This window comes from Stenella coeruleoalba (genome assembly GCF_951394435.1).
Source record: "Stenella coeruleoalba genome assembly, chromosome: 8".
NCBI lineage: Eukaryota > Metazoa > Chordata > Mammalia > Artiodactyla > Delphinidae > Stenella > Stenella coeruleoalba.
The window spans coordinates 110,441,825-111,018,540 of NC_137154.1; the positions used below are offsets into that span (position 1 = coordinate 110,441,825).

A 576,716-nucleotide genomic window follows, 5' to 3' on the forward strand; every position below is an offset into this window, starting at 1 on the left:
GTTCACATGGTTGATCATACTTGGGTTCCACATGCGTGTTTTAGCTGAAGGAAGAATACCTTAAACCTGGAGAGTTGAGACCCGTGTAATGGGTACCATGCAATATGACTTCAAAGGTTCTTCATTTGCTCACCAAACCTCTGCAATCCTATCACTGCTCCGTTTATGCCTCTGTACACATGCTTGATTCTCTTTCGGAGACATAGCAATCCATAGGTTTTAAGATACTTACTAATCAGGTACATTCTAAGGCGTTTAATATGCGGTGTTGAGTCCATTTCGTTGAGCAAGGAGTAGCTCTTGTCTATTCCATATTTGGCTTAAGGAACTTTATCTGTGCTCATTTCAATCTCTGGTTTTATGCAGCACCCCAATTCACCTTTCCCCTTAAGCAAGCATAAGTTGGTTTTCTAAATTTGAGACCCTGTTCTGTTCTGTAATTCAGTTCCTGTGTAGCCAGGTTTACATTCCGTGTATTACTGATATCTTATGATGTTTCTTTTTCTGTGTGACTTATTTCAGTTAGAATCATCATACCTGAATCCACTCATTGTGCTGCTAAGTGCCTGATGACATAGATTTCACTGCTGAGTGATATTGCTTTGTAAGTAAATACCACAACTTCTTTATCCATTTTTCACTTTCTGCGATGTTGAACTTGTACTGTAAACGAGGTTCTTGTAAACAGAGGCGTCTCAAACTTTGGGGTGGCTGTGTCTTTTTGATTTTAATTTCCCTAAGCTATAGGACCATAAGTGGAAGTGCCCTAGGCTCTGTTGCTTTGTTTTTTAGATGTTTCAGGAAACACCATACACTTCTCCCGAGTGTCTGTTGGCAATTTACATCCCGCCCATCAGCATAACAAGGCTCCCAGTTCTCCATGGCCTGTCCTGCCTTTCTGGATTTTACACTTTTTTCAGATGGCCCTTTTGACCGGGGGGAAGTGAGACTTCATTGTAGTGCAGATTTCCTTTGCAAGCTTGCTTGGTTGGCCAAAAAGGGCGTATGCGTTTTTTCCTGAATATATTCAGGAAAAAACGCATACGCCCTTTTTGGCCAAGTGCATCATTGTGGACGTTCTGCCTGTTTTCCTATGCTTTCAATGCAATTCCAGTCTACCTCCTGAAATCGGTTTCCTGCAATTCTGCCCCGCTTTCAAGTCCTCTTGGCAGCCTTACTTCAGTATATTTTTGGACGATAGCTGTCATTTATAAGTCTGCAGGTTTGTGAATTACAGTGCCCCTGAGCTCCTTTCTTCAACTCGCTTTCTTGTAAGCTGGCCGCAACACCGCAGGATGGCTTCAGGCCCTAATCTGGTTCCGGCACGGCATGCTGAGCCTTTGGTTAATTCCTCTTCATGGTGGGAAATGAGAGTTAAATTTGCCCGTCCAGACACCTCCAGCTAGTCTCTCATTGGTTCTCGCTATTCCTGTTCATCTTCCGCAGAAATTGCAAACTGGGCCAAACAGGAGGTTAAAGGCACTGACTCTCCAAGTGGGGAGAGTGTTAGTAAAGCGTCTGGAATATTGCACCCGATTACCAGGGGAGGAAAACTGAGACATATTTGAACACGTCTCCCGTTCACACTGTTGATCATACTCCAGGTTCCACATGCATGTTTTAGCTGAAGGAAGAATACCTTAAACCTGGAGAGTTGAGACCCGTGGAATGGGTACCATGCAATATGTCTTCAAAGGGTATTCATTTGCTCACCGAACCTCTCCAAATCTATCACTGCTGCGTTTATGCCCCTGTACACATGCTTGATTCTCTTTCGGAGACATAGCAATCCGTAGGTTTTAAGATACTTACTAGTCAGGTACATTCTTAGGCGTTTAATATGGGGTGTTGAGTCCATTTCGTTGAGCAAGGAGTAGCTCTTGTCTATTCCATATTTGGCTTAAGGAACTTTATCTGTGCTCATTTCAATCTCTGGTTTTATGCAGCACCCCAACTCACCTTTCCCCTTAAGCAAGCATAAGTTGGTTTTCTAAATTTGAGACCTTGTTCTGTTCTGTAATTCAGTTCCTGTGTAGCCAAGTTTACATTCCGTGTATTACTGATATCTTATGATGTTTCTTTTTCTGTGTGACTTATTTCAGTTAGAATCATCATACCTGAATCCACTCATTGTGCTGCTAAGGGCCTGATGACATAGATTTCATTGCTGAGTGATATTGCTTTGTAAGTAAATACCACAACTTCTTTATCCATTTTTCACTTTCTGCGATGTTGAACTTGTACTGTAAACGAGGTTCTTGTAAACAGAGGCGTCCCAAACTTTGGGGTGGCTGTGTCTTTTTGATTTTAATTTCCCTAAGCTATAGGACCATAAGTGGAAGTGCCCTAGGCTCTGTTGCTTTGTTTCTTAGGCGTTTCAGGAAACACCATACACTTCTCCCGAGTGTCTGTTGGCAATTTACATCCCGCCCATCAGCATAACAAGGCTCCCAGTTCTCCATGGCCTGTCCTGCCTTTCTGGATTTTACACTTTTTTCAGATGGCCCTTTTGACCGGGGGGAAGTGAGACTTCATTGTAGTGCAGATTTCCTTTGCAAGCTTGCTTGGTTGGCCAAAAAGGGCGTATGCGTTTTTTCCTGAATATATTCAGGAAAAAACGCATACGCCCTTTTTGGCCAAGTGCATCATTGTGGACGTTCTGCCTCTTTTCCTATGCTTTCAATGCAATTCCAGTCTACCTCCTGAAATCGGTTTCCTGCAATTCTGCCCCGCTTTCAAGTCCTCTTGGCAGCCTTACTTCAGTATATTTTTGGACGATAGCTGTCATTTATAACTCTGCAGGTTTGTGAATTACAGTGCCCCTGAGCCCCTGTCTTCAACTCGCTTTCTTTTGAGCTGGCCGCAACACTGCAGGATGGCTTCAGGCCCTAATCTGGTTCCGGCACGGCACGCTGAGCCTTTGGTTAATTCCTCTTCCTGGTGGGAAATGAGAGTTAAATTTGCCCGTCCAGACACCTCCAGCTAGTCTCTCATTGGTTCTCGCTATTCCTGTTCATCTTCCGCAGAAATTGCAAACTGGGCCAAACAGGAGGTTAAAGGGATTGACTCTCCAAGTCGGGAGAGTGTTAATAAAGCGTCTGGAATGTTGCACCCGAGTACCAGGGTACGAAAACTGAGACATATTTGAACACGTCTCCCGATCACATGGTCGATCATACTCTAGGTTCCACATGCATGTTTTAGCTGAAGGAAGACTACCTTAAACCTGGGTAGTTGAAACTCGTGAAATGGGTACCATGCAATATGACTTCAAAGGGTCTTCATTTGCTCACCGAACCTCTCCAATCCTATCACTGCTGCGTTTATGCCCCTGTACACACGCTTGATTCTCTTTCGGAGACATAGCAATCCATAGGTTTTAAGATACTTACTAGTCAGGTACATTCTTAGGCGTTTAATATGCGGTGTTGAGTCCATTTCGTTGAGCAAGGAGTAGCTCTTGTCTATTCCATATTTGGCTTAAGGAACTTTATCTGTGCTCATTTCAATCTCTGGTTTTATGCACCACCCGAACTCACCTTTCCCCTTAAGCAAGCATAAGTTGGTTTTCTAAATTTGAGACCCTGTTCTGTTTTGGAATTCAGTTCCTGTGTAGCCAAGTTTACATTCCGTGTATTAGTGATATCTTATGATGTTTCTTTTTCTGTGTGACTTATTTCAGTTAGAATCATCGTACCTGAATCCACTCATTATGCTGCTACGGGCCTGATGACATAGATTTCATTGCTGAGTGATACTGCATTGTACGTAAGTACCACAAGTTCTTTATCTATTTTTCACTTTCTGTGATATTGAACTTGTACGGTAAATGAGGTTCTTGTAAACAGAGGCGTCCCAAACTTTGGGGTGGCTGTGTCTTTTTGATTTTAATTTCCCTGAGCTCTAGGACCATAAGTGGAAGTGCCCTAGGCTCTGTTGCTTTGTTTTTTAGTTGTTTCAGGAAACACCATACACTTCTCCCGAGTGTCTGTTGGCAATTTACATCCCGCCCATCAGCATAACAAGGCTCCCAGTTCTCCATGGCCTGTCCTGCCTTTCTGGATTTTACACTTTTTTCAGATGGCCCTTTTGACCGGGGGGAAGTGAGACTTCATTGTAGTGCAGATTTCCTTTGCAAGCTTGCTTGGTTGGCCAAAAAGGGCGTATGCGTTTTTTCCTGAATATATTCAGGAAAAAACGCATACGCCCTTTTTGGCCAAGTGCATCATTGTGGACGTTCTGCCTGTTTTCCTATGCTTTCAATGCAATTCCAGTCTACCTCCTGAAATTGGTTTCCTGCAAATCTGCCCCGCTTTCAAGTCCTCTTGGCAGCCTTACTTCAGTATATTTTTGGACGATAGCTGTCATTTATAACTCTGCAGGTTTGTGAATTACAGTGCCCCTGAGCTCCTTTCTTCAACTCGCTTTCTTGTGAGCTGGCCGCAACACCGCAGGATGGCTTCAGGCCCTAATCTGGTTCTGGCACGGCATGCTGAGCCTTTGGTTAATTCCTCTTCATGGTGGGAAATGAGAGTTAAATTTGCCCGTCCAGACACCTCCAGCGAGTCTCTCATTGGTTCTCCCTATTCCTGTTCATCTTCCGCAGAAATTGCAAACTGGGCCAAACAGGAGGTTAAAGGCGCTGACTCTCCAAGTGGGGAGAGTGTTAGTAAAGCGTCTGGAATATTGCACCCGAGTACCAGGGGAGGAAAACTGAGACATATTTGAACACGTCTCCCGTTCACACTGTTGATCATACTCCAGATTCCACATGCATGTTTTAGCTGAAGGAAGAATACCTTAAACCTGGAGAGTTGAGACCCGTGGAATGGGTACCATGCAATATGTCTTCAAAGGGTATTCATTTGCTCACCGAACCTCTCCAAATCTATCACTGCTGCGTTTATGTCCCTGTACACATGCTTGATTCTCTTTCGGAGACATAGCAATCCGTAGGTTTTAAGATACTTACTAGTCAGGTACATTCTTAGGCGTTTAATATGGGGTGTTGAGTCCATTTCGTTGAGCAAGGAGTAGCTCTTGTCTATTCCATATTTGGCTTAAGGAACTTTATCTGTGCTCATTTCAATCTCTGGTTTTATGCAGCACCCCAACTCACCTTTCCCCTTAAGCAAGCATAAGTTGGTTTTCTAAATTTGAGACCTTGTTCTGTTCTGTAATTCAGTTCCTGTGTAGCCAAGTTTACATTCCGTGTATTACTGATATCTTATGATGTTTCTTTTTCTGTGTGACTTATTTCAGTTAGAATCATCATACCTGAATCCACTCATTGTGCTGCTAAGGGCCTGATGACATAGATTTCATTGCTGAGTGATATTGCTTTGTAAGTAAATACCACAACTTCTTTATCCATTTTTCACTTTCTGCGATGTTGAACTTGTACTGTAAACGAGGTTCTTGTAAACAGAGCCGTCCCAAACTTTGGGGTGGCTGTGTCTTTTTGATTTTAATTTCCCTAAGCTATAGGACCATAAGTGGAAGTGCCCTAGGCTCTGTTGCTTTGTTTCTTAGGCGTTTCAGGAAACACCATACACTTCTCCCGAGTGTCTGTTGGCAATTTACATCCCGCCCATCAGCATAACAAGGCTCCCAGTTCTCCATGGCCTGTCCTGCCTTTCTGGATTTTACACTTTTTTCAGATGGCCCTTTTGACCGGGGGGAAGTGAGACTTCATTGTAGTGCAGATTTCCTTTGCAAGCTTGCTTGGTTGGCCAAAAAGGGCGTATGCGTTTTTTCCTGAATATATTCAGGAAAAAACGCATACGCCCTTTTTGGCCAAGTGCATCATTGTGGACGTTCTGCCTCTTTTCCTATGCTTTCAATGCAATTCCAGTCTACCTCCTGAAATCGGTTTCCTGCAATTCTGCCCCGCTTTCAAGTCCTCTTGGCAGCCTTACTTCAGTATATTTTTGGACGATAGCTGTCATTTATAACTCTGCAGGTTTGTGAATTACAGTGCCCCTGAGCCCCTGTCTTCAACTCGCTTTCTTTTGAGCTGGCCGCAACACTGCAGGATGGCTTCAGGCCCTAATCTGGTTCCGGCACGGCACGCTGAGCCTTTGGTTAATTCCTCTTCCTGGTGGGAAATGAGAGTTAAATTTGCCCGTCCAGACACCTCCAGCTAGTCTCTCATTGGTTCTCGCTATTCCTGTTCATCTTCCGCAGAAATTGCAAACTGGGCCAAACAGGAGGTTAAAGGGATTGACTCTCCAAGTCGGGAGAGTGTTAATAAAGCGTCTGGAATGTTGCACCCGAGTACCAGGGTACGAAAACTGAGACATATTTGAACACGTCTCCCGATCACATGGTCGATCATACTCTAGGTTCCACATGCATGTTTTAGCTGAAGGAAGACTACCTTAAACCTGGGTAGTTGAAACTCGTGAAATGGGTACCATGCAATATGACTTCAAAGGGTCTTCATTTGCTCACCGAACCTCTCCAATCCTATCACTGCTGCGTTTATGCCCCTGTACACACGCTTGATTCTCTTTCGGAGACATAGCAATCCATAGGTTTTAAGATACTTACTAGTCAGGTACATTCTTAGGCGTTTAATATGCGGTGTTGAGTCCATTTCGTTGAGCAAGGAGTAGCTCTTGTCTATTCCATATTTGGCTTAAGGAACTTTATCTGTGCTCATTTCAATCTCTGGTTTTATGCACCACCCGAACTCACCTTTCCCCTTAAGCAAGCATAAGTTGGTTTTCTAAATTTGAGACCCTGTTCTGTTTTGGAATTCAGTTCCTGTGTAGCCAAGTTTACATTCCGTGTATTAGTGATATCTTATGATGTTTCTTTTTCTGTGTGACTTATTTCAGTTAGAATCATCGTACCTGAATCCACTCATTATGCTGCTACGGGCCTGATGACATAGATTTCATTGCTGAGTGATACTGCATTGTACGTAAGTACCACAAGTTCTTTATCTATTTTTCACTTTCTGTGATATTGAACTTGTACGGTAAATGAGGTTCTTGTAAACAGAGGCGTCCCAAACTTTGGGGTGGCTGTGTCTTTTTGATTTTAATTTCCCTGAGCTCTAGGACCATAAGTGGAAGTGCCCTAGGCTCTGTTGCTTTGTTTTTTAGTTGTTTCAGGAAACACCATACACTTCTCCCGAGTGTCTGTTGGCAATTTACATCCCGCCCATCAGCATAACAAGGCTCCCAGTTCTCCATGGCCTGTCCTGCCTTTCTGGATTTTACACTTTTTTCAGATGGCCCTTTTGACCGGGGGGAAGTGAGACTTCATTGTAGTGCAGATTTCCTTTGCAAGCTTGCTTGGTTGGCCAAAAAGGGCGTATGCGTTTTTTCCTGAATATATTCAGGAAAAAACGCATACGCCCTTTTTGGCCAAGTGCATCATTGTGGACGTTCTGCCTGTTTTCCTATGCTTTCAATGCAATTCCAGTCTACCTCCTGAAATTGGTTTCCTGCAAATCTGCCCCGCTTTCAAGTCCTCTTGGCAGCCTTACTTCAGTATATTTTTGGACGATAGCTGTCATTTATAACTCTGCAGGTTTGTGAATTACAGTGCCCCTGAGCTCCTTTCTTCAACTCGCTTTCTTGTGAGCTGGCCGCAACACCGCAGGATGGCTTCAGGCCCTAATCTGGTTCTGGCACGGCATGCTGAGCCTTTGGTTAATTCCTCTTCATGGTGGGAAATGAGAGTTAAATTTGCCCGTCCAGACACCTCCAGCGAGTCTCTCATTGGTTCTCCCTATTCCTGTTCATCTTCCGCAGAAATTGCAAACTGGGCCAAACAGGAGGTTAAAGGCGCTGACTCTCCAAGTGGGGAGAGTGTTAGTAAAGCGTCTGGAATATTGCACCCGAGTACCAGGGGAGGAAAACTGAGACATATTTGAACACGTCTCCCGTTCACACTGTTGATCATACTCCAGATTCCACATGCATGTTTTAGCTGAAGGAAGAATACCTTAAACCTGGAGAGTTGAGACCCGTGGAATGGGTACCATGCAATATGTCTTCAAAGGGTATTCATTTGCTCACCGAACCTCTCCAAATCTATCACTGCTGCGTTTATGTCCCTGTACACATGCTTGATTCTCTTTCGGAGACATAGCAATCCGTAGGTTTTAAGATACTTACTAGTCAGGTACATTCTTAGGCGTTTAATATGGGGTGTTGAGTCCATTTCGTTGAGCAAGGAGTAGCTCTTGTCTATTCCATATTTGGCTTAAGGAACTTTATCTGTGCTCATTTCAATCTCTGGTTTTATGCAGCACCCCAACTCACCTTTCCCCTTAAGCAAGCATAAGTTGGTTTTCTAAATTTGAGACCTTGTTCTGTTCTGTAATTCAGTTCCTGTGTAGCCAAGTTTACATTCCGTGTATTACTGATATCTTATGATGTTTCTTTTTCTGTGTGACTTATTTCAGTTAGAATCATCATACCTGAATCCACTCATTGTGCTGCTAAGGGCCTGATGACATAGATTTCATTGCTGAGTGATATTGCTTTGTAAGTAAATACCACAACTTCTTTATCCATTTTTCACTTTCTGCGATGTTGAACTTGTACTGTAAACGAGGTTCTTGTAAACAGAGCCGTCCCAAACTTTGGGGTGGCTGTGTCTTTTTGATTTTAATTTCCCTAAGCTATACGACCATAAGTGGAAGTGCCCTAGGCTCTGTTGCTTTGTTTCTTAGGCGTTTCAGGAAACACCATACACTTCTCCCGAGTGTCTGTTGGCAATTTACATCCCACCCATCAGCATAACAAGGCTCCCAGTTCTCCATGGCCTGTCCTGCCTTTCTGGATTTTACACTTTTTTCAGATGGCCCTTTTGACCGGGGGGAAGTGAGACTTCATTGTAGTGCAGATTTCCTTTGCAAGCTTGCTTGGTTGGCCAAAAAGTGCGTATGCGTTTTTTCCTGAATATATTCAGGAAAAAACGCATACGCCCTTTTTGGCCAAGTGCATCATTGTGGACGTTCTGCCTCTTTTCCTATGCTTTCAATGCAATTCCAGTCTACCTCCTGAAATCGGTTTCCTGCAATTCTGCCCCGCTTTCAAGTCCTCTTGGCAGCCTTACTTCAGTATATTTTTGGACGATAGCTGTCATTTATAACTCTGCAGGTTTGTGAATTACAGTGCCCCTGAGCCCCTGTCTTCAACTCTCTTTCTTTTGAGCTGGCCGCAACACTGCAGGATGGCTTCAGGCCCTAATCTGGTTCTGGCACGGCACGCTGAGCCTTTGGTTAATTCCTCTTCCTGGTGGGAAATGAGAGTTAAATTTGCCCGTCCAGACACCTCCAGCTAGTCTCTCATTGGTTCTCGCTATTCCTGTTCATCTTCCGCAGAAATTGCAAACTGGGCCAAACAGGAGGTTAAAGGGATTGACTCTCCAAGTCGGGAGAGTGTTAGTAAAGCGTCTGGAATGTTGCACCCGAGTACCAGGGTACGAAAACTGAGACATATTTGAACACGTCTCCCGATCACATGGTTGATCATACTCTAGGTTCCACATGCATGTTTTAGCTGAAGGAAGAATACCTTAAACCTGGGTAGTTGAAACCCGTGGAATGGGTACCATGCAATATGACTTCAAAGGGTCTTCATTTGCTCACCGAACCTCTCCAATCCTATCACTGCTGCGTTTATGCCCCTGTACACACGCTTGATTCTCTTTCGGAGACATAGCAATCCATAGGTTTTAAGATACTTACTAGTCAGGTACATTCTTAGGCGTTTAATATGGGGTGTTGGGTCCATTTCGTTGAGCAAGGAGTAGCTCTTGTCTATTCCATATTTGGCTTAAGGAACTTTATCTGTGCTCATTTCAATCTCTGGTTTTATGCAGCACCCCAACTCACCTTTCCCCTTAAGCAAGCATAAGTTGGTTTTCTAAATTTGAGACCCTGTTCTGTTATGGAATTCAGTTCCTGTGTAGCCAAGTTTTCATTCCGTGTATTAGTGATATCTTATGATGTTTCTTTTTCTGTGTGACTTATTTCAGTTAGAATCATCGTACCTGAATCCACTCATTATGCTGCTACGGGCCTGATGTCATAGATTTCATTGCTGAGTGATATTCCTTTGTAAGTAAATACCACAACTTCTTTATCCATTTTTCACTTTCTGCGATGTTGAACTTCTACTGTAAACGAGGTTCTTGTAAACAGAGGCGTCCCAAACTTTGGGGTGGCTGTGTCTTTTTGATTTTAATTTCCCTAAGCTATAGGACTATAAGTGGAAGTGCCCTAGGCTCTGTTGCTTTGTTTTTTAGATGTTTCAGGAAACGCCATACACTTCTCCCCAGTGTCTCTTGGCAATTTACATCCCGCCCATCAGCATAACAAGGCTCCCAGTTCTCCATGGCCTGTCCTGCCTTTCTGGATTTTACACTTTTTTCAGATGGCCCTTTTGACCGGGGGGAAGTGAGACTTCATTGTAGTGCAGATTTCCTTTGCAAGCTTGCTTGGTTGGCCAACAAGTGCGTATGCGTTTTTCCTTAATATATTCAGGAAAAAACGCATACGCCCTTTTTGGCCAAGTGCATCATTGTGGACGTTCTGCCTCTTTTCCTATGCTTTCAATGCAATTCCAGTCTACCTCCTGAAATCGGTTTCCTGCAATTCTGCCCCGCTTTCAAGTCCTCTTGGCAGCCTTACTTCAGTCTATTTTTGGACGATAGCTGTCATTTATAACTCTGCAGGTTTGTGAATTACAGTGCCCCTGAGCTCCTTTCTTCAACTCGCTTTCTTGTGAGCTGGCCGCAGCACCGCAGGATGGCTTCAGGCCGTAATCTGGTTCCGGCACGGCACGCTGAGCCTTTGGTTAATTCCTCTTCCTGCTGGGAAATGAGAGTTAAATTTGCCCGTCCAGACACCTCCAGCTAGTCTCTCATTGGTTCTCCCTATTCCTGTTCATCTTCCGCAGAAATTGCAAACTGGGCCAAACAGGAGGTTAAAGGCACTGACTCTCCAAGTCGGGAGAGTGTTAGTAAAGCGTCTGGAATGTTGCACCCGAGTACCAGCGTAGGAAAAGTGAGACATATTGGAACACGTCTCCCGATCACACGGTTGATCATACCCTGGGTTTCACATGCATGTTTTAGCTGAAGGAAGAATACCTTAAACCTGGAGAGTTGAAACCCGGGAATGGGTACCATGCAATATGACTTCAAAGGGTCTTCATTTGCTCACTGAACCTTTCCAATCCTATCACTGCTGCGTTTATGCCCCTGTACACATGCTTGATTCTCTTTCGGAGACATAGCAATCCATAGGTTTTAAGATACTTACTAGTCAGGTACATTCTTAGGCGTTTAATATGGGGTGTTGAGTCCATTTCGTTGAGCAAGGAATAGCTCTTGTCTATTCCATATTTGGCTTAAGGAACTTTATCTGTGCTCATTTCAATCTCTGGTTTTATGCAGCACCCCAACTCACCTTTACCCTTAAGCAAGCATAAGTTGGTTTTCTAAATTTGAGACCCTGTTCTGTTTTGGAATTCAGTTCCTGTGTAGCCAAGTTTACATTCCGTGTATTACTGATATCTTATGATGTTTCTTTTTCTGTGTGACTTATTTCAGTTAGAATCATCATACCTGAATCCACTCAATGTGCTGCTAAGGGCCTGATGACATAGATTTCATTGCTGAGTGATATTGCTTTGTAATTAAATACCACAACTTCTTTATCCATTTTTCACTTTCTGTGATATTGAACTTGTACGGTAAATGAGGTTTTTGTAAACAGAGGCGTCCCAAAATTTGGGGTGGCTGTGTCTTTTTTATTTTAATTTCCCTAAGCTATAGGACCATAAGTGGAAGTGCCCTAGGCTCTGTTGCTTTGTTTCTTAGATGTTTCAGGAAACACCATACACTTCTCCCGAGTGTCTCTTGGCAATTTACATCCCGCCCGTCAGCATAACAAGGCTCCCAGTTCTCCATGGCCTGTCCTGCCTTTCTGGATTTTACACTTTTTTCAGAAGGCCCTTTTGACCGGGGGAATTGAGACTTCATTGTAGTGCAGATTTCCTTTGCAAGCTTGCTTGGTTGGCCAAAAAGGGCGTATGCGTTTTTTCCTGAATATATTCAGGAAAAAGCGCATACGCCCTTTTTGGCCAAGTGCATCATTGTGGACGTTCTGCCTCTTTTCCTATCCTTTCAATGCAATTCCAGTCTACCTCCTGAAATCGGTTTCCTGCAATTCTGCCCCGCTTTCAAGTCCTCTTGGCAGCCTTACTTCAGTATATTTTTGGACGATAGCTGTCATTTATAACTCTGCAGGTTTGTGAATTACAGTGCCCCTGAGCTCCTTTCTTCAACTCGCTTTCTTGTGACCTGGCCGCAACACCGCAGGATGGCTTCAGGCCCTAATCTGGTCCCGGCACCGCACGCTGAGCCTTTGGTTAATTCCTCTTCCTGGTGGGAAATGAGAGTTAAATTTACACGTCCAGACACCTCCAGATACTCTCTCATTGTTTCTCGCTATTCCTGTTCATCTTCCGCATAAATTGCAAACTGGGCCAAACAGAAGGTTAAAGGGACTGACTCTCCAAGTCGGGAGAGTGTTAGTAAAGCGTCTGGAATGTTGCACCCGAGTACCAGGGTACGAAAACTGAGACATATTTGAACACGTCTCCCGATCACATGGTTGATCATACTCTAGGTTCCACATGCATGATTTAGCTGAAGGAAGAATACCTTAAACCTGGAGAGTTGAGACCTGTGGAATGGGTACCATGCAATATGACTTCAAAGGGTCTTCATTTGCTCACCGAACCTCTCCAATCCTATCACTGCTGCGTTTATGCCCCTGTACACATGCTTGATTCTCTTTTGGAGACATAGCAATCCTTAGGTTTTAAGATACTTACTAGTCAGGTACATTCTTAGGCGTTTAATATGGGTTGTTGAGTTCATTTCATTGAGCAAGGAGTAGCTCTTGTCTATTCCATATTTGGCTTAAGGAACTTTATCTGTGCTCATTTCAATCTCTGGTTTTATGCAGCTCCACAACTCACCTTTCCCCTTAAGCAAGCATAAGTTGGTTTTCTAAATTAGAGACCCTGTTCTGTTTTGGAATTCAGTTCCTGTGTAGCCAAGTTTACATTCCGTGTATTAGTGATATCTTATGATGTTTCTTTTTCTGTGTGACTTATTTCAGTTAGAATCATTGTACCTGAATCCACTCATTATGCTGCTACGGGCCTGATGACATAGATTTCATTGCTGAGTGATATTGCTTTGTAAGTAAGTACCACAACTTCTTTATCCATTTTTCACTTTCTGCGATGTTGAACTTGTTCTGTAAACGAGGTTCTTGTAAACAGAGCCGTTCCAAACATTGGGGTGGCTGTGTCTTTTTGATTTTACTTTCCTAAGCTATAGGACCATAAGTGGAAGTGCCAAAGGCTCTGTTGCTTTGTTTTATAGATGTTTCAGGAAACACCATACACTTCTCCCGAGTGTCTGTTGGCAATTTACATCCCGCCCATCAGCATAACAAGGCTCCCAGTTCTCCATGGCCTGTCCTGCCTTTCTGGATTTTACACTATTTTCAGATGACCGTTTTGACTGGGGGGAAGTGAGACTTCATTGTAGTGTAGATTTCCTTTGCAAGCTTGCTTGGTTGGCCAAAAAGGGCGTATGCGTTTTTTCCTGAATATATTCAGGAAAAAACGCATACGCCCTTTTTGGCCAAGTGCATCATTGTGGACGTTCTGCCTCTTTTCCTATGCTTTCTATGCAATTCCAGTCTACCTCCTGAAATCGGTTTCCTGCAATTCTGCCCCGCTTTCAAGTCCTCTTGGCAGCCTTACTTCAGTCTATTTTTGGACGATAGCTGTCATTTATAACTCTGCAGGTTTGTGCATTACAGTGCCCCTGAGCTCCTTTCTTCAACTCGCTTTCTTGTGAGCTGGCCGCAACACCGCAGGATGGCTTCAGGCCCTAATCTGGTTCCGGCACGGCACGCTGAGCCTTTGGTTAATTCCTCTGCCTGGTGGGAAAAGAGAGTTAAATTTGCCCGTCCAGACACCTCCAACTAGTCTCTCATTGGTTCTCCCTATTCCTGTTCATCTTCCGCAGAAATTGCAAACTGGGCCAAACAGGAGGTTAAAGGCACTGACTCTCCAAGTCGGGAGAGTGTTAGTAAAGCGTCTGGAATGTTGCACCCGAGTACCAGGGTATGAAAACTGAGACATATTTGAACACGTCTCCCGATCACACGGTTGATCATACTCTGGGTTCCACATGCATGTTTTAGCTGAAGGAAGAATCCCTTAAACCTGGAGAGTTGAGACCCGTGGAATGGGTACCATGCAATATGACTTCAAAGGGTCTTCATTTGCTCACCGAACCTCTCCAATCCTATCACTGCTGCGTTTATGCCCCTGTACACACGCTTGATTCTCTTTCGGAGACATAGCAATCCATAGGTTTTAAGATACTTACTAGTCAGGTACATTCTTAGGCGTTTAATATGGGGTGTTGAGTCCATTTCATTGAGCAAGGAGTAGCTCTTGTCTATTCCATATTTGGCTTAAGGAATTTTATCTGTGCTCATTTCAATCTCTGGTTTTATGCAGCACCCCAACTCACCTTTCCCCTTAAGCAAGCATAGGTTAGTTTTCTAAATTTGAGACCCTGTTCTGTTTTGTAATTCAGTTCCTGTGTAGCCAAGTTTACGTTCCGTGTATTAGTGATATCTTATGATGTTTCTTTTTCTGTGTGACTTATTTCAGTTAGAATCATCATACCTGAATCCACTCATTATGCTGCTATGGGCCTGATGACATAGATTTCATTGCTGAGTGATATTGCATTGTACGTAAGTACCACAACTTCTTCATCCAGTTTTCACTTTCTGCGATATTGAACTTGTCCCGTAAACGAGGTTCTTGTAAACAGAGGCGTCCCAAACTTTGGGGTGGCTGTGTCTTTTTGATTTTAATTTCCCTAAGCTATAGGACCATAAGTGGAAGTGCCCTAGGCTCTGTTGCTTTGTTTTTTAGATATTTCAGGAAACACCATACATTTCTCCCAAGTGCTGTTGGCAACTTACATCCCGCCCATCAGCATAACAAGGCTCCCAGTTCTCCATGGCCTGTCCTGCCTTTCTGGATTTTACACTTTTTTCAGATGGCCCTTTTGACCGGGGGGAAGTGAGACTTCATTGTAGTGCAGATTTCCTTTGCAAGCTTGCTTGGTTGGCCAAAAAGTGCGTATGCGTTTTTTCCTGAATATATTCAGGAAAAAACGCATACGCCTTTTTTGGCCATGTTCATCATTGTCGAGGTTCTGACTTTCTTCATATGTTTTCAATGCAATTCCAGTCTACCTCCTGAAATCGGTTTCCTGCAATTCTGCCTTGCTTTCATTGACTCTTCATAGTGTTACCTCAGTATATTTTTTGAAAGTAGTTGGCCTTTATAACTCTGCAGGTTTTTGAATTGCAGTGGTCCTTAGCTCCATTTTTCAGCTCTTATTTTTGTGATCTTGCCTCATAACCACAGGATTCCTTCAGGCCCTATTCTTCTGGGGCACCTTGCTCTGCCTTTGGTTAATTCTTCTTACTGATGTGAAATTAGAGTGACATGTGCCCATTGAAACCGCTACAGCTAGTTTCTCGCTGGTTCCCTCTATTCCCATTCATCCTCCGCACTAACTGCAGACTGTGCGATACCAGAACTTAAAGGCATTGACTCTCCTTGTGGGGATGTTGTTAGTAAAGCGGCTGGAATGTCGATCCGGAGCCCCAGGAGAGGAAAAATGAGGTGCGTTTTAGAAACCTTTCCCGATCATATGGTATGCCAGTCGCTGGGTTTCCCAAGCATGGTTTAGCTGTAGGAAGATTCCCTTCAACCTGGAGTGTTGGGACCCTTGGAATGAGCAGCATGAAGTATTGCATTAAACTTTCGGCAGTTGCTCACCAAAGCTCACCAATCCTCTCAGCCCCAAGTGTCCAGCCTTATGTCTTATCCAGCTGTGGGTTTATATGTGGTCAATCCAGGTTGCATCACAGCCCCTGAGCGAATTTTGTAAGAATTTTTCTCTCTTTCATTGTTTCTGCGTTTTGTTTTTAAAATTTATTTCTATAATGGGGTTTAGCTCATTTTCACTGCTGTGTTTGTGCTGCTCTGCACACACTTGATTCCCTTATGGAGATATATCAATACATGGGTTTTAAGACTCTTATTACTCAGATATATTTCTCTGTGGTGTATAGGGTGTGTTGAGGCCAGTTCATTGAGCAAGGTGTAGATCTTGTCTAATACCTATTTGGTTTATTGAACGGTATCTGTGCTAATTTCAAACTCTGGTTTTATGCATCACCCCACCTCTCCTTTCTCCTTAAGCTGACATAAGTGTGTTTTCTAAATGTGAGACACTGTTCTGTTCTGTAATTCATTTCTTGTGCAGCCATATTTACCCTCCCTCTATAGGTGATATCTTATGATATGTTTCTTTTTCTGTTTGACTTATTTCAAGTAGTATTATCGGACCTAAATCCACTCTTTATCCTTCTACTAGCCTTATTATATTGATTTCATGGTGAAGAGATATTCCGTTGTACATAAGTACCACATCTTCTTTATCCATTGTTCTCTTTCCTGGGATATTTAAGGTGTACTGAAGTTGAGGTTCTTGTAAACAGAGTAGCCCTAAACTGTGGTGTGCTTGTTTCTTGTTGATTTTTAGACTTCCCTAGATATACTCCCATGATTGGAAGTGTCCTATGCTCTGTAGCTCTGTTTTTTAGATGATTTAGGAACCACCATACACTTCTCCAGAGTGGCTCTCGGCAGTTCACACACTGCCCATCAGCGTATAAAGGCTCCCTGTTCTCCATGGCCTGTCCTGCATTTCTGGTTTTTACAATTTTTTAGGATGGCTCTTTTGACCGGTGGGAAATGAGACTTCTTTGTTGTGCACATTTGCATTGCTTGCTTGCTTCGTTGCCCATAAAGTGTGTATGCGTTTTTTCCTGGATATAATCAGGAAAAACGCATATGCCCTTTTGGGCCAACTGCATCATTGTCGAAATTCTGCCGCTTTTCATGTGCTTTAAAGATGAGTCCAATCTATCTCTTGAAATCTGTTTCTTGCAATTCTGTCTTGCATTCAGATCCTCTTCTTTGCCTTACCTCAACATATTTTTGGACGTTAGTTTTCATTTATAACTCTGCAGGTTTGTGAATTGCAGTGACCCTGAGCTCCATTTTTTAAGTTGCTCTTTTGTGAGCTGGCCTCAAACCCGCAGGATTGCTTCAGGCCCTATTTTGGCTCCGGCGAGGCGATCTGAGCCCTTTTTCAATTCTTATTCTTAATGGGAAATTAGATTGATATGTGCCCGTCCAACCCCCTACAACTATTCTCTCATTGGTTCCCCCTCTTCCCATTCATCCTCCTCACAATTTGCAAAATGTGTGAAACAGAAGTTGAAATGTGCTGATTCTCCAAGTGGGGAGATTCTAAGTAACGTGGCTGGAATGGTGAACAGGAGCACCAGGAGAGGATAAATGAGCTGCATTTTAGACACATCTCCCGATCACATGGTGTACAGTCCTCTGGGTTTTCCATGCATGTTTTAGCTGTAGGAAGATCCCTTGAACCTGCAGATTTGGGACCCATTGAATGGGCACCAGGTAGTATTACTTTAAAGGGTGTGCATTTCCTCACCCAACCTCACATTTCTCTTAGCGCAGTTTCCAGCCTTATGTCTCATCCTGCTGTGGGTCTAGATGTGTTCAATCCATGTTGCATCACCGTCCCTGAGGAAAAGTTGTAAGAGGTTTTCTCTGTCTCTCTGTCATTTATTTTTTTCAATTTATTACTATATTGGTTACAGCTGATTTTCAGAGCTCTGTTTCTTGCTGCTGTACATCCACTTGATTCACGTACAGAGAGACATCAATAAATTCTTTTTCAGATTCTTACCAGTCGTATATATTCTTTTCCACTGACTTGAGTGTGCTGAGTGCAGTTCTTTTAGCTACCGTGTAGGCCTTGTTGATTATCAGTTTGGTATTTGGAATGGTATCTTTGCTAATTTCAACCTCCTGGATGATGCCTCACCCCTCCCCACCTTTCCCGTTTAGCAGCCTTATGCGTGTTTTCTACATATTTGACTATGTTTTTGTTTTGTAATTTATTTCATGTGTAGCCATTTTGGATTCCACCTTTAAGTGATATCTTATGATATGTGTCTTTTTCTTTTTGAATTATGTCACTTAGAATGATCATACATAACTCCTCCGGAGTTGTTACAACTGGCCATATTTCATTGATTTCCAGGCTGAATAATATTCCACTCTACCTAAGTACCACATCTCTATCCATTTTTTCCCTCCAGAGACATTTAAGTTATATCCTAGTTGAGGATCTTTTAAACAGAGAGGGGGTAAACATTGGGGTGCCTGTGTCCTCTCGATTTTTGTTTTTCCCAAGATATACACCCATGAGTGCAAGTGCCCTATGCTCTGTAGCTCATTTTTTAGATGCTTTAGTAAACACAATACACTTCTCCAGAATGGCCGTTGGCAATATACATTTCCACTATAAGTCTCACAGGGCTCCCTCTTCTCGTTGCCCTGTCCTGCATTTCTGTTGTTTACGCTTTATGAGGATGGCTCTTCTGACTGATGCGAAGTGATATCTTTTGTAGTATTGACTTCCAGTGCCCACCTGTTTGGTTGGCTAAAAAAGTGTATGCCCTTTTCTTGAATATATACAGAAAAAAACGCATACACCCTTTTTGGCCAACTGCAATGTTGGCAATGTTCAGCTCCTTTTCTTGTGCTTAATGGCGAGTCCTTTCTACCTCCTCAAATCCCTTTCCTGCCATTCTCCCTTGCTTACAAGTCCTTTTCTCTGACTTTCCTCAAGACATTTTTCAGTGATGGATATTTTCAACTCTGCAGTTTCATGAATTTTACTGCCCCTGAGTTCCATTGTTCAACTTGTGTTTATGGGAACTGGCCACAAAGCAGCAGGATTTCCTCAAGCCCTATACTGTTTCCATGGGCAACCCTAGCCTTTGGTCAATTCGTCTTCCTGATTGGAAATTAGAGTGACATGTGCCTGTCTGAACACCTAGGACTTGTCTCTCATTGTTCCTCATCCTTCCGCTTCATCCTCTGGACAAATTCCAAACTGTACGCAACAGGATGTTGACAGTGCTGACATCTCCAAGTGGGGAGACTGTTAGTAAAGACGCTGGAGGGGTGAACCCGAGCACCAGGAGATGAGGAGATGAGATGCCTTTTCCAAACTCTTCCCGATCAGACGGTATACCATCCTCTGGGTGTGACAGACATGTTTTAGCAGTAGGAAGAGTCCCATTCATGTAAGGAGAACACCAGGGCTTTTTCAAAATCAGTGTCTCTCCAAAACCCAAACTGGGGAATTTTTTAAGCTACGGCTACACATATGTTCATTAAGGGCCTTGGGAAGTAGGCAGAGTCCAAACTTTAGATGATTGAAGTCTTCAGGGTCAGAAGCACTCACCACCAGCTTCCCTTAGGTTACACTTTAACTGTCATTGATAGATGATGTCAATAAAAATATCTATTCTTTTTCAGATTATTTCCCCTTATAGGTTATTGCAAAATGTTGAGTGTAGTTCCCTGTGCTATACAGTAGTTCCTTGTTGATGATCTATTTTATACATAGCAGTGTGTATGTGTTAATCCCAAACTGTTAATTTATCCCTCCTCCCACCTTTCCCCTTTGGTAATAATAAATTATAAGATTTTATACTTCTCAGAAATGGGGGAGCTGAAAGAGAGGTATCATTTTCAATGGAAAAGCATTTAAAACAAGATTGAAGGTTTAACCAAGATTATTAGATGTACATCCTTGGAAAGAAATCACTTCGTTTCTCTAATATTGACCTGACAAATAAGACAAACCTTTTCACTGAACTTGCTTATAATAAAGTGATGGAAATATCAAATGGAAGTGTTAGAAACATCTTATTTTACCGGAGCCTTATACACTGTTCTATGTTAACTACAGTTTGGCTCACACATCTGTTCATTGAGGTTACAATAGTCTCAATTTCTGTTACTGATCCTCCAGAGTGGACCCCAACAAGTGTCCCCCTGCCCAGTGTCATTGGGGCCAACAGATCGAGACTGAGTTTGGTTCACAAGCAAAGGAAACTTTATATTTTGATCAGAGAATGGAGAGGTGAGAGCATGCACTACCCCGTGGGCTGTGGGCTGGGCTGCTGTGTAGAGATCCTGTCAGAGTCAGTGGGAGGGAGGGGGCGGAGCTCTCGAGGGCGGGGTTGGCTGCAGCTCAGGCTCTATATCGCGGAGTCTGCACTGGGCCCCAGGAGCTGAGGTGTCGACCCAGCCATTCTGCACTAGGAAATCTGGTCTGAAGTGCCGGGTGTGGAACCTCTGCATGCGGGACCCTAGGAGCACATGAAATTAGACAAAGCACAAAGGATAAAAAAGGTTAGACTTGACTTTATTGCCCAGATTCTATTTTTATCTCCCAGGGATTTTTAATGGGCTTTGCTGGGGACAAACCCCTCCTCTGCCTTTTGTCCCGTTCCTCATTCTTGGAGTGCTGAGGGTGCAGACCCTTCTTCTGTAACTGCTGAGTGCTGAGTTGGGAGCCCTCATACCCTGGGGCGAGGGTCAGAGCTTCTCCCCAGCAGCCTCCCGGTGACGTTGATTGTCCCCAGGACCCCTGCCTCCCTGCTCGTCCACCTGAGCACCAGCATTGGAAGTGTTATAGATTCTAATGACCTTTAAGGGTCCAGGAAAGAGATGTGCAGAGACGCTGTGGGGGCCGGTTTCACCCCGCCCCACATTTGTTTGGCCACCTTAGGCTGACCGTTTCTGCCAGCCTAGATGCTCTGACCAGTAGTCTGCGCTTTCTTCAATTAGGCCCCTGAATTAATGTACAAACAGCACCAGGTGTCAGAGCCCTGCCCGCTCCACTCCCAGACAGTCCAGGGTCAGTGGTGATCAAGGACCATGATGGCCACTGAGTCAACAGCCTTTTGAAGTAAACAGGAGTCCAGCCGGTCTTATTGGCCACCATCAGCACAGTGTCTGTAGGCTTTTCTATGGTGACAGTGTGATATACGGTTCCCCCGCCAAGATTATTAGCTCCCCTCTGGGTGCAGTAAGTCCTGCAAGCAGTAGTCTACTCTTTTGGGACACACTCTTGTTGTTTTATGAGAGAAACTCCAGGTCAAGTGATGTTCACACGAGTCGTCATGGTGCCCTGTTGCCCCTGGTTATCTCTCTGGATGATGGAGTTGGAGGGCCTCCTCACTCGAGGTTGGTGTGCCCACGGAGCGAACCCTGCAACTTCAGGGCATGGTTGGTGGTTAGGATCACCACGTGGGGTCCTTTTCCCTTAGGAGGGAGGTGGCCTTTTGGGCTGCTGATTTCCAGGTTTTTAGATACCGCCAGTATCTTGGCCAGATGTGGCAGTGGGCCAAGCCCCTTGGTGACCGTAGTTTATCCTACCTGGATGGCATTCTTGCATTGTTCCATTTCAAGTGGTCCCAGTTTTTGCACTAATTCTCCAATGGCGATTCACCTTTCACCGGGAATGTAAAGGTCAAAGGGTTTAGCTAAATTAGGGAGTTCCATGGCAAGGGTCTGAATTGACTGCTCTTTCCATTCTTGAAAGGTCACTTCTGGATTCTATTCAAAAGGATCATCATCTTTTCCTTTCAGTGTTTCATATAGAGACCCAGCTAGTAGACTGTAGTTAGGGATCCAGAAGCAGCAAACCCTGGCCTCCCCAGGAACCCCTAAGCTGTCTTCTAGTTTTAGAAAGGGGTAAGGCTGAAAATGGTTTCTTCCCTTTCCTGGGATGGGCTTCTCCGACCTTCTGTGAGAATGAAGCCCAGGCAGGTCACCACAGTCTGTGATATTTGAGCTTTTTCTTGGACAACTTCTATCCTTTATTGGCTTGGTAGTTCAGAGGCCTCCTTAGTAGGGCTGGCGATCAGAATGTCGTCTGCGTACTGAAGGAGGATTTCCTTTTCCAGAGGTAGAACTTTTAGGTCTTTAGCTAAGCTTTCCCCAAAGATGGTGTGGGAATTTTTGCACCCTTGGGGCAAGACGGCCCGGAAGTATTGTTTTAGTTGTATGTTGAGTCCTGCCACTCACAAGCCAAAATTTCTTGTGACTCTGGGACTAATGGAATGCAAAAGAAGGCATCATTGAAGACTAATACAGAATACCATGTCCTGGTGGTTGGTAGAATGACCAGCAGGGTGTAGGAATTAGGAGCAACTGGAGGTATATCCTCGGTGGCTTCACTGACTGTCCTGACATCCTTTACCAGGTCCCCAGCAGCCCATGGGGCTCTCGTGGTCAGACCAATCCCAGAATATGGAGCTCACCTGGGCAGGTACCCCACCCCCACCCCAGCCCACGGGGCTCTCGTGGTCAGGCCCCTCCCAGGATACAGAGCTACCCTTGCAGGTACCGTGGCAGGGCTGGGCACACAGGAACTGTGCACATAGCCCTCATTGCAGAGCACCCCCAGCTCACCTGTCGCTCAGAGCTGACACAGAGCACCTCAGAGCAGGACTTGAACTAACAAACAGCAGCTGCGACAGGTCTGTGACCCTGGGCATCACTCTGTGTGGCCTCCTTCCACCTGGTCTTCCAGAGACTTCCACTGCACCCGGGGCACCAGGCCTCTGTCTCCAACCACCACCCACCCCTCCTCTCCCTGACTCCTGGTTTCCTCTCATTAGGAGAGGGTTTTCTTGAAGTTGTCTCCCACTCATGGGCCAGATAAAATGATTAGAAAACAAGCCAAAGCTGCAGCCCCTTGTCTATCCTGACTCTCAGGAGCCCACACCTGTTCCTTGGACCTGGCCAGTTTAGCAAGTTCCATTTTCTGCAACTGTGAGCCCCTGAGGGGTGATGATTGGCTGAGCTGGGCAGCCTTACCGTGCCGGCCAGCCCTCCCCAGGTGTGCCTGGGTTGAGATCAATATAAATACCACTCCAGGCAGCAAGAGCCCCTGCAGTGCCTGACGCCATTTTCTCTGCCCTGTCAGCAGTCTCGGGGCTGGGCTGATGGGAGGGAGTGAGAGGCCACAGCTTTGTGGGTGGCCCAGTGTGAGTGGGGCTCTGCTGGACTTTCTGCAGCAGTTGCCATGCTGCCACCTGCTAAAGAAGAGGATGTGTCACCCATACCTGCTGCTGGAATTTCTCCCTGGGCAGAGGTGAGGAAGGAAAAAAGCAGTGGGGGCAGGGACAGGACGGGTATCTCAGGCAGGGAAATGGAAATCTTCCAGAAGAGCACCCAGGGCCAGGACCATCCTGGCTGGCCTGCAGGCACCAAGTCGGCCGGCATGCTGTCACTCGTGTGGCTCTATGGCCCTTCCTCTAGGCTTTCAAGTCCTTGTATATATTCAGGTGTTTTACCTGGGACGGGTGGGAATAGTTCAGCAGCAACTGGCCTGGGGCTCAGCTCACGTTTACTCACAGATGCCTCGGCACGGTGCCCCAGCTTTGCAATGAGGACGCTTGTTGCGTGGGGGCTGCTGGCTGAATGGGAGACGATTCCCCACCACTGACCAACTTCAGAATTGTTTACAACTGGAGCAAGTGCCCTGATACGGTTTTCCTCTGTGGAACTGGTGGGTTCTGTGTTTTTTTTCTCTTTTTCGTTTTTGATTCAAGGTAGGTTTTATTCCTCTTTTTTGTATTTACAGATATAAGCATGGAAATAATTTATTCATATAAATACATGTATGTGAAGAGAATAATTGTTTTTTCTGTTTTATTTTTTAAATTTTATTTCTTTTTAATTTTGAATTTTATTTTATATTTTTATACAGCAGGTTCTTATTGGTTATCTATTTTATACATATAAATGTATACATGCCAATCCCAGTCTCTCAACTCCTCCCACCACCACCCCCCCAACAGCTTTCCCCCCTTGTTGTCCATACGTTTGTTGTCTACATCTGTTGCTCTATTTATGCCTTGCAAAATGGTTAATCTGTACAGTTTTTCTAGGTTCCACATATATGCATGAATATACAAGATTTGTTTTTCTCTTTCTGACTTACTTCACTCTGTATGACAGTCTCTAGATCCATCGACGTCTCTACAAATGACCCAATTTCATTCCTTTTCGTGGCTTAGTAATATTCCATTTTATATATGTACCACAGCTTTATGCATTCGTCTGTCTGTGGGCATTTAGATTGCTTCAATTACCTCGATATTGTAAATAGTGATGCAATGAACATTGTGGTGAATGTCTCTTTTTGATTTATGGTTTTGTCTGGGTATATGTCCAGAACTGGGATTGCTGTATCATATGGTAATTCTATTGTTAGTTTCTTAAGAAACTCCATATTGTTCTCCATAGTGACTGTATCAATTTATATTCCCAACAATAGTGGAAGAGTGTTCCTTTTCTCCACACCCTTTCCAGCATTTTTGTTTGTAGATTTTCTGATGATGCCCATTCTATCAGGTGTGAGGTGATACCTCATTGTTGAGTCCATTTTGTTGAGCAAGGGGTAGGTCTTGTCTATTACATATTTGGCTTATGGAACGGTATCTGTGCTAATTTCAAACTCTGGTTTTATGCAGCACCCCAACTCACCTTCCCCCTTAAGCAAACATAAGTTGGTTTTCTAAACTTGAGACCCTGTTCTGTTTTGTAACTCAGTTAATGTGTAGCCAAGTTCACATTCCGTGTATTAGTGATATCTTATGATGTTTTTATTCTGTGTGATTTATTTCAGTTAGAATCATCATACCTGAATCCACTCATTATGCTGCTACGGGCCTGATGATATAGATGTCATTGCTGAGTGATATTGCATTGTACGTAAGTACCACAAGTTCTTTATCCATTTTTCACTTTCTGCGATATTGAACTTGTACTGTAAACGAGGTTCTTGTAAACAGAGCCGTCCCAAACTTTGGGGTGGCTGTGTCTTTTTGATTTTCATTTCCCTAAGCTATAGGACCATAAGTGGAAGTGCCCTAGGCTCTGTTGCTTTGTTTGTTAGATGTTTCAGGAAACACCATACACTTCTCCCGAGTGGCTGTTGGCAATTTACATCCCGCCCATCAGCATAACAAGGCTCCCAGTTCTCCATGGCCTGTCCTGCCTTTCTGGATTTTACACTTTTTTCAGGTGGCCCTTTTGACCTTGTGGAAGTGAGACTTCATTGTAGTGCAGATTTCCTTTGCAAGCTTGCTTGGTTGGCCAAAAAGGGCGTATGCGTTTTTTCCTGAATATATTCAGGAAAAAACGCATACGCCCTTTTTGGCCAAGTGCATCATTGTGGACGTTCTGCCTCTTTTCCTATGCTTTAAATGCAATTCCAGTCTACCTGCTGAAATCGGTTTCCTGCAATTCTGCCCCGCTTTCAAGTCCTCTTGGCAGCCTTACTTCAGTATATTTTTGGACGATAGCTGTCATTTATAACTCTGCAGGTTTGTGAATTACAGTGCCCCTGAGCTCCTTTCTTCAACTCGCTTTCTTTTCAGCTGGCCACAACACCGCAGGATGGCTTCAGGCCCTAATCTGGTTCCGGCACGGCATGCTGAGCCTTTGGTTAATTCCTCTTCCTGGTGGGAAATGAGAGTTAAATTTGCCCGTCCAGACACCTCCAGCTAGTCTCTCATTGGTTCTCGCTATTCCTGTTCATCTTCCGCAGAAATTGCAAACTGGGCCAAACAGGAGGTTAAAGGCGCTGACTCTCCAAGTGGGGAGAGTGTTAGTAAAGCGTCTGGAATGTTGCACCCGAGTACCAGGGTATGAAAACTGAGACATATTTGAACACGTCTCCCATTCACACGGTTGATCATACTCTGGGTTCCACATGCATGTTTTAGCTGAAGGAAGAATACCTTAAACCTGGAGAGTTGAGACCCGTGTAATGGGTACCATGCAATATGACTTCAAAGGGTCTTCATTTGCTCACCGAACCTCTCCAATCCTAAAACTGCTGCGTTTATGCCCCTGTACACACGCTTGATTCTCTTTTGGAGACATAGCAATCCATAGGTTTTAAGATACTTACTAGTCAGGTACATTCTTAGGCGTTTAATATGGGGTGTTGAGTCCATTTCGTTGAGCAAGGAGTAGCTCTTGTCTATTCCATATTTGGCTTAAGGAACTTTATCTGTGCTCATTTCAATCTCTGGTTTCATGCAGCACCCCAACTCACCTTTCCCCTTAAGCAAGCATAAGTTGGGTTTCTAAATTTGAGACCCTGTTCTGTTCTGTAATTCAGTTCCTGTGTAGCCAAGTTTACATTCTGTGTATTACTGATATCTTATGATGTTTCTTTTTCTGTGTGACTTATTTCAGTTAGAATCATCATACCTGAATCCACTCATTGTGCTGCTAAGGACCTGATGACATAGATTTCATTGCTGAGTGATATTGCTTTGTAAGTAAATACCACAACTTCTTTATCCATTTTTCACTTTCTGCGATGTTGTACTTGTACTGTAAAGGAGGTTTTTGTAAACAGAGGTGTCCCAAACTTTGGGGTGGCTGTGTCTTTTTGATTTTAATTTCCCTAAGCTATAGGACCATAAGTGGAAGTGCCCTAGGCTCTGTTGCTTTGTTTTTTAGATGTTTCAGGAAACACCATACATTTCTCCCGCGTGTCTGTTGGCAATTTACATCCCGCCCATCAGCATAACAAGGCTCCCAGTTCTCCATGGCCTGTCCTGCCTTTCTGGATTTTACACTTTTTTCAGATGGGCCTTTTGACAGGGAGTAAGTGAGACTTCATTGTAGTGCAGATTTCCTTTGCAAGCTTGCTTGGTTGGCCAAAAAGTGCTTATGCGTTTTTTCCTGAATATATTCAGGAAAAAACGCATATGCCCTTTTTGGCCAAGTGCATCATTGTGGACGCTCTGCCTCTTTTCCTATGCTTTCAATGCAATTCCAGTCTACCTCCTGAAATCGGTTTCCTGCAATTCTGCCCCGCTTTCAAGTCCTCTTGGCAGCCTTACTTCAGTCTATTTTTGGACGATAGCTGTCATTTATAACTCTGCAGGTTTGTGAATTACAGTGCCCCTGAGCTCCTTTCTTCAACTCGCTTTCTTTTGAGCTGGCCGCAACACCGAAGGATGGCTTCAGGCCCTAATCTGGTTCCGGCACGGCACGCTGAGCCTTTGGTTATTTCCTCTTCCTGGTGGGAAATGAGAGTTAAATTTGCCCGTCCAGACACCTCCAGCTAGTCTCTCATTGGTTCTCGCTATTCCTGTTCATCTTCCGCAGAAATTGCAAACTGGGCCAAACAGGAGGTTAAACTTGCGGACTCTCCAAGTGGGGAGAGTGTTAGTAAAGCATCTGGAATGTTGCACCCGAGTACCAGGGGAGGAAAACTGAGACATATTTGAACACGTCTCCCATTCACACGGTTGATCATACTCTGGGTTCCACATGCATGTTTTAGCTGAAGGAAGAATACCTTAAAGCTGGAGAGTTGAGACCCGTGTAATGGGTAAGATGCAATATGACTTCAAAGGGTCTTCATTTGCTCACCGAACCTCTCCAATCCTATCACTGTTGCATTTATGCCCCTGTACACATGCTTGATTCTCTTTTGGAGACATAGCAATCCATAGGTTTTAAGATACTTACTAGTCAGGTACATTCTTAGGCGTTTAATATGGGGTGTTGAGTCCATTTCGTTGAGCAAGGAGTAGCTCTTGTCTATTCCATATTTGGCTTAAGGAACTTTATCTGTGCTCATTTCAATCTCTGGTTTTATGCAGCACCCCAACTCACCTTTCCCCTTAAGCAAGCATAAGTTGGTTTTCTAAATTTGAGACCCTGTTCTGTTTTGGAATTCAGTTCCTGTGTAGCCAAGTTTACATTCCGTGTATTAGTGATATCTTATGATGTTTCTTTTTCTGTGTGACTTATTTCAGTTAGAATCATCGTACCTGAATCCACTCATTATGCTGCTATGGGCCTGATGACATAGATTTCATTGCTGAGTGATACTGCATTGTATGTAAGTACCACAAGTTCTTTATCCATTTTTCACTTTCTGTGATATTGAACTTGTACTGTAAACGAGGTTCTTGTAAACAGAGGCGTCCCAAACTTTGGGGTGGCTGTGTCTTTTTTATTTTAATTTCCCTAAGCTATAGGACCATAAGTGGAAGTGCCCTAGGCTCTGTTGCTTTGTTTTTTAGATGTTTCAGGAAACACCATACACTTCTCCCGAGTGTCTGTTGGCAATTTACATCCCGCCCATCAGCATAACAAGGCTCCCAGTTCTCCATGGCCTGTCCTGCCTTTCTGGATTTTACACTTTTTTCAGATGGCCCTTTTGACCGGGGGGAAGTGAGACTTCATTGTAGTGCAGATTTCCTTTGCAAGCTTGCTTGGTTGGCCAAAAAGGGCGTATGCGTTTTTTCCTGAATATATTCAGGAAAAAACGCATACGCCCTTTTTGGCCAAGTGCATCATCGTGGACGTTCTGCCTCTTTTCCTATGCTTTCAATGCAATTCCAGTCTACCTCCTGAAATCAGTTTCCTGCAACTCTGCCCCGCTTTCAAGTCCTCTTGGCAGCCTTACTTCAGTGTATTTTTGGACGATAGCTGTCATTTACAACTCTGCAGGTTTGTGAATTACAGTGCCCCTGAGCTCCTTTCTTCAACTCGCTTTCTTGTGAGCTGGCCGCAACACCGCAGGATGTCTTCAAGCCCTAATGTGCTTCCGGCATGGCACGCTGAGCCTTTGGTTAATTCCTCTTCCTGGTGGGAAATGAGAGTTAAATTTGCCCGTCCAGACACCTCCAGCTAGTCTCTCATTGGTTCTCCCTATTCCTGTACATCTTCCGCAGAAAATGCAAACTGGGCCAAACAGGTGGTTAAAGGCGCTGACTCTCCTAGTGGGGAGAGTGTTAGTAAAGCGTCTGGAATGTTGCACCCTAGTACCAGGGGAGGAAAACTGAGACATATTTGAACACGTCTCCCGTTCACACGGTTGATCATACTCTGGGTTCCACATGCATGTTTTAGCTGAAGGAAGAATACCTTAAACCTGGGGAGTTGAGACCCGTGGAATGGGTACCATGCAATATGACTTCAAAGGGTCTTCATTTGCACACCGAAGCTCTCCAATCCTATCACTGCTGCGTTTATGCCCCTCTACACACGCTTGATTCACTTTTGGAGACATAGCATTCCATAGGTTTTAAGATACTTACTAGTCAGGTACATTCTTAGGCGTTTAATATGCGGTGTTGAGTCCATTTCGTTGAGCAAGGAGTAGCTCTTGTCTATTCCATATTTGGCTTAAGGAACTTTATCTGTGCTCATTTCAATCTCTGGTTTTATGCAGCACCCCAACTCTCCTTTACCCTTAAGCAAGCATAAGTTGGTTTTCTAAATTTGAGACCCTGTTCTGTTCTGTAATTCAGTTCCTGTGTAGCCAAGTTTACATTCCGTGTATTAGTGATATCTTATGATGTTTCTTTTTCTGTGTGACTTATTTCAGTTTGAATCATCATACCTGAATCCACTCATTGTGCTGCTAAGGGCCTGATGACATAGATTTCATTGCTGAGTGATATTGCTTTGTAAGTAAATACCACAACTTCTTTATTCATTTTTCACTTTCTGCGATGTTGAACTTGTACTGTAAACGAGGTTCTTGTAAACAGAGGCGTCCCAAACTTTGGGGTGGCTGCGTCTTTTTGATTTTACTTCCCTAAGCTATAGGTCCATAAGTGGAAGTGCCCTAGGCTCTGTTGCTTTGTTTTATAGATGTTTCAGGAAACACCATACACTTCTCCAGAGTGTCTGTTGGCAATTTACATCCCGCCCATCAGCATAACAAGGCTCCCAGTTCTCCATGGCCTGTCCTGCCTTTCTGGATTTTATACTTTTTTTCAGATGGCCCTTTTGAGCGCGTGGAAGTGAGACTTCATTGTAGTGCAGATTTCCTTTGCAAGCTTGCTTGGTTGGCCAAAAAGGGCGTATGCGTTTTTTCCTGAATATATTCAGGAAAAAACGCATACGCCCTTTTTGGCCAAGTGCATCATTGTGGATGTTCTGCCTCTTTTCCTATGCTTTCAATGCAATTCCAGTCTACCTCCTGAAATCGGTTTTCTGCAATTCTGCCCCGCTTTCAAGTCCTCTTGGCAGCCTTACTTCAGTATATTTTTGGATAAAAGCTGTCATTTATAACTCTGCAGGTTTGTGAATTACAGTGCCCCTGAGCTCCTTTCTTCAACTCGCTTTCTTTTGGGCTGGCCGCAACACCGCAGGATGGCTTCAGGCCCTAATCTGCTTTCGGCACGGCACACTGAGCCTTTGGTTATTTCCTCTTCCTGGTGGGAATTGAGAGTTAAATTTGCCCGTCCAGACACCTCCAGCTAGTCTCTCATTGGTTCTCGCTATTCCTGTTCATCTTCCGCAGAAATTGCAAACTGGGCCAAACAGGAGGTTAAAGGGACTGACTCTCCAAGTCGGGAGAGTGTTAGTAAAGCGTCTGGAATGTTGCACCCGAGTACCTGGGTACGAAAACTGAGACATATTTGAACACGTCTCCTGATCACATGGTTGATCATACTCTAGGTTCCACATGCATGTTTTAGCTGAAGGAAGAGTACGTTAAACCTGGAGAGTTGAGACCCGTGGAATGCGTACCATGCAGTATGACTTCAAAGGGTCTTCATTTGCTCACAAAGCTCTCCAGTCCTATCACTGTTGCATTTATGCCGCTGTACACACGCTTGATTCTCTTTTGGAGACATAGCAATCCATAGGTTTTAAGATACTTAATAGTCAGGTACATTCTTAGGCGTTTAATATCGGGTGTTGAGTCCATTTCGTTGAACAAGTAGTAGCTATTGTCTGTTCCATATTTAGCGTAAGGAACTTTATCTGTGCTCATTTCAATCTCTGGTTTTATGCAGCACCCCAACTCACCTTTCCCCTTAAGCAAGCATAAGTTGCTTTTCTAAATTTGAGACCCTGTTCTGTTTTGGAATTCACTTCCTGTGTAGCCAAGTTTACATTCCATGTATTAGTGATAGCTTATGATGTTTCTTTTTCTGTGTGACTTATTTCAGTTAGAATCATGGTACCTGAATCCACTCATTATGCTGCTAAGGGACTGATGACATAGATTTCATTGCTGAGTGATACTGCATTGTACGTAAGTACCATAAGTACTTTATCCATTTTTCAATTTCTGTGATATTGAACTTGTATGGTAAACGAGGTTCTTGTAAACAGAGGCGTCCCTAACTTTGGGGTAGCTCTGTCTTTTTGATTTTAATTTCCCTAAGCTATAGGACCATAAGTGGAAGTGCCCTAGGCTCTGTTGCTTTGGTTTTTAGATGTTTCAGGAAACACCATACACTTCTCCCGAGTGTCTGTTGGCAATTTACATCCCGCCCATCAGCATAACAAGGCTCCCAGTTCTCCATGGCCTGTCCTTCCTTTCTGGATTTTACACTTTTTTCAGATGGCCCTTTTGACCGGGGGGAAGTGAGACTTCATTGTAGTGCAGATTTCCTTTGCAAGCTTGCTTGGTTGGCCAAAAAGTGCGTATGCGTTTTTTCCTGAATATATTCAGGGAAAAACGCATACGCCCTTTTTGGCCAAGTGCATCATTGTGGACGTTCTGCCTCTTTTCCTATGCTTTCAATGCAATTCCAGTCTACCTTCTGAAATCGGTTTCCTGCAATTCTGCCCCGCTTTCAAGTCCTCTTGGCAGCCTTACTTCAGTATATTTTTGGACGATAGCTGTCATTTATAACTCTGCAGGTTTGTGAATTACAGTGCCCCTGAGCTCCTTTCCTCAACTCTCTTTCTTGTGAGCTGGCCGCAGCACCGCAGGATGGCTTCAGGCCCTAATCTGGTTCCGGCACAGCATGCTGAGCCTTTGGTTATTTCCTCTTCCTGGTGGGAAATGAGAGTTAAATTTGCCCGTCCAGACACCTCCAGCTAGTCTCTCATTGGTTCTCCCTATTCCTGTTCATCTTCCGCAGAAATTGCAAACTGGGCCAAACAGGTGGTTAAAGGCACTTACTCTCCAAGTGTGGAGAGTGTTAGTAAAGTGTCTGGAATGTTGCACCCGAGTACCAGGGGAGGAAAACTGAGACATATTTGAACACGTCTCCCGTTCACACGGTTGATCATACTCTGGGTTCCACATGCATGTTTTAGCTTCAGGAAGAATACCTTAAACCTGGAGAGTTGAGACCCGTGGAATGGGTACCATGCAATATGACTTCAAAGGGTCTTCATTTGCTCACCGAACCTCTCCAGTCCTATCACTGCTCGTTTATGCACCTGTACACACGCTTGATTCTCTTTTGGAGACATAGCAATCCATAGGTTTTAAGATACTTACTAGTCAGGTACATTCTTAGGCATTTAATATGCGGTGTTGAGTCAATTTCGTTGAGCAAGGAGTAGCTCTTGTCTATTCCATATTTGGCTTAAGGAACTTTATCTGTGCTCATTTCAATCTCTGGTTTTATGCAGCACCCCAACTCACCTTTTCCCATAACAGGCATAAGTTGGTTTTCTAAATTTGAGACACTGTTCTGTTCTGTAATTCAGTTCCTGTGTAGCCAAGTTTACATTCCGTGTATTACTGATATCTTATGATGTTTCTTTTTCTGTGTGACTTATTTCAGTTAGAATCATCATACCTGAATCCACTCATTGTGCTGTTAAGGGCCTGATGACATAGATTTCATTGCTGAGTGATATTGCTTTGTAAGTAAATACCACAACTTCTTTATCCATTTTTCACTTTCTGCGATGTTGAACTTGTACTGTAAACGACGTTCTTGTAAACAGAGGCGTCCCAAACTTTGGGGTGGCTGTGTCTTTTTGATTTTAATTTCCCTAAGCTCTAGGACCATAAGTGGAAGTGCCCTAGGCTCTGTTGCTTTGTTTTTTAGATGTTTCAGGAAACACCATACACTTCTCCCGAGTGTCTGTTGGCAATTTACATCCCGCCCATCAGCATAACAAGGCTCCCAGTTCTCCATGGCCTGTCCTGCCTGTCTGGATTTTACACTTTTTTCAGATGGCCCTTTTGACCGGGGGGAAGTGAGACTTCATTGTAGTGCAGATTTCCTTTGCAAGCTTGCTTGGTTGGCCAAAAAGGGCGTATGCGTTTTTTCCTGAATATATTCAGGAAAAAACGCATACGCCCTTTTTGGCCAAGTGCATCATTGTGGACGTTCTGCCTCTTTTCCTATGCTTTCAAAGCAATTCCAGTCTACCTCCTGAAATCGGTTTCCTGCAATTCTGCCCCGCTTCCAAGTCCTCTTGGCAGCCTTACTTCAGTATATTTTTGGACGATAGCTGTCATTTATAACTCTGCAGGTTTGTGAATTACAGTGCCCCTGAGCTCCTTTCTTCAACTCGCTTTCTTTTGAGCTGGCCGCAACACCGCAGGATGGCTTCAGGCCCTAATCTGGTTCCGGCACGGCACATTGAGCCTTTGGTTATTTCCTCTTCCTGGTGGGAAATGAGAGTTAAATTTGCCCGTCCGGACACCTCCAGCTAGTCTCTGATTGGTTCTCGCTATTCCTGTTCATCTTCCGCAGAAATTGCAAACTGGGCCAAACAGGAGGTTAAAGGTGCTGACTCTCCAAGTGGGGAGAGTGTTAGTAAAGCATCTGGAATGTTGCACCCGAGTACCAGGCGAGGAAAACTGAGACATATTTGAACATGTCTCCCGGTCACACGGTTGATCATACTCTGGGTTCCACATGCATGTTTTAGCTGAAGGAAGAATACTTTAAACCTGGAGATTTGAGACCTGTGTAATGGGTACCATGCAATATGACTTCAAAGGGACTTCATTTGATCAACGAACCACTCCAATCCTAAAACTGCTGCTTTTTTGCCCCTGTACACACGCTTGATACTCTTTTGGAGACATAGCAATCCATAGGTTTTAAGATACTTACTAGTCAGGTACATTCTTAGGTGTTTAATATGGGATGTTGAGTCCATTTCGTTGAGCAAGGAGTAGCTCTTGTCTATTCCATATTTGGCTTAAGGAACTTTATCTGTGCTCATTTCAATCTCTGGTTTCATGCAGCACCCCAACTCACCTTTCCCCTTAAGCAAGCATAAGTTGGTTTTCTAAATTTGAGATCCTGTTCTGTTTTGGAATCCAGTTCCTGTGTAGCCAAGTTTACATTCCGTGTATTAGTGATATCTTATGATGTTTCTTTTTCTGTGTGACTTATTTCAGTTAGAATCATCGTACCTGAATCCACTCATTATGCTGCTACGGGCCTGATGACATAGATTTCATTGCTGAGTGATACTGCATTGTACGTAAGTACCACAAGTTCTTTATCCATTTTTCACTTTCTGTGATATTGAACATGTACGGTAAATAAGGTTCTTGTAAACAGAGGCGTCCCAAACTTTGGGGTGGCTGTGTCTTTTTGATTTTAATTTCCCTAAGCTATAGGAACATAAGTGGAAGTGCCCTAGGCTCTGTTGCTTTGTTTTTTAGATGTTTCAGGAAACACCATACACTTCTCCCGAGTGTCTGTTGGCAATTTCCATCCCGCCCATCAGCATAACAAGGCTCCCAGTTCTCCATGGCCTGTCCTGCCTTTCTGGATTTTACACTTTTTTCAGAAGGCCCTTTTGACCGGGGGAATTGAGACTTCATTGTAGTGCAGATTTCCTTTGCAAGCTTGCTTGGTTGGCCAAAAAGGGCGTATGCGTTTTTTCCTGAATATATTCAGGAAAAAGCGCATACGCCCTTTTTGGCCAAGTGCATCATTGTGGACGTTCTGCCTCTTTTCCTATCCTTTCAATGCAATTCCAGTCTACCTCCTGAAATCGGTTTCCTGCAATTCTGCCCCGCTTTCAAGTCCTCTTGGCAGCCTTACTTCAGTATATTTTTGGACGATAGCTGTCATTTATAACTCTGCAGGTTTGTGAATTACAGTGCCCCTGAGCTCCTTTCTTCAACTCGCTTTCTTGTGACCTGGCCGCAACACCGCAGGATGGCTTCAGGCCCTAATCTGGTCCCGGCACCGCACGCTGAGCCTTTGGTTAATTCCTCTTCCTGGTGGGAAATGAGAGTTAAATTTACACGTCCAGACACCTCCAGATACTCTCTCATTGTTTCTCGCTATTCCTGTTCATCTTCCGCATAAATTGCAAACTGGGCCAAACAGAAGGTTAAAGGGACTGACTCTCCAAGTCGGGAGAGTGTTAGTAAAGCGTCTGGAATGTTGCACCCGAGTACCAGGGTACGAAAACTGAGACATATTTGAACACGTCTCCCGATCACATGGTTGATCATACTCTAGGTTCCACATGCATGATTTAGCTGAAGGAAGAATACCTTAAACCTGGAGAGTTGAGACCTGTGGAATGGGTACCATGCAATATGACTTCAAAGGGTCTTCATTTGCTCACCGAACCTCTCCAATCCTATCACTGCTGCGTTTATGCCCCTGTACACATGCTTGATTCTCTTTTGGAGACATAGCAATCCTTAGGTTTTAAGATACTTACTAGTCAGGTACATTCTTAGGCGTTTAATATGGGTTGTTGAGTTCATTTCATTGAGCAAGGAGTAGCTCTTGTCTATTCCATATTTGGCTTAAGGAACTTTATCTGTGCTCATTTCAATCTCTGGTTTTATGCAGCTCCACAACTCACCTTTCCCCTTAAGCAAGCATAAGTTGGTTTTCTAAATTAGAGACCCTGTTCTGTTTTGGAATTCAGTTCCTGTGTAGCCAAGTTTACATTCCGTGTATTAGTGATATCTTATGATGTTTCTTTTTCTGTGTGACTTATTTCAGTTAGAATCATTGTACCTGAATCCACTCATTATGCTGCTACGGGCCTGATGACATAGATTTCATTGCTGAGTGATATTGCTTTGTAAGTAAGTACCACAACTTCTTTATCCATTTTTCACTTTCTGCGATGTTGAACTTGTTCTGTAAACGAGGTTCTTGTAAACAGAGCCGTTCCAAACATTGGGGTGGCTGTGTCTTTTTGATTTTACTTTCCTAAGCTATAGGACCATAAGTGGAAGTGCCAAAGGCTCTGTTGCTTTGTTTTATAGATGTTTCAGGAAACACCATACACTTCTCCCGAGTGTCTGTTGGCAATTTACATCCCGCCCATCAGCATAACAAGGCTCCCAGTTCTCCATGGCCTGTCCTGCCTTTCTGGATTTTACACTATTTTCAGATGACCGTTTTGACTGGGGGGAAGTGAGACTTCATTGTAGTGTAGATTTCCTTTGCAAGCTTGCTTGGTTGGCCAAAAAGGGCGTATGCGTTTTTTCCTGAATATATTCAGGAAAAAACGCATACGCCCTTTTTGGCCAAGTGCATCATTGTGGACGTTCTGCCTCTTTTCCTATGCTTTCTATGCAATTCCAGTCTACCTCCTGAAATCGGTTTCCTGCAATTCTGCCCCGCTTTCAAGTCCTCTTGGCAGCCTTACTTCAGTCTATTTTTGGACGATAGCTGTCATTTATAACTCTGCAGGTTTGTGCATTACAGTGCCCCTGAGCTCCTTTCTTCAACTCGCTTTCTTGTGAGCTGGCCGCAACACCGCAGGATGGCTTCAGGCCCTAATCTGGTTCCGGCACGGCACGCTGAGCCTTTGGTTAATTCCTCTGCCTGGTGGGAAAAGAGAGTTAAATTTGCCCGTCCAGACACCTCCAACTAGTCTCTCATTGGTTCTCCCTATTCCTGTTCATCTTCCGCAGAAATTGCAAACTGGGCCAAACAGGAGGTTAAAGGCACTGACTCTCCAAGTCGGGAGAGTGTTAGTAAAGCGTCTGGAATGTTGCACCCGAGTACCAGGGTATGAAAACTGAGACATATTTGAACACGTCTCCCGATCACACGGTTGATCATACTCTGGGTTCCACATGCATGTTTTAGCTGAAGGAAGAATCCCTTAAACCTGGAGAGTTGAGACCCGTGGAATGGGTACCATGCAATATGACTTCAAAGGGTCTTCATTTGCTCACCGAACCTCTCCAATCCTATCACTGCTGCGTTTATGCCCCTGTACACACGCTTGATTCTCTTTCGGAGACATAGCAATCCATAGGTTTTAAGATACTTACTAGTCAGGTACATTCTTAGGCGTTTAATATGGGGTGTTGAGTCCATTTCATTGAGCAAGGAGTAGCTCTTGTCTATTCCATATTTGGCTTAAGGAATTTTATCTGTGCTCATTTCAATCTCTGGTTTTATGCAGCACCCCAACTCACCTTTCCCCTTAAGCAAGCATAGGTTAGTTTTCTAAATTTGAGACCCTGTTCTGTTTTGTAATTCAGTTCCTGTGTAGCCAAGTTTACGTTCCGTGTATTAGTGATATCTTATGATGTTTCTTTTTCTGTGTGACTTATTTCAGTTAGAATCATCATACCTGAATCCACTCATTATGCTGCTATGGGCCTGATGACATAGATTTCATTGCTGAGTGATATTGCATTGTACGTAAGTACCACAACTTCTTCATCCAGTTTTCACTTTCTGCGATATTGAACTTGTCCCGTAAACGAGGTTCTTGTAAACAGAGGCGTCCCAAACTTTGGGGTGGCTGTGTCTTTTTGATTTTAATTTCCCTAAGCTATAGGACCATAAGTGGAAGTGCCCTAGGCTCTGTTGCTTTGTTTTTTAGATATTTCAGGAAACACCATACATTTCTCCCAAGTGCTGTTGGCAACTTACATCCCGCCCATCAGCATAACAAGGCTCCCAGTTCTCCATGGCCTGTCCTGCCTTTCTGGATTTTACACTTTTTTCAGATGGCCCTTTTGACCGGGGGGAAGTGAGACTTCATTGTAGTGCAGATTTCCTTTGCAAGCTTGCTTGGTTGGCCAAAAAGTGCGTATGCGTTTTTTCCTGAATATATTCAGGAAAAAACGCATACGCCTTTTTTGGCCATGTGCATCATTGTCGAGGTTCTGACTTTCTTCATATGTTTTCAATGCAATTCCAGTCTACCTCCTGAAATCGGTTTCCTGCAATTCTGCCTTGCTTTCATTGACTCTTCATAGTGTTACCTCAGTATATTTTTTGAAAGTAGTTGGCCTTTATAACTCTGCAGGTTTTTGAATTGCAGTGGTCCTTAGCTCCATTTTTCAGCTCTTATTTTTGTGATCTTGCCTCATAACCACAGGATTCCTTCAGGCCCTATTCTTCTGGGGCACCTTGCTCTGCCTTTGGTTAATTCTTCTTACTGATGTGAAATTAGAGTGACATGTGCCCATTGAAACCGCTACAGCTAGTTTCTCGCTGGTTCCCTCTATTCCCATTCATCCTCCGCACTAACTGCAGACTGTGCGATACCAGAACTTAAAGGCATTGACTCTCCTTGTGGGGATGTTGTTAGTAAAGCGGCTGGAATGTCGATCCGGAGCCCCAGGAGAGGAAAAATGAGGTGCGTTTTAGAAACCTTTCCCGATCATATGGTATGCCAGTCGCTGGGTTTCCCAAGCATGGTTTAGCTGTAGGAAGATTCCCTTCAACCTGGAGTGTTGGGACCCTTGGAATGAGCAGCATGAAGTATTGCATTAAACTTTCGGCAGTTGCTCACCAAAGCTCACCAATCCTCTCAGCCCCAAGTGTCCAGCCTTATGTCTTATCCAGCTGTGGGTTTATATGTGGTCAATCCAGGTTGCATCACAGCCCCTGAGCGAATTTTGTAAGAATTTTTCTCTCTTTCATTGTTTCTGCGTTTTGTTTTTAAAATTTATTTCTATAATGGGGTTTAGCTCATTTTCACTGCTGTGTTTGTGCTGCTCTGCACACACTTGATTCCCTTATGGAGATATATCAATACATGGGTTTTAAGACTCTTATTACTCAGATATATTTCTCTGTGGTGTATAGGGTGTGTTGAGGCCAGTTCATTGAGCAAGGTGTAGATCTTGTCTAATACCTATTTGGTTTATTGAACGGTATCTGTGCTAATTTCAAACTCTGGTTTTATGCATCACCCCACCTCTCCTTTCTCCTTAAGCTGACATAAGTGTGTTTTCTAAATGTGAGACACTGTTCTGTTCTGTAATTCATTTCTTGTGCAGCCATATTTACCCTCCCTCTATAGGTGATATCTTATGATATGTTTCTTTTTCTGTTTGACTTATTTCAAGTAGTATTATCGGACCTAAATCCACTCTTTATCCTTCTACTAGCCTTATTATATTGATTTCATGGTGAAGAGATATTCCGTTGTACATAAGTACCACATCTTCTTTATCCATTGTTCTCTTTCCTGGGATATTTAAGGTGTACTGAAGTTGAGGTTCTTGTAAACAGAGTAGCCCTAAACTGTGGTGTGCTTGTTTCTTGTTGATTTTTAGACTTCCCTAGATATACTCCCATGATTGGAAGTGTCCTATGCTCTGTAGCTCTGTTTTTTAGATGATTTAGGAACCACCATACACTTCTCCAGAGTGGCTCTCGGCAGTTCACACACTGCCCATCAGCGTATAAAGGCTCCCTGTTCTCCATGGCCTGTCCTGCATTTCTGGTTTTTACAATTTTTTAGGATGGCTCTTTTGACCGGTGGGAAATGAGACTTCTTTGTTGTGCACATTTGCATTGCTTGCTTGCTTCGTTGCCCATAAAGTGTGTATGCGTTTTTTCCTGGATATAATCAGGAAAAACGCATATGCCCTTTTGGGCCAACTGCATCATTGTCGAAATTCTGCCGCTTTTCATGTGCTTTAAAGATGAGTCCAATCTATCTCTTGAAATCTGTTTCTTGCAATTCTGTCTTGCATTCAGATCCTCTTCTTTGCCTTACCTCAACATATTTTTGGACGTTAGTTTTCATTTATAACTCTGCAGGTTTGTGAATTGCAGTGACCCTGAGCTCCATTTTTTAAGTTGCTCTTTTGTGAGCTGGCCTCAAACCCGCAGGATTGCTTCAGGCCCTATTTTGGCTCCGGCGAGGCGATCTGAGCCCTTTTTCAATTCTTATTCTTAATGGGAAATTAGATTGATATGTGCCCGTCCAACCCCCTACAACTATTCTCTCATTGGTTCCCCCTCTTCCCATTCATCCTCCTCACAATTTGCAAAATGTGTGAAACAGAAGTTGAAATGTGCTGATTCTCCAAGTGGGGAGATTCTAAGTAACGTGGCTGGAATGGTGAACAGGAGCACCAGGAGAGGATAAATGAGCTGCATTTTAGACACATCTCCCGATCACATGGTGTACAGTCCTCTGGGTTTTCCATGCATGTTTTAGCTGTAGGAAGATCCCTTGAACCTGCAGATTTGGGACCCATTGAATGGGCACCAGGTAGTATTACTTTAAAGGGTGTGCATTTCCTCACCCAACCTCACATTTCTCTTAGCGCAGTTTCCAGCCTTATGTCTCATCCTGCTGTGGGTCTAGATGTGTTCAATCCATGTTGCATCACCGTCCCTGAGGAAAAGTTGTAAGAGGTTTTCTCTGTCTCTCTGTCATTTATTTTTTTCAATTTATTACTATATTGGTTACAGCTGATTTTCAGAGCTCTGTTTCTTGCTGCTGTACATCCACTTGATTCACGTACAGAGAGACATCAATAAATTCTTTTTCAGATTCTTACCAGTCGTATATATTCTTTTCCACTGACTTGAGTGTGCTGAGTGCAGTTCTTTTAGCTACCGTGTAGGCCTTGTTGATTATCAGTTTGGTATTTGGAATGGTATCTTTGCTAATTTCAACCTCCTGGATGATGCCTCACCCCTCCCCACCTTTCCCGTTTAGCAGCCTTATGCGTGTTTTCTACATATTTGACTATGTTTTTGTTTTGTAATTTATTTCATGTGTAGCCATTTTGGATTCCACCTTTAAGTGATATCTTATGATATGTGTCTTTTTCTTTTTGAATTATGTCACTTAGAATGATCATACATAACTCCTCCGGAGTTGTTACAACTGGCCATATTTCATTGATTTCCAGGCTGAATAATATTCCACTCTACCTAAGTACCACATCTCTATCCATTTTTTCCCTCCAGAGACATTTAAGTTATATCCTAGTTGAGGATCTTTTAAACAGAGAGGGGGTAAACATTGGGGTGCCTGTGTCCTCTCGATTTTTGTTTTTCCCAAGATATACACCCATGAGTGCAAGTGCCCTATGCTCTGTAGCTCATTTTTTAGATGCTTTAGTAAACACAATACACTTCTCCAGAATGGCCGTTGGCAATATACATTTCCACTATAAGTCTCACAGGGCTCCCTCTTCTCGTTGCCCTGTCCTGCATTTCTGTTGTTTACGCTTTATGAGGATGGCTCTTCTGACTGATGCGAAGTGATATCTTTTGTAGTATTGACTTCCAGTGCCCACCTGTTTGGTTGGCTAAAAAAGTGTATGCCCTTTTCTTGAATATATACAGAAAAAAACGCATACACCCTTTTTGGCCAACTGCAATGTTGGCAATGTTCAGCTCCTTTTCTTGTGCTTAATGGCGAGTCCTTTCTACCTCCTCAAATCCCTTTCCTGCCATTCTCCCTTGCTTACAAGTCCTTTTCTCTGACTTTCCTCAAGACATTTTTCAGTGATGGATATTTTCAACTCTGCAGTTTCATGAATTTTACTGCCCCTGAGTTCCATTGTTCAACTTGTGTTTATGGGAACTGGCCACAAAGCAGCAGGATTTCCTCAAGCCCTATACTGTTTCCATGGGCAACCCTAGCCTTTGGTCAATTCGTCTTCCTGATTGGAAATTAGAGTGACATGTGCCTGTCTGAACACCTAGGACTTGTCTCTCATTGTTCCTCATCCTTCCGCTTCATCCTCTGGACAAATTCCAAACTGTACGCAACAGGATGTTGACAGTGCTGACATCTCCAAGTGGGGAGACTGTTAGTAAAGACGCTGGAGGGGTGAACCCGAGCACCAGGAGATGAGGAGATGAGATGCCTTTTCCAAACTCTTCCCGATCAGACGGTATACCATCCTCTGGGTGTGACAGACATGTTTTAGCAGTAGGAAGAGTCCCATTCATGTAAGGAGAACACCAGGGCTTTTTCAAAATCAGTGTCTCTCCAAAACCCAAACTGGGGAATTTTTTAAGCTACGGCTACACATATGTTCATTAAGGGCCTTGGGAAGTAGGCAGAGTCCAAACTTTAGATGATTGAAGTCTTCAGGGTCAGAAGCACTCACCACCAGCTTCCCTTAGGTTACACTTTAACTGTCATTGATAGATGATGTCAATAAAAATATCTATTCTTTTTCAGATTATTTCCCCTTATAGGTTATTGCAAAATGTTGAGTGTAGTTCCCTGTGCTATACAGTAGTTCCTTGTTGATGATCTATTTTATACATAGCAGTGTGTATGTGTTAATCCCAAACTGTTAATTTATCCCTCCTCCCACCTTTCCCCTTTGGTAATAATAAATTATAAGATTTTATACTTCTCAGAAATGGGGGAGCTGAAAGAGAGGTATCATTTTCAATGGAAAAGCATTTAAAACAAGATTGAAGGTTTAACCAAGATTATTAGATGTACATCCTTGGAAAGAAATCACTTCGTTTCTCTAATATTGACCTGACAAATAAGACAAACCTTTTCACTGAACTTGCTTATAATAAAGTGATGGAAATATCAAATGGAAGTGTTAGAAACATCTTATTTTACCGGAGCCTTATACACTGTTCTATGTTAACTACAGTTTGGCTCACACATCTGTTCATTGAGGTTACAATAGTCTCAATTTCTGTTACTGATCCTCCAGAGTGGACCCCAACAAGTGTCCCCCTGCCCAGTGTCATTGGGGCCAACAGATCGAGACTGAGTTTGGTTCACAAGCAAAGGAAACTTTATATTTTGATCAGAGAATGGAGAGGTGAGAGCATGCACTACCCCGTGGGCTGTGGGCTGGGCTGCTGTGTAGAGATCCTGTCAGAGTCAGTGGGAGGGAGGGGGCGGAGCTCTCGAGGGCGGGGTTGGCTGCAGCTCAGGCTCTATATCGCGGAGTCTGCACTGGGCCCCAGGAGCTGAGGTGTCGACCCAGCCATTCTGCACTAGGAAATCTGGTCTGAAGTGCCGGGTGTGGAACCTCTGCATGCGGGACCCTAGGAGCACATGAAATTAGACAAAGCACAAAGGATAAAAAAGGTTAGACTTGACTTTATTGCCCAGATTCTATTTTTATCTCCCAGGGATTTTTAATGGGCTTTGCTGGGGACAAACCCCTCCTCTGCCTTTTGTCCCGTTCCTCATTCTTGGAGTGCTGAGGGTGCAGACCCTTCTTCTGTAACTGCTGAGTGCTGAGTTGGGAGCCCTCATACCCTGGGGCGAGGGTCAGAGCTTCTCCCCAGCAGCCTCCCGGTGACGTTGATTGTCCCCAGGACCCCTGCCTCCCTGCTCGTCCACCTGAGCACCAGCATTGGAAGTGTTATAGATTCTAATGACCTTTAAGGGTCCAGGAAAGAGATGTGCAGAGACGCTGTGGGGGCCGGTTTCACCCCGCCCCACATTTGTTTGGCCACCTTAGGCTGACCGTTTCTGCCAGCCTAGATGCTCTGACCAGTAGTCTGCGCTTTCTTCAATTAGGCCCCTGAATTAATGTACAAACAGCACCAGGTGTCAGAGCCCTGCCCGCTCCACTCCCAGACAGTCCAGGGTCAGTGGTGATCAAGGACCATGATGGCCACTGAGTCAACAGCCTTTTGAAGTAAACAGGAGTCCAGCCGGTCTTATTGGCCACCATCAGCACAGTGTCTGTAGGCTTTTCTATGGTGACAGTGTGATATACGGTTCCCCCGCCAAGATTATTAGCTCCCCTCTGGGTGCAGTAAGTCCTGCAAGCAGTAGTCTACTCTTTTGGGACACACTCTTGTTGTTTTATGAGAGAAACTCCAGGTCAAGTGATGTTCACACGAGTCGTCATGGTGCCCTGTTGCCCCTGGTTATCTCTCTGGATGATGGAGTTGGAGGGCCTCCTCACTCGAGGTTGGTGTGCCCACGGAGCGAACCCTGCAACTTCAGGGCATGGTTGGTGGTTAGGATCACCACGTGGGGTCCTTTTCCCTTAGGAGGGAGGTGGCCTTTTGGGCTGCTGATTTCCAGGTTTTTAGATACCGCCAGTATCTTGGCCAGATGTGGCAGTGGGCCAAGCCCCTTGGTGACCGTAGTTTATCCTACCTGGATGGCATTCTTGCATTGTTCCATTTCAAGTGGTCCCAGTTTTTGCACTAATTCTCCAATGGCGATTCACCTTTCACCGGGAATGTAAAGGTCAAAGGGTTTAGCTAAATTAGGGAGTTCCATGGCAAGGGTCTGAATTGACTGCTCTTTCCATTCTTGAAAGGTCACTTCTGGATTCTATTCAAAAGGATCATCATCTTTTCCTTTCAGTGTTTCATATAGAGACCCAGCTAGTAGACTGTAGTTAGGGATCCAGAAGCAGCAAACCCTGGCCTCCCCAGGAACCCCTAAGCTGTCTTCTAGTTTTAGAAAGGGGTAAGGCTGAAAATGGTTTCTTCCCTTTCCTGGGATGGGCTTCTCCGACCTTCTGTGAGAATGAAGCCCAGGCAGGTCACCACAGTCTGTGATATTTGAGCTTTTTCTTGGACAACTTCTATCCTTTATTGGCTTGGTAGTTCAGAGGCCTCCTTAGTAGGGCTGGCGATCAGAATGTCGTCTGCGTACTGAAGGAGGATTTCCTTTTCCAGAGGTAGAACTTTTAGGTCTTTAGCTAAGCTTTCCCCAAAGATGGTGTGGGAATTTTTGCACCCTTGGGGCAAGACGGCCCGGAAGTATTGTTTTAGTTGTATGTTGAGTCCTGCCACTCACAAGCCAAAATTTCTTGTGACTCTGGGACTAATGGAATGCAAAAGAAGGCATCATTGAAGACTAATACAGAATACCATGTCCTGGTGGTTGGTAGAATGACCAGCAGGGTGTAGGAATTAGGAGCAACTGGAGGTATATCCTCGGTGGCTTCACTGACTGTCCTGACATCCTTTACCAGGTCCCCAGCAGCCCATGGGGCTCTCGTGGTCAGACCAATCCCAGAATATGGAGCTCACCTGGGCAGGTACCCCACCCCCACCCCAGCCCACGGGGCTCTCGTGGTCAGGCCCCTCCCAGGATACAGAGCTACCCTTGCAGGTACCGTGGCAGGGCTGGGCACACAGGAACTGTGCACATAGCCCTCATTGCAGAGCACCCCCAGCTCACCTGTCGCTCAGAGCTGACACAGAGCACCTCAGAGCAGGACTTGAACTAACAAACAGCAGCTGCGACAGGTCTGTGACCCTGGGCATCACTCTGTGTGGCCTCCTTCCACCTGGTCTTCCAGAGACTTCCACTGCACCCGGGGCACCAGGCCTCTGTCTCCAACCACCACCCACCCCTCCTCTCCCTGACTCCTGGTTTCCTCTCATTAGGAGAGGGTTTTCTTGAAGTTGTCTCCCACTCATGGGCCAGATAAAATGATTAGAAAACAAGCCAAAGCTGCAGCCCCTTGTCTATCCTGACTCTCAGGAGCCCACACCTGTTCCTTGGACCTGGCCAGTTTAGCAAGTTCCATTTTCTGCAACTGTGAGCCCCTGAGGGGTGATGATTGGCTGAGCTGGGCAGCCTTACCGTGCCGGCCAGCCCTCCCCAGGTGTGCCTGGGTTGAGATCAATATAAATACCACTCCAGGCAGCAAGAGCCCCTGCAGTGCCTGACGCCATTTTCTCTGCCCTGTCAGCAGTCTCGGGGCTGGGCTGATGGGAGGGAGTGAGAGGCCACAGCTTTGTGGGTGGCCCAGTGTGAGTGGGGCTCTGCTGGACTTTCTGCAGCAGTTGCCATGCTGCCACCTGCTAAAGAAGAGGATGTGTCACCCATACCTGCTGCTGGAATTTCTCCCTGGGCAGAGGTGAGGAAGGAAAAAAGCAGTGGGGGCAGGGACAGGACGGGTATCTCAGGCAGGGAAATGGAAATCTTCCAGAAGAGCACCCAGGGCCAGGACCATCCTGGCTGGCCTGCAGGCACCAAGTCGGCCGGCATGCTGTCACTCGTGTGGCTCTATGGCCCTTCCTCTAGGCTTTCAAGTCCTTGTATATATTCAGGTGTTTTACCTGGGACGGGTGGGAATAGTTCAGCAGCAACTGGCCTGGGGCTCAGCTCACGTTTACTCACAGATGCCTCGGCACGGTGCCCCAGCTTTGCAATGAGGACGCTTGTTGCGTGGGGGCTGCTGGCTGAATGGGAGACGATTCCCCACCACTGACCAACTTCAGAATTGTTTACAACTGGAGCAAGTGCCCTGATACGGTTTTCCTCTGTGGAACTGGTGGGTTCTGTGTTTTTTTTCTCTTTTTCGTTTTTGATTCAAGGTAGGTTTTATTCCTCTTTTTTGTATTTACAGATATAAGCATGGAAATAATTTATTCATATAAATACATGTATGTGAAGAGAATAATTGTTTTTTCTGTTTTATTTTTTAAATTTTATTTCTTTTTAATTTTGAATTTTATTTTATATTTTTATACAGCAGGTTCTTATTGGTTATCTATTTTATACATATAAATGTATACATGCCAATCCCAGTCTCTCAACTCCTCCCACCACCACCCCCCCAACAGCTTTCCCCCCTTGTTGTCCATACGTTTGTTGTCTACATCTGTTGCTCTATTTATGCCTTGCAAAATGGTTAATCTGTACAGTTTTTCTAGGTTCCACATATATGCATGAATATACAAGATTTGTTTTTCTCTTTCTGACTTACTTCACTCTGTATGACAGTCTCTAGATCCATCGACGTCTCTACAAATGACCCAATTTCATTCCTTTTCGTGGCTTAGTAATATTCCATTTTATATATGTACCACAGCTTTATGCATTCGTCTGTCTGTGGGCATTTAGATTGCTTCAATTACCTCGATATTGTAAATAGTGATGCAATGAACATTGTGGTGAATGTCTCTTTTTGATTTATGGTTTTGTCTGGGTATATGTCCAGAACTGGGATTGCTGTATCATATGGTAATTCTATTGTTAGTTTCTTAAGAAACTCCATATTGTTCTCCATAGTGACTGTATCAATTTATATTCCCAACAATAGTGGAAGAGTGTTCCTTTTCTCCACACCCTTTCCAGCATTTTTGTTTGTAGATTTTCTGATGATGCCCATTCTATCAGGTGTGAGGTGATACCTCATTGTTGAGTCCATTTTGTTGAGCAAGGGGTAGGTCTTGTCTATTACATATTTGGCTTATGGAACGGTATCTGTGCTAATTTCAAACTCTGGTTTTATGCAGCACCCCAACTCACCTTCCCCCTTAAGCAAACATAAGTTGGTTTTCTAAACTTGAGACCCTGTTCTGTTTTGTAACTCAGTTAATGTGTAGCCAAGTTCACATTCCGTGTATTAGTGATATCTTATGATGTTTTTATTCTGTGTGATTTATTTCAGTTAGAATCATCATACCTGAATCCACTCATTATGCTGCTACGGGCCTGATGATATAGATGTCATTGCTGAGTGATATTGCATTGTACGTAAGTACCACAAGTTCTTTATCCATTTTTCACTTTCTGCGATATTGAACTTGTACTGTAAACGAGGTTCTTGTAAACAGAGCCGTCCCAAACTTTGGGGTGGCTGTGTCTTTTTGATTTTCATTTCCCTAAGCTATAGGACCATAAGTGGAAGTGCCCTAGGCTCTGTTGCTTTGTTTGTTAGATGTTTCAGGAAACACCATACACTTCTCCCGAGTGGCTGTTGGCAATTTACATCCCGCCCATCAGCATAACAAGGCTCCCAGTTCTCCATGGCCTGTCCTGCCTTTCTGGATTTTACACTTTTTTCAGGTGGCCCTTTTGACCTTGTGGAAGTGAGACTTCATTGTAGTGCAGATTTCCTTTGCAAGCTTGCTTGGTTGGCCAAAAAGGGCGTATGCGTTTTTTCCTGAATATATTCAGGAAAAAACGCATACGCCCTTTTTGGCCAAGTGCATCATTGTGGACGTTCTGCCTCTTTTCCTATGCTTTAAATGCAATTCCAGTCTACCTGCTGAAATCGGTTTCCTGCAATTCTGCCCCGCTTTCAAGTCCTCTTGGCAGCCTTACTTCAGTATATTTTTGGACGATAGCTGTCATTTATAACTCTGCAGGTTTGTGAATTACAGTGCCCCTGAGCTCCTTTCTTCAACTCGCTTTCTTTTCAGCTGGCCACAACACCGCAGGATGGCTTCAGGCCCTAATCTGGTTCCGGCACGGCATGCTGAGCCTTTGGTTAATTCCTCTTCCTGGTGGGAAATGAGAGTTAAATTTGCCCGTCCAGACACCTCCAGCTAGTCTCTCATTGGTTCTCGCTATTCCTGTTCATCTTCCGCAGAAATTGCAAACTGGGCCAAACAGGAGGTTAAAGGCGCTGACTCTCCAAGTGGGGAGAGTGTTAGTAAAGCGTCTGGAATGTTGCACCCGAGTACCAGGGTATGAAAACTGAGACATATTTGAACACGTCTCCCATTCACACGGTTGATCATACTCTGGGTTCCACATGCATGTTTTAGCTGAAGGAAGAATACCTTAAACCTGGAGAGTTGAGACCCGTGGAATGGGTACCATGCAATATGACTTCAAAGGGTCTTCATTTGCTCACCGAACCTCTCCAATCCTAAAACTGCTGCGTTTATGCCCCTGTACACACGCTTGATTCTCTTTTGGAGACATAGCAATCCATAGGTTTTAAGATACTTACTAGTCAGGTACATTCTTAGGCGTTTAATATGGGGTGTTGAGTCCATTTCGTTGAGCAAGGAGTAGCTCTTGTCTATTCCATATTTGGCTTAAGGAACTTTATCTGTGCTCATTTCAATCTCTGGTTTCATGCAGCACCCCAACTCACCTTTCCCCTTAAGCAAGCATAAGTTGGGTTTCTAAATTTGAGACCCTGTTCTGTTCTGTAATTCAGTTCCTGTGTAGCCAAGTTTACATTCTGTGTATTACTGATATCTTATGATGTTTCTTTTTCTGTGTGACTTATTTCAGTTAGAATCATCATACCTGAATCCACTCATTGTGCTGCTAAGGACCTGATGACATAGATTTCATTGCTGAGTGATATTGCTTTGTAAGTAAATACCACAACTTCTTTATCCATTTTTCACTTTCTGCGATGTTGTACTTGTACTGTAAAGGAGGTTTTTGTAAACAGAGGTGTCCCAAACTTTGGGGTGGCTGTGTCTTTTTGATTTTAATTTCCCTAAGCTATAGGACCATAAGTGGAAGTGCCCTAGGCTCTGTTGCTTTGTTTTTTAGATGTTTCAGGAAACACCATACATTTCTCCCGCGTGTCTGTTGGCAATTTACATCCCGCCCATCAGCATAACAAGGCTCCCAGTTCTCCATGGCCTGTCCTGCCTTTCTGGATTTTACACTTTTTTCAGATGGGCCTTTTGACAGGGAGTAAGTGAGACTTCATTGTAGTGCAGATTTCCTTTGCAAGCTTGCTTGGTTGGCCAAAAAGTGCTTATGCGTTTTTTCCTGAATATATTCAGGAAAAAACGCATATGCCCTTTTTGGCCAAGTGCATCATTGTGGACGCTCTGCCTCTTTTCCTATGCTTTCAATGCAATTCCAGTCTACCTCCTGAAATCGGTTTCCTGCAATTCTGCCCCGCTTTCAAGTCCTCTTGGCAGCCTTACTTCAGTCTATTTTTGGACGATAGCTGTCATTTATAACTCTGCAGGTTTGTGAATTACAGTGCCCCTGAGCTCCTTTCTTCAACTCGCTTTCTTTTGAGCTGGCCGCAACACCGAAGGATGGCTTCAGGCCCTAATCTGGTTCCGGCACGGCACGCTGAGCCTTTGGTTATTTCCTCTTCCTGGTGGGAAATGAGAGTTAAATTTGCCCGTCCAGACACCTCCAGCTAGTCTCTCATTGGTTCTCGCTATTCCTGTTCATCTTCCGCAGAAATTGCAAACTGGGCCAAACAGGAGGTTAAACTTGCGGACTCTCCAAGTGGGGAGAGTGTTAGTAAAGCATCTGGAATGTTGCACCCGAGTACCAGGGGAGGAAAACTGAGACATATTTGAACACGTCTCCCATTCACACGGTTGATCATACTCTGGGTTCCACATGCATGTTTTAGCTGAAGGAAGAATACCTTAAAGCTGGAGAGTTGAGACCCGTGTAATGGGTAAGATGCAATATGACTTCAAAGGGTCTTCATTTGCTCACCGAACCTCTCCAATCCTATCACTGTTGCATTTATGCCCCTGTACACATGCTTGATTCTCTTTTGGAGACATAGCAATCCATAGGTTTTAAGATACTTACTAGTCAGGTACATTCTTAGGCGTTTAATATGGGGTGTTGAGTCCATTTCGTTGAGCAAGGAGTAGCTCTTGTCTATTCCATATTTGGCTTAAGGAACTTTATCTGTGCTCATTTCAATCTCTGGTTTTATGCAGCACCCCAACTCACCTTTCCCCTTAAGCAAGCATAAGTTGGTTTTCTAAATTTGAGACCCTGTTCTGTTTTGGAATTCAGTTCCTGTGTAGCCAAGTTTACATTCCGTGTATTAGTGATATCTTATGATGTTTCTTTTTCTGTGTGACTTATTTCAGTTAGAATCATCGTACCTGAATCCACTCATTATGCTGCTATGGGCCTGATGACATAGATTTCATTGCTGAGTGATACTGCATTGTATGTAAGTACCACAAGTTCTTTATCCATTTTTCACTTTCTGTGATATTGAACTTGTACTGTAAACGAGGTTCTTGTAAACAGAGGCGTCCCAAACTTTGGGGTGGCTGTGTCTTTTTGATTTTAATTTCCCTAAGCTATAGGACCATAAGTGGAAGTGCCCTAGGCTCTGTTGCTTTGTTTTTTAGATGTTTCAGGAAACACCATACACTTCTCCCGAGTGTCTGTTGGCAATTTACATCCCGCCCATCAGCATAACAAGGCTCCCAGTTCTCCATGGCCTGTCCTGCCTTTCTGGATTTTACACTTTTTTCAGATGGCCCTTTTGACCGGGGGGAAGTGAGACTTCATTGTAGTGCAGATTTCCTTTGCAAGCTTGCTTGGTTGGCCAAAAAGTGCGTATGCGTTTTTTCCTGAATATATTCAGGAAAAAACGCATACGCCCTTTTTGGCCAAGTGCATCATCGTGGACGTTCTGCCTCTTTTCCTATGCTTTCAATGCAATTCCAGTCTACCTCCTGAAATCAGTTTCCTGCAACTCTGCCCCGCTTTCAAGTCCTCTTGGCAGCCTTACTTCAGTGTATTTTTGGACGATAGCTGTCATTTACAACTCTGCAGGTTTGTGAATTACAGTGCCCCTGAGCTCCTTTCTTCAACTCGCTTTCTTGTGAGCTGGCCGCAACACCGCAGGATGTCTTCAAGCCCTAATGTGCTTCCGGCATGGCACGCTGAGCCTTTGGTTAATTCCTCTTCCTGGTGGGAAATGAGAGTTAAATTTGCCCGTCCAGACACCTCCAGCTAGTCTCTCATTGGTTCTCCCTATTCCTGTTCATCTTCCGCAGAAATTGCAAACTGGGCCAAACAGGTGGTTAAAGGCACTTACTCTCCAAGTGTGGAGAGTGTTAGTAAAGTGTCTGGAATGTTGCACCCGAGTACCAGGGGAGGAAAACTGAGACATATTTGAACACGTCTCCCGTTCACACGGTTGATCATACTCTGGGTTCCACATGCATGTTTTAGCTTCAGGAAGAATACCTTAAACCTGGAGAGTTGAGACCCGTGGAATGGGTACCATGCAATATGACTTCAAAGGGTCTTCATTTGCTCACCGAACCTCTCCAGTCCTATCACTGCTCGTTTATGCACCTGTACACACGCTTGATTCTCTTTTGGAGACATAGCAATCCATAGGTTTTAAGATACTTACTAGTCAGGTACATTCTTAGGCATTTAATATGCGGTGTTGAGTCAATTTCGTTGAGCAAGGAGTAGCTCTTGTCTATTCCATATTTGGCTTAAGGAACTTTATCTGTGCTCATTTCAATCTCTGGTTTTATGCAGCACCCCAACTCACCTTTTCCCATAACAGGCATAAGTTGGTTTTCTAAATTTGAGACACTGTTCTGTTCTGTAATTCAGTTCCTGTGTAGCCAAGTTTACATTCCGTGTATTACTGATATCTTATGATGTTTCTTTTTCTGTGTGACTTATTTCAGTTAGAATCATCATACCTGAATCCACTCATTATGCTGTTAAGGGCCTGATGACATAGATTTCATTGCTGAGTGATATTGCTTTGTAAGTAAATACCACAACTTCTTTATCCATTTTTCACTTTCTGCGATGTTGAACTTGTACTGTAAACGACGTTCTTGTAAACAGAGGCGTCCCAAACTTTGGGGTGGCTGTGTCTTTTTGATTTTAATTTCCCTAAGCTCTAGGACCATAAGTGGAAGTGCCCTAGGCTCTGTTGCTTTGTTTTTTAGATGTTTCAGGAAACACCATACACTTCTCCCGAGTGTCTGTTGGCAATTTACATCCCGCCCATCAGCATAACAAGGCTCCCAGTTCTCCATGGCCTGTCCTGCCTGTCTGGATTTTACACTTTTTTCAGATGGCCCTTTTGACCGGGGGGAAGTGAGACTTCATTGTAGTGCAGATTTCCTTTGCAAGCTTGCTTGGTTGGCCAAAAAGGGCGTATGCGTTTTTTCCTGAATATATTCAGGAAAAAACGCATACGCCCTTTTTGGCCAAGTGCATCATTGTGGACGTTCTGCCTCTTTTCCTATGCTTTCAATGCAATTCCAGTCTACCTCCTGAAATCGGTTTCCTGCAATTCTGCCCCGCTTCCAAGTCCTCTTGGCAGCCTTACTTCAGTATATTTTTGGACGATAGCTGTCATTTATAACTCTGCAGGTTTGTGAATTACAGTGCCCCTGAGCTCCTTTCTTCAACTCGCTTTCTTGTGAGCTGGCCGCAACACCGCAGGATGGCTTCAGGCCCTAATCTGGTTCCGGCACGGCACGCTGAGCCTTTGGTTAATTCCTCTGCCTGGTGGGAAAAGAGAGTTAAATTTGCCCGTCCAGACACCTCCAACTAGTCTCTCATTGGTTCTCCCTATTCCTGTTCATCTTCCGCAGAAATTGCAAACTGGGCCAAACAGGAGGTTAAAGGCACTGACTCTCCAAGTCGGGAGAGTGTTAGTAAAGCGTCTGGAATGTTGCACCCGAGTACCAGGGTATGAAAACTGAGACATATTTGAACACGTCTCCCGATCACACGGTTGATCATACTCTGGGTTCCACATGCATGTTTTAGCTGAAGGAAGAATCCCTTAAACCTGGAGAGTTGAGACCCGTGGAATGGGTACCATGCAATATGACTTCAAAGGGTCTTCATTTGCTCACCGAACCTCTCCAATCCTATCACTGCTGCGTTTATGGCCCTGTACACACGCTTGATTCTCTTTCGGAGACATAGCAATCCATAGGTTTTAAGATACTTACTAGTCAGGTACATTCTTAGGCGTTTAATATGGGGTGTTGAGTCCATTTCATTGAGCAAGGAGTAGCTCTTGTCTATTCCATATTTGGCTTAAGGAATTTTATCTGTGCTCATTTCAATCTCTGGTTTTATGCAGCACCCCAACTCACCTTTCCCCTTAAGCAAGCATAGGTTAGTTTTCTAAATTTGAGACCCTGTTCTGTTTTGTAATTCAGTTCCTGTGTAGCCAAGTTTACGTTCCGTGTATTAGTGATATCTTATGATGTTTCTTTTTCTGTGTGACTTATTTTAGTTAGAATCATCATACCTGAATCCACTCATTATGCTGCTATGGGCCTGATGACATAGATTTCATTGCTGAGTGATATTGCATTGTACGTAAGTACCACAACTTCTTCATCCAGTTTTCACTTTCTGCGATATTGAATTTGTCCCGTAAACGAGGTTCTTGTAAACAGAGGCGTCCCAAACTTTGGGGTGGCTGTGTCTTTTTGATTTTAATTTCCCTAAGCTATAGGACCATAAGTGGAAGTGCCCTAGGCTCTGTTGCTTTGTTTTTTAGATATTTCAGGAAACACCATACATTTCTCCCAAGTGCTGTTGGCAACTTACATCCCGCCCATCAGCATAACAAGGCTCCCAGTTCTCCATGGCCTGTCCTGCCTTTCTGGATTTTACACTTTTTTCAGATGGCCCTTTTGACCGGGGGGAAGTGAGACTTCATTGTAGTGCAGATTTCCTTTGCAAGCTTGCTTGGTTGGCCAAAAAGTGCGTATGCGTTTTTTCCTGAATATATTCAGGAAAAAACGCATACGCCTTTTTTGGCCATGTGCATCATTGTCGAGGTTCTGACTTTCTTCATATGTTTTCAATGCAATTCCAGTCTACCTCCTGAAATCGGTTTCCTGCAATTCTGCCTTGCTTTCATTGACTCTTCATAGTGTTACCTCAGTATATTTTTTGAAAGTAGTTGGCCTTTATAACTCTGCAGGTTTTTGAATTGCAGTGGTCCTTAGCTCCATTTTTCAGCTCTTATTTTTGTGATCTTGCCTCATAACCACAGGATTCCTTCAGGCCCTATTCTTCTGGGGCACCTTGCTCTGCCTTTGGTTAATTCTTCTTACTGATGTGAAATTAGAGTGACATGTGCCCATTGAAACCGCTACAGCTAGTTTCTCGCTGGTTCCCTCTATTCCCATTCATCCTCCGCACTAACTGCAGACTGTGCGATACCAGAACTTAAAGGCATTGACTCTCCTTGTGGGGATGTTGTTAGTAAAGCGGCTGGAATGTCGATCCGGAGCCCCAGGAGAGGAAAAATGAGGTGCGTTTTAGAAACCTTTCCCGATCATATGGTATGCCAGTCGCTGGGTTTCCCAAGCATGGTTTAGCTGTAGGAAGATTCCCTTCAACCTGGAGTGTTGGGACCCTTGGAATGAGCAGCATGAAGTATTGCATTAAACTTTCGGCAGTTGCTCACCAAAGCTCACCAATCCTCTCAGCCCCAAGTGTCCAGCCTTATGTCTTATCCAGCTGTGGGTTTATATGTGGTCAATCCAGGTTGCATCACAGCCCCTGAGCGAATTTTGTAAGAATTTTTCTCTCTTTCATTGTTTCTGCGTTTTGTTTTTAAAATTTATTTCTATAATGGGGTTTAGCTCATTTTCACTGCTGTGTTTGTGCTGCTCTGCACACACTTGATTCCCTTATGGAGATATATCAATACATGGGTTTTAAGACTCTTATTACTCAGATATATTTCTCTGTGGTGTATAGGGTGTGTTGAGGCCAGTTCATTGAGCAAGGTGTAGATCTTGTCTAATACCTATTTGGTTTATTGAACGGTATCTGTGCTAATTTCAAACTCTGGTTTTATGCATCACCCCACCTCTCCTTTCTCCTTAAGCTGACATAAGTGTGTTTTCTAAATGTGAGACACTGTTCTGTTCTGTAATTCATTTCTTGTGCAGCCATATTTACCCTCCCTCTATAGGTGATATCTTATGATATGTTTCTTTTTCTGTTTGACTTATTTCAAGTAGTATTATCGGACCTAAATCCACTCTTTATCCTTCTACTAGCCTTATTATATTGATTTCATGGTGAAGAGATATTCCGTTGTACATAAGTACCACATCTTCTTTATCCATTGTTCTCTTTCCTGGGATATTTAAGGTGTACTGAAGTTGAGGTTCTTGTAAACAGAGTAGCCCTAAACTGTGGTGTGCTTGTTTCTTGTTGATTTTTAGACTTCCCTAGATATACTCCCATGATTGGAAGTGTCCTATGCTCTGTAGCTCTGTTTTTTAGATGATTTAGGAACCACCATACACTTCTCCAGAGTGGCTCTCGGCAGTTCACACACTGCCCATCAGCGTATAAAGGCTCCCTGTTCTCCATGGCCTGTCCTGCATTTCTGGTTTTTACAATTTTTTAGGATGGCTCTTTTGACCGGTGGGAAATGAGACTTCTTTGTTGTGCACATTTGCATTGCTTGCTTGCTTCGTTGCCCATAAAGTGTGTATGCGTTTTTTCCTGGATATAATCAGGAAAAACGCATATGCCCTTTTGGGCCAACTGCATCATTGTCGAAATTCTGCCGCTTTTCATGTGCTTTAAAGATGAGTCCAATCTATCTCTTGAAATCTGTTTCTTGCAATTCTGTCTTGCATTCAGATCCTCTTCTTTGCCTTACCTCAACATATTTTTGGACGTTAGTTTTCATTTATAACTCTGCAGGTTTGTGAATTGCAGTGACCCTGAGCTCCATTTTTTAAGTTGCTCTTTTGTGAGCTGGCCTCAAACCCGCAGGATTGCTTCAGGCCCTATTTTGGCTCCGGCGAGGCGATCTGAGCCCTTTTTCAATTCTTATTCTTAATGGGAAATTAGATTGATATGTGCCCGTCCAACCCCCTACAACTATTCTCTCATTGGTTCCCCCTCTTCCCATTCATCCTCCTCACAATTTGCAAAATGTGTGAAACAGAAGTTGAAATGTGCTGATTCTCCAAGTGGGGAGATTCTAAGTAACGTGGCTGGAATGGTGAACAGGAGCACCAGGAGAGGATAAATGAGCTGCATTTTAGACACATCTCCCGATCACATGGTGTACAGTCCTCTGGGTTTTCCATGCATGTTTTAGCTGTAGGAAGATCCCTTGAACCTGCAGATTTGGGACCCATTGAATGGGCACCAGGTAGTATTACTTTAAAGGGTGTGCATTTCCTCACCCAACCTCACATTTCTCTTAGCGCAGTTTCCAGCCTTATGTCTCATCCTGCTGTGGGTCTAGATGTGTTCAATCCATGTTGCATCACCGTCCCTGAGGAAAAGTTGTAAGAGGTTTTCTCTGTCTCTCTGTCATTTATTTTTTTCAATTTATTACTATATTGGTTACAGCTGATTTTCAGAGCTCTGTTTCTTGCTGCTGTACATCCACTTGATTCACGTACAGAGAGACATCAATAAATTCTTTTTCAGATTCTTACCAGTCGTATATATTCTTTTCCACTGACTTGAGTGTGCTGAGTGCAGTTCTTTTAGCTACCGTGTAGGCCTTGTTGATTATCAGTTTGGTATTTGGAATGGTATCTTTGCTAATTTCAACCTCCTGGATGATGCCTCACCCCTCCCCACCTTTCCCGTTTAGCAGCCTTATGCGTGTTTTCTACATATTTGACTATGTTTTTGTTTTGTAATTTATTTCATGTGTAGCCATTTTGGATTCCACCTTTAAGTGATATCTTATGATATGTGTCTTTTTCTTTTTGAATTATGTCACTTAGAATGATCATACATAACTCCTCCGGAGTTGTTACAACTGGCCATATTTCATTGATTTCCAGGCTGAATAATATTCCACTCTACCTAAGTACCACATCTCTATCCATTTTTTCCCTCCAGAGACATTTAAGTTATATCCTAGTTGAGGATCTTTTAAACAGAGAGGGGGTAAACATTGGGGTGCCTGTGTCCTCTCGATTTTTGTTTTTCCCAAGATATACACCCATGAGTGCAAGTGCCCTATGCTCTGTAGCTCATTTTTTAGATGCTTTAGTAAACACAATACACTTCTCCAGAATGGCCGTTGGCAATATACATTTCCACTATAAGTCTCACAGGGCTCCCTCTTCTCGTTGCCCTGTCCTGCATTTCTGTTGTTTACGCTTTATGAGGATGGCTCTTCTGACTGATGCGAAGTGATATCTTTTGTAGTATTGACTTCCAGTGCCCACCTGTTTGGTTGGCTAAAAAAGTGTATGCCCTTTTCTTGAATATATACAGAAAAAAACGCATACACCCTTTTTGGCCAACTGCAATGTTGGCAATGTTCAGCTCCTTTTCTTGTGCTTAATGGCGAGTCCTTTCTACCTCCTCAAATCCCTTTCCTGCCATTCTCCCTTGCTTACAAGTCCTTTTCTCTGACTTTCCTCAAGACATTTTTCAGTGATGGATATTTTCAACTCTGCAGTTTCATGAATTTTACTGCCCCTGAGTTCCATTGTTCAACTTGTGTTTATGGGAACTGGCCACAAAGCAGCAGGATTTCCTCAAGCCCTATACTGTTTCCATGGGCAACCCTAGCCTTTGGTCAATTCGTCTTCCTGATTGGAAATTAGAGTGACATGTGCCTGTCTGAACACCTAGGACTTGTCTCTCATTGTTCCTCATCCTTCCGCTTCATCCTCTGGACAAATTCCAAACTGTACGCAACAGGATGTTGACAGTGCTGACATCTCCAAGTGGGGAGACTGTTAGTAAAGACGCTGGAGGGGTGAACCCGAGCACCAGGAGATGAGGAGATGAGATGCCTTTTCCAAACTCTTCCCGATCAGACGGTATACCATCCTCTGGGTGTGACAGACATGTTTTAGCAGTAGGAAGAGTCCCATTCATGTAAGGAGAACACCAGGGCTTTTTCAAAATCAGTGTCTCTCCAAAACCCAAACTGGGGAATTTTTTAAGCTACGGCTACACATATGTTCATTAAGGGCCTTGGGAAGTAGGCAGAGTCCAAACTTTAGATGATTGAAGTCTTCAGGGTCAGAAGCACTCACCACCAGCTTCCCTTAGGTTACACTTTAACTGTCATTGATAGATGATGTCAATAAAAATATCTATTCTTTTTCAGATTATTTCCCCTTATAGGTTATTGCAAAATGTTGAGTGTAGTTCCCTGTGCTATACAGTAGTTCCTTGTTGATGATCTATTTTATACATAGCAGTGTGTATGTGTTAATCCCAAACTGTTAATTTATCCCTCCTCCCACCTTTCCCCTTTGGTAATAATAAATTATAAGATTTTATACTTCTCAGAAATGGGGGAGCTGAAAGAGAGGTATCATTTTCAATGGAAAAGCATTTAAAACAAGATTGAAGGTTTAACCAAGATTATTAGATGTACATCCTTGGAAAGAAATCACTTCGTTTCTCTAATATTGACCTGACAAATAAGACAAACCTTTTCACTGAACTTGCTTATAATAAAGTGATGGAAATATCAAATGGAAGTGTTAGAAACATCTTATTTTACCGGAGCCTTATACACTGTTCTATGTTAACTACAGTTTGGCTCACACATCTGTTCATTGAGGTTACAATAGTCTCAATTTCTGTTACTGATCCTCCAGAGTGGACCCCAACAAGTGTCCCCCTGCCCAGTGTCATTGGGGCCAACAGATCGAGACTGAGTTTGGTTCACAAGCAAAGGAAACTTTATATTTTGATCAGAGAATGGAGAGGTGAGAGCATGCACTACCCCGTGGGCTGTGGGCTGGGCTGCTGTGTAGAGATCCTGTCAGAGTCAGTGGGAGGGAGGGGGCGGAGCTCTCGAGGGCGGGGTTGGCTGCAGCTCAGGCTCTATATCGCGGAGTCTGCACTGGGCCCCAGGAGCTGAGGTGTCGACCCAGCCATTCTGCACTAGGAAATCTGGTCTGAAGTGCCGGGTGTGGAACCTCTGCATGCGGGACCCTAGGAGCACATGAAATTAGACAAAGCACAAAGGATAAAAAAGGTTAGACTTGACTTTATTGCCCAGATTCTATTTTTATCTCCCAGGGATTTTTAATGGGCTTTGCTGGGGACAAACCCCTCCTCTGCCTTTTGTCCCGTTCCTCATTCTTGGAGTGCTGAGGGTGCAGACCCTTCTTCTGTAACTGCTGAGTGCTGAGTTGGGAGCCCTCATACCCTGGGGCGAGGGTCAGAGCTTCTCCCCAGCAGCCTCCCGGTGACGTTGATTGTCCCCAGGACCCCTGCCTCCCTGCTCGTCCACCTGAGCACCAGCATTGGAAGTGTTATAGATTCTAATGACCTTTAAGGGTCCAGGAAAGAGATGTGCAGAGACGCTGTGGGGGCCGGTTTCACCCCGCCCCACATTTGTTTGGCCACCTTAGGCTGACCGTTTCTGCCAGCCTAGATGCTCTGACCAGTAGTCTGCGCTTTCTTCAATTAGGCCCCTGAATTAATGTACAAACAGCACCAGGTGTCAGAGCCCTGCCCGCTCCACTCCCAGACAGTCCAGGGTCAGTGGTGATCAAGGACCATGATGGCCACTGAGTCAACAGCCTTTTGAAGTAAACAGGAGTCCAGCCGGTCTTATTGGCCACCATCAGCACAGTGTCTGTAGGCTTTTCTATGGTGACAGTGTGATATACGGTTCCCCCGCCAAGATTATTAGCTCCCCTCTGGGTGCAGTAAGTCCTGCAAGCAGTAGTCTACTCTTTTGGGACACACTCTTGTTGTTTTATGAGAGAAACTCCAGGTCAAGTGATGTTCACACGAGTCGTCATGGTGCCCTGTTGCCCCTGGTTATCTCTCTGGATGATGGAGTTGGAGGGCCTCCTCACTCGAGGTTGGTGTGCCCACGGAGCGAACCCTGCAACTTCAGGGCATGGTTGGTGGTTAGGATCACCACGTGGGGTCCTTTTCCCTTAGGAGGGAGGTGGCCTTTTGGGCTGCTGATTTCCAGGTTTTTAGATACCGCCAGTATCTTGGCCAGATGTGGCAGTGGGCCAAGCCCCTTGGTGACCGTAGTTTATCCTACCTGGATGGCATTCTTGCATTGTTCCATTTCAAGTGGTCCCAGTTTTTGCACTAATTCTCCAATGGCGATTCACCTTTCACCGGGAATGTAAAGGTCAAAGGGTTTAGCTAAATTAGGGAGTTCCATGGCAAGGGTCTGAATTGACTGCTCTTTCCATTCTTGAAAGGTCACTTCTGGATTCTATTCAAAAGGATCATCATCTTTTCCTTTCAGTGTTTCATATAGAGACCCAGCTAGTAGACTGTAGTTAGGGATCCAGAAGCAGCAAACCCTGGCCTCCCCAGGAACCCCTAAGCTGTCTTCTAGTTTTAGAAAGGGGTAAGGCTGAAAATGGTTTCTTCCCTTTCCTGGGATGGGCTTCTCCGACCTTCTGTGAGAATGAAGCCCAGGCAGGTCACCACAGTCTGTGATATTTGAGCTTTTTCTTGGACAACTTCTATCCTTTATTGGCTTGGTAGTTCAGAGGCCTCCTTAGTAGGGCTGGCGATCAGAATGTCGTCTGCGTACTGAAGGAGGATTTCCTTTTCCAGAGGTAGAACTTTTAGGTCTTTAGCTAAGCTTTCCCCAAAGATGGTGTGGGAATTTTTGCACCCTTGGGGCAAGACGGCCCGGAAGTATTGTTTTAGTTGTATGTTGAGTCCTGCCACTCACAAGCCAAAATTTCTTGTGACTCTGGGACTAATGGAATGCAAAAGAAGGCATCATTGAAGACTAATACAGAATACCATGTCCTGGTGGTTGGTAGAATGACCAGCAGGGTGTAGGAATTAGGAGCAACTGGAGGTATATCCTCGGTGGCTTCACTGACTGTCCTGACATCCTTTACCAGGTCCCCAGCAGCCCATGGGGCTCTCGTGGTCAGACCAATCCCAGAATATGGAGCTCACCTGGGCAGGTACCCCACCCCCACCCCAGCCCACGGGGCTCTCGTGGTCAGGCCCCTCCCAGGATACAGAGCTACCCTTGCAGGTACCGTGGCAGGGCTGGGCACACAGGAACTGTGCACATAGCCCTCATTGCAGAGCACCCCCAGCTCACCTGTCGCTCAGAGCTGACACAGAGCACCTCAGAGCAGGACTTGAACTAACAAACAGCAGCTGCGACAGGTCTGTGACCCTGGGCATCACTCTGTGTGGCCTCCTTCCACCTGGTCTTCCAGAGACTTCCACTGCACCCGGGGCACCAGGCCTCTGTCTCCAACCACCACCCACCCCTCCTCTCCCTGACTCCTGGTTTCCTCTCATTAGGAGAGGGTTTTCTTGAAGTTGTCTCCCACTCATGGGCCAGATAAAATGATTAGAAAACAAGCCAAAGCTGCAGCCCCTTGTCTATCCTGACTCTCAGGAGCCCACACCTGTTCCTTGGACCTGGCCAGTTTAGCAAGTTCCATTTTCTGCAACTGTGAGCCCCTGAGGGGTGATGATTGGCTGAGCTGGGCAGCCTTACCGTGCCGGCCAGCCCTCCCCAGGTGTGCCTGGGTTGAGATCAATATAAATACCACTCCAGGCAGCAAGAGCCCCTGCAGTGCCTGACGCCATTTTCTCTGCCCTGTCAGCAGTCTCGGGGCTGGGCTGATGGGAGGGAGTGAGAGGCCACAGCTTTGTGGGTGGCCCAGTGTGAGTGGGGCTCTGCTGGACTTTCTGCAGCAGTTGCCATGCTGCCACCTGCTAAAGAAGAGGATGTGTCACCCATACCTGCTGCTGGAATTTCTCCCTGGGCAGAGGTGAGGAAGGAAAAAAGCAGTGGGGGCAGGGACAGGACGGGTATCTCAGGCAGGGAAATGGAAATCTTCCAGAAGAGCACCCAGGGCCAGGACCATCCTGGCTGGCCTGCAGGCACCAAGTCGGCCGGCATGCTGTCACTCGTGTGGCTCTATGGCCCTTCCTCTAGGCTTTCAAGTCCTTGTATATATTCAGGTGTTTTACCTGGGACGGGTGGGAATAGTTCAGCAGCAACTGGCCTGGGGCTCAGCTCACGTTTACTCACAGATGCCTCGGCACGGTGCCCCAGCTTTGCAATGAGGACGCTTGTTGCGTGGGGGCTGCTGGCTGAATGGGAGACGATTCCCCACCACTGACCAACTTCAGAATTGTTTACAACTGGAGCAAGTGCCCTGATACGGTTTTCCTCTGTGGAACTGGTGGGTTCTGTGTTTTTTTTCTCTTTTTCGTTTTTGATTCAAGGTAGGTTTTATTCCTCTTTTTTGTATTTACAGATATAAGCATGGAAATAATTTATTCATATAAATACATGTATGTGAAGAGAATAATTGTTTTTTCTGTTTTATTTTTTAAATTTTATTTCTTTTTAATTTTGAATTTTATTTTATATTTTTATACAGCAGGTTCTTATTGGTTATCTATTTTATACATATAAATGTATACATGCCAATCCCAGTCTCTCAACTCCTCCCACCACCACCCCCCCAACAGCTTTCCCCCCTTGTTGTCCATACGTTTGTTGTCTACATCTGTTGCTCTATTTATGCCTTGCAAAATGGTTAATCTGTACAGTTTTTCTAGGTTCCACATATATGCATGAATATACAAGATTTGTTTTTCTCTTTCTGACTTACTTCACTCTGTATGACAGTCTCTAGATCCATCGACGTCTCTACAAATGACCCAATTTCATTCCTTTTCGTGGCTTAGTAATATTCCATTTTATATATGTACCACAGCTTTATGCATTCGTCTGTCTGTGGGCATTTAGATTGCTTCCATTACCTCGATATTGTAAATAGTGATGCAATGAACATTGTGGTGAATGTCTCTTTTTGATTTATGGTTTTGTCTGGGTATATGTCCAGAACTGGGATTGCTGTATCATATGGTAATTCTATTGTTAGTTTCTTAAGAAACTCCATATTGTTCTCCATAGTGACTGTATCAATTTATATTCCCAACAATAGTGGAAGAGTGTTCCTTTTCTCCACACCCTTTCCAGCATTTTTGTTTGTAGATTTTCTGATGATGCCCATTCTATCAGGTGTGAGGTGATACCTCATTGTTGAGTCCATTTTGTTGAGCAAGGGGTAGGTCTTGTCTATTACATATTTGGCTTATGGAACGGTATCTGTGCTAATTTCAAACTCTGGTTTTATGCAGCACCCCAACTCACCTTCCCCCTTAAGCAAACATAAGTTGGTTTTCTAAACTTGAGACCCTGTTCTGTTTTGTAACTCAGTTAATGTGTAGCCAAGTTCACATTCCGTGTATTAGTGATATCTTATGATGTTTTTATTCTGTGTGATTTATTTCAGTTAGAATCATCATACCTGAATCCACTCATTATGCTGCTACGGGCCTGATGATATAGATGTCATTGCTGAGTGATATTGCATTGTACGTAAGTACCACAAGTTCTTTATCCATTTTTCACTTTCTGCGATATTGAACTTGTACTGTAAACGAGGTTCTTGTAAACAGAGCCGTCCCAAACTTTGGGGTGGCTGTGTCTTTTTGATTTTCATTTCCCTAAGCTATAGGACCATAAGTGGAAGTGCCCTAGGCTCTGTTGCTTTGTTTGTTAGATGTTTCAGGAAACACCATACACTTCTCCCGAGTGGCTGTTGGCAATTTACATCCCGCCCATCAGCATAACAAGGCTCCCAGTTCTCCATGGCCTGTCCTGCCTTTCTGGATTTTACACTTTTTTCAGGTGGCCCTTTTGACCTTGTGGAAGTGAGACTTCATTGTAGTGCAGATTTCCTTTGCAAGCTTGCTTGGTTGGCCAAAAAGGGCGTATGCGTTTTTTCCTGAATATATTCAGGAAAAAACGCATACGCCCTTTTTGGCCAAGTGCATCATTGTGGACGTTCTGCCTCTTTTCCTATGCTTTAAATGCAATTCCAGTCTACCTGCTGAAATCGGTTTCCTGCAATTCTGCCCCGCTTTCAAGTCCTCTTGGCAGCCTTACTTCAGTATATTTTTGGACGATAGCTGTCATTTATAACTCTGCAGGTTTGTGAATTACAGTGCCCCTGAGCTCCTTTCTTCAACTCGCTTTCTTTTCAGCTGGCCACAACACCGCAGGATGGCTTCAGGCCCTAATCTGGTTCCGGCACGGCATGCTGAGCCTTTGGTTAATTCCTCTTCCTGGTGGGAAATGAGAGTTAAATTTGCCCGTCCAGACACCTCCAGCTAGTCTCTCATTGGTTCTCGCTATTCCTGTTCATCTTCCGCAGAAATTGCAAACTGGGCCAAACAGGAGGTTAAAGGCGCTGACTCTCCAAGTGGGGAGAGTGTTAGTAAAGCGTCTGGAATGTTGCACCCGAGTACCAGGGTATGAAAACTGAGACATATTTGAACACGTCTCCCATTCACACGGTTGATCATACTCTGGGTTCCACATGCATGTTTTAGCTGAAGGAAGAATACCTTAAACCTGGAGAGTTGAGACCCGTGTAATGGGTACCATGCAATATGACTTCAAAGGGTCTTCATTTGCTCACCGAACCTCTCCAATCCTAAAACTGCTGCGTTTATGCCCCTGTACACACGCTTGATTCTCTTTTGGAGACATAGCAATCCATAGGTTTTAAGATACTTACTAGTCAGGTACATTCTTAGGCGTTTAATATGGGGTGTTGAGTCCATTTCGTTGAGCAAGGAGTAGCTCTTGTCTATTCCATATTTGGCTTAAGGAACTTTATCTGTGCTCATTTCAATCTCTGGTTTCATGCAGCACCCCAACTCACCTTTCCCCTTAAGCAAGCATAAGTTGGGTTTCTAAATTTGAGACCCTGTTCTGTTCTGTAATTCAGTTCCTGTGTAGCCAAGTTTACATTCTGTGTATTACTGATATCTTATGATGTTTCTTTTTCTGTGTGACTTATTTCAGTTAGAATCATCATACCTGAATCCACTCATTGTGCTGCTAAGGACCTGATGACATAGATTTCATTGCTGAGTGATATTGCTTTGTAAGTAAATACCACAACTTCTTTATCCATTTTTCACTTTCTGCGATGTTGTACTTGTACTGTAAAGGAGGTTTTTGTAAACAGAGGTGTCCCAAACTTTGGGGTGGCTGTGTCTTTTTGATTTTAATTTCCCTAAGCTATAGGACCATAAGTGGAAGTGCCCTAGGCTCTGTTGCTTTGTTTTTTAGATGTTTCAGGAAACACCATACATTTCTCCCGCGTGTCTGTTGGCAATTTACATCCCGCCCATCAGCATAACAAGGCTCCCAGTTCTCCATGGCCTGTCCTGCCTTTCTGGATTTTACACTTTTTTCAGATGGGCCTTTTGACAGGGAGTAAGTGAGACTTCATTGTAGTGCAGATTTCCTTTGCAAGCTTGCTTGGTTGGCCAAAAAGTGCTTATGCGTTTTTTCCTGAATATATTCAGGAAAAAACGCATATGCCCTTTTTGGCCAAGTGCATCATTGTGGACGCTCTGCCTCTTTTCCTATGCTTTCAATGCAATTCCAGTCTACCTCCTGAAATCGGTTTCCTGCAATTCTGCCCCGCTTTCAAGTCCTCTTGGCAGCCTTACTTCAGTCTATTTTTGGACGATAGCTGTCATTTATAACTCTGCAGGTTTGTGAATTACAGTGCCCCTGAGCTCCTTTCTTCAACTCGCTTTCTTTTGAGCTGGCCGCAACACCGAAGGATGGCTTCAGGCCCTAATCTGGTTCCGGCACGGCACGCTGAGCCTTTGGTTATTTCCTCTTCCTGGTGGGAAATGAGAGTTAAATTTGCCCGTCCAGACACCTCCAGCTAGTCTCTCATTGGTTCTCGCTATTCCTGTTCATCTTCCGCAGAAATTGCAAACTGGGCCAAACAGGAGGTTAAACTTGCGGACTCTCCAAGTGGGGAGAGTGTTAGTAAAGCATCTGGAATGTTGCACCCGAGTACCAGGGGAGGAATACTGAGACATATTTGAACACGTCTCCCATTCACACGGTTGATCATACTCTGGGTTCCACATGCATGTTTTAGCTGAAGGAAGAATACCTTAAAGCTGGAGAGTTGAGACCCGTGTAATGGGTAAGATGCAATATGACTTCAAAGGGTCTTCATTTGCTCACCGAACCTCTCCAATCCTATCACTGTTGCATTTATGCCCCTGTACACATGCTTGATTCTCTTTTGGAGACATAGCAATCCATAGGTTTTAAGATACTTACTAGTCAGGTACATTCTTAGGCGTTTAATATGGGGTGTTGAGTCCATTTCGTTGAGCAAGGAGTAGCTCTTGTCTATTCCATATTTGGCTTAAGGAACTTTATCTGTGCTCATTTCAATCTCTGGTTTTATGCAGCACCCCAACTCACCTTTCCCCTTAAGCAAGCATAAGTTGGTTTTCTAAATTTGAGACCCTGTTCTGTTTTGGAATTCAGTTCCTGTGTAGCCAAGTTTACATTCCGTGTATTAGTGATATCTTATGATGTTTCTTTTTCTGTGTGACTTATTTCAGTTAGAATCATCGTACCTGAATCCACTCATTATGCTGCTATGGGCCTGATGACATAGATTTCATTGCTGAGTGATACTGCATTGTATGTAAGTACCACAAGTTCTTTATCCATTTTTCACTTTCTGTGATATTGAACTTGTACTGTAAACGAGGTTCTTGTAAACAGAGGCGTCCCAAACTTTGGGGTGGCTGTGTCTTTTTGATTTTAATTTCCCTAAGCTATAGGACCATAAGTGGAAGTGCCCTAGGCTCTGTTGCTTTGTTTTTTAGATGTTTCAGGAAACACCATACACTTCTCCCGAGTGTCTGTTGGCAATTTACATCCCGCCCATCAGCATAACAAGGCTCCCAGTTCTCCATGGCCTGTCCTGCCTTTCTGGATTTTACACTTTTTTCAGATGGCCCTTTTGACCGGGGGGAAGTGAGACTTCATTGTAGTGCAGATTTCCTTTGCAAGCTTGCTTGGTTGGCCAAAAAGGGCGTATGCGTTTTTTCCTGAATATATTCAGGAAAAAACGCATACGCCCTTTTTGGCCAAGTGCATCATCGTGGACGTTCTGCCTCTTTTCCTATGCTTTCAATGCAATTCCAGTCTACCTCCTGAAATCAGTTTCCTGCAACTCTGCCCCGCTTTCAAGTCCTCTTGGCAGCCTTACTTCAGTATATTTTTGGACGATAGCTGTCATTTACAACTCTGCAGGTTTGTGAATTACAGTGCCCCTGAGCTCCTTTCTTCAACTCGCTTTCTTGTGAGCTGGCCGCAACACCGCAGGATGTCTTCAAGCCCTAATGTGCTTCCGGCATGGCACGCTGAGCCTTTGGTTAATTCCTCTTCCTGGTGGGAAATGAGAGTTAAATTTGCCCGTCCAGACACCTCCAGCTAGTCTCTCATTGGTTCTCCCTATTCCTGTACATCTTCCGCAGAAAATGCAAACTGGGCCAAACAGGTGGTTAAAGGCGCTGACTCTCCTAGTGGGGAGAGTGTTAGTAAAGCGTCTGGAATGTTGCACCCTAGTACCAGGGGAGGAAAACTGAGACATATTTGAACACGTCTCCCGTTCACACGGTTGATCATACTCTGGGTTCCACATGCATGTTTTAGCTGAAGGAAGAATACCTTAAACCTGGGGAGTTGAGACCCGTGGAATGGGTACCATGCAATATGACTTCAAAGGGTCTTCATTTGCACACCGAAGCTCTCCAATCCTATCACTGCTGCGTTTATGCCCCTCTACACACGCTTGATTCACTTTTGGAGACATAGCATTCCATAGGTTTTAAGATACTTACTAGTCAGGTACATTCTTAGGCGTTTAATATGGGGTGTTGAGGCCATTTCGTTGAGCAAGGAGTAGCTCTTGTCTATTCCATATTTGGCTTAAGGAACTTTATCTGTGCTCATTTCAATCTCTGGTTTTATGCAGCACCCCAACTCTCCTTTACCCTTAAGCAAGCATAAGTTGGTTTTCTAAATTTGAGACCCTGTTCTGTTCTGTAATTCAGTTCCTGTGTAGCCAAGTTTACATTCCGTGTATTAGTGATATCTTATGATGTTTCTTTTTCTGTGTGACTTATTTCAGTTTGAATCATCATACCTGAATCCACTCATTGTGCTGCTAAGGGCCTGATGACATAGATTTCATTGCTGAGTGATATTGCTTTGTAAGTAAATACCACAACTTCTTTATTCATTTTTCACTTTCTGCGATGTTGAACTTGTACTGTAAACGAGGTTCTTGTAAACAGAGGCGTCCCAAACTTTGGGGTGGCTGCGTCTTTTTGATTTTACTTCCCTAAGCTATAGGTCCATAAGTGGAAGTGCCCTAGGCTCTGTTGCTTTCTTTTATAGATGTTTCAGGAAACACCATACACTTCTCCAGAGTGTCTGTTGGCAATTTACATCCCGCCCATCAGCATAACAAGGCTCCCAGTTCTCCATGGCCTGTCCTGCCTTTCTGGATTTTATACTTTTTTTCAGATGGCCCTTTTGAGCGCGTGGAAGTGAGACTTCATTGTAGTGCAGATTTCCTTTGCAAGCTTGCTTGGTTGGCCAAAAAGGGCGTATGCGTTTTTTCCTGAATATATTCAGGAAAAAACGCATACGCCCTTTTTGGCCAAGTGCATCATTGTGGATGTTCTGCCTCTTTTCCTATGCTTTCAATGCAATTCCAGTCTACCTCCTGAAATCGGTTTTCTGCAATTCTGCCCCGCTTTCAAGTCCTCTTGGCAGCCTTACTTCAGTATATTTTTGGATAAAAGCTGTCATTTATAACTCTGCAGGTTTGTGAATTACAGTGCCCCTGAGCTCCTTTCTTCAACTCGCTTTCTTTTGGGCTGGCCGCAACACCGCAGGATGGCTTCAGGCCCTAATCTGCTTTCGGCACGGCACACTGAGCCTTTGGTTATTTCCTCTTCCTGGTGGGAATTGAGAGTTAAATTTGCCCGTCCAGACACCTCCAGCTAGTCTCTCATTGGTTCTCGCTATTCCTGTTCATCTTCCGCAGAAATTGCAAACTGGGCCAAACAGGAGGTTAAAGGGACTGACTCTCCAAGTCGGGAGAGTGTTAGTAAAGCGTCTGGAATGTTGCACCCGAGTACCTGGGTACGAAAACTGAGACATATTTGAACACGTCTCCTGATCACATGGTTGATCATACTCTAGGTTCCACATGCATGTTTTAGCTGAAGGAAGAGTACGTTAAACCTGGAGAGTTGAGACCCGTGGAATGCGTACCATGCAGTATGACTTCAAAGGGTCTTCATTTGCTCACAAAGCTCTCCAGTCCTATCACTGTTGCATTTATGCCGCTGTACACACGCTTGATTCTCTTTTGGAGACATAGCAATCCATAGGTTTTAAGATACTTAATAGTCAGGTACATTCTTAGGCGTTTAATATCGGGTGTTGAGTCCATTTCGTTGAACAAGTAGTAGCTATTGTCTGTTCCATATTTAGCGTAAGGAACTTTATCTGTGCTCATTTCAATCTCTGGTTTTATGCAGCACCCCAACTCACCTTTCCCCTTAAGCAAGCATAAGTTGCTTTTCTAAATTTGAGACCCTGTTCTGTTTTGGAATTCACTTCCTGTGTAGCCAAGTTTACATTCCATGTATTAGTGATAGCTTATGATGTTTCTTTTTCTGTGTGACTTATTTCAGTTAGAATCATGGTACCTGAATCCACTCATTATGCTGCTAAGGGACTGATGACATAGATTTCATTGCTGAGTGATACTGCATTGTACGTAAGTACCATAAGTACTTTATCCATTTTTCAATTTCTGTGATATTGAACTTGTATGGTAAACGAGGTTCTTGTAAACAGAGGCGTCCCTAACTTTGGGGTAGCTCTGTCTTTTTGATTTTAATTTCCCTAAGCTATAGGACCATAAGTGGAAGTGCCCTAGGCTCTGTTGCTTTGGTTTTTAGATGTTTCAGGAAACACCATACACTTCTCCCGAGTGTCTGTTGGCAATTTACATCCCGCCCATCAGCATAACAAGGCTCCCAGTTCTCCATGGCCTGTCCTTCCTTTCTGGATTTTACACTTTTTTCAGATGGCCCTTTTGACCGGGGGGAAGTGAGACTTCATTGTAGTGCAGATTTCCTTTGCAAGCTTGCTTGGTTGGCCAAAAAGTGCGTATGCGTTTTTTCCTGAATATATTCAGGGAAAAACGCATACGCCCTTTTTGGCCAAGTGCATCATTGTGGACGTTCTGCCTCTTTTCCTATGCTTTCAATGCAATTCCAGTCTACCTTCTGAAATCGGTTTCCTGCAATTCTGCCCCGCTTTCAAGTCCTCTTGGCAGCCTTACTTCAGTATATTTTTGGACGATAGCTGTCATTTATAACTCTGCAGGTTTGTGAATTACAGTGCCCCTGAGCTCCTTTCCTCAACTCTCTTTCTTGTGAGCTGGCCGCAGCACCGCAGGATGGCTTCAGGCCCTAATCTGGTTCCGGCACAGCATGCTGAGCCTTTGGTTATTTCCTCTTCCTGGTGGGAAATGAGAGTTAAATTTGCCCGTCCAGACACCTCCAGCTAGTCTCTCATTGGTTCTCCCTATTCCTGTTCATCTTCCGCAGAAATTGCAAACTGGGCCAAACAGGTGGTTAAAGGCACTTACTCTCCAAGTGTGGAGAGTGTTAGTAAAGTGTCTGGAATGTTGCACCCGAGTACCAGGGGAGGAAAACTGAGACATATTTGAACACGTCTCCCGTTCACACGGTTGATCATACTCTGGGTTCCACATGCATGTTTTAGCTTCAGGAAGAATACCTTAAACCTGGAGAGTTGAGACCCGTGGAATGGGTACCATGCAATATGACTTCAAAGGGTCTTCATTTGCTCACCGAACCTCTCCAGTCCTATCACTGCTCGTTTATGCACCTGTACACACGCTTGATTCTCTTTTGGAGACATAGCAATCCATAGGTTTTAAGATACTTACTAGTCAGGTACATTCTTAGGCATTTAATATGCGGTGTTGAGTCAATTTCGTTGAGCAAGGAGTAGCTCTTGTCTATTCCATATTTGGCTTAAGGAACTTTATCTGTGCTCATTTCAATCTCTGGTTTTATGCAGCACCCCAACTCACCTTTTCCCATAACAGGCATAAGTTGGTTTTCTAAATTTGAGACACTGTTCTGTTCTGTAATTCAGTTCCTGTGTAGCCAAGTTTACATTCCGTGTATTACTGATATCTTATGATGTTTCTTTTTCTGTGTGACTTATTTCAGTTAGAATCATCATACCTGAATCCACTCATTGTGCTGTTAAGGGCCTGATGACATAGATTTCATTGCTGAGTGATATTGCTTTGTAAGTAAATACCACAACTTCTTTATCCATTTTTCACTTTCTGCGATGTTGAACTTGTACTGTAAACGACGTTCTTGTAAACAGAGGCGTCCCAAACTTTGGGGTGGCTGTGTCTTTTTGATTTTAATTTCCCTAAGCTCTAGGACCATAAGTGGAAGTGCCCTAGGCTCTGTTGCTTTGTTTTTTAGATGTTTCAGGAAACACCATACACTTCTCCCGAGTGTCTGTTGGCAATTTACATCCCGCCCATCAGCATAACAAGGCTCCCAGTTCTCCATGGCCTGTCCTGCCTGTCTGGATTTTACACTTTTTTCAGATGGCCCTTTTGACCGGGGGGAAGTGAGACTTCATTGTAGTGCAGATTTCCTTTGCAAGCTTGCTTGGTTGGCCAAAAAGGGCGTATGCGTTTTTTCCTGAATATATTCAGGAAAAAACGCATACGCCCTTTTTGGCCAAGTGCATCATTGTGGACGTTCTGCCTCTTTTCCTATGATTTCAAAGCAATTCCAGTCTACCTCCTGAAATCGGTTTCCTGCAATTCTGCCCCGCTTCCAAGTCCTCTTGGCAGCCTTACTTCAGTATATTTTTGGACGATAGCTGTCATTTATAACTCTGCAGGTTTGTGAATTACAGTGCCCTTGAGCTCCTTTCTTCAACTCGCTTTCTTTTGAGCTGGCCGCAACACCGCAGGATGGCTTCAGGCCCTAATCTGGTTCCGGCACGGCACATTGAGCCTTTGGTTATTTCCTCTTCCTGGTGGGAAATGAGAGTTAAATTTGCCCGTCCGGACACCTCCAGCTAGTCTCTGATTGGTTCTCGCTATTCCTGTTCATCTTCCGCAGAAATTGCAAACTGGGCCAAACAGGAGGTTAAAGGTGCTGACTCTCCAAGTGGGGAGAGTGTTAGTAAAGCATCTGGAATGTTGCACCCGAGTACCAGGCGAGGAAAACTGAGACATATTTGAACATGTCTCCCGGTCACACGGTTGATCATACTCTGGGTTCCACATGCATGTTTTAGCTGAAGGAAGAATACTTTAAACCTGGAGATTTGAGACCCGTGTAATGGGTACCATGCAATATGACTTCAAAGGGACTTCATTTGATCAACGAACCACTCCAATCCTAAAACTGCTGCTTTTTTGCCCCTGTACACACGCTTGATACTCTTTTGGAGACATAGCAATCCATAGGTTTTAAGATACTTACTAGTCAGGTACATTCTTAGGTGTTTAATATGGGATGTTGAGTCCATTTCGTTGAGCAAGGAGTAGCTCTTGTCTATTCCATATTTGGCTTAAGGAACTTTATCTGTGCTCATTTCAATCTCTGGTTTCATGCAGCACCCCAACTCACCTTTCCCCTTAAGCAAGCATAAGTTGGTTTTCTAAATTTGAGATCCTGTTCTGTTTTGGAATCCAGTTCCTGTGTAGCCAAGTTTACATTCCGTGTATTAGTGATATCTTATGATGTTTCTTTTTCTGTGTGACTTATTTCAGTTAGAATCATCGTACCTGAATCCACTCATTATGCTGCTACGGGCCTGATGACATAGATTTCATTGCTGAGTGATACTGCATTGTACGTAAGTACCACAAGTTCTTTATCCATTTTTCACTTTCTGTGATATTGAACATGTACGGTAAATAAGGTTCTTGTAAACAGAGGCGTCCCAAACTTTGGGGTGGCTGTGTCTTTTTGATTTTAATTTCCCTAAGCTATAGGAACATAAGTGGAAGTGCCCTAGGCTCTGTTGCTTTGTTTTTTAGATGTTTCAGGAAACACCATACACTTCTCCCGAGTGTCTGTTGGCAATTTACATCCCGCCCATCAGCATAACAAGGCTCCCAGTTCTCCATGGCCTGTCCTGCCTTTCTGGATTTTACACTTTTTTCAGATGGCCCTTTTGACCGGGGGGAAGTGAGACTTCATTGTAGTGCAGATTTCCTTTGCAAGCTTGCTTCGTTGGCCAAAAAGGGCGTATGCGTTTTTTCCTGAATATATTCAGGAAAAAACGCATACACCCTTTTTGGCCAAGTGCATCATTGTGGACGTTCTGCCTCTTTTCCTATGCTTTCAATGCAATTCCAGTCTACCTCCTGAAATCGCTTTCCTGCAATTCTGCCGGGCTTTCAAGTCCTCTTGGCAGCCTTACTTCAGTCTATTTTTGGACGATAGCTGTCATTTATAACTCTGCAGGTTTGTGAATTACAGTGCCCCTGAGCTCCTTTCTTCAACTCCCTTTATTTTGAGCTGACCGCAACACCGCAGAATGGCTTCAGGCCCTAATCTGGTTCCGTCACGGCTCACTGAGCCTTTGGTTATTTCCTCTTCCTGGTGGGAAATGAGAGTTAAATTTGCCCGTCCAGACACCTCCAGCTAGTCTCTCATTGGTTCTCGCTATTCCTGTTCATCTTCCGCAGAAATTGCAAACAGGGCCAAAGAGGAGGTTAAAGGCGCTGACTCTCCAAGTGGGGAGAGTGTTAGTAAAGCATCTGGAATGTTGCACCCGAGTACCAGGGGAGGAAAACTGAGACATATTTGAACACGTCTCCCGTTCACACGGTTGATCATACTCTGGGTTCCACATGCATGTTTTAGCTGAAGGAAGAATACCTTAAACCTGGGTAGTTGAAACCCTTGTAATGGGTACCATGCAATATGACTTCAAAGGGTCTTCATTTGCTCACCGAACCTCTCCAATCCTATCACTGCTGCGTTTATGCCCCTGTACACACGCTTGATTCTCTTTTGGAGACATAGCAATCCATAGGTTTTAAGATACTTACTAGTCAGGTACATTCTTAGGCGTTTAATATGGGGTGTTGAGTCCTTTTCGTTGAGCAAGGAGTAGCTCTTGTCTATTCCATATTTGGCTTAAGGAACTTTATCTGTGCTCATTTCAATCTCTGGTTTTATGCAGCACCCCAACTCACCTTTCCCCTTAAGCAAGCATAAGTTGGTGTTCTAAATTTGAGACCCTGTTCTGTTTTGGAATCCAGTTCCTGTGTAGCCAAGTTTACATTCCGTGTATTAGTGCTATCTTATGATGTTTCTTTTTCTGTGTGACTTATTTCAGTTAGAATCATCGTACCTGAATCCACTCATTATGCTGCTACGGGCCTGATGACATAGATTTCATTGCTGAGTGATACTGCATTGTACGTAAGTACCACAAGTTCTTTATCCATTTTTCACTTTCTGTGATATTGAACTTGTACGGTAAACGAGGTTCTTGTAAACAGAGGCGTCCCAAACTTTGGGGTGGCTGTGTCTTTTTGATTTTAATTTCCCTATGCATTAGGACAATAAGTAGAAGTGCCCTAGGCTCTGTTGCTTTGTTTTTTAGATGTTTCAGGAAACACCATACACTTCTCCCGAGTGTCTGTTGGCAATTTACATCCCGCCCATCAGCATAACAAGGCTCCCAGTTCTCCATGGCCTGTCCTGCCTTTCTGGATTTTACACTTTTTTCAGATGGCCCTTTTGACCGGGGGGAAGTGAGACTTCATTGTAGTGCAGATTTCCTTTGCAAGCTTGCTTGTTTGCCCAAAAAGGGCGTATGCGTTTTTTCCTGAATATATTCAGGAAAAAACGCATACGCCCTTTTTGGCCAAGTGCATCATTGTGGACGTTCTGCCTCTTTTCCTATGCTTTCAATGCAATTCCAGTCTACCTCCTGAAATCGGTTTCCTGCAATTCTGCCCCGCTTTCAAGTCCTCTTGGCAGCCTTACTTCAGTATATTTTTGGACGATAGCTGTCATTTATAACTCTGCAGGTTTGTGAATTACAGTGCCCCTGAGCTCCTTTCTTCAACTCTCTTTCTTGTGACCTGGCCGCAACACTGCAGGATGGCTTCAGGCCCTACTCTGGTTCTGGCACGGCACGCTGAGCCTTTGGTTAATTCCTCTTCCTGGTGGGAAATTAGAGTTAAATTTGCCCGTCCAGACACCTCCAGCTAGCCTCTCATTGGTTCTCGCTGTTCCTGTTCATCTTCCGCAGAAATTGCAAACTGGGCCAAACAGGAGGTTAAAGGGACTGACTCTCCAAGTCGGGAGAGTGTTAGTAAAGCGTCTGGAATGTTGCACCCGAGTACCAGGGTATGAAAACTGAGACATATTTGAACACGTCTCCCGATCACATGGTTGATCATACTCTAGGTTCCACATGCATGTTTTAGCTGAAGGAAGAATACCTTAAACCTGGGTAGTTGAAACCCGTGGAATGGGTACCATGCAATATGACTTCAAAGGGTCTTCATTTGCTCACCGAACCGCTCCAATCCTATCACTGCTGCGTTTATGCCCCTGTACACATGCTTGATTCTCTTTCGGAGACATAGCAATGCATAGGTTTTAAGATACTTACTAGTCAGGTACATTCTTAGGCGTTTAATATGGGGTGTTGAGGCCATTTCGTTGAGCAAGGAGTAGCTCTTGTCTATTCCATATTTGGCTTAAGGAACTTTATCTGTGCTCATTTCAATCTCTGGTTTTATGCAGCACCCCAACTCACCTTTACCCGTAGCAAGCATAAGTTGGTTTTCTAAATTTGAGACACTGTTCTGTTCTGTCATTCAGTTCCTGTGTAGCCAAGTTTACATTCCGTGTATTACTAATATCTTATGATGTTTCTTTTTCTGTGTGACTTATTTCAGTTAGAATCATCATACCTGAATCCACTCATTGTGCTGTTAAGGGCCTGATGACATAGATTTCATTGCTGAGTGATATTGCTTTGTAAGTAAATACCACAACTTCTTTATCCATTTTTCACTTTCTGCGATGTTGAACTTGTACTGTAAACGACGTTCTTGTCAACAGAGGTGTCCCAAACTTTGGGGTGGCTGTGTCTTTTTGATTTTAATTTCCCTAAGCTCTAGGACCATAAGTGGAAGTGCCCTAGGCTCTGTTGCTTTGTTTTTTAGATGTTTCAGGAAACACCATACACTTCTCCCGAGTGTCTGTTGGCAATTTACATCCCGCCCATCAGCATAACAAGGCTCCCAGTTCTCCATGGCCTGTCCTGCCTGTCTGGATTTTACACTTTTTTCAGATGGCCCTTTTGACCGGGGGGAAGTGAGACTTCATTGTAGTGCAGATTTCCTTTGCAAGCTTGCTTGGTTGGCCAAAAAGTGCGTATGCGCTTTTTTCCTGAATATATTCAGGAAAAAACGCATACGGCCTTTTTGGCCAGCTGCATCATTGTGGACGTTCTGCCTCTTTTCCTATGCTTTCAATGCAATTCCAGTCTACCTCCTGAAATCGGTTTCCTGCAATTCTGCCCCGCTTTCAAGTCCTCTTGGCAGCCTTACTTCAGTATATTTTTGGACGATAGCTGTCATTTATAACTCTGCAGGTTTGTGAATTACAGTGCCCCTGAGCTCCTTTCTTCAACTCACTTTAGTTTGAGCTGGCCGCAACACCGCAGAATGGCTTCAGGCCCTAATCTGGTTCCGTCACGGCACGCTGAGCCTTTGGTTATTTCCTCTTCCTGGTGGGAAATGAGAGTGAAATTTGCCCGTCCAGATACCTCCAGCTAGTCTCTCATTGGTTCTCCCTATTCCTGTTCATCTTCCGCAGAAATTGCAAACTGGGCCAAACAGGAGGTTAAAGGCGCTGACTCTCCAAGTGGGGAGAGTGTTACTAAAGCATCTGGAATGTTGCACCCGAGTACCAGGGGAGGAAAAGTGAGACATATTTGAACACGTATCCCATTCACACGGTCGATCATACTCTGGGTTCCACATGCATGTTTTAGCTGAAGGAAGAATACCTTAAACCTGGAGATTTGAGACCCGTGGAATGGGTACCATGCAATACGACTTCAAAGGGTCTTCATTTGCTCATCGAACCACTCCAATCCTATCACTGCTGCTTTTTTGCCCCTGCACACACGCTTGATTCTCTTTTGGAGACATAGCAATCCATAGGTTTTAAGATACTTACTAGTCAGGTACATTCTTAGGTGTTTAATATGCGGTGTTGAGTCCATTTCGTTGAGCAAGGAGTAGCTCTTGTCTATTCCATATTTGGCTTAAGGAACTTTATCTGTGCTCATTTCAATCTCTGGTTTTATGCAGCACCCCAACTCACCTTTCCCCTTAAGCAAGCATAAGTTGGTTTTCTAAATTTGAGATCCTGTTCTGTTTTGGAATCCAGTTCCTGTGTAGCCAAGTTTACATTCCGTGTATTAGTGATATCTTATGATGTTTCTTTTTCTGTGTGACTTATTTCAGTTAGAATCATCGTACCTGAATCCACTCATTATGCTGCTACGGGCCTGATGACATAGATTTCATTGCTGAGTGATACTGCATTGTACGTAAGTACCACAAGTTCTTTATCCATTTTTCACTTTCTGTGATATTGAACATGTACGGTAAATAAGGTTCTTGTAAACAGAGGCGTCCCAAACTTTGGGGTGGCTGTGTCTTTTTGATTTTAATTTCCCTAAGCTATAGGACCATAAGTGGAAGTGCCCTAGGCTCTGTTGCTTTGTTTTTTAGATGTTTCAGGAAACACCATACACTTCTCCCGAGTGTCTGTTGGCAATTTACATCCCGCTCATCAGCATAACAAGGCTCCCAGTTCTCCATGGCCTGTCCTGCCTTTCTGGATTTTACACTTTTTTCAGATGGCCCTTTTGACCGGGGGGAAGTGAGACTTCATTGTAGTGCAGATTTCCTTTACAAGCTTGCTTGGTTGGCCAAAAAGGGCGTATGCGTTTTTTCCTGAATATATTCAGGAAAAAACGCATACGCCCTATTTGGCCAACTGCATCATTGTAGACGTTCTGCCTCTTTTCCTATGCTGTCAATGCAATTCCAGTCTACCTCCTGAAATCGGTTTCCTGCAATTCTGCCCGGCTTTCAAGTCCTCTTGGCAGCCTTACTTCAGTCTATTTTTGGACGATAGCTGTCATTTATAACTCTGCAGGTTTGTGAATTACAGTGCCCCTGAGCTCCTTTCTTTAACTCCCTTTATTTTGAGCTGGCCGCAACACCGCAGAATGGCTTCAGGCCGTAATCTGGTTCCGTCACGGCACGCTGAGCCTTTGGTTATTTCCTCTTCCTGGTGGGAAATGAGAGTTAAATTTGCCCGTCCAGACACCTCCAGCTAGTCTCTCATTGGTTCTCGCTATTCCTGTTCATCTTCCGCAGAAATTGCAAACTGGGCCAAACAGGAGGTTAAAGACGCTGACTCTCCAAGTGGGGAGAGTGTTAGTAAAGCGTCTGGAATGTTGCACCCGAGTACCAGGGGAGGAAAACTGAGACATATTTGAACACGTCTCCCGTTCACATGGTTGATCATACTCTGGGTTCCACATGCATGTTTTAGCTGAAGGAAGAATACCTTAAAGCTGGGTAGTTGAAACCCGTGGAATGGGTACCATGCAATATGACTTCAAAGGGTCTTCATTTGCTCACCGAACCTCTCCAATCCTATCACTGCTGCGTTTATGCCCCTGTACACACGCTTGATTCTCTTTTGGAGACATAGCAATCCATAGGTTTTAAGATACTTACTAGTCAGATACATTCTTAGGCGTTTAATATGGGGTGTTGAGTCCATTTCGTTGAGCAAGGAATAGCTCTTGTCTATTCCATATTTGGCTTAAGGAACTTTATCTGTGCTCATTTCAATCTCTGGTTTTATGCAGCACCCCAACTCACCTTTCCCCTTAAGCAAGCATAAGTTGGTGTTCTAAATTTGAGACCCTGTTCTGTTTTGGAATCCAGTTCCTGTGTAGCCAAGTTTACATTCCGTGTATTAGTGATATCTTATGATGTTTCTTTTTCTGTGTGACTTATTTCAGTTAGAATCATCGTACCTGAATCCACTCATTATGCTGCTACGGGCTTGATGACATAGATTTCATTGCTGAGTGATACTGCATTGTACGTAAGTACCACAAGTTCTTTATCCATTTTTCACTTTCTGTGATATTGAACTTATACGGTAAACGAGGTTCTTGTAAACAGAGGCGTCCCAAACTTTGGGGTGGCTGTGTCTTTTTGATTTTAATTTCCCTAAGCTATAGGACCATAAGTGGAAGTGCCCTAGGCTCTGTTGCTTTGTTTTTTAGATGTTTCAGGAAACACCATACACTTCTCCCGAGTGTCTGTTGGCAATTTACATCCCGCCCATCAGCATAACAAGGCTCCCAGTTCTCCATGGCCTGTCCTGCCTTTCTGGATTTTACACTTTTTTCAGATGGCCCTTTTGACCGGGGGGAAGTGAGACTTCATTGTAGTGCAGATTTCCTTTGCAAGCTTGCTTGTTTGCCCAAAAAGGGCGTATGCGTTTTTTCCTGAATATATTCAGGAAAAAACGCATACGCCCTTTTTGGCCAAGTGCATCATTGTGGACGTTCTGCCTCTTTTCCTATGCTTTCAATGCAATTCCAGTCTACCTCCTGAAATCGGTTTCCTGCAATTCTGCCCCGCTTTCAAGTCCTCTTGGCAGCCTTACTTCAGTATATTTTTGGACGATAACTGTCATTTATAACTCTGCAGGTTTGTGAATTACAGTGCCCCTGAGCTCCTTTCTTCAACTCGCTTTCTTGTGACCTGGCCGCAACACTGCAGGATGGCTTCAGGCCCTACTCTGGTTATGGCACGGCACGCTGAGCCTTTGGTTAATTCCTCTTCCTGGTGGGAAATTAGAGTTAAATTTGCCCGTCCAGACACCTCCAGCTAGCCTCTCATTGGTTCTCGCTGTTCCTGTTCATCTTCCGCAGAAATTGCAAACTGGGCCAAACAGGAGGTTACAGGGACTGACTCTCCAAGTCGGGAGAGTGTTAGTAAAGCGTCTGGAATGTTGCACCCGAGTACCAGGGTACGAAAACTGAGACATATTTGAACACGTCTCCCGATCACATGGTTGATCATACTCTAGGTTCCACATGCATGTTTTAGCTGAAGGAAGAATACCTTAAACCTGGGTAGTTGAAACCCGTGGAATGGGTACCATGCAATATGACTTCAAAGGGTCTTCATTTGCTCACCGAACCTCTCCAATCCTATCACTGCTGCGTTTATGCCCCTGTACACATGCTTGATTCTCTTTCGGAGACATAGCAATCCATAGGTTTTAAGATACTTACTAGTCAGGTACATTCTTAGGCGTTTAATATGCGGTGTTGAGTCCATTTCGTTGAGCAAGGAGTAGCTCTTGTCTATTCCATATTTGGCTTAAGGAACTTTATCTGTGCTCATTTCAATCTCTGGTTTTATGCAGCACCCCAACTCACCTTTCCCCTTAAACAAGCATAAGTTGCTTTTCTAACTTTGAGACACTGTTCTGTTCTGTAATTCAGTTCCTGTGTAGCCAGGTTTGCATTCCATGTATTACTGATATCTTATGATGTTTCTTTTTCTGTGTGACTTATTTCAGTTAGAATCATCATACCTGAATCCACTCATTGTGCTGCTAAGGGCCTGATGACATAGATTTCATTGCTGAGTGATATTGCTTTGTAAGTAAATACCACAACTTCTTTATCCATTTTTCACTTTCTGCGATGTTGAACTTGTACTGTAAACGAGGTTCTTGTAAACAGAGGCGTCCCAAACTTTCGGGTGACTGTGTCTTTTTGATTTTAATTTCCCTAAGCTATAGGACCATAAGTGGAAGTGCCCTAGGCTCTGTTGCTTTGGTTTTTAGATGTTTCAGGAAACACCATACACTTCTCCCGAGTGTCTGTTGGCAATTTACATCCCGCCCATCAGCATAACAAGGCTCCCAGTTCTCCATGGCCTGTCCTTCCTTTCTGGATTTTACACTTTTTTCAGATGGCCCTTTTGACCGGGGGGAAGTGAGACTTCATTGTAGTGCAGATTTCCTTTGCAAGCTTGCTTGGTTGGCCAAAAAGTGCGTATGCGTTTTTTCCTGAATATATTCAGGGAAAAACGCATACGCCCTTTTTGGCCAAGTGCATCATTGTGGACGTTCTGCCTCTTTTCCTATGCTTTCAATGCAATTCCAGTCTACCTTCTGAAATCGGTTTCCTGCAATTCTGCCCCGCTTTCAAGTCCTCTTGGCAGCCTTACTTCAGTATATTTTTGGACGATAGCTGTCATTTATAACTCTGCAGGTTTGTGAATTACAGTGCCCCTGAGCTCCTTTCTTCAACTCTCTTTCTTGTGAGCTGGCCGCAGCACAGCAGGATGGCTTCAGGCCCTAATCTGGTTCCGGCACAGCACGCTGAGCCTTTGTTTATTTCCTCTTCCTGGTGGGAAATGAGAGTTAAATTTGCCCGTCCAGACACCTCCAGCTAGTCTCTCATTGGTTCTCCCTATTGCTGTTCATCTTCCGCAGAAATTGCAAACTGGGCCAAACAGGTGGTTAAAGACACTGACTCTCCAAGTGTGGAGAGTGTTAGTAAAGCGTCTGGAATGTTGCACCCGAGTGCCAGGGGAGGAAAACTGAGACATATTTGAACACGTCTCCCGTTCACACGGTTGATCATACTCTGGGTTCCCCATGCATGTTTTAGCTGAAGGAAGAATACCTTATACCTGGAGAGTTGAGACCCGTGGAATGGGTACCATGCAATATGACTTCAAAGGGTCTTCATTTGCTCACCGAACCTGTCCAATCCTATCACTGCTGCGTTTATGCCCCTGTACACATGCTTGATTCTCTTTCGGAGACATAGCAATCCATAGGTTTTAAGATACTTACTAGTCAGGTACATTCTTAGGCGTTTAATATGCGGTGTTGAGTCCATTTCTTTGAGCAAGGAGTAGCTCTTGTCTATTCCATAGTTGGCTTAAGGAACTTTATCTGTGCTCATTTCAATCTCTGGTTTTATGCAGCACCCCAACTCACCTTTCCCCTTAAGCAAGCATAAGTTGGTTTTCTAAATTTGAGACCCTGTTCTGTTCTGTAATTCAGTTCCTGTGTAGCCAAGTTTACATTCCATGTATTACTGATATCTTATGATGTTTCTTTTTCTGTGTGACTTATTTCAGTTAGAATCATCATACCTGAATCCACTCATTGTGCTGCTAAGGGCCTGATGACATAGATTTCATTGCTGAGTGATATTGCTTTGTAAGTAAATACCACAACTTCTTTATCCATTTTTCACTTTCTGCGATGTTGAACTTGTACTGAAAACGAGGTTCTTGTAAACAGAGGCGTCCCAAACTTTGGGGTGGCTGTGTCTTTTTGATTTTAATTTCCATAAGCTATAGGGCCATAAGTGGAAGTGCCCTACGCTCTGTTGCTTTGTTTTTTAGATGTTTCAGGAAACACCATACACTTCTCCCGAGTGTCTGTTGGCAATTTACATCCCGCCCATCAGCATAACAAGGCTCCCAGTTCTCCATGGCCTGTCCTGCCTTTCTGGATTTTACACTTTTTTCAGATGGCCCTTTTGACCAGGGATAAGTGAGACTTCATTGTAGTGCACATTTCCTTTGCAAGCTTGCTTGGTTGGCCAAAAAGGGCGTATGCGTTTTTTCCTGAATATATTCAGGAAAAAACGCATACGCCCTTTTTGGCCAATTACATCATTGTGGACGTTCTGCCTGTTTTCCTATGCTTTCAATGCAATTACAGTCTACCTCCTGAAATCGGTTTCCTGCAATTCTGCCCCGCATTCAAGTCCTCTTGGCAGCCTTACTTCAGTATATTTTTGGATGATAGCGGTCATTTATAACTCTGCAGGTTTGTGAATTACAGTGCCCCTGAGCTCCTTTCTTCAACTCGCTTTCTTGTGACCTGGCCGCAACACCGCAGGATGGCTTCAGGCCCTAATCTGGTTCCGGCACGGCACGCTGAGCCTTTGGTTATTTCCTCTTCCTGGTGGGAAATGAGAGTTAAATTTGCCCGTCCAGACACCTCCAGCTAGTCTCTCATTGGTTCTCCCTATTCCTGTTCATCTTCCGCAGAAATTGCAAACTGGGCCAAACAAGAGGTTAAAGGGACTGACTCTCCAAGTCGGGAGAGTGTTAGAAAAGCGTCTGGAATGTTGCACCCGAGTACCAGGGTACGAAAACTGAGACATATTTGAACACGTCTCCCAATCACATGGTTGATCATACTCTAGGTTCCACATGCATGTTTTAGCTGAAGGAAGAATACCTTAAACCTGGAGAGTTGAGACCCGTGGAATGGTACCATGCAATATGTCTTCAAAGGGTATTCATTTGCTCACCGAACCTCTCCAAATCTATCACTGCTACGTTTATGCCCCTGTACACATGCTTGATTCTCTTTCGGTGACATAGCAATCCATAGGTTTTAAGATACTTACTAGTCAGGTACATTCTTAGGCGTTTAATATGGGGTGTTGAGTCCATTTCGTTGAGCAAGGAGTAGCTCTTGTCTATTCCATATTTGGCTTAAGGAACTTTATCTGTGCTCATTTCAATCTCTGGTTTTATGCAGCACCCCAACTCACCTTTCCCCTTAAGCAAGCATAAGTTGGTTTTTTAAATTTGAGACCCTGTTCTGTTCTGTAATTCAGTTCCTGTGTAGCCAAGTTTACATTCCGTGTATTACAGATATCTTATGATGTTTCTTTTTCTGTGTGACTTATTTCAGTTAGAATCATCATACCTGAATCCACTCATTGTGCTGCTAAGTGCCTGATGACATAGATTTCATTGCTGAGTGATATTGCTTTGTAAGTAAATACCACAACTTCTTTATCCATTTTTCACTTTCTGCGATGTTGAACTTGTACTGTAAACGAGGTTCTTGTAAACAGAGGCGTCCCAAACTTTGGGGTGGCTGTGTCTTTTTGATTTTAATTTCCCTAAGCTATAGGACCATAAGTGGAAGTGCCCTAGGCTCTGTTGCTTTGTTTTTTAGATGTTTCAGGAAACACCATACACTTCTCCCGAGTGTCTGTTGGCAATTTACATCCCGCCCATCAGCATAACAAGGCTCCCAGTTCTCCATGGCCTGTCCTGCCTTTCTGGATTTTACACTTTTTTCAGATTGCCCTTTTGACCGGGGGGAAGTGAGACTTCATTGTAGTGCAGATTTCCTTTGCAAGATTGCTTGGTTGGCCAAAAAGGGCGTATGCGTTTTTTCCTGAATATATTCAGGAAAAAACGCATACGCCCTTTTTGGCCAAGTGCATCATTGTGGACGTTCTGCCTGTTTTCCTATGCTTTCAATGCAATTCCAGTCTACCTCGTGAAATCAGTTTCCTGCAATTCTGCCCCGCTTTCAAGTCCTCTTGGCAGCCTTACTTCAGTATATTTTTGGACGATAGCTGTCATTTATAACTCTGCAGGTTTGTGAATTACAGTGCCCCTGAGCTCCTTTCTTCAACTCGCTTTCTTGTGACCTGGCCGCAACACCGCAGGATGGCTTCAGGCCCTAATCTGGTTCCGGCATGGCATGCTGAGCCTTTGGTTAATTCCTCTTCCTGGTGGGAAATGAGAGTTAAATTTGCCCGTCCAGACACCTCCAGCTAGTCTCTCATTGGTTCTCGCTATTCCTGTTCATCTTCTGCATTAATTGCAAACTGGGCCAAACAGGAGGTTAAAGGCGCTGACTCTCCAAGTGGGGAGAGTGTTAGTAAAGCGTCTGGAATGTTGCACCCGAGTACCAGGGGAGGAAAACTGAGACATATTTGAACACGTCTCCCGTTCACATGATTGATCATACTCCGGGTTCCACATGCATGTTTTAGCTGAAGGAAGAATACCTTAAACCTGGAGAGTTGAGACCCGTGGAATGGGTACCATGCAATATGTCTTCAAAGGGTATTCATTTGCTCACCGAACCTCTCCAAATCTATCACTGCTACGTTTATGCCCCTGTACACATGCTTGATTCTCTTTCGGTGACATAGCAATCCATAGGTTTTAAGATACTTACTAGTCAGGTACATTCTTAGGCGTTTAATATGGGGTGTTGAGTCCATTTCGTTGAGCAAGGAGTAGCTCTTGTCTATTCCATATTTGGCTTAAGGAACTTTATCTGTGCTCATTTCAATCTCTGGTTTTATGCAGCACCCCAACTCACCTTTCCCCTTAAGCAAGCATAAGTTGGTTTTTTAAATTTGAGACCCTGTTCTGTTCTGTAATTCAGTTCCTGTGTAGCCAAGTTTACATTCCGTGTATTACAGATATCTTATGATGTTTCTTTTTCTGTGTGACTTATTTCAGTTAGAATCATCATACCTGAATCCACTCATTGTGCTGCTAAGTGCCTGATGACATAGATTTCATTGCTGAGTGATATTGCTTTGTAAGTAAATACCACAACTTCTTTATCCATTTTTCACTTTCTGCGATGTTGAACTTGTACTGTAAACGAGGTTCTTGTAAACAGAGGCGTCCCAAACTTTGGGGTGGCTGTGTCTTTTTGATTTTAATTTCCCTAAGCTATAGGACCATAAGTGGAAGTGCCCTAGGCTCTGTTGTTTTGTTTTTTAGATGTTTCAGGAAACACCATACACTTCTCCCGAGTGTCTGTTGGCAATTTACATCCCGCCCATCAGCATAACAAGGCTCCCTGTTCTCCATGGCCTGTCCTGGCATTCTGGATTTTACACTTTTTTCAGATGGCCCTTTTGACCGAGGGGAATTGAGACTTCATTGTAGTGCAGATTTCCTTTGCAAGCTTGCTTGGTTGGCCAAAAAGGGCGTATGCGTTTTTTCCTGAATATATTCAGGAAAAACCGCATACGCCCTTTTTGGCCAAGCGCATCATTGTGGACGTTCTGCCTCTTTTCCTATGCTTTCAATGCAATTCCAGTCTACCTCCTGAAATCAGTTTCCTGCAATTCTGCCCCACTTTCAAGTCCTATTGGCAGCCTTACTTCAGTATATTTTTGGACGATAGCTGTCATTTATAACTCTGCAGGTTAGTGAATTACAGTGCCCCAGAGCTCCTTTCTTCAACTCACTTTCTTTTGAGCTGGCCGCAACACTGCAGGATGGCTTCAGGCCCTAATCTGGTTCTGGCACGGCACGCTGAGCCTTTGGTTAATTCCTCTTCCTGGTGGGAAATGTGAGTTAAATTTGCCCGTCCACACACCTCCAGCTAGTCTCTCATTGGTTCTCGCTATTCCTGTTCATCTTCCGCAGAAATTGCAAACTGGGCCAAACAGGAGGTTAAATACGCTGACTCTCCAAGTGGGGAGAGTGTTAGTAAAGCGTCTGGAATGTTGCACCCAAGTACCAGGGGAGGAAAACTGAGACATATTTGAACACATCTCCCGTTCACACGGTTGATCATACTCTGGGTTCCACATGCATGTTTTAGCTGAAGGGAGAATACCTTAAACCTGGAGAGTTGAGACCCGTGTAATGGGTACCATGCAATATGATTTCAAAGGGTCTTCATTTGCTCACCGAACCTCTCCAATCCTATCACTGCTGCGTTTATGCCCCTGTACACATGCTTGATTCTCTTTCGGAGACATAGCAATCCATAGGTTTTAAGATACTTATTAGTCAGGTACATTCTTAGGCGTTTAATATGGGGTGTTGAGTCCATTTCGTTGAGCAAGGACTAGCTCTTGTCTATTCCATATTTGGCTTAAGGAACTTTATCTGTGCTCATTTCAATCTCTGGTTTTATGCAGCACCCCAACTCACCTTTCCCCTTAAGCAAGCATAAGTTGGTTTTCTAAATTTGAGACCCTGTTCTGTTTTGGAATTCAGTTCCTGTGTAGCCAAGTTTACATTCCGTGTATTACTGATATCTTATGATGTTTCTTTTTCTGTTTGACTTATTTCAGTTAGAATTATCATACCTGAATGCTCTCATTATGCTGCTATGGGCCTGATGACATAGATTTCATTGCTGAGTGATACTGCATTGTACGTAAGTACCACAAGTTCTTATCCATTTTTCACTTTCTGCGATATTGAACTTGTACGGTAAACGAGGTTCTTGTAAACAGAGGCGTCCCAAACTTTGGGGTGGCTGTGTCTTTTTGATTTTAATTTCCCTAAGCTATAGGACCATAAGTGGAAGTGCCCTAGGCTCTGTTGCTTTGTTTTTTAGATGTTTCAGGAAACACCATACACTTCTCCCGAGTGTCTGTTGGCAATTTACATCCCGCCCATCAGCATAACAAGGCTCCCAGTTCTCCATGGCCTGTCCTGCCTTTCTGGATTTTACACTTTTTTCAGATGGCCCTTTTGACCGGGGGGAAGTGAGACTTCATTGTAGTGAAGATTTCCTTTGCAGGTTTGCTTGGTTGGGCAAAAAGCGCGTATGCGTTTTTTCCTGAATATATTCAGGATAAAACGCATACGCCCTTTTTGGCCAAGTGCATCATTGTGGATGTTCTGCCTCTTTTCATATGCTTTCAATGCAATTCCAGTCTACCTCCTGAAATCGGTTTCCTGCAATTCTGCCCCGCTTTCAAGTCCTCTTGGCAGCCTTACTTCAGTATATTTTTGGACGATAGCTGTCATTTATAACTCTGCAGGTTTGTGAATTACAGTGCCCCTGAGCTCCTTTCTTCCACTCGCTTTCTTGTGACCTGGCCGCAACACCGCAGGATGGCTTCAGGCCCTAATCTGGTTCCGGCACGGCACGCTGAGCCTTTGGTTAATTCCTCTTCCTGTTGGGAAATGAGAGTTAAATTTGCCCATCCAGACACCTCCAGCTAGTCTCTCATTGGTTCTCCCTATTCCTGTTCATCTTCCGCAGAAATTGCAAACTGGGCCAAACAGGAGGTTAAAGGGACTGACTCTCCAAGTCGGGAGAGTGTTAGTAAAGCGTCTGGAATGTTGCACCCGAGTACCAGGGTACGAAAACTGAGACATATTTGAACATGTCTCCCGATCACATGGTTGATCATACTCTGGGTTCCACATGCATGTTTTAGCTGAAGGAAGAATAACTTAAACCTGGGTAGTTGAAACCCGTGGAATGGGTACCATGCAATATGACTTCAAAGGGTCTTCATTTGCTCACCGAACCTCTCCAATCCTATCACTGCTGCGATTATGCCCCTGTACACATGCTTGATTCTCTTTCGGAGACATAGCAATCCATAGGTTTTAAGATACTTACTAGTCAGTTACATTATTAGACGTTTAATATGCGGTGTTGAGTCCATTTCGTTGAGCAAGGAGTAGCTCTTGTCTATTCCATAGTTGGCTTAAGGAACTTTATGTGTGCTCATTTCAATCTCTGGTTTTATGCAGCACCCCAACTCACCTTTACCCTTAAGCAAGCATAAGTTGGTTTTCTAAATTTGAGACCCTGTTCTGTTCTGTAATTCAGTTCCTGTGTAGCCAAGTTTACATTCCATGTATTACTGATATCTTATGATGTTTCTTTTTCTGTGTGACTTATTTCAGTTAGAATCATCATACCTGAATCCACTCATTGTGCTGTTAAGGGCCTGATGACATAGATTTCATTGCTGAGTGATATTGCTTTGTAAGTAAATACCACAACTTCTTTATCCATTTTTCACTTTCTGCGATGTTGAACTTGTACGGTAAACGAGGTTCTTGTAAACAGAGCCATTCCAAACTTTGGGGTGGCTGTGTCTTTTTGATTTTAATTTCCCTAATCTATAGGATCATAAGTGGAAGTGCCCTAGGCTATGTTGCTTAGTTTTTTAGATGTTTCAGGAAACACCATACACTTCTCCCGAGTGTCTGTTGGCAATTTACATCCCGCCCATCAGCATAACAAGGCTCCCAGTTCTCCATGGCCTGTCCTGCCTTTCTGCATTTTACACTTTTTTCAGATGGCCCTTTTGACCGGGGGAAGTGAGACTTCATTGTAGTGCAGATTTCCTTTGGAAGCTTGCTTGGTTGGCCAAAAAGGGCGTATGCGTTTTTTCCTGAATATATTCAGGAAAAAACGCATACGCCCTTTTTGGCCAAGTGCATCATTGTGGACGTTCTGCCTCTTTTCCTATGCTTTCAATACAATTCCAGTCTACCTCCTGAAATCTGTTTCCTGCAATTCTTCCCCGCTTTCAAGTCCTCTTGGCAGCCTTACTTCAGTATATTTTTGGACGATAGCTGTCATTTATAACTCTGCAGGTTTGTGAATTACAGTGCCCCTGAGCTCCTTTCTTCAACTCGCTTTCTTGTGAGCTGGCCGCAACACCGCAGGATGGCTTCAGGCCCTAATCTGGTTCCGGCACGGCATGCTGAGCCTTTGGTTAATTCCTCTTCCTGGTGGGAAATGAGAGTTAAATTTGCCCGTCCAGACACCTCCAGCTAGTCTCTCATTGGTTCTCCCTATTCCTGTTCAACTTCCGCAGAAATTGCAAACTGGGCCAAACAGGAGGTTAAAGACGCTGACTCTCCAAGTGGGGAGAGTGTTAGTAAAGCGTCTGGAATGTTGCACCGGAGTTCCAGGGTAGGAAAACTGAGACATGTTTGAACACGTCTCCCGTTCACACGGTTCATAGTACTCTGGGTTCCACATGCATGTTTTAGCTGAAGGAAGAATACCTTAAACCTGGAGAGTTGAGACCCGTGTAATGGGTATCATGCAATATGACTTCAAAGGTCTTCATTTGCTCACCGAACCTCTCCAATCCTATCACTGCTGCCTTTATGTTCCTGTACACACGCTTGATTCTCTTTTGGAGACATAGCAATCCATAGGTTTTAAGATACTTACTAGTCAGGTACATTCTTAGGCGTTTAATATGGGGTGTTGAGTCCATTTCGTTGAGCAAGGAATAGCTCTTGTCTATTCCATATTTGGCTTAAGGAACTTTATCTGTGCTCATTTCAATCTCTGGTTTTATGCAGCACCCCATCTCACCTTTCCCCTTAAGCAAGCAGAAGTTGGTTTTCTAAATTTGAGACCCTGTTCTGTTTTGGAATTCAGTTCCTGTGTAGCCAAGTTTACATTCCGTGTATTAGTGATATCTTATGATGTTTCTTTTTATGTGTGACTTATTTCAGTTAGAATCATCATACCTGAATCCACTCATTGTGCTGCTAAGGGCCTGATGACATAGATTTCATTGCTGAGTGATATTGCTTTGTAAGTAAATACCACAACTTCTTTATCCATTTTTCACTTTCTGCGATGTTGAACTTGTACTGTAAACGACGTTCTTGTAAACAGAGGTGTCCCAAACTTTGGGGTGGCTGTGTCTTTTTGATTTTAATTTCCCTAAGCTCTAGGACCATAAGTGGAAGTGCCCTAGGCTCTGTTGCTTTGTTTTTTAGATGTTTCAGGAAACACCATACACTTCTCCCGAGTGTCTGTTGGCAATTTACATCCCGCCCATCAGCATAACAAGGCTCCCAGTTCTCCATGGCCTGTCCTGCCTTTCTGGATTTTACACTTTTTTCAGACGGCCCTTTTGACTGGGGAGAAGTGAGACTTCATTGTAGTGCAGATTTCCTTTGCAAGCTTGCTTGGTTGGCCAAAAAGTGCGTATGCGTTTTTTCCTGAATATATTCAGGAAAAAACGCATACGCCCTTTTTGGCCAAGTGCATCATTGTGGACGTTCTGCCTCTTTTCCTATGCTTTCAATGCAATTCCAGTCTACCTCCTGAAATCGGTTTCCTGCAATTCTGCCCCGCTTTCAAGTCCTCTTGGCAGCCTTACTTCAGTATATTTTTGGACGATAGCTGTCATTTATAACACTGCAGGTTTGTGAATTACAGTGTCCCTGAGCTCCTTTCTTCAACTCGCTTTCTTGTGAGCTGGCCGCAACACCGCAGGATGGCTTCAGGCCCTAATCTGGTTCCGGCCCGGCACGCTGAGCCTTTGGTTAATTCCTCTTCCTGGTGGGAAATGAGAGTTAAATTTGCCCGTCCAGACACCTCCAGCTAGTCTCTCATTGATTCTCGCTATTCCTGTTAATCTTCCGCAGAAATTGCAAACTGGGCCAAACAGGAGGTTAAAGGCGCTGACTCTCCAAGTGGGGAGAGTGTTAGTAAAGCGTCTGGAATGTTGCACCCGAGTACCAGGGGAGAAAAACTGAGACATATTTGAAAACCTCTCCCATTCCCACGGTTCATCGTACTCTGGGTTCCACATGCATGTTTTAGCTGAAGGAAGAATACCTTAAACCTGGAGAGTTGAGACCCGTGTAATGGGTACCATGCAATATGACTTCAAAGGTCTTCATTTGCTCACCGAACCTCTCCAATCCTATCACTACTGCCTTTATGTCCCTGTACACACGCTTGATTCTCTTTTGGAGACATAGCAATCCATAGGTTTTAAGATACTTACTAGTCAGGTACATTCTTAGGCGTTTAATATGGGGTGTTGAGTCCATTTCGTTGAGCAAGGAATAGCTCTTGTCTATTCCATATTTGGCTTAAGGAACTTTATCTGTGCTCATTTCAATCTCTGGTTTTATGCAGCACCCCAACTCACCTTTCCCCTTAAGCAAGCATAAGTTGGTTTTCTAAATTTGAGACCCTGTTCTGTTTTGGAATTCAGTTCCTGTGTAGCCAAGTTTACATTCCGTGTATTAGTGATATCTTATGATGTTTCTTTTTCTGTGTGACTTATTTCAGTTAGAATCATCATACCTGAATCCACTCATTGTGCTGCTAAGGGCCTGATGACATAGATTTCATTGCTGAGTGATATTGCTTTGTAAGTAAATACCACAACTTCTTTATCCATTTTTCACTTTCTGCGATGTTGAACTTGTACTGTAAATGAGGTTCTTGTAAACAGAGGCGTCCCAAACTTTGGGGTGGCTGTGTCTTTTTGATTTTAATTTCCCTAAGCTATAGGACCATAAGTGGAAGTGCCCTCGGCTCTGTTGCTTTGTTTTTTAGATATTTCAGGAAACACCATACACTTCTCCCCAGTGTCTGTTGGCAATTTACATCCCGCCCATCAGCATAACAAGGCTCCCAGTTCTCCATGGCCTGTCCTGCCTTTCTGGACTTTACACTTTTTTCAGATGGCCCTTTTGACCGGGGGGAAGTGAGACTTCATTGTAGTGCAGATTTCCTTTGCAAGCTTGCTTGGTTGGCCAAAATGTGCGTATGCGTTTTTCCTGAATATATTCAGGAAAAAACGGATACGCCCTTTTTGGCCAAGTGCATCATTGTGGACGTTCTGCCTCTTTTCCTATGCTTTCAATGCAATTCCATTCTACCTCCTGAAATCGGTTTCCTGCAATTCTGCCCCGCTTTCAAGTCCTCTTGGCAGCCTTACTTCAGTATATTTTTGGACGATAGCTGTCATTTATAACTCTGCAGGTTTGTGAATTACAGTGCCCCTGAGCTCCTTTCTTCAACTCGCTTTCTTGTGAGCTGGCCGCAACACCGCATGATGGCTTCAGGCCGTAATCTGGTTCCGGCACGGCACGCTGAGCCTTTGGTTAATTCCTCTTCCTGCTGGGAAATGAGAGTTAAATGTGCCCGTCCACACACCTCCAGCTAGTCTCTCATTGGTTCTCCCTATTCCTGTTCATCTTCCGCAGAAATTGCAAACTGGGCCAAACAGGAGGTTAAAGGCACTGACTCTCCAAGTCGGGAGAGTGTTAGTAAAGCGTCTGGAATGTTGCACCCGAGTACCAGCGTAGGAAAACTGAGACATATTTGAACACGTCTCCCGATCACACGGTTGATCATACCCTGGGTTTCACATGCATGTTTTAGCTGAAGGAAGAATACCTTAAACCTGGAGAGTTGAGACCCGTGGAATGGGTACCATGCAATATGACTTCAAAGGGTCTTCATTTGCTCACCGAACCTCTCCAATCCTATCATTGCTGCGTTTATGCCCCTGTACACACGCTTGATTCTCTTTCGGAGACATAGCAATCCATAGGTTTTAAGATACTTAATAGTCAGGTACATTCTTAGGCGTTTAATATGGGGTGTTGAGTCCATTTCGTTGAGCAAGGAATAGCTCTTGTCTATTCCATATTTGGCTTAAGGAACTTTATCTGTGCTCATTTCAATCTCTGGTTTTATGCAGCACCCCAACTCACCTTTCCCCTTAAGCAAGCATAAGTTGGTTTTCTAAATTTGAGACCCTGTTCTGTTTTGGAATTCAGTTCCTGTGTAGCCAAGTTTACATTCCGTGTATTAGTGATATCTTATGATGTTTCTTTTTCTCTGTGACTTATTTCAGTTAGAATCATTGTACCTGAATCCACTCATTATGCTGCTACGCGCCTGATGACATAGATTTCATTGCTGAGTGATACTGCATTGTACGTAAGTACCACAAGTTCTTTATCCATTTTTCACTTTCTGTGATATTGAACTTGTACGGTAAATGAGGTTTTTGTAAACAGAGGCGTCCCAAAATTTGGGGTGGCTGTGTCTTTTTTATTTTAATTTCCCTAAGCTATAGGACCATAAGTGGAAGTGCCCTAGGCTCTGTTGCTTTGTTTCTTAGATGTTTCAGGAAACACCATACAATTCTCCGGAGTGTCTCTTGGCAATTTACATCCCGCCCGTCAGCATAGCAAGGCTCCCAGTTCTCCATGGCCTGTCCTGCCTTTCTGGATTTTACACTTTTTTCAGAAGGCCCTTTTGACCGGGGGGAAGTGAGACTTCATTGTAGTGCAGATTTCCTTTGCAAGCTTGCTTGGTTGGCCAAAAAGGGCGTATCCGTTTTTTCCTGAATATATTCAGGAAAAAGCGCATACGCCCTTTTTGGCCAAGTGCATCATTGTGGACGTTCTGCCTCTTTTCCTATGCTTTCAATGCAATTCCAGTCTACCTCCTGAAATCGGTTTCCTGCAATTCTGCCCCGCTTTCAAGTCCTCTTGGCAGCCTTACTTCAGTATATTTTTGGACGATAGCTGTCATTTATAACTCTGCAGGTTTGTGAATTACAGTGCCCCTGAGCTCCTTTCTTCAACTCGCTTTCTTGTGACCTGGCCGCAACACCGCAGGATGGCTTCAGGCCCTAATCTGGTCCCGGAACGGCACGCTGAGCCTTTGGTTAATTCCTCTTCCTGGTGGGAAATGAGAGTTAAATTTACACGTCCAGACACCTGCAGATAGTCTCTCATTGTTTCTCGCTATTCCTGTTCATCTTCCGCATAAATTGCAAACTGGGCCAAACAGGAGGTTAAAGGCGCTGACTCTCCAAGTGGGGAGAGTGTTAGTAAAGCGTCTGGAATGTTGCACCCGAGTACCAGGGGAGGAAAACTGAGACATATTTGAACACGTCTCCCGTTCACATGGTTGATCATACTCTGGGTTCCACATGCATGTTTTAGCTGAAGGAAGAATACCTTAAACCTGGAGAGTTGAGACCCGTGGAATGGGTACCATGCAATATGACTTCAAAGGGTCTTCATTTGCTCACCGAACCTCTCCAATCCTATCACTGCTGCATTTGTGACCCTGTACACATGCTTGATTCTCTTTTGGAGACATAGCAATCCATAGGTTTTAAGATACTTACTAGTCAGGTACATTCTTAGGTGTTTAATATGGGTTGTTGAGTCCATTTCCTTGAGCAAGGAATAGCTCTTGTCTATTCCATATTTGGCTTAAGGAACTTTATCTGTGCTCATTTCAATCTCTGGTTTTATGCAGCACCCCAACTCACCTTTCCCCTTAAGCAAGCATAAGTTGGTTTTCTAAATTAGAGACCCTGTTCTGTTTTGGAATTCAGTTCCTGTGTAGCCAAGTTTACATTCTGTGTATTAGTGATATCTTATGATGTTTCTTTTTCTGTGTGACTTATTTCAGTTAGAATCATCGTACCTGAATCCACTCATTATGCTGCTACAGGCCTGATGACATAGATTTCTCTGCTGAGTGATACTGCATTGTACGTAAGTACCACAAGTTCTTTATCCATTTTTCACTTTCTGTGATATTGAACTTGTACAGTAAATGAGGTTCTTGTAAACAGAGGCGCCCCAAACTTTGGGGTGGCTGTGTCTTTTTGATTTTAATTTCCCTAAGCTATAGGACCATAAGTGGAAGTGCCCTAGGCTCTGTTGCTTTGTTTTTTAGATGTTTCAGGAAACACCATACACTTCTCCCGAGTGTCTGTTGGCAATTTACATCCCGCCCATCAGCATAACAAGGCTCCCAGTTCTCCATGGCCTGTCCTGCCTTTCTGGATTTTACACTTTTTTCAGATGGCCCTTTTGACCGGGGGGAAGTGAGACTTCATTGTAGTGCAGATTTCCTTTGCAAGCTTGCTTGGTTGGCCAAAAAGGGCGTATGCGTTTTTTCCTGAATATATTCAGGAAAAAACGCATACGCCCTTTTTGGCCAAGTGCATCATTGTGGACGTTCTGCCTCTTTTCCTATGCTTTCAATGCAATTCCAGTCTACCTCCTGAAATCGGTTTCCTGCAATTCTGCCCCGCTTTCAAGTCCTCTTGGCAGCCTTACTTCAGTATATTTTTGGACGATAGCTGTCATTTATAACTCTGCAGGTTTGTGAATTACAGTGTCCCTGAGCTCCTTTCTTCAACTCGCTTTCTTGTGACCTGGCCGCAACACCGCAGGATGGCTTCAGGCCCTAATCTGGTTCCGGAACGGCATGCTGAGCCTTTGGTTATTTCCTCTTCCTGGTGGGAAATGAGAGTTAAATTTGCCCGTCCAGACACCTCCAGCTAGTCTCTCATTGGTTCTCCCTATTCCTGTTCATCTTCCGCAGAAATTGCAAACTGGGCCAAACAGGAGGTTAAAGGCGCTGACTCTCCAAGTGGGGAGAGTGTTAGTAAAGCGTCTGGAATGTTGCACCCGAGTACCAGGGGAGGAAAACTGAGACATATTTGAACACGTTTCCCGTTCACACGGTTGATCATACTCTGGGTTCCACATGCATGTTTTAGCTGAAGGAAGAATACCTTAAACCTGGAGAGTTGAGACCCGTGGAATGGGTACCATGCAATATGACTTCAAAGGGTCTTCATTTGCTCACCGAACCTCTCCAATCCTATCACTGCTGCATTTGTGCCCCTGTACACAACTTGATTCTCTTTTGGAGACATAGCAATCCATAGGTTTTAAGATAATTACTAGTCAGGTACATTCTTAGGCGTTTAATATGGGGTGTTGAGTCCATTTCGTTGAGCAAGGAGTAGCTCTTGTCTATTCCATATTTGGCTTAAGGAACTTTATCTGTGCTCATTTAAATCTCTGGTTTTATGCAGCACCCCAACTCACCTTTCCCCTTAAGTAAGCATAAGTTGGTTTTCTAAATTTGAGACCCTGTTCTGTTCTGTAATTCAGTTCCTGTGTAGCCAAGTTTACATTCTGTGTATTACTGATATCTTATGATGTTTCTTTTTCTGTGTGACTTATTTCAGTTAGAATCATCGTACCTGAATCCACTCATTATGCTGCTACAGGCCTGATGACATAGATTTCATTGCTGAGTGTTACTGCATTGTACGTAAGTACCACAAGTTCTTTATCCATTTTTCACTTTCTGTGATATTGAACTTGTACGGTAAACGAGGTTCTTGTAAACAGAGGCGTCCCAAACTTTGGGGTGGCTGTGTCTTTTTGATTTTAATTTCCCTAAGCTATAGGACCATAAGTGGAAGTGCCCTAGGCTCTGTTGCTTTGTTTTTTAGATGTTTCAGGAAACACCATACACTTCTCCCGAGTGTCTGTTGGCAATTTACATCCCGCCCATCAGCATAACAAGGCTCCCAGTTCTCCATGGCCTGTCCTGCCTTTCTGGATTTTACACTTTTTTCAGATGGCCCTTTTGACCGGGGAGCAGTGAGACTTCACTGTACTGCAGATTTCCTTTGCAAGCTTGCTTGGTTGGCCAAAAAGGGCGTATGCGTTTTTTCCTGAATATATTCAGGAAAAAACGCATACGCCCTTTTTGGCCAAGTGCATCATTGTGGACGTTCTGCCTCTTTTCCTATGCTTTCAATGCAATTCCAGTCTACCTCCTGAAATCGGTTTCCTGCAATTCTGCCCCGCTTTCAAGTCCTCTTGGCAGCCTTACTTCAGTATATTTTTGGACGATAGCTGTCATTTATAACTCTGCAGGTTTGTGAATTACAGTGCCCCTGAGCTCCTTTCTTCAACTCGCTTTCTTGTGACCTGGCCGCAACAACGCAGGATGGCTTCAGGCCCTAATCTGGTTCCGGCACGGCACACTGAGCCTTTGGTTATTTCCTTTTCCTGGTGGGAAATGAGAGTTAAATTTGCCCGTCCAGACACCTCCAGCTAGTCTCTCATTGGTTCTCCCTATTCCTGTTCATCTTCCGCAGAAATTGCAAACTGGGCCAAACAGGAGGTTAAAGGCGCTGACTCTCCAAGTGGGGAGAGTGTTAGTAAAGCGTCTGGAATGTTGCACCCGAGTACCAGGGGAGGAAAACTGAGACATATTTGAACACGTCTCCCGATCACATGGTTGATCATACTCTGGGTTCCACATGCATGTTTTAGCTGAAGGAAGAATACCTTAAACCTGGAGAGTGGAGACCCGTGGAATGGGTACCATGCAATATGACTTCAAAGGGTCTGCATTTGCTCACCGAACAGCTCCAATCCTATCACTGCTGCGTTTATGCCCCTGTACACATGCTTGATTCTCTTTTGGAGACATAGCAATCCATAGGTTTTAAGATACTTACTAGTCAGGTACACTCTTAGGCGTTTAATATGGGGTGTTGAGTCCATTTCGTTGAGCAAGGAGTAGCTCTTGTCTATTCCATATTTGGCTTAAGGAACTTTATCTGTGCTCATTTCAATCTCTGGTTTTATGCAGCACCCCATCTCACCTTTCCCCTTAAGCAAGCAGAAGTTGGTTTTCTAAATTTGAGACCCTGTTCTGTTTTGGAATTCAGTTCCTGTGTAGCCAAGTTTACATTCCGTGTATTAGTGATATCTTATGATGTTTCTTTTTCTGTGTGACTTATTTCAGTTAGAATCATCGTACCTGAATCCACTCATTATGCTGCTACGGGCCTGAAGACATACATTCCATTGCTGAGTGATACTGAATTGTACGTAAGTATCACATGTTCTTTAACCATTTTTCACTTTCTGTGATATTGAACTTGTACGGTAAAAGAGGTTCTTGTAAACAGAGGCGTCCCAAACTTTTGGGTGGCGGTGTCTTTTTGATTTTCATTTCCCTAAGCTATAGGACCATAAGTGGAAGTGCCCTAGGCTCTGTTGCTTTGTTTTTTAGATGTTTCAGGAAACACCATACACTTCTCCCGAGTGTCTGTTGGCAATTTACATCCCGCCCATCAGCATAACAAGGCTCCCAGTTCTCCATGGCCTGTCCTGCCTTTCTGGATTTTACACTTTTTTCAAATGGCCCTTTTGACCGGGGAGCAGTGAGACTTCACTGTACTGCAGATTTCCTTTGCAAGCTTGCTTGGTTGGCCAAAAAGGGCGTATGCGTTTTTTCCTGAATATATTCAGGAAAAAACGCATACGCCCTTTTTGGCCAAGTGCATCATTGTGGACGTTCTGCCTCTTTTCCTATGCTTTCAATGCAATTCCAGTCTACCTCCTGAAATCGGTTTCCTGCAATTCTGCCCCGCTTTCAAGTCCTCTTGGCAGCCTTACTTCAGTCTATTTTTGGACGATAGCTGTCATTTATAACTCTGCAGGTTTGTGAATTATAGTGCCCCTGAGCTCCTTTCTTCAACTCACTTTCTTTTGAGCTGGACGCAACACCGCAGGATGGCTTCAGGCCCTAATCTGGTTCCGGCACAGCACGCTGAGCCTTTGGTTAATTCCTATTCCTGGTGGGTAATAAGAGTTAAATTTGCCGGTCCAGACACCTCCAGCTGGTCTCTCATTGGTTCTCCCTATTCCTGTTCATCTTCCACAGAAATTGCAAACTTGGCCAAACAAGAGGTTAAAGGCGCTGACTCTCCAAGTGGGGAGAGTGTTAGTAAAGCGTCTGGAATGTTGCACCGGAGTTCCAGGGGAGGAAAACTGAGACATATTTGAACACGTCTCCCGTTCACACGGTTCATAGTACTCTGGGTTCCACATGCATGTTTTAGCTGAAGGAAGAATACCTTAAACCTGGAGAGTTGAGACCCGTGTAATGGGTACCATGCAATATGACTTCAAAGGGTCTTCATTTGCTCACCGAACCTCTCCAATCCTATCACTGCTGCCTTTATGTTCCTGTACAGACGCTTGATTCTCTTTTGGAGACATAGCAATCCATAGGTTTTAAGATACTTACTAGTCAGGTACATTCTTAGGCGTTTAATATGTGGTGTTGAGTCCATTTCGTTGAGCAAGGAATAGCTCTTGTCTATTCCATATTTGGCTTAAGGCACTTTATCTGTGCTCATTTCAATCTCTGGTTTTATGCAGCACCCCATCTCACCTTTCCCCTTAAGCAAGCAGAAGTTGGTTTTCTAAATTTGAGACCCTGTTCTGTTTTGGAATTCAGTTCCTGTGTAGCCAAGTTTACATTCCGTGTATTAGTGATATCTTATGATGTTTCTTTTTATGTGTGACTTATTTCAGTTAGAATCATCATACCTGAATCCACTCATTGTGCTGCTAAGGGCCTGATGACATAGATTTCATTGCTGAGTGATATTGCTTTGTAAGTAAATACCACAAGTTCTTTATCCATTTTTCACTTTCTGGGATGTTGAACTTCTACTGTAAACGAGGTTCTTGTAAACAGAGCCATTCCAAACATTGGGGTGGCTGTGTCTTTTTGATTTTCATTTCCCTAAGCTATAGGACCATAAGTGGAAGTGCCCTAGGCTCTGTTGCTTTGTTTTTTAGATGTTTCAGGAAACACCATACACTTCTCCCGAGTGGCTGTTGGCAAATTACATCCCGCCCCTCATCATAACAAGGCTCCCAGTTCTCCATGGCCTGTCCTGCCTTTCTGGATTTTACACTTTTTTCAGATGGCCCTTTTGACCGGGGGGAAGTGAGACTTCATTGTAGTGCAGATTTCCTTTGCAAGCTTGCTTGGTTGGCCAAAAAGTGCGTATGCGTTTTTTCCTGAATATATTCAGGAAAAAACGCATACGCCCTTTTTGGCCAAGTGCATCATTGTGGACGTTCTGCCTCTTTTCCTATGCTTTCAATGCAATTCCAGTCTACCTCCTGAAATCGGTTTCCTGCAATTCTGCCCCGCTTTCAAGTCCTCTTGGCAGCCTTACTTCAGTATATTTTTGGACGATAGCTGTCATTTATAACTCTGCAGGTTTGTGCATTACAGTGTCCCTGAGCTCCTTTCTTCAACTCGCTTTCTTGTGAGCTGGCCGCAACACCGCAGGATGGCTTCAGGCCCTAATCTGGTTACAGCACGGCATGCTGAGCCTTTGGTTAATTCCTCTTCCTGGTGGGAAATGAGAGTTAAATTTGCCCGTCCAGACACCTCCAGCTAGTCTCTCATTGATTCTCGCTATTCCTGTTAATCTTCCGCAGAAATTGCAAACTGGGCCAAACAGGAGGTTAAAGGCGCTGACTCTCCAAGTGGGGAGAGTGTTAGTAAAGCGTCTGGAATGTTGCACCCGAGTACCAGGGGAGAAAAACTGAGACATATTTGAAAACCTCTCCCATTCCCACGGTTCATCGTACTCTGGGTTCCACATGCATGTTTTAGCTGAAGGAAGAATACCTTAAACCTGGAGAGTTGAGACCCGTGTAATGGGTACCATGCAATATGATTTCAAAGGTCTTCATTTGCTCACCGAACCTCTCCAATCCTATCACTGCTGCATTTATGTCCCTGTACACACGCTTGATTCTCTTTTGGAGACATAGCAATCCATAGGTTTTAAGATACTTACTAGTCAGGTACATTCTTAGGCGTTTAATATGGGGTGTTGAGTCCATTTCGTTGAGCAAGGAATAGCTCTTGTCTATTCCATATTTGGCTTAAGGAACTTTATCTGTGCTCATTTCAATCTCTGGTTTTATGCAGCACCCCAACTCACCTTTCCCCTTAAGCAAGCATAAGTTGGTTTTCTAAATTTGAGACCCTGTTCTGTTTTGGAATTCAGTTCCTGTGTAGCCAAGTTTACATTCCGTGTATTAGTGATATCTTATGATGTTTCTTTTTCTGTGTGACTTATTTCAGTTAGAATCATCATACCTGAATCCACTCATTGTGCTGCTAAGGGCCTGATGACATAGATTTCATTGCTGAGTGATATTGCTTTGTAAGTAAATACCACAACTTCTTTATCCATTTTTCACTTTCTGCGATGTTGAACTTGTACTGTAAATGAGGTTCTTGTAAACAGAGGCGTCCCAAACTTTGGGGTGGCTGTGTCTTTTTGATTTTAATTTCCCTAAGCTATAGGACCATAAGTGGAAGTGCCCTCGGCTCTGTTGCTTTGTTTTTTAGATGTTTCAGGAAACACCATACACAGGATGTCTTCAGGCCCTAATCTGGTCCCGGCAGATTAGGTTCCGGCAGGCCCTAATCTGGTCCCGGCCCTAATCTAATCCCGGCACGGCACGCTGAGCCTTTGGTTAATTCCTCTTCCTGATGGGAAATGAGAGTTAAATTTACACGTCCAGACACCTGCAGATAGTCTCTCATTGTTTCTCGCTATTCCTGTTCATCTTCCGCATAAATTGCAAACTGCGCCAAACAGGAGGTTAAAGGCGCTGACTCTCCAAGTGGGGAGAGTGTTAGTAAAGCGTCTGGAATGTTGCACCCGAGTACCAGGGGAGGAAAACTGAGACATATTTGAACACGTCTCCCGTTCACATGGTTGATCATACTCTGGGTTCCACATGCATGTTTTAGCTGAAGGAAGAATACCTTAAACCTGGAGAGTTGAGACCCGTGGAATGGGTACCATGCAATATGACTTCAAAGGGTCTTCATTTGCTCACCGAACCTCTCCAATCCTATCACTGCTGCATTTGTGCCCCTGTACACATGCTTGATTCTCTTTTGGAGACATAGCAATCCATAGGTTTTAAGATACTTACTAGTCAGGTACATTCTTAGGTGTTTAATATGGGTTGTTGAGTCCATTTCCTTGAGCAAGGAATAGCTCTTGTCTATTCCATATTTGGCTTAAGGAACTTTATCTGTGCTCATTTCAATCTCTGGTTTTATGCAGCACCCCAACTCACCTTTCCCCTTAAGCAAGCATAAGTTGGTTTTCTAAATTAGAGACCCTGTTCTGTTTTGGAATTCAGTTCCTGTGTAGCCAAGTTTACATTCCGTGTATTAGTGATATCTTATGATGTTTCTTTTTCTGTGTGACTTATTTCAGTTAGAATCATCGTTCCTGAATCCACTCATTATGCTGCTACAGGCCTGATGACATAGATTTCTCTGCTGAGTGATACTGCATTGTACGTAAGTACCACAAGTTCTTTATCCATTTTTCACTTTCTGTGATATTGAACTTGTACAGTAAATGAGGTTCTTGTAAACAGAGGCGCCCCAAACTTTGGGGTGGCTGTGTCTTTTTGATTTTAATTTCCCTAAGCTATAGGACCATAAGTGGAAGTGCCATAGGCTCTGTTGCTTTGTTTTTTAGATGTTTCAGGAAACACCATACACTTCTCCCAAGTGTCTGTTGGCAATTTACATCCCGCCCATCAGCATAACAAAGCTCCCAGTTCTCCATGGCCTGTCCTGCCTTTCTGGACTTTACACTTTTTTCAGATGGCCCTTTTGACCGGGGGGAAGTGAGACTTCATTGTAGTGCAGATTTCCTTTGCAAGCTTGCTTGGTTGGCCAAAAAGGGCGTATGCGTTTTTTCCTGAATATATTCAGGAAAAAACGCATACGCCCTTTTTGGCCAAGTGCATCATTGTGGACGTTCTGCCTCTTTTCCTATGCTTTCAATGCAATTCCAGTCTACCTCCTGAAATCGGTTTCCTGCAATTCTGCCCCGCTTTCAAGTCCTCTTGGCAGCCTTACTTCAGTATATTTTTGGACGATAGCTGTCATTTATAACTCTGCAGGTTTGTGAATTACAGTGTCCCTGAGCTCCTTTCTTCAACTCGCTTTCTTGTGACCTGGCCGCAACACCGCAGGATGGCTTCAGGCCCTAATCTGGTTCCGGAACGGCATGCTGAGCCTTTGGTTATTTCCTCTTCCTGGTGGGAAATGAGAGTTAAATTTGCCCGTCCAGACACCTCCAGCTAGTCTCTCATTGGTTCTCCCTATTCCTGTTCATCTTCCGCAGAAATTGCAAACTGGGCCAAACAGGAGGTTAAAGGCGCTGACTCTCCAAGTGGGGAGAGTGTTAGTAAAGCGTCTGGAATGTTGCACCCGAGTACCAGGGGAGGAAAACTGAGACATATTTGAACACGTTTCCCGTTCACACGGTTGATCATACTCTGGGTTCCACATGCATGTTTTAGCTGAAGGAAGAATACCTTAAACCTGGAGAGTTGAGACCCGTGGAATGGGTACCATGCAATATGACTTCAAAGGGTCTTCATTTGCTCACCAAACCTCTCCAATCCTATCACTGCTGCATTTGTGCCCCTGTACACAACTTGATTCTCTTTTGGAGACATAGCAATCCATAGGTTTTAAGATAATTACTAGTCAGGTACATTCTTAGGCGTTTAATATGGGGTGTTGAGTCCATTTCGTTGAGCAAGGAGTAGCTCTTGTCTATTCCATATTTGGCTTAAGGAACTTTATCTGTGCTCATTTCAATCTCTGGTTTTATGCAGCACCCCAACTCACCTTTACCCTTAAGCAAACATAAGTTGGTTTTCTAAATTTGAGACCCTGTTTTGTTCTGTATTTCAGTTCCTGTGTAGCCAAGTTTATATTGCGTGTATTACTGATATCTTATGATGTTTCTTTTTCTCTGTGACTTATTTCAGTTAGAATCATTGTACCTGAATCCACTCATTATGCTGCTACGCGCCTGATGACATAGATTTCATTGCTGAGTGATACTGCATTGTACGTAAGTACCACAAGTTCTTTATCCATTTTTCACTTTCTGTGATATTGAACTTGTACGGTAAATGAGGTTTTTGTAAACAGAGGCGTCCCAAAATTTGGGGTGGCTGTGTCTTTTTTATTTTAATTTCCCTAAGCTATAGGACCATAAGTGGAAGTGCCCTAGGCTCTGTTGCTTTGTTTCTTAGATGTTTCAGGAAACACCATACAATTCTCCGGAGTGTCTCTTGGCAATTTACATCCCGCCCGTCAGCATAGCAAGGCTCCCAGTTCTCCATGGCCTGTCCTGCCTTTCTGGATTTTACACTTTTTTCAGAAGGCCCTTTTGACCGGGGGGAAGTGAGACTTCATTGTAGTGCAGATTTCCTTTGCAAGCTTGCTTGGTTGGCCAAAAAGGCCGTATCCGTTTTTTCCTGAATATATTCAGGAAAAAGCGCATACGCCCTTTTTGGCCAAGTGCATCATTGTGGACGTTCTGCCTCTTTTCCTATGCTTTCAATGCAATTCCAGTCTACCTCCTGAAATCGGTTTCCTGCAATTCTGCCCCGCTTTCAAGTCCTCTTGGCAGCCTTACTTCAGTATATTTTTGGACGATAGCTGTCATTTATAACTCTGCAGGTTTGTGAATTACAGTGCCCCTGAGCTCCTTTCTTCAACTCGCTTTCTTGTGACCTGGCCGCAACACCGCAGGATGGCTTCAGGCCCTAATCTGGTCCCGGCATGGCACGCTGAGCCTTTGGTTAATTCCTCTTCCTGGTGGGAAATGAGAGTTAAATTTACACGTCCAGACACCTGCAGATAGTCTCTCATTGTTTCTCGCTATTCCTGTTCATCTTCCGCATAAATTGCAAACTGCGCCAAACAGGAGGTTAAAGGCGCTGACTCTCCAAGTGGGGAGAGTGTTAGTAAAGCGTCTGGAATGTTGCACCCGAGTACCAGGGGAGGAAAACTGAGACATATTTGAACACGTCTCCCGTTCACATGGTTGATCATACTCTGGGTTCCACATGCATGTTTTAGCTGAAGGAAGAATACCTTAAACCTGGAGAGTTGAGACCCGTGGAAGGGGTACCATGCAATATGACTTCAAAGGGTCTTCATTTGCTCACCGAACCTCTCCAATCCTATCACGGCTGCATTTGTGCCCCTGTACACATGCTTGATTCTCTTTTGGAGACATAGCAATCCATAGGTTTTAAGATACTTACTAGTCAGGTACATTCTTAGGTGTTTAATATGGGTTGTTGAGTCCATTACCTTGAGCAAGGAATAGCTCTTGTCTATTCCATATTTGGCTTAAGGAACTTTATCTGTGCTCATTTCAATCTCTGGTTTTATGCAGCACCCCAACTCACCTTTCCCCTTAAGCAAGGATAAGTTGGTTTTCTAAATTAGAGACCCTGTTCTGTTTTGGAATTCAGTTCCTGTGTAGCCAAGTTTACATTCCGTGTATTAGTGATATCTTATGATGTTTCTTTTTCTGTGTGACTTATTTCAGTTAGAATCATCATACCTGAATCCACTCATTGTGCTGCTAAGGGCCTGATGACATAGATTTCATTGCTGAGTGATATTGCTTTGTAAGTAAATACCACAACTTCTTTATCCATTTTTCACTTTCTGCGATGTTGAACTTGTACTGTAAATGAGGTTCTTGTAAACAGAGGCGTCCCAAACTTTGGGGTGGCTGTGTCTTTTTGATTTTAATTTCCCTAAGATATAGGACCATAAGTGGAAGTGCCCTCGGCTCTGTTGCTTTGTTTTTTAGATATTTCAGGAAACACCATACACTTCTCCCCAGTGTCTGTTGGCAATTTACATCCCGCCCATCAGCATAACAAGGCTCCCAGTTCTCCATGGCCTGTCCTGCCTTTCTGGACTTTACACTTTTTTCAGATGGCCCTTTTGACCGGGGGGAAGAGAGACTTCATTGTAGTGCAGATTTCCTTTGCAAGCTTGCTTGGTTGGCCAAAATGTGCGTATGCGTTTTTCCTGAATATATTCAGGAAAAAACGCATACGCCCTTTTTGGCCAAGTGCATCATTGTGGACGTTCTGCCTCTTTTCCTATGCTTTCAATGCAATTCCAGTCTACCTCCTGAAATCGGTTTCCTGCAATTCTGCCCCGCTTTCAAGTCCTCTTGGCAGCCTTACTTCAGTATATTTTTGGACGATAGCTGTCATTTATAACTCTGCAGGTTTGTGAATTACAGTGCCCCTGAGCTCCTTTCTTCAACTCGCTTTCTTGTGAGCTGGCCGCAACACCGCATGATGGCTTCAGGCCGTAATCTGGTTCCGGCACGGCACGCTGAGCCTTTGGTTAATTCCTCTTCCTGCTGGGAAATGAGAGTTAAAAGTGCCCGTCCACACACCTCCAGCTAGTCTCTCATTGGTTCTCCCTATTCCTGTTCATCTTCCGCAGAAATTGCAAACTGGGCCAAACAGGAGGTTAAAGGCACTGACTCTACAAGTCGGGAGAGTGTTAGTAAAGCGTCTGGAATGTTGCACCCGAGTACCAGCGTAGGAAAACTGAGACATATTTGAACACGTCTCCCGATCACACGGTTGATCATACCCTGGGTTTCACATGCATGTTTTAGCTGAAGGAAGAATACCTTAAACCTGGAGAGTTGAGACCCGTGGAATGGGTACCATGCAATATGACTTCAAAGGGTCTTCATTTGCTCACCGAACCTCTCCAATCCTATCACTGCTGCGTTTATGCCCCTGTACACACGCTTGATTCTCTTTCGGAGACATAGCAATCCATAGGTTTTAAGATACTTAATAGTCAGGTACATTCTTAGGCGTTTAATATGGGGTGTTGAGTCCATTTCGTTGAGCAAGGAATAGCTCTTGTCTGTTCCATATTTGGCTTAAGGAACTTTATCTGCGCTCATTTCAATCTCTGGTTTTATGCAGCACCCCAACTCACCTTTCCCCTTAAGCAAGCATAAGTTGGTTTTCTAAATTTGAGACCCTGTTCTGTTTTGGAATTCAGTTCCTGTGTAGCCAAGTTTACATTCCGTGTATTAGTGATATCTTATGATGTTTCTTTTTCTCTGTGACTTATTTCAGTTAGAATCATTGTACCTGAATCCACTCATTATGCTGCTACGCGCCTGATGACATAGATTTCATTGCTGAGTGATACTGCATTGTACGTAAGTACCACAATTTCTTTATCCATTTTTCACTTTCTGTGATATTGAACTTGTACGGTAAATGAGGTTTTTGTAAACAGAGGCGTCCCAAAATTTGGGGTGGCTGTGTCTTTTTTATTTTAATTTCCCTAAGCTATAGGACCATAAGTGGAAGTGCCCTAGGCTCTGTTGCTTTGTTTCTTAGATGTTTCAGGAAACACCATACAATTCTCCGGAGTGTCTCTTGGCAATTTACATCCCGCCCGTCAGCATAGCAAGGCTCCCAGTTCTCCATGGCCTGTCCTGCCTTTCTGGATTTTACACTTTTTTCAGAAGGCCCTTTTGACCGGGGGGAAGTGAGACTTCATTGTAGTGCAGATTTCCTTTGCAAGCTTGCTTGGTTGGCCAAAAAGGGCGTATCCGTTTTTTCCTGAATATATTCAGGAAAAAGCGCATACGCCATTTTTGGCCAAGTGCATCATTGTGGACGTTCTGCCTCTTTTCCTATGCTTTCAATGCAATTCCAGTCTACCTCCTGAAATCAGTTTCCTGCAATTCTGCCCCGCTTTCAAGTCCTCTTGGCAGCCTTACTTCAGTATATTTTTGGACGATAGCTGTCATTTATAACTCTGCAGGTTTGTGAATTACAGTGTCCCTGAGCTCCTTTCTTCAACTCGCTTTCCTGTGACCTGGCCGCAACACCGCAGGATGGCTTCAGGCCCTAATCTGGTTCCGGAACGGCATGCTGAGCCTTTGGTTATTTCCTCTTCCTGGTGGGAAATGAGAGTTAAATTTGCCCGTCCAGACACCTCCAGCTAGTCTCTCATTGGTTCTCCCTATTCCTGTTCATCTTCCGCAGAAATTGCAAACTGGGCCAAACAGGAGGTTAAAGGCGCTGACTCTCCAAGTGGGGAGAGTGTTAGTAAAGCGTCTGGAATGTTGCACCCGAGTACCAGGGGAGGAAAACTGAGACATATTTGAACACGTTTCCCGTTCACACGGTTGATCATACTCTGGGTTCCACATGCATGTTTTAGCTGAAGGAAGAATACCTTAAACCTGGAGAGTTGAGACCCGTGGAATGGGTACAATGCAATACGACTTCAAAGGGTCTTCATTTGCTCACCGAACCTCTCCAATCCTATCACTGCTGCATTTGTGCCCCTGTACACAACTTGATTCTCTTTTGGAGACATAGCAATCCATAGGTTTTAAGATAATTACTAGTCAGGTACATTCTTAGGCGTTTAATATGGGGTGTTGAGTCCATTTCGTTGAGCAAGGAGTAGCTCTTGTCTATTCCATATTTGGCTTAAGGAACTTTATCTGTGCTCATTTCAATCTCTGGTTTTATGCAGCACCCCAACTCACCTTTACCCTTAAGCAAACATAAGTTGGTTTTCTAAATTTGAGACCCTGTTTTGTTCTGTATTTCAGTTCCTGTGAAGCCAAGTTTATATTCCGTGTATTACTGATATCTTATGATGTTTCTTTTTCTGTGTGACTTATTTCAGTTAGAATCATCATACCTGAATCCACTCATTGTGCTGTTAAGGGCCTGATGACATAGATTTCATTGCTGAGTGATATTGCTTTGTAAGTAAATACCACAACTTCTTTATCCATTTTTCACTTTCTGCGATGTTGAACTTGTACTGTAAACGACGTTCTTGTAAACAGAGGTGTCCCAAACTTTGGGGTGGCTGTGTCTTTTTGATTTTAATTTCCCTAAGCTCTAGGACCATAAGTGGAAGTGCCCTAGGCTCTGTTGCTTATTTTTTTAGATGTTTCAGGAAACACCATACACTTCTCCCGAGTGTCTGTTGGCAATTTACATCCCGCCCATCAGCATAACAAGGCTCCCAGATCTCCATGGCCTGTCCTGCCTTTCTGGATTTTACACTTTTTTCAGATGGCCCTTTTGACCGGGGGGAAGTGAGACTTCATTGTAGTGCAGATTTCCTTTGCAAGCTTGCTTGGTTGGCCAAAAAGGGCGTATGCGTTTTTTCCTGAATATATTCAGGAAAAAACGCATACGCCCTTTTTGGCCAAGTGCATCATTGTGGACGTTCTGCCTCTTTTCCTATGCTTTCAATTCAATTCCAGTCTACCTCCTGAAATCAGTTTCCTGCAACTCTGCCCCGCTTTCAAGTCCTCTTGGCAGCCTTACTTCAGTCTATTTTTGACGATAGCTGTCATTTATAACTCTGCAGGTTTGTGAATTACAGTGCCCCTGAGCTCCTTTCTTCAACTCGCTTTCTTGTGAGTTGGCCGCAACACCGCAGGATGGCTTCAGGCCCTAATCTGTTTCCGGCACGGCACACTGAGCCTTTGGTTAATTCCTCTTCCTGGTGGGAAATGAGAGTTAAATTTGCCCGTCCAGACACCTCCAGCTAGTCTCTCATTGGTTCTCGCTATTGCTGTTCATCTTCCGCAGAAATTGCAAACTGGGCCAAACAGGAGGTTAAGGGGACTGACTCTCCAAGTCGGGAGAGTGTTAGTAAAGCGTCTGGAATGTTGCACCCGAGTACCAGCGTACGAAAACTGAGACATATTTGAACACGTCTCCCGATCACATGGTTGATCATACTCTAGGTTCCACATGCATGTTTTAGCTGAAGGAAGAATACCTTAAACCTGGATAGTTGAAACCCTTGGAATGGGTAGCATGCAATATGACTTCAAAGGGTCTTCATTTGCTCACCGAACCTCTCCAATCCTATCACTGCTGCGTTTATGCCCCTGTACACATGCTTGATTCTCTTTCGGAGACATAGCAATCCATAGATTTTAAGATACTTATTAGTCAGGTACATTCTTAGGCGTTTAATATGCGGTGTTGCGTCCATTTCGTTGAGCAAGGAGTAGCTGTTGTCTATTCCATATTTGGCTTAAGGAACTTTATCTGTGCTCATTTCAATCTCTGGTTTTATGCAGCACCCCAACTCACCTTTCCCCTTAAGCAAGCATAAGTTGTTTTTCTAAATTTGAGACCCTGTTCTGTTCTGTAATTCAGTTCCTGTGTAGCCAAGTTTACATTCTGTGTATTACTGATATCTTATGATGTTTCTTTTTCTGTGTGACTTATTTCAGTTAGAATCATCATACTTGAATCCACTCATTGTGCTGCTAAGGGCCTGATGACATAGATTTCATTGCTGAGTGATATTGCTTTGTAAGTAAATACCACAACTTCTTTATCCATTTTTCACTTTCTGCGATGTTGAACTTGTACTGTAAACGACGTTCTTGTAAACAGAAGCGTCCCAAACTTTGGGGTGGCTGTGTCCTTTTGATTTTAATTTCCCTAAGCTATAGGACCATAAGTGGAAGTGCCCTAGGCTCTGTTGCTTTGTTTTTTAGATGTTTCAGGAAACACCATACACTTCTCCCGAGTGTCTGTTGGCAATTTACATCCCGCCCATCAGCATAACAAGGCTCCCAGTTCTCCATTGCCTGTCCTGCCTTTCTGGATTTTACACTTTTCTCAGATGGCCCTTTTAACAGGGGGGAAGTGAGACTTCATTGTAGTGCAGATTTCCTTTGTAAGCTTGCTTGGTTGGCCAAAAAGGGCGTATGCGTTTTTTCCTGAATATTCAGGAAAAAACACATACGCCCTTTTTGGCCAAGTGCATCATTGTGGACGCTCTGACTCTTTTCCTATGCTTTCAGTGCAATTCCAGTCTACCTCCTGAAATCGGTTTCCTGCAATTCTGCCCCGCTTTGAAGTCCTCTAGGCAGCCTTACTTCAGTATATTTTTGGACGATAGCTGTCATTTATAACTCTGCAGGTTTGTGAATTACAGTGCCCCTGAGCTCCTTTCTTCAACACACTTTCTTGTCAGCTGGCCTAAACACCGCAGGATGGCTTCTGGCCCTAATCTGGTTCCGGCACGGCACGCTGATCCTTTGGTTATTTCCTCTTCCTGGTGGGAAATGAGAGTTAAATTTGCCCGTCCAGACACCTCCAGCTAGTCTCTCATTGGTTCTCCCTATTCCTGTGCATCTTCCGCAGAAATTGCAAACTGGGCCAAACAGGAGGTTAAAGGCGCTGACTCTCCAAGTGGGGAGAGTGTTAGTAAAGCGTCTGGAATGTTGCACCCGAGTACCAGGGGAGGAAAACTGAGACATATTTGAACACATCTCCCGATCACATGGTTGATCATACTCTGGGTTCCACATGCATGTTTTAGCTGAAGGAAGAATACCTTAAACCTGGAGAGTTGAGACCCGTGGAATGGGTACCATGCAATATGACTTCAAAGGGTCTTCATTTGCTCACCAAACCTCTCCAATCCTATCACTGCTGCATTTGTGCCCCTGTACACAACTTGATTCTCTTTTGGAGACATAGCAATCCATAGGTTTTAAGATACTTACTAGTCAGGTACATTCTTAGGCATTTAATATGGGGTGTTGAGTCCATTTCGTTGAGCAAGGAGTAGCTCTTGTCTATTCAATATTTGGCTTAAGGAACTTTATCTGTGCTCATTTCAATCTCTGGTTTCATGCAGCACCCCAACTCACCTTTCCCCTTAAGGAAGCATAAGTTGGTTTTCTAAATTTGAGACCCTGTTCTGTTCTGTAATTCAGTTCCTCTGTAGCCAAGTTTACATTCCGTATATTACTGATATCTTATGATGTTTCTTTTTCTGTGTGACGTATTTCAGTTAGAATCATCATACCTGAATCCACTCATTGTGCTGCTAAGGTCCTGATGACATAGATTTCATTGCTGAGTGATACTGCATTGTACGTAAGTACCACATATTCTTTATCCATTTTTCACTTTCTGTGATACTGAACTTGTACGGTAAACGAGGTTCTTGTAAACAGAGGCGTCCCAAACTTTGAGGTGGCTGTGTCTTTTTGATTTTAATTTCCCTAAGCTATAGGACCATAAGTGGAAGTGCCCTCTGCTCTGTTGCTTTGTTTTTTAGATGTTTCAGGAAACACCATACACTTCTCCCGAGTGTCTGTTGGCAATTTACATCCCGCCCGTCAGCAAAACAAGGCTCCCAGTTCTCCATGGCCTGTCCTGCCTTTCTGGATTTTACACTTTTTTCAGATGGCCCTTTTGACCGGGGGGAAGTGAGACTTCATTGTAGTGCAGATTTCCTTTGCAAGCTTGCTTGGTTGGCCAGAAAGGGCGTATGCATTTTTTCCTGAATATATTCAGGAAAAAACGCATACGCCCTTTTTGGCCAAGTGCATCATTGTGGACGTTCTGCCTCTTTTCCTATGCTTTCAATGCAATTCCAGTCTACCTCCTGAAATCGGTTTCCTGCAATTCTGCCCCGCTTTCAAGTCCTCTTGGCAGCCTTACTTCAGTATATTTTTGGACGATAGCTGTCATTTATAACTCTGCAGGTTTGTGAATTACAGTGCCCCTGAGCTCCTTTCTTCAACTCGCTTTCTTGTGAGCTGGCCGCAACACCGCAGGATGGCTTCAGGCCCTAATCTGGTTCGGGCACGGCACGCTGAGCCTTTGGTTATTTCCTCTTCCTGGTGGGAAATGAGAGTGAAATTTGCCCGTCCAGACACCTCCAGCTAGTCTCTCATTGGTTCTCGCTATTCCTGTTCATCTTCCGCAGAAATTGCAAACTGGGCCAAACAGGAGGTTAAAGGGACTGACTCTCCAAGTCGGGAGAGTGTTAGTAAAGCGTCTGGAATGTTGCACCCGAGTACCAGGGAACGAAAACTGAGACATATTTGAACACGTCTCCCGATCACATGGTTGATCATGCTCTAGGTTCCACACGCATGTTTTAGCTGAAGGAAGAATAGCTTAAACCTGGGTAGTTGAAACCCTTGGAATGGGTACCATGCAATATGACTTCAAAGGGTCTTCATTTGCTCACCGAACCTCTCCAATCCTATCACTGCTGCGTTTATGCCCCTGTACACACGCTTGATTCTCTTTCGGAGACATAGCAATCCATAGGTTTTAAGGTACTTACTAGTCAGGTACATTCTTAGGCGTTTAATATGCGGTGTTGAGTCCATTTCGTTGAGCAAGGAGTAGCTCTTGTCTATTCCATATTTGGCTTAAGGAACTTTATCTGTGCTCATTTCAATCTCTGGTTTTATGCAGCACCCCAACTCACCTTTCCCCTTAAGCAAGCATAAGTTGGTTTTCTAAATTTGAGACCCTGTTCTGTTCTGTAATTCAGTTCTTGTGTAGCCAGGTTTACATTCCGTGTACTACTGATATCTTATGATGTTTCTATTTCTGTGTGACTTATTTCAGTTAGAATCATCATACCTGAATCCACTCATTGTGCTGCTAAGGGCCTGATGACATAGATTTCATTGCTGAGTGATATTGCTTTGTAAGTAAATACCACAATTTCTTTATCCATTTTGCACTTTCTGCGATGTTGAACTTGTACTGTAAACGAGGTTCTTGTAAACAGAGGCGTCCCAAACTTTGGGGTGGCTGTGTCTTTTTAATTTTAATTTCCCTAAGCTATAGGACCATAAGTGGAAGTGCCCTAGGCTCTGTTGCTTTGTTTTTTAGATGTTTCAGGAAACACCATACACTTCTCCGGAGTGTCTGTTGGCAATTTACATACCGCCCATCAGCATAACAAGGCTCCCAGTTCTCCATGGCCTGTCCTGCCTTTCTGGATTTTACACTTTTTTCAGATGTCCCTTTTGACCGGGGAGAAGTGAGACTTCATTGTAGTGCAGATTTCCTTTGCAAGCTCGCTTGGTTGGCTAAAAAGGGCGTATGCGTTTTTTCCTGAATATAGTCAGGAGAAAACGCATACGCCCTTTTTAGCCAAGTGCATCATTGTGGACGTTCTGCCTCTTTTCCTATGCTTTCAATGCAATTCCAGTCTACCTCCTGAAATCGGTTTCCTGCAATTCTGCCCTGCTTTCAAGTCCTCTTGGCAGCCTTACTTCAGTATATTTTTGGACGATAGCTGTCATTTATAACTCTGCAGGTTTGTGAATTACAGTGCCCCTGAGCTCCTTTCTTCAACTCGCTTTCTTTTGAGCTGGCCGCAACACCGCAGGATGGCTTCAGGCCCTAATCTGGTTCCGGCAGGGCACGCTGAACCTTTGGTTATTTCCTCTTCCTGGTGGGAAATGAGAGTTAAATTTGCCCGTCCAGACACCTCCAGCTAGTCTCTCATTGGTTCTCCCTATTCCTGTTCATCTTCCGCAGAAATTGCAAACTGGGCCAAACAGGAGGTTAAAGGCGCTGACTCTCCAAGTGGGGAGAGTGTTAGTAAAGCGTCTGGAATGTTGCACCCGAGTACCAGGGGAGGAAAACTGAGACATATTTGAACACATCTCCCGTTCACACGGTTGATCATACTCTGGGTTCCACATGCATGTTTTAGCTGAAGGAAGAATACCTTAAATCTGGAGAGTTAAGCCCTTTGGAATGGGTACCATGCAATATGACTTCAAAGGGTCTTCATTTGCTCACCGAACCTCTCCAATCCTATCACTGCTGCGTTTATGCCCCTGTACACATGCTTGATTCTCTTTCGGAGACATAGCAATCCATAGGTTTTAAGATACTTACTAGTCAGGTACATTCTTAGGCGTTTAATATGGGGTGTTGAGTCCATTTCGTTGAGCAAGGAGTAGCTCTTGTCTATTCCATATTTGGCTTAAGGAACTTTATCTGTGCTCATTTCAATCTCTGGTTTTATGCAGCACCCCAACTCACCTTTACCCTTAAGCAAGCATAAGTTGGTTTTCTAAATTTGAGACCCTGTTCTGTTTTGGAATTCAGTTCCTGTGTAGCCAAGTTTACATTCCGTGTATTAGTGATATCTTATGATGTTTCTTTTTCTGTGTGACTTATTTCAGTTAGAATCATCGTACCTAAATCCACTCATTATGCTGCTACGGACCTGATGACATAGATTTCATTGCTGAGTGATACTGCATTGTACGTAAGTACAACATGTTCTTTATCCATTTTTCACTTTCTGTGATACTGAACTTGTACGGTAAACGCGGTTCTTGTAAACAGAGGCGTCCCAAACTTTGGGGCGGCTGTGTCTTTTTGATTTTAATTTCCCTAAGCTATAGGACCATAAGTGGAAGTGCCCTAGTCTCTGTTGCTTTGTTTTTTACATGTTTCAGGAAACACCATACACTTCTCCCGAGTGTCTGTTGGCAATTTACATCCCGCCCATCAGCATAACAAGGCTCCCAGTTCTCCATGGCCTGTCCTGCCTTTCTGGATTTTACACTTTTTTCAGATGGCCCTTTTGACCGGGGGGAAGTGAGACTTCATTGTAGTGCAGATTTCCTTTGCAAGCTTGCTTGGTTTCCCAAAAAGGGCGTATGCGTTTTTTCCTGAATATATTCAGGAAAAAACGCATACGCCCTTTTTGGCCAAGTGCATCATTGTGGACGTTCTGCCTCTTTTCCTATGCTTTCAATGCAATTCCAGTCTACCTCCTGAAATCGGTTTCCTGCAATTCTGCCCCGCTTTCAAGTCCTCTTGGCAGCCTTACTTCAGTATATTTTTGGACGATAGCTGTCATTTATAACTCTGAAGGTTTGTGAATTACAGTGCCCCTGAGCTCCTTTCTTCAACTCGCATTCTTGTGAGCTGGCCGCAACACCGCAGGAAGGCTTCAGGCCCTAATCTGGTTCCGGCAGGGCACGCTGAGCCTTTGGTTATTTCCTCTTCCTGGTGGGAAATGAGAGTTAAATTTGCCCGTCCAGACACCTCCAGCTAGTCTCTCATTGGTTCTCCCTATTCCTGTTCATCTTCCGCAGAAATTGCAAACTGGGCCAAACAGGAGGTTAAAGGCGCTGACTCTCCAAGTGGGGAGAGTGTTAGTAAAGCGTCTGGAATGTTGCACCCGTGTACCAGGGGAGGAAAACTGAGACATATTTGAACACGTCTCCCGTTCACACGGTTGATCATACTCTGGGTTCCACATGCATGTTTTAGCTGAAGGAAGAATACCTTAAATCTGGAGAGTGGAGACCCGTGTAATGTGTACCATGCAATATGACTTCAAAGGGTCTTCATTTGCTCACCGAACCTCTCCATTCCTATCACTGCTGCGTTTATGCCCCTGTACACATGCTTGATTCTCTTTTGGAGACATAGCAATCCATAGGTTTTAAGATACTTACTAGTCAGGTACATTCTTAGGCGTTTAATATGGGGTGTAAAGTCCATTTCGTTGAGCAAGGAGTAGCTCTTGTCTATTCCATATTTGGCTTAAGGAACTTTATCTGTGCTCATTTCAATCTCTGGTTTTATGCAGCACCCCAACTCACCTTTCCCCTTAAGCAAGCATAAGTTGCTTTTCTAAATTTGAGACCCTGTTCTGTTTTGGAATTCAGTTCCTGTGTAGCCAAGTTTACATTCCGTGTATTACTGATATCTTATGATGTTTCTATTTCTGTGTGACTTATTTCAGTTAGAATCATCGTACCTGAATCCACTCATTATGCTGCTACAGGCCTGATGACATAGATTTCTTTGCTGAGTGATACTGCATTGTACGTATGTACCACAAGTTCTTTATCCATTTTTCACTTTCTGTGATATTGAACTTGTACGGTAAACGAGGTTCTTGTAAACAGAGCAGTTCCATACTTTGGGGTGGCTGTGTCTTTTTGATTTTAATTTCCCTAAGCTATAGGACCATAAGTGGAAGTGCCCTAGGCTCTGTTGCTTTGTTTTTTAGATGTTTCAGGAAACACCATACACTTCTCCCAAGTGTCTGTTGGCAATTTACATCCCGCCCATCAGCATAACAAGGCTCCCAGATCTCCATGGCCTGTCCTGCCTTTCTGGATTTTACACTTTTTTCAGATGGTCCCTTTGACAGGGGGGAAGTGAGACTTCATTGTAGTGCAGATTTCCTTTGCAAGCTTGCTTGGTTGGCCAAAAAGGGCGTATGCGTTTTTTCCTGAATATATTCAGGAAAAAACGCATACGCCCTTTTTGGCCAAGTGCATCATTGTGGACGTTCTGCCTCTTTTCCTATGCTTTCAATGCAATTCCAGTCTACCTCCTGAAATCGGTTTCCTGCAATTCTGCCCCGCTTTCAAGTCCTCTTGGTAGCCTTACTTCAGTATATTTTTGGACGATAGCTGTCATTTATAACTCTGCAGGTTTGTGAATTACAGTGCCCCTGAGCTCCTCTCTTCAGCTCGCTTTCTTGTGAGCTGGCCGCAACACCGCAGGATGGCTTCAAGCCCTAATGTGCTTCTGGCATGGCACGCTGAGCCTTTAGTTAATTCCTCTTCCTTGTGGGAAATGAGAGTTAAATTTGCCCGTCCAGACACCTCCAGCTAGTCTCTCATTGGTTCTCCCTATTCCTGTTCATCTTCCGCAGAAGTTGCAAACTGGGCCAAACAGGAGGTTAAAGGTGCTGACTCTCCTAGTGGGGAGAGTGTTAGTAAAGCGTCTGGAATGTTGCACCCTAGTACCAGGGGAGGAAAACTGAGACATATTTGAACACGTCTCCCGTTCACACGGTTGATCATACTCTGGGTTCCACATGCATGTTTTAGCTGAAGGAAGAATACCTTAAACCTGGGGAGTTGAGACCCGTGGAATGGGTACCATGCAATATGACTTCAAAGGGTCTTCATTTGCTCACCGAACCTCTCCAATCCTATCACTGCTGCGTTTATGCCCCTCTACACACGCTTGATTCACTTTTGGAGACATAGCAATCCATAGGTTTTAAGATACTTACTAGTCAGGTACATTCTTAGGCGTTTAATATGCGGTGTTGAGTCCATTTCGTTGAGCAAGGAGTAGCTCTTGTCTATTCCATATTTGGCTTAAGGAACTTTATCTGTGCTCATTTCAATCTCTGGTTTTATGCAGCACCCCAACTCTCCTTTACCCTTAAGCAAGCATAAGTTGGTTTTCTAAATTTGAGACCCTGTTCTGTTCTGTAATTCAGTTCCTGTGTAGCCAAATTTACATTCCGTGTATTAGTGATATCTTATGATGTTTCTTTTTCTGTGTGACTTATTTCAGTTAGAATCATCATGCCTGAATCCACTCATTGTGCTGCTAAGGGCCTGATGACATAGATTTCATTGCTGAGTGATATTGCTTTGTAAGTAAATACCACAACTTCTTTATCCATTTTTCACTTTCTGTGATGTTGAACTTGTACTGTAAACGAGGTTCTTGTAAATAGAGCCGTTCCATACTTTGGGGTGGCTGTGTCTTTTTGATTTTAATTTCCCTAAGCCTTAGGACCATAAGTGGAAGTGCCCTAGGCTCTGTTGCTTTGTTTTTTAGATGTTTCAGGAAACACCATACACTTCTCCCGAGTGTCTGTTGGCAATTTACATCCCGCCCATCAGCATAACAAGGCTCCCAGATCTCCATGGCCTGTCCTGCCTTTCTGGATTTTACACTTCTTTCAGATGGCCCTTTTGACCGGGGGGAAGTGAGACTTCATTGTAGTGCAGATTTCCTTTGCAAGCTTGCTTGGTTGGCAAAAAAGTGCGTATGCGTTTTTTCCTGAATATATTCAGGAAAAAACGCATACTCCCTTTTTGGCCAAGTGCATCATTGTGGACGTTCTGCCTCTTTTCCTATGCTTTCAATGCAATTCCAGTCTACCTCCTGAAATCAGTTTCCTGCAACTCTGCCCAGCTTTCAAGTCCTCTTGGCAGCCTTACTTCAGTATATTTTTGGACGATAGCTGTCATTTATAACTCTGAAGGTTTGTGAATTACAGTGCCCCTGAGCTCCTTTCTTCAACTCGCTTTCTTGTGACCTGGCCGCAACACCGCAGGATGGCTTCAGGCCCTAATCTGGTTCAGGCATGGCACGCTGAGCCTTTGGTTATTTCCTCTTCCTGGTGGGAAATGAGAGTTAAATTTGCCCGTCCAGACACCTCCAGCTAGTCTCTCATTGGTTCTCCCTATTCCTGTGCATCTTCCGCAGAAGTTACAAACTGGGCCAAACAGGAGGTTAAAGGCTCTGACTCTCCTAGTGGGGAGAGTGTTAGTAAAGCGTCTGGAATGTTGCACCCGAGTACCAGGGGAGGAAAACTGAGACATATTTGAACACGTCTCCCGTTCACACGGTTGATCATACTCTGGGTTCCACATGCATGTTTTAGCTGAAGGAAGAATACCTTAAACCTGGAGAGTTGAGACCCGTGGAATGGGTACCATGCAATATGACTTCAAAGGGTCTTCATTTGCTCACCGAACCTCTCCAATCCTATCACTGCTGCTGCGTTTATGCCCCTCTACACACGCTTGATTCACTTTTGGAGACATAGCAATCCATAGGTTTTAAGATACTTACTAGTCAGGTACATTCTTAGGCGTTTAATATGCGGTGTTGAGTCCATTTCGTTGAGCAAGGAGTAGCTCTTCTCTATTCCATATTTGGCTTAAGGAACTTTATCTGTGCTCATTTCAATCTCTGGTTTTATGCAGCACCCCAACTCTCCTTAACCCTTAAGCAAGCATAAGTTGGTTTTCTAAATTTGAGACCCTGTTCTGTTTTGGAATTCAGTTCCTGTGTAGCCAAGTTTACATTCCGTGTATTAGTGATATCTTATGATGTTTCTTTTTCTGTGTGACTTATTTCAGTTAAAATCATCATACCTGAATACACTCATTATGCTGCTACGGGCCTGATGACATAGATTTCATTGCTGAGTGATACTGCATTGTACGTAAGTACCACAAGTTCTTTATACATTTTTCACTTTCTGTGATATTGAACTTGTACGGTAAATGAGGTTCTTGTAAACAGAGGCGTCCCAAACTTTGGGGTGGCTGTGTCCTTTTTATTTTAATTTCCCTAAGCTATAGGACCATAAGTGGAAGTGCCCTAGGCTCTGTTGCTTTGTTTTTTAGATGTTTCAGGAAACACCATACACTTCTCCCGAGTGTCTGTTGGCAATTTACATCCCGCCCATCAGCATAACAAGGCTCCCAGTTCTCCATGGCCTGTCCTGCCTTTCTGGATTTTACACTTTTTTCAGATGGCCCTTTTGACCGGGGGGAAGTGAGACTTCATTGTAGTGCAGATTTCCTTTGCAAGCTTGCTTGGTTGGCCAAAAAGGGCATATGCGTTTTTCCCTGAATATATTCAGGAATAAACGCATACGCCCTTTTTGGCCAAGTGCATCATTGTGGACGTTCTGCCTCTTTTCCTATGCTTTCAATGCAATTCCAGTCTATCTCCTGAAATCAGTTTCCTACAATTCTGCCCCGCTTTCAAGTCCTCTTGGCAGCCTTACTTCAGTATATTTTTGGACGATAGCTGTCATTTATAACTCTGCAGGTTTGTATATTACAGTGCCCCTGAGCTCCTTTATTCAACTCGCTTTCTTGTGAGCTGGCCGCAACACCGCAGGATGGCTTCAGGCCCTAATCTGGTTCCGGCACGGCACGCTGAGCCTTTGGTTAAGTCCTCTTCCTGGTGGGAAATGAGAGTTAAATTTGCCCGTCCAGACACCTCCAGCTAGTCTCTCATTGGTTCTCGCTATTCCTGTTCATCTTCCGCAGAAATTGCAAACTGGGCCAAACAGGAGGTTAAAGGGACTGACTCTCCAAGTCGGGAGAGTGTTAGTAAAGCGTCTGGAGTGTTGCACCCGAGTACCAGGGTATGAAAACTGAGACATATTTGAACACATCTCCCGATCACATGGTTGATCATACTCTAGGTTCCACATGCATGTATTAGCTGAAGGAAGAATACCTTAAACCTGGGTAGTTGAAACCCGTGGAATGGGTTCCATGCAATATGACTTAAAAGGGTCTTCATTTGTTCACCGAACCTCTCCAATCCTATCACTGCTGCGTTTATGCCCCTGTACACACGCTTGATTCTCTTTTGGAGACATAGCAATCCATAGGTTTTAAGATACTTACTAGTCAGATACATTCTTAGGCGTTTAATATGGGGTGTTGAGTCCATTTCATTGAGCAAGGAGTAGCTCTTGTCTATTTCATATTTGGCTTAAGGAACTTTATCTGTGCTCATTTCAATCTCTGGTTTTATGCTGCACCCCAACTCACCTTTACCCTTAAGCAAGCATAAGTTGGTTTTCTAAATTTGAGACCCTGTTCTGTTCTGTAATTCAGTTCCTGTGTAGCCAAGTTTACATTCCGTGTATTAGTGATATCTTATGATGTTTCTTTTTCTGTGTGACTTATTTCAGTTAGAATCATCGTACCTGAATCCACTCATTATGCTGCTACGGGCCTGATGACATAGATTTCATTGCTGAGTGATACTGCATTGTACGTAAGTACCACAAGTTTTTTATCCATTTTTCACTTTCTGCGATGTTGAACTTGTACTGTAAACGAGGTTCTTGTAAACAGAGCCGTTCCAAACTTTGGGGTGGCTGTGTCTTTTTGATTTTACTTCCCTAAGCTATAGGTCCATAAGTGGAAGTGCCCTAGGCTCTGTTGCTTTGTTTTATAGATGTTTCAGGAAACACCATACACTTCTCCAGAGTGTCTGTTGGCAATTTACATCCCGCCCATCAGCATAACAAGGCTCCCAGTTCTCCATGGCCTGTCCTGCCTGTCTGGATTTTACACTTTTTTCAGATGGCCCTTTTGACCGCGTGGAAGTGAGACTTCATTGTAGTGCAGATTTCCTTTGCAAGCTTGCTTGGTTGGCCAAAAAGGGCGTATGCGTTTTTTCCTGAATATATTCAGGAAAAAACGCATACGCCCTTTTTGGCCAAGTGCATCATTGTGGATGTTCTGCCTCTTTTCCTATGCTTTCAAAGCTATTCCAGTCTACCTCCTGAAATCGGTTTCCTGCAATTCTGCCCCATTTTCAAGTCCTCTTGGCAGCCTTACTTCAGTATATTTTTGGACGATAGCTGTCATTTATAACTCTGCAGGTTTGTGAATTACAGTGCCCCTGAGCTCCTTTCTTCAACTCGCTTTCTTTTGGGCTGGCCGCAACACCGCAGGATGGCTTCAGGCCCTAATCTGCTTTCGACACGGCACACTGAGCCTTTGGTTATTTCCTCTTCCTGGTGGGAATTGAGAGTTAAATTTGCCCGTCCAGACACCTCCAGCTAGTCTCTCATTGGTTCTCGCTATTCCTGTTCATCTATCGCAGAAATTGCAAACTGGGCCAAACAGGAGGTTAAAGGGACTGACTCTCCACGTCGGGAGAGTGTTAGTAAAGCGTCTGGAATGTTGCACCCGAGTACCAGGGTAGGAAAACTGAGACATATTTGAACACGTCTCCCGATCACATGGTTGATCATACTCTAGGTTCCACATGCATGTTTTAGCTGAAGGAAGAATACCTTAAACCTGGAGAGTTGAAACCCGTGGAATGGGTACCATGCAATATGACTTCAAAGGGTCTTCATTTGCTCACCGAACCGCTCCAATCCTATCACTGCTGCGTTTATGCCCCTGTACACATGCTTGATTCTCTTTCGGAGACATAGCAATGCATAGGTTTTAAGATACTTACTAGTCAGGTACATTCTTAGGCGTTTAATATGGGGTGTTGAGGCCATTTCGTTGAGCAAGGAGTAGCTCTTGTCTATTCCATATTTGGCTTAAGGAACTTTATCTGTGCTCATTTCAATCTCTGGTTTTATGCAGCACCCCAACTCACCTTTCCCCTTAAGCAAGCATAAGTTGGTTTTCTAAATTTGAGACACTGTTCTGTTCTGTCATTCAGTTCCTGTGTAGCCAAGTTTACATTCCGTGTATTACTGATATCTTATGATGTTTCTTTTTCTGTGTGACTTATTTCAGTTAGAATCATCATACCTGAATCCACTCATTGTGCTGCTAAGGGCCTGATGACATAGATTTCATTGCTGAGTGATATTGCTTTGTAAGTAAATACCACAACTTCTTTATCCATTTTTCACTTTCTGCGATGTTGAACTTGTACTGTAAACGAGGTTCTTGTAAACAGAGGCGTCCCAAACTTTGGGGTGGCTGTGTCTTTTTGATTTTAATTTCCCTAAGCTCTAGGACCATAAGTGGAAGTGCCCTAGGCTCTGTTGCTTTGTTTTTTAGATGTTTCAGGAAACACCATACACTTCTCCTGAGTGTCTGTTGGCAATTTACATCCCGCCCATCAGCATAACAAGGCTCCCAGTTCTCCATGGCCTGTCCTGCCTTTCTGGATTTTACACTTTTCTCAGATGGCCCTTTTGACCGGGGGGAAGTGAGACTTCATTGTAGTGCAGATTTCCTTTGCAAGCTTGCTTGGTTGGCCAAAAAGGGCGTATGCGTTTTTTGCTGAATATATTCAGGAAAAAACGCATACGCCCTTTTTGGCCAAGTGCATCATTGTGGACGTTCTGCCTCTTTTCCTATGTTTTCAATGCTATTCCAGTCTACCTCCTGAAATCATTTGCCTGCAATTCTGCCCCGCTTTCAAGTCCTCTTGGCAGCCTTACTTCAGTATATTTTTGGACGATAGCTGTCATTTATAACTCTGCAGGTTTGTGAATTACAGTGCCCCTGAACTCCTTTCTTCAACTCGCTTTCTTGTGAGCTGGCCGCAACACCGCAGGATGGCTTCAGGCCCTAATCTGGTTCCGGCACGGCACGCTGAGCCTTTGGTTATTTCCTCTTCCTGGTGGGAAATGAGAGTTAAATTTGCCCGTCCAGACACCTCCAGCTAGTCTCTCATTGGTTCTCCCTATTCCTGTTCATCTTCCGCAGAAATTGCAAACTGGGCCAAACAGGAGGTTAAAGGCGCTGACTCTCCAAGTGGGGAGAGTGTTAGTAAAGCGTCTGGAATGTTGCACGCGAGTACCAGGGGAGGAAAACTGAGACATATTTGAACACGTCTCCCGTTCACATGGTTGATCATACTCTGGGTTCCACATGCATGTTTTAGCTGAAGGAAGAGTACCTTAAACCTAGAGAGTTAAGACCCGTGTAATGGGTACCATGCAATATGACTTCAAAGGGTCTTCATTTGCTCACGGAACGTCTCCAATCCTATCACTGCTGCGTTTATGCCCCTGTACACACGCTTGATTCTCTTTTGGAGACATAGCAATCCATAGGTTTTAAGATACTTACTAGTCAGATACATTCTTAGGCGTTTAATATGGGGTGTTGAGTCCATTTCGTTGAGCAAGGAGTAGCTCTTGTCTATTCCATATTTGGCTTAAGGAAGTTTATCTGTGCTCATTTCAATCTCTGGTTTTATGCAGCACCCCAACTCACCTTTCCCCTTAAGCAAGCATAAGTTGGTTTTCTAAATTTGAGACCCTGTTCTGTTTTGGAATTCACTTCCTGTGTAGCCAAGTTTACATTCCGTGTATTAGTGATATCTTATGATGTTTCCTTTTCTGTGTGATTTATTTCAGTTAGAATCATCGTACCTGAATCCACTCATTGTGCTGCCAAGGGCCTGATGACATAGATTTCATTGCTGAGTGATACTGCATTGTACGTAAGTACCACAAGTTCTTTATCCATTTTTCACTTTCTGTGATATTGAACTTGTACGGTAAACGAGGTTCTTGTAAACAGAGGCGTCCCAAACTTTGGGGTGGCTGTGTCTTTTTGATTTTAATTTCCCTAAGCTCTAGGACCATAAGTGGAAGTGCCCTAGGCTCTGTTGCTTTGTTTTTTAGATGTTTCAGGAAACACCATACACTTCACCCGAGTGTCTGTTGGCAATTTACATCCCGCCCATCAGCATAACAAGGCTCCCAGTTCTCCATGGCCTGTCCTGCCTGTCTGGATTTTACACTTTTTTCAGATGGCTCTTTTGACCGGGGGGAAGTGAGACTTCATTGTAGTGCAGATTTCTTTTGCAAGCTTGCTTGGTTGGCCAAAAAGGGCGTATGCGTTTTTACCTGAATATATTCAGGAAAAAACGCATACGCCCTTTTTGGCCAAGTGCATCATTGTGGACGTTCTGCCTCTTTTCCTATGCTTTCAATGCAATTCCAGTCTACCTCCTGAAATCGGTTTCCTGCAATTCTGCCCCGCTTTCAAGTCCTCTTGGCAGCCTTACTTCAGTATATTTTTGGACGATAGCTGTCATTTATAACTCTGCAGGTTTGTGAATTACAGTGCCCCTGAGCTCCTTTCTTCTACTTGCTTTCTTTTGAGCTGGCCGCAACACCGCAGGATGGCTTCAGGCCCTAATCTGGTTCCGGCACGGCACGCTGAGCGTTTGGTTATTTCCTCTTCCTGGTGGGAAATGAGAGTTAAATTTGACCGTCCAGACACCTCCAGCCAGTCTCTCATTGGTTCTCGCTATTCTTGTTCATCTTCCGCAGAAATTGCAAACTGGACCAAACAGGAGGTTAAAGGGACTGACTCTCCAAGTCGGGAGAGTGTTAGTAAAGCTTCTGGAATGTTGCACCCGAGTACCAGGGTACGAAAACTGAGACATATTTGAACACGTCTCCCGATCACATGGTTGATCATACTCTAGGTTCCACATGCATGTTTTAGCTGAAGGAAGAATACCTTAAACCTGGGTAGTTGAAACCCGTGGAATGGGTACCATGCAATATGACTTCAAAGGGTCTTCATTTGCTCACCGAACCTCTCCAATCCTATCACTGCTGCGTTTATGCCCCTGTACACATGCTTGATTCTCTTTCGGAGACATAGCAATCCATAGATTTTAAGATACTTACTAGTCAGATACATTCTTAGGCGTTTAATATGCGGTGTTGAGTCCATTTCGTTGAGCAAGGAGTAGCTCTTGTCTATTCCATATTTGGCTTAAGGAACTTTATCTGTGCTCATTTCAATCTCTGGTTTTATGCAGCACCCCAACTCACCTTTCCCCTTAAACAAGCATAAGTTGCTTTTCTTACTTTGAGACACTGTTCTGTTCTGTAATTCAGTTCCTGTGTAGCCAGGTTTGCATTCCATGTATTACTGATATCTTATGATGTTTCTTTTTCTGTGTGACTTATTTCAGTTAGAATCATCATACCTGAATCCACTCATTGTGCTGCTAAGTGCCTGATGACATAGATTTCATTGCTGAGTGATATTACTTTGTAAGTAAATACCACAACTTCTTTATCCATTTTTCACTTTCTGCGATGTTGAACTTGTACTGTAAATGAGGTTCTTGTAAACAGAGGCGTCCCAAACTTTGGGGTGACAGTGTCTTTTTGATTTTAATTTCCCTAAGCTCTAGGACCATAAGTGGAAGTGCCCTAGGCTCTGTTGCTTTGTTTTTTAGATGTTTCAGGAAACACCATACACTTCTCCCGAGTGTCTGTTGGCAATTTACATCCCGCCCATCAGCATAACAAGGCTCCCAGTTCTCCATGGCCTGTCCTGCCTTTCTGGATTTTACACTTTTTTCAGATGGCCCTTTTGACCGGGGGGAAGTGAGACTTCATTGTACTGCAGATTCCTTTTGCAAGCTTGCTTGGTTGGCCAAAAAGGGCGTATGCGTTTTTTCCTGTATATATTCAGGAAAAAACGCATACGCCCTTTTTGGCCAAGTGCATCATTGTGGACGTTCTGCCTCTTTTCCTATGCTTTCAGTGCAATTCCAGTCTACCTCCTGAAATCAGTTTCCTGCATTTCTGCCCCACTTTCAAGTCCTCTTGGCAGCCTTACTTCAGTATATTTTTGGACGATAGCTGTCATTTATAACTCTGCAGGATTGTGAATTACAGTGCCCCTGAGCTCCTTTCTTCAACTCGCTTTCTTGTGAGCTGGCCGCAACACCGCAGGATGGCTTCAGGCCCTAATCTGGTTCCGGCACGGCACGCTGAGCCTTTGGTTAATTCCTATTCCTGGTGGGAAATGAGAGTTAAATTTGCCCGTCCAGACACCTCCAGCTAGTCTCTCATTGGTTCTCGCTATTCCTGTTCATCTTCCGCAGAAATTGCAAACTGGGCCAAACAGGAGGTTAAAGGGACTGACTCTCCAAGTCGGGAGAGTCTTAGTAAAGCGTCTGGAATGTTGCACCCGAGTACCAGGGGAGGAAAACTGAGACATATTTGAACACGTCTCCCGATCACATCGTTGATCATACTCTAGGTTCCACATGCATGTTTTAGCTGAAGGAAGAATACTTTAAACCTGGGTAGTTGAAACCCGTGGAATGGGTACCATGCAATATGACTTCAAAGGGTCTTTATTTGCTCACCGAACCTCTCCAATCCTATCACTGCTGCGTTTATGCCCCTGTACACACGCTTGATTCTCTTTCGGAGACATAGCAATCCATAGGTTTTAAGATACTTACTAGTCAGGTACATTCTTAGGCGTTTAATATGCGGTGTTGAGTCCATTTCGCTGAGCATGGAGTAGCTCTTGTCTATTCCATATTTGGCTTAAGGAACTTTATCTGTGCTCATTTCAATCTCTGGTTTTATGCAGCACCCCAACTCACCTTTCCCCTTAAGCAAGCATAAGTTGGTTTTCTAAATTTGAGACCCTGTTCTGTTCTGTAATTCAGTTCCTGTGTAGCCAAGTTTACATTCCGTGTATTACTGATATCTTATGATGTTTCTTTTTCTGTGTGACTTATTTCAGTTAGAATCATCATACCTGAATCCACTCATTGTGCTGCTAAGGGCCTGATGACATAGAATTCATTGCTGAGTGATATTGCTTTGTAAGTAAATACCACAACTTCTTTATCCATTTTTCACTTTCTGCGATGTTGAACTTGTACTGTAAACGAGGTTCTTGTAAATAGAGGCGTCCCAAACTTTGGGGACGCTGTGTCTTTTTGATTTTAATATCCCTAAGCTATAGGACCATAAGTGGAAGTGCCCTAGGCTCTGTTGCTTTGTTTTTTAGATGTTTCAGGAAACACCATACACTTCTCCCAAGTGTCTGTTGGCAATTTACATCCCGCCCATCAGCATAACAAGGCTCCCAGTTCTCCATGGCCTGTCCAGCCTTTCTGGATTTTACACTTTTTTCAGATGGCCCTTTTGACCGGGGGGAAGTGAGACTTCATTGTAGTGCAGATTTCCTTTGCAAACTTGCTTGGTTGGCCAAAAAGTGTATATGCGTTTTTTCCTGAATATATTCAGGAAAAAACGCATACGCCCTTTTTGGCCAAGTGCGTCATTGTGGACGTTCTGCCTCTTTTCCTATGCTTTCAATGCAATTCCAGTCTACCTCCTGAAATCGGTTTCCTGCAATTCTGCCCCGCTTTCAAGTCCTCTTGGCAGCCTTACTTCAGTATATTTTTGGACGATAGCTGTCATTTATAACTCTGCAGGATTGTGAATTACAGTGCTCCTGATCTCCTTTCTTCAACTCGCTTACTTTTGAGCTGGACGCAACACCGCAGGATGGTTTCAGGCCCTAATCTGGTTCCGGCACGGCACGCTGAGCCTTTGGTTAATTCCTCTTCCTGGTGGGAAATGAGAGTTAAATTTGCCCGTCCAGACACCTCCAGCTAGTCTCTCATTGGTTCTCGCTATTCCTGTTCATCTTCCACAGAAATTGCAAACTGGGCCAAACAGGAGGTTAAAGGGACTGACTCTCCAAGTGGGGAGAGTGTTAGTAAAGCGTCTGGAATGTTGCACCCGAGTACCAGGGTACGAAATCTGAGACATATTTGAACACGTCTCACGTTCACACGGTTGATCATACTCTGGATTCCACATGCATGTTTTAGCTGAAGGAAGAATACCTTAAACCTGGAGAGTTGAGACCCGTGGAATGGGTACCATGCAATATGACTTCAAAGGGTCTTCATTTGCTCACCGAACCTCTCCAATCCTATCACTGCTGCGTTTATGCCCCTGTACACACGCTTGATTCTCTTTTGGAGACATAGCAATCCATAGGTTTTAAGATACTTACTAGACAGGTACATTCTTAGGCGTTTAATATGGGGTGTTGAGTCCATTTCGCTGAGCAAGGAGTAGCTCTTGTCTATTCCATATTTGGCTTAAGGAAGTTTATCTGTGCTCATTTCAATCTCTGGTTTTATGCAGCACCCCAACTCACCTTTCCCCTTAAGCAAGCATAAGTTGGTTTTCTAAATTTGAGACCCTGTTCTGTTCTGTAATTCAGTTCCTGTGTAGCCAAGTTTACATTCCGTGTATTACTGATATCTTATGATGTTTCTTTTTCTGTGTGACTTATTTCAGTTAGACTCATCTTACCTGAATCCACTCATTGTGCAGCTAAGGGCCTGATGACATAGATTTCATTGCTGAGTGATATTGCTTTGTAAGTAAATACCACAACTTCTTTATCCATTTTTCACTTTCTGCGATGTTGAACTTGTACTGTAAACGAGGTTCTTGTAAATAGAGGCGTCCCAAACTTTGGGGTGGCTGTGTCTTTTTGATTTTAATTTCCCTAAGCTATAGGACCATAAGTGGAAGTGCCCTAGGCTCTGTTGCTTTGTTTTTTAGATGTTTCAGGAAACACCATACACTTCTCCCAAGTGTCTGTTGGCAATTTACATCCCGCCCATCAGCATAAAAAGGCTCCCGTTCTCCATGGCCTGTCCTGCCTTTCTGGATTATACACTTTTTTCAGATGGCCCTTTTGACCGGGGGGAAGTGAGACTTCATTGTAGTGCAGATTTCCTTTGCAAGCTTGCTTGGTTGGCCAAAAAGGGCGTATGCGTTTTTTCCTGAATATATTCAGGAAAAAACGCATACGCCCTTTTTCGCCAAGTGCATCATTTGTGGACGTTCTGCCTCTTTTCCTATGCTTTCAATGCAATTCCAGTCTACCTCCTGAAATCGGGTTCCTGCAATTCTGCCCCACTTTCAAGTCCTCTTGGCAGCCTTACTTCAGTTTATTTTTGGACGATAGCTGTCATTTATAACTCTGCAGGTTTGTGAATTACAGTGCCCCTGAGCTCCTTTCTTCAACTCGCTTTCTTGTGAGCTGGCTGCAACACCGCAGGATGGCTTCAGGCCGTAATCTGGTTCCTGCACGGCACGCTGAGCCTTTGGTTATTTCCTCTTCCTGGTGGGAAATGAGAGTTAAATTTGCCCGTCCAGACACCTCCAGCTAGTCTCTCATTGGTTCTCCCTATTCCTGTTCATCTTCCGCTGAAATTTCAAACTGGGCCAAACATGAGGTTAAAGGCGCTGACTCTCCAAGTGGGGAGAGTGTTAGTAAAGCGTCTGGAATGTTGCACCCGAGTACCAGGGGAGGAAAACTGAGACATATTTGAACACGTCTCCCGATCACATGGTTGATCATACTCTAGGTTCCACATGCATGTTTTAGCTGAAGGAAGAATACCTTAAACCTGGAGAGTTGAAACCCGTGGAATGGGTACCATGCAATATGACTTCAAAGGGTCTTCATTTGCGCACCGAACCTCTCCAATCCTATCAGTGCTGCGTTTATGCCCCTGTACACATGCTTGATTCTCTTTCAGAGACATAGCAATCCATAGGTTTTAAGATACTTACTAGTCAGGTACATTCTTAGGCGTTTAATATGCGGTGTTGAGTCCATTTCGTTGAGCAAGGAGTAGCTCTTGTCTATTCCATATTTGGCTTAAGGAACTTTATCTGTGCTCATTTCAATCTCTGGTTTTATGCAGCACCCCAACTCACCTTTCCCCTTAAGCAAGCATAAGTTGGTTTTCTAAATTTGAGACCCTGTTCTGTTCTGTAATTCAGTTCCTGTGTAGCCAAGTTTACATTCCGTGTATTACTGATATCTTATGATGTTTCTTTTTCTGTGTGACTTATTTCAGTTAGAATCATCATACCTGAATCCACTCATTGTGCTGCTAAGGGCCTGATGTCATAGAATTCATTGCTGAGTGATATTGCTTTGTAAGTAAATACCACAACTTCTTTATCCATTTTTCACTTTCTGCGATGTTGAACTTGTACTGTAAACGACGTTCTTGTAAACAGAGGCGTCCCAAACTTTGGGGTGGCTGTGTCTTTTTGATTTTAATATCCCTAAGCTATAGAACCATAAGTGGAAGTGCCCTAGGCTCTGTTGCTTTGTCTCTTAGATGTTTCAGGAAACACCATACACTTCTCCCGAGTGTCTGTTGGCAATTTACATCCCGCCCATCATCATAACAAGGCTCCCAGTTTTCCATGGCCTGTCCAGCCTTTCTGGATTTTACACTTTTTTCAGATGGCCCTTTTGACCGGGGGGAAGTGAGACTTCATTGTAGTGCAGATTTCCTTTGCAAGTTTGGTTGGTTGGCCAAAAAGGGCGTATGCGTTTTTTCCTGAATATATTCAGGAAAAAACGCATACGCCCTTTTTGGCCAAGTGCATCATTGTGGACGTTCTGCCTCTTTTCCTATGCTTTCAATGCAATTCCAGTCTACCTCCTGAAATCGGTTTCCTGCAATTCTGCCCCGCTTTCAAGTCCTCTTGGCAGCCTTCCTTCAGTATATTTTTGGATGATAGCTGTCATTTATAACTCTGCAGGATTGTGAATTACAGTGCTCCTGAGCTCCTTTCTTCAACTCGCTTACTCTTGAGCTGGACGCAACACCGCAGGATGGTTTCAGGCCCTAATCTGGTTCCGGCACGGCACGCTGAGCCTTTGGTTAATTGCTCTTCCTGGTGGGAAATGAGAGTTAACTTTGCCCGTCCAGACACCTCCAGCTAGTCTCTCATTGGTTCTCGCTATTCCTGTTCATCTTCCGCAGAAATTGCAAACTGGGCCAAACAGGAGGTTAAAGGGACTGACTCTCCAAGTGGGGAGAGTGTTAGTAAAGCGTCTGGAATGTTGCACCCGAGTACCAGGGTACGAAATCTGAGACATATTTGAACACGTCTCCCGTTCACACGGTTGATCATACTCTAGGTTCCACATGCATGTTTTAGCTGAAGGAAGAATACCTTAAACCTGGAGAGTTGAGACCCGTGGAATGGGTACCATGCAATATGACTTCAAAGGGTCTTCATTTGCTCACCGAACCTCTCCAATCCTATCACTGCTGCGTTTATGCCCCTGTACACACGCTTGATTCTCTTTTGGAGACATAGCAATCCATAGGTTTTAAGATACTTACTAGTCAGGTACATTCTTAGGCGTTTAATATGGGGTGTTGAGTCCATTTCGTTGAGCAAGGAGTAGCTCTTGTCTATTCCATATTTGGCTTAAGGAACTTTATCTGTGCTCATTTCAATCTCTGGTTTTATGCAGCACCCCAACTCACCTTTCCCCTTAAGCAAGCATAAGTTGGTTTTCTAAATTTGAGACCCTGTTCTGTTCTGTAATTCAGTTCCTGTGTAGCCAAGTTTACATTCCGTGTATTACTGATATCTTATGATATTTCTTTTTCTCTGTGACTTATTTCAATTAGAATCATCATACCTGAATCCACTCATTGTGCTGCTAAGGGCCTGATGACATAGATTTCATTGCTGAGTGATATTGCTTTGTAAGTAAATACCACAACTTCTTTATCCATTTTTCACTTTCTGCGATGTTGAACTTGTTCTGTAAACGAGGTTCTTGTAAACAGAGCCATTCCAAACTTTGGGGTGGCTGTGTCTTTTTGATTTTAATTTCCCTAAGCTATAGGACCATAAGTGGAAGTGCCCTAGGCTCTGTTGCTTTGTTTTTTAGATGTTTCAGGAAACACCATACACTTCTCCTGTGTGTGTGTTGGCAATTTACATCCCGCCCATCAGCATAACAAGGCTCCCAGTTCTCCATGGCCTGTCCTGCCTTTCTGGATTTTACACTTTTTTCAGATGGCTCTTTTGACCGGGGGGAAGTGAGACTTCATTGTAGTGCAGATTTCCTTTGCAAACTTGCTTGGTTGGCCAAAAAGGGCGTATGCGTTTTTTTCTGGAATATAGTCAGGAAAAAACGCATACGCCCTTTTTGGCCAAGTGCATCATTGTGGACTTTCTGCCTCTTTTCCTATGCTTTCAATGCAATTCCAGTCTACCTCCTGAAATCGGTTTCCTGCAATTCTGCCCCGCTTTCAAGTCCTCTTGGCAGCCTTACTTCAGTATATTTTTGGACGATAGCTGTCATTTATAACTCTGCAGGTTTGTGAATTACAGTGCCCCTGAGCTCCTTTCTTCAACTCGCTTTCTTTTGAGCTGACCTCAACACCGCAGGATGGCTTCAGGCCCTAATCTGGTTCCGGCACGGCACGCTGAGCCTTTGGTTATTTGCTCTTCCTGGTGGGAAATGTGAGTTAAATTTGCCCGTCCAGACACCTCCAGCTAGTCTCTCATTGGTTCTCCCTATTCCTGTTCATCTTCCGCAGAAATTGCAAACTGGGCCAAACAGGAGGTTAAAGGCGCTGACTCTCCAAGTGGGGAGAGTGTTAGTAAAGCGTCTGGAATGTTGCACCGAAGTACCAGGGGAGGAAAACTGAGACATATTTGAACACGTCTCCCGATCACATGGTTGATCATACTCTAGGTTCCACATGCATGTTTTAGCTGAAGGAAGAATACCTTAAACCTGGGTAGTTGAAACCCGTGGAATGGGTACCATGCAATATGACTTCAAAGGGTCTTCATTTGCTCACCGAACCTCTCCAATCCTATCACTGCTGCGTTTATGCTCCTGTACACATGCTTGGTTCTCTTTCGGAGACATAGCAATCCATAGGTTTTAAGATACTTACTAGTCAGGTACATTCTTAGGCGTTTAATATGCGGTGTTGAGTCTATTTCGTTGAGCAAGGAGTAGCTCTTGTCTATTCCATATTTGGCTTAAGGAACTTTATCTGTGCTCATTTCAATCTCTGGTTTTATGCAGCACCTCAACTCACCTTTCCCCTTAAGCAAGCATAAGTTGGTTTTCTAAAGTTGAGACCCTGTTCTGTTCTGTAATTCAGTTCCTGTGTAGCCAAGTTTACATTCCGTGTATTACTGATATCTTAGGATGTTTCTTTTTCTGTGTGACTTCTTTCAGTTAGAATCATCATACCTGAATCCATTCATTGTGCTGCAAAGGGCCTGATGACATAGATTTCATTGCTGAGTGATACTGCATTGTAGGTAAGTACCACAAGTTCTTTATCCATTTTTCACTTTCTGTGATATTGAACTTGTACGGTAAACGAGGTTCTTGTAAACAGAGGCGTCCCAAACTTTGGGGTGGCTGTGTCTTTTTGATTTTAATTTCCCTGAGCTATAGGACCATAAGAGGAAGTGCCCTAGGCTCTGTTGCTTTGTTTTTTAGATATTTCAGGAAACACCATACACTTCTCCCGAGTGTCTGTTGGCAATTTACATCCCGCCCATCAGCATAACAAGGCTCCCAGTTCTCCATGGCCTGTCCTGCCTTTCTGGATTTTACACTTTTTTCAGATGCCCTTTTGACCGGGGGGAAGTGAGACTTCATTGTAGTGCAGATTTCCTTTGCAAGCTTGCTTGGTTGGCCAAAAAGGGCGTATGCGTTTTTTCCTGAATATATTCAGGAAAAAACGCATACGCCCTTTTTGGCCAAGTGCATCATTGTGGACGTTCTGCCGCTTTTCCTATGCTTTCAATGCAATTCCAGTCTACCTCCTGAAATCGGTTTCCTGCAATTCTGCCCCGCTTTCAAGTCCTCTTGGCAGCCTTACTTCAGTATATTTTTGGACGATAGCTGTCATTTATAACTCTGCAGGTTTGTGAATTACAGTGCCCCTGAGCTCCTTTCTTCAACTCGCTTTCTTGTGAGCTGGCCGCAACACCGCAGGATGGCTTCAGGCCCTAATCTGGTTCCGGAACGGCACGCTGAGCCTTTGGTTAATTCCTCTTTTTGGTGGGAAATGAGAGTTAAATTTGCCCGTCCAGACACCTCCAGCTAGTCTGTCATTGGTTCTCGCTATTCCTGTTCATCTTCCGCAGAAATAGCAAACTGGGCCAAACAGGAGGTTAAAGGGACTGACTCTCCAAGTGGGGAGAGTGTTAGTAAAGCGTCTGGAATGTTGCACCCGAGTACCAGGGGAGGAAAACTGAGACATATTTGAACACGTCTTCCGATCACATGGTTGATCATACTCTAGGTTCCACATGCATGTTTTAGCTGAAGGAACAATACCTTAAACCTGGGTAGTTGAAACCCGTGGAATGGGTACCATGCAATATGACTTCAAAGGGTCTTCATTTGATCACCGAACCTCTCCAATCCTATCACTGCTGCGTTTATGTCCCTGTACACATGCTTGATTCTCTTTCGGAGACATAGCAATCCATAGGTTTTACGATACTTACTAGTCAGGTACATTCTTAGGCGTTTAATATGCGGTGTTGAGTCCATTTCGTTGAGCAAGGAGTAGCTCTTGTCTATTCCATATTTGGCTTAAGGAACTTTATCTGTGCTCATTTCAATCTCTGGTTTTATGCAGCACCCCAACTCACCTTTCCCCTTAAGCAAGCATAAGTTGGTTTTCTAAATTTGAGACCCTGTTCTGTTTTGGAATTCAGTTCCTGTTTAGCCAAGTTTACATTCCGTGTATTAGTGATATCTTATGATGTTTCTTTTTCTGTGTGACTTATTTCAGTTAGAATCATCGTACCTGAATCCACTCATTATGCTGCTACGGGCCTGATGACATAGATTTCATTGCTGAGTGATACTGCATTGTACGTAAGTACCACAAGTTCTTTATCCATTTTTCACTTTCTGCGATGTTGAATTTGTACGGTAAACGAGGTTCTTGTAAACAGAGGCGTCCCAAACTTTGGGGTGGCTGTGTCTTTTTCATTTTAATTTCCCTAAGCTATAGGACCATAAGTGGAAGTACCCTATGCTCTGTTGCTTTGTTTTTTAGATGTTTCAGGAAACACCATACACTTCTCCTGAGTGTGTGTTGGCAATTTACATCCCGCCCATCAGCATAACAAGGCTCCCTGTTCTCCATGGCCTGTCCTGCCTTTCTGGATTTTACACTTTTTTCAAATGGCCCTTTTGACCGGGGGGAAGTGAGACTTCATTGTAGTGCAGATTTCCTTTGCAAGCTTGCTTGGTTGGCCAAAAAGGGCGTATGCGTTTTTTCCTGAATATATTCAGGAAAAAACGCATACGCCCTTTTTGGCCAAGTGCATCATTGTGGACGCTCTGCCTCTTTTCCTATGCTTTCAATGCAATTCCAGTCTACCTCCTGAAATCGGTTTCCTGCAATTCTGCCCCGCTTTCAAGTCCTCTTGGCAGCCTTACTTCAGTATATTTTTGGACGATAGCTGTCATTTATAACTCTGCAGGTTTGTGAATTACAGTGCCCCTGAGCTCCTTTCTTCAACTCGCTTTCTTGTGAGCTGGCCGCAACACCGCAGGATGGCTTCAGGCCCTAATCTGGTTCCGGCACGGCACGCTGAGCCTTTGGTTATTTCCTCTTCCTGGTGGGAAATGACAGTTAAATTTGCCCGTCCAGACACCTCCAGCTTGTCTCTCATTGGTTCTCCCTATTCCTGTTCATCTTCCGCAGAAATTGCAAACTGGGCCAAACAGGAGGTTAAAGACGCTGACTTTCCAAGAGGGAAGAGTGTTAGTAAAGCGTCTGGAATGTTGCACCCGAGTACAAGGGGAGGAAAAGTGAGACATATTTGAACACGTCTCCCATTCACACGGTTGATCATACTCTGGGTTCCACATGCATGTTTTAGCTGAAGGAAGAATACCTTAAACCTGGAGAGTTGAGACCCGTGGAATGGGTACCATGCAATATGACTTCAAAGGGTCTTCATTTGCTCACCGAACCTCTCCAATCCTATCACTGCTGCGTTGATGCCCGTGTACACACGCTTGATTCTCTTTTGGAGACATAGCAATCCATAGGTTTTAAGATACTTACTAGTCAGGTACATTCTTAGGCGTTTAATATGGGGTGTTGAGTCCATTTCGTTGAGCAAGGAGTAGCTCTTGTCTATTCCATATTTGGCTTAAGGAACTTTATCTGTGCTCATTTCAATCTCTGGTTTTATGCAGCACCCCAACTCACCTTTCCCCTTAAGCAAGCATAAGTTGGTTTTCTAAATTTGAGACCCTGTTCTGTTCTCTAATTCAGTTCCTGTGTAGCCAAGTTTACATTCCGTGTATTAGTTATGTCTTATGATGTTTCTTTTTCTGTGTGACTTATTTCAGTTAGAATCATCATACCTGAATCCACTCATTATGCTGCTACGGGCCTGATGACATAGATTTCATTGCTGAGTGATACTGCATTGTACTTATGTACCACAAGTTCTTTATCCATTTTTCACTTTCTGTGATATTGAACTTGTACAGTAAACGAGGTTCTTGTAAACAGAGGCGTCCCAAGCTTTGGGGACGCTGTGTCTTTTTGATTTTAATTTCCCTAAGCTATAGGACCATAAGTGGAAGTGCCCTAGGCTCTGTTGCTTTGTTTTTTAGATGTTTCAAAAACACCATACACTTCTCCCGAGTGTCTGTTGGCAATTTACATCCCGCCCATCAGCATAACAAGGCTCCCAGTTCTCCATGGCCTGTCCTGCCTTTCTGGATTTTACACTTTTTTTAGATGGCCCTTTTGACCGGGGGGAAGTGAGACTTCATTTTAGTGCCGATTTCCTTTGCAAGCTTGCTTGGTTGGCCAAAAAGGGCGTATGCGTTTTTTCCTGAGGAAAAAAGGCATACGCCCTTTTTGGCCAAGTGCATCATTGTGGACGTTCTGCCTCTTTTCCTATGCTTTCAATGCAATTCCAGTCTACCTCCTGAAATCGGTTTCCTGCAATTCTGCCCCGCTTTCAAGTCCTCTTGGCAGCCTTACTTCAGTATATTTTTGGACGATAGCTGTCATTTATAACTCTGCAGGTTTGTGAATTACAGTGCCCCTGAGCTCCTTTCTTCAACTCGCTTTCTTGTGACCTGGCCGCAACACCGCAGGATGGCTTCAGGCCCTAATCTGGTTCCAGCACGGCACGCTGAGCCTTTGGTTAATTGCTCTTCCTGGTGGGAAATGAGAGTTAAATTTGCCCGTCCAGACACCTCCAGCTAGTCTCTCATTGGTTCTCGCTATTCCTGTTCATCTTCCGCAGAAATTGCAAACTGGGCCAAACAGGAGGTTAAAGGGACTGACTCTCCAAGTGGGGAGAGTGTTAGTAAAGCGTCTGGAATGTTGCACCCGAGTACCAGGGTACGAAAACTGAGACATATTTGAACACGTCTCCCGATCACATTGTTGATCATACTCTAGGTTCCACATGCATGTTTTAGCTGAGGGAAGAATACCTTAAACCTGGAGTGTTGAGACCCGTGGAATGGGTACCATGCAATATGACTTCAAAGGGTCTTCATTTGCTCACCGAACCTCTCCAATCCTATCACTGCTGCGTTTATGCCCCTGTACACACGCTTGATTCTCTTTTGGAGACATAGCAATCCATAGGTTTTAAGATACTTACTAGTCAGGTACATTCTTAGGCGTTTAATATGGCGTGTTGAGTCCATTTCGTTGAGCAAGGAGTAGCTCTTGTCTATTCCATATTTGGCTGAAGGAACTTTATCTGTGCTCATTTCAATCTCTGGTTTTATGCAGCACCCCAACTCACCTTTCCCCTTAAGCAAGCATAAGTTGGTTTTCTAAATTTGAGACCCTGTTCTGTTTTGCAATTCAGTTCCTGTGTAGCCAAGTTTACATTCCGTGTATTACTGATATCTTATGATGTTTCTTTTTCTGTGTGACTTATTTCAGTTAGAATCATCGTACCTGAATCCACTCATTATGCTGCTACGGGCCTGATGACATAGATTTCATTGCTGAGTGATATTGTTTTGTAAGCAAATACCACAAGTTCTTTATCCATTTTTCACTTTCTGCGATGTTGAACTTGTACTGTAAACGACGTTCTTGTAAACAGAGGCGTCCCAAGCTTTGGGGACGCTGTGTCTTTTTGATTTTAATTTCCCTAAGCTATAGGACCATAAGTGGAAGTGCCCTAGGCTCTGTTGCTTTGTTTTTTAGATGTTTCAGGAAACACCATACACTTCTCCCGAGTGTCTGTTGGCAATTTCCATCCCGCCCATCAGCATAACAAGGCTCCCAGTTCTCCATGGCCTCTCCTGCTTTTCTGGATTTTACACTTTTTTCAGATGGCCCTTTTGACCGGGGGGAAGTGAGACTTCATTGTAGTGCAGATTTCCTTTGCAAGCTTGCTTGGTTGGCCAAAAAGTGCGTATGCGTTTTTTCCTGAATATATTCAGGAAAAAACGCATACGCTCTTTTTGGCCAAGTGCATCATTGTGGACGCTCTGCCTCTTTTCCTATGCTTTCAATGCAATTCCAGTCTACCTCCTGAAATCGGTTTCCTGCAATTCTGCCCCGCTTTCAAGTCCTCTTGGCAGCCTTACTTCAGTATATTTTTGGACGATAGCTGTCATTTATAACTCTGCAGGTTTGTGAATTACAGTGCCCCTGAGCTCCTTTCTTCAACTCGCTTTCTTGTGAGCTGGCCGCAACACCGCAGGATGGCTTCAGGCCCTAATCTGGTTCCGGCACGGCACGCTGAGCCTTTGGTTATTTCCTCTTCCTGGTGGGAAATGAGAGTTAAATTTGCCCGTCCAGACACCTCCAGCTAGTCTCTCATTGGTTCTCCCTATTCCTGTTCATCTTCCGCAGAAATTGCAAACTGGGCCAAACAGGAGGTTAAAGGCGCTGACTCTCCAAGTGGGGAGAGTGTTAGTAAAGCGTCTGGAATGTTGCACCCGAGTACAAGGGGAGGAAAACTGAGACATATTTGAACACGTCTCCCGTTCACACGGTTGATCATACTCTGGGTTCCACATGCATGTTTTAGCTGAAGGAAGAATACCTTAAACCTGGAGAGTTGAGACCCGTGGAATGGGTACCATGCAATATGACTTCAAAGGGTCTTCATTTGCTCACCGAACCTCTCCAATCCTATCACTGCTGCGTTTATGCCCCTGTACACACGCTTGATTCTCTTTTGGAGACATAGCAATCCATAGGTTTTAAGATACTTACTAGTCAGGTACATTCTTAGGCGTTTAATATGGCGTGTTGAGTCCATTTCGTTGAGCAAGGAGTAGCTCTTGTCTATTCCATATTTGGCTTAAGGAACTTTATCTGTGCTCATTTCAATCTCTGGTTTTATGCAGCACCCCAACTCACCTTTCCCCTTAAGCAAGCATAAGTTGGTTTTCTAAATTTGAGACCCTGTTCTGTTTTGGAATTCAGTTCCTGTGTAGCCAAGTTTACATTCCGTGTATTACTGATATCTTATGATGTTTCTTTTTCTGTGTGACTTATTTCAGTTAGAATCATCGTACCTGAATCCACTCATTATGCTGCTACGGGCCTGATGACATAGATTTCATTGCTGAGTGATATTGTTTTGTAAGCAAATACCACAAGTTCTTTATCCATTTTTCACTTTCTGCGATGTTGAACTTGTACTGTAAACGAGGTTCTTGTAAACAGAGGCGTCCCAAGCTTTGGGGACGCTGTGTCTTTTCGATTTTAATTTCCCTAAGCTATAGGACCATAAGTGGAAGTGCCCTAGGCTCTGTTGCTTTGTTTTTTAGATGTTTCAGGAAACACCATACACTTCTCCCGAGTGTCTGTTGGCAATTTCCATCCCGCCCATCAGCATAACAAGGCTCCCAGTTCTCCATGGCCTCTCCTGCTTTTCTGGATTTTACACTTTTTTCAGATGGCCCTTTTGACCGGGGGGAAGTGAGACTTCATTGTAGTGCAGATTTCCTTTGCAAGCTTGCTTGGTTGGCCAAAAAGTGCGTATGCGTTTTTTCCTGAATATATTCAGGAAAAAACGCATACGCCCTTTTTGGCCAAGTGCATCATTGTGGACGCTCTGCCTCTTTTCCTATGCTTTCAATGCAATTCCAGTCTACCTCCTGAAATCGGTTTCCTGCAATTCTGCCCCGCTTTCAAGTCCTCTTGGCAGCCTTACTTCAGTATATTTTTGGACGATAGCTGTCACTTATAACTCTGCAGGTTTGTGAATTACAGTGCCCCTGAGCTCCTTTCTTCAACTCGCTTTCTTGTGACCTGGCCGCAACACCGCAGGATGGCTTCAGGCCCTAATCTGGTTCCGGCACGGCACGCTGAGCCTTTGGTTAATTGTTCTTCCTGGTGGGAAATGAGAGTTAAATTTGCCCGTCCAGACACCTCCAGCTAGTCTCTCATTGGTTCTCGCTATTCCTGTTCATCTTCCGCAGAAATTGCAAACTGGGCCAAACAGGAGGTTAAAGGCGCTGACTCTCCAAGTGGGGAGAGTGTTAGTAAAGCGTCTGGAATGTTGCACCCGAGTACCAGGGTACGAAAACTGAGACATATTTGAACACGTCTCCCGATCACATGGTTGATCATACTCTAGGTTCCACATGCATGTTTTAGCTGAAGGAAGAATACCTTAAACCTGGAGTGTTGAGACCCGTGGAATGGGTACCATGCAATATGACTTCAAAGGGTCTTCATTTGCTCACCGAAACTCTCCAATCCTATCACTGCTGCGTTTACGCCCCTGTACACACGCTTGATTCTCTTTTGGAGACATAGCAATCCATAGGTTTTAAGATACTTACTAGTCAGGTACATTCCTAGGCGTTTAATATGGGGTGTTGAGTCCATTTCGTTGAGCAAGGAGTAGCTCTTGTCTATTCCATATTTGGCTTAAGGAACTTTATCTGTGCTCATTTCAATCTCTGGTTTTATGCAGCACCCCAACTCACCTTTACCCTTAAGCAAGCATAAGTTGGTTTTCTAAATTTAAGACCCTGTTCTGTTTTGGAATTCAGTTCCTGTGTAGCCAAGTTTACATTCCATGTATTACTGATATCTTATGATGTTTCTTTTTCTGTGTGACTTATTTCAGTTAGAAACATCGTACCTGAATCCACTCATTATGCTGCTACGGGCCTGATGACATAGATTTCATTGCTGAGTGATATTGCTTTGTAAGCAAATACCACAAGTTCTTTATCCATTTTTCACTTTCTGCGATGTTGAACTTGTACTGTAAACGAGGTTCTTGTAAACAGCGGCGTCCCAAGCTTTGGGGATGCTGTGTCTTTTTGATTTTAATTTCCCTAAGCTATAGGACCATAAGTGGAAGTGCCCTAGGCTCTGTTGCTTTGTTTTTTAGATGTTTCAGGAAACACCATACACTTCTCCCGAGTGTCTGTTGGCAATTTACATCCCGCCCATCAGCATAACAAGGCTCCCAGTTCTCCATGGCCTCTCCTGCTTTTCTGGATTTTACACTTTTTTCAGATGGCCCTTTTGACCGGGGGGAAGTGAGACTTCATTGTAGTGCAGATTTCCTTTGCAAGCTTGCTTGGTTGGCCAAAAAGGGCGTATGCGTTTTTCCCTGAATATATTCAGGAAAAAACGCATACGCCCTTTTTGGCCAAGTGCATCATTGTGGACGCTCTGCCTCTTTTCCTATGCTTTCAATGCAATTCCAGTCTACCTCCTGAAATCGGTTTCCTGCAATTCTGCCCCGCTTTCAAGTCCTCTTGGCAGCCTTACTTCAGTATATTTTTGGACGATAGCTGTCATTTATAACTCTGCAGGTTTGTGAATTACAGTGCCCCTGAGCTCCTTTCTTCAACTCGCTTTCTTGTGACCTGGCCGCAACACCGCAGGATGGCTTCAGGCCCTAATCTGGTTCCGGCACGGCACGCTGAGCCTTTGGTTAATTGTTCTTCCTGGTGGGAAATGAGAGTTAAATTTGCCCGTCCAGACACCTCCAGCTAGTCTCTCATTGGTTCTCGCTATTCCTGTTCATCTTCCGCAGAAATTGCAAACTGGGCCAAACAGGAGGTTAAAGGCGCTGACTCTCCAAGTGGGGAGAGTGTTAGTAAAGCGTCTGGAATGTTGCACCCGAGTACCAGGGTACGAAAACTGAGACATATTTGAACACGTCTCCCGATCACATGGTTGATCATACTCTGTGTTCCACATGCATGTTTTAGCTGAAGGAAGAATACCTTAAACCTGGAGAGTTGAGACCCGTGTAATGGGTACCATGCAATATGACTTCAAAGGGTCTTCATTTGCTCACCGAACCTCTCCAAACCTATCACTGCTGCGTTTATGCCCCTGTACACACGCTTGATTCTCTTTTGGAGACATAGCAATCCATAGGTTTTAAGATACTTACTAGTCAGGTACATTCTTAGCCGTTTAATATGGGGTGTTGAGTCCATTTCGTTGAGCAAGGAGTAGCTCTTGTCTATTCCATATTTGGCTTAAGGAACTTTATCTGTGCTCATTTCAATCTCTGGTTTTATGCAGCACCCCAACTCACCTTTCCCCTTAAGCAAGCATAAGTTGGCTTTCTAAATTTGAGACCCTGTTCTGTTCTCTAATTCAGTTCCTCTGTAGCCAAGTTTACATTCCGTGTATTAGTGATGTCTTATGATGTTTCTTTTTCTGTGTGACTTATTGCAGTTAGAATCATCGTACCTGAATCCACTCATTATGCTGCTATGGGCCTGATGACATAGATTTCATTGCTGAGTGATACTGCATTGTACGTAAGTACCACAAGTTCTTTATCCATTTTTCACTTTCTGTGATATTGAACTTGTACGGTAAACGAGGTTCTTGTAAACAGAGGTGTCCCAAACTTTGGGGTGGCTGTGTCTTTTTGATTTTAATTTCCCTAAGCTATAGGACCATAAGTGGAAGTGCCCTAGGCTCTGTTGCTTTGTTTTTTAGATGTTTCAGGAAACACCATACACTTCTCCCGAGTGTCTGTTGGCAATTTCCATCCCGCCCATCAGCATAACAAGGCTCCCAGTTCTCCATGGCCTGTCCTGCCTTTCTGGATTTTACACCTTTTTCAGATGGCCCTTTTGACCGGGGGGAAGTGAGACTTCATTGTAGTGCAGATTTCCTTTGCAAGCTTGGTTGGTTGGCCAAAAAGGGCGTATGCGTTTTTTCCTGAATATATTCAGGAAAAAACGCATACGTCCTTTTTGGCCAAGTGCATCATTGTGGACGTTCTGCCTCTTTTCCTATGCTTTCAATGCAATTCCAGTCTACCTCCTGAAATCGGTTTCCTGCAATTCTGCCCTGCTTTCAAGTCCTCTTGGCAGCCTTCGTTCAGTATATTTTTGGACGATAGCTGTCATTTATAACTCTGCAGGTTTGTGAATTACAGTGCTCCTGAGCTCCTTTCTTCAACTCGCTTTCTTTTGAGCTGGCCGCAACACCGCAGGATGGCTTCAGGCCCTAATCTGGTTCCGGCATGGCACGCTGAGCCTTTGGTTATTTCCTCTTCCTGGTGGGAAATGAGAGTTAAATTTGCCCGTCCAGACACCTCCAGCTAGTCTCTCATTGGTTCTCCCTATTCCTGTTCATCTTCCGCAGAAATTGCAAACTGGGCCAAACAGGAGGTTAAAGGCGCTGACTCTCCAAGTGGGGAGAATGTTAGTAAAGCGTCTTGAATGTTGCACTCAAGTACCAGGGGAGGAAAACTGAGACATATTTGAACACGTCTCCCGTTCACACGGTTGATCATACTCTGGGTTCCACATGCATGTTTTAGCAGAAGGAAGAATACCTTAAACCTGGAGAGTTGAGACCCGTGGAATGGGTACCATGCAATATGACTTCAAAGGGTCTTCATTTGCTCACGGAACGTCTCCAATCCTATCACTGCTGCGATTATGCCCCTGTACACACACTTGATTCTCTTTTGGAGACATAGCAATCCATAGGTTTTAAGATACTTACTAGTCAGGTACATTCTTAGGCGTTTAATATGGGGTGTTGAGTCCATTTCGTTGAGCAAGGAGTAGCTCTTTTCTATTCCATATTTGGCTTAAGGAAATTTATCTGTGCTCATTTCAATCTCTGGTTTTATGCAGCACCCCAACTCACCTTTCCCCTTAAGCAAGCATAAGTTGGTTTTCTAAATTTGAGACCCTGTTCTGTTTTGGAATTCAGTTCCTGTGTAGCCAAGTTTACATTCCGTGTATTAGTGATATCTTATGATGTTTCTTTTTCTGTGTGACTTATTTCAGTTAGAATCATCGTACCTGAATCCACTCATTATGCTGCTACGGGCCTGATGACATAGATTTCATTGCTGAGTGATACTGCATTGTACGTAAGTACCACAAGTTCTTTATCCATTTTTCACTTTCTGTGATATTGAACTTGTACGGTAAACGAGGTTCTTGTAAACAGAGGCGTCCCAAACTTTGGGGTGGCTGTGTCTTTTTGATTTTAATTTCCCTAAGCTATAGGACCATAAGTGGAAGTGCCCTAGGCTCTGTTGCTTTGTTTCTTAGATGTTTCAGGAAACACCATACACTTCTCCCGAGTGTCTGTTGGCAATTTACATCCCGCCCATCAGCATAACAAGGCTCTCAGTTCTCCATGGCCTGTCGTGCCTTTCTGGATTTTACGCTTTTTTCAGATGGCCCGTTTAACCGGGGGGAAGTGAGACTTCATTGTAGTGCAGATTTCCTTTGCAAGCTTGCTTGGTTGGCCAAAAAGGGCGTATGCGTTTTTTCCTGAATATATTCAGGAACAAACGCATACGTCCTTTTTGGCCAAGTGCATCATTGTGGACGCTCTGCCTCTTTTCCTATGCTTTCAATGCAATTCCAGTCTACCTCCTGAAATCGGTTTCCTGCAATTCTGCCCCGCTTTCAAGTCCTCTTGGCAGCCTTACTTCAGTATATTTTTGGACGATAGCTGTCATTTATAACTCTGCAGGTTTGTGAATTACAGTGTCCCTGAGCTCCTTTCTTCAACTCGCTTTCTTGTGAGCTGGCCGCAACACCGCAGGATGGCTTCAGGCCCTAATCTTGTTCCGGCACGGCACGCTGAGCCTTTGGTTATTTCCTCTTCCTGGTGGGAAATGAGAGTTAAATTTGCGTGTCCAGACACCTCCAGCTAGTCTCTCATTGGTTCTCCCTATTCCTGTTCATCTTCCGCAGAAATTGCAAACTGGGCCAAACAGGTGGTTAAAGGCGCTGACTCTCCAAGTGGGAGAGTGTTAGTAAAGCATCTGGAATGTTGCACAAGAGTACCAGGAGAGGAAAACTGAGACATATTTGAACACGTCTCCGATTCACACGGTTGATCATACTCTGGGTTCCACATGCATATTTTAGCTGAAGGAAGAATACCTTAAACCTGGAGAGTTGAGACCCGTGTAATGGGTACCATGCAATATGACTTCAAAGGGTCTTCATTTGCTCACCGAAACTCTCCAATCCTATCACTGCTGCGTTTACTCCCCTGTACACACGCTTGATTCTCTTTTGGAGACATAGCAATCCATAGGTTTTAAGATACTTACTAGTCAGGTACATTCTTAGGCGTTTAATATGGGGTGTTGAGTCCATTTCGTTGAGCAAGGAGTAGCTCTTGTCTATTCCATATTTGGCTTAAGGAACTTTATCTGTGCTCATTTCAATCTCTGGTTTTATGCAGCACCCCAACTCACCTTTACCCTTAAGCAAGCATAAGTTGGTTTTCTAAATTTAAGACCCTGTTCTGTTTTGGAATTCAGTTCCTGTGTAGCCAAGTTTACATTCCGTGTATTACTGATATCTTATGATGTTTCTTTTTCTGTGTGACTTATTTCAGTTAGAAACATCGTACCTGAATCCACTCATTATGCTGCTACGGGCCTGATGACATAGATTTCATTGCTGAGTGATATTGCTTTGTAAGCAAATACCACAAGTTCTTTATCCATTTTTCACTTTCTGCGATGTTGAACTTGTACTGTAAACGAGGTTCTTGTAAACAGTGGCGTCCCAAGCTTTGGGGATGCTGTGTCTTTTTGATTTTAATTTCCCTAAGCTATAGGACCATAAGTGGAAGTGCCCTAGGCTCTGTTGCTTTGTTTTTTAGATGTTTCAGGAAACACCATACACTTCTCCCGAGTGTCTGTTGGCAATTTCCATCCCGCCCATCAGCATAACAAGGCTCCCAGTTCTCCATGGCCTCTCCTGCTTTTCTGGATTTTACACTTTTTTCAGATGGCCCTTTTGACCGGGGGGAAGTGAGACTTCATTGTAGTGCAGATTTCCTTTGCAAGCTTGCTTGGTTGGCCAAAAAGGGCGTATGCGTTTTTCCCTGAATATATTCAGGAAAAAACGCATACGCCCTTTTTGGCCAAGTGCATCATTGTGGACGCTCTGCCTCTTTTCCTATGCTTTCAATGCAATTCCAGTCTACCTCCTGAAATCGGTTTCCTGCAATTCTGCCCCGCTTTCAAGTCCTCTTGGCAGCCTTACTTCAGTATATTTTTGGACGATAGCTGTCATTTATAACTCTGCAGGTTTGTGAATTACAGTGCCCCTGAGCTCCTTTCTTCAACTCGCTTTCTTGTGAGCTGGCCGCAACACCGCAGGATGGCTTCAGGCCCTAATCTGGTTCTGGCACGGCACGCTGAGCCTTTGGTTAATTGTTCTTCCTGGTGGGAAATGAGAGTTAAATTTGCCCGTCCAGACACCTCCAGCTAGTCTCTCATTGGTTCTCGCTATTCCTGTTCATCTTCCGCAGAAATTGCAAACTGGGCCAAACAGGAGGTTAAAGGCGCTGACTCTCCAAGTGGGGAGAGTGTTAGTAAAGCGTCTGGAATGTTGCACCCGAGTACCAGGGTACGAAAACTGAGACATATTTGAACACGTCTCCCGATCACATGGTTGATCATACTCTGGGTTCCACATGCATGTTTTAGCTGAAGGAAGAATACCTTAAACCTGGAGAGTTGAGACCCGTGTAATGGGTACCATGCAATATGACTTCAAAGGGTCTTCATTTGCTCACCGAACCTCTCCAATCCTATCACTGCTGCGTTTATGCCCCTGTACACACGCTTGATTCTCTTTTGGAGACATAGCAATCCATAGGTTTTAAGATACTTACTAGTCAGGTACATTCTTAGGCGTTTAATATGGGGTGTTGAGTCCATTTCGTTGAGCAAGGAGTAGCTCTTGTCTATTCCATATTTGGCTTAAGGAACTTTATCTGTGCTCATTTCAATCTCTGGTTTTATGCAGCACCCCAACTCACCTTTCCCCTTAAGCAAGCATAAGTTGGCTTTCTAAATTTGAGACCCTGTTCTGTTCTCTAATTCAGTTCCTGTGTAGCCAAGTTTACATTCCGTGTATTAGTGATGTCTTATGATGTTTCTTTTTCTGTGTGACTTATTGCAGTTAGAATCATCGTACCTGAATCCACTCATTATGCTGCTATGGGCCTGATGACATAGATTTCATTGCTGAGTGATACTGCATTGTACGTAAGTACCACAAGTTCTTTATCCATTTTTCACTTTCTGTGATATTGAACTTGTACGGTAAACGAGGTTCTTGTAAACAGAGGCGTCCCAAACTTTGGGGTGGCTGTGTCTTTTTGATTTTAATTTCCCTAAGCTATAGGACCATAAGTGGAAGTGCCCTAGGCTCTGTTGCTTTGTTTTTTAGATGTTTCAGGAAACACCATACACTTCTCCCGAGTGTCTGTTGGCAATTTCCATCCCGCCCATCAGCATAACAAGGCTCCCAGTTCTCCATGGCCTGTCCTGCCTTTCTGGATTTTACACCTTTTTCAGATGGCCCTTTTGACCGGGGGGAAGTGAGACTTCATTGTAGTGCAGATTTCCTTTGCAAGCTTGGTTGGTTGGCCAAAAAGGGCGTATGCGTTTTTTCCTGAATATATTCAGGAAAAAACGCATACGTCCTTTTTGGCCAAGTGCATCATTGTGGACGTTCTGCCTCTTTTCCTATGCTTTCAATGCAATTCCAGTCTACCTCCTGAAATCGGTTTCCTGCAATTCTGCCCTGCTTTGAAGTCCTCTTGGCAGCCTTCTTTCAGTATATTTTTGGACGATAGCTGTCATTTATAACTCTGCAGGTTTGTGAATTACAGTGCTCTTGAGCTCCTTTCTTCAACTCGCTTTCTTTTGAGCTGGCCGCAACACCGCAGGATGGCTTCAGGCCCTAATCTGGTTCCGGCATGGCACGCTGAGCCTTTGGTTATTTCCTCTTCCTGGTGGGAAATGAGAGTTAAATTTGCCCGTCCAGACACCTCCAGCTAGTCTCTCATTGGTTCTCCCTATTCCTGTTCATCTTCCGCAGAAATTGCAAACTGGGCCAAACAGGAGGTTAAAGGCGCTGACTCTCCAAGTGGGGAGAATGTTAGTAAAGCGTCTTGAATGTTGCACTCAAGTACCAGGGGAGGAAAACTGAGACATATTTGAACACGTCTCCCGTTCACACGGTTGATCATACTCTGGGTTCCACATGCATGTTTTAGCAGAAGGAAGAATACCTTAAACCTGGAGAGTTGAGACCCGTGGAATGGGTACCATGCAATATGACTTCAAAGGGTCTTCATTTGCTCACGGAACGTCTCCAATCCTATCACTGCTGCGATTATGCCCCTGTACACACACTTGATTCTCTTTTGGAGACATAGCAATCCATAGGTTTTAAGATACTTACTAGTCAGGTACATTCTTAGGCGTTTAATATGGGGTGTTGAGTCCATTTCGTTGAGCAAGGAGTAGCTCTTTTCTATTCCATATTTGGCTTAAGGAAATTTATCTGTGCTCATTTCAATCTCTGGTTTTATGCAGCACCCCAACTCACCTTTCCCCTTAAGCAAGCATAAGTTGGTTTTCTAAATTTGAGACCCTGTTCTGTTTTGGAATTCAGTTCCTGTGTAGCCAAGTTTACATTCCGTGTATTAGTGATATCTTATGATGTTTCTTTTTCTGTGTGACTTATTTCAGTTAGAATCATCGTACCTGAATCCACTCATTATGCTGCTACGGGCCTGATGACATAGATTTCATTGCTGAGTGATACTGCATTGTACGTAAGTACCACAAGTTCTTTATCCATTTTTCACTTTCTGTGATATTGAACTTGTACGGTAAACGAGGTTCTTGTAAACAGAGGCGTCCCAAACATTGGGGTGGCTGTGTCTTTTTGATTTTAATTTCCCTAAGCTATAGGACCATAAGTGGAAGTGCCCTAGGCTCTGTTGCTTTGTTTCTTAGATGATTCAGGAAACACCATACACTTCTCCCGAGTGTCTGTTGGCAATTTACATCCCGCCCATCAGCATAACAAGGCTCTCAGTTCTCCATGGCCTGTCGTGCCTTTCTGGATTTTACGCTTTTTTCAGATGGCCCGTTTAACCGGGGGGAAGTGAGACTTCATTGTAGTGCAGATTTCCTTTGCAAGCTTGCTTGGTTGGCCAAAAAGGGCGTATGCGTTTTTTCCTGAATATATTCAGGAACAAACGCATACGTCCTTTTTGGCCAAGTGCATCATTGTGGACGCTCTGCCTCTTTTCCTATGCTTTCAATGCAATTCCAGTCTACCTCCTGAAATCGGTTTCCTGCAATTCTGCCCCGCTTTCAAGTCCTCTTGGCAGCCTTACTTCAGTATATTTTTGGACGATAGCTGTCATTTATAACTCTGCAGGTTTGTGAATTACAGTGTCCCTGAGCTCCTTTCTTCAACTCGCTTTCTTGTGAGCTGGCCGCAACACCGCAGGATGGCTTCAGGCCCTAATCTTGTTCCGGCACGGCACGCTGAGCCTTTGGTTATTTCCTCTTCCTGGTGGGAAATGAGAGTTAAATTTGCGTGTCCAGACACCTCCAGCTAGTCTCTCATTGGTTCTCCCTATTCCTGTTCATCTTCCGCAGAAATTGCAAACTGGGCCAAACAGGTGGTTAAAGGCGCTGACTCTCCAAGTGGGAGAGTGTTAGTAAAGCATCTGGAATGTTGCACAAGAGTACCAGGAGAGGAAAACTGAGACATATTTGAACACGTCTCCGATTCACACGGTTGATCATACTCTGGGTTCCACATGCATATTTTAGCTGAAGGAAGAATACCTTAAACCTGGAGAGTTGAGACCCGTGTAATGGGTACCATGCAATATGACTTCAAAGGGTCTTCATTTGCTCACCGAACCTCTCCAATCCTATCACTGCTGCGTTTATGCCCCTGTACACATGCTTGATTCTCTTTCGGAGACATAGCATTCCATAGGTTTTAAGATACTTACTAGTCAGGTACATTCTTAGGCGTTTAATATGCGGTGTTGAGTCCATTTCGTTGAGCAAGGAGTAGCTCTTGTCTATTCCATATTTGGCTTAAGGAACTTTATCTGTGCTCATTTCGATCTCTGGTTTTATGCAGCACCCCAACTCACCTTTCCCCTTAAGCAAGCATAAGTTGGTTTTCTAAATTTGAGACCCTGTTCTGTTCTGTAATTCAGTTCCTGTGTAGCCAAGTTTACATTCCGTGTATTAGTGATATCTTATGATGTTTCTTTTTCTGTGTGACTTATTTCAGTTAGAATCATCGTACCTGAATCCACTCATTATGCTGCTATGGGCCTGATGACATAGATTTCATTGCTGAGTGATACTGCATTGTACGTAAGTACCACAAGTTCTTTATCCATTTTTCACTTTCAGTGATATTGAACTTGTACGGTAACCGAAGTTCTTGTAAACAGAGGTGTCCCAAACTTTGGGGTGGCTGTGTCTTTTTGATTTTAATTTCCCTAAGCTATAGGACCATAAGTGGAAGTGCCCTAGGCTCTGTTGCTTTGTTTTTTAGATGTTTCAGGAAACACCATACACTTCTCCCGAGTGTCTGTTGGCAATTTCCATCCCGCCCATCAGCATAACAAGGCTCCCAGTTCTCCATGGCCTGTCCTGCCTTTCTGGATTTTACACCTTTTTCAGATGGCCCTTTTGACCGGGGGGAAGTGAGACTTCATTGTAGTGCAGATTTCCTTTGCAAGCTTGGTTGGTTGGCCAAAAATTGCGTATGCGTTTTTTCCTGAATATATTTAGGAAAAAACGCATATGCCCTTTTTGGCCAAGTGCATCATTGTGGACGTTCTGCCTCTTTTCCTATGCTTTCAATGCAATTCCAGTCTACCTCCTGAAATCGGTTTCCTGCAATTCTGCCCTGCTTTCAAGTCCTCTTGGCAGCCTTCCTTCAGTATATTTTTGGACGATAGCTGTCATTTATAACTCTGCAGGTTTGTGAATTACAGTGCCCCTGAGCTCCTTTCTTCAACTCGCTTTCTTTTGAGCTGGCCGCAACACCGCAGGATGGCTTCAGGCCCTAATCTGGTTCCGGCATGGCACGCTGAGCCTTTGGTTATTTCCTCTTCCTGGTGGGAAATGAGAGTTAAATTTGCGTGTCCAGACACCTCCAGCTAGTCTCTCATTTGTTCTCCCTATTCCTGTTCATCTTCCGCAGCAATTGCAAACTGGGCCAAACAGGAAGTTAAAGGCGCTGACTCTCCAAGTGGGGAGAGTGTTAGTAAAGCGTCTGGAATGTTGCACCCGAGTACCAGGGGAGGAAAACTGAGACATATTTGAACACATCTCCCGTTCACATGGTTGATCATACTCTGGGTTCCACATGCATGTTTTAGCAGAAGGAAGAATACCTTAAACCTGGAGAGTTGAGACCCGTGTAATGGGTACCATGCAATATGATTTCAAAGGGTTTCATTTGCTCACCGAACCTCTCCAATCCTATCACTGCTGCGATTATGCCCCTGTACACACACTTGATTCTCTTTTGGAGACATAGCAATCCATAGGTTTTAAGATACTTACTAGTCAGGTACATTCTTAGGCGTTTAATATGGGGTGTTGAGTCCATTTCGTTGAGCAAGGAGTAGCTCTTGTCTATTCCATATTTGGCTTAAGGAACTTTATCTGTGCTCATTTCAATCTCTGGTTTTATGCAGCACCCCAACTCACCTTTCCCCTTAAGGAAGCATAAGTTGGTTTTCTAAATTTGAGACCCTGTTCTGTTTTGGAATTCAGTTCCTGTGTAGCCAAGTTTACATTCCGTGTATTACTGATATCTTATGATGTTTCTCTTTCTGTGTGACTTATTTCAGTTAGAATCATCGTACCTGAATCCACTCATTATGCTGCTACGGGCCTGATGACATAGATTTCATTGCTGAGTCATACTGCATTGTACGTAAGTACCACAAGTTCTTTATCCATTTTTCACTTTCTGTGATATTGAACTTGTACGGTAAATGAGGTTCTTGTAAACAGAGGCGTTCCAAACTTTGGGGTGGCTGTGTCTTTTTGATTTTAATTTCCCTAAGCTATAGGACCATAAGTGGAAGTGCCCTAGGCTCTGTAGCTTTGTTTTTTAGATATTTCAGGAAACACCATACACTTCTCCCGAGTGTCTGTTGGCAATTTCCATCTCGCCCATCAGCATAACAAGGCTCCCAGTTCTCCATGGCCTGTCCTGCCTTTCTGGATTTTACGCTTTTTTCAGGTGGACCGTTTGACCGGGGGGAAGTGAGACTTCATTGTAGTGCAGATTTCTTTGCAAGCTTGCTTGGTTGGCCAAAAGGGGTGTATGCGTTTTTAACTGAATATATTCAGGAAAAAACGCATACGCCCTTTTTGGCCAAGTGCATCATTGTGGCCGCTCTGCCTCTTTTCCTATGCTTTCAATGCAATTCCAGTCTACCTCCAGAAATCGGTTTCCTGCAATTCTGCCCCGCTTTCAAGTCCTCTTGGCAGCCTTACTTCAGTATATTTTTGGACGATAGCTGTCATTTATAACTCTGCAGGTTTGTGAATTACAGTGACCTTGAGCTCCTTTCTTCAACTCGCTTTCTTGTGAGCTGGCCGCAACACCACAGGATGGCTTCAGGCCCTAATCTGGTTCCGGTGTGGCACGGTGAGCCTTTAGTTACTTCCGCTTCCTGGTGGGAAATGAGAGTTAAATTTGCCCGTCTAGACACCTCCAGCTAGTCTCTCATTGGTTCTCGCTATTCCTGTTCATCTTCCGCAGAAATTGCAAACTGGGCCAAACAGGAGGTTAAAGGGACTGACTCTCCAAGTCGGGAGAGTGTTAGTAAAGCGTCTGGGATGTTGCACCCGAGTACCAGGGTACGAAAACTGAGACATATTTGAACATGTCTCCCGATCACATGGTTGATCATACTCTAGGTTCCACATGCATGTTTTAGCTGAAGGAAGAATACCTTAAACCTGGGTACTTGAAACCCGTGGAATGGGTACCATGCAATATGACTTCAAAGGGTCTTCATTTGCTCACCGAACCTCTCCAATCCTATCACTGCTGCGTTTATGTCCCTGTACACATGCTTGATTCCCTTTCGGAGACATAGCAATCCATAGGTTTTAAGATACTTACTAGTCAGGTACATTCTTAGGCGTTTAATATGCGGTGTTGAGTCCATTTCGTTGAACAAGGAGTAGCTCTTGTCTATTCCATATTTGGCTTAAGGAACTTTATCTGTGCTCATTTCAATCTCTGGTTTTATGCAGCACCCCAACTCACCTTTTCCCTTAAGCAAGCATAAGTTGGTTTTCTAAATTTGAGACCCTGTTATGTTTTGTAATTCAGTTCCTGTGTAGCCAAGTTTACATTCCGTGTATTAGTGATATCTTATGATGTTTCTTTTTCTGTGTTACTTATTTCAGTTAGAATCATCGTACCTGAATCCACTCATTGTGCTCCTAAGGGCCTGATGACATAGATTTCATTGCTGAGTGATATTGCTTTGTAAGTAAATACCACAACTTCTTTATCCATTTTTCACTTTCTGCGATGTTGAACTTGTACTGTAAACGAGGTTCTTGTAAACAGAGCCGTCCCAAACTTTGGGATGGCTGTGTCTTTTTGAATTTAATTTCCCTAAGCTATAGGACCCTAAGTGGAAGTGCCCTAGGCTCTGTTGCTTTGTTTTTTAGATGTTTCAGGAAACACCATACACTTCTCCCGAGTGTCTGTTGGCAATTTACATCCCGCCCATCAGCATAACAAGGCTCCCAGTTCTCCATGGCCTGTCCTGCCTTTCTGGATTTTACACTTTTTTCAGATGGCCCTTTTGACTGGGGGGATGTGAGACTTCATTGTAGTGCAGATTTCCTTTGCAAGCTTGCTTGGTTGGCCAAAAAGGGCGTATGCGTTTTTTCCTGAATATATTCAGGAAAAAACCCATACGCCCTTTTTGGCCAAGTGCATCATTGTGGACGTTCTGCCTCTTTTCCTATGCTTTCAATGCAATTCCAGTCTACCTCCTGATATCGGTTTCCTGCAATTCTGCGCCGCTTTCAAGTCCTCTTGGCAGCCTTACTTCAGTATATTTTTGGACGATAGCTGTCATTTATAACTCTGCAGGTTTGTGAATTACAGTGCCCCTGAGCTCCTTTCTTCAACTCGCTTTCTTGTGAGCTGGCCGCAACACCGCAGGATGGCTTCAGGCCCTAATCTGGTTCCGGCACGGCACGCTGAGCCTTTGGTTATTTCCTCTTCCTGGTGGGAAATGAGAGTTAAATTTGCCCGTCCAGACACCTCCAGCTAGCCTCTCATTGGTTCTCGCTATTCCTGTTCATCTTCCGCAGAAATTGCAAACTGGGCCAAACAGGAGGTTAAAGGGACTGACTCTCAAAGTGGGGAGAGTGTTAGTAAAGCGTCTGGAATGTTGCACCCGAGTACCAGGGGAGGAAAACTGAGACATATTTGAACACGTCTCCCGATCACATGGTTGATCATACTCTAGGTTCCACATGCATGTTTTAGCTGAAGGAAGAATACCTTAAACCTGGGTAGTTGAAACCCGTGGAATGGGTACCATGCAATATGACTTCAAAGGGTCTTCATTTGCTCACCGAACCTCTCCAATCCTATCACTGCTGCGTTTATGCCCCTGTACACATGCTTGATTCTCTTTCGGAGACATAGCAATCCATAGGTTTTAAGATACTTACTAGTCAGGTACATTCTTAGGCGTTTAATATGCGGTGTTGAGTCCATTTCGTTGAGCAAGGAGTAGCTCTTGTCTATTCCATATTTGGCTTAAGGAACTTTATCTGTGCTCATTTCAATCTCTGGTTTTATGCAGCACCCCAACTCACCTTTACCCTTAAGCAAGCATAAGTTGTTTTTCTAAATTTGAGACCCTGTTCTGTTCTGTAATTCAGTTCCTGTGTAGCCAAGTTTACATTCCGTGTATTAGTGATATCTTATGATGTTTCTTTTTCTGTGTGACTTATTTCAGTTAGAATCATCATACCTGAATCCACTCATTGTGTTGCTAAGGGCCTGATGACATAGATTTCATTGCTGAGTGATATTGCTTTGTAAGTGAATACCACAACTTCTTTATCCATTTTTCACTTTCTGCGATGTTGAACTTGTACTGTAAACGAGGTTCTTGTAAACAGAGCCGTTCCAAACTTTGGGGTGGCTGTGTCTTTTTGAATTTAATTTCCCTAAGCTATAGGACCATAAGTGGCAGTGCCCTAGGCTCTGTTGCTTTGTTTTTTAGATGTTTCAGGAAACACCATACACTTCTCCCAAGTGTCTGTTGGCAATTTACATCCCGCCCATCAGCATAACAAGGCTCCCAGTTCTCCATGGCCTGTTGCCTTTCTGGATTTTACACTTTTTTCAGATGGCCCTTTTGACCGGGGGGAAGTGAGACTTCATTGTAGTGCAGATTTCCTTTGCAAGCTTGCTTGGTTGGCCAAAAAGGGCGTATGCGTTTTTTCCTGAATATATTCAGGATAAAACGCATACGCCCTTTTTGGCCAAGTGCATCATTGTGGACGTTCTGCCTCTTTTCCTATGCTTTCAATGCAATTCCAGTCTACCTCCTGAAATCGGTTTCCTGCAATTCTGCCCCGCTTTCAAGTCCTCTTGGCAGCCTTACTTCAGTCTATTTTTGGACGATAGCTGTCATTTATAACTCTGCAGGTTTGTGAATTACAGTGCCCCTGAGCTCCTTTCTTCAACTCGCTTTCTTGTGACCTGGCCGCAACACCACAGGATGGCTTCAGGCCCTAATCTGGTTCCGGCACGGCACGCTGAGCCTTTGGTTATTTCCTCTTCCTGGTGGGAAATGAGAGTTAAATTTGCCCGTCCATACACCTCCAGCTAGCCTCTCATTGGTTCTCGCTATTCCTGTTCATCTTCCGCAGAAATTGCAAACTGGGCCAAACAGGAGGTTAAAGGGACTGACTCTCCAAGTGGGGAGAGTGTTAGTAAAGCGTCTGGAATGTTGCACCCGAGTACCAGGGGAGGAAAACTGAGACATATTTGAACACGTCTCCCGTTCACATGGTTGATCATACTTGGGTTCCACATGCATGTTTTAGCTGAAGGAAGAATACCTTAAACCTGGAGAGTTAAGACCCTTGTAATGGGTACCATGCAATATGACTTCAAAGGGTCTTCATTTGCTCACCGAACCTCTCCAATCCTATCACTGCTGCGTTTATGCCCCTGTACACATGCTTGATTCTCTTTTGGAGACATAGCAATCCATAGGTTTTAAGATACTTACTAGTCAGGTACATTCTTAGGCGTTTAATATGCGGTGTTGAGTCCATTTCGTTGAGCAAGGAGTAACTCTTGTCTATTCCATATTTGGCTTAAGGAACTTTATCTGTGCTCATTTCAATCTCTGGTTTTATGCAGCACCCCAACTCACCTTTACCCTTAAGCAAGAATAAGTTGTTTTTCTAAATTTGAGACCCTGTTCTGTTCTGTAATTCAGTTCCTGTGTAGCCAAGTTTACATTCCGTGTATTACTGATATCTTATGATGTTTCTTTTTCTGTGTGACTTATTTCAGTTAGAATCATCATACCTGAATCCACTCATTGTGCTGCTAAGGGCCTGATGACACAGATTTCATTGCTGAGTGATATTGCTTTGTAAGTAAATACCACAACTTCTTTATCCATTTTTCACTTTCTGCGATGTTGAACTTGTACTGTAAACGAGGTTCTTGTAAACAGAGCCGTTCCAAACTTTGGGGTGGCTGTGTCTTTTTGATTTTAATTTCCCTAAGTTATAGGACCATAAGTGGAAGTGCCCTAGGTTCTGTTGCTTTGTTTTTTAGATGTTTCAGGAAACACCATACACTTCTCCCGAGTGGTTGTTGGCAATTTACATCCCGCCCATCAGCATAACAAGGCTCCCAGTTCTCAATGGCCTGTTGCCTTTCTGGATTTTACACTTTTTTCAGATGGCCCTTTTGACCGGGGGGAAGTGAGACTTCATTGTAGTGCAGATTTCCTTTGCAAGCTTGCTTGGTTGGCCAAAAAGGGCGTATGCGTTTTTTCCTGAATATATTCAGGAAAAAACGCATACGCCTTTTTTGGCCAAGTGCATCATTGTGGACGTTCTGCCTCTTTTCCTATGCTTTCAATGCAATTCCAGTCTACCTCCTGAAATCGGTTTCCTGCAATTCTGCCCCGCTTTCAAGTCCTCTTGGCAGCCTTACTTCAGTCTATTTTTGGACGATAGCTGTCATTTATAACTCTGCAGGTTTGTGAATTACAGTGCCCCTGAGCTCCTTTCTTCAACTCGCTTTCTTTTGAGCTGGCCGCAACACCGCAGGATGGCTTCAGGCCCTAATCTGGTTCCGGTACGGCACGCTGAGCCTTTGGTTATTTCCTCTTCCTGGTGGGAAATGAGAGTTAAATTTGCCCGTCCAGACACCTCCAGCTAGCTTCTCATTGGTTCTCGCTATTCCTGTTCATCTTCCGCAGAAATTGCAAACTGGGCCAAACAGGAGGTTAAAGGCGCTGACTCTCCAAGTGGGGAGAGTGTTAGTAAAGCGTCTGGAATGTTGCACCCGAGTACCAGGGGAGGAAAACTGAGACATATTTGAACACGTCTCCCGTTCACATGGTTGATCATACTTGGGTTCCACATGCATGTTTTAGCTGAAGGAAGAATACCTTAAACCTGGAGAGTTGAGACCCGTGTAATGGGTACCATGCAATATGACTTCAAAGGGTCTTCATTTGCTCACCGAACCTCTCCAATCCTATCACTGCTGCGTTTATGCCCCTGTACACATGCTTGATTCTCTTTCGGAGACATAGCAATCCATAGGTTTTAAGATACTTACTAGTCAGGTACATTCTTAGGCGTTTAATATGCGGTGTTGAGTCCATTTCGTTGAGCAAGGAGTAGCTCTTGGCTATTCCATATTTGACTTAAGGAACTTTATCTGTGCTCATTTCAATCTCTGGTTTTATGCAGCACCCCAACTCACCTTTCCCCTTAAGCAAGCATAAGTTGGTTTTCTAAATTTGAGACCCTGTTCTGTTCTGTAATTCAGTTCCTGTGTAGCCAAGTTTACATTCCGTGTATTACTGATATCTTATGATGTTTCTTTTTCTGTGTGACTTACTTCACTTAGAATCATCATACCTGAATCCACTCATTGTGCTGCTAAGGGCCTAATGACACAGATTTCATTGCTGAGTGATATTGCTTTGTAAGTAAATACCACAACTTCTTTATCCATTTTTCACTTTCTGCGATGTTGAACTTGTACTGTAAACGAGGTTCTTGTAAACAGAGCCGTTCCAAACTTTGGGGTGGCTGTGTCATTTTGATTTTAATTTCCCTAAGCTATAGGACCATAAGTGGAAGTGCCCTAGGTTCTGTTGCTTTGTTTTTTAGATGTTTCAGGAAACACCATACACTTCTCCCGAGTGGTTGTTGGCAATTTACATCCCGCCCATCAGCATAACAAGGCTCCCAGTTCTCCATGGCCTGTCCTGCCTTTCTGGATTTTACACTTTTTTCAGATGGCCCTTTTGACCGGGGGGAAGTGAGACTTCATTGTAGTGCAGATTTCCTTTGCAAGCTTGCTTGGTTGGCCAAAAAGGGCGTATGCGTTTTTTCCTGAATATATTCAGGAAAAAACGCATACGCCCTTTTTGGCCAAGTGCATCATTGTGGACGTTCTGCCTCTTTTCCTATGCTTTCAATGCAATTCCAGTCTACCTCCTGAAATCGGTTTCCTGCAATTCTGCCCCGCTTTCAAGTCCTCTTGGCAGCCTTACTTCAGTCTATTTTTGGACGATAGCTCTCATTTATAACTCTGCAGGTTTGTGAATTACAGTGCCCCTGAGCTCCTTTCTTCAACTCGCTTTCCTGTGACCTGGCCGCAACACCGCAGGATGGCTTCAGGCCCTAATCTGGTTCCGGCCCGGCACGCTGAGCCTTTGGTTATTTCCTCTTCCTGGTGGGAAATGAGAGTTAAATTTGCCCGTCCAGACACCTCCAGCTAGCCTCTCATTGGTTCTCGCTATTCCTGTTCATCTTCCGCAGAAATTGCAAACTGTGCCAAACAGGAGGTTAAAGGCGCTGACTCTCCAAGTGGGGAGAGTGTTAGTAAAGCGTCTGGAATGTTGCACCCGAGTACCAGGGGAGGAAAACTGAGACATATTTGAACACGTCTCCCGATCACATGGTTGATCATACTCTGGGTTCCACATGCATGTTTTAGCTGAAGGAAGAATACCTAAAACCTGGGTAGTTGAAACCCGTGGAATGGGTACCATGCAATATGACTTCAAAGGGTCTTCATTTGCTCACCGAACCTCTCCAATCCTATCACTGCTGCGTTTATGCCCCTGTACACATGCTTGATTCTCTTTCGGAGACATAGTAATCCATAGGTTTTAAGATACTTACTAGTCAGGTACATTCTTAGGCGTTTAATATGCGCTGTTGAGTCCATTTCGTTGAGCAAGGAGTAGCTCTTGTCTATACCATATTTGGCTTAAGGAACTTTATCTGTGCTCATTTCCATCTCTGGTTTCTTGCAGCACCCCAACTCACCTTTACCCTTAAGCAAGAATAAGTTGGTTTTCTAAATTTGAGACCCTGTTCTGTTTTGGAATTCAGTTCCTGTGTAGCCAAGTTTACATTCCGTGTATAACTGATATCTTATGATGTTTCTTTTTCTGTGTGACATATTTCAGTTAGAATCATCGTACCTGAATCTACTCATTATGCTGCTACGGGCCTGATGACATAGATTTCATTGCTGAGTGATACTGCATTGTACGTAAGTACCACAAGTTCTTTATCCATTTTTCACTTTCTGCGATGTTGAACTTGTACTGTAAACGAGGTTCTTGTAAACAGAGCCGTTCCGAACTTTGGGGTGGCTGTGTCTTTTTGATTTTAATTTCCCTAAGCTATAGGACCATAAGTGGAAGTGCCCTAGGCTCTGTTGCTTTGTTTTTTAGATGTTTCAGGAAACACCATACACTTCTCCCAAGTGTCTGTTGGCAATTTACATCCCGCCCATCAGCATAACAAGGCTCCCAGTTCTCCATGGCCTGTTGCCTTTCTGGATTTTACACTTTTTTCAGATGGCCCTTTTGACCGGGGGGAAGTGAGACTTCATTGTAGTGCAGATTTCCTTTGCAAGCTTGCTTGGTTGGCCAAAAAGGGCGTATGCGTTTTTTCCTGAATATATTCAGGAAAAAACGCATACGCCCTTTTTGGCCAAGTGCATCATTGTGGACGTTCTGCCTCTTTTCCTATGCTTTCAATGCAATTCCAGTCTACCTCCTGAAATCGGTTTCCTGTAATTCTGCCCCGCTTTCAAGTCCTCTTGGCAGCCTTACTTCAGTCTATTTTTGGACGATAGCTGTCATTTATAACTCTGCAGGTTTGTGAATTACAGTGCCCCTGAGCTCCTTTCTTCAACTCGCTTTCTTTTGAGCTGGCCGCAACACCGCATGATGGCTTCAGGCCCTAATCTGGTTCCGGTACGGCACTCTGAGCCTTTGGTTATTTCCTCTTCCTGGTGGGAAATGAGAGTTAAATTTGCCCGTCCAGACACCTCCAGCTAGCCTCTCATTGGTTCTCGCTATTCCTGTTCATCTTCCGCAGAAATTGCAAACTGTGCCAAACAGGAGGTTAAAGGCGCTGACTCTCCAAGTCGGGAGAGTGTTAGTAAAGCGTCTGGAATGTTGCACCCGAGTACCAGGGGAGGAAAACTGAGACATATTTGAACACGTCTCCCGTTCACATGGTTGATCATACTTGGGTTCCACATGCATGTTTTAGCTGAAGGAAGAATACCTTAAACCTGGAGAGTTGAGACCCGTGTAATGGGTACCATGCAATATGACTTCAAAGGGTCTTCATTTGCTCACCGAACCTCTCCAATCCTATCACTGCTGCGTTTATGCCCCTGTACACATGCTTGATTCTCTTTCGGAGACATAGCAATCCATAGGTTTTAAGATACTTACTAGTCAGGTACATTCTTAGGCGTTTAATATGCGGTGTTGAGTCCATTTCGTTGAGCAAGGAGTAGCTCTTGTCTATTCCATATTTGACTTAAGGAACTTTATCTGTGCTCATTTCAATCTCTGGTTTTATGCAGCACCCCAACTCACCTTTCCCCTTAAGCAAGCATAAGTTGTTTTTCTAAATTTGAGACCCTCTTCTGTTCTGTAATTCAGTTCCTGTGTAGCCAAGTTTACATTCCGTGTATTACTGATATCTTATGATGTTTCTTTTTCTGTGTGACTTACTTCAGTTAGAATCATCATACCTGAGTCCACTCATTGTGCTGCTAAGGGCCTGATGACACAGATTTCATTGCTGAGTGATATTGCTTTGTAAGTAAATACCACAACTTCTTTATCCATTTTTCACTTTCTGCGATGTTGAACTTGTACTGTAAACGAGGTTCTTGTAAACAGAGCCGTTCCAAACTTTGGGGTGGCTGTGTCTTTGTGATTTTAATTTCCCTAAGCTATAGGACCATAAGTGGAAGTGCCCTAGGTTCTGTTGCTTTGTTTTTTAGATGTTTCAGGAAACACGATACACTTCTCCCGAGTGGTTGTTGGCAATTTACATCCCACCCATCAGCATAACAAGGCTCCCAGTTCTCCATGGCCTGTCCTGCCTTTCTGGATTTTACACTTTTTTCAGATGCCCCTTTTGACCGGGGGGAAGTGAGACTTCATTGTAGTGCAGATTTCCTTTGCAAGCTTGCTTGGTTGGCCAAAAAGGGCGTATGCGTTTTTTCCTGAATATATTCAGGAAAAAACGCATACGCCCTTTTTGGCCAAGTGCATCATTGTGGACGTTCTGCCTCTTTTCCTATGCTTTCAATGCAATTCCAGTCTACCTCCTGAAATCGGTTTCCTGCAATTCTGCCCCGCTTTCAAGTCCTCTTGGCAGCCTTACTTCAGTCTATTTTGGATGATAGCTGTCATTTATAACTCTGCAGGTTTGTGAATTACAGTGCCCCTGAGCTCCTTTCTTCAACTTGCTTTCTTGTGACCTGGCCGCAACACCGCAGGATGGCTTCAGGCCCTAATCTGGTTCCGGCACGGCACGCTGAGCCTTTGGTTATTTCCTTTTCCTGGTGGGAAATGAGAGTTAAATTTGCCCGTCCAGACACCTCCAGGTGGTCTCTCATTGGTTCTCGCTATTCCTGTTCATCTTCCGCAGAAATTGCAAACTGGGCCAAACAGGAGGTTAAAGGCGCTGACTCTCCAAGTGGGGAGAGTGTTAGTAAAGCGTCTGGAATGTTGCACCCGAGTACCAGGGGAGGAAAACTGAGACATATTTGAACACGTCTCCCGTTCACATGGTTGATCATACTTGGGTTCCACATGCATGTTTTAGCTGAAGGAAGAATACCTTAAACCTGGAGAGTTGAGACCCGTGTAATGGGTACCATGGAATATGACTTCAAAGGGTCTTCATTTGCTCACCGAACCTCTCCAATCCTATCACTGCTGCGTTTATGCCCCTGTACACATGCTTGATTCTCTTTCGGAGACATAGCAATCCATAGGTTTTAAGATACTTACTAGTCAGGTACATTCTTAGGCGTTTAATATGCGGTGTTGAGTCCATTTCGTTGAGCAAGGAGTAGCTCTTGTCTATTCCATATTTGACTTAAGGAACTTTATCTGTGCTCATTTCAATCTCTGGTTTTATGCAGCACCCCAACTCACCTTTCCCCTTAAGCAAGCATAAGTTGTTTTTCTAAATTTGAGAGCCTCTTCTGTTCTGTAATTCAGTTCCTGTGTAGCCAAGTTTACATTCCGTGTATTACTGATATCTTATGATGTTTCTTTTTCTGTGTGACTTACTTCAGTTAGAATCATCATACCTGAGTCCACTCATTGTGCTGCTAAGGGCCTGATGACACAGATTTCATTGCTGAGTGATATTGCTTTGTAAGTAAATACCACAACTTCTTTATCCATTTTTCACTTTCTGCGATGTTGAACTTGTACTGTAAACGAGGTTCTTGTAAACAGAGCCGTTCCAAACTTTGGGGTGGCTGTGTCTTTTTGATTTTAATTTCCCTAAGCTATAGGACCATAAGTGGAAGTGCCCTAGGTTCTGTTGCTTTGTTTTTTAGATGTTTCAGGAAACACCATACACTTCTCCCGAGTGGTTGTTGGCAATTTACATCCCGCCCATCAGCATAACAAGGCTCCCAGTTCTCCATGGCCTGTCCTGCCTTTCTGGATTTTACACTTTTTTCAGATGCCCCTTTTGACCGGGGGGAAGTGAGACTTCATTGTAGTGCAGATTTCCTTTGCAAGCTTGCTTGGTTGGCCAAAAAGGGCGTATGCGTTTTTTCCTGAATATATTCAGGAAAAAACGCATACGCCCTTTTTGGCCAAGTGCATCATTGTGGACGTTCTGCCTCTTTTCCTATGCTTTCAATGCAATTCCAGTCTACCTCCTGAAATCGGTTTCCTGCAATTCTGCCCCGCTTTCAAGTCCTCTTGGCAGCCTTACTTCAGTCTATTTTGGATGATAGCTGTCATTTATAACTCTGCAGGTTTGTGAATTACAGTGCCCCTGAGCTCCTTTCTTCAACTTGCTTTCTTGTGACCTGGCCGCAACACCGCAGGATGGCTTCAGGCCCTAATCTGGTTCCGGCACGGCACGCTGAGCCTTTGGTTATTTCCTTTTCCTGGTGGGAAATGAGAGTTAAATTTGCCCGTCCAGACACCTCCAGCTAGTCTCTCATTGGTTCTCGCTATTCCTGTTCATCTTCCGCAGAAATTGCAAACTGGGCCAAACAGGAGGTTAAAGACGCTGACTCTCCAAGTGGGGAGAGTGTTAGTAAAGCGTCTGGAATGTTGCACCCGAGTACCAGGGGAGGAAAACTGAGACATATTTGAACACGTCTCCCGTTCACATGGTTGATCATACTTGGGTTCCACATGCATGTTTTAGCTGAAGGAAGAATACCTTAAACCTGGAGAGTTGAGACCCGTGGAATGGGTACCATGCAATATGACTTCAAAGGGTCTTCATTTGCTCACCGAACCTCTCCAATCCTATCACTGCTGCGTTTATGCCCCTGTACACATGCTTGATTCTCTTTCGGAGACATAGCAATCCATAGATTTTAAGATACTTACTAGTCAGGTACATTCTTAGGCGTTTAATATGCGGTGTTGAGTCCATTTCGTTGAGCAAGGAGTAGCTCTTGTCTATTCCATATTTGACTTAAGGAACTTTATCTGTGCTCATTTCAATCTCTGGTTTTATGCAGCACCCCAACTCACCTTTACCCTTAAGCAAGCATAAGTTGTTTTTCTAAATTTGAGACCCTGTTCTGTTCTGTAATTCAGTTCCTGTGTAGCCAAGTTTCCATTCCGTGTATTACTGATATCTTATGATGTTTCTTTTTCTGTGTGACTTACTTCAGTTAGAATCATCATACCTGAATCCACTCATTGTGCTGCTAAGGGCCTGATGACATAGATTTCATTGCTGAGTGATATTGCTTTGTAAGTAAATACCACAACTTCTTTATCCATTTTTCACTTTCTGCGATGTTGAACTTGTACTGTAAACGAGGTTCTTGTAAACAGAGGCGTCCCAAACTTTGGGGTGGCTGTGTCTTTTTGATTTTAATTTCCCTAAGCTATAGGACCATAAGTGGCAGTGCCCTAGGCTCTGTTGCTTTGTTTTTTAGATGTTTCAGGAAACACCATACAGTTCTCCCGAGTGTCTGTTGGCAATTTACATCCCGCCCATCAGCATAACAAGGCTCCCAGTTCTCCATGGCCTGTCCTGCCTTTCTGGATTTTACACTTTTTTCAGATGGCCCTTTTGACCGGGGGGAAGTGAGACTTCATTGTAGTGCAGATTTCCTTTGCAAGCTTGCTTGGTTGGCCAAAAAGGGCCTATGCGTTTTTTCCTGAATATATTCAGGAAAAAACGCATAGGCCCTTTTTGGCCAAGTGCATCATTGTGGACGTTCTGCCTCTTTTCCTATGCTTTCAATGCAATTCCAGTCTACCTCCTGAAATCGGTTTCCTGCAATTCTGCCCCGCTTTGAAGTCCTCTTGGCAGCCTTACTTCAGTATATTTTTGGACGATAGCTGTCATTTATAACTCTGCAGGTTTGTGAATTACAGTGCCCCTGAGCTCCTTTCTTCAACTCGCTTTCTTGTGACCTGGCCGCAACACCACAGGATGGCTTCAGGCCCTAATCTGGTTCCGGTACGGCACGCTGAGCCTTTGGTTATTTCCTCTTCCTGGTGGGAAATGAGAGTTAAATTTGCCCGTCCAGACACCTCCAGCTAGCCTCTCATTGGTTCTCGCTATTCCTGTTCATCTTCCGCAGAAATTGCAAACTGGGCCAAACAGGAGGTTAAAGGCGCTGACTCTCCAAGTGGGGAGAGTGTTAGTAAAGCGTCTGGAATGTTGCACCCGAGTACCAGGGTACGAAAACTGAGACATATTTGAACACGTCTCCCGTTCACATGGTTGATCATACTTGGGTTCCACATGCATGTTTTAGCTGAAGGAAGAATACCTAAAACCTGGGTAGTTGAAACCCGTGGAATGGGTACCATGCAATATGACTTCAAAGGGTCTTCATTTGCTCACCGAACCTCTCCAATCCTATCACTGCTGCGATTATGCCCCTGTACACATGCTTGATTCTCTTTCGGAGACATAGCAATCCATAGGTTTTAAGATACTTACTAGTCAGGTACATTCTTAGGCGTTTAATATGCGGTGTTGAGTCCATTTCATTGAGCAAGGAGTAGCTCTTGTCTATTCCATATTTGGCTTAAGGAACTTTATCTGTGCTCATTTCAATCTCTGGTTTTATGCAGCAACCCAACTCACCTTTCCCCTTAAGCAAGCATAAGTTGGTTTTCTAAATTTGAGACCCTGTTCTGTTTTGGAATTCAGTTCCTGTGTAGCCAAGTTTACATTCCGTGTATTAGTGATATCTTATGATGTTTCTTTTTCTGTGTGACTTATTTCAGTTAGAATCATCGTACCTGAATCTACTCATTATGCTGCTACGGGCCTGATGACATAGATTTCATTGCTGAGTGACACTGCATTGTACGTAAGTACCACAAGTTCTTTATCCATTTTTCACTTTCTGCGATGTTGAACTTGTACTGTAAACGAGGTTCTTGTAAACAGAGCCGTTCCAAACTTTGGGGTGGCTGTGTCTTTTTGATTTTAATTTTCCTAAGCTATAGGACCATAAGTGGAAGTGCCCTAGGCTCTGTTGCTTTGTTTTTTAGATGTTTCAGGAAACACCATACACTTCTCCCAAGTGTCTGTTGGCAATTTACATCCCGTCCATCAGCATAACAAGGCTCCGAGTTCTCAATGGCCTGTTGCCTTTCTGGATTTTATACTTTTTTCAGATGGCCCTTTTGACCGGGGGGAAGTGAGACTTCATTGTAGTGCAGATTTCCTTTGCAAGCTTGCTTGGTTGGCCAAAAAGGGCGTATGCGTTTTTTCCTTAATATATTCAGGAAAAAACGCATACGCCCTTTTTGGCCAAGTGCATCATTGTGGACGTTCTGCCTCTTTTCCTATGCTTTCAATGCAATTCCAGTCTACCTCCTGAAATCGGTTTCCTGCAATTCTGCCCCGCTTTCAAGTCCTCTTGGCAGCCTTACTTCAGTCTATTTTTGGACGATAGCTGTCATTTATAACTCTGCAGGTTTGTGAATTACAGTGCCCCTGAGCTCCTTTCTTCAACTCGCTTTCTTTTGAGCTGGCCGCAACACCGCAGGATGGCTTCAGGCCCTAATCCGGTTCCGGCCCGGCACGCTGAGCCTTTGCTTAATTCCTCTTCCTGGTGGGAAATGAGAGTTAAATTTGCCCGTCCAGACACCTCCAGCTAGCCTCTCATTGGTTCTCGCTATTCCTGTTCATCTTCCGCAGAAATTGCAAACTGGGCCAAACAGGAGGTTAAAGGGACTGACTCTCCAAGTCGGGAGAGTGTTAGTAAAGCGTCTGGAATGTTGCACCCGAGTACCAGGGTACGAAAACTGAGACATATTTGAACACGTCTCCCGATCACATGGTTGATCATACTCTAGGTTCCACATGCATGTTTTAGCTGAAGGAAGAATACCTAAAACCTGGGTAGTTGAAACCCGTGGAATGGGTACCATGCAATATGACTTCAAAGGGTCTTCATTTGCTCACCGAACCTCTCCAATCCTATCACTGCTGCGTTTATGCCCCTGTACACATGCTTGATTCTCTTTCGGAGACATAGCAATCCATAGGTTTTAAGATACTTACTAGTCAGGAACATTCTTAGGCGTTTAATATGGGGTGTTGAGTCCATTTCGTTGAGCAAGGAGTAGCTCTTGTCTATTCCATATTTGGCTTAAGGAACTTTATCTGTGCTCATTGCAATCTCTGGTTTTATGCAGCACCCCAACTCACCTTTACCCTTAAGCAAGCATAAGTTGTTTTTCTAAATTTGAGACCCTGTTCTGTTCTGTAATTCAGTTCCTGTGTAGCCAAGTTTCCATTCCCTGTATTACTGATATCTTATGATGTTTCTTTTTCTGTGTGACTTATTTCAGTTAGAATCATCATACCTGAATCCACTCATTGTGCTGCTAAGGGCCTGATGACACAGATTTCATTGCTGAGTGATATTGCTTTGTAAGTAAATACCACAACTTCTTTATCCATTTTTCACTTTCTGCGATGTTGAACTTGTACTGTAAACGAGGTTCTTGTAAACAGAGCCGTTCCAAACTTTGGGGTGGCTGTGTCTTTTTGATTTTAATTTCCCTAAGCTATAGGACCATAAGTGGAAGTGCCCTAGGTTCTGTTGCTTTGTTTTTTAGATGTTTCAGGAAACACCATACACTTCTCCCGAGTGGTTGTTGGCAATTTACATCCCGCCCATCAGCATAACAAGGCTCCCAGTTCTCCATGGCCTGTCCTGCCTTTCTGGATTTTACACTTTTTTCAGATGGCCCTTTTGACCGGGGGGAAGTGAGACTTCATTGTAGTGCAGATTTCCTTTGCAAGCTTGCTTGGTTGGCCAAAAAGGGCGTATGCGTTTTTTCCTGAATATATTCAGGAAAAAACGCATACGCCCTTTTTGGCCAAGTGCATCATTGTGGACGTTCTGCCTCTTTTCCTATGCTTTCAATGCAATTCCAGTCTACCTCCTGAAATCGGTTTCCTGCAATTCTGCCCCGCTTTCAAGTCCTCTTGGCAGCCTTACTTCAGTCTATTTTTGGACGATAGCTGTCATTTATAACTGCAGGTTTGTGAATTACAGTGCCCCTGAGCTCCTTTCTTCAACTCGGTTTCTTTTGAGCTGGCCGCAACACCGCAGGATGGCTTCAGGCCCTAATCTGGTTCCGGTACGGAACGCTGAGCCTTTGGTTATTTCCTCTTCCTGTTGCGAAATGAGAGTTAAATTTGCCCGTCCAGACACCTCCAGCTAGCCTCTCATTGGTTCTCGCTTTTCCTGTTCATCTTCCGCAGAAATTGCAAACTGTGCCAAACAGGAGGTTAAAGGCGCTGACTCTCCAAGTGGGGAGAGTGTTAGTAAAGCGTCTGGAATGTTGCACCCGAGTACCAAGGGAGGAACACTGAGACATATTTGAACACGTCTCCCGATCACATGGTTGATCATACTCTGGGTTCCACATGCATGTTTAAGCTGAAGGAAGAATACCTAAAACCTGGGTAGTTGAAACCCGTGGAATGTGTACCATGCAATATGACTTCAAAGGGTCTTCATTTGCTCACCGAACCTCTCCAATCCTATCACTGCTGCGTTTATGCCCCTGTACACATGCTTGATTCTCTTTCGGAGACATAGCAATCCATAGGTTTTAAGATACTTACTAGTCAGGTACATTCTTAGGCGTTTAATATGCGGTGTTGTGTCCATTTCGTTGAGCAAGGAGTAGCTCTTGTCTATTCCATATTTGACTTAAGGAACTTTATCTGTGCTCATTTCAATCTCTGGTTTTATGAAGCACCCCAACTCACCTTTACCCTTAAGCAAGCATAAGTTGGTTTTCTAAATTTGAGACCCTGTTCTGTTCTGTAATTCATTTCCTGTGTAGTCAAGTTTACATTCCATGTATTACTGATATCTTATGATGTTTCTTTTTCTGTGTGACTTATTTCAGTTAGAATCATCATACCTGAATCCACTCATTGTGCTGCTAAGGGCGTGATGACACAGATTTCATTGCTGAGTGATATTGCTTTGTAAGTAAATACCACAACTTCTTTATCCATTTTTCACTTTCTGCGATGTTGAACTTGTACTGTAAACGAGGTTCTTGTAAACAGAGCCGTTCCAAACTTTGGGGTGGCTGTGTCTTTTTGATTTTAATTTCCCTAAGCTATAGGACCATAAGCGGCAGTGCCCTAGGCTCTGTTGCTTTGTTTTTTAGATGTTTCAGGAAACACCATACACTTCTCCCGAGTGTCTGTTGGCAATTTACATCCCGCCCATCAGCATAACAAGGCTCCCAGTTCTCCATGGCCTGTCCTGCCTTTCCGGATTTTACACTTTTTTCAGATGGCCCTTTTGACCGGGGGGAAGTGAGACTTCATTGTAGTGCAGATTTCCTTTGCAAGCTTGCTTGGTTGGCCAAAAAGGGCGTATGCGTTTTTTCATGAATATATTCAGGAATAATTTGCCCGTCCAGACACCTCCAGCTAGCCTCTCATTGGTTCTCGCTATTCCTGTTCATCTTCCACAGAAATTGCAAACTGGGCCAAACAGGAGGTTAAAGGCGCTGACTCTCCAAGTGGGGAGAGTGTTAGTAAAGCGTCTGGAATGTTGCACCCGAGTACCAGGGGAGGAAAACTGAGACATATTTGAACACGTCTCCCGTTCACATGGTTGATCATACTTGGGTTTCACATGCATGTTTTAGCTGAAGGAAGAATACCTTAAACCTGGAGAGTTGAGACCCGTGTAATGGGTACCATGCAATATGACTTCAAAGGGTCTTCATTTGCTCACCGAACCTCTCCAATCCTATCACTGCTGCGTTTATGCCCCTGTACACATGCTTGATTCTCTTTTGGAGACATAGCAATCCATAGGTTTTACGATACTTACTAGTCAGGTACATTCTTAGGCGTTTATTATGCGGTGTTGAGTCCATTTCGTTGAGCAAGGAGTAGCTCTTGTCTATTCCATATTTGACTTAAGGAACTTTATCTGTGCTCATTTCAATCTCTGGTTTTATGCAGCACCCCAACTCACCTTTACCCTTAAGCAAGCATAAGTTGGTTTTCTAAATTTGAGACCCTGTTCTGTTCTGTAATTCAGTTCCTGTGTAGCCAAGTTTACATTCCGTGTATTACTGATATCTTATGATGTTTCTTTTTCTGTGTGACTTATTTCAGTTAGAATCATCATACCTGAATCCACTCATTGTGATGCTAAGGGCCTGATGACATAGATTTCATTGCTGAGTGATATTGCTTTGTAAGTAAATACCACAACTTCTTTATCCATTTTTCACTTTCTGCGATGTTGAACTTGTACTGTAAACGAGGTTCTTGTAAACAGAGGCGTCCCAAACTTTGGGGTGGCTGTGTCTTTTTGATTTTAATTTCCCTAAGCTATAGGACCATAAGTGGCAGTGCCCTAGGCTCTGTTGCTTTGTTTTTTAGATGTTTCAGGAAACACCATACACTTCTCCCGAGTGTCTGTTGGCAATTTACATCCCGCCCATCAGCATAACAAGGCTCCCAGTTCTCCATGGCCTGTCCTGCCTTTCTGGATTTTACACTTTTTTCAGATGGCCCTTTTGACCGGGGGGAAGTGAGACTTCATTGTAGTGCAGATTTCCTTTGCAAGCTTCCTTGGTTGGCCAAAAAGGGCGTATGCGTTTTTCCCTGAATATATTCAGGAAAAAACGCATACGCCCTTTTTGGCCAAGTGCATCATTGTGGACGTTCTGCCTCTTTTCCTATGCTTTCAATGCAATTCCAGTCTACCTCCTGAAATCGGTTTCCTGCAATTCTGCCCCGCTTTCAAGTCCTCTTGGCAGCCTTACTTCAGTCTATTTTTGGACGATAGCTGTCATTTATAACTCTGCAGGTTTGTGAATTACAGTGCCCCTGAGCTCCTTTCTTCAACTCGCTTTCCTGTGACCTGGCCGCAACACCGCAGGATGGCTTCAGGCCCTAATCTGGTTCCGGCCCGGCATGCTAAGCCTTTGGTTAATTCCTCTTCCTGGTGGGAAATGAGAGTTAAATTTGCCCGTCCAGACACCTCCAGCTAGCCTCTCATTGGTTCTCGCTATTCCTGTTCATCTTCCGCAGAAATTGCAAACTGGGCCAAACAGGAGGTTAAAGGCGCTGACTCTCCAAGTGGGGAGAGTGTTAGTAAAGCGTCTGGAATGTTGCACCCGAGTACCAGGGGAGGAAAACTGAGACATATTTGAACACGTCTCCCGTTCACATGGTTGATCATACTTGGGTTCCACATGCATGTTTTAGCTGAAGGAAGAATACCTTAAACCTGGAGAGTTGAGACCCGTGTAATGGGTACCATGCAATATGACTTCAAAGGGTCTTCATTTGCTCACCGAACCTCTCCAATCCTATCACTGCTGCGTTTATGCCCCTGTACACATGCTTGATTCTCTTTCGGAGACATAGCAATCCATAGGTTTTACGATACTTACTAGTCAGGTACATTCTTAGGCGTTTAATATGCGGTGTTGAGTCCATTTCGTTGAGCAAGGAGTAGCTCTTGTCTATTTCATATTTGACTTAAGGAACTTTATCTGTGCTCATTTCAATCTCTGGTTTTATGCAGCACCCCAACTCACCTTTACCCTTAAGCAAGCATAAGTTGGTTTTCTAAATTTGAGACCCTGTTCTGTTCTGTAATTCAGTTCCTGTGTAGCCAAGTTTACATTCCGTGTATTACTGATATCTTATGATGTTTCTTTTTCTGTGTGACTTATTTCAGTTAGAATCATCATACCTGAATCCACTCATTGTGCTGCTAAGGGCCTGATGACATAGATTTCATTGCTGAGTGATATTGCTTTGTAAGTAAATACCACAACTTCTTTATCCATTTTTCACTTTCTGGGATGTTGAACATCTTCTGTAAACGAGGTTCTTGTAAACAGAGCCGTTCCAAACTTTGGGGTGGCTGTGTCTTTTTGATTTTAATTTCCCTAAGCTATAGGACCATAAGTGGAAGTGCCCTAGGCTCTGTTGCTTTGTTTTTTAGATGTTTCAGGAAACACCATACACTTCTCCCGAGTGTCTGTTGGCAATTTACATCCCGCCCATCAGCATAACAAGGCTCCCATTTCTCCATGGACTGTCCTGCCTTTCTGGATTTTACACTTTTTTCAGATGGCCCTTTTGACCGGGGGGAAGTGAGACTTCATTGTAGTGCAGATTTCCTTTGCAAGCTTGCTTGGTTGGCCAAAAAGGGCGTATGCGTTTTTTCCTGAATATATTCAGGAAAAAACGCATACGCCCTTTTTGGCCAAGTGCATCATTGTGGACGCTCTGCCTCTTTTCCTATGCTTTCAATGCAATTCCAGTCTACCTCCTGAAATCGGTTTCCTGCAATTTTGCCCCGCTTTCAAGTCCTCTTGGCAGCCTTACTTCAGTATATTTTTGGACGATAGCTGTCATTTATAACTCTGCAGGTTTGTGCATTACAGTGTCCCTGAGCTGCTTTCTTCAACTCGCTTTCTTGTGAGCTGGCCGCAACACCGCAGGATGGCTTCAGGCCCTAATCTGGTTCCGGCACGGCATCCTGAGCCTTTGGTTAATTCCTCTTCCCGGTCGGAAATGAGAGTTAAATTTGCCCGTCCAGACACCTCCAGCTAGTCTCTCATTGGTTCTCGCTATTCGTGTTCAACTTCCGCAGAAATTGCAAACTTGGCCAAACAGGAGGTTAAAGGCACTGACTCTCCAAGTGGGGAGAGTGTTAGTAAAGCGTCTGGAATGTTGCACCCGAGTACCAGGCGAGAAAAACTGAGACATATTTGAACACGTCTCCCGTTCACACGGTTGATCATACTCTGGGTTCCACATGCATGTTTTAGCTGAAGGAAGAATACCTTAAACCTGGAGAGTTGAAACCCGTGGAATGGGTACCATGAAATATTACTTCAAAGGGTCTTCATTTGCCTACCGATCCTCTCCAATCCTATCACTGCTGCATTTATGCCCCTGTACACACGCTTGATTCTCTTTTGGAGACATAGCAATCCATAGGTTTTAAGATACTTACTAGTCAGGTACATTGTTAGGCGTTTAATATGGGGTGTTGAGTCCATTTCGTTGAGCAAGGAGTAGCTCTTGTCTATTCCATATTTGGCTTAAGGAATTTTATCTGTGCTCATTTCAATTTCTGGCTTTATGCAGCACCCCAACTCACCTTTCCCCTTAAGCAAGCATAAGTTGGTTTTCTAAATTTGAGACCATGTTCTGTTTTGGAATTCAGTTCCTGTGTAGCCAAGTTTACATTCCGTGTATTACTGATATCTTATGATGTTTCTTTTTCTGTGTGACTTATTTCAGTTAGAATCATCGTACCTGAATCCACTCATTGTGCTGCTACGGGCCTGATGACATAGATTTCATTGCTGTGTGATACTGCATTGTACGTAAGTACCACAAGTTCTTTATCCATTTTTCACTTTCTGTGATATTGAACTTGTACGGTAAACGAGGTTCTTGTAAACAGAGGCGTCCCAAACTTTGGGGTGGCTGTGTCTTTTTGATTTTAATTTCCCTAAACTATAGGACCATACGTGGAAGTGCCCTAGGCTCTGTTGCTTTGTTTTTTAGATGTTTCAGGAAACACGATACACTTCTCCTGAGTGGTTGTTGACAATTTACATCCCGCCCATCAGCATAACAAGGCTCCCAGTTCTCCATGGCCTGTCCTGCCTTTCTGGATTTTACCCTTTTTTCAGATGGCCCTTTTGACCGGGGGGAAGTGAGACTTCATTGTAGTGCAGATTTCCTTTGCAAGCTTCCTTGGTTGGCCAAAAAGGGCGTATGCGTTTTTTCCTGAATATATTCAGGAAAAAACGCATACGCCCTTTTTGGCCAAGTGCATCATTGTGGACGTTCTGCCTCTTTTCCTATGCTTTCAATGCAATTCCAGTCTACCTCCTGAAATCGGTTACCTGCAATTTTGCCCGGCTTTCAAGTCCTCTTGGCAGCCTTACTTCAGTATATTTTTGGACGATAGCTGTCATTTATAACTCTGCAGGTTTGTGAATTACAGTGCCCCTGAGCTCCTTTCTTCAACTCGCTTTTTTGTGACCTGGCCGCAACACAGCAGGATGGCTTCAAGCCCTAATATGGTTCCCGCACGGCACGCTGAGCCTTTGGTTAATTCCTCTTCCTGGTGGGAAATGAGAGTTAAATTTGCCCGTCCAGACACCTCCAGCTAGTCTCTCATTGGTTCTCGCTATCCCTGTTCATCTTCCGCAGCAATTGCAAACTGGGCCAAACAGGAGGTTAAAGGGACTGACTCTCCAAGTAGGGAGAGTGTTAGTAAAGCGCCTGGAATGTTGCACCCGAGTACCAGGGTACGAAAACTGAGACATATTTGAACAAGTCTCCCGATCACATGGTTGATCATACTCTAGGTTCCACATGCATGTTTTAGCTGAAGGAAGAATACCTTAAACCTGGAGAGTTGAAACCCGTGGAATGGGTACCATGCAATATGACTTCAAAGGGTCTTCATTTGCTCACCGAACATCTCCAATCCTATCACTGCTGCGTTTATGCCCCTGTACACATGCTTGATTCTCTTTCGGAGACATAGCAATCCATAGGTTTTAAGATACTTACTAGTCAGGTACATTCTTAGGCGTTTAATATGCGGTGTTGAGTCCATTTCGTTGAGCAAGGAGTAGGTCTTGTCTATTCCATATTTGGCTTAAGGAACTTTATCTGTGCTCATTTCAATCTCTGGTTTTATGCAGCACCCCAACTCACCTTTCCCCTTAAGCAAGCATAAGTTGGTTTTCTAAATTTGAGACCCTGTTCTGTTTTGGAATTCAGTTCCTGTGTAGCCAAGTTTACATTCCGTGTATTACTGATATCTTATGATGTTTCTTTTTCTGTATGACTTATTTCAGTTAGAATCATCGTACCTGAATCCACTCATTATGCTGCTACGGGCCTGATGACATAGATTTCATTGCTGAGTGATACTGCATTGTACGTAAGTACCACAAGTTCTTTATCCATTTTTCACTTTCTGTGATATTGAACTTGTACGGTAAACGAGGTTCTTGTAAACAGAGGCGTCCCAAACGTTGGGGTGGCTGTGTCTTTTTTATTTTAATTTCCCTAAGCTATAGGACCATAAGTGGAAGTGCCCTAGGCTCTGTTGCTTTGTTTTTTAGATGTTTCAGGAAACACCATACACTCCTCCGGAGTGTCTGTTGGCAATTTACATCCCGCCCATCAGCATAACAAGGCTCCCAGTTCTCCATGGCCTGTCCTGCCTTTCTGGATTATACACTTTTTTCAGATGGCCCTTTTGACCGGGGGGAAGTGAGACTTCATTGTAGTGCAGATTTCCTTTGCAAGCTTGCTTGGTTGGCCAAAAAGGGCGTATGCATTTTTTCCTGAATATATTCAGGAAAAAACGCATACGCCCTTTTTGGCCAAGTGCATCATTTGTGGACGTTCTGCCTCTTTTCCTATGCTTTCAATGCAATTCCAGTCTACCTCCTGAAATCGGGTTCCTGCAATTTTGCCCCACTTTCATGTCCTCTTGGCAGCCTTACTTCAGTCTATTTTTGGACGATAGCTGTCATTTATAACTCTGCAGGTTTGTGAATTACAGTGCCCCTGAGCTCCTTTCTTCAACTCGCTTTCTTGTGAGCTGGCCGCAACACCGCAGGATGGCTTCAGACGGTAATCTGGTTCCTGCACGGCACGCTGAGCCTTTGGTTATTACCTCTTCCTGGTGGGAAATGAGAGTTAAATTTGCCCGTCCAGACACCTCCAGCTAGTCTCTCATTGGTTCTCCCTATTCCTGTTCATCTTCCGCTGAAATTTCAAACTGGGCCAAACCGGAGGTTAAAGGCGCTGACTCTCCAAGTGGGGAGAGTGTTAGTAAAGCGTCTGGAATGTTGCACCCGAGTACCAGGGGAGGAAAACTGAGACATATTTGAACACGTCTCCCGATCACATGGTTGATCATACTCTAGGTTCCACATGCATGTTTTCGCTGAAGGAAGAATACCTTAAACCTGGGTAGTTGAAACCCGTGGAATGGGTACCATGCAATATGACTTCAAAGGGTCTTCATTTGCTCACCGAACCTCTCCAATCCTATCAGTGCTGCGTTTATGCCCCTGTACACATGCTTGATTCTCTTTCGGAGACATAGCAATCCATAGGTTTTAAGATACTTACTAGTCAGGTACATTCTTAGGCGTTTAATATGCGGTGTTGAGTCCATTTCGTTGAGCAAGGAGTAGCTCTTGTCTATTCCATATTTGGCTTAAGGAACTTTATCTGTGCTCATTTCAATCTCTGGTTTTATGCAGCATCCCAACTCACCTTTCCCCTTAAGCAAGCATAAGTTGGTTTTCTAAATTTGAGACCCTGTTCTGTTCTGTAATTCAGTTCCTGTGTAGCCAAGTTTACATTCTGTGTATTACTGATATCTCATGATGTTTCTTTTTCTGTGTGACTTATTTCAGTTAGAATCATCATACCTGAATCCACTCATTGTGCTGCTAAGGGCCTGATGTCATAGAATTCATTGCTGAGTGATATTGCTTTGTAAGTAAATACCACAACTTCTTTATCCATTTTTCACTTTCTGCGATGTTGAACTTGTACTGTAAACGACGTTCTTGTAAACAGAGGCGTCCCAAACTTTGGGGTGGCTGTGTCTTTTTGATTTTAATATCCCTAAGCTATAGGACCATAAGTGGAAGTGCCCTAGGCTCTGTTGCTTTGTTTTTTAGATGTTTCAGGAAGCACCATACACTTCTCCCAAGTGTCTGTTGGCAATTTACATCCTGCCCATCAGCATAACAAGGCTCCCAGTTTTCCATGGCCTGTCCAGCCTTTCTGGATTTTACACTTTTTTCAGATGGCCCTTTTGACCGGGGGGAAGTGAGACTTCATTGTAGTGCAGATTTCCTTTGCAAGCTTGCTTGGTTGGCCAAAAAGGGCGTATGCGTTTTTTCCTGAATATATTCAGGAAAAAACGCATACGCCCTTTTTGGCCAAGTGCATCATTGTGGACGTTCTGCTTTTTTTCCTATGCTTTCAATGCAATTCCAGTCTACCTCCTGAAATCGGTTTCCTGCAATTCTGCCCCGCTTTCAAGTACTCTTGGCAGCCTTACTTCAGTATATTTTTGGGCGATAGCTGTCATTTATAACTCTGCAGGATTGTGAATTACAGTGCTCCTGAGCTCCTTTCTTCAACTCGCTTACTTTTGAGCTGGACGCAACACCGCAGGAAAGTTTCAGGCCCTAATCTGGTTCTGGCACGGCAGGCTGAGCCTTTGGTTAATTCCTCTTCCTGGTGGGAAATGAGAGTTAAATTTGCCCGTCCAGACACCTCCAGCTAGTCTCTCATTGGTTCTCGCTATTCCTGTTCATCTACCACAGAAATTGCAAACTGCGCCAAACAGGAGGTTAAAGGGACTGACTCTCCAAGTGGGGAGAGTGTTAGTAAAGCGTCTGGAATGTTGCACCCGAGTACCAGGGTACGAAATCTGAGACATATTTGAACACGTCTCCCGTTTACATGGTTGATCATACTCTGGGTTCCACATGCATGTTTTAGCTGAAGGAAGAATACCTTAAACCTGGAGAGTTGAGACCCGTGGAATGGGTACCATGCAATATGACTTCAAAGGGTCTTCATTTGCTCACCGAACCTCTCCAATCCTATCACTGCTGCGTTTATGCCCCTGTACACACGCTTGATTCTCTTTTGGAGATATAGCAATCCATAGGTTTTAAGATACTTACTAGTCAGGTACATTCTTAGGCGTTTAATATGGGGTGTTGAGTCCATTTCGTTGACCAAGGAGTAGCTCTTGTCTATTCCATATTTGGCTTAAGGAACTTTATCTGTGCTCATTTCAATCTCTGGTTTTATGCAGCACCCCAACTCACCTTTCCCCTTAAGCAAGAATAAGTTGGTTTTCTAAATTTGAGACCCTGTTCTGTTCTGTAATTCAGTTCCTGTGTAGCCAAGTTTACATTCCGTGTATTACTGATATCTTATGATGTTTCTTTTTCTGTGTGACTTATTTCAGTTAGAATCATCATACCTGAATCCACTCATTGTGCTGCTAAGGGCCTGATGACACAGATTTCATTGCTGAGTGATATTGCTTTGTAAGTAAATACCACAACTTCTTTATCCATTTTTCACTTTCTGCGATGTTGAACTTGTACTGTAAACGAGGTTCTTGTAAACAGAGCCATTCCAAACTTTGGGGTGGCTGTGTCTTTTTGATTTTAATTTCCCTAAGCTATAGGACCATAAGTGGAAGTGCCCTAGGCTCTGTTGCTTTGTTTTTTAGATGTTTCAGGAAACACCATACACTTCTCCCAAGTGTCTGTTGGCAATTTACATCCCGCCCATCAGCATAACAAGGCTCCCAGTTCTCAATGGCCTGTTGCCTTTCTGGATTTTACACTTTTTTCAGATGGCCCTTTTGGCCGGGGGGAAGTGAGACTTCATTGTAGTGCAGATTTCCTTTGCAAGCTTGCTTGGTTGGCCAAAAAGGGCGTATGCGTTTTTTCCTGAATATATTCAGGAAAAAATGCATACGCCCTTTTTGGCCAAGTGCATCATTGTGGACGTTCTGCCTCTTTTCCTATGCTTTCAATGCAATTCCAGTCTACCTCCTGAAATCGGTTTCCTGCAATTCTGCCCCGCTTTCAAGTCCTCTTGGCAGCCTTACTTCAGTCTATTTTTGGACGATAGCTGTCATTTATAACTCTGCAGGTTTGTGCATTACAGTGCCCCTGAGCTCCTTTCTTCAACTCGCTTTCTTGTGAGCTGGCCGCAACACCGCAGGATGGCTTCAGGCCCTAATCTGGTTCCGGCCCGGCATGCTGAGCCTTTGGTTAATTCCTCTTCCTGGTGGGAAATGAGAGTTAAATTTGCCCGTCCAGACACCTCCAGCTAGCCTCTCATTGGTTCTCGCTATTCCTGTTCATCTTCCACAGAAATTGCAAACTGGGCCAAACAGGAGGTTAAAGGGACTGACTCTCCAAGTGGGGAGAGTGTTAGTAAAGCGTCTGGAATGTTGCACCCGAGTACCAGGGGAGGAAAACTGAGACATATTTGAACACGTCTCCCGATCACATGGTTGATCATACTCTAGGTTCCACATGCATGTTTTAGCTGAAGGAAGAATACCTTAAACCTGGGTAGTTGAAACCCGTGGAATGGGTACCATGCAATATGACTTCAAAGGGTCTTCATTTGCTCACCGCACCTCTCCAATCCTATCAGTGCTGCGTTTATTCCCCTGTACACATGCTTGATTCTCTTTCGGAGACATAGCAATCCATAGGTTTTAAGATACTTACTAGTCAGGTACATTCTTAGGCGTTTAATATGGGGTGTTGAGTCCATTTCGTTGAGCAAGGAGTAGCTCTTGTCTATTCCATATTTGGCTTAAGGAACTTTATCTGTGCTCATTTCAATCTCTGGTTTTATGCAGCACCCCAACTCACCTTTACCCTTAAGCAAGAATAAGTTGGTTTTCTAAATTTGAGACCCTGTTCTGTTCTGTAATTCAGTTCCTGTGTAGCCAAGTTTACATTCCGTGTATTACTGATATCTTATGATGTTTCTTTTTCTGTGTGACTTATTTCAGTTAGAATCATCATACCTGAATCCACTCATTGTGCTGCTAAGGGCCTGATGACACAGATTTCATTGCTGAGTGATATTGCTTTGTAAGTAAATACCACAACTTCTTTATCCATTTTTCACTTTCTGCGATGTTGAACTTGTACTGTAAACGAGGTTCTTGTAAACAGAGCCATTCCAAACTTTGGGGTGGCTGTGTCTTTTTGATTTTAATTTCCCTAAGCTATAGGACCATAAGTGGAAGTGCCCTAGGCTCTGTTGCTTTGTTTTTTAGATGTTTCAGGAAACACCATACACTTCTCCCAAGTGTCTGTTGGCAATTTACATCCCGCCCATCAGCATAACAAGGCTCCCAGTTCTCAATGGCCTGTTGCCTTTCTGGATTTTACACTTTTTTCAGATGGCCCTTTTGGCCGGGGGGAAGTGAGACTTCATTGTAGTGCAGATTTCCTTTGCAAGCTTGCTTGGTTGGCCAAAAAGGGCGTATGCGTTTTTTCCTGAATATATTCAGGAAAAAATGCATACGCCCTTTTTGGCCAAGTGCATCATTGTGGACGTTCTGCCTCTTTTCCTATGCTTTCAATGCAATTCCAGTCTACCTCCTGAAATCGGTTTCCTGCAATTCTGCCCCGCTTTCAAGTCCTCTTGGCAGCCTTACTTCAGTCTATTTTTGGACGATAGCTGTCATTTATAACTCTGCAGGTTTGTGCATTACAGTGCCCCTGAGCTCCTTTCTTCAACTCGCTTTCTTGTGAGCTGGCCGCAACACCGCAGGATGGCTTCAGGCCCTAATCTGGTTCCGGCCCGGCATGCTGAGCCTTTGGTTAATTCCTCTTCCTGGTGGGAAATGAGAGTTAAATTTGCCCGTCCAGACACCTCCAGCTAGCCTCTCATTGGTTCTCGCTATTCCTGTTCATCTTCCACAGAAATTGCAAACTGGGCCAAACAGGAGGTTAAAGGGACTGACTCTCCAAGTGGGGAGAGTGTTAGTAAAGCGTCTGGAATGTTGCACCCGAGTACCAGGGGAGGAAAACTGAGACATATTTGAACACGTCTCCCGATCACATGGTTGATCATACTGTAGGTTCCACATGCATGTTTTAGCTGAAGGAAGAATACCTTAAACCTGGGTAGTTGAAACCCGTGGAATGGGTACCATGCAATATGACTTCAAAGGGTCTTCATTTGCTCACCGAACCTCTCCAATCCTATCACTGCTGCGTTTATGCCCCTGTACACATGCTTGATTCTCTTTCGGAGACATAGCAATCCATAGGTTTTAAGATACTTACTAGTCAGGTACATTCTTAGGCGTTTAATATGGGGTGTTGAGTCCATTTCGTTGAGCAAGGAGTAGCTCTTGTCTATTCCATATTTGGCTTAAGGAACTTTATCTGTGCTCATTTCAATCTCTGGTTTTATGCAGCACCCCAACTCACCTTTACCCTTAAGCAAGCATAAGTTGGTTTTCTAAATTTGAGACCCTGTTCTGTTCTGTAATTCAGTTCCTGTGTAGCCAAGTTTCCATTCCGTGTATTACTGATATCTTATGATGTTTCTTTTTCTGTGTGACTTATTTCAGTTAGAATCATCATACCTGAATCCACTCATTGTGCTGCTACGGGCCTGATGACACAGATTTCATTGCTGAGTGATATTGCTTTGTAAGTAAATACCACAACTTCTTTATCCATTTTTCACTTTCTGCGATGTTGAACTTGTACTGTAAACGAGGTTCTTGTAAACAGAGCTGTTCCAAACTTTGGGGTGGCTGTGTCTTTTTTATTTTAATTTCCCTAAGCTATAGGACCATAAGTGGAAGTGCCCTAGGCTCTGTTGCTTTGTTTTTTAGATGTTTCAGGAAACACCATACACTTCTCCCAAGTGTCTGTTGGCAATTTACATCCCGCCCATCAGCATAACAAGGCTCCCAGTTCTCAATGGCCTGTTGCCTTTCTGGATTTTACACTTTTTTCAGATGGCCCTTTTGGCCGGGGGGAAGTGAGACTTCATTGTAGTGCAGATTTCCTTTGCAAGCTTGCTTGGTTGGCCAAAAAGGGCGTATGCGTTTTTTCCTGAATATATTCAGGAGAAAACGCATACACCCTTTTTGGCCAAGTGCATCATTGTGGACGTTCTGCCTCTTTTCCTATGCTTTCAATGCAATTCCAGTCTACCTCCTGAAATCGGTTTCCTGCAATTCTGCCCCTCTTTCAAGTCCTCTTGGCAGCCTTACTTCAGTCTATTTTTGGACGATAGCTGTCATTTATAACTCTGCAGGTTTGTGAATTACAGTGCCCCTGAGCTCCTTTCTTCAACTCGCTTTCTTGTGACCTGGCCGCAACACCGCAGGATGGCTTCAGGCCCTAATCTGGTTCCGGCCCGGCATGCTGAGCCTTTGGTTAATTCCTCTTCCTGGTGGGAAATGAGAGTTAAATTTGCCCGTCCAGACACCTCCAGCTAGCCTCTCATTGGTTCTCGCTATTCCTGTTCATCTTCCGCAGAAATTGCAAACTGGGCCAAACAGGAGGTTAAAGGGACTGACTCTCCAAGTAGGGAGAGTGTTAGTAAAGCGTCTGGAATGTTGCACCCGAGTACCAGGGGAGGAAAACTGAGACATATTTAAACACGTCTCCCGATCACATGGTTGATCATACTGTAGGTTCCACATGCATGTTTTAGCTGAAGGAAGAATACCTTAAACCTGGGTAGTTGAAACCCGTGGAATGGGTACCATGCAATATGACTTCAAAGGGTCTTCATTTGCTCACCGCACCTCTCCAATCCTATCACTGCTGCGTTTATGCCCCTGTACACATGCTTGATTCTCTTTCGGAGACATAGCAATCCATAGGTTTTAAGATACTTACTAGTCAGGTACATTCTTAGGCGTTTAATATGCGGTGTTGAGTCCATTTCGTTGAGCAAGGAGTAGCTCTTGTCTATTCCATATTTGGCTTAAGGAACTTTATCTGTGCTCATTTCAATCTCTGGTTTTATGCAGCACCCCAACTCACCTTTCCCCTTAAGCAAGCATAAGTTGGTTTTCTAAATTTGAGACCCTGTTCTGTTCTGTAATTCAGTTCCTGTGTAGCCAAGTTTCCATTCCGTGTATTACTGATATCTTATGATGTTTCTTTTTCTGTGTGACTTATTTCAGTTAGAATCATCATACTTGAATCCACTCATTGTGCTGCTAAGGGCCTGATGACACAGATTTCATTGCTGAGTGATATTGCTTTGTAAGTAAATACCACAACTTCTTTATCCATTTTTCACTTTCTGCGATGTTGAACTTGTACTGTAAACGAGGTTCTTGTAAACAGAGCCGTTCCAAACTTTGGGGTGGCTGTGTCTTTTTGATTTTAATTTCCCTAAGCTATAGGACCATAAGTGGCAGTGCCCTAGGCTCTGTTGCTTTGTTTTTTAGATGTTTCAGGAAACACCATACACTTCTCCCGAGTGTCTGTTGGCAATTTACATCCCGCCCATCAGCATAACAAGGCTCCCAGTTCTCCATGGCCTGTCCTGCCTTTCTGGATTTTACACTTTTTTCAGATGGCCCTTTTGACCGGGGGGAAGTGAGACTTCATTGTAGTGCAGATTTCCTTTGCAAGCTTGCTTGGTTGGCCAAAAAGGGCGTATGCGTTTTTTCCTGAATATATTCAGGAAAAACCGCATACGCCCTTTTTGGCCAAGTGCATCATTGTGGACGTTCTGCCTCTTTTCCTATGCTTTCAATGCAATTCCAGTCTACCTCCTGAAATCGGTTTCCTGCAATTCTGCCCCGCTTTCAAGTCCTCTTGGCAGCCTTACTTCAGTCTATTTTTGGACGATAGCTGTCATTTATAACTCTGCAGGTTTGTGAATTACAGAGCCCCTGAGCTCCTATCTTCAACTCGCTTTCTTGTGACCTGGCCGCAACACCACAGGATGGCTTCGGGCCCTAATCTGGTTCCGGCCCGGCATGCTGAGCCTTTGGTTAATTCCTCTTCCTGGTGGGAAATGAGAGTTAAATTTGCCCGTCCAGACACCTCCAGCTAGTCTCTCATTGGTTCTCGCTATTCCTGTTCATCTTCCGCAGAAATTGCAAACTGGGCCAAACAGGAGGTTAAAGGCACTGACTCTCCAAGTGGGGAGAGTGTTAGTAAAGCGTCTGGAATGTTGCACCCGAGTTCCAGGGGAGGAAAACTGAGACATATTTGAACACGTCTCCCGATCACATGGTTGATCATACTCTAGGTTCCACATGCATGTTTTAGCTGAAGGAAGAATACCTTAAACCTGGGTATTTGAAACCCGTGGAATGGGTACCATGCAATATGACTTCAAAGGGTCTTCATTTGCTCACCAAACCTCTCCAATCCTATCACTGCTGCATTTATGCCCCTGTACACATGCTTGATTCTCTTTCGGAGACATAGCAATCCATAGGTTTTAAGATACTTACTAGTCAGGTACATTCTTAGGCGTTTAATATGCGGTGTTGAGTCCATTTCGTTGAGCAAGGAGTAGCTCTTGTCTATTCCATATTTGGCTTAAGGAACTTTATCTGTGCTCATTTCAATCTCTGGTTTTATGCAGCACCCCAACTCACCTTTACCCTTAAGCAAGCATAAGTTGTTTTTCTAAATTTGAGACCCTGTTCTGTTCTGTAATTCAGTTCCTGTGTAGCCAAGTTTACATTCCGTGTATTACTGATATCTTATGATGTTTCTTTTTCTGTGTGACTTATTTCAGTTAGAATCATCATACCTGAATCCACTCATTGTGCTGCTAAGGGCCTGATGACATAGATTTCATTGCTGAGTGATATTGCTTTGTAAGTGAATACCACAACTTCTTTATCCATTTTTCACTTTCTGCGATGTTGAACTTGTACTGTAAACGAGGTTCTTGTAAACAGAGCCGTTCCAAACTTTGGGGTGGCTGTGTCTTTTTGATTTTAATTTCCCTAAGCTATAGGACCATAAGTGGAAGTGCCCTAGGTTCTGTTGCTTTGTTTTTTAGATGTTTCAGGAAACACCATACACTTCTCCCGAGTGGTTGTTGGCAATTTACATCCCGCCCATCAGCATAACAAGGCTCCCAGTTCTCAATGGCCTGTTGCCTTTCTGGATTTTACACTTTTTTCAGATGGCCCTTTTGACCGGGGGGAAGTGAGACTTCATTGTAGTGCAGATTTCCTTTGCAAGCTTGCTTGGTTGGCCAAAAAGGGCGTATGCGTTTTTTCCTGAATATATTCAGGAAAAAACGCATACGCCCTTTTTGGCCAAGTGCATCATTGTGGACGTTCTGCCTCTTTTCCTATGCTTTCAATGCAATTCCAGTCTACCTCCTGAAATCGGTTTCCTGCAATTCTGCCCCGCTTTCAAGTCCTCTTGGCAGCCTTACTTCAGTCTATTTTTGGACGATAGCTGTCATTTATAACTCTGCAGATTTGTGAATTACAGTGCCCCTGAGCTCCTTTCTTCAACTTGCTTTCTTCTGACCTGGCCGCAACACCGCAGGATGGCTTCAGGCCCTAATCTGGTTCTGGCACGGCACGCTGAGCCTTTGGTTATTTCCTTTTCCTGGTGGGAAATGAGAGTTAAATTTGCCCGTCCAGACACCTCCAGCTAGTCTCTCATTGGTTCTCGCTATTCCTGTTCATCTTCCGCAGAAATTGCAAACTGGGCCAAACAGGAGGTTAAAGGCGCTGACTCTCCAAGTGGGGAGAGTGTTAGTAAAGCGTCTGGAATGTTGCACCCGAGTACCAGGGGAGGAAAACTGAGACATATTTGAACACGTCTCCCGTTCACATGGTTGATCATACTTGGGTTCCACATGCATGTTTTAGCTGAAGGAAGAATACCTTAAACCTGGAGAGTTGAGACCCGTGTAATGGGTACCATGCAATATGACTTCAAAGGGTCTTCATTTGCTCACCGAACCTCTCCAATCCTATCACTGCTGCGTTTATGCCCCTGTACACATGCTTGATTCTCTTTCGGAGACATAGCAATCCATAGGTTTTAAGATACTTACTAGTCAGGTACATTCTTAGGCGTTTAATATGCGGTGTTGAGTCCATTTCGTTGAGCAAGGAGTAGCTCTTGTCTATTCCATTTTTGACTTAAGGAACTTTATCTGTGCTCATTTCAATCTCTGGTTTTATGCAGCACCCCAACTCACCTTTCCCCTTAAGCAAGCATAAGTTGTTTTTCTAAATTTCAGACCCTGTTCTGTTCTGTAATTCAGTTCCTGTGTAGCCAAGTTTACATTCCGTGTATTACTGATATCTTATGATGTTTCTTTTTCTGTGTGACTTACTTCAGTTAGAATCATCATACCTGAATCCACTCATTGTGCTGCTAAGGGCCTGATGACACAGATTTCATTGCTGAGTGATATTGCTTTGTAAGTAAATACCACAACTTCTTTATCCATTTTTCACTTTCTGCGATGTTGAACTTGTACTGTAAACGAGGTTCTTGTAAACAGAGCCGTTCCAAACTTTGGGGTGGCTGTGTCTTTTTGATTTTAATTTCCCTAAGCTATAGGACCATAAGTGGAAGTGCCCTAGGTTCTGTTGCTTTGTTTTTTAGATGTTTCAGGAAACACCATACACTTCTCCCGAGTGGTTGTTGGCAATTTACATCCCGCCCATCAGCATAACAAGGCTCCCAGTTCTCCATGGCCTGTCCTGCCTTTCTGGATTTTACACTTTTTTCAGATGGCCCTTTTGACCGGGGGGAAGTGAGACTTCATTGTAGTGCAGATTTCCTTTGCAAGCTTGCTTGGTTGGCCAAAAAGGGCGTATGCGTTTTTTCCTGAATATATTCAGGAAAAAACGCATACGCCCTTTTTGGCCAAGTGCATCATTGTGGACGTTCTGCCTCTTTTCCTATGCTTTCAATGCAATTCCAGTCTACCTCCTGAAATCGGTTTCCTGCAATTCTGCCCCGCTTTCAAGTCCTCTTGGCAGCCTTACTTCCGTCTATTTTGGATGATAGCTGTCATTTATAACTCTGCAGGTTTGTGAATTACAGTGCCCCTGAGCTCCTTTCTTCAACTTGCTTTCTTGTGACCTGGCCGCAACACCGCAGGATGGCTTCAGGCCCTAATATGGTTCCGGCACGGCACGCTGAGCCTTTGGTTATTTCCTTTTCCTGGTGGGAAATGAGAGTTAAATTTGCCCGTCCAGACACCTCCAGCTAGTCTCTCATTGGTTCTCGCTATTCCTGTTCATCTTCCGCAAAAATTGCAAACTGGGCCAAACAGGAGGTTAAAGGCGCTGACTCTCCAAGTGGGGAGAGTGTTAGTAAAGCGTCTGGAATGTTGCACCCGAGTACCAGGGGAGGAAAACTGAGACATATTTGAACACGTCTCCCGTTCACATGGTTGATCATACTTGGGTTCCACATGCATGTTTTAGCTGAAGGAAGAATACCTTAAACCTGGAGAGTTGAGACCCGTGTAATGGGTACCATGCAATATGACTTCAAAGGGTCTTCATTTGCTCACCGAACCTCTCCAATCCTATCACTGCTGCGTTTATGCCCCTGTACACATGCTTGATTCTCTTTCGGAGACATAGCAATCCATAGATTTTAAGATACTTACTAGTCAGGTACATTCTTAGGCGTTTAATATGTGGTGTTGAGTCCATTTCGTTGAGCAAGGAGTAGCTCTTGTCTATTCCATATTTGGCTTAAGGAACTTTATCTGTGCTCATTTCAATCTCTGGTTTTATGCAGCAACCCAACTCACCTTTCCCCTTAAGCAAGCATAAGTTGGTTTTCTAAATTTGAGAACCTGTTCTGTTTTGGAATTCAGTTCCTGTGTAGCCAAGTTTACATTCCGTGTATTAGTGATATCTTATGATGTTTCTTTTTCTGTGTGACTTATTTCAGTTAGAATCATCGTACCTGAATCTACTCATTATGCTGCTACGGGCCTGATGACATAGATTTCATTGCTGAGTGACACTGCATTGTACGTAAGTACCACAAGTTCTTTATCCATTTTTCACTTTCTGGGATGTTGAACTTGTACTGTAAACGAGGTTCTTGTAAACAGAGCCGTTCCAAACTTTGGGGTGGCTGTGTCTTTTTGATTTTAATTTCCCTAAGCTATAGGACCATAAGTGGAAGTGCCCTAGGCTCTGTTGCTTTGTTTTTTAGATGTTTCAGGAAACACCATACACTTCTCCCAAGTGTCTGTTGGCAATTTACATCCCGTCCATCAGCATAACAAGGCTCCCAGTTCTCAATGGCCTGTTGCCTTTCTGGATTTTACACTTTTTTCAGATGGCCCTTTTGACCGGGGGGAAGTGAGACTTCATTGTAGTGCAGATTTCCTTTGCAAGCTTGCTTGGTTGGCCAAAAAGGGCGTATGCGTTTTTTCCTGAATATATTCAGGAAAAAACGCATACGCCCTTTTTGGCCAAGTGCATCATTGTGGACGTTCTGCCTCTTTTCCTATGCTTTCAATGCAATTTCAGTCTACCTCCTGAAATCGGTTTCCTGCAATTCTGCCCCACTTTCAAGTCCTCTTGGCAGCCTTACTTCAGTATATTTTTGGACGATAGCTGTCATTTATAACTCTGCAGGTTTGTGAATTACAGTGCCCCTGAGCTCCTTTCTTCAACTCGCTTTCTTGTGACCTGGCCGCAACACCGCAGGATGGCTTCAGGCCCTAATCTGGTTCCGGCCCGGCACGCTGAGCCTTTGGTTAATTCCTCTTCCTGGTGGGAAATGAGAGTTAAATTTGCCCGTCCAGACACCTACAGCTAGTCTCTCATTGGTTGTCGCTATTCCTGTTCATCTTCCGCAGAAATTGCAAACTGGGCCAAACAGGAGGTTAAAGGGACTGACTCTCCAAGTCGGGAGAGTGTTAGTAAAGCGTCTGGAATGTTGCACCCGAGTACCAGGGTACGAAAACTGAGACATATTTGAACACATCTCCCGATCACATGGTTGATCATACTCTAGGTTCCACATGCATGTTTTAGCTGAAGGAAGAATACCTTAAACCTGGGTAGTTGAAACCCGTGGAATGGGTACCATGCAATATGACTTCAAAGGGTCTTCATTTGCTCACCGAACCTCTCCAATCCTATCACTGCTGCGTTTATGCCCCTGTACACATGCTTGATTCTCTTTCGGAGACATAGCAATCCATAGGTTTTAAGATACTTACTAGTCAGGAACATTCTTAGGCGTTTAATATGGGGTGTTGAGTCCATTTCGTTGAGCAAGGAGTAGCTCTTGTCTATTCCATATTTGGCTTAAGGAACTTTATCTGTGCTCATTGCAATCTCTGGTTTTATGCAGCACCCCAACTCACCTTTACCCTTAAGCAAGCATAAGTTGTTTTTCTAAATTTGAGACCCTGTTCTGTTCTGTAATTCAGTTCCTGTGTAGCCAAGTTTCCATTCCCTGTATTACTGATATCTTATGATGTTTCTTTTTCTGTGTGACTTATTTCAGTTAGAATCATCATACCTGAATCCACTCATTGTGCTGCTAAGGGCCTGATGACACAGATTTCATTGCTGAGTGATATTGCTTTGTAAGTAAATACCACAACTTCTTTATCCATTTTTCACTTTCTGCGATGTTGAACTTGTACTGTAAACGAGGTTCTTGTAAACAGAGCCGTTCCAAACTTTGGGGTGGCTGTGTCTTTTTGATTTTAATTTCCCTAAGCTATAGGACCATAAGTGGAAGTGCCCTAGGTTCTGTTGCTTTGTTTTTTAGATGTTTCAGGAAACACCATACACTTCTCCCGAGTGGTTGTTGGCAATTTACATCCCGCCCATCAGCATAACAAGGCTCCCAGTTCTCCATGGCCTGTCCTGCCTTTCTGGATTTTACACTTTTTCAGATGGCCCTTTTGACCGGGGGGAAGTGAGACTTCATTGTAGTGCAGATTTCCTTTGCAAGCTTGCTTGGTTGGCCAAAAAGGGCGTATGCGTTTTTTCCTGAATATATTCAGGAAAAAACGCATACGCCCTTTTTGGCCAAGTGCATCATTGTGGACGTTCTGCCTCTTTTCCTATGCTTTCAATGCAATTCCAGTCTACCTCCTGAAATCGGTTTCCTGCAATTCTGCCCTGCTTTCAAGTCCTCTTGGCAGACTTACTTCCGTCTATTTTTGGACGATAGCTGTCATTTATAACTCTGCAGGTTTGTGAATTACAGTGCCCCTGAGCTCCTTTCTTCAACTCGCTTTCTTGTGACCTGGCCGCAACACCGCAGGATGGCTTCAGGCCCTAATCTGGTTCCGGCACGGCACGCTGAGCCTTTGGTTATTTCCTCTTCCTGGTGGGAAATGAGAGTTAAATTTGCCCGTCCAGACACCTCCAGCTAGTCTCTCATTGGTTCTCGCTATTCCTTTTCATCTCCCGCAGAAATTGCAAACTGGGCCAAACAGGAGGTTAAAGGCGCTGACTCTCCAAGTGGGGAGAGTGTTAGTAAAGCGTCTGGAATGTTGCACCCGAGTACCAGGGGAGGAAAACTGAGACATATTTGAACACGTCTCCCGTTCACATGGTTGATCATACTTGGGTTCCACATGCATGTTTTAGCTGAAGGAAGAATACCTTAAACCTGGAGAGTTAAGACCCGTGTAATGGGTACCATGCAATATGACTTCAAAGGGTCTTCATTTGCTCACCGAACCTCTCCAATCCTATCACTGCTGCGTTTATGTCCCTGTACACATGCTTGATTCTCTTTCAGAGACATAGCAATCCATAGGTTTTAAGATACTTACTAGTCAGGTACATTCTTAGGCGTTTAATATGCGGTGTTGAGTCCATTTCTTTGAGCAAGGAGTAGCTCTTGTCTATTCCATATTTGACTTAAGGAACTTTATCTGTGCTCATTTCAATCTCTGGTTTTATGCAGCACCCCAACTCACCTTTCCCCTTAAGCAAGCATAAGTTGGTTTTCTAAATTTGAGACCCTGTTCTGTTCTGTAATTCAGTTCCTGTGTAGCCAAGTTTACATTCCGTGTATTACTGATATCTTATGATGTTTCTTTTTCTGTGTGACTTACTTCAGTTAGAATCATCATACCTGAATCCACTCATTGTGCTGCTAAGGGCCTGATGACACAGATTTCATTGCTGAGTGATATTGCTTTGTAAGTAAATACCACAACTTCTTTATCCATTTTTCACTTTCTGCGATGTTGAACTTGTACTGTAAACGAGGTTCTTGTAAACAGAGCCGTTCCAAACTTTGGGGTGGCTGTGTCTTTTTGATTTTAATTTACCTAAGCTATAGGACCATAAGTGGAAGTGCCCTAGGCTCTGTTGCTTTGTTTTTTAGATGTTTCAGGAAACACCATACACTTCTCCCAAGTGTCTGTTGGCAATTTACATCCCGCCCATCAGCATAACAAGGTTCCCAGTTCTCAATGGCCTGTCCTGCCTTTCTGGATTTTACACTTTTTTCAGATGGCCCTTTTGAATGGGGGAAAGTGAGACTTCATTGTAGTGCAGATTTCCTTTGCAAGCTTGCTTGGTTGGCCAAAAAGGGCGTATGCGTTTTTTCCTGAATATATTCAGGAAAAAACGCATACGCCCTTTTTGGCCAAGTGCATCATTGTGGACGTTCTGCCTCTTTTCCTATGCTTTCAATGCAATTCCAGTCTACCTCCTGAAATCGGTTTCCTGCAATTCTGCCCTGCTTTCAAGTCCTCTTGGCAGCCTTACTTCAGTATATTTTTGGACGATAGCTGTCATTTATAACTCTGCAGGTTTGTGAATTACAGTGCCCCTGAGCTCCTTTCTTCAACTCGCTTTCTTTTGAGCTGGCCGCAACACCGCAGGATGGCTTCAGGCCCTAATCTGGTTCCGGCCCGGCACGCTGAGCCTTTGGTTAATTCCTCTTCCTGGTGGGAAATGAGAGTTAAATTTGCCCGTCCAGACACCTCCAGCTAGCCTCTCATTGGTTCTCGCTATTCCTGTTCATCTTCCGCAGAAATTGCAAACTGAGCCGAACAGGAGGTTAAAGGGACTGACTCTCCAAGTGGGGAGAGTGTTAGTAAAGCGTCTGGAATGTTGCACCCGAGTACCAGGGGAGGAAAACTGAGACATATTTGAACACGTCTCCCGATCACATGGTTGATCATACTCTAGGTTCCACATGCATGTTTTAGCTGAAGGAAGAATACCTTAAACCTGGGTAGTTGAAACCCGTGGAATGGGTACCATGCAATATGACTTCAAAGGGTCTTCATTTGCTCACCGAACCTCTCCAATCCTATCACTGCTGCGTTTATGCCCCTGTACACATGCTTGATTCTCTTTCGGAGACATAGCAATCCATAGGTTTTAAGATACTTACTAGTCAGGTACATTCTTAGGCGTTTAATATGGGGTGTTGAGTCCATTTCGTTGAGCAAGGAGTAGCTCTTGTCTATTCCATATTTGGCTTAAGGAACTTTATCTGTGCTCATTTCAATCTCTGGTTTTATGCAGCACCCCAACTCACCTTTACCCTTAAGCAAGAATAAGTTGGTTTTCTAAATTTGAGACCCTGTTCTGTTCTGTAATTCAGTTCCTGTGTAGCCAAGTTTCCATTCCGTGTATTACTGATATCTTATGATGTTTCTTTTTCTGTGTGACTTATTTCAGTTAGAATCATCATACCTGAATCCACTCATTGTGCTGCTAAGGGCCTGATGACACAGATTTCATTGCTGAGTGATATTGCTTTGTAAGTAAATACCACAAGTTCTTTATCCATTTTTCACTTTCTGCGATGTTGAACTTGTACTGTAAACGAGGTTCTTGTAAACAGAGCCGTTCCAAACTTTGGGGTGGCTGTGTCTTTTTGATTTTAATTTCCCTAAGCTATAGGACCATAAGTGGAAGTGCCCTAGGTTCTGTTGCTTTGTTTTTTAGATGTTTCAGGAAACACCATACACTTCTCCCGAGTGGTTGTTGGCAATTTACATCCCGCCCATCAGCATAACAAGGCTCCCAGTTGTCCATGGCCTGTCCTGCCTTTCTGGATTTTACACTTTTTTCAGATGGCCCTTTTGACCGGGGGGAAGTGAGACTTCATTGTAGTGCAGATTTCCTTTGCAAGCTTGCTTGGTTGGCCAAAAAGGGCGTATGCGTTTTTTCCTGAATATATTCAGGAAAAAACGCATACGCCCTTTTTGGCCAAGTGCATCATTGTGGACGTTCTGCCTCTTTTCCTATGCTTTCAATGCAATTCCAGTCTACCTCCTGAAATCGGTTTCCTGCAATTCTGCCCCGCTTTCAAGTCCTCTTGGCAGCCTTACTTCAGTCTATTTTTGGACGATAGCTGTCATTTATAACTCTGCAGGTTTGTGAATTACAGTGCCCCTGAGCTCCTTTCTTCAACTTGCTTTCTTGTGACCTGCCCGCAACACCGCAGGATGGCTTCAGGCCCTAATCTGGTTCCGGCACGGCACGCTGAGCCTTTGGTTATTTCCTCTTCCTGGTGGGAAATGAGAGTTAAATTTGCCCGTCCAGACACCTTCAGGTAGCCTCTCATTGGTTCTCGCTATTCCTGTTCATCTTCCGCAGAAATTGCAAACTGGGCCAAACAGGAGGTTAAAGGCGCTGACTCTCCAAGTGGGGAGAGTGTTAGTAAAGCGTCTGGAATGTTGCACCCGAGTACCAGGGGAGGAAAACTGAGACATATTTGAACACGTCTCCCGTTCACATGGTTGATCATACTTGGGTTCCACATGCATGTTTTAGCTGAAGGAAGAATACCTTAAACCTGGAGAGTTAAGACCCGTGTAATGGGTACCATGCAATATGACTTCAAAGGGTCTTCATTTGCTCACCGAACCTCTCCAATCCTATCACTGCTGCGTTTATGCCCCTGTACACATGCTTGATTCTCTTTTGGAGACATAGCAATCCATAGGTTTTCCGATACTTACTAGTCAGGTACATTCTTAGGCGTTTAATATGCGGTGTTGAGTCCATTTCATTGAGCAAGGAGTAGCTCTTGTCTATTCCATATTTGACTTAAGGAACTTTATCTGTGCTCATTTCAATCTCTGGTTTTATGCAGCACCCCAACTCACCTTTACCCTTAAGCAAGCATAAGTTGGTTTTCTAAATTTGAGACCCTGTTCTGTTCTGTAGTTCAGTTCCTGTATAGCCAAGTTTACATTCCGTGTATTACTGATATCTTATGATGTTTCTTTTCTGTGTTTCTTATTTCAGTTAGAATCATCGTACCTGAATCCACTCATTGTGCTGCTACGGGCCTGATGACACAGATTTCATTGCTGAGTGATATTGCTTTGTAAGTAAATACCACAACTTCTTTATCCATTTTTCACTTTCTGCGATGTTGAACTTGTACTGTAAACGAGGTTCTTGTAAACAGAGCCGTTCGAAAGTTTGGGGTGGCTGTGTCTTTTTGATTTTTATTTCCCTAAGCTATAGGACCATAAGTGGCAGTGCCCTAGGCTCTGTTGCTTTGTTTTTTAGATGTTTCAGGAAACACCATACACTTCTCCCGAGTGTCTGTTGGCAATTTACATCCCGCCCATCAGCATAACAAGGCTCCCAGTTGTCCATGGCCTGTCCTGCCTTTCTGGATTTTACACTTTTTTCAGATGGCCCTTTTGACCGGGGGGAAGTGAGACTTCATTGTAGTGCAGATTTCCTTTGCAAGCTTGCTTGGTTGGCCAAAAAGGGCGTATGCGTTTTTTCCTGAATATATTCAGGAAAAAACGCATACGCCCTTTTTGGCCAAGTGCATCATTGTGGACGTTCTGCCTCTTTTCCTATGCTTTCAATGCAATTCCAGTCTACCTCCTGAAATCGGTTTCCTGCAATTCTGCCCCGCTTTCAAGTCCTCTTGGCAGCCTTACTTCAGTCTATTTTTGGACGATAGCTGTCATTTATAACTCTGCAGGTTTGTGAATTACAGTGCCCCTGAGCTCCTTTCTTCAACTCGCTTTCTTTTGAGCTGGCCGCAACACCGCAGGATGGCTTCAGGCCCTAATCTGGTTCCGGTGCGGCACGCTGAGCCTTTGGTTATTTCCTCTTCCTGGTGGGAAATGAGAGTTAAATTTGCCCGTCCAGACACCTCCAGCTAGCCTCTCATTGGTTCTCGCTATTTCTGTTCATCTTCCGCAGAAATTGCAAACTGGGCCAAACAGGAGGTTAAAGGGACTGACTCTCCAAGTCGGGAGAGTGTTAGTAAAGCGTCTGGAATGTTGCACCCGAGTACCAGGGGAGGAAAACTGAGACATATTTGAACACGTCTCCCGATCACATGGTTGATCATACTCTAGGTTCCACATGCATGTTTTAGCTGAAGGAAGAATACCTTAAACCTGGAGAGTTGAGACCCGTGTAATGCGTACCATGCAATATGACTTCAAAGGTTTTTCATTTGCTCACCGAACCTCTCCAATCCTATCACTGCTGCGTTTATGCCCCTGTACACATGCTTGATTCTCTTTTGGAGACATAGCAATCCATAGGTTTTCCGATACTTACTAGTCAGGTACATTCTTAGGCGTTTAATATGCGGTGTTGAGTCCATTTCATTGAGCAAGGAGTAGCTCTTGTCTATTCCATATTTGACTTAAGGAACTTTATCTGTGCTCATTTCAATCTCTGGTTTTATGCAGCACCCCAACTCACCTTTACCCTTAAGCAAGCATAAGTTGTTTTTCTAAATTTGAGACCCTGTTCTGTTCTGTAATTCAGTTCCTGTATAGCCAAGTTTACATTCCGTGTATTACTGATATCTTATGATGTTTCTTTTCTGTGTTTCTTATTTCAGTTAGAATCATCGTACCTGAATCCACTCATTGTGCTGCTACGGGCCTGATGACACAGATTTCATTGCTGAGTGATATTGCTTTGTAAGTAAATACCACAACTTCTTTATCCATTTTTCACTTTCTGCGATGTTGAACTTGTACTGTAAACGAGGTTCTTGTAAACAGAGCCGTTCGAAAGTTTGGGGTGGCTGTGTCTTTTTGATTTTTATTTCCCTAAGCTATAGGACCATAAGTGGCAGTGCCCTAGGCTCTGTTGCTTTGTTTTTTAGATGTTTCAGGAAACACCATACACTTCTCCCGAGTGTCTGTTGGCAATTTACATCCCGCCCATCAGCATAACAAGGCTCCCAGTTGTCCATGGCCTGTCCTGCCTTTCTGGATTTTACACTTTTTTCAGATGGCCCTTTTGACCGGGGGGAAGTGAGACTTCATTGTAGTGCAGATTTCCTTTGCAAGCTTGCTTGGTTGGCCAAAAAGGGCGTATGCGTTTTTTCCTGAATATATTCAGGAAAAAACGCATACGCCCTTTTTGGCCAAGTGCATCATTGTGGACGTTCTGCCTCTTTTCCTATGCTTTCAATGCAATTCCAGTCTACCTCCTGAAATCGGTTTCCTGCAATTCTGCCCCGCTTTCAAGTCCTCTTGGCAGCCTTACTTCAGTCTATTTTTGGACAATAGCTGTCATTTATAACTCTGCAGGTTTGTGAATTACAGTGCCCCTGAGCTCCTTTCTTCAACTCGCTTTCTTGTGACCTGGCCGCAACACCGCAGGATGGCTTCAGGCCCTAATCTGGTTCCGGCACGGCACGCTGAGCCTTTGGTTATTTCCTCTTCCTGGTGGGAAATGAGAGTTAAATTTGCCCGTCCAGACACCTCCAGCTAGTCTCTCATTGGTTCTCGCTATTCCTGTTCATCTTCCGCAGAAATTGCAAACTGGGCCAAACAGGAGGTTAAAGGCGCTGACTCTCCAAGTGGGGAGAGTGTTAGTAAAGCGTCTGGAATGTTGCACCCGAGTACCAGGGGAGGAAAACTGAGACATATTTGAACACGTCTCCCGTTCACATGGTTGATCATACTTGGGTTCCACATGCATGTTTTAGCTGTAGGAAGAATACCTTAAACCTGGAGAGTTGAGACCCGTGTAATGGGTACCATGCAATATGACTTCAAAGGGTCTTCATTTGCTCACCGAACCTCTCCAATCCTATCACTGCTGCGTTTATGCCCCTGTACACATGCTTGATTCTCTTTTGGAGACATAGCAATCCATAGGTTTTAAGATACTTACTAGTCAGGTACATTCTTAGGCGTTTAATATGCGGTGTTGAGTCCATTTCGTTGAGCAAGGGGTAGCTCTTGTCTATTCCATATTTGACTTAAGGAACTTTATCTCTGCTCATTTCAATCTCTGGTTTTATGCAGCACCCCAACTCACCTTTACCCTTAAGCAAGCATAAGTTGGTTTTCTAAATTTGAGACCCTGTTCTGTTTTGGAATTCAGTTCCTGTGTAGCCAAGTTTACATTCCGTGTATTAGTGATATCTTATGATGTTTCTTTTTCTGTGTGACTTATTTCAGTTAGAATCATCGTACCTGAATCCACTCATTGTGCTCCTAAGGGCCTGATGACACAGATTTCATTGCTGAGTGATATTGCTTTGTAAGTAAATACCACAACTTCTTTATCCATTTTTCACTTTCTGCGATGTTGAACTTGTACTGTAAACGAGGTTCTTGTAAACAGATCCGTTCCAAACTTTGGGGTGGCTGTGTCTTTTTGATTTTAATTTCCCTAAGCTATAGGACCATAAGTGGAAGTGCCCTAGGTTCTGTTGCTTTGTTTTTTACATGTTTCAGGAAACACCATACACTTCTCCCGAGTGGTTGTTGGCAATTTACATCCCGCCCATCAGCATAACAAGGCTCCCAGTTCTCCATGGCCTGTCTTGTCTTTCTGGATTTTACACTTTTTTCAGATGGCCCTTTTGACCGGGGGGAAGTGAGACTTCATTGTAGTGCAGATTTCCTTTGCAAGCTTGCTTGGTTGGCCAAAAAGGGCGTATGCATTTTTTCCTGAATATATTCAGGAAAAAACGCATACGCCCTTTTTGGCCAAGTGCATCATTGTGGACGTTCTGCCTCTTTTCCTATGCTTTCAATGCAATTCCAGTCTACCTCCTGAAATCGGTTTCCTGCAATTCTGCCCCGCTTTCAAGTCCTCTTGGCAGCCTTACTTCAGTCAATTTTTGGACGATAGCTCTCATTTATAACTCTGCAGGTTTGTGAATTACAGTGCCCCTGAGCTCCTTTCTTCAACTCGCTTTCTTGTGACCTGGCCGCAACACCGCAGGATGTCTTCAGGCCCTAATCTGGTTCCAGTACGGCACGCTGAGCCTTTGGTTATTTTCTCTTCCTGGTGGGAAATGAGAGTTAAATTTGCCCGTCCAGACACCTCCAGCTAGCCTCTCATTGGTTCTCGCTATTCCTGTTCATCTTCCGCAGAAATTGCAAACTGGGCCAAACAGGAGGTTAAAGGCACTGACTCTCCAAGTGGGGAGAGTGTTAGTAAAGCGTCTGGAATGTTGCACCCGAGTACCAGGGGAGGAAAACTGAGACATATGTGAACACGTCTCCCGATCACATGGTTGATCATACTTGGGTTCCACATGCATGTTTTAGCTGAAGGAAGAATACCTTAAACCTGGAGAGTTGAGACCCGTGTAATGGGTACCATGCAATATGACTTCAAAGGTTCTTCATTTGCTCACCAAACCTCTGCAATCCTATCACTGCTCCGTTTATGCCTCTGTACACATGCTTGATTCTCTTTCGGAGACATAGCAATCCATAGGTTTTAAGATACTTACTAGTCAGGTACATTCTAAGGCGTTTAATATGCGGTGTTGAGTCCATTTCGTTGAGCAAGGAGTAGCTCTTGTCTATTCCATATTTGGCTTAAGGAACTTTATCTGTGCTCATTTCAATCTCTGGTTTTATGCAGCACCCCAATTCACCTTTCCCCTTAAGCAAGCATAAGTTGGTTTTCTAAATTTGAGACCCTGTTCTGTTCTGTAATTCAGTTCCTGTGTAGCCAGGTTTACATTCCGTGTATTACTGATATCTTATGATGTTTCTTTTTCTGTGTGACTTATTTCAGTTAGAATCATCATACCTGAATCCACTCATTGTGCTGCTAAGGGCCTGATGACATAGATTTCACTACTGAGTGATATTGCTTTGTAAGTAAATACCACAACTTCTTTATCCATTTTTCACTTTCTGCGATGTTGAACTTGTACTGTAAACGAGGTTCTTGTAAACAGAGGCGTCCCAAACTTTGGGGTGGCTGTGTCTTTTTGATTTTAATTTCCCTAAGCTATAGGACCATAAGTGGCAGTGCCCTAGGCTCTGTTGCTTTGTTTTTTAGATGTTTCAGGAAACACCATACACTTCTCCCGAGTGTCTGTTGGCAATTTACATCCCGCCCATCAGCATAACAAGGCTCCCAGTTGTCCATGGCCTGTCCTGCCTTTCTGGATTTTACACTTTTTTCAGATGGCCCTTTTGACTGGGGGGAAGTGAGACTTCATTGTAGTGCAGATTTCCTTTGCAAGCTTGCTTGGTTGGCCAAAAAGGGCGTATGCGTTTTTTCCTGAATATATTCAGGAAAAAATGCATACGCCCTTTTTGGCCAAGTGCATCATTGTGGACGTTCTGCCTCTTTTCCTATGCTTTCAATGCAATTCCAGTCTACCTCCTGAAATCGGTTTCCTGCAATTCTGCCCCGCTTTCAAGTCTTCTTGGCAGCCTTACTTCAGTCTATTTTTGGACGATAGCTGTCATTTATAACTCTGCAGGTTTGTGAATTACAGTGCCCCTGAGCTCCTTTCTTCAACTCGCTTTCTTGTGACCTGGCCGCAACACCGCAGGATGGCTTCAGGCCCTAATCTGGTTCTGGCACGGCATGCTGAGCCTTTGGTTAATTCCTCTTCCTGGTGGGAAATGAGAGTTAAATTTGCCCGTCCAGACACCTCCAGCTAGTCTCTCATTGGTTCTCGCTATTCCTGTTCATCTTCCGCAGAATTTGCAAACTGGGCCAAACAGGAGGTTAAAGGGACTGACTCTCCAAGTCGGGAGAGTGTTAGTAAAGCGTCTGGAATGTTGCACCCGAGTACCAGTGGAGGAAAACTGAGACATATTTGAACACGTCTCCCGATCACATGGTTGATCATACTCTAGGTTCCACATGCATGTTTTAGCTGAAGGAAGAATACCTTAAACCTGGAGAGTTGAGACCCGTGTAATGCGTACCATGCAATATGACTTCAAAGGGTCTTCATTTGCTCACCGAACCTCTCCAATCCTATCACTGCTGCGTTTATGCCCCTGTACACATGCTTGATTCTCCTTTGGAGACATAGCAATCCATAGGTTTTCCGATACTTACTAGTCAGGTACATTCTTAGGCGATTTATATGCGGTGTTGAGTCCATTTCGTTGAGCAAGGAGTAGCTCTTGTCTATTCCATATTTGGCTTAAGGAACTTTATCTCTGCTCATTTCAATCTCTGGTTTTATGCAGCACCCCAACTCACCTTTACCCTTAAGCAAGCATAAGTTGGTTTTCTAAATTTGAGACCCTGTTCTGTTTTGGAATTCAGTTCCTGTGTAGCCAAGTTTACATTCCGTGTATTAGTGATATCTTATGATGTTTCTTTTTCTGTGTGACTTATTTCAGTTAGAATCATCGTACCTGAATCCACTCATTGTGCTGCTAAGGGCCTGATGACACAGATTTCATTGCTGAGTGATATTGCTTTGTAAGTAAATACCACAACTTCTTTATCCATTTTTCACTTTCTGCGATGTTGAACTTGTACTGTAAACGAGGTTCTTGTAAACAGATCCGTTCCAAACTTTGGGGTGGCTGTGTCTTTTTGATTTTAATTTCCCTAAGCTATAGGACCATAAGTGGAAGTGCCCTAGGTTCTGTTGCTTTGTTTTTTACATGTTTCAGGAAACACCATACACTTCTCCCGAGTGGTTGTTGGCAATTTACATCCCGCCCATCAGCATAACAAGGCTCCCAGTTCTCCATGGCCTGTCTTGTCTTTCTGGATTTTACACTTTTTTCAGATGGCCCTTTTGACCGGGGGGAAGTGAGACTTCATTGTAGTGCAGATTTCCTTTGCAAGCTTGCTTGGTTGGCCAAAAAGGGCGTATGCGTTTTTTCCTGAATATATTCAGGAAAAAACGCATACGCCCTTTTTGGCCAAGTGCATCATTGTGGACGTTCTGCCTCTTTTCCTATGCTTTCAATGCAATTCCAGTCTACCTCCTGAAATCGGTTTCCTGCAATTCTGCCCCGCTTTCAAGTCCTCTTGGCAGCCTTACTTCAGTCTATTTTTGGACGATAGCTCTCATTTATAACTCTGCAGGTTTGTGAATTACAGTGCCCCTGAGCTCCTTTCTTCAACTCGCTTTCTTGTGACCTGGCCGCAACACCGCAGGATGTCTTCAGGCCCTAATCTGGTTCCAGTACGGCACGCTGAGCCTTTGGTTATTTTCTCTTCCTGGTGGGAAATGAGAGTTAAATTTGCCCGTCCAGACACCTCCAGCTAGCCTCTCATTGGTTCTCGCTATTCCTGTTCATCTTCCGCAGAAATTGCAAACTGGGCCAAACAGGAGGTTAAAGGCGCTGACTCTCCAAGTGGGGAGAGTGTTAGTAAAGCGTCTGGAATGTTGCACCCGAGTACCAGGGGAGGAAAACTGAGACATATTTGAACACGTCTCTCGTTCACATGGTTGATCATACTTGGGTTCCACATGCGTGTTTTAGCTGAAGGAAGAATACCTTAAACCTGGAGAGTTGAGACCCGTGTAATGGGTACCATGCAATATGACTTCAAAGGTTCTTCATTTGCTCACCAAACCTCTGCAATCCTATCACTGCTCCGTTTATGCCTCTGTACACATGCTTGATTCTCTTTCGGAGACATAGCAATCCATAGGTTTTAAGATACTTACTAATCAGGTACATTCTAAGGCGTTTAATATGCGGTGTTGAGTCCATTTCGTTGAGCAAGGAGTAGCTCTTGTCTATTCCATATTTGGCTTAAGGAACTTTATCTGTGCTCATTTCAATCTCTGGTTTTATGCAGCACCCCAACTCACCTTTACCCTTAAGCAAGCATAAGTTGGTTTTCTAAATTTGAGACCCTGTTCTGTTTTGGAATTCAGTTCCTGTGTAGCCAAGTTTACATTCCGTGTATTAGTGATATCTTATGATGTTTCTTTTTCTGTGTGACTTATTTCAGTTAGAATCATCGTACCTGAATCCACTCATTGTGCTGCTAAGGGCCTGATGACACAGATTTCATTGCTGAGTGATATTGCTTTGTAAGTAAATACCACAACTTCTTTATCCATTTTTCACTTTCTGCGATGTTGAACTTGTACTGTAAACGAGGTTCTTGTAAACAGATCCGTTCCAAACTTTGGGGTGGCTGTGTCTTTTTGATTTTAATTTCCCTAAGCTATAGGACCATAAGTGGAAGTGCCCTAGGTTCTGTTGCTTTGTTTTTTACATGTTTCAGGAAACACCATACACTTCTCCCGAGTGGTTGTTGGCAATTTACATCCCGCCCATCAGCATAACAAGGCTCCCAGTTCTCCATGGCCTGTCTTGTCTTTCTGGATTTTACACTTTTTTCAGATGGCCCTTTTGACCGGGGGGAAGTGAGACTTCATTGTAGTGCAGATTTCCTTTGCAAGCTTGCTTGGTTGGCCAAAAAGGGCGTATGCGTTTTTTCCTGAATATATTCAGGAAAAAACGCATACGCCCTTTTTGGCCAAGTGCATCATTGTGGACGTTCTGCCTCTTTTCCTATGCTTTCAATGCAATTCCAGTCTACCTCCTGAAATCGGTTTCCTGCAATTCTGCCCCGCTTTCAAGTCCTCTTGGCAGCCTTACTTCAGTCTATTTTTGGACGATAGCTCTCATTTATAACTCTGCAGGTTTGTGAATTACAGTGCCCCTGAGCTCCTTTCTTCAACTCGCTTTCTTGTGACCTGGCCGCAACACCGCAGGATGTCTTCAGGCCCTAATCTGGTTCCAGTACGGCACGCTGAGCCGTTGGTTATTTTCTCTTCCTGGTGGGAAATGAGAGTTAAATTTGCCCGTCCAGACACCTCCAGCTAGCCTCTCATTGGTTCTCGCTATTCCTGTTCATCTTCCGCAGAAATTGCAAACTGGGCCAAACAGGAGGTTAAAGGCGCTGACTCTCCAAGTGGGGAGAGTGTTAGTAAAGCGTCTGGAATGTTGCACCCGAGTACCAGGGGAGGAAAACTGAGACATATTTGAACACGTCTCTCGTTCACATGGTTGATCATACTTGGGTTCCACATGCGTGTTTTAGCTGAAGGAAGAATACCTTAAACCTGGAGAGTTGAGACCCGTGTAATGGGTACCATGCAATATGACTTCAAAGGTTCTTCATTTGCTCACCAAACCTCTGCAATCCTATCACTGCTCCGTTTATGCCTCTGTACACATGCTTGATTCTCTTTCGGAGACATAGCAATCCATAGGTTTTAAGATACTTACTAATCAGGTACATTCTAAGGCGTTTAATATGCGGTGTTGAGTCCATTTCGTTGAGCAAGGAGTAGCTCTTGTCTATTCCATATTTGGCTTAAGGAACTTTATCTGTGCTCATTTCAATCTCTGGTTTTATGAAGCACCCCAATTCACCTTTCCCCTTAAGCAAGCATAAGTTGGTTTTCTAAATTTGAGACCCTGTTCTGTTCTGTAATTCAGTTCCTGTGTAGCCAGGTTTACATTCCGTGTATTACTGATATCTTATGATGTTTCTTTTTCTGTGTGACTTATTTCAGTTAGAATCATCATACCTGAATCCACTCATTGTGCTGCTAAGTGCCTGATGACATAGATTTCACTGCTGAGTGATATTGCTTTGTAAGTAAATACCACAACTTCTTTATCCATTTTTCACTTTCTGCGATGTTGAACTTGTACTGTAAACGAGGTTCTTGTAAACAGAGGCGTCTCAAACTTTGGGGTGGCTGTGTCTTTTTGATTTTAATTTCCCTAAGCTATAGGACCATAAGTGGAAGTGCCCTAGGCTCTGTTGCTTTGTTTTTTAGATGTTTCAGGAAACACCATACACTTCTCCCGAGTGTCTGTTGGCAATTTACATCCCGCCCATCAGCATAACAAGGCTCCCAGTTCTCCATGGCCTGTCCTGCCTTTCTGGATTTTACACTTTTTTCAGATGGCCCTTTTGACCGGGGGGAAGTGAGACTTCATTGTAGTGCAGATTTCCTTTGCAAGCTTGCTTGGTTGGCCAAAAAGGGCGTATGCGTTTTTTCCTGAATATATTCAGGAAAAAACGCATACGCCCTTTTTGGCCAAGTGCATCATTGTGGACGTTCTGCCTGTTTTCCTATGCTTTCAATGCAATTCCAGTCTACCTCCTGAAATCGGTTTCCTGCAATTCTGCCCCGCTTTCAAGTCCTCTTGGCAGCCTTACTTCAGTATATTTTTGGACGATAGCTGTCATTTATAAGTCTGCAGGTTTGTGAATTACAGTGCCCCTGAGCTCCTTTCTTCAACTCGCTTTCTTGTAAGCTGGCCGCAACACCGCAGGATGGCTTCAGGCCCTAATCTGGTTCCGGCACGGCATGCTGAGCCTTTGGTTAATTCCTCTTCATGGTGGGAAATGAGAGTTAAATTTGCCCGTCCAGACACCTCCAGCTAGTCTCTCATTGGTTCTCCCTATTCCTGTTCATCTTCCGCAGAAATTGCAAACTGGGCCAAACAGGAGGTTAAAGGGACTGACTCTCCAAGTGGGGAGAGTGTTAGTAAAGCGTCTGGAATATTGCACCCGATTACCAGGGGAGGAAAACTGAGACATATTTGAACACGTCTCCCGTTCACACTGTTGATCATACTCCAGGTTCCACATGCATGTTTTAGCTGAAGGAAGAATACCTTAAACCTGGAGAGTTGAGACCCGTGGAATGGGTACCATGCAATATGTCTTCAAAGGGTATTCATTTGCTCACCGAACCTCTCCAAATCTATCACTGCTGCGTTTATGCCCCTGTACACATGCTTGATTCTCTTTCGGAGACATAGCAATCCGTAGGTTTTAAGATACTTACTAGTCAGGTACATTCTTAGGCGTTTAATATGGGGTGTTGAGTCCATTTCGTTGAGCAAGGAGTAGCTCTTGTCTATTCCATATTTGGCTTAAGGAACTTTATCTGTGCTCATTTCAATCTCTGGTTTTATGCAGCACCCCAACTCACCTTTCCCCTTAAGCAAGCATAAGTTGGTTTTCTAAATTTGAGACCTTGTTCTGTTCTGTAATTCAGTTCCTGTGTAGCCAAGTTTACATTCCGTGTATTACTGATATCTTATGATGTTTCTTTTTCTGTGTGACTTATTTCAGTTAGAATCATCATACCTGAATCCACTCATTGTGCTGCTAAGGGCCTGATGACATAGATTTCATTGCTGAGTGATATTGCTTTGTAAGTAAATACCACAACTTCTTTATCCATTTTTCACTTTCTGCGATGTTGAACTTGTACTGTAAACGAGGTTCTTGTAAACAGAGGCGTCCCAAACTTTGGGGTGGCTGTGTCTTTTTGATTTTAATTTCCCTAAGCTATAGGACCATAAGTGGAAGTGCCCTAGGCTCTGTTGCTTTGTTTCTTAGGCGTTTCAGGAAACACCATACACTTCTCCCGAGTGTCTGTTGGCAATTTACATCCCGCCCATCAGCATAACAAGGCTCCCAGTTCTCCATGGCCTGTCCTGCCTTTCTGGATTTTACACTTTTTTCAGATGGCCCTTTTGACCGGGGGGAAGTGAGACTTCATTGTAGTGCAGATTTCCTTTGCAAGCTTGCTTGGTTGGCCAAAAAGGGCGTATGCGTTTTTTCCTGAATATATTCAGGAAAAAACGCATACGCCCTTTTTGGCCAAGTGCATCATTGTGGACGTTCTGCCTCTTTTCCTATGCTTTCAATGCAATTCCAGTCTACCTCCTGAAATCGGTTTCCTGCAATTCTGCCCCGCTTTCAAGTCCTCTTGGCAGCCTTACTTCAGTATATTTTTGGACGATAGCTGTCATTTATAACTCTGCAGGTTTGTGAATTACAGTGCCCCTGAGCCCCTGTCTTCAACTCGCTTTCTTTTGAGCTGGCCGCAACACTGCAGGATGGCTTCAGGCCCTAATCTGGTTCCGGCACGGCACGCTGAGCCTTTGGTTAATTCCTCTTCCTGGTGGGAAATGAGAGTTAAATTTGCCCGTCCAGACACCTCCAGCTAGTCTCTCATTGGTTCTCGCTATTCCTGTTCATCTTCCGCAGAAATTGCAAACTGGGCCAAACAGGAGGTTAAAGGGATTGACTCTCCAAGTCGGGAGAGTGTTAGTAAAGCGTCTGGAATGTTGCACCCGAGTACCAGGGTACGAAAACTGAGACATATTTGAACACGTCTCCCGATCACATGGTCGATCATACTCTAGGTTCCACATGCATGTTTTAGCTGAAGGAAGACTACCTTAAACCTGGGTAGTTGAAACTCGTGAAATGGGTACCATGCAATATGACTTCAAAGGGTCTTCATTTGCTCACCGAACCTCTCCAATCCTATCACTGCTGCGTTTATGCCCCTGTACACACGCTTGATTCTCTTTCGGAGACATAGCAATCCATAGGTTTTAAGATACTTACTAGTCAGGTACATTCTTAGGCGTTTAATATGCGGTGTTGAGTCCATTTCGTTGAGCAAGGAGTAGCTCTTGTCTATTCCATATTTGGCTTAAGGAACTTTATCTGTGCTCATTTCAATCTCTGGTTTTATGCACCACCCGAACTCACCTTTCCCCTTAAGCAAGAATAAGTTGGTTTTCTAAATTTGAGACCCTGTTCTGTTTTGGAATTCAGTTCCTGTGTAGCCAAGTTTACATTCCGTGTATTAGTGATATCTTATGATGTTTCTTTTTCTGTGTGACTTATTTCAGTTAGAATCATCGTACCTGAATCCACTCATTATGCTGCTACGGGCCTGATGACATAGATTTCATTGCTGAGTGATACTGCATTGTACGTAAGTACCACAAGTTCTTTATCTATTTTTCACTTTCTGTGATATTGAACTTGTACGGTAAATGAGGTTCTTGTAAACAGAGGCGTCCCAAACTTTGGGGTGGCTGTGTCTTTTTGATTTTAATTTCCCTGAGCTCTAGGACCATAAGTGGAAGTGCCCTAGGCTCTGTTGCTTTGTTTTTTAGTTGTTTCAGGAAACACCATACACTTCTCCCGAGTGTCTGTTGGCAATTTACATCCCGCCCATCAGCATAACAAGGCTCCCAGTTCTCCATGGCCTGTCCTGCCTTTCTGGATTTTACACTTTTTTCAGATGGCCCTTTTGACCGGGGGGAAGTGAGACTTCATTGTAGTGCAGATTTCCTTTGCAAGCTTGCTTGGTTGGCCAAAAAGGGCGTATGCGTTTTTTCCTGAATATATTCAGGAAAAAACGCATACGCCCTTTTTGGCCAAGTGCATCATTGTGGACGTTCTGCCTGTTTTCCTATGCTTTCAATGCAATTCCAGTCTACCTCCTGAAATTGGTTTCCTGCAATTCTGCCCCGCTTTCAAGTCCTCTTGGCAGCCTTACTTCAGTATATTTTTGGACGATAGCTGTCATTTATAACTCTGCAGGTTTGTGAATTACAGTGCCCCTGAGCTCCTTTCTTCAACTCGCTTTCTTGTGAGCTGGCCGCAACACCGCAGGATGGCTTCAGGCCCTAATCTGGTTCTGGCACGGCATGCTGAGCCTTTGGTTAATTCCTCTTCATGGTGGGAAATGAGAGTTAAATTTGCCCGTCCAGACACCTCCAGCGAGTCTCTCATTGGTTCTCCCTATTCCTGTTCATCTTCCGCAGAAATTGCAAACTGGGCCAAACAGGAGGTTAAAGGCGCTGACTCTCCAAGTGGGGAGAGTGTTAGTAAAGCGTCTGGAATATTGCACCCGAGTACCAGGGGAGGAAAACTGAGACATATTTGAACACGTCTCCCGTTCACACTGTTGATCATACTCCAGATTCCACATGCATGTTTTAGCTGAAGGAAGAATACCTTAAACCTGGAGAGTTGAGACCCGTGGAATGGGTACCATGCAATATGTCTTCAAAGGGTATTCATTTGCTCACCGAACCTCTCCAAATCTATCACTGCTGCGTTTATGTCCCTGTACACATGCTTGATTCTCTTTCGGAGACATAGCAATCCGTAGGTTTTAAGATACTTACTAGTCAGGTACATTATTAGGCGTTTAATATGGGGTGTTGAGTCCATTTCGTTGAGCAAGGAGTAGCTCTTGTCTATTCCATATTTGGCTTAAGGAACTTTATCTGTGCTCATTTCAATCTCTGGTTTTATGCAGCACCCCAACTCACCTTTCCCCTTAAGCAAGCATAAGTTGGTTTTCTAAATTTGAGACCTTGTTCTGTTCTGTAATTCAGTTCCTGTGTAGCCAAGTTTACATTCCGTGTATTACTGATATCTTATGATGTTTCTTTTTCTGTGTGACTTATTTCAGTTAGAATCATCATACCTGAATCCACTCATTGTGCTGCTAAGGGCCTGATGACATAGATTTCATTGCTGAGTGATATTGCTTTGTAAGTAAATACCACAACTTCTTTATCCATTTTTCACTTTCTGCGATGTTGAACTTGTACTGTAAACGAGGTTCTTGTAAACAGAGCCGTCCCAAACTTTGGGGTGGCTGTGTCTTTTTGATTTTAATTTCCCTAAGCTATACGACCATAAGTGGAAGTGCCCTAGGCTCTGTTGCTTTGTTTCTTAGGCGTTTCAGGAAACACCATACACTTCTCCCGAGTGTCTGTTGGCAATTTACATCCCACCCATCAGCATAACAAGGCTCCCAGTTCTCCATGGCCTGTCCTGCCTTTCTGGATTTTACACTTTTTTCAGATGGCCCTTTTGACCGGGGGGAAGTGAGACTTCATTGTAGTGCAGATTTCCTTTGCAAGCTTGCTTGGTTGGCCAAAAAGTGCGTATGCGTTTTTTCCTGAATATATTCAGGAAAAAACGCATACGCCCTTTTTGGCCAAGTGCATCATTGTGGACGTTCTGCCTCTTTTCCTATGCTTTCAATGCAATTCCAGTCTACCTCCTGAAATCGGTTTCCTGCAATTCTGCCCCGCTTTCAAGTCCTCTTGGCAGCCTTACTTCAGTATATTTTTGGACGATAGCTGTCATTTATAACTCTGCAGGTTTGTGAATTACAGTGCCCCTGAGCCCCTGTCTTCAACTCTCTTTCTTTTGAGCTGGCCGCAACACTGCAGGATGGCTTCAGGCCCTAATCTGGTTCTGGCACGGCACGCTGAGCCTTTGGTTAATTCCTCTTCCTGGTGGGAAATGAGAGTTAAATTTGCCCGTCCAGACACCTCCAGCTAGTCTCTCATTGGTTCTCGCTATTCCTGTTCATCTTCCGCAGAAATTGCCAACTGGGCCAAACAGGAGGTTAAAGGGATTGACTCTCCAAGTCGGGAGAGTGTTAGTAAAGCGTCTGGAATGTTGCACCCGAGTACCAGGGTACGAAAACTGAGACATATTTGAACACGTCTCCCGATCACATGGTTGATCATACTCTAGGTTCCACATGCATGTTTTAGCTGAAGGAAGAATACCTTAAACCTGGGTAGTTGAAACCCGTGGAATGGGTACCATGCAATATGACTTCAAAGGGTCTTCATTTGCTCACCGAACCTCTCCAATCCTATCACTGCTGCGTTTATGCCCCTGTACACACGCTTGATTCTCTTTCGGAGACATAGCAATCCATAGGTTTTAAGATACTTACTAGTCAGGTACATTCTTAGGCGTTTAATATGGGGTGTTGGGTCCATTTCGTTGAGCAAGGAGTAGCTCTTGTCTATTCCATATTTGGCTTAAGGAACTTTATCTGTGCTCATTTCAATCTCTGGTTTTATGCAGCACCCCAACTCCCCTTTCCCCTTAAGCAAGCATAAGTTGGTTTTCTAAATTTGAGACCCTGTTCTGTTATGGAATTCAGTTCCTGTGTAGCCAAGTTTTCATTCCGTGTATTAGTGATATCTTATGGTGTTTCTTTTTCTGTGTGACTTATTTCAGTTAGAATCATCGTACCTGAATCCACTCATTATGCTGCTACGGGCCTGATGTCATAGATTTCATTGCTGAGTGATATTGCTTTGTAAGTAAATACCACAACTTCTTTATCCATTTTTCACTTTCTGCGATGTTGAACTTCTACTGTAAACGAGGTTCTTGTAAACAGAGGCGTCCCAAACTTTGGGGTGGCTGTGTCTTTTTGATTTTAATTTCCCTAAGCTATAGGACTGTAAGTGGAAGTGCCCTAGGCTCTGTTGCTTTGTTTTTTAGATGTTTCAGGAAACGCCATACACTTCTCCCCAGTGTCTCTTGGCAATTTACATCCCGCCCATCAGCATAACAAGGCTCCCAGTTCTCCATGGCCTGTCCTGCCTTTCTGGATTTTACACTTTTTTCAGATGGCCCTTTTGACCGGGGGGAAGTGAGACTTCATTGTAGTGCAGATTTCCTTTGCAAGCTTGCTTGGTTGGCCAACAAGTGCGTATGCGTTTTTCCTGAATATATTCAGGAAAAAACGCATACGCCCTTTTTGGCCAAGTGCATCATTGTGGACGTTCTGCCTCTTTTCCTATGCTTTCAATGCAATTCCAGTCTACCTCCTGAAATCGGTTTCCTGCAATTCTGCCCCGCTTTCAAGTCCTCTTGGCAGCCTTACTTCAGTCTATTTTTGGACGATAGCTGTCATTTATAACTCTGCAGGTTTGTGAATTACAGTGCCCCTGAGCTCCTTTCTTCAACTCGCTTTCTTGTGAGCTGGCCGCAGCACCGCAGGATGGCTTCAGGCCCTAATCTGGTTCCGGCACGGCACGCTGAGCCTTTGGTTAATTCCTCTTCCTGCTGGGAAATGAGAGTTAAATTTGCCCGTCCAGACACCTCCAGCTAGTCTCTCATTGGTTCTCCCTATTCCTGTTCATCTTCCGCAGAAATTGCAAACTGGGCCAAACAGGAGGTTAAAGGCACTGACTCTCCAAGTCGGGAGAGTGTTAGTAAAGCGTCTGGAATGTTGCACCCGAGTACCAGCGTAGGAAAAGTGAGACATATTGGAACACGTCTCCCGATCACACGGTTGATCATACCCTGGGTTTCACATGCATGTTTTAGCTGAAGGAAGAATACCTTAAACCTGGAGAGTTGAAACCCGGGAATGGGTACCATGCAATATGACTTCAAAGGGTCTTCATTTGCTCACTGAACCTTTCCAATCCTATCACTGCTGCGTTTATGCCCCTGTACACATGCTTGATTCTCTTTCGGAGACATAGCAATCCATAGGTTTTAAGATACTTACTAGTCAGGTACATTCTTAGGCGTTTAATATGGGGTGTTGAGTCCATTTCGTTGAGCAAGGAATAGCTCTTGTCTATTCCATATTTGGCTTAAGGAACTTTATCTGTGCTCATTTCAATCTCTGGTTTTATGCAGCACCCCAAATCACCTTTACCCTTAAGCAAGCATAAGTTGGTTTTCTAAATTTGAGACCCTGTTCTGTTTTGGAATTCAGTTCCTGTGTAGCCAAGTTTACATTCCGTGTATTACTGATATCTTATGATGTTTCTTTTTCTGTGTGACTTATTTCAGTTAGAATCATCATACCTGAATCCACTCAATGTGCTGCTAAGGGCCTGATGACATAGATTTCATTGCTGAGTGATATTGCTTTGTAATTAAATACCACAACTTCTTTATCCATTTTTCACTTTCTGTGATATTGAACTTGTACGGTAAATGAGGTTTTTGTAAACAGAGGCGTCCCAAAATTTGGGATGGCTGTGTCTTTTTTATTTTAATTTCCCTAAGCTATAGGACCATAAGTGGAAGTGCCCTAGGCTCTGTTGCTTTGTTTCTTAGATGTTTCAGGAAACACCATACACTTCTCCCGAGTGTCTCTTGGCAATTTACATCCCGCCCGTCAGCATAACAAGGCTCCCAGTTCTCCATGGCCTGTCCTGCCTTTCTGGATTTTACACTTTTTTCAGAAGGCCCTTTTGACCGGGGGAATTGAGACTTCATTGTAGTGCAGATTTCCTTTGCAAGCTTGCTTGGTTGGCCAAAAAGGGCGTATGCGTTTTTTCCTGAATATATTCAGGAAAAAGCGCATACGCCCTTTTTGTCCAAGTGCATCATTGTGGACGTTCTGCCTCTTTTCCTATCCTTTCAATGCAATTCCAGTCTACCTCCTGAAATCGGTTTCCTGCAATTCTGCCCCGCTTTCAAGTCCTCTTGGCAGCCTTACTTCAGTATATTTTTGGACGATAGCTGTCATTTATAACTCTGCAGGTTTGTGAATTACAGTGCCCCTGAGCTCCTTTCTTCAACTCGCTTTCTTGTGACCTGGCCGCAACACCGCAGGATGGCTTCAGGCCCTAATCTGGTCCCGGCACCGCACGCTGAGCCTTTGGTTAATTCCTCTTCCTGGTGGGAAATGAGAGTTAAATTTACACGTCCAGACACCTCCAGATAGTCTCTCATTGTTTCTCGCTATTCCTGTTCATCTTCCGCATAAATTGCAAACTGGGCCAAACAGAAGGTTAAAGGGACTGACTCTCCAAGTCGGGAGAGTGTTAGTAAAGCGTCTGGAATGTTGCACCCGAGTACCAGGGTACGAAAACTGAGACATATTTGAACACGTCTCCCGATCACATGGTTGATCATACTCTAGGTTCCACATGCATGATTTAGCTGAAGGAAGAATACCTTAAACCTGGAGAGTTGAGACCTGTGGAATGGGTACCATGCAATATGACTTCAAAGGGTCTTCATTTGCTCACCGAACCTCTCCAATCCTATCACTGCTGCGTTTATGCCCCTGTACACATGCTTGATTCTCTTTTGGAGACATAGCAATCCTTAGGTTTTAAGATACTTACTAGTCAGGTACATTCTTAGGCGTTTAATATGGGTTGTTGAGTTCATTTCATTGAGCAAGGAGTAGCTCTTGTCTATTCCATATTTGGCTTAAGGAAGTTTATCTGTGCTCATTTCAATCTCTGGTTTTATGCAGCTCCACAACTCACCTTTCCCCTTAAGCAAGCATAAGTTGGTTTTCTAAATTAGAGACCCTGTTCTGTTTTGGAATTCAGTTCCTGTGTAGCCAAGTTTACATTCCGTGTATTAGTGATATCTTATGATGTTTCTTTTTCTGTGTGACTTATTTCAGTTAGAATCATTGTACCTGAATCCACTCATTATGCTGCTACGGGCCTGATGACATAGATTTCATTGCTGAGTGATATTGCTTTGTAAGTAAGTACCACAACTTCTTTATCCATTTTTCACTTTCTGCGACGTTGAACTTATTCTGTAAACGAGGTTCTTGTAAACAGAGCCGTTCCAAACATTGGGGTGGCTGTGTCTTTTTGATTTTACTTTCCTAAGCTATAGGACCATAAGTGGAAGTGCCAAAGGCTCTGTTGCTTTGTTTTATAGATGTTTCAGGAAACACCATACACTTCTCCCGAGTGTCTGTTGGCAATTTACATCCCGCCCATCAGCATAACAAGGCTCCCAGTTCTCCATGGCCTGTCCTGCCTTTCTGGATTTTACACTATTTTCAGATGACCGTTTTGACTGGGGGGAAGTGAGACTTCATTGTAGTGTAGATTTCCTTTGCAAGCTTGCTTGGTTGGCCAAAAAGGGCGTATGGGTTTTTTCCTGAATATATTCAGGAAAAAACGCATACGCCCTTTTTGGCCAAGTGCATCATTGTGGACGTTCTGCCTCTTTTCCTATGTTTTCTATGCAATTCCAGTCTACCTCCTGAAATCGGTTTCCTGCAATTCTGCCCCGCTTTCAAGTCCTCTTGGCAGCCTTACTTCAGTCTATTTTTGGACGATAGCTGTCATTTATAACTCTGCAGGTTTGTGCATTACAGTGCCCCTGAGCTCCTTTCTTCAACTCGCTTTCTTGTGACCTGGCCGCAACACCGCAGGATGGCTTCAGGCCCTAATCTGGTTCTGGCACGGCATGCTGAGCCTTTGGTTAATTCCTCTTCCTGGTGGGAAATGAGAGTTAAATTTGCCCGTCCAGACACCTCCAGCTAGTCTCTCATTGGTTCTCGCTATTCCTGTTCATCTTCCGCAGAATTTGCAAACTGGGCCAAACAGGAGGTTAAAGGGACTGACTCTCCAAGTCGGGAGAGTGTTAGTAAAGCGTCTGGAATGTTGCACCCGAGTACCAGTGGAGGAAAACTGAGACATATTTGAACACGTCTCCCGATCACATGGTTGATCATACTCTAGGTTCCACATGCATGTTTTAGCTGAAGGAAGAATACCTTAAACCTGGAGAGTTGAGACCCGTGTAATGCGTACCATGCAATATGACTTCAAAGGGTCTTCATTTGCTCACCGAACCTCTCCAATCCTATCACTGCTGCGTTTATGCCTCTGTACACATGCTTGATTCTCCTTTGGAGACATAGCAATCCATAGGTTTTCCGATACTTACTAGTCAGGTACATTCTTAGGCGTTTTATATGCGGTGTTGAGTCCATTTCGTTGAGCAAGGAGTAGCTCTTGTCTTTTCCATATTTCACTTAAGGAACTTTATCTCTGCTCATTTCAATCTCTGGTTTTATGCAGCACCCCAACTCACCTTTACCCTTAAGCAAGCATAAGTTGGTTTTCTAAATTTGAGACCCTGTTCTGTTTTGGAATTCAGTTCCTGTGTAGCCAAGTTTACATTCCGTGTATTAGTGATATCTTATGATGTTTCTTTTTCTGTGTGACTTATTTCAGTTAGAATCATCGTACCTGAATCCACTCATTGTGCTGCTAAGGGCCTGATGACACAGATTTCATTGCTGAGTGATATTGCTTTGTAAGTAAATACCACAACTTCTTTATCCATTTTTCACTTTCTGCGATGTTGAACTTGTACTGTAAACGAGGTTCTTGTAAACAGATCCGTTCCAAACTTTGGGGTGGCTGTGTCTTTTTGATTTTAATTTCCCTAAGCTATAGGACCATAAGTGGAAGTGCCCTAGGTTCTGTTGCTTTGTTTTTTACATGTTTCAGGAAACACCATACACTTCTCCCGAGTGGTTGTTGGCAATTTACATCCCGCCCATCAGCATAACAAGGCTCCCAGTTCTCCATGGCCTGTCTTGTCTTTCTGGATTTTACACTTTTTTCAGATGGCCCTTTTGACCGGGGGGAAGTGAGACTTCATTGTAGTGCAGATTTCCTTTGCAAGCTTGCTTGGTTGGCCAAAAAGGGCGTATGCGTTTTTTCCTGAATATATTCAGGAAAAAACGCATACGCCCTTTTTGGCCAAGTGCATCATTGTGGACGTTCTGCCTCTTTTCCTATGCTTTCAATGCAATTCCAGTCTACCTCCTGAAATCGGTTTCCTGCAATTCTGCCCCGCTTTCAAGTCCTCTTGGCAGCCTTACTTCAGTCTATTTTTGGACGATAGCTCTCATTTATAACTCTGCAGGTTTGTGAATTACAGTGCCCCTGAGGTCCTTTCTTCAACTCGCTTTCTTGTGACCTGGCCGCAACACCGCAGGATGTCTTCAGGCCCTAATCTGGTTCCAGTACGGCACGCTGAGCCTTTGGTTATTTTCTCTTCCTGGTGGGAAATGAGAGTTAAATTTGCCCGTCCAGACACCTCCAGCTAGCCTCTCATTGGTTCTCGCTATTCCTGTTCATCTTCCGCAGAAATTGCAAACTGGGCCAAACAGGAGGTTAAAGGCGCTGACTCTCCAAGTGGGGAGAGTGTTAGTAAAGCGTCTGGAATGTTGCACCCGAGTACCAGGGGAGGAAAACTGAGACATATTTGAACACGTCTCTCGTTCACATGGTTGATCATACTTGGGTTCCACATGCGTGTTTTAGCTGAAGGAAGAATACCTTAAACCTGGAGAGTTGAGACCCGTGTAATGGGTACCATGCAATATGACTTCAAAGGTTCTTCATTTGCTCACCAAACCTCTGCAATCCTATCACTGCTCCGTTTATGCCTCTGTACACATGTTGATTCTCTTTCGGAGACATAGCAATCCATAGGTTTTAAGATACTTACTAATCAGGTACATTCTAAGGCGTTTAATATGCGGTGTTGAGTCCATTTCGTTGAGCAAGGAGTAGCTCTTGTCTATTCCATATTTGGCTTAAGGAACTTTATCTGTGCTCATTTCAATCTCTGGTTTTATGCAGCACCCCAATTCACCTTTCCCCTTAAGCAAGCATAAGTTGGTTTTCTAAATTTGAGACCCTGTTCTGTTCTGTAATTCAGTTCCTGTGTAGCCAGGTTTACATTCCGTGTATTACTGATATCTTATGATGTTTCTTTTTCTGTGTGACTTATTTCAGTTAGAATCATCATACCTGAATCCACTCATTGTGCTGCTAAGTGCCTGATGACATAGATTTCACTGCTGAGTGATATTGCTTTGTAAGTAAATACCACAACTTCTTTATCCATTTTTCACTTTCTGCGATGTTGAACTTGTACTGTAAACGAGGTTCTTGTAAACAGAGGCGTCTCCAACTTTGGGGTGGCTGTGTCTTTTTGATTTTAATTTCCCTAAGCTATAGGACCATAAGTGGAAGTGCCCTAGGCTCTGTTGCTTTGTTTTTTAGATGTTTCAGGAAACACCATACACTTCTCCCGAGTGTCTGTTGGCAATTTACATCCCGCCCATCAGCATAACAAGGCTCCCAGTTCTCCATGGCCTGTCCTGCCTTTCTGGATTTTACACTTTTTTCAGATGGCCCTTTTGACCGGGGGGAAGTGAGACTTCATTGTAGTGCAGATTTCCTTTGCAAGCTTGCTTGGTTGGCCAAAAAGGGCGTATGCGTTTTTTCCTGAATATATTCAGGAAAAAACGCATACGCCCTTTTTGGCCAAGTGCATCATTGTGGACGTTCTGCCTGTTTTCCTATGCTTTCAATGCAATTCCAGTCTACCTCCTGAAATCGGTTTCCTGCAATTCTGCCCCGCTTTCAAGTCCTCTTGGCAGCCTTACTTCAGTATATTTTTGGACGATAGCTGTCATTTATAAGTCTGCAGGTTTGTGAATTACAGTGCCCCTGAGCTCCTTTCTTCAACTCGCTTTCTTGTAAGCTGGCCGCAACACCGCATGATGGCTTCAGGCCCTAATCTGGTTCCGGCACGGCATGCTGAGCCTTTGGTTAATTCCTCTTCATGGTGGGAAATGAGAGTTAAATTTGCCCGTCCAGACACCTCCAGCTAGTCTCTCATTGGTTCTCCCTATTCCTGTTCATCTTCCGCAGAAATTGCAAACTGGGCCAAACAGGAGGTTAAAGGCACTGACTCTCCAAGTGGGGAGAGTGTTAGTAAAGCGTCTGGAATATTGCACCCGATTACCAGGGGAGGAAAACTGAGACATATTTGAACACGTCTCCCGTTCACACTGTTGATCATACTCCAGGTTCCACATGCATGTTTTAGCTGAAGGAAGAATACCTTAAACCTGGAGAGTTGAGACCCGTGGAATGGGTACCATGCAATATGTCTTCAAAGGGTATTCATTTGCTCACCGAACCTCTCCAAATCTATCACTGCTGCGTTTATGCCCCTGTACACATGCTTGATTCTCTTTCGGAGACATAGCAATCCGTAGGTTTTAAGATACTTACTAGTCAGGTACATTCTTAGGCGTTTAATATGGGGTGTTGAGTCCATTTCGTTGAGCAAGGAGTAGCTCTTGTCTATTCCATATTTGGCTTAAGGAACTTTATCTGTGCTCATTTCAATCTCTGGTTTTATGCAGCACCCCAACTCACCTTTCCCCTTAAGCAAGCATAAGTTGGTTTTCTAAATTTGAGACCTTGTTCTGTTCTGTAATTCAGTTCCTGTGTAGCCAAGTTTACATTCCGTGTATTACTGATATCTTATGATGTTTCTTTTTCTGTGTGACTTATTTCAGTTAGAATCATCATACCTGAATCCACTCATTGTGCTGCTAAGGGCCTGATGACATAGATTTCATTGCTGAGTGATATTGCTTTGTAAGTAAATACCACAACTTCTTTATCCATTTTTCACTTTCTGCGATGTTGAACTTGTACTGTAAACGAGGTTCTTGTAAACAGAGGCGTCCCAAACTTTGGGGTGGCTGTGTCTTTTTGATTTTAATTTCCCTAAGCTATAGGACCATAAGTGGAAATGCCCTAGGCTCTGTTGCTTTGTTTCTTAGGCGTTTCAGGAAACACCATACACTTCTCCCGAGTGTCTGTTGGCAATTTACATCCCGCCCATCAGCATAACAAGGCTCCCAGTTCTCCATGGCCTGTCCTGCCTTTCTGGATTTTACACTTTTTTCAGATGGCCCTTTTGACCGGGGGGAAGTGAGACTTCATTGTAGTGCAGATTTCCTTTGCAAGCTTGCTTGGTTGGCCAAAAAGGGCGTATGCGTTTTTTCCTGAATATATTCAGGAAAAAACGCATACGCCCTTTTTGGCCAAGTGCATCATTGTGGACGTTCTGCCTCTTTTCCTATGCTTTCAATGCAATTCCAGTCTACCTCCTGAAATCGGTTTCCTGCAATTCTGCCCCGCTTTCAAGTCCTCTTGGCAGCCTTACTTCAGTATATTTTTGGACGATAGCTGTCATTTATAACTCTGCAGGTTTGTGAATTACAGTGCCCCTGAGCCCCTGTCTTCAACTCGCTTTCTTTTGAGCTGGCCGCAACACTGCAGGATGGCTTCAGGCCCTAATCTGGTTCTGGCACGGCACGCTGAGCCTTTGGTTAATTCCTCTTCCTGGTGGGAAATGAGAGTTAAATTTGCCCGTCCAGACACCTCCAGCTAGTCTCTCATTGGTTCTCGCTATTCCTGTTCATCTTCCGCAGAAATTGCAAACTGGGCCAAACAGGAGGTTAAAGGGATTGACTCTCCAAGTCGGGAGAGTGTTAGTAAAGCGTCTGGAATGTTGCACCCGAGTACCAGGGTACGAAAACTGAGACATATTTGAACACGTCTCCCGATCACATGGTTGATCATACTCTAGGTTCCACATGCATGTTTTAGCTGAAGGAAGAATACCTTAAACCTGGGTAGTTGAAACCCGTGGAATGGGTACCATGCAATATGACTTCAAAGGGTCTTCATTTGCTCACCGAACCTCTCCAATCCTATCACTGCTGCGTTTATGCCCCTGTACACACACTTGATTCTCTTTCGGAGACATAGCAATCCATAGGTTTTAAGATACTTACTAGTCAGGTACATTCTTAGGCGTTTAATATGGGGTGTTGGGTCCATTTCGTTGAGCAAGGAGTAGCTCTTGTCTATTCCATATTTGGCTTAAGGAACTTTATCTGTGCTCATTTCAATCTCTGGTTTTATGCAGCACCCCAACTCACCTTTCCCCTTAAGCAAGCATAAGTTGGTTTTCTAAATTTGAGACCCTGTTCTGTTATGGAATTCAGTTCCTGTGTAGCCAAGTTTTCATTCCGTGTATTAGTGATATCTTATGATGTTTCTTTTTCTGTGTGACTTATTTCAGTTAGAATCATCGTACCTGAATCCACTCATTATGCTGCTACGGGCCTGATGTCATAGATTTCATTGCTGAGTGATATTGCTTTGTAAGTAAATACCACAACTTCTTTATCCATTTTTCACTTTCTGCGATGTTGAACTTCTACTGTAAACGAGGTTCTTGTAAACAGAGGCGTCCCAAACTTTGGGGTGGCTGTGTCTTTTTGATTTTAATTTCCCTAAGCTATAGGACTATAAGTGGAAGTGCCCTAGGCTCTGTTGCTTTGTTTTTTAGATGTTTCAGGAAACGCCATACACTTCTCCCCAGTGTCTCTTGGCAATTTACATCCCGCCCATCAGCATAACAAGGCTCCCAGTTCTCCATGGCCTGTCCTGCCTTTCTGGATTTTACACTTTTTTCAGATGGCCCTTTTGACCGGGGGGAAGTGAGACTTCATTGTAGTGCAGATTTCCTTTGCAAGCTTGCTTGGTTGGCCAAAATGTGCGTATGCGTTTTTCCTGAATATATTCAGGAAAAAACGCATACGCCCTTTTTGGCCAAGTGCATCATTGTGGACGTTCTGCCTCTTTTCCTATGCTTTCAATGCAATTCCAGTCTACCTCCTGAAATCGGTTTCCTGCAATTCTGCCCCGCTTTCAAGTCCTCTTGGCAGCCTTACTTCAGTCTATTTTTGGACGATAGCTGTCATTTATAACTCTGCAGGTTTGTGAATTACAGTGCCCCTGAGCTCCTTTCTTCAACTCGCTTTCTTGTGAGCTGGCCGCAGCACCGCAGGATGGCTTCAGGCCCTAATCTGGTTCCGGCACGGCACGCTGAGCCTTTGGTTAATTCCTCTTCCTGCTGGGAAATGAGAGTTAAATTTGCCCGTCCAGACACCTCCAGCTAGTCTCTCATTGGTTCTCCCTATTCCTGTTCATCTTCCGCAGAAATTGCAAACTGGGCCAAACAGGAGGTTAAAGGCACTGACTCTCCAAGTCGGGAGAGTGTTAGTAAAGCGTCTGGAATGTTGCACCCGAGTACCAGCGTAGGAAAAGTGAGACATATTGGAACACGTCTCCCGATCACACGGTTGATCATACCCTGGGTTTCACATGCATGTTTTAGCTGAAGGAAGAATACCTTAAACCTGGAGAGTTGAAACCCGGGAATGGGTACCATGCAATATGACTTCAAAGGGTCTTCATTTGCTCACTGAACCTTTCCAATCCTATCACTGCTGCGTTTATGCCCCTGTACACATGCTTGATTCTCTTTCGGAGACATAGCAATCCATAGGTTTTAAGATACTTACTAGTCAGGTACATTCTTAGGCGTTTAATATGGGGTGTTGAGTCCATTTCGTTGAGCAAGGAATAGCTCTTGTCTATTCCATATTTGGCTTAAGGAACTTTATCTGTGCTCATTTCAATCTCTGGTTTTATGCAGCACCCCAACTCACCTTTCCCCTTAAGCAAGCATAAGTTGGTTTTCTAAATTTGAGACCCTGTTCTGTTTTGGAATTCAGTTCCTGTGTAGCCAAGTTTACATTCCGTGTATTACTGATATCTTATGATGTTTCTTTTTCTGTGTGACTTATTTCAGTTAGAATCATCATACCTGAATCCACTCAATGTGCTGCTAAGGGCCTGATGACATAGATTTCATTGCTGAGTGATATTGCTTTGTAATTAAATACCACAACTTCTTTATCCATTTTTCACTTTCTGTGATATTGAACTTGTACGGTAAATGAGGTTTTTGTAAACAGAGGCGTCCCAAAATTTGGGGTGGCTGTGTCTTTTTTATTTTAATTTCCCTAAGCTATAGGACCATAAGTGGAAGTGCCCTAGGCTCTGTTGCTTTGTTTCTTAGATGTTTCAGGAAACACCATACACTTCTCCCGAGTGTCTCTTGGCAATTTACATCCCGCCCGTCAGCATAACAAGGCTCCCAGTTCTCCATGGCCTGTCCTGCCTTTCTGGATTTTACACTTTTTTCAGAAGGCCCTTTTGACCGGGGGAATTGAGACTTCATTGTAGTGCAGATTTCCTTTGCAAGCTTGCTTGGTTGGCCAAAAAGGGCGTATGCGTTTTTTCCTGAATATATTCAGGAAAAAGCGCATACGCCCTTTTTGGCCAAGTGCATCATTGTGGACGTTCTGCCTCTTTTCCTATCCTTTCAATGCAATTCCAGTCTACCTCCTGAAATCGGTTTCCTGCAATTCTGCCCCGCTTTCAAGTCCTCTTGGCAGCCTTACTTCAGTATATTTTTGGACGATAGCTGTCATTTATAACTCTGCAGGTTTGTGAATTACAGTGCCCCTGAGCTCCTTTCTTCAACTCGCTTTCTTGTGACCTGGCCGCAACACCGCAGGATGGCTTCAGGCCCTAATCTGGTCCCGGCACCGCACGCTGAGCCTTTGGTTAATTCCTCTTCCTGGTGGGAAATGAGAGTTAAATTTACACGTCCAGACACCTCCAGATAGTCTCTCATTGTTTCTCGCTATTCCTGTTCATCTTCCGCATAAATTGCAAACTGGGCCAAACAGAAGGTTAAAGGGACTGACTCTCCAAGTCGGGAGAGTGTTAGTAAAGCGTCTGGAATGTTGCACCCGAGTACCAGGGTACGAAAACTGAGACATATTTGAACACGTCTCCCGATCACATGGTTGATCATACTCTAGGTTCCACATGCATGATTTAGCTGAAGGAAGAATACCTTAAACCTGGAGAGTTGAGACCTGTGGAATGGGTACCATGCAATATGACTTCAAAGGGTCTTCATTTGCTCACCGAACCTCTCCAATCCTATCACTGCTGCGTTTATGCCCCTGTACACATGCTTGATTCTCTTTTGGAGACATAGCAATCCTTAGGTTTTAAGATACTTACTAGTCAGGTACATTCTTAGGCGTTTAATATGGGTTGTTGAGTTCATTTCATTGAGCAAGGAGTAGCTCTTGTCTATTCCATATTTGGCTTAAGGAACTTTATCTGTGCTCATTTCAATCTCTGGTTTTATGCAGCTCCACAACTCACCTTTCCCCTTAAGCAAGCATAAGTTGGTTTTCTAAATTAGAGACCCTGTTCTGTTTTGGAATTCAGTTCCTGTGTAGCCAAGTTTACATTCCGTGTATTAGTGATATCTTATGATGTTTCTTTTTCTGTGTGACTTATTTCAGTTAGAATCATTGTACCTGAATCCACTCATTATGCTGCTACGGGCCTGATGACATAGATTTCATTGCTGAGTGATATTGCTTTGTAAGTAAGTACCACAACTTCTTTATCCATTTTTCACTTTCTGCGATGTTGAACTTGTTCTGTAAACGAGGTTCTTGTAAACAGAGCCGTTCCAAACATTGGGGTGGCTGTGTCTTTTTGATTTTACTTTCCTAAGCTATAGGACCATAAGTGGAAGTGCCAAAGGCTCTGTTGCTTTGTTTTATAGATGTTTCAGGAAACACCATACACTTCTCCCGAGTGTCTGTTGGCAATTTACATCCCGCCCATCAGCATAACAAGGCTCCCAGTTCTCCATGGCCTGTCCTGCCTTTCTGGATTTTACACTATTTTCAGATGACCGTTTTGACTGGGGGGAAGTGAGACTTCATTGTAGTGTAGATTTCCTTTGCAAGCTTGCTTGGTTGGCCAAAAAGGGCGTATGCGTTTTTTCCTGAATATATTCAGGAAAAAACGCATACGCCCTTTTTGGCCAAGTGCATCATTGTGGACGTTCTGCCTCTTTTCCTATGCTTTCTATGCAATTCCAGTCTACCTCCTGAAATCGGTTTCCTGCAATTCTGCCCCGCTTTCAAGTCCTCTTGGCAGCCTTACTTCAGTCTATTTTTGGACGATAGCTGTCATTTATAACTCTGCAGGTTTGTGCATTACAGTGCCCCTGAGCTCCTTTCTTCAACTCGCTTTCTTGTGAGCTGGCCGCAACACCGCAGGATGGCTTCAGGCCCTAATCTGGTTCCGGCACGGCACGCTGAGCCTTTGGTTAATTCCTCTGCCTGGTGGGAAAAGAGAGTTAAATTTGCCCGTCCAGACACCTCCAACTAGTCCCTCATTGGTTCTCCCTATTCCTGTTCATCTTCCGCAGAAATTGCAAACTGGGCCAAACAGGAGGTTAAAGGCACTGACTCTCCAAGTCGGGAGAGTGTTAGTAAAGCGTCTGGAATGTTGCACCCGAGTACCAGGGTATGAAAACTGAGACATATTTGAACACGTCTCCCGATCACACGGTTGATCATACTCTGGGTTCCACATGCATGTTTTAGCTGAAGGAAGAATCCCTTAAACCTGGAGAGTTGAGACCCGTGGAATGGGTACCATGCAATATGACTTCAAAGGGTCTTCATTTGCTCACCGAACCTCTCCAATCCTATCACTGCTGCGTTTATGGCCCTGTACACACGCTTGATTCTCTTTCGGAGACATAGCAATCCATAGGTTTTAAGATACTTACTAGTCAGGTACATTCTTAGGCGTTTAATATGGGGTGTTGAGTCCATTTCATTGAGCAAGGAGTAGCTCTTGTCTATTCCATATTTGGCTTAAGGAATTTTATCTGTGCTCATTTCAATCTCTGGTTTTATGCAGCACCCCAACTCACCTTTCCCCTTAAGCAAGCATAGGTTAGTTTTCTAAATTTGAGACCCTGTTCTGTTTTGTAATTCAGTTCCTGTGTAGCCAAGTTTACGTTCCGTGTATTAGTGATATCTTATGATGTTTCTTTTTCTGTGTGACTTATTTTAGTTAGAATCATCATACCTGAATCCACTCATTATGCTGCTATGGGCCTGATGACATAGATTTCATTGCTGAGTGATATTGCATTGTACGTAAGTACCACAACTTCTTCATCCAGTTTTCACTTTCTGCGATATTGAATTTGTCCCGTAAACGAGGTTCTTGTAAACAGAGGCGTCCCAAACTTTGGGGTGGCTGTGTCTTTTTGATTTTAATTTCCCTAAGCTATAGGACCATAAGTGGAAGTGCCCTAGGCTCTGTTGCTTTGTTTTTTAGATGTTTCAGGAAACACCATACACTTCTCCCAAGTGCTGTTGGCAACTTACATCCCGCCCATCAGCATAACAAGGCTCCCAGTTCTCCATGGCCTGTCCTGCCTTTCTGGATTTTACACTTTTTTCAGATGGCCCTTTTGACCGGGGGGAAGTGAGACTTCATTGTAGTGCAGATTTCCTTTGCAAGCTTGCTTGGTTGGCCAAAAAGTGCGTATGCGTTTTTTCCTGAATATATTCAGGAAAAAACGCATACGCCTTTTTTGGCCATGTGCATCATTGTCGAGGTTCTGACTTTCTTCATATGTTTTCAATGCAATTCCAGTCTACCTCCTGAAATCGGTTTCCTGCAATTCTGCCTTGCTTTCATTGACTCTTCATAGTGTTACCTCAGTATATTTTTTGAAAGTAGTTGGCCTTTATAACTCTGCAGGTTTTTGAATTGCAGTGGTCCTTAGCTCCATTTTTCAGCTCTTATTTTTGTGATCTTGCCTCATAACCACAGGATTCCTTCAGGCCCTATTCTTCTGGGGCACCTTGCTCTGCCTTTGGTTAATTCTTCTTACTGATGTGAAATTAGAGTGACATGTGCCCATTGAAACCGCTACAGCTAGTTTCTCGCTGGTTCCCTCTATTCCCATTCATCCTCCGCACTAACTGCAGACTGTGCGATACCAGAACTTAAAGGCATTGACTCTCCTTGTGGGGATGTTGTTAGTAAAGCGGCTGGAATGTCGATCCGGAGCCCCAGGAGAGGAAAAATGAGGTGCGTTTTAGAAACCTTTCCCGATCATATGGTATGCCAGTCGCTGGGTTTCCCAAGCATGGTTTAGCTGTAGGAAGATTCCCTTCAACCTGGAGTGTTGGGACCCTTGGAATGAGCAGCATGAAGTATTGCATTAAACTTTCGGCAGTTGCTCACCAAAGCTCACCAATCCTCTCAGCCCCAAGTGTCCAGCCTTATGTCTTATCCAGCTGTGGGTTTATATGTGGTCAATCCAGGTTGCATCACAGCCCCTGAGCGAATTTTGTAAGAATTTTTCTCTCTTTCATTGTTTCTGCGTTTTGTTTTTAAAATTTATTTCTATAATGGGGTTTAGCTCATTTTCACTGCTGTGTTTGTGCTGCTCTGCACACACTTGATTCCCTTATGGAGATATATCAATACATGGGTTTTAAGACTCTTATTACTCAGATATATTTCTCTGTGGTGTATAGGGTGTGTTGAGGCCAGTTCATTGAGCAAGGTGTAGATCTTGTCTAATACCTATTTGGTTTATTGAACGGTATCTGTGCTAATTTCAAACTCTGGTTTTATGCATCACCCCACCTCTCCTTTCTCCTTAAGCTGACATAAGTGTGTTTTCTAAATGTGAGACACTGTTCTGTTCTGTAATTCATTTCTTGTGCAGCCATATTTACCCTCCCTCTATAGGTGATATCTTATGATATGTTTCTTTTTCTGTTTGACTTATTTCAAGTAGTATTATCGGACCTAAATCCACTCTTTATCCTTCTACTAGCCTTATTATATTGATTTCATGGTGAAGAGATATTCCGTTGTACATAAGTACCACATCTTCTTTATCCATTGTTCTCTTTCCTGGGATATTTAAGGTGTACTGAAGTTGAGGTTCTTGTAAACAGAGTAGCCCTAAACTGTGGTGTGCTTGTTTCTTGTTGATTTTTAGACTTCCCTAGATATACTCCCATGATTGGAAGTGTCCTATGCTCTGTAGCTCTGTTTTTTAGATGATTTAGGAACCACCATACACTTCTCCAGAGTGGCTCTCGGCAGTTCACACACTGCCCATCAGCGTATAAAGGCTCCCTGTTCTCCATGGCCTGTCCTGCATTTCTGGTTTTTACAATTTTTTAGGATGGCTCTTTTGACCGGTGGGAAATGAGACTTCTTTGTTGTGCACATTTGCATTGCTTGCTTGCTTCGTTGCCCATAAAGTGTGTATGCGTTTTTTCCTGGATATAATCAGGAAAAACGCATATGCCCTTTTGGGCCAACTGCATCATTGTCGAAATTCTGCCGCTTTTCATGTGCTTTAAAGATGAGTCCAATCTATCTCTTGAAATCTGTTTCTTGCAATTCTGTCTTGCATTCAGATCCTCTTCTTTGCCTTACCTCAACATATTTTTGGACGTTAGTTTTCATTTATAACTCTGCAGGTTTGTGAATTGCAGTGACCCTGAGCTCCATTTTTTAAGTTGCTCTTTTGTGAGCTGGCCTCAAACCCGCAGGATTGCTTCAGGCCCTATTTTGGCTCCGGCGAGGCGATCTGAGCCCTTTTTCAATTCTTATTCTTAATGGGAAATTAGATTGATATGTGCCCGTCCAACCCCCTACAACTATTCTCTCATTGGTTCCCCCTCTTCCCATTCATCCTCCTCACAATTTGCAAAATGTGTGAAACAGAAGTTGAAATGTGCTGATTCTCCAAGTGGGGAGATTCTAAGTAACGTGGCTGGAATGGTGAACAGGAGCACCAGGAGAGGATAAATGAGCTGCATTTTAGACACATCTCCCGATCACATGGTGTACAGTCCTCTGGGTTTTCCATGCATGTTTTAGCTGTAGGAAGATCCCTTGAACCTGCAGATTTGGGACCCATTGAATGGGCACCAGGTAGTATTACTTTAAAGGGTGTGCATTTCCTCACCCAACCTCACATTTCTCTTAGCGCAGTTTCCAGCCTTATGTCTCATCCTGCTGTGGGTCTAGATGTGTTCAATCCATGTTGCATCACCGTCCCTGAGGAAAAGTTGTAAGAGGTTTTCTCTGTCTCTCTGTCATTTATTTTTTTCAATTTATTACTATATTGGTTACAGCTGATTTTCAGAGCTCTGTTTCTTGCTGCTGTACATCCACTTGATTCACGTACAGAGAGACATCAATAAATTCTTTTTCAGATTCTTACCAGTCGTATATATTCTTTTCCACTGACTTGAGTGTGCTGAGTGCAGTTCTTTTAGCTACCGTGTAGGCCTTGTTGATTATCAGTTTGGTATTTGGAATGGTATCTTTGCTAATTTCAACCTCCTGGATGATGCCTCACCCCTCCCCACCTTTCCCGTTTAGCAGCCTTATGCGTGTTTTCTACATATTTGACTATGTTTTTGTTTTGTAATTTATTTCATGTGTAGCCATTTTGGATTCCACCTTTAAGTGATATCTTATGATATGTGTCTTTTTCTTTTTGAATTATGTCACTTAGAATGATCATACATAACTCCTCCGGAGTTGTTACAACTGGCCATATTTCATTGATTTCCAGGCTGAATAATATTCCACTCTACCTAAGTACCACATCTCTATCCATTTTTTCCCTCCAGAGACATTTAAGTTATATCCTAGTTGAGGATCTTTTAAACAGAGAGGGGGTAAACATTGGGGTGCCTGTGTCCTCTCGATTTTTGTTTTTCCCAAGATATACACCCATGAGTGCAAGTGCCCTATGCTCTGTAGCTCATTTTTTAGATGCTTTAGTAAACACAATACACTTCTCCAGAATGGCCGTTGGCAATATACATTTCCACTATAAGTCTCACAGGGCTCCCTCTTCTCGTTGTCCTGTCCTGCATTTCTGTTGTTTACGCTTTATGAGGATGGCTCTTCTGACTGATGCGAAGTGATATCTTTTGTAGTATTGACTTCCAGTGCCCACCTGTTTGGTTGGCTAAAAAAGTGTATGCCCTTTTCTTGAATATATACAGAAAAAAACGCATACACCCTTTTTGGCCAACTGCAATGTTGGCAATGTTCAGCTCCTTTTCTTGTGCTTAATGGCGAGTCCTTTCTACCTCCTCAAATCCCTTTCCTGCCATTCTCCCTTGCTTACAAGTCCTTTTCTCTGACTTTCCTCAAGACATTTTTCAGTGATGGATATTTTCAACTCTGCAGTTTCGTGAATTTTACTGCCCCTGAGTTCCATTGTTCAACTTGTGTTTATGGGAACTGGCCACAAAGCAGCAGGATTTCCTCAAGCCCTATACTGTTTCCATGGGCAACCCTAGCCTTTGGTCAATTCGTCTTCCTGATTGGAAATTAGAGTGACATGTGCCTGTCTGAACACCTAGGACTTGTCTCTCATTGTTCCTCATCCTTCCGCTTCATCCTCTGGACAAATTCCAAACTGTACGCAACAGGATGTTGACAGTGCTGACATCTCCAAGTGGGGAGACTGTTAGTAAAGACGCTGGAGGGGTGAACCCGAGCACCAGGAGATGAGGAGATGAGATGCCTTTTCCAAACTCTTCCCGATCAGACGGTATACCATCCTCTGGGTGTGACAGACATGTTTTAGCAGTAGGAAGAGTCCCATTCATGTAAGGAGAACACCAGGGCTTTTTCAAAATCAGTGTCTCTCCAAAACCCAAACTGGGGAATTTTTTAAGCTACGGCTACACATATGTTCATTAAGGGCCTTGGGAAGTAGGCAGAGTCCAAACTTTAGATGATTGAAGTCTTCAGGGTCAGAAGCACTCACCACCAGCTTCCCTTAGGTTACACTTTAACTGTCATTGATAGATGATGTCAATAAAAATATCTATTCTTTTTCAGATTATTTCCCCTTATAGGTTATTGCAAAATGTTGAGTGTAGTTCCCTGTGCTATACAGTAGTTCCTTGTTGATGATCTATTTTATACATAGCAGTGTGTATGTGTTAATCCCAAACTGTTAATTTATCCCTCCTCCCACCTTTCCCCTTTGGTAATAATAAATTATAAGATTTTATACTTCTCAGAAATGGGGGAGCTGAAAGAGAGGTATCATTTTCAATGGAAAAGCATTTAAAACAAGATTGAAGGTTTAACCAAGATTATTAGATGTACATCCTTGGAAAGAAATCACTTCGTTTCTCTAATATTGACCTGACAAATAAGACAAACCTTTTCACTGAACTTGCTTATAATAAAGTGATGGAAATATCAAATGGAAGTGTTAGAAACATCTTATTTTACCGGAGCCTTATACACTGTTCTATGTTAACTACAGTTTGGCTCACACATCTGTTCATTGAGGTTACAATAGTCTCAATTTCTGTTACTGATCCTCCAGAGTGGACCCCAACAAGTGTCCCCCTGCCCAGTGTCATTGGGGCCAACAGATCGAGACTGAGTTTGGTTCACAAGCAAAGGAAACTTTATATTTTGATCAGAGAATGGAGAGGTGAGAGCATGCACTACCCCGTGGGCTGTGGGCTGGGCTGCTGTGTAGAGATCCTGTCAGAGTCAGTGGGAGGGAGGGGGCGGAGCTCTCGAGGGCGGGGTTGGCTGCAGCTCAGGCTCTATATCACGGAGTCTGCACTGGGCCCCAGGAGCTGAGGTGTCGACCCAGCCATTCTGCACTAGGAAATCTGGTCTGAAGTGCCGGGTGTGGAACCTCTGCATGCGGGACCCTAGGAGCACATGAAATTAGACAAAGCACAAAGGATAAAAAAGGTTAGACTTGACTTTATTGCCCAGATTCTATTTTTATCTCCCAGGGATTTTTAATGGGCTTTGCTGGGGACAAACCCCTCCTCTGCCTTTTGTCCCGTTCCTCATTCTTGGAGTGCTGAGGGTGCAGACCCTTCTTCTGTAACTGCTGAGTGCTGAGTTGGGAGCCCTCATACCCTGGGGCGAGGGTCAGAGCTTCTCCCCAGCAGCCTCCCGGTGACGTTGATTGTCCCCAGGACCCCTGCCTCCCTGCTCGTCCACCTGAGCACCAGCATTGGAAGTGTTATAGATTCTAATGACCTTTAAGGGTCCAGGAAAGAGATGTGCAGAGACGCTGTGGGGGCCGGTTTCACCCCGCCCCACATTTGTTTGGCCACCTTAGGCTGACCGTTTCTGCCAGCCTAGATGCTCTGACCAGTAGTCTGCGCTTTCTTCAATTAGGCCCCTGAATTAATGTACAAACAGCACCAGGTGTCAGAGCCCTGCCCGCTCCACTCCCAGACAGTCCAGGGTCAGTGGTGATCAAGGACCATGATGGCCACTGAGTCAACAGCCTTTTGAAGTAAACAGGAGTCCAGCCGGTCTTATTGGCCACCATCAGCACAGTGTCTGTAGGCTTTTCTATGGTGACAGTGTGATATACGGTTCCCCCGCCAAGATTATTAGCTCCCCTCTGGGTGCAGTAAGTCCTGCAAGCAGTAGTCTACTCTTTTGGGACACACTCTTGTTGTTTTATGAGAGAAACTCCAGGTCAAGTGATGTTCACACGAGTCGTCATGGTGCCCTGTTGCCCCTGGTTATCTCTCTGGATGATGGAGTTGGAGGGCCTCCTCACTCGAGGTTGGTGTGCCCACGGAGCGAACCCTGCAACTTCAGGGCATGGTTGGTGGTTAGGATCACCACGTGGGGTCCTTTTCCCTTAGGAGGGAGGTGGCCTTTTGGGCTGCTGATTTCCAGGTTTTTAGATACCGCCAGTATCTTGGCCAGATGTGGCAGTGGGCCAAGCCCCTTGGTGACCGTAGTTTATCCTACCTGGATGGCATTCTTGCATTGTTCCATTTCAAGTGGTCCCAGTTTTTGCACTAATTCTCCAATGGCGATTCACCTTTCACCGGGAATGTAAAGGTCAAAGGGTTTAGCTAAATTAGGGAGTTCCATGGCAAGGGTCTGAATTGACTGCTCTTTCCATTCTTGAAAGGTCACTTCTGGATTCTATTCAAAAGGATCATCATCTTTTCCTTTCAGTGTTTCATATAGAGACCCAGCTAGTAGACTGTAGTTAGGGATCCAGAAGCAGCAAACCCTGGCCTCCCCAGGAACCCCTAAGCTGTCTTCTAGTTTTAGAAAGGGGTAAGGCTGAAAATGGTTTCTTCCCTTTCCTGGGATGGGCTTCTCCGACCTTCTGTGAGAATGAAGCCCAGGCAGGTCACCACAGTCTGTGATATTTGAGCTTTTTCTTGGACAACTTCTATCCTTTATTGGCTTGGTAGTTCAGAGGCCTCCTTAGTAGGGCTGGCGATCAGAATGTCGTCTGCGTACTGAAGGAGGATTTCCTTTTCCAGAGGTAGAACTTTTAGGTCTTTAGCTAAGCTTTCCCCAAAGATGGTGTGGGAATTTTTGCACCCTTGGGGCAAGACGGCCCGGAAGTATTGTTTTAGTTGTATGTTGAGTCCTGCCACTCACAAGCCAAAATTTCTTGTGACTCTGGGACTAATGGAATGCAAAAGAAGGCATCATTGAAGACTAATACAGAATACCATGTCCTGGTGGTTGGTAGAATGACCAGCAGGGTGTAGGAATTAGGAGCAACTGGAGGTATATCCTCGGTGGCTTCACTGACTGTCCTGACATCCTTTACCAGGTCCCCAGCAGCCCATGGGGCTCTCGTGGTCAGACCAATCCCAGAATATGGAGCTCACCTGGGCAGGTACCCCACCCCCACCCCAGCCCACGGGGCTCTCGTGGTCAGGCCCCTCCCAGGATACAGAGCTACCCTTGCAGGTACCGTGGCAGGGCTGGGCACACAGGAACTGTGCACATAGCCCTCATTGCAGAGCACCCCCAGCTCACCTGTCGCTCAGAGCTGACACAGAGCACCTCAGAGCAGGACTTGAACTAACAAACAGCAGCTGCGACAGGTCTGTGACCCTGGGCATCACTCTGTGTGGCCTCCTTCCACCTGGTCTTCCAGAGACTTCCACTGCACCCGGGGCACCAGGCCTCTGTCTCCAACCACCACCCACCCCTCCTCTCCCTGACTCCTGGTTTCCTCTCATTAGGAGAGGGTTTTCTTGAAGTTGTCTCCCACTCATGGGCCAGATAAAATGATTAGAAAACAAGCCAAAGCTGCAGCCCCTTGTCTATCCTGACTCTCAGGAGCCCACACCTGTTCCTTGGACCTGGCCAGTTTAGCAAGTTCCATTTTCTGCAACTGTGAGCCCCTGAGGGGTGATGATTGGCTGAGCTGGGCAGCCTTACCGTGCCGGCCAGCCCTCCCCAGGTGTGCCTGGGTTGAGATCAATATAAATACCACTCCAGGCAGCAAGAGCCCCTGCAGTGCCTGACGCCATTTTCTCTGCCCTGTCAGCAGTCTCGGGGCTGGGCTGATGGGAGGGAGTGAGAGGCCACAGCTTTGTGGGTGGCCCAGTGTGAGTGGGGCTCTGCTGGACTTTCTGCAGCAGTTGCCATGCTGCCACCTGCTAAAGAAGAGGATGTGTCACCCATACCTGCTGCTGGAATTTCTCCCTGGGCAGAGGTGAGGAAGGAAAAAAGCAGTGGGGGCAGGGACAGGACGGGTATCTCAGGCAGGGAAATGGAAATCTTCCAGAAGAGCACCCAGGGCCAGGACCATCCTGGCTGGCCTGCAGGCACCAAGTCGGCCGGCATGCTGTCACTCGTGTGGCTCTATGGCCCTTCCTCTAGGCTTTCAAGTCCTTGTATATATTCAGGTGTTTTACCTGGGACGGGTGGGAATAGTTCAGCAGCAACTGGCCTGGGGCTCAGCTCACGTTTACTCACAGATGCCTCGGCACGGTGCCCCAGCTTTGCAATGAGGACGCTTGTTGCGTGGGGGCTGCTGGCTGAATGGGAGACGATTCCCCACCACTGACCAACTTCAGAATTGTTTACAACTGGAGCAAGTGCCCTGATACGGTTTTCCTCTGTGGAACTGGTGGGTTCTGTGTTTTTTTTCTCTTTTTCGTTTTTGATTCAAGGTAGGTTTTATTCCTCTTTTTTGTATTTACAGATATAAGCATGGAAATAATTTATTCATATAAATACATGTATGTGAAGAGAATAATTGTTTTTTCTGTTTTATTTTTTAAATTTTATTTCTTTTTAATTTTGAATTTTATTTTATATTTTTATACAGCAGGTTCTTATTGGTTATCTATTTTATACATATAAATGTATACATGCCAATCCCAGTCTCTCAACTCCTCCCACCACCACCCCCCCAACAGCTTTCCCCCCTTGTTGTCCATACGTTTGTTGTCTACATCTGTTGCTCTATTTATGCCTTGCAAAATGGTTAATCTGTACAGTTTTTCTAGGTTCCACATATATGCATGAATATACAAGATTTGTTTTTCTCTTTCTGACTTACTTCACTCTGTATGACAGTCTCTAGATCCATCGACGTCTCTACAAATGACCCAATTTCATTCCTTTTCGTGGCTTAGTAATATTCCATTTTATATATGTACCACAGCTTTATGCATTCGTCTGTCTGTGGGCATTTAGATTGCTTCCATTACCTCGATATTGTAAATAGTGATGCAATGAACATTGTGGTGAATGTCTCTTTTTGATTTATGGTTTTGTCTGGGTATATGTCCAGAACTGGGATTGCTGTATCATATGGTAATTCTATTGTTAGTTTCTTAAGAAACTCCATATTGTTCTCCATAGTGACTGTATCAATTTATATTCCCAACAATAGTGGAAGAGTGTTCCTTTTCTCCACACCCTTTCCAGCATTTTTGTTTGTAGATTTTCTGATGATGCCCATTCTATCAGGTGTGAGGTGATACCTCATTGTTGAGTCCATTTTGTTGAGCAAGGGGTAGGTCTTGTCTATTACATATTTGGCTTATGGAACGGTATCTGTGCTAATTTCAAACTCTGGTTTTATGCAGCACCCCAACTCACCTTCCCCCTTAAGCAAACATAAGTTGGTTTTCTAAACTTGAGACCCTGTTCTGTTTTGTAACTCAGTTAATGTGTAGCCAAGTTCACATTCCGTGTATTAGTGATATCTTATGATGTTTTTATTCTGTGTGATTTATTTCAGTTAGAATCATCATACCTGAATCCACTCATTATGCTGCTACGGGCCTGATGATATAGATGTCATTGCTGAGTGATATTGCATTGTACGTAAGTACCACAAGTTCTTTATCCATTTTTCACTTTCTGCGATATTGAACTTGTACTGTAAACGAGGTTCTTGTAAACAGAGCCGTCCCAAACTTTGGGGTGGCTGTGTCTTTTTGATTTTCATTTCCCTAAGCTATAGGACCATAAGTGGAAGTGCCCTAGGCTCTGTTGCTTTGTTTGTTAGATGTTTCAGGAAACACCATACACTTCTCCCGAGTGGCTGCTGGCAATTTACATCCCGCCCATCAGCATAACAAGGCTCCCAGTTCTCCATGGCCTGTCCTGCCTTTCTGGATTTTACACTTTTTTCAGGTGGCCCTTTTGACCTTGTGGAAGTGAGACTTCATTGTAGTGCAGATTTCCTTTGCAAGCTTGCTTGGTTGGCCAAAAAGGGCGTATGCGTTTTTTCCTGAATATATTCAGGAAAAAACGCATACGCCCTTTTTGGCCAAGTGCATCATTGTGGACGTTCTGCCTCTTTTCCTATGCTTTAAATGCAATTCCAGTCTACCTGCTGAAATCGGTTTCCTGCAATTCTGCCCCGCTTTCAAGTCCTCTTGGCAGCCTTACTTCAGTATATTTTTGGACGATAGCTGTCATTTATAACTCTGCAGGTTTGTGAATTACAGTGCCCCTGAGCTCCTTTCTTCAACTCGCTTTCTTTTCAGCTGGCCACAACACCGCAGGATGGCTTCAGGCCCTAATCTGTTTCCGGCCCGGCATGCTGAGCCTTTGGTTAATTCCTCTTCCTGGTGGGAAATGAGAGTTAAATTTGCCCGTCCAGACACCTCCAGCTAGTCTCTCATTGGTTCTCGCTATTCCTGTTCATCTTCCGCAGAAATTGCAAACTGGGCCAAACAGGAGGTTAAAGGCGCTGACTCTCCAAGTGGGGAGAGTGTTAGTAAAGCGTCTGGAATGTTGCACCCGAGTACCAGGGTATGAAAACTGAGACATATTTGAACACGTCTCCCATTCACACGGTTGATCATACTCTGGGTTCCACATGCATGTTTTAGCTGAAGGAAGAATACCTTAAACCTGGAGAGTTGAGACCCGTGTAATGGGTACCATGCAATATGACTTCAAAGGGTCTTCATTTGCTCACCGAACCTCTCCAATCCTAAAACTGCTGCGTTTATGCCCCTGTACACACGCTTGATTCTCTTTTGGAGACATAGCAATCCATAGGTTTTAAGATACTTACTAGTCAGGTACATTCTTAGGCGTTTAATATGGGGTGTTGAGTCCATTTCGTTGAGCAAGGAGTAGCTCTTGTCTATTCCATATTTGGCTTAAGGAACTTTATCTGTGCTCATTTCAATCTCTGGTTTCATGCAGCACCCCAACTCACCTTTCCCCTTAAGCAAGCATAAGTTGGGTTTCTAAATTTGAGACCCTGTTCTGTTCTGTAATTCAGTTCCTGTGTAGCCAAGTTTACATTCTGTGTATTACTGATATCTTATGATGTTTCTTTTTCTGTGTGACTTATTTCAGTTAGAATCATCATACCTGAATCCACTCATTGTGCTGCTAAGGACCTGATGACATAGATTTCATTGCTGAGTGATATTGCTTTGTAAGTAAATACCACAACTTCTTTATCCATTTTTCACTTTCTGCGATGTTGAACTTGTACTGTAAAGGAGGTTTTTGTAAACAGAGGTGTCCCAAACTTTGGGGTGGCTGTGTCTTTTTGATTTTAATTTCCCTAAGCTATAGGACCATAAGTGGAAGTGCCCTAGGCTCTGTTGCTTTGTTTTTTAGATGTTTCAGGAAACACCATACATTTCTCCCGCGTGTCTGTTGGCAATTTACATCCCGCCCATCAGCATAACAAGGCTCCCAGTTCTCCATGGCCTGTCCTGCCTTTCTGGATTTTACACTTTTTTCAGATGGGCCTTTTGACAGGGAGTAAGTGAGACTTCATTGTAGTGCAGATTTCCTTTGCAAGCTTGCTTGGTTGGCCAAAAAGTGCTTATGCGTTTTTTCCTGAATATATTCAGGAAAAAACGCATATGCCCTTTTTGGCCAAGTGCATCATTGTGGACGCTCTGCCTCTTTTCCTATGCTTTCAATGCAATTCCAGTCTACCTCCTGAAATCGGTTTCCTGCAATTCTGCCCCGCTTTCAAGTCCTCTTGGCAGCCTTACTTCAGTCTATTTTTGGACGATAGCTGTCATTTATAACTCTGCAGGTTTGTGAATTACAGTGCCCCTGAGCTCCTTTCTTCAACTCGCTTTCTTTTGAGCTGGCCGCAACACCGAAGGATGGCTTCAGGCCCTAATCTGGTTCCGGCACGGCACGCTGAGCCTTTGGTTATTTCCTCTTCCTGGTGGGAAATGAGAGTTAAATTTGCCCGTCCAGACACCTCCAGCTAGTCTCTCATTGGTTCTCGCTATTCCTGTTCATCTTCCGCAGAAATTGCAAACTGGGCCAAACAGGAGGTTAAACTTGCGGACTCTCCAAGTGGGGAGAGTGTTAGTAAAGCATCTGGAATGTTGCACCCGAGTACCAGGGGAGGAAAACTGAGACATATTTGAACACGTCTCCCATTCACACGGTTGATCATACTCTGGGTTCCACATGCATGTTTTAGCTGAAGGAAGAATACCTTAAAGCTGGAGAGTTGAGACCCGTGTAATGGGTAAGATGCAATATGACTTCAAAGGGTCTTCATTTGCTCACCGAACCTCTCTAATCCTATCACTGTTGCATTTATGCCCCTGTACACATGCTTGATTCTCTTTTGGAGACATAGCAATCCATAGGTTTTAAGATACTTACTAGTCAGGTACATTCTTAGGCGTTTAATATGGGGTGTTGAGTCCATTTCGTTGAGCAAGGAGTAGCTCTTGTCTATTCCATATTTGGCTTAAGGAACTTTATCTGTGCTCATTTCAATCTCTGGTTTTATGCAGCACCCCAACTCACCTTTCCCCTTAAGCAAGCATAAGTTGGTTTTCTAAATTTGAGACCCTGTTCTGTTTTGGAATTCAGTTCCTGTGTAGCCAAGTTTACATTCCGTGTATTAGTGATATCTTATGATGTTTCTTTTTCTGTGTGACTTATTTCAGTTAGAATCATCGTACCTGAATCCACTCATTATGCTGCTATGGGCCTGATGACATAGATTTCATTGCTGAGTGATACTGCATTGTATGTAAGTACCACAAGTTCTTTATCCATTTTTCACTTTCTGTGATATTGAACTTGTACTGTAAACGAGGTTCTTGTAAACAGAGGCGTCCCAAACTTTGGGGTGGCTGTGTCTTTTTGATTTTAATTTCCCTAAGCTATAGGACCATAAGTGGAAGTGCCCTAGGCTCTGTTGCTTTGTTTTTTAGATGTTTCAGGAAACACCATACACTTCTCCCGAGTGTCTGTTGGCAATTTACATCCCGCCCATCAGCATAACAAGGCTCCCAGTTCTCCATGGCCTGTCCTGCCTTTCTGGATTTTACACTTTTTTCAGATGGCCCTTTTGACCGGGGGGAAGTGAGACTTCATTGTAGTGCAGATTTCCTTTGCAAGCTTGCTTGGTTGGCCAAAAAGGGCGTATGCGTTTTTTCCTGAATATATTCAGGAAAAAACGCATACGCCCTTTTTGGCCAAGTGCATCATTGTGGACGTTCTGCCTCTTTTCCTATGCTTTCAATGCAATTCCAGTCTACCTCCTGAAATCAGTTTCCTGCAACTCTGCCCCGCTTTCAAGTCCTCTTGGCAGCCTTACTTCAGTATATTTTTGGACGATAGCTGTCATTTACAACTCTGCAGGTTTGTGAATTACAGTGCCCCTGAGCTCCTTTCTTCAACTCGCTTTCTTGTGAGCTGGCCGCAACACCGCAGGATGTCTTCAAGCCCTAATGTGCTTCCGGCATGGCACGCTGAGCCTTTGGTTAATTCCTCTTCCTGGTGGGAAATGAGAGTTAAATTTGCCCGTCCAGACACCTCCAGCTAGTCTCTCATTGGTTCTCGCTATTCCTGTTCATCTTCCGCAGAAATTGCAAACTGGGCCAAACAGGAGGTTAAAGGTGCTGACTCTCCAAGTGGGGAGAGTGTTAGTAAAGCATCTGGAATGTTGCACCCGAGTACCAGGCGAGGAAAACTGAGACATATTTGAACATGTCTCCCGGTCACACGGTTGATCATACTCTGGGTTCCACATGCATGTTTTAGCTGAAGGAAGAATACTTTAAACCTGGAGATTTGAGACCCGTGGAATGGGTACCATGCAATATGACTTCAAAGGGACTTCATTTGATCAACGAACCACTCCAATCCTAAAACTGCTGCTTTTTTGCCCCTGTACACACGCTTGATACTCTTTTGGAGACATAGCAATCCATAGGTTTTAAGATACTTACTAGTCAGGTACATTCTTAGGTGTTTAATATGGGATGTTGAGTCCATTTCGTTGAGCAAGGAGTAGCTCTTGTCTATTCCATATTTGGCTTAAGGAACTTTATCTGTGCTCATTTCAATCTCTGGTTTCATGCAGCACCCCAACTCACCTTTCCCCTTAAGCAAGCATAAGTTGGTTTTCTAAATTTGAGATCCTGTTCTGTTTTGGAATCCAGTTCCTGTGTAGCCAAGTTTACATTCCGTGTATTAGTGATATCTTATGATGTTTCTTTTTCTGTGTGACTTATTTCAGTTAGAATCATCGTACCTGAATCCACTCATTATGCTGCTACGGGCCTGATGACATAGATTTCATTGCTGAGTGATACTGCATTGTACGTAAGTACCACAAGTTCTTTATCCATTTTTCACTTTCTGTGATATTGAACATGTACGGTAAATAAGGTTCTTGTAAACAGAGGCGTCCCAAACTTTGGGGTGGCTGTGTCTTTTTGATTTTAATTTCCCTAAGCTATAGGAACATAAGTGGAAGTGCCCTAGGCTCTGTTGCTTTGTTTTTTAGATGTTTCAGGAAACACCATACACTTCTCCCGAGTGTCTGTTGGCAATTTACATCCCGCCCATCAGCATAACAAGGCTCCCAGTTCTCCATGGCCTGTCCTGCCTTTCTGGATTTTACACTTTTTTCAGATGGCCCTTTTGACCGGGGGGAAGTGAGACTTCATTGTAGTGCAGATTTCCTTTGCAAGCTTGCTTCGTTGGCCAAAAAGGGCGTATGCGTTTTTTCCTGAATATATTCAGGAAAAAACGCATACACCCTTTTTGGCCAAGTGCATCATTGTGGACGTTCTGCCTCTTTTCCTATGCTTTCAATGCAATTCCAGTCTACCTCCTGAAATCGCTTTCCTGCAATTCTGCCGGGCTTTCAAGTCCTCTTGGCAGCCTTACTTCAGTCTATTTTTGGATGATAGCTGTCATTTATAACTCTGCAGGTTTGTGAATTACAGTGCCCCTGAGCTCCTTTCTTCAACTCCCTTTATTTTGAGCTGACCGCAACACCGCAGAATGGCTTCAGGCCCTAATCTGGTTCCGTCACGGCTCACTGAGCCTTTGGTTATTTCCTCTTCCTGGTGGGAAATGAGAGTTAAATTTGCCCGTCCAGACACCTCCAGCTAGTCTCTCATTGGTTCTCGCTATTCCTGTTCATCTTCCGCAGAAATTGCAAACAGGGCCAAAGAGGAGGTTAAAGGCGCTGACTCTCCAAGTGGGGAGAGTGTTAGTAAAGCATCTGGAATGTTGCACCCGAGTACCAGGGGAGGAAAACTGAGACATATTTGAACACGTCTCCCGTTCACACGGTTGATCATACTCTGGGTTCCACATGCATGTTTTAGCTGAAGGAAGAATACCTTAAACCTGGGTAGTTGAAACCCTTGTAATGGGTACCATGCAATATGACTTCAAAGGGTCTTCATTTGCTCACCGAACCTCTCCAATCCTATCACTGCTGCGTTTATGCCCCTGTACACACGCTTGATTCTCTTTTGGAGACATAGCAATCCATAGGTTTTAAGATACTTACTAGTCAGGTACATTCTTAGGCGTTTAATATGGGGTGTTGAGTCCATTTCGTTGAGCAAGGAGTAGCTCTTGTCTATTCCATATTTGGCTTAAGGAACTTTATCTGTGCTCATTTCAATCTCTGGTTTTATGCAGCACCCCAACTCACCTTTCCCCTTAAGCAAGCATAAGTTGGTGTTCTAAATTTGAGACCCTGTTCTGTTTTGGAATCCAGTTCCTGTGTAGCCAAGTTTACATTCCGTGTATTAGTGATATCTTATGATGTTTCTTTTTCTGTGTGACTTATTTCAGTTAGAATCATCGTACCTGAATCCACTCATTATGCTGCTATGGGCCTGATGACATAGATTTCATTGCTGAGTGATACTGCATTGTACGTAAGTACCACAAGTTCTTTATCCATTTTTCACTTTCTGTGATATTGAACTTGTACGGTAAACGAGGTTCTTGTAAACAGAGGCGTCCCAAACTTTGGGGTGGCTGTGTCTTTTTGATTTTAATTTCCCTATGCATTAGGACAATAAGTAGAAGTGCCCTAGGCTCTGTTGCTTTGTTTTTTAGATGTTTCAGGAAACACCATACATTTCTCCCGAGTGTCTGTTGGCAATTTACATCCCGCCCATCAGCATAACAAGGCTCCCAGTTCTCCATGGCCTGTCCTGCCTTTCTGGATTTTACACTTTTTTCAGATGGCCCTTTTGACCGGGGGGAAGTGAGACTTCATTGTAGTGCAGATTTCCTTTGCAAGCTTGCTTGTTTGCCCAAAAAGGGCGTATGCGTTTTTTCCTGAATATATTCAGGAAAAAACGCATACGCCCTTTTTGGCCAAGTGCATCATTGTGGACGTTCTGCCTCTTTTCCTATGCTTTCAATGCAATTCCAGTCTACCTCCTGAAATCGGTTTCCTGCAATTCTGCCCCGCTTTCAAGTCCTCTTGGCAGCCTTACTTCAGTATATTTTTGGACGATAGCTGTCATTTATAACTCTGCAGGTTTGTGAATTACAGTGCCCCTGAGCTCCTTTCTTCAACTCGCTTTCTTGTGACCTGGCCGCAACACTGCAGGATGGCTTCAGGCCCTACTCTGGTTCTGGCACGGCACGCTGAGCCTTTGGTTAATTCCTCTTCCTGGTGGGAAATTAGAGTTAAATTTGCCCGTCCAGACACCTCCAGCTAGCCTCTCATTGGTTCTCGCTGTTCCTGTTCATCTTCCGCAGAAATTGCAAACTGGGCCAAACAGGAGGTTAAAGGGACTGACTCTCCAAGTCGGGAGAGTGTTAGTAAAGCGTCTGGAATGTTGCACCCGAGTACCAGGGTACGAAAACTGAGACATATTTGAACACGTCTCCCGATCACATGGTTGATCATACTCTAGGTTCCACATGCATGTTTTAGCTGAAGGAAGAATACCTTAAACCTGGGTAGTTGAAACCCGTGGAATGGGTACCATGCAATATGACTTCAAAGGGTCTTCATTTGCTCACCGAACCGCTCCAATCCTATCACTGCTGCGTTTATGCCCCTGTACACATGCTTGATTCTCTTTCGGAGACATAGCAATGCATAGCTTTTAAGATACTTACTAGTCAGGTACATTCTTAGGCGTTTAATATGGGGTGTTGAGGCCATTTCGTTGAGCAAGGAGTAGCTCTTGTCTATTCCATATTTGGCTTAAGGAACTTTATCTGTGCTCATTTCAATCTCTGGTTTTATGCAGCACCCCAACTCACCTTTACCCGTAGCAAGCATAAGTTGGTTTTCTAAATTTGAGACACTGTTCTGTTCTGTCATTCAGTTCCTGTGTAGCCAAGTTTACATTCCGTGTATTACTAATATCTTATGATGTTTCTTTTTCTGTGTGACTTATTTCAGTTAGAATCATCATACCTGAATCCACTCATTGTGCTGTTAAGGGCCTGATGACATAGATTTCATTGCTGAGTGATATTGCTTTGTAAGTAAATACCACAACTTCTTTATCCATTTTTCACTTTCTGCGATGTTGAACTTGTACTGTAAACGACGTTCTTGTCAACAGAGGTGTCCCAAACTTTGGGGTGGCTGTGTCTTTTTGATTTTAATTTCCCTAAGCTCTAGGACCATAAGTGGAAGTGCCCTAGGCTCTGTTGCTTTGTTTTTTAGATGTTTCAGGAAACACCATACACTTCTCCCGAGTGTCTGTTGGCAATTTACATCCCGCCCATCAGCATAACAAGGCTCCCAGTTCTCCATGGCCTGTCCTGCCTGTCTGGATTTTACACTTTTTTCAGATGGCCCTTTTGACCGGGGGGAAGTGAGACTTCATTGTAGTGCAGATTTCCTTTGCAAGCTTGCTTGGTTGGCCAAAAAGTGCGTATGCGTTTTTTCCTGAATATATTCAGGAAAAAACGCATACGCCCTTTTTGGCCAGCTGCATCATTGTGGACGTTCTGCCTCTTTTCCTATGCTTTCAATGCAATTCCAGTCTACCTCCTGAAATCGGTTTCCTGCAATTCTGCCCCGCTTTCAAGTCCTCTTGGCAGCCTTACTTCAGTATATTTTTGGACGATAGCTGTCATTTATAACTCTGCAGGTTTGTGAATTACAGTGCCCCTGAGCTCCTTTCTTCAACTCACTTTAGTTTGAGCTGGCCGCAACACCGCAGAATGGCTTCAGGCCCTAATCTGGTTCCGTCACGGCACGCTGAGCCTTTGGTTATTTCCTCTTCCTGGTGGGAAATGAGAGTGAAATTTGCCCGTCCAGATACCTCCAGCTAGTCTCTCATTGGTTCTCCCTATTCCTGTTCATCTTCCGCAGAAATTGCAAACTGGGCCAAACAGGAGGTTAAAGGCGCTGACTCTCCAAGTGGGGAGAGTGTTACTAAAGCGTCTGGAATGTTGCACCCGAGTACCAGGGGAGGAAAAGTGAGACATATTTGAACACGTATCCCATTCACACGGTCGATCATACTCTGGGTTCCACATGCATGTTTTAGCTGAAGGAAGAATACCTTAAACCTGGAGATTTGAGACCCGTGGAATGTGTACCATGCAATACGACTTCAAAGGGTCTTCATTTGCTCATCGAACCACTCCAATCCTATCACTGCTACTTTTTTGCCCCTGCACACACGCTTGATTCTCTTTTGGAGACATAGCAATCCATAGGTTTTAAGATACTTACTAGTCAGGTACATTCTTAGGTGTTTAATATGCGGTGTTGAGTCCATTTCGTTGAGCAAGGAGTAGCTCTTGTCTATTCCATATTTGGCTTAAGGAACTTTATCTGTGCTCATTTCAATCTCTGGTTTTATGCAGCACCCCAACTCACCTTTCCCCTTAAGCAAGCATAAGTTGGTTTTCTAAATTTGAGATCCTGTTCTGTTTTGGAATCCAGTTCCTGTGTAGCCAAGTTTACATTCCGTGTATTAGTGATATCTTATGATGTTTCTTTTTCTGTGTGACTTATTTCAGTTAGAATCATCGTACCTGAATCCACTCATTATGCTGCTACGGGCCTGATGACATAGATTTCATTGCTGAGTGATACTGCATTGTACGTAAGTACCACAAGTTCTTTATCCATTTTTCACTTTCTGTGATATTGAACATGTACGGTAAATAAGGTTCTTGTAAACAGAGGCGTCCCAAACTTTGGGGTGGCTGTGTCTTTTTGATTTTAATTTCCCTAAGCTATAGGACCATAAGTGGAAGTGCCCTAGGCTCTGTTGCTTTGTTTTTTAGATGTTTCAGGAAACACCATACACTTCTCCCGAGTGTCTGTTGGCAATTTACATCCCGCTCATCAGCATAACAAGGCTCCCAGTTCTCCATGGCCTGTCCTGCCTTTCTGGATTTTACACTTTTTTCAGATGGCCCTTTTGACCGGGGGGAAGTGAGACTTCATTGTAGTGCAGATTTCCTTTACAAGCTTGCTTGGTTGGCCAAAAAGGGCGTATGCGTTTTTTCCTGAATATATTCAGGAAAAAACGCATACGCCCTATTTGGCCAACTGCATCATTGTAGACGTTCTGCCTCTTTTCCTATGCTGTCAATGCAATTCCAGTCTACCTCCTGAAATCGGTTTCCTGCAATTCTGCCCGGCTTTCAAGTCCTCTTGGCAGCCTTACTTCAGTCTATTTTTGGACGATAGCTGTCATTTATAACTCTGCAGGTTTGTGAATTACAGTGCCCCTGAGCTCCTTTCTTTAACTCCCTTTATTTTGAGCTGGCCGCAACACCGCAGAATGGCTTCAGGCCGTAATCTGGTTCCGTCACGGCACGCTGAGCCTTTGGTTATTTCCTCTTCCTGGTGGGAAATGAGAGTTAAATTTGCCCGTCCAGACACCTCCAGCTAGTCTCTCATTGGTTCTCGCTATTCCTGTTCATCTTCCGCAGAAATTGCAAACTGGGCCAAACAGGAGGTTAAAGACGCTGACTCTCCAAGTGGGGAGAGTGTTAGTAAAGCGTCTGGAATGTTGCACCCGAGTACCAGGGGAGGAAAACTGAGACATATTTGAACACGTCTCCCGTTCATATGGTTGATCATACTCTGGGTTCCACATGCATGTTTTAGCTGAAGGAAGAATACCTTAAAGCTGGGTAGTTGAAACCCGTGGAATGGGTACCATGCAATATGACTTCAAAGGGTCTTCATTTGCTCACCGAACCTCTCCAATCCTATCACTGCTGCGTTTATGCCCCTGTACACACGCTTGATTCTCTTTTGGAGACATAGCAATCCATAGGTTTTAAGATACTTACTAGTCAGATACATTCTTAGGCGTTTAATATGGGGTGTTGAGTCCATTTCGTTGAGCAAGGAGTAGCTCTTGTCTATTCCATATTTGGCTTAAGGAACTTTATCTGTGCTCATTTCAATCTCTGGTTTTATGCAGCACCCCAACTCACCTTTCCCCTTAAGCAAGCATAAGTTGGTGTTCTAAATTTGAGACCCTGTTCTGTTTTGGAATCCAGTTCCTGTGTAGCCAAGTTTACATTCCGTGTATTAGTGATATCTTATGATGTTTCTTTTTCTGTGTGACTTATTTCAGTTAGAATCATCGTACCTGAATCCACTCATTATGCTGCTACGGGCTTGATGACATAGATTTCATTGCTGAGTGATACTGCATTGTACGTAAGTACCACAAGTTCTTTATCCATTTTTCACTTTCTGTGATATTGAACTTATACGGTAAACGAGGTTCTTGTAAGCAGAGGCGTCCCAAACTTTGGGGTGGCTGTGTCTTTTTGATTTTAATTTCCCTAAGCTATAGGACCATAAGTGGAAGTGCCCTAGGCTCTGTTGCTTTGTTTTTTAGATGTTTCAGGAAACACCATACACTTCTCCTGAGTGTCTGTTGGCAATTTACATCCCGCCCATCAGCATAACAAGGCTCCCAGTTCTCCATGGCCTGTCCTGCCTTTCTGGATTTTACACTTTTTTCAGATGGCCCTTTTGACCGGGGGGAAGTGAGACTTCATTGTAGTGCAGATTTCCTTTGCAAGCTTGCTTGTTTGCCCAAAAAGGGCGTATGCGTTTTTTCCTGAATATATTCAGGAAAAAACGCATACGCCCTTTTTGGCCAAGTGCATCATTGTGGACGTTCTGCCTCTTTTCCTATGCTTTCAATGCAATTCCAGTCTACCTCCTGAAATCGGTTTCCTGCAATTCTGCCCCGCTTTCAAGTCCTCTTGGCAGCCTTACTTCAGTATATTTTTGGACGATAGCTGTCATTTATAACTCTGCAGGTTTGTGAATTACAGTGCCCCTGAGCTCCTTTCTTCAACTCGCTTTCTTGTGACCTGGCCGCAACACTGCAGGATGGCTTCAGGCCCTAATCTGGTTCCGGCACGGCACGCTGAGCCTTTGGTTATTTCCTCTTCCTGGTGGGAAATGAGAGTTAAATTTGCCCGTCCAGACACCTCCAGCTAGTCTCTCATTGGTTCTCCCTATTCCTGTTCATCTTCCGCAGAAATTGCAAACTGGGCCAAACAAGAGGTTAAAGGGACTGACTCTCCAAGTCGGGAGAGTGTTAGAAAAGCGTCTGGAATGTTGCACCCGAGTACCAGGGTATGAAAACTGAGACATATTTGAACACGTCTCCCAATCACATGGTTGATCATACTCTAGGTTCCACATGCATGTTTTAGCTGAAGGAAGAATACCTTAAACCTGGAGAGTTGAGACCCGTGGAATGGTACCATGCAATATGACTTCAAAGGGTCTTCATTTGCTCACCGAACCTCTCCAATCCTATCACTGCTGCGTTTATGCCCCTGTACACAGGCTTGATTCTCTTTCGGAGACATAGCAATCCATAGGTTTTAAGATACTTACTAGTCAGGTACATTCTTAGGCGTTTAATATGCGGTGTTGAGTCCATTTCGTTCAGCAAGGAGTAGCTCTTGTCTATTCCATATTTGGCTTAAGGAACTTTATCTGTGCTCATTTCAATCTCTGGTTTTATGCAGCACCCCAATTCACCTTTACCCTTAAGCAAGCATAAGTTGGTTTTCTAAATTTGAGACCCTGTTCTGTTCTGTAATTCAGTTCCTGTGTAGCCAAGTTTACATTCCGTGTATTACTGATATCTTATGATGTTTCTTTTTCTGTGTGACTTATTTCAGTTAGAATCATCATACCTGAATCCACTCATTGTGCTGCTAAGGGCCTGATGATATAGATTTCACTGCTGAGTGATATTGCTTTGTAAGTAAATACCACAACTTCTTTATCCATTTTTCACTTTCTGCGATGTTGTACTTGTACTGTAAACGAGGTTCTTGTAAACAGAGACGTTCCAAACTTTGGGGTGGCTGTGTCTTTTTGATTTTAATTTCCCTAAGCTATAGGACCATAAGTGGAAGTGCCCTAGGCTCTGTTGCTTATTTTTTTAGATGTTTTAGGAAACACCATACACTTCTCCCGAGTGTCTGTTGGCAATTTACATCCCGCCCATCAGCATAACAAGGCTCCCAGTTCTCCATGGCCTGTCCTGCCTTTCTGGATTTTACACTTTTTTCAGATTGCCCTTTTGACCGGGGGGAAGTGAGACTTCATTGTAGTGCAGATTTCCTTTGCAAGATTGCTTGGTTGGCCAAAAAGGGCGTATGCGTTTTTTCCTGAATATATTCAGGAAAAAACGCATACGCCCTTTTTGGCCAAGTGCATCATTGTGGACGTTCTGCCTGTTTTCCTATGCTTTCAATGCAATTCCAGTCTACCTCGTGAAATCGGTTTCCTGCAATTCTGCCCCGCTTTCAAGTCCTCTTGGCAGCCTTACTTCAGTATATTTTTGGACGATAGCTGTCATTTATAACTCTGCAGGTTTGTGAATTACAGTGCCCCTGAGCTCCTTTCTTCAACTCGCTTTCTTGTGACCTGGCCGCAACACCGCAGGATGGCTTCAGGCCCTAATCTGGTTCCGGCATGGCATGCTGAGCCTTTGGTTAATTCCTCTTCCTGGTGGGAAATGAGAGTTAAATTTGCCCGTCCAGACACCTCCAGCTAGTCTCTCATTGGTTCTCCCTATTCCTGTTCATCTTCCGCAGAAATTGCAAACTGGGCCAAACAGGAGGTTAAAGGCGCTGACTCTCCAAGTGGGGAGAGTGTTAGTAAAGCGTCTGGAATGTTGCACCCGAGTACCAGGGGAGGAAAACTGAGACATATTTGAACACGTCTCCCGTTCACATGATTGATCATACTCCGGGTTCCACATGCATGTTTTAGCTGAAGGAAGAATACCTTAAACCTGGAGAGTTGAGACCCGTGGAATGGGTACCATGCAATATGTCTTCAAAGGGTATTCATTTGCTCACCGAACCTCTCCAAATCTATCACTGCTACGTTTATGCCCCTGTACACATGCTTGATTCTCTTTCGGTGACATAGCAATCCATAGGTTTTAAGATACTTACTAGTCAGGTACATTCTTAGGCGTTTAATATGGGGTGTTGAGTCCATTTCGTTGAGCAAGGAGTAGCTCTTGTCTATTCCATATTTGGTTTAAGGAACTTTATCTGTGCTCATTTCAATCTCTGGTTTTATGCAGCACCCCAACTCACCTTTCCCCTTAAGCAAGCATAAGTTGGTTTTTTAAATTTGAGACCCTGTTCTGTTCTGTAATTCAGTTCCTGTGTAGCCAAGTTTACATTCCGTGTATTACAGATATCTTATGATGTTTCTTTTTCTGTGTGACTTATTTCAGTTAGAATCATCATACCTGAATCCACTCATTGTGCTGCTAAGTGCCTGATGACATAGATTTCATTGCTGAGTGATATTGCTTTGTAAGTAAATACCACAACTTCTTTATCCATTTTTCACTTTCTGCGATGTTGAACTTGTACTGTAAACGAGGTTCTTGTAAACAGAGGCGTCCCAAACTTTGGGGTGGCTGTGTCTTTTTGATTTTAATTTCCCTAAGCTATAGGACCATAAGTGGAAGTGCCCTAGGCTCTGTTGTTTTGTTTTTTAGATGTTTCAGGAAACACCATACACTTCTCCCGAGTGTCTGTTGGCAATTTACATCCCGCCCATCAGCATAACAAGGCTCCCTGTTCTCCATGGCCTGTCCTGGCATTCTGGATTTTACACTTTTTTCAGATGGCCCTTTTGACCGAGGGGAATTGAGACTTCATTGTAGTGCAGATTTCCTTTGCAAGCTTGCTTGGTTGGCCAAAAAGGGCGTATGCGTTTTTTCCTGAATATATTCAGGAAAAACCGCATACGCCCTTTTTGGCCAAGCGCATCATTGTGGACGTTCTGCCTCTTTTCCTATGCTTTCAATGCAATTCCAGTCTACCTCCTGAAATCAGTTTCCTGCAATTCTGCCCCACTTTCAAGTCCTATTGGCAGCCTTACTTCAGTATATTTTTGGACGATAGCTGTCATTTATAACTCTGCAGGTTAGTGAATTACAGTGCCCCTGAGCTCCTTTCTTCAACTCACTTTCTTTTGAGCTGGCCGCAACACTGCAGGATGGCTTCAGGCCCTAATCTGGTTCTGGCACGGCACGCTGAGCCTTTGGTTAATTCCTCTTCCTGGTGGGAAATGTGAGTTAAATTTGCCCGTCCACACACCTCCAGCTAGTCTCTCATTGGTTCTCGCTATTCCTGTTCATCTTCCGCAGAAATTGCAAACTGGGCCAAACAGGAGGTTAAAGGGACTGACTCTCCAAGTGGGTAGAGTGTTAGTAAAGCATCTGGAATGTTGCACCCGAGTACCAGGGTATGAAAACTGAGACATATTTGAACACGTCTCCCGATCACATGGTTGATCGTACTCTAGGTTCCACATGCATGTTGTAGCTGAAGGAAGAATACCTTAAACCTGGAGAGTTGAGACCCGTGTAATGGGTACCATGCAATATGACTTCAAAGGGTCTTCATTTGCTCACCGAACCTCTCCAATCCTATCACTGCTGCGTTTATGCCCTTGTACACACGCTTGATTCTCTTTTGGAGACATAGCAATCCATAGGTTTTAAGATACTTACTAGTCAGGTACATTCTTAGGCGTTTAATATGTGGTGTTGAGTCCATTTCGTTGAGCAAGGAGTAGCTCTTGTCTATTCCATATTTGGCTTAAGGAACTTTATCTGTGCTCATTTCAATCTCTGGTTTTATGCAGCACCCCAACTCACCTTTCCCCTTAAGCAAGCATAAGTTGGTTTTCTAAATTTGAGACCCTGTTCTGTTTTGGAATTCAGTTCCTGTGTAGCCAAGTTTACATTCCGTGTATTAGTGATATCTTATGATGTTTCTTTTTCTGTGTGACTTATTTCAGTTAGAATCATCGTACCTGAATCCACTCATTATGCTGCTACGGGCCTGATGACATAGATTTCATTGCTGAGTGATACTGCATTGTACGTAAGTACCACAAGTTCTTTATCCATTTTTCACTTTCTGTGATATTGAACTTGTACGGTAAACGAGGTTCTTGTAAACAGAGGTGTCCCAAACTTTGGGGTGGCTGTGTCTTTTTGATTTTAATTTCCCTAAGCTATAGGACCATAAGTGGAAGTGCCCTAGGCTCTGTTGCTTTGTTTTTTAGATGTTTCAGGAAACACCATACACTTCTCCCGAGTGTCTGTTGGCAATTTACATCCCGCCCATCAGCATAACAAGGCTCCCAGTTCTCCATGGCCTGTCCTGCCTTTCTGGATTTTACACATTTTTCAGATGGCCCTTTTGACCGGGGGGAAGTGAGACTTCATTGTAGTGCAGATTTCCTTTGCAAGCTTGCTTGGTTGGCCAAAAAGGGCGTATGCGTTTTTTCCTGAATATATTCAGGAAAAAACGCATACGCCCTTTTTGGCCAAGTGCATCATTGTGGACGTTCTGCCTCTTTTCCTATGCTTTCAATGCAATTCCAGTCTACCTCCTGAAATCGGTTTCCTGCAATTCTGCCCCGCTTTCAAGTCCTCTTGGCAGCCTTACTTCAGTATATTTTTGGACGATAGCTGTCATTTATAACACTGCAGGTTTGTGAATTACAGTGCCCCTGAGCTCCTTTCTTCAACTCGCTTTCTTTTGAGCTGGCCACAACACCGCAGGATGGCTTCAGGCCCTAATCTGGTTCCGGCACGGCATGCTGAGCCTTTGGTTAATTCCTCTTCCTGGTGGGAAATGGGAGTTAAATTTGCCCATCCAGAAACCTCCAGCTAGTCTCTCATTGGTTCTCGCTATTCCTGTTCATCTTCCGCAGAAATTGCAAACTGGGCCAAACAGGAGGTTAAAGGGACTGACTCTCCAAGTTGGGAGAGTGTTAGTAAAGCGTCTGGAATGTTGCACCCGAGTACCAGGGTACGAAAACTGAGACATATTTGAACACGTCTCCCGATCACATGGTTGATCATACTCTAGGTTCCACATGCATGTTTTAGCTGAAGGAAGACTACCTTAAACCTGGGTAGTTGAAACCCGTGGAATGGGTACCATGCAATATGACTTCAAAGGGTCTTCATTTGCTCACCGAACCTCTCCAATCCTATCACTGCTGCGTTTATGCCCCTGTACACACGCTTGATTCTCTTTCGGAGACATAGCAATCCATAGGTTTTAAGATACTTACTAGTCAGGTACATTCTTAGGCGTTTAATATGCGGTGTTGAGTCCATTTCGTTGAGCAAGGAGTAGCTCTTGTCTATTCCATATTTGGCTTAAGGAACTTTATCTGTGCTCATTTCAATCTCTGGTTTTATGCAGCACCCCAACTCACCTTTCCCCTTAAGCAAGCATAAGTTGGTTTTCTAAATTTGAGACCCTGTTCTGTTTTGGAATTCAGTTCCTGTGTAGCCAAGTTTACATTCCGTGTATTAGTGATATCTTATGATGTTTCTTTTTCTGTGTGACTTATTTCAGTTAGAATCATCGTACCTGAATCCACTCATTATGCTGCTACGGGCCTGATGACATAGATTTCATTGCTGAGTGATACTGCATTGTACGTAAGTACCACAAGTTCTTTATCCATTTTTCACTTTCTGTGATATTGAACTTGTACGGTAAACGAGGTTCTTGTAAACAGAGGTGTCCCAAACTTTGGGGTGGCTGTGTCTTTTTGATTTTAATTTCCCTAAGCTATAGGACCATAAGTGGAAGTGCCCTAGGCTCTGTTGCTTTGTTTTTTAGATGTTTCAGGAAACACCATACACTTCTCCCGAGTGTCTGTTGGCAATTTACATCCCGCCCATCAGCATAACAAGGCTCCCAGTTCTCCATGGCCTGTCCTGCCTTTCTGGATTTTACACATTTTTCAGATGGCCCTTTTGACCGGGGGGAAGTGAGACTTCATTGTAGTGCAGATTTCCTTTGCAAGCTTGCTTGGTTGGCCAAAAAGGGCGTATGCGTTTTTTCCTGAATATATTCAGGAAAAAACGCATACGCCCTTTTTGGCCAAGTGCATCATTGTGGACGTTCTGCCTCTTTTCCTATGCTTTCAATGCAATTCCAGTCTACCTCCTGAAATCGGTTTCCTGCAATTCTGCCCCGCTTTCAAGTCCTCTTGGCAGCCTTACTTCAGTATATTTTTGGACGATAGCTGTCATTTATAACACTGCAGGTTTGTGAATTACAGTGCCCCTGAGCTCCTTTCTTCAACTCGCTTTCTTTTGAGCTGGCCACAACACCGCAGGATGGCTTCAGGCCCTAATCTGGTTCCGGCACGGCAGGCTGAGCCTTTGGTTAATTCCTCTTCCTGGTGGGAAATGGGAGTTAAATTTGCCCGTCCAGACACCTCCAGCTAGTCTCTCATTGGTTCTCCCTATTCCTGTTCATCTTCCGCAGAAATTGCAAACTGGGCCACCAGGAGGTTAAAGACGCTGACTCTCCAAGTGGGGAGAGTGTTAGTAAAGCGTCTGGAATGTTGCACCCGAGTACCAGGGTACGAAAACTGAGACATATTTGAACACGTCTCCCGATAACATGGTTGATCATACTCTAGGTTCCACATGCATGTTTTAGCTGAAGGAAGAATAACTTAAACCTGGGTTGTTGAAACCCGTGGAATGAGTATCATGCAATATGACTTCAAAGGGTCTTCATTTGCTCACCGAACCTCTCCAATCCTATCACTGCTGCGTTTATGCCCCTGTACACATGCTTGATTCTCTTTCAGAGACATAGCAATCCATAGGTTTTAAGATACTTACTAGTCAGGTACATTCTTAGGCGTTTAATATGGGGTGTTGAGTCCATTTCGTTGAGAAAGGAGTAGCTCTTGTGTATTCCATATTTGGCTTAAGGAACTTTATCTGTGCTCATTTCAATCTCTGGTTTTATACAGCACCCCAACTCACCTTTACCCTTAAGCAAGCATAAGTTGGTTTTCTAAATTTGAGACCCTGTTCTGTTCTGTAATTCAGTTCCTGTGTAGCCAAGTTTACATTCCGTGTATTACTGATATCTTATGATGTTTCTTTTTCTGTGTGACTTATTTCAGTTAGAATCATCATACCTGAATCCACTCATTATGCTGCTAAGGGCCTGATGACATAGATTTCATTGCTGAGTGATATTGCTTTGTAAGTAAATACCACAACTTCTTTATCCATTTTTCACTTTCTGCGATGTTGAACTTGTACTGTAAACGAGGTTCTTGTAAACTGAGGCGTCCCAAACTTTGGGGCAGCTGTGTCTTTTTGATTTTAAATTCCCTGAGCTATAGGACCATAAGTGGAAGTGCCCTAGGCTCTGTTGCTTTGTTTTTTAGATGTTTCAGGAAACACCATACACTTCTCCCCAGTGTCTGTTGGCAATTTACATCCTGCTCATCAGCATAACAAGGCTCCCAGTTCTCCATGGCCTGTCCTGCCTTTCTGGATTTTACACTTTTTTCAGATGGCCCTTTTGACCGGGGGGAAGTGAGACTTCATTGTAGTGCAGATTTCCTTTGCAAGTTTGCTTGGTTGGCCAAAAAGTGCGTATGCGTTTTTTCGTGAACATGTTCAGGAAAAAACGCATACGCCCTTTTTGGCCAAGTGCATCATTGTGTACGTTCTGCCTCTTTTCCTATGCTTTAAATGCAATTCCAGTCTACCTCCTGAAATCTGTTTCCTGCAATTCTTCCCCGCTTTCAAGTCCCCTTGGCAGCCTTACTTCAGTCTATTTTTGGACGATAGCTGTCATTTATAACTCTGCAGGTTTGTGAATTACAGTGCCCCTGAGCTCCTTTCTTCAACTCGCTTTCTTGTGAGCTGGCCGCAACACCGCAGGATGGCTTCAGGCCCTAATCTGGTTCCGGCACGGCATGCTGAGCCTTTGGTTAATTCCTCTTCCTGGTGGGAAATGAGAGTTAAATTTGCCCGTCCAGACACCTCCAGCTAGTCTCTCATTGGTTCTCCCTATTCCTGTTCAACTTCCGCAGAAATTGCAAACTGGGCCAAACAGGAGGTTAAAGACGCTGACTCTCCAAGTGGGGAGAGTGTTAGTAAAGCGTCTGGAATGTTGCACCCGAGTACCAGGGTACGAAAACTGAGACATATTTGAACACGTCTCCCGATCACATGGTTGATCATACTCTAGGTTCCACATGCATGTTTTAGCTGAAGGAAGAATACCTTAAACCTGGGTTGTTGAAACCCGTGGAATGAGTATCATGCAATATGACTTCAAAGGGTCTTCATTTGCTCACTGAACCTCTCCAATCCTATCACTGCTGCGTTTATGCCCCTGTACACATGCTTGATTCTCTTTCAGAGACATAGCAATCCATAGGTTTTAAGATACTTAATAGTCAGGTACATTCTTAGGCGTTTAATATGCGGTGTTGAGTCCATTTCGTTGAGCAAGGAGTAGCTCTTGTCTATTCCATATTTGGCTTAAGGAACTTTATCTGTGCTCATTTCAATCTCTGGTTTTATGCAGCACCCCAACTCACCTTTCCCCTTAAGCAAGCATAAGTTGGTTTTCTAAATTTGAGACCCTGTTCTGTTCTGTAATTCAGTTCCTGTGTAGACAAGTTTACATTCCGTGTATTACTGATATCTTATGATGTTTCCTTTTCTGTGTGACTTATTTCAGTTAGAATCATCATACCTGAATCCAGTCATTGTGCTGCTAAGGGCCTGATGACATAGATTTCATTGCTGAGTGATATTGCTTTGTAAGTAAGTACCACAACTTCTTTATCCATTTTTCACTTTCTGCGATGTTGAACTTGTACTGTAAACGAGGTTCTTGTAAACAGAGCCGTTCCAAACTTTGGGGTGGCTGTGTCTTTTTGATTTTACTTTCCTAAGCTATAGGACCATAAGTGGAAGTGCCCTAGGCTCTGTTGCTTTGTTTTATAGATGTTTCAGGAAACACCATACACTTCTCCCGAGTGTCTGTTGGCAATTTACATCCCGCCCATCAGCATAACAAGGCTCCCAGTTCTCCATGGCCTGTCCTGCCTTTCTGGATTTTACACTTTTTTCAGATGGCCCTTTTGACCGGGGGGAAGTGAGACTTCATTGTAGTGCAGATTTCCTTTGCAAGTTTGCTTGGTTGGCCAAAAAGCGCGTATGCGTTTTTTCCTGAATATATTCAGGAAAAAACGCATACGCCCTTTTTGGCCAAGTGCATCATTGTGGACGTTCTGCCTCTTTTCCTATGCTTTCAATGCAATTCCAGTCTACCTCCTGAAATCGGTTTCCTGCAATTCTGCCCCGCTTTCAAGTCCTCTTGGCAGCCTTACTTCAGTATATTTTTGGACGATAGCTGTCATTTATAACTCTGCAGGTTTGTGAATTACAGTGCCCCTGAGCTCCTTTCTTCAACTCGCTTTCTTGTGACCTGGCCGCAACACCGCAGGATGGCTTCAGGCCCTAATCTGGTTCCGGCACGGCACACTGAGCCTTTGGTTATTTCCTCTTCCTGGTGGGAAATGAAAGTTAAATTTGCCCGTCCAGACACCTCCAGCTAGTTTCTCATTGGTTCTCCCTATTCCTGTTCATCTTCCGCAGAAATTGCAAACTGGGCCAAACAGGAGGTTAAATACGCTGACTCTCCAAGTGGGGAGAGTGTTAGTAAAGCGTCTGGAATGTTGCACCCAAGTACCAGGGGAGGAAAACTGAGACATATTTGAACACATCTCCCGTTCACACGGTTGATCATACTCTGGGTTCCACATGCATGTTTTAGCTGAAGGGAGAATACCTTAAACCTGGAGAGTTGAGACCCGTGTAATGGGTACCATGCAATATGATTTCAAAGGGTCTTCATTTGCTCACCGAACCTCTCCAATCCTATCACTGCTGCGTTTATGCCCCTGTACACATGCTTGATTCTCTTTCGGAGACATAGCAATCCATAGGTTTTAAGATACTTATTAGTCAGGTACATTCTTAGGCGTTTAATATGGGGTGTTGAGTCCATTTCGTTGAGCAAGGACTAGCTCTTGTCTATTCCATATTTGGCTTAAGGAACTTTATCTGTGCTCATTTCAATCTCTGGTTTTATGCAGCACCCCAACTCACCTTTCCCCTTAAGCAAGCATAAGTTGGTTTTCTAAATTTGAGACCCTGTTCTGTTTTGGAATTCAGTTCCTGTGTAGCCAAGTTTACATTCCGTGTATTACTGATATCTTATGATGTTTCTTTTTCTGTTTGACTTATTTCAGTTAGAATTATCATACCTGAATGCTCTCATTATGCTGCTATGGGCCTGATGACATAGATTTCATTGCTGAGTGATACTGCATTGTACGTAAGTACCACAAGTTCTTATCCATTTTTCACTTTCTGCGATATTGAACTTGTACGGTAAACGAGGTTCTTGTAAACAGAGGCGTCCCAAACTTTGGGGTGGCTGTGTCTTTTTGATTTTAATTTCCCTAAGCTATAGGACCATAAGTGGAAGTGCCCTAGGCTCTGTTGCTTTGTTTTTTAGATGTTTCAGGAAACACCATACACTTCTCCCGAGTGTCTGTTGGCAATTTACATCCCGCCTATCAGCATAACAAGGCTCCCAGTTCTCCATGGCCTGTCCTGCCTTTCTGGATTTTACACTTTTTTCAGATGGCCCTTTTGACCGGGGGGAAGTGAGACTTCATTGTAGTGCAGATTTCCTTTGCAAGCTTGCTTGGTTGGCCAAAAAGGGCGTATGCGTTTTTTCCTGAATATATTCAGGAAAAAACGCATACGCCCTTTTTGGCCAAGTGCATCATTGTGGACGTTCTGCCTCTTTTCCTATGCTTTCAATGCAATTCCAGTCTACCTCCTGAAATCGGTTTCCTGCAATTCTGCCCCGTTTTCAAGTCCTCTTGGCAGCCTTACTTCAGTCTATTTTTGGACGATAGCTGTCATTTATAACTCTGCAGGTTTGTGAATTACAGTGCCCCTGAGCTCCTTTCTTCAACTCACTTTCTTTTGAGCTGGCCGCAACACCGCAGGTTGGCTTCAGGCCCTAATATGGTTCCGGCACGGCACGCTGAGCCTTTGGTTATTTCCTTTTCCTGGTGGGAAATGAGAGTTAAATTTGCCCGTCCAGACACCTCCAGCTAGTCTCTCATTGGTTCTCCCTATTCCTGTTCATCTTCCGCAGAAATTGCAAACTGGGCCAAACAGAACGTTAAAGGCGCTGACTTTCCAAGTGGGGAGAGTGTTAGTAAAGCGTCTGGAATGTTGCACCCGAGTACCAGGGGAGGAAAACTGAGACATATTTGAACACGTCTCCCGATCACATGGTTGATCATACTCTGGGTTCCACATGCATGTTTTAGCTGAAGGAAGAATACCTTAAACCTGGAGAGTGGAGACCCGTGGAATGGGTACCATGCAATATGACTTCAAAGGGTCTGCATTTGCTCACCGAACAGCTCCAATCCTATCACTGCTGCGTTTATGCCCCTGTACACATGCTTGATTCTCTTTTGGAGACATAGCAATCCATAGGTTTTAAGATACTTACTAGTCAGGTACACTCTTAGGCGTTTAATATGGGGTGTTGAGTCCATTTCGTTGAGCAAGGAGTAGCTCTTGTCTATTCCATATTTGGCTTAAGGAACTTTATCTGTGCTCATTTCAATCTCTGGTTTTATGCAGCACCCCATCTCACCTTTCCCCTTAAGCAAGCAGAAGTTGGTTTTCTAAATTTGAGACCCTGTTCTGTTTTGGAATTCAGTTCCTGTGTAGCCAAGTTTACATTCCGTGTATTAGTGATATCTTATGATGTTTCTTTTTCTGTGTGACTTATTTCAGTTAGAATCATCGTACCTGAATCCACTCATTATTCTGCTACGGGCCTGAAGACATACATTCCATTGCTGAGTGATACTGAATTGTACGTAAGTATCACATGTTCTTTAACCATTTTTCACTTTCTGTGATATTGAACTTGTACGGTAAAAGAGGTTCTTGTAAACAGAGGCGTCCCAAACTTTTGGGTGGCGGTGTCTTTTTGATTTTCATTTCCCTAAGCTATAGGACCATAAGTGGAAGTGCCCTAGGCTCTGTTGCTTTGTTTTTTAGATGTTTCAGGAAACACCATACACTTCTCCCGAGTGTCTGTTGGCAATTTACATCCCGCCCATCAGCATAACAAGGCTCCCAGTTCTCCATGGCCTGTCCTGCCTTTCTGGATTTTACACTTTTTTCAAATGGCCCTTTTGACCGGGGAGCAGTGAGACTTCACTGTACTGCAGATTTCCTTTGCAAGCTTGCTTGGTTGGCCAAAAAGTGCGTATGCGTTTTTTCCTGAATATATTCAGGAAAAAACGCATACGCCCTTTTTGGCCAAGTGCATCATTGTGGACGTTCTGCCTCTTTTCCTATGCTTTCAATGCAATTCCAGTCTACCTCCTGAAATCGGTTTCCTGCAATTCTGCCCCGCTTTCAAGTCCTCTTGGCAGCCTTACTTCAGTCTATTTTTGGACGATAGCTGTCATTTATAACTCTGCAGGTTTGTGAATTATAGTGCCCCTGAGCTCCTTTCTTCAACTCACTTTCTTTTGAGCTGGACGCAACACCGCAGGATGGCTTCAGGCCCTAATCTGGTTCCGGCACAGCACGCTGAGCCTTTGGTTAATTCCTATTCCTGGTGGGTAATAAGAGTTAAATTTGCCGGTCCAGACACCTCCAGCTGGTCTCTCATTGGTTCTCCCTATTCCTGTTCATCTTCCACAGAAATTGCAAACTTGGCCAAACAAGAGGTTAAAAGCGCTGACTCTCCAAGTGGGGAGAGTGTTAGTAAAGCGTCTGGAATGTTGCACCGGAGTTCCAGGGGAGGAAAACTGAGACATATTTGAACACGTCTCCCGTTCACACGGTTCATAGTACTCTGGGTTCCACATGCGTGTTTTAGCTGAAGGAAGAATACCTTAAACCTGGAGAGTTGAGACCCGTGTAATGGGTACCATGCAATATGACTTCAAAGGGTCTTCATTTGCTCACCGAACCTCTCCAATCCTATCACTGCTGCCTTTATGTTCCTGTAGAGACGCTTGATTCTCTTTTGGAGACATAGCAATCCATAGGTTTTAAGATACTTACTAGTCAGGTACATTCTTAGGCGTTTAATATGGGGTGTTGAGTCCATTTCGTTGAGCAAGGAATAGCTCTTGTCTATTCCATATTTGGCTTAAGGCACTTTATCTGTGCTCATTTCAATCTCTGGTTTTATGCAGCACCCCATCTCACCTTTCCCCTTAAGCAAGCAGAAGTTGGTTTTCTAAATTTGAGACCCTGTTCTGTTTTGGAATTCAGTTCCTGTGTAGCCAAGTTTACATTCCGTGTATTAGTGATATCTTATGATGTTTCTTTTTATGTGTGACTTATTTCAGTTAGAATCATCATACCTGAATCCACTCATTGTGCTGCTAAGGGCCTGATGACATAGATTTCATTGCTGAGTGATATTGCTTTGTAAGTAAATACCACAAGTTCTTTATCCATTTTTCACTTTCTGGGATGTTGAACTTCTACTGTAAACGAGGTTCTTGTAAACAGAGCCATTCCAAACATTGGGGTGGCTGTGTCTTTTTGATTTTCATTTCCCTAAGCTATAGGACCATAAGTGGAAGTGCCCTAGGCTCTGTTGCTTTGTTTTTTAGATGTTTCAGGAAACACCATACACTTCTCCCGAGTGGCTGTTGGCAAATTACATCCCGCCCCTCATCATAACAAGGCTCCCAGTTCTCCATGGCCTGTCCTGCATTTCTGGATTTTACACTTTTTTCAGATGGCCCTTTTGACCGGGGGGAAGTGAGACTTCATTGTAGTGCAGATTTCCTTTGCAAGCTTGCTTGGTTGGCCAAAAAGTGCGTATGCGTTTTTTCCTGAATATATTCAGGAAAAAACGCATACGCCCTTTTTGGCCAAGTGCATCATTGTGGACGTTCTGCCTCTTTTCCTATGCTTTCAATGCAATTCCAGTCTACCTCCTGAAATCGGTTTCCTGCAATTCTGCCCTGCTTTCAAGTCCTCTTGGCAGCCTTACTTCAGTATATTTTTGGACGATAGCTGTCATTTATAACTCTGCAGGTTTGTGCATTACAGTGTCCCTGAGCTCCTTTCTTCAACTCGCTTTCTTGTGAGCTGGCCGCAACACCGCAGGATGGCTTCAGGCCCTAATCTGGTTACAGCACGGCATGCTGAGCCTTTGGTTAATTCCTCTTCCTGGTGGGAAATGAGAGTTAAATTTGCCCGTCCAGACACCTCCAGCTAGTCTCTCATTGATTCTCGCTATTCCTGTTAATCTTCCGCAGAAATTGCAAACTGGGCCAAACAGGAGGTTAAAGGCGCTGACTCTCCAAGTGAGGAGAGTGTTAGTAAAGCGTCTGGAATGTTGCACCCGAGTACCAGGGGAGAAAAACTGAGACATATTTGAAAACCTCTCCCATTCCCACGGTTCATCGTACTCTGGGTTCCACATGCATGTTTTAGCTGAAGGAAGAATACCTTAAACCTGGAGAGTTGAGACCCGTGTAATGGGTACCATGCAATATGATTTCAAAGGTCTTCATTTGCTCACCGAACCTCTCCAATCCTATCACTGCTGCATTTATGTCCCTGTACACACGCTTGATTCTCTTTTGGAGACATAGCAATCCATAGGTTTTAAGATACTTACTAGTCAGGTACATTCTTAGGCGTTTAATATGGGGTGTTGAGTCCATTTCGTTGAGCAAGGAATAGCTCTTGTCTATTCCATATTTGGCTTAAGGAACTTTATCTGTGCTCATTTCAATCTCTGGTTTTATGCAGCACCCCAACTCACCTTTACCCTTAAGCAAGCATAAGTTGGTTTTCTAAATTTGAGACCCTGTTCTGTTTTGGAATTCAGTTCCTGTGTAGCCAAGTTTACATTCCGTGTATTAGTGATATCTTATGATGTTTCTTTTTCTGTGTGACTTATTTCAGTTAGAATCATCATACCTGAATCCACTCATTGTGCTGCTAAGGGCCTGATGACATAGATTTCATTGCTGAGTGATATTGCTTTGTAAGTAAATACCACAACTTCTTTATCCATTTTTCACTTTCTGCGATGTTGAACTTGTACTGTAAATGAGGTTCTTGTAAACAGAGGCGTCCCAAACTTTGGGGTGGCTGTGTCTTTTTGATTTTAATTTCCCTAAGCTATAGGACCATAAGTGGAAGTGCCCTCGGCTCTGTTGCTTTGTTTTTTAGATATTTCAGGAAACACCATACACTTCTCCCCAGTGTCTGTTGGCAATTTACATCCCGCCCATCAGCATAACAAGGCTCCCAGTTCTCCATGGCCTGTCCTGCCTTTCTGGACTTTACACTTTTTTCAGATGGCCCTTTTGACCGGGGGGAAGTGAGACTTCATTGTAGTGCAGATTTCCTTTGCAAGCTTGCTTGGTTGGCCAAAATGTGCGTATGCGTTTTTCCTGAATATATTCAGGAAAAAACGCATACGCCCTTTTTGGCCAAGTGCATCATTGTGGACGTTCTGCCTCTTTTCCTATGCTTTCAATGCAATTCCAGTCTACCTCCTGAAATCGGTTTCCTGCAATTCTGCCCCGCTTTCAAGTCCTCTTGGCAGCCTTACTTCAGTATATTTTTGGACGATAGCTGTCATTTATAACTCTGCAGGTTTGTGAATTACAGTGCCCCTGAGCTCCTTTCTTCAACTCGCTTTCTTGTGACCTGGCCGCAACACCGCAGGATGGCTTCAGGCCCTAATCTGGTTCCGGCACGGCACGCTGAGCCTTTGGTTAATTCCTCTTCCTGATGGGAAATGAGAGTTAAATTTACACGTCCAGACACCTGCAGATAGTCTCTCATTGTTTCTCGCTATTCCTGTTCATCTTCCGCATAAATTGCAAACTGCGCCAAACAGGAGGTTAAAGGCGCTGACTCTCCAAGTGGGGAGAGTGTTAGTAAAGCGTCTGGAATGTTGCACCCGAGTACCAGGGGAGGAAAACTGAGACATATTTGAACACGTCTCCCGTTCACATGGTTGATCATACTCTGGGTTCCACATGCATGTTTTAGCTGAAGGAAGAATACCTTAAACCTGGAGAGTTGAGACCCGTGGAATGGGTACCATGCAATATGACTTCAAAGGGTCTTCATTTGCTCACCGAACCTCTCCAATCCTATCACTGCTGCATTTGTGCCCCTGTACACATGCTTGATTCTCTTTTGGAGACATAGCAATCCATAGGTTTTAAGATACTTACTAGTCAGGTACATTCTTAGGTGTTTAATATGGGTTGTTGAGTCCATTTCCTTGAGCAAGGAATAGCTCTTGTCTATTCCATATTTGGCTTAAGGAACTTTATCTGTGCTCATTTCAATCTCTGGTTTTATGCAGCACCCCAACTCACCTTTCCCCTTAAGCAAGCATAAGTTGGTTTTCTAAATTAGAGACCCTGTTCTGTTTTGGAATTCAGTTCCTGTGTAGCCAAGTTTACATTCCGTGTATTAGTGATATCTTATGATGTTTCTTTTTCTGTGTGACTTATTTCAGTTAGAATCATCGTTCCTGAATCCACTCATTATGCTGCTACAGGCCTGATGACATAGATTTCTCTGCTGAGTGATACTGCATTGTACGTAAGTACCACAAGTTCTTTATCCATTTTTCACTTTCTGTGATATTGAACTTGTACAGTAAATGAGGTTCTTGTAAACAGAGGCGCCCCAAACTTTGGGGTGGCTGTGTCTTTTTGATTTTAATTTCCCTAAGCTATAGGACCATAAGTGGAAGTGCCATAGGCTCTGTTGCTTTGTTTTTTAGATGTTTCAGGAAACACCATACACTTCTCCCGAGTGTCTGTTGGCAATTTACATCCCGCCCATCAGCATAACAAAGCTCCCAGTTCTCCATGGCCTGTCCTGCCTTTCTGGACTTTACACTTTTTTCAGATGGCCCTTTTGACCGGGGGGAAGTGAGACTTCATTGTAGTGCAGATTTCCTTTGCAAGCTTGCTTGGTTGGCCAAAAAGGGCGTATGCGTTTTTTCCTGAATATATTCAGGAAAAAACGCATACGCCCTTTTTGGCCAAGTGCATCATTGTGGACGTTCTGCCTCTTTTCCTATGCTTTCAATGCAATTCCAGTCTACCTCCTGAAATCGGTTTCCTGCAATTCTGCCCCGCTTTCAAGTCCTCTTGGCAGCCTTACTTCAGTATATTTTTGGACGATAGCTGTCATTTATAACTCTGCAGGTTTGTGAATTACAGTGTCCCTGAGCTCCTTTCTTCAACTCGCTTTCTTGTGACCTGGCCGCAACACCGCAGGATGGCTTCAGGCCCTAATCTGGTTCCGGAACGGCATGCTGAGCCTTTGGTTATTTCCTCTTCCTGGTGGGAAATGAGAGTTAAATTTGCCCGTCCAGACACCTCCAGCTAGTCTCTCATTGGTTCTCCCTATTCCTGTTCATCTTCCGCAGAAATTGCAAACTGGGCCAAACAGGAGGTTAAAGGCGCTGACTCTCCAAGTGGGGAGAGTGTTAGTAAAGCGTCTGGAATGTTGCACCCGAGTACCAGGGGAGGAAAACTGAGACATATTTGAACACGTTTCCCGTTCACACGGTTGATCATACTCTGGGTTCCACATGCATGTTTTAGCTGAAGGAAGAATACCTTAAACCTGGAGAGTTGAGACCCGTGGAATGGGTACCATGCAATATGACTTCAAAGGGTCTTCATTTGCTCACCAAACCTCTCCAATCCTATCACTGCTGCATTTGTGCCCCTGTACACAACTTGATTCTCTTTTGGAGACATAGCAATCCATAGGTTTTAAGATAATTACTAGTCAGGTACATTCTTAGGCGTTTAATATGGGGTGTTGAGTCCATTTCGTTGAGCAAGGAGTAGCTCTTGTCTATTCCATATTTGGCTTAAGGAACTTTATCTGTGCTCATTTCAATCTCTGGTTTTATGCAGCACCCCAACTCACCTTTACCCTTAAGCAAACATAAGTTGGTTTTCTAAATTTGAGACCCTGTTTTGTTCTGTATTTCAGTTCCTGTGTAGCCAAGTTTATATTGCGTGTATTACTGATATCTTATGATGTTTCTTTTTCTGTGTGACTTATTTCAGTTAGAATCATCGTACCTGAATCCACTCATTGTGCTGTTAAGGGCCTGATGACATAGATTTCATTGCTGAGTGATATTGCTTTGTAAGTAAATACCACAACTTCTTTATCCATTTTTCACTTTCTGCGATGTTGAACTTGTACTGTAAACGACGTTCTTGTAAACAGAGGTGTCCCAAACTTTGGGGTGGCTGTGTCTTTTTGATTTTAATTTCCCTAAGCTCTAGGACCATAAGTGGAAGTGCCCTAGGCTCTGTTGCTTTGTTTTTTAGATGTTTCAGGAAACACCATACACTTCTCCCGAGTGTCTGTTGGCAATTTACATCCCGCCCATCAGCATAACAAGGCTCCCAGTTCTCCATGGCCTGTCCTGCCTTTCTGGATTTTACACTTTTTTCAGATGGCCCTTTTGACTGGGGAGAAGTGAGACTTCATTGTAGTGCAGATTTCCTTTGCAAGCTTGCTTGGTTGGCCAAAAAGGGCGTATGCGTTTTTTCCTGAATATATTCAGGAAAAAACGCATACGCCCTTTTTGGCCAAGTGCATCATTGTGGACGTTCTGCCTCTTTTCCTATGCTTTCAATGCAATTCCAGTCTACCTCCTGAAATCGGTTTCCTGCAATTCTGCCCCGCTTTCAAGTCCTCTTGGCAGCCTTACTTCAGTCTATTTTTGGACGATAGCTGTCATTTATATCACTGCAGGTTTGTGCATTACAGTGTCCCTGAGCTCCTTTCTTCAACTCGCTTTCTTGTGAGCTGGCCGCAACACCGCAGGATGGCTTCAGGCCCTAATCTGGTTCCGGCACGGCATGCTGAGCCTTTGGTTAATTCCTCTTCCTGGTGGGAAATGAGAGTTAAATTTGCCCGTCCAGAAACCTCCAGCTAGTCTCTCATTGATTCTCGCTATTCCTGTTTATCTTCCGCAGAAATTGCAAACTGGGCCAAACAGGAGGTTAAAGGCGCTGACTCTCCAAGTAAGGAGAGTGTTAATAAAGCGTCTGGAATGTTGCACCCGAGTACCAGGGGAGAAAAACTGAGACATATTTGAAAACCTCTCCCATTCCCACGGTTCATCGTACTCTGGGTTCCACATGCATGTTTTAGCTGAAGGAAGAATACCTTAAACCTGGAGAGTTGAGACCCGTGTAATGGGTACCATGCAATATGACTTCAAAGGTCTTCATTTGCTTACCGAACCTCTCCAATCCTATCACTGCTGCCTTTATGTCCCTGTACACACGCTTGATTCTCTTTTGGAGACATAGCAATCCATAGGTTTTAAGATACTTACTAGTCAGGTACATTCTTAGGCGTTTAATATGGGGTGTTGAGTCCATTTCGTTGAGCAAGGAATAGCTCTTGTCTATTCCATATTTGGCTTAAGGAACTTTATCTGTGCTCATTTCAATCTCTGGTTTTATGCAGCACCCCAACTCACCTTTCCCCTTAAGCAAGCATAAGTTGGTTTTCTAAATTTGAGACCCTGTTCTGTTTTGGAATTCAGTTCCTGTGTAGCCAAGTTTACATTCCGTGTATTAGTGATATCTTATGATGTTTCTTTTTCTGTGTGACTTATTTCAGTTAGAATCATCATACCTGAATCCACTCATTGTGCTGCTAAGGGCCTGATGACATAGATTTCATTGCTGAGTGATATTGCTTTGTAAGTAAATACCACAACTTCTTTATCCATTTTTCACTTTCTGCGATGTTGAACTTGTACTGTAAATGAGGTTCTTGTAAACAGAGGCGTCCCAAACTTTGGGGTGGCTGTGTCTTTTAGATTTTAATTTCCCTAAGCTATAGGACCATAAGTGGAAGTGCCCTCGGCTCTGTTGCTTTGTTTTTTAGATATTTCAGGAAACACCATACACTTCTCCCCAGTGTCTGTTGGCAATTTACATCCCGCCCATCAGCATAACAAGGCTCCCAGTTCTCCATGGCCTGTCCTGCCTTTCTGGACTTTACACTTTTTTCAGATGGCCCTTTTGACCGGGGGGAAGTGAGACTTCATTGTAGTGCAGATTTCCTTTGCAAGCTTGCTTGGTTGGCCAAAATGTGCGTATGCGTTTTTCCTGAATATATTCAGGAAAAAACGCATACGCCCTTTTTGGCCAAGTGCATCATTGTGGACGTTCTGCCTCTTTTCCTATGCTTTCAATGCAATTCCAGTCTACCTCCTGAAATCGGTTTCCTGCAATTCTGCCCCGCTTTCAAGTCCTCTTGGCAGCCTTACTTCAGTATATTTTTGGACGATAGCTGTCATTTATAACTCTGCAGGTTTGTGAATTACAGTGCCCCTGAGCTCCTTTCTTCAACTCGCTTTCTTGTGAGCTGGCCGCAACACCGCATGATGGCTTCAGGCCGTAATCTGGTTCCGGCACGGCAGGCTGAGCCTTTGGTTAATTCCTCTTCCTGCTGGGAAATGAGAGTTAAATGTGCCCGTCCACACACCTCCAGCTAGTCTCTCATTGGTTCTCCCTATTCCTGTTCATCTTCCGCAGAAATTGCAAACTGGGCCAAACAGGAGGTTAAAGGCACTGACTCTCCAAGTCGGGAGAGTGTTAGTAAAGTGTCTGGAATGTTGCACCCGAGTACCAGCGTAGGAAAACTGAGACATATTTGAACACGTCTCCCGATCACACGGTTGATCATACCCTGGGTTTCACATGCATGTTTTAGCTGAAGGAAGAATACCTTAAACCTGGAGAGTTGAGACCCGTGGAATGGGTACCATGCAATATGACTTCAAAGGGTCTTCATTTGCTCACCGAACCTCTCCAATCCTATCACTGCTGCGTTTATGCCCCTGTACACACGCTTGATTCTCTTTCGGAGACATAGCAATCCATAGGTTTTAAGATACTTAATAGTCAGGTACATTCTTAGGCGTTTAATATGGGGTGTTGAGTCCATTTCGTTGAGCAAGGAATAGCTCTTGTCTATTCCATATTTGGCTTAAGGAACTTTATCTGTGCTCATTTCAATCTCTGGTTTTATGCAGCACCCCAACTCACCTTTCCCCTTAAGCAAGCATAAGTTGGTTTTCTAAATTTGAGACCCTGTTCTGTTTTGGAATTCAGTTCCTGTGTAGCCAAGTTTACATTCCGTGTATTAGTGATATCTTATGATGTTTCTTTTTCTCTGTGACTTATTTCAGTTAGAATCATTGTACCTGAATCCACTCATTATGCTGCTACGCGCCTGATGACATAGATTTCATTGCTGAGTGATACTGCATTGTACGTAAGTACCACAAGTTCTTTATCCATTTTTCACTTTCTGTGATATTGAACTTGTACGGTAAATGAGGTTTTTGTAAACAGAGGCGTCCCAAAATTTGGGGTGGCTGTGTCTTTTTTATTTTAATTTCCCTAAGCTATAGGACCATAAGTGGAAGTGCCCTAGGCTCTGTTGCTTTGTTTCTTAGATGTTTCAGGAAACACCATACAATTCTCCGGAGTGTCTCTTGGCAATTTACATCCCGCCCGTCAGCATAGCAAGGCTCCCAGTTCTCCATGGCCTGTCCTGCCTTTCTGGATTTTACACTTTTTTCAGAAGGCCCTTTTGACCGGGGGGAAGTGAGACTTCATTGTAGTGCAGATTTCCTTTGCAAGCTTGCTTGGTTGGCCAAAAAGGCCGTATCCGTTTTTTCCTGAATATATTCAGGAAAAAGCGCATACGCCCTTTTTGGCCAAGTGCATCATTGTGGACGTTCTGCCTCTTTTCCTATGCTTTCAATGCAATTCCAGTCTACCTCCTGAAATCGGTTTCCTGCAATTCTGCCCCGCTTTCAAGTCCTCTTGGCAGCCTTACTTCAGTATATTTTTGGACGATAGCTGTCATTTATAACTCTGCAGGTTTGTGAATTACAGTGCCCCTGAGCTCCTTTCTTCAACTCGCTTTCTTGTGACCTGGCCGCAACACCGCAGGATGGCTTCAGGCCCTAATCTGGTCCCGGCATGGCACGCTGAGCCTTTGGTTAATTCCTCTTCCTGGTGGGAAATGAGAGTTAAATTTACACGTCCAGACACCTGCAGATAGTCTCTCATTGTTTCTCGCTATTCCTGTTCATCTTCCGCATAAATTGCAAACTGCGCCAAACAGGAGGTTAAAGGCGCTGACTCTCCAAGTGGGGAGAGTGTTAGTAAAGCGTCTGGAATGTTGCACCCGAGTACCAGGGGAGGAAAACTGAGACATATTTGAACACGTCTCCCGTTCACATGGTTGATCATACTCTGGGTTCCACATGCATGTTTTAGCTGAAGGAAGAATACCTTAAACCTGGAGAGTTGAGACCCGTGGAATGGGTACCATGCAATATGACTTCAAAGGGTCTTCATTTGCTCACCGAACCTCTCCAATCCTATCACTGCTGCATTTGTGCCCCTGTACACATGCTTGATTCTCTTTTGGAGACATAGCAATCCATAGGTTTTAAGATACTTACTAGTCAGGTACATTCTTAGGTGTTTAATATGGGTTGTTGAGTCCATTACCTTGAGCAAGGAATAGCTCTTGTCTATTCCATATTTGGCTTAAGGAACTTTATCTGTGCTCATTTCAATCTCTGGTTTTATGCAGCACCCCAACTCACCTTTCCCCTTAAGCAAGGATAAGTTGGTTTTCTAAATTAGAGACCCTGTTCTGTTTTGGAATTCAGTTCCTGTGTAGCCAAGTTTACATTCCGTGTATTAGTGATATCTTATGATGTTTCTTTTTCTGTGTGACTTATTTCAGTTAGAATCATCATACCTGAATCCACTCATTGTGCTGCTAAGGGCCTGATGACATAGATTTCATTGCTGAGTGATATTGCTTTGTAAGTAAATACCACAACTTCTTTATCCATTTTTCACTTTCTGCGATGTTGAACTTGTACTGTAAATGAGGTTCTTGTAAACAGAGGCGTCCCAAACTTTGGGGTGGCTGTGTCTTTTTGATTTTAATTTCCCTAAGATATAGGACCATAAGTGGAAGTGCCCTCAGCTCTGTTGCTTTGTTTTTTAGATATTTCAGGAAACACCATACACTTCTCCCCAGTGTCTGTTGGCAATTTACATCCCGCCCATCAGCATAACAAGGCTCCCAGTTCTCCATGGCCTGTCCTGCCTTTCTGGACTTTACACTTTTTTCAGATGGCCCTTTTGACCGGGGGGAAGTGAGACTTCATTGTAGTGCAGATTTCCTTTGCAAGCTTGCTTGGTTGGCCAAAATGTGCGTATGCGTTTTTCCTGAATATATTCAGGAAAAAACGCATACGCCCTTTTTGGCCAAGTGCATCATTGTGGACGTTCTGCCTCTTTTCCTATGCTTTCAATGCAATTCCAGTCTACCTCCTGAAATCGGTTTCCTGCAATTCTGCCCCGCTTTCAAGTCCTCTTGGCAGCCTTACTTCAGTATATTTTTGGACGATAGCTGTCATTTATAACTCTGCAGGTTTGTGAATTACAGTGCCCCTGAGCTCCTTTCTGCAACTCGCTTTCTTGTGAGCTGGCCGCAACACCGCATGATGGCTTCAGGCCGTAATCTGGTTCCGGCACGGCACGCTGAGCCTTTGGTTAATTCCTCTTCCTGCTGGGAAATGAGAGTTAAAAGTGCCCGTCCACACACCTCCAGCTAGTCTCTCATTGGTTCTCCCTATTCCTGTTCATCTTCCGCAGAAATTGCAAACTGGGCCAAACAGGAGGTTAAAGGCACTGACTCTACAAGTCGGGAGAGTGTTAGTAAAGCGTCTGGAATGTTGCACCCGAGTACCAGCGTAGGAAAACTGAGACATATTTGAACACGTCTCCCGATCACACGGTTGATCATACCCTGGGTTTCACATGCATGTTTTAGCTGAAGGAAGAATACCTTAAACCTGGAGAGTTGAGACCCGTGGAATGGGTACCATGCAATATGACTTCAAAGGGTCTTCATTTGCTCACCGAACCTCTCCAATCCTATCACTGCTGCGTTTATGCCCCTGTACACACGCTTGATTCTCTTTCGGAGACATAGCAATCCATAGGTTTTAAGATACTTAATAGTCAGGTACATTCTTAGGCGTTTAATATGGGGTGTTGAGTCCATTTCGTTGAGCAAGGAATAGCTCTTGTCTGTTCCATATTTGGCTTAAGGAACTTTATCTGTGCTCATTTCAATCTCTGGTTTTATGCAGCACCCCAACTCACCTTTCCCCTTAAGCAAGCATAAGTTGGTTTTCTAAATTTGAGACCCTGTTCTGTTTTGGAATTCAGTTCCTGTGTAGCCAAGTTTACATTCCGTGTATTAGTGATATCTTATGATGTTTCTTTTTCTCTGTGACTTATTTCAGTTAGAATCATTGTACCTGAATCCACTCATTATGCTGCTACGCGCCTGATGACATAGATTTCATTGCTGAGTGATACTGCATTGTACGTAAGTACCACAATTTCTTTATCCATTTTTCACTTTCTGTGATATTGAACTTGTACGGTAAATGAGGTTTTTGTAAACAGAGGCGTCCCAAAATTTGGGGTGGCTGTGTCTTTTTTATTTTAATTTCCCTAAGCTATAGGACCATAAGTGGAAGTGCCCTAGGCTCTGTTGCTTTGTTTCTTAGATGTTTCAGGAAACACCATACAATTCTCCGGAGTGTCTCTTGGCAATTTACATCCCGCCCGTCAGCATAGCAAGGCTCCCAGTTCTCCATGGCCTGTCCTGCCTTTCTGGATTTTACACTTTTTTCAGAAGGCCCTTTTGACCGGGGGGAAGTGAGACTTCATTGTAGTGCAGATTTCCTTTGCAAGCTTGCTTGGTTGGCCAAAAAGGGCGTATCCGTTTTTTCCTGAATATATTCAGGAAAAAGCGCATACGCCATTTTTGGCCAAGTGCATCATTGTGGACGTTCTGCCTCTTTTCCTATGCTTTCAATGCAATTCCAGTCTACCTCCTGAAATCAGTTTCCTGCAATTCTGCCCCGCTTTCAAGTCCTCTTGGCAGCCTTACTTCAGTATATTTTTGGACGATAGCTGTCATTTATAACTCTGCAGGTTTGTGAATTACAGTGTCCCTGAGCTCCTTTCTTCAACTCACTTTCCTGTGACCTGGCCGCAACACCGCAGGATGGCTTCAGGCCCTAATCTGGTTCCGGAACGGCATGCTGAGCGTTTGGTTATTTCCGCTTCCTGGTGGGAAATGAGAGTTAAATTTGCCCGTCCAGACACCTCCAGCTAGTCTCTCATTGGTTCTCCCTATTCCTGTTCATCTTCCGCAGAAATTGCAAACTGGGCCAAACAGGAGGTTAAAGGCGCTGACTCTCCAAGTGGGGAGAGTGTTAGTAAAGCGTCTGGAATGTTGCACCCGAGTACCAGGGGAGGAAAACTGAGACATATTTGAACACGTTTCCCGTTCACACGGTTGATCATACTCTGGGTTCCACATGCATGTTTTAGCTGAAGGAAGAATACCTTAAACCTGGAGAGTTGAGACCCGTGGAATGGGTACCATGCAATATGACTTCAAAGGGTCTTCATTTGCTCACCGAACCTCTCCAATCCTATCACTGCTGCATTTGTGCCCCTGTACACAACTTGATTCTCTTTTGGAGACATAGCAATCCATAGGTTTTAAGATAATTACTAGTCAGGTACATTCTTAGGCGTTTAATATGGGGTGTTGAGTCCATTTCGTTGAGCAAGGAGTAGCTCTTGTCTATTCCATATTTGGCTTAAGGAACTTTATCTGTGCTCATTTCAATCTCTGGTTTTATGCAGCACCCCAACTCACCTTTACCCTTAAGCAAACATAAGTTGGTTTTCTAAATTTGAGACCCTGTTTTGTTCTGTATTTCAGTTCCTGTGAAGCCAAGTTTATATTCCGTGTATTACTGATATCTTATGATGTTTCTTTTTCTGTGTGACTTATTTCAGTTAGAATCATCGTACCTGAATCCACTCATTGTGCTGTTAAGGGCCTGATGACATAGATTTCATTGCTGAGTGATATTGCTTTGTAAGTAAATACCACAACTTCTTTATCCATTTTTCACTTTCTGCGATGTTGAACTTGTACTGTAAACGACGTTCTTGTAAACAGAGGTGTCCCAAACTTTGGGGTGGCTGTGTCTTTTTGATTTTAATTTCCCTAAGCTCTAGGACCATAAGTGGAAGTGCCCTAGGCTCTGTTGCTTATTTTTTTAGATGTTTCAGGAAACACCATACACTTCTCCCGAGTGTCTGTTGGCAATTTACATCCCGCCCATCAGCATAACAAGGCTCCCAGATCTCCATGGCCTGTCCTGCCTTTCTGGATTTTACACTTTTTTCAGATGGCCCTTTTGACCGGGGGGAAGTGAGACTTCATTGTAGTGCAGATTTCCTTTGCAAGCTTGCTTGGTTGGCCAAAAAGGGCGTATGCGTTTTTTCCTGAATATATTCAGGAAAAAACGCATACGCCCTTTTTGGCCAAGTGCATCATTGTGGACGTTCTGCCTCTTTTCCTATGCTTTCAATGCAATTCCAGTCTACCTCCTGAAATCAGTTTCCTGCAACTCTGCCCCGCTTTCAAGTCCTCTTGGCAGCCTTACTTCAGTCTATTTTTGACGATAGCTGTCATTTATAACTCTGCAGGTTTGTGAATTACAGTGCCCCTGAGCTCCTTTCTTCAACTCGCTTTCTTGTGAGTTGGCCGCAACACCGCAGGATGGCTTCAGGCCCTAATCTGTTTCCGGCACGGCACACTGAGCCTTTGGTTAATTCCTCTTCCTGGTGGGAAATGAGAGTTAAATTTGCCCGTCCAGACACCTCCAGCTAGTCTCTCATTGGTTCTCGCTATTGCTGTTCATCTTCCGCAGAAATTGCAAACTGGGCCAAACAGGAGGTTAAGGGGACTGACTCTCCAAGTCGGGAGAGTGTTAGTAAAGCGTCTGGAATGTTGCACCCGAGTACCAGCGTACGAAAACTGAGACATATTTGAACACGTCTCCCGATCACATGGTTGATCATACTCTAGGTTCCACATGCATGTTTTAGCTGAAGGAAGAATACCTTAAACCTGGATAGTTGAAACCCTTGGAATGGGTAGCATGCAATATGACTTCAAAGGGTCTTCATTTGCTCACCGAACCTCTCCAATCCTATCACTGCTGCGTTTATGCCCCTGTACACATGCTTGATTCTCTTTCGGAGACATAGCAATCCATAGATTTTAAGATACTTATTAGTCAGGTACATTCTTAGGCGTTTAATATGCGGTGTTGCGTCCATTTCGTTGAGCAAGGAGTAGCTGTTGTCTATTCCATATTTGGCTTAAGGAACTTTATCTGTGCTCATTTCAATCTCTGGTTTTATGCAGCACCCCAACTCACCTTTCCCCTTAAGCAAGCATCAGTTGTTTTTCTAAATTTGAGACCCTGTTCTGTTCTGTAATTCAGTTCCTGTGTAGCCAAGTTTACATTCTGTGTATTACTGATATCTTATGATGTTTCTTTTTCTGTGTGACTTATTTCAGTTAGAATCATCATACTTGAATCCACTCATTGTGCTGCTAAGGGCCTGATGACATAGATTTCATTGCTGAGTGATATTGCTTTGTAAGTAAATACCACAACTTCTTTATCCATTTTTCACTTTCTGCGATGTTGAACTTGTACTGTAAACGACGTTCTTGTAAACACAGGCGTCCCAAACTTTGGGGTGGCTGTGTCCTTTTGATTTTAATTTCCCTAAGCTGTAGGACCATAAGTGGAAGTGCCCTAGGCTCTGTTGCTTTGTTTTTTAGATGTTTCAGGAAACACCATACACTTCTCCCGAGTGTCTGTTGGCAATTTACATCCCGCCCATCAGCATAACAAGGCTCCCAGTTCTCCATGGCCTGTCCTGCCTTTCTGGATTTTACACTTTTCTCAGATGGCCCTTTTAACAGGGGGGAAGTGAGACTTCATTGTAGTGCAGATTTCCTTTGTAAGCTTGCTTGGTTGGCCAAAAAGGGCGTATGCGTTTTTTCCTGAATATTCAGGAAAAAACACATACGCCCTTTTTGGCCAAGTGCATCATTGTGGACGCTCTGACTCTTTTCCTATGCTTTCAGTGCAATTCCAGTCTACCTCCTGAAATCGGTTTCCTGCAATTCTGCCCCGCTTTGAAGTCCTCTAGGCAGCCTTACTTCAGTATATTTTTGGACGATAGCTGTCATTTATAACTCTGCAGGTTTGTGAATTACAGTGCCCCTGAGCTCCTTTCTTCAACACACGTTCTTGTCAGCTGGCCTAAACACCGCAGGATGGCTTCTGGCCCTAATCTGGTTCCGGCACGGCACGCTGATCCTTTGGTTATTTCCTCTTCCTGGTGGGAAATGAGAGTTAAATTTGCCCGTCCAGACACCTCCAGCTAGTCTCTCATTGGTTCTCCCTATTCCTGTGCATCTTCCGCAGAAATTGCAAACTGGGCCAAACAGGAGGTTAAAGGCGCTGACTCTCCAAGTGGGGAGAGTGTTAGTAAAGCGTCTGGAATGTTGCACCCGAGTACCAGGGGAGGAAAACTGAGACATATTTGAACACATCTCCCGATCACATGGTTGATCATACTCTGGGTTCCACATGCATGTTTTAGCTGAAGGAAGAATACCTTAAACCTGGAGAGTTGAGACCCGTGGAATGGGTACCATGCAATATGACTTCAAAGGGTCTTCATTTGCTCACCAAACCTCTCCAATCCTATCACTGCTGCATTTGTGCCCCTGTACACAACTTGATTCTCTTTTGGAGACATAGCAATCCATAGGTTTTAAGATACTTACTAGTCAGGTACATTCTTAGGCATTTAATATGGGGTGTTGAGTCCATTTCGTTGAGCAAGGAGTAGCTCTTGTCTATTCCATATTTGGCTTAAGGAACTTTATCTGTGCTCATTTCAATCTCTGGTTTCATGCAGCACCCCAACTCACCTTTCCCCTTAAGGAAGCATAAGTTGGTTTTCTAAATTTGAGACCCTGTTCTGTTCTGTAATTCAGTTCCTCTGTAGCCAAGTTTACATTCCGTATATTACTGATATCTTATGATGTTTCTTTTTCTGTGTGACTTATTTCAGTTAGAATCATCATACCTGAATCCACTCATTGTGCTGCTAAGGTCCTGATGACATAGATTTCATTGCTGAGTGATACTGCATTGTACGTAAGTACCACATATTCTTTATCCATTTTTCACTTTCTGTGATACTGAACTTGTACGGTAAACGAGGTTCTTGTAAACAGAGGCGTCCCAAACTTTGAGGTGGCTGTGTCTTTTTGATTTTAATTTCCCTAAGCTATAGGACCATAAGTGGAAGTGCCCTCTGCTCTGTTGCTTTGTTTTTTAGATGTTTCAGGAAACACCATACACTTCTCCCGAGTGTCTGTTGGCAATTTACATCCCGCCCGTCAGCAAAACAAGGCTCCCAGTTCTCCATGGCCTGTCCTGCCTTTCTGGATTTTACACTTTTTTCAGATGGCCCTTTTGACCGGGGGGAAGTGAGACTTCATTGTAGTGCAGATTTCCTTTGCAAGCTTGCTTGGTTGGCCAGAAAGGGCGTATGCATTTTTTCCTGAATATATTCAGGAAAAAACGCATACGCCCTTTTTGGCCAAGTGCATCATTGTGGACGTTCTGCCTCTTTTCCTATGCTTTCAATGCAATTCCAGTCTACCTCCTGAAATCGGTTTCCTGCAATTCTGCCCCGCTTTCAAGTCCTCTTGGCAGCCTTACTTCAGTATATTTTTGGACGATAGCTGTCATTTATAACTCTGCAGGTTTGTGAATTACAGTGCCCCTGAGCTCCTTTCTTCAACTCGCTTTCTTGTGAGCTGGCTGCAACACCGCAGGATGGCTTCAGGCCCTAATCTGGTTCGGGCACGGCACGCTGAGCCTTTGGTTATTTCCTCTTCCTAGTGGGAAATGAGAGTGAAATTTGCCCGTCCAGACACCTCCAGCTAGTCTCTCATTGGTTCTCGCTATTCCTGTTCATTTTCCGCAGAAATTGCAAACTGGGCCAAACAGGAGGTTAAAGGGACTGACTCTCCAAGTCGGGAGAGTGTTAGTAAAGCGTCTGGAATGTTGCACCCGAGTACCAGGGAACGAAAACTGAGACATATTTGAACACGTCTCCCGATCACATGGTTGATCATGCTCTAGGTTCCACACGCATGTTTTAGCTGAAGGAAGAATAGCTTAAACCTGGGTAGTTGAAACCCTTGGAATGGGTACCATGCAATATGACTTCAAAGGGTCTTCATTTGCTCACCGAACCTCTCCAATCCTATCACTGCTGCGTTTATGCCCCTGTACACACGCTTGATTCTCTTTCGGAGACATAGCAATCCATAGGTTTTAAGGTACTTACTAGTCAGGTACATTCTTAGGCGTTTAATATGCGGTGTTGAGTCCATTTCGTTGAGCAAGGAGTAGCTCTTGTCTATTCCATATTTGGCTTAAGGAACTTTATCTGTGCTCATTTCAATCTCTGGTTTTATGCAGCACCCCAACTCACCTTTCCCCTTAAGCAAGCATAAGTTGGTTTTCTAAATTTGAGACCCTGTTCTGTTCTGTAATTCAGTTCCTGTGTAGCCAAGTTTACATTCCGTGTATTACTGATATCTTATGATGTTTCTATTTCTGTGTGACTTATTTCAGTTAGAATCATCATACCTGAATCCACTCATTGTGCTGCTAAGGGCCTGATGACATAGATTTCATTGCTGAGTGATATTGCTTTGTAAGTAAATACCACAATTTCTTTATCCATTTTGCACTTTCTGCGATGTTGAACTTGTACTGTAAACGAGGTTCTTGTAAACAGAGGCGTCCCAAACTTTGGGGTGGCTGTGTCTTTTTAATTTTAATTTCCCTAAGCTATAGGACCATAAGTGGAAGTGCCCTAGGCTCTGTTGCTTTGTTTTTTAGATGTTTCAGGAAACACCATACACTTCTCCGGAGTGTCTGTTGGCAATTTACATACCGCCCATCAGCATAACAAGGCTCCCAGTTCTCCATGGCCTGTCCTGCCTTTCTGGATTTTACACTTTTTTCAGATGTCCCTTTTGACCGGGGAGAAGTGAGACTTCATTGTAGTGCAGATTTCCTTTGCAAGCTCGCTTGGTTGGCTAAAAAGTGCGTATGCGTTTTTTCCTGAATATAGTCAGGAAAAAACGCATACGCCCTTTTTGGCCAAGTGCATCATTGTGGACGTTCTGCCTCTTTTCCTATGCTTTCAATGCAATTCCAGTCTACCTCCTGAAATCGGTTTCCTGCAATTCTGCCCTGCTTTCAAGTCCTCTTGGCAGCCTTACTTCAGTATATTTTTGGACGATAGCTGTCATTTATAACTCTGCAGGTTTGTGAATTACAGTGCCCCTGAGCTCCTTTCTTCAACTCGCTTTCTTTTGAGCTGGCCGCAACACCGCAGGATGGCTTCAGGCCCTAATCTGGTTCCGGCAGGGCACGCTGAACCTTTGGTTATTTCCTCTTCCTGGTGGGAAATGAGAGTTAAATTTGCCCGTCCAGACACCTCCAGCTAGTCTCTCATTGGTTCTCCCTATTCCTGTTCATCTTCCGCAGAAATTGCAAACTGGGCCAAACAGGAGGTTAAAGGCGCTGACTCTCCAAGTGGGGAGAGTGTTAGTAAAGCGTCTGGAATGTTGCACCCGAGTACCAGGGGAGGAAAACTGAGACATATTTGAACACATCTCCCGTTCACACGGTTGATCATACTCTGGGTTCCACATGCATGTTTTAGCTGAAGGAAGAATACCTTAAATCTGGAGAGTTAAGACCTTTGGAATGGGTACCATGCAATATGACTTCAAAGGGTCTTCATTTGCTCACCGAACCTCTGCAATCCTATCACTGCTGCGTTTATGCCCCTGTACACATGCTTGATTCTCTTTCGGAGACATAGCAATCCATAGGTTTTAAGATACTTACTAGTCAGGTACATTCTTAGGCGTTTAATATGGGGTGTTGAGTCCATTTCGTTGAGCAAGGAGTAGCTCTTGTCTATTCCATATTTGGCTTAAGGAACTTTATCTGTGCTCATTTCAATCTCTGGTTTTATGCAGCACCCCAACTCACCTTTACCCTTAAGCAAGCATAAGTTGGTTTTCTAAATTTGAGACCCTGTTCTGTTTTGGAATTCAGTTCCTGTGTAGCCAAGTTTACATTCCGTGTATTAGTGATATCTTATGATGTTTCTTTTTCTGTGTGACTTATTTCAGTTAGAATCATCGTACCTAAATCCACTCATTATGCTGCTACGGACCTGATGACATAGATTTCATTGCTGAGTGATACTGCATTGTACGTAAGTACAACATGTTCTTTATCCATTTTTCACTTTCTGTGATACTGAACTTGTACGGTAAACGCGGTTCTTGTAAACAGAGGCGTCCCAAACTTTGGGGCGGCTGTGTCTTTTTGATTTTAATTTCCCTAAGCTATAGGACCATAAGTGGAAGTGCCCTAGTCTCTGTTGCTTTGTTTTTTACATGTTTCAGGAAACACCATACACTTCTCCCGAGTGTCTGTTGGCAATTTACATCCCGCCCATCAGCATAACAAGGCTCCCAGTTCTCCATGGCCTGTCCTGCCTTTCTGGATTTTACACTTTTTTCAGATGGCCCTTTTGACCGGGGGGAAGTGAGACTTCATTGTAGTGCAGATTTCCTTTGCAAGCTTGCTTGGTTTCCCAAAAAGGGCGTATGCGTTTTTTCCTGAATATATTCAGGAAAAAACGCATACGCCCTTTTTGGCCAAGTGCATCATTGTGGACGTTCTGCCTCTTTTCCTATGCTTTCAATGCAATTCCAGTCTACCTCCTGAAATCGGTTTCCTGCAATTCTGCCCCGCTTTCAAGTCCTCTTGGCAGCCTTACTTCAGTATATTTTTGGACGATAGCTTTCATTTATAACTCTGAAGGTTTGTGAATTACAGTGCCCCTGAGCTCCTTTCTTCAACTCGCTTTCTTGTGAGCTGGCCGCAACACCGCAGGAAGGCTTCAGGCCCTAATCTGGTTCCGGCAGGGCACGCTGAGCCTTTGGTTATTTCCTCTTCCTGGTGGGAAATGAGAGTTAAATTTGCCCGTCCAGACACCTCCAGCTAGTCTCTCATTGGTTCTCCCTATTCCTGTTCATCTTCCGCAGAAATTGCAAACTGGGCCAAACAGGAGGTTAAAGGCGCTGACTCTCCAAGTGGGGAGAGTGTTAGTAAAGCGTCTGGAATGTTGCACCCGTGTACCAGGGGAGGAAAACTGAGACATATTTGAACACGTCTCCCGTTCACACGGTTGATCATACTCTGGGTTCCACATGCATGTTTTAGCTGAAGGAAGAATACCTTAAATCTGGAGAGTTGAGACCCGTGTAATGTGTACCATGCAATATGACTTCAAAGGGTCTTCATTTGCTCACCGAACCTCTCCATTCCTATCACTGCTGCGTTTATGCCCCTGTACACATGCTTGATTCTCTTTTGGAGACATAGCAATCCATAGGTTTTAAGATACTTACTAGTCAGGTACATTCTTAGGCGTTTAATATGGGGTGTAAAGTCCATTTCGTTGAGCAAGGAGTAGCTCTTGTCTATTCCATATTTGGCTTAAGGAACTTTATCTGTGCTCATTTCAATCTCTGGTTTTATGCAGCACCCCAACTCACCTTTCCCCTTAAGCAAGCATAAGTTGCTTTTCTAAATTTGAGACCCTGTTCTGTTTTGGAATTCAGTTCCTGTGTAGCCAAGTTTACATTCCGTGTATTACTGATATCTTATGATGTTTCTTTTTCTGTGTGACTTATTTCAGTTAGAATCATCGTACCTGAATCCACTCATTATGCTGCTACAGGCCTGATGACATAGATTTCTTTGCTGAGTGATACTGCATTGTACGTATGTACCACAAGTTCTTTATCCATTTTTCACTTTCTGTGATATTGAACTTGTACGGTAAACGAGGTTCTTGTAAACAGAGCAGTTCCATACTTTGGGGTGGCTGTGTCTTTTTGATTTTAATTTCCCTAAGCTATAGGACCATAAGTGGAAGTGCCCTAGGCTCTGTTGCTTATTTTTTTAGATGTTTCAGGAAACACCATACACTTCTCCCAAGTGTCTGTTGGCAATTTACATCCCGCCCATCAGCATAACAAGGCTCCCAGATCTCCATGGCCTGTCCTGCCTTTCTGGATTTTACACTTTTTTCAGATGGTCCCTTTGACAGGGGGGAAGTGAGACTTCATTGTAGTGCAGATTTCCTTTGCAAGCTTGCTTGGTTGGCCAAAAAGGGCGTATGCGTTTTTTCCTGAATATATTCAGGAAAAAACGCATACGCCCTTTTTGGCCAAGTGCATCATTGTGGACGTTCTGCCTCTTTTCCTATGCTTTCAATGCAATTCCAGTCTACCTCCTGAAATCGGTTTCCTGCAATTCTGCCCCGCTTTCAAGTCCTCTTGGTAGCCTTACTTCAGTATATTTTTGGACGATAGCTGTCATTTATAACTCTGCAGGTTTGTGAATTACAGTGCCCCTGAGCTCCTCTCTTCAACTCGCTTTCTTGTGAGCTGGCCGCAACACCGCAGGATGGCTTCAAGCCCTAATGTGCTTCTGGCATGGCACGCTGAGCCTTTAGTTAATTCCTCTTCCTTGTGGGAAATGAGAGTTAAATTTGCCCGTCCAGACACCTCCAGCTAGTCTCTCATTGGTTCTCCCTATTCCTGTTCATCTTCCGCAGAAGTTGCAAACTGGGCCAAACAGGAGGTTAAAGGTGCTGACTCTCCTAGTGGGGAGAGTGTTAGTAAAGCGTCTGGAATGTTGCACCCTAGTACCAGGGGAGGAAAACTGAGACATATTTGAACACGTCTCCCGTTCACACGGTTGATCATACTCTGGGTTCCACATGCATGTTTTAGCTGAAGGAAGAATACCTTAAACCTGGGGAGTTGAGACCCGTGGAATGGGTACCATGCAATATGACTTCAAAGGGTCTTCATTTGCTCACCGAACCTCTCCAATCCTATCACTGCTGCGTTTATGCCCCTCTACACACGCTTGATTCACTTTTGGAGACATAGCAATCCATAGGTTTTAAGATACTTACTAGTCAGGTACATTCTTAGGCGTTTAATATGCGGTGTTGAGTCCATTTCGTTGAGCAAGGAGTAGCTCTTGTCTATTCCATATTTGGCTTAAGGAACTTTATCTGTGCTCATTTCAATCTCTGGTTTTATGCAGCACCCCAACTCTCCTTTACCCTTAAGCAAGCATAAGTTGGTTTTCTAAATTTGAGACCCTGTTCTGTTCTGTAATTCAGTTCCTGTGTAGCCAAATTTACATTCCGTGTATTAGTGATATCTTATGATGTTTCTTTTTCTGTGTGACTTATTTCAGTTAGAATCATCATGCCTGAATCCACTCATTGTGCTGCTAAGGGCCTGATGACATAGATTTCATTGCTGAGTGATATTGCTTTGTAAGTAAATACCACAACTTCTTTATCCATTTTTCACTTTCTGCGATGTTGAACTTGTACTGTAAACGAGGTTCTTGTAAATAGAGCCGTTCCATACTTTGGGGTGGCTGTGTCTTTTTGATTTTAATTTCCCTAAGCTATAGGACCATAAGTGGAAGTGCCCTAGGCTCTGTTGCTTTGTTTTTTAGATGTTTCAGGAAACACCATACACTTCTCCCGAGTGTCTGTTGGCAATTTACATCCCGCCCATCAGCATAACAAGGCTCCCAGATCTCCATGGCCTGTCCTGCCTTTCTGGATTTTACACTTTTTTCAGATGGCCCTTTTGACCGGGGGGAAGTGAGACTTCATTGTAGTGCAGATTTCCTTTGCAAGCTTGCTTGGTTGGCAAAAAAGTGCGTATGCGTTTTTTCCTGAATATATTCAGGAAAAAACGCATACTCCCTTTTTGGCCAAGTGCATCATTGTGGACGTTCTGCCTCTTTTCCTATGCTTTCAATGCAATTCCAGTCTACCTCCTGAAATCAGTTTCCTGCAACTCTGCCCCGCTTTCAAGTCCTCTTGGCAGCCTTACTTCAGTATATTTTTGGACGATAGCTGTCATTTATAACTCTGAAGGTTTGTGAATTACAGTGCCCCTGAGCTCCTTTCTTCAACTCGCTTTCTTGTGACCTGGCCGCAACACCGCAGGATGGCTTCAGGCCCTAATCTGGTTCAGGCATGGCACGCTGAGCCTTTGGTTATTTCCTCTTCCTGGTGGGAAATGAGAGTTAAATTTGCCCGTCCAGACACCTCCAGCTAGTCTCTCATTGGTTCTCCCTATTCCTGTGCATCTTCCGCAGAAGTTACAAACTGGGCCAAACAGGAGGTTAAAGGCTCTGACTCTCCTAGTGGGGAGAGTGTTAGTAAAGCGTCTGGAATGTTGCACCCGAGTACCAGGGGAGGAAAACTGAGACATATTTGAACACGTCTCCCGTTCACACGGTTGATCATACTCTGGGTTCCACATGCATGTTTTAGCTGAAGGAAGAATACCTTAAACCTGGAGAGTTGAGACCCGTGGAATGGGTACCATGCAATATGACTTCAAAGGGTCTTCATTTGCTCACCGAACCTCTCCAATCCTATCACTGCTGCTGCGTTTATGCCCCTCTACACACGCTTGATTCACTTTTGGAGACATAGCAATCCATAGGTTTTAAGATACTTACTAGTCAGGTACATTCTTAGGCGTTTAATATGCGGTGTTGAGTCCATTTCGTTGAGCAAGGAGTAGCTCTTCTCTATTCCATATTTGGCTTAAGGAACTTTATCTGTGCTCATTTCAATCTCTGGTTTTATGCAGCACCCCAACTCTCCTTAACCCTTAAGCAAGCATAAGTTGGTTTTCTAAATTTGAGACCCTGTTCTGTTTTGGAATTCAGTTCCTGTGTAGCCAAGTTTACATTCCGTGTATTAGTGATATCTTATGATGTTTCTTTTTCTGTGTGACTTATTTCAGTTAAAATCATCATACCTGAATACACTCATTATGCTGCTACGGGCCTGATGACATAGATTTCATTGCTGAGTGATACTGCATTGTACGTAAGTACCACAAGTTCTTTATACATTTTTCACTTTCTGTGATATTGAACTTGTACGGTAAATGAGGTTCTTGTAAACAGAGGCGTCCCAAACTTTGGGGTGGCTGTGTCCTTTTTATTTTAATTTCCCTAAGCTATAGGACCATAAGTGGAAGTGCCCTAGGCTCTGTTGCTTTGTTTTTTAGATGTTTCAGGAAACACCATACACTTCTCCCGAGTGTCTGTTGGCAATTTACATCCCGCCCATCAGCATAACAAGGCTCCCAGTTCTCCATGGCCTGTCCTGCCTTTCTGGATTTTACACTTTTTTCAGATGGCCCTTTTGACCGGGGGGAAGTGAGACTTCATTGTAGTGCAGATTTCCTTTGCAAGCTTGCTTGGTTGGCCAAAAAGGGCATATGCGTTTTTCCCTGAATATATTCAGGAATAAACGCATACGCCCTTTTTGGCCAAGTGCATCATTGTGGACGTTCTGCCTCTTTTCCTATGCTTTCAATGCAATTCCAGTCTATCTCCTGAAATCAGTTTCCTACAATTCTGCCCCGCTTTCAAGTCCTCTTGGCAGCCTTACTTCAGTATATTTTTGGACGATAGCTGTCATTTATAACTCTGCAGGTTTGTATATTACAGTGCCCCTGAGCTCCTTTCTTCAACTCGCTTTCTTGTGAGCTGGCCGCAACACCGCAGGATGGCTTCAGGCCCTAATCTGGTTCCGGCACGGCACGCTGAGCCTTTGGTTAAGTCCTCTTCCTGGTGGGAAATGAGAGTTAAATTTGCCCGTCCAGACACCTCCAGCTAGTCTCTCATTGGTTCTCGCTATTCCTGTTCATCTTCCGCAGAAATTGCAAACTGGGCCAAACAGGAGGTTAAAGGGACTGACTCTCCAAGTCGGGAGAGTGTTAGTAAAGCGTCTGGAGTGTTGCACCCGAGTACCAGGGTATGAAAACTGAGACATATTTGAACACATCTCCCGATCACATGGTTGATCATACTCTAGGTTCCACATGCATGTATTAGCTGAAGGAAGAATACCTTAAACCTGGGTAGTTGAAACCCGTGGAATGGGTACCATGCAATATGACTTAAAAGGGTCTTCATTTGTTCACCGAACCTCTCCAATCCTATCACTGCTGCGTTTATGCCCCTGTACACACGCTTGATTCTCTTTTGGAGACATAGCAATCCATAGGTTTTAAGATACTTACTAGTCAGATACATTCTTAGGCGTTTAATATGGGGTGTTGAGTCCATTTCATTGAGCAAGGAGTAGCTCTTGTCTATTTCATATTTGGCTTAAGGAACTTTATCTGTGCTCATTTCAATCTCTGGTTTTATGCTGCACCCCAACTCACCTTTACCCTTAAGCAAGCATAAGTTGGTTTTCTAAATTTGAGACCCTGTTCTGTTCTGTAATTCAGTTCCTGTGTAGCCAAGTTTACATTCCGTGTATTAGTGATATCTTATGATGTTTCTTTTTCTGTGTGACTTATTTCAGTTAGAATCATCGTACCTGAATCCACTCATTATGCTGCTACGGGCCTGATGACATAGATTTCATTGCTGAGTGATACTGCATTGTACGTAAGTACCACAAGTTTTTTATCCATTTTTCACTTTCTGCGATGTTGAACTTGTACTGTAAACGAGGTTCTTGTAAACAGAGCCGTTCCAAACTTTGGGGTGGCTGTGTCTTTTTGATTTTACTTCCCTAAGCTATAGGTCCATAAGTGGAAGTGCCCTAGGCTCTGTTGCTTTGTTTTATAGATGTTTCAGGAAACACCATACACTTCTCCAGAGTGTCTGTTGGCAATTTACATCCCGCCCATCAGCATAACAAGGCTCCCAGTTCTCCATGGCCTGTCCTGCCTGTCTGGATTTTACACTTTTTTCAGATGGCCCTTTTGACCGCGTGGAAGTGAGACTTCATTGTAGTGCAGATTTCCTTTGCAAGCTTGCTTGGTTGGCCAAAAAGGGCGTATGCGTTTTTTCCTGAATATATTCAGGAAAAAACGCATACGCCCTTTTTGGCCAAGTGCATCATTGTGGATGTTCTGCCTCTTTTCCTATGCTTTCAAAGCTATTCCAGTCTACCTCCTGAAATCGGTTTCCTGCAATTCTGCCCCATTTTCAAGTCCTCTTGGCAGCCTTACTTCAGTATATTTTTGGACGATAGCTGTCATTTATAACTCTGCAGGTTTGTGAATTACAGCGCCCCTGAGCTCCTTTCTTCAACTCGCTTTCTTTTGGGCTGGCCGCAACACCGCAGGATGGCTTCAGGCCCTAATCTGCTTTCGACACGGCACACTGAGCCTTTGGTTATTTCCTCTTCCTGGTGGGAATTGAGAGTTAAATTTGCCCGTCCAGACACCTCCAGCTAGTCTCTCATTGGTTCTCGCTATTCCTGTTCATCTATCGCAGAAATTGCAAACTGGGCCAAACAGGAGGTTAAAGGGACTGACTCTCCACGTCGGGAGAGTGTTAGTAAAGCGTCTGGAATGTTGCACCCGAGTACCAGGGTAGGAAAACTGAGACATATTTGAACACGTCTCCCGATCACATGGTTGATCATACTCTAGGTTCCACATGCATGTTTTAGCTGAAGGAAGAATACCTTAAACCTGGAGAGTTGAAACCCGTGGAATGGGTACCATGCAATATGACTTCAAAGGGTCTTCATTTGCTCACCGAACCGCTCCAATCCTATCACTGCTGCGTTTATGCCCCTGTACACATGCTTGATTCTCTTTCGGAGACATAGCAATGCATAGGTTTTAAGATACTTACTAGTCAGGTACATTCTTAGGCGTTTAATATGGGGTGTTGAGGCCATTTCGTTGAGCAAGGAGTAGCTCTTGTCTATTCCATATTTGGCTTAAGGAACTTTATCTGTGCTCATTTCAATCTCTGGTTTTATGCAGCACCCCAACTCACCTTTCCCCTTAAGCAAGCATAAGTTGGTTTTCTAAATTTGAGACACTGTTCTGTTCTGTCATTCAGTTCCTGTGTAGCCAAGTTTACATTCCGTGTATTACTGATATCTTATGATGTTTCTTTTTCTGTGTGACTTATTTCAGTTAGAATCATCATACCTGAATCCACTCATTGTGCTGCTAAGGGCCTGATGACATAGATTTCATTGCTGAGTGATATTGCTTTGTAAGTAAATACCACAACTTCTTTATCCATTTTTCACTTTCTGCGATGTTGAACTTGTACTGTAAACGAGGTTCTTGTAAACAGAGGCGTCCCAAACTTTGGGGTGGCTGTGTCTTTTTGATTTTAATTTCCCTAAGCTCTAGGACCATAAGTGGAAGTGCCCTAGGCTCTGTTGCTTTGTTTTTTAGATGTTTCAGGAAACACCATACACTTCTCCTGAGTGTCTGTTGGCAATTTACATCCCGCCCATCAGCATAACAAGGCTCCCAGTTCTCCATGGCCTGTCCTGCCTTTCTGGATTTTACACTTTTTTCAGATGGCTCTTTTGACCGGGGGGAAGTGAGACTTCATTGTAGTGCAGATTTCCTTTGCAAGCTTGCTTGGTTGGCCAAAAAGGGCGTATGCGTTTTTTTCTGGAATATATTCAGGAAAAAACGCATACGCCCTTTTTGGCCAAGTGCATCATTGTGGACGTTCTGCCTCTTTTCCTATGCTTTCAATGCTATTCCAGTCTACCTCCTGAAATCGGTTTCCTGCAATTCTGCCCCGCTTTCAAGTCCTCTTGGCAGCCTTACTTCAGTATATTTTTGGACGATAGCTGTCATTTATAACTCTGCAGGTTTGTGAATTACAGTGCCCCTGAGCTCCTTTCTTCAACTCGCTTTCTTTTGAGCTGACCTCAACACCGCAGGATGGCTTCAGGCCCTAATCTGGTTCCGGCACGGCACGCTGAGCCTTTGGTTATTTGCTCTTCCTGGTGGGAAATGTGAGTTAAATTTGCCCGTCCAGACACCTCCAGCTAGTCTCTCATTGGTTCTCCCTATTCCTGTTCATCTTCCGCAGAAATTGCAAACTGGGCCAAACAGGAGGTTAAAGGCGCTGACTCTCCAAGTGGGGAGAGTGTTAGTAAAGCGTCTGGAATGTTGCACCGAAGTACCAGGGGAGGAAAACTGAGACATATTTGAACACGTCTCCCGATCACATGGTTGATCATACTCTGGGTTCCACATGCATGTTTTAGCTGAAGGAAGAATACCTTAAACCTGGGTAGTTGAAACCCGTGGAATGGGTACCATGCAATATGACTTCAATGGGTCTTCATTTGCTCAGCGAACCTCTCCAATCCTATCACTGCTGCGTTTATGCCCCTGTACACATGCTTGATTCTCTTTCGGAGACATAGCAATCCATAGGTTTTAAGATACTTACTAGTCAGGTACATTCTTAGGCGTTTAATATGCGGTGTTGAGTCTATTTCGTTGAGCAAGGAGTAGCTCTTGTCTATTCCATATTTGGCTTAAGGAACTTTATCTGTGCTCATTTCAATCTCTGGTTTTATGCAGCACCCCAACTCACCTTTCCCCTTAAGCAAGCATAAGTTGGTTTTCTAAATTTGAGACCCTGTTCTGTTTTGGAATTCAGTTCCTGTGTAGCCAAGTTTACATTCCGTGTATTAGTGATATCTTATGATGTTTCTTTTTCTCTGTGACTTATTTCAGTTAGAATCATCGTACCTGAATCCACTCATTATGCTGCTACGGGCCTGATGACATAGATTTCATTGCTGAGTGATACTGCATTGTACGTAAGTACCACAAGTTCTTTATCCATTTTTCACTTTCTGCGATGTTGAACTTGTACGGTAAACGAGGTTCTTGTAAACAGAGGCGTCCCAAACTTTGGGGTGGCTGTGTCTTTTCGATTTTAATTTCCCTAAGCTATAGGACCATAAGTGGAAGTACCCTATGCTCTGTTTCTTTGTTTTTTAGATGTTTCAGGAAACACCATACACTTCTCCTGAGTGTGTGTTGGCAATTTACATCCCGCCCATCAGCATAACAAGGCTCCCAGTTCTCCATGGCCTGTCCTGCCTTTCTGGATTTTACACTTTTTTCAGATGGCCCTTTTGACTGGGGGGAAGTGAGACTTCATTGTAGTGCAGATTTCCTTTGCAAGCTTGCTTGGTTGGCCAAAAAGGGCGTATGCGTTTTTTCCTGAATATATTCAGGAAAAAACGCATACGCCCTTTTTGGCCAAGGACAGCATTGTGGACGTTCTGCCTCTTTTCCTATGCTTTCAATGCAATTCCAGTCTACCTCCTGAAATCGTTTTCCTGCAATTCTGCCCCACTTTCAAGTCCTCTTGGCAGCCTTACTTCAGTATATTTTTGGACGATAGCTGTCATTTATAACTCTGAAGGTTTGTGAATTACAGTGCCCCTGAGCTCCTTTCTTCAACTCGCTTTCTTGTGAGCTAGCCGTAACACCGCAGGATGGCTTCAGGCCCTAATCTGGTTCCGGCACGGCACGCTGAGCCTTTGGTTAATTCCTCTTCCTGTTGGGAAATGAGAGTTAAATTTGCCCGTCCAGACACCTCCAGCCAATCTCTCATTGGTTCTCCCTATTCCTGTTCATCTTCCGCAGAAATTGCAAACTGGGCCAAACAGGAGGTTAAAGGCGCTGACTCTCCAAGTGGGGAGAGTATTAGTAAAGCGTCTGGAATGTTGCACCCGAGTACCAGGGGAGGAAAACTGAGACATATTTGAACACGTCTCCCGATCACATGGTTGATCATACTCTGGGTTCCACATGCATGTTTTAGCTGAAGGAAGAATACCTTAAACCTGGAGAGTTGAGACCCGTGGAATGGGTACCATGCAGTATGACTTCAAAGGGTCTTCATTTGCTCACCGAACCTCTCCAATCCTATCACTGCTGCGTTTATGCCCGTGTACACACGCTCGATTCTCTTTTGGAGACATAGCAATCCATAGGTTTTAAGATACTTACTAGTCAGGTACATTCTTAGGCGTTTAATATGGGGTGTTGAGTCCATTTCGTTGAGCAAGGAGTAGCTCTTGTCTATTCCATATTTGGCTTAAGGAACTTTATCTGTGCTCATTTCAATCTCTGGTTTTATGCAGCACCCCAACTCACCTTTCCCCTTAAGCAAGCATAAGTTGGTTTTCTAAATTTGAGACCCTGTTCTGTTTTGGAATTCAGTTCCTGTGTAGCCAAGTTTACATTCCGTGTATTACTGATATCTTATGATGTTTCTTTTTCTGTGTGACTTATTTCAGTTAGAATCATCGTACCTGAATCCACTCATTATGCTGCTACGGGCCTGATGACATAGATTTCATTGCTGAGTGATATTGTTTTGTAAGCAAATACCACAAGTTCTTTATCCATTTTTCACTTTCTGCGATGTTAAACTTGTACTGTAAACGACGTTCTTGTAAACAGAGGCGTCCCAAGCTTTGGGGACGCTGTGTCTTTTTGATTTTAATTTCCCTAAGCTATAGGACCATAAGTGGAAGTGCCCTAGGCTCTGTTGCTTTGTTTTTTAGATGTTTCAGGAAACACCATACACTTCTCCCGAGTGTCTGTTGGCAATTTACATCCCGCCCATCAGCATAACAAGGCTCCCAGTTCTCCATGGCCTCTCCTGCTTTTCTGGATTTTACACTTTTTTCAGATGGCCCTTTTGACCGGGGGGAAGTGAGACTTCATTGTAGTGCAGATTTCCTTTGCAAGCTTGCTTGGTTGGCCAAAAAGGGCGTATGCGTTTTTTCCTGAATATATTCAGGAAAAAACGCATACGCCCTTTTTGGCCAAGTGCATCATTGTGGACGCTCTGCCTCTTTTCCTATGCTTTCAATGCAATTCCAGTCTACCTCCTGAAATCGGTTTCCTGCAATTCTGCCCCGCTTTCAAGTCCTCTTGGCAGCCTTACTTCAGTATATTTTTGGACGATAGCTGTCATTTATAACTCTGCAGGTTTGTGAATTACAGTGCCCCTGAGCTCCTTTCTTCAACTCGCTTTCTTGTGAGCTGGCCGCAACACCGCAGGATGGCTTCAGGCCCTAATCTGGTTCCGGCACGGCACGCTGAGCCTTTGGTTATTTCCTCTTCCTGGTGGGAAATGACAGTTAAATTTGCCCGTCCAGACACCTCCAGCTTGTCTCTCATTGGTTCTCCCTATTCCTGTTCATCTTCCGCAGAAATTGCAAACTGGGCCAAACAGGAGGTTAAAGACGCTGACTTTCCAAGAGGGAAGAGTGTTAGTAAAGCGTCTGGAATGTTGCACCCGAGTACAAGGGGAGGAAAAGTGAGACATATTTGAACACGTCTCCCATTCACACGGTTGATCATACTCTGGGTTCCACATGCATGTTTTAGCTGAAGGAAGAATACCTAAAACCTGGGTAGGTGAAACCCGTGGAATGGGTACCATGCAATATGACTTCAAAGGGTCTTCATTTGCTCACCGAACCTCTCCAATCCTATCACTGCTGCGTTGATGCCCGTGTACACACGCTTGATTCTCTTTTGGAGACATAGCAATCCATAGGTTTTAAGATACTTACTAGTCAGGTACATTCTTAGGCGTTTAATATGGGGTGTTGAGTCCATTTCGTTGAGCAAGGAGTAGCTCTTGTCTATTCCATATTTGGCTTAAGGAACTTTATCTGTGCTCATTTCAATCTCTGGTTTTATGCAGCACCCCAACTCACCTTTCCCCTTAAGCAAGCATAAGTTGGTTTTCTAAATTTGAGACCCTGTTCTGTTCTCTAATTCAGTTCCTGTGTAGCCAAGTTTACATTCCGTGTATTAGTTATGTCTTATGATGTTTCTTTTTCTGTGTGACTTATTTCAGTTAGAATCATCATACCTGAATCCACTCATTATGCTGCTACGGGCCTGATGACATAGATTTCATTGCTGAGTGATACTGCATTGTACGTATGTACCACAAGTTCTTTATCCATTTTTCACTTTCTGTGATATTGAACTTGTACAGTAAACGAGGTTCTTGTAAACAGAGGCGTCCCAAACTTTGGGGTGGCTGTGTCTTTTTGATTTTAATTTCCCTAAGCTATAGGACCATAAGTGGAAGTGCCCTAGGCTCTGTTGCTTTGTTTTTTAGATGTTTCAAAAACACCATACACTTCTCCCGAGTGTCTGTTGGCAATTTACATCCCGCCCATCAGCATAACAAGGCTCCCAGTTCTCCATGGCCTGTCCTGCCTTTCTGGATTTTACACTTTTTTTAGATGGCCCTTTTGACCGGGGGGAAGTGAGACTTCATTTTAGTGCCGATTTCCTTTGCAAGCTTGCTTGGTTGGCCAAAAAGGGCGTATGCGTTTTTTCCTGAGGAAAAAAGGCGTACGCCCTTTTTGGCCAAGTGCATCATTGTGGACGTTCTGCCTCTTTTCCTATGCTTTCAATGCAATTCCAGTCTACCTCCTGAAATCGGTTTCCTGCAATTCTGCCCCGCTTTCAAGTCCTCTTGGCAGCCTTACTTCAGTATATTTTTGGACGATAGCTGTCATTTATAACTCTGCAGGTTTGTGAATTACAGTGCCCCTGAGCTCCTTTCTTCAACTCGCTTTCTTGTGACCTGGCCGCAACACCGCAGGATGGCTTCAAGCCCTAATCTGGTTCCGGCACGGCACGCTGAGCCTTTGGTTAATTGCTCTTCCTGGTGGGAAATGAGAGTTAAATTTGCCCGTCCAGACACCTCCAGCTAGTCTCTCATTGGTTCTCGCTGTTCCTGTTCATCTTCCGCAGAAATTGCAAACTGGGCCAAACAGGAGGTTAAAGGGACTGACTCTCCAAGTGGGGAGAGTGTTAGTTAAGCGTCTGGAATGTTGCACCCGAGTACCAGGGTACGAAAACTGAGACATATTTGAACACGTCTCCCGATCACATGGTTGATCATACTCTAGGTTCCACATGCATGTTTTAGCTGAAGGAAGAATACCTTAAACCTGGAGTGTTGAGACCCGTGGAATGGGTACCATGCAATATGACTTCAAAGGGTCTTCATTTGCTCAGCGAACCTCTCCAATCCTATCACTGCTGCGTTTATGCCCCTGTACACACGCTTGATTCTCTTTTGGAGACGTAGCAATCCATAGGTTTTAAGATACTTACTAGTCAGGTACATTCTTAGGCGTTTAATATGGGGTGTTGAGTCCATTTCGTTGAGCAAGGAGTAGCTCTTGTCTATTCCATATTTGGCTTAAGGAACTTTATCTGTGCTCATTTCAATCTCTGGTTTTATGCAGCACCCCAACTCACCTTTACCCTTAAGCAAGCATAAGTTGGTTTTCTAAATTTGAGACCCTGTTCTGTTTTGGAATTCAGTTCCTGTGTAGCCAAGTTTACATTCCGTGTATTACTGATATCTTATGATGTTTCTTTTTCTGTGTGACTTATTTCAGTTAGAATCATCGTACCTGAATCCACTCATTATGCTGCTACGGGCCTGATGACATAGATTTCATTGCTGAGTGATATTGTTTTTTAAGCAAATACCACAAGTTCTTTATCCATTTTTCACTTTCTGCGATGTTGAACTTGTACTGTAAACGACGTTCTTGTAAACAGAGGCGTCCCAAGCTTTGGGGACGCTGTGTCTTTTCGATTTTAATTTCCCTAAGCTATAGGACCATAAGTGGAAGTGCCCTAGGCTCTGTTGCTTTGTTTTTTAGATGTTTCAGGAAACACCATACACTTCTCCCGAGTGTCTGTTGGCAATTTCCATCCCGCCCATCAGCATAACAAGGCTCCCAGTTCTCCATGGCCTCTCCTGCTTTTCTGGATTTTACACTTTTTTCAGATGGCCCTTTTGACCGGGGGGAAGTGAGACTTCATTGTAGTGCAGATTTCCTTTGCAAGCTTGCTTGGTTGGCCAAAAAGTGCGTATGCGTTTTTTCCTGAATATATTCAGGAAAAAACGCATACGCTCTTTTTGGCCAAGTGCATCATTGTGGACGCTCTGCCTCTTTTCCTATGCTTTCAATGCAATTCCAGTCTACCTCCTGAAATCGGTTTCCTGCAATTCTGCCCCGCTTTCAAGTCCTCTTGGCAGCCTTACTTCAGTATATTTTTGGACGATAGCTGTCATTTATAACTCTGCAGGTTTGTGAATTACAGTGCCCCTGAGCTCCTTTCTTCAACTCGCTTTCTTGTGAGCTGGCCGCAACACCGCAGGATGGCTTCAGGCCCTAATCTGGTTCCGGCACGGCACGCTGAGCCTTTGGTTATTTCCTCTTCCTGGTGGGAAATGAGAGTTAAATTTGCCCGTCCAGACACCTCCAGCTAATCTCTCATTGGTTCTCGCTATTCCTGTTCATCTTCCGCAGAAATTGCAAACTGGGCCAAACAGGAGGCTAAAGACGCTGACTTTCCAAGTGGGGAGAGTGTTAGTAAAGCGTCTGGAATGTTGCACCCGAGTACAAGGGGAGGAAAACTGAGACATATTTGAACACGTCTCCCGTTCACACGGTTGATCATACTCTGGGTTCCACATGCATGTTTTAGCTGAAGGAAGAATACCTTAAACCTGGAGAGTTGAGACCCGTGGAATGGGTACCATGCAATATGACTTCAAAGGGTCTTCATTTGCTCACCGAACCTCTCCAATCCTATCACTGCTGCGTTTATGCCCCTGTACACACGCTTGATTCTCTTTTGGAGACATAGCAATCCATAGGTTTTAAGATACTTACTAGTCAGGTACATTCTTAGGCGTTTAATATGGCGTGTTGAGTCCATTTCGTTGAGCAAGGAGTAGCTCTTGTCTATTCCATATTTGGCTTAAGGAACTTTATCTGTGCTCATTTCAATCTCTGGTTTTATGCAGCACCCCAACTCACCTTTCCCCTTAAGCAAGCATAAGTTGGTTTTCTAAATTTGAGACCCTGTTCTGTTTTGGAATTCAGTTCCTGTGTAGCCAAGTTTACATTCCGTGTATTACTGATATCTTATGATGTTTCTTTTTCTGTGTGACTTATTTCAGTTAGAATCATCGTACCTGAATCCACTCATTATGCTGCTACGGGCCTGATGACATAGATTTCATTGCTGAGTGATATTGTTTTGTAAGCAAATACCACAAGTTCTTTATCCATTTTTCACTTTCTGCGATGTTGAACTTGTACTGTAAACGACGTTCTTGTAAACAGAGGCGTCCCAAGCTTTGGGGACGCTGTGTCTTTTTGATTTTAATTTCCCTAAGCTATAGGACCATAAGTGGAAGTGCCCTAGGCTCTGTTGCTTTGTTTTTTAGATGTTTCAGGAAACACCATACACTTCTCCCGAGTGTCTGTTGGCAATTTCCATCCCGCCCATCAGCATAACAAGGCTCCCAGTTCTCCATGGCCTCTCCTGCTTTTCTGGATTTTACACTTTTTTCAGATGGCCCTTTTGACCGGGGGGAAGTGAGACTTCATTGTAGTGCAGATTTCCTTTGCAAGCTTGCTTGGTTGGCCAAAAAGTGCGTATGCGTTTTTTCCTGAATATATTCAGGAAAAAACGCATACGCCCTTTTTGGCCAAGTGCATCATTGTGGACGCTCTGCCTCTTTTCCTATGCTTTCAATGCAATTCCAGTCTACCTCCTGAAATCGGTTTCCTGCAATTCTGCCCCGCTTTCAAGTCCTCTTGGCAGCCTTACTTCAGTCTATTTTTGGACGATAGCTGTCATTTATAACTCTGCAGGTTTGTGAATTACAGTGCCCCTGAGCTCCTTTCTTCAACTCGCTTTCTTGTGAGCTGGCCGCAACACCGCAGGATGGCTTCAGGCCCTAATCTGGTTCCGGCACGGCACGCTGAGCCTTTGGTTATTTCCTCTTCCTGGTGGGAAATGAGAGTTAAATTTGCCCGTCCAGACACCTCCAGCTAGTCTCTCATTGGTTCTCGCTATTCCTGTTCATCTTCCGCAGAAATTGCAAACTGGGCCAAACAGGAGGTTAAAGGCGCTGACTCTCCAAGTGGGGAGAGTGTTAGTAAAGCGTCTGGAATGTTGCACCCGAGTACAAGGGGAGGAAAACTGAGACATATTTGAACACGTCTCCCGTTCACACGGTTGATCATACTCTGGGTTCCACATGCATGTTTTAGCTGAAGGAAGAATACCTTAAACCTGGAGAGTTGAGACCCGTGGAATGGGTACCATGCAATATGACTTCAAAGGGTCTTCATTTGCTCACCGAACCTCTCCAATCCTATCACTGCTGCGTTTATGCCCCTGTACACACGCTTGATTCTCTTTTGGAGACATAGCAATCCATAGGTTTTAAGATACTTACTAGTCAGGTACATTCTTAGGCGTTTAATATGGCGTGTTGAGTCCATTTCGTTGAGCAAGGAGTAGCTCTTGTCTATTCCATATTTGGCTTAAGGAACTTTATCTGTGCTCATTTCAATCTCTGGTTTTATGCAGCACCCCAACTCACCTTTCCCCTTAAGCAAGCATAAGTTGGTTTTCTAAATTTGAGACCCTGTTCTGTTTTGGAATTCAGTTCCTGTGTAGCCAAGTTTACATTCCGTGTATTACTGATATCTTATGATGTTTCTTTTTCTGTGTGACTTATTTCAGTTAGAATCATCGTACCTGAATCCACTCATTATGCTGCTACGGGCCTGATGACATAGATTTCATTGCTGAGTGATATTGTTTTGTAAGCAAATACCACAAGTTCTTTATCCATTTTTCACTTTCTGCGATGTTGAACTTGTACTGTAAACGAGGTTCTTGTAAACAGAGGCGTCCCAAGCTTTGGGGACGCTGTGTCTTTTCGATTTTAATTTCCCTAAGCTATAGGACCATAAGTGGAAGTGCCCTAGGCTCTGTTGCTTTGTTTTTTAGATGTTTCAGGAAACACCATACACTTCTCCCGAGTGTCTCTTGGCAATTTCCATCCCGCCCATCAGCATAACAAGGCTCCCAGTTCTCCATGGCCTCTCCTGCTTTTCTGGATTTTACACTTTTTTCAGATGGCCCTTTTGACCGGGGGGAAGTGAGACTTCATTGTAGTGCAGATTTCCTTTGCAAGCTTGCTTGGTTGGCCAAAAAGGGCGTATGCGTTTTTTCCTGAATATATTCAGGAAAAAACGCATACGCCCTTTTTGGCCAAGTGCATCATTGTGGACGCTCTGCCTCTTTTCCTATGCTTTCAATGCAATTCCAGTCTACCTCCTGAAATCGGTTTCCTGCAATTCTGCCCCGCTTTCAAGTCCTCTTGGCAGCCTTACTTCAGTATATTTTTGGACGATAGCTGTCATTTATAACTCTGCAGGTTTGTGAATTACAGTGCCCCTGAGCTCCTTTCTTCAACTCGCTTTCTTGTGACCTGGCCGCAACACCGCAGGATGGCTTCAGGCCCTAATCTGGTTCCGGCACGGCACGCTGAGCCTTTGGTTAATTGTTCTTCCTGGTGGGAAATGAGAGTTAAATTTGCCCGTCCAGACACCTCCAGCTAGTCTCTCATTGGTTCTCGCTATTCCTGTTCATCTTCCGCAGAAATTGCAAACTGGGCCAAACAGGAGGTTAAAGGCGCTGACTCTCCAAGTGGGGAGAGTGTTAGTAAAGCGTCTGGAATGTTGCACCCGAGTACCAGGGTACGAAAACTGAGACATATTTGAACATGTCTCCCGATCACATGGTTGATCATACTCTAGGTTCCACATGCATGTTTTAGCTGAAGGAAGAATACCTTAAACCTGGAGTGTTGAGACCCGTGGAATGGGTACCATGCAATATGACTTCAAAGGGTCTTCATTTGCTCACCGAAACTCTCCAATCCTATCACTGCTGCGTTTACGCCCCTGTACACACGCTTGATTCTCTTTTGGAGACATAGCAATCCATAGGTTTTAAGATACTTACTAGACAGGTACATTCCTAGGCGTTTAATATGGGGTGTTGAGTCCATTTCGTTGAGCAAGGAGTAGCTCTTGTCTATTCCATATTTGGCTTAAGGAACTTTATCTGTGCTCATTTCAATCTCTGGTTTTATGCAGCACCCCAACTCACCTTTACCCTTAAGCAAGCATAAGTTGGTTTTCTAAATTTAAGACCCTGTTCTGTTTTGGAATTCAGTTCCTGTGTAGCCAAGTTTACATTCCATGTATTACTGATTTCTTATGATGTTTCTTTTTCTGTGTGACTTATTTCAGTTAGAAACATCGTACCTGAATCCACTCATTATGCTGCTACGGGCCTGATGACATAGATTTCATTGCTGAGTGATATTGCTTTGTAAGCAAATACCACAAGTTCTTTATCCATTTTTCACTTTCTGCGATGTTGAACTTGTACTGTAAACGAGGTTCTTGTAAACAGCGGCATCCCAAGCTTTGGGGATGCTGTGTCTTTTTGATTTTAATTTCCCTAAGCTATAGGACCATAAGTGGAAGTGCCCTAGGCTCTGTTGCTTTGTTTTTTAGATGTTTCAGGAAACACCATACACTTCTCCCGAGTGTCTGTTGGCAATTTACATCCCGCCCATCAGCATAACAAGGCTCCCAGTTCTCCATGGCCTCTCCTGCTTTTCTGGATTTTACACTTTTTTCAGATGGCCCTTTTGACCGGGGGGAAGTGAGACTTCATTGTAGTGCAGATTTCCTTTGCAAGCTTGCTTGGTTGGCCAAAAAGGGCGTATGCGTTTTTCCCTGAATATATTCAGGAAAAAACGCATACGCCCTTTTTGGCCAAGTGCATCATTGTGGACGCTCTGCCTCTTTTCCTATGCTTTCAATGCAATTCCAGTCTACCTCCTGAAATCGGTTTCCTGCAATTCTGCCCCGCTTTCAAGTCCTCTTGGCAGCCTTACTTCAGTATATTTTTGGACGATAGCTGTCATTTATAACTCTGCAGGTTTGTGAATTACAGTGCCCCTGAGCTCCTTTCTTCAACTCGCTTTCTTGTGACCTGGCCGCAACACCGCAGGATGGCTTCAGGCCCTAATCTGGTTCTGGCACGGCACGCTGAGCCTTTGGTTAATTGTTCTTCCTGGTGGGAAATGAGAGTTAAATTTGCCCGTCCAGACACCTCCAGCTAGTCTCTCATTGGTTCTCGCTATTCCTGTTCATCTTCCGCAGAAATTGCAAACTGGGCCAAACAGGAGGTTAAAGGCGCTGACTCTCCAAGTGGGGAGAGTGTTAGTAAAGCGTCTGGAATGTTGCACCCGAGTACCAGGGTACGAAAACTGAGACATATTTGAACACGTCTCCCGATCACATGGTTGATCATACTCTGTGTTCCACATGCATGTTTTAGCTGAAGGAAGAATACCTTAAACCTGGAGAGTTGAGACCCGTGTAATGGGTACCATGCAATATGACTTCAAAGGGTCTTCATTTGCTCACCGAACCTCTCCAAACCTATCACTGCTGCGTTTATGCCCCTGTACACACGCTTGATTCTCTTTTGGAGACATAGCAATCCATAGGTTTTAAGATACTTACTAGTCAGGTACATTCTTAGCCGTTTAATATGGGGTGTTGAGTCCATTTCGTTGAGCAAGGAGTAGCTCTTGTCTATTCCATATTTGGCTTAAGGAACTTTATCTGTGCTCATTTCAATCTCTGGTTTTATGCAGCACCCCAACTCACCTTTCCCCTTAAGCAAGCATAAGTTGGCTTTCTAAATTTGAGACCCTGTTCTGTTCTCTAATTCAGTTCCTGTGTAGCCAAGTTTACATTCCGTGTATTAGTGATGTCTTATGATGTTTCTTTTTCTGTGTGACTTATTGCAGTTAGAATCATCGTACCTGAATCCACTCATTATGCTGCTATGGGCCTGATGACATAGATTTCATTGCTGAGTGATACTGCATTGTACGTAAGTACCACAAGTTCTTTATCCATTTTTCACTTTCTGTGATATTGAACTTGTACGGTAAACGAGGTTCTTGTAAACAGAGGCGTCCCAAACTTTGGGGTGGCTGTGTCTTTTTGATTTTAATTTCCCTAAGCTATAGGACCATAAGTGGAAGTGCCCTAGGCTCTGTTGCTTTGTTTTTTAGATGTTTCAGGAAACACCATACACTTCTCCCGAGTGTCTGTTGGCAATTTCCATCCCGCCCATCAGCATAACAAGGCTCCCAGTTCTCCATGGCCTGTCCTGCCTTTCTGGATTTTACACCTTTTTCAGTTGTCCCTTTTGACCGGGGGGGAAGTGAGACTTCATTGTAGTGCAGATTTCCTTTGCAAGCTTGGTTGGTTGGCCAAAAAGGGCGTATGCGTTTTTTCCTGAATATATTCAGGAAAAAACGCATACGTCCTTTTTGGCCAAGTGCATCATTGTGGACGTTCTGCCTCTTTTCCTATGCTTTCAATGCAATTCCAGTCTACCTCCTGAAATCGGTTTCCTGCAATTCTGCCCTGCTTTGAAGTCCTCTTGGCAGCCTTCGTTCAGTATATTTTTGGACGATAGCTGTCATTTATAACTCTGCAGGTTTGTGAATTACAGTGCTCTTGAGCTCCTTTCTTCAACTCGCTTTCTTTTGAGCTGGCCGCAACACCGCAGGATGGCTTCAGGCCCTAATCTGGTTCCGGCATGGCACGCTGAGCCTTTGGTTATTTCCTCTTCCTGGTGGGAAATGAGAGTTAAATTTGCCCGTCCAGACACCTCCAGCTAGTCTCTCATTGGTTCTCCCTATTCCTGTTCATCTTCCGCAGAAATTGCAAACTGGGCCAAACAGGAGGTTAAAGGCGCTGACTCTCCAAGTGGGGAGAATGTTAGTAAAGCGTCTTGAATGTTGCACTCAAGTACCAGGGGAGGAAAACTGAGACATATTTGAACACGTCTCCCGTTCACACGGTTGATCATACTCTGGGTTCCACATGCATGTTTTAGCAGAAGGAAGAATACCTTAAACCTGGAGAGTTGAGACCCGTGGAATGGGTACCATGCAATATGACTTCAAAGGGTCTTCATTTGCTCACGGAACGTCTCCAATCCTATCACTGCTGCGATTATGCCCCTGTACACACACTTGATTCTCTTTTGGAGACATAGCAATCCATAGGTTTTAAGATACTTACTAGTCAGGTACATTCTTAGGCGTTTAATATGGGGTGTTGAGTCCATTTCGTTGAGCAAGGAGTAGCTCTTTTCTATTCCATATTTGGCTTAAGGAAATTTATCTGTGCTCATTTCAATCTCTGGTTTTATGCAGCACCCCAACTCACCTTTCCCCTTAAGCAAGCATAAGTTGGTTTTCTAAATTTGAGACCCTGTTCTGTTTTGGAATTCAGTTCCTGTGTAGCCAAGTTTACATTCCGTGTATTAGTGATATCTTATGATGTTTCTTTTTCTGTGTGACTTATTTCAGTTAGAATCATCGTACCTGAATCCACTCATTATGCTGCTACGGGCCTGATGACATAGATTTCATTGCTGAGTGATACTGCATTGTACGTAAGTACCACAAGTTCTTTATTCATTTTTCACTTTCTGTGATATTGAACTTGTACGGTAAACGAGGTTCTTGTAAACAGAGGCGTCCCAAACTTTGGGGTGGCTGTGTCTTTTTGATTTTAATTTCCCTAAGCTATAGGACCATAAGTGGAAGTGCCCTAGGCTCTGTTGCTTTGTTTCTTAGATGATTCAGGAAACACCATACACTTCTCCCGAGTGTCTGTTGGCAATTTACATCCCGCCCATCAGCATAACAAGGCTCTCAGTTCTCCATGGCCTGTCGTGCCTTTCTGGATTTTACGCTTTTTTCAGATGGCCCGTTTAACCGGGGGGAAGTGAGACTTCATTGTAGTGCAGATTTCCTTTGCAAGCTTGCTTGGTTGGCCAAAAAGGGCGTATGCGTTTTTTCCTGAATATATTCAGGAACAAACGCATACGTCCTTTTTGGCCAAGTGCATCATTGTGGACGCTCTGCCTCTTTTCCTATGCTTTCAATGCAATTCCAGTCTACCTCCTGAAATCGGTTTCCTGCAATTCTGCCCCGCTTTCAAGTCCTCTTGGCAGCCTTACTTCAGTATATTTTTGGACGATAGCTGTCATTTATAACTCTGCAGGTTTGTGAATTACAGTGTCCCTGAGCTCCTTTCTTCAACTCGCTTTCTTGTGAGCTGGCCGCAACACCGCAGGATGGCTTCAGGCCCTAATCTTGTTCCGGCACGGCACGCTGAGCCTTTGGTTATTTCCTCTTCCTGGTGGGAAATGAGAGTTAAATTTGCGTGTCCAGACACCTCCAGCTAGTCTCTCATTGGTTCTCCCTATTCCTGTTCATCTTCCGCAGAAATTGCAAACTGGGCCAAACAGGTGGTTAAAGGCGCTGACTCTCCAAGTGGGAGAGTGTTAGTAAAGCATCTGGAATGTTGCACAAGAGTACCAGGAGAGGAAAACTGAGACATATTTGAACACGTCTCCGATTCACACGGTTGATCATACTCTGGGTTCCACATGCATATTTTAGCTGAAGGAAGAATACCTTAAACCTGGAGAGTTGAGACCCGTGTAATGGGTACCATGCAATATGACTTCAAAGGGTCTTCATTTGCTCACCGAAACTCTCCAATCCTATCACTGCTGCGTTTACTCCCCTGTACACACGCTTGATTCTCTTTTGGAGACATAGCAATCCATAGGTTTTAAGATACTTACTAGTCAGGTACATTCTTAGGCGTTTAATATGGGGTGTTGAGTCCATTTCGTTGAGCAAGGAGTAGCTCTTGTCTATTCCATATTTGGCTTAAGGAACTTTATCTGTGCTCATTTCAATCTCTGGTTTTATGCAGCACCCCAACTCACCTTTACCCTTAAGCAAGCATAAGTTGGTTTTCTAAATTTAAGACCCTGTTCTGTTTTGGAATTCAGTTCCTGTGTAGCCAAGTTTACATTCCGTGTATTACTGATATCTTATGATGTTTCTTTTTCTGTGTGACTTATTTCAGTTAGAAACATCGTACCTGAATCCACTCATTATGCTGCTATGGGCCTGATGACATAGATTTCATTGCTGAGTGATATTGCTTTGTAAGCAAATACCACAAGTTCTTTATCCATTTTTCACTTTCTGCGATGTTGAACTTGTACTGTAAACGAGGTTCTTGTAAACAGTGGCGTCCCAAGCTTTGGGGATGCTGTGTCTTTTTGATTTTAATTTCCCTAAGCTATAGGACCATAAGTGGAAGTGCCCTAGGCTCTGTTGCTTTGTTTTTTAGATGTTTCAGGAAACACCATACACTTCTCCCGAGTGTCTGTTGGCAATTTCCATCCCGCCCATCAGCATAACAAGGCTCCCAGTTCTCCATGGCCTCTCCTGCTTTTCTGGATTTTACACTTTTTTCAGATGGCCCTTTTGACCGGGGGGAAGTGAGACTTCATTGTAGTGCAGATTTCCTTTGCAAGCTTGCTTGGTTGGCCAAAAAGGGCGTATGCGTTTTTCCCTGAATATATTCAGGAAAAAACGCATACGCCCTTTTTGGCCAAGTGCATCATTGTGGACGCTCTGCCTCTTTTCCTATGCTTTCAATGCAATTCCAGTCTACCTCCTGAAATCGGTTTCCTGCAATTCTGCCCCGCTTTCAAGTCCTCTTGGCAGCCTTACTTCAGTATATTTTTGGACGATAGCTGTCATTTATAACTCTGCAGGTTTGTGAATTACAGTGCCCCTGAGCTCCTTTCTTCAACTCGCTTTCTTGTGAGCTGGCCGCAACACCGCAGGATGGCTTCAGGCCCTAATCTGGTTCTGGCACGGCACGCTGAGCCTTTGGTTAATTGTTCTTCCTGGTGGGAAATGAGAGTTAAATTTGCCCGTCCAGACACCTCCAGCTAGTCTCTCATTGGTTCTCGCTATTCCTGTTCATCTTCCGCAGAAATTGCAAACTGGGCCAAACAGGAGGTTAAAGGCGCTGACTCTCCAAGTGGGGAGAGTGTTAGTAAAGCATCTGGAATGTTGCACCCGAGTACCAGGGTACGAAAACTGAGACATATTTGAACACGTCTCCCGATCACATGGTTGATCATACTCTGGGTTCCACATGCATGTTTTAGCTGAAGGAAGAATACCTTAAACCTGGAGAGTTGAGACCCGTGTAATGGGTACCATGCAATATGACTTCAAAGGGTCTTCATTTGCTCACCGAACCTCTCCAATCCTATCACTGCTGCGTTTATGCCCCTGTACACACGCTTGATTCTCTTTTGGAGACATAGCAATCCATAGGTTTTAAGATACTTACTAGTCAGGTACATTCTTAGGCGTTTAATATGGGGTGTTGAGTCCATTTCGTTGAGCAAGGAGTAGCTCTTGTCTATTCCATATTTGGCTTAAGGAACTTTATCTGTGCTCATTTCAATCTCTGGTTTTATGCAGCACCCCAACTCACCTTTCCCCTTAAGCAAGCATAAGTTGGCTTTCTAAATTTGAGACCCTGTTCTGTTCTCTAATTCAGTTCCTGTGTAGCCAAGTTTACATTCCGTGTATTAGTGATGTCTTATGATGTTTCTTTTTCTGTGTGACTTATTGCAGTTAGAATCATCGTACCTGAATCCACTCATTATGCTGCTATGGGCCTGATGACATAGATTTCATTGCTGAGTGATACTGCATTGTACGTAAGTACCACAAGTTCTTTATCCATTTTTCACTTTCTGTGATATTGAACTTGTACGGTAAACGAGGTTCTTGTAAACAGAGGCGTCCCAAACTTTGGGGTGGCTGTGTCTTTTTGATTTTAATTTCCCTAAGCTATAGGACCATAAGTGGAAGTGCCCTAGGCTCTGTTGCTTTGTTTTTTAGATGTTTCAGGAAACACCATACACTTCTCCCGAGTGTCTGTTGGCAATTTCCATCCCGCCCATCAGCATAACAAGGCTCCCAGTTCTCCATGGCCTGTCCTGCCTTTCTGGATTTTACACCTTTTTCAGATGGCCCTTTTGACCGGGGGGGAAGTGAGACTTCATTGTAGTGCAGATTTCCTTTGCAAGCTTGGTTGGTTGGCCAAAAAGGGCGTATGCGTTTTTTCCTGAATATATTCAGGAAAAAACGCATACGTCCTTTTTGGCCAAGTGCATCATTGTGGACGTTCTGCCTCTTTTCCTATGCTTTCAATGCAATTCCAGTCTACCTCCTGAAATCGGTTTCCTGCAATTCTGCCCTGCTTTGAAGTCCTCTTGGCAGCCTTCGTTCAGTATATTTTTGGACGATAGCTGTCATTTATAACTCTGCAGGTTTGTGAATTACAGTGCTCTTGAGCTCCTTTCTTCAACTCGCTTTCTTTTGAGCTGGCCGCAACACCGCAGGATGGCTTCAGGCCCTAATCTGGTTCCGGCATGGCACGCTGAGCCTTTGGTTATTTCCTCTTCCTGGTGGGAAATGAGAGTTAAATTTGCCCGTCCAGACACCTCCAGCTAGTCTCTCATTGGTTCTCCCTATTCCTGTTCATCTTCCGCAGAAATTGCAAACTGGGCCAAACAGGAGGTTAAAGGCGCTGACTCTCCAAGTGGGGAGAATGTTAGTAAAGCGTCTTGAATGTTGCACTCAAGTACCAGGGGAGGAAAACTGAGACATATTTGAACACGTCTCCCGTTCACACGGTTGATCATACTCTGGGTTCCACATGCATGTTTTAGCAGAAGGAAGAATACCTTAAACCTGGAGAGTTGAGACCCGTGGAATGGGTACCATGCAATATGACTTCAAAGGGTCTTCATTTGCTCACGGAACGTCTCCAATCCTATCACTGCTGCGATTATGCCCCTGTACACACACTTGATTCTTTTTTGGAGACATAGCAATCCATAGGTTTTAAGATACTTACTAGTCAGGTACATTCTTAGGCGTTTAATATGGGGTGTTGAGTCCATTTCGTTGAGCAAGGAGTAGCTCTTTTCTATTCCATATTTGGCTTAAGGAAATTTATCTGTGCTCATTTCAATCTCTGGTTTTATGCAGCACCCCAACTCACCTTTCCCCTTAAGCAAGCATAAGTTGGTTTTCTAAATTTGAGACCCTGTTCTGTTTTGGAATTCAGTTCCTGTGTAGCCAAGTTTACATTCCGTGTATTAGTGATATCTTATGATGTTTCTTTTTCTGTGTGACTTATTTCAGTTAGAATCATCGTACCTGAATCCACTCATTATGCTGCTACGGGCCTGATGACATAGATTTCATTGCTGAGTGATACTGCATTGTACGTAAGTACCACAAGTTCTTTATCCATTTTTCACTTTCTGTGATATTGAACTTGTACGGTAAACGAGGTTCTTGTAAACAGAGGCGTCCCAAACTTTGGGGTGGCTGTGTCTTTTTGATTTTAATTTCCCTAAGCTATAGGACCATAAGTGGAAGTGCCCTAGGCTCTGTTGCTTTGTTTCTTAGATGATTCAGGAAACACCATACACTTCTCCCGAGTGTCTGTTGGCAATTTACATCCCGCCCATCAGCATAACAAGGCTCTCAGTTCTCCATGGCCTGTCGTGCCTTTCTGGATTTTACGCTTTTTTCAGATGGCCCGTTTAACCGGGGGGAAGTGAGACTTCATTGTAGTGCAGATTTCCTTTGCAAGCTTGCTTGGTTGGCCAAAAAGGGCGTATGCGTTTTTTCCTGAATATATTCAGGAACAAACGCATACGTCCTTTTTGGCCAAGTGCATCATTGTGGACGCTCTGCCTCTTTTCCTATGCTTTCAATGCAATTCCAGTCTACCTCCTGAAATCGGTTTCCTGCAATTCTGCCCCGCTTTCAAGTCCTCTTGGCAGCCTTACTTCAGTATATTTTTGGACGATAGCTGTCATTTATAACTCTGCAGGTTTGTGAATTACAGTGTCCCTGAGCTCCTTTCTTCAACTCGCTTTCTTGTGAGCTGGCCGCAACACCGCAGGATGGCTTCAGGCCCTAATCTTGTTCCGGCACGGCACGCTGAGCCTTTGGTTATTTCCTCTTCCTGGTGGGAAATGAGAGTTAAATTTGCGTGTCCAGACACCTCCAGCTAGTCTCTCATTGGTTCTCCCTATTCCTGTTCATCTTCCGCAGAAATTGCAAACTGGGCCAAACAGGTGGTTAAAGGCGCTGACTCTCCAAGTGGGAGAGTGTTAGTAAAGCATCTGGAATGTTGCACAAGAGTACCAGGAGAGGAAAACTGAGACATATTTGAACACGTCTCCGATTCACACGGTTGATCATACTCTGGGTTCCACATGCATATTTTAGCTGAAGGAAGAATACCTTAAACCTGGAGAGTTGAGACCCGTGTAATGGGTACCATGCAATATGACTTCAAAGGGTCTTCATTTGCTCACCGAAACTCTCCAATCCTATCACTGCTGCGTTTACTCCCCTGTACACACGCTTGATTCTCTTTTGGAGACATAGCAATCCATAGGTTTTAAGATACTTACTAGTCAGGTACATTCTTAGGCGTTTAATATGGGGTGTTGAGTCCATTTCGTTGAGCAAGGAGTAGCTCTTGTCTATTCCATATTTGGCTTAAGGAACTTTATCTGTGCTCATTTCAATCTCTGGTTTTATGCAGCACCCCAACTCACCTTTACCCTTAAGCAAGCATAAGTTGGTTTTCTAAATTTAAGACCCTGTTCTGTTTTGGAATTCAGTTCCTGTGTAGCCAAGTTTACATTCCGTGTATTACTGATATCTTATGATGTTTCTTTTTCTGTGTGACTTATTTCAGTTAGAAACATCGTACCTGAATCCACTCATTATGCTGCTACGGGCCTGATGACATAGATTTCATTGCTGAGTGATATTGCTTTGTAAGCAAATACCACAAGTTCTTTATCCATTTTTCACTTTCTGCGATGTTGAACTTGTACTGTAAACGAGGTTCTTGTAAACAGTGGCGTCCCAAGCTTTGGGGATGCTGTGTCTTTTTGATTTTAATTTCCCTAAGCTATAGGACCATAAGTGGAAGTGCCCTAGGCTCTGTTGCTTTGTTTTTTAGATGTTTCAGGAAACACCATACACTTCTCCCGAGTGTCTGTTGGCAATTTCCATCCCGCCCATCAGCATAACAAGGCTCCCAGTTCTCCATGGCCTCTCCTGCTTTTCTGGATTTTACACTTTTTTCAGATGGCCCTTTTGACCGGGGGGAAGTGAGACTTCATTGTAGTGCAGATTTCCTTTGCAAGCTTGCTTGGTTGGCCAAAAAGGGCGTATGCGTTTTTCCCTGAATATATTCAGGAAAAAACGCATACGCCCTTTTTGGCCAAGTGCATCATTGTGGACGCTCTGCCTCTTTTCCTATGCTTTCAATGCAATTCCAGTCTACCTCCTGAAATCGGTTTCCTGCAATTCTGCCCCGCTTTCAAGTCCTCTTGGCAGCCTTACTTCAGTATATTTTTGGACGATAGCTGTCATTTATAACTCTGCAGGTTTGTGAATTACAGTGCCCCTGAGCTCCTTTCTTCAACTCGCTTTCTTGTGAGCTGGCCGCAACACCGCAGGATGGCTTCAGGCCCTAATCTGGTTCCGGCATGGCACGCTGAGCCTTTGGTTATTTCCTCTTCCTGGTGGGAAATGAGAGTTAAATTTGCCCGTCCAGACACCTCCAGCTAGTCTCTCATTGGTTCTCCCTATTCCTGTTCATCTTCCGCAGAAACTGCAAACTGGGCCAAACAGGAGGTTAAAGGCGCTGACTCTCCAAGTGGGGAGAATGTTAGTAAAGCGTCTTGAATGTTGCACTCAAGTACCAGGGGAGGAAAACTGAGACATATTTGAACACGTCTCCCGTTCACACGGTTGATCATACTCTGGGTTCCACATGCATGTTTTAGCAGAAGGAAGAATACCTTAAACCTGGAGAGTTGAGACCCGTGGAATGGGTACCATGCAATATGACTTCAAAGGGTCTTCATTTGCTCACGGAACGTCTCCAATCCTATCACTGCTGCGATTATGCCCCTGTACACACACTTGATTCTCTTTTGGAGACATAGCAATCCATAGGTTTTAAGATACTTACTAGTCAGGTACATTCTTAGGCGTTTAATATGGGGTGTTGAGTCCATTTCGTTGAGCAAGGAGTAGCTCTTTTCTATTCCATATTTGGCTTAAGGAAATTTATCTGTGCTCATTTCAATCTCTGGTTTTATGCAGCACCCCAACTCACCTTTCCCCTTAAGCAAGCATAAGTTGGTTTTCTAAATTTGAGACCCTGTTCTGTTTTGGAATTCAGTTCCTGTGTAGCCAAGTTTACATTCCGTGTATTAGTGATATCTTATGATGTTTCTTTTTCTGTGTGACTTATTTCAGTTAGAATCATCGTACCTGAATCCACTCATTATGCTGCTACGGGCCTGATGACATAGATTTCATTGCTGAGTGATACTGCATTGTACGTAAGTACCACAAGTTCTTTATCCATTTTTCACTTTCTGTGATATTGAACTTGTACGGTAAACGAGGTTCTTGTAAACAGAGGCGTCCCAAACTTTGGGGTGGCTGTGTCTTTTTGATTTTAATTTCCCTAAGCTATAGGACCATAAGTGGAAGTGCCCTAGGCTCTGTTGCTTTGTTTCTTAGATGATTCAGGAAACACCATACACTTCTCCCGAGTGTCTGTTGGCAATTTACATCCCGCCCATCAGCATAACAAGGCTCTCAGTTCTCCATGGCCTGTCGTGCCTTTCTGGATTTTACGCTTTTTTCAGATGGCCCGTTTAACCGGGGGGAAGTGAGACTTCATTGTAGTGCAGATTTCCTTTGCAAGCTTGCTTGGTTGGCCAAAAAGGGCGTATGCGTTTTTTCCTGAATATATTCAGGAACAAACGCATACGTCCTTTTTGGCCAAGTGCATCATTGTGGACGCTCTGCCTCTTTTCCTATGCTTTCAATGCAATTCCAGTCTACCTCCTGAAATCGGTTTCCTGCAATTCTGCCCCGCTTTCAAGTCCTCTTGGCAGCCTTACTTCAGTATATTTTTGGACGATAGCTGTCATTTATAACTCTGCAGGTTTGTGAATTACAGTGTCCCTGAGCTCCTTTCTTCAACTCGCTTTCTTGTGAGCTGGCCGCAACACCGCAGGATGGCTTCAGGCCCTAATCTTGTTCCGGCACGGCACGCTGAGCCTTTGGTTATTTCCTCTTCCTGGTGGGAAATGAGAGTTAAATTTGCGTGTCCAGACACCTCCAGCTAGTCTCTCATTGGTTCTCCCTATTCCTGTTCATCTTCCGCAGAAATTGCAAACTGGGCCAAACAGGTGGTTAAAGGCGCTGACTCTCCAAGTGGGAGAGTGTTAGTAAAGCATCTGGAATGTTGCACAAGAGTACCAGGAGAGGAAAACTGAGACATATTTGAACACGTCTCCGATTCACACGGTTGATCATACTCTGGGTTCCACATGCATATTTTAGCTGAAGGAAGAATACCTTAAACCTGGAGAGTTGAGACCCGTGTAATGGGTACCATGCAATATGACTTCAAAGGGTCTTCATTTGCTCACCGAACATCTCCAATCCTATCACTGCTGCGTTTATGCCCCTGTACACATGCTTGATTCTCTTTCGGAGACATAGCATTCCATAGGTTTTAAGATACTTACTAGTCAGGTACATTCTTAGGCGTTTAATATGCGGTGTTGAGTCCATTTCGTTGAGCAAGGAGTAGCTCTTGTCTATTCCATATTTGGCTTAAGGAACTTTATCTGTGCTCATTTCGATCTCTGGTTTTATGCAGCACCCCAACTCACCTTTCCCCTTAAGCAAGCATAAGTTGGTTTTCTAAATTTGAGACCCTGTTCTGTTCTGTAATTCAGTTCCTGTGTAGCCAAGTTTACATTCCGTGTATTAGTGATATCTTATGATGTTTCTTTTTCTGTGTGACTTATTTCAGTTAGAATCATCGTACCTGAATCCACTCATTATGCTGCTATGGGCCTGATGACATAGATTTCATTGCTGAGTGATACTGCATTGTACGTAAGTACCACAAGTTCTTTATCCATTTTTCACTTTCAGTGATATTGAACTTGTACGGTAACCGAAGTTCTTGTAAACAGAGGTGTCCCAAACTTTGGGGTGGCTGTGTCTTTTTGATTTTAATTTCCCTAAGCTATAGGACCATAAGTGGAAGTGCCCTAGGCTCTGTTGCTTTGTTTTTTAGATGTTTCAGGAAACACCATACACTTCTCCCGAGTGTCTGTTGGCAATTTCCATCCCGCCCATCAGCATAACAAGGCTCCCAGTTCTCCATGGCCTGTCCTGCCTTTCTGGATTTTACACCTTTTTCAGATGGCCCTTTTGACCGGGGGGAAGTGAGACTTCATTGTAGTGCAGATTTCCTTTGCAAGCTTGGTTGGTTGGCCAAAAAGGGCGTATGCGTTTTTTCCTGAATATATTTAGGAAAAAACGCATATGCCCTTTTTGGCCAAGTGCATCATTGTGGACGTTCTGCCTCTTTTCCTATGCTTTCAATGCAATTCCAGTCTACCTCCTGAAATCGGTTTCCTGCAATTCTGCCCTGCTTTCAAGTCCTCTTGGCAGCCTTCCTTCAGTATATTTTTGGACGATAGCTGTCATTTATAACTCTGCAGGTTTGTGAATTACAGTGCCCCTGAGCTCCTTTCTTCAACTCGCTTTCTTTTGAGCTGGCCGCAACACCGCAGGATGGCTTCAGGCCCTAATCTGGTTCCGGCATGGCACGCTGAGCCTTTGGTTATTTCCTCTTCCTGGTGGGAAATGAGAGTTAAATTTGCGTGTCCAGACACCTCCAGCTAGTCTCTCATTTGTTCTCCCTATTCCTGTTCATCTTCCGCAGCAATTGCAAACTGGGCCAAACAGGAAGTTAAAGGCGCTGACTCTCCAAGTGGGGAGAGTGTTAGTAAAGCGTCTGGAATGTTGCACCCGAGTACCAGGGGAGGAAAACTGAGACATATTTGAACACATCTCCCGTTCACATGGTTGATCATACTCTGGGTTCCACATGCATGTTTTAGCAGAAGGAAGAATACCTTAAACCTGGAGAGTTGAGACCCGTGTAATGGGTACCATGCAATATGATTTCAAAGGGTTTCATTTGCTCACCGAACCTCTCCAATCCTATCACTGCTGCGATTATGCCCCTGTACACACACTTGATTCTCTTTTGGAGACATAGCAATCCATAGGTTTTAAGATACTTACTAGTCAGGTACATTCTTAGGCGTTTAATATGGGGTGTTGAGTCCATTTCGTTGAGCAAGGAGTAGCTCTTGTCTATTCCATATTTGGCTTAAGGAACTTTATCTGTGCTCATTTCAATCTCTGGTTTTATGCAGCACCCCATCTCACCTTTCCCCTTAAGGAAGCATAAGTTGGTTTTCTAAATTTGAGACCCTGTTCTGTTTTGGAATTCAGTTCCTGTGTAGCCAAGTTTACATTCCGTGTATTAGTGATATCTTATGATGTTTCTTTTTCTGTGTGACTTATTTCAGTTAGAATCATCGTACCTGAATCCACTCATTATGCTGCTACGGGCCTGATGACATAGATTTCATTGCTGAGTGATACTGCATTGTACGTAAGTACCACAAGTTCTTTATCCATTTTTCACTTTCTGTGATATTGAACTTGTACGGTAAATGAGGTTCTTGTAAACAGAGGCGTTCCAAACTTTGGGGTGGCTGTGTCTTTTTGATTTTAATTTCCCTAAGCTATAGGACCATAAGTGGAAGTGCCCTAGGCTCTGTAGCTTTGTTTTTTAGATATTTCAGGAAACACCATACACTTCTCCCGAGTGTCTGTTGGCAATTTCCATCTCGCCCATCAGCATAACAAGGCTCCCAGTTCTCCATGGCCTGTCCTGCCTTTCTGGATTTTACGCTTTTTTCAGGTGGACCGTTTGACCGGGGGGAAGTGAGACTTCATTGTAGTGCAGATTTCTTTGCAAGCTTGCTTGGTTGGCCAAAAGGGGTGTATGCGTTTTTAACTGAATATATTCAGGAAAAAACGCATACGCCCTTTTTGGCCAAGTGCATCATTGTGGCCGCTCTGCCTCTTTTCCTATGCTTTCAATGCAATTCCAGTCTACCTCCAGAAATCGGTTTCCTGCAATTCTGCCCCGCTTTCAAGTCCTCTTGGCAGCCTTACTTCAGTATATTTTTGGACGATAGCTGTCATTTATAACTCTGCAGGTTTGTGAATTACAGTGACCTTGAGCTCCTTTCTTCAACTCGCTTTCTTGTGAGCTGGCCGCAACACCACAGGATGGCTTCAGGCCCTAATCTGGTTCCGGCGTGGCACGGTGAGCCTTTAGTTACTTCCTCTTCCTGGTGGGAAATGAGAGTTAAATTTGCCCGTCTAGACACCTCCAGCTAGTCTCTCATTGGTTCTCGCTATTCCTGTTCATCTTCCGCAGAAATTGCAAACTGGGCCAAACAGGAGGTTAAAGGGACTGACTCTCCAAGTCGGGAGAGTGTTAGTAAAGCGTCTGGGATGTTGCACCCGAGTACCAGGGTACGAAAACTGAGACATATTTGAACATGTCTCCCGATCACATGGTTGATCATACTCTAGGTTCCACATGCATGTTTTAGCTGAAGGAAGAATACCTTAAACCTGGGTACTTGAAACCCGTGGAATGGGTACCATGCAATATGACTTCAAAGGGTCTTCATTTGCTCACCGATCCTCTCCAATCCTATCACTGCTGCGTTTATGTCCCTGTACACATGCTTGATTCCCTTTCGGAGACATAGCAATCCATAGGTTTTAAGATACTTACTAGTCAGGTACATTCTTAGGCGTTTAATATGCGGTGTTGAGTCCATTTCGTTGAACAAGGAGTAGCTCTTGTCTATTCCATATTTGGCTTAAGGAACTTTATCTGTGCTCATTTCAATCTCTGGTTTTATGCAGCACCCCAACTCACCTTTTCCCTTAAGCAAGCATAAGTTGGTTTTCTAAATTTGAGACCCTGTTATGTTTTGTAATTCAGTTCCTGTGTAGCCAAGTTTACATTCCGTGTATTAGTGATATCTTATGATGTTTCTTTTTCTGTGTTACTTATTTCAGTTAGAATCATCGTACCTGAATCCACTCATTGTGCTCCTAAGGGCCTGATGACATAGATTTCATTGCTGAGTGATATTGCTTTGTAAGTAAATACCACAACTTCTTTATCCATTTTTCACTTTCAGTGATATTGAACTTGTACTGTAAACGAGGTTCTTGTAAACAGAGCCGTCCCAAACTTTGGGATGGCTGTGTCTTTTTGAATTTAATTTCCCTAAGCTATAGGACCCTAAGTGGAAGTGCCCTAGGCTCTGTTGCTTTGTTTTTTAGATGTTTCAGGAAACACCATACACTTCTCCCGAGTGTCTGTTGGCAATTTACATCCCGCCCATCAGCATAACAAGGCTCCCAGTTCTCCATGGCCTGTCCTGCCTTTCTGGATTTTACACTTTTTTCAGATGGCCCTTTTGACTGGGGGGATGTGAGACTTCATTGTAGTGCAGATTTCCTTTGCAAGCTTGCTTGGTTGGCCAAAAAGGGCGTATGCGTTTTTTCCTGAATATATTCAGGAAAAAACCCATACGCCCTTTTTGGCCAAGTGCATCATTGTGGACGTTCTGCCTCTTTTCCTATGCCTTCAATGCAATTCCAGTCTACCTCCTGATATCGGTTTCCTGCAATTCTGCGCCGCTTTCAAGTCCTCTTGGCAGCCTTACTTCAGTATATTTTTGGACGATAGCTGTCATTTATAACTCTGCAGGTTTGTGAATTACAGTGCCCCTGAGCTCCTTTCTTCAACTCGCTTTCTTGTGAGCTGGCCGCAACACCGCAGGATGGCTTCAGGCCCTAATCTGGTTCCGGCACGGCACACTGAGCCTTTGGTTAATTCCTCTTCCTGGTGGGAAATGAGAGTTAAATTTGCCCGTCCAGACACCTCCAGCTAGTCTCTCATTGGTTCTCGCTATTCCTGTTCATCTTCCACAGAAATTGCAAACTGGGCCAAACAGGAGGTTAAAGGCGCTGACTCTCCAAGTGGGGAGAGTGTTAGTAAAGCGTCTGGAATGTTGCACCCGAGTACCAGGGGAGGAAAACTGAGACATATTTGAACACGTCTCCCGTTCACATGGTTGATCATACTTGGGTTCCACATGCATGTTTTAGCTGAAGGAAGAATACCTTAAATCTGGAGAGTTGAGACCCGTGTAATGGGAACCATGCAATATGACTTCAAAGGGTCTTCATTTGCTCACCGAACCTCTCCAATCCTATCACTGCTGCGTTTATGCCCCTGTACACATGCTTGATTCTCTTTCAGAGACATAGCAATCCATAGGTTTTAAGATACTTACTAGTCAGGTACATTCTTAGGCGTTTAATATGCGGTGTTGAGTCCATTTCGTTGAGCAAGGAGTAGCTCTTGTCTATTCCATATTTGGCTTAAGGAACTTTATCTGTGCTCATTTCAATCTCTGGTTTTATGCAGCAACCCAACTCACCTTTACCCTTAAGCAAGCATAAGTTGGTTTTCTAAATTTGAGAACCTGTTCTGTTTTGGAATTCAGTTCCTGTGTAGCCAAGTTTACATTCCGTGTATTAGTGATATCTTATGAGGTTTCTTTTTCTGTGTGACTTATTTCAGTTAGAATCATCGTACCTGAATCTACTCATTATGCTGCTACGGGCCTGATGACATAGATTTCATTGCTGAGTGATACTGCATTGTACGTAAGTACCACAAGTTCTTCATCCATTTTTCACTTTCTGCGATGTTGAACTTGTACTGTAAACGAGGTTCTTGTAAACAGAGCCGTTCCAAACTTTGGGGTGGCTGTGTCTTTTTGATTTTAATTTCCCTAAGCTATAGGACCATAAGTGGCAGTGCCCTAGGCTCTGTTGCTTTGTTTTTTAGATGTTTCAGGAAACACCATACACTTCTCCCAAGTGTCTGTTGGCAATTTACATCCCGCCCATCAGCATAACAAGGCTCCCAGTTCTCAATGGCCTGTTGCCTTTCTGGATTTTACACTTTTTTCAGATGGCCCTTTTGACCGGGGGGAAGTGAGACTTCATTGTAGTGCAGATTTCCTTTGCAAGCTTGCTTGGTTGGCCAAAAAGGGCGTATGCGTTTTTTCCTGAATATATTCAGGAAAAAACGCATACGCCCTTTTTGGCCAAGTGCATCATTGTGGACGTTCTGCCTCTTTTCCTATGCTTTCAATGCAATTCCAGTCTACCTCCTGAAATCGGTTTCCTGCAATTCTGCCCCGCTTTCAAGTCCTCTTGGCAGCCTTACTTCAGTCTATTTTTGGACGATAGCTGTCATTTATAACTCTGCAGGTTTGTGAATTACAGTGCCCCTGAGCTCCTTTCTTCAACTCGCTTTCTTGTGACCTGGCCGCAACACCGCAGGATGGCTTCAGGCCCTAATCTGGTTCCGGCACGGCACGCTGAGCCTTTGGTTATTTCCTCTTCCTGGTGGGAAATGAGAGTTAAATTTGCCCGTCCAGACACCTCCAGCTAGCCTCTCATTGGTTCTCGCTATTCCTGTTCATCTTCCGCAGAAATTGCAAACTGGGCCAAACAGGAGGTTAAAGGGACTGACTCTCCAAGTGGGGAGAGTGTTAGTAAAGCGTCTGGAATGTTGCACCCGAGTACCAGGGGAGGAAAACTGAGACATATTTGAACACGTCTCCCGATCACATGGTTGATCATACTCTAGGTTCCACATGCATGTTTTAGCTGAAGGAAGAATACCTTAAACCTGGGTAGTTGAAACCCGTGGAATGGGTACCATGCAATATGACTTCAAAGGGTCTTCATTTGCTCACCGAACCTCTCCAATCCTATCACTGCTGCGTTTATGCCCCTGTACACATGCTTGATTCTCTTTCGGAGACATAGCAATCCATAGGTTTTAAGATACTTACTAGTCAGGTACATTCTTAGGCGTTTAATATGCGGTGTTGAGTCCATTTCGTTGAGCAAGGAGTAGCTCTTGTCTATTCCATATTTGGCTTAAGGAACTTTATCTGTGCTCATTTCAATCTCTGGTTTTATGCAGCACCCCAACTCACCTTTACCCTTAAGCAAGCATAAGTTGTTTTTCTAAATTTGAGACCCTGTTCTGTTCTGTAATTCAGTTCCTGTGTAGCCAAGTTTACATTCCGTGTATTACTGATATCTTATGATGTTTCTTTTTCTGTGTGACTTATTTCAGTTAGAATCATCATACCTGAATCCACTCATTGTGTTGCTAAGGGCCTGATGACATAGATTTCATTGCTGAGTGATATTGCTTTGTAAGTGAATACCACAACTTCTTTATCCATTTTTCACTTTCTGCGATGTTGAACTTGTACTGTAAACGAGGTTCTTGTAAACAGAGCCGTTCCAAACTTTGGGGTGGCTGTGTCTTTTTGAATTTAATTTCCCTAAGCTATAGGACCATAAGTGGCAGTGCCCTAGGCTCTGTTGCTTTGTTTTTTAGATGTTTCAGGAAACACCATACACTTCTCCCAAGTGTCTGTTGGCAATTTACATCCCGCCCATCAGCATAACAAGGCTCCCAGTTCTCCATGGCCTGTTGCCTTTCTGGATTTTACACTTTTTTCAGATGGCCCTTTTGACCGGGGGGAAGTGAGACTTCATTGTAGTGCAGATTTCCTTTGCAAGCTTGCTTGGTTGGCCAAAAAGGGCGTATGCGTTTTTTCCTGAATATATTCAGGATAAAACGCATACGCCCTTTTTGGCCAAGTGCATCATTGTGGACGTTCTGCCTCTTTTCCTATGCTTTCAATGCAATTCCAGTCTACCTCCTGAAATCGGTTTCCTGCAATTCTGCCCCGCTTTCAAGTCCTCTTGGCAGCCTTACTTCAGTCTATTTTTGGACGATAGCTGTCATTTATAACTCTGCAGGTTTGTGAATTACAGTGCCCCTGAGCTCCTTTCTTCAACTCGCTTTCTTGTGACCTGGCCGCAACACCACAGGATGGCTTCAGGCCCTAATCTGGTTCCGGCACGGCACGCTGAGCCTTTGGTTATTTCCTCTTCCTGGTGGGAAATGAGAGTTAAATTTGCCCGTCCATACACCTCCAGCTAGCCTCTCATTGGTTCTCGCTATTCCTGTTCATCTTCCGCAGAAATTGCAAACTGGGCCAAACAGGAGGTTAAAGGGACTGACTCTCCAAGTGGGGAGAGTGTTAGTAAAGCGTCTGGAATGTTGCACCCGAGTACCAGGGGAGGAAAACTGAGACATATTTGAACACGTCTCCCGTTCACATGGTTGATCATACTTGGGTTCCACATGCATGTTTTAGCTGAAGGAAGAATACCTTAAACCTGGAGAGTTAAGACCCTTGTAATGGGTACCATGCAATATGACTTCAAAGGGTCTTCATTTGCTCACCAAACCTCTCCAATCCTATCACTGCTGCGTTTATGCCCCTGTACACATGCTTGATTCTCTTTTGGAGACATAGCAATCCATAGGTTTTAAGATACTTACTAGTCAGGTACATTCTTAGGCGTTTAATATGCGGTGTTGAGTCCATTTCGTTGAGCAAGGAGTAACTCTTGTCTATTCCATATTTGGCTTAAGGAACTTTATCTGTGCTCATTTCAATCTCTGGTTTTATGCAGCACCCCAACTCACCTTTACCCTTAAGCAAGAATAAGTTGTTTTTCTAAATTTGAGACCCTGTTCTGTTCTGTAATTCAGTTCCTGTGTAGCCAAGTTTACATTCCGTGTATTACTGATATCTTATGATGTTTCTTTTTCTGTGTGACTTATTTCAGTTAGAATCATCATACCTGAATCCACTCATTGTGCTGCTAAGGGCCTGATGACACAGATTTCATTGCTGAGTGATATTGCTTTGTAAGTAAATACCACAACTTCTTTATCCATTTTTCACTTTCTGCGATGTTGAACTTGTACTGTAAACGAGGTTCTTGTAAACAGAGCCGTTCCAAACTTTGGGGTGGCTGTGTCTTTTTGATTTTAATTTCCCTAAGCTATAGGACCATAAGTGGAAGTGCCCTAGGTTCTGTTGCTTTGTTTTTTAGATGTTTCAGGAAACACCATACACTTCTCCCGAGTGGTTGTTGGCAATTTACATCCCGCCCATCAGCATAACAAGGCTCCCAGTTCTCAATGGCCTGTTGCCTTTCTGGATTTTACACTTTTTTCAGATGGCCCTTTTGACCGGGGGGAAGTGAGACTTCATTGTAGTGCAGATTTCCTTTGCAAGCTTGCTTGGTTGGCCAAAAAGGGCGTATGCGTTTTTTCCTGAATATATTCAGGAAAAAACGCATACGACTTTTTTGGCCAAGTGCATCATTGTGGACGTTCTGCCTCTTTTCCTATGCTTTCAATGCAATTCCAGTCTACCTCCTGAAATCGGTTTCCTGCAATTCTGCCCCGCTTTCAAGTCCTCTTGGCAGCCTTACTTCAGTCTATTTTTGGACGATAGCTGTCATTTATAACTCTGCAGGTTTGTGAATTACAGTGCCCCTGAGCTCCTTTCTTCAACTCGCTTTCTTTTGAGCTGGCCGCAACACCGCAGGATGGCTTCAGGCCCTAATCTGGTTCCGGTACGGCACGCTGAGCCTTTGGTTATTTCCTCTTCCTGGTGGGAAATGAGAGTTAAATTTGCCCGTCCAGACACCTCCAGCTAGCTTCTCATTGGTTCTCGCTATTCCTGTTCATCTTCCGCAGAAATTGCAAACTGGGCCAAACAGGAGGTTAAAGGCGCTGACTCTCCAAGTGGGGAGAGTGTTAGTAAAGCGTCTGGAATGTTGCACCCGAGTACCAGGGGAGGAAAACTGAGACATATTTGAACACGTCTCCCGTTCACATGGTTGATCATACTTGGGTTCCACATGCATGTTTTAGCTGAAGGAAGAATACCTTAAACCTGGAGAGTTGAGACCCGTGTAATGGGTACCATGCAATATGACTTCAAAGGGTCTTCATTTGCTCACCGAACCTCTCCAATCCTATCACTGCTGCGTTTATGCCCCTGTACACATGCTTGATTCTCTTTCGGAGACATAGCAATCCATAGGTTTTAAGATACTTACTAGTCAGGTACATTCTTAGGCGTTTAATATGCGGTGTTGAGTCCATTTCGTTGAGCAAGGAGTAGCTCTTGGCTATTCCATATTTGACTTAAGGAACTTTATCTGTGCTCATTTCAATCTCTGGTTTTATGCAGCACCCCACCTCACCTTTACCCTTAAGCAAGCATAAGTTGGTTTTCTAAATTTGAGACCCTGTTCTGTTCTGTAATTCAGTTCCTGTGTAGCCAAGTTTACATTCCGTGTATTACTGATATCTTATGATGTTTCTTTTTCTGTGTGACTTACTTCAGTTAGAATCATCATACCTGAATCCACTCATTGTGCTGCTAAGGGCCTAATGACACAGATTTCATTGCTGAGTGATATTGCTTTGTAAGTAAATACCACAACTTCTTTATCCATTTTTCACTTTCTGCGATGTTGAACTTGTACTGTAAACGAGGTTCTTGTAAACAGAGGCGTTCCAAACTTTGGGGTGGCTGTGTCTTTTTGATTTTAATTTCCCTAAGCTATAGGACCATAAGTGGAAGTGCCCTAGGTTCTGTTGCTTTGTTTTTTAGATGTTTCAGGAAACACCATACACTTCTCCCGAGTGGTTGTTGGCAATTTACATCCCGCCCATCAGCATAACAAGGCTCCCAGTTCTCCATGGCCTGTCCTGCCTTTCTGGATTTTACACTTTTTTCAGATGGCCCTTTTGACCGGGGGGAAGTGAGACTTCATTGTAGTGCAGATTTCCTTTGCAAGCTTGCTTGGTTGGCCAAAAAGGGCGTATGCGTTTTTTCCTGAATATATTCAGGAAAAAACGCATACGCCCTTTTTGGCCAAGTGCATCATTGTGGACGTTCTGCCTCTTTTCCTATGCTTTCAATGCAATTCCAGTCTACCTCCTGAAATCGGTTTCCTGCAATTCTGCCCCGCTTTCAAGTCCTCTTGGCAGCCTTACTTCAGTCTATTTTTGGACGATAGCTGTCATTTATAACTCTGCAGGTTTGTGAATTACAGTGCCCCTGAGCTCCTTTCTTCAACTCGCTTTCCTGTGACCTGGCCGCAACACCGCAGGATGGCTTCAGGCCCTAATCTGGTTCCGGCCCGGCACGCTGAGCCTTTGGTTATTTCCTCTTCCTGGTGGGAAATGAGAGTTAAATTTGCCCGTCCAGACACCTCCAGCTAGCCTCTCATTGGTTCTCGCTATTCCTGTTCATCTTCCGCAGAAATTGCAAACTGTGCCAAACAGGAGGTTAAAGGCGCTGACTCTCCAAGTCGGGAGAGTGTTAGTAAAGCGTCTGGAATGTTGCACCCGAGTACTAGGGGAGGAAAACTGAGACATATTTGAACACGTCTCCCGATCACATGGTTGATCATACTCTAGGTTCCACATGCATGTTTTAGCTGAAGGAAGAATACCTTAAACCTGGGTAGTTGAAACCCGTGGAATGGGTACCATGCAATATGACTTCAAAGGGTCTTCATTTGCTCACCGAACCTCTCCAATCCTATCACTGCTGCGTTTATGCCCCTGTACACATGCTTGATTCTCTTTCGGAGACATAGCAATCCATAGGTTTTAAGATACTTACTAGTCAGGAACATTCTTAGGCGTTTAATATGGGGTGTTGAGTCCATTTCGTTGAGCAAGGAGTAGCTCTTGTCTATTCCATATTTGGCTTAAGGAACTTTATCTGTGCTCATTGCAATCTCTGGTTTTATGCAGCACCCCAACTCACCTTTACCCTTAAGCAAGAATAAGTTGGTTTTCTAAATTTGAGACCCTGTTCTGTTCTGTAATTCAGTTCCTGTGTAGCCAAGTTTACATTCCGTGTATTACTGATATCTTATGATGTTTCTTTTTCTGTGTGACTTATTTCAGTTAGAATCATCATACCTGAATCCACTCATTGTGCTGCTAAGGGCCTGATGACACAGATTTCATTGCTGAGTGATATTGCTTTGTAAGTAAATACCACAACTTCTTTATCCATTTTTCACTTTCTGCGATGTTGAACTTGTACTGTAAACGAGGTTCTTGTAAACAGAGCCGTTCCCAACTTTGGGGTGGCTGTGTCTTTTTGATTTTAATTTCCCTAAGCTATAGGACCATAAGTGGAAGTGCCCTAGTTTCTGTTGCTTTGTTTTTTAGATATTTCAGGAAACACCATACACTTCTCCCGAGTGGTTGTTGGCAATTTACATCCCGCCCATCAGCATAACAAGGCTCCCAGTTCTCCATGGCCTGTCCTGCCTTTCTGGATTTTACACTTTATTCAGATGGCCCTTTTGACCGGGGGGATGTGAGACTTCATTGTAGTGCAGATTTCCTTTGCAAGCTTGCTTGGTTGGCCAAAAAGGGCGTATGCGTTTTTTCCTGAATATATTCAGGAAAAAACGCATACGCCCTTTTTGGCCAAGTGCATCATTGTGGACGTTCTGCCTCTTTTCCTATGCTTTCAATGCAATTCCAGTCTACCTCCTGAAATCGGTTTCCTGCAATTCTGCCCCGCTTTCAAGTCCTCTTGACAGCCTTACTTCAGTCTATTTTGGATGATAGCTGTCATTTATAACTCTGCAGGTTTGTGAATTACAGTGCCCCTGAGCTCCTTTCTTCAACTTGCTTTCTTGTGACCTGGCCGCAACACCGCAGGATGGCTTCAGGCCCTAATCTGGTTCCGGCACGGCACGCTGAGCCTTTGGTTATTTCCTTTTCCTGGTGGGAAATGAGAGTTAAATTTGCCCGTCCAGACACCTCCAGCTAGTCTCTCATTGGTTCTCGCTATTCCTGTTCATCTTCCGCAGAAATTGCAAACTGGGCCAAACAGGAGGTTAAAGGCGCTGACTCTCCAAGTGGGGAGAGTGTTAGTAAAGCGTCTGGAATGTTGCACCCGAGTACCAGGGGAGGAAAACTGAGACATATTTGAACACGTCTCCCGTTCACATGGTTGATCATACTTGGGTTCCACATGCATGTTTTAGCTGAAGGAAGAATACCTTAAACCTGGAGAGTTGAGACCCGTGTAATGGGTACCATGCAATATGACTTCAAAGGGTCTTCATTTGCTCACCGAACCTCTCCAATCCTATCACTGCTGCGTTTATGCCCCTGTACACATGCTTGATTCTCTTTCGGAGACATAGCAATCCATAGGTTTTAAGATACTTACTAGTCAGGTACATTCTTAGGCGTTTAATATGCGGTGTTGAGTCCATTTCGTTGAGCAAGGAGTAGCTCTTGTCTATTCCATATTTGACTTAAGGAACTTTATCTGTGCTCATTTCAATCTCTGGTTTTATGCAGCACCCCAACTCACCTTTCCCCTTAAGCAAGCATAAGTTGTTTTTCTAAATTTGAGACCCTCTTCTGTTCTGTAATTCAGTTCCTGTGTAGCCAAGTTTACATTCCGTGTATTACTGATATCTTATGATGTTTCTTTTTCTGTGTGACTTACTTCAGTTAGAATCATCATACCTGAGTCCACTCATTGTGCTGCTAAGGGCCTGATGACACAGATTTCATTGCTGAGTGATATTGCTTTGTAAGTAAATACCACAACTTCTTTATCCATTTTTCACTTTCTGCGATGTTGAACTTGTACTGTAAACGAGGTTCTTGTAAACAGAGCCGTTCCAAACTTTGGGGTGGCTGTGTCTTTGTGATTTTAATTTCCCTAAGCTATAGGACCATAAGTGGAAGTGCCCTAGGTTCTGTTGCTTTGTTTTTTAGATGTTTCAGGAAACACGATACACTTCTCCCGAGTGGTTGTTGGCAATTTACATCCCGCCCATCAGCATAACAAGGCTCCCAGTTCTCCATGGCCTGTCCTGCCTTTCTGGATTTTACACTTTTTTCAGATGCCCCTTTTGACCGGGGGGAAGTGAGACTTCATTGTAGTGCAGATTTCCTTTGCAAGCTTGCTTGGTTGGCCAAAAAGGGCGTATGCGTTTTTTCCTGAATATATTCAGGAAAAAACGCATACGCCCTTTTTGGCCAAGTGCATCATTGTGGACGTTCTGCCTCTTTTCCTATGCTTTCAATGCAATTCCAGTCTACCTCCTGAAATCGGTTTCCTGCAATTCTGCCCCGCTTTCAAGTCCTCTTGGCAGCCTTACTTCAGTCTATTTTGGATGACAGCTGTCATTTATAACTCTGCAGGTTTGTGAATTACAGTGCCCCTGAGCTCCTTTCTTCAACTTGCTTTCTTGTGACCTGGCCGCAACACCGCAGGATGGCTTCAGGCCCTAATCTGGTTCCGGCACGGCACGCTGAGCCTTTGGTTATTTCCTTTTCCTGGTGGGAAATGAGAGTTAAATTTGCCTGTCCAGACACCTCCAGGTGGTCTCTCATTGGTTCTCGCTATTCCTGTTCATCTTCCGCAGAAATTGCAAACTGGGCCAAACAGGAGGTTAAAGGCGCTGACTCTCCAAGTGGGGAGAGTGTTAGTAAAGCGTCTGGAATGTTGCACCCGAGTACCAGGGGAGGAAAACTGAGACATATTTGAACACGTCTCCCGTTCACATGGTTGATCATACTTGGGTTCCACATGCATGTTTTAGCTGAAGGAAGAATACCTTAAACCTGGAGAGTTGAGACCCGTGGAATGGGTACCATGCAATATGACTTCAAAGGGTCTTCATTTGCTCACCGAACCTCTCCAATCCTATCACTGCTGCGTTTATGCCCCTGTACACATGCTTGATTCTCTTTCGGAGACATAGCAATCCATAGATTTTAAGATACTTACTAGTCAGGTACATTCTTAGGCGTTTAATATGCGGTGTTGAGTCCATTTCGTTGAGCAAGGAGTAGCTCTTGTCTATTCCATATTTGACTTAAGGAACTTTATCTGTGCTCATTTCAATCTCTGGTTTTATGCAGCACCCCAACTCACCTTTACCCTTAAGCAAGCATAAGTTGTTTTTCTAAATTTGAGACCCTGTTCTGTTCTGTAATTCAGTTCCTGTGTAGCCAAGTTTCCATTCCGTGTATTACTGATATCTTATGATGTTTCTTTTTCTGTGTGACTTACTTCAGTTAGAATCATCATACCTGAATCCACTCATTGTGCTGCTAAGGGCCTGATGACATAGATTTCATTGCTGAGTGATATTGCTTTGTAAGTAAATACCACAACTTCTTTATCCATTTTTCACTTTCTGCGATGTTGAACTTGTACTGTAAACGAGGTTCTTGTAAACAGAGGCATCCCAAACTTTGGGGTGGCTGTGTCTTTTTGATTTTAATTTCCCTAAGCTATAGGACAATAAGTGGCAGTGCCCTAGGCTCTGTTGCTTTGTTTTTTAGATGTTTCAGGAAACACCATACACTTCTCCCGAGTGTCTGTTGGCAATTTACATCCCGCCCATCAGCATAACAAGGCTCCCAGTTCTCCATGGCCTGTCCTGTCTTTCTGGATTTTACACTTCTTTCAGATGGCCCTTTTGACCGGGGGGAAGTGAGACTTCATTGTAGTGCAGATTTCCTTTGCAAGCTTGCTTGGTTGGCCAAAAAGGGCCTATGCGTTTTTTCCTGAATATATTCAGGAAAAAACGCATAGGCCCTTTTTGGACAAGTGCATCATTGTGGACGTTCTGCCTCTTTTCCTATGCTTTCAATGCAATTCCAGTCTACCTCCTGAAATCGGTTTCCTGCAATTCTGCCCCGCTTTCAAGTCCTCTTGACAGCCTTACTTCAGTCTATTTTGGATGATAGCTGTCATTTATAACTCTGCAGGTTTGTGAATTACAGTGCCCCTGAGCTCCTTTCTTCAACTTGCTTTCTTGTGACCTGGCCGCAACACCGCAGGATGGCTTCAGGCCCTAATCTGGTTCCGGCACGGCACGCTGAGCCTTTGGTTATTTCCTTTTCCTGGTGGGAAATGAGAGTTAAATTTGCCCGTCCAGACACCTCCAGCTAGTCTCTCATTGGTTCTCGCTATTCCTGTTCATCTTCCGCAGAAATTGCAAACTGGGCCAAACAGGAGGTTAAAGGCGCTGACTCTCCAAGTGGGGAGAGTGTTAGTAAAGTGTCTGGAATGTTGCACCCGAGTACCAGGGGAGGAAAACTGAGACATATTTGAACACGTCTCCCGTTCACATGGTTGATCATACTTGGGTTCCACATGCATGTTTTAGCTGAAGGAAGAATACCTTAAACCTGGAGAGTTGAGACCCGTGTAATGGGTACCATGGAATATGACTTCAAAGGGTCTTCATTTGCTCACCGAACCTCTCCAATCCTATCACTGCTGCGTTTATGCCCCTGTACACATGCTTGATTCTCTTTCGGAGACATAGCAATCCATAGGTTTTAAGATACTTACTAGTCAGGTACATTCTTAGGCGTTTAATATGCGGTGTTGAGTCCATTTCGTTGAGCAAGGAGTAGCTCTTGTCTATTCCATATTTGACTTAAGGAACTTTATCTGTGCTCATTTCAATCTCTGGTTTTATGCAGCACCCCAACTCACCTTTCCCCTTAAGCAAGCATAAGTTGTTTTTCTAAATTTGAGACCCTCTTCTGTTCTGTAATTCAGTTCCTGTGTAGCCAAGTTTACATTCCGTGTATTACTGATATCTTATGATGTTTCTTTTTCTGTGTGACTTACTTCAGTTAGAATCATCATACCTGAGTCCACTCATTGTGCTGCTAAGGGCCTGATGACACAGATTTCATTGCTGAGTGATATTGCTTTGTAAGTAAATACCACAACTTCTTTATCCATTTTTCACTTTCTGCGATGTTGAACTTGTACTGTAAACGAGGTTCTTGTAAACAGAGCCGTTCCAAACTTTGGGGTGGCTGTGTCTTTTTGATTTTAATTTCCCTAAGCTATAGGACCATAAGTGGAAGTGCCCTAGGTTCTGTTGCTTTGTTTTTTAGATGTTTCAGGAAACACCATACACTTCTCCCGAGTGGTTGTTGGCAATTTACATCCCGCCCATCAGCATAACAAGGCTCCCAGTTCTCCATGGCCTGTCCTGCCTTTCTGGATTTTACACTTTTTTCAGATGGCCCTTTTGACCGGGGGGAAGTGAGACTTCATTGTAGTGCAGATTTCCTTTGCAAGCTTGCTTGGTTGGCCAAAAAGGGCGTATGCGTTTTTTCCTGAATATATTCAGGAAAAAACGCATACGCCCTTTTTGGCCAAGTGCATCATTGTGGACGTTCTGCCTCTTTTCCTATGCTTTCAATGCAATTCCAGTCTACCTCCTGAAATCGGTTTCCTGCAATTCTGCCCCGCTTTCAAGTCCTCTTGGCAGCCTTACTTCAGTCTATTTTGGATGATAGCTGTCATTTATAACTCTGCAGGTTTGTGAATTACAGTGCCCCTGAGCTCCTTTCTTCAACTTGCTTTCTTGTGACCTGGCCGCAACACCGCAGGATGGCTTCAGGCCCTAATCTGGTTCCGGCACGGCACGCTGAGCCTTTGGTTATTTCCTTTTCCTGGTGGGAAATGAGAGTTAAATTTGCCCGTCCAGACACCTCCAGCTAGTCTCTCATTGGTTCTCGCTATTCCTGTTCATCTTCCGCAGAAATTGCAAACTGGGCCAAACAGGAGGTTAAAGGCGCTGACTCTCCAAGTGGGGAGAGTGTTAGTAAAGCGTCTGGAATGTTGCACCCGAGTACCAGGGGAGGAAAACTGAGACATATTTGAACACGTCTCCCGTTCACATGGTTGATCATACTTGGGTTCCACATGCATGTTTTAGCTGAAGGAAGAATACCTTAAACCTGGAGAGTTGAGACCCGTGTAATGGGTACCATGCAATATGACTTCAAAGGGTCTTCATTTGCTCACCGAACCTCTCCAATCCTATCACTGCTGCGTTTATGCCCCTGTACACATGCTTGATTCTCTTTCGGAGACATAGCAATCCATAGATTTTAAGATACTTACTAGTCAGGTACATTCTTAGGCGTTTAATATGCGGTGTTGAGTCCATTTCGTTGAGCAAGGAGTAGCTCTTGTCTATTCCATATTTGACTTAAGGAACTTTATCTGTGCTCATTTCAATCTCTGGTTTTATGCAGCACCCCAACTCACCTTTACCCTTAAGCAAGCATAAGTTGTTTTTCTAAATTTGAGACCCTGTTCTGTTCTGTAATTCAGTTCCTGTGTAGCCAAGTTTCCATTCCGTGTATTACTGATATCTTATGATGTTTCTTTTTCTGTGTGACTTACTTCAGTTAGAATCATCATACCTGAATCCACTCATTGTGCTGCTAAGGGCCTGATGACATAGATTTCATTGCTGAGTGATATTGCTTTGTAAGTAAATACCACAACTTCTTTATCCATTTTTCACTTTCTGCGATGTTGAACTTGTACTGTAAACGAGGTTCTTGTAAACAGAGGCGTCCCAAACTTTGGGGTGGCTGTGTCTTTTTGATTTTAATTTCCCTAAGCTATAGGACCATAAGTGGCAGTGCCCTAGGCTCTGTTGCTTTGTTTTTTAGATGTTTCAGGAAACACCATACAGTTCTCCCGAGTGTCTGTTGGCAATTTACATCCCGCCCATCAGCATAACAAGGCTCCCAGTTCTCCATGGCCTGTCCTGCCTTTCTGGATTTTACACTTTTTTCAGATGGCCCTTTTGACCGGGGGGAAGTGAGACTTCATTGTAGTGCAGATTTCCTTTGCAAGCTTGCTTGGTTGGCCAAAAAGGGCCTATGCGTTTTTTCCTGAATATATTCAGGAAAAAACGCATAGGCCCTTTTTGGCCAAGTGCATCATTGTGGACGTTCTGCCTCTTTTCCTATGCTTTCAATGCAATTCCAGTCTACCTCCTGAAATCGGTTTCCTGCAATTCTGCCCCGATTTGAAGTCCTCTTGGCAGCCTTACTTCAGTATATTTTTGGACGATAGCTGTCATTTATAACTCTGCAGGTTTGTGAATTACAGTGCCCCTGAGCTCCTTTCTTCAACTCGCTTTCTTGTGACCTGGCCGCAACACCACAGGATGGCTTCAGGCCCTAATCTGGTTCCGGTACGGCACGCTGAGCCTTTGGTTATTTCCTCTTCCTGGTGGGAAATGAGAGTTAAATTTGCCCGTCCAGACACCTCCAGCTAGCCTCTCATTGGTTCTCGCTATTCCTGTTCATCTTCCGCAGAAATTGCAAACTGGGCCAAACAGGAGGTTAAAGGCGCTGACTCTCCAAGTGGGGAGAGTGTTAGTAAAGCGTCTGGAATGTTGCACCCGAGTACCAGGGGAGGAAAACTGAGACATATTTGAACACGTCTCCCGTTCACATGGTTGATCATACTTGGGTTCCACATGCATGTTTTAGCTGAAGGAAGAATACCTAAAACCTGGGTAGTTGAAACCCGTGGAATGGGTACCATGCAATATGACTTCAAAGGGTCTTCATTTGCTCACCGAACCTCTCCAATCCTATCACTGCTGCGATTATGCCCCTGTACACATGCTTGATTCTCTTTCGGAGACATAGCAATCCATAGGTTTTAAGATACTTACTAGTCAGGTACATTCTTAGGCGTTTAATATGCGGTGTTGAGTCCATTTCATTGAGCAAGGAGTAGCTCTTGTCTATTCCATATTTGGCTTAAGGAACTTTATCTGTGCTCATTTCAATCTCTGGTTTTATGCAGCAACCCAACTCACCTTTCCCCTTAAGCAAGCATAAGTTGGTTTTCTAAATTTGAGACCCTGTTCTGTTTTGGAATTCAGTTCCTGTGTAGCCAAGTTTACATTCCGTGTATTAGTGATATCTTATGATGTTTCTTTTTCTGTGTGACTTATTTCAGTTAGAATCATCGTACCTGAATCTACTCATTATGCTGCTACGGGCCTGATGACATAGATTTCATTGCTGAGTGACACTGCATTGTACGTAAGTACCACAAGTTCTTTATCCATTTTTCACTTTCTGCGATGTTGAACTTGTACTGTAAACGAGGTTCTTGTAAACAGAGCCGTTCCAAACTTTGGGGTGGCTGTGTCTTTTTGATTTTAATTTTCCTAAGCTATAGGACCATAAGTGGAAGTGCCCTAGGCTCTGTTGCTTTGTTTTTTAGATGTTTCAGGAAACACCATACACTTCTCCCAAGTGTCTGTTGGCAATTTACATCCCGTCCATCAGCATAACAAGGCTCCGAGTTCTCAATGGCCTGTTGCCTTTCTGGATTTTACACTTTTTTCAGATGGCCCTTTTGACCGGGGGGAAGTGAGACTTCATTGTAGTGCAGATTTCCTTTGCAAGCTTGCTTGGTTGGCCAAAAAGGGCGTATGCGTTTTTTCCTTAATATATTCAGGAAAAAACGCATACGCCCTTTTTGGCCAAGTGCATCATTGTGGACGTTCTGCCTCTTTTCCTATGCTTTCAATGCAATTCCAGTCTACCTCCTGAAATCGGTTTCCTGCAATTCTGCCCCACTTTCAAGTCCTCTTGGCAGCCTTACTTCAGTCTATTTTTGGACGATAGCTGTCATTTATAACTCTGCAGGTTTGTGAATTACAGTGCCCCTGAGCTCCTTTCTTCAACTCGCTTTCTTTTGAGCTGGCCGCAACACCGCAGGATGGCTTCAGGCCCTAATCCGGTTCCGGCCCGGCACGCTGAGCCTTTGCTTAATTCCTCTTCCTGGTGGGAAATGAGAGTTAAATTTGCCCGTCCAGACACCTCCAGCTAGCCTCTCATTGGTTCTCGCTATTCCTGTTCATCTTCCGCAGAAATTGAAAACTGGGCCAAACAGGAGGTTAAAGGGACTGACTCTCCAAGTCGGGAGAGTGTTAGTAAAGCGTCTGGAATGTTGCACCCGAGTACCAGGGTACGAAAACTGAGACATATTTGAACACGTCTCCCGATCACATGGTTGATCATACTCTAGGTTCCACATGCATGTTTTAGCTGAAGGAAGAATACCTAAAACCTGGGTAGTTGAAACCCGTGGAATGGGTACCATGCAATATGACTTCAAAGGGTCTTCATTTGCTCACCGAACCTCTCCAATCCTATCACTGCTGCGTTTATGCCCCTGTACACATGCTTGATTCTCTTTCGGAGACATAGCAATCCATAGGTTTTAAGATACTTACTAGTCAGGAACATTCTTAGGCGTTTAATATGGGGTGTTGAGTCCATTTCGTTGAGCAAGGAGTAGCTCTTGTCTATTCCATATTTGGCTTAAGGAACTTTATCTGTGCTCATTGCAATCTCTGGTTTTATGCAGCACCCCAACTCACCTTTACCCTTAAGCAAGCATAAGTTGTTTTTCTAAATTTGAGACCCTGTTCTGTTCTGTAATTCAGTTCCTGTGTAGCCAAGTTTCCATTCCCTGTATTACTGATATCTTATGATGTTTCTTTTTCTGTGTGACTTATTTCAGTTAGAATCATCATACCTGAATCCACTCATTGTGCTGCTAAGGGCCTGATGACACAGATTTCATTGCTGAGTGATATTGCTTTGTAAGTAAATACCACAACTTCTTTATCCATTTTTCACTTTCTGCGATGTTGAACTTGTACTGTAAACGAGGTTCTTGTAAACAGAGCCGTTCCAAACTTTGGGGTGGCTGTGTCTTTTTGATTTTAATTTCCCTAAGCTATAGGACCATAAGTGGAAGTGCCCTAGGTTCTGTTGCTTTGTTTTTTAGATGTTTCAGGAAACACCATACACTTCTCCCGAGTGGTTGTTGGCAATTTACATCCCGCCCATCAGCATAACAAGGCTCCCAGTTCTCCATGGCCTGTCCTGCCTTTCTGGATTTTACACTTTTTTCAGATGGCCCTTTTGACCGGGGGGAAGTGAGACTTCATTGTAGTGCAGATTTCCTTTGCAAGCTTGCTTGGTTGGCCAAAAAGGGCGTATGCGTTTTTTCCTGAATATATTCAGGAAAAAACGCATACGCCCTTTTTGGCCAAGTGCATCATTGTGGACGTTCTGCCTCTTTTCCTATGCTTTCAATGCAATTCCAGTCTACCTCCTGAAATCGGTTTCCTGCAATTCTGCCCCGCTTTCAAGTCCTCTTGGCAGCCTTACTTCAGTCTATTTTTGGACGATAGCTGTCATTTATAACTGCAGGTTTGTGAATTACAGTGCCCCTGAGCTCCTTTCTTCAACTCGCTTTCTTTTGAGCTGGCCGCAACACCGCAGGATGGCTTCAGGCCCTAATCTGGTTCCGGTACGGAACGCTGAGCCTTTGGTTATTTCCTCTTCCTGTTGCGAAATGAGAGTTAAATTTGCCCGTCCAGACACCTCCAGCTAGCCTCTCATTGGTTCTCGCTATTCCTGTTCATCTTCCGCAGAAATTGCAAACTGTGCCAAACAGGAGGTTAAAGGCGCTGACTCTCCAAGTGGGGAGAGTGTTAGTAAAGCGTCTGGAATGTTGCACCCGAGTACCAAGGGAGGAACACTGAGACATATTTGAACACGTCTCCCGATCACATGGTTGATCATACTCTGGGTTCCACATGCATGTTTAAGCTGAAGGAAGAATACCTAAAACCTGGGTAGTTGAAACCCGTGGAATGTGTACCATGCAATATGACTTCAAAGGGTCTTCATTTGCTCACCGAACCTCTCCAATCCTATCACTGCTGCGTTTATGCCCCTGTACACATGCTTGATTCTCTTTCGGAGACATAGCAATCCATAGGTTTTAAGATACTTACTAGTCAGGTACATTCTTAGGCGTTTAATATGCGGTGTTGTGTCCATTTCGTTGAGCAAGGAGTAGCTCTTGTCTATTCCATATTTGACTTAAGGAACTTTATCTGTGCTCATTTCAATCTCTGGTTTTATGAAGCACCCCAACTCACCTTTACCCTTAAGCAAGCATAAGTTGGTTTTCTAAATTTGAGACCCTGTTCTGTTCTGTAATTCATTTCCTGTGTAGTCAAGTTTACATTCCATGTATTACTGATATCTTATGATGTTTCTTTTTCTGTGTGACTTATTTCAGTTAGAATCATCATACCTGAATCCACTCATTGTGCTGCTAAGGGCGTGATGACACAGATTTCATTGCTGAGTGATATTGCTTTGTAAGTAAATACCACAACTTCTTTATCCATTTTTCACTTTCTGCGATGTTGAACTTGTACTGTAAACGAGGTTCTTGTAAACAGAGCCGTTCCAAACTTTGGGGTGGCTGTGTCTTTTTGATTTTAATTTCCCTAAGCTATAGGACCATAAGTGGAAGTGCCCTAGGTTCTGTAGCTTTGTTTTTTGATGTTTCAGGAAACACCATACACTTCTCCCAAGTGGTTGTTGGCAATTTACATCCCGCCCATCAGCATAACAAGGCTCCCAGTTCTCCATGGCCTGTCCTGCCTTTCTGGATTTTACACTTTTTTCAGATGGCCCTTTTGACCGGGGGGAAGTGAGACTTCATTGTAGTGCAGATTTCCTTTGCAAGCTTGCTTGGTTGGCCAAAAAGGGCGTATGCGTTTTTTCCTGAATATATTCAGGAAAAAACGCATACGCCCTTTTTGGCCAAGTGCATCATTGTGGACGTTCTGCCTCTTTTCCTATGCTTTCAATGCAATTCCAGTCTACCTCCTGAAATCGGTTTCCTGCAATTCTGCCCTGCTTTCAAGTCCTCTTGGCAGCCTTACTTCCGTCTATTTTTGGACGATAGCTGTCATTTATAACTCTGCAGGTTTGTGAATTACAGTGCCCCTGAGCTCCTTTCTTCAACTCGCTTTCTTGTGACCTGGCCGCAACACCGCAGGATGGCTTCAGGCCCTAATCTGGTTCCGGCACGGCACGCTGAGCCTTTCATTATTTCCTCTTCCTGGTGGGAAATGAGAGTTAAATTCGCCCGTCCAGACACCTCCAGCTAGTCTCTCATTGGTTCTCGCTATTCCTGTTCATCTCCCGTAGAAATTGCAAACTGGGCCAAACAGGAGGTTAAAGGCGCTGACTCTCCAAGTGGGGAGAGTGTTAGTTTAGCGTCTGGAATGTTGCACCCGAGTACCAGGGGAGGAAAACTGAGACATATTTGAACACGTCTCCCGTTCACATGGTTGATCATACTTGGGTTCCACATGCATGTTTTAGCTGAAGGAAGAATACCTTAAACCTGGAGAGTTAAGACCCGTGTAATGGGTACCATGCAATATGACTTCAAAGGGTTTTCATTTGTTCACCGCACCTCTCCAATCCTATCACTGCTGCGTTTATGCCCCTGTACACATGCTTGATTCTCTTTCAGAGACATAGCAATCCATAGGTTTTAAGATACTCACTAGTCAGGTACATTCTTAGGCGTTTAATATGTGGTGTTGAGTCCATTTCTTTGAGCAAGGAGTAGCTCTTGTCTATTCCATATTTGACTTAAGGAACTTTATCTGTGCTCATTTCAATCTGTGCTTTTATGCAGCACCCCAACTCACCTTTCCCCTTAAGCAAGCATAAGTTGGTTTTCTAAATTTGAGACCCTGTTCTGTTCTGTAATTCAGTTCCTGTGTAGCCAAGTTTACATTCCGTGTATTACTGATATCTTATGATGTTTCTTTTTCTGTGTGACTTACTTCAGTTAGAATCATCATACCTGAATCCACTAATTGTGCTGCTAAGGGCCTGATGACACAGATTTCATTGCTGAGTGATATTGCTTTGTAAGTAAATACCACAACGTCTTTATCCATTTTTCACTTTCTGTGATGTTGAACTTGTACTGTAAACGAGGTTCTTGTAAACAGAGCCGTTCCAAACTTTGGGGTGGCTGTGTCTTTTTGATTTTAATTTCCCTAAGCTATAGGACCATAAGTGGAAGTGCCCTAGGTTCTGTTGCTTTGTTTTTTAGATGTTTCAGGAAACACCATACACTTCTCCCGAGTGGTTGTTGGCAATTTACATCCCGCCCATCAGCATAACAAGGCTCCCAGTTCTCCATGGCCTGTCCTGCCTTTCTGGATTTTACACTTTTTTCAGATGGCCCTTTTGACCGGGGGGAAGTGAGACTTCATTGTAGTGCAGATTTCGTTTGCAAGCTTGCTTGGTTGGCCAAAAAGGGCGTATGCGTTTTTTCCTGAATATATTCAGGAAAAAACGCATACGCCCTTTTTGGCCAAGTGCATCATTGTGGACGTTCTGCCTCTTTTCCTATGCTTTCAATGCAATTCCAGTCTACCTCCTGAAATCGGTTTCCTGCAATTCTGCCCCGCTTTCAAGTCCTCTTGGCAGCCTTACTTCAGTCTATTTTTGGACGATAGCTGTCATTTATAACTCTGCAGGTTTGTGAATTACAGTGCCCCTGAGCTCCTTTCTTCAACTCGCTTTCTTTTGAGCTGGCCGCAACACCGCAGGATGGCTTCAGGCCCTAATCTGGTTCCGGTACGGCACGCTGAGCCTTTGGTTATTTCCTCTTCCTGGTGGGAAATGAGAGTTAAATTTGCCCGTCCAGACACCTCCAGCTAGCCTCTCATTGGTTCTCGCTATTCCTGTTCATCTTCCGCAGAAATTGCAAACTGGGCCAAACAGGAGGTTAAAGGCGCTGACTCTCCAAGTGGGGAGAGTGTTAGTAAAGCGTCTGGAATGTTGCACCCGAGTATCAGGGGAGGAAAACTGAGACATATTTGAACACGTCTCCCGTTCACATGGTTGATCATTCTTGGGTTCCACATGCATGTTTTAGCTGAAGGAAGAATACCTTAAACCTGGAGAGTTGAGACCCGTGGAATGGGTACCATGCAATATGACTTCAAAGGGTCTTCATTTGCTCACCGAACCTCTCCAATCCTATCACTGCTGCATTTATGCCCCTGTACACATGCTTGATTCTCTTTTGGAGACATAGCAATCCATAGGTTTTACAATACTTACTAGTCAGGTACATTCTTAGGCGTTTAATATGCGGTGTTGAGTCCATTTCGTTGAGCAAGGAGTAGCTCTTGTCTATTCCATATTTGACTTAAGGAACTTTATCTGTGCTCATTTCAATCTCTGGTTTTATGCAGCACCCCAACTCACCTTTACCCTTAAGCAAGCATAAGTTGGTTTTCTAAATTTGAGACCCTGTTCTGTTCTGTAATTCAGTTCCTGTGTAGCCAAGTTTACATTCCGTGTATTACTGATATCTTATGATGTTTCTTTTTCCGTCTGACTTATTTCAGTTAGAATCATCATACCTGAATCCACTCATTGTGATGCTAAGGGCCTGATGACATAGATTTCATTGCTGAGTGATATTGCTTTGTAAGTAAATACCACAACTTCTTTATCCATTTTTCACTTTCTGCGATGTTGAACTTGTACTGTAAACGAGGTTCTTGTAAACAGAGGCGTCCCAAACTTTGGGGTGGCTGTGTCTTTTTGATTTTAATTTCCCTAAGCTATAGGACCATAAGCGGCAGTGCCCTAGGCTCTGTTGCTTTGTTTTTTAGATGTTTCAGGAAACACCATACACTTCTCCCGAGTGTCTGTTGGCAATTTACATCCCGCCCATCAGCATAACAAGGCTCCCAGTTCTCCATGGCCTGTCCTGCCTTTCCGGATTTTACACTTTTTTCAGATGGCCCTTTTGACCGGGGGGAAGTAAGACTTCATTGTAGTGCAGATTTCCTTTGCAAGCTTGCTTGGTTGGCCAAAAAGGGCGTATGCGTTTTTTCATGAATATATTCAGGAATAATTTGCCCGTCCAGACACCTCCAGCTAGCCTCTCATTGGTTCTCGCTATTCCTGTTCATCTTCCACAGAAATTGCAAACTGGGCCAAACAGGAGGTTAAAGGCGCTGACTCTCCAAGTGGGGAGAGTGTTAGTAAAGCGTCTGGAATGTTGCACCCGAGTACCAGGGGAGGAAAACTGAGACATATTTGAACACGTCTCCCGTTCACATGGTTGATCATACTTGGGTTTCACATGCATGTTTTAGCTGAAGGAAGAATACCTTAAACCTGGAGAGTTGAGACCCGTGTAATGGGTACCATGCAATATGACTTCAAAGGGTCTTCATTTGCTCACCGAACCTCTCCAATCCTATCACTGCTGCGTTTATGCCCCTGTACACATGCTTGATTCTCTTTTGGAGACATAGCAATCCATAGGTTTTACGATACTTACTAGTCAGGTACATTCTTAGGCGTTTATTATGCGGTGTTGAGTCCATTTCGTTGAGCAAGGAGTAGCTCTTGTCTATTCCATATTTGACTTAAGGAACTTTATCTGTGCTCATTTCAATCTCTGGTTTTATGCAGCACCCCAACTCACCTTTACCCTTAAGCAAGCATAAGTTGGTTTTCTAAATTTGAGACCCTGTTCTGTTCTGTAATTCAGTTCCTGTGTAGCCAAGTTTACATTCCGTGTATTACTGATATCTTATGATGTTTCTTTTTCTGTGTGACTTATTTCAGTTAGAATCATCATACCTGAATCCACTCATTGTGATGCTAAGGGCCTGATGACATAGATTTCATTGCTGAGTGATATTGCTTTGTAAGTAAATACCACAACTTCTTTATCCATTTTTCACTTTCTGCGATGTTGAACTTGTACTGTAAACGAGGTTCTTGTAAACAGAGGCGTCCCAAACTTTGGGGTGGCTGTGTCTTTTTGATTTTAATTTCCCTAAGCTATAGGACCATAAGTGGCAGTGCCCTAGGCTCTGTTGCTTTGTTTTTTAGATGTTTCAGGAAACACCATACACTTCTCCCGAGTGTCTGTTGGCAATTTACATCCCGCCCATCAGCATAACAAGGCTCCCAGTTCTCCATGGCCTGTCCTGCCTTTCTGGATTTTACACTTTTTTCAGATGGCCCTTTTGACCGGGGGGAAGTGAGACTTCATTGTAGTGCAGATTTCCTTTGCAAGCTTGCTTGGTTGGCCAAAAAGGGCGTATGCGTTTTTTCCTGAATATATTCAGGAAAAAACGCATACGCCCTTTTTGGCCAAGTGCATCATTGTGGACGTTCTGCCTCTTTTCCTATGCTTTCAATGCAATTCCAGTCTACCTCCTGAAATCGGTTTCCTGCAATTCTGCCCCGCTTTCAAGTCCTCTTGGCAGCCTTACTTCAGTCTATTTTTGGACGATAGCTGTCATTTATAACTCTGCAGGTTTGTGAATTACAGTGCCCCTGAGCTCCTTTCTTCAACTCGCTTTCCTGTGACCTGGCCGCAACACCGCAGGATGGCTTCAGGCCCTAATCTGGTTCCGGCCCGGCATGCTAAGCCTTTGGTTAATTCCTCTTCCTAGTGGGAAATGAGAGTTAAATTTGCCCGTCCAGACACCTCTAGCTAGCCTCTCATTGGTTCTCACTATTCCTGTTCATCTTCCGCAGAAATTGCAAACTGGGCCAAACAGGAGGTTAAAGGGACTGACTCTCCAAGTGGGGAGAGTGTTAGTAAAGCGTCTGGAATGTTGCACCCGAGTACCAGGGGAGGAAAACTGAGACATATTTGAACACGTCTCCCGATCACATGGTTGATCATACTCTAGGTTCCACATGCATGTTTTAGCTGAAGGAAGAATACCTTAAACCTGGGTAGTTGAAACCCGTGGAATGGGTACCATGCAATATGACTTCAAAGGGTCTTCATTTGCTCACCGAACCTCTCCAATCCTATCACTGCTGCGTTTATGCCCCTGTACACATGCTTGATTCTCTTTTGGAGACATAGCAATCCATAGGTTTTAAGATACTTACAAGTCAGGTACATTCTTAGGCGTTTAATATGCGGTGTTGAGTCCATTTCGTTGAGCAAGGAGTAGCTCTTGTCTATTCCATATTTGGCTTAAGGAACTTTATCTGTGCTCATTCCAATCTCTGGTTTTATGCAGCACCCCAACTCACCTTTACCCTTAAGCAAGCATAAGTTGTTTTTCTAAATTTGACACCCTGTTCTGTTCTGTAATTCAGTTCCTGTGTAGCCAAGTTTCCATTCCGTGTATTACTGATATCTTATGATGTTTCTTTTTCTGTGTGACTTATTTCAGTTAGAATCATCATACCTGAATCCACTCATTGTGCTGCTAAGGGCCTGATGACATAGATTTCATTGCTGAGTGATATTGCTTTGTAAGTGAATACCACAACTTCTTTATCCATTTTTCACTTTCTGCGATGTTGAACTTGTACTGTAAACGAGGTTCTTGTAAACAGAGGCGTCCCAAACTTTGGGGTGGCTGTGTCTTTTTGATTTTAATTTCCCTAAGCTATAGGACCATAAGTGGCAGTGCCCTAGGCTCTGTTGCTTTGTTTTTTAGATGTTTCAGGAAACACCATACACTTCTCCCGAGTGTCTGTTGGCAATTTACATCCCGCCCATCAGCATAACAAGGCTCCCAGTTCTCCATGGCCTGTCCTGCCTTTCTGGATTTTACACTTTTTTCAGATGGCCCTTTTGACCGGGGGGAAGTGAGACTTCATTGTAGTGCAGATTTCCTTTGCAAGCTTGCTTGGTTGGCCAAAAAGGGCGTATGCGTTTTTTCCTGAATATATTCAGGAAAAAACGCATACGCCCTTTTTGGCCAAGTGCATCATTGTGGACGTTCTGCCTCTTTTCCTATGCTTTCAATGCAATTCCAGTCTACCTCCTGAAATCGGTTTCCTGCAATTCTGCCCTGCTTTCAAGTCCTCTTGGCAGCCTTACTTCAGTCTATTTTTGGACGATAGCTGTCATTTATAACTCTGCAGGTTTGTGAATTACAGTGCCCCTGAGCTCCTTTCTTCAACTCGCTTTCCTGTGACCTGGCCGCAACACCGCAGGATGGCTTCAGGCCCTAATCTGGTTCCGGCCCGGCATGCTGAGCCTTTGGTTAATTCCTCTTCCTGGTGGGAAATGAGAGTTAAATTTGCCCGTCCAGACACCTCCAGCTAGCCTCTCATTGGTTCTCGCTATTCCTGTTCATCTTCCGCAGAAATTGCAAACTGGGCCAAACAGGAGGTTAAAGGGACTGACTCTCCAAGTGGGGAGAGTGTTAGTAAAGCGTCTGGAATGTTGCACCCGAGTACCAGGGGAGGAAAACTGAGACATATTTGAACACGTCTCCCGATCACATGGTTGATCATACTCCAGGTTCCACATGCATGTTTTAGCTGAAGGAAGAATACCTTAAACCTGGGTAGTTGAAACCCGTGGAATGGGTACCATGCAATATGACTTCAAAGGGTCTTCATTTGCTCACCGAACCTCTCCAATCCTATCACTGCTGCATTTATGCCCCTGTACACATGCTTGATTCTCTTTTGGAGACATAGCAATCCATAGGTTTTACAATACTTACTAGTCAGGTACATTCTTAGGCGTTTAATATGCGGTGTTGAGTCCATTTCGTTGGGCAAGGAGTAGCTCTTGTCTATTCCATATTTGACTTAAGGAACTTTATCTGTGCTCATTTCAATCTCTGGTTTTATGCAGCACCCCAACTCACCTTTACCCTTAAGCAAGCATAAGTTGGTTTTCTAAATTTGAGACCCTGTTCTGTTCTGTAATTCAGTTCCTGTGTAGCCAAGTTTACATTCCGTGTATTACTGATATCTTATGATGTTTCTTTTTCCGTCTGACTTATTTCAGTTAGAATCATCATACCTGAATCCACTCATTGTGATGCTAAGGGCCTGATGACATAGATTTCATTGCTGAGTGATATTGCTTTGTAAGTAAATACCACAACTTCTTTATCCATTTTTCACTTTCTGCGATGTTGAACTTGTACTGTAAACGAGGTTCTTGTAAACAGAGGCGTCCCAAACTTTGGGGTGGCTGTGTCTTTTTGATTTTAATTTCCCTAAGCTATAGGACCATAAGCGGCAGTGCCCTAGGCTCTGTTGCTTTGTTTTTTAGATGTTTCAGGAAACACCATACACTTCTCCCGAGTGTCTGTTGGCAATTTACATCCCGCCCATCAGCATAACAAGGCTCCCAGTTCTCCATGGCCTGTCCTGCCTTTCCGGATTTTACACTTTTTTCAGATGGCCCTTTTGACCGGGGGGAAGTGAGACTTCATTGTAGTGCAGATTTCCTTTGCAAGCTTGCTTGGTTGGCCAAAAAGGGCGTATGCGTTTTTTCCTGAATATATTCAGGAATAATTTGCCCGTCCAGACACCTCCAGCTAGCCTCTCATTGGTTCTCGCTATTCCTGTTCATCTTCCACAGAAATTGCAAACTGGGCCAAACAGGAGGTTAAAGGCGCTGACTCTCCAAGTGGGGAGAGTGTTAGTAAAGCGTCTGGAATGTTGCACCCGAGTACCAGGGGAGGAAAACTGAGACATATTTGAACACGTCTCCCGTTCACATGGTTGATGATACTTGGGTTCCACATGCATGTTTTAGCTGAAGGAAGAATACCTTAAACCTGGAGAGTTGAGACCCGTGTAATGGGTACCATGCAATATGACTTCAAAGGGTCTTCATTTGCTCACCGAACCTCTCCAATCCTATCACTGCTGCGTTTATGCCCCTGTACACATGCTTGATTCTCTTTTGGAGACATAGCAATCCATAGGTTTTACGATACTTACTAGTCAGGTACATTCTTAGGCGTTTATTATGCGGTGTTGAGTCCATTTCGTTGAGCAAGGAGTAGCTCTTGTCTATTCCATATTTGACTTAAGGAACTTTATCTGTGCTCATTTCAATCTCTGGTTTTATGCAGCACCCCAACTCACCTTTACCCTTAAGCAAGCATAAGTTGGTTTTCTAAATTTGAGACCCTGTTCTGTTCTGTAATTCAGTTCCTGTGTAGCCAAGTTTACATTCCGTGTATTACTGATATCTTATGATGTTTCTTTTTCTGTGTGACTTATTTCAGTTAGAATCATCATACCTGAATCCACTCATTGTGATGCTAAGGGCCTGATGACATAGATTTCATTGCTGAGTGATATTGCTTTGTAAGTAAATACCACAACTTCTTTATCCATTTTTCACTTTCTGCGATGTTGAACTTGTACTGTAAACGAGGTTCTTGTAAACAGAGGCGTCCCAAACTTTGGGGTGGCTGTGTCTTTTTGATTTTAATTTCCCTAAGCTATAGGACCATAAGTGGCAGTGCCCTAGGCTCTGTTGCTTTGTTTTTTAGATGTTTCAGGAAACACCATACACTTCTCCCGAGTGTCTGTTGGCAATTTACATCCCGCCCATCAGCATAACAAGGCTCCCAGTTCTCCATGGCCTGTCCTGCCTTTCTGGATTTTACACTTTTTTCAGATGGCCCTTTTGACCGGGGGGAAGTGAGACTTCATTGTAGTGCAGATTTCCTTTGCAAGCTTGCTTGGTTGGCCAAAAAGGGCGTATGCGTTTTTTCCTGAATATATTCAGGAAAAAAACGCATACGCCCTTTTTGGCCAAGTGCATCATTGTGGACGTTCTGCCTCTTTTCCTATGCTTTCAATGCAATTCCAGTCTACCTCCTGAAATCGGTTTCCTGCAATTCTGCCCTGCTTTCAAGTCCTCTTGGCAGCCTTACTTCAGTCTATTTTTGGACGATAGCTGTCATTTATAACTCTGCAGGTTTGTGAATTACAGTGCCCCTGAGCTCCTTTCTTCAACTCGCTTTCCTGTGACCTGGCCGCAACACCGCAGGATGGCTTCAGGCCCTAATCTGGTTCCGGCCCGGCATGCTGAGCCTTTGGTTAATTCCTCTTCCTGGTGGGAAATGAGAGTTAAATTTGCCCGTCCAGACACCTCCAGCTAGCCTCTCATTGGTTCTCGCTATTCCTGTTCATCTTCCGCAGAAATTGCAAACTGGGCCAAACAGGAGGTTAAAGGGACTGACTCTCCAAGTGGGGAGAGTGTTAGTAAAGCGTCTGGAATGTTGCACCCGAGTACCAGGGGAGGAAAACTGAGACATATTTGAACACGTCTCCCGATCACATGGTTGATCATACTCTAGGTTCCACATGCATGTTTTAGCTGAAGGAAGAATACCTTAAACCTGGGTAGTTGAAACCCGTGGAATGGGTACCATGCAATATGACTTCAAAGGGTCTTCATTTGCTCACCGAACCTCTCCAATCCTATCACTGCTGCGTTTATGCCCCTGTACACATGCTTGATTCTCTTTCGGAGACATAGCAATCCATAGGTTTTAAGATACTTACAAGTCAGGTACATTCTTAGGCGTTTAATATGCGGTGTTGAGTCCATTTCGTTGAGCAAGGAGTAGCTCTTGTCTATTCCATATTTGGCTTAAGGAACTTTATCTGTGCTCATTTCAATCTCTGGTTTTATGCAGCACCCCAACTCACCTTTCCCCTTCAGCAAGCATAAGTTGTTTTTCTAAATTTGAGACGCTGTTCTGTTCTGTAATTCAGTTCCTGTGTAGCCAAGTTTCCATTCCGTGTATTACTGATATCTTATGATATTTCTTTTTCTGTGTGACTTATTTCAGTTAGAATCATCATACCTGAATCCACTCATTGTGCTGCTAAGGGCCTGATGACATAGATTTCATTGCTGAGTGATATTGCTTTGTAAGTGAATACCACAACTTCTTTATCCATTTTTCACTTTCTGCGATGTTGAACTTGTACTGTAAACGAGGTTCTTGTAAACAGAGCCGTTCCAAACTTTGGGGTGGCTGTGTCTTTTTTATTTTAATTTCCCTAAGCTATAGGACCATAAGTGGAAGTGCCCTAGGCTCTGTTGCTTTGTTTTTTAGATGTTTCAGGAAACACCATACACTTCTCCCAAGTGTCTGTTGGCAATTTACATCCCACCCATCAGCATAACAAGGCTCCCAGTTCTCCATGGCCTGTTGCCTTTCTGGATTTTACACTTTTTTCACATGGCCCTTTTGACCGGGGGGAAGTGAGACTTCATTGTAGTGCAGATTTCCTTTGCAAGCTTGCTTGGTTGGCCAAAAAGGGCGTATGCGTTTTTTCCTGAATATATTCAGGAAAAAACGCATACGCCCTTTTTGGCCAAGTGCATCATTGTGGACGCTCTGCCTCTTTTCCTATGCTTTCAATGCAATTCCAGTCTACCTCCTGAAATCGGTTTCCTGCAATTTTGCCCCGCTTTCAAGTCCTCTTGGCAGCCTTACTTCAGTATATTTTTGGACGATAGCTGTCATTTATAACTCTGCAGGTTTGTGCATTACAGTGTCCCTGAGCTGCTTTCTTCAACTCGCTTTCTTGTGAGCTGGCCGCAACACCGCAGGATGGCTTCAGGCCCTAATCTGGTTCCGGCACGGCATCCTGAGCCTTTGGTTAATTCCTCTTCCCGGTCGGAAATGAGAGTTAAATTTGCCCGTCCAGACACCTCCAGCTAGTCTCTCATTGGTTCTCGCTATTCGTGTTCAACTTCCGCAGAAATTGCAAACTTGGCCAAACAGGAGGTTAAAGGCGCTGACTCTCCAAGTGGGGAGAGTGTTAGTAAAGCGTCTGGAATGTTGCACCCGAGTACCAGGCGAGAAAAACTGAGACATATTTGAACACGTCTCCCGTTCACACGGTTGATCATACTCTGGGTTCCACATGCATGTTTTAGCTGAAGGAAGAATACCTTAAACCTGGAGAGTTGAAACCCGTGGAATGGGTACCATGAAATATTACTTCAAAGGGTCTTCATTTGCCTACCGATCCTCTCCAATCCTATCACTGCTGCATTTATGCCCCTGTACACACGCTTGATTCTCTTTTGGAGACATAGCAATCCATAGGTTTTAAGATACTTACTAGTCAGGTACATTGTTAGGCGTTTAATATGGGGTGTTGAGTCCATTTCGTTGAGCAAGGAGTAGCTCTTGTCTATTCCATATTTGGCTTAAGGAATTTTATCTGTGCTCATTTCAATTTCTGGCTTTATGCAGCACCCCAACTCACCTTTCCCCTTAAGCAAGCATAAGTTGGTTTTCTAAATTTGAGACCATGTTCTGTTTTGGAATTCAGTTCCTGTGTAGCCAAGTTTACATTCCGTGTATTACTGATATCTTATGATGTTTCTTTTTCTGTGTGACTTATTTCAGTTAGAATCATCGTACCTGAATCCACTCATTGTGCTGCTACGGGCCTGATGACATAGATTTCATTGCTGTGTGATACTGCATTGTACGTAAGTACCACAAGTTCTTTATCCATTTTTCACTTTCTGTGATATTGAACTTGTACGGTAAACGAGGTTCTTGTAAACAGAGGCGTCCCAAACTTTGGGGTGGCTGTGTCTTTTTGATTTTAATTTCCCTAAACTATAGGACCATACGTGGAAGTGCCCTAGGCTCTGTTGCTTTGTTTTTTAGATGTTTCAGGAAACACGATACACTTCTCCTGAGTGGTTGTTGACAATTTACATCCCGCCCATCAGCATAACAAGGCTCCCAGTTCTCCATGGCCTGTCCTGCCTTTCTGGATTATACACTTTTTTCAGATGGCCCTTTTGACCGGGGGGAAGTGAGACTTCATTGTAGTGCAGATTTCCTTTGCAAGCTTCCTTGGTTGGCCAAAAAGGGCGTATGCGTTTTTTCCTGAATATATTCAGGAAAAAACGCATACGCCCTTTTTGGCCAAGTGCATCATTGTGGACGTTCTGCCTCTTTTCCTATGCTTTCAATGCAATTCCAGTCTACCTCCTGAAATCGGTTACCTGCAATTTTGCCCGGCTTTCAAGTCCTCTTGGCAGCCTTACTTCAGTATATTTTTGGACGATAGCTGTCATTTATAACTCTGCAGGTTTGTGAATTACAGTGCCCCTGAGCTCCTTTCTTCAACTCGCTTTTTTGTGACCTGGCCGCAACACAGCAGGATGGCTTCAAGCCCTAATATGGTTCCCGCACGGCACGCTGAGCCTTTGGTTAATTCCTCTTCCTGGTGGGAAATGAGAGTTAAATTTGCCCGTCCAGACACCTCCAGCTAGTCTCTCATTGGTTCTCGCTATCCCTGTTCATCTTCCGCAGCAATTGCAAACTGGGCCAAACAGGAGGTTAAAGGGACTGACTCTCCAAGTAGGGAGAGTGTTAGTAAAGCGCCTGGAATGTTGCACCCGAGTACCAGGGTACGAAAACTGAGACATATTTGAACAAGTCTCCCGATCACATGGTTGATCATACTCTAGGTTCCACATGCATGTTTTAGCTGAAGGAAGAATACCTTAAACCTGGAGAGTTGAAACCCGTGGAATGGGTACCATGCAATATGACTTCAAAGGGTCTTCATTTGCTCACCGAACATCTCCAATCCTATCACTGCTGCGTTTATGCCCCTGTACACATGCTTGATTCTCTTTCGGAGACATAGCAATCCATAGGTTTTAAGATACTTACTAGTCAGGTACATTCTTAGGCGTTTAATATCCGGTGTTGAGTCCATTTCGTTGAGCAAGGAGTAGCTCTTGTCTATTCCATATTTGGCTTAAGGAACTTTATCTGTGCTCATTTCAATCTCTGGTTTTATGCAGCACCCCAACTCACCTTTCCCCTTAAGCAAGCATAAGTTGGTTTTCTAAATTTGAGACCCTGTTCTGTTTTGGAATTCAGTTCCTGTGTAGCCAAGTTTACATTCCGTGTATTACTGATATCTTATGATGTTTCTTTTTCTGTATGACTTATTTCAGTTAGAATCATCGTACCTGAATCCACTCATTATGCTGCTACGGGCCTGATGACATAGATTTCATTGCTGAGTGATACTGCATTGTACGTAAGTACCACAAGTTCTTTATCCATTTTTCACTTTCTGTGATATTGAACTTGTACGGTAAACGAGGTTCTTGTAAACAGAGGCGTCCCAAACTTTGGGGTGGCTGTGTCTTTTTTATTTTAATTTCCCTAAGCTATAGGACCATAAGTGGAAGTGCCCTAGGCTCTGTTGCTTTGTTTTTTAGATGTTTCAGGAAACACCATACACTCCTCCGGAGTGTCTGTTGGCAATTTACATCCCGCCCATCAGCATAACAAGGCTCCCAGTTCTCCATGGCCTGTCCTGCCTTTCTGGATTATACACTTTTTTCAGATGGCCCTTTTGACCGGGGGGAAGTGAGACTTCATTGTAGTGCAGATTTCCTTTGCAAGCTTGCTTGGTTGGCCAAAAAGGGCGTATGCATTTTTTCCTGAATATATTCAGGAAAAAACGCATACGCCCTTTTTGGCCAAGTGCATCATTTGTGGACGTTCTGCCTCTTTTCCTATGCTTTCAATGCAATTCCAGTCTACCTCCTGAAATCGGGTTCCTGCAATTTTGCCCCACTTTCATGTCCTCTTGGCAGCCTTACTTCAGTCTATTTTTGGACGATAGCTGTCATTTATAACTCTGCAGGTTTGTGAATTACAGTGCCCCTGAGCTCCTTTCTTCAACTCGCTTTCTTGTGAGCTGGCCGCAACACCGCAGGATGGCTTCAGACGGTAATCTGGTTCCTGCACGGCACGCTGAGCCTTTGGTTATTACCTCTTCCTGGTGGGAAATGAGAGTTAAATTTGCCCGTCCAGACACCTCCAGCTAGTCTCTCATTGGTTCTCCCTATTCCTGTTCATCTTCCGCTGAAATTTCAAACTGGGCCAAACCGGAGGTTAAAGGCGCTGACTCTCCAAGTGGGGAGAGTGTTAGTAAAGCGTCTGGAATGTTGCACCCGAGTACCAGGGGAGGAAAACTGAGACATATTTGAACACGTCTCCCGATCACATGGTTGATCATACTCTAGGTTCCACATGCATGTTTTAGCTGAAGGAAGAATACCTTAAACCTGGAGAGTTGAAACCCGTGGAATGGGTACCATGCAATATGACTTCAAAGGGTCTTCATTTGCTCACCGAACCTCTCCAATCCTATCAGTGCTGCGTTTATGCCCCTGTACACATGCTTGATTCTCTTTCGGAGACATAGCAATCCATAGGTTTTAAGATACTTACTAGTCAGGTACATTCTTAGGCGTTTAATATGCGGTGTTGAGTCCATTTCGTTGAGCAAGGAGTAGCTCTTGTCTATTCCATATTTGGCTTAAGGAACTTTATCTGTGCTCATTTCAATCTCTGGTTTTATGCAGCATCCCAACTCACCTTTCCCCTTAAGCAAGCATAAGTTGGTTTTCTAAATTTGAGACCCTGTTCTGTTCTGTAATTCAGTTCCTGTGTAGCCAAGTTTACATTCTGTGTATTACTGATATCTCATGATGTTTCTTTTTCTGTGTGACTTATTTCAGTTAGAATCATCATACCTGAATCCACTCATTGTGCTGCTAAGGGCCTGATGTCATAGAATTCATTGCTGAGTGATATTGCTTTGTAAGTAAATACCACAACTTCTTTATCCATTTTTCACTTTCTGCGATGTTGAACTTGTACTGTAAACGACGTTCTTGTAAACAGAGGCGTCCCAAACTTTGGGGTGGCTGTGTCTTTTTGATTTTAATATCCCTAAGCTATAGGACCATAAGTGGAAGTGCCCTAGGCTCTGTTGCTTTGTTTTTTAGATGTTTCAGGAAGCACCATACACTTCTCCCAAGTGTCTGTTGGCAATTTACATCCTGCCCATCAGCATAACAAGGCTCCCAGTTTTCCATGGCCTGTCCAGCCTTTCTGGATTTTACACTTTTTTCAGATGGCCCTTTTGACCGGGGGGAAGTGAGACTTCATTGTAGTGCAGATTTCCTTTGCAAGCTTGCTTGGTTGGCCAAAAAGGGCGTATGCGTTTTTTCCTGAATATATTCAGGAAAAAACGCATACGCCCTTTTTGGCCAAGTGCATCATTGTGGACGTTCTGCCTCTTTTCCTATGCTTTCAATGCAATTCCAGTCTACCTCCTGAAATCGGTTTCCTGCAATTCTGCCCCGCTTTCAAGTACTCTTGGCAGCCTTACTTCAGTATATTTTTGGGCGATAGCTGTCATTTATAACTCTGCAGGATTGTGAATTACAGTGCTCCTGAGCTCCTTTCTTCAACTCGCTTACTTTTGAGCTGGACGCAACACCGCAGGAAAGTTTCAGGCCCTAATCTGGTTCTGGCACGGCAGGCTGAGCCTTTGGTTAATTCCTCTTCCTGGTGGGAAATGAGAGTTAAATTTGCCCGTCCAGACACCTCCAGCTAGTCTCTCATTGGTTCTCGCTATTCCTGTTCATCTACCACAGAAATTGCAAACTGCGCCAAACAGGAGGTTAAAGGGACTGACTCTCCAAGTGGGGAGAGTGTTAGTAAAGCGTCTGGAATGTTGCACCCGAGTACCAGGGTACGAAATCTGAGACATATTTGAACACGTCTCCCGTTTACATGGTTGATCATACTCTGGGTTCCACATGCATGTTTTAGCTGAAGGAAGAATACCTTAAACCTGGAGAGTTGAGACCCGTGGAATGGGTACCATGCAATATGACTTCAAAGGGTCTTCATTTGCTCACCGAACCTCTCCAATCCTATCACTGCTGCGTTTATGCCCCTGTACACACGCTTGATTCTCTTTTGGAGATATAGCAATCCATAGGTTTTAAGATACTTACTAGTCAGGTACATTCTTAGGCGTTTAATATGGGGTGTTGAGTCCATTTCGTTGACCAAGGAGTAGCTCTTGTCTATTCCATATTTGGCTTAAGGAACTTTATCTGTGCTCATTTCAATCTCTGGTTTTATGCAGCACCCCAACTCACCTTTCCCCTTAAGCAAGCATAAGTTGGTTTTCTAAATTTGAGACCCTGTTCTCTTCTGTAATTCAGTTCCTGTGTAGCCAAGTTTACATTCCGTGTATTACTGATATCTTATGATGTTTCTTTTTCTGTGTGACTTATTTCAGTTAGAATCATCGTACCTGAATCCACTCATTGTGCAGCTAAGGGCCTGATGACATAGATTTCATTGCTGAGTGATATTGCTTTGTAAGTAAATACCACAACTTCTTTATCCATTTCTCACTTTCTGCGATGTTGAAGTTGTACTGTAAACGAGGTTCTTGTAAATAGAGGTGTCCCAAACTTTGGGGTGGCTGTGTCTTTTTGATTTTAATTTCCCTAAGCTATAGGACCATAAGTGGAAGTGCCCTAGGCTCTGTTGCTTTGTTTTTTAGATGTTTCAGGAAACACCATACACTTCTCCCGAGTGTCTGTTGGCAATTTACATCCCGCCCATCAGCATAACAAGGCTCCCAGTTCTCCATGGCCTGTCCTGCCTTTCTGGATTTTACACTTTTTTCAGATGGCCCTTTTGACCGGGGGGAAGTGAGACTTCATTGTACTGCAGATTCCCTTTGCAAGCTTGCTTGGTTGGCCAAAAAGGGCGTATGCGTTTTTTCCTGAATATATTCAGGAAAAAACGCATACGCCCTTTTTGGCCAAGTGCATCATTGTGGACGTTCTGCCTCTTTTCCTATGCTTTCAATGCAATTCCAGTCTACCTCCTGAAATCGGGTTCCTGCAATTCTGCCCCACTTTCAAGTCCTCTTGGCAGCCTTACTTCAGTATATTTTTGGACGATAGCTGTCATTTATAACTCTGCAGGTTTGTGAATTACAGTGCCCCTGAGCTCCTTTCTTCAACTCGCTTTCTTTTGAGCTGGCCGCAACACCGCAGGATGGCTTCAGGCCCTAATCTGGTTCTGGCACGGCACGCTGAGCCTTTGGTTATTTCCTCTTCCTGGTGGGAAATGAGAGTTAAATTTTCCCGTCCAGACACCTCCAGCTAGTCTCTCATTGGTTCTCCCTATTCCTGTTCATCTTCCGCTGAAATTTCAAACTGGGCCAAACAGGAGGTTAAAGGCGCTGACTCTCCAAGTGGGGAGAGTGTTAGTAAAGCGTCTGGAATGTTGCACGCGAGTACCAGGGGAGGAAAACTGACACATATTTGAACACGTCTCCCGATCACATGGTTGATCATACTCTAGGTTCCACATGCATGTTTTAGCTGAAGGAAGAATACCTTAAACCTGGAGAGTTGAAACCCGTGGAATGGGTACCATGCAATATGACTTCAAAGGGTCTTCATTTGCTCACCGAATCTCTCCAATCCTATCAGTGCTGTGTTTATGCCCCTGTATACATGCTTGATTCTCTTTTGGAGACATAGCAATCCATAGGTTTTAAGATACTTACTAGTCAGGTACATTCTTAGGCGTTTAATATGCGGTGTTGAGTCCATTTCGTTGAGCAAGGAGTAGCTCTTGTCTATTCCATATTTGGCTTAAGGAACTTTATCTGTGCTCATTTCAATCTCTGGTTTTATGCAGCACCTCAACTCACCTTTCCCCTTAAGCAAGCATAAGTTGGTTTTCTAAATTTGAGACCCTGTTCTGTTCTGTAATTCAGTTCCTGTGTAGCCAAGTTTACATTCCGTGTATTACTGATATCTTATGATGTTTCTTTTTCTGTGTGACTTATTTCAGTTAGAATCATCATACCTGAATCCACTCATTGTGCTGCTAATGGCCTGATGACATAGATTTCATTGCTGAGTGATATTGCTTTGTAAGGAAGTACCACAACTTCTTTATCCATTTTTCACTTTCTGCGATGTTGAACTTGTACTGTAAACGAGGTTCTTGTAAACAGAGGCGTCCCAAACTTTGGGGTGGCTGTGTCTTTTTGATTTTAATTTCCCTAAGCTATAGGACCATAAGTGGAAGTGCCCTAGGCTCTGTTGCTTTGTTTTTTACATGTTTCAGGAAACACCATACACTTCTCCCGAGTGTCTGTTGGCAATTTACATCCCGCCCATCAGCATAACAAGGCTCCCAGTTCTCCATGGCCTGTCCTGCCTTTCTGGATTTTACACTTTTTTCAGATGGCTCTTTTGACCGGGGGGAAGTGAGACTTCATTGTACTACAGATTTCCTTTGCAAGCTTGCTTGGTTGGCCAAAAAGGGCGTATGCGTTTTTTCCTGAATATATTCAGGAAAAAACGCATACGCCCTTTTTGGCCAAGTGCATCATTGTGGACGTTCTGCCTCTTTTCCTATGCTTTCAATGCAATTCCAGTCTACCTCCTGAAATCGGTTTCCTGCAATTCTGTCCTTCTTTCAAGTCCTCTTGGCAGCCTTACTTCAGTATATTTTTGGATGATAGCTGTCATTTATAACTCTGCAGGTTTGTGAATTACAGTGCCCCTGAGCTCCTTTCTTCAACTCGCTTTCTTGTGAGCTGGCAGCAACACCGCAGGGTGGCTTCAGACCCTAATCTGGTTCCGGCACGTCACGCTGAGCCTTTGGTTATTTCCTCTTCCTGGTGGGAAATGAGAGTTAAATTTGCCCGTCCAGACACCTCCAGCTAGTCTCTCATTATGCTCGCTATTCCTGTTCATCTTCCGCAGAAATTGCAAACTGGGCCAAACAGGAGGTTAAAGGCGCTGACTCTCCAAGTGGGGAGAGTATTAGTAAAGCGTCTGGAATGTTGCACCCGAGTACCAGGGGAGGAAAACTGAGACATATTTGAACACGTCTCCCGATCACATGGTTGATCATACTCTGGGTTCCACATGCATGTTTTAGCTGAAGGAAGAATACCTTAAACCTGGAGAGTTGAGACCCGTGGAATGGGTACCATGCAATATGACTTCAAAGGGTCTTCATTTGCTCACCGAACCTCTCCAATCCTATCACTGCTGCGTTTATGCCCCTGTACACACGCTTGATTCTCTTTTGGAGACATAGCAATCCATAGGTTTTAAGATACTTACTAGTCAGGTACATTCTTAGGCGTTTAATATGCGGTGTTGAGTCCATTTTGTTGAGCAAGGAGTAGCTCTTTTCTATTCCATATTTGGCTTAAAGAACTTTATCTGTGCTCATTTCAATCTCTGGTTTTATGCAGCACCCCAACTCACCTTTCCCCTTAAGCAAGCATAAGTTGGTTTTCTAAATTTGAGACCCTGTTCTGTTCTGTAATTCAGTTCCTGTGTAGCCAAGTTTACATTCCGTGTATTACTGATATCTTATGATGTTTCTTTTTCTCTGTGACTTATTTCAATTAGAATCATCATACCTGAATCCACTCATTGTGCTGCTAAGGGCCTGATGACATAGATTTCATTGCTGAGTGATATTGCTTTGTAAGTAAATACCACAACTTCTTTATCCATTTTTCACTTTCTGCGATGTTGAACTTGTTCTGTAAACGAGGTTCTTGTAAACAGAGCCGTTCCAAACTTTGAGGTGGCTGTGTCTTTTTGATTTTAATTTCCCTAAGCTATAGGACCATAAGTGGAAGTGCCCTAGGCTCTGTTGCTTTGTTTTTTAGATGTTTCAGGAAACACCATACACTTCTCCTGTGTGTGTGTTGGCAATTTACATCCTGCCCATCAGCATAACAAGGCTCCCAGTTCTCCATGGCCTGTCCTGCCTTTCTGGATTTTACACTTTTTTCAGATGGCTCTTTTGACCGGGGGGAAGTGAGACTTCATTGTAGTGCAGATTTCCTTTGCAAACTTGCTTGGTTGGCCAAAAAGGGCGTATGCGTTTTTTTCTGGAATATATTCAGGAAAAAACGCATACGCCCTTTTTGTCCAAGTGCATAATTGTGGACTTTCTGCCTCTTTTCCTATGCTTTCAATGCAATTCCAGTCTACCTCCTGAAATCGGTTTCCTGCAATTCTGCCCCGCTTTCAAGTCCTCTTGGCAGCCTTACTTCAGTATATTTTTGGACGATAGCTGTCATTTATAACTCTGCAGGTTTGTGAATTACAGTGCCCCTGAGCTCCTTTCTTCAACTCGCTTTCTTTTGAGCTGACCTCAACACCGCAGGATGGCTTCAGGCCCTAATCTGGTTCCGGCACGGCACGCTGAGCCTTTGGTTATTTGCTCTTCCTGGTGGGAAATGTGAGTTAAATTTGCCCGTCCAGACACCTCCAGCTAGTCTCTCATTGGTTCTCCCTATTCCTGTTCATCTTCCGCAGAAATTGCAAACTGGGCCAAACAGGAGGTTAAAGGCGCTGACTCTCCAAGTGGGGAGAGTGTTAGTAAAGCGTCTGGAATGTTGCACCGAAGTACCAGGGGAGGAAAACTGAGACATATTTGAACACGTCTCCCGATCACATGGTTGATCATACTCTAGGTTCCACATGCATGTTTTAGCTGAAGGAAGAATACCTTAAACCTGGGTAGTTGAAACCCGTGGAATGGGTACCATGCAATATGACTTCAAAGGGTCTTCATTTGCTCACCGAACCTCTCCAATCCTAACACTGCTGCGTTTATGCCCCTGTACACACGTTTGATTCTCTTTTGGAGACATAGCAATCCATAGGTTTTAAGATAGTTACTAGTCAGGTACATTCTTAGGCGTTTAATATGGGGTGTTGAGTGCATTTCGTTGAGCAAGAAGTAGCTCTTGTCTATTCCATATTTGGCTTAAGGAACTTTATCTGTGCTTATTTCAATCTCTGGTTTTATGCAGCACCCCAACTCACCTTTCCCCTTAAGCAAGCATAAGTTGGTTTTCTAAATTTGAGACCCTGTTCTGTTCTGTAATTCAGTTCCTGTGTAGCCAAGTTTACATTCCGTGTATTAGTGATATCTTATGATGTTTCTTTTTCTGTGTGACTTATTTCAGTTAGAATCATCATACCTGAATCCATTCATTGTGCTGCTAAGGGCCTGATGACATAGATTTCATTGCTGAGTGATACTGCATTGTACGTAAGTACCACAAGTTCTTTATCCATTTTTCACTTTCTGTGATATTGAACTTGTACGGTAAACGAGGTTCTTGTAAACAGAGGCGTCCCAAACTTTGGGGTGGCTGTGTCTTTTTGATTTTAATTTCCCTAAGCTATAGGACCATAAGTGGAAGTGCCCTAGGCTCTGTTGCTTTGTTTCTTAGATGTTTCAGGAAACACCATACACTTCTCCCGAGTGTCTGTTGGCAATTTACATCCCGCCCATCAGCATAACAAGGCTCCCAGTTCTCCATGGCCTGTCCTGCCTTTCATTATTTTACACTTTTTTCAGATGGCCCTTTTGACCGGGGGGAAGTGAGACTTCATTTTAGTGCCGATTTCCTTTGCAAGCTTGCTTGGTTGGCCAAAAAGGGCGTATGCGTTTTTTCCTGAGGAAAAAAGGCATACGCCCTTTTTGGCCAAGTGCATCATTGTGGACGTTCTGCCTCTTTTCCTATGCTTTCAATGCAATTCCAGTCTACCTCCTGAAATCGGTTTCCTGCAATTCTGCCCCGCTTTCAAGTCCTCTTGGCAGCCTTACTTCAGTCTATTTTTGGACGATAGCTGTCATTTATAACTCTGCAGGTTTGTGAATTACAGTGCCCCTGAGCTCCTTTCTTCAACTCGCTTTCTTTTGAGCTGGCCGCAACACCGCAGGATGGCTTCAGGCCCTAATCTGGTTCCGGCACGGCACACTGAGCCTTTGGTTAATTGCTCTTCCTGGTGGGAAATCAGAGTTAAATTTGCCCGTCCAGACACCTCCAGGTAGTCTCTCATTGGTTCTCGCTATTCCTGTTCATCTTCCGCAGAAATTGCAAACTGGGCCAAACAGGAGGTTAAAGGCGTTGACTCTCCAAGTGGGGAGAGTGTTAGTAAAGCGTCTGGAATGTTGCACCCGAGTACCAGGGTACGAAAACTGAGACATATTTGAACACGTCTCCCGATCACATGGTTGATCATACTCTAGGTTCCACATGCATGTTTTAGCTGAAGGAAGAATACCTTAAACCTGGAGTGTTGAGACCCGTGGAATGGGTACCATGCAATATGACTTCAAAGGGTCTTCATTTGCTCACCAAACCTCTCCAATCCTATCACTGCTGCGTTTATGCCCCTGTACACACGCTTGATTCTCTTTTGGAGACATAGCAATCCATAGGTTTTAAGATACTTACTAGTCAGGTACATTCTTAGGCGTTTAATATGGCGTGTTGAGTCCATTTCGTTGAGCAAGGAGTAGCTCTTGTCTATTCCATATTTGGCTTAAGGAACTTTATCTGTGCTCATTTCAATCTCTGGTTTTATGCAGCACCCCAACTCACCTTTCCCCTTAAGCAAGCATAAGTTGATTTTCTAAATTTGAGACCCTGTTCTGTTTTGGAATTCAGTTCCTGTGTAGCCAAGTTTACATTCTGTGTATTACTGATATCTTATGATGTTTCTTTTTCTGTGTGACTTATTTCAGTTAGAATCATCGTACCTGAATCCACTCATTATGCTGCTACGGGCCTGATGACATAGATTTCATTGCTGAGTGATATTGCTTTGTAAGCAAATACCACAAGTTCTTTATCCATTTTTCACTTTCTGCGATGTTGAACTTGTACTGTAAACGAGTTTCTTGTAAACAGAGGTGTCCCAAGCTTTGGGGACGCTGTGTCTTTTTGATTTTAATTTCCCTAAGCTATAGGACCATAAGTGGAAGTGCCCTAGGCTCTGTTGCTTTGTTTTTTAGATGTTTCAGGAAACACCATACACTTCTCCCGAGTGTCTGTTGGCAATTTCCATCCCGCCCATCAGCATAACAAGGCTCCCAGTTCTCCATGGCCTCTCCTGCTTATCTGGATTTTACACTTTTTTCAGATGGCCCTTTTGACCGGGGGGAAGTGAGACTTCATTGTAGTGCAGATTTCCTTTGCAAGCTTGCTTGGTTGGCCAAAAAGGGCGTATGCGTTTTTTCCTGAATATATTCAGGAAAAAACGCATACGCCCTTTTTGGCCAAGTGCATCATTGTGGACGCTCTGCCTCTTTTCCTATGCTTTCAATGCAATTCCAGTCTACCTCCTGAAATTGGTTTCCTGCAATTCTGCCCCGCTTTCAAGTCCTCTTGGCAGCCTTACTTCAGTCTATTTTTGGACGATAGCTGTCATTTATAACTCTGCAGGTTTGTGAATTACAGTGCCCCTGAGCTCCTTTCTTCAACTCGCTTTCTTGTGAGCTGGCCGCAACACCGCAGGATGGCTTCAGGCCCTAATCTGGTTCCGGCACGGCACGCTGAGCCTTTGGTTATTTCCTCTTGCTGGTGGGAAATGAGAGTTAAATTTGCCCGTCCAGACACCTCCAGCTAGTCTCTCATTGGTTCTCCCTATTCCTGTTCATCTTCCGCAGAAATTGCAAACTGGGCCAAACAGGAGGTTAAAGGCGCTGACTTTCCAAGTGGGAAGAGTGTTAGTAAAGCGTCTGGAATGTTGCACCCGAGTACAAGGGGAGGAAAAGTGAGACATATTTGAACACGTCTCCCGTTCACACGGTTGATCATACTCTGGGTTCCACATGCATGTTTTAGCTGAAGGAAGAATACCTTAAACCTGGAGAGTTGAGACCCGTGGAATGGGTACCATGCAATATGACTTCAAAGGGTCTTCATTTGCTCACCGAACCTCTCCAATCCTATCACTGCTGCGTTTATGCCCGTGTACACACGCTTGATTCTCTTTTGGAGACATAGCAATCCATAGGTTTTAAGATACTTACTAGTCAGGTACATTCTTAGGCGTTTAATATGGGGTGTTGAGTCCATTTCGTTGAGCAAGGAGTAGCTCTTGTCTATTCCATATTTGGCATAAGGAACTTTATCTGTGCTCATTTCAATCTCTGGTTTTATGCAGCACCACAACTCACCTTTCCCCTTAAGCAAGCATAAGTTGGTTTTCTAAATTTGAGACCCTGTTCTGTTCTCTAATTCAGTTCCTGTGTAGCCAAGTTTACATTCCGTGTATTAGTGATATCTTATGATGTTTCTTTTTCTGTGTTACTTATTTCAGTTAGAATCATCGTACCTGAATCCACTCATTGTGCTCCTAAGGGCCTGATGACATAGATTTCATTGCTGAGTGATATTGCTTTGTAAGTAAATACCACAACTTCTTTATCCATTTTTCACTTTCTGCGATGTTGAACTTGTACTGTAAACAAGGTTCTTGTAAACAGAGCCGTGCCAAACTTTCAGGTGGCTGTGTCTTTTTGATTTTAATTTCCCTAAGCTATAGGACCATAAGTGGAAGTGCCCTAGGCTCTGTTGCTTTGTTTTTTAGATGTTTAAGGAAACACCATACACTTCTCCCGAGTGTCTGTTGGCAATTTACATCCCGCCCATCAGCATGACAAGGCTCCCAGTTCTCCATGGCCTGTCCTGCCTTTCTGGATTTTACACTTTTTTCAGATGGCCCTTTTGACCGGGGGGATGTGAGACTTCATTGAAGTGCAGATTTGCATTGCAAGCTTGCTTGGTTGGCCAAAAAGTGCGTATGTTCTTTTTCCTGAATATATTCAGGAAAAAAAGCATACGCCCTTTTTGACCAAGTGCATCATTGTGGACGTTCTGCCTCTTTTCCTATGCTTTCAATGCAATTCCAGTCTACCTCCTGAAATCGGTTTCCTGCAATTCTGCCCCGCTTTCAAGTCCTCTTGGCAGCCTTACTTCAGTATATTTTTGGACGATAGCTGTCATTTATAACTCTGCACGTTTGTGAATTACAGTGCCCCTGAGCTCCGTTCTTCAACTCGCTTTCTTTTGAGCTGGCCGCAACACTGCAGAATGGCTTCAGGCCCTAATCTGGTTCCGGCACGGCACGCTGAGCCTTTGGTTATTTCCTCTTCCTGGTGGGAAATGAGAGTTAAATTTGCCCGTCCAGACACCTCCAGCTAATCTCTCATTTGTTCTCCCTATTCGTGTTCGTCTTCCACAGAAATTGCAAACTGGGCCAAACAGGAGGTTAAAGGGACCGACTCTCCAAGTGGGGAGAGTGTTAGTAAAGCGTCTGGAATGTTGCACCCGAGTACCAGGGTACGAAAACTGAGACATATTTGAACACGTCTCCCGATCACACGGTTGATCATATTCTGGGTTCCACATGCATGTTTTAGCTGAAGGAAGAATACCTTAAACCTGGAGAGTTGAGACCCGTGGAATGGGTACCATGCAATATGACTTCAAAGGGTCTTCATTTGCTCACCGAACCTCTCCAATCCTATCACTGCTGCGTTTATGTCCCTGTACACACGCTTGATTCTCTTTTGGAGGCATAGCAATCCATAGGTTTTAAGATACATACTAGTCAGGTACATTCTTAGGCGTTTAATATGGGGTGTTGAGTCCATTTCGTTGAGCAAGGAGTAGCACTTGTCTATTCCATATTTGGCTTAAGGAACATTATCTGTGCTCATTTCAATCTCCGGTTTTATGCAGCACCCCAACTCACCTTTCCCCTTAAACAAGCATAAGTTGGTTTTCTAAATTTGAGATCCTGTTCTGTTTTGGAATTCAGTTCCTGTGTAGCCAAGTTTACATTCCGTGTATTAGTGATATCTTATGATGTTTCTTTTTCTGTGTGACTTATTTCAGTTAGAATCATCGTACCTGAATCCACTCATTGTGCTGCTAAGGGCCTGATGACATAGATTTCATTGCTGAGTGATATTGCTTTGTATGTAAGTACCACAAGTTCTTTATCCATTTTTCACTTTCTGCGATTTTGAACTTGTACTGTAAACGAGGTTCTTGTAAACAGAGCCGTCCCAAACTTTGGGGTGGCTGTGTCTTTTTGAATTTAATTTCCCTAAGCTATAGGACCGTAAGTGGAAGTGCCCTAGGCTCTGTTGCTTTGTTTTTTAGATGTTTCAGGAAACACCATAGACTTCTCCTGAGTGTCTGTTGGCAATTTACCTCCCGCCCATCAGCATAACAAGGCTCCCAGTTCTCCATGGCCTGTCCTGCCTTTCTGGATTTTACACTTTTTTCAGATGGCCCTTTTGACCGGGGGGATGTGAGACTTCATTGTAGTGCAGATTTCCTTTGCAACCTTGCTTGGTTGGCCAAAAAGTGCGTATGCGTTTTTTCCTGAATATATTCAGGAAAAAACGCATACGCCCTTTTTGGCCAAGTGCATCATTGTGGACGCTCTGCCTCTTTTCCTATGCTTTCAATGCAATTCCAGTCTACCTCCTGAAATCGGTTTCCTGCAATTCTGCCCCGCTTTCAAGTCCTCTTGGCAGCCTTACTTCAGTCTATTTTTGGACGATAGCTGTCATTTATAACTCTGCAGGTTTGTGAATTACAGTGCCCCTTAGCTCCTTTCTTCAACTCGCTTTCTTGTGAGCTGGCCGCAACACCGCAGGATGGCTTCAGGCCCTAATCTGGTTCCGGCACGGCATGCTGAGTCTTTGGTTATTTCCTCTTCCTGGTGGGAAATGAGAGTTAAATTTGCCCGTCCAGACACCTCCAGCTAGTCTCTCATTGGTTCTCCCTATTCCTGTTCATCTTCCACAGAAATTGCAAACTGGGCCAAACAGGAGGTTAAAGGCGCTGACTCTCCAAGGGGGAGAGTGTTAGTAAAGCGTCTGGAATGTTGCACCCGAGTACCAGGGTACGAAAACTGAGACATATTTGAACACGTCTCCCATTCCCATGGTTCATCGTACTCTGGGTTCCACATGCATGTTTTAGCTGAAGGAAGAATACCTTAAACCTGGAGAGTTGAGACCCGTGGAATGGGTACCATGCAATATGAATTCAAAGGTCTTCATTTGCTCACCGAACCTCTCCAATCCTATCACTGCTGCGTTTATGTCCCTGTGCACACGCTTGATTCTCTTTTGGAGACATAGCAATCCATAGGTTTTAAGATACTTACTAGTCAGGTACATTCTTTGGCGTTTAATATGCGGTGTTGAGTCCATTTCGTTGAGCAAGGAATAGCTCTTGTCTATTCCATATTTGGCTTAAGGAACTTTATCTGTGCTCATTTCAATCTCTGGTTTTATGCAGCACCCCAACTCACCTTTCCCCTTAAGCAAGCATAAGTTGGTTTTCTAAATTTGAGACCCTGTTCTGTTTTGGAATTCAGTTCCTGTGTAGCCAAGTTTACATTCCGTGTATTACTGATATCTTATGATGTTTCTTTTTCTGTGTGACTTATTTCAGTTAGAATCATCGTACCTGAATCCACTCATTGTGCTGCTAAGGGCCTGATGACATAGATTTCATTGCTGAGTGATATTGCTTTGTACGTAAGTACCACAAGTTCTTTATCCATTTTTCACTTTCTGCGATGTTGAACTTGTACTGTAAACGAGGTTCTTGTAAACAGAGGCGTCCCAAACTTTGGGGTGGCTGTGTCTTTTTTATTTTAATTTCCCTAAGCTATAGGACCATAAGTGGAAGTGCCCTAGGCTCTGTTGCTTTGTTTTTTAGATGTTTCAGGAAACACCATACACTTCTCCCAAGTGGCTGTTGGCAATTTCCATCCCGCCCATCAGCATAACAAGGCTCCCAGTTCTCCATGGCCTCTCCTGCCTTTCTGGATTTTACACTTTTTTCAGATGGCCCTTTTGACCGGGGGGGAAGTGAGACTTCATTGTAGTGCAGATTTCCTTTGCAAGCTTGCTTGGTTGGCCAAAAAGGGCGTATGCGTTTTTTCCTGAATATATTTAGGAAAAAACGCATACGCCCTTTTTGGCCAAGTGCATCATTGTGGACGTTCTGCCTCTTTTCCTATGCTTTCAATGCAATTCCAGTCTACCTCCTGAAATCGGTTTCCTGCAATTCTGCCCCGCTTTCAAGTCTTCTTGGCAGCCTTACTTCAGTATATTTTTGAATGATAGCTGTCATTTATAACTCTGCAGGTTTGTGAATAACAGTGCTCCTGAGCTCCTTTCTTCAACTCGCTTTCTTTTGAGCTGGCCGCAACACCGCAGGATGGCTTCAGGCCCTAATCTGGTTCCAGCACGGCACGCTGCGCCTTTGGTTAATTCGTCTTCCTGGTGGGAAATGAGAGTTAAATTTGCCCGTCCAGACACCTCCAGCTAGTCTCTCATTGGTTCTCGCTATTCCTGTTCATCTTCCGCAGAAATTGCAAACTGGGCCAAACAGGAGGTTAAAGGGACTGACTCTCCAAGTCGGGAGAGTGTTAGTAAAGCGTCTGGAATGTTTCACCCGAGTACCAGGGTACGAAATCTGAGACATATTTGAACACGTCTCCCGATCACATGGTTGATCATACTCTAGGTTCCACATGCATCTTTTAGCTGAAGGAAGAATACCTAAAACCTGGGTAGGTGAAACCCGTGGAATGGGTACCATGCAATATGACTTCAAAGGGTCTTCATTTGCTCACCGAACCTCTCCAATCCTACCACTGCTGCGTTTATGCCCCTGTACACACGCTTGATTCTCTTTTGGAGACATAGCAATCCATAGGTTTTAAGATACTTACTAGTCAGGTACATTCTTAGGCGTTTAATATGCGGTGTTGAGTCCATTTCGTTGAGCAAGGAGTAGCTCTTGTCTATTCCATATTTGGCTTAAGGAACTTTATCTGTGCTCATTTCAATCTCTGGTTTTATGCAGATCCCCAACTCACCTTTCCCCTTAAGCAAGCATAAGTAGGTTTTCTAAATTTGAGACCCTGTTCTGTTCTGTAATTCAGTTCCTGTGTAGCCAAGTTTACATTCCGTGTATTACTGATATCTTATGATGTTTCTTTTTCTGTGTGACTTATTTCAGTTAGAATCATCGTACCTGAATCCACTCATTGTGCTGCTAAGGGCCTGATGACATAGATTTCATTGCTGAGTGATACTGCATTGTACGTAAGTACCACAAGTTCTTTATCCATTTTTCACTTTCTGCGATGTTGAACTTGTACTGTAAACGAGGTTCTTGTAAACAGAGGCGTCCCAAATTTTGGGGTGGCTGTGTCTTTTTGATTTTAATTTCCCTAAGCTATGGGACCATAAGTGGAAGTGCCCTAGGCTCTGTTGCTTTGTTTTTTAGATGTTTCAGGAAACACCATACACTTCTCCCGAGTGGCTGTTGGCAATTTACATCCCGCCCATCAGCATAACAAGGCTCCCAGTTCTCCATGGCCTGTCCTGCCTTTCTGGATTTTACACGTTTTTCAGATGGCCCTTTTGATCGGGGGGAAGTGAGACTTCATTGTAGTGCAGATTTCCTTTGCAAGCTTGCTTGGTTGGCCAAAAAGGGCGTATGCGTTTTTTCCTGAATATATTCAGGAAAAAACGCATACGCCCTTTTTGGCCAAGTGCATCATTGTGGACGTTCTGCCTCTTTTCCTATGCTTTCAATGCAATTCCAGTCTACCTCCTGAAATCGGTTTCCTGCAATTCTGCCCCGCTTTCAAGTCCTCTTGGCAGCCTTATTTCAGTATATTTTTGGACGATAGCTGTCATTTATAACTCTGCAGGTTTGTGAATTACAGTGCCCCTGAGCTCTTTTCTTCAACTCGCTTTCTTTTGAGCTGGCCGCAACACCGCAGGATGGCTTCAGGCCCTAATCTGGTTCCGGCACGGCACGCTGAGCCTTTGGTTATTTCCTCTTCCTGGTGGGAAATGAGAGTTAAATTTGCCCGTCCAGACACCTCCAGCTAGTCTCTCATTGGTTCTCCCTATTCCTGTTCAACTTCCGCAGAAATTGCAAACTGGGCCAAACAGGAGGTTAAAGGCGCTGACTCTCCAAGTGGAGAGAGTGTTAGTAAAGCGTCTGGAATGTTGCACCCGAATACCAGGGGAGGAAAACTGAGACATATTTAAACACGGCTCCCGTTCACACGGTTGATCATACTCTGGGTTCCACATGCATGTTTTAGCTGAAGGAAGAATACCTTAAACCTGGAGAGTTGAGACCCGTGGAATGGGTACCATGCAATATGACTTCAGAGGTCTTCATTTGCTCACCGAACCTCTCCAATCCTATCACTGCTGCGTTTATGTCCCTGTACACATGCTTGATTCTCTTTTGGAGACATAGCAATCCATAGGTTTTAAGATACTTACTAGTCAGGTACATTCTTAGGCGTTTAATATGCGGTGTTGAGTCCATTTCGTTGAGCAAGGAGTAGCTCTTGTCTATTCCATATTTGGCTTAAAGAACTTTATCTGTGCTCATTTCAATCTCTGGTTTTATGCAGCACCCCAACTCACCTTTCCCCTTAAGCAAGCATAAGTTGGTTTTCTAAATTTGAGACCCTGTTCTGTTTTGGAATTCAGTTCCTGTGTAGCCAAGTTTACATTCCGTGTATTAGTGATATCTTATGATGTTTCTTTTTCTGTGTGACTTATTTCAGTTAGAATCATCATACCTGAATCCACTCATTGTGCTGCTAAGGGCCTGATGACATAGATTTCATTGCTGAGTGATATTGCTTTGTAAGTAAATACCACAACTTCTTTATCCATTTTTCACTTTCTGGGATGTTGAACTTCTACTGTAAACGAGGTTCTTGTAAACAGAGCCGTTCCAAACTTTGGGGTGGCTGTGTCTTTTGGATTTTAATTTCCCTAAGCTATAGGACCATAAGTAGAATTGCCCTAGGCTCTGTTGCTTTGTTTTTTAGATGTTTCAGGAAACACCATACACTTCTCCCGAGTGTCTGTTGGCAATTTACATCCCGCCCATCAGCATAACAAGGCTCCCAGTTCTCCATGGCCTGTCCTGCCTTTCCGGATTTTACACTTTTTTCAGATGGCCCTTTTGACCGGGGGGAAGTGAGACTTCATTGTAGTGCAGATTTCCTTTGCAAGCTTGCTTGGTTGGCCAAAAAGGGCGTATGCGTTTTTTCCTGAATATATTCAGGAAAAAACGCATACGCTCTTTTTGGCCAAGTGCATCATTGTGGACGTTCTGCCTCTTTTCCTATGCTTTCAATGCAATTCCAGTCTACCTCCTGAAATCGGTTTCCTGCAATTCTGCCCTGCTTTCAAGTCCTCTTGGCAGCCTTACTTCAGTCTATTTTTGGACGATAGCTGTCATTTATAACTCTGCAGGTTTCTGCATTACAGTGTCCCTGAGCTCCTTTCTTCAACTGGCTTTCTTGTGAGCTGGCCGCAACACCGCAGGATGGCTTCAGGCCCTAATCTGGTTCAGGCACGGCACACTGAGCCTTTGGTTAATTCCTCTTCCTGTTGGGAAATGAGAGTTAAATTTGCCCATCCAGACACCTCCAGCTAGTCTCTCATTGGTTCTCCCTATTCCTGTTCATCTTCCACAGAAATTGCAAACTGGGCCAAACAGGAGGTTAAAGGCGCTGACTCTCCAAGTGGGGAGATTGTTAGTAAAGTGTCTGGAATGTTGCACCCGAGTACCAGGGGAGGAAAACTGAGACATATTTGAACACGTCTCCCGTTCCCATGGTTCATCGTACTCTGGGTTCCACATGCATGTTTTAGCTGAAGGAAGAATACCTTAAACCTGGAGAGTTGAGACCCGTGGAATGGGTACCATGCAATATGAATTCAAAGGTCTTCATTTGCTCACCGAACCTCTCCAATCCTATCACTGCTGCGTTTATGTCCCTGTAAACACGCTTGATTCTCTTTTGGAGACATAGCAATCCATAGGTTTTAAGATACTTACAAGTCAGGTACATTCTTAGGCGTTTAATATGGGGTGTTGAGTCCATTTCGTTGAGCAAGGAATAGCTCTTGTCTATTCCATATTTGGCTTAAGGAACTTTATCTGTGCTCATTTCAATCTCTGGTTTTATGCAGCACCCCAACTCACCTTTCCCCTTAAGCAAGCATAAGTTGGTTTTCTAAATTTGAGACCCTGTTCTGTTTTGGAATTCAGTTCCTGTGTAGCCAAGTTTACATTCCGTGTATTAGTGATATCTTATGATGTTTCTTTTTCTGTGTGATTTATTTCAGTTAGAATCATCCTATCTGAATCCACTCATTATGCTGCTACAGGCCTGATGACATAGATTTCATTGCTGAGTGATACTGCATTGTACGTAAGTACCACAAGTTCTTTATCCATTTCTCACTTTCTGCGATGTTGAACTTGTACTGTAAATGAGGTTCTTGTAACCAGAGGCGTCCCAAACTTTGGGGTGGCTGTGTCTTTTTGATTTTAATTTCCCTAAGCTATAGGACCATAAGTGGAAGTGCCCTAGGCTCTGTTGCTTTGTTTTTTAGATGTTTCAGGAAACACCATACACTTCTCCCGAGTGTCTGTTGGCAATTTACATCCCGCCCATCAGCATAACAGGGCTCCCAGTTCTCCATGGCCTGTCCTGCCTTTCTGGATTTTACACTTTTTTCAGATGGCCCTTTTGACCGGGGGGAAGTGAGACTTCATTGTAGTGCAGATTTCCTTTGCAAGCTTGCTTGGTTGGCCAAAAAGGGTGTATGCGTTTTTTCCTGAATATATTCAGGAAAAAACGCATACGCCCTTTTTTGCCAAGTGCATCATTGTGGATGTTCTGCCTCTTTTCCTATGCTTTCAATGCAATTCCAGTCTACCTCCTGAAATCGGTTTCCTGCAATTCTGCCCCGCTTTCAAGTCCTCTTGGCAGCCTTACTTCAGTATATTTTTGGACGATAGCTGTCATTTATAACTCTGCAGGTTTGTGAATTACAGTGCCCCTGAGCTCTTTTCTTCACCTCGCTTTCTTTTGAGCTGGCCGCAACACCGCAGGATGGCTTCAGGCCCTAATCTGGTTCTGGCACGGCACGCTGAGCCTTTGGTTATTTCCTCTTCCTGGTGGGAAATGAGAGTTAAATTTGCCCGTCCAGACACCTCCAGCTAGTCTCTCATTGGTTCTCGCTATTCCTGTTCATCTTCCGCAGAAATTGCAAACTGGGCCAAACAGGAGTTTAAAGGTGCTGATTCTCCAAGTGGGGAGAGTGTTAGTAAAGCGTCTGGAATGTTGCACCCGAGTACCAGGGGAGGAAAACTGAGACATATTTGAAAACGTCTCCCGTTCACACGGTTGATCATACTCTGTGTTCCACATGCATGTTTTAGCTGAAGGAAGAATACCTTAAACCTGGAGAGTTGAGACCCGTGGAATGGGTACCATGCAATATGACTTCAAAGGTCTTCATTTGCTCACCGATCCTCTCCAATCCTATCACTGCTGCGTTTATGCCCCTGTACACACGCTTGATTCTCTTTTGGAGACATAGCAATCCATAGGTTTTAAGATACTTACTAGTCAGGTACATTCTTAGGCGTTTAATATGGGGTGTTGAGTCCATTTCGTTGAGCAAGGAGTAGCTCTTGTCTATTCCATATTTGGCTTAAGGAACTTTATCTGTGCTCATTTCAATCTCTGGTTTTATGCAGCACCCCAACTCACCTTTCCCCTTAAGCAAGCATAAGTTGGTTTTCTAAATTTGAGACCCTGTTCTGTTTTGGAATTCAGTTCCTGTGTAGCCAAGTTTACATTCCGTGTATTACTGATATCTTATGATGTTTCTTTTTCTGTGTGACTTATTTCAGTTAGAATCATCGTACCTGAATCCACTCATTATGCTGCTACGGGCCTGATGACATAGATTTCATTGCTGAGTGATATTGCTTTGTAAGTAAATACCACAACTTCTTTATCCATTTTTCAATTTCTGGGATGTTGAACTTGTACTGTAAACGAGGTTCTTGTAAACAGAGCCGTTCCAAACTTTGGGGTGGCTGTGTCTTTTTGATTTTAATTTCCCTAAGCTATAGGACCATAAGTGGAAGTGCCCTAGGCTCTGTTGCTTTGTTTTTTAGATGTTTCAGGAAACACCATACACTTCTCCCAAGTGTCTGTTGGCAATTTACATCCCGCCCATCAGCATAACAAGGCTCCCAGTTCTCCATGGACTGTCTTGCCTTTCTGGATTTTACACTTTTTTCAGATGGCCCTTTTGACCGGGGGGAAGTGAGACTTCATTGTAGTGCAGATTTCCTTTGCAAGCTTGCTTGGTTGGCCAAAAAGGGCGTATGCGTTTTTTCCTGAATATATTCAGGAAAAAACGCATACGCCCTTTTTGGCCAAGTGCATCATTGTGGACGTTCTGCCTCTTTTCCTATGCTTTCAATGCAATTCCAGTCTACCTCCTGAAATCGGTTTCCTGCAATTCTGCCCGGCTTTCAAGTCCTCTTGGCAGCCTTACTTCAGTATATTTTTGGACGATAGCTGTCATTTATAACTCTGCAGGTTTGTGAATTACAGTGCCCCTGAGCTCCTTTTTTCAACTCGCTCTTTTGTGACCTGGCCGCAACACAGCAGGATGGCTTCAAGCCCTAATCTGGTTCCCGCACGGCACGCTGAGCCTTTGGTTAATTCCTCTTCCTGGTGGGAAATGAGAGTTAAATTTGCCCGTCCAGACACCTCCAGCTAGTCTCTCATTGGTTCTCGCTATCCCTGTTCATCTTCCGCAGAAATTGCAAACTGGGCCAAACAGGAGGTTAAAGGGACTGACTCTCCAAGTAGGGAGAGTGTTAGTAAAGCGTCTGGAATGTTGCACCCGAGTACCAGGGTATGAAAACTGAGACATATTTGAACACGTCTCCCGATCACATGGTTGATCATACTCTAGGTTCCACATGCATGTTTTAGCTGAAGGAAGAATACCTTAAACCTGGAGAGTTGAAACCCGTGGAATGGGTACCATGCAATATGACTTCAAAGGGTCTTCATTTGCTCACCGAACCTCTCCAATCCTATCACTGCTGCGTTTATGCCCCTGTACACATGCTTGATTCTCTTTCGGAGACATAGCAATCCATAGGTTTTAAGATACTTACTAGTCAGGTACATTCTTAGGCGTTTAATATGCGGTGTTGAGTCCATTTCGTTGAGCAAGGAGTAGCTCTTGTCTATTCCATATTTGGCTTAAGGAACTTTATCTGTGCTCATTTCAATCTCTGGTTTTATGCAGCACCCCAACTCACCTTTCCCCTTAAGCAAGCATAAGTTGGTTTTCTAAATTTGAGACCCTGTTCTGTTTTGGAATTCAGTTCCTGTGTAGGCAAGTTTACATTCCGTGTATTAGTGATATCTTATGATGTTTCTTTTTCTGTGTGACTTATTTCAGTTAGAATCATCGTACCTGAATACACTCATTATGCTGCTACGGGCCGGATGACATAGATTTCATTGCTGAGTGATACTGCATTGTACGTAAGTACCACAAGTTCTTTATCCATTTTTCACTTTCTGTGATATTGAACTTGTACGGTAAACGAGGTTCTTGTAAACAGAGGCGTCCCGAACTTTGGGGTGGCTGTGTCTTTTTGATTTTAATTTCCCTAAGCTATAGGACCATAAGTGGAAGTGCCCTAGGCTCTGTTGCTTTGTTTTTTAGATGTTTCAGGAAACACCATACACTTCTCCGGAGTGTCTGTTGCAAATTAAATCCCGCCCATCAGCATAACAAGGCTCCCAGTTCTCCATGGCCTGTCCTGCCTTTCTGGATTTTACACTTTTTTCAGATGGCCCTTTTGACCGGGGGGGAAGTGAGACTTCATTGTAGTGCAGATTTCCTTTTCAAGCTTGCTTGGTTGGCCAAAAAGGGCGTATGCGTTTTTTCCTGAATATATTCAGGAAAAAACGCATACGCCCTTTTTGACCAAGTGCATCATTGTGGACGTTCTGCCTCTTTTCCTATGCTTTCAATGCAATTCCAGTCTACCTCCTGAAATCGGTTTCCTGCAATTCTGCCCCGCTTTCAAGTCCTGTTGGCAGCCTTACTTCAGTATATTTTTGGACGATGGCTGTCATTTATAACTCTGCAGGTTTGTGAATTACAGTGCCCCTGAGCTCTTTTCTTCACCTCGCTTTCTTTTGAGCTGGCCGCAACACCGCAGGATGGCTTCAGGCCCTAATCTGGTTCCGGCACGGCACGCTGAGCCTTTGGATAATTCCTCTTCCTGGTGGAAATGAGAGTTAAATTTGCCCGACCAGACACCTCCAGCTAGTCTGTCATTGGTTCTCGCTATTCCTGTTCATCTTCCGCAGAAATTGCAAACTGGGCCAAACAGGAGGTTAAAGGGACTGACTCTCAAAGTCGGGAGAGTGTTAGTAAAGCGTCTGGAATGTTGCACCCGAGTACCAGGGGAGGAAAACTGAGACATATTTGAACACGTCTCCCGATCACATGGTTGATCATACTCTAGGTTCCACATGCATGTTTTAGCTGAAGGTAGAATACCTTAAACCTGGGTAGTTGAAACCCGTGGAATGGGTACCATGCAATATGACTTCAAAGGGTCTTCATTTGCTCACCGAACCTCTCCAATCCTATCACTGCTGCGTTTATTCCCCTGTACACACGCTTGATTCTCTTTTGGAAACATAGCAATCCATAGGTTATAAGATATTTACTAGTCAGGTACATTCTTAGGCGTTTAATATGGGGTGTTGAGTCCATTTCGTTGAGCAAGGAGTAGCTCTTGTCTATTCCATATTTGGCTTAAGGAACTTTATCTGTGCTCATTTCAATCTCTGGTTTTATGCAGCACACCAACTCACCTTTCCCCTTAAGCAAGCATAAGTTGGTGTTCTAAATTTGAGACCCTGTTCTGTTTTGGAATTCAGTTCCTGTGTAGCCAAGTTTACATTCCGTGTATTAGTGATATATTATGATGTTTCTTTTTCTGTGTGACTTATTTCAGTTAGAATCATCGTTCCTGAATCCACTCATTATGCTGCTACGGGCCTGATGACATAGATTTCATTGCTGAGTGATACTGCATTGTACGTAAGTACCACAATTTCTTTATCCATTTTTCACTTTCTGTAATATTGAACTTGTACTGTAAACGAGGTTCTTGTAAACAGAGGCGTCCCAAAGTTTCGGGTGGCTGTGTCTTTTTGATTTTAATTTACCTAAGCTATAGGACCATAAGTGGAAGTGCCCTAGGCTCTGTTGCTTTGTTTTTTAGATGTTTCAGGAAACACCATACACTTCTCCCGAGTGTCTGTTGGCAATTTACATCCCGCCCATCAGCATAACAAGGCTCCCAGTTCTCCATGGCCTGTCCTGCCTTTCTGGATTTTACACTTTTTTCAGATGGCCCTTTTGTCCGGGGGGAAGTGAGACTTCATTGTAGTGCAGATTTCCTTTGCAAGTTTGCTTGGTTGGCCAAAAAGGGCGTATGCGTTTTTCCCTGAATATATTCAGGAAAAAACGCATACACCCTTTTTGGCCAAGTGCATCATTGTGGACGTTCTGTCTCTTTTCCTATGCTTTCAATGCAATTCCAGTCTACCTCCTGAAATCGCTTTCCTGCAATTCTGCCCCGCTTTCAAGTCCTCTTGGCAGCCTTACTTCAGTATATTTTTGGACGATAGCTGTCATTTATAACTCTGCAGGTTTGTGAATTACAGTGCCCCTGAGCTCCTTTCTTCAACTCGCTTTCTTTTGAGCTGGCCGCAACACCACAGGATGGCTTCAGGCCCTAATCTGGTTCCGGCACGGCACGCTGAGCCTTTGGTTATTTCCTCTTCCTGGTGGGAAATGAGAGTTAAATTTGCCCGTCCAGACACCTCCAGCTAGTCTCTCATTGGTTCTCGCTATTCCTGTTCATCCTCCACAGAAATTGCAAACTGGGCCAAACAGGAGGTTAAAGGGACTGAGTCTCCAAGTCGGGAGAGTGTTAGTAAAGCATCTGGAATGTTGCACCCGAGTACCAGGGTACGAAAACTGAGACATATTTGAACACGTCTCCCGATCACATGGTTGATCATACTCTAGGTTCCACATGCATGTTTTAGCTGAAGGAAGAATACCTTAAACCTGGGTAGTTGAAACCCGTGGAATGGGTACCATGCAATATGACTTCAAAGGGTCTTCATTTGCTCACCAAACCTCTCCAATCCTATCACTGCTGCGTTCATGCCCCTGTACACATGCTTGATTCTCTTTCGGAGACACAGCAATCCATAGGTTTTAAGATACTTACTAGTCAGGTACATTCTTAGGCGTTTAATATGCGGTGTTGAGTCCATTTCGTTGAGCAAGGAGTAGCTCTTGTCTATTCCATATTTGGCTTAAAGAACTTTATCTGTGCTCATTTCGATCTCTCGTTTTAAACAGGACCCCAACTCACTTTTCCCCTTAAGCAAGCATAAGTTGGTTTTCTAAATTTGAGACCCTGTTCTGTTCTGTAATTCAGTTCCTGTGTAGCCAAGTGTACATTCCGTGTATTACTGATATCTTATGATGTTTCTTTTTCTGTGTGATTTATTTCAGTTAGAATCATCCTACCTGAATCCACTCATTGTGCTGCTAAGGGCCTGATGACATAGATTTCATTGCTGAGTGATATTGCTTTGTAAGTAAATACCACAACTTCTTTATCCATTTTTCACTTTCTGCGATGTTAAGCTTGTACTGTAAACGAGGTTCTTGTAAACAGAGGCGTCCCAAACTTTGGGGTGGCTGTGTCTTTTTGATTTTAATTTCCCTAAGCTATAGGACCATAAGTGGAAGTGCCCTAGGCTCTGTTGCTTTGTTTTTTAGATGTTTCAGGAAACACCATACACTTCTCCCGAGTGTCTGTTGGCAATTTACATCCCGCCCATCAGCATAACAAGGCTCCCAGTTCTCCATGGCCTGTCCTGCCTTTCTGGATTTTACACTTTTTTCAGATGGCCCTTTTGTCCGGGGGGAAGTGAGACTTCATTGTAGTGCAGATTACCTTTGCAAGTTTGCTTGGTTGGCCAAAAAGGGCGTATGCGTTTTTCCCTGAATATATTCAGGAAAAAACGCTTACGCCCTTTTTGGCCAAGTGCATCATTGTGGACGTTCTGCCTCTTTTCCTATGCTTTCAATGCAATTCCAGTCTACCTCCTGAAATCGGTTTCCTGCAATTCTGCCCGGCTTTCAAGTCCTCTTGGCAGCCTTACTTCAGTATATTTTTGGACGATAGCTGTCATTTATAACTCTGCAGGTTTGTGAATTACAGTGCCCCTGAGCTCCTTTTTTCAACTCGCTCTTTTGTGACCTGGCCGCAACACAGCAGGATGGCTTCAAGCCCTAATCTGGTTCCCGCACGGCATGCTGAGCCTTTGGTTAATTCCTCTTCCTGGTGGGAAATGAGAGTTAAATTTGCCCGTCCAGACACCTCCAGCTAGTCTCTCATTGGTTCTCGCTATCCCTGTTCATCTTCCGCAGAAATTGCAAACTGGGCCAAACAGGAGGTTAAAGGGACTGACTCTCCAAGTAGGGAGAGTGTTAGTAAAGCGTCTGGAATGTTGCACCCGAGTACCAGGGTATGAAAACTGAGACATATTTGAACACGTCTCCCGATCACATGGTTGATCATACTCTAGGTTCCACATGCATGTTTTAGCTGAAGGAAGAATACCTTAAACCTGGAGAGTTGAAACCCGTGGAATGGGTACCATGCAATATGACTTCAAAGGGTCTTCATTTGCTCACCGAACCTCTCCAATCCTATCACTGCTGCGTTTATGCCCCTGTACACATGCTTGATTCTCTTTCGGAGACATAGCAATCCATAGGTTTTAAGATACTTACTAGTCAGGTACATTCTTAGGCGTTTAATATGCGGTGTTGAGTCCATTTCGTTGAGCAAGGAGTAGCTCTTGTCTATTCCATATTTGGCTTAAGGAACTTTATCTGTGCTCATTTCAATCTCTGGTTTTATGCAGCACCCCAACTCACCTTTCCCCTTAAGCAAGCATAAGTTGGTTTTCTAAATTTGAGACCCTGTTCTGTTTTGGAATTCAGTTCCTGTGTAGGCAAGTTTACATTCCGTGTATTAGTGATATCTTATGATGTTTCTTTTTCTGTGTGACTTATTTCAGTTAGAATCATCGTACCTGAATACACTCATTATGCTGCTACGGGCCGGATGACATAGATTTCATTGCTGAGTGATACTGCATTGTACGTAAGTACCACAAGTTCTTTATCCATTTTTCACTTTCTGTGATATTGAACTTGTACGGTAAACGAGGTTCTTGTAAACAGAGGCGTCCCGAACTTTGGGGTGGCTGTGTCTTTTTGATTTTAATTTCCCTAAGCTATAGGACCATAAGTGGAAGTGCCCTAGGCTCTGTTGCTTTGTTTTTTAGATGTTTCAGGAAACACCATACACTTCTCCGGAGTGTCTGTTGCAAATTAAATCCCGCCCATCAGCATAACAAGGCTCCCAGTTCTCCATGGCCTGTCCTGCCTTTCTGGATTTTACACTTTTTTCAGATGGCCCTTTTGACCGGGGGGGAAGTGAGACTTCATTGTAGTGCAGATTTCCTTTTCAAGCTTGCTTGGTTGGCCAAAAAGGGCGTATGCGTTTTTTCCTGAATATATTCAGGAAAAAACGCATACGCCCTTTTTGACCAAGTGCATCATTGTGGACGTTCTGCCTCTTTTCCTATGCTTTCAATGCAATTCCAGTCTACCTCCTGAAATCGGTTTCCTGCAATTCTGCCCCGCTTTCAAGTCCTGTTGGCAGCCTTACTTCAGTATATTTTTGGACGATGGCTGTCATTTATAACTCTGCAGGTTTGTGAATTACAGTGCCCCTGAGCTCTTTTCTTCACCTCGCTTTCTTTTGAGCTGGCCGCAACACCGCAGGATGGCTTCAGGCCCTAATCTGGTTCCGGCACGGCACGCTGAGCCTTTGGATAATTCCTCTTCCTGGTGGAAATGAGAGTTAAATTTGCCCGACCAGACACCTCCAGCTAGTCTGTCATTGGTTCTCGCTATTCCTGTTCATCTTCCGCAGAAATTGCAAACTGGGCCAAACAGGAGGTTAAAGGGACTGACTCTCAAAGTCGGGAGAGTGTTAGTAAAGCGTCTGGAATGTTGCACCCGAGTACCAGGGGAGGAAAACTGAGACATATTTGAACACGTCTCCCGATCACATGGTTGATCATACTCTAGGTTCCACATGCATGTTTTAGCTGAAGGTAGAATACCTTAAACCTGGGTAGTTGAAACCCGTGGAATGGGTACCATGCAATATGACTTCAAAGGGTCTTCATTTGCTCACCGAACCTCTCCAATCCTATCACTGCTGCGTTTATTCCCCTGTACACACGCTTGATTCTCTTTTGGAAACATAGCAATCCATAGGTTATAAGATATTTACTAGTCAGGTACATTCTTAGGCGTTTAATATGGGGTGTTGAGTCCATTTCGTTGAGCAAGGAGTAGCTCTTGTCTATTCCATATTTGGCTTAAGGAACTTTATCTGTGCTCATTTCAATCTCTGGTTTTATGCAGCACACCAACTCACCTTTCCCCTTAAGCAAGCATAAGTTGGTGTTCTAAATTTGAGACCCTGTTCTGTTTTGGAATTCAGTTCCTGTGTAGCCAAGTTTACATTCCGTGTATTAGTGATATATTATGATGTTTCTTTTTCTGTGTGACTTATTTCAGTTAGAATCATCGTTCCTGAATCCACTCATTATGCTGCTACGGGCCTGATGACATAGATTTCATTGCTGAGTGATACTGCATTGTACGTAAGTACCACAATTTCTTTATCCATTTTTCACTTTCTGTAATATTGAACTTGTACTGTAAACGAGGTTCTTGTAAACAGAGGCGTCCCAAAGTTTCGGGTGGCTGTGTCTTTTTGATTTTAATTTACCTAAGCTATAGGACCATAAGTGGAAGTGCCCTAGGCTCTGTTGCTTTGTTTTTTAGATGTTTCAGGAAACACCATACACTTCTCCCGAGTGTCTGTTGGCAATTTACATCCCGCCCATCAGCATAACAAGGCTCCCAGTTCTCCATGGCCTGTCCTGCCTTTCTGGATTTTACACTTTTTTCAGATGGCCCTTTTGTCCGGGGGGAAGTGAGACTTCATTGTAGTGCAGATTTCCTTTGCAAGTTTGCTTGGTTGGCCAAAAAGGGCGTATGCGTTTTTCCCTGAATATATTCAGGAAAAAACGCATACACCCTTTTTGGCCAAGTGCATCATTGTGGACGTTCTGTCTCTTTTCCTATGCTTTCAATGCAATTCCAGTCTACCTCCTGAAATCGCTTTCCTGCAATTCTGCCCCGCTTTCAAGTCCTCTTGGCAGCCTTACTTCAGTATATTTTTGGACGATAGCTGTCATTTATAACTCTGCAGGTTTGTGAATTACAGTGCCCCTGAGCTCCTTTCTTCAACTCGCTTTCTTTTGAGCTGGCCGCAACACCACAGGATGGCTTCAGGCCCTAATCTGGTTCCGGCACGGCACGCTGAGCCTTTGGTTATTTCCTCTTCCTGGTGGGAAATGAGAGTTAAATTTGCCCGTCCAGACACCTCCAGCTAGTCTCTCATTGGTTCTCGCTATTCCTGTTCATCCTCCACAGAAATTGCAAACTGGGCCAAACAGGAGGTTAAAGGGACTGAGTCTCCAAGTCGGGAGAGTGTTAGTAAAGCATCTGGAATGTTGCACCCGAGTACCAGGGTACGAAAACTGAGACATATTTGAACACGTCTCCCGATCACATGGTTGATCATACTCTAGGTTCCACATGCATGTTTTAGCTGAAGGAAGAATACCTTAAACCTGGGTAGTTGAAACCCGTGGAATGGGTACCATGCAATATGACTTCAAAGGGTCTTCATTTGCTCACCAAACCTCTCCAATCCTATCACTGCTGCGTTCATGCCCCTGTACACATGCTTGATTCTCTTTCGGAGACACAGCAATCCATAGGTTTTAAGATACTTACTAGTCAGGTACATTCTTAGGCGTTTAATATGCGGTGTTGAGTCCATTTCGTTGAGCAAGGAGTAGCTCTTGTCTATTCCATATTTGGCTTAAAGAACTTTATCTGTGCTCATTTCGATCTCTCGTTTTAAACAGGACCCCAACTCACTTTTCCCCTTAAGCAAGCATAAGTTGGTTTTCTAAATTTGAGACCCTGTTCTGTTCTGTAATTCAGTTCCTGTGTAGCCAAGTGTACATTCCGTGTATTACTGATATCTTATGATGTTTCTTTTTCTGTGTGATTTATTTCAGTTAGAATCATCCTACCTGAATCCACTCATTGTGCTGCTAAGGGCCTGATGACATAGATTTCATTGCTGAGTGATATTGCTTTGTAAGTAAATACCACAACTTCTTTATCCATTTTTCACTTTCTGCGATGTTAAGCTTGTACTGTAAACGAGGTTCTTGTAAACAGAGGCGTCCCAAACTTTGGGGTGGCTGTGTCTTTTTGATTTTAATTTCCCTAAGCTATAGGACCATAAGTGGAAGTGCCCTAGGCTCTGTTGCTTTGTTTTTTAGATGTTTCAGGAAACACCATACACTTCTCCCGAGTGTCTGTTGGCAATTTACATCCCGCCCATCAGCATAACAAGGCTCCCAGTTCTCCATGGCCTGTCCTGCCTTTCTGGATTTTACACTTTTTTCAGATGGCCCTTTTGTCCGGGGGGAAGTGAGACTTCATTGTAGTGCAGATTACCTTTGCAAGTTTGCTTGGTTGGCCAAAAAGGGCGTATGCGTTTTTCCCTGAATATATTCAGGAAAAAACGCTTACGCCCTTTTTGGCCAAGTGCATCATTGTGGACGTTCTGCCTCTTTTCCTATGCTTTCAATGCAATTCCAGTCTACCTCCTGAAATCGGTTTCCTGCAATTCTGCCCCGCTTTCAAGTCCTCTTGGCAGCCTTACTTCAGTCTATTTTTGGACGATAGCTGTCATTTATAACTCTGCATGTTTGTGAATTAAAGTGCCCCTGAGCTCCTTTCTTCAATTTGCATTCTTGTGTCCTGGCCGCAACACCACAGGATGGCTTCAGGCCCTAATCTGGTTCCGGCACGGCACGCTGAGCCTTTGGTTATTTCCTCTTCCTGGTGGGAAATGAGAGTTAAATTTGCCCGTCCAGACACCGCCAGCTAGTCTCTCATTGGTTCTCCCTATTCCTGTTCATCTTCCGCAGAAATTGCAAACTGGGCCAAACAGCAGGTTAAAGGGACTGAGTCTCCAAGTCGGGAGAGTGTTAGTAAAGCATCTGGAATGTTGCACCCGAGTACCAGGGGAGGAAAACTGAGACATATTTGCACACGTCTCCCGTTCACATGGTTGATCATACTCTGGGTTCCACATGCATGTTTTAGCTGAAGGAAGAATACCTTAAACCTGGAGAGTTGAGACCCGTGGAATGGGTACCATGCAATATGACTTCAAAGGGTATTCATTTGCTCACCGAACCTCTCCAATCCTATCACTGCTGCATTTATGCCCCTGTTCACACGCTTGATTCTCTTTTGGAGACCTAGCAATCCATAGGTTTTAAGATACTTACTAGTCAGGTACATTCCTAGGCGTTTTATATGGGGTGTTGAGTCCATTTCGTTGAGCAAGGAGTAGCTTTTGTCTATTCCATATTTGGCTTAAGGAACTTTATCTGTGCTCATTTCAATCTCTGTTTTTATGCAGCACCCCATCTCACCTTTCCCCTTAAGCAAGCATAAGTTTGTTTTCTAAATTTGAGACCCTGTTCTGTTTTGGAATTCAGTTCCTGTGTAGCCAAGTTTACATTCCGTGTATTAGTGATATCTTATGATGTTTCTTTTTTTGTGTGACTTATTTCAGTTAGAATCATCGTACCTGAATCCATTCATTATACTGCTACGGGCCTAATGACATAGATTTCATTGCTGAGTGATACTGCATTGTACGTAAGTACCACAAGTTCTTTATCCATTTTTCACTTTCTGTGATATTGAACTTGTATGGTAAACGAGGTTCTTGTAAACAGAGCCGTTCCAAACTTTGGGGTTGCTGTGTCTTTTTGATTTTAAATTCCCTAAGCTATAGGACCATAAGTGGAAGTGCCCTAGGCTCTGTTGCTTTGTTGTATAGATGTTTCTGTAAACACCATACACTTCTCCCCAGTGTCTGTTGGCAATTTACATCCCACCCATCAGCATAACAAGGCTCCCAGTTCTCCATGGCCTTTCCTGCCTTTCTGGATTTTACACTTTTTTCAGATGGCCCTTTTGACCGGGGGGAAGTGAGACTTCATTGTAGTGCAGATTTCCTTTGCAAGCTTGCTTGGTTGGCCAAAAAGGGCGTATGCGTTTTTTCCTGAATATATTCAGGAAAAAACGCATACGCCCTTTTTGGCCAAGTGCATCATTGTGGACGTTCTGCCTCTTTTCCTATGCTTTCAATGCAATTCCAGTCTACCTTCTGAAATCGGTTTCCTGCAATTCTGCCCCGCTTTCAAGTCCTCTTGGCAGCCTTACTTCAGTATATTCTTGGACGATAGCTGTCATTTATAACTCTGCAGGTTTGTGAATTACAGTGCCCCTGAGCTCCTTTCTTCAACTCGCTTTCTTGTGACCTGGCCGCAACAACGCAGGATGGCTCCAGGCCCTAATCTGGTTCCGGCACGGCACGCTGAGCCTTTGGTTATTTCCTCTTCCTGGTGGGAAATGAGAGTTAAATTTGCCCGTCCAGACACCTCCAGCTAGTCTCTCATTGGTTCTCGCTATTCCTGTTCATCTTCCGCAGATATTGCAAACTGGGCCAAACAGGAGGTTAAAGGGACTGACTCTCCAAGTCGGGAGAGTGTCAGTAAAGTGTTTGGCATGTTGCACCCGAGTACCAAGGTACGAAAACTGAGACATATTTGAACACATCTCCCGATCACATGGTTGATCATACTCTAGGTTCCACATGCATGTTTTAGCTGAAGGAAGAATACCTTAAACCTGGGTAGTTGAAACCCGTGAAATGGGTACCACGCAATATGAGTTCAAAGGGTCTTCATTTGCTCACCGAACCTCTCCAATCCTATCACTGCTGCGTTTATGCCCCTGTACACAAGCTTGATTCTCTTTTGGAGACATAGCAATCCATAGGTTTTAAGATACTTACTAGTCAGGTAAATTCTTAGACGTTTAATATGCGGTGTTGAGTCCATTTCATTCAGCAAGGAGTAGCTCTTGTCTATTCCATATTTGGCTTAAGGAACTTTATCTGTGCTCATTTCAATCTCTGGTTTTATGCAGAACCCCAACTCACCTTTACCCTTAAGCAAACATAAGTTGGTTTTCTATATTTGAGACCCTGTTCTGTTTTGGAATGCAGTTCCTGTGTAACCAAGTTTCCATTCCGTGTATTACTGATATCTTATGATGTTTCTTTTTCTGTGTGACTTATTTCAGTTAGAATCATCATACCTGAATCCACTCATTGTGCTGCTAAGGGCCTGATGACATAGATTTCATTGCTGAGTGATATTGCTTTGTAAGTGAATACCACAACTTCTTTATCCATTTTTCACTTTCTGCGATGTTGAACTTGTACTGTAAACGAGGTTCTTGTAAACAGAGCCATTCCAAACTTTGGGGTGGCTGTGTCTTTTTGATTTTAATTTCCCTAAGCTATAGGACCATAAGTGGAAGTGCCCTAGGCTCTGTTGCTTTGTTTTTTAGATGTTTCAGGAAACACCATACACTTCTCCTGAGTGGTTGTTGGCAATTTACATCCCGCCCATCAGCATAACAAGGCTCCCAGTTCTCCATGGCCTGTCCTGCCTTTCTGGATTTTACACTTTTTTCAGATGGCCCTTTTGACCGGGGGGAAGTGAGACTTCATTGTAGTGCAGATTTCCTTTGCAAGCTTGCTTGGTTGGCCAAAAAGGGCGTATGCGTTTTTTCCTGAATATATTCAGGAAAAAACGCATACGCCCTTTTTGGCCAAGTGCATCATTGTGGACGTTCTGCCTCTTTTCCTATGCTTTCAATGCAATTCCAGTCTACCTCCTGAAATCGGTTTCCTGCAATTCTGCCCCGCTTTCAAGTCCTCTTGGCAGCCTTACTTCAGTCTATTTTTGGACGATAGCTGTCATTTATAACTCTGCAGGTTTGTGAATTACAGTGCCCCTGAGCTCCTTTCTTCAACTCGCTTTCTTGTGACCTGGCCGCAACACCGCAGGATGGCTTCAGGCCCTAATCTGGTTCCGGCCCGGCATGCTGAGCCTTTGGTTAATTCCTCTTCCTGGTGGGAAATGAGAGTTAAATTTGCCCGTCCAGACACCTCCAGCTAGCCTCTCATTGGTTCTCGCTATTCCTGTTCATCTTCCGCAGAAATTGCAAACTGGGCCAAACAGGAGGTTAAAGGGACTGACTCTCCAAGTGGGGAGAGTGTTAGTAAAGCGTCTGGAATGTTGCACCCGAGTACCAGGGGAGGAAAACTGAGACATATTTGAACACGTCTCCCGTTCACATGGTTGATCATACTCTGGGTTCCACATGCATGTTTTAGCTGAAGGAAGAATACCTTAAACCTGGAGAGTTGAGACCCGTGGAATGGGTACCATGCAATATGACTTCAAAGGGTCTTCATTTGCTCACCGAACATCTCCAATCCTATCACTGCTGCGTTTATGCCCCTGTACACATGCTTGATTCTCTTTCGGAGACATAGCAATCCATAGGTTTTAAGATACTTACTAGTCAGGTACACTCTTAGGCGTTTAATATGCGGTGTTGAGTCCATTTCGTTGAGCAAGGAGTAGCTCTTGTCTATTCCATATTTGGCTTAAGGAACTTTATCTGTGCTCATTTCAATCTCTGGTTTTATGCAGCACCCCAACTCACCTTTCCCCTTAAGCAAGCATAAGTTGGTTTTCTAAATTTGAGAAACTGTTCTGTTCTGTAATTCAGTTCCTGTGTAGCCAAGTTTACATTCCGTGTATTACTGATATCTTATGATGTTTCTTTTTCTGTGTGACTTATTTCAGTTAGAATCATCGTACCTGAATCCACTCATGATGCTGCTACGGGCCTGATGACATAGATTTCATTGCTGAGTGATACTGCATTGTACGTAAGTACCACAAGTTCTTTATCCATTTTTCACTTTCTGTGATATTGAACTTGTACGGTAAACGAGGTTCTTGTAAACAGAGGCGTCCCAAACTTTGGGGTGGCTGTGTCTTTTTGATTTTAATTTCCCTCAGCTATAGGACCATAAGTGGAAGTGCCCTAGGCTCTGTTGTTTTGTTTTTTAGATGTTTCAGGAAACACCATACACTTCTCCCGAGTGGTTGTTGGCAATTTACATCCCGCCCATCAGCATAACAAGGCTCCCAGTTCTCCATGGCCTGTCCTGCCTTTCTGCATTTTACACTTTTTTCAGATGGCCCTTTTGACCGGGGGAAGTGAGACTTCATTGTAGTGCAGATTTCCTTTGCAAGCTTGCTTGGTTGGCCTAAAAGGGCGTATGCGTTTTTTCCTGAATATATTCAGGAAAAAACGCATACGCCCTTTTTGGCCAAGTGCATCATTGTGGACCTTAGGCCTCTTTTCCTATGCTTTCAATGCAATTCCAGTCTACCTCCTGAAATCGGTTTCCTGCAATTGTGCCCTGCTTTCAAGTCCTCTTGGCAGCCTTACTTCAGTCTATTTTTGGACGATAGCTGTCATTTATAACTCTGCAGGTTTGTGAATTACAGTGCCCCTGAGCTCCTTTCTTCAACTCGCTTTCTTTTGAGCTGGCCGCAACACCGCAGGATGGCTTCAGGCCCTAATCTTGTTCCGGCACGGCACCCTGAGCCTTTGGTTAATTCCTCTTCCTGGTGGGAAATGAGAGTTAAATTTGCCCGTCCAGACACCTCCAGCTAGTCTCTCATTGGTTCTCGCTATTCCTGTTCATCTTCCACAGAAATTGCAAACTGGGTCAAACAGGAGGTTAAAGGGACTGACTCTCCAAGTCGGGAGAGTGTTAGTAAAGCGTCTGGAATATTACACCCGAGTACCAGGGTACGAAAACTGAGACATATTTGAACACGTCTCCCGATCACATGGTTGATCATACTCTAGGTTCCACATGCATGTTTTAGCTGAAGGAAGAATACCTTAAACCTGGGTAGTTGAAACCCGTGTAATGGGTACCCTGCAATATGACTTCAAAGGGTCTTCATTTGCTCACTGAACATCTCCAATCCTATCACTGCTGCGTTTATGCCCCTGTACACATGCTTGATTCTCTTTCGGAGACATAGCAATCCATAGGTTTTAAGATACTTACTAGTCAGGTACATTCTTAGGCGTTTAATATGGGGTGTTGAGTCCATTTCGTTGAGCAAGGAGTAGCTCTTGTCTATTCCATATTTGGCTTAAGGAACTTTATCTGTGCTCATTTCAATCTCTGGTTTTATGCAGCACCCCAACTCACCTTTCCCCTTAAGCAAGCATAAGTTGGTTTTCTTAATTTGAGACCCTGTTCTGTTTTGGAATTCAGTTCCTGTGTAGCCAAGTTTACATTCCGTGTATTACTGATATCTTATGATGTTTCTTTTTCTGTGTGACTTATTTCAGTTAGAATCGTCGTACCTGAATCCACTCATTGTGCTGCTAAGGGCCTGATGACATAGATTTCATTGCTGAGTGATATTGCTTTGTAAGTAAATACCACAACTTCTTTATCCATTTTTCACTTTCTGGGATGTTGAACTTCTTCTGTAAACGAGGTTCTTGTAAACAGAGGCGTCCCAAACTTTGGGGTGGCTGTGTCTTTTTGATTTTAATTTCCCTAAGCTATGGGACCATAAGTGGCAGTGCCCTAGGCTCTGTTGCTTTGTTTTTTAGATGTTTCAGGAAACACCATACACTTCTCCCGAGTGTCTGTTGGCAATTTACATCCCGCCCATCAGCATAACAAGGCTCCCAGTTCTCCATGGCCTGTCCTGCCTTTCTGGATTTTACACTTTTTTCAGATGGCCCTTTTGACCGGGGGGAAGTGAGACTTCATTGTAGTGCAGATTTCCTTTGCAAGCTTGCTTGGTTGGCCAAAAAGGGCGTATGCGTTTTTTCCTGAATATATTCAGGAAAAACCACATACGCCCTTTTTGGCCAAGTGCATCATTGTGGACGTTCTGCCTCTTTTCCTATGCTTTCAATGCAATTCCAGTCTACCTCCTGAAATCGGTTTCCTGCAATTCTGCCCTGCTTTCAAGTCCTCTTGGCAGCCTTACTTCAGTATATTTTTGGACGATAGCTGTCATTTATAACTCTGCAGGTTTCTGCATTACAGTGTCCCCGAGCTCCTTTCTTCAACTGGCTTTCTTGTGAGCTGGCCGCAACACCGCAGGATGGCTTCAGGCCCTAATCTGGTTCAGGCACGGCACACTGAGCCTTTGGTTAATTCCTCTTCCTGGTGGGAAATGAGAGTTAAATTTGCCCGTCCAGACACCTCCAGCTAGTCTCTCATTGGTTCTCCCTATTCCTGTTCATCTTCCACAGAAATTGCAAACTGGGCCAAACAGGAGGTTAAAGGCGCTGACTCTCCAAGTTGGGAGAGTGTTAGTAAAGTGTCTGGAATGTTGAACCCGAGTACCAGGGGAGGAAAACTGAGACATATTTGAACACATCTCCCGTTCCCATGGTTCATCGTACTCTGGGTTCCACATGCATGTTTTAGCTGAAGGAAGAATACCTTAAACCTGGAGAGTTGAGACCCGTGGAATGGGTACCATGCAATATGAATTCAAAGGTCTTCATTTGCTCACCGAACCTCTCCAATCCTATCACTGCTGCGTTTATGTCCCTGTACACACGCTTGATTCTCTTTTGGAGACATAGCAATCCATAGGTTTTAAGATACTTACAAGTCAGGTACATTCTTAGGCGTTTAATATGGGGTGTTGAGTCCATTTCGTTGAGCAAGGAGTACCTCTTGTCTATTCCATAATGGCTTAAGGAACTTTATCTGTGCTCATTTCAATCTCTGGTTTTATGCAGCACCCCAACTCACCTTTCCCCTTAAGCAAGCATAAGTTGGTTTTCTAAATTTGAGACCCTGTTCTGTTTTGGAATTCAGTTCCTGTGTAGCCAAGTTTACATTCCGTGTATTAGTGATATCTTATGATGTTTCTTTTTCTGTGTGATTTATTTCAGTTAGAATAATCCTACTTGAATCCACTCATTATGCTGCTACGGGCCTGATGACATAGATTTCATTGCTGAGTGATACTGCATTGTACGTAAGTACCACAAGTTCTTTGTCCATTTTTCACTTTCTGCGATGTTGAACTTGTACTGTAAATGAGGTTCTTGTAAACAGAGGCGTCCCAAACTTTGGGGTGGCTGTGTCTTTTTGATTTTAATTTCCCTAAGCTATAGGACCATAAGTGGCAGTGCCCTAGGCTCTGTTGCTTTGTTTTTTAGATGTTTCAGGAAACACCATACACTTCTCCCGAGTGTCTGTTGGCAATTTACATCCCGCCCATCAGCATAACAAGGCTCCCAGTTCTCCATGGCCTGTCCTGCCTTTCTGGATTTTACACTTTTTTCAGATGGCCCTTTTGATCGGGGGGAAGTGAGACTTCATTGTAGTGCAGATTTCCTTTGCAAGCTTGCTTGGTTGCCCAAAAAGGGCGTATGCGTTTTTTCCTGAATATATTTAGGAAAAAACGCATACGCCCTTTTTGGCCAAGTGCATCATTGTGGACGTTCTGCCTCTTTTCCTATGCTTTCAATGCAATTCCAGTCTACCTCCTGAAATCGGTTTCCTGCAATTCTGCCCGGCTTTCAAGTCCTCTTGGCAGCCTTACTTCAGTATATTTTTGGACGATAGCTGTCATTTATAACTCTGAAGGTTTGTGAATTACAGTGCCCCTGAGCTCTTTTCTTCAACTCGCTTTCTTTTGAGCTGGCCGCAACACCGCAGGATGGCTTCAGGCCCTAATCTGGTTCCGGCACGGCACGCTGAGCCTTTGGTTATTTCCTCTTCCTGGTGGGAAATGAGAGTTAAATTTGCCCGTCCAGACACCTCCAGCTAGTCTCTCATTGGTTCTCCCTATTCCTGTTCATCTTCCGCAGAAATTGCAAACTGGGCCAAACAGGAGGTTAAAGGCGCTGACTCTCCAAGTGGAGAGAGTGTTAGTAAAGCGTCTGGAATGTTGCACCCGAGTACCAGGGGAGGAAAACTGAGGCATATTTAAACACGGCTCCCGTTCACACGGTTGATCATACTCTGGGTTCCTCATGCATGTTTTAGCTGAAGGAAGAATACCTTAAACCTGGAGAGTTGAGACCCGTGGAATGGGTACCATGCAATATGACTTCAGAGGTCTTCATTTGCTCACCGAACCTCTCCAATCCTATCACTGCTGCGTTTATGTCCCTGTACACACGCTTGATTCTCTTTTGGAGACATAGCAATCCATAGGTTTTAAGATACTTACTAGTCAGGTACATTCTTAGGCGTTTAATATGCGGTGTTGAGTCCATTTCGTTGAGCAAGGAGTAGCTCTTGTCTATTCCATATTTGGCTTAAGGAACTTTATCTGTGCTCATTTCAATCTCTGGTTTTATGCAGCACCCCAACTCACCTTTACCCTTAAGCAAGCATAAGTTGGTTTTCTAAATTTGAGACCCTGTTCTGTTTTGGAATTCAGTTCCTGTGTAGCCAAGTTTACATTCCGTGTATTAGTGATATCTTATGATGTTTCTTTTTCTGTGTGACTTATTTCAGTTAGAATCATCATACCTGAATCCACTCATTGTGCTGCTAAGGGCCTGATGACATAGATTTCATTGCTGAGTGATATTGCTTTGTAAGTAAATACCACAACTTCTTTATCCATTTTTCACTTTCTGGGATGTTGAACTTCTACTGTAAACGTGGTTCTTGTAAACAGAGCCGTTCCAAACTTTGGGGTGGCTGCGTCTTTTGGATTTTAATTTCCCTAATCTATAGGACCATAAGTGGAAGTGCCCTAGGCTCTGTTGCTTTGTTTTTTAGATGTTTCAGGAAACACCATACACTTCTCCCGATTGTCTGTGTGCAATTTACATCCCGCCCATCAGCATAACAAGGCTCCCAGTTCTCCATGGACTGTCCTGCCTTTCTGGATTTTACACTTTTTTCAGATGCTCCTTTTGACCGGGGGGAAGTGCGATTTCATTGTAGTGCAGATTTCCTTTGCAAGCTTGCTTGGTTGGCCAAAAAGGGCGTATGCGTTTTTCCCTGAATATATTCAGGAAAAAACGCATACGCCCTTTTTGGCCAAGTGCATCATTGTGGACGCTCTGCCTCTTTTCCTATGCTTTCAATGCAATTCCAGTCTACCTCCTGAAATCGGTTTCCTGCAATTCTGCCCTGCTTTCAAGTCCTCTTCGCAGCCTTACTTCAGTATATTTTTGGACGATAGCTGTCATTTATAACTCTGCAGGTTTGTGCATTACAGTGCCCCTGAGCTCCTTTCTTCAACTCGCTTTCTTGTGAGCTGGCCGCAACACCGCAGGATGGCTTCAGGCCCTAATCTGGTTCCGGCACGGCACGCTGAGCCTTTGATTAATTCCTTTTCCTGGTGGGAAATGAGAGTTAAATTTGCCCGTCCAGACACCTCCAGCTAGTCTCTCATTGGTTCTCGCTATTCCTGTTCATCTTCCGCAGAAATTGCAAACTGGGGCAAACAGGAGGTTAAAGGCGCTGACTCTCCAAGTGGGGAGAGTGTTAGTAAAGCGTCTGGAATGTTGCACACGAGTACCAGGGTATGAAAACTGAGACATATTTGAACACGTCTCCCGATCACATGGTTGATCATGCTTTAGGTTCCACATGCATGTTTTAGCTGAAGGAAGAATACCTTAAACCTGCAGAGTTGAAACCCGGGAATGAGTACCATGCAATGTGACTTCAAAGGGTTTTCATTTGCTCACCGAACCTCTCCAATCCTATCACTGCTGCGTTTATGCCCCTGTACACATGCTTGATTCTCTTTCGGAGACATAGCAATCCATAGGTTTTAAGATACTTACTAGTCAGGTACATTCTTAGGCGTTTAATATGCGGTGTTGAGTCCATTTCGTTGAGCAAGGAGTAGCTCTTGTCTATTCCATATTTGGCTTAAGGAACTTTATCTTTGCTCATTTCAATCTCTGGTTTTATGCAGCACCCCAACTCACCTTTCCCCTTAAGCAAGCATAAGTTGGTTTTCTAAATTTGAGACCCTGTTCTGTTTTGGAATCCCGTTCCTGTGTAGCCAAGTTTACATTCCGTGTATTACTGATATCTTATGATGTTTCTTTTTCTGTGTGACTAATTTCAGTTAGAATCATCGTACCTGAATCCACTCATTATGCTGCTACGGGCCTGATGACATAGATTTCATTGCTGAGTGATACTGCATTGTACGTAAGTACCACAATTTCTTTATCCATTTTTCACTTTCTGTGATATTGAACTTGTACGGTAAACGAGGTTCTTGTAAACAGAGGCCTCCCAAACTTTGGGGTGGCTGTGTCTTTTTGATTTTAATTTCCCTAAGCTATAGGACCATAAGTGGAAGTGCCCTAGGCTCTGTTGCTTTGTATTTTAGATGTTTCAGGAAACACCATACACTTCTCCCAAGTGTCTGTTGGCAATTTACATCCCGCCCATCAGCATAACAAGGCTCCCAGTTCTCCATGGACTGTCCTGCCTTTCTGGATTTTACACTTTTTTCAGATGGCCCTTTTGACCGGGGGGAAGTGAGACTTCATTGTAGTGCAGATTTCCTTTGCAAGCTTGCTTGGTTGGCCAAAAAGGGCGTATGCGTTTTTTCCTGAATATATTCAGGAAAAAACGCATACGCCCTTTTTGGCCAAGTGCATCATTGTGGACGTTCTGCCTCTTTTCCTATGCTTTCAATGCAATTCCAGTCTACCTCCTGAAATCGGTTTCCTGCAATTCTGCCCGGCTTTCAAGTCCTCTTGGCAGCCTTACTTCAGTATATTTTTGGACGATAGCTGTCATTTATAACTCTGCAGGTTTGTGAATTACAGTGCCCCTGAGCTCCTTTTTTCAACTCGCTTTTTTGTGACCTGGCCGCAACACAGCAGGATGGCTTCAAGCCCTAATCTGGTTCCCGCACGGCACGCTGAGCCTTTGGTTAATTCCTCTTCCTGGTGGGAAATGAGAGTTAAATTTGCCCGTCCAGACACCTCCAGCTAGTCTCTCATTGGTTCTCGCTATTCCTGTTCATATTCCGCAGCAATTGCAAACTGGGCCAAACAGGAGGTTAAAGGGACTGACTCTCCAAGTAGGGAGAGTGTTAGTAAAGCGTCTGGAATGTTGCACCCGAGTACCAGGGTACGAAAACTGAGACATATTTGAACACGTCTCCCGATCACATGGTTGATCATACTCTAGGTTCCACATGCATGTTTTAGCTGAAGGAAGAATACCTTAAACCTGGAGAGTTGAAACCCGTGGAATGGGTACCATGCAATATGACTTCAAAGGGTGTTCATTTGCTCACCGAACCTCTCCAATCCGATCACTGCTGCGTTTATGCCCCTGTACACATGCTTGATTCTCTTTCGGAGACATAGCAATCCATAGGTTTTAAGATACTTACTAGTCAGGTACATTCTTAGGCGTTTAATATGCGGTGTTGAGTCCATTTCGTTGAGCAAGGAGTAGCTCTTGTCTATTCCATATTTGGCTTAAGGAACTTTATCTGTGCTCATTTCAATCTCTGGTTTTATGCAGCACCCCAACTCACCTTTCCCCTTAAGCAAGCATAAGTTGGTTTTCTAAATTTGAGACCCTGTTCTGTTTTGGAATCCAGTTCCTGTGTAGCCAAGTTTACATTCCGTGTATTAGTGATATCTTATGATGTTTCTTTTTCTGTGTGACTTATTTCAGTTAGAATCATCGTACCTGAATCCACTCATGATGCTGCTACGGGCCTGAGGACATAGATTTCATTGCTGAGTGATACTGCATTGTACGTAAGTACCACAATTTCTTTATCCATTTTTCACTTTCTGTGATATTGAACTTGTACGGTAAACGAGGTTCTTGTAAACAGAGCCGTTCCAAACTTTGGGGTGGCTGTGTCTTTTTGATTTTAATTTCCCTAAGCTATAGGACCATAAGTGGAAGTGCCCTAGGCTCTGTTGCTTTGTTTTTTAGATGTTTCAGGAAACACCATACACTTCTCCCGAGTGTCTGTTGGCAATTTACATCCCGCCCATCAGCATAACAAGGCTCCCATTTCTCCATGGACTGTCCTGCCTTTCTGGATTTTACACTTTTTTCAGATGGCCCTTTTGACCGGGGGGAAGTGAGACTTCATTGTAGTGCAGATTTCCTTTGCAAGCTTGGTTGGTTGGCCAAAAAGGGCGTATGCGTTTTTTCCTGAATATATTCAGGAAAAAACGCATACGCCCTTTTTGGCCAAGTGCATCATTGTGGACGCTCTGCCTCTTTTCCTATGCTTTCAATGCAATTCCAGTCTACCTCCTGAAATTTGTTTCCTGCAATTTTGCCCCGCTTTCAAGTCCTCTTGGCAGCCTTACTTCAGTCTATTTTTGGACGATAGCTGTCATTTATAACTCTGCAAGTTTGTGCATTACAGTGTCCCTGAGCTCCTTTCTTCAACTCGCTTTCTTGTGAGCTGGCCGCAACACCGCAGGATGGCTTCAGGCCCTAATCTGGTTCCGGCACGGCATCCTGAGCCTTTGGTTAATTCCTCTTCCCGGTCGGAAATGAGAGTTAAATTTGCCCGTCCAGACACCTCCAGCTAGTCTCTCATTGGTTCTTGCTATTCCTGTTCATCTTCCGCAGAAATTGCAAACTGGGCCAAACAGGAGGTTAAAGGCGCTGACTCTCCAAGTGGGGAGAGTGTTAGTAAAGCGTCTGGAATGTTGCACCCGAGTACCAGGCGAGAAAAACTGAGACATATTTGAACACGTCTCCCGTTCACATGGTTGATCATACTCTGGGTTCCACATGCATGTTTTAGCTGAAGGAAGAATACCTTAAACCTGGAGAGTTGAAACCCGTGGAATGGGTACCATGAAATATTACTTCAAAGGGTCTTCATTTGCCTACCGATCCTCTCCAATCCTATCACTGCTGCATTTATGCCCCTGTACACACGCTTGATTCTCTTTTGGAGACATAGCAATCCATAGGTTTTAAGATACTTACTAGTCAGGTACATTCTTAGGCGTTTAATATGGGGTGTTGAGTCCATTTCGTTGAGCAAGGAGTAGCTCTTGTCTATTCCATATTTGGCTTAAGGAATTTTATCTGTGCTCATTTCAATTTCTGGTTTTATGCAGCACCCCAACTCACCTTTCCCCTTAAGCAAGCATAAGTTGGTTTTCTAAATTTGAGACCATGTTCTGTTTTGGAATTCAGTTCCTGTGTAGCCAAGTTTACATTCCGTGTATTACTGATATCTTATGATGTTTCTTTTTCTGTGTGACTTATTTCAGTTAGAATCATCGTACCTGAATCCACTCATTATGCTGCTACGGGCCTGATGACATAGATTTCATTGCTGAGTGATACTGCATTGTACGTAAGTACCACAAGTTCTTTATCCATTTTTCACTTTCTGTGATATTGAACTTGTACGGTAAACGAGCTTCTTGTAAACAGAGGCGTCCCAAACTTTGGGGTGGCTGTGTCTTTTTGATTTTAATTTCCCTAAACTATAGGACCATACGTGGAAGTGCCCTAGGCTCTGTTGCTTTGTTTTTTAGATGTTTCAGGAAACACCATACACTTCTCCGGAGTGTCTGTTGGCAATTTACATCCCGCCCATCAGCATAACAAGGCTCCCAGTTCTCCATGGCCTGTCCTGCCTTTCTGGATTTTACACTTTTTACAGATGGCCCTTTTGACCGGGGGGGATGTGAGACTTCATTGTAGTGCAGATTTCCTTTGCAAGCTTGCTTGGTTGGCCAAAAAGGGTGTATGCGTTTTTTCCTGAATATATTCAGGAAAAAACGCATACGCTCTTTTTGGCCAAGTGCATCATTGTGGACGTTCTGCCTCTTTTCCTATGCTTTCAATGCAATTCCAGTCTACCTCCTGAAATCGGTTACCTGCAATTTTGCCCGGCTTTCAAGTCCTCTTGGCAGCCTTACTTCAGTGTATTTTTGGACGATAGCTGTCATTTATAACTCTGCAGGTTTGTGAATTACAGTGCCCCTGAGCTCCTTTCTTCAACTCGCTTTTTTGTGACCTGGCCGCAACACAGCAGGATGGCTTCAAGCCCTAATCTGGTTCCCGCACGGCACGCTGAGCCTTTGGTTAATTCCTCTTCCTGGTGGGAAATGAGAGTTAAATTTGCCCGTCCAGACACCTCCAGCTAGTCTCTCATTGGTTCTCGCTATCCCATTTCATCTTCCGCAGCAATTGCAAACTGGGCCAAACAGGAGGTTAAAGGGACTGACTCTCCAAGTAGGGAGAGTGTTTGTAAAGCGCCTGGAATATTGCACCCGAGTACCAGGGTACGAAAACTGAGACATATTTGAACAAGTCTCCCGATCACATGGTTGATCATACTCTGGGTTCCACATGCATGTTTTAGCTGAAGGAAGAATACCTTAAACCTGGAGAGTTGAAACCCGTGGAATGGGTACCATGCAATATGACTTCAAAGGGTCTTCATTTGCTCACCGAACATCTCCAATCCTATCACTGCTGCGTTTATGCCCCTGTACACATGCTTGATTCTCTTTCGGAGACATAGCAATCCATAGGTTTTAAGATACTTACTAGTCAGGTACATTCTTAGGCGTTTAATATGCGGTGTTGAGTCCATTTCGTTGAGCAAGGAGTAGCTCTTGTCTATTCCATATTTGGCTTAAGGAACTTTATCTGTGCTCATTTCAATCTCTGGTTTTATGCAGCACCCCAACTCACCTTTCCCCTTAAGCAAGCATAAGTTGGTTTTCTAAATTTGAGACCCTGTTCTGTTTTGGAATTCAGTTCCTGTGTAGCCAAGTTTACATTCCGTGTATTACTGATATCTTATGATGTTTCTTTTTCTGTATGACTTATTTCAGTTAGAATCATCGTACCTGAATCCACTCATTATGCTGCTACGGGCCTGATGACATAGATTTCATTGCTGAGTGATACTGCATTGTACGTAAGTACCACAAGTTCTTTATCCATTTTTCACTTTCTGTGATATTGAACTTGTACGGTAAACGAGGTTCTTGTAAACAGAGGCGTCCCAAACTTTGGGGTGGCTGTGTCTTTTTTATTTTAATTTCCCTAAGCTATAGGACCATAAGTGGAAGTGCCCTAGGCTCTGTTGCTTTGTTTTTTAGATGTTTCAGGAAACACCATACACTCCTCCGGAGTGTCTGTCGGCAATTTACATCCCGCCCATCAGCATAACAAGGCTCCCAGTTCTCCATGGCCTGTCCTGCCTTTCTGGATTTTACACTTTTTTCAGATGGCCCTTTTGACCGGGGGGGGGGGAAGTGAGACTTCTTTGTAGTGCAGATTTCCTTTGCAAGCTTGCTTGGTTGGCCAAAAAGGGCGTATGCGGTTTTTCCTGAATATATTCAGGAAAAAACGCATACGCCCTTTTTGGCCAAGTGCATCATTGTGCATGTTCTGCCTCTTTTCCTATGCTTTCAATGCAATTCCAGTCTACCTCCTGAAATCGGTTTCCTGCAATTCTGCCCCGCTTTCAAGTCCTCTTGGCAGCCTTACTTCAGTATATTTTTGGACGATAGCTGTCATTTATAACTCTGCAGGTTTGTGAATTACAGTGCCCCTGAGCTCCTTTCTTCAACTCACTATCATTTGAGCTGGCCGCAACACCGCAGGATGGCTTCAGGCCCTAATCTGGTTCTGGCACGGCACGCTGAGCCTTTGGTTAATTCCTCTTCCTGGTGGGAAATGAGAGTTAAATTTGCCCGTCCAGACACCTCCAGCTAGTCTCTCATTGGTTCTCCCTATTCCTGTTCATCTTCCGCAGAAATTGCAAACTGGGCCAAACAGGAGTTTAAAGGCGCTGACTCTCCAAGTGGGGAGAGTGTTAGTAAAGCGTCTGGAATGTTGCACCCGAGTACCAGGGTACGAAAACTGAGACATATTTGAACACGTCTCCCGATCACATGGTTGATCATACTCTAGGTTCCACATGCATGTTTTAGCTGAAGGAAGAATACCTTAAACCTGCAGAGTTGAAACCCGGGAATGGGTACCATGCAATGTGACTTCAAAGGGTTTTCATTTGCTCACCGAACCTCTCCAATCCTATCACTGCTGCGTTTATGCCCCTGTACACATGCTTGATTCTCTTTCGGAGACATAGCAATCCATAGGTTTTAAGATACTTACGAGTCAGGTACATTCTTAGGCGTTTAATATGCGGTGTTGAGTCCATTTCGTTGAGCAAGGAGTAGCTCTTGTCTATTCCATATTTGGCTTAAGGAACTTTATCTGTGCTCATTTCAATCTCTGGTTTTATGCAGCACCCCAACTCACCTTTCCCCTTAAGCAAGCATAAGTTGGTTTTCTAAATTTGAGACCCTGTTCTGTTTTGGAATCCAGTTCCTGTGTAGCCAAGTTTACATTCCGTGTATTACTGATATCTTATGATGTTTCTTTTTCTGTGTGACTTATTTCAGTTAGAATCATCGTACCTGAATCCACTCATTATGCTGCTACGGGCCTGATGACATAGATTTCATTGCTGAGTGATACTGCATTGTACGTAAGTACCACAATTTCTTTATCCATTTTTCACTTTCTGTGATATTGAACTTGTACGGTAAACGAGGTTCTTGTAAACAGAGGCCTCCCAAACTTTGGGGTGGCTGTGTCTTTTTGATTTTAATTTCCCTAAGCTATAGGACCATAAGTGGAAGTGCCCTAGGCTCTGTTGCTTTGTATTTTAGATGTTTCAGGAAACACCATACACTTCTCCTGAGTGTCTGTGTGCAATTTACATCCCGCCCATCAGCATAACAAGGCTCCCAGTTCTCCATGGACTGTCCTGCCTTTCTAGATTTTACACTTTTTTCAGATGGTCCTTTTGACCGGGGGGAAGTGCGACTTCATTGTAGTGCAGATTTCCTTTGCAAGTTTGCTTGGTTGGCCAAAAAGGGCGTATGCGTTTTTTCCTGAATATATTCAGGAAAAAACGCATACGCCCTTTTTGGCCAAGTGCATCATTGTGGACGCTCTGCCTCTTTTCCTATGCTTTCAATGCAATTCCAGTCTACCTCCTGAAATCGGTTTCCTGCAATTCTGCCCCGCTTTCAAGTCCTCTTGGCAGCCTTACTTCAGTATATTTTTGGACGATAGCTGTCATTTATAACTCTGCAGGTTTGTGCATTACAGTGCCCCTGAGCTCCTTTCTTCAACTCGCTTTCTTGTGAGCTGGCCGCAACACCGCAGGATGGCTTCAGGCCCTAATCTGGTTCCGGCACGGCATGCTGAGCCTTTGGTTAATTCCTCTTCCTGGTGGGAAATGAGAGTTAAATTTGCCCGTCCAGACACCTCCAGCTAGTCTCTCATTGGTTCTCGCTATTCCTGTTCATCTTCCGCAGAAATTGCAAACTGGGCCAAACAGGAGGTTAAAGGCGCTGACTCTCCAAGTGGGGAGAGTGTTAGTAAAGTGTCTGGAATATTGCACACGAGTACCAGGGTATGAAAACTGAGACATATTTGAACACGTCTCCCGATCACATGGTTGATCATGCTTTAGGTTCCACATGCATGTTTTAGCTGAAGGAAGAATACCTTAAACCTGCAGAGTTGAAACCCGGGAATGGGTACCATGCAATGTGACTTCAAAGGGTTTTCATTTGCTCACCGAATCTCTCCAATCCTATCACTGCTGCGTTTATGCTCCTGTACACATGCTTGATTCTCTTTCGGAGACATAGCAATCCATAGGTTTTAAGATACTTACTAGTCAGGTACATTCTTAGGCGTTTAATATGCGGTGTTGAGTCCATTTCGTTGAGCAAGGAGTAGCTCTTGTCTATTCCATATTTGGCTTAAGTAACTTTATCTTTGCTCATTTCAATCTCTGGTTTTATGCAGCACCCCAACTCACCTTTACCCTTAAGCAAGCATAAGTTGGTTTTCTAAATTTGAGAACCTGTTATGTTTTGGAATTCAGTTCCTGTGTAGCCAAGTTTACATTCCGTGTATTAGTGATATCTTATGATGTTTCTTTTTCTGTGTGACTTATTTCAGTTAGAATCATCATACCTGAATCCACTCATTGTGCTGCTAAGGGCCTGATGACATAGATTTCATTGCTGAGTGATATTGCTTTGTAAGTAAATACCACAAATTCTTTATCCATTTTTCACTTTCTGGGATGTTGAACTTCTTCTGTAAACGAGGTTCTTGTAAACAGAGCCGTTCCAAACTTTGGGGTGGCTGTGTCTTTTTTATTTTAATTTCCCTAAGCTATAGGACCATAAGTGGAAGTGCCCTAGGCTCTGTTGCTTTGTTTTTTAGATGTTTCAGGAAACACCATACACTCCTCCAGAGTGTCTGTTGGCAATTTACATCCCGCCCATCAGCATAACAAGGCTCCCAGTTCTCCATGGCCTGTCCTGCCTTTCTGGATTTTACACTTTTTTCAGATGGCCCTTTTGACCGGGGGGGAAAGTGAGACTTCTTTGTAGTGCAGATTTCTTTGCAAGCTTGCTTGGTTGGCCAAAAAGGGCGTATGCGGTTTTTCCTGAATATATTCAGGAAAAAACGCATACGCCCTTTTTGGCCAAGTGCATCATTGTGGATGTTCTGCCTCTTTTCCTATGCTTTCAATGCAATTCCAGTCTACCTCCTGAAATCGGTTTCCTGCAATTCTGCCCCGCTTTCAAGTCCTCTTGGCAGCCTTACTTCAGTATATTTTTGGACGATAGCTGTCATTTATAACTCTGCAGGTTTGTGAATTACAGTGCCCCTGAGCTCCTTTCTTCAACTCACTATCATTTGAGCTGGCCGCAACACTGCAGGATGGCTTCAGGCCCTAATCTGGTTCTGGCACGGCACGCTGAGCCTTTGGTTAATTCCTCTTCCTGGTGGGAAATGAGAGTTAAATTTGCCCGTCCAGACACCTCCAGCTAGTCTCTCATTGGTTCTCCCTATTCCTGTTCATCTTCCGCAGAAATTGCAAACTGGGCCAAACAGGAGTTTAAAGGCGCTGACTCTCCAAGTGGGGAGAGTGTTAGTAAAGCGTCTGGAATGTTGCACCCGAGTACCAGGTACGAAAACTGAGACATATTTGAACACGTCTCCCGATCACATGGTTGATCATACTCTAGGTTCCACATGCATGTTTTAGCTGAAGGAAGAATACCTTAAACCTGGAGAGTTGAGACCCGTGGAATAGGTACCATGCAATATGACTTCAAAGGGTCTTCATTTGCTCACCGAACCTCTCCAATCTTATCACTGCTGCGTTTATGCCCCTGTACACATGCTTGATTCTCTTTCGGAGACATAGCAATCCGTAGGTTTTAAGGTACTTACTAGTCAGGTACATTCTTAGGCGTTTAATATGCGGTGTTGAGTCCATTTCGTTGAGCAAGGAGTAGCTCTTGTCTTTTCCATATTTGGCTTAAGGAACTTTATCTGTGCTCATTTCAATCTCTGGTTTTATGCAGCACGCCAAATCACCTTTCCCCTTAAGCAAGCATAAGTTGGTTTTCTAAATTTGAGACCCTGTTCTGTTCTGTAATTCTGTTCCTGTGTAGCCAAGTTTACATTCCGTGTATTACTGATATCTTATGATGTTTCTTTTTCTGTGTGACTTATTTCAGTTAGAATCATCATACCTGAATCCACTCACTGTCTGCTAAGGGCCTGATGACATAGATTTCATTGTTCAGTGATATTGATTTGTAAGTAAATACCACAACTTCTTTATCCATTTTTCATTTTCTGCGATGTTGAACTTGTACTGTAAACGAAGTTCTTGTAAACAGAGGCGTCCCAAACATTGGGGTGGCTGTGTCTTTTTGATTTTAATTTCTCTAAACTATAGGACCATAAGCGGAAGTGCCCTAGGCTCTGTTGCTTTGTTTTTTAGATGTTTCAGGAAACACCATACACTTCTCCCAAGTGGTTCTTGGCAATTTACATCCCGCCCATCAGCATAACAAGGCTCCCAGTTCTCCATGGCCTGTCCTGCCTTTCTGGATTATACACTTTTTTCAGATGGCCCTTTTGACCAGGGGGAAGTGAGACTTCATTGTAGTGCAGATTTCCTTTGCAAGCTTGCTTGGTTGGCCAAAAAGGGCGTATGCGTTTTTTCCTGAATATATTCAGGAAAAAACGCATACGCCCTTTTGGCCAAGTACAGCATTCTGGACGTTCTGCCTCTTTTCCTATGCTTTCAATGCAATTCCAGTCTACCTCCTGAAATCGTTTTCCTGCAATTCTGCCCCGCTTTCAAGTCCTCTTGGCAGCCTTACTTCAGTCTATTTTTGGACGATAGCTGTCATTTATAACTCTGCAGGTTTGTGAATTACAGTGCCCCTGAGCTCCTTTCTTCAACTCGCTTTCTTGTGAGCTAGCCGCAACACCGCAGGATGGCTTCAGGCCCTAATCTGGTTCCAGCACGGCACGCTGAGCCTTTGGTTAATTCCTCTTCCTGTTGGGAAATGAGAGTTAAATTTGCCCGTCCAGACACCTCCAGCCAATCTCTCATTGGTTCTCGCTATTCCTGTTCATCTTCCGCAGAAATTGCAAACTGGGCCAAACAGGAGGTTAAAGGTGCTGACTCTCCAAGTGGGGAGAGTATTAGTAAAGCGTCTGGAATGTTGCACCCGAGTACCAGGGGAGGAAAACTGAGACATATTTGAACACGTCTCCCGATCACATGGTTGATCATACTCTGGGTTCCACATGCATGTTTTAGCTGAAGGAAGAATACCTTAAACCTGGAGAGTTGAGACCCGTGGAATGGGTACCATGCAATATGACTTCAAAGGGTCTTCATTTGCTCACCGAACCTCTCCAATCCTATCACTGCTGCGTTTATGCCCCTGTACACACGCTTGATTCTCTTTTGGAGACATAGCAATCCATAGGTTTTAAGATACTTACTAGTCAGGTACATTCTTAGGCGTTTAATATGCGGTGTTGAGTCCATTTTGTTGAGCAAGGAGTAGCTCTTTTCTATTCCATATTTGGCTTAAAGAACTTTATCTGTGCTCATTTCAATCTCTGGTTTTATGCAGCACCCCAACTCACCTTTCCCCTTAAGCAAGCATAAGTTGGTTTTCTAAATTTGAGACCCTGTTCTGTTCTGTAATTCAGTTCCTGTGTAGCCAAGTTTACATTCCGTGTATTACTGATATCTTATGATGTTTCTTTTTCTCTGTGACTTATTTCAATTAGAATCATCATACCTGAATCCACTCATTGTGCTGCTAAGGGCCTGATGACATAGATTTCATTGCTGAGTGATATTGCTTTGTAAGTAAATACCACAACTTCTTTATCCATTTTTCACTTTCTGCGATGTTGAACTTGTTCTGTAAACGAGGTTCTTGTAAACAGAGCCGTTCCAAACTTTGGGGTGGCTGTGTCTTTTTGATTTTAATTTCCCTAAGCTATAGGACCATAAGTGGAAGTGCCCTAGGCTCTGTTGCTTTGTTTTTTAGATGTTTCAGGAAACACCATACACTTCTCCTGTGTGTGTGTTGGCAATTTACATCCTGCCCATCAGCATAACAAGGCTCCCAGTTCTCCATGGCCTGTCCTGCCTTTCTGGATTTTACACTTTTTTCAGATGGCTCTTTTGACCGGGGGGAAGTGAGACTTCATTGTAGTGCAGATTTCCTTTGCAAACTTGCTTGGTTGGCCAAAAAGGGCGTATGCGTTTTTTTCTGGAATATATTCAGGAAAAAACGCATACGCCCTTTTTGGCCAAGTGCATAATTGTGGACTTTCTGCCTCTTTTCCTATGCTTTCAATGCAATTCCAGTCTACCTCCTGAAATCGGTTTCCTGCAATTCTGCCCCACTTTCAAGTCCTCTTGGCAGCCTTACTTCAGTATATTTTTGGACGATAGCTGTCATTTATAACTCTGCAGGTTTGTGAATTACAGTGCCCCTGAGCTCCTTTCTTCAACTCGCTTTCTTTTGAGCTGACCTCAACACCGCAGGATGGCTTCAGGCCCTAATCTGGTTCCGGTACGGCACGCTGAGCCTTTGGTTATTTGCTCTTCCTGGTGGGAAATGTGAGTTAAATTTGCCCGTCCAGACACCTCCAGCTAGTCTCTCATTGGTTCTCGCTATTCCTGTTCATCTTCCGCAGAAATTGCAAACTGGGCCAAACAGGAGGTTAAAGGCGCTGACTCTCCAAGTGGGGAGAGTGTTAGTAAAGCGTCTGGAATGTTGCACCGAAGTACCAGGGGAGGAAAACTGAGACATATTTGAACACGTCTCCCGATCACATGGTTGATCATACTCTAGGTTCCACATGCATGTTTTAGCTGAAGGAAGAATACCTTAAACCTGGGTAGTTGAAACCCGTGGAATGGGTACCATGCAATATGACTTCAAAGGGTCTTCATTTGCTCACCAAAACTCTCCAATCCTAACACTGCTGCGTTTATGCCCCTGTACACACGTTTGATTCTCTTTTGGAGACATAGCAATCCATAGGTTTTAAGATAGTTACTAGTCAGGTACATTCTTAGGCGTTTAATATGCGGTGTTGAGTCCATTTCGTTGAGCAAGGAGTAGCTCTTGTCTATTCCATATTTGGCTTAAGGAACTTTATCTGTGCTCATTTCAATCTCTGGTTTTATGCAGCACCCCAACTCACCTTTCCCCTTAAGCAAACATAAGTTGGTTTTCTAAATTTGAGACCCTGTTCTGTTCTGTAATTCAGTTCCTGTGTAGCCAGGTTTACATTCCGTGTATTACTTATACCTTATGATGATTCTTTTTCTGTGTGACTTATTTCAGTTAGAATCATCATACCTGAATCCACTCATTGTGCTGCTAAGGGCCTGATGACATAGAGTTCATGGCTGAGTGATATTGCTTTGTAAGTAAATACCACAACTTCTTTATCCATTTTTCACTTTCTGCGATGTTGAACTTGTACTGTAAACGAGGTTCTTGTAAACAGAGGCGTCCCAAACTTTGGGGTGGCTGTGTCTTTTTGAATTTAATTTCCCTAAGCTATAGGACCATAAGTGGAAGTGCCCTAGGCTCTGTTGCTTTGTTTTTTAGATGTTTCAGGAAACACCATACACTTCTCCCGAGTGTCTGTTGGCAATTTCCATCCCGCCCATCAGCATAACAAGGCTCCCAGTTCTCCATGGCCTGTCCTGCCTTTCTGGATTTTACACTTTTTTCAGATGGCCCTTTTGACTGGGGGAAAGTGAGACTTCATTGTAGTGCAGATTTCTTTTGCAAGCTTGCTTGGTTGGCCAAAAAGGGCGTATGCGTTTTTTCCTGAATATATTCAGGAAAAAACGCATACGCCCTTTTTGGCCAAGTACAGCATTGTGGACGTTCTGCCTCTTTTCCTATGCTTTCAATGCAATTCCAGTCTACCTCCTGAAATCGTTTTCCTGCAATTCTGCCCCACTTTCAAGTCCTCTTGGCAGCCTTACTTCAGTATATTTTTGGACGATAGCTGTCATTTATATCTCTGCAGGTTTGTGAATTACAGTGCCCCTGAGCTCCTTTCTTCAACTCGCTTTCTTGTGAGCTAGCCGCAACACCACATGATGGCTTCAGGCCCTAATCTGGTTCCGGCACGGCACGCTGAGCCTTTGGTTAATTCCTCTTCCTGTTGGGAAATGAGAGTTAAATTTGCCCGTCCAGACACCTCCAGCCAATCTCTCATTGGTTCTCGCTATTCCTGTTCATCTTCCGCAGAAATTGCAAACTGGGCCAAACAGGAGGTTAAAGGCGCTGACTCTCCAAGTGGGGAGAGTATTAGTAAAGCGTCTGGAATGTTGCACCCGAGTACCAGGGGAGGAAAACTGAGACATATTTGAACACGTCTCCCGATCACATGGTTGATCATACTCTGGGTTCCACATGCATGTTTTAGCTGAAGGAAGAATACCTTAAACCTGGAGAGTTGAGACCCGTGTAATGGGTACCATGCAATATGACTTCAAAGGGTCTTCATTTGCTCACCGAACATCTCCAATCCTATCAATGCTGCATTTATGCCCCTGTACACATGCTTGATTCTCTTTCGGAGACATAGCAATCCATAGGTTTTAAGATACTTACTAGTCAGGTACATTCTTAGGCGTTTAATATGCGGTGTTGAGTCCATTTCGTTGAGCAAGGAGTAGCTCTTGTCTATTCCATATTTGGCTTAAGGAACTTTATCTGTGCTCATTTCAATCTCTGGTTTTATGCAGCACCCCAACTCACCTTTCCCCTTAAGCAAGCATAAGTTGCTTTTCTAAATTTGAGACCCTGTTCTGTTCTGTAATTCAGTTCCTGTGTAGCCAAGTTTACATTCCGTGTATTACTGATAACTTATGATGTTTCTTTTTCTCTGTGACTTATTTCAATTAGAATCATCATACCTGAATCCACTCATTGTGCTGCTAAGGGCCTGATGACATAGATTTCATTGCTGAGTGATATTGCTTTGTAAGTAAATACCACAACTTCTTTATCCATTTTTCACTTTCTGCGATGTTGAACTTGTTCTGTAAATGAGGTTCTTGTAAACAGAGCCGTTCCAAACTTTGGGGTGGCTGTGTCTTTTTGATTTTAATTTCCCTAAGCTATAGGACCATAAGTGGAAGTGCCCTAGGCTCTGTTGCTTTGTTTTTTAGATGTTTCAGGAAACACCATACACTTCTCCTGTGTGTGTGTTGGCAATTTACATCCCGCCCATCAGCATAACAAGGCTCCCAGTTCTCCATGGCCTGTCCTGCCTTTCTGGATTTTACACTTTTTTCAGATGGCTCTTTTGACCGGGGGGATTTGAGACTTCATTGTAGTGCAGATTTCCTTTGCAAACTTGCTTGGTTGGCCAAAAAGGGCGTATGCGTTTTTTTCTGGAATATATTCAGGAAAAAACGCATACGCCCTTTTTGGCCAAGTGCATCATTGTGGACTTTCTGCCTCTTTTCCTATGCTTTCAATGCAATTCCAGTCTACCTCCTGAAATCGGTTTCCTGCAATTCTGCCCCGCTTTCAAGTCCTCTTGGCAGCCTTACTTCAGTATATTTTTGGACGATAGCTGTCATTTATAACTCTGCAGGTTTGTGAATTACAGTGCCCCTGAGCTCCTTTCTTCAACTCGCTTTCTATTGAGCTGACCTCAACACCGCAGGATGGCTTCAGGCCCTAATCTGGTTCCGGCACGGCACGCTGAGCCTTTGGTTATTTGCTCTTCCTGGTGGGAAATGTGAGTTAAATTTGCCCGTCCAGACACCTCCAGCTAGTCTCTCATTGGTTCTCCCTATTCCTGTTCATCTTCCGCAGAAATTGCAAACTGGGCCAAACAGGAGGTTAAAGGGACTGACTCTCCAAGTGGGGAGAGTGTTAGTAAAGCGTCTGGAATGTTGCACCGAAGTACCAGGGGAGGAAAACTGAGACATATTTGAACACGTCTCCCGATCACATGGTTGATCATACTCTAGGTTCCACATGCATGATTTAGCTGAAGGAAGAATACCTTAAACCTGGGTAGTTGAAACCCGTGGAATGGGTACCATGCAATATGACTTCAAAGGGTCTTCATTTGCTCACCGAACCTCTCCAATCCTATCACTGCTGCGTTTATGCCCCTGTACACATGCTTGATTCTCTTTCGGAGACATAGCAATCCATAGGTTTTAAGATACTTACTAGTCAGGTACATTCTTAGGCGTTTAATATGCGGTGTTGAGTCCATTTCGTTGAGCAAGGAGTAGCTCTTGTCTATTCCATATTTGGCTTAAGGAACTTTATCTGTGCTCATTTCAATCTCTGGTTTTATGCAGCACCCCAACTCACCTTTCCCCTTAAGCAAGCATAAGTTGGTTTTCTAAATTTGAGACCCTGTTCTGTTCTGTAATTCAGTTACTGTGTAGCCAAGTTTAATTCCGTGTATTAGTGATATCTTATGATGTTTCTTTTTCTGTGTGACTTATTTCAGTTAGAATCATCGTACCTGAATCCACTCATTATGCTACTACGGGCCTGATGACATAGATTTCATTGCTGAGTGATACTGCATTGTACGTATGTACCACAAGTTCTTTATCCATTTTTCACTTTCTGTGATATTGAACTTGTACAGTAAACGAGGTTCTTGTAAACAGAGGCGTCCCAAACTTTGGGGTGGCTGTGTCTTTTTGATTTTAATTTCCCTAAGCTATAGGACCATAAGTGGAAGTGCCCTAGGCTCTGTTGATTTGTTTCTTAGATGTTTCAGGAAACACCATACACTTCTCCCGAGTGTCTGTTGGCAATTTACATCCCGCCCATCAGCATAACAAGGCTCCCAGTTCTCCATGGCCTGTCCTGCCTTTCATTATTTTACACTTTTTTCAGATGGCCCTTTTGACCGGGGGGAAGTGAGACTTCATTGTAGTGCAGATTTCCTTTGCAAGCTTGCTTGGTTGGCCAAAAAGGGCGTATGCGTTTTTTCCTGAATATATTCAGGAAAAAACGCATACGCCCTTTTTGGCCAAGTGCATCATTGTGGACGCTCTGCCTCTTTTCCTATGCTTTCAATGCAATTCCAGTCTACCTCCTGAAATCGGTTTCCTGCAATTCTGCCCCGCTTTCAAGTCCTCTTGGCAGCCTTACTTCAGTATATTTTTGGACGATAGCTGTCATTTATAACTCTGCAGGTTTGTGAATTACAGTGCCCCTGAGCTCCTTTCTTCAACTCGCTTTCTTGTGAGCTGGCCGCAACACCGCAGGATGGCTTCAGGCCCTAATCTGGTTCCGGCACGGCACGCTGAGCCTTTGGTTATTTCCTCTTGCTGGTGGGAAATGAGAGTTAAATTTGCCCGTCCAGACACCTCCAGCTAGTCTCTCATTGGTTCTCCCTATTCCTGTTCATCTTCCGCAGAAATTGCAAACTGGGCCAAACAGGAGGTTAAAGGCGCTGACTTTACAAGTGGGAAGAGTGTTAGTAAAGCGTCTGGAATGTTGCACCCGAGTACAAGGGGAGGAAAAGTGAGACCTATTTGAACACGTCTCCCGTTCACACGGTTGATCATACTCTGGGTTCCACATGCATGTTTTAGCTGAAGGAAGAATACCTTAAACCTGGAGAGTTGAGACCCGTGTAATGGGTACCATGCAATATGACTTCAAAGGGTCTTCATTTGCTCACCGAACCTCTCCAATCCTATCACTGCTGCGTTTATGCCCGTGTACACACGCTTGATTCTCTTTTGGAGACATAGCAATCCATAGGTTTTAAGATACTTACTAGTCAGGTACATTCTTAGGCGTTTAATATGGGGTGTTGAGTCCATTTCGTTGAGCAAGGAGTAGCTCTTGTCTATTCCATATTTGGCATAAGGAACTTTATCTGTGCTCATTTCAATCTCTGGTTTTATGCAGCACCACAACTCACCTTTCCCCTTAAGCAAGCATAAGTTGGTTTTCTAAATTTGAGACCCTGTTCTGTTCTGTAATTCAGTTCCTTTGTAGCCAAGTTTACATTCCGTGTATTAGTGATGTCTTATGATGTTTCTTTTTCTGTGTGACTTATTTCAGTTAGAATCATCGTACCTGAATCCACTCATTATGCTGCTACGGGCCTGATGACATAGATTTCATTGCTGAGTGATACTGCATTGTACGTATGTACCACAAGTTCTTTATCCATTTTTCACTTTCTGTGATATTGAACTTGTACAGTAAACGAGGTTCTTGTAAACAGAGGCGTCCCAAGCTTTGGGGACGCTGAGTCTTTTTGATTTTAATTTCCCTAAGCTATAGGACCATAAGTGGAAGTGCCCTAGGCTCTGTTGCTTTGTTTTTTAGATGTTTCAGGAAACACCATACACTTCTCCCGAGTGTCTGTTGGCAATTTACATCCCGCCCATCAGCATAACAAGGCTCCCAGTTCTCCATGGCCTCTCCTGCTTTTCTGGATTTTACACTTTTTTCAGATGGCCCTTTTGACCGGGGGGAAGTGAGACTTCATTGTAGTGCAGATTTCCTTTGCAAGCTTGCTTGGTTGGCCAAAAAGGGCGTATGCGTTTTTTCCTGAATATATTCAGGAAAAAACGCATACGCCCTTTTTGGCCAAGTGCATCATTGTGGACGCTCTGCCTCTTTTCCTATGCTTTCAATGCAATTCCAGTCTACCTCCTGAAATCGGTTTCCTGCAATTCTGCCCCGCTTTCAAGTCCTCTTGGCAGCCTTACTTCAGTCTATTTTTGGACGATAGCTGTCATTTATAACTCTGCAGGTTTGTGAATTACAGTGCCCCTGAGCTCCTTTCTTCAACTCGCTTTCTTGTGAGCTGGCCGCAACACCGCAGGATGGCTTCAGGCCCTAATCTGGTTCCGGCACGGCACGCTGAGCCTTTGGTTATTTCCTCTTCCTGGTGGGAAATGAGAGTTAAATTTGCCCGTCCAGACACCTCCAGCTAGTCTCTCATTGGTTCTCCCTATTCCTGTTCATCTTCCACAGAAATTGCAATCTGGGCCAAACAGGAGGTTAAAGACGCTGACTTTCCAAGAGGGAAGAGTGTTAGTAAAGCGTCTGGAATGTTGCACCCGAGTACAAGGGGAGGAAAAGTGAGACATATTTGAACACGTCTCCCGTTCACACGGTTGATCATACTCTGGGTTCCACATGCATGTTTTAGCTGAAGGAAGAATACCTTAAACCTGGAGAGTTGAGACCCGTGGAATGGGTACCATGCAATATGACTTCAAAGGGTCTTCATTTGCTCACCGAACCTCTCCAATCCTATCACTGCTGCGTTTATGCCCGTGTACACACGCTTGATTCTCTTTTGGAGACATAGCAATCCATAGGTTTTAAGATACTTACTAGTCAGGTACATTCTTAGGCGTTTAATATGGGGTGTTGAGTCCATTTCGTTGAGCAAGGAGTAGCTCTTGTCTATTCCATATTTGGCATAAGGAACTTTATCTGTGCTCATTTCAATCTCTGGTTTTATGCAGCACCACAACTCACCTTTCCCCTTAAGCAAGCATAAGTTGGTTTTGTAAATTTGAGACCCTGTTCTGTTCTCTAATTCAGTTCCTGTGTAGCCAAGTTTACATTCCGTGTATTAGTGATGTCTTATGATGTTTCTTTTTCTGTGTCTTATTTCAGTTAGAATCATCGTACCTGAATCCACTCATTATGCTGCTACGGGCCTGATGACATAGATTTCATTGCTGAGTGATACTGCATTGTACGTATGTACCACAAGTTCTTTATCCATTTTTCACTTTCTGTGATATTGAACTTGTACAGTAAACGAGGTTCTTGTAAACAGAGGCGTCTCAAACTTTGGGGTGGCTGTGTCTTTTTGATTTTAATTTCCCTAAGCTATAGGACCATAAGTGGAAGTGCCCTAGGCTTTGTTGCTTTGTTTTTTAGATGTTTCAAAAACACCATACACTTCTCCCGAATGTCTGTTGGCAATTTACAGCCCACCCATCAGCATAACAAGGCTCCCAGTTCTCCATGGCCTGTCCTGCCTTTCTGGATTTTACACTTTTTTCAGATGGCCCTTTTGACCTGGGGGAAGTGAGACTTCATTGTAGTGCAGATTTCCTTTGCAAGCTTGCTTGGTTTGCCAAAAAGGGCGTATGCATTTTTTCCTGAATATATTCAGGAAAAAACGCATACGCACTTTTTGGCTAAGTGCATCATTGTGGGCGCTCTGCCTCTTTTCCTATGCTTTCAATGCAATTCCAGTCTACCTCCTGAAATCGGTTTCCTGCAATTCTGCCCCGCTTTCAAGTCCTCTTGGCAGCCTTACTTCAGTATATTTTTGGACGATAGCTGTCATTTATAACTCTGCAGGTTTGTGAATTACAGTGCCCCTGAGCTCCTTTCTTCAACTCGCCTTCTTTTGAGCTGGCCGCAACACCGCAGGATGGCTTCAGGCCCTAATCTGGTTCCGGCACGGCACACTGAGCCTTTGGTTAATTGTTCTTCCTGGTGGGAAATGAGAGTTAAATTTGCCCGTCCAGACACCTCCAGCTAGTCTCTCATTGGTTCTCGCTATTCCTGTTCATCTTCCACAAAAATTGCAAACTGGGCCAAACATTAGGTTAAAGGCGCTGACCTTCCAAGTGGGGAGAGTGTTAGTAAAGCGTCTGGAATGTTGCACCCGAGTACCAGGGTACGAAAACTGAGACATATTTGAACACGTCTCCCGATCACATGGTTGATCATACTCTAGGTTCCACATGCATGTTTTAGCTGAAGGAAGAATACCTTAAACCTGGAGTGTTGAGACCCGTGGAATGGGTACTATGCAATATGACTTCAAAGGGTCTTCATTTGCTCACCGAACCTCTCCAATCCTATCACTGCTGCGTTTATGCCCCTGTACACACGCTTGATTCTCTTTTGGAGACATAGCAATCCATAGGTTTTAAGATACTTACTAGTCAGGTACATTCTTAGGCGTTTAATATGGGGTGTTGAGTCCATTTCGTTGAGCAAGGAGTAGCTCTTGTCTATTCCATATTTGGCTTAACGAACTTTATCTGTGCTCATTTCAATCTCTGGTTTTATGCAGCACCCCAACTCACCTTTCCCCTTAAGCAAGCATAAGTTGGTTTTCTAAATTTAAGACCCTGTTCTGTTTTGGAATTCAGTTCCTGTGTAGCCAAGTTTACATTCCGTGTATTAGTGATATCTTATGATGTTTCTTTTTCTGTGTGACTTATTTCAGTTAGAATCATCGTACCTGAATCCACTCATTGTACTGCTAAGGTCCTGATGACATAGATTTCATTGCTGAGCGATATTGCTTTGTAAGTAAATACCACAACTTCTTTATCCATTTTTCACTTTCTGCGATGTTGAACTTGTAATGTAAACGAGGTTCTTGTAAACAGAGCCGTCCCAAACTTTGGGATGGCTGTGTCTTTTTGAATTTAATTTCCCTAAGCTATATGACCGTAAGTGGAAGTGCCCTAGGCTCTGTTGCTTTGTTTTTAGATGTTTCAGGAAACACCATACACTTCTCCGGAGTGTCTGTTGGCAATTTACATCCCGCCCATCAGCATAACAAGGCACCCAGTTCTCCATGGCCTGTCCTGCCTTTCTGGATTTTATACTTTTTTCAGATGGCCCTTTTGACCGGGGGGATGTGAGACTTCATTGTAGTGCAGATTTCCTTTGCAAGCTTGCTTGGTTGGCCAAAAAGGGCGTATGCGTTTTTTCCTGAATATATTCAGGAAAAAACGCATACGCCCTTTTTGGCCAAGTGCATCATTGTGGACGTTCTGCCTCTTTTCCTATGCTTTCAATGCAATTCCAGTCTACCTCCTGAAATCGGTTTCCTGCAATTCTGCCCCGCTTTCAAGTCTTCTTGGCAGCCTTACTTCAGTATATTTTTGAATGATAGCTGTCATTTATAACTCTGCAGGTTTGTGAATAAGAGTGCCCCTGAGCTCCTTTCTTCAACTCGCTTTCTTTTGAGCTGGCCGCAACACCGCAGGATGGCTTCAGGCCCTAATCTGGTTCCAGCACGGCACGTTGCGCCTTTGGTTAATTCGTCTTTCTGGTGGGAAATGAGAGTTAAATTTGCCCGTCCAGACACATCCAGCTAGTCTCTCATTGGTTCTCGCTATTCCTGTTCATCTTCCGCAGAAATTGCAAACTGGGCCAAACAGGAGGTTAAAGGGACTGACTCTCCAAGTCGGGAGAGTGTTAGTAAAGCGTCTGGAATGTTTCACCCGAGTACCAGGGTACGAAATCTGAGACATATTTGAACACGTCTCCCGATCACATGGTTGATCATACTCTAGGTTCCACATGCATGTTTTAGCTGAAGGAAGAATACCTTAAACCTGGGTAGGTGAAACCCGTGGAATGGGTACCATGCAATATGACTTCAAAGGGTCTTCATTTGCTCACCGAACCTCTCCAATCCTATCACTGCTGCGTTTATGCCCCTGTACACACGCTTGATTCTCTTTTGGAGACATAGCAATCCATAGGTTTTAAGATACTTACTAGTCAGGTACATTCTTAGGCGTTTAATATGCGGTGTTGAGTCCATTTCGTTGAGCAAGGAGTAGCTCTTGTCTATTCCATATTTGGCTTAAGGAACTTTATCTGTGCTCATTTCAATCTCTGGTTTTATGCAGCACCCCAACTCACCTTTCCCCTTAACCAAGCATAAGTTGGTTTTCTAAATTTGAGACCCTGTTCTGTTTTGGAATTCAGTTCCTGTGTAGCCAAGTTTACATTCCGTGTATTAGTGATATCTTATGATGTTTCTTTTTCTGTGTGACTTATTTCAGTTAGAATCATCATACCTGAATCCACTCATTGTGCTGCTAAGGGCCTGATGACATAGATTTCATTGCTGAGTGATATTGCTTTGTAAGTAAATACCACAACTTCTTTATCCATTTTTCACTTTCTGCGATTTTGAACTTGTACTGTAAACGAGGTTCTTGTAAACAGAGCCGTCCCAAATTTTGGGGTGGCTGTGTCTTTTTGAATTTAATTTCCCTAAGCTATAGGACCGTAAGTGGAAGTGCCCTAGGCTCTGTTGCTTTGTTTTTTAGATGTTTCAGGAAACACCATACACTTCTGCGGAGTGTCTGTTGGCAATTTACATCCCGCCCATCAGCATAACAAGGCTCCCAGTTCTCCATGGCCTGTCCTGCCTTTCTGGATTTTACACTTTTTTCAGATGGCCCTTTTGACCGGGGGGATGTGAGACTTCATTGTAGTGCAGATTTCCTTTACAAGCTTGCTTGGTTGGCCAAAAAGGGCGTATGCGTTTTTTCCTGAATATATTCAGGAAAAAACGCATACGCCCTTTTTGGCCAAGTGCATCATTGTGGACGTTCTGCCTCTTTTCCTATGCTTTCAATGCAATTCCAGTCTACCTCCTGAAATCGGTTTCCTGCAATTCTGCCCCGCTTTCAAGTCCTCTTGGCAGCCTTACTTCAGTCTATTTTTGGACGATAGCTGTCATTTATAACTCTGCAGGTTTGTGAATTACAGTGCCCCTGAGCTCCTTTCTTCAACTCGCTTTCTTGTGACCTGGCCGCAACACCGCAGGATGGCTTCAGGCCCTAATCTGGTTCCGGCATGGCATGCTGAGTCTTTGGTTATTTCCTCTTCCTGGTGGGAAATGAGAGTTAAATTTGCCCGTCCAGACACCTCCAGCTAGTCTCTCATTGGTCTCCCTATTCCTGTTCATCTTCCACAGAAATTGCAAACTGGGCCAAACAGGAGGTTAAAGGCGCTGACTCTCCAAGGGGGAGAGTGTTAGTAAAGCGTCTGGAATGTTGCACCCGAGTACCAGGGGAGGAAAACTGAAACATATTTGAAAACGTCTCCCGTTCCCATGGTTCATCGTACTCTGGGTTCCACATGCATGTTTTAGCTGAAGGAAGAATACCTTAAACCTGGAGAGTTGAGACCCGTGGAATGGGTACCATGCAATATGACTTCAAAGGTCTTCATTTGCTCACCGAACCTCTCCAATCCTATCACTGCTGCGTTTATGTCCCTGTACACACGCTTGATTCTCTTTTGGAGACATAGCAATCCATAGGTTTTAAGATACTTACTAGTCAGGTACATTCTTAGGCGTTTAATATGGGGTGTTGAGTCCATTTCGTTGAGCAAGGAATAGCTCTTGTCTATTCCATATTTGGCTTAAGGAACTTTATCTGTGCTCATTTCAATCTCTGGTTTTATGCAGCACCCCAACTCACCTTTCCCCTTAAGCAAGCATAAGTTGGTTTTCTAAATTTGAGACCCTGTTCTGTTTTGGAATTCAGTTCCTGTGTAGCCAAGTTTACATTCCGTGTATTAGTGATATCTTATGATGTTTCTTTTTCTGTGTGACTTATTTCAGTTAGAATCATCGTACCTGAATCCACTCATTATGCTGCTACGGGCCTGATGACATAGATCTCATTGCTGAGTGATACTTCATTGTACGTAAGTACCACAAGTTCTTTATCCATTTTTCACTTTCTGTGATATTGAACTTGTATGGTAAACGAGGTTCTTGTAAACAGAGGCGTCCCAAACATTGGGGTGGCTGTGTCTTTTTGATTTTAATTTCCCTAAGCTATAGGACCATAAGTGGAAGTGCCCTAGGCTCTGTTGCTTTGTTTTTTAGATGTTTCAGGAAACACCATACACTTCTCCCGAGTGTCTGTTGGCAATTTACATCCCGCCCATCAGCATAACAAGGCTCCCAGTTCTCCATGGCCTGTCCTGCCTTTCTGGATTTTACACTTTTTTCAGATGGCCCTTTTGACCGGGGGGATGTGAGACTTCATTGTAGTGCAGATTTCCTTTGCAAGCTTGCTTGGTTGGCCAAAAAGGGCGTATGCGTTTTTTCCTGAATATATTCAGGAAAAAACGCATACGCCCTTTTTGGCCAAGTGCATCATTGTGGACGTTCTGCCTCTTTTCCTATGCTTTCAATGCAATTCCAGTCTACCTCCTGAAATCGGTTTCCTGCAATTCTGCACCGCTTTCAAGTCCTCTTGGCAGCCTTACTTCAGTCTATCTTTGGACGATAGCTGTCATTTATAACTCTGCAGGTTTGTGAATTACAGTGCGCCTGAGCTCCTTCAACTCGCTTTCTTGTGACCTGGCCGCAACACCGCAGGATGGCTTCAGGCCCTAATCTGGTTCCGGCACGGCATGCTGAGCCTTTGGTTAATTCCTCTTCCTGGTGGGAAATGAGAGTTAAATTTGCCCGTCCAGACACCTCCAGCTAGTCTCTCATTGGTTCTCGCTATTCCTGTTCATCTTCCGCAGAAATTGCAAACTGGGCCAAACAGGAGGTTAAAGGGACTGACTCTCCAAGTCGGGAGAGTGTTAGTAAAGCGTCTGGAATGTTGCACCCGAGTACCAGGGTACGAAAACTGAGACATGTTTGAACATGTCTCCCGATCACATGGTTGATCATACTCTAGGTTCCACATGCATGTTTTAGCTGAAGGAAGAATACCTTAAACCTGGGTAGGTGAAACCCGTGGAATGGGTACCATGCAATATGACTTCAAAGGGTCTTCATTTGCTCACGAACCTCTCCAATCCTATCACTGCTGCGTTTATGCCCCTGTACACATGCTTGATTCTCTTTCGGAGACATAGCAATCCATAGGTTTTAAGATACTTACTAGTCAGGTACATTCTTAGGCGTTTAATATGCGGTGTTGAGTCCATTTCGTTGAGCAAGGAGTAGCTCTTGTCTATTCCATATTTGGCTTAAGGAACTTTATCTGTGCTCATTTCGATCTCTGGTTTTATGCAGCACCCCAACTCACCTTTACCCTTAATTAAGCATAAGTTGTTTTTCTAAATTTGAGACCCTGTTCTGTTCTGTAATTCATTTCCTGTGTAGCCAAGTTTATTGCGTGTATTACTGATATCTTATGATGTTTCTTTTTCTGTGTGACTTTTTTCAGTTAGAATCATCATACCTGAATCCACTCATTGTGCTGCTAAGGGCCTGATGACATAGATTTCATTGCTGAGTGATATTGCTTTGTAAGTAAATACCACAACTTCTTTATCCATTTTTCACTTCCTGCGATGTTGAACTTGTACTGTAAACGAGGTTCTTGTAAACAGAGGCGTCCCAAATTTTGGGGTGGCTGTGTCTTTTTGATTTTAATTTCCCTAAGCTATAGGACCATAAGTGGAAGTGCCCTAGGCTCTGTTGCTTTGTTTTTTAGATGTTTCAGGAAACACCATACACTTCTGCGGAGTGTCTGTTGGCAATTTACATCCCGCCCATCAGCATAACAAGGCTCCCAGTTCTCCATGGCCTGTCCTGCCTTTCTGGATTTTACACTTTTTTCAGATGGCCCTTTTGACCGGGGGGAAGTGAGACTTCATTGTAGTGCAGATTTCCTTTGCAAGCTTGCTTGGTTGGCCAAAAACGGCATATGCGTTTTTTCCTGAATATATTTAGGAAAAAACGCATACGCCCTTTTTGGCCAAGTGCATCATTGTGGACGTTCTGCCTCTTTTCCTATGCTTTCAATGCAATTCCAGTCTACCTCCTGAAATCGGTTTCCTGCAATTCTGCCCCGCTTTCAAGTCCTCTTGGCAGCCTTACTTCAGTATATTTTTGGATGATAGCTGTCATTTATAACTCTGCAGGTTTGTGAATAACAGTGCCCCTGAGCTCCTTTCTTCAACTCGCTTTCTTTTGAGCTGGCCGCAACACCGCAGGATGGCTTCAGGCCCTAATCTGGTTCCAGCACGGCACGCTGAGCCTTTGGTTAATTCCTCTTCCTGGTGGGAAATGAGAGTTAAATTTGCCCGTCCAGACACCTCCAGCTAGTCTCTCATTGGTTCTCGCTATTCCTGTTCATCTTCCGCAGAAATTGCAAACTGGGCCAAACAGGAGGTTAAAGGGACTGACTCTCCAAGTCGGGAGAGTGTTAGTAAAGCGTCTGGAATGTTGCACCCGAGTACCAGGGTACGAAATCTGAGACATATTTGAACACGTCTCCCGATCACATGGTTGATCATACTCTAGGTTCCACATGCATGTTATAGCTGAAGGAAGAATACCTTAAACCTGGAGAGTTGAAACCCGTGGAATGGGTACCATGCAATATGACTTCAAAGGGTCTTCATTTGCTCACCGAACCTCTCCAATCCTATCACTGCTGCGTTTATGCCCCTGTACACACGCTTGATTCTCTTTTGGAGACATAGCAATCCATAGGTTTTAAGATACTTACTAGTCAGGTACATTCTTAGGCGTTTAATATGGGGTGTTGAGTCCATTTCATTGAGCAAGGAGTAGCTCTTGTCTATTCCATATTTGGCTTAAGGAACATTATCTGTGCTCATTTCAATCTCTGGTTTTATGCAGCTCCCCAACTCACCTTTCCCCTTAAGCAAGCATAAGTTGGTTTTCTAAATTTGAGACCCTGTTCTGTTCTGTAATTCAGTTCCTGTGTAGCCAAGTTTACATTCCGTGTATTACTGATATCTTATGATGTTTCCTTTTCTGTGTGACTTATTTCAGTTAGAATCATCGTACCTGAATCCACTCATTGTGTTGCTAAGGGCCTGATGACATAGATTTCATTGCTGAGTGATATTGCTTTGTACGTAAGTACCACAAGTTCTTTATCCATTTTTCACTTTCTGCGATGTTGAACTTGTACTGTAAACGAGGTTCTTGTAAACAGAGGCGTCCCAAACTTTGGGGTGGCTGTGTCTTTTTTATTTTAATTTCCCTAAGCTATAGGACCATAAGTGGAAGTGCCCTAGGCTCTGTTGCTTTGTTTTTTAGATGTTTCAGGAAACACCATACACTTCTCCCAAGTGGCTGTTGGCAATTTCCATCCCGCCCATCAGCATAACAAGGCTCCCAGTTCTCCATGGCCTCTCCTGCCTTTCTGGATTTTACACTTTTTTCAGATGGCCCTTTTGACCGGGGGGGAAGTGAGACTTCATTGTAGTGCAGATTTCCTTTGCAAGCTTGCTTGGTTGGCCAAAAAGGGCGTATGCGTTTTTTCCTGAATATATTTAGGAAAAAACGCATACGCCCTTTTTGGCCAAGTGCATCATTGTGGACGTTCTGCCTCTTTTCCTATGCTTTCAATGCAATTCCAGTCTACCTCCTGAAATCGGTTTCCTGCAATTCTGCCCCGCTTTCAAGTCTTCTTGGCAGCCTTACTTCAGTATATTTTTGAATGATAGCTGTCATTTATAACTCTGCAGGTTTGTGAATAACAGTGCCCCTGAGCTCCTTTCTTCAACTCGCTTTCTTTTGAGCTGGCCGCAACACCGCAGGATGGCTTCAGGCCCTAATCTGGTTCCAGCACGGCACGCTGCGCCTTTGGTTAATTCGTCTTCCTGGTGGGAAATGAGAGTTAAATTTGCCCGTCCAGACACATCCAGCTAGTCTCTCATTGGTTCTCGCTATTCCTGTTCATCTTCCGCAGAAATTGCAAACTGGGCCAAACAGGAGGTTAAAGGGACTGACTCTCCAAGTCGGGAGAGTGTTAGTAAAGCGTCTGGAATGTTTCACCCGAGTACCAGGGTACGAAATCTGAGACATATTTGAACACGTCTCCCGATCACATGGTTGATCATACTCTAGGTTCCACATGCATGTTTTAGCTGAAGGAAGAATACCTTAAACCTGGGTAGGTGAAACCCGTGGAATGGGTACCATGCAATATGACTTCAAAGGGTCTTCATTTGCTCACCGAACCTCTCCAATCCTATCACTGCTGCGTTTATGCCCCTGTACACACGCTTGATTCTCTTTTGGAGACATAGCAATCCATAGGTTTTAAGATACTTACTAGTCAGGTACATTCTTAGGCGTTTAATATGCGGTGTTGAGTCCATTTCGTTGAGCAAGGAGTAGCTCTTGTCTATTCCATATTTGGCTTAAGGAACTTTATCTGTGCTCATTTCAATCTCTGGTTTTATGCAGCACCCCAACTCACCTTTACCCTTAAGCAAGCATAAGTTGGTTTTCTAAATTTGAGACCCTGTTCTGTTTTGGAATTCAGTTCCTGTGTAGCCAAGTTTACATTCCGTGTATTAGTGATATCTTATGATGTTTCTTTTTCTGTGTGACTTATTTCAGTTAGAATCATCATACCTGAATCCACTCATTGTGCTGCTAAGGGCCTGATGACATAGATTTCATTGCTGAGTGATATTGCTTTGTAAGTAAATACCACAAATTCTTTATCCATTTTTCACTTTCTGCGATTTTGAACTTGTACTGTAAACGAGGTTCTTGTAAACAGAGCCGTCCCAAATTTTGGGGTGGCTGTGTCTTTTTGAATTTAATTTCCCTAAGCTATAGGACCGTAAGTGGAAGTGCCCTAGGCTCTGTTGCTTTGTTTTTTAGATGTTTCAGGAAACACCATACACTTCTGCGGAGTGTCTGTTGGCAATTTACATCCCGCCCATCAGCATAACAAGGCTCCCAGTTCTCCATGGCCTGTCCTGCCTTTCTGGATTTTACACTTTTTTCAGATGGCCCTTTTGACCGGGGGGATGTGAGACTTCATTGTAGTGCAGATTTCCTTTACAAGCTTGCTTGGTTGGCCAAAAAGGGCGTATGCGTTTTTTCCTGAATATATTCAGGAAAAAACGCATACGCCCTTTTTGGCCAAGTGCATCATTGTGGACGTTCTGCCTCTTTTCCTATGCTTTCAATGCAATTCCAGTCTACCTCCTGAAATCGGTTTCCTGCAATTCTGCCCCGCTTTCAAGTCCTCTTGGCAGCCTTACTTCAGTCTATTTTTGGACGATAGCTGTCATTTATAACTCTGCAGGTTTGTGAATTACAGTGCCCCTGAGCTCCTTTCTTCAACTCGCTTTCTTGTGAGCTGACCGCAACACCGCAGGATGGCTTCAGGCCCTAATCTGGTTCCGGCATGGCATGCTGAGTCTTTGGTTATTTCCTCTTCCTGGTGGGAAATGAGAGTTAAATTTGCCCGTCCAGACACCTCCAGCTAGTCTCTCATTGGTCTCCCTATTCCTGTTCATCTTCCACAGAAATTGCAAACTGGGCCAAACAGGAGGTTAAAGGCGCTGACTCTCCAAGGGGGAGAGTGTTAGTAAAGCGTCTGGAATGTTGCACCCGAGTACCAAGGGAGGAAAACTGAAACATATTTGAACACGTCTCCCGTTCCCATGGTTCATCGTACTCTGGGTTCCACATGCATGTTTTAGCTGAAGGAAGAATACCTTAAACCTGGAGAGTTGAGACCCGTGGAATGGGTACCATGCAATATGACTTCAAAGGTCTTCATTTGCTCACCGAACCTCTCCAATCCTATCACTGCTGCGTTTATGTCCCTGTACACACGCTTGATTCTCTTTTGGAGACATAGCAATCCATAGGTTTTAAGATACTTACTAGTCAGGTACATTCTTAGGCGTTTAATATGGGGTGTTGAGTCCATTTCGTTGAGCAAGGAATAGCTCTTGTCTATTCCATATTTGGCTTAAGGAAATTTATCTGTGCTCATTTCAATCTCTGGTTTTATGCAGCACCCCAACTCACCTTTCCCCTTAAGCAAGCATAAGTTGGTTTTCTAAATTTGAGACCCTGTTCTGTTTTGGAATTCAGTTCCTGTGTAGCCAAGTTTACATTCCGTGTATTAGTGATATCTTATGATGTTTCTTTTTCTGTGTGACTTATTTCAGTTAGAATCATCGTACCTGAATCCACTCATTATGCTGCTACGGGCCTGATGACATAGATTTCATTGCTGAGTGATACTTCATTGTACGTAAGTACCACAAGTTCTTTATCCATTTTTCACTTTCTGTGATATTGAACTTGTATGGTAAACGAGGTTCTTGTAAACAGAGGCGTCCCAAACATTGGGGTGGCTGTGTCTTTTTGATTTTAATTTCCCTAAGCTATAGGACCATAAGTGGAAGTGCCCTAGGCTCTGTTGCTTTGTTTTTTAGATGTTTCAGGAAACACCATACACTTCTGCGGAGTGTCTGTTGGCAATTTACATCCCGCCCATCAGCATAACAAGGCTCCCAGTTCTCCATGGCCTGTCCTGCCTTTCTGGATTTTACACTTTTTTCAGATGGCCCTTTTGACCGGGGGGAAGTGAGACTTCATTGTAGTGCAGATTTCCTTTGCAAGCTTGCTTGGTTGGCCAAAAACGGCATATGCGTTTTTTCCTGAATATATTTAGGAAAAAACGCATACGCCCTTTTTGGCCAAGTGCATCATTGTGTACGTTCTGCCTCTTTTCCTATGCTTTCAATGCAATTCCAGTCTACCTCCTGAAATCGGTTTCCTGCAATTCTGCCCCGCTTTCAAGTCCTCTTGGCAGCCTTACTTCAGTATATTTTTGGATGATAGCTGTCATTTATAACTCTGCAGGTTTGTGAATAACAGTGCCCCTGAGCTCCTTTCTTCAACTCGCTTTCTTTTGAGCTGGCCGCAACACCGCAGGATGGCTTCAGGCCCTAATCTGGTTCCAGCACGGCACGCTGAGCCTTTGGTTAATTCCTCTTCCTGGTGGGAAATGAGAGTTAAATTTGCCCGTCCAGACACCTCCAGCTAGTCTCTCATTGGTTCTCGCTATTCCTGTTCATCTTCCGCAGAAATTGCAAACTGGGCCAAACAGGAGGTTAAAGGGACTGACTCTCCAAGTCGGGAGAGTGTTAGTAAAGCGTCTGGAATGTTGCACCCGAGTACCAGGGTACGAAATCTGAGACATATTTGAACACGTCTCCCGATCACATGGTTGATCATACTCTAGGTTCCACATGCATGTTATAGCTGAAGGAAGAATACCTTAAACCTGGAGAGTTGAAACCCGTGGAATGGGTACCATGCAATATGACTTCAAAGGGTCTTCATTTGCTCACCGAACCTCTCCAATCCTATCACTGCTGCGTTTATGCCCCTGTACACACGCTTGATTCTCTTTTGGAGACATAGCAATCCATAGGTTTTAAGATACTTACTAGTCAGGTACATTCTTAGGCGTTTAATATGGGGTGTTGAGTCCATTTCATTGAGCAAGGAGTAGCTCTTGTCTATTCCATATTTGGCTTAAGGAACATTATCTGTGCTCATTTCAATCTCTGGTTTTATGCAGCTCCCCAACTCACCTTTCCCCTTAAGCAAGCATAAGTTGGTTTTCTAAATTTGAGACCCTGTTCTGTTCTGTAATTCAGTTCCTGTGTAGCCAAGTTTACATTCCGTGTATTACTGATATCTTATGATGTTTCCTTTTCTGTGTGACTTATTTCAGTTAGAATCATCGTACCTGAATCCACTCATTGTGTTGCTAAGGGCCTGATGACATAGATTTCATTGCTGAGTGATATTGCTTTGTACGTAAGTACCACAAGTTCTTTATCCATTTTTCACTTTCTGCGATGTTGAACTTGTACTGTAAACGAGGTTCTTGTAAACAGAGGCGTCCCAAACTTTGGGGTGGCTGTGTCTTTTTTATTTTAATTTCCCTAAGCTATAGGACCATAAGTGGAAGTGCCCTAGGCTCTGTTGCTTTGTTTTTTAGATGTTTCAGGAAACACCATACACTTCTCCGGAGTGTCTGTTGGCAATTTCCATCCCGCCCATCAGCATAACAAGGCTCCCAGTTCTCCATGGCCTCTCCTGCCTTTCTGGATTTTACACTTTTTTCAGATGGCCCTTTTGACCGGGGGGGAAGTGAGACTTCATTGTAGTGCAGATTTCCTTTGCAAGCTTGCTTGGTTGGCCAAAAAGGGCGTATGCGTTTTTTCCTGAATATATTTAGGAAAAAACGCATACGCCCTTTTTGGCCAAGTGCATCATTGTGGACGTTCTGCCTCTTTTCCTATGCTTTCAATGCAATTCCAGTCTACCTCCTGAAATCGGTTTCCTGCAATTCTGCCCCGCTTTCAAGTCTTCTTGGCAGCCTTACTTCAGTCTATTTTTGAATGATAGCTGTCATTTATAACTCTGCAGGTTTGTGAATAACAGTGCCCCTGAGCTCCTTTCTTCAACTCGCTTTCTTTTGAGCTGGCCGCAACACCGCAGGATGGCTTCAGGCCCTAATCTGGTTCCAGCACGGCACGCTGCGCCTTTGGTTAATTCGTCTTCCTGGTGGGAAATGAGAGTTAAATTTGCCCGTCCAGACACATCCAGCTAGTCTCTCATTGGTTCTCGCTATTCCTGTTCATCTTCCGCAGAAATTGCAAACTGGGCCAAACAGGAGGTTAAAGGGACTGACTCTCCAAGTCGGGAGAGTGTTAGTAAAGCGTCTGGAATGTTTCACCCGAGTACCAGGGTACGAAATCTGAGACATATTTGAACACGTCTCCCGATCACATGGTTGATCATACTCTAGGTTCCACATGCATGTTTTAGCTGAAGGAAGAATACCTTAAACCTGGGTAGGTGAAACCCGTGGAATGGGTACCATGCAATATGACTTCAAAGGGTCTTCATTTGCTCACCGAACCTCTCCAATCCTATCACTGCTGCGTTTATGCCCCTGTACACACGCTTGATTCTCTTTTGGAGACATAGCAATCCATAGGTTTTAAGATACTTACTAGTCAGGTACATTCTTAGGCGTTTAATATGCGGTGTTGAGTCCATTTCGTTGAGCAAGGAGTAGCTCTTGTCTATTCCATATTTGGCTTAAGGAACTTTATCTGTGCTCATTTCAATCTCTGGTTTTATGCAGCACCCCAACTCACCTTTACCCTTAATTAAGCATAAGTTGTTTTTCTAAATTTGAGACCCTGTTCTGTTCTGTAATTCATTTCCTGTGTAGCCAAGTTTATTGCGTGTATTACTGATATCTTATGATGTTTCTTTTTCTGTGTGACTTTTTTCAGTTAGAATCATCATACCTGAATCCACTCATTGTGCTGCTAAGGGCCTGATGACATAGATTTCATTGCTGAGTGATATTGCTTTGTAAGTAAATACCACAACTTCTTTATCCATTTTTCACTTCCTGCGATGTTGAACTTGTACTGTAAACGAGGTTCTTGTAAACAGAGGCGTCCCAAACTTTGGGGTGGCTGTGTCTTTTTGATTTTAATTTCCCTAAGCTATTGGACCATAAGTGGAAGTGCCCTAGGCTCTGTTGCTTTGTTTTTTAGATGTTTCAGGAAACACCATACACTTCTGCGGAGTGTCTGTTGGCAATTTACATCCCGCCCATCAGCATAACAAGGCTCCCAGTTCTCCATGGCCTGTCCTGCCTTTCTGGATTTTACACTTTTTTCAGATGGCCCTTTTGACCGGGGGGAAGTGAGACTTCATTGTAGTGCAGATTTCCTTTGCAAGCTTGCTTGGTTGGCCAAAAACGGCATATGCGTTTTTTCCTGAATATATTTAGGAAAAAACGCATACGCCCTTTTTGGCCAAGTGCATCATTGTGGACGTTCTGCCTCTTTTCCTATGCTTTCAATGCAATTCCAGTCTACCTCCTGAAATCGGTTTCCTGCAATTCTGCCCCGCTTTCAAGTCCTCTTGGCAGCCTTACTTCAGTCTATTTTTGGACGATAGCTGTCATTTATAACTCTGCAGGTTTGTGAATTACAGTGCCCCTGAGCTCCTTTCTTCAACTCGCTTTCTTTTGAGCTGGCCGCAACACCGCAGGATGGCTTCAGGCCCTAATCTGGTTCCAGCACGGCACGCTGAGCCTTTGGTTAATTCCTCTTCCTGGTGGGAAATGAGAGTTAAATTTGCCCGTCCAGACACCTCCAGCTAGTCTCTCATTGGTTCTCGCTATTCCTGTTCATCTTCCGCAGAAATTGCAAACTGGGCCAAACAGGAGGTTAAAGGGACTGACTCTCCAAGTCGGGAGAGTGTTAGTAAAGCGTCTGGAATGTTGCACCCGAGTACCAGGGTACGAAATCTGAGACATATTTGAACACGTCTCCCGATCACATGGTTGATCATACTCTAGGTTCCACATGCATGTTATAGCTGAAGGAAGAATACCTTAAACCTGGGTAGGTGAAACCCGTGGAATGGGTACCATGCAATATGACTTCAAAGGGTCTTCATTTGCTCACCGAACCTCTCCAATCCTATCACTGCTGCGTTTATGCCCCTGTACACACGCTTGATTCTCTTTTGGAGACATAGCAATCCATAGGTTTTAAGATACTTACTAGTCAGGTACATTCTTAGGCGTTTAATATGGGGTGTTGAGTCCATTTCGTTGAGCAAGGAGTAGCTCTTGTCTATTCCATATTTGGCTTAAGGAACTTTATCTGTGCTCATTTCAATCTCTGGTTTTATGCAGCTCCCCAACTCACCTTTCCCCTTAAGCAAGCATAAGTTGGTTTTCTAAATTTGAGACCCTGTTCTGTTCTGTAATTCAGTTCCTGTGTAGCCAAGTTTACATTCTGTGTATTACTGATATCTTATGATGTTTCTTTTTCTGTGTGACTTATTTCAGTTAGAATCATCGTACCTGAATCCACTCATTGTGTTGCTAAGGGCCTGATGACATAGATTTCATTGCTGAGTGATATTGCTTTGTACGTAAGTACCACAAGTTCTTTATCCATTTTTCACTTTCTGCGATGTTGAACTTGTACTGTAAACGAGGTTCTTGTAAACAGAGGCGTCCCAAATTTTGGGGTGGCTGTGTCTTTTTGATTTTAATTTCCCTAAGCTATGGGACCATAAGTGGAAGTGCCCTAGGCTCTGTTGCTTTGTTTTTTAGATGTTTCAGGAAACACCATACACTTCTCCGGAGTGTCTGTTGGCAATTTACATCCCGCCCATCAGCATAACAAGGCTCCCAGTTCTCCATGGCCTGTCCTGCCTTTCTGGATTTTACAGTTTTTTCAGATGGCCCTTTTGACCGGGTGGAAGTGAGACTTCATTGTAGTGCAGGTTTCCTTTGCAAGCTTGCTTGGTTGGCCAAAAAGGGCGTATGCGTTTTTTCCTGAATATATTCAGGAAAAAACGCATACGCCCTTTTTGGCCAATTGCATCATTGTGGACGTTCTGCCTCTTTTCCTATGCTTTCAATGCAATTCCAGTCTACCTCCTGAAATCGGTTTCCTGCAATTCTGCCCCGCTTTCAAGTCCTCTTGGCAGCCTTACTTCAGTATATTTTTTGACGATAGCTGTCATTTATAACTCTGCAGGTTTGTGAATTACAGTGCCCCTGAGCTCCTTTCTTCAACTCGCTTTCTTGTGAGCTGGCCGCAACACCGCAGGATGGCTTCAGGCCCTAATCTGGTTCCGGCACGGCATGCTGAGTCTTTGGTTATTTCCTCTTCCTGGTGGGAAATGAGAGTTAAATTTGCCCGTCCAGACACCTCCAGCTAGTCTCTCATTGGTTCTCCCTATTCCTGTTCATCTTCCACAGAAATTGCAAACTGGGCCAAACAGGAGGTTAAAGGCGCTGACTCTCCAAGGGGGAGAGTGTTAGTAAAGCGTCTGGAATGTTGCACCCGAGTACCAGGGTACGAAAACTGAGACATATTTGAACACGTCTCCCATTCCCATGGTTCATCGTACTCTGGGTTCCACATGCATGTTTTAGCTGAAGGAAGAATACCTTAAACCTGGAGAGTTGAGACCCGTGGAATGGGTACCATGCAATATGAATTCAAAGGTCTTCATTTGCTCACCGAATCTCTCCAATCCTATCACTGCTGCGTTTATGTCCCTGTGCACACGCTTGATTCTCTTTTGGAGACATAGCAATCCATAGGTTTTAAGATACTTACTAGTCAGGTACATTCTTAGGCGTTTAATATGCGGTGTTGAGTCCATTTCGTTGAGCAAGGAATAGCTCTTGTCTATTCCATATTTGGCTTAAGGAACTTTATCTGTGCTCATTTCAATCTCTGGTTTTATGCAGCACCCCAACTCACCTTTCCCCTTAAGCAAGCATAAGTTGGTTTTCTAAATTTGAGACCCTGTTCTGTTTTGGAATTCAGTTCCTGTGTAGCCAAGTTTACATTCCGTGTATTACTGATATCTTATGATGTTTCTTTTTCTGTGTGACTTATTTCAGTTAGAATCATCGTACCTGAATCCACTCATTGTGCTGCTAAGGGCCTGATGACATAGATTTCATTGCTGAGTGATATTGCTTTGTACGTAAGTACCACAAGTTCTTTATCCATTTTTCACTTTCTGCGATGTTGAACTTGTACTGTAAATGAGGTTCTTGTAAACAGAGGCGTCCCAAACTTTGGGGTGGCTGTGTCTTTTTTATTTTAATTTCCCTAAGCTATAGGACCATAAGTGGAAGTGCCCTAGGCTCTGTTGCTTTGTTTTTTAGATGTTTCAGGAAACACCATACACTTCTCCCAAGTGGCTGTTGGCAATTTCCATCCCGCCCATCAGCATAACAAGGCTCCCAGTTCTCCATGGCCTCTCCTGCCTTTCTGGATTTTACACTTTTTTCAGATGGCCCTTTTGACCGGGGGGGAAGTGAGACTTCATTGTAGTGCAGATTTCCTTTGCAAGCTTGCTTGGTTGGCCAAAAAGGGCGTATGCGTTTTTTCCTGAATATATTTAGGAAAAAACGCATACGCCCTTTTTGGCCAAGTGCATCATTGTGGACGTTCTGCCTCTTTTCCTATGCTTTCAATGCAATTCCAGTCTACCTCCTGAAATCGGTTTCCTGCAATTCTGCCCCGCTTTCAAGTCTTCTTGGCAGCCTTACTTCAGTATATTTTTGAATGATAGCTGTCATTTATAACTCTGCAGGTTTGTGAATAAGAGTGCCCCTGAGCTCCTTTCTTCAACTCGCTTTCTTTTGAGCTGGCCGCAACACCGCAGGATGGCTTCAGGCCCTAATCTGGTTCCAGCACGGCACGTTGCGCCTTTGGTTAATTCGTCTTTCTGGTGGGAAATGAGAGTTAAATTTGCCCGTCCAGACACATCCAGCTAGTCTCTCATTGGTTCTCGCTATTCCTGTTCATCTTCCGCAGAAATTGCAAACTGGGCCAAACAGGAGGTTAAAGGGACTGACTCTCCAAGTCGGGAGAGTGTTAGTAAAGCGTCTGGAATGTTTCACCCGAGTACCAGGGTACGAAATCTGAGACATATTTGAACACGTCTCCCGATCACATGGTTGATCATACTCTAGGTTCCACATGCATGTTTTAGCTGAAGGAAGAATACCTTAAACCTGGGTAGGTGAAACCCGTGGAATGGGTACCATGCAATATGACTTCAAAGGGTCTTCATTTGCTCACCGAACCTCTCCAATCCTATCACTGCTGCGTTTATGCCCCTGTACACACGCTTGATTCTCTTTTGGAGACATAGCAATCCATAGGTTTTAAGATACTTACTAGTCAGGTACATTCTTAGGCGTTTAATATGCGGTGTTGAGTCCATTTCGTTGAGCAAGGAGTAGCTCTTGTCTATTCCATATTTGGCTTAAGGAACTTTATCTGTGCTCATTTCAATCTCTGGTTTTATGCAGCACCCCAACTCACCTTTACCCTTAACCAAGCATAAGTTGGTTTTCTAAATTTGAGACCCTGTTCTGTTTTGGAATTCAGTTCCTGTGTAGCCAAGTTTACATTCCGTGTATTAGTGATATCTTATGATGTTTCTTTTTCTGTGTGACTTATTTCAGTTAGAATCATCATACCTGAATCCACTCATTGTGCTGCTAAGGGCCTGATGACATAGATTTCATTGCTGAGTGATATTGCTTTGTAAGTAAATACCACAACTTCTTTATCCATTTTTCACTTTCTGCGATTTTGAACTTGTACTGTAAACGAGGTTCTTGTAAACAGAGCCGTCCCAAATTTTGGGGTGGCTGTGTCTTTTTGAATTTAATTTCCCTAAGCTATAGGACCGTAAGTGGAAGTGCCCTAGGCTCTGTTGCTTTGTTTTTTAGATGTTTCAGGAAACACCATACACTTCTGCGGAGTGTCTGTTGGCAATTTACATCCCGCCCATCAGCATAACAAGGCTCCCAGTTCTCCATGGCCTGTCCTGCCTTTCTGGATTTTACACTTTTTTCAGATGGCCCTTTTGACCGGGGGGATGTGAGACTTCATTGTAGTGCAGATTTCCTTTACAAGCTTGCTTGGTTGGCCAAAAAGGGCGTATGCGTTTTTTCCTGAATATATTCAGGAAAAAACGCATACGCCCTTTTTGGCCAAGTGCATCATTGTGGACGTTCTGCCTCTTTTCCTATGCTTTCAATGCAATTCCAGTCTACCTCCTGAAATCGGTTTCCTGCAATTCTGCCCCGCTTTCAAGTCCTCTTGGCAGCCTTACTTCAGTCTATTTTTGGACGATAGCTGTCATTTATAACTCTGCAGGTTTGTGAATTACAGTGCCCCTGAGCTCCTTTCTTCAACTCGCTTTCTTGTGACCTGGCCGCAACACCGCAGGATGGCTTCAGGCCCTAATCTGGTTCCGGCATGGCATGCTGAGTCTTTGGTTATTTCCTCTTCCTGGTGGGAAATGAGAGTTAAATTTGCCCGTCCAGACACCTCCAGCTAGTCTCTCATTGGTCTCCCTATTCCTGTTCATCTTCCACAGAAATTGCAAACTGGGCCAAACAGGAGGTTAAAGGCGCTGACTCTCCAAGGGGGAGAGTGTTAGTAAAGCGTCTGGAATGTTGCACCCGAGTACCAGGGGAGGAAAACTGAAACATATTTGAAAACGTCTCCCGTTCCCATGGTTCATCGTACTCTGGGTTCCACATGCATGTTTTAGCTGAAGGAAGAATACCTTAAACCTGGAGAGTTGAGACCCGTGGAATGGGTACCATGCAATATGACTTCAAAGGTCTTCATTTGCTCACCGAACCTCTCCAATCCTATCACTGCTGCGTTTATGTCCCTGTACACACGCTTGATTCTCTTTTGGAGACATAGCAATCCATAGGTTTTAAGATACTTACTAGTCAGGTACATTCTTAGGCGTTTAATATGGGGTGTTGAGTCCATTTCGTTGAGCAAGGAATAGCTCTTGTCTATTCCATATTTGGCTTAAGGAACTTTATCTGTGCTCATTTCAATCTCTGGTTTTATGCAGCACCCCAACTCACCTTTCCCCTTAAGCAAGCATAAGTTGGTTTTCTAAATTTGAGACCCTGTTCTGTTTTGGAATTCAGTTCCTGTGTAGCCAAGTTTACATTCCGTGTATTACTGATATCTTATGATGTTTCTTTTTCTGTGTGACTTATTTCAGTTAGAATCATCGTACCTGAATCCACTCATTATGCTGCTACGGGCCTGATGACATAGATTTCATTGCTGAGTGATACTTCATTGTACGTAAGTACCACAAGTTCTTTATCCATTTTTCACTTTCTGTGATATTGAACTTGTATGGTAAACGAGGTTCTTGTAAACAGAGGCGTCCCAAACATTGGGGTGGCTGTGTCTTTTTGATTTTAATTTCCCTAAGCTATAGGACCATAAGTGGAAGTGCCCTAGGCTCTGTTGCTTTGTTTTTTAGATGTTTCAGGAAACACCATACACTTCTCCCGAGTGTCTGTTGGCAATTTACATCCCGCCCATCAGCATAACAAGGCTCCCAGTTCTCCATGGCCTGTCCTGCCTTTCTGGATTTTACACTTTTTTCAGATGGCCCTTTTGACCGGGGGGATGTGAGACTTCATTGTAGTGCAGATTTCCTTTGCAAGCTTGCTTGGTTGGCCAAAAAGGGCGTATGCGTTTTTTCCTGAATATATTCAGGAAAAAACGCATACGCCCTTTTTGGCCAAGTGCATCATTGTGGACGTTCTGCCTCTTTTCCTATGCTTTCAATGCAATTCCAGTCTACCTCCTGAAATCGGTTTCCTGCAATTCTGCACCGCTTTGAAGTCCTCTTGGCAGCCTTACTTCAGTCTATCTTTGGACGATAGCTGTCATTTATAACTCTGCAGGTTTGTGAATTACAGTGCGCCTGAGCTCCTTCAACTCGCTTTCTTGTGACCTGGCCGCAACACCGCAGGATGGCTTCAGGCCCTAATCTGGTTCCGGCACGGCATGCTGAGCCTTTGGTTAATTCCTCTTCCTGGTGGGAAATGAGAGTTAAATTTGCCCGTCCAGACACCTCCAGCTAGTCTCTCATTGGTTCTCGCTATTCCTGTTCATCTTCCGCAGAAATTGCAAACTGGGCCAAACAGGAGGTTAAAGGGACTGACTCTCCAAGTCGGGAGAGTGTTAGTAAAGCGTCTGGAATGTTGCACCCGAGTACCAGGGTACGAAAACTGAGACATGTTTGAACATGTCTCCCGATCACATGGTTGATCATACTCTAGGTTCCACATGCATGTTTTAGCTGAAGGAAGAATACCTTAAACCTGGGTAGGTGAAACCCGTGGAATGGGTACCATGCAATATGACTTCAAAGGGTCTTCATTTGCTCACGAACCTCTCCAATCCTATCACTGCTGCGTTTATGCCCCTGTACACATGCTTGATTCTCTTTCGGAGACATAGCAATCCATAGGTTTTAAGATACTTACTAGTCAGGTACATTCTTAGGCGTTTAATATGCGGTGTTGAGTCCATTTCGTTGAGCAAGGAGTAGCTCTTGTCTATTCCATATTTGGCTTAAGGAACTTTATCTGTGCTCATTTCGATCTCTGGTTTTATGCAGCACCCCAACTCACCTTTACCCTTAATTAAGCATAAGTTGTTTTTCTAAATTTGAGACCCTGTTCTGTTCTGTAATTCATTTCCTGTGTAGCCAAGTTTATTGCGTGTATTACTGATATCTTATGATGTTTCTTTTTCTGTGTGACTTTTTTCAGTTAGAATCATCATACCTGAATCCACTCATTGTGCTGCTAAGGGCCTGATGACATAGATTTCATTGCTGAGTGATATTGCTTTGTAAGTAAATACCACAACTTCTTTATCCATTTTTCACTTCCTGCGATGTTGAACTTGTACTGTAAACGAGGTTCTTGTAAACAGAGGCGTCCCAAATTTTGGGGTGGCTGTGTCTTTTTGATTTTAATTTCCCTAAGCTATAGGACCATAAGTGGAAGTGCCCTAGGCTCTGTTGCTTTGTTTTTTAGATGTTTCAGGAAACACCATACACTTCTGCGGAGTGTCTGTTGGCAATTTACATCCCGCCCATCAGCATAACAAGGCTCCCAGTTCTCCATGGCCTGTCCTGCCTTTCTGGATTTTACACTTTTTTCAGATGGCCCTTTTGACCGGGGGGAAGTGAGACTTCATTGTAGTGCAGATTTCCTTTGCAAGCTTGCTTGGTTGGCCAAAAACGGCATATGCGTTTTTTCCTGAATATATTTAGGAAAAAACGCATACGCCCTTTTTGGCCAAGTGCATCATTGTGGACGTTCTGCCTCTTTTCCTATGCTTTCAATGCAATTCCAGTCTACCTCCTGAAATCGGTTTCCTGCAATTCTGCCCCGCTTTCAAGTCCTCTTGGCAGCCTTACTTCAGTATATTTTTGGATGATAGCTGTCATTTATAACTCTGCAGGTTTGTGAATAACAGTGCCCCTGAGCTCCTTTCTTCAACTCGCTTTCTTTTGAGCTGGCCGCAACACCGCAGGATGGCTTCAGGCCCTAATCTGGTTCCAGCACGGCACGCTGAGCCTTTGGTTAATTCCTCTTCCTGGTGGGAAATGAGAGTTAAATTTGCCCGTCCAGACACCTCCAGCTAGTCTCTCATTGGTTCTCGCTATTCCTGTTCATCTTCCGCAGAAATTGCAAACTGGGCCAAACAGGAGGTTAAAGGGACTGACTCTCCAAGTCGGGAGAGTGTTAGTAAAGCGTCTGGAATGTTGCACCCGAGTACCAGGGTACGAAATCTGAGACATATTTGAACACGTCTCCCGATCACATGGTTGATCATACTCTAGGTTCCACATGCATGTTATAGCTGAAGGAAGAATACCTTAAACCTGGAGAGTTGAAACCCGTGGAATGGGTACCATGCAATATGACTTCAAAGGGTCTTCATTTGCTCACCGAACCTCTCCAATCCTATCACTGCTGCGTTTATGCCCCTGTACACACGCTTGATTCTCTTTTGGAGACATAGCAATCCATAGGTTTTAAGATACTTACTAGTCAGGTACATTCTTAGGCGTTTAATATGGGGTGTTGAGTCCATTTCATTGAGCAAGGAGTAGCTCTTGTCTATTCCATATTTGGCTTAAGGAACATTATCTGTGCTCATTTCAATCTCTGGTTTTATGCAGCTCCCCAACTCACCTTTCCCCTTAAGCAAGCATAAGTTGGTTTTCTAAATTTGAGACCCTGTTCTGTTCTGTAATTCAGTTCCTGTGTAGCCAAGTTTACATTCCGTGTATTACTGATATCTTATGATGTTTCCTTTTCTGTGTGACTTATTTCAGTTAGAATCATCGTACCTGAATCCACTCATTGTGTTGCTAAGGGCCTGATGACATAGATTTCATTGCTGAGTGATATTGCTTTGTACGTAAGTACCACAAGTTCTTTATCCATTTTTCACTTTCTGCGATGTTGAACTTGTACTGTAAACGAGGTTCTTGTAAACAGAGGCGTCCCAAACTTTGGGGTGGCTGTGTCTTTTTTATTTTAATTTCCCTAAGCTATAGGACCATAAGTGGAAGTGCCCTAGGCTCTGTTGCTTTGTTTTTTAGATGTTTCAGGAAACACCATACACTTCTCCCAAGTGGCTGTTGGCAATTTCCATCCCGCCCATCAGCATAACAAGGCTCCCAGTTCTCCATGGCCTCTCCTGCCTTTCTGGATTTTACACTTTTTTCAGATGGCCCTTTTGACCGGGGGGGAAGTGAGACTTCATTGTAGTGCAGATTTCCTTTGCAAGCTTGCTTGGTTGGCCAAAAAGGGCGTATGCGTTTTTTCCTGAATATATTTAGGAAAAAACGCATACGCCCTTTTTGGCCAAGTGCATCATTGTGGACGTTCTGCCTCTTTTCCTATGCTTTCAATGCAATTCCAGTCTACCTCCTGAAATCGGTTTCCTGCAATTCTGCCCCGCTTTCAAGTCTTCTTGGCAGCCTTACTTCAGTATATTTTTGAATGATAGCTGTCATTTATAACTCTGCAGGTTTGTGAATAACAGTGCCCCTGAGCTCCTTTCTTCAACTCGCTTTCTTTTGAGCTGGCCGCAACACCGCAGGATGGCTTCAGGCCCTAATCTGGTTCCAGCACGGCACGCTGCGCCTTTGGTTAATTCGTCTTCCTGGTGGGAAATGAGAGTTAAATTTGCCCGTCCAGACACATCCAGCTAGTCTCTCATTGGTTCTCGCTATTCCTGTTCATCTTCCGCAGAAATTGCAAACTGGGCCAAACAGGAGGTTAAAGGGACTGACTCTCCAAGTCGGGAGAGTGTTAGTAAAGCGTCTGGAATGTTTCACCCGAGTACCAGGGTACGAAATCTGAGACATATTTGAACACGTCTCCCGATCACATGGTTGATCATACTCTAGGTTCCACATGCATGTTTTAGCTGAAGGAAGAATACCTTAAACCTGGGTAGGTGAAACCCGTGGAATGGGTACCATGCAATATGACTTCAAAGGGTCTTCATTTGCTCACCGAACCTCTCCAATCCTATCACTGCTGCGTTTATGCCCCTGTACACACGCTTGATTCTCTTTTGGAGACATAGCAATCCATAGGTTTTAAGATACTTACTAGTCAGGTACATTCTTAGGCGTTTAATATGCGGTGTTGAGTCCATTTCGTTGAGCAAGGAGTAGCTCTTGTCTATTCCATATTTGGCTTAAGGAACTTTATCTGTGCTCATTTCAATCTCTGGTTTTATGCAGCACCCCAACTCACCTTTACCCTTAAGCAAGCATAAGTTGGTTTTCTAAATTTGAGACCCTGTTCTGTTTTGGAATTCAGTTCCTGTGTAGCCAAGTTTACATTCCGTGTATTAGTGATATCTTATGATGTTTCTTTTTCTGTGTGACTTATTTCAGTTAGAATCATCATACCTGAATCCACTCATTGTGCTGCTAAGGGCCTGATGACATAGATTTCATTGCTGAGTGATATTGCTTTGTAAGTAAATACCACAAATTCTTTATCCATTTTTCACTTTCTGCGATTTTGAACTTGTACTGTAAACGAGGTTCTTGTAAACAGAGCCGTCCCAAATTTTGGGGTGGCTGTGTCTTTTTGAATTTAATTTCCCTAAGCTATAGGACCGTAAGTGGAAGTGCCCTAGGCTCTGTTGCTTTGTTTTTTAGATGTTTCAGGAAACACCATACACTTCTGCGGAGTGTCTGTTGGCAATTTACATCCCGCCCATCAGCATAACAAGGCTCCCAGTTCTCCATGGCCTGTCCTGCCTTTCTGGATTTTACACTTTTTTCAGATGGCCCTTTTGACCGGGGGGATGTGAGACTTCATTGTAGTGCAGATTTCCTTTACAAGCTTGCTTGGTTGGCCAAAAAGGGCGTATGCGTTTTTTCCTGAATATATTCAGGAAAAAACGCATACGCCCTTTTTGGCCAAGTGCATCATTGTGGACGTTCTGCCTCTTTTCCTATGCTTTCAATGCAATTCCAGTCTACCTCCTGAAATCGGTTTCCTGCAATTCTGCCCCGCTTTCAAGTCCTCTTGGCAGCCTTACTTCAGTCTATTTTTGGACGATAGCTGTCATTTATAACTCTGCAGGTTTGTGAATTACAGTGCCCCTGAGCTCCTTTCTTCAACTCGCTTTCTTGTGAGCTGACCGCAACACCGCAGGATGGCTTCAGGCCCTAATCTGGTTCCGGCATGGCATGCTGAGTCTTTGGTTATTTCCTCTTCCTGGTGGGAAATGAGAGTTAAATTTGCCCGTCCAGACACCTCCAGCTAGTCTCTCATTGGTCTCCCTATTCCTGTTCATCTTCCACAGAAATTGCAAACTGGGCCAAACAGGAGGTTAAAGGCGCTGACTCTCCAAGGGGGAGAGTGTTAGTAAAGCGTCTGGAATGTTGCACCCGAGTACCAAGGGAGGAAAACTGAAACATATTTGAACACGTCTCCCGTTCCCATGGTTCATCGTACTCTGGGTTCCACATGCATGTTTTAGCTGAAGGAAGAATACCTTAAACCTGGAGAGTTGAGACCCGTGGAATGGGTACCATGCAATATGACTTCAAAGGTCTTCATTTGCTCACCGAACCTCTCCAATCCTATCACTGCTGCGTTTATGTCCCTGTACACACGCTTGATTCTCTTTTGGAGACATAGCAATCCATAGGTTTTAAGATACTTACTAGTCAGGTACATTCTTAGGCGTTTAATATGGGGTGTTGAGTCCATTTCGTTGAGCAAGGAATAGCTCTTGTCTATTCCATATTTGGCTTAAGGAAATTTATCTGTGCTCATTTCAATCTCTGGTTTTATGCAGCACCCCAACTCACCTTTCCCCTTAAGCAAGCATAAGTTGGTTTTCTAAATTTGAGACCCTGTTCTGTTTTGGAATTCAGTTCCTGTGTAGCCAAGTTTACATTCCGTGTATTAGTGATATCTTATGATGTTTCTTTTTCTGTGTGACTTATTTCAGTTAGAATCATCGTACCTGAATCCACTCATTATGCTGCTACGGGCCTGATGACATAGATTTCATTGCTGAGTGATACTTCATTGTACGTAAGTACCACAAGTTCTTTATCCATTTTTCACTTTCTGTGATATTGAACTTGTATGGTAAACGAGGTTCTTGTAAACAGAGGCGTCCCAAACATTGGGGTGGCTGTGTCTTTTTGATTTTAATTTCCCTAAGCTATAGGACCATAAGTGGAAGTGCCCTAGGCTCTGTTGCTTTGTTTTTTAGATGTTTCAGGAAACACCATACACTTCTGCGGAGTGTCTGTTGGCAATTTACATCCCGCCCATCAGCATAACAAGGCTCCCAGTTCTCCATGGCCTGTCCTGCCTTTCTGGATTTTACACTTTTTTCAGATGGCCCTTTTGACCGGGGGGAAGTGAGACTTCATTGTAGTGCAGATTTCCTTTGCAAGCTTGCTTGGTTGGCCAAAAACGGCATATGCGTTTTTTCCTGAATATATTTAGGAAAAAACGCATACGCCCTTTTTGGCCAAGTGCATCATTGTGGACGTTCTGCCTCTTTTCCTATGCTTTCAATGCAATTCCAGTCTACCTCCTGAAATCGGTTTCCTGCAATTCTGCCCCGCTTTCAAGTCCTCTTGGCAGCCTTACTTCAGTATATTTTTGGATGATAGCTGTCATTTATAACTCTGCAGGTTTGTGAATAACAGTGCCCCTGAGCTCCTTTCTTCAACTCGCTTTCTTTTGAGCTGGCCGCAACACCGCAGGATGGCTTCAGGCCCTAATCTGGTTCCAGCACGGCACGCTGAGCCTTTGGTTAATTCCTCTTCCTGGTGGGAAATGAGAGTTAAATTTGCCCGTCCAGACACCTCCAGCTAGTCTCTCATTGGTTCTCGCTATTCCTGTTCATCTTCCGCAGAAATTGCAAACTGGGCCAAACAGGAGGTTAAAGGGACTGACTCTCCAAGTCGGGAGAGTGTTAGTAAAGCGTCTGGAATGTTGCACCCGAGTACCAGGGTACGAAATCTGAGACATATTTGAACACGTCTCCCGATCACATGGTTGATCATACTCTAGGTTCCACATGCATGTTATAGCTGAAGGAAGAATACCTTAAACCTGGAGAGTTGAAACCCGTGGAATGGGTACCATGCAATATGACTTCAAAGGGTCTTCATTTGCTCACCGAACCTCTCCAATCCTATCACTGCTGCGTTTATGCCCCTGTACACACGCTTGATTCTCTTTTGGAGACATAGCAATCCATAGGTTTTAAGATACTTACTAGTCAGGTACATTCTTAGGCGTTTAATATGGGGTGTTGAGTCCATTTCATTGAGCAAGGAGTAGCTCTTGTCTATTCCATATTTGGCTTAAGGAACATTATCTGTGCTCATTTCAATCTCTGGTTTTATGCAGCTCCCCAACTCACCTTTCCCCTTAAGCAAGCATAAGTTGGTTTTCTAAATTTGAGACCCTGTTCTGTTCTGTAATTCAGTTCCTGTGTAGCCAAGTTTACATTCCGTGTATTACTGATATCTTATGATGTTTCCTTTTCTGTGTGACTTATTTCAGTTAGAATCATCGTACCTGAATCCACTCATTGTGTTGCTAAGGGCCTGATGACATAGATTTCATTGCTGAGTGATATTGCTTTGTACGTAAGTACCACAAGTTCTTTATCCATTTTTCACTTTCTGCGATGTTGAACTTGTACTGTAAACGAGGTTCTTGTAAACAGAGGCGTCCCAAACTTTGGGGTGGCTGTGTCTTTTTTATTTTAATTTCCCTAAGCTATAGGACCATAAGTGGAAGTGCCCTAGGCTCTGTTGCTTTGTTTTTTAGATGTTTCAGGAAACACCATACACTTCTCCCAAGTGGCTGTTGGCAATTTCCATCCCGCCCATCAGCATAACAAGGCTCCCAGTTCTCCATGGCCTCTCCTGCCTTTCTGGATTTTACACTTTTTTCAGATGGCCCTTTTGACCGGGGGGGAAGTGAGACTTCATTGTAGTGCAGATTTCCTTTGCAAGCTTGCTTGGTTGGCCAAAAAGGGCGTATGCGTTTTTTCCTGAATATATTTAGGAAAAAACGCATACGCCCTTTTTGGCCAAGTGCATCATTGTGGACGTTCTGCCTCTTTTCCTATGCTTTCAATGCAATTCCAGTCTACCTCCTGAAATCGGTTTCCTGCAATTCTGCCCCGCTTTCAAGTCTTCTTGGCAGCCTTACTTCAGTCTATTTTTGAATGATAGCTGTCATTTATAACTCTGCAGGTTTGTGAATAACAGTGCCCCTGAGCTCCTTTCTTCAACTCGCTTTCTTTTGAGCTGGCCGCAACACCGCAGGATGGCTTCAGGCCCTAATCTGGTTCCAGCACGGCACGCTGCGCCTTTGGTTAATTCGTCTTCCTGGTGGGAAATGAGAGTTAAATTTGCCCGTCCAGACACATCCAGCTAGTCTCTCATTGGTTCTCGCTATTCCTGTTCATCTTCCGCAGAAATTGCAAACTGGGCCAAACAGGAGGTTAAAGGGACTGACTCTCCAAGTCGGGAGAGTGTTAGTAAAGCGTCTGGAATGTTTCACCCGAGTACCAGGGTACGAAATCTGAGACATATTTGAACACGTCTCCCGATCACATGGTTGATCATACTCTAGGTTCCACATGCATGTTTTAGCTGAAGGAAGAATACCTTAAACCTGGGTAGGTGAAACCCGTGGAATGGGTACCATGCAATATGACTTCAAAGGGTCTTCATTTGCTCACCGAACCTCTCCAATCCTATCACTGCTGCGTTTATGCCCCTGTACACACGCTTGATTCTCTTTTGGAGACATAGCAATCCATAGGTTTTAAGATACTTACTAGTCAGGTACATTCTTAGGCGTTTAATATGCGGTGTTGAGTCCATTTCGTTGAGCAAGGAGTAGCTCTTGTCTATTCCATATTTGGCTTAAGGAACTTTATCTGTGCTCATTTCAATCTCTGGTTTTATGCAGCACCCCAACTCACCTTTACCCTTAAGCAAGCATAAGTTGGTTTTCTAAATTTGAGACCCTGTTCTGTTTTGGAATTCAGTTCCTGTGTAGCCAAGTTTACATTCCGTGTATTAGTGATATCTTATGATGTTTCTTTTTCTGTGTGACTTATTTCAGTTAGAATCATCATACCTGAATCCACTCATTGTGCTGCTAAGGGCCTGATGACATAGATTTCATTGCTGAGTGATATTGCTTTGTAAGTAAATACCACAAATTCTTTATCCATTTTTCACTTTCTGCGATTTTGAACTTGTACTGTAAACGAGGTTCTTGTAAACAGAGCCGTCCCAAATTTTGGGGTGGCTGTGTCTTTTTGAATTTAATTTCCCTAAGCTATAGGACCGTAAGTGGAAGTGCCCTAGGCTCTGTTGCTTTGTTTTTTAGATGTTTCAGGAAACACCATACACTTCTGCGGAGTGTCTGTTGGCAATTTACATCCCGCCCATCAGCATAACAAGGCTCCCAGTTCTCCATGGCCTGTCCTGCCTTTCTGGATTTTACACTTTTTTCAGATGGCCCTTTTGACCGGGGGGATGTGAGACTTCATTGTAGTGCAGATTTCCTTTACAAGCTTGCTTGGTTGGCCAAAAAGGGCGTATGCGTTTTTTCCTGAATATATTCAGGAAAAAACGCATACGCCCTTTTTGGCCAAGTGCATCATTGTGGACGTTCTGCCTCTTTTCCTATGCTTTCAATGCAATTCCAGTCTACCTCCTGAAATCGGTTTCCTGCAATTCTGCCCCGCTTTCAAGTCCTCTTGGCAGCCTTACTTCAGTCTATTTTTGGACGATAGCTGTCATTTATAACTCTGCAGGTTTGTGAATTACAGTGCCCCTGAGCTCCTTTCTTCAACTCGCTTTCTTGTGAGCTGGCCGCAACACCGCAGGATGGCTTCAGGCCCTAATCTGGTTCCGGCATGGCATGCTGAGTCTTTGGTTATTTCCTCTTCCTGGTGGGAAATGAGAGTTAAATTTGCCCGTCCAGACACCTCCAGCTAGTCTCTCATTGGTCTCCCTATTCCTGTTCATCTTCCACAGAAATTGCAAACTGGGCCAAACAGGAGGTTAAAGGCGCTGACTCTCCAAGGGGGAGAGTGTTAGTAAAGCGTCTGGAATGTTGCACCCGAGTACCAAGGGAGGAAAACTGAAACATATTTGAACACGTCTCCCGTTCCCATGGTTCATCGTACTCTGGGTTCCACATGCATGTTTTAGCTGAAGGAAGAATACCTTAAACCTGGAGAGTTGAGACCCGTGGAATGGGTACCATGCAATATGACTTCAAAGGTCTTCATTTGCTCACCGAACCTCTCCAATCCTATCACTGCTGCGTTTATGTCCCTGTACACACGCTTGATTCTCTTTTGGAGACATAGCAATCCATAGGTTTTAAGATACTTACTAGTCAGGTACATTCTTAGGCGTTTAATATGGGGTGTTGAGTCCATTTCGTTGAGCAAGGAATAGCTCTTGTCTATTCCATATTTGGCTTAAGGAACTTTATCTGTGCTCATTTCAATCTCTGGTTTTATGCAGCACCCCAACTCACCTTTCCCCTTAAGCAAGCATAAGTTGGTTTTCTAAATTTGAGACCCTGTTCTGTTTTGGAATTCAGTTCCTGTGTAGCCAAGTTTACATTCCGTGTATTAGTGATATCTTATGATGTTTCTTTTTCTGTGTGACTTATTTCAGTTAGAATCATCGTACCTGAATCCACTCATTATGCTGCTACGGGCCTGATGACATAGATTTCATTGCTGAGTGATACTTCATTGTACGTAAGTACCACAAGTTCTTTATCCATTTTTCACTTTCTGTGATATTGAACTTGTATGGTAAACGAGGTTCTTGTAAACAGAGGCGTCCCAAACATTGGGGTGGCTGTGTCTTTTTGATTTTAATTTCCCTAAGCTATAGGACCATAAGTGGAAGTGCCCTAGGCTCTGTTGCTTTGTTTTTTAGATGTTTCAGGAAACACCATACACTTCTCCTGAGTGTCTGTTGGCAATTTACATCCCGCCCATCAGCATAACAAGGCTCCCAGTTCTCCATGGCCTGTCCTGCCTTTCTGGATTTTACACGTTTTTCAGATGGCCCTTTTGATCGGGGGGAAGTGAGACTTCATTGTAGTGCAGATTTCCTTTGCAAGCTTGCTTGGTTGGCCAAAAAGGGCGTATGCGTTTTTTCCTGAATATATTCAGGAAAAAACGCATACGCCCTTTTTGGCCAAGTGCATCATTGTGGACGTTCTGCCTCTTTTCCTATGCTTTCAATGCAATTCCAGTCTACCTCCTGAAATCGGTTTCCTGCAATTCTGCCCCGCTTTCAAGTCCTCTTGACAGCCTTACTTCAGTATATTTTTGGACGATAGCTGTCATTTATAACTCTGCAGGTTTGTGAATTACAGTGCCCCTGAGCTCCTTTCTTCAACTCGCTTTCTTGTGAGCTGGCCGCAACACCGCAGGATGGCTTCAGGCCCTAATCTGGTTCCAGCATGGCATGCTGAGTCTTTGGTTATTTCCTCTTCCTGGTGGGAAATGAGAGTTAAATTTGCCCGTCCAGACACCTCCTGCTAGTCTCTCATTTGTCTCCCTATTCCTGTTCATCTTAAACAGAAATTGCAACCTGGGCCAAACAGGAGGTTAAAGGCGCTGACTCTCCAAGGGGGAGAGTGTTAGTAAAGCGTCTGGAATGTTGCACCCGAGTACCAGGGGAGGAAAACTGAAACATATTTGAACACGTCTCCCGTTCCCATGGTTCATCGTACTCTGGGTTCCACATGCATGTTTTAGCTGAAGGAAGAATACCTTAAACCTGGAGAGTTGAGACCCGTGGAATGAGTACCATGCAATATGACTTCAAAGGTCTTCATTTGCTCACCGAACCTCTCCAATCCTATCACTGCTGCGTTTATGTCCCTGTACACACGCTTGATTCTCTTTTGGAGACATAGCAATCCATAGGTTTTAAGATACTTACTAGTCAGGTACATTCTTAGGCGTTTAATATGGGGTGTTGAGTCCATTTCGTTGAGCAAGGAATAGCTCTTGTCTATTCCATATTTGGCTTAAGGAACTTTATCTGTGCTCATTTCAATCTCTGGTTTTATGCAGCACCCCAACTCACCTTTCCCCTTAAGCAAGCATAAGTTGGTTTTCTAAATTTGAGACCCTGTTCTGTTTTGGAATTCAGTTCCTGTGTAGCCAAGTTTACATTCCGTGTATTAGTGATATCTTATGATGTTTCTTTTTCTGTGTGACTTATTTCAGTTAGAATCATCATACCTGAATCCACTCATTGTGCTGCTAAGGGCCTGATGACACAGATTTCATTGCTGAGTGATATTGCTTTGTAAGTAAATACCACAACTTCTTTATCCATTTTTCACTTTCTGCGATGTTGAACTTGTACTGTAAACGAGGTTCTTGTAAACAGAGGCGTCCCAAACTTTGGGGTGGCTGTGTCTTTTTGATTTTAATTTCCCTAAGCTATAGGACCATAAGTGGAAGTGCCCTAGGCTCTTTGCTTTGTTTTTTAGATGTTTCAGGAAACACCATACACTTCTCCCGAGTGTCTGTTGGCAATTTACATCCCGCCCATCAGCATAACAAGGCTCCCAGTTCTCCATGGCCTGTCCTGCCTTTCTGGATTTTACACGTTTTTCAGATGGCCCTTTTGATCGGGGGGAAGTGAGACTTCATTGTAGTGCAGATTTCCTTTGCAAGCTTGCTTGGTTGGCCAAAAAGGGCGTATGCGTTTTTTCCTGAATATATTCAGGAAAAAACGCATATGCCCTTTTTGGCCAAGTGCATCATTGTGGACGTTCTGCCTCTTTTCCTATGCTTTCAATGCAATTCCAGTCTACCTCCTGAAATCGGTTTCCTGCAATTCTGCCCTGCTTTCAAGTCCTCTTGGCAGCCTTACTTCAGTATATTTTTGGACGATAGCTGTCATTTATAACTCTGCAGGTTTCTGCATTACAGTGTCCCCGAGCTCCTTTCTTCAACTGGCTTTCTTGTGAGCTGGCCGCAACACCGCAGGATGGCTTCAGGCCCTAATCTGGTTCAGGCACGGCACACTGAGCCTTTGGTTAATTCCTCTTCCTGGTGGGAAATGAGAGTTAAATTTGCCCGTCCAGACACCTCCAGCTAGTCTCTCATTGGTTCTCCCTATTCCTGTTCATCTTCCACAGAAATTGCAAACTGGGCCAAACAGGAGGTTAAAGGCGCTGACTCTCCAAGTGGGGAGATTGTTAGTAAAGTGTCTGGAATGTTGCACCCGAGTACCAGGGGAGGAAAACTGAGACATATTTGAACACGTCTCCCGTTCCCATGGTTCATCGTACTCTGGGTTCCACATGCATGTTTTAGCTGAAGGAAGAATACCTTAAACCTGGAGAGTTGAGACCCGTGGAATGGGTACCATGCAATATGAATTCAAAGGTCTTCATTTGCTCACCGAACCTCTCCAATCCTATCACTGCTGCGTTTATGTCCCTGTACACACGCTTGATTCTCTTTTGGAGACATAGCAATCCATAGGTTTTAAGATACTTACAAGTCAGGTACATTATTAGGCGTTTAATATGGGGTGTTGAGTCCATTTCGTTGAGCAAGGAGTAGCTCTTGTCTATTCCATATTTGGCTTAAGGAACTTTATCTGTGCTCATTTCAATCTCTGGTTTTATGCAGCACCCCAACTCACCTTTCCCCTTAAGCAAGCATAAGTTGGTTTTCTAAATTTGAGACCCTGTTCTGTTTTGGAATTCAGTTCCTGTGTAGCCAAGTTTACATTCCGTGTATTAGTGATATCTTATGATGTTTCTTTTTCTGTGTGATTTATTTCAGTTAGAATCATCCTATCTGAATCCACTCATTATGCTGCTACAGGCCTGAAGACATAGATTTCATTGCTGAGTGATACTGCATTGTACGTAAGTACCACAAGTTCTTTATCCATTTCTCACTTTCTGCGATGTTGAACTTGTACTGTAAACGAGGTTCTTGTAAACAGAGGCGTCCCAAATTTTGGGGTGGCTGTGTCTTTTTGATTTTAATTTCCCTAAGCTATGGGACCATAAGTGGAAGTGCCCTAGGCTCTGTTGCTTTGTTTTTTAGATGTTTCAGGAAACACCATACACTTCTCCGGAGTGTCTGTTGGCAATTTACATCCCGCCCATCAGCATAACAAGGCTCCCAGTTCTCCATGGCCTGTCCAGCCTTTCTGGATTTTACACTTTTTTCAGATGGCCCTTTTGACCGGGTGGAAGTGAGACTTCATTGTAGTGCAGGTTTCCTTTGCAAGCTTGCTTGGTTGGCCAAAAAGGGCGTATGCGTTTTTTCCTGAATATATTCAGGAAAAAACGCATACGCCCTTTTTGGCCAATTGCATCATTGTGGACGTTCTGCCTCTTTTCCTATGCTTTCAATGCAATTCCATTCTACCTCCTGAAATCGGTTTCCTGCAATTCTGCCCCGCTTTCAAGTCCTCTTGGCAGCCTTACTTCAGTATATTTTTGGACGATAGCTGTCATTTATAACTCTGCAGGTTTGTGAATTACAGTGCCCCTGAGCTCCTTTCTTCAACTCGCTTTCTTGTGAGCTGGCCGCAACACCGCAGGATGGCTTCAGGCCCTAATCTGGTTCCGGCACGGCATGCTGAGTCTTTGGTTATTTCCTCTTCCTGGTGGGAAATGAGAGTTAAATTTGCCCGTCCAGACACCTCCAGCTAGTCTCTCATTGGTTCTCCCTATTCTTGTTCATCTTCCACAGAAATTGCAAACTGGGCCAAACAGGAGGTTAAAGGCGCTGACTCTCCAAGCGGGAGAGTGTTAGTAAAGCGTCTGGAATGTTGCACCCGAGTACCAGGGTACGAAAACTGAGACATATTTGAACACGTCTCCCATTCCCATGGTTCATCGTACTCTGGGTTCCACATGCATGTTTTAGCTGAAGGAAGAATACCTTAAACCTGGAGAGTTGAGACCCGTGGAATGGGTACCATGCAATATGAATTCAAAGGTCTTCATTTGCTCACCGAACCTCTCCAATCCTATCACTGCTGCGTTTATGTCCCTGTGCACACGCTTGATTCTCTTTTGGAGACATAGCAATCCATAGGTTTTAAGATACTTACTAGTCAGGTACATTCTTAGGCGTTTAATATGCGGTGTTGAGTCCATTTCGTTGAGCAAGGAATAGCTCTTGTCTATTCCATATTTGGCTTAAGGAACTTTATCTGTGCTCATTTCAATCTCTGGTTTTATGCAGCACCCCAACTCACCTTTCCCCTTAAGCAAGCATAAGTTGGTTTTCTAAATTTGAGACCCTGTTCTGTTTTGGAATTCAGTTCCTGTGTAGCCAAGTTTACATTCCGTGTATTACTGATATCTTATGATGTTTCTTTTTCTGTGTGACTTATTTCAGTTAGAATCATCGTACCTGAATCCACTCATTGTGCTGCTAAGGGCCTGATGACATAGATTTCATTGCTGAGTGATATTGCTTTGTACGTAAGTACCACAAGTTCTTTATCCATTTTTCACTTTCTGCGATGTTGAACTTGTACTGTAAACGAGGTTCTTGTAAACAGAGGCGTCCCAAACTTTGGGGTGGCTGTGTGTTTTTTATTTTAATTTCCCTAAGCTATAGGACCATAAGTGGAAGTGCCCTAGGCTCTGTTGCTTTGTTTTTTAGATGTTTCAGGAAACACCATACACTTCTGCGGAGTGTCTGTTGGCAATTTACATCCCGCCCATCAGCATAACAAGGCTCCCAGTTCTCCATGGCCTGTCCTGCCTTTCTGGATTTTACACTTTTTTCAGATGGCCCTTTTGACCGGGGGGATGTGAGACTTCATTGTAGTGCAGATTTCCTTTACAAGCTTACTTGGTTGGCCAAAAAGGGCGTATGCGTTTTTTCCTGAATATATTCAGGAAAAAACGCATACGCCCTTTTTGGCCAAGTGCATCATTGTGGACGTTCTGCCTCTTTTCCTATGCTTTCAATGCAATTCCAGTCTACCTCCTGAACTCGGTTTCCTGCAATTCTGCCCCGCTTTCAAGTCCTCTTGGCAGCCTTACTTCAGTCTATTTTTGGACGATAGCTGTCATTTATAACTCTGCAGGTTTGTGAATTACAGTGCCCCTGAGCTCCTTTCTTCAACTCGCTTTCTTGTGAGCTGGCCGCAACACCGCAGGATGGCTTCAGGCCCTAATCTGGTTCCGGCATGGCATGCTGAGTCTTTGGTTATTTCCTCTTCCTGGTGGGAAATGAGAGTTAAATTTGCCCGTCCAGACACCTCCAGCTAGTCTCTCATTGGTCTCCCTATTCCTGTTCATCTTCCACAGAAATTGCAAACTGGGCCAAACAGGAGGTTAAAGGCGCTGACTCTCCAAGGGGGAGAGTGTTAGTAAAGCGTCTGGAATGTTGCACCCGAGTACCAAGGGAGGAAAACTGAAACATATTTGAACACGTCTCCCGTTCCCATGGTTCATCGTACTCTGGGTTCCACATGCATGTTTTAGCTGAAGGAAGAATACCTTAAACCTGGAGAGTTGAGACCCGTGGAATGGGTACCATGCAATATGACTTCAAAGGTCTTCATTTGCTCACCGAACCTCTCCAATCCTATCACTGCTGCGTTTATGTCCCTGTACACACGCTTGATTCTCTTTTGGAGACATAGCAATCCATAGGTTTTAAGATACTTACTAGTCAGGTACATTCTTAGGCGTTTAATATGGGGTGTTGAGTCCATTTCGTTGAGCAAGGAATAGCTCTTGTCTATTCCATATTTGGCTTAAGGAACTTTATCTGTGCTCATTTCAATCTCTGGTTTTATGCAGCACCCCAACTCACCTTTCCCCTTAAGCAAACATAAGTTGGTTTTCTAAATTTGAGACCCTGTTCTGTTTTGGAATTCAGTTCCTGTGTAGCCAAGTTTACATTCCGTGTATTAGTGATATCTTATGATGTTTCTTTTTCTGTGTGACTTATTTCAGTTAGAATCATCGTACCTGAATCCACTCATTATGCTGCTACGGGCCTGATGACATAGATTTCATTGCTGAGTGATACTTCATTGTACGTAAGTACCACAAGTTCTTTATCCATTTTTCACTTTCTGTGATATTGAACTTGTATGGTAAACGAGGTTCTTGTAAACAGAGGCGTCCCAAACATTGGGGTGGCTGTGTCTTTTTGATTTTAATTTCCCTAAGCTATAGGACCATAAGTGGAAGTGCCCTAGGCTCTGTTGCTTTGTTTTTTAGATGTTTCAGGAAACACCATACACTTCTCCTGAGTGTCTGTTGGCAATTTACATCCCGCCCATCAGCATAACAAGGCTCCCAGTTCTCCATGGCCTGTCCTGCCTTTCTGGATTTTACACGTTTTTCAGATGGCCCTTTTGACTGGGGAGAAGTGAGACTTCATTGTAGTGCAGATTTCCTTTGCAAGCTTGCTTGGTTGGCCAAAAAGGGCGTATGCGTTTTTTCCTGAATATATTCAGGAAAAAACGCATACGCCCTTTTTGGCCAAGTGCATCATTGTGGACGTTCTGCCTCTTTTCCTATGCTTTCAATGCAATTCCAGTCTACCTCCTGAAATCGGTTTCCTGCAATTCTGCCCTGCTTTCAAGTCCTCTTGGCAGCCTTACTTCAGTATATTTTTGGACGATAGCTGTCATTTATAACTCTGCAGGTTTCTGCATTACAGTGTCCCCGAGCTCCTTTCTTCAACTGGCTTTCTTGTGAGCTGGCCGCAACACCGCAGGATGGCTTCAGGCCCTAATCTGGTTCAGGCACGGCACACTGAGCCTTTGGTTAATTCCTCTTCCTGGTGGGAAATGAGAGTTAAATTTGCCCGTCCAGACACCTCCAGCTAGTCTCTCATTGGTTCTCCCTATTCCTGTTCATCTTCCACAGAAATTGCAAACTGGGCCAAACAGGAGGTTAAAGGCGCTGACTCTCCAAGTGGGGAGATTGTTAGTAAAGTGTCTGGAATGTTGCACCCGAGTACCAGGGGAGGAAAACTGAGACATATTTGAACACGTCTCCCGTTCCCATGGTTCATCGTACTCTGGGTTCCACATGCATGTTTTAGCTGAAGGAAGAATACCTTAAACCTGGAGAGTTGAGACCCGTGGAATGGGTACCATGCAATATGAATTCAAAGGTCTTCATTTGCTCACCGAACCTCTCCAATCCTATCACTGCTGCGTTTATGCCCCTGTACACACGCTTGATTCTCTTTTGGAGACATAGCAATCCATAGGTTTTAAGATACTTACTAGTCAGGTACATTCTTAGGCGTTTAAAATGGGGTGTTGAGTCCATTTCGTTGAGCAAAGAGTAGCTCTTGTCTATTCCATATTTGTCTTAAGGAATTTTATCTGTGCTCATTTCAATCTCTGGTTTTATGCAGCACCCCAACTCACCTTTCCCCTTAAGCAAGCATAAGTTGGTTTTCTAAATTTGAGACCCTGTTCTGTTTTGGAATGCAGTTCCTGTGTAGGCAAGTTTACATTCCGTGTATTAGTGATATCTTATGATGTTTCTTTTTCTGTGTGACTTATTTCAGTTAGAATCATCGTACCTGAATCCACTCATTATGCTGCTACGGGCCTGATGACATAGATTTCATTGCTGAGTGATACTGCATTGTACGTAAGTACCACAAGTTCTTTATCCATTTTTCACTTTCTGTGATATTGAACTTGTACGGTAAACGAGGTTCTTGTAAACAGAGGCGTCCCAAACTTTGGGGTGGCTGTGTCTTTTTGATTTTAATTTCCCTAAGCTATAGGACCATAAGTGGAAGTGCCCTAGGCTCTGTTGCTTTGTTTTTTAGATGTTTCAGGAAACACCGTACACTTCTCCGGAGTGTCTGTTGGCAATTTACATCCCGCCCATCAGCATAACAAGGCTCCCAGTTCTCCATGGCCTGTCCTGCCTTTCTGGATTTTACACTTTTTTCAGATGGCCCTTTTGACCGGGGGGGAAGTGAGACTTCATTGTAGTGCAGATTTCCTTTGCAAGCTTGCTTGGTTGGCCAAAAAGTGCGTATGCGTTTTTTCCTGAATATATTCAGGAAAAAACGCATACGCCCTTTTTGACCAAGTGCATCATTGTGGACGTTCTGCCTCTTTTCCTATGCTTTCAATGCAATTCCAGTCTACCTCCTGAAATCAGTTTCCTGCAATTCTGCCTGGCTTTCAAGTCCTGTTGGCAGCCTTACTTCAGTATATTTTTGGACGATAGCTGTCATTTATAACTCTGCAGGTTTGTGAATTACAGTGCCCCTGAGCTCATTTCTTCAACTCGCTTTTTTGTGACCTGGCCGCAACACAGCAGGATGGCTTCAAGCCCTAATCTGGTTCCCGCACGGCATGCTGAGCCTTTGGTTAATTCCTCTTCCTGGTGGGAAATGAGAGTTAAATTTGCCCGTCCAGACACCTCCAGCTAGTCTCTCATTGGTTCTTGCTATCCCTGTTCATCTTCCGCAGCAATTGCAAACTGGGCCAAACAGGAGGTTAAAGGGACTGACTCTCCAAGTAGGGAGAGTGTTAGTAAAGCGTCTGGAATGTTGCACCCGAGTACCAGGGTACGAAAACTGAGACATATTTGAACACGCCTCCCGATCACATGGTTGATCATACTCTAGGTTCCACATGCATGTTTTAGCTGAAGGAAGAATACCTTAAACCTGGGTAGTTGAAACCCGTGGAATGGGTACCATGCAATATGACTTCAAAGGGTCTTCATTTGCTCACCGAACCTCTCCAATCCTATCACTGCTGCGTTTATGCCCCTGTACACATGCTTGATTCTCTTTCGGAGACATAGCAATCCATAGGTTTTAAGATAATTACTAGTCAGGTACATTCTTAGGCGTTTAATATGGGGTTTTGTGTCCATTTCGCTGAGCAAGGAGTAGCTCTTGTCTATTCCATATTTGGCTTAAGGAACTTTATCTGTGCTCATTTCAATCTCTGGTTTTATGCAGCACCCCAACTCACCTTTCCCCTTAAGCAAGCATAAGTTGGTTTTCTAAATTTGAGACCCTGTTCTGTTTTGGAATTCAGTTCCTGTGTAGCCAAGTTTACATTCCGTGTATTACTGATATCTTATGATGTTTCTTTTTCTGTGTGACTTATTTCAGTTAGAATCATCGTACCTGAATCCACTCATTATGCTGCTACAGGCCTGATGACATAGATTTCATTGCTGATTGATACTGCATTGTACGTAAGTACCACAAGTTCTTTATTCATTTTTCACTTTCTGTGATATTGAACTTGTACGGTAAACGAGGTTCTTGTAAACAGAGGCGTCCCAAACTTTGGGGTGGCTGTGTCTTTTTGATTTTAATTTCCCTAAGCTATAGGACCATAAGTGGAAGTGCCCTAGGCTCTGTTGCTTTGTTTTTTAGATGTTTCAGGAAACACCATACACTTCTCCCGAGTGTCTGTTGGCAATTTACATCCCGCCCATCAGCATAACAAGGCTCCCAGTTCTCCATGGCCTGTCCTGCCTTTCTGGATTTTACACTTTTTTCAGATGGCCCTTTTGATCGGGGGGAAGTGAGACTTCATTGTAGTGCAGATTTCCTTTGCAAGCTTGCTTGGTTGGCCAAAAAGGGCGTATGCGTTTTTTCCTGAATATATTCAGGAAAAAACGCATACGCCCTTTTTGGCCAAGTGCATCATTGTGGACGTTCTGCCTCTTTTCCTATGCTTTCAATGCAATTCCAGTCTACCTCCTGAAATCGGTTTCCTGCAATTCTGCCCGGCTTTCAAGTCCTCTTGGCAGCCTTACTTCAGTATATTTTTGGACGATAGCTGTCATTTATAACTCTGCAGGTTTGTGAATTACAGTGCCCCTGAGCTCTTTTCTTCAACTCGCTTTCTTTTGAGCTGGCCGCAACACCGCAGGATGGCTTCAGGCCCTAATCTGGTTCCGGCACGGCACGCTGAGCCTTTGGTTATTTCCTATTCCTGGTGGGAAATGAGAGTTAAATTTGCCCGTCCAGACACCTCCAGCTAGTCTCTCATTGGTTCTCCCTATTCCTGTTCATCTTCCGCAGAAATTGCAAACTGGGCCAAACAGGAGGTTAAAGGCGCTGACTCTCCAAGTGGAGAGAGTGTTAGTAAAGAGTCTGGAATGTTGCACCCGAGCACCAGGGGAGGAAAACTGAGACATATTTAAACACGGCTCCCGTTCACATGGTTGATCATACTCTGGGTTCCACATGCATGTTTTAGCTGAAGGAAGAATACCTTAAACCTGGAGAGTTGAGACCCGTGGAATGGGTACCATGCAATATGACTTCAGAGGTCTTCATTTGCTCACCGAACCTCTCCAATCCTATCACTGCTGCGTTTATGTCCCTGTACACACGCTTGATTCTCTTTTGGAGACATAGCAATCCATAGGTTTTAAGATACTTACTAGTCAGGTACATTCTTAGGCGTTTAATATGCGGTGTTGAGTCCATTTCGTTGAGCAAGGAGTAGCTCTTGTCTATTCCATATTTGGCTTAAGGAACTTTATCTGTGCTCATTTCAATCTCTGGTTTTATGCAGCACCCCAACTCACCTTTCCCCTTAAGCAAGCATAAGTTGGTTTTCTAAATTTGAGACCCTGTTCTGTTTTGGAATTCAGTTCCTGTGTAGCCAAGTTTACATTCCGTGTATTAGTGATATCTTATGATGTTTCTTTTTTTGTGACTTATTTCAGTTAGAATCATCATACCTGAATCCACTCATTGTGCTGCTAAGGGCCTGATGACATAGATTTCATTGCTGAGTGATATTGCTTTGTAAGTAAATACCACAACTTCTTTATCCATTTTTCACTTTCTGGGATGTTGAACTTCTACTGTAAACGAGGTTCTTGTAAACAGAGCCTTTCCAAACTTTGGGGTGGCTGTGTCTTTTGGATTTTAATTTCCCTAAGCTATAGGACCATAAGTGGAAGTGCCCTAGGCTCTGTTGCTTTGTTTTTTAGATGTTTCAGGAAACACCATACACTTCTCCCGAGTGTCTGTTGGCAATTTACATCCCGCCCATCAGCATAACAAGGCTCCCAGTTCTCCATGGCCTGTCCTGCCTTTCTGGATTTTACACTTTTTTCAGATGGCCCTTTTGACCGCTGGGAAGTGAGACTTCATTGTAGTGCAGATTTCCTTTGCAAGCTTGCTTGGTTGGCCAAAAAGGGCGTATGCGTTTTTTCCTGAATATATTCAGGAAAAAACGCATACGCCCTTTTTGGCCAAGTGCATCATTGTGGACGTTCTGCCTCTTTTCCTATGCTTTCAATGCAATTCCAGTCTACCTCCTGAAATCGGTTTCCTGCAATTCTGCCCCGCTTTCAAGTCCTCTTGGCAGCCTTACTTCAGTATATTTTTGGACGATAGCTGTCATTTATAACTCTGCAGGTTTGTGAATTACAGTGCCCCTGAGCTCTTTTCTTCACCTCGCTTTCTTTTGAGCTGGCCGCAACACCGCAGGATGGCTTCAGGCCCTAATCTGCTTCCGGCACGGCACGCTGAGCCTTTGGATAATTCCTCTTCCTGGTGGAAATGAGAGTTAAATTTGCCCGACCAGACACCTCCAGCTAGTGTGTCATTGGTTCTCGCTATTCCTGTTCATCTTCCGCAGAAATTGCAAACTGGGCCAAACAGGAGGTTAAAGGGACTGACTCTCAAAGTCGGGAGAGTGTTAGTAAAGCGTCTGGAATGTTGCACCCGAGTACCAGGGTACGAAAACTGAGACATATTTGAACACGTCTCCCGATCACATGGTTGATCATACTCTAGGTTCCACATGCATGTTTTAGCTGAAGGAAGAATACCTTAAATCTGGGTAGTTGAAACCCGTGGAATGGGTACCATGCAATATGACTTCAAAGGGTCTTCATTTGCTCACCGAACCTCTCCAATCCTATCACTGCTGCGTTTATGCCCCTGTACACATGCTTGATTCTCTTTCGGAGACATAGCAATCCATAGGTTTTAAGATACTTACTAGTCAGGTACATTCTTAGGTGTTTAATATGCGGTGTTGTGTCCATTTCGTTGAGCAAGGAGTAGCTCTTGTCTATTCCATATTTGGCTTAAGGAACTTTATCTGTGCTCATTTCAATCTCTGGTTTTATGCAGCACCCCAACTCACCTTTCCCCTTAAGCAAGCATAAGTTGGTTTTCTAAATTTGAGACCCTGTTCTGTTCTGTAATTCAGTTCCTGTGTAGCCAAGTTTACATTCCGTGTATTCGTGATATCTTATGATGTTTCTTTTTCTGTGTGACTTATTTCAGTTAGAATCATCATACCTGAATCCACTCATTGTGCTGCTAAGGGCCTGATGACATAGATTTCATTGCTGAGCGATATTGTTTGTAAGTAAATACCACAACTTCTTTATCCATTTTTCACTTTCTGCGATGTTGAACTTGTACTCTAAACTAGGTTCTTGTAAACAGAGGCGTCCCAAACTTTGGGGTGGCTGTGTCTTTTCGATTTTAATTTCCCTAAGCTATAGGACCATAATTGGAAGTGCCCTAGGCTCTGTTGCTTTGTTTTTTAGATGTTTCAGGAAACACCATACACTTCTCCGGAGTGTCTGTTGGCAAGTTACATCCCGCCCATCAGCATAACAAGGCTCCCAGTTCTCCATGGCCTGTCCTCCCTTTCTGGATTTTACACTTTTTTCAGATGGCCCTTTTGACCGGGGGGAAGTGAGACTTCATTGTAGTGCAGATTTCCTTTGCAAGCTTGCTTGGTTGACCAAAAAGGGCGTATGCGTTTTTTCCTGAATATATTCAGGAAAAAACGCATACGCCCTTTTTGGCCAAGTGCATCATTGTGGACGTTCTGCCTCTTTTCCTATGCTTTCAATGCAATTCCAGTCTACCTCCTGAAATCGGTTTCCTGCAATTCTGCCCCGCTTTCAAGTCCTCTTGGCAGCCTTATTTCAGTATACTTTTGGACGATAGCTGTCATTTATAACTCTGCAGGTTTGTGAATTACAGTGCCCCTGAGCTCCTTTCTTCAACTCGCTTTCTTGTGAGCTGGCCGCAACACCGCTGGATGGCTTCAGGCCCTAATCTGGTCCCGGCACGGCACGCTGAGCCTTTGGTTAATTCCTCTTCCTGATGGGAAGTGAGAGTTAAATTTACACGTCCAGACACCTCCAGCTAGTCTCTCATTGTTTCTCGCTATTCCTGTTCATCTTCCGCAGAAATTGCAAACTGCGCCAAACAGGAGGTTAAAGGGACTGACTCTCCAAGTCGGGAGAGTGTTAGTAAAGCGTCTGGAATGTTGCACCCGAGTACCAGGGTACGAAAACTGAGACATATTTGAACACGTCTCCCGTTCACATGGTTGATCATACTCTGGGTTCCACATGCATGTTTTAGCTGAAGGAAGAATACCTTAAACCTGGAGAGTTGAGACCCGTGGAATGGGTACCATGCAATATGACTTCAAAGGGTCTTCATTTGCTCACCGAACCTCTCCAATCCTATCACTGCTGCGTTCATGCCCCTGTACACATGCTTGATTCTCTTTTGGAGACACAGCAATCCATAGGTTTTAAGATACTTACTAGTCAGGTACATTCTTAGGCGTTTAATATGCGGTGTTGTGTCCATTTCGTTGAGCAAGGAGTAACTCTTGTCTATTCCATATTTGGCTTAAGGAACTTTATCTGTGCTCATTTCAATCTCTGGTTTTATGGAGCACCCCAACTCACCTTTCCCCTTAAGCAAGCATAAGTTGGTTTTCTAAATTTGAGACCCTGTTCTGTTCTGTAATTCAGTTCCTGTGTAGCCAAGTTTACATTCCGTGTATTACTGATATCTTACGATGTTTCATTTTCTGTGTGACTTATTTCAGTTAGAATCATCATACATGAATCCACTCATTGTGCTGCTAAGGGCCTGATGACATAGATTTCATTGCTGAGTGATATTGCTTTGTAAGTAAATACCACAACTTCTTTATCCATTTTTCACTTTCTGCGATGTTGAACTTGTACTGTAAACGAGGTTCTTGTAAACAGAGGCGTCCCAAACTTTGGGGTGGCTGTGTCTTTTTGATTTTAATTTCCCTAAGCTATAGGACCATAATTGGAAGTGCCCTAGGCTCTGTTGCTTTGTTTTTTAGATGTTTCAGGAAACACCATACACTTCTCCCAAGTGGTTGTTGGCAATTTACATCCCGCCCATCAGCATAACAAGGCTCCCAGTTCTCCATGGCCTGTCCTCCCTTTCTGGATTTTACACTTTTTTCAGATGGCCCTTTTGACCGGGGGGAAGTGAGACTTCATTGTAGTGCAGATTTCCTTTGCAAGTTTGCTTGGTTGACCAAAAAGGGCGTATGCGTTTTTTCCTGAATATATTCAGGAAAAAACGCATACGCCCTTTTTGGCCAAGTGCATCATTGTGGACGTTCTGCCTCTTTTCCTATGCTTTCAATGCAATTCCAGTCTACCTCCTGAAATCGGTTTCCTGCAATTCTGCCCCGCTTTCAAGTCCTCTTGGCAGCCTTATTTCAGTATATTTTTGGACGATAGCTGTCATTTATAACTCTGCAGGTTTGTGAATTACAGTGCCCCTGAGCTCCTTTCTTCAACTCGCTTTCTTGTGACCTGGCCGCAACACCGCAGGATGGCTTCAGGCCCTAATCTGGTCCCGGCACGGCACGCTGAGCCTTTGGTTAATTCCTCTTCCTGGTGGGAAATGAGAGTTAAATTTACACGTCCAGACACCTCCAGCTAGTCTATCATTGTTTCTCGCTATTCCTGTTCATCTTCCGCAGAAATTGCAAACTGCGCCAAACAGGAGGTTAAAGGGACTGACTCTCCAAGTCGGGAGAGTGTTAGTAAAGCGTCTGGAATGTTGCACAAGAGTACCAGGGTACGAAAACTGAGACATATTTGAACACGTCTCCCGATCACATGGTTGATCATACTCTGGGTTCCACATGCATGTTTTAGCTGAAGGAAGAATACCTTAAACCTGGAGAGTTGAGACCCGTGGAATGGGTACCATGCAATATGACTTCAAAGGGTCTTCATTTGCTCACCGAACCTCTCCAATCCTATCACTGCTGCGTTTATGCCCCTGACACATGCTTGATTCTCTTTTGGAGACATAGCAATCCATAGGTTTTAAGATAATTAATAGTCAGGTACATTCTTAGGCGTTTAATATGGGTTGTTGAGTCCATTTCGTTGAGCAAGGAGTAGCTCTTGTCTATTCCATATTTGGCTTAAGGAACTTTATCTGTGCTCATTTCAATCTCTGGTTTTATGCAGCTCCCCAACTCACCTTTCCCCTTAAGCAAGCATAAGTTGGTTTTCTAAATTTGAGACCCTGTTCTGTTTTGGAATTCAGTTCCTGTGTAGCCAAGTTTATATTGCGTGTATTAGTGATAACTTATGATGTTGCTTTTTCTGTGTGACTTATTTCAGTTAGAATCATTGTACCTGAATCCACTCATTATGCTGCTACGGGCCTGATGACATAGATTTCATTGCTGAGTGATACTGCATTGTACGTAAGTACCACAAGTTCTTTTTCCATTTTTCACTTTCTGTGATATTGAACTTGTATGGTAAACGAGATTCTTGTAAACAGAGGCGTCCCAAACTTTGGGGTGGCTGTGTCTTTTTGATTTTAATTTCCCTAAGCTATAGGACCATAAGTGGAAGTGCCCTAGGCTCTGTTGCTTTGTTTTTTAGATGTTTCAGGAAACACCATACACTTCTCCCGAATGTCTGTTGGCAATTTACATCCCGCCCATCAGCATCACAAGGCTCCCAGTTCTCCTTGGCCTGTCCTGCCTTTCTGGATTTTACACTATTTTCAGATGACCCTTTTGACCGGGGGGAAGTGAGACTTCATTGTAGTGCAGATTTCCTTTGCAAGTTTCCTTGGTTGGCCAAAAAGGGCGTATGCGTTTTTTCCTGAATATATTCAGGAAAAAACGCATACGCCCTTTTTGGCCAAGTGCATCATTGTGGACGTTCTACCTCTTTTCCTATGCTTTCAATGCAATTCCAGTCTACCTCCTGAAATCGGTTTCCTGCAATTCTGCCCCGCTTTCAAGTCCTCTTGGCAACCTTACTTCAGTATATTTTTGGACGATAGCTGTCATTTATAACTCTGCAGGTTTGTGAATTACAGTGCCCCTGAGCTCCTTTCTTCAACTCGCTTTCTTTTGAGCTGGCCGCAACACCGCAGGATGGCTTCAGGCCCTAATCTGGTTCCGGCACGGCACGCTGAGCCTTTGGTTAATTCCTCTTCCTGGTGGGAAATGAGAGTTAAATTTGCCCGTCCAGACACCTCTAGCTAGTCTCTCATTGGTTCTCGCTATTCCTGTTCATCTTCCACAGAAATTGCAAACTGGGCCAAACAGGAGGTTAAAGGGACTGACTCTCCAAGTGGGGAGAGTGTTAGTAAAGCGTCTGGAATGTTGCACCCGAGTACCAGGGTACGAAAACTGAGACATATTTGAACACGTCTCCCGATCTCATGGTTGATCATACTCTGGGTTCCACATGCATGTTTTAGCTGAAGGAAGAATACCTAAAACCTGGGTAGTTGTAACCCGTGGAATGGGTACCATGCAATATGACTTCAAAGGGTCTTCATTTGCTCACCGAACCTCTCCAATCCTATCACTGCTGCGTTTATGCTCCTGTACACATGCTTGATTCTCTTTCGGAGACATAGCAATCCATAGGTTTTAAGATACTTACTACTCAGGTAAATTCTTAGGCGTTTAATATGCGGTGTTGTGTCCATTTCGTTGAGCAAGGAGTAACTCTTGTCTATTCCATATTTGGCTTAAGGAACTTTATCTGTGCTCATTTCAATCTCTGGTTTTATGCAGCACCCCAACTCACCTTTCCCCTTAAGCAAGCATAAGTTGGTTTTCTAAATTTGAGACCCTCTTCTGTTCTGTAATTCAGTTCCTGTGTAGCCAAGTTTACATTCCGTGTATTAATGATATCTTATGATGTTTCTTTTTCTGTGTGACTTATTTCAGTTAGAGTCATCATACCTGAATCCACTCATTGTGCTGCTAAGGGCCTGATGACATAGATTTCATTGCTGAGCGATATTGCTTTGTAAGTAAATACCACAACTTCTTTATCCATTTTTCACTTTCTGCGATGTTGAACTTGTACTATAAACGAGGTTCTTGTAAACAGAGGCGTCCTAAACTTTGGGGTGGCTGTGACTTTTTGATTTTAATTTCCCTAATCTATAGGACCATAAGTGGAAGTGCCCTAGGCTCTGTTACTTTGTTTTTTAGATGTTTCAGGAAACACCATACACTTCTCCAGAGTGTCAGTTGTCAAGTTACATCCCGCCAATTAGCATAACAAGGCTCCCAATTCTCCATGGCCTGTCCTCCCTTTCTGGATTTTACACTTTTTTCAGATGGCCCTATTTACCGTGGGGAAGTGAGACTTCATTGTAGTGCAGATTTCCTTTGCAAGTTTGCTTGGTTGACCAAAAAGGGCGTATGCGTTTTTTCCTGAATATATTTAGGAAAAAACGCATACGCCCTTTTTGGCCAAGTGCATCATTGTGGACGTTCTGCCTCTTTTCCTATGCTTTCAATGCAATTCCAGTCTACCTCCTGAAATCGGTTTCCTGCAATTCTGCCCCGCTTTCAAGTCCTCTTGGCAGCCTTACTTCAGTATATTTTTGGACGATAGTTGTCATTTATAACTCTGCAGGTTTGTGAATTACAGTGCCCCTGAGCTCCTTTCTTCAACTCGCTTTCTTGTGACCTGGCCGCAACACCGCAGGATGGCTTCAGGCCCTAATCTGGTTCCGGCACGGTACGCTGAGCCTTTGGTTATTTCCTCTTCCTGGTGGGAAATGAGAGTTAAATTTGCCCGTCCAGACACCTCCAGCTAGTCTCTCATTGGTTCTCCCTATTCCTGTTCATCTTCCGCAGAAATTGGAAACTGGGCCAAACAGGAGGTTAAAGGGACTGACTCTCCAAGTGGGGAGAGTGTTAGTAAAGCGTCTGGAATGTTGCACCCGAGTACCAGGGGAGGAAAACTGAGACATATTTGAACACGTCTCCCGTTCACACGGTTGATCATACTCTGGGTTCCACATGCATGTTTTAGCTGAAGGAAGAATACCTTAAACCTGGAGAGTTGAGACCCGTGGAATGGGTACCATGCAATATGACTTCAAAGGGTCTTCATTTGCTCACCGAACCTCTCCAATCCTATCACTGCTGCGTTTATGCCCCTGTACACACGCTTGATTCTCTTTTGGAGACATAGCAATCCATAGGTTTTAAGATACTTACTAGTCAGGTACATTCTTAGGCGTTTAATATGGGGAGTTGAGTCCATTTCGTTGAGCAAGGAGTAGCTCTTGTCTATTCCATATTTGGCTTAAGGAACTTTATCTGTGCTCATTTCAATCTCTGGTTTTATGCAGCACCCCAACTCACCTTTACCCTTAAGCAGGCATAAGTTGGTTTTCTAAATTTGAGACCCTGTTCTGTTCTGTAATTCAGTTCCTGTGTAGCCAAGTTTTCATTCCGTGTATTACTGATATCTTATGATGTTTCTTTTTCTGTGTGACTTATTTCAGTCAGAATCATTGTACCTGCATCCACTCATTATGCTGCTACGGGCCTGATGACATAGATTTCATTGCTGAGTGATATTGCATTGTACGTAAGTACCACAACTTCTTCATCCATTTTTCACTTTCTGCGATATTGAACTTGTACGGTAAACGAGGTTCTTGTAAACAGAGGCGTCCCAAACTTTGGGGTGGCTGTGTCTTTTTGATTTTAATTTCCCTAAGCTATAGGACCATAAGTGGAAGTGCCCTAGGCTCTGTTGCTTTGTTTTCTAGATGTTTCAGGAAACACCATACACTTCTCCCGAGTGTCTGTTGGCAATTTACATCCCGCCCATCAGCATAACAAGGCTCCCAGTTCTCCATGGCCTGTCCTGACTTTCTGGACTTTACACTTTTTTCTGATCGCCCTTTTGACCGGGGGGAAGTGAGACTTCATTGTAGTGCAGATTTCCTTTGCAAGCTTGCTTGGTTGGCCAAAAAGGGCGTATGCGTTTTTTCCTGAATATATTCAGGAAAAAACGCATACGCCCTTTTTGGCCAAGTGCATCATTGTGGACGTTCTGCCTCTTTTCCTATGCTTTCAATGCAATTCCAGTCTACCTCCTGAAATCGGTTTCCTGCAATTCTGCCCCGCTTTCAAGTCCTCTTGGCAGCCTTACTTCAGTCTATTTTTGGATGATAGCTGTCATTTATAACTCTGCAGGTTTGTGAATTACAGTGCCCCTGAGCTCCTTTCTTCAACTCGCTTTCTTGTGAGCTGGCTGAAACACCGCAGGATGGCTTCAGGCCCTAATCTGGTTCCGGCACGGCACGCTGAGCCTTTGGTTAATTCCTCTTCCTGGTGGGAAATGAGAGTTAAATTTGCCCGTCCAGACACCTCCAGCTAGTCTCTCATTGGTTCTCCCTATTCCTGTTCATCTTCCGCAGAAATTGCAAACTGGGCCAAACAGGAGGTTAATGGCACTGACTCTCCAAGTCGGGTGAGTGTTAGTAAAGCGTCTGGAATGTTGCACCCGAGTACCAGGGGACGAGAATGGAGACATATTTGAACACGTCTCCCGTTCACACGGTTGATCATACTCTGGGTTCCACATGCATGTTTTAGCTGAAGGAAGAATACCTTAAACCCGGGTAGTTGAAACCCGTGGAATGGGTACCATGCAATATGACTTCAAAGGGTCTTCATTTGCTCACCAAACCTCTCCAATCCTATCACTGCTGCGTTTATGCCCCTGTACACACGCTTGATTCTCTTTTGGAGACATAGCAATCCATAGGTTTTAAGATACTTACTAGTCAGGTACATTCTTAGGCGTTTAATATGCGGTGTTGAGTCCATTTCGTTGAGCAAGGAGTAGCTCTTGTCTATTCCATATTTGGCTTAAGGAACTTTATCTGTGCTCATTTCAATCTCTGGTTTTATGCAGCACCCCAACTCACCTTTCCCCTTAAGCAAGCATAAGTTGGTTTTCTAAATTTGAGACCCTGTTCTGTTCTGTAATTCAGTTCCTGTGTAGCCAAGTTTACATTCCGTGTGTTAGTGATATCTTATGATGTTTCTTTTTCTGTGTGACTTATTTCAGTTAGAATCATCATACCTGAATCCACTCATTGTGCTGCTAAGGGCCTGATGACATAGATTTCATTGCTGAGTGATATTGCTTTGTAAGTAAATACCACAATTTCTTTATCCAGTTTTCACTTTCTGCGATGTTGAACTTGTACTGTAAACGAGGTTCTTGTAAACAGAGCCGTTCCATTTTGGGGTGGCTGTGTCTTTTTGATTTTAATTTCCCTAAGCTATAGGACCATAAGTGGAAGTGCCCTAGGCTCTGTTGCTTTGTTTTTTAGATGTTTTAGGAAACACCATACACTTCTCCCAAGTGTCTTTTGGCAATTTACATCCCGCCCATCAGCATAACAAGGCTCCCAGTTCTGCATGGCCTGTCCTGCCTTTCTGGATTTTACACTTTTTTCAGATGGCCCTTTTGACCGGGGGGGAAGTGAGACTTCATTGTAGTGCAGATTTCCTTTGCAAGCTTGCTTGGTTGGCCAAAAAGGGCGTATGCGTTTTTTCCTGAATATATTCAGGAAAAAACGCATACGCCCTTTTTGGCCAAGTGCATCATTGTGGACGTTCTGCCTCTTTTCCTATGCTTTCAATGCAAATCCAGTCTACCTCCTGAAATCAGTTTCCTGCAATTCTGCCCCGCTTTCAAGTCCTCTTGGCAGCCTTCCTTCAGTATATTTTTGGACAATAGCTGTCATTTATAACTCTGCAGGTTTGTGAATTACAGTGCCCCTGAGCTCCTTTCTTCAACTCGCTTTCTTGTGAGCTGGCCGCAACACCGCAGGATGGCTTCAGGCCCTAATCTGGTTCCGGCATGGCACGCTGAGCCTTTGGTTATTTCCTCTTCCTGGTGGGAAATGAGAGTTAAATTTGCCCGTCCAGACACCTCCAGCTAGTCTCTCATTGGTTCTCGCTATTCCTGTTCATCTTCCGCAGAAATTGCAAACTGGGCCAAACAGGAGGTTAAAGGCGCTGACTCTCCAAGTGGGGAGAGTGTTAGTAAAGCGTCTGGAATGTTGCACCCGAGTACCAGGGGAGGAAAACTGAGATATATTTGAACACGTCTCCCGTTCACACGGTTGATCATACTCTGGGTTCCACATGCATGTTTTAGCTGAAGGAAGAATACCTTAAACCTGGAGAGTTGAGTCCCCTTTAATGGGTACAATGTAATATGACTTCAAAGGGTCTTCATTTGCTCACCGAACCTCTCCAATCCTATCACTGCTGCGTTTATGCCCCTGTACACACGCTTGATTCTCTTTTGGAGACATAGCAATCCATAGGTTTTAAGATACTTACTAGTCAGGTACATTCTTAGGCGTTTAATATGGGGTGTTGAGTCCATTTCGTTGAGCAAGGAGTAGCTCTTGTCTATTCCATATTTGGCTTAAGGAACTTTATCTGTGCTCATTTCAATCTCTGGTTTTATGCAGCACCCCAACTCACCTTTCCCCTTAAGCAAGCATAAGTTGGTTTTCTAAATTTGAGACCCTGTTCTCTTCTGTAATTCAGTTCCTGTGTAGCCAAGTTTACATTCCGTGTATTACTGATATCTTATGATGTTTCTTTTTCTGTGTGACTTATTTCAGTTAGAATCATCGTACCTGAATCCACTCATTATGCTGCTACAGGCCTGATGACATAGATTTCTTTGCTGAGTGATACTGCATTGTACGTAAGTACCACAAGTTCTTTATCCATTTTTCACTTTCTGTGATATTGAACTTGTACAGTAAACGAGGTTCTGGTAAACAGAGACGTCCCAAACTTTGGGGTGGCTGTGTCTTTTTGATTTTAATTTCCCTAAGCTATAGGACCATAAGTGGAAGTGCCCTAGGCTCTGTTATTTTGTTTTTTAGATGTTTCAGGAAACACCATACACTTCTCCGGAGAGTCTGTTGACAATTTACATCCCGCCCATCAGCATAACAAGGCTCCCAGTTCTCCATGGCCTGTCCTGCCTTTCTGGATTTTACACTTTTTTCAGATGGCCCTTTTGACCGGGGGGAAGTGAGACTTCATTGTAGTGCAGATTTCCTTTGCAAGCTTGCTTGGTTGGCCAAAAAGGGCATATGCGTTTTTTCCTGAATATATTCAGGAAAAAACGCATATGCCCTTTTTGGCCAAGTGCATCATTGTGGACGTTCTGCCTCTTTTCCTATGCTTTCAATGCAATTCCAGTCTACCTCCTGAAATCGGTTTCCTACAATTCTGCCCGTCTTTCAAGTCCTCTTGGCAGCCTTACTTCAGTATATTTTTGGATGATAACTGTCATTTATAACTCTGCAGGTTTGTGAATTACAGTGCCCCTGAGCTCCTTTCTTCAACTCGCTTTCTTGTGAGCTGGCAGCAACACCGCAGGATGGCTTCAGGCCCTAATCTGGTTCCGGCATGGCATGCTGAGCCTTTGGTTAATTCCTCTTCCTGGTGGGAAATGAGAGTTAAATTTGCCCGTCCAGACACCTCCAGCTAGTCTCTCATTGGTTCTCGCTATTCCTGTTCATCTTCCGCAGAAATTGCAAACTGGGCCAAACAGGAGGTTAAAGGGACTGACTCTCCAAGTCGGGAGAGTGTTAGTAAAGCGTCTGGAATGTTGCTCCCCAGTACCAGCGTACGAAAACTGAGACATATTTGAACACGTCTCCCAATCACATGGTTGATCATACTCTAGGTTCCACATGCATGTTTTAGCTGAAGGAAGAATACCTTAAACCCGGGTAGTTGAAACCCGTGTAATGGGTACCATGCAATATGACTTCAAAGGGTCTTCATTTGCTCACCGAACCTCTCCAATCCTATCACTGCTGCGTTTATGCCCCTGTACACACGCTTGATTCTCTTTCGGAGACATAGCAATCCATAGGTTTTAAGATACTTACTAGTCAGGTACATTCTTAGGCGTTTAATATGGGGTGTTGAGTCCATTTCGTTGAGCAAGGAGTAGCTCTTGTCTATTCCATATTTGGCTTAAGGAACTTTATCTGTGCTTATTTCAATCTCTGGTTTTATGCAGCACCCCAACTCACCTTTCCCCTTAAGCAAGCATAAGTTGGGTTTCTAAATTTGAGACCCTGTTCTGTTTTGGAATTCAGTTCCTGTGTAGCCATGTTTACATTCCGTGTATTAGTGATATCTTATGATGTTTCTTTTTCTGTGTGACTTATTTCAGTTAGAATAATCATACCTGAATCCACTCATTATGCTGCTATGGGCCTGATGACATAGATTTCATTGCTGAGTGATACTGCATTGTACGTAAGTACCACAAGTTCTTTATCCATTTTTCACTTTTTGTGATATTGAACTTGTACTGTAAACGAGGTTCTTGTAAACAGAGGCGTCCCAAACTTTGGGGTGGCTGTGTCTTTTTGATTTTAATTTCCCTAAGCTATAGGACCATAAGTGGAAGTGCCCTAGGCTCTGTTGCTTTGTTTTTTAGATGTTTCAGGAAACACCATACACTTCTCCCGAGTGTCTGTTGGCAATTTACATCCCGCCCATCAGCATAACAAGGCTCCCAGTTCTCCATGGCCTGTCCTGCCTTTCTGGATTTTACACTTTTTTCCGATGGCCCTGTTGACCGGGGGGAAGTGAGACTTCATTGTAGTGCAGATTTCCTTTGCAAGCTTGCTTGGTTGGCCAAAAAGGGCGTATGCGTTTTTTCCTGAATATATTCAGGAAAAAACGCATACGCCCTTTTTGGCCAAGTGCATCATTGTGGACGTTCTGCCTCTTTTCCTATGCTTTCAATGCAATTCCAGTCTACCTCCTGAAATCGGTTTCCTGCAATTCTGCCCCGCTTTCAAGTCCTCTTGGCAGCCTTCCTTCAGTATATTTTTGGACGATAGCTGTCATTTATAACTCTGCAGGTTTGTGAATTACAGTGCCCCTGAGCTCCTTTCTTCAACTCGCTTTCTTGTCACCTGGCTGCAACACCGCAGGATGGCTTCAGGCCCTAATCTTGTTCAGGCATGGCACGATGAGCCTTTGGTTATTTCCTCTTCCTGGTGGGAAATGAGAGTTAGAGTTGCCCGTCCAGACACCTCCAGCTAGTCTCTCATTGGTTCTCGCTATTCCTGTTCATCTTCTGCATTAATTGCAAACTGGGCCAAACAGGAGGTTAAAGGCGCTGACTCTCCAAGTGGGGAGAGTGTTAGTAAAGCGTCTGGAATGTTGCACCCGAGTACCAGGGGAGGAAAACTGAGACATATTTGAACACGTCTCCCGTTCACATGGTTGATCATACTCTGGGTTCCACATGCATGTTTTAGCTGAAGAATTCCTTAAACCTGGAGAGTTGAGACCCGTGTAATGGGTACCATGCAATATGACTTCAAAGGGTCTTCATTTGTTCACCGAACCTCTCCAATCCTATCACTGCTGCGTTCATGCCCCTGTACACATGCTTCATTCTCTTTCAGCGACATAGCAATCCATAGGTTTTAACATACTTACTAGTCAAGTATATTCTTAGGCGTTTAATATGCGGTGTTGAGTCCATTTCATTGAGCAAGGAGTAGCTCTTGTCTATTCCATATTTGGCTTAAGGAACTTTATCTGTGCTCATTTCAATCTCTGGTTTTATGCAGCACCCCAACTCACCTTTACCCTTAAGCAAGCATAAGTTGGTTTTCTAAATTTGAGACCCTGTTCTGTTCTGTAATTCAGTTCCTGTGTAGCCAAGTTTACATTCCGTGTATTACTGATATCTTATGATGTTTCTTTTTCTGTGTGACTTATTTCAGTTAGAATCATCATACCTGAATCCAGTCATTGTGCTGCTAAGGGCCTGATGACATAGATTTCATTGCTGAGTGATATTGCTTTGTAAGTAAGTACCACAACTTCTTTATCCATTTTTCACTTTCTGCGATGTTGAACTTGTACTGTAAACGAGGTTCTTGTAAACAGAGGTGTCCCAAACTTTGGGGTGGCTGTGTCTTTTTGATTTTAATTTCCCTAAGCTATAGGACCATAAGTGGAAGTGCCCTAGGCTCTGTTGCTTTGTTTTTTAGATGTTTCAGGAAACACCATACACTTCTCCCGAGTGGTTGTTGGCAATTTACATCCCGCCCATCAGCATAACAAGGCTCCCAGTTCTCCATGGCCTGTCCTGCCTTTCTGGATTTTACACTTTTTTCAGATGGCCCTTTTGACCGGGGGGAAGTGAGACTTCATTGTAGTGCAGATTTCCTTTGCAAGCTTGCTTGGTTGGCCAAAAAGGGCGTATGCGTTTTTTCCTGAATATATTCAGGAAAAAACGCATACGCCCTTTTTGGCCAAGTGCATCATTGTGCACGTTCTGCCTCTTTTCCTATGCTTTCAATGCAATTCCAGTCTACCTCCTTAAATCGGTTTCCTGCAATTCTGCCCCGCTTTCAAGTCCTCTTGGCAGCCTTCCTTCAGTATATTTTTGGACGATAGCTGTCATTTATAACTCTGCAGGTTTGTGAATTACAGTGTCCCTGAGCTCCTTTCTTCAACTCGCTTTCTTGTGACCTGGCTGCAACACCGCAGGATGGCTTCAGGCCCTAATCTTGTTCAGGCATGGCACGATGAGCCTTTGGTTATTTCCTCTTCCTGGTGGGAAATGAGAGTTAGAGTTGCCCGTCCAGACACCTCCAGCTAGTCTCTCATTGGTTCTCCCTATTCCTGTTCATCTTCTGCATTAATTGCAAACTGGGCCAAACAGGAGGTTAAAGGCGCTGACTCTCCAAGTGGGGAGAGTGTTAGTAAAGCATCTGGAATGTTGCGCCCGAGTACCAGGGGAGGAAAACTGAGACATATTTGAACACGTCTCCCGTTCACACGGTTGATCATACTCTGGGTTCCACATGCATGTTTTAGCTGAAGGAAGAATACCTTAAACCTGGAGAGTTGAGACCCGTGGAATGGGTACCATGCAATATGACTTCAAAGGGTCTTCATTTGCTCACCGAACCTCTCCAATCCTATCAGTGCTGCGTTTATACCCCTGTACACACGCTTGATTCTCTTTTGGAGACATAGCAATCCCTAGGTTTTAAGATACTTACTAGTCAGGTACATTCTTAGGCGTTTAATATGGGTTGTTGAGTCCATTTCGTTGAGCAAGGAGTAGCTCTTGTCTATTCCATATTTGGCTTAAGGAACTTTATCTGTGCTCATTTCAAACTCTGGTTTTATGCAGCAGCCCAACTCACCTTTCACCTTAAGCAAGCATAAGTTGGTTTTCTAAATTTGAGACCCTGTTCTGTTCTGTAATTCAGTTCCTGTGTAGCCAAGTTTACATTCCGTGTATTACTGATATCTTATGATGTTTATTTTTCTGTGTGACTAATTTCAGTTAGAATCATCATACCTGAATCCACTCATTGTGCTGCTAAGGACCTGATGACATACATTTCATTGCTGAGCGAATTTGCTTTGTAAGTAAATACCACAACTTCTTTATCCATTTTTCACTTTCTGCGATGTTGAACTTGTACTGTAAACGAGGTACTTGTAAACAGAGGCGTCCCAAACTTTGGGGTGGCTGTGTCTTTTTAATTTTAATTTCCCTAAGCTATAGGACCATAAGTGGAAGTGCCCTAGGCTCTGTTGCTTTGTTTTTTAGATGTTTCAGGAAACACCATACACTTCTCCCGAGTGTCTGTTGGCAATTTACATCCCGCCCATCAGCATAACAAGGCTCCCAGTTCTCCATGGCCTGTCCTGCCTTTCTGGATTTTACACTTTTTTCAGATGGCCCTTTTGACCGGGGGGAAGTGAGACTTCATTGTAGTGCAGATTTCCTTTGCAAGCTTGCTTGGTTGTCCAAAAAGGGCGTATGCGTTTTTTCCTGAAGGAAAAAACGCATACGCAATTTTTGGCCAAGTGCATCATTGTGGACGTTCTACCACTTTTCCTATGCTTTCAGTGCAATTCCAGTCTACCTCCTGAAATCGGTTTCCTTCAATCCTGCCCCACTTTCAAGTCCTCTTGGCTGTCTTACTTCAGTATATTTTTGGACGATAGCTGTCATTTATAACTCTGCAGGTTTGTGTATTACAGTGCCCCTGAACTCCTTTCTTCAACTCGCTTTCTTGAGACCTGGCCGCAACACCGCAGGATGGCTTCAGGCCCTAATCTGGTTCCGGCACGGCACGCTGAGCCTTTGGTTAATTCGTCTTCCTGGTGGGAAATGAGAGTTAAATTTGCCCGTCCAGACACCTCCAGCTAGTCTCTCATTGGTTCTCGCTATTCCTGTTCATCTTCCGCAGAAATTGCAAACTGGGCCAAACAGCAGGTTAAAGGGACTGAGTCTCCAAGTCGGGAGAGTGTTAGGAAAGCGTCTGGAATGTTGCACCCGAGAACCAGGGGAGGAAAACTGAGACATATTTGAACACGTCTCCCGTTCACATGGTTGATCATACTCTGGGTTCCACATGCATGTTTTAGCTGAAGGAAGAATACCTTAAACCGGGAGAGTTGAGACCCGTGTAAAGGGTACCATGCAATATGATTTCAAAGGGTCTTCATTTGCTCACCGAACCTCTCCAATCCTATCAGTGCTGCGTTTATTCCCCTGTACACACGCTTGATTCTCTTTTGGAAACATAGCAATCCATAGGTTATAAGATACTTACTAGTCAGGTACATTCTTAGGCGTTTAATATGGGGTTTTGAGTCCATTTCGTTGAGCAAGGAGTAGCTCTTGTCTATTCCATATTTGGCTTAAGGAACTTTATCTGTGCTCATTTCAATCTCTGGTTTTATGCAGCACACCAACTCACCTTTCCCCTTAAGCAAGCATAAGTTGGTGTTGTAAATTTGAGACCCTGTTCTGTTTTGGAATTCAGTTCCTGTGTAGCCAAGTTTACATTCCGTGTATTAGTGATATATTATGATGTTTCTTTTTCTGTGTGACTTATTTCAGTTAGAATCATCGTACCTGAATCCACTCATTATGCTGCTACGGGCCTGATGACATAGATTTCATTGCTGAGTGATACTGCATTGTACGTAAGTACCACAATTTCTTTATCCATTTTTCACTTTCTGTGATATTGAACTTGTACTGTAAACGAGGTTCTTGTAAACAGAGGCGTCCCAAAGTTTCGGGTGGCTCTGTCTTTTTGATTTTAATTTCCCTAAGCTATAGGACCATAAGTGGAAGTGCCCTAGGCTCTGTTGCTTTGTTTTTTAGATGTTTCAGGAAACACCATACACTTCTCCCGAGTGTCTGTTGGCAATTTACATCCCGCCCATCAGCATAACAAGGCTCCCAGTTCTCCATGGCCTGTCCTGCCTTTCTGGATTTTACACTTTTTTCCGATGGCCCTTTTGACCGGGGGGAAGTGAGACTTCATTGTAGTGCAGATTTCCTTTGCAAGCTTGCTTGGTTGGCCAAAAAGGGCGTATGCGTTTTTTCCTGAATATATTCAGGAAAAAACGCATACGCCCTTTTTGGCCAAGTGCATCATTGTGGACGTTCTGCCTCTTTTCCTATGCTTTCAATGCAATTCCAGTCTACCTCCTGAAATCGGTTTCCTGCAATTCTGCCCCGCTTTCAAGTCCTCTTGGCAGCCTTACTTCAGTCTATTTTTGGACGATAGCTGTCATTTATAACTCTGCATGTTTGTGAATTACAGTGCCCCTGAGCTCCTTTCTTCAATTTGCATTCTTGTGTCCTGGCCGCAACACCACAGGATGGCTTCAGGACCTAATCTGGTTCCGGCACGGCACGCTGAGCCTTTGGTTATTTCCTCTTCCTGGTGGGAAATGAGAGTTAAATTTGCCCGTCCAGACACCGCCAGCTAGTCTCTCATTGGTTCTCCCTATTCCTGTTCATCTTCCGCAGAAATTGCAAACTGGGCCAAACAGCAGGTTAAAGGGACTGAGTCTCCAAGTCGGGAGAGTGTTAGTAAAGCGTCTGGAATGTTGCACCCGAGTACCAGGGTACGAAAACTGAAACATATTTGAACACGTCTCCCGATCACATGGTTGATCATACTCTAGGTGCCACACGCATGTTTTAGCTGAAGGAAGAATACCTTAAACCTGGGTAGTTGAAACCCGTGGAATGGGTACCATGCAATATGACTTCAAAGGGTCTTCATTTGCTCACCGAACCTCTCCAATCCTATCACTGCTGCGTTTATGCCCCTGTACACATGCTTGATTCTCTTTCGGAGACATAGCAATCCATAGGTTTTAAGATACTTACTAGTCAGGTACATTCTTAGGCGTTTAATATGCGGTGTTGAGTCCATTTCGTTGAGGAAGGAGTAGCTCTTGTGTATTCCATATTAGGCTTAAGGAACTTTATCTGTGCTCATTTCAATCTCTGGTTTTATGCAGCACCCCAACTCACCTTTCCCCTTAAGCAAGCATAAGTTGGTTTTCTAAATTTGAGACCCTCTTCTGTTCTGTATTTCAGTTCCTGTGTAGCCAAGTTTACATTCCGTGTATTACTGATATCTTATGATGTTTCTTTTTCTGTGTGACTTATTTCAGTTAGAATCATCATACCTGAATCCACTCATTGTGCTGCTAAGGGCCTGATGACATAGATTTCATTGCTGAGTGATATTGCTTTGTAAGTAAATACCACAACTTCTTTATCCATTTTTCACTTTCTGTGATGTTGAACTTGTACTGTAAACGAGGTTCTTGTAAACAGAGGCGTCCCAAACTTTGGGGTGGCTGTGTCTTTTTGATTTTAATTTCCCTAAGCTATAGGACCATAAGTGGAAGTGCCCTAAGCTCTGTTGCTTTGTTTTTTAGATGTTTCAGGAAACACCATACACTTCTCCCGAGTGTCTGTTGGCAATTTACATCCCGCCCATCAGCATAACAAGGCTCCCAGTTGTCCATGGCCTGTCCTACCTTTCTGGATTTTATACTTTTTTCAGATGGCCCTTTTGACCAGGGAGAAGTGAGACTTCATTGTAGTGCAGATTTCCTTTGCAAGCTTGCTTGGTTGGCCAAAAAGGGCGTATGCGTTTTTTCCTGAATATATTCAGGAAAAAACGCATACGCCCTTGTTGGCCAAGTGCATCATTGTGGACGTTCTGCCTCCTTTCCTATGCTTTCAATGTAATTCCAGTCTACCTCCTGAAATCGGTTTCCTGCAATTCTGCCCCGCTTTCAAGTCCTCTTGGCAGCCTTACTTCAGTATATTTTTGGACGATAGCTGTCATTTATAACTCTGCAGGTTTGTGAATTACAGTGCCCCTGAGCTCCTTTCTTCAACTCGCGTTCTTGTGAGCTGGCCGCAACAGCGCAGATGGCTTCAGGCCCTAATCTGGTTCCGGCAGGGCACACTGAGCCTTTGGTTATTTCCTCTTCCTGGTGGGAAATGAGAGTTAAATTTGCCCGTCCAGACACCTCCAGCTAGTCTCTCATTGGTTCTCCCTATTCCTGTTCATCTTCCGCAGAAATTGCAAACTGGGCCAAACAGGAGGTTAAAGGCGCTGACTCTCCAAGTGGGGAGAGTGTTAGTAAAGCATCTGGAATGTTGCACCCGGGTACCAGGGGAGGAAAACTGAGACATATTTGAACACGTCTCCCGTTCACACGGTTGATCATACTCTGGGTTCCACATGTATGTTTTAGCTTAAGGAAGAATACCTTAAACCTGGAGAGTTGAGACCCGTGGAATGGGTACCATGCAATATGACTTCAAAGGGTCTTCATTTGCTCACCGAACCTCTCCAATCCTATCACTGCTGCGTTTATGCCCCTGTACACACGCTTGATTCTCTTTTGGAGACCTAGCAATCCATAGGTTTTAAGATATTTACTAGTCAGGTACATTCTTAGGCGTTTAATATGCGGTGTTGAGTCAATTTCGTTGAGCAAGGAGTAGCTCTAGTCTATTCCATATTTGGCTTAAGGAACTTTATAAGTGCTCATTTCAATCTCTGGTTTTATGCAGCACCCCAACTCACCTTTCCCCTTAAGCAAGCATAAGTTGGTCTTCTAAATTTGAGACCCTGTTCTGTTTTGGAATTCAGTTCCTGTGTAGCCAAGTTTACATTCCGTGTATTAGTGATACCTTATGATGTTTCTTTTTCTGTGTGACTTATTTCAGTTAGAATCATCGTACCTTAATCCACTCATTATGCTGCTATGGGCCTGATGACATAGATTTCATTGCTGAGTGATACTGCATTGTACGTAAGTACCACAAGTTCTTTATCCATTTTTCACTTTTTGTGATATTGAACTTGTACTGTAAACGAGGTTCTTGTAAACAGAGGCGTCCCAAACTTTGGGGTGGCTGTGTCTTTTTGATTTTAATTTCCCTAAGCTATAGGACCATAAGTGGAAGTGCCCTAGGCTCTGTTGCTTTGTTTTTTAGATGTTTCAGGAAACACCATACACTTCTCCCGAGTGGTTGTTGGCAATTTACATCCCGCCCATCAGCATAACAAGGCTCCCAGTTCTCCATGGCCTGTCCTGCCTTTCTGGATTTTACACTTTTTTCCGATGGCCCTTTTGACCAGGGGGAAGTGAGACTTCATTGTAGTGCAGATTTCCTTTGCAAGCTTGCTTGGTTGGCCAAAAAGGTCGTATGCGTTTTTTCCTGAATATATTCAGGAAAAAACGCATACGCCCTTTTTGGCCAAGTGCATCATTGTGGACGTTCTGCCTCTTTTCCTATGCTTTCAATGCAATTCCAGTCTACCTCCTGAAATCGGTTTCCTGCAATTCTGCCCCGCTTTCAAGTCCTCTTGGCAGCCTTCCTTCAGTATATTTTTGGACGATAGCTGTCATTTATAACTCTGCAGGTTTGTGATTTACAGTGCCCCTGAGCTCCTTTCTTCAACTCGCTTTCTTGTGACCTGGCTGCAACACCGCAGGATGGCTTCAGGCCCTAATCTTGTTCAGGCATGGCACGGTGAGCCTTTGGTTATTTCCTCTTCCTGGTGGGAAATGAGAGTTAGAGTTGCCCGTCCAGACACCTCCAGCTAGTCTCTCATTGGTTCTCGCTATTCCTGTTCATCTTCTGCATTAATTGCAAACTGGGCCAAACAGGAGGTTAAAGGCGCTGACTCTCCAAGTGGGGAGAGTGTTAGTAAAGCATCTGGAATGTTGCGCCCGAGTACCAGGGGAGGAAAACTGAGACATATTTGAACACGTCTCCCGTTCACACGGTTGATCATACTCTGGGTTCCACATGCATGTTTTAGCTGAAGGAAGAATACCTTAAACCTGGAGAGTTGAGACCCGTGGAATGGGTACCATGCAATATGACTTCAAAGGGTCTTCATTTGCTCACCGAACCTCTCCAATCCTATCAGTGCTGCGTTTATACCCCTGTACACACGCTTGATTCTCTTTTGGAGACATAGCAATCCCTAGGTTTTAAGATACTTACTAGTCAGGTACATTCTTAGGCGTTTAATATGGGTTGTTGAGTCCATTTCGTTGAGCAAGGAGTAGCTCTTGTCTATTCCATATTTGGCTTAAGGAACTTTATCTGTGCTCATTTCAATCTCTGGTTTTATGCAGCACCCCAACTCACCTTTCCCCTTAAGCAAGCATAAGTTGGTTTTCTAAATTTGAGACCCTGTTCTGTTCTGTAATTCAGTTCCTGTGTAGCCAAGTTTACATTCCGTGTATTACTGATATCTTATGATGTTTATTTTTCTGTGTGACTAATTTCAGTTAGAATCATCATACCTGAATCCACTCATTGTGCTGCTAAGGACCTGATGACATACATTTCATTGCTGAGCGAATTTGCTTTGTAAGTAAATACCACAACTTCTTTATCCATTTTTCACTTTCTGCGATGTTGAACTTGTACTGTAAACGAGGTTCTTGTAAACAGAGGCGTCCCAAACTTTGGGGTGGCTGTGTCTTTTTAATTTTAATTTCCCTAAGCTATAGGACCATAAGTGGAAGTGCCCTAGGCTCTGTTGCTTTGTTTTTTAGATGTTTCAGGAAACACCATACACTTCTCCCGAGTGGTTGTTGGCAATTTACATCCCGCCCATCAGCATAACAAGGCTCCCAGTTCTCCATGGCCTGTCCTGCCTTTCTGGATTTTACACTTTTTTCAGATGGCCCTTTTGACCGGGGGGAAGTGAGACTTCATTGTAGTGCAGATTTCCTTTGCAAGCTTGCTTGGTTGGCCAAAAAGGGCGTATGCGTTTTTTCCTGAAGGAAAAAACGCATACGCAATTTTTGGCCAAGTGCATCATTGTGGACGTTCTACCACTTTTCCTATGCTTTCAGTGCAATTCCAGTCTACCTCCTGAAATCGCTTTCCTGCAATTCTGCCCCGCTTTCAAGTCCTCTTGGCAGCCTTACTTCAGTATATTTTTGGACGATAGCTGTCATTTATAACTCTGCAGGTTTGTGAATTACAGTGCCCCTGAGCTCCTTTCTTCAACTCGCTTTCTTTTGAGCTGGCCGCAACACCACAGGATGGCTTCAGGCCCTAATCTGGTTCCGGCACGGCACGCTGAGCCTTTGGTTATTTCCTCTTCCTGGTGGGAAATGAGAGTTAAATTTGCCCGTCCAGACACCTCCAGCTAGTCTCTCATTGGTTCTCGCTATTCCTGTTCATCCTCCACAGAAATTGCAAACTGGGCCAAACAGGAGGTTAAAGGGACTGAGTCTCCAAGTCGGGAGAGTGTTAGTAAAGCATCTGGAATGTTGCACCCGAGTACCAGGGTACGAAAACTGAGACATATTTGAACACGTCTCCCAATCACATGGTTGATCATACTCTAGGTTCCACATGCATGTTTTAGCTGAAGGAAGAATACCTTAAACCTGGTAGTTGAAACCCGTGGAATGGGTACCATGCAATATGACTTCAAAGGGTCTTCATTTGCTCACCAAACCGCTCCAATCCTATCACTGCTGCGTTCATGCCCCTGTACACATGCTTGATTCTCTTTCGGAGACACAGCAATCCATAGGTTTTAAGATACTTACTAGTCAGGTACATTCTTAGGCGTTTAATATGCGGTGTTGAGTCCATTTTGTTGAGCAAGGAGTAGCTCTTGTCTATTCCATATTAGGCTTAAGGAACTTTATCTGTGCTCATTTCAATCTCTGGTTTTATGCAGCACCCCAACTCACCTTTCCCCTTAAGCAAGCATAAGTTGGTTTTCTAAATTTGAGACCCTCTTCTGTTCTGTATTTCAGTTCCTGTGTAGCCAAGTTTACATTCCGTGTATTACTGATATCTTATGATGTTTCTTTTTCTGTGTGACTTATTTCAGTTAGAATCATCATACCTGAATCCACTCATTGTGCTGCTAAGGGCCTGATGACATAGATTTCATTGCTGAGTGATATTGCTTTGTAAGTAAATACCACAACTTCTTTATCCATTTTTCACTTTCTGTGATGTTGAACTTGTACTGTAAACGAGGTTCTTGTCAACAGAGGCGTCCCAAACTTTCGGGTGGCTGTGTCTTTTTGATTTTAATTTCCCTAAGCTATAGGACCATAAGTGGAAGTGCCCTAAGCTCTGTTGCTTTGTTTTTTAGATGTTTCAGGAAACACCATACACTTCTCCCGAGTGTCTGTTGGCAATTTACATCCCGCCCATCAGCATAACAACGCTCCCAGTTGTCCATGGCCTGTCCTACCTTTCTGGATTTTATACTTTTTTCAGATGGCCCTTTTGACCAGGGAGAAGTGAGACTTCATTGTAGTGCAGATTTCCTTTGCAAGCTTGCTTGGTTGGCCAAAAAGGGCGTATGCGTTTTTTCCTGAATATATTCAGGAAAAAACGCATACGCGCTTGTTGGCCAAGTGCATCATTGTGGACGTTCTGCCTCCTTTCCTATGCTTTCAATGTAATTCCAGTCTACCTCCTGAAATCGGTTTCCTGCAATTCTGCCCCGCTTTCAAGTCCTCTTGGCAGCCTTACTTCAGTATATTTTTGGATGATAGCTGTCATTTATAACTCTGCAGGTTTGTGAATTACAGTGCCCCTGAGCTCCTTTCTTCAACTCGCTTTCTTGTGAGCTGGCCGCAACAGCGCAGATGGCTTCAGGCCCTAATCTGGTTCCGGCAGGGCACACTGAGCCTTTGGTTATTTCCTCTTCCTGGTGGGAAATGAGAGTTAAATTTGCCCGTCCAGACACCTCCAGGTAGTCTCTCATTGGTTCTCCCTATTCCTGTTCATCTTCCGCAGAAATTGCAAACTGGGCCAAACAGGAGGTTAAAGGCGCTGACTCTCCAAGTGGGGAGAGTGTTAGTAAAGCATCTGGAATGTTGCACCCGGGTACCAGAGGAGGAAAACTGAGACATATTTGAACACGTCTCCCGTTCACACGGTTGATCATACTCTGGGTTCCACATGTATGTTTTAGCTTAAGGAAGAATACCTTAAACCTGGAGAGTTGAGACCCGTGGAATGGGTACCATGCAATATGACTTCAAAGGGTCTTCATTTGCTCACCGAACCTCTCCAATCCTATCACTGCTGCGTTTATGCCCCTGTACACACGCTTGATTCTCTTTTGGAGACATAGCAATCCATAGGTTTTAAGATACTTACTAGTCAGGTACATTCTTAGGCGTTTAATATGCGGTGTTGAGTCCATTTCATTGAGCAAGGAGTAGCTCTAGTCTATTCCATATTTGGCTTAAGGAACTTTATAAGTGCTCATTTCAATCTCTGGTTTTATGCAGCACCCCAACTCACCTTTCCCCTTAAGCAAGCATAAGTTGGTCTTCTAAATTTGAGACCCTGTTCTGTTTTGGAATTCAGTTCCTGTGTAGCCAAGTTTACATTCCGTGTATTAGTGATACCTTATGATGTTTCTTTTTCTGTGTGACTTATTTCAGTTAGAATCATCGTACCTTAATCCACTCATTATGCTGCTACGGGCCTGATGACATAGATTTCATTGCTGCGTGATACTGCATTGTACGTAAGTACCACAAGTTCTTTATCCATTTTTCACTTTCTGTGATATTGAACTTGTACGGTAAACGAGGTTCTTGTAAACAGAGGCGTCCGAAACTTTGGCGTGGCTGTGTCTTTTTGATTTTAATTTCCCTAAGCTATAGGACTATAAGTGGAAGTGCCCTAGGCTCTGTTGCTTTGTTTTTTAGATGTTTCAGGAAACACCATACACTTCTCCCGAGTGGTTGTTGGCAATTTACATCCCGCCCATCAGCATAACAAGGCTCCCAGTTCTCCATGGCCTGTCCTGCCTTTCTGGATTTTACACTTTTTTCCGATGGCCCTGTTGACCGGGGGGAAGTGAGACTTCATTGTAGTGCAGATTTCCTTTGCAAGCTTGCTTGGTTGGCCAAAAAGCGCGTATGCGTTTTTTCCTGAATATATTCAGGAAAAAACGCATACGCCCTTTTTGGCCAAGTGCATCATTGTGGACGTTCTGCCTCTTTTCCTATGCTTTCAATGCAATTCCAGTCTACCTCCTGAAATCGGTTTCCTGCAATTCTGCCCCGCTTTCAAGTCCTCTTGGCAGCCTTACTTCAGTCTATTTTTGGACGATAGCTGTCATTTATAACTCTGCAGGTTTGTGAATTACAGTGCCCCTGAGCTCCTTTCTTCAACTCGCTTTCTTGTGACCTGGCCGCAACACCACAGGATGTCTACAGGCCCTAATCTGGTTCCGGCACGGCACGCTGAGCCTTTGGTTAATTCCTCTTCCTGGTGGGAAATGAGAGTTAAATTTGCCCATCCAGACACCTCCAGCTAGTCTCTCATTGGTTCTCACTATTCCTGTTCATCTTCCGCAGAAATTGCAAACTGGGCCAAACAGGAGGTTAAAGGCGCTGACTCTCCAAGTGGGGAGAGTGTTAGTAAAGCTTCTGGAATGTTGCACCCGAGTACCAGGGTACAAAAACTGAGACATATTTGAACACGTCTCCCGATCACACGGTTGATCATACTCTAGGTTCCACATGCATGTTTTAGCTGAAGGAAGAATACCTTAAACATGGGTAGTTGAAACCCGTGGAATGGGTACTATGCAATATGACTTCAAAGGGTCTTCATTTGCTCACCGAACCTCTCCAATCCTATCACTGCTGCGTTTATGCCCCTGTACACATGCTTGATTCTCTTTCGGAGACATAGCAATCCATAGGTTTTAAGATACTTACTAGTCAGGTACATTCTTAGGCGTTTAATATGCGGTGTTGAGTCCATTTCGTTGAGCAAGGAGTTGCTCTTGTCTATTCCATATTAGGCTTAAGGAACTTTATCTGTGCTCATTTCAATCTCTGGTTTTATGCAGCACCCCAACTCACCTTTCCCCTTAAGCAAGCATAAGTTGGTTTTCTAAATTTCAGACCCTCTTCTGTTCTGTATTTCAGTTCCTGTGTAGCCAAGTTTACATTCCATGTATTACTGATATCTTATGATGTTTCTTTTTCTGTGTGACTTATTTCAGTTAGAATCATCATACCTGAATCCACTCATTGTGCTGCTAAGGGCCTGATGACATAGATTTCATTGCTGAGTGATATTGCTTTGTAAGTAAATACCACAACTTCTTTATCCATTTTTCACTTTCTGTGATGTTGAACTTGTACTGTAAACGATGTTCTTGTCAACAGAGGCGTCCCAAACTTTGGGGTGGCTGTGTCTTTTTGATTTTAATTTCCCTAAGCTATAGGACCATAAGTGGAAGTGCCCTAAGCTCTGTTGCTTTGTTTTTTAGATGTTTCAGGAAACACCATACACTTCTCCCGAGTGTCTGTTGGCAATTTACATCCCGCCCATCAGCATAACAAGGCTCCCAGTTGTCCATGGCCTGTCCTACCTTTCTGGATTTTACACTTTTTTCAGATGACCCTTTTGACCAGGGGGAAGTGAGACTTCATTGTAGTGCAGATTTCCTTTGCAAGCTTGCTTGGTTGGCCAAAAAGGGCGTATGCGTTTTTTCCTGAATATATTCAGGAAAAAACGCATACGCCCTTTTTGGCCAAGTGCATCATTGTGGACGTTCTGCCTCTTTTCCTATGCTTTCAATGCAATTCCAGTCTACCTCCTGAAATCGGTTTCCTGCAATTCTGACCCGCATTCAAGTCTTCTTGGCAGCCTTACTTCGGTATATTTTTGGACGATAGCTGTCATTTATAACTCTGCAGGTTTGTGAATTACAGTGCCCCTGAGCTCCTTTCTTCAACTCGCTTTCTTGTGAGCTGGCCGCAACACCGCAGGATGGCTTCAGGCCCTAATCTCGTTCCGGCACGGCACGCTGAGCCTTTGGTTAATTCCTCTTCCTGGTGGGAAATGAGAGTTAAATTTGCCCGTCCAGACACCTCCAGCTAGTCTCTCATTGGTTCTCGCTATTCCTGTTCATCTTCATCAGAAATTGCAAACTGGGCCAAACAGGAGGTTAAAGGCGCTGACTCTCCAAGTGGGGAGATTGTTAGTAAAGCGTCTGGAATGTTGCATCCGAGTACCAGCGTACGAAAACTGAGACATATTTGAACACGTCTCCCGATCACATGGTTGATCATACTCTAGGTTCCACATGCATGTTTTAGCTGAAGGAAGAATACCTTAAAACTTGGTAGTTGAAACTCGTGGAATGGGTACCATGCAATATGACTTCAAAGGGTCTTCATTTGCTCACCGAACCTCTCCAATCCTATCACTGCTGCGTTTATGCCCCTGTACACACGCTTGATTCTCTTTTGGAGACATAGCAATCCATAGGTTTTAAGATACTTACTAGTCAGGTACATTCTTAGGCGTTTTATATGGGGTGTTGAGTCCATTTCGTTGAGCAAGGAGTAGCTCTTGTCTATTCCATATTTGGCTTAAGGAACTTCATCTGTGCTTATTTCAATCTTTGGTTTTATGCAGCACCCCAACTCACCTTTCCCCTTAAGCAAGCATAAGTTGGTTTTCTAAATTTGAGACCCTGTTCTGTTTTGGAATTCAGTTCCTGTGTAGCCATGTTTACATTCCGTGTATTAGTGATATCTTATGATGTTTCTTTTTCTGTGTGACTTATTTCAGTTAGAATCATCATACCTGAATCCACTCATTATGCTGCTACGGGCCTGATGATATAGATTTCATTGTTGAGTGATACTGCATTGTACGTAAGTACCACAAGTTCTTTATCCATTTTTCACTTTCTGTGATATTGAACTTGTACTGTAAGCGAGGTTCTTGTAAACAGAGCCGTTCCAAACTTTGGGGTGGCTGTGTCTTTTTGATTTTAATTTCCCTAAGCTATAGGACCATAAGTGGAAGTGCCCTAGGCTCTGTTGCTTTGTTTTTTAGATGTTTCAGGAAACACCATACACTTCTCCCGAGTGTCTGTTGTCAATTTACATCCCGCCCATCAGCATAAGAAGGCTCCCAGTTCTCCATGGCCTGTCCTGCCTTTCTGGATTTTACACTTTTTTCACATGGCCCTTTTCACCGGGGGGAAGTGAGACTTCATTGTAGTGCAGATTTCCTTTGCAAGCTTGCTTGGTTGGCCAAAAAGGGCGTATGCGTTTTTTCCTGAATATATTCAGGAAAAAACGCATACGCCCTTTTTGGCCAAGTGCATCATTGTGGACGTTCTGCCTCTTTTCCTATGCTTTCAATGCAATTCCAGTCTACCTCCTGAAATCGGTTTCCTGCAATTCTGCCCCGCTTTCAAGTCCTCTTGGCAGCCTTACTTCAGTATATTTTTGGACGATAGCTGTCATTTATAACACTGCAGTTTTGTGAATTACAGTGCCCCTGAGCTCCTTTCTTCAACTCGCTTTCTTGTGAGCTGGCCGCAACACCGCAGGATGGCTTCAGGCCCTAATCTGGTTCCGGCACGGCACGCTGAGCCTTTGGTTATTTCCTCTTCCTGGTGGGAAATGAGAGTTAAATTTGCCCGTCCAGACACCTCCAGCTAGTCTCTCATTGGTTCTCCCTATTCCTGTTCATCTTCCGCAGAAATTGCAAACTGGGCGAAACAGGAGGTTAAAGGCGCTGACTCTCCAAGTGGGGAGAGTGTTAGTAAAGCATCTGGAATGTTGCACCCGAGAACCAGGGGAGGAAAACTGAGACATATTTGAACACGTCTCCCGTTCACACGGTTGATCATACTCTGGGTTCCACATGCATGTTTTAGCTGAAGGAAGAATACCTTAAACCTGGGTAGTTGAAACCCGTGGAATGGGTACCATGCAATATGACTTCAAAGGGTCTTCATTTGCTCACCGAACCTCTCCAATCCTATCACTGCTGCGTTTATGCCCCTGTACACACGCTAGATTCTCTTTTGGAGACATAGTAATCCATAGGTTTTAAGATACTTACTAGTCAGGTACATTCTTAGGCGTTTAATATGCGGTGTTGAGTCCATTTCGTTGAGCAAGGAGTAGCTCTTGTCTATTCCATAGTTGGCTTAAGGAACTTTATCTGTGCTCATTTCAATCTCTGGTTTCATGTAGCACCCCAACTCACCTTTCCCCTTAAGCAAGCATAAGTTGCTTTTCTAAATTAGAGACCCTGTTCTGTTCTGTAATTCAGTTCCTGTGTAGCCAAGTTTACATTCCGTGTATTACGGATATCTTATGATGTTTCTTTTTCTGTGTGACTTATTTCAGTTAGAATCATCATACCTGAATCCACTCATTGTGCTGCTAAGGGCCTGATGACATAGATTTCATAGCTGAGTGATATTGCTTTGTAAGAAAATACCACAACTTCTTTATCCATTTTTCACTTTCTGCAATGTTGAACTTGTACTGTAAACTAGGTTCTTGTAAACAGAGCCGTTCCATACTTTGGGGTGGCTGTGTCTTTTTGATTTTAATTTCCCTAAGCTATAGGACCATAAGTGGAAGTGCCCTAGGCTCTGTTGCTTTGTTTTTTAGATGTTTCAGGAAACACCATACACTTCTCCCGAGTGTCTGTTGGCAATTTACATCCCGCCCATCAGCATAACAAGGCTCCCAGTTCTCCATGGCCTGTCCTGCCTTTCTGGATTTTACACTTTTTTCAGATGGCCCTTTTGACCGGGGGGAAGTGAGACTTCATTGTAGTGCAGATTTCCTTTGCGAGCTTGCTTGGTTGGCCAAAAAGGGCGTATGCGTTTTTTCCTGAATATATTCAGGAACAAACGCATACGCCCTTTTTGGCCAAGTGCATCATTGTGGACGTTCTGCCTCTTTTCCTATGCTTTCAATGCAATTGCAGTCTACCTCCTGAAATCGGTTTCCTGCAATTCTGCCCCGCTTTCAAGTCCTCTTGGCAGCCTTACTTCAGTCTATTTTTGGACGATAGCTGTCATTTATAACTCTGCAGGTTTGTGAATTACAGTGCCCCTGAGCTCCTTTCTTCAACTCGCTTTCTTGTGAGCTGGCCGCAACACCGCAGGATGGCTTCAGGCCCTAATCTGGTTCCGGCACGGCACGCTGAGCCTTTGGTTATTTCCTCTTCCTGGTGGGAAATGAGAGTTAAATTTGCCCGTCTAGACACCTCCAGCTAGTCTCTCATTGGTTCTCCCTATTCCTGTTCATCTTCCGCAGAAATTGCAAACTGGGCCAAACAGGAGGTTAAAGGCGCTGACTCTCCAAGTGGGGAGAGTGTTAGTAAAGCGTCTGGAATGTTGCACCCGAGTACCAGGGGAGGAAAAAAGAGACATATTTGAACACGTCTCCCGTTCACACGGTTGATCATACTCTGGGTTCCACATGCATGTTTTAGCTGAAGGAAGAATACCTTAAACATGGAGAGTTGAGTCCCGTGTAATGGGTACCATGTAATATGACTTCAAAGGGTCTTAATTTGCTCACCGAACCTCTCCAATCCTATCACTGCTGCGTTTATGCCCCTGTACACACGCTTGATTCTCTTTTGGAGACATAGCAATCCATAGGTTTTAAGATACTTACTAGTCAGGTACATTCTTAGGCGTTTAATATGGGGTGTTGAGTCCATTTCGTTGAGCAAGGAGTAGCTCTTGTCTATTCCATATTTGGCTTAAGGAACTTTATCTGTGCTCATTTCAATCTCTGGTTTTATGCAGCACCCCAACTCACCTTTCCCCTTAAGCAAGCATAATTTGGTTTTCTAAATTTGAGACCCTGTTCTGTTTTGGAATTCAGTTTCTGTGTAGCCAAGTTTACATTCCGTGTATTACTGATATCTTATGATGTTTCTTTTTCTGTGTGACTTATTTCAGTTAGAATCATCGTACCTGAATCCACTCATTATGCTACTACGGGCCTGATGACATAGATTTCGTTGCTGAGTGATACTGCATTGTACGTAAGTAGCACAAGTTCTTTATCCATTTTTCACTTTCTGTGATATTGAACTTGTACTGTAAACGAGGTTCTTGTAAACAGAGGCGTCCCAAACTTTGGGGTGGCTGTGTCTTTTTGATTTTAATTTCCCTAAGCTATAGGACCATAAGTGGTAGTGCCCTAGGCTCTGTTGCTTTGTTTTTTAGATGTTTCAGGAAACACCATACACTTCTCCCGAGTGTCTGTTGGCAATTTACATCCCGCCCATCAGCATAACAAGGCTCCCAGTTCTCCATGGCCTGTCCTGCCTTTCTGGATTTTACACTTTTTTCAGATGGCCCTTTTGACCGGGGGGAAGTGAGACTTCATTGTAGTGCAGATTTCCTTTGCAAGCTTGCTTGGTTGGCCAAAAAGGGCGTATGCGTTTTTTCCTGAATATATTCAGGAAAAGACACATACGCCCTTTTTGGCCAAGTGCATCATTGTGGACGTTCTGCCTCTTTTCCTATGCTTTCAATGCAATTCCAGTCTACCTCCTGAAATCGGTTTCCTGCAATTCTGCCCCGCTTTCAAGTCCTCTTGGCAGCCTTACTTCAGTATATTTTTGGACGATAGCTGTCATTTATAACTCTGCAGGTTTGTGAATTACAGTGCCCCTGAGCTCCTTTCTTCAACTCGCTTTCTTTTGAGCTGGCCAGAACACCGCAGGATGGCTTCAGGCCCTAATCTCGTTCCGGCACGGCACGCTGAGCCTTTGGTTATTTCCTCTTCCTGGTGGGAAATGAGAGTTAAATTTGCCCGTCCAGACACCTCCAGCTAGTCTCTCATTGGTTCTCCCTATTCCTGTTCATCTTCCGCAGAAATTGCAAACTGGGCGAAACAGGAGGTTAAAGACGCTGACTCTCCAAGTGGGGAGAGTGTTAGTAAAGCATCTGGAATGTTGCACCCGAGAACCAGGGGAGGAAAACTGAGACATATTTGAACACGTCTCCCGTTCACACGGTTGATCATACTCTGGGTTCCACATGCATGTTTTAGCTGAAGGAAGAATACCTTAAACCTGGGTAGTTGAAACCCGTGGAATGGGTACCATGCAATATGACTTCAAAGGGTCTTCATTTGCTCACCGAACCTCTCCAATCCTATCACTGCTGCGTTTATGCCCCTGTACACACGCTAGATTCTCTTCTGGAGACATAGTAATCCATAGGTTTTAAGATACTTACTAGTCAGGTACATTCTTAGGCGTTTAATATGCGGTGTTGAGTCCATTTCGTTGAGCAAGGAGTAGCTCTTGTCTATTCCATAGTTGACTTAAGGAACTTTATCTGTGCTCATTTCAATCTCTGGTTTTATGTAGCACCCCAACTCACCTTTCCCCTTAAGCAAGCATAAGTTGCTTTTCTAAATTAGAGACCCTGTTCTGTTCTGTAATTCAGTTCCTGTGTAGCCAAGTTTACATTCCGTGTATTACGGATATCTTATGATGTTTCTTTTTCTGTGTGACTTATTTCAGTTAGAATCATCATACCTGAATCCACTCATTGTGCTGCTAAGGGCCTGATGACATAGATTTCATAGCTGAGTGATATTGCTTTGTAAGAAAATACCACAACTTCTTTATCCATTTTTCACTTTCTGCAATGTTGAACTTGTACTGTAAACGAGGTTCTTGTAAACAGAGGCGTCCCAAACTTTGGGGTGGCTGTGTCTTTTTGATTTTAATTTCCCTAAGCTATAGGACCATAAGTGGTAGTGCCCTAGGCTCTGTTGCTTTGTTTTTTAGATGTTTCAGGAAACACCATACACTTCTCCCGAGTGTCTGTTGGCAATTTACATCCCGCCCATCAGCATAACAAGGCTCCCAGTTCTCCATGGCCTGTCCTGCCTTTCTGGATTTTACACTTTTTTCAGATGGCCCTTTTGACCGGGCGGAAGTGAGACTTCATTGTAGTGCAGATTTCCTTTGCAAGCTTGCTTGGTTGGCCAAAAAGGGCGTATGCGTTTTTTCCTGAATATATTCAGGAAAAGACACATACGCCCTTTTTGGCCAAGTGCATCATTGTGGACGTTCTGCCTCTTTTCCTATGCTTTCAATGCAATTCCAGTCTACCTCCTGAAATCGGTTTCCTGCAATTCTGCCCCGCTTTCAAGTCCTCTTGGCAGCCTTACTTCAGTATATTTTTGGACGATAGCTGTCATTTATAACTCTGCAGGTTTGTGAATTACAGTGCCCCTGAGCTCCTTTCTTCAACTCGCTTTCTTTTGAGCTGGCCAGAACACCGCAGGATGGCTTCAGGCCCTAATCTCGTTCCGGCACGGCACGCTGAGCCTTTGGTTAATTCCTCTTCCTGGTGGGAAATGAGAGTTAAATTTGCCCGTCCAGACACCTCCAGCTAGTCTCTCATTGGTTCTCGCTATTCCTGTTCATCTTCATCAGAAATTGCAAACTGGGCCAAACAGGAGGTTAAAGGCGCTGACTCTCCAAGTGGGGAGATTGTTAGTAAAGCGTCTGGAATGTTGCATCCGAGTACCAGCGTACGAAAACTGAGACATATTTGAACACGTCTCCCGATCACATGGTTGATCATACTCTAGGTTCCACATGCATGTTTTAGCTGAAGGAAGAATACCTTAAAACTTGGTAGTTGAAACTCGTGGAATGGGTACCATGCAATATGACTTCAAAGGGTCTTCATTTGCTCACCGAACCTCTCCAATCCTATCACTGCTGCGTTTATGCCCCTGTACACACGCTTGATTCTCTTTTGGAGACATAGCAATCCATAGGTTTTAAGATACTTACTAGTCAGGTACATTCTTAGGCGTTTTATATGGGGTGTTGAGTCCATTTCGTTGAGCAAGGAGTAGCTCTTGTCTATTCCATATTTGGCTTAAGGAACTTCATCTGTGCTTATTTCAATCTTTGGTTTTATGCAGCACCCCAACTCACCTTTCCCCTTAAGCAAGCATAAGTTGGTTTTCTAAATTTGAGACCCTGTTCTGTTTTGGAATTCAGTTCCTGTGTAGCCATGTTTACATTCCGTGTATTAGTGATATCTTATGATGTTTCTTTTTCTGTGTGACTTATTTCAGTTAGAATCATCATACCTGAATCCACTCATTATGCTGCTACGGGCCTGATGATATAGATTTCATTGTTGAGTGATACTGCATTGTACGTAAGTACCACAAGTTCTTTATCCATTTTTCACTTTCTGTGATATTGAACTTGTACTGTAAGCGAGGTTCTTGTAAACAGAGCCGTTCCAAACTTTGGGGTGGCTGTGTCTTTTTGATTTTAATTTCCCTAAGCTATAGGACCATAAGTGGAAGTGCCCTAGGCTCTGTTGCTTTGTTTTTTACATGTTTCAGGAAACACCATACACTTCTCCCGAGTGTCTGTTGGCAATTTACATCCCGCCCATCAGCATAACAAGGCTCCCAGTTCTCCATGGCCTGTCCTGCCTTTCTGGATTTTACACTTTTTTCACATGGCCCTTTTCACCGGGGGGAAGTGAGACTTCATTGTAGTGCAGATTTCCTTTGCAAGCTTGCTTGGTTGGCCAAAAAGGGCGTATGCGTTTTTTCCTGAATATATTCAGGAAAAAACGCATACGCCCTTTTTGGCCAAGTGCATCATTGTGGACGTTCTGCCTCTTTTCCTATGCTTTCAATGCAATTCCAGTCTACCTCCTGAAATCGGTTTCCTGCAATTCTGCCCCGCTTTCAAGTCCTCTTGGCAGCCTTACTTCAGTATATTTTTGGACGATAGCTGTCATTTATAACACTGCAGTTTTGTGAATTACAGTGCCCCTGAGCTCCTTTCTTCAACTCGCTTTCTTGTGAGCTGGCCGCAACACCGCAGGATGGCTTCAGGCCCTAATCTGGTTCCAGCACGGCACGCTGAGCCTTTGGTTATTTCCTCTTCCTGGTGGGAAATGAGAGTTAAATTTGCCCGTCCAGACACCTCCAGCTAGTCTCTCATTGGTTCTCGCTATTCCTGTTCATCTTCCGCAGAAATTGCAAACTGGGCGAAACAGGAGGTTAAAGACGCTGACTCTCCAAGTGGGGAGAGTGTTAGTAAAGCATCTGGAATGTTGCACCCGAGAACCAGGGGAGGAAAACTGAGACATATTTGAACACGTCTCCCGTTCACACGGTTGATCATACTCTGGGTTCCACATGCATGTTTTAGCTGAAGGAAGAATACCTTAAACCTGGGTAGTTGAAACCCGTGGAATGGGTACCATGCAATATGACTTCAAAGGGTCTTCATTTGCTCACCGAACCTCTCCAATCCTATCACTGCTGCGTTTATGCCCCTGTACACACGCTAGATTCTCTTTTGGAGACATAGTAATCCATAGGTTTTAAGATACTTACTAGTCAGGTACATTCTTAGGCGTTTAATATGCGGTGTTGAGTCCATTTCGTTGAGCAAGGAGTAGCTCTTGTCTATTCCATAGTTGGCTTAAGGAACTTTATCTGTGCTCATTTCAATCTCTGGTTTTATGTAGCACCCCAACTCACCTTTCCCCTTAAGCAAGCATAAGTTGCTTTTCTAAATTAGAGACCCTGTTCTGTTCTGTAATTCAGTTCCTGTGTAGCCAAGTTTACATTCCGTGTATTACGGATATCTTATGATGTTTCTTTTTCTGTGTGACTTATTTCAGTTAGAATCATCATACCTGAATCCACTCATTGTGCTGCTAAGGGCCTGATGACATAGATTTCATAGCTGAGTGATATTGCTTTGTAAGAAAATACCACAACTTCTTTATCCATTTTTCACTTTCTGCAATGTTGAACTTGTACTGTAAACGAGGTTCTTGTAAACAGAGGCGTCCCAAACTTTGGGGTGGCTGTGTCTTTTTGATTTCAATTTCCCTAAGCTATAGGACCATAAGTGGTAGTGCCCTAGGCTCTGTTGCTTTGTTTTTTAGATGTTTCAGGAAACACCATACACTTCTCCCGAGTGTCTGTTGGCAATTTACATCCCGCCCATCAGCATAACAAGGCTCCCAGTTCTCCATGGCCTGTCCTGCCTTTCTGGAGTTTACACTTTTTTCAGATGGCCCTTTTGACCGGGCGGAAGTGAGACTTCATTGTAGTGCAGATTTCCTTTGCAAGCTTGCTTGGTTGGCCAAAAAGGGCGTATGCGTTTTTTCCTGAATATATTCAGGAAAAGACACATACGCCCTTTTTGGCCAAGTGCATCATTGTGGACGTTCTGCCTCTTTTCCTATGCTTTCAATGCAATTCCAGTCTACCTCCTGAAATCGGTTTCCTGCAATTCTGCCCCGCTTTCAAGTCCTCTTGGCAGCCTTACTTCAGTATATTTTTGGACGATAGCTGTCATTTATAACTCTGCAGGTTTGTGAATTACAGTGCCCCTGAGCTCCTTTCTTCAACTCGCTTTCTTTCGAGCTGGCCAGAACACCGCAGGATGGCTTCAGGCCCTAATCTGGTTCCGGCACGGCACGCTGAGCCTTTGGTTAATTCCTCCTCCTGGTGGGAAATGAGAGTTAAATTTGCCCGTCCAGACACCTCCAGCTAGTCTCTCATTGGTTCTCGCTATTCCTGTTCATATTCATCAGAAATTGCAAACTGGGCCAAACAGGAGGTTAAAGGCGCTGACTCTCCAAGTGGGGAGATTGTTAGTAAAGCGTCTGGAATGTTGCATCCGAGTACCAGCGTACGAAAACTGAGACATATTTGAACACGTCTCCCGATCACATGGTTGATCATACTCTAGGTTCCACATGCATGTTTTAGCTGAAGGAAGAATACCTTAAAACTTGGTAGTTGAAACTCGTGGAATGGGTACCAGGCAATATGACTTCAAAGGGTCTTCATTTGCTCACCGAACCTCTCCAATCCTATCACTGCTGCGTTTATGCCCCTGTACACACGCTTGATTCTCTTTTGGAGACATAGCAATCCATAGGTTTTAAGATACTTACTAGTCAGGTACATTCTTAGGCGTTTTATATGGGGTGTTGAGTCCATTTCGTTGAGCAAGGAGTAGCTCTTGTCTATTCCATATTTGGCTTAAGGAACTTCATCTGTGCTTATTTCAATCTTTGGTTTTATGCAGCACCCCAACTCACCTTTCCCCTTAAGCAAGCATAAGTTGGTTTTCTAAATTTGAGACCCTGTTCTGTTTTGGAATTCAGTTCCTGTGTAGCCATGTTTACATTCCGTGTATTAGTGATATCTTATGATGTTTCTTTTTCTGTGTGACTTATTTCAGTTAGAATCATCATACCTGAATCCACTCATTATGCTGCTACGGGCCTGATGATATAGATTTCATTGTTGAGTGATACTGCATTGTACGTAAGTACCACAAGTTCTTTATCCATTTTTCACTTTCTGTGATATTGAACTTGTACTGTAAGCGAGGTTCTTGTAAACAGAGCCGTTCCAAACTTTGGGGTGGCTGTGTCTTTTTGATTTTAATTTCCCTAAGCTATAGGACCATAAGTGGAAGTGCCCTAGGCTCTGTTGCTTTGTTTTTTAGATGTTTCAGGAAACACCATACACTTCTCCCGAGTGTCTGTTGGCAATTTACATCCCGCCCATCAGCATAAGAAGGCTTCCAGTTCTCCATGGCCTGTCCTGCCTTTCTGGATTTTACACTTTTTTCACATGGCCCTTTTCACCGGGGGGAAGTGAGACTTCATTGTAGTGCAGATTTCCTTTGCAAGCTTGCTTGGTTGGCCAAAAAGGGCGTATGCGTTTTTTCCTGAATATATTCAGGAAAAAACGCATACGCCCTTTTTGGCCAAGTGCATCATTGTGGACGTTCTGCCTCTTTTCCTATGCTTTCAATGCAATTCCAGTCTACCTCCTGAAATCGGTTTCCTGCAATTCTGCCCCGCTTTCAAGTCCTCTTGGCAGCCTTACTTCAGTATATTTTTGGACGATAGCTGTCATTTATAACACTGCAGTTTTGTGAATTACAGTGCCCCTGAGCTCCTTTCTTCAACTCGCTTTCTTGTGAGCTGGCCGCAACACCGCAGGATGGCTTCAGGCCCTAATCTGGTTCTGGCACGGCACGCTGAGCCTTTGGTTATTTCCTCTTCCTGGTGGGAAATGAGAGTTAAATTTGCCCGTCCAGACACCTCCAGCTAGTCTCTCATTGGTTCTCCCTATTCCTGTTCATCTTCCGCAGAAATTGCAAACTGGGCGAAACAAGAGGTTAAAGGCGCTGACTCTCCAAGTGGGGAGAGTGTTAGTAAAGCATCTGGAATGTTGCACCCGAGAACCAGGGGAGGAAAACTGAGACATATTTGAACACGTCTCCCGTTCACACGGTTGATCATACTCTGGGTTCCACATGCATGTTTTAGCTGAAGGAAGAATACCTTAAACCTGGGTAGTTGAAACCCGTGGAATGGGTACCATGCAATATGACTTCAAAGGGTCTTCATTTGCTCACCGAACCTCTCCAATCCTATCACTGCTGCGTTTATGCCCCTGTACACACGCTAGATTCTCTTTTGGAGACATAGTAATCCATAGGTTTTAAGATACTTACTAGTCAGGTACATTCTTAGGCGTTTAATATGCGGTGTTGAGTCCATTTCGTTGAGCAAGGAGTAGCTCTTGTCTATTCCATAGTTGGCTTAAGGAACTTTATCTGTGCTCATTTCAATCTCTGGTTTCATGTAGCACCCCAACTCACCTTTCCCCTTAAGCAAGCATAAGTTGCTTTTCTAAATTAGAGACCCTGTTCTGTTCTGTAATTCAGTTCCTGTGTAGCCAAGTTTACATTCCGTGTATTACGGCTATCTTATGATGTTTCTTTTTCTGTGTGACTTATTTCAGTTAGAATCATCATACCTGAATCCACTCATTGTGCTGCTAAGGGCCTGATGACATAGATTTCATAGCTGAGTGATATTGCTTTGTAAGAAAATACCACAACTTCTTTATCCATTTTTCACTTTCTGCAATGTTGAACTTGTACTGTAAACTAGGTTCTTGTAAACAGAGCCGTTCCATACTTTGGGGTGGCTGTGTCTTTTTGATTTTAATTTCCCTAAGCTATAGGACCATAAGTGGAAGTGCCCTAGGCTCTGTTGCTTTGTTTTTTAGATGTTTCAGGAAACACCATACACTTCTCCCGAGTGTCTGTTGGCAATTTACATCCCGCCCATCAGCATAACAAGGCTCCCAGTTCTCCATGGCCTGTCCTGCCTTTTTGGATTTTACACTTTTTTCAGATGGCCCTTTTGACCGGGGGGAAGTGAGACTTCATTGTAGTGCAGATTTCCTTTGCGAGCTTGCTTGGTTGGCCAAAAAGGGCGTATGCGTTTTTTCCTGAATATATTCAGGAACAAACGCATACGCCCTTTTTGGCCAAGTGCATCATTGTGGACGTTCTGCCTCTTTTCCTATGCTTTCAATGCAATTGCAGTCTACCTCCTGAAATCGGTTTCCTGCAATTCTGCCCCGCTTTCAAGTCCTCTTGGCAGCCTTACTTCAGTCTATTTTTGGACGATAGCTGTCATTTATAACTCTGCAGGTTTGTGAATTACAGTGCCCCTGAGCTCCTTTCTTCAACTCGCTTTCTTGTGAGCTGGCCGCAACACCGCAGGATGGCTTCAGGCCCTAATCTGGTTCCGGCACGGCACGCTGAGCCTTTGGTTATTTCCTCTTCCTGGTGGGAAATGAGAGTTAAATTTGCCCGTCTAGACACCTCCAGCTAGTCTCTCATTGGTTCTCCCTATTCCTGTTCATCTTCCGCAGAAATTGCAAACTGGGCCAAACAGGAGGTTAAAGGCGCTGACTCTCCAAGTGGGGAGAGTGTTAGTAAAGCGTCTGGAATGTTGCACCCGAGTACCAGGGGAGGAAAAAAGAGACATATTTGAACACGTCTCCCGTTCACACGGTTGATCATACTCTGGGTTCCACATGCATGTTTTAGCTGAAGGAAGAATACCTTAAACATGGAGAGTTGAGTCCCGTGTAATGGGTACCATGTAATATGACTTCAAAGGGTCTTCATTTGCTCACCGAACCTCTCCAATCCTATCACTGCTGCATTTATGCCCCTGTTCACACGCTTGATTCTCTTTTGGAGACCTAGCAATCCATAGGTTTTAAGATACTTACTAGTCAGGTACATTCCTAGGCGTTTTATATGGGGTGTTGAGTCCATTTCGTTGAGCAAGGAGTAGCTTTTGTCTATTCCATATTTGGCTTAAGGAACTTTATCTGTGCTCATTTCAATCTCTGGTTTTATGCAGCACCCCATCTCACCTTTCCCCTTAAGCAAGCATAAGTTTGTTTTCTAAATTTGAGACCCTGTTCTGTTTTGGAATTCAGTTCCTGTGTAGCCAAGTTTACATTCCGTGTATTAGTGATATCTTATGATGTTTCTTTTTTTGTGTGACTTATTTCAGTTAGAATCATCGTACCTGAATCCATTCATTATACTGCTACGGGCCTAATGACATAGATTTCATTGCTGAGTGATACTGCATTGTACGTAAGTACCACAAGTTCTTTATCCATTTTTCACTTTCTGTGATATTGAACTTGTATGGTAAACGAGGTTTTTGTAAACAGAGCCGTTCCAAACTTTGGGGTGGCTGTGTCTTTTTGATTTTAAATTCCCTAAGCTATAGGACCATAAGTGGAAGTGCCCTAGGCTCTGTTGCTTTGTTGTATAGATGTTTCAGTAAACACCATACACTTCTCCCCAGTGTCTGTTGGCAATTTACATCCCACCCATCAGCATAACAAGGCTCCCAGTTCTCCATGGCCTTTCCTGCCTTTCTGGATTTTACACTTTTTTCAGATGGCCCTTTTGACCGGGGGGAAGTGAGACTTCATTGTAGTGCAGATTTCCTTTGCAAGCTTGCTTGGTTGGCCAAAAAGGGCGTATGCGTTTTTTCCTGAATATATTCAGGAAAAAACGCATACGCCCTTTTTGGCCAAGTGCATCATTGTGGACATTCTGCCTCTTTTCCTATGCTCTCAATGCAATTCCAGTCTACCTTCTGAAATCGGTTTCCTGCAATTCTGCCCCGCTTTCAAGTCCTCTTGGCAGCCTTACTTCAGTATATTCTTGGACGATAGCTGTCATTTATAACTCTGCAGGTTTGTGAATTACAGTGCCCCTGAGCTCCTTTCTTCAACTCGCTTTCTTGTGACCTGGCCGCAACAACGCAGGATGGCTCCAGGCCCTAATCTGGTTCCGGCACGGCACGCTGAGCCTTTGGTTATTTCCTCTTCCTGGTGGGAAATGAGAGTTAAATTTGCCCGTCCAGACACCTCCAGCTAGTCTCTCATTGGTTCTCGCTATTCCTGTTCATCTTCCGCAGAAATTGCAAACTGGGCCAAACAGGAGGTTAAAGGGACTGACTCTCCAAGTCGGGAGAGTGTCAGTAAAGTGTTTGGCATGTTGCACCGAGTACCAAGGTACGAAAACTGAGACATATTTGAACACATCTCCCAATCACATGGTTGATCATACTCTAGGTTCCACATGCATGTTTTAGCTGAAGGAAGAATACCTTAAACCTGGGTAGTTGAAACCCGTGAAATGGGTACCACGCAATATGAGTTCAAAGGGTCTTCATTTGCTCACCGAACCTCTCCAATCCTATCACTGCTGCGTTTATGCCCCTGTACACAAGCATGATTCTCTTTCGGAGACATAGCAATCCATAGGTTTTAAGATACTTACTAGTCAGGTAAATTCTTAGGCGTTTAATATGCGGTGTTGAGTCCATTTCATTCAGCAAGGAGTAGCTCTTGTCTATTCCATATTTGGCTTAAGGAACTTTATCTGTGCTCATTTCAATCTCTGGTTTTATGCAGCACGCCAACTCACCGTTACCCTTAAGCAAACATAAGTTGGTTTTCTATATTTGAGACACTGTTCTGTTTTGGAATGCAGTTCCTGTGTAGCCAAGTTTACATTCCGTGTATTACTGATATCTTAAGATGTTTCTTTTTCTCTGTGACTTATTTCAGTTAGAATCATCATACCTGAATCCACTCATTGTGCTGCTACGGGCCTGATGACATAGATTTCATTGCTGAGTGATATTGCTTTGTAAGTAAATACCACAACTTCTTTATCCATTTTTCACTTTCTGCGATGTTGAACTTGTACTGTATACGAGGTTCTTGTAAACAGAGCCGTTCCAAACTTTGGGGTGGCTGTGTCTTTTTGATTTTAATTTCCCTATGCTATAGGACCTTAAGTTAAAGTGCCCTAGGCTCTGTTGCTTTGTTTTTTAGATGTTTCAGGAAACACCATACACTTCTCCGGAGTGTCTGTTGGCAATTTACATCCCGCCCATCAGCATAACAAGGCTCCCAGTTCTCCATGGCCTGTCCTGCCTTTCTGGATTTTACACTTTTTTCAGATGGCCCTTTTGACCGGGGGGAAGTGAGACTTCATTGTAGTGCGGATTTCCTTTGCAAGTTTGCTTGGTTGGCCAAAAAGGGCGTATGCGTTTTTCCCTGAATATATTCAGGAAAAAACGCATACGCCCTTTTTGGCCAAGTGCATCATTGTGGACGCTCTGCCTCTTTTCCTATGCTTTCAATGCAATTCCAGTCTACCTCCTGAAATCGGTTTCCTGCAATTCTGCCCCGCTTTCAAGTCCGCTTGGCAGCCTTACTTCAGTATATTTTTGGACGATAGCTGTCATTTATAACTCTGCAGGTTTGTGAATTACAGTGCCCCTGAGCTCCTTTCTTCAACTCGCTTTCTTGTGACCTGGCCGCAACACCACAGGATGGCTTCAGGCCCAAATCTGGTTCTGGCATGGCACGCTGAGCCTTTGGTTATTTCCTCTTCCTGGTGGGAAATGAGAGTTAAATTTGCCCGTCCAGACACCTCCAGGTAGTCTCTCATTGGTTCTCGCTATTCCTGTTCATCTTCTGCAGAAATTGCAAACTGGGCCAAACAGGAGGTTAAAGGGACAGACTCTCCAAGTCGGGAGAGTGTTAGTAAAGCGTCTGGAATGTTGCACCCGAGTACCAGGGTACGAAAACTGAGACATATTTGAACACGTCTCCCGATCACATGGTTGATGATACTCTAGGTTCCACATGCATGTTTTAGCTGAAGGAAGAATACCTTAAACCTGGAGAGTTGAGACCCGTGGAATGGGTACCACGCAATATGCCTTCAAGGGGTCTTCATTTGCTCACCGAACCTCTCCAGTCCTATCACTGCTGCGTTTATGCCCCTGTACACATGCTTGATTCTCTTTCAGAGACATAGCAATCCATAGGTTTTAAGATACTTACTAGTCAGGTACATTCTTAGGCGTTTAATATGGGGTGTTGAGTCCATTTCGTTGAGCAAGGAGTAGCTCTTGTCTATTCCATATTTGGCTTAAGGAACTTTATCTGTGCTCATTTCAATCTCTGGTTTTATGCAGCACCCCAATTGACTTTTACCCTTAAGCAAACATAAGTTGGTTTTCTAAATTTGAGACCCTGTTTTGTTCTGTAATTCAGTTCCTGTGTAGCCAAGTTTATATTCCGTGTATTACTGATATCTTATGATGTTTCTTTTTCTGTGTGACTTATTTCAGTTAGAATCATCATACCTGAATCCACTCATTGTGCTGCTAAGGGCCTGATGACATAGATTTCATTGCTGAGTGATATTGCTTTGTAAGTAAATACCACAACTTCTTTATCCATTTTTCACTTTCTGCGATGTTGAACTTGTACTGTAAACGAGGTTCTTGTAAACAGAGGCGTCCCAAACTTTGGGGTGGCTGTGTCTTTTTGATTTTAATTTCCCTAAGCTATAGGACCATAAGTGGAAGTGCCCTAGGCTCTTTGCTTTGTTTTTTAGATGTTTCAGGAAACACCATACACTTCTCCCGAGTGTCTGTTGGCAATTTACATCCCGCCCATCAGCATAACAAGGCTCCCAGTTCTCCATGGCCTGTCCTGCCTTTCTGGATTTTACACTTTTTTCAGATGGCCCTTTTGACCGGGGGGAAGTGAGACTTCATTGTAGTGCAGATTTCCTTTGCAAGCTTGCTTGGTTGGCCAAAAAGGGCACATGCATTTCTTCCTGAATATATTCAGGAAAAAACGCATATGCCCTTTTTGGCCAAGTGCATCATTGTGGACGTTCTGCATCTTTTCCTATGCTTTCAATGCAATTCCAGTCTACCTCCTGAAATCGGTTTCCTGCAATTCTGCCCCGCTTTCAAGTCCTCTTGGCAGCCTTACTTCAGTATATTTTTGGACGATAGCTGTCATTTATAACTCTGCAGGTTTGTGAATTACAGTGCCCTTGAGCTCCCTTCTTCAACTCGCTTTCTTTTGAGCTGGCATCAACACCGCAGGATGGCTTCAGGCCCTAATCTGGTTCCGGCACGGCACGCTGAGCCTTTGGTTATTTCCTCTTCCTAGTGGGAAATGAGAGTTAAATTTGCCCGTCCTGACACCTCCAACTAGTCTCTCATTGGTTCTCCCTATTCCTGTTCATCTTCCGCAGAAATTGCAAACTGGGCCAAACAGGAGGTTAAAGGCGCTGACTCTCCAAGTGGGGAGAGTGTTAGTAAAGCGTCTGGAATGTTGCACCCGAGTACCAGGGGAGGAAAACTGAGACATATTTGAACACGTCTCCCGTTCACACGGTTGATCATACTCTGGGTTCCACATGCATGTTTTAGCTGAAGGAAGAATACCTTAAAGCTGGAGAGTTGAGACCCGTGGAATGGGTACCATGCAATATGACTTCAAAGGGTCTTCATTTGCTCACCGAACCTCTCCAATCGTATCACTGCTGCGTTTCCATCCCTGTACACACGGTTGATTCTCTTTTGGAGACATAGCATTCCATAGGTTTTAAGATACTTACTAGTCAGGTACATTCTTAGGCGTTTAATATGCGGTGTTGAGTCCATTTCGTTGAGCAAGGAGTAGCTCTTGTCTATTCCATATTTGGCTTAAGGAACTTTATCTGTGCTCATTTCAGTCTCTGGTTTTATGCAGTACCCCAACTCACCTTTCCCCTTAAGCAAGCATAAGTTGGTTTTCTAAATTTGAGACCCTGTTCGGTTTTGGAATTCAGTTCCTGTGTAGCCAAGTTTACATTTCGTGTATTAGTGATACCTTATGATGTTTCCTTTTCTGTGTGACTTATTTCAGTTAGAATCATCGTACCTGAATCCACTCATTATGATGCTACGGGCCTGATGACATAGATTTCATTGCTGAGTGATACTGCATTGTACGTAAGTACCACAAGTTCTTTATCCATTTTTCACTTTCTGTGATATTGAACTTGTACGGTAAACGACGTTCTTGTAAACAGAGGCGTCCCAAACTTTGGGGTGGCTGTGTCTTTTTGATTTTAATTTCCCTAAGCTATAGGACCATAAGTGGAAGTGCCCTAGGCTCTTTGCTTTGTTTTTTAGATGTTTCAGGAAACACCATACACTTCTCCCGAGTGTCTGTTGGCAATTTACATCCCGCCCATCAGCATAACAAGGCTCCCAGTTCTCCATGGCCTGTCCTGCCTTTCTGGATTTTACACTTTTTTCAGATGGCCCTTTTGACCGGGGGGAAGTGAGACTTCATTGTAGTGCAGATTTCCTTTGCAAGTTTGCTTGGTTGGCCAAAAAGGGCGTATGCGTTTTTTCCTGAATATATTCAGGAAAAAACACATACGCCATTTTTGGCCAAGTGCATCATTGTGGACGTTCTGCCTCTTTTCCTATGCTTTCAATGCAATTCCAGTCTACCTCCTGAAATCGGTTTCCTGCAATTCTGCCCCGCTTTCAAGTCCTCTTGGCAGCCTTACTTCAGTATATTTTTGGACGATAGCTGTCATTTATAACTCTGCAGGTTTGTGAATTACAGTGCCCCTGAGCTCCTTTCTTCCACTCGCTTTCTTGTGACCTGGCCGCAACACCGCAGGATGGCTTCAGGCCCTAATCTGGTTCCGGCACGGTATGCTGAGCCTTTGGTTAATTCCTCTTCCTGGTTGGAAATGAGAGTTAAATTTGCCCATCCAGACACCGCCAGCTAGTCTCTCATTGGTTCTCCCTATTCCTGTTCATCTTCTGCAGAAATTGCAAACTGGGCCAAACAGGAGGTTAAAGGGACTGACTCTCCAAGTCGGGAGAGTGTTAGTAAAGCGTCTGGAATGTTGCACCCGAGTACCAGGGGAGGAAAACTGAGACATATTTGAACACATCTCCCATTCACACAGTTGATCATACTCTGGGTTCCACATGCATGTTTTAGCTGAAGGAAGAATACCTTAAACCTGGAGAGTGGAGACCCATGGAATGGGTACCATGCAATATGACTTCAAAGGGTCTGCATTTGCTCACCGAGCAGCTCCAATCCTATCACTGCTGCGTTTATGCCCCTGTACACATGCTTGATTCTCTTTTGGAGACATAGCAATCCATAGGTTTTAAGATACTTACTAGTCAGGTACATTCTTAGGCGTTTAATATGGGGTGTTGAGTCCATTTCGTTGAGCAAGGAGTAGCTCTTGTCTATTCCATATTTGGCTTAAGGAACTTTATCTGTGCTCATTTCAATCTCTGGTTTTATGCAGCACCCCAACTCACCTTTCCCCTTAAGCAAGCAGAAGTTGGTTTTCTAAATTTGAGACCCTGTTCTGTTTTGGAATTCAGTTCCTGTGTAGCCAAGTTTACATTCCGTGTATTAGTGATATCTTATGATGTTTCTTTTTCTGTGTGACTTATTTCAGTTAGAATCATCGTACCTGAATCCACTCATTATGCTGCTACGGGCCTGATGACATAGATTTCATTGCTGAGTGATACTGCATTGTACGTAAGTATCACAAGTTCTTTAACCATTTTTCACTTTCTGTGATATTGAACTTGTACGGTAAAAGAGGTTCTTGTAAACAGAGGCGTCCCAAACTTTTGGGTGGCGGTGTCTTTTTGATTTTCATTTCCCTAAGCTATAGGACAATAAGTGGAAGTGCCCTAGGCTCTGTTGCTTTGTTTTTTAGATGTTTCAGGAAACACCATACACTTCTCCCTAGTGTCTGTTGGCAATTTACATCCCGCCCATCAGCATAACAAGGCTCCCAGTTCTCCATGGTCCGTCCTGCCTTTCTGGATTTTACACTTTTTTCAGATGGCCCTTTTGACCGGGGGGAAGTGAGACTTCATTGTAGTGCAGATTTCCTTTGCAAGTTTGCTTGGTTGGCCAAAAAGAGCGTATGCGTTTTTTCCTGAATATATTCAGGAAAAAACGCATACGCCCTTTTTGGCCAAGTGCATCATTGTGGACGTTCTGCCTCTTTTCCTATGCTTTCAATGCAATTCCAGTCTATCTCCTGAAATCGGTTTCCTGCAATTCTGCCCCGCTTTCAAGTCCTCTTGGCAGCCTTACTTCAGTATATTTTTGTAAGATAGCTGTCATTTATAACACTGCAGGTTTGTGAATTACAGTGCCCCTGAGCTCCTTTCTTCAACTCGCTTTCTTGTGACCTGGCCGCAACACCGCAGGATGGCTTCAGGCCCTAATCTGGTTCCGGCCCGGCACGCTGAGCCTTTGGTTAATTCCTCTTGCTGGTGGGAAATGAGAGTTAAATTTGCCCGTCCAGACACCTCCAGCTAGTCTGTCATTGGTTCTCTCTATTCCTGTTCATCTTCCGCAGAAATTGCAAACTGGGCCAAACAGGAGGTTAAAGGGTCTGACTCTCAAAGTCGGGAGAGTGTTAGTAAAGCGTCTGGAATGTTGCACCCGAGTACCAGGTACGAAAACTGAGACATATTTGAACACGTCTCCCGATCACATGGTTGATCATACTCTAGGTTCCACATGCATGTTTTAGCTGAAGGAAGAATACCTTAAACCTGGGTAGTTGAAACCCGTGGAATGGGTACCATGCAATATGACTTCAAAGGGTCTTCATTTGCTCACCGAACCTCTCCAATCCTATCAATGCTGCGTTTATGTCCCTGTACACATGCTTGATTCCCTTTCGGAGACATAGCAATCCATAGGTTTTAAGATAATTACTAGTCAGGTACATTCGTAGGCGTTTAATATGCGGTGTTGAGTCCATTTCATCGAGCAAGGAGTAGCTCTTGTCTATTCCATATTTGGCTTAAGGAACTTTATCTGTGCTCATTTCAATCTCTGGTTTTATGCAGCACCCAAACTCACCTTTTCCCTTAAGCAAGCATAAGTTGGTTTTCTAAATTTGAGACCCTGTTCTGTTTTGTAATTCAGTTCCTGTGTAGCCAAGTTTACATTCTGTGTATTACTGATATCTTATGATGTTTCTTTTTCTGTGTTACTTATTTCAGTTAGAATCATCGTACCTGAATCCACTCATTGTGCTGCTAAGGGCCTGATGACATAGATTTCATTGCTGAGTGATATTGCTTTGTAAGTAAATACCACAACTTCTTTATCCATTTTTCACTTTCTGCGATGTTGAACTTGTACTGTAAACGAGGTTCTTGTAAACAGAGGCGTCCCCATCTTTGGGGTGGCTGTGTCTTATTGAATTGAATTTCCCTAAGCTATAGGACTGTAAGTGGAAGTGCCCTAGGCTCTGTTGCTTTGTTTTTTAGATGTTCCAGGAAACAGCATACACTTCTCCCGAGTGTCTGTTGGCAATTTACATCCCGCCCATCAGCATAACACGGCTCCCAGTTCTCCATGGCCTGTCCTGCCTTTCTGGATTTTACACTTTTTTCAGATGGCCCTTTTGACTGGGGGGATGTGAGACTTCATTGTAGTGCAGATTTCCTTTGCAAGCTTGCTTGGTTGGCCAAAAAGTGCGTATGCGTTTTTTCCTGAATATATTCAGGAAAAAACGCATACGCCCTTTTTGGCCAAGTGCATCATTGTGGACGTTCTGCCTCTTTTCCTATGCTTTCAATGCAATTCCAGTCTACCTCCTGAAATCGGTTTCCTGCAATTCTGCCCCGCTTTCAAGTCCTCTTGGCAGCCTTACTTCAGTATATTTTTGGACGATAGCTGTCATTTATAACTCTGCAGGTTTGTGAATTACAGTGCCCCTGAGCTCCTTTCTTCAACTCGCTTTCTTTTGAGCTGGCCGCAACACCGCAGGATGGCTTCAGGCTCTAATCTGGTTCCGGCACGGCATGCTGAGCCTTTGGTTATTTCCTCTTCCTGGTGGGAAGTGAGAGTTAAATTTGCCCGTCCAGATACCTCCACCTAGTCTCTCATTGGTTCTCCGTATTCCTGTTCATCTTCCGCAGAAATTGCAAACTGGGCCAAACAGGAGGTTAAAGGGACTGACTCTCCAAGTCGGGAGAGTGTAAGTAAAGCGTCTGGAATGTTGCACCCGAGTACCAGGGTACGAAAACTGAGACATATTAGAACACGTCTCCCGATCACATGGTTGATCATACTCTAGGTTCCACATGCATGTTTTAGCTGAAGGAAGAATACCTTAAACCTGGGTAGTTGAAACCCGTGTAATGGGTACCATGCAATATGACTTCAAAGGGTCTTCATTTCCTCACCGACTCTCTCCTATCCTATCACTGCTGCGTTTATGCCCCTGTACACATGCTTGATTCTCTTTCGGAGACATAGCAATCCCTAGGTTTTAAGATACTTACTAGTCAGGTACATTCTTAGGCGTTTAGTATGCGGTGTTGAGTCCATTTCGTTGAGCAAGGAGTAGCTCTTGTCTATTCCATATTTGGCTTAAGGAACTTTATCTGTGCTCATTTCGATCTCTGGTTTTATGCAGCACCCCAACTCACCTTTCCCCTTAAGCAAGCATAAGTTGGTTTTCTAAATTTGAGACCCTGTTCTGTTCTGTAATTCAGTTCCTGTGTAGCCAAGTTTACATTCTGTGTCTTACTGATATCTTATGATGTTTCTTTTTCTGTGTGACTTATTTCAGTTAGAATCATCATACCTGAATCCACTCATTGTGCTGCTAAGGTCCTGATGACATAGATTTCATTGCTGAGTGATATTGCTTTGTAAGTAAATACCACAACTTCTTTATCCATTTTTCACTTTCTGCGATGTTGAACTTGTACTGTAAACGAGGTTCTTGTAAACAGAGCCGTTCCAAACTTTGGGGTGGCTGTGTCTTTTTGATTTTAATTTCCCTAAGCTATAGGACCGTAAGTGGAAGTGCCCTAGGCTCTGTTGCTTTGTTTTTTAGATGTTTCAGGAAACACCATACACTTCTCTCGAGTGTCTGTTGGTAATTTACATCCCGCCCTTCAGCAAAACAAGGCTCCCAGTTCTCCATGGCCTGTCCTGCCTTTCTGGATTTTACACTTTTTTCAGAGGCCCCTTTTGACCGGGGGGTTGTGAGACTTCATTGTAGTGCAGATTTCCTTTGCAAGCTTGCTTGGTTGGCCAAAAAGGGCGTATGCGTTTTTTCCTGAATATATTCAGGAAAAAACGCATACGCCCTTTTTGGCCAAGTGCATCATTGTGGACGTTCTGCCTCTTTTCCTATGCTTTCAATGCAATTCCAGTCTACCTCCTGAAATCGGTTTCCTGCAATTCTGCCCCGCTTTCAAGTCCTCTTGATAGCCTTACTTCAGTATATTTTTGGACGATAGCTGTCATTTATAACTCTGCAGGTTTGTGAATTACAGTGCCCCTGAGCTCCTTTCTTCAACTCGCTTTCTTGTGAGCTGGCCGCAACACCGCAGGATGGCTTCAGGCCCTAATCTGGTTCCGGCACGGCACGCTGAGTCATTGGTTATTTCCTCTTCCTGCTGGGAAATGAGAGTTAAATTTGCCCGTCCAGACACCTCCAGCTAGTCTCTCATTGGTTCTCGCTATTCCTGTTCATCTTCCACAGAAATTGCAAACTGGGCCAAACAGGAGGTTAAAGGGACTGACTCTCCAAGTCGGGAGAGTGTTAGTAAAGCATCTGGAATGTTGCACCCGAGTACCAGGGGAGGAAAACTGAGACATATTTGAACACGTCTCCCGTTCACATGGTTGATCATACTCTGTGTTCCACATGCATGTTTTAGCTGAAGGAAGAATACCTTAAACCTGGAGAGTTGAGACCCGTGTAATGGGTACCATGCAATATGACTTAAAAGGGTCTTCATTTGCTCACCGAACCTCTCCAATCCTATCACTGCTGCGTTTATGCCCCTGTACACACGCTTGATTCTCTTTTGGAGACATAGCAATCCATAGGTTTTAAGATACTTACTAGTCAGGTACATTCTTAGGCGTTTAATATGGGGTGTTGAGTCCATTTCGTTGAGCAAGGAGTAGCTCTTGTCTATTCCATATTTGGCTTAAGGAACTTTATCTGTGCTCATTTCGATCTCTGGTTTTATGCAGCACCCCAACTCACCTTTACCCTTAAGCAAGCATAAGTTGGTTTTCTAAATTTGAGACCCTGTTCTGTTTTGGAATGCAGTTCCTGGGTAGCCAAGTTTACATTCCGTGTATTAGTGATATCTTATGATGTTTCTTTTTCTGTGTGACTCATTTCAGTTAGAATCATCGTACCTGAATCCACTCATTATGCTGCTACGGGCCTGATGACATAGATTTCATTGCCGAGTAATACTGCATTGTACGTAAGTACCACAAGTTCTTTATCAATTTTTCACTTTCTGTGATATTGAACTTGTACGGTAAACGAGGTTCTTGTAAACAGAGGCGTCCCAAACTTTGGGGTGGCTGTGTCTTTTTGATTTTAATTTCCCTAAGCTATAGGACCATAAGTGGAAGTGCCCTAGGCTCGGTTGCTTTGTTTTTTAGATGTTTCAGGAAACACCATACACTTCTCCCCAGTGTCTGTTGGCAATTTACATCCCGCCCATCAGCATAACAAGGCGCCCAGTTCTCAATGGCCTGTTGCCTTTCTGGATTTTACACTTTTTTCAGATGGCCCTTTTGACCGGGGGGAAGTGAGACTTCATTGTAGTGCAGATTTCCTTTGCAAGCTTGCTTGGTTGGCCAAAAAGTGCGTATGCGTTTTTTCCTGAATCAGGAAAAAACGCATACGCCCTTTTTGGCCAAGTGCATCACTGTGGACGTTCTGCATCTTTTCCTATGCTTTCAATGCAATTCCAGTCTACCTCCTGAAATCGGTTTCCTGCAATACTGCCCTGCTTTCAAGTCCTCTTGGCACCCTTACTTCAGTCTATTTTTGGACGATAGCTGTCATTTATAACTCTGCATGTTTGTGAATTACAGTGCCCCTGAGCTCCTTTCTTCAACTCGCTTTCTTGTGACCTGGCCGCAACACCGCAGGATGGCTTCAGGCCCTAATCTGGTTCCGGCCCGGCATGCTGAGCCTTTGGTTAATTCCTCTTCCTGGTGGGAAATGAGAGTTAAATTTGCCCGTCCAGACACCTCCAGCTAGCCTCTCATTGGTTCTCGCTATTCCTGTTCATCTTCCGCAGAAATTGCAAACTGGGCCAAACAGGAGGTTAAAGGGACTGACTCTCCAAGTGGGGAGAGTGTTAGTAAAGCGTCTGGAATGTTGCACCCGAGTACCAGGGGAGGAAAACTGAAACATATTTGAACACGTCTCCCGTTCACATGGTTGATCATACTCTGGGTTCCACATGCATGTTTTAGCTGAAGGAAGAATACCTTAACCTGGAGAGTTGAGACCCGTGTAATGGGTACCATGCAATATGACTTCAAAGGGTCTTCATTTGCTCACCGAACCTCTCCAATCCTATCACTGCTGCGTTTATGCCCCTGTACACACGCTTGATTCTCTTTTGGAGACCTAGCAATCCATAGGTTTTAAGATACTTACTAGTCAGGTACATTCTTAGGCGTTTAATATGGGGTTTTGAGTCCATTTCGTTGAGCAAGGAGTAGCTCTTGTCTATTCCATATTTGGCTTAAGGAACTTTATCTGTGCTCATTTCAATCTCTGGTTTTATGCAGCACCCCAACTCACCTTTCCCCTTAAGCAAGCATAAGTTGGTTTTCTAAATTTGAGACCCTGTTCTGTTTTGGAATGCAGTTCCTGTGTAGCCAAGTTTACATTCCGTGTATTAGTGATATCTTATGATGTTTCTTTTTCTGTGTGACTTATTTCAGTTAGAATCATCATACCTGAATCCACTCATTGTGCTGCTAAGGGCCTGATGACACAGATTTCATTGCTGAGTGATATTGCTTTGTAAGTAAATACCACAACTTCTTTATCCATTTTTCACTTTCTGCGATGTTGAACTTGTACTGTAAACGAGGTTCTTGTAAACAGAGCCGTTCCAAACTTTGGGGTGGCTGTGTCTTTTTCATTTTAATTTCCCTAAGCTATAGGACCATAAGTGGAAGTGCCCTAGGTTCTGTTGCTTTGTTTTTTAGTTGTTTCAGGAAACACCATACACTTCTCCCAAGTGGTTCTTGGCAATTTACATCCCGCCCATCAGCATAACAAGGCTCCCAGTTCTCCATGGCCTGTCCTGCCTTTCTGGATTTTACACTTTTTTCAGATGGCCCTTTTGACCGGGGGGAAGTGAGACTTCATTGTAGTGCAGATTTCCTTTGCAAGCTTGCTTGCTTGGCCAAAAAGGGCGTATGCGTTTTTTCCTGAATATATTCAGGAAAAAACGCATACGCCCTTTTTGGCCAAGTGCATCATTGTGGACGTTCTGCCTCTTTTCCTATGCTTTCAATGCAATTCCAGTCTACCTCCTGAAATCGGTTTCCTGCAATTCTGCCCCGCTTTCAAGTCCTCTTGGCAGCCTTACTTCAGTCTATTTTTGGACGATAGCTGTCATTTATAACTCTGCAGGTTTGTGAATTACAGTGCCCCTGAGCTCCTTTCTTCAACTCGCTTTCTTGTGACCTGGCCGCAACACCGCATTATGCCTTCAGGCCCTAATCTGGTTCTGGCACGGCATGATGAGCCTTTGGTTAATTCCTCTTCCTGGTGGGAAATGAGAGTTAAATTTGTCCGTCCAGACACCTCCAGCTAGCCTCTCATTGGTTCTCGCTATTCCTGTTCATCTTCCGCAGAAATTGCAAACTGGGCCAAACAGGAGGTTAAAGGGACTGACTCTCCAAGTCGGGAGAGTGTTAGTAAAGCGTCTGGAATGTTGCACCCGAGTACCAGGGGAGGAAAACTGAGACATATTTGAACACGTCTCCCGTTCACATGGTTGATCATACTCTGGGTTCCACATGCATGTTTTAGCTGAAGGAAGAATACCTTAAAACTGGAGAGTTGAAACCCGTGGAATGGGTACCATGCAATATGACTTCAAAGGGTCTTCATTTGCTCACCGAACCTCTCCAATCCTATCACTGCTGCGTTTATGCCCCTGTACACATGCTTGATTCTCTTTTGGAGACCTAGCAATCCATAGGTTTTAAGATACTTACTAGTCAGGTACATTCTTAGGCGTTTAATATGGGGTTTTGAGTCCATTTCGTTGAGCAAGGAGTAGCTCTTGTCTATTCCATATTTGGCTTAAGGAACTTTATCTGTGCTCATTTCAATCTCTGGTTTTATGCAGCACCCCAACTCACCTTTACCCTTAAACAAGCATAAGTTGGTTTTCTAAATTTGAGAACCTGTTCTGTTCTGTAATTCAGTTCCTGTGTAGCCAAGTTTACATTCCGTGTATTAGTGATATCTTATGATGTTTCTTTTTCTGTGTGACTTATTTCAGTTAGAATCATCGTACCTGAATCCACTCATTATGCTGCTACGGGCCTGATGACATAGATTTCATTGCTGAGTGATACTGCATTGTACGTAAGTACCACAAGTTCTTTATCCATTTTTCACTTTCTGTGATATTGAACTTGTACTGTAAACGAGGTTCTTGTAAACGGAGGCGTCCCAAACTTTGGGGTGGCTGTGTCTTTTTGATTTTAATTTCCCTAAGCTATAGGACCATAAGTGGAAGTGCCCTAGGCTCTGTTGCTTTGTTTTTTAGATGTTTCAGGAAACACCATACACTTCTCCTGAGTGTCTGTTGGCAATTTACATCCCGCCCATCAGCATAACAAGGCTCCCAGTTCTCCATGGCCTGTCCTGCTTTTCTGGATTTTACACTTTTTTCAGATGGCCCTTTTGACCGGGGAGAAGGTGAGACTTCATTGTAGTGCAGATTTCCATTGCAAGTTTGCTTCGTTGGCCAAAAAGGGCGTATGCGTTTTTTCCTGAATATATTCAGGAAAAAACGCATACGCCCTTTTTGGCCAAGTGCATCATTGTGGACGTTCTGCCTCTTTTCCTATGCTTTCAATGCAATTCCAGTCTACCTCCTGAAATCGGTTTCCTGCAATTCTGCCCCGCTTTCAAGTCCTCTTGGCAGCCTTACTTCAGTCTATTTTTGGACGATAGCTGTCATTTATAACTCTGCAGGTTTGTGAATTACAGCGCCCCTGAGCTCCTTTCTTCAACTCGCTTTCTTGTGACCTGGCCGCAACACCGCAGGATGTCTTCAGGCCCTAATCTGGTTCTGGCACGGCACGCTGAGCCTTTGGTTAATTCCTCTTCCTGTTGGGAAATGAGAGTTAAATTTGCCCATCCAGACACCTCCAGCTAGCCTCTCATTGGTTCTCGCTATTCCTGTTCATCTTCCACAGAAATTGCAAACTGGGCCAAACAGGAGGTTAAAGGGACTGACTCTCCAAGTCGGGAGAGTGTTAGTAAAGCGTCTGGAATGTTGCACCCGAGTACCAGGGTACGAAAACTGAGACATATTTGAACACGTCTCCCGATCACATGGTTGATCATACTCTAGGTTCCACATGCATGTTTTAGCTGAAGTAAGAATACCTTAAACCTGGGTAGTTGAAACCCGTGGAATGGGTACCATGCAATGTGACTTCAAAGGGTCTTCATTTGCTCACCGAACCTCTCCAATCCTATTACTGCTGCGTTTATGCCCCTGTACACACGCTTGATTCTCTTTTGGAGACATAGCAATCCATAGGTTTTAAGATACTTACTAGTCATGTACATTCTTAGGCGTTTAATATGGGGTTTTGAGTCCATTTCGTTGAGCAAGGAGTAGCTCTTGTCTATTCCATATTTGGCTTAAGGAACTTTATCTGTGCTCATTTCAATCTCTGGTTTTATGCAGCACCCCAACTCACCTTTCCCCTTAAGAAAGCATAAGTTGGTTTTCTAAATTTGAGACCCTGTTCTGTTTTGGAATGCAGTTCCTGTGTAGCCAAGTTTACATTCCTTGTATTAGTGATATCTTATGATGTTTCTTTTTCTGTGTGACTTATTTCAGTTAGAATCATCATACCTGAATCCACTCATTGTGCTGCTAAGGGCCTGATGACACAGATTTCATTGCTGAGTGATATTGCTTTGTAAGTAAATACCACAACTTCTTTATCCATTTTTCACTTTCTGTGATGTTGAACTTGTACTGTAAACGAGGTTCTTGTAAACAGAGCCGTTCCAAACTTTGGGGTGGCTGTGTCTTTTTGATTTTAATTTCCCTAAGCTATAGGACCATAAGTGGAAGTGCCCTAGGTTCTGTTGCTTTGTTTTTTAGTTGTTTCAGGAAACACCATACACTTCTCCCAAGTGGTTCTTGGGAATTTACATCCCGCCCATCAGCATAACAAGGCTCCCAGTTCTCCATGGCCTGTCCTGCCTTTCTGGATTTTACACTTTTTTCAGATGGCCCTTTTGACCGGGGGGAAGTGAGACTTCATTGTAGTGCAGATTTCCTTTGCAAGCTTGCTTGGTTGGCCAAAAAGGGCGTATGCGTTTTTTCCTGAATATATTCAGGAAAAAACGCATACGCCCTTTTTGGCCAAGTGCATCATTGTGGACGTTCTGCCTCTTTTCCTATGCTTTCAATGCAACTCCAGTCTACCTCCTGAAATCGGTTTCCTGCAATTCTGCCCCGCTTTCAAGTCCTCTTGGCAGCCTTACTTCAGTGTATTTTTGGACGATAGCTGTCATTTATAACTCTGCAGGTTTGTGAATTACAGTGCCCCTGAGCTCCTTTCTTCAACTCGCTTTCTTGTGACCTGGCCGCAACACCACAGGATGGCTTCAGGCCCTAATCTGGTTCCGGCCCGGCATGCTGAGCCTTTGGTTAATTCCTCTTCCTGGTGGGAAATGAGAGTTAAATTTGCCCGTCCAGACACCTCCAGCTAGCCTCTCATTGGTTCTCGCTATTCCTGTTCATCTTCCGCAGAAATTGCAAACTGGGCCAAACAGGAGGTTAAAGGGACTGACTCTCCAAGTCGGGAGAGTGTTAGTAAAGCGTCTGGAATTTTGCACCCGAGTACCAGGGGAGGAAAACTGAGACATATTTGAACACGTCTCCCGTTCACATGGTTGATCATACTCTGGGTTCCACATGCATGTTTTAGCTGAAGGAAGAATACCTTAAAACTGGAGAGTTGAAACCCGTGGAATGGGTACCATGCAATATGACTTCAAAGGGTCTTCATTTGCTCACGAACCTCTCCAATCCTATCACTGCTGCGTTTATGCCCCTGTACACATGCTTGATTCTCTTTCGGAGACATAGCAATCCATAGGTTTTAAGATACTTACTAGTCAGGTGCATTCTTAGGCGTTTAATATGGGGTTTTGTGTCCATTTCGCTGAGCAAGGAGTAGCTCTTGTCTATTCCATATTTGGCTTAAGGAACTTTATCTGTGCTCATTTCAATCTCTGGTTTTATGCAGCACCCCAACTCACCTTTCCCCTTAAGCAAGCATAAGTTGGTTTTCTAAATTTGAGACCCTGTTCTGTTTTGGAATGCAGTTCCTGTGTAGCCAAGTTTACATTCCGTGTATTAGTGATATCTTATGATGTTTCTTTTTCTGTGTGACTTATTTCAGTTAGAATCATCGTACCTGAATCCACTCATTATGCTGCTACGGGCCTGATGACATAGATTTCATTGCTGAGTGATACTGCATTGTACGTAAGTACCACAAGTTCTTTATCCATTTTTCACTTTCTGTGATATTGAACTTGTACGGTAAACGAGGTTCTTGTAAACAGAGGCGTCCCAAACTTTGGGGTGGCTGTGTCTTTTTGATTTTAATTTCCCTAAGCTATCGGACCATAAGTGGAAGTGACCTTGGCTCTGTTGCTTTGTTTTTTAGATGTTTCAGGAAACACCATACACTTCTCCCGAGTGTCTGTTGGCAATTTACATCCCGCCCTTCAGCATAACAAGGCTCCCAGTTCTCCATGGCCTGTCCTGCCTTTCTTGATTTTACACTTTTATCAGATGGCCCTTTTGACCGGGGGGAAGTGAGACTTCATTGTAGTGCAGATTTCCTTTGCAAGCTTGCTTGGTTGGCCAAAAAGGGCGTATGCGTTTTTTCCTGAATATATTCAGGAAAAAACGCATACGCCCTTTTTGGCCAAGTGCATCATTGTGGACGTTCTGCCTCTTTTCCTATGCTTTCAATGCAATTCCAGTCTACCTCCTGAAATCGGTTTCCTGCAATTCTGCCCCGCTTTCAAGTCCTCTTGGCAGCCTTACTTCAGTCTATTTTTGGACGATAGCTGTCATTTATAACTCTGCAGGTTTGTGAATTACAGTGCCCGTGAGCTCCTTTCTTCAACTCGCTTTCTTGTGACCTGGCCGCAACACCGCAGGATGGCTTCAGGCCCTAATCTGGTTCCGGCATGGCACGCTGAGCCTTTGGTTATTTCCTCTTCCTGGTGGGAAATGAGAGTTAAATTTGCCCGTCCAGACACCTCCAGCTAGCCTCTCATTGGTTCTCGCTATTCCTGTTCATCTTCCACAGAAATTGCAAACTGGGCCAAACAGGAGGTTAAAGGGACTGACTCTCCAAGTGGGGAGAGTGTTAGTAAAGTGTCTGGAATGTTGCACCCGAGTACCAGGGTACGAAAACTGAGACATATTTGAACACGTCTCCCGATCACATGCTTGATCATACTCTAGGTTCCACATGCATGTTTTACCTGAAGGAAGAATACCTTAAACTTGGGTAGTTGAAACCCGTGGAATGGATACCATGCAATATGTCTTCAAAGGGTCTTCATTTGCTCACGAACCTCTCCAATCCTATCACTGCTGCATTTATGCCCCTGTACACATGCTTGATTCTCTTTCGGAGACATAGCAATCTATAGGTTTTAAGATACTTACTAGTCAGGTACATTCTTAGGCGTTTAATATGCGGTGTTGAGTCCATTTCGTTGAGCAAGGAGTAGCTCTTGTCTATTCCATATTTGGCTTAAGGAAATTTATCTGTGCTCATTTCAATCTCTGGTTTTATGCAGCACCCCAACTCACCTTTCCCCTTAAGCAAGCATAAGTTGGTTTTCTAAATTTGAGATCCTGTTCTGTTCTGTAATTCAGTTCCTGTGTAGCCAAGTTTACATTCCGTGTATTAGTGATATCTTATGATGTTTCTTTTTCTGTGTGACTTATTTCAGTTAGAATCATCATACCTGAATCCACTCATTGTGCTGCTAAGGGCCTGATGACACAGATTTCATTGCTGAGTGATATTGCTTTGTAAGTAAATACCACAACTTCTTTATCCATTTTTCACTTTCTGCGATGTTGAACTTGTACTGTAAACGAGGTTCTTGTAAACAGAGCCGTTCCAAACTTTGGGGTGGCTGTGTCTTTTTGATTTTAATTTCCCTAAGCTATAGGACCATAAGTGGAAGTGCCCTAGGTTCTGTTGCTTTGTTTTTTAGATGTTTCAGGAAACACCATACACTTCTCCCGAGTGGTTGTTGGCAATTTACATCCCGCCCTTCAGCATAACAAGGCTCCCAGTTCTCCATGGCCTGTCCTGCCTTTCTGGATTTTACCCTTTTTTCAGATGGCCCTTTTGACCGGGGGGAAGTGAGACTTCATTGTAGTGCAGATTTCCTTTGCAAGTTTGCTTGGTTGGCCAAAAAGGGCGTATGCGTTTTTTCCTGAATATATTCAGGAAAAAACGCATACGCCCTTTTTGGCCAAGTGCATCATTGTGGAAGTTCTGCCTCTTTTCCTATGCTTTCAATGCAATTCCAGTCTACCTCCTGAAATCGGTTTCCTGCAATTCTGCCCCGCTTTCAAGTCCTCTTGGCAGCCTTACTTCAGTCTATTTTTGGACGATAGCTGTCATTTATAACTCTGCAGGTTTGTGAATTACAGTGCCCCTGAGCTCCTTTCTTCAACTCGCTTTCTTGTGACCTGGCCGCAACACCGCAGGATGTCTTCAGGCCCTAATCTGGTTCCGGCACGGCACGCTGAGCCTTTGGTTAATTCCTCTTCCTGGTGGGAAATGAGAGTTAAATTTGCCCGTCCAGACACCTCCAGCTAGTCTCTCATTGGTTCTCGCTATTCCTGTTCATCTTCCACAGAAATTGCAAACTGGGCCAAACAGGAGGTTAAAGGGACTGACTCTCCAAGTGGGGAGAGTGTTAGTAAAGCGTCTGGAATGTTGCACCCGAGTACCAGGGTACGAAAACTGAGACATATTTGAACAAGTCCCCCGATCACATGGTTGATCATACTCTAGGTTCCACATGCATGTTTTACCTGAAGGAAGAATACCTTAAACTTGGGTAGTTGAAACCCGTGGAATGGGTACCATGCAATATGACTTCAAAGGGTCTTCATTTGCTCACGAACCTCTCCAATCCTATCACTGCTGCGTTTATGCCCCTGTACACATGCTTGATTCTCTTTCGGAGACATAGCAATCCATAGGTTTTAAGATACTTACTAGTCAGGTACATTCTTAGGCGTTTAATATGCGGTGTTGAGTCCATTTCGTTGAGCAAGGAGTAGCTCTTGTCTATTCCATATTTGGCTTAAGGAACTATATCTGTGCTCATTTCAATCTCTGGTTTTATGCAGCACCCGAACTCACCTTTCCCCTTAAGCAAGCATAAGTTGGTTTTCTAAATTTGAGACCCTGTTCTGTTCTGTAATTCAGTTCCTGTGTAGCCAAGTTTACATTCCGTGTATTACTGATATCTTATGATGTTTCTTTTTATGTGTGACTTATTTCAGTTAGAATCACCGTACCCGAATCCACTCATTATGCTGCTACGGGCCTGGTGACATAGATTTCATTGCTGAGTGATATTGCTTTGTACATGAGTACCACTACTTCTTTATCCATTTTTCACTTTCTGTGATATTGAACTTGTACGGTAAACGAGGTTCTTGTAAACAGAGGCGTCCCAAACTTTGGGGTGGCTGTGTCTTTTTGATTTTAATTTCCCTATGCTATAGGACCATAAGTGGAAGTGCCCTAGGTTCTGTTGCTTTGTTTTTTAGATGTTTCAGGAAACACCATACACTTCTCCTGAGTGGTTGTTCGCAATTTACATCCCGCCCATCAGCATAACAAGGCTCCCAGTTCTCCATGGCCTGTCCTGCCTTTCTGGATTTTACACTTTTTTCAGATGGCCCTTTTGACCGGGGGGAAGTGAGACTTCATTGTAGTGCAGATTTCCTTTGCAAGCTTGCTTGGTTGGCCAAAAAGGGCGTATGCGTTTTTTCCTGAATATATTCAGGAAAAAACGCATACGCCCTTTTTGGCCAAGTGCATCATTGTGGACGTTCTGCCTCTTTTCCTATGCTTTCAATGCAATTCCAGTCTACCTCCTGAAATCGGTTTCCTGCAATTCTGCTCCGCTTTCAAGTCCTCTTGGCAGCCTTACTTCAGTCTATTTTTGGACGATAGCTGTCATTTATATCTCTGCAGGTTTGTGAATTACAGTGCCCCTGAGCTCCTTTCTTCAACTCGCTTTCTTTTGAGCTGGCCGCAACACCGCAGGATGGCTTCAGGCCCTAATCTGGTTCCGGTACGGCACGCTGAGCCTTTGGTTATTTCCTCTTCCTGGTGGGAAATGAGAGTTAAATTTGCCCGTCCAGACACCTCCAGCTAGCCTCTCATTGGTTCTCGCTATTCCTGTTCATCTTCCGCAGAAATTGCAAACTGGGCCAAACAGGAGGTTAAAGGCGCTGACTCTCCAAGTGGGGAGAGTGTTAGTAAAGCGTCTGGAATGTTGCACCCGAGTACCAGGGGAGGAAAACTGAGACATATTTGAGCACGTCTCCCGATCACATGGTTGATCATACTCTGGGTTCCACATGCATGTTTTAGCTGAAGGAAGAATACCTAAAATCTGGGTAGTTGAAACCCGTGGAATGGGTACCATGCAATATGAATTCAAAGGGTCTTCATTTGCTCACTGAACCTCTCCAATCCTATCACTGCTGCGTTTATGCCCCTGTACACATGCTTGATTCTCTTTCGGAGACATAGCAATCCATAGGTTTTAAGATACTTACTACTCAGGTACATTCTTAGGCGTTTAATATGCGGTGTTGAGTCCATTTCGTTGAGCAAGGAGTAGCTCTTGGCTATTCCATATTTGGCTTAAGGAACTTTATCTTTGCTCATTTCAATCTCTGGTTTTATGCAGCACCCCAACTCACCTTTCCCCTTAAGCAAGCATAAGTTGGTTTTCTAAATTTGAGACCCTGTTCTGTTCTGTAATTCAGTTCCTGTGTAGCCAAGTTTACATTCCGTGTATTACTGATATCTTATGATGTTTCTTTTTCTGTGTGACTTATTTCAGTTAGAATCATCATACCTGATTCCACTCATTGTGCTGCTAAGGGTCTGATGACACAGATTTCATTGCTGAGTGATATTGCTTTGTAAGTAAATACCACAACTTTTTTATCCATTTTTCACTTTCTGCGATGTTGAACTTGTACTGTAAACGAGGTTCTTGTAAACAGAGCCGTTCGAAACTTTGGGTTGGCTGTGTCTTTTTGATTTTAAATTCCCTATGCTATAGGACCATAAGTAGAAGTGCCCTAGGCTCTGTTGCTTTGTTTTTTAGATGTTTCAGGAAACACCATACACTTCTCCTGAGTGTTTGTTGGCAATTTACATCCCGCCCTTCAGCATAACAAGGCTCCCAGTTCTCCATGGCCTGTCCTGCCTTTCTGGATTTTACACTTTTTTCAGATGGCCCTTTTGACCGGGGGGAAGTGAGACTTCATTGTAGTGCAGATTTCCTTTGCAAGTTTGCTTGGTTGGCCAAAAAGTACGTATGCGTTTTTTCCTGAATATATTCAGGAAAAGACGAATACGCCCTTTTTGGCCAAGTGCATCATTGTGGACGTTCTGCCTCTTTTCCTATGCTTTCAATGCAATTCCAGTCTACCTCCTGAAATCGGTTTCCTGTAATTCTGCCCCGCTTTCAAGTCCTCTTGGCAGCCTTACTTCGGTATATTTTTGGACGATAGCTGTCATTTATAACTCTGCAGGCTTGTGAATTACAGTGCCCCTGAGCTCTTTCTTCAACTCGCTTTCTTGTGACCTGGCCGCAACACTGCAGGATGTCTTCAGGCCCTAATCTGGTTCTGGCACGTCACGCTGAGCCTTTGGTTAATTCCTCTTCCTGGTGGGAAATGAGAGTTAAATTTGCCCATCCAGACACCTCCAGCTAGTCTCTCATTGGTTCTCGCTATTCCTGTTCATCTTCCACAGAAATTGCAAACTGGGCCAAACAGGAGGTTAAAGGGACTGACTCTCCAAGTGGGGAGAGTGTTAGTAAAGCGTCTGGAATGTTGCACCCGAGTACCAGGGTACGAAAACTGAGACATATTTGAACATGTCTCCCGATCACATGGTTGATCATACACTAGGTTCCACATGCATGTTTTAGCTGAAGGAAGAATACCTTAAACCTGGAGAGCTGAGACCCGTGTTATTGGTACCATGCAATATGACTTCAAAGGGTCTTCATTTGCTCACCGAACCTCTCCAATCCTATCACTGCTGCGTTTATGCCCCTGTACACACGCTTGATTCTCTTTTGGAGACATAGCAATCCATAGGTTTTAAGATACTTACTAGTCAGGTACATTCTTAGGCGTTTAATATGGGGTTTTGAGTCCATTTCGTTGAGCAAGGAGTAACTCTTGTCTATTCCATATTTGGCTTAAAGAGCTTTATCTGTGCTCATTTCAATCTCTGGTTTTATGCAGCACCCCAACTCACCTTTCCCCTTAAGCAAGCATAAGTTGGTTTTCTAAATTTGAGACCCTGTTCTGTTCTGTAATTCAGTTCCTGTGTAGCCAAGTTTACATTCCGTGTATTACTGATATCTTATGATGTTTCTTTTTCTGTGTGACTTATTTCAGTTAGAATCATCGTACCTGAATCCACTCATTATGCTGCTACGGGCCTGATGACATAGATTTCATTGCTGAGTGATACTGCATTGTACGTAAGTACCACAAGTTCTTTATCCATTTTTCACTTTCTGTGATATTGAACTTTTACGGTAAACGAGGTTCTTGTAAACGGAGGTGTCCCAAACTTTGGGGTGGCTGTGTCTTTTTGATTTTAATTTCCCTAAGCTATAGGACCATAAGTGGAAGTGCCCTAGGCTCTGTTGCTTTGTTTTTTAGATGTTTCAGGAAACACCGTACACTTCTCCTGAGTGTCTGTTGGCAATTTACATCCCGCCCATCAGCATAACAAGGCTCCCTGTTCTCAATGGCCTGTTGCCTTTCTGGATTTTACACTTTTTTCAGATGGCCCTGTTAACCGGGGGGAAGTGAGACTTCATTGTAGTGCAGATTTCCTTTGCAAGCTTGCTTGGTTGGCCAAAAAGGGCATATGCGTCTTTTCCTGAATATATTCAGGAAAAAACGCATACGCCCTTTTTGGCCAAGTGCATCATTGTGGACGTTCTGCCTCTTTTCCTATGCTTTCAATGCAATTCCAGTCTACCTCCTGAAATCGGTTTCCTGCAATTCTGCCCTGCTTTCAAGTCCTCTTGGCAGCCTTACTTCAGTCTATTTTTGGACGATAGCTGTCATTTATAACTCTGCAGGTTTGTGAATTACAGTGCCCCTGAGCTCCTTTCTTCAACTCGCTTTCTTGTGACCTGGCCGCAACACCGCAGGATGTCTTCAGGCCCTAATCTGTTTCTGGCACGGCACGCTGAGCCTTTGGTTAATTCCTCTTCCTGGTGGGAAATGAGAGTTAAATTTGCCCATCCAGACACCTCCAGCTAGTCTCTCATTGGTTCTCGCTATTCCTGTTCATCTTCCGCAGAAATTGCAAACTGGGCCAAACAGGAGGTTAAAGGGACTGACTCTCCAAGTGGGGAGAGTGTTAGTAAAGCGTCTGGAATGTTGCACCCGAGTACCAGGGGAGGAAAACTGAGACATATTTGAACACGTCTCCCGTTCACATGGTTGATCATACTCTGGGTTCCACATGCATGTTTTAGCTGAAGGAAGAATACCTTAAACCTGGAGAGCTGAGACCCGTGTTATTGGTACCATGCAATATGACTTCAAAGGGTCTTCATTTGCTCACCGAACCTCTCCAATCCTATCACTGCTGCGTTTATGCCCCTGTACACACGCTTGATTCTCTTTTGGAGACATAGCAATCCATAGGTTTTAAGATACTTACTAGTCAGGTACATTCTTAGGCGTTTAATATGGGGTTTTGAGTCCATTTCGTTGAGCAAGGAGTAGCTCTTGTCTATTCCATATTTGGCTTAAGGAGCTTTATCTGTGCTCATTTCAATCTCTGGTTTTATGCAGCACCCCAACTCACCTTTCCCCTTAAGCAAGCATAAGTTGGTTTTCTAAATTTGAGACACTGTTCTGTTCTGTAATTCAGTTCCTGTGTAGCCAAGTTTACATTCCGTGTATTACTGATATCTTATGATGTTTCTTTTTCTGTGTGACTTATTTCAGTTAGAATCATCGTACCTGAATCCACTCATTATGCTACTACGGGCCTGATGACATAGATTTCATTGCTGAGTGATACTGCATTGTACGTAAGTACCACAAGTTCTTTATCCATTTTTCACTTTCTGTGATATTGAACTTTTACGGTAAACGAGGTTCTTGTAAACGGAGGTGTCCCAAACTTTGGGGTGGCTGTGTCTTTTTGATTTTAATTTCCCTAAGCTATAGGACCATAAGTGGAAGTGCCCTAGGCTCTGTTGCTTTGTTTTTTAGATGTTTCAGGAAACACCATACACTTCTCCTGAGTGTCTGTTGGCAATTTACATCCCGCCCATCAGCATAACAAGGCTCCCTGTTCTCAATGGCCTGTTGCCTTTCTGGATTTTACACTTTTTTCAGATGACCCTTTTGACCGGGGGGAAGTGAGACTTCATTGTAGTGCAGATTTCCTTTGCAAGCTTGCTTGGTTGGCCAAAAAGGGCGTATGCGTCTTTTCCTGAATATATTCAGGAAAAAACGCATACGCCCTTTTTGGCCAAGTGCATCATTGTGGACGTTCTGCCTCTTTTCCTATGCTTTCAATGCAATTCCAGTCTACCTCCTGAAATCGGTTTCCTGCAATTCTGCCCTGCTTTCAAGTCCTCTTGGCAGCCTTACTTCAGTCTATTTTTGGACGATAGCTGTCATTTATAACTCTGCAGGTTTGTGAATTACAGTGCCCCTGAGCTCCTTTCTTCAACTCGCTTTCTTGTGACCTGGCCGCAACACCGCAGGATGGCTTCAGGCCCTAATCTGGTTCCGGCCCGGCATGCTGAGCCTTTGGTTAATTCCTCTTCCTGGTGGGAAATGAGAGTTAAATTTGCCCATCCAGACACCTCCAGCTAGTCTCTCATTGGTTCTCGCTATTCCTGTTCATTTCCGCAGAAATTGCAAACTGGGCCAAACAGGAGGTTAAAGGGACTGACTCTCCAAGTCGGGAGAGTGTTAGTAAAGCGTCTGGAATGTTGCACCCGAGTACCAGGGGAGGAAAACTGAGACATATTTGAATATGTCTCCCGTTCACATGGTTGATCATACTCTGGGTTCCACATGCATGTTTTAGCTGAAGGAAGAATACCTTAAACCTGGAGCGTTGAGACCCGTGTAATGGGTACCATGCAATATGACTTCAAAGGGTATTCATATGCTCACCGAACCTCTCCAATCCTATCACTGCTGCGTTTATGCCCCTGTACACATGCTTGATTCTCTTTCGGAGACATAGCAATCCATAGGTTTTAAGATACTGACTAGTCAGGTACATTCTTAGGCCTTTAATATGGGGTGTTGAGTCCATTTCGTTGAGCAAGGAGTAGCTCTTGTCTATTCCATATTTGGCTTAAGGAACTTTATCTGTGCTCATTTCAATCTCTGGTTTTATGCAGCACCCCAACTCACCTTTCCCCTTAAGCAAGCATAAGTTGGTTTTCTAAATTTGAGACCCTGTTCTGTTCTGTAATTCAGTTCCTGTGTAGCCAAGTTTACATTCCGTGTATTACTGATATCTTATGATGTTTCTTTTTCTGTGTGACTTATTTCAGTTAGAATCATCATACCTGAATCCACTCATTGTGCTGCTAAGGGCCTGATGACACAGATTTCATTGCTGAGTGATATTGCTTTGTAAGTAAATACCACAACTTCTTTATCCATTTTTCACTTTCTGCGATGTTGAAATTGTACTGTAAACGAGGTTCTTGTAAACAGAGGCGTCCCAAACTTTGGGGTGGCTGTGTCTTTTTGATTTTAATTTCCCTAAGCTATAGGACCATAAGTGGAAGTGCCCTAGGTTCTGTTGCTTTGTTTTTTAGATGTTTCAGGAAACACCATACACTTCTCCCGAGTGGTTGTTGGCAATTTACATCCCGCCCATCAGCATAACAAGGCTCCCAGTTCTCCATGGCCTGTCCTGCCTTTCTGGATTTTACCCTTTTTTCAGATGACCCTTTTGACCAGGGGGAAGTGAGACTTCATTGTAGTGCAGATTTCCTTTGCAAGCTTGCTTGGTTGGCCAAAAAGGGCGTATGCGTTTTTTCCTGAATATATTCAGGAAAAAACGCATACGCCCTTTTTGGCCAAGTGCATCATTGTGGACGTTCTGCCTCTTTTCCTATGCTTTCAATGCAATTCCAGTCTACCTCCTGAAATCGGTTTCCTGCAATTCTGCCCCGCTTTCAAGTCCTCTTGGCAGCCTTACTTCAGTCTATTTTTGGACGATAGCTGTCATTTATAACTCTGCAGGTTTGTGAATTACAGTGCCCCTGAGCTCCTTTCTTCAACTCGCTTTCTTGTGACCTGGCCGCAACACCGCAGGAAGGCTTCAGGCCCTAATCTGGTTCCGGCACGGCACGCTGAGCCTCTGGTTATTTCCTCTTCCTGGTGGGAAATGAGAGTTAAATTTGCCCGTCCAGACACCTCCAGCTAGTCTCTCATTGGTTCTCGCTATTCCTGTTCATCTTCCGCAGAAATTGCAAACTGTGCCAAACAGGAGGTTAAAGGCGCTGACTCTCCAAGTGGGGAGAGTGTTAGTAAAGCGTCTGGAATGTTGCACCCGAGTACCAGGGGAGGAAAACTGAGACATATTTGAACACGTCTCCCGATCACATGGTTGATCATACTCTGGGTTCCACATGCATGTTTTAGCTGAAGGAAGAATACCTAAAATCTGGGTAGTTGAAACCCGTGGAATGGGTACCATGCAATATGACTTCAAAGGGTCTTCATTTGCTCACAGAACCTCTCCAATCCTATCACTGCTGCGTTTATGCCCCTGTACACATGCTTGATTCTCTTTCGGAGACATAGCAATCCCTAGGTTTTAAGATACTTAGTAGTCAGGTACATTCTTAGGCGTTTAATATGCGGTGTTGAGTCCATTTCTTTGAGCAAGGAGTAGCTCTTGTCTATTCCATATTTGGCTTAAGGAACTTTATCTGTGCTCATTTCAATCTCTGGTTTTATGCAGCACCCCAACTCACCTTTACCCTTAAGCAAGCATAAGTTGGTTTTCTAAATTTGAGACCCTGTTCTGTTCTGTAATTCAGTTCCTGTGTAGCCAAGTTTACATTCCGTGTATTAGTGATATCTTATGATGTTTCTTTTTCTGTGTGACTTATTTCAGTTAGAATCATCATACCTGAATCCACTCATTGTGCTGCTAAGGGCCTGATGACACAGATTTCATTGCTTGGTGATATTGCTTTGTAAGTAAATACCACAACTTCTTTATCCATTTTTCACTTTCTGCGATGTTGAACTTGTACTGTAAACGAGGTTCTTGTAAACAGAGCCGTTCCAAACTTTGGGGTGGCTGTGTCTTTTTGATTTTAATTTCCCTAAGCTATAGGACCATAAGTGGAAGTGCCCTAGGCTCTGTTGCTTTGTTTTTTAGATGTTTCAGGAAACACCATACACTTCTCCTGAGTGTCTGTTGGCAATTTACATCCCGCCCATCAGCATAACAAGGCTCCCAGTTCTCCATGGCCTGTCCTGCCTTTCTGGATTTTACACTTTTTTCAGATGGCCCTTTTGACCGGGGGGAAGTGAGACTTCATTGTAGTGCAGATTTCCTTTGCAAGTTTGCTTGGTTGGCCAAAAAGGGCGTATGCGTTTTTTCCTGAATATATTCAGGAAAAAACGCATACGCCCTTTTTGGCCAAGTGCATCATTGTGGACGTTCTGCCTCTTTTCCTATGCTTTCAATGCAATTCCAGTCTACCTCCTGAAATCGGTTTCCTGTAATTCTGCCCCGCTTTCAAGTCCTCTTGGCAGCCTTACTTCAGTCTATTTTTGGACAATAGCTGTCATTTATAACTCTGCAGGTTTGTGAATTACAGTGCCCCTGAGCTCCTTTCTTCAACTCGCTTTCTTTTGAGCTGGCCGCAACACCGCAGGATGGCTTCAGGCCCTAATCTGGTTCTGGCATGGCACGCTGAGCCTTTGGTTAATTCCTCTTCCTGGTGGGAAATGAGAGTTAAATTTGCCCGTCCAGACACCTCCAGCTAGCCTCTCATTGGTTCTCGCTATTCCTGTTCATCTTCCGCAGAAATTGCAAACTGGGCCAAACAGGAGGTTAAAGGGACTGACTCTCCAAGTCGGGAGAGTGTTAGTAAAGCGTCTGGAATGTTGCACCCGAGTACCAGGGTAGGAAAACTGAGACATATTTGAACACGTCTCCCGTTCACATGGTTGATCATACTCTGGGTTCCACATGCATGTTTTAGCTGAAGGAAGAATACCTTAAACCTGGGTAGGTGAAACCCGTGGAATGGGTACCGTGCAATATGACTTCAAAGGGTCTTCATTTGCTCACCGAACCTCTCCAATCCTATCACTGCTGCGTTTATGCCCGTGTACACATGCTTGATTCTCTTTCGGAGACATAGCAATCCATAGGTTTTAAGATACTTACTAGTCAGGTACATTCTTAGGCGTTTAATATGGGGTGTTGAGTCCATTTCGTTGAGCAAGGAGTAGCTCTTGTCTACTCCATATTTGGCTTAAGGAACTTTATCTGTGCTCATTTCAATCTCTGGTTTTATGCAGCACCCCAACTCACCTTTCCCCTTAAGCAAGCATAAGTTGGTTTTCTAAATTTGAGAACCTGTTCTGTTCTGTAATTCAGTTCCTGTGTAGCCAAGTTTACATTCCGTGTATTAGTGATATCTTATGATGTTTCTTTTTCTGTGTGACTTATTTCAGTTAGAATCATCGTACCTGAATCCACTCATGATGCTGCTACGGGCCTGATGACATAGATTTCATTGCTGAGTGATACTGCATTGTACGTAAGTACCACAAGTTCTTTATCCATTTTTCACTTTCTGTGATATTGAACTTGTACTGTAAACGAGGTTCTTGTAAACAAAGGCGTCCCAAATTTTGGGGTGGCTGTGTCTTTTTGATTTTAATTTCCCTAAGCTATAGGACCATAAGTGGAAGTGCCCTAGGCTCTGTTGCTTTGATTTTTAGATGTTTCAGGAAACACCATACACTTCTCCCGAGTGGTTGTTGGCAATTTACATCCCGCCCATCAGCATAACAAGGCTCCCAGTTCTCCATGGCCTGTCCTGCCTTTCTGGATTTTACACTTTTTTCAGATGGCCCTTTTGACCGGGGGGAAGTGAGACTTCATTGTAGTGCAGATTTCCTTTGCAAGTTTGCTTGGTTGGCCAAAAAGTGCGTATGCGTTTTCTCCTGAATATATTCAGGAAAAAACGCATACGCCCTTTTTGGCCAAGTGCATCATTGTGGACGTTCTGCCTCTTTTCCTATGCTTTCAATGCAATTCCAGTCTACCTCCTGAAATCGGTTTCCTGCAATTCTGCCCAGCTTTCAAGTCCACTTGGCAGCCTTATTTCAGTCTATTTTTGGACGATAGCTGTCATTTATAACTCTGCAGGTTTGTGAATTACAGTGCCCCTGAGCTCCTTTCTTCAACTCGCTTTCTTGTGACCTGGCCGCAACACCGCAGGATGGCTTCAGGCCCTAATCTGGTTCCGGCCCGGCATGCTGAGCCTTTGGTTATTTCCTCTTCCTGGTGGGAAATGAGAGTTAAATTTGCCCGTCCAGACACCTCCAGGTAGTCTCTCATTGGTTCTCGCTATTCCTGTTCATCTTCCGCAGAAATTGCAAACTGGGCCAAACAGGAGGTTAAAGGCGCTGACTCTCCAAGTGGGGAGAGTGTTAGTAAAGCGTCTGGAATGTTGCACCCGAGTACCAGGGGAGGAAAACTGAGACATATTTGAACACGTCTCCCGTTCACATGGTTGATCATACTTGGGTTCCACATGCATGTTTTAGCTGAAGGAAGAATACCTTAAACCTGGAGAGTTAAGACCCGTGTAATGGGTACCATGCAATATGACTTCAAAGGGTCTTAGTTTGCTCACCAAACCTCTCCAATCCTATCACTGCTGCGTTTATGCCCCTGTACACATGCTTGATTCTCTTTCGGAGACATAGCAATCCATAGGTTTTAAGATACTTACTAGTCAGGTACATTCTTAGGCGTTTAATATGGGGTGTTGAGTCCATTTCGTTGAGCAAGGAGTAGCTCCTGTCTATTCCATATTTGGCTTAAGGAACTTTATCTGTGTTCATTTCAATCTCTGGTTTTATGCAGCACCCCAACTCACCTTTACCCTTAAGCAAGCATAAGTTGGTTTTCTAAATTTGAGACCCTGTTCTGTTCTGTAATTCAGTTCCTGTGTAGCCAAGTTTACATTCCGTGTATTACTGATATCTTATGATGTTTCTTTTTCTGTGTGACTTATTTCAGTTAGAATCATCATACCTGAATCCACTCATTGTGATGCTAAGGGACTGATGACACAGATTTCATTGCTGAGTGATATTGCTTTGTAAGTAAATACCACAAGTTCTTTATCCATTTTTCACTTTCTGCGATGTTGAACTTGTACTGTAAACGAGGTTTTTGTAAACAGAGGCGTCCCAAACTTTGGGGTGGCTGTGTCTTTTTGATTTTAATTTCCCTAAGCTATAGGACCATAAGTGGAAGTGCCCAAGGTTCTGTTGCTTTGTTTTTTAGATGTTTCAGGAAACACCATACACTTCTCCCGAGTGGTTGTTGGCAATTTACATCCCGCCCATCAGCATAACAAGGCTCCCAGTTCTCCATGGCCTGTCCTGCCTTTCTGGATTTTACACTTTTTTCAGATGGCCCTTTTGACCGGGGGGAAGTGAGACTTCATTGTAGTGCAGATTTCCTTTGCAAGCTTGCTTGGTTGGCCAAAAAGGGCGTATACGTTTTTTCCTGAATATATTCAGGAAAAAACGCATACGCCCTTTTTGGCCAAGTGCATCATTGTGGACGTTCTGCCTCTTTTCCTATGCTTTCAATGCAGTTCCAGTCTACCTCCTGAAATCGGTTTCCTGCAATTCTGCCCCGCTTTCAAGTCCTCTTGGCAGCCTTACTTCAGTCTATTTTTGGACGATAGCTGTCATTTATAACTCTGCATGTTTGTGAATTACAGTGCCCCTGAGCTCCTTTCTTCAACTCGCTTTCTTTTGAGCTGGCCGCAACACCGCAAGATGGCTTCAGGACCTAATCTAGTTCCGGTACGGCACGCTGAGCCTTTGGTTAATTCCTCTTCCTGGTGGGAAATGAGAGTTAAATTTGCCCGTCCAGACACCTCCAGCTAGCCTCTCATTGGTTCTCGCTATTCCTGTTCATCTTCCGCAGAAATTGCAAACTGGGCCAAACAGGAGGTCAAAGGCGCTGACTCTCCAACTGGGGAGAGTGTTAGTAAAGCATCTGGAATGTTGCACCCGAGTACCAGGGGAGGAAATCTGAGACATATTTGAACACGTCTCCCGATCACATGGTTGATCATACTCTGGGTTCCACATGCATGTTTTAGCTGAAGGAAGAATACCTAAAACCTGGGTAGTTGAAACCCGTGGAATGGGTACCATGCAATATGACTTCAAAGGGTCTTCATTTGCTCACCGAACCTCTCCAATCCTATCACTGCTGCGTTTATGCCCCTGTACACATGCTTGATTCTCTTTCGGAGATATAGCAATCTATAGGTTTTAAGATACTTATTAGTCAGGTACATTCTTAGGCGTTTAATATGCGGTGTTGAGTCCATTTCGTTGAGCAAGGAGTAGCTCTTGTCTATTCCATATTTGGCTTAAGTAACTTTATCTGTGCTCATTTCGATCTCTGGTTTTATGCAGCACCCCAACTCACCTTTCCCCTTAAGCAAGCATAAGTTGGTTTTCTAAATTTGAGACCCTGTTCTGTTCTGTAATTCAGTTCCTGTGTAGCCAAGTTTCCATTCCGTGTATTAGTGATATCTTATGATGTTTCTTTTTCTGTGTGACTTATTTCAGTTAGAATCATCGTACCTGAATCCACTCATTATGCTGCTATGGGCCTGATGACATAGATTTCATTGCTGAGTGATACTGCATTGTACGTAAGTACCACAAGTTCTTTATCCATTTTTCACTTTCTGTGATATTGAAGTTGTACGGTAAACGAGGTTCTTGTAAACAGAGGCGTCCCAAACTTTGGGGTGGCTGTGTCTTTTTGATTTTAATTTCCCTAAGCTATAGGACCGTAAGTGGAAGTGCCCTAGGCTCTGTTGCTTTGTTTTTTAGATGTTTCAGGAAACACCATACACTTCTCCCGAGTGTCTGTTGGCAATTTACATCCCGCCCATCAGCATAACAAGGCTCCCAGTTCTCCATGGCCTGTCCTGCCTTTCTGGATTTTACACTTTTTTCAGATGGCCCTTTTGACCGGGGGGAAGTGAGACTTCATTGTAGTGCAGATTTCCTTTGCAAGCTTGCTTGGTTGGCCAAAAAGGGCGTATGCGTTTTTTCCTGAATATATTCAGGAAAAAACGCATACGCCCTTTTTGGCCAAGTGCATCATTGTGGACGTTCTGCCTCTTTTCCTATGCTTTCAATGCAATTCCAGTCTACCTCCTGAAATCGGTTTCCTGCAATTCTGCCCCGCTTTCAAGTCCTCTTGGCAGCCTTACTTCAGTCTATTTTTGGACGATAGCTGTCATTTATAACTCTGCAGGTTTGTGAATTACAGTGCCCCTGAGCTCCTTTCTTCAACTCGCTTTCTTGTGACCTGGCCGCAACACCGCAGGATGGCTTCAGGCCCTAATCTGGTTCCGGCACGGCACGCTGAGCCTTTGGTTAATTCCTCTTCCTGGTGGGAAATGAGAGTTAAATTTGCCCGTTCAGACACCTCCAGCTAGTCCCTCATTGGTTCTCGCTATTCCTGTTCATCTTCCGCAGAAATTGCAAACTGGGCCAAACAGGAGGTTAAAGGGACTGACTCTCCAAGTGGGGAGAGTGTTAGTAAAGCGTCTGGAATGTTGCACCCGAGTACCAGGGTAGGAAAACTGAGACATATTTGAACACGTCTCCCGTTCACATGGTTGATCATACTCTGGGTTCCACATGCATGTTTTAGCTGAAGGAAGAATACCTTAAACCTGGAGAGTTGAGACCCGTGGAATGGGTACCGTGCAATATGACTTCAAAGGGTCTTCATTTGCTCACCGAACCTCTCCAATCCTATCACTGCTGCGTTTATGCCCCTGTACACACGCTTGATTCTCTTTTGGAGACATAGCAATCCATAGGTTTTAAGATACTTACTAGTCAGGTACATTCTTAGGCGTTTAATATGGGGTTTTGAGTCCATTTCGTTGAGCAAGGAGTAGCTCTTGTCTATTCCATATTTGGCTTAAGGAACTTTATCTGTGCTCATTTCAATCTCTGGTTTTATGCAGCACCCCAACTCACCTTTCCCCTTAAGCAAGCATAAGTTGGTTTTCTAAATTTGAGACCTTGTTCTGTTTTGGAATGCAGTTCCTGTGTAGCCAAGTTTACATTCCGTGTATTAGTGATATCTTATGATGTTTCTTTTTCTGTGTGACTTATTTCAGTTAGAATCATTGTACCTGAATCCACTCATGATGCTGCTACGGGCCTGATGACATAGATTTCATTGCTGAGTGATACTGCATTGTACGTAAGTAACACAAGTTCTTTATCCATTTTTCACTTTCTGTCATATTGAACTTGTACGGTAAACGAGGTTCTTGTAAACGGAGGCGTCCCAAACTTTGGGGTGGCTGTGTCTTTTTGATTTTAATTTCCCTAAGCTATAGGACCATAAGTGGAAGTGCCCTAGGTTCTGTTGCTTTGTTTTTTAGATGTTTCAGGAAACACCATACACTTCTCCCGAGTGGGTGTTGGCAATTTACATCCCGCCCATCAGCATAAAAAGGCTCCCAGTTCTCCATGGCCTGTCCTGCCTTTCTGGATTTTACCCTTTTTTCAGATGGCCCTTTTGACCGGGGGGAAGTGAGACTTCATTGTAGTGCAGATTTCCTTTGCAAGCTTGCTTGGTTGGCCAAAAAGGGCGTATGCGTTTTTTCCTGAATATATTCAGGAAAAAACGCATACGCCCTTTTTGGCCAAGTGCATCATTGTGGACGTTCTGCCTCTTTTCCTATGCTTTCAATGCAATTCCAGTCTACCTCCTGAAATCGGTTTCCTGCAATTCTGCCCCGCTTTCAAGTCCTCTTGGCAGCCTTACTTCAGTATATTTTTGGACGATAGCTGTCATTTATAACTCTGCAGGTTTGTGAATTACAGTGCCCCTGAGCTCCTTTCTTCAACTCGCTTTCTTTTGAGCTGGCCGCAACACCGCAGGATGGCTTCAGGCCCTAATCTGGTTCCGGTACGGCACGCTGAGCCTTTGGTTATTTCCTCTTCCTGGTGGGAAATGAGAGTTAAATTTGCCCGTCCAGACACCTCCAGCTAGCCTCTCATTGGTTCTCGCTATTCCTGTTCATCTTCCGCAGAAATTGCAAACTGGGCCAAACAGGAGGTTAAAGGCGCTGACTCTCCAAGTGGGGAGAGTGTTAGTAAAGCGTCTGGAATGTTGCACCGGAGTACCAGGGTACGAAAACTGAGAAATATTTGAACACGTCTCCCGATCACATGGTTGATCATACTCTAGGTTCCACATGCATGTTTTAGCTGAAGGAAGAATAACTTAAACCTGGGTAGGTGAAACCCGTGGAATGGGTACCATGCAATATGACTTCAAAGGGTCTTCATTTGCTCACCGAACCTCTCCAATCCTATCACTGCTGCGTTTATGCCCCTGTACACATGCTTGATTCTCTTTCGGAGACATAGCAATCCATAGGTTTTAAGATACTTACTAGTCAGGTACATTCTTAGGCGTTTAATATGCGGTGTTGAGTCCATTTCGTTGAGCAAGGAGTAGCTCTTGTCTATTCCATATTTGGCTTAAGGAACTTTATCTGTGCTCATTTCAATCTCTGGTTTTATGCAGCACCCCAACTCACCTTTCCCCTTAAGCAAGCATAAGTTGGTTTTCTAAATTTGAGACCCTGTTCTGTTTTGGAATGCAGTTCCTGTGTAGCCAAGTTTACATTCCGTGTATTAGTGATATCTTATGATGTTTCTTTTTCTGTGTGACTTATTTCAGTTAGAATCATCGTACCTGAATCCACTCATGATGCTGCTACGGGCCTGATGACATAGATTTCATTGCTGAGTGATACTGCATTGTACGTAAGTACCACAAGTTCTTTATCCATTTTTCACTTTCTGTGATATTGAACTTGTACTGTAAACGAGGTTCTTGTAAACAGAGCCGTCCCAAACTTTGGGGTGGCTGTGTCTTTTTGATTTTAATTTCCCTAAGCTATAGGACCATAAGTGGAAGTGCCCTAGGCTCTGTTGCTTTGTTTTTTAGATGTTTCAGGAAACACCATACACTTCTCCCGAGTGTCTGTTGGCAATTTACATCCCGCCCATCAGCATAACAAGGCTCCCAGTTCTCCATGGCCTGTCCTGCCTTTCTGGATTTTACACTTTTTTCAGATGGCCCTTTTGACCAGGGGGAAGTGAGACTTCATTGTAGTGCAGATTTCCTTTGCAAGTTTGCTTGGTTGGCCAAAAAGGGCGTATGCGTTTTTTCCTGAATATATTCAGGAAAAAACGCATACGCCCTTTTTGGCCAAGTGCATCATTGTGGACGTTCTGCCTCTTTTCCTATGCTTTCAATGCAATTCCAGTCTACCTCCTGAAATCGGTTTCCTGCAATTCTGCCCCGCTTTCAAGTCCTCTTGGCAGCCTTACTTCAGTCTATTTTTGGACGATAGATGTCATTTATAACTCTGCAGGTTTGTGAATTACAGTGCCCCTGAGCTCCTTTCTTCAACTCGCTTTCTTGTGACCTGGCCGCAACACCGCAGGATGTCTTCAGGCCCTAATCTGGTTCTGGCATGGCACGCTGAGCCTTTGGTTAATTCCTCTTCCTGGTGGGAAATGACAGTTAAATTTGCCCATCCAGACACCTCCAGCTAGTCTCTCATTGGTTCTCGCTATTCCTGTTCATCTTCCACAGAAATTGCAAACTGGGCCAAACAGGAGGTTAAAGGGACTGACTCTCCAAGTCGGGAGAGTGTTAGAAAAGCATCTGGAATGTTGCACCCGAGTACCAGGGTACGAAAACTGAGACATATTTGAACACGTCTCCCGATTACATGGTTGATCATACTCTGGGTTCCACATGCATGTTTTAGCTGAAGGAAGAATACCTAAAACCTGGGTAGTTGAAACCCGTGGAATGGGTACCATGCAATATGACTTTAAAGGGTCTTCATTTGCTCACCGAACCTCTCCAATCCTATCACTGCTGCATTTATGCCCCTGAACACATGCTTGATTCTCTTTCGGAGACATAGCAATCCATAGGTTTTAAGATACTTACTAGTCAGGTACATCCTTAGGCGTTTAATATGCGGTGTTGAGTCCATTTCGTTGAGCAAGGAGTAGCTCTTGTCTATTCCATATTTGGCTTAAGGAACTTTATCTGTGCTCATTTCAATCTCTGGTTTTATGCAGCACCCCAACTCACCTTTCCCCTTAAGCAAGCATAAGTTGGTTTTCTAAATTTGAGAAACTGTTCTGTTCTGTGATTCAGTTCCTGTGTAGCCAAGTTTACATTCCGTGTATTAGTGATATCTTATGATGTTTCTTTTTCTGTGTGACTTATTTCAGTTAGAATCATCATACCTGAATCCACTCATTGTGCTGCTAAGGGCCTGATGACACAGATTTCATTGCTGAGTGATATTGCTTTGTAAGTAAATACCACAACTTCTTTATCCATTTTTCACTTTCTGCGATGTTGAACTTGTACTGTAAACGAGGTTCTTGTAAACAGAGCCGTTCCAAACTTTGGGGTGGCTGTGTCTTTTTCATTTTAATTTCCCTAAGCTATAGGACCATAAGTGGAAGTGCCCTAGGTTCTGTTGCTTTGTTTGTAGTTGTTTCAGGAAACACCATACACTTCTCCCAAGTGGTTCTTGGCAATTTACATCCCGCCCATCAGCATAACAAGGCTCCCAGTTCTCCATGGCCTGTCCTGCCTTTCTGGATTTTACACTTTTTTCAGATGGCCCTTTTGACCGGGGGGAAGTGAGACTTCATTGTAGTGCAGATTTCATTTGCAAGCTTGCTTGGTTGGCCAAAAAGGGCGTATGCGTTTTTTCCTGAATATATTCAGGAAAAAACGCATACGCCCTTTTTGGCCAAGTGCATCATTGTGGACGTTCTGCCTCTTTTCCTATGCTTTCAATGCAATTCCAGTCTACCTCCTGAAATCGGTTTCCTGCAATTCTGCCCCGCTTTCAAGTCCTCTTGGCAGCCTTACTTCAGTCTATTTTTGGACGATAGCTGTCATTTATAACTCTGCAGGTTTGTGAATTACAGTGCCCCTGAGCTCCTTTCTTCAACTCGCTTTCTTGTGACCTGGCCGCAACACCGCAGGATGGCTTCAGGCCCTAATCTGGTTCCGGCCCGGCATGCTGAGCCTTTGGTTAATTCCTCTTCCTGGTGGGAAATGAGAGTTGAATTTGCCCGTCCAGACACCTCCAGCTAGCCTCTCATTGGTTCTCGCTATTCCTGTTCATCTTCCGCAGAAATTGCAAACTGGGCCAAACAGGAGGTTAAAGGGACTGACTCTCCAAGTCGGGAGAGTGTTAGTAAAGCGTCTGGAATGTTGCACCCGAGTACCAGGGGAGGAAAACTGAGACATATTTGAACACGTCTCCCGTTCACATGGTTGATCATACTCTGGGTTCCACATGCATGTTTTAGCTGAAGGAAGAATACCTTAAACCTGGAGAGTTGAGACCCGTGTAATGGGTACCATGCAATATGACTTCAAAGGGTCTTCATTTGCTCACCGAACCTCTCCAATCCTATCACTGCTGCGTTTATGCCCCTGTACACACGCTTGATTCTCTTTTGGAGACATAGCAATCCATAGGTTTTAAGATACTTACTAGTCAGGTACAATCTTAGGCGTTTAATATGGGGTTTTGAGTCCATTTCTTTGAGCAAGGAGTAGCTCTTGTCTATTCCATATTTGGCTTAAGGAACTTTATCTGTGCTCATTTCAATCTCTGGTTTTATGCAGCACCCCAACTCACCTTTCCCCTTAAGCAAGCATAAGTTGGTTTTCTAAATTTGAGACCCTGTTCTGTTTTGGAATGCAGTTCCTGTGTAGCCAAGTTTACATTCCGTGTATTAGTGATATCTTATGATGTTTCTTTTTCTGTGTGACTTATTTCAGTTAGAATCATCATACCTGAATCCACTCATTGTGCTGCTAAGGGCCTGATGACACAGATTTCATTGCTGAGTGATATTGCTTTGTAAGTAAATACCACAACTTCTTTATCCATTTTTCACTTTCTGCGATGTTGAACTTGTACTGTAAACGAGGTTCTTGTAAACAGAGCCGTTCCAAACTTTGGGGTGGCTGTGTCTTTTTCATTTTAATTTCCCTAAGCTATAGGACCATAAGTGGAAGTGCCCTAGGTTCTGTTGCTTTGTTTTTTAGATGTTTCAGGAAACACCATACACTTCTCCCAAGTGGTTGTTGGCAATTTACATCCCGCCCATCAGCATAACAAGGCTCCCAGTTCTCCATGGCCTGTCCTGCCTTTCTGGATTTTACACTTTTTTCAGATGGCCCTTTTGACCGGAGGGAAGTGAGACTTCATTGTAGTGCAGATTTCCTTTGCAAGCTTGCTTGGTTGGCCAAAAAGGGCGTATACGTTTTTTCCTGAATATATTCAGGAAAAAACGCATACGCCCTTTTTGGCCAAGTGCATCATTGTGGACGTTCTGCCTCTTCCTATGCTTTCAATGCAATTCCAGTCTACCTCCTGAAATCGGTTTCCTGCAATTCTGCCCCGCTTTCAAGTCCTCTTGGCAGCCTTACTTCAGTCTATTTTTGGACGATAGCTGTCATTTATAACTCTGCAGGTTTGTGAATTACAGTGCCCCTGAGCTCCTTTCTTCAACTCGCTTTCTTGTGAGCTGGCCGCAACACCGCAGGATGGCTTCAGGCCCTAATCTGGTTCCGGCCCGGCACGCTGAGCCTTTGGTTAATTCCTCTTCCTGGTGGGAAATGAGAGTTAAATTTGCCCGTCCAGACACCTCCAGCTAGCCTCTCATTGGTTCTCGCTATTCCTGTTCATCTTCCGCAGAAATTGCAAACTGGGCCAAACAGGAGGTTAAAGGGACTGACTCTCCAAGTCGGGAGAGTGTTAGTAAAGCGTCTGGAATGTTGCACCCGAGTACCAGGGTACGAAAACTGAGACATATTTGAACACGTCTCCCGATCACATGGTTGATCATACTCTGGGTTCCACATGCATGTTTTAGCTGAAGGAAGAATACCTTAAACCTGGACAGTTGAGACCCGTGGAATGGGTACCATGCAATATGACTTCAAAGGGTCTTCATTTGCTCACCGAACCTCTCCAATCCTATCACTGCTGCGTTTCTGTCCCTGTACACACACTTGATTCTCTTTTGGAGACATAGCAATCCATAGGTTTTAAGATACTTACTAGTCAGGTACATTCTTAGGCGTTTAATATGGGGTTTTGAGTCCATTTTGTTGAGCAAGGAGTAGCTCTTGTCTATTCCATATTTGGCTTAAGGAACTTTATCTGTGCTCATTTCAATCTCTGGTTTTGTGCAGCACCCCAACTCACCTTTCCCCTTAAGCAAGCATAAGTTGGTTTTCTAAATTTGAGACCCTGTTCTGTTTTGGAATGCAGTTCTTGTGTAGCCAAGTTTACATTCCGTGTATTAGTGATATCTTATGATGTTTCTTTTTCTGTGTGACTTATTTCAGTTAGAATCATCGTACCTTAATCCACTCATTATGCTGCTACGGGCCTGATGACATAGATTTCATTGCTGAGTGATACTGCATTGTACGTAAGTACCACAAGTTCTTTATCCATTTTTCACTTTCTGCGATGTTGAACTTGTACTGTAAACGAGGTTCTTGTAAACAGAGCCGTTCCAAACTTTGGGGTGGCTGTGTCTTTTTGATTTTAATTTCCCTAAGCTATAGGACCATAAGTGGAAGTGCCCTAGGCTCTGTTGCTTTGTTTTTTAGATGTTTCAGGAAACACCATACATTTCTCCGGAGTGTCTGTTGGCAATTTACATCCCGCCCATCAGCATAACAAGGCTCCCAGTTCTCCATGGCCTGTCCTGCCTTTCTGGATTTTACACTTTTTTCAGATGGCCCTTTTGACCGGGGGGAAGTGAGACTTCATTGTAGTGCAGATTTCCTTTGCAAGCTTGCTTGGTTGGCCAAAAAGGGCGTATGTGTTTTTTCCTGAATATATTCAGGAAAAATATATTCAGGAAAAAACGCAGACGCCCTTTTTGGCCAAGTGCATCATTGTGGACGTTCTGCCTCTTTTCCTATGCTTTCAATGCAATTCCAGTCTACCTCCTGAAATCGGTTTCCTGCAATTCTGCCCCGCTTTCAAGTCCTCTTGGCAGCCTTACTTCAGTCTATTTTTGGACGATAGCTGTCATTTATAACTCTGCAGGTTTGTGAATTACAGTGTCCCTGAGCTCCTTTCTTCAACTCGCTTTCTTGTGACCTGGCCGCAACACCGCAGGATGTCTTCAGGCCCTAATCTGGTTCCGGCACGGCACGCTGAGCCTTTGGTTAATTCCTCTTCCTGGTGGGAAATGAGAGTTAAATTTGCCCGTTCAGACACCTCCAGCTAGTCTCTCATTGGTTCTCGCTATTCCTGTTCATCTTCCGCAGAAATTGCAAACTGGGCCAAACAGGAGGTTAAAGGGACTGACTCTCCAAGTCGGGAGAGTGTTAGTAAAGCGTCTGGAATGTTGCACCCGAGTACCAGGTGAGGAAAACTGAGACATATTTGAACACGTCTCCCGTTCACATGGTTGATCATACTCTGGGTTCCACATGCATGTTTTAGCTGAAAGAAGAATACCTTAAACCTGGGTAGTTGAAACCAGTGGAATGGGTACCATGCAATATGACTTCAAAGGGTCTTCATTTGCTCACCGAACCTCTCCAATCCTATCACTGCTGCGTTTATGCCCCTGTACACATGCTTGATTCTCTTTCAGAGACATAGCAATCCCTAGGTTTTAAGATACTTACTAGTCAGGTACATTCTTAGGCGTTTAATATGCGGTGTTGAGTCCATTTCGTTGAGCAAGGAGTAGCTCTTGTCTATTCCATATTTGGCTTAAGGAACTTTATCTGTGCTCATTTCAATCTCTGGTTTTATGCAGCACCCCAACTCACCTTTCCCCTTAAGCAAGCATAAGTTGGTTTTCTAAATTTGAGACCCTGTTCTGTTCTGTAATTCAGTTCCTGTGTAGCCAAGTTTACATTCCGTGTATTACTGATATCTTATGATGTTTCTTTTTCTGTGTGACTTATTTCAGTTAGAATCATCGTACCTGAATCCACTCATTGTGCTGCTAAGGGCCTGATGACATAGATTTCATTGCTGAGTGATATTGCTTTGTAAGTAAATACCACAACTTCTTTATCAATTTTTCACTTTCTGCGATGTTGAACTTGTACGGTAAACGAGGTTCTTGTAAACAGAGGCGTCCCAAACTTTGGGGTGGCTGTGTCTTTTTGATTTTAATTTCCCTAAGCTATAGGACCATAAGTGGAAGTGCCCTAGGCTCTGTTGCTTTGTTTTTTAGATGTTTCAGGAAACACCATACACTTCTCCCGAGTGTCTGTTGGCAATTTACATCCCGCCCATCAGCATAACAAGGCTCCCAGTTCTCCATGGCCTGTCCTGCCTTTCTGGATTTTACACTTTTTTCAGATGGCCCTTTTGACCGGGGGGAAGTGAGACTTCATTGTAGTGCAGATTTCCTTTGCAAGTTTGCTTGGTTGGCCAAAAAGGGCGTATGCGTTTTTTCCTGAATATGTTCAGGAAAAAACGCATACGCCCTTTTTGGCCAAGTGCATCATTGTGGACGTTCTGCCTCTTTTCCTATGCTTTCAATGCAATTCCAGTCTACCTCTTGAAATCGGTTTCCTGCAATTCTGCCCTGCTTTCAAGTCCTCTTGGTAGCCTTACTTCAGTATATTTTTGGACGATAGCTGTCATTTATAACTCTGCAGGTTTGTGAATTACAGTGCCCCTGAGCTCCTTTCTTCAACTCGCTTTCTTGTGACCTGGCCACAACACCGCAGGATGTCTTCAGGCCCTAATCTGGTTCCGGCACGGCTCGCTGAGCCTTTAGTTAATTCCTCTTCCTGGTGGGAAATGAGAGTTAAATTTGCCCGTTCAGACACCTCCAGCTAGCCTCTCATTGGTTCTCGCTATTCCTGTTCATCTTCCGCAGAAATTGCAAACTGGGCCAAACAGGAGGTTAAAGGGACTGACTCTCCAAGTCGGGAGAGTGTTAGTAAAGCGTCTGGAATGTTGCACCCGAGTACCAGGGGAGGAAAACTGAGACATATTTGAACACGTCTCCCGTTCACATGGTTGATCATACTCTGGGTTCCACATGCATGTTTTAGCTGAAGGAAGAATACCTTAAACCTGGAGAGTTGAGACCCGTGGAATGGGTACCGTGCAATATGACTTCAAAGGGTCTTCATTTTCTCACCGAACCTCTCCAATCCTATCACAGCTGCGTTTATGCCCCTGTACACATGCTTGATTCTCTTTCGGAGACATAGCAATCCATAGGTTTTAAGATACTTACTAGTCAGGTACATTCTTAGGCGTTTAATATGCGGTGTTGAGTCCATTTCGTTGAGCAAGGAGTAGCTCTTGTCTATTCCATAGTTGGCTTAAGGAACTTTATCTGTGCTCATTTCAATCTCTGGTTTTATGCAGCACCCCAACTCACCTTTCCCCTTAAGCAAGCATAAGTTGGTTTTCTAAATTTGAGACCCTGTTCTGTTCTGTAATTCAGTTCCTGTGTAGCCAACTTTACATTCCGTGTATTACTGATATCTTATGATGTTTCTTTTTCTGTGTGACTTATTTCAGTTAGAATCATCATACCTGAATCCACTCATTGTGCTGCTAAGGGCCTGATGACACAGATTTCATTGCTGAGTGATATTGCTTTGTAAGTAAATACCACAACTTCTTTATCCATTTTTCACTTTCTGCGATGTTGAACTTGTACGGTAAACGAGGTTCTTGTAAACAGAGCCGTTCCAAACTTTGGGGTGGCTGTGTCTTTTTGATTTTAATTTCCCTAAGCTATAGGACCATAAGTGGAAGTGCCCTAGGTTCTGTTGCTTTGTTTTTTAGATGTTTCAGGAAACACCATACACTTCTCCCGAGTGGTTGTTGGCAATTTACATCCCGCCCATCAGCATAACAAGGCTCCCAGTTCTCCATGGCCTGTCCTGCCTTTCTGGATTTTACACTTTTTTCAGATGGCCCTTTTGACCGGGGGGAAGTGAGACTTCATTGTAGTGCAGATTTCCTTTGCAAGCTTGCTTGGTTGGCCAAAAAGGGCGTATGCGTTTTTTCCTGAATATATTCAGGAAAAAACGCATACGCCCTTTTTGGCCAAGTGCATCATTGTGGACGTTCTGCCTCTTTTCCTATGCTTTCAATGCAATTCCAGTCTACCTCCTGAAATCGGTTTCCTGCAATTCTGCCCCGCTTTCAAGTCCTCTTGGCAGCCTTACTTCAGTCTATTTTTGGACGATAGCTGTCATTTATAACTCTGCAGGTTTGTGAATTACAGTGCCCCTGAGCTCCTTTCTTCAACTCGCTTTCTTGTGAGCTGGCCGCAACACCGCAGAATAGCTTCAGGCCCTAATCTGGTTCCGGCACGGCACGCTGAGCCTCTGGTTATTTCCTCTTCCTGGTGGGAAATGAGAGTTAAATTTGCCCGTCCAGACACCTCCAGCTAGTCTCTCATTGGTTCTCGCTATTCCTGTTCATCTTCCGCAGAAATTGCAAACTGGGCCAAACAGGAGGTTAAAGGCGCTGACTCTCCAAGTGGGGAGAGTGTTAGTAAAGCGTCTGGAATGTTGCACCTGAGTACCAGGGGAGGAAAACTGAGACATATTTGAACACGTCTCCCGATCTCATGGTTGATCATACTCTGGGTTCCACATGCATGTTTTAGCTGAAGGAAGAATACCTAAAACCTGGGTAGTTGAAACCCGTGGAATGGGTACCATGCAATATGACTTCAAAGGGTCTTCATTTGCTCACCGAACCTCTCCAATCCTATCACTGCTGCGTTTATGCCCCTGTACACATGCTTGATTCTCTTTCGGAGACATAGCAATCCCTAGGTTTTAAGATACTTACTAGTCAGGTACATTCTTAGGCGTTTAATATGCAGTGTTGAGTCCATTTCTTTGAGCAAGGAGTAGCTCTTGTCTATTCCATATTTGGCTTAAGGAACTTTATCTGTGCTCATTTCAATCTCTGGTTTTATGCAGCACCCCAACTCACCTTTCCCCTTAAGCAAGCATAAGTTGGTTTTCTAAATTTGAGAACCTGTTCTGTTCTGTAATTCAGTTCCTGTGTATCCAAGTTTACAATCCGTGTATTAGTGATATCTTATGATGTTTCTTTTTCTGTGTGACTTATTTCAGTTAGAATCATCGTACCTGAATCCACTCATTATGCTGCTACAGGCCTGATGACATAGATTTCATTGCTGAGTGATACTGCATTGTACGTAAGTACCACAAGTTCTTTATCCATTTTTCACTTTCTGTGATATTGAACTTGTACGGTAAACGAGGTTCTTGTAAACAGAGGCGTCCCAAACTTTGGGGTGGCTGTGTCTTTTTGATTTTAATTTCCCTAAGCTATAGGACCATAAGTGGAAGTGCCCTAGGCTCTGTTGCTTTGTTTTTTAGATGTTTCAGGAAACACCATACACTTCTCCTGAGTGTCTGTTGGCAATTTACATCCCGCCCATCAGCATAACAAGGCTCCCAGTTCTCCATGGCCTGTCCTGCCTTTCTGGATTTTACACTTTTTTCAGATGGCCCTTTTTACCGGGGGGAAGTGAGACTTCATTGTAGTGCAGATTTCCTTTGCAAGTTTGCTTGGTTGGCCAAAAAGGGCGTATGCGTTTTTTCCTGAATATGTTCAGGAAAAAACGCATACGCCCTTTTTGGCCAAGTGCATCATTGTGGACGTTCTGCCTCTTTTCCTATGCTTTCAATGCAATTCCTGTCTACCTCCTGAAATCGGTTTCCTGCAATTCTGCCCCGCTTTCAAGTCCTCTTGGCAGCCTTACTTCAGTCTATTTTTGGATGATAGCTGTCATTTATAATTCTGCAGGTTTGTGAATTACAGTGCCCCTGAGCTCCTTTCTTCAACTCGCTTTCTTGTGACCTAGCCGCAACACCGCAGGATGGCTTCAGGCCCTAATCTGGTTCCGGGACGGCACGCTGAGCCTTTGGTTAATTCCTCTTCCTGGTGGGAAATGAGAGTTAAATTTGCCCGTTCAGACACCTCCAGCTAGCCTCTCATTGGTTCTCGCTATTCCTGTTCATCTTCCGCAGAAATTGCAAACTGGGCCAAACAGGAGGTTAAAGGGACTGACTCTCCAAGTCGGTAGAGTGTTAGTAAAGCGTCTGGAATGTTGCACCCGAGTACCAGGGTACGAAAACTGAGACATATTTGAACACGTCTCCCGATCACATGGTTGATCATACTCTAGGTTCCACATGCATGTTTTAGCTGAAGGAAGAATACCTTAAACCTGGGTAGGTGAAAGCCGTGGAATGGGTACCATGCAATATGACTTCAAAGGGTCTTCATTTTCTCACCGAACCTCTCCAATCCTATCACAGCTGCGTTTATGCCCCTGTACACATGCTTGATTGTCTTTCGGAGACATAGCAATCCATAGGTTTTAAGATACTTACTAGTCAGGTACATTCTTAGGCGTTTAATATGTGGTGTTGAGTCCATTTCGTTGAGCAAGGAGTAGCTCTTGTCTATTCCATATTTGGCTTAAGGAACTTTATCTGTGCTCATTTCAATCTCTGGTTTTATGCAGCACCCCAACTCACCTTTCCCCTTAAGCAAGCATAAGTTGGTTTTCTAAATTTGAGACCCTGTTCTGTTCTGTAATTCAGTTCCTGTGTAGCCAAGTTTACATTCCGTGTATTACTGATATCTTATGATGTTTCTTTTTCTGTGTGACTTATTTCAGTTAGAATCATCATAACTGAATCCACTCATTGTGCTGCTAAGGGCCTGATGACACAGATTTCATTGCTGAGTGATATTGCTTTGTAAGTAAATACCACAACTTCTTTATCCATTTTTCACTTTCTGCGATGTTGAACTTGTACGGTAAACGAGGTTCTTGTAAACAGAGCCAATCCAAACTTTGGGGTGGCTGTGTCTTTTTCATTTTAATTTCCCTAAGCTATAGGACCATAAGTGGAAGTGCCCTAGGTTCTGTTGCTTTGTTTTTTAGATGTTTCAGGAAACACCATACACTTCTCCCGAGTAGTTGTTGGCAATTTACATCCCGCCCATCAGCATAACAAGGCTCCCAGTTCTCCATGGCCTGTCCTGCCTTTCTGGATTTTACACTTTTTTCACATGGCCCTTTTCACCGGGGGGAAGTGAGACTTCATTGTAGTGCAGATTTCCTTTGCAAGCTTGCTTGGTTGGCCAAAAAGGGCGTATGCGTTTTTTCCTGAATATATTCAGGAAAAAACGCATACGCCCTTTTTGGCCAAGTGCATCATTGTGGACGTTCTGCCTCTTTTCCTATGCTTTCAATGCAATTCCAGTCTACCTCCTGAAATCGGTTTCCTGCAATTCTGCCCCGCTTTCAAGTCCTCTTGGCAGCCTTACTTCAGTCTATTTTTGGACGATAGCTGTCATTTATAACTCTGCAGGTTTGTGAATTACAGTGCCCCTGAGCTCCTTTCTTCAACTCGCTTTCTTGTGAGCTGGCCGCAACACCGCAGGATAGCTTCAGGCCCTAATCTGGTTCCGGCACGGCACGCTGAGCCTCTGGTTATTTCCTCTTCCTGGTGGGAAATGAGAGTTAAATTTGCCCGTCCAGACACCTCCAGCTAGTCTCTCATTGGTTCTCGCTATTCCTGTTCATCTTCCGCAGAAATTGCAAACTGGGCCAAACAGGAGGTTAAAGGCGCTGACTCTCCAAGTGGGGAGAGTGTTAGTAAAGCGTCTGGAATGTTGCACCCGAGTACCAGGGGAGGAAAACTGAGACATATTTGAACACGTCTCCCGATCTCATGGTTGATCATACTCTGGGTTCCACATGCATGTTTTAGCTGAAGGAAGAATACCTAAAACCTGGGTAGTTGAAACCCGTGGAATGGGTACCATGCAATATGACTTCAAAGGGTCTTCATTTGCTCACCGAACCTCTCCAATCCTATCACTGCTGCGTTTATGCCCCTGTACACATGCTTGATTCTCTTTCGGAGACATAGCAATCCCTAGGTTTTAAGATACTTACTAGTCAGGTACATTCTTAGGCGTTTAATATGCGGTGTTGAGTCCATTTCTTTGAGCAAGGAGTAGCTCTTGTCTATTCCATATTTGGCTTAAGGAACTTTATCTGTGCTCATTTCAATCTCTGGTTTTATGCAGCACCCCAACTCACCTTTCCCCTTAAGCAAGCATAAGTTGGTTTTCTAAATTTGAGAACCTGTTCTGTTCTGTAATTCAGTTCCTGTGTATCCAAGTTTACAATCCGTGTATTAGTGATATCTTATGATGTTTCTTTTTCTGTGTGACTTATTTCAGTTAGAATCATCGTACCTGAATCCACTCATTATGCTGCTACAGGCCTGATGACATAGATTTCATTGCTGAGTGATACTGCATTGTACGTAAGTACCACAAGTTCTTTATCCATTTTTCACTTTCTGTGATATTGAACTTGTACGGTAAACGAGGTTCTTGTAAACAGAGGCGTCCCAAACTTTGGGGTGGCTGTGTCTTTTTGATTTTAATTTCCCTAAGCTATAGGACCATAAGTGGAAGTGCCCTAGGCTCTGTTGCTTTGTTTTTTAGATGTTTCAGGAAACACCATACACTTCTCCTGAGTGTCTGTTGGCAATTTACATCCCGCCCATCAGCATAACAAGGCTCCCTGTTCTCAATGGCCTGTTGCCTTTCTGGATTTTACACTTTTTTCAGATGACCCTTTTGACCGGGGGGAAGTGAGACTTCATTGTAGTGCAGATTTCCTTTGCAAGCTTGCTTGGTTGGCCAAAAAGGGCGTATGCGTCTTTTCCTGAATATATTCAGGAAAAAACGCATAAGCCCTTTTTGGCCAAGTGCATCATTGTGGACGTTCTGCCTCTTTTCCTATGCTTTCAATGCAATTCCAGTCTACCTCCTGAAATCGGTTTCCTGCAATTCTGCCCTGCTTTCAAGTCCTCTTGGCAGCCTTACTTCAGTCTATTTTTGGACGATAGCTGTCATTTATAACTCTGCAGGTTTGTGAATTACAGTGCCCCTGAGCTCCTTTCTTCAACTCGCTTTCTTGTGACCTGGCCGCAACACCGCAGGATGGCTTCAGGCCCTAATCTGGTTCCGGCCCGGCATGCTGAGCCTTTGGTTAATTCCTCTTCCTGGTGGGAAATGAGAGTTAAATTTGCCCATCCAGACACCTCCAGCTAGTCTCTCATTGGTTCTCGCTATTCCTGTTCATTTCCGCAGAAATTGCAAACTGGGCCAAACAGGAGGTTAAAGGGACTGACTCTCCAAGTCGGGAGAGTGTTAGTAAAGCGTCTGGAATGTTGCACCCGAGTACCAGGGGAGGAAAACTGAGACATATTTGAATATGTCTCCCGTTCACATGGTTGATCATACTCTGGGTTCCACATGCATGTTTTAGCTGAAGGAAGAATACCTTAAACCTGGAGCGTTGAGACCCGTGTAATGGGTACCATGCAATATGACTTCAAAGGGTATTCATATGCTCACCGAACCTCTCCAATCCTATCACTGCTGCGTTTATGCCCCTGGACACATGCTTGATTCTCTTTCGGAGACATAGCAATCCATAGGTTTTAAGATACTTACTAGTCAGGTACATTCTTAGGCCTTTAATATGGGGTGTTGAGTCCATTTCGTTGAGCAAGGAGTAGCTCTTGTCTATTCCATATTTGGCTTAAGGAACTTTATCTGTGCTCATTTCAATCTCTGGTTTTATGCAGCACCCCAACTCACCTTTCCCCTTAAGCAAGCATAAGTTGGTTTTCTAAATTTGAGACCCTGTTCTGTTCTGTAATTCAGTTCCTGTGTAGCCAAGTTTACATTCCGTGTATTACTGATATCTTATGATGTTTCTTTTTCTGTGTGACTTATTTCAGTTAGAATCATCATACCTGAATCCACTCATTGTGCTGCTAAGGGCCTGATGACACAGATTTCATTGCTGAGTGATATTGCTTTGTAAGTAAATACCACAACTTCTTTATCCATTTTTCACTTTCTGCGATGTTGAAATTGTACTGTAAACGAGGTTCTTGTAAACAGAGGCGTCCCAAACTTTGGGGTGGCTGTGTCTTTTTGATTTTAATTTCCCTAAGCTATAGGACCATAAGTGGAAGTGCCCTAGGTTCTGTTGCTTTGTTTTTTAGATGTTTCAGGAAACACCATACACTTCTCCCGAGTGGTTGTTGGCAATTTACATCCCGCCCATCAGCATAACAAGGCTCCCAGTTCTCCATGGCCTGTCCTGCCTTTCTGGATTTTACCCTTTTTTCAGATGACCCTTTTGACCAGGGGGAAGTGAGACTTCATTGTAGTGCAGATTTCCTTTGCAAGCTTGCTTGGTTGGCCAAAAAGGGCGTATGCGTTTTTTCCTGAATATATTCAGGAAAAAACGCATACGCCCTTTTTGGCCAAGTGCATCATTGTGGACGTTCTGCCTCTTTTCCTATGCTTTCAATGCAATTCCAGTCTACCTCCTGAAATCGGTTTCCTGCAATTCTGCCCCACTTTCAAGTCCTCTTGGCAGCCTTACTTCAGTCTATTTTTGGACGATAGCTGTCATTTATAACTCTGCAGGTTTGTGAATTACAGTGCCCCTGAGCTCCTTTCTTCAACTCGCTTTCTTGTGACCTGGCCGCAACACCGCAGGAAGGCTTCAGGCCCTAATCTGGTTCCGGCACGGCACGCTGAGCCTCTGGTTATTTCCTCTTCCTGGTGGGAAATGAGAGTTAAATTTGCCCGTCCAGACACCTCCAGCTAGTCTCTCATTGGTTCTCGCTATTCCTGTTCATCTTCCGCAGAAATTGCAAACTGTGCCAAACAGGAGGTTAAAGGCGCTGACTCTCCAAGTGGGGTGAGTGTTAGTAAAGCGTCTGGAATGTTGCACCCGAGTACCAGGGGAGGAAAACTGAGACATATTTGAACACGTCTCCCGATCACATGGTTGATCATACTCTGGGTTCCACATGCATGTTTTAGCTGAAGGAAGAATACCTAAAATCTGGGTAGTTGAAACCCGTGGAATGGGTACCATGCAATATGACTTCAAAGGGTCTTCATTTGCTCACAGAACCTCTCCAATCCTATCACTGCTGCGTTTATGCCCCTGTACACATGCTTGATTCTCTTTCGGAGACATAGCAATCCCTAGGTTTTAAGATACTTACTAGTCAGGTACATTCTTAGGCGTTTAATATGCGGTGTTGAGTCCATTTCTTTGAGCAAGGAGTAGCTCTTGTCTATTCCATATTTGGCTTAAGGAACTTTATCTGTGCTCATTTCAATCTCTGGTTTTATGCAGCACCCCAACTCACCTTTACCCTTAAGCAAGCATAAGTTGGTTTTCTAAATTTGAGACCCTGTTCTGTTCTGTAATTCAGTTCCTGTGTAGCCAAGTTTACATTCCGTGTATTAGTGATATCTTATGATGTTTCTTTTTCTGTGTGACTTATTTCAGTTAGAATCATCATACCTGAATCCACTCATTGTGCTGCTAAGGGCCTGATGACACAGATTTCATTGCTTGGTGATATTGCTTTGTAAGTAAATACCACAACTTCTTTATCCATTTTTCACTTTCTGCGATGTTGAACTTGTACTGTAAACGAGGTTCTTGTAAACAGAGCCGTTCCAAACTTTGGGGTGGCTGTGTCTTTTTGATTTTAATTTCCCTAAGCTATAGGACCATAAGTGGAAGTGCCCTAGGCTCTGTTGCTTTGTTTTTTAGATGTTTCAGGAAACACCATACACTTCTCCTGAGTGTCTGTTGGCAATTTACATCCCGCCCATCAGCATAACAAGGCTCCCAGTTCTCCATGGCCTGTCCTGCCTTTCTGGATTTTACACTTTTTTCAGATGGCCCTTTTGACCGGGGGGAAGTGAGACTTCATTGTAGTGCAGATTTCCTTTGCAAGTTTGCTTGGTTGGCCAAAAAGGGCGTATGCGTTTTTTCCTGAATATATTCAGGAAAAAACGCATACGCCCTTTTTGGCCAAGTGCATCATTGTGGACGTTCTGCCTCTTTTCCTATGCTTTCAATGCAATTCCAGTCTACCTCCTGAAATCGGTTTCCTGTAATTCTGCCCCGCTTTCAAGTCCTCTTGGCAGCCTTACTTCAGTCTATTTTTGGACAATAGCTGTCATTTATAACTCTGCAGGTTTGTGAATTACAGTGCCCCTGAGCTCCTTTCTTCAACTCGCTTTCTTTTGAGCTGGCCGCAACACCGCAGGATGGCTTCAGGCCCTAATCTGGTTCTGGCATGGCACGCTGAGCCTTTGGTTAATTCCTCTTCCTGGTGGGAAATGAGAGTTAAATTTGCCCGTCCAGACACCTCCAGCTAGCCTCTCATTGGTTCTCGCTATTCCTGTTCATCTTCCGCAGAAATTGCAAACTGGGCCAAACAGGAGGTTAAAGGGACTGACTCTCCAAGTCGGGAGAGTGTTAGTAAAGCGTCTGGAATGTTGCACCCGAGTACCAGGGTAGGAAAACTGAGACATATTTGAACACGTCTCCCGTTCACATGGTTGATCATACTCTGGGTTCCACATGCATGTTTTAGCTGAAGGAAGAATACCTTAAACCTGGGTAGGTGAAACCCGTGGAATGGGTACCGTGCAATATGACTTCAAAGGGTCTTCATTTGCTCACCGAACCTCTCCAATCCTATCACTGCTGCGTTTATGCCCGTGTACACATGCTTGATTCTCTTTCGGAGACATAGCAATCCATAGGTTTTAAGATACTTACTAGTCAGGTACATTCTTAGGCGTTTAATATGGGGTGTTGAGTCCATTTCGTTGAGCAAGGAGTAGCTCTTGTCTACTCCATATTTGGCTTAAGGAACTTTATCTGTGCTCATTTCAATCTCTGGTTTTATGCAGCACCCCAACTCACCTTTCCCCTTAAGCAAGCATAAGTTGGTTTTCTAAATTTGAGAACCTGTTCTGTTCTGTAATTCAGTTCCTGTGTAGCCAAGTTTACATTCCGTGTATTAGTGATATCTTATGATGTTTCTTTTTCTGTGTGACTTATTTCAGTTAGAATCATCGTACCTGAATCCACTCATGATGCTGCTACGGGCCTGATGACATAGATTTCATTGCTGAGTGATACTGCATTGTACGTAAGTACCACAAGTTCTTTATCCATTTTTCACTTTCTGTGATATTGAACTTGTACTGTAAACGAGGTTCTTGTAAACAAAGGCGTCCCAAATTTTGGGGTGGCTGTGTCTTTTTGATTTTAATTTCCCTAAGCTATAGGACCATAAGTGGAAGTGCCCTAGGCTCTGTTGCTTTGATTTTTAGATGTTTCAGGAAACACCATACACTTCTCCCGAGTGGTTGTTGGCAATTTACATCCCGCCCATCAGCATAACAAGGCTCCCAGTTCTCCATGGCCTGTCCTGCCTTTCTGGATTTTACACTTTTTTCAGATGGCCCTTTTGACCGGGGGGAAGTGAGACTTCATTGTAGTGCAGATTTCCTTTGCAAGTTTGCTTGGTTGGCCAAAAAGTGCGTATGCGTTTTCTCCTGAATATATTCAGGAAAAAACGCATACGCCCTTTTTGGCCAAGTGCATCATTGTGGACGTTCTGCCTCTTTTCCTATGCTTTCAATGCAATTCCAGTCTACCTCCTGAAATCGGTTTCCTGCAATTCTGCCCAGCTTTCAATTCCACTTGGCAGCCTTATTTCAGTCTATTTTTGGACGATAGCTGTCATTTATAACTCTGCAGGTTTGTGAATTACAGTGCCCCTGAGCTCCTTTCTTCAACTCGCTTTCTTGTGACCTGGCCGCAACACCGCAGGATGGCTTCAGGCCCTAATCTGGTTCCGGCCCGGCATGCTGAGCCTTTGGTTATTTCCTCTTCCTGGTGGGAAATGAGAGTTAAATTTGCCCGTCCAGACACCTCCAGGTAGTCTCTCATTGGTTCTCGCTATTCCTGTTCATCTTCCGCAGAAATTGCAAACTGGGCCAAACAGGAGGTTAAAGGCGCTGACTCTCCAAGTGGGGAGAGTGTTAGTAAAGCGTCTGGAATGTTGCACCCGAGTACCAGGGGAGGAAAACTGAGACATATTTGAACACGTCTCCCGTTCACATGGTTGATCATACTTGGGTTCCACATGCATGTTTTAGCTGAAGGAAGAATACCTTAAACCTGGAGAGTTAAGACCCGTGTAATGGGTACCATGCAATATGACTTCAAAGGGTCTTAATTTGCTCACCGAACCTCTCCAATCCTATCACTGCTGCGTTTATGCCCCTGTACACATGCTTGATTCTCTTTCGGAGACATAGCAATCCATAGGTTTTAAGATACTTACTAGTCAGGTACATTCTTAGGCGTTTAATATGGGGTGTTGAGTCCATTTCGTTGAGCAAGGAGTAGCTCCTGTCTATTCCATATTTGGCTTAAGGAACTTTATCTGTGTTCATTTCAATCTCTGGTTTTATGCAGCACCCCAACTCACCTTTACCCTTAAGCAAGCATAAGTTGGTTTTCTAAATTTGAGACCCTGTTCTGTTCTGTAATTCAGTTCCTGTGTAGCCAAGTTTACATTCCGTGTATTACTGATATCTTATGATGTTTCTTTTTCTGTGTGACTTATTTCAGTTAGAATCATCATACCTGAATCCACTCATTGTGATGCTAAGGGACTGATGACACAGATTTCATTGCTGAGTGATATTGCTTTGTAAGTAAATACCACAAGTTCTTTATCCATTTTTCACTTTCTGCGATGTTGAACTTGTACTCTAAACGAGGTTTTTGTAAACAGAGGCGTCCCAAACTTTGGGGTGGCTGTGTCTTTTTGATTTTAATTTCCCTAAGCTATAGGACCATAAGTGGAAGTGCCCAAGGTTCTGTTGCTTTGTTTTTTAGATGTTTCAGGAAACACCATACACTTCTCCCGAGTGGTTGTTGGCAATTTACATCCCGCCCATCAGCATAACAAGGCTCCCAGTTCTCCATGGCCTGTCCTGCCTTTCTGGATTTTACACTTTTTTCAGATGGCCCTTTTGACCGGGGGGAAGTGAGACTTCATTGTAGTGCAGATTTCCTTTGCAAGCTTGCTTGGTTGGCCAAAAAGGGCGTATACGTTTTTTCCTGAATATATTCAGGAAAAAACGCATACGCCCTTTTTGGCCAAGTGCATCATTGTGGACGTTCTGCCTCTTTTCCTATGCTTTCAATGCAGTTCCAGTCTACCTCCTGAAATCGGTTTCCTGCAATTCTGCCCCGCTTTCAAGTCCTCTTGGCAGCCTTACTTCAGTCTATTTTTGGACGATAGCTGTCATTTATAACTCTGCATGTTTGTGAATTACAGTGCCCCTGAGCTCCTTTCTTCAACTCGCTTTCTTTTGAGCTGGCCGCAACACCGCAAGATGGCTTCAGGACCTAATCTAGTTCCGGTACGGCACGCTGAGCCTTTGGTTAATTCCTCTTCCTGGTGGGAAATGAGAGTTAAATTTGCCCGTCCAGACACCTCCAGCTAGCCTCTCATTGGTTCTCGCTATTCCTGTTCATCTTCCGCAGAAATTGCAAACTGGGCCAAACAGGAGGTCAAAGGCGCTGACTCTCCAACTGGGGAGAGTGTTAGTAAAGCATCTGGAATGTTGCACCCGAGTACCAGGGGAGGAAATCTGAGACATATTTGAACACGTCTCCCGATCACATGGTTGATCATACTCTGGGTTCCACATGCATGTTTTAGCTGAAGGAAGAATACCTAAAACCTGGGTAGTTGAAACCCGTGGAATGGGTACCATGCAATATGACTTCAAAGGGTCTTCATTTGCTCACCGAACCTCTCCAATCCTATCACTGCTGCGTTTATGCCCCTGTACACATGCTTGATTCTCTTTCGGAGATATAGCAATCTATAGGTTTTAAGATACTTATTAGTCAGGTACATTCTTAGGCGTTTAATATGCGGTGTTGAGTCCATTTCGTTGAGCAAGGAGTAGCTCTTGTCTATTCCATATTTGGCTTAAGTAACTTTATCTGTGCTCATTTCGATCTCTGGTTTTATGCAGCACCCCAACTCACCTTTCCCCTTAAGCAAGCATAAGTTGGTTTTCTAAATTTGAGACCCTGTTCTGTTCTGTAATTCAGTTCCTGTGTAGCCAAGTTTCCATTCCGTGTATTAGTGATATCTTATGATGTTTCTTTTTCTGTGTGACTTATTTCAGTTAGAATCATCGTACCTGAATCCACTCATTATGCTGCTATGGGCCTGATGACATAGATTTCATTGCTGAGTGATACTGCATTGTACGTAAGTACCACAAGTTCTTTATCCATTTTTCACTTTCTGTGATATTGAAGTTGTACGGTAAACGAGGTTCTTGTAAACAGAGGCGTCCCAAACTTTGGGGTGGCTGTGTCTTTTTGATTTTAATTTCCCTAAGCTATAGGACCGTAAGTGGAAGTGCCCTAGGCTCTGTTGCTTTGTTTTTTAGATGTTTCAGGAAACACCATACACTTCTCCCGAGTGTCTGTTGGCAATTTACATCCCGCCCATCAGCATAACAAGGCTCCCAGTTCTCCATGGCCTGTCCTGCCTTTCTGGATTTTACACTTTTATCAGATGGCCCTTTTGACCGGGGGGAAGTGAGACTTCATTGTAGTGCAGATTTCCTTTGCAAGCTTGCTTGGTTGGCCAAAAAGGGCGTATGCGTTTTTTCCTGAATATATTCAGGAAAAAACGCATACGCCCTTTTTGGCCAAGTGCATCATTGTGGACGTTCTGCCTCTTTTCCTATGCTTTCAATGCAATTCCAGTCTACCTCCTGAAATCGGTTTCCTGCAATTCTGCCCCGCTTTCAAGTCCTCTTGGCAGCCTTACTTCAGTCTATTTTTGGACGATAGCTGTCATTTATAACTCTGCAGGTTTGTGAATTACAGTGCCCCTGAGCTCCTTTCTTCAACTCGCTTTCTTGTGACCTGGCCGCAACACCGCAGGATGGCTTCAGGCCCTAATCTGGTTCCGGCACGGCACGCTGAGCCTTTGGTTAATTCCTCTTCCTGGTGGGAAATGAGAGTTAAATTTGCCCGTTCAGACACCTCCAGCTAGTCCCTCATTGGTTCTCGCTATTCCTGTTCATCTTCCGCAGAAATTGCAAACTGGGCCAAACAGGAGGTTAAAGGGACTGACTCTCCAAGTGGGGAGAGTGTTAGTAAAGCGTCTGGAATGTTGCACCCGAGTACCAGGGTAGGAAAACTGAGACATATTTGAACACGTCTCCCGTTCACATGGTTGATCATACTCTGGGTTCCACATGCATGTTTTAGCTGAAGGAAGAATACCTTAAACCTGGAGAGTTGAGACCCGTGGAATGGGTACCGTGCAATATGACTTCAAAGGGTCTTCATTTGCTCACCGAACCTCTCCAATCCTATCACTGCTGCGTTTATGCCCCTGTACACACGCTTGATTCTCTTTTGGAGACATAGCAATCCATAGGTTTTAAGATACTTACTAGTCAGGTACATTCTTAGGCGTTTAATATGGGGTTTTGAGTCCATTTCGTTGAGCAAGGAGTAGCTCTTGTCTATTCCATATTTGGCTTAAGGAACTTTATCTGTGCTCATTTCAATCTCTGGTTTTATGCAGCACCCCAACTCACCTTTCCCCTTAAGCAAGCATAAGTTGGTTTTCTAAATTTGAGACCTTGTTCTGTTTTGGAATGCAGTTCCTGTGTAGCCAAGTTTACATTCCGTGTATTAGTGATATCTTATGATGTTTCTTTTTCTGTGTGACTTATTTCAGTTAGAATCATTGTACCTGAATCCACTCATGATGCTGCTACGGGCCTGATGACATTGATTTCATTGCTGAGTGATACTGCATTGTACGTAAGTAACACAAGTTCTTTATCCATTTTTCACTTTCTGTCATATTGAACTTGTACGGTAAACGAGGTTCTTGTAAACGGAGGCGTCCCAAACTTTGGGGTGGCTGTGTCTTTTTGATTTTAATTTCCCTAAGCTATAGGACCATAAGTGGAAGTGCCCTAGGTTCTGTTGCTTTGTTTTTTAGATGTTTCAGGAAACACCATACACTTCTCCCGAGTGGGTGTTGGCAATTTACATCCCGCCCATCAGCATAAAAAGGCTCCCAGTTCTCCATGGCCTGTCCTGCCTTTCTGGATTTTACCCTTTTTTCAGATGGCCCTTTTGACCGGGGGGAAGTGAGACTTCATTGTAGTGCAGATTTCCTTTGCAAGCTTGCTTGGTTGGCCAAAAAGGGCGTATGCGTTTTTTCCTGAATATATTCAGGAAAAAACGCATACGCCCTTTTTGGCCAAGTGCATCATTGTGGACGTTCTGCCTCTTTTCCTATGCTTTCAATGCAATTCCAGTCTACCTCCTGAAATCGGTTTCCTGCAATTCTGCCCCGCTTTCAAGTCCTCTTGGCAGCCTTACTTCAGTATATTTTTGGACGATAGCTGTCATTTATAACTCTGCAGGTTTGTGAATTACAGTGCCCCTGAGCTCCTTTCTTCAACTCGCTTTCTTTTGAGCTGGCCGCAACACCGCAGGATGGCTTCAGGCCCTAATCTGGTTCCGGTACGGCACGCTGAGCCTTTGGTTATTTCCTCTTCCTGGTGGGAAATGAGAGTTAAATTTGCCCGTCCAGACACCTCCAGCTAGCCTCTCATTGGTTCTCGCTATTCCTGTTCATCTTCCGCAGAAATTGCAAACTGGGCCAAACAGGAGGTTAAAGGCGCTGACTCTCCAAGTGGGGAGAGTGTTAGTAAAGCGTCTGGAATGTTGCACCGGAGTACCAGGGTACGAAAACTGAGAAATATTTGAACACGTCTCCCGATCACATGGTTGATCATACTCTAGGTTCCACATGCATGTTTTAGCTGAAGGAAGAATAACTTAAACCTGGGTAGGTGAAACCCGTGGAATGGGTACCATGCAATATGACTTCAAAGGGTCTTCATTTGCTCACCGAACCTCTCCAATCCTATCACTGCTGCGTTTATGCCCCTGTACACATGCTTGATTCTCTTTCGGAGACATAGCAATCCATAGGTTTTAAGATACTTACTAGTCAGGTACATTCTTAGGCGTTTAATATGCGGTGTTGAGTCCATTTCGTTGAGCAAGGAGTAGCTCTTGTCTATTCCATATTTGGCTTAAGGAACTTTATCTGTGCTCATTTCAATCTCTGGTTTTATGCAGCACCCCAACTCACCTTTCCCCTTAAGCAAGCATAAGTTGGTTTTCTAAATTTGAGACCCTGTTCTGTTTTGGAATGCAGTTCCTGTGTAGCCAAGTTTACATTCCGTGTATTAGTGATATCTTATGATGTTTCTTTTTCTGTGTGACTTATTTCAGTTAGAATCATCGTACCTGAATCCACTCATGATGCTGCTACGGGCCTGATGACATAGATTTCATTGCTGAGTGATACTGCATTGTACGTAAGTACCACAAGTTCTTTATCCATTTTTCACTTTCTGTGATATTGAACTTGTACTGTAAACGAGGTTCTTGTAAACAGAGCCGTCCCAAACTTTGGGGTGGCTGTGTCTTTTTGATTTTAATTTCCCTAAGCTATAGGACCATAAGTGGAAGTGCCCTAGGCTCTGTTGCTTTGTTTTTTAGATGTTTCAGGAAACACCATACACTTCTCCCGAGTGTCTGTTGGCAATTTACATCCCGCCCATCAGCATAACAAGGCTCCCAGTTCTCCATGGCCTGTCCTGCCTTTCTGGATTTTACACTTTTTTCAGATGGCCCTTTTGACCGGGGGGAAGTGAGACTTCATTGTAGTGCAGATTTCCTTTGCAAGTTTGCTTGGTTGGCCAAAAAGGGCGTATGCGTTTTTTCCTGAATATATTCAGGAAAAAACGCATACGCCCTTTTTGGCCAAGTGCATCATTGTGGACGTTCTGCCTCTTTTCCTATGCTTTCAATGCAATTCCAGTCTACCTCCTGAAATCGGTTTCCTGCAATTCTGCCCCGCTTTCAAGTCCTCTTGGCAGCCTTACTTCAGTCTATTTTTGGACGATAGATGTCATTTATAACTCTGCAGGTTTGTGAATTACAGTGCCCCTGAGCTCCTTTCTTCAACTCGCTTTCTTGTGACCTGGCCGCAACACCGCAGGATGTCTTCAGGCCCTAATCTGGTTCTGGCATGGCACGCTGAGCCTTTGGTTAATTCCTCTTCCTGGTGGGAAATGACAGTTAAATTTGCCCATCCAGACACCTCCAGCTAGTCTCTCATTGGTTCTCGCTATTCCTGTTCATCTTCCACAGAAATTGCAAACTGGGCCAAACAGGAGGTTAAAGGGACTGACTCTCCAAGTCGGGAGAGTGTTAGAAAAGCATCTGGAATGTTGCACCCGAGTACCAGGGTACGAAAACTGAGACATATTTGAACACGTCTCCCGATTACATGGTTGATCATACTCTGGGTTCCACATGCATGTTTTAGCTGAAGGAAGAATACCTAAAACCTGGGTAGTTGAAACCCGTGGAATGGGTACCATGCAATATGACTTTAAAGGGTCTTCATTTGCTCACCGAACCTCTCCAATCCTATCACTGCTGCATTTATGCCCCTGAACACATGCTTGATTCTCTTTCGGAGACATAGCAATCCATAGGTTTTAAGATACTTACTAGTCAGGTACATCCTTAGGCGTTTAATATGCGGTGTTGAGTCCATTTCGTTGAGCAAGGAGTAGCTCTTGTCTATTCCATATTTGGCTTAAGGAACTTTATCTGTGCTCATTTCAATCTCTGGTTTTATGCAGCACCCCAACTCACCTTTCCCCTTAAGCAAGCATAAGTTGGTTTTCTAAATTTGAGAAACTGTTCTGTTCTGTGATTCAGTTCCTGTGTAGCCAAGTTTACATTCCGTGTATTAGTGATATCTTATGATGTTTCTTTTTCTGTGTGACTTATTTCAGTTAGAATCATCATACCTGAATCCACTCATTGTGCTGCTAAGGGCCTGATGACACAGATTTCATTGCTGAGTGATATTGCTTTGTAAGTAAATACCACAACTTCTTTATCCATTTTTCACTTTCTGCGATGTTGAACTTGTACTGTAAACGAGGTTCTTGTAAACAGAGCCGTTCCAAACTTTGGGGTGGCTGTGTCTTTTTCATTTTAATTTCCCTAAGCTATAGGACCATAAGTGGAAGTGCCCTAGGTTCTGTTGCTTTGTTTGTAGTTGTTTCAGGAAACACCATACACTTCTCCCAAGTGGTTCTTGGCAATTTACATCCCGCCCATCAGCATAACAAGGCTCCCAGTTCTCCATGGCCTGTCCTGCCTTTCTGGATTTTACACTTTTTTCAGATGGCCCTTTTGACCGGGGGGAAGTGAGACTTCATTGTAGTGCAGATTTCATTTGCAAGCTTGCTTGGTTGGCCAAAAAGGGCGTATGCGTTTTTTCCTGAATATATTCAGGAAAAAACGCATACGCCCTTTTTGGCCAAGTGCATCATTGTGGACGTTCTGCCTCTTTTCCTATGCTTTCAATGCAATTCCAGTCTACCTCCTGAAATCGGTTTCCTGCAATTCTGCCCCGCTTTCAAGTCCTCTTGGCAGCCTTACTTCAGTCTATTTTTGGACGATAGCTGTCATTTATAACTCTGCAGGTTTGTGAATTACAGTGCCCCTGAGCTCCTTTCTTCAACTCGCTTTCTTGTGACCTGGCCGCAACACCGCAGGATGGCTTCAGGCCCTAATCTGGTTCCGGCCCGGCATGCTGAGCCTTTGGTTAATTCCTCTTCCTGGTGGGAAATGAGAGTTGAATTTGCCCGTCCAGACACCTCCAGCTAGCCTCTCATTGGTTCTCGCTATTCCTGTTCATCTTCCGCAGAAATTGCAAACTGGGCCAAACAGGAGGTTAAAGGGACTGACTCTCCAAGTCGGGAGAGTGTTAGTAAAGCGTCTGGAATGTTGCACCCGAGTACCAGGGGAGGAAAACTGAGACATATTTGAACACGTCTCCCGTTCACATGGTTGATCATACTCTGGGTTCCACATGCATGTTTTAGCTGAAGGAAGAATACCTTAAACCTGGAGAGTTGAGACCCGTGTAATGGGTACCATGCAATATGACTTCAAAGGGTCTTCATTTGCTCACCGAACCTCTCCAATCCTATCACTGCTGCGTTTATGCCCCTGTACACACGCTTGATTCTCTTTTGGAGACATAGCAATCCATAGGTTTTAAGATACTTACTAGTCAGGTACAATCTTAGGCGTTTAATATGGGGTTTTGAGTCCATTTCGTTGAGCAAGGAGTAGCTCTTGTCTATTCCATATTTGGCTTAAGGAACTTTATCTGTGCTCATTTCAATCTCTGGTTTTATGCAGCACCCCAACTCACCTTTCCCCTTAAGCAAGCATAAGTTGGTTTTCTAAATTTGAGACCCTGTTCTGTTTTGGAATGCAGTTCCTGTGTAGCCAAGTTTACATTCCGTGTATTAGTGATATCTTATGATGTTTCTTTTTCTGTGTGACTTATTTCAGTTAGAATCATCATACCTGAATCCACTCATTGTGCTGCTAAGGGCGTGATGACACAGATTTCATTGCTGAGTGATATTGCTTTGTAAGTAAATACCACAACTTCTTTATCCATTTTTCACTTTCTGCGATGTTGAACTTGTACTGTAAACGAGGTTCTTGTAAACAGAGCCGTTCCAAACTTTGGGGTGGCTGTGTCTTTTTCATTTTAATTTCCCTAAGCTATAGGACCATAAGTGGAAGTGCCCTAGGTTCTGTTGCTTTGTTTTTTAGTTGTTTCAGGAAACACCATACACTTCTCCCAAGTGGTTCTTGGCAATTTTCATCCCGCCCATGAGCATAACAAGGCTCCCAGTTCTCCATGGCCTGTCCTGCCTTTCTGGATTTTACACTTTTTTCAGATGGCCCTTTTGACCGGGGGGAAGTGAGACTTCATTGTAGTGCAGATTTCCTTTGCAAGCTTGCTTGGTTGGCCAAAAAGGGCGTATGCGTTTTTTCCTGAATATATTCAGGAAAAAACGCATACGCCCTTTTTGGCCAAGTGCATCATTGTGGACGTTCTGCCTCTTTTCCTATGCTTTCAATGCAATTCCAGTCTACCTCCTGAAATCGGTTTCCTGCAATTCTGCCCCGCTTTCAAGTCCTCTTGGCAGCCTTACTTCAGTCTATTTTTGGACGATAGCTGTCATTTATAACTCTGCAGGTTTGTGAATTACAGTGCCCCTGAGCTCCTTTCTTCAACTCGCTTTCTTGTGACCTGGCCGCAACACCGCAGGATGGCTTCAGGCCCTAATCTGGTTCCGGCCCGGCATGCTGAGCCTTTGGTTAATTCCTCTTCCTGGTGGGAAATGAGAGTTGAATTTGCCCGTCCAGACACCTCCAGTTAGCCTCTCATTGGTTCTCACTATTCCTGTTCATCTTCCGCAGAAATTGCAAACTGGGCCAAACAGGAGGTTAAAGGGACTGACTCTCCAAGTCGGGAGAGTGTTAGTAAAGCGTCTGGAATGTTGCACCCGAGTACCAGGGGAGGAAAACTGAGACATATTTGAACACGTCTCCCGTTCACATGGTTGATCATACTCTGGGTTCCACATGCATGTTTTAACTGAAGGAAGAATACCTTAAACCTGGAGAGTTGAGACCCGTGTAATGGGTACCATGCAATATGACTTCAAAGGGTCTTCATTTGCTCACCGAACCTCTCCAATCCTATCACTGCTGCGTTTATGCCCCTGTACACACGCTTGATTCTCTTTTGGAGACATAGCAATCCATAGGTTTTAAGATACTTACTAGTCAGGTACATTCTTAGGCGTTTAATATGGGGTGTTGAGACCATTTCGTTGAGCAAGGAGTAGCTCTTGTCTATTCCATATTTGGCTTAAGGAACTTTATCTGTGCTCATTTCAATCTCTGGTTTTATGCAGCACCCCAACTCACCTTTCCCCTTAAGCAAGCATAAGTTGGTTTTCTAAATTTGAGACCCTGTTCTGTTTTGGAATGCAGTTCCTGTGTAGCCAAGTTTACATTCCGTGTATTAGTGATATCTTATGATGTTTCTTTTTCTGTGTGACTTATTTCAGTTAGAATCATCATACCTGAATCCACTCATTGTGCTGCTAAGGGCCTGATGACACAGATTTCATTGCTGAGTGATATTGCTTTGTAAGTAAATACCACAACTTCTTTATCCATTTTTCACTTTCTGCGATGTTGAACTTGTACTGTAAACGAGGTTCTTGTAAACAGAGCCGTTCCAAACTTTGGGGTGGCTGTGTCTTTTTCATTTTAATTTCCCTAAGCTATAGGACCATAAGTGGAAGTGCCCTAGGTTCTGTTGCTTTGTTTTTTAGATGTTTCAGGAAACACCATACACTTCTCCCAAGTGGTTGTTGGCAATTTACATCCCGCCCATCAGCATAACAAGGCTCCCAGTTCTCCATGGCCTGTCCTGCCTTTCTGGATTTTACACTTTTTTCAGATGGCCCTTTTGACCGGAGGGAAGTGAGACTTCATTGTAGTGCAGATTTCCTTTGCAAGCTTGCTTGGTTGGCCAAAAAGGGCGTATACGTTTTTTCCTGAATATATTCAGGAAAAAACGCATACGCCCTTTTTGGCCAAGTGCATCATTGTGGACGTTCTGCCTCTTCCTATGCTTTCAATGCAATTCCAGTCTACCTCCTGAAATCGGTTTCCTGCAATTCTGCCCCGCTTTCAAGTCCTCTTGGCAGCCTTACTTCAGTCTATTTTTGGACGATAGCTGTCATTTATAACTCTGCAGGTTTGTGAATTACAGTGCCCCTGAGCTCCTTTCTTCAACTCGCTTTCTTGTGACCTGGCCGCAACACCGCAGGATGGCTTCAGGCCCTAATCTGGTTCCGGCCCGGCACGCTGAGCCTTTGGTTAATTCCTCTTCCTGGTGGGAAATGAGAGTTAAATTTGCCCGTCCAGACACCTCCAGCTAGCCTCTCATTGGTTCTCGCTATTCCTGTTCATCTTCCGCAGAAATTGCAAACTGGGCCAAACAGGAGGTTAAAGGGACTGACTCTCCAAGTCGGGAGAGTGTTAGTAAAGCGTCTGGAATGTTGCACCCGAGTACCAGGGTACGAAAACTGAGACATATTTGAACACGTCTCCCGATCACATGGTTGATCATACTCTGGGTTCCACATGCATGTTTTAGCTGAAGGAAGAATACCTTAAACCTGGACAGTTGAGACCCGTGGAATGGGTACCATGCAATATGACTTCAAAGGGTCTTCATTTGCTCACCGAACCTCTCCAATCCTATCACTGCTGCGTTTCTGTCCCTGTACACACACTTGATTCTCTTTTGGAGACATAGCAATCCATAGGTTTTAAGATACTTACTAGTCAGGTACATTCTTAGGCGTTTAATATGGGGTTTTGAGTCCATTTTGTTGAGCAAGGAGTAGCTCTTGTCTATTCCATATTTGGCTTAAGGAACTTTATCTGTGCTCATTTCAATCTCTGGTTTTGTGCAGCACCCCAACTCACCTTTCCCCTTAAGCAAGCATAAGTTGGTTTTCTAAATTTGAGACCCTGTTCTGTTTTGGAATGCAGTTCTTGTGTAGCCAAGTTTACATTCCGTGTATTAGTGATATCTTATGATGTTTCTTTTTCTGTGTGACTTATTTCAGTTAGAATCATCGTACCTTAATCCACTCATTATGCTGCTACGGGCCTGATGACATAGATTTCATTGCTGAGTGATACTGCATTGTACGTAAGTACCACAAGTTCTTTATCCATTTTTCACTTTCTGCGATGTTGAACTTGTACTGTAAACGAGGTTCTTGTAAACAGAGCCGTTCCAAACTTTGGGGTGGCTGTGTCTTTTTGATTTTAATTTCCCTAAGCTATAGGACCATAAGTGGAAGTGCCCTAGGCTCTGTTGCTTTGTTTTTTAGATGTTTCAGGAAACACCATACATTTCTCCGAAGTGTCTGTTGGCAATTTACATCCCGCCCATCAGCATAACAAGGCTCCCAGTTCTCCATGGCCTGTCCTGCCTTTCTGGATTTTACACTTTTTTCAGATGGCCCTTTTGACCGGGGGGAAGTGAGACTTCATTGTAGTGCAGATTTCCTTTGCAAGCTTGCTTGGTTGGCCAAAAAGGGCGTATGTGTTTTTTCCTGAATATATTCAGGAAAAATATATTCAGGAAAAAACGCAGACGCCCTTTTTGGCCAAGTGCATCATTGTGGACGTTCTGCCTCTTTTCCTATGCTTTCAATGCAATTCCAGTCTACCTCCTGAAATCGGTTTCCTGCAATTCTGCCCCGCTTTCAAGTCCTCTTGGCAGCCTTACTTCAGTCTATTTTTGGACGATAGCTGTCATTTATAACTCTGCAGGTTTGTGAATTACAGTGTCCCTGAGCTCCTTTCTTCAACTCGCTTTCTTGTGACCTGGCCGCAACACCGCAGGATGTCTTCAGGCCCTAATCTGGTTCCGGCACGGCACGCTGAGCCTTTGGTTAATTCCTCTTCCTGGTGGGAAATGAGAGTTAAATTTGCCCGTTCAGACACCTCCAGCTAGTCTCTCATTGGTTCTCGCTATTCCTGTTCATCTTCCGCAGAAATTGCAAACTGGGCCAAACAGGAGGTTAAAGGGACTGACTCTCCAAGTCGGGAGAGTGTTAGTAAAGCGTCTGGAATGTTGCACCCGAGTACCAGGTGAGGAAAACTGAGACATATTTGAACACGTCTCCCGTTCACATGGTTGATCATACTCTGGGTTCCACATGCATGTTTTAGCTGAAAGAAGAATACCTTAAACCTGGGTAGTTGAAACCAGTGGAATGGGTACCATGCAATATGACTTCAAAGGGTCTTCATTTGCTCACCGAACCTCTCCAATCCTATCACTGCTGCGTTTATGCCCCTGTACACATGCTTGATTCTCTTTCAGAGACATAGCAATCCCTAGGTTTTAAGATACTTACTAGTCAGGTACATTCTTAGGCGTTTAATATGCGGTGTTGAGTCCATTTCGTTGAGCAAGGAGTAGCTCTTGTCTATTCCATATTTGGCTTAAGGAACTTTATCTGTGCTCATTTCAATCTCTGGTTTTATGCAGCACCCCAACTCACCTTTCCCCTTAAGCAAGCATAAGTTGGTTTTCTAAATTTGAGACCCTGTTCTGTTCTGTAATTCAGTTCCTGTGTAGCCAAGTTTACATTCCGTGTATTACTGATATCTTATGATGTTTCTTTTTCTGTGTGACTTATTTCAGTTAGAATCATCGTACCTGAATCCACTCATTGTGCTGCTAAGGGCCTGATGACATAGATTTCATTGCTGAGTGATATTGCTTTGTAAGTAAATACCACAACTTCTTTATCAATTTTTCACTTTCTGCGATGTTGAACTTGTACGGTAAACGAGGTTCTTGTAAACAGAGGCGTCCCAAACTTTGGGGTGGCTGTGTCTTTTTGATTTTAATTTCCCTAAGCTATAGGACCATAAGTGGAAGTGCCCTAGGCTCTGTTGCTTTGTTTTTTAGATGTTTCAGGAAACACCATACACTTCTCCCGAGTGTCTGTTGGCAATTTACATCCCGCCCATCAGCATAACAAGGCTCCCAGTTCTCCATGGCCTGTCCTGCCTTTCTGGATTTTACACTTTTTTCAGATGGCCCTTTTGACCGGGGGGAAGTGAGACTTCATTGTAGTGCAGATTTCCTTTGCAAGTTTGCTTGGTTGGCCAAAAAGGGCGTATGCGTTTTTTCCTGAATATGTTCAGGAAAAAACGCATACGCCCTTTTTGGCCAAGTGCATCATTGTGGACGTTCTGCCTCTTTTCCTATGCTTTCAATGCAATTCCAGTCTACCTCTTGAAATCGGTTTCCTGCAATTCTGCCCTGCTTTCAAGTCCTCTTGGTAGCCTTACTTCAGTATATTTTTGGACGATAGCTGTCATTTATAACTCTGCAGGTTTGTGAATTACAGTGCCCCTGAGCTCCTTTCTTCAACTCGCTTTCTTGTGACCTGGCCACAACACCGCAGGATGTCTTCAGGCCCTAATCTGGTTCCGGCACGGCTCGCTGAGCCTTTAGTTAATTCCTCTTCCTGGTGGGAAATGAGAGTTAAATTTGCCCGTTCAGACACCTCCAGCTAGCCTCTCATTGGTTCTCGCTATTCCTGTTCATCTTCCGCAGAAATTGCAAACTGGGCCAAACAGGAGGTTAAAGGGACTGACTCTCCAAGTCGGGAGAGTGTTAGTAAAGCGTCTGGAATGTTGCACCCGAGTACCAGGGGAGGAAAACTGAGACATATTTGAACACGTCTCCCGTTCACATGGTTGATCATACTCTGGGTTCCACATGCATGTTTTAGCTGAAGGAAGAATACCTTAAACCTGGAGAGTTGAGACCCGTGGAATGGGTACCGTGCAATATGACTTCAAAGGGTCTTCATTTTCTCACCGAACCTCTCCAATCCTATCACAGCTGCGTTTATGCCCCTGTACACATGCTTGATTCTCTTTCGGAGACATAGCAATCCATAGGTTTTAAGATACTTACTAGTCAGGTACATTCTTAGGCGTTTAATATGCGGTGTTGAGTCCATTTCGTTGAGCAAGGAGTAGCTCTTGTCTATTCCATAGTTGGCTTAAGGAACTTTATCTGTGCTCATTTCAATCTCTGGTTTTATGCAGCACCCCAACTCACCTTTCCCCTTAAGCAAGCATAAGTTGGTTTTCTAAATTTGAGACCCTGTTCTGTTCTGTAATTCAGTTCCTGTGTAGCCAACTTTACATTCCGTGTATTACTGATATCTTATGATGTTTCTTTTTCTGTGTGACTTATTTCAGTTAGAATCATCATACCTGAATCCACTCATTGTGCTGCTAAGGGCCTGATGACACAGATTTCATTGCTGAGTGATATTGCTTTGTAAGTAAATACCACAACTTCTTTATCCATTTTTCACTTTCTGCGATGTTGAACTTGTACGGTAAACGAGGTTCTTGTAAACAGAGCCGTTCCAAACTTTGGGGTGGCTGTGTCTTTTTGATTTTAATTTCCCTAAGCTATAGGACCATAAGTGGAAGTGCCCTAGGTTCTGTTGCTTTGTTTTTTAGATGTTTCAGGAAACACCATACACTTCTCCCGAGTGGTTGTTGGCAATTTACATCCCGCCCATCAGCATAACAAGGCTCCCAGTTCTCCATGGCCTGTCCTGCCTTTCTGGATTTTACACTTTTTTCAGATGGCCCTTTTGACCGGGGGGAAGTGAGACTTCATTGTAGTGCAGATTTCCTTTGCAAGCTTGCTTGGTTGGCCAAAAAGGGCGTATGCGTTTTTTCCTGAATATATTCAGGAAAAAACGCATACGCCCTTTTTGGCCAAGTGCATCATTGTGGACGTTCTGCCTCTTTTCCTATGCTTTCAATGCAATTCCAGTCTACCTCCTGAAATCGGTTTCCTGCAATTCTGCCCCGCTTTCAAGTCCTCTTGGCAGCCTTACTTCAGTCTATTTTTGGACGATAGCTGTCATTTATAACTCTGCAGGTTTGTGAATTACAGTGCCCCTGAGCTCCTTTCTTCAACTCGCTTTCTTGTGAGCTGGCCGCAACACCGCAGAATAGCTTCAGGCCCTAATCTGGTTCCGGCACGGCACGCTGAGCCTCTGGTTATTTCCTCTTCCTGGTGGGAAATGAGAGTTAAATTTGCCCGTCCAGACACCTCCAGCTAGTCTCTCATTGGTTCTCGCTATTCCTGTTCATCTTCCGCAGAAATTGCAAACTGGGCCAAACAGGAGGTTAAAGGCGCTGACTCTCCAAGTGGGGAGAGTGTTAGTAAAGCGTCTGGAATGTTGCACCTGAGTACCAGGGGAGGAAAACTGAGACATATTTGAACACGTCTCCCGATCTCATGGTTGATCATACTCTGGGTTCCACATGCATGTTTTAGCTGAAGGAAGAATACCTAAAACCTGGGTAGTTGAAACCCGTGGAATGGGTACCATGCAATATGACTTCAAAGGGTCTTCATTTGCTCACCGAACCTCTCCAATCCTATCACTGCTGCGTTTATGCCCCTGTACACATGCTTGATTCTCTTTCGGAGACATAGCAATCCCTAGGTTTTAAGATACTTACTAGTCAGGTACATTCTTAGGCGTTTAATATGCAGTGTTGAGTCCATTTCTTTGAGCAAGGAGTAGCTCTTGTCTATTCCATATTTGGCTTAAGGAACTTTATCTGTGCTCATTTCAATCTCTGGTTTTATGCAGCACCCCAACTCACCTTTCCCCTTAAGCAAGCATAAGTTGGTTTTCTAAATTTGAGAACCTGTTCTGTTCTGTAATTCAGTTCCTGTGTATCCAAGTTTACAATCCGTGTATTAGTGATATCTTATGATGTTTCTTTTTCTGTGTGACTTATTTCAGTTAGAATCATCGTACCTGAATCCACTCATTATGCTGCTACAGGCCTGATGACATAGATTTCATTGCTGAGTGATACTGCATTGTACGTAAGTACCACAAGTTCTTTATCCATTTTTCACTTTCTGTGATATTGAACTTGTACGGTAAACGAGGTTCTTGTAAACAGAGGCGTCCCAAACTTTGGGGTGGCTGTGTCTTTTTGATTTTAATTTCCCTAAGCTATAGGACCATAAGTGGAAGTGCCCTAGGCTCTGTTGCTTTGTTTTTTAGATGTTTCAGGAAACACCATACACTTCTCCTGAGTGTCTGTTGGCAATTTACATCCCGCCCATCAGCATAACAAGGCTCCCAGTTCTCCATGGCCTGTCCTGCCTTTCTGGATTTTACACTTTTTTCAGATGGCCCTTTTTACCGGGGGGAAGTGAGACTTCATTGTAGTGCAGATTTCCTTTGAAAGTTTGCTTGGTTGGCCAAAAAGTGCGTATGCGTTTTTTCCTGAATATGTTCAGGAAAAAACGCATACGCCCTTTTTGGCCAAGTGCATCATTGTGGACGTTCTGCCTCTTTTCCTATGCTTTCAATGCAATTCCTGTCTACCTCCTGAAATCGGTTTCCTGCAATTCTGCCCCGCTTTCAAGTCCTCTTGGCAGCCTTACTTCAGTCTATTTTTGGATGATAGCTGTCATTTATAATTCTGCAGGTTTGTGAATTACAGTGCCCCTGAGCTCCTTTCTTCAACTCGCTTTCTTGTGACCTAGCCGCAACACCGCAGGATGGCTTCAGGCCCTAATCTGGTTCCGGGACGGCACGCTGAGCCTTTGGTTAATTCCTCTTCCTGGTGGGAAATGAGAGTTAAATTTGCCCGTTCAGACACCTCCAGCTAGCCTCTCATTGGTTCTCGCTATTCCTGTTCATCTTCCGCAGAAATTGCAAACTGGGCCAAACAGGAGGTTAAAGGGACTGACTCTCCAAGTCGGTAGAGTGTTAGTAAAGCGTCTGGAATGTTGCACCCGAGTACCAGGGTACGAAAACTGAGACATATTTGAACACGTCTCCCGATCACATGGTTGATCATACTCTAGGTTCCACATGCATGTTTTAGCTGAAGGAAGAATACCTTAAACCTGGGTAGGTGAAAGCCGTGGAATGGGTACCATGCAATATGACTTCAAAGGGTCTTCATTTTCTCACCGAACCTCTCCAATCCTATCACAGCTGCGTTTATGCCCCTGTACACATGCTTGATTGTCTTTCGGAGACATAGCAATCCATAGGTTTTAAGATACTTACTAGTCAGGTACATTCTTAGGCGTTTAATATGTGGTGTTGAGTCCATTTCGTTGAGCAAGGAGTAGCTCTTGTCTATTCCATATTTGGCTTAAGGAACTTTATCTGTGCTCATTTCAATCTCTGGTTTTATGCAGCACCCCAACTCACCTTTCCCCTTAAGCAAGCATAAGTTGGTTTTCTAAATTTGAGACCCTGTTCTGTTCTGTAATTCAGTTCCTGTGTAGCCAAGTTTACATTCCGTGTATTACTGATATCTTATGATGTTTCTTTTTCTGTGTGACTTATTTCAGTTAGAATCATCATAACTGAATCCACTCATTGTGCTGCTAAGGGCCTGATGACACAGATTTCATTGCTGAGTGATATTGCTTTGTAAGTAAATACCACAACTTCTTTATCCATTTTTCACTTTCTGCGATGTTGAACTTGTACGGTAAACGAGGTTCTTGTAAACAGAGCCAATCCAAACTTTGGGGTGGCTGTGTCTTTTTCATTTTAATTTCCCTAAGCTATAGGACCATAAGTGGAAGTGCCCTAGGTTCTGTTGCTTTGTTTTTTAGATGTTTCAGGAAACACCATACACTTCTCCCGAGTAGTTGTTGGCAATTTACATCCCGCCCATCAGCATAACAAGGCTCCCAGTTCTCCATGGCCTGTCCTGCCTTTCTGGATTTTACACTTTTTTCAGATGGCCCTCTTGACCGGGGGGAAGTGAGACTTCATTGTAGTGCAGATTTCCTTTGCAAGCTTGCTTGGTTGGCCAAAAAGGGCGTATGCGTTTTTTCCTGAATATATTCAGGAAAAAACGCATACGCCCTTTTTGGCCAAGTGCATCATTGTGGACGTTCTGCCTCTTTTCCTATGCTTTCAATGCAATTCCAGTCTACCTCCTGAAATCGGTTTCCTGCAATTCTGCCCCGCTTTCAAGTCCTCTTGGCAGCCTTACTTCAGTCTATTTTTGGACGATAGCTGTCATTTATAACTCTGCAGGTTTGTGAATTACAGTGCCCCTGAGCTCCTTTCTTCAACTCGCTTTCTTGTGAGCTGGCCGCAACACCGCAGGATAGCTTCAGGCCCTAATCTGGTTCCGGCACGGCACGCTGAGCCTCTGGTTATTTCCTCTTCCTGGTGGGAAATGAGAGTTAAATTTGCCCGTCCAGACACCTCCAGCTAGTCTCTCATTGGTTCTCGCTATTCCTGTTCATCTTCCGCAGAAATTGCAAACTGGGCCAAACAGGAGGTTAAAGGCGCTGACTCTCCAAGTGGGGAGAGTGTTAGTAAAGCGTCTGGAATGTTGCACCCGAGTACCAGGGGAGGAAAACTGAGACATATTTGAACACGTCTCCCGATCTCATGGTTGATCATACTCTGGGTTCCACATGCATGTTTTAGCTGAAGGAAGAATACCTAAAACCTGGGTAGTTGAAACCCGTGGAATGGGTACCATGCAATATGACTTCAAAGGGTCTTCATTTGCTCACCGAACCTCTCCAATCCTATCACTGCTGCGTTTATGCCCCTGTACACATGCTTGATTCTCTTTCGGAGACATAGCAATCCCTAGGTTTTAAGATACTTACTAGTCAGGTACATTCTTAGGCGTTTAATATGCGGTGTTGAGTCCATTTCTTTGAGCAAGGAGTAGCTCTTGTCTATTCCATATTTGGCTTAAGGAACTTTATCTGTGCTCATTTCAATCTCTGGTTTTATGCAGCACCCCAACTCACCTTTCCCCTTAAGCAAGCATAAGTTGGTTTTCTAAATTTGAGAACCTGTTCTGTTCTGTAATTCAGTTCCTGTGTATCCAAGTTTACAATCCGTGTATTAGTGATATCTTATGATGTTTCTTTTTCTGTGTGACTTATTTCAGTTAGAATCATCGTACCTGAATCCACTCATTATGCTGCTACAGGCCTGATGACATAGATTTCATTGCTGAGTGATACTGCATTGTACGTAAGTACCACAAGTTCTTTATCCATTTTTCACTTTCTGTGATATTGAACTTGTACGGTAAACGAGGTTCTTGTAAACAGAGGCGTCCCAAACTTTGGGGTGGCTGTGTCTTTTTGATTTTAATTTCCCTAAGCTATAGGACCATAAGTGGAAGTGCCCTAGGCTCTGTTGCTTTGTTTTTTAGATGTTTCAGGAAACACCATACACTTCTCCCGAGTGTCTGTTGGCAATTTACATCCCGCCCATCAGCATAACAAGGCTCCCAGTTCTCCATGGCCTGTCCTGCCTTTCTGGATTTTACACTTTTTTCAGATGGCCCTTTTTACCGGGGGGAAGTGAGACTTCATTGTAGTGCAGATTTCCTTTGCAAGTTTGCTTGGTTGGCCAAAAAGGGCGTATGCGTTTTTTCCTGAATATGTTCAGGAAAAAACGCATACGCCCTTTTTGGCCAAGTGCATCATTGTGGACGTTCTGCCTCTTTTCCTATGCTTTCAATGCAATTCCTGTCTACCTCCTGAAATCGGTTTCCTGCAATTCTGCCCCGCTTTCAAGTCCTCTTGGCAGCCTTACTTCAGTCTATTTTTGGATGATAGCTGTCATTTATAACTCTGCAGGTTTGTGAATTACAGTGCCCCTGAGCTCCTTTCTTCAACTCGCTTTCTTGTGACCTAGCCGCAACACCGCAGGATGGCTTCAGGCCCTAATCTGGTTCCGGCACGGCACGCTGAGCCTTTGGTTAATTCCTCTTCCTGGTGGGAAATGAGAGTTAAATTTGCCCGTCCAGACACCTCCAGCTAGCCTCTCATTGGTTCTCGCTATTCCTGTTCATCTTCCGCAGAAATTGCAAACTGGGCCAAACAGGAGGTTAAAGGGACTGACTCTCCAAGTCGGTAGAGTGTTAGTAAAGCGTCTGGAATGTTGCACCCGAGTACCAGGGTACGAAAACTGAGACATATTTGAACACGTCTCCCGATCACATGGTTGATCATACTCTAGGTTCCACATGCATGTTTTAGCTGAAGGAAGAATACCTTAAACCTGGGTAGGTGAAAGCCTGGGAATGGGTACCATGCAATATGACTTCAAAGGGTCTTCATTTTCTCACCGAACCTCTCCAATCCTATCACAGCTGCGTTTATGCCCCTGTACACATGCTTGATTGTCTTTCGGAGACATAGCAATCCATAGGTTTTAAGATACTTACTAGTCAGGTACATTCTTAGGCGTTTAATATGTGGTGTTGAGTCCATTTCGTTGAGCAAGGAGTAGCTCTTGTCTATTCCATATTTGGCTTAAGGAACTTTATCTGTGCTCATTTCAATCTCTGGTTTTATGCAGCACCCCAACTCACCTTTCCCCTTAAGCAAGCATAAGTTGGTTTTCTAAATTTTAGACCCTGTTCTGTTCTGTAATTCAGTTCCTGTGTAGCCAAGTTTACATTCCGTGTATTACTGATATCTTATGATGTTTCTTTTTCTGTGTGACTTATTTCAGTTAGAATCATCATACCTGAATCCACTCATTGTGCTGCTAAGGGCCTGATGACACAGATTTCATTGCTGAGTGATATTGCTTTGTAAGTAAATACCACAACTTCTTTATCCATTTTTCACTTTCTGCGATGTTGAACTTGTACTGTAAACGAGGTTCTTGTAAACAGAGCCAATCCAAACTTTGGGGTGGCTGTGTCTTTTTCATTTTAATTTCCCTAAGCTATAGGACCATAAGTGGAAGTGCCCTAGGTTCTGTTGCTTTGTTTTTTAGATGTTTCAGGAAACACCATACACTTCTCCCGAGTAGTTGTTGGCAATTTACATCCCGACCATCAGCATAACAAGGCTCCCAGTTCTCCATGGCCTGTCCTGCCTTTCTGGATTTTACCCTTTTTTCAGATGGCCCTTTTGACCCGGGGGAAGTGAGACTTCATTGTAGTGCAGATTTCTTTGCAAGATTGCTTGGTTGGCCAAAAAGGGCGTATGCGTTTTTTCCTGAATATATTCAGGAAAAAACGCATACGCCCTTTTTGGCCAAGTGCATCATTGTGGACGTTCTGCCTCTTTTCCTATGCTTTCAATGCAATTCCAGTCTACCTCCTGAAATCGGTTTCCTGCAATTCTGCACCGCTTTCAAGTCCTCTTGGCAGCCTTACTTCAGTCTATTTTTGGATGATAGCTGTCATTTATAACTCTGCAGTTTTGTGAATTACAGTGCCCCTGAGCTCCTTTCTTCAACTCGCTTTCTTTTGAGCTGGCCGCAACACTGCAGGATGGCTTCAGGCCCTAATCTGGTTCCGGCACGGCACACTGAGCCTTTGGTTATTTCCTCTTCCTGGTGGGAAATGAGAGTTAAATTTGCCCGTCCAGACACCTCCAGCTAGCCTCTCATTGGTTCTCGCTATTCCTGTTCATCTTCCGCAGAAATTGCAAACTGTGCCAAACAGGAGGTTAAAGGCGCTGACTCTCCAAGTGGGGAGAGTGTCAGTAAAGCGTCTGGAATGTTGCACCCGAGTTCCAGGGGAGGAAAACTGAGACATATTTGAACACGTCTCCCATTGACATGGTTGATCATACTTGGGTTCCACATGCATGTTTTAGCTGAAGGAAGAATACCTAAAACCTGGGTAGTTGAAACCCGTGGAATGGGTACCATGCAATATGACTTCAAAGGTTCTTCATTTGCTCACCGCACCTCTCCAATCCTATCACTGCTGCGTTTATGCCCCTGTACACATGCTTGATTCTCTTTCGGAGACATAGCAATCCATAGGTTTTAAGATACTTACTAGTCAGGTACATTCCTAGGCGTTTAATATGGGGTGTTGAGTCCATTTCGTTGAGCAAGGAGTAGCTCTTGTCTATTCCATATTTGGCTTAAGGAACTTTATCTGTGCTCATTTCAATCTCTGGTTTTATGCTGCACCCCAACTCACCTTTCACCTTAAGCAAGCATAAGTTGGTTTTCTAAATTTGAGACCCTGTTCTGTTTTGGAATGCAGTTCCTGTGTAGCCAAGTTTACATTCCGTGTATTACTGATATCTTATGATGTTTCTGTTTCTGTGTGACTTATTTCAGTTAGAATCATCATACCTGAATCCACTCATTGTGCTGCTAAGGGCCTGATGACACAGATTTCATTGCTGAGTGATATTGCTTTGTAAGTAAATACCACAACTTCTTTATCCATTTTTCAATTTCTGCGATGTTGAACTTGTACTGTAAACGAGGTTCTTGTAAACAGAGGCGTCCCAAACATTGCGGTGGCTGTGTCTTTTTGATTTTAATTTCCCTAAGCTATAAGACCATAAGTGGCAGTGCCCTAGGCTCTGTTGCTTTGTTTTTTAGATGTTTCAGGAAACACCATACACTTCTCCTGAGTGTCTGTTGGTAATTTACATCCCGCCCATCAGCATAACAAGGCTCCCAGTTCGCCATGGCCTGTCCTGCCTTTCTGGATTTTACACTTTTTTCAGATGACCCTTTTGACAGGGGGGAAGTGAGACTTCATTGTAGTGCAGATTTCCTTTGCAAGCTTGCTTGGTTGGCCAAAAAGGGCGTATGCGTTTTTTCCTGAATATATTCAGGAAAAAACGCATACGCCCTTTTTGGCCAAGTGCATCATTGTGGACGTTCTGCCTCTTTTCCTATGCTTTCAATGCAATTCCAGTCTACCTCCTGAAATCGGTTTCCTGCAATTCTGCCCCGCTTTCAAGTCCTCTTGGCAGCCTTACTTCAGTCTATTTTTGGACGATAGCTGTCATTTATAACTCTGCAGGTTTGTGAATTACAGTGCCCCTGAGCTCTTTCTTCAACTCGCTTTCTTGTGAGCTGGCCGCAACACCGCAGGATGGCTTCAGGCCCTAATCTGGTTCCGGCACGGCACGCTGAGCCTTTGGTTATTTCCTCTTCCTGGTGGGAAATGAGAGTTAAATTTGCCCGTCCAGACACCTCCAGCTAGCCTCTCATTGGTTCTCGCTATTCCTGTTCATCTTCCACAGAAATTGCAAACTGGGCCAAACAGGAGGTTAAAGGCGATGACTCTCCAAGTCGGGAGAGTGTTAGTAAAGCATCTGGAATGTTGCACCCGAGTACCAGGGGAGGAAAACTGAGACATATTTGAACACGTCTCCCGTTCACATGGATGATCATACTCTGGGTTCCACATGCATGTTTTAGCTGAAGGAAGAATACCTAAAACCTGGGTAGTTGAAACCCGTGGAATGGGTACCATGCAATATGACTTCAAAGGGTCTTCATTTGCTCACCGAACCTCTCCAATCCTATCACTGCTGCGTTTATGCCCCTGTACACATGCTTGATTCTCTTTCGGAGACATAGCAATCCATAGGTTTTAAGATACTTACTAGTCAGGTACATTCTTAGGCGTTTAATATGCGGTGTTGAGTCCATTTCGTTGAGCAAGGAGTAGCTCTTGTCTATTCCATATTTGGCTTAAGGAACTTTATCTGTGCTCATTTCAATCTCTGGTTTTATGCAGCACTCGAACTCACCTTTACCCTTAAGCAAGCATAAGTTGGTTTTCTAAATTTGAGACCCTGTTCTGTTCTGTAATTCAGTTCCTGTGTAGCCAAGTTTACATTCCGTGTCTTACTGATATCTTATGATGTTTCTTTTTCTGTGTGACTTATTTCAGTTAGAATCATCATACCTGAATCCACTCATTGTGCTGCTAAGGGCCTGATGACACAGATTTCATTGCTGAGTGATATTGCTTTGTAAGTAAATACCACAACTTCTTTATCCATTTTTCACTTTCTGCGATGTTGAACTTGTACTGTAAATGAGGTTCTTGTAAACAGAGCCGTTCCAAACTTTGGGTGGCTGTGTCTTTTTGATTTTAATTTCCCTAAGCTATAGGACCATAAGTGGCAGTACCCTAGGCTCTGTTGCTTTGTTTTTTAGATGTTTCAGGAAACACCATACACTTCTCCCGAGTGGTTGTTGGCAATTTACATCCCGCCCATCAGCATAACAAGGCTCCCAGTTCTCCATGGCCTGTCCTGCCTTTCTGGATTTTACCCTTTTTTCAGATGGCCCTTTTGACAGGGGGGAAGTGAGACTTCATTGTAGTGCAGATTTCCTTTGCAAGCTTGCTTGGTTGGCCAAAAAGGGCGTATGCGTTTTTTCCTGAATATATTCAGGAAAAAACGCATACGCCCTTTTTGGCCAAGTGCATCATTGTGGACGTTCTGCCTCTTTTCCTATGCTTTCAATGCAATTCCAGTCTACCTCCTGAAATCGGTTTCCTGCAATTCTGCCCCGCTTTCAAGTCCTCTTGGCAGCCTTACTTCAGTCTATTTTTGGACGATAGCTGTCATTTATAACTCTGCAGGTTTGTGAATTACAGTGCCCCTGAGCTCCTTTCTTCAACTCGCTTTCTTGTGACCTGGCCGCAACACCGCAGGATGGCTTCAGGCCCTAATCTGGTTCCGGCACGGCACACTGAGCCTTTGGTTATTTCCTCTTCCTGGTGGGAAATGAGAGTTAAATTTGCCCGTCCAGACACCTCCAGCTAGCCTCTCATTGGTTCTCGCTATTCCTGTTCATCTTCCGCAGAAATTGCAAACTGGGCCAAACAGGAGGTTAAAGGCGCTGACTTTCCAAGTGGGGAGAGTGTTAGTAAAGCGTCTGGAATGTTGCACCCGAGTACCAGGGGAGGAAAACTGAGACATATTTGAACACGTCTCCCGATCACATGGTTGATCATACTTGGGTTCCACATGCATGTTTTAGCTGAAGGAAGAATACCTAAAACCTGGGTAGTTGAAACCCGTGGAATGGGTACCATGCAATATGACTTCAAAGGGTCTTCATTTGCTCACCGAACCTCTCCTATCCTATCACTGCTGCGTTTATGCCCCTGTACACATGCTTGATTCTCTTTCGGAGACATAGCAATCCATAGGTTTTAAGATACTTACTAGTCAGGTACATTCTTAGGCGTTTAATATGCGGTGTTGAGTCCATTTCGTTGAGCAAGGAGTAGCTCTTGTCTATTCCATATTTGGCTTAAGGAACTTTATCTGTGCTCATTTCAATCTCTGGTTTTATGCAGCACCCCAACTCACCTTTCCCCTTAAGCAAGCATAAGTTGGTTTTCTAAATTTGAGAACCTGTTCTGTTCTGTAATTCAGTTCCTGTGTAGCCAAGTTTACATTCCGTGTATTACTGATATCTTATGATGTTTCTTTTTCTGTGTGACTTATTTCAGTTAGAATCATCATACCTGAATCCACTCATTGTGCTGCTAAGGGCCTGATGACACAGATTTCATTGCTGAGTGATATTGCTTTGTAAGTAAATACCACAACTTCTTTATCCATTTTTCACTTTCTGCGATGTTGAACTTGTACTGTAAACGAGGTTCTTGTAAACAGAGCCATTCCGAACTTTGAGGTGGCTGTGTCTTTTTGATTTTAATTTCCCTAAGCTATAGGACCATAAGTGGAAGTGCCCTAGGTTCTGTTGCTTTGTTTTTTAGATGTTTCAGGAAACACCATACACTTCTCCCGAGTGGTTGTTGGCAATTTACATCCCGCCCATCAGCATAACAAGGCTCCCAGTTCTCCATGGCCTGTCCTGCCTTTCTGGATTTTACACTTTTTTCAGATGGCCCTTTTGACCGGGGGGAAGTGAGACTTCATTGTAGTTCAGATTTCCTTTGCAAGCTTGCTTGGTTGGCCAAAAAGGGCGTATGCGTTTTTTCCTGAATATATTCAGGAAAAAACGCATACGCCCTTTTTGGCCAAGTGCATCATTGTGGACGTTCTGCCTCTTTTCCTATGCTTTCAATGCAATTCCAGTCTACCTCCTGAAATCGGTTTCCTGCAATTCTGCCCCGCTTTCAAGTCCTCTTGGCAGCCTTACTTCAGTCTATTTTTGGACGATAGCTGTCATTTATAACTCTGCAGGTTTGTGAATTACAGTGCCCCTGAGCTCCTTTCTTCAACTCGCTTTCTTGTGACCTGGCCGCAACACCGCAGGATGGCTTCAGGCCCTAATCTGGTTCCGGCACGGCACACTGAGCCTTTGGTTATTTCCTCTTCCTGGTGGGAAATGAGAGTTAAATTTGCCCGTCCAGACACCTCCAGCTAGCCTCTCATTGGTTCTCGCTCTTCCTGTTCATCTTCCGCAGAAATTGCAAACTGGGCCAAACAGGAGGTTAAAGGCGCTGACTCTCCAAGTGGGGAGAGTGTTAGTAAAGCGTCTGGAATGTTGCACCCGAGTTCCAGGGGAGGAAAACTGAGACATATTTGAACACGTCTCCCATTGACATGGTTGATCATACTTGGGTTCCACATGCATGTTTTAGCTGAAGGAAGAATACCTAAAACCTGGGTAGTTGAAACCCGTGGAATGGGTACCATGCAATATGACTTCAAAGGGTCTTCATTTGCTACACCGCACCTCTCCAATCCTATCACTGCTGCGTTTATGCCCCTGTACACATGCTTGATTCTCTTTCGGAGACATAGCAATCCATAGGTTTTAAGATACTTACTAGTCAGGTACATTCCTAGGCGTTTAATATGGGGTGTTGAGTCCATTTCGTTGAGCAAGGAGTAGCTCTTGTCTATTCCATATTTGGCTTAAGGAACTTTATCTGTGCTCATTTCAATCTCTGGCTTTATGCAGCACCCCAACTCACCTTTCCCCTTAAGCAAGCATAAATTGGTTTTCTAAATTTGAGACCCTGTTCTGTTCTGTAATTCAGTTCCTGTGTAGCCAAGTTTACATTCCGTGTATTACTGATATCTTATGATGTTTCTGTTTCTGTGTGACTTATTTCAGTTAGAATCATCATACCTGAATCCACTCATTGTGCTGCTAAGGGCCTGATGACACAGATTTCATTGCTGAGTGATATTGCTTTGTAAGTAAATACCACAACTTCTTTATCCATTTTTCAATTTCTGCGATGTTGAACTTGTACTGTAAACGAGGTTCTTGTAAACAGAGGCGTCCCAAACATTGGGGTGGCTGTGTCTTTTAGATTTTAATTTCCCTAAGCTATAAGACCATAAGTGGCAGTGCCCTAGGCTCTGTTGCTTTGTTTTTTAGATGTTTCAGGAAACACCATACACTTCTCCTGAGTGTCTGTTGGTAATTTACATCCCGCCCATCAGCATAACAAGGCTCCCAGTTCTCCATGGCCTGTCCTGCCTTTCTGGAGTTTACACATTTTTCAGATGGCCCTTTTGACCGGGGGGAAGTGAGACTTCATTGTAGTGCAGATTTCCTTTGCAAGCTTGCTTGGTTGGCCAAAAAGGGCGTATGCGTTTTTTCCTGAATATATTCAGGAAAAAACGCATACGCCCTTTTTGGCCAAGTGCATCATTGTGGACGTTCTGCCTCTTTTCCTATGCTTTCAATGCAATTCCAGTCTACCTCCTGAAATCGGTTTCCTGCAATTCTGCCCCGCTTTCAAGTCCTCTTGGCAGCCTTACTTCAGTCTATTTTTGGACGATAGCTGTCATTTATAACTCTGCAGGTTTGTGAATTACAGTGCCCCTGAGCTCCTTTCTTCAACTCGCTTTCTTGTGAGCTGGCCGCAACACCGCAGGATGGCTTCAGGCCCTAATCTGGTTCCGGCACGGCACGCTGAGCCTTTGGTTATTTCCTCTTCCTGGTGGGAAATGAGAGTTAAATTTGCCCGTCCAGACACCTCCAGCTAATCTCTCATTGGTTCTCGCTATTCCTGTTCATCTTCCACAGAAATTGCAAACTGGGCCAAACAGGAGGTTAAAGGCGATGACTCTCCAAGTCGGGAGAGTGTTAGTAAAGCGTCTGGAATGTTGCAGCCGAGTACCAGGGGAGGAAAACTGAGACATATTTGAACACGTCTCCCGTTCACACGGATGATCATACTCTGGGTTCCACATGCATGTTTTAGCTGAAGGAAGAATACCTAAAACCTGGGTAGTTGAAACCCGTGGAATGGGTACCATGTAATATGACTTCAAAGGGTCTTCATTTGCTCACCGAACCTCTCCAATCCTATCACTGCTGCGTTTATGCCCCTGTACACATGCTTGATTCTCTTTTGGAGACATAGCAATCCATAGGTTTTAAGATACTTACTAGTCAGATACATTCTTAGGCGTTTAATATGCGGTGTTGAGTCCATTTCGTTGAGCAAGGAGTAGCTCTTGTCTATTCCATATTTGGCTTAAGGAACTTTATCTGTGCTCATTTCAATCTTTAGTTTTATGCAGCACCCGAACTCACCTTTCCCCTTAAGCAAGCATAAGTTGGTTTTCTAAATTTGAGACCCTGTTCTGTTCTGTAATTCAGTTCCTGTGTAGCCAAGTTTACATTCCGTGTATTAGTGATATCTTATGATGTTTCTTTTTCTGTGTGACTTATTTCAGTTAGAATCATCATACCTGAATCCACTCATTGTGCTGCTAAGGGCCTGATGACACAGATTTCATTGCTGAGTGATATTGCTTTGTAGGTAAATACCACAACTTCTTTATCCATTTTTCACTTTCTGCGATGTTGAACTTGTACTGTAAATGAGGTTCTTGTAAACAGAGCCGTTCCAAACTTTGGGGTGGCTGTGTCTTTTTGATTTTAATTTCCCTAAGCTATAGGACCATAAGTGGAAGTGCCCTAGGTTCTGTTGCTTTGTTTTTTAGATGTTTCAGGAAACACCATACACTTCTCCAGAGTGGTTGTTGGCAATTTACATCCCGCCCATCAGCATAACAAGGCTCCCAGTTCTCCATGGCCTGTCCTGCCTTTCTGGATTTTACACTTTTTTCAGATGGCCCTTTTGACCGGGGGGAAGTGAGACTTCATTGTAGTGCAGATTTCCTTTGCAAGCTTGCTTGGTTGGCCAAAAAGGGCGTATGCGTTTTTTCCTGAATATATTCAGGAAAAAACGCATACGCCCTTTTTGGCCAAGTGCATCATTGTGGACGTTCTGCCTCTTTTCCTATGCTTTCAATGCAATTCCAGTCTACCTCCTGAAATCGGTTTCCTGCAATTCTGCCCCGCTTTCAAGTCCTCTTGGCAGCCTTACTTCAGTCTATTTTTGGACGATAGCTGTCATTTATAACTCTGCAGGTTTGTGAATTACAGTGCCCCTGAGCTCCTTTCTTCAACTCGCTTTCTTGTGAGCTGGCCGCAACACCGCAGGATGGCTTCAGGCCCTAATCTGGTTCCGGCACGGCATGCTGAGCCTTTGGTTAATTCCTCTTCCTGGTGGGAAATGAGAGTTAAATTTGCCCGTCCAGACACCTCCAGCTAGTCTCTCATTGGTTCTCGCTATTCCTGTTCATCTTCCGCAGAAATTGCAAACTGGGCCAAACAGGAGGTTAAAGGGACTGACTCTCCAAGTGGGGAGAGTGTTAGTAAAGCGTCTGGAATGTTGCACCCGAGTACCAGGGTACGAAAACTGAGACATATTTGAACACGTCTCCCGATCACATGGTTGATCATACTCTAAGTTCCACATGCATGTTTTAGCTGAAGGAAGAATACCTTAAACCTGGGTATTTGAAACCCGTGGAATGGGTACCATGCAATATGACTTCAAAGGGTCTTCATTTGCTCACCGAACCTCTCCAATCCTATCACTGCTCCGTTTATGCCCCTGTACACATGCTTGATTCTCTTTCGGAGACATACCAATCCATAGGTTTTAAGATACTTACTAGTCAGGTACATTCTTAGGCGTTTAATATGCGGTGTTGAGTCCATTTCGTTGAGCAAGGAGTAGCTCTTGCCTATTCCATATTTGGCTTAAGGAACTTTATCTGTGCTCATTTCAATCTCTGGTTTTATGCAGCACCCCAACTCACCTTTCCCCTTAAGCAAGCATAAGTTGGTTTTCTAAATTTGAGACCCTGTTCTGTTCTGCAATTCAGTTCCTGTGTAGCCAAGTTTACATTCCGTGTATTACTGATATCTTATGATGTTTCTTTTTCTGTGTGACTTATTTCAGTTAGAATCATCATACCTGAATCCACTCATTGTGCTGCTAAGGGCCTGATGACACAGATTTCATTGCTGAGTGATATTGCTTTGTAAGTAAATACCACAACTTCTTTATCCATTTTTCAATTTCTGCGATGTTGAACTTGTACTGTAAACGAGGTTCTTGTAAACAGAGCCGTTCGAAACTTTGGGGTGGCTGTGTCTTTTTGATTTTAAATTCCCTAAGCTATAGGACCATAAGTGGAAGTGCCGTAGGGTCTGTTGCTTTGTATTTTAGATGTTTCAGGAAACACCATACACTTCTCCTGAGTGGTTGTTGGCAATTTACATCCCGCCCATCAGCATAACAAGGCTCCCAGTTCTCCATCGCCTGTCCTGCCTTTCTGGATTTTACACTTTTTTCAGATGGCCCTTTTGACCGGGGGGAAGTGAGACTTCATTGTAGTTCAGATTTCCTTTGCAAGCTTGCTTGGTTGGCCAAAAAGGGCGTATGCGTTTTTTCCTGAATATATTCAGGAAAAAACGCATACGCCCTTTTTGGCCAAGTGCATCATTGTGGACGTTCTGCCTCTTTTCCTATGCTTTCAATGCAATTCCAGTCTACCTCCTGAAATCGGTTTCCTGCAATTCTGCCCCGCTTTCA

General features: G+C 43.8%; 2 long non-coding RNA genes across 5 annotated transcripts; both read left to right on the forward strand.

Moving 5' to 3' along the window:
* The first annotated feature begins 107,591 nt into the window (after positions 1-107,591).
* On the forward strand, positions 107,592-383,444 carry LOC307190094. Of its 3 annotated transcripts, none has more exons than XR_013829401.1 (4): positions 107,592-107,616; positions 137,548-137,637; positions 159,652-159,729; positions 383,400-383,444. It is a non-coding gene; the product is annotated as an uncharacterized lncRNA (long non-coding RNA). The 3 variants fall into 3 exon arrangements; XR_013829402.1 differs by lacking the exon at positions 107,592-107,616 and adding an exon at positions 110,689-110,770; XR_013829403.1 differs by lacking the exon at positions 107,592-107,616 and adding an exon at positions 124,930-124,989.
* Positions 383,445-408,730: 25,286 nt separating this feature from the next.
* LOC307190095 lies at positions 408,731-501,907 on the forward strand. 2 transcript variants are annotated; one of them, XR_013829404.1, is made up of 4 exons: positions 408,731-408,757; positions 454,451-454,536; positions 490,767-490,848; positions 501,823-501,907. It is a non-coding gene; the product is annotated as an uncharacterized lncRNA (long non-coding RNA). The 2 variants fall into 2 exon arrangements; XR_013829405.1 differs by having other exon boundaries at positions 490,767-490,852; positions 501,823-501,896.
* The last annotated feature ends 74,809 nt before the right edge of the window (positions 501,908-576,716 follow it).